Genomic DNA, 576,716 nt, shown 5'->3' with positions numbered 1-576,716 from the left:
CTTGCTTGCTTGCATTTTGCACCAGAAGCCATCACTCAGTGTAACCAAACACCAACCTCTGCTCATGTGTTGACAGAAGTGGGATTGTAACTCCATCAAACCAGCAAGCACACCAGCCTTAAAGCACGTGGAAATACTACACTGTACTTTGTACAACTACTGTAAGTAGTACTTTTAGCTAGAACTGTCAGAAAAACAGAAAAAAAAGGCACTTGTGCTTCAGTGGCTTGCAGATACGTGAGCTGATGCACGTCCTCACTGAAGGGGTTCAGACTAACCCCTTGGCCAGGGTTCTTGGAGCTCCCAGTGAGCTGAGCTGCTTCAAAGCCTGCTGTGTTGCTGGATCAGTAATGCTCAGCAGCTGCAGCTCCCTGGAGAGGATGGGGGCTCACAAGAGCTGTGCTGTGGGGGCTGAGAACCACCAAGGAGCTCTTGTATCCTGGGTTTTCCTGGAGGAACTGCAATCCAGGTGAGAGTTGCCTAGCTGACTTCCATGATGGAAGGAACAGTCTCTTGCTGAAGAACACTGAAAGTAGCTGAAATTCTGGCATGTTCTGTAATTCACCTTCTTTCTCCACACCATTGTCTCTTGTGGATTCAATACTGGCCACCAAAAGAACAGGGGAACATTTGGCAGATGGCAGCACTGAAGGCAGAGGTACAACCCAAAGGTATCACTGGCCAAAGAACCCAACCTCCTTCCTTTAGAGGATGTGTGTAGCAAAGCATTGAATCAACATGGACTGTTTCTCTAAAACTTATTGTAAGAAAAACATGAGTTACTGACAAAAGGCCTCTTATGAAGAGGTATTGCTTTTTTGGCTTTGGTCTTGGGAATTTTGTTTCTCTTCCTTCTGGATTCTGTGATGGGGTTAGTGAAGCTAAACAAGGTGGTTGAGAGAACAGAAGCAGATGGTGAGGGGGAGAAAGTAAAAATAGGAGGGATTAAGTAAATACATTGTTAGCTCTGCTGCTTTTCTCTGGTGAAAGTGTGCAGGCTTATTGATCTGATTAATCTGCTTGGTCAGCATTTTTTTAACTGTTCTCTGCATGAAAGTTGTTATTCCTTAGGTACTACACAGCATCACTTAGTTGCTTTTTAATATTACAATTGTTCTTTGCAGCTTTGATAACTCAGATAAAAGATTGAAGAGATGAAGTTCCTGGGAAAGCATTGAACTGTGATGAATCATCCTCAGTGGTGATCAATAAACATAACAAATCTGGCTTTTGTGTTGCTTGGTTTACAGCAATCAGATCAGTGAGCATGTGGGTCCTGCTAGACTTGTACAGCTAATTCTTCTTAAAAACTCTTAGATTATAGTACTTCCTAGAATCACAGAATGGTGGGGGTTGGAAGGGATGTTTAGAGCTCATCCAGTCCAACCCCCTGCAGAAGCAGCTCCCACCTAGATCAGGTCACACAGGAACGTGTCCAGGTGGGTCTTGAAGCCCTCCAAGGAAGGAGCCTCCACACCCTCCCTGGGCAGCCTGGGCCAGGGCTCCCTCACTCAAACACTGAAACAGTTTTTTCTTATGTTTAAATGGAACTTTTTGTGTTCCAGCTTCATCCCATTACCCTGTTGCCAGATACAATAGAAAAAAGTGCTGCCCCAACCTCCTGACACCCACCAGTGAGATATTTGTAACTATTAATGAGCTCCCCCCTCAGTCTCCTCTTCTCCAGACTGAACAGCCCCAGGTCCCACAGCCTCATAAGGAAGATGTTCCAACCCCTGATCATCTTGGTGTCCCTGCACTGGCCTCTCTCCAGCAGTTCCCTGTCCCTCTGGAGCTGAGGAGCCCAGAACTGGACACAGGACTCCAGATGAGGCCTCACCAGGGCAGAGCAGAGGGGGAGCAGAACCTCCCTTGACCTGCTGCCCACACTCTGCTTGCTGCCCCCAGGCTGCCGTTGGCTTCTTGCCCACCAGGGCACATTGCTGGCTCATGGTCAGTTTATTATCTACCAGCACTCCCAGGTCCCTCTCCTGGAGCTGCTCTCCAGCAGGTCACCCCCAGCCTGTCCTCTGTTTCTAAGGAGAAGTTTCTCAAATATATTTTCACATGTATTTATATAAAACCCATGAAATAAATGGGATATTGAAACATATTGCTGGGTTTATTGATTGCTCTTGTAGCCACATTGGGTGTTATATACTGAAAATGACATGCTTCAGGAGCCAGGAGGCTTCATAAGCTTGTAAGGTACATTACTGCTATGGAAGCTGAGTATGCAGGAGCTCAAGGATGAAAAGTTTGCTCTGGAAACTAATGAAGCACAGTAAAATATTTATCAGCAGAAAGGTGATAGCCAGCCAAGACTTTCAGTGAGAAGCTGATGATTAGAAGGGAAAAGAGATGAAGTAAGGTAGCAGAGAGACTGCTATGACCCATATACACCTCTGAGATGCTGCAGTTGTGGTTCAGGAGGCTGCACCTGGTGCCCTCAGCAATGTTGCTTTGTAGTGCTTGAACCTGAGCTGCTGGCTTTGACATTTCATTCCTAAGTGGCATCTGCTTCTTGTACTAGGAATGTGTGTTTATGACAGGACTTGTGTGAAACCCTTCAGGGGCAAAACATTAACATCACTGATGTGGGCATCTGAGTGGTAAAATCAACACTCCTATAAACATTGGTGGGATTAAAAGCATTCCCTCACTGGCTAGCAGACCCCCTTAGCAAGGGAACAGAAAACAACCCACACACGTGGAGAGATACATCACCTTAAAGCCTTGATTTATTTCCTTACCTATTAATTCCCTATTGAGAACTAACATGCACTTTTCCTTTTAAATGCCATTTTTAACTTCACTAGCATGCACATCAGCAGTAGCTTCCCTGACTTGCTAACAGCACAAAGGATGAGTTGCTGCATATTTGCTTCTGATTCAGAATTCCTTGCTAGAAGAGCTGTGAGTAACGTGGTGCTTCTGCCAGCAGCTTGGTGACTTCACCATGAACAGGAACTTGCAAGCACACAACAGTTTTTAGTGGCTGACACAGTTGCATTGTTTGGAATGTGAATCTATTTATACAGACAATAGCTATAGTTGTGAAGACCACCAGAAGAAATATGTATGAAAAGGCTCTTAAATAGCCCAGTTTACTTGGAAGGGGTATTGCATATTCTACAGAAATAATGGTGACAGAGGAGGAATCACCTCCTATTTAAATGAAAAGGGTAAAATATGAGGGATTATGTTGATACACATGTATCACTGAGAATTTGTGCTCCTTTGAGAGACCCATGCCACCATGGCTGTTTCAAAACTGACTTCTCTTCCAGCTCACATGTTAAAACTGTGCCACACAAACGGGCTGGCAGGAGGTTGTTGTAGATGATAAAAGACACTGAATCATGTTTCAGGATGTGATGGCTTCTTTTTTCCTCCACTTTGTTTTATTTGCAGGTTATGTAAATGTCGGACAAAAGCCAAACAGAAGATTTTGTTTCTGTTCCTCTGATTCAGCAGGTGTAAATGTTTCTATAAGCCCTGGGGCATCTGCTGGTTCTTGAGTTAACTTGTTTGACTTGTTGCTGTGTCTACCAAAATGACAGCAGAAATAATAACAAGCTGGCAGGTACCACTGTCCCCCTTGCAAAATCATCCACACATATTGCTAGGTAGCTTGGTGTTTGGATTTAGTTGCTTAGAGTGCAGTATGTGTAGGCAGAAGTGTGTAAGCAGAGGCGCTGAGGAACTGGTGGAATGCTGCAGCGTGCAGCAGCGCTTACAAGACGTTCCTGTGTGACCTGATCTAGGTGGGAGCTGCTTCTGCAGGGTCTGGATGTCTCTAAAGGTCCCTTCCAGCCCCACCATGCTGTGATTCCCATTGTGACAACACAAAGTCACGTTGTGTTTTTCCCCTCGTGGGACTGTTTCCCTTTCAGTGGTGAGTCAAGCCTCAAACGTTTGGGCTCCGACCCTGGCCTTTCAGAAAGTGAAATAGCACAGAGCGTTATTGCAGTGAGCGCTGGGAGCTGTTGCTTGCAGACGCAGTGTGGCTGCGCTGTTTGGAACCTTTGTTGTTACACTGAGAGCTGACGGGACGCACGGCGTGACCTGCTCCCCAGCTCCAGAGAGACCGGGAAAGGCTGGAGAGGGGCCAGCGCGGGGCCACCACGCTGACGAGGGTGCGGAGGGGCGCGGGGCGAGCGCGGAGCAGCGCGGGTGGCCCCGGGAGCGCGCCCGGCCCGCACGTGCCCTGCGCGTCACCGGCGCGCGGCGCTCCGCGGCCACGTCACGCGCGGAGGTTGAGCGGCAGCGGTGCGGGACGGGGCCGCGGAGGGCGGCGGCTCCCTTCAGGAGCGGCGTGATGCTCGCGTATCTCGGCACCTGGCCGTCCCGGGGCTCGGCTGGAAGCGGCCGCGTTCCCAGCCGCTGCGCTGCCGCGGACACAGGCTGCAGCGGGCGGGGCCGCCGCGCTTTCCGTCAGCCCCGGCGGGGATACGCGGCCGGGAGCCGCCCGAGCGGGGATGCGCGGCCGGGAGCCGCCCGAGAGGGGATGCGCGGCCGGGGCCGCCCCGGCGGGGATGCGCGGCCGGGAGCCGCCCGAGCGGGGATGCGCGGCCGGGGCCGCCCCGGCGGGGATGCGCGGCCGGGGGCCGCCCGAGCGGCGGCTGTGAGCGCCTTGGCTCAAGTTCTTGCTGTCGTTGTCCGGAACACGGAGGGATAAGCCGTTGCCCTGAGCTAAGTGTCTGTAGATAGCCCGTCCGTTGTTCCCGGGCTTACGGTGTCGCAGCCGGCACAGAGAGGTGCGAGGCCCGCAGTGAAACACAGAAAGGCTGGGTAGAAGAAGGGGGAAACAAGGGTTTACGTGGGGAGTCGTATTGCCCGGTGCTTTACACTTCAGAAAAGCTGGATTCCAGCGGTGATGCACAAGTTGCAGCGTTCTTGTTGGACTCACGAGTAGACTGTCCCAAACTCACCCGGTGCCTAATACCAAGTAAATAATCCCTGCTGTTAATAGCAACTGTGTATTTTCTCTCTAGGTATGACAGCCATGACCCTTTGTTAAATTGGTTCCCTCCTGAGGGTGTGAGAGGAATTACAGTGAAGGAAGCAGCAGCATTGTCAGGCAGCACCTTCATAGCAGCTGATGGAATGTTAGTAGGCTGCTCTCTTTAGAGATAAAGAGTGGATGGAATGTTTTTCTTGACAGTACTTGAAAGGCTGTAGCTGACATTTAAAAATCTAGGGCAGAAGTTGTATAAAAAAGGGGAAAGTATACAGCCAGCTTTATTAGAATCATAGAATGGTAGGGTTGGAACGGACCTCTAAACATCATCTAGTCCAGCCTCCCTGCTAAAGCAGGTTCCTCTTGATCAGGGGGCACAGGAGCACGTGTCCAGGTAGGTTCAAAAGACTCCACACCCTCCCTGGACAGCCTGTGCCAGGACTTCCTCAGCCTTACTATAAAGTTTTTCCTTCCAGCTTTTCATCCATCAGTAAATTGGTCATTCACTGAGGTTGTTAATTTGAGAACAGCAAGCTTTGATCAAGCTAAAGGAGCCATCAGTGAGTTGTGATGAAAAGCTCAGGCTGTCTATGAGGGCACAAGATTTCTTTGTCAGTCCTCTCCTCCTCCATTTGCTACCAAAAGTCAAACATACCAGCAGCCTTACTGAAAAACCCAAATGTCAGAAGAAAAGCAGAAATGATACAGAAATAAACAATGTGCTGTCAAACTGTATATACTTGGAAGGGAAGATTTGTTGGATATTGACTGTATGAGACCTAATGTTTTGTTTGTGTTCCTGAGCACATAACACTAGTTCAGACAAAACAGGAACAAAGCTTCTTTTTCTTTTCAGATAACAATTTGGGTTGTCCCAGCAGCTGTGACAGTGATGACCAGTTGTCTAAAGAATCTGCTTGTTCTGAACTTGGAGAAGTGAGAGTTGTACCTGTGAAAGGAGAGAGCTGTCACAGATACCAGCAGAGGCAGGTGACAGTGCTGCTGTGGTATTTTGCATGACTTCCATCAGAAAAAGTTTTGCATTGATTTTATCACTTTTAGTTTTGTTTATTAGAATCTCAGGTCAATCTGATTTGTTACCTAAAAACATCTTGGTTGATCCTTCTGAGGCAGGAATCAGAAGTTCTAAAACCTCTTCAAGTATCTGTGGCAAACCTGCCTGTTCAGTGACTGCCTTCCGATTTGTATCCAAAACTAATGAGTGGAACAAGGAAACAGCCAGTACTTTACATGTATCCTAGTCACTTTGATAAGCAGGCAGGTTTTTATACTAGTACAGTCCCCAGCCAAATGCAATTGTGCATGCTTTAACCTTTCTCAAGAGCAAACTGTTTTGTTGTTGACTCAGAGGTGTGTTACCTATCTAAACATGGTGCTGTGCTCAACGAGGCAACCACACCATCAGCTGACTGCTGACTTCTGTTACTGCAGTCGCATCAGTAACTGAGGCGTTCCCAGTTGAGATCAGAGGATCCTCAAATAGGTGTGCTTATCCATTACTCTCTCTTTAGATCTCAATTATCCACAGCAGTGTTATTGAATAAATGGCATTTCATCCATGTCTTTAAGTTATCTGACCTTTAAAAGAATGCAACTTTAATGTGTGCAGGAGGACACTGAGAAGCTAGAGCATTCCATTGCCATTGCATGGTGTGCCCAGACCCCTGGCTCCTGTGGTGCAGCATGTCATGCACATGGCATCTTTGTCTGATTCGTCCTTTCCACTATGTTTTTGCTTGTGAATACTTCTTACTTTTGATTTTAGTAGGTGAACAAGTTGGGCTTCTGAAAGCAATTCTGTGGCACAGGAGACTTCTTGGAAGTCAGATCAGGAGAAAATAAACCACCAGTGCTGATGAAGCTGACAAATTCAAGTACATTCTTCAAATCAGCATTTTTCTCTGGCAATGTAATTTGAGGTTGCAGTGCAGCAATAACTGAATTCCTGGGACTGATTTGACACAGGTGAGACGGAGGGAATGTTCTTAATTGATTGCTTATTCTGGCCTTCTGAGCTCTGAGAGATACTGTGCAAAGCTGTTTGGTACCAGAAAAGCTTTCTGTTACCCTAAAAGGTAAGGTACCTGATGCTTTGTTACAGCCCCATGATAGTTATGTGAAGATACTAAATCACATTGAATATGTAAGATGCTGGACAGATGATCAGGCACCTGGGGAGTGATAAACCTAAGAAATGACAGCTGTAACAGCGAAGAGGTGAAACAGTACCAAGAGCTTTTAGGGGACAGACATCCTAGGACATAGTGTGCTACTCTAGGGACTGTTTACCTGCCAGGAGCAGCTGTGTAGCCTCTCTGTGAGGAAAGTAATTGTTCTGTGTGTCTGAACATCACATCACTGGTGATACCTTTGGGTTTGTTTTCCATCCACAGCATAGCATGAGGTAAAGGGATGATGTTATTGAAGGATTCTTATTAGCTGTGGGATATCCATACCATGGTTGAGTGATTTGCCCAAAGTAATGTTGGTGCCTGAGCTTGGGTCTTAAAAGGAAGACTGAAGTCAATTACTAACTCAGTGGTTTATAAGTGGGTGGAGAAAACTCTTAATTGCTGTAGCAACCAGTGGTTTTTCCTTCAGAAGGGAGCAGTGGTTCTGGTGATGTATAGGTTTGGGGGTTTTTGAACTGTTTTTAAAGGCGTGGTTCTGCACTTCCTATTGAAGGATGGAGATAAAGGCAGGTATTTCCTGCTTTCCAGGCATCTGGGTGTCATGCTTTCCTGTTGCTGTTACTGTTTTGGGCCTTACAGAGTATGTGTTCTCATTTTATTTTGCTATATAAGGGCCAGGGAAAGAACAAGGTCTTGTTGAAGGTGATCTGTTCAATCCTGAATCACAGTCCCAAAGCTGTTGTGTTCTAGGCCTTCTGCTGTTTAGTCTTGTTTTACATTGGCTAAACACTGACTGTTAAGAAACTGGAAACACCAAAGATAATGGAGCAAGAACACTTCAACTCATCTGCTCAATCAGTGGCTTCAGTGTTTAGTTTCTGTCTTGTTTTTGGAGCCTTGCCTGATGATGGAGAAGCAGTGAGGGAGACAAGTTGCAGGAAACTTGCCAAAAATGGGGTATTTTTTCTGAATTCTGGTTATTGTGAAGAATTGAAATGTTTAAATAACCCAGGAAAGGTGTACAGAGATCTGATTGAAAGGGTTACTGGCAGGGCACAGCCAAAGGGCGGTGTTACTGACCTGTGTCCAGTTACATCCCTGAATACATTCAGTTTTTCTCTGATGCTTCTTCTGTTACTAACTTGCAACTGTCACATTTAGAGTACCAACCAAGCCAGATTCAAATGAGTCTTCTGGTTGACATGGAACAAGTGCAAAACTGTTAGAGCAGATAATAAGAAACTATTTGCTTGGGGTTTTTTCTTTAAGGTTTGTTATTGACTCTGACATGCAGGATGGAAGAATGATGAGTCAAAGCAGTTGAATAGTGGTTTTAGAGGAAGCTTTGGGGGACTTTGGATTCTTTTACTTCTGCAATACTGGAGTGGCAGAGATTCAAAACCCCCTTTATTTGTACTTTTATTAATGAGACATTCTCGTGGTAGAGTTGATTCTCATGTGAGTTGATTATGCAGCTTCTCTCTTTCTTTTTTGCCTTGGTTCACTAAGAAATGAAACAGAATAAAAACACAAGATAAATACTCAAAAGTGGCTCAACAGTTTGATGAGGAAGACTGAAACGTGTAGGATGAGCTGATGTCAGTCAGTAGTAAATGATTAGTTGGGAAGCCCCTACTTGGAAGGTAGGCCTCAGCTTCAGTTCCTGTCTCTCCTAAAATGGTAATGGCAACTCCTTTGATACCATTTTGTTGCTAGATAGCTTTTCTCACAATTGTAGGGTCTTGCAAGTGTCTGTATTGGAGAAGTTCTCTTTATCTTAAGTAATCTGTTGACTGAAAAGTTGTATCATTACTGTCCAGACAGTTGTAAACTGTAATTCCCTGACTGAGAAAGAAAAGAAAGAGTCTTGAGGAAAAGTCCATCAAGCTGTTAATGCTGCTGACTTACAGGGATAGCAATGTGAGCAGCTGAGGGGTTTCTCAGCAGCAAAAAAATAAAACTTAAATTACATTTAAAAGGGGGAAAACAAATCCTGACTGGTAAAACAAGCTGCTTAGTAGGGGCAGCTTCCTGTGCTCACCAACACACTGATTACTGATGTCCTGCTTTGACTGGTCTGCATTCAGACCCTCTGAAGTCTGGCCAAAGTATAAAGTAAAAACTCTTAGTTGAACTAAAAGATTCTTCATGTGCTGTTTTAGGTCTCTAGTGTTCATAGTTTGTTTTTAATTAACAAAACCACACTTCACCCCCCCCCAGCTCACACCCCCTAAAACCACAATCTGTGGTTATTTCAGTAATGTAACTTGAAAGTGAATGTATAATTCTGCTTTTCCCTACAGAAAACTAAGGTTGAGTGGTTAGTGTGAGACAATTAAATAATTAACTTCATTGTAATGCTAAATGTTGATCTGTGTTTGACTTCAGTGAAACCTTTGTATGTACATCATGGAAGCACAGGATGTTGGTCTGATCGTGTGTACTGCACATGCAGAAGCACAAGTGGAATTATTGTGATATTTTTCCATTACTTCAGAGCTGGAGGAATATAACAGGGGAATGTACTTGCCCTAGACAGGCTTTATGAAACAATGCAAGTGTATTTCACATGTAGATATTTGAATGATGCATTGTAACTGTTGTCATTGTGTTACTTTTCAGGGTGACCAGCAAGAAGAAAAATCAAGCTCTTGCATAACAACACTGGTGCAGTTCTGGGTCTGTTTTGATTTTGCTGTGAGGGCATTGTGAACTATAAAGAATCACTGTAAGTTGCAGTATGAAGTTCCATATTCCTTGCTGAACAGCACATTAAACTTAATTACTTAAAGGTTTATAGTGGTATGTTAACATTAATAAAAGGTATGGAGTGGATTATTTCACTGTAAGAATCTGTGTGTAGTTCTCTGAAGGGCAGGAAGAAAAAGTGCTCAGAGGTATTGCTCAAGTTTATTCAGACTTTCTGTAGGTTGTGTTAATGAGAAGGTTCCTCACCTTGCATTTAAACTCAAAGGACTTAAATGGAAACATTGTAGTAGCAGTTGCAGTGTCAAGCATGCTTCCATCCTGAACGAGTTTCTTGGAACACTTTTTCTTGGGGAACAAATTTAACATATCTCACATGCTGGAAAGAATTCTTGCTGTTCATTGATGGTGAGTAAAAATACTGGGCTATGTAAGTGTGCTCTGGTAGTGCCTTCAGGAAGATGTATAATCAACATCAGACACTGGTGTTTATCTAAATATGTTTTGCTATTGAATAATTTTATCTCTCAGCTTTTGATACAAAAGCTGATACATGATCCTCTTAACTGTTTTCTTCTGTTTTATCCTATGCACCAGCACAGGCTGGGGGTGACCTGCTGCAGGGCAGCACTTCACTCAGGGACCTGGTTGTCCTGGTTGGTCACAAACTAATCATGAGCCAGCAATGTGCCCTCGTGGGCAAGAAGCCAATGGCAGCCTGGGGGCATCAAGAAGAGTTTGGGCAGTAGGTTGATGGAGGTTCTTCTCACCCTCTCCTCTGCCTTGGTGAGGCCTCATCTGGAGTCCTGTGTCCAGTTCTGGGCTCCCCAGCTCAAGAAGGACAGGGAACTGCTGGAGAGAGGCCAGTGCAGGGCCACCAAGATGATCAGGGACTGGAGCATCTTGAGATGAAAGGCTGTGGGACCTGGGGCTGTGTAGCCTGGAGAAGAGGAGGCTGAGGGGGAAACCTCATCTGTGCGTGTAAGTATCTGAAAGGTGGGTGTCAAGAGGATGTGGTGACACTTTTTTCTCTAGTGTCCAGCAACAGGACAGGGGAGAATGCACATAAACTGGAACACAAAAAGTTCCACTTAATACAAGGAAGAACTTGATTGGTGCTGAGGTGAGGGAGCCCTGGCCCAGGCTGCCCAAGGAGGGTGTGGAGGCTCCTTCCTTGGAGCTCTTCAAGACCCACCTGGACACATTCCTGTGCCCCTGATGGAGGGGAAAATGCTTTAGCAGGGGCTTGGGCTGGATGAGCTCTGCAAGGCCCTTCCCACCCCACCATGCTGGGATTCTCTAACAAAGATGAAATAAGAATGGAGTACTTTCAGTCACTGAAGTTCAACAGAATAGTGTTGTCAGTTCTCATTTTGTTTTGTAGTTACTGAGTATGAGTAATCATGGAAAGTTTTTAGCTGAGAAGCTGCAGTTAGGGTGATTGTATTCAGTCTGTTTGTCAGGACAGAAACTCCCAGTCTCATGATTTTTTTTCAATTGAACCACACACTTTCATCAGCATTTCAGTCTTGATCTTGCAGTATTCAAGGCAAATGGGTTTTCCCATCAACTTACATTAGAGAAGCCTCCCTAATTAGGTCATTACACTTAAACATTCAGGTTTTTTAATGAGCTACTTCACCTGCTATAAGATATTGTTGCTCTTAAATATTTTGTTGCTTTTTAAGTACAAAAATCAGTTTCCTTATGAAGGATACCTTTTGCCTCAGGTTGCACAGTGGCTCTTTTAATGAAGCAGAGATTATGAGTTAAAGCCTTCTCAATGCAAACACCACCTCCCTTGTCTTTCTCTGTTCTCTCTGTACCTCTCAAAGTTTTCTTTGACTACCAAGCCACCCCTCATGGAAATGACTCTTTGGCTCACAGAAAAAGCATGACTGGTATGACTCCAGTTTTCAGTGCTCTCAGGTTTTTCTGCTGTCAGCCTCATCCCTGTGGGAAGGGAAGAGGATCAGCCTTGTGTATGATCATTACATTTCCTCCAAAGCCTACAAGATCAGCAGAAGAATGTGCAACTGGAGTAGCTTCTTTCAGGACATAAGAAGGATGCAGGAATATGGTTTTATTCTCAATGCTTCAGATTGACTACATCATCTTGTTTAAGTTGCTTCTGTCTTTTTTATCTTGTGATGAAATGGGAGTAAATTTGAGATGTGGTTTTTCTCAGGCAGGATCACCTGTGTGTAAGATTTAATAATGTGAAGCACTCTCTTAAGTGTGATGAGATTTGTCCTTACTTTTTCAATAAATGTTGCTGTCCCTTGTCTGTCATTAGTGGCGTGGCCTTGGCTAGCTGAGGTTTGAAAGGTTGTTTAATAGAACCTGTGATCCAGAATGGAAGATTCATCTGATTCATCTTGCATGGCTGGTTTTTGTTTCTCTTTTTCTGCTGCTGTTGTGCCCTGATTTGTGTTTTCTAAGGTACATGACCTGACAATCACTGGGAATGCTTAAAATACACGTACACCTATAATTATACAGCTACAGACAGTTACTGATTGTAACAACTTTGTGCCTCATAAAGGTCTGTGCAGGTGGAGAATGTTTTCAATGTATCACAGAGACCTTCCTTTCTCTGGCTTTCAGAGAGGGTATGGTCTGAAGTGAGATAACCACAGATACTGTGTGAGCACTCTTCTATGAGTGCTATTCTGTATGCTGTTTGCAATCATCTTGTGTTTAGCACAAACACTTTGATGAATGTGCTCTGAATATGAAGCAGGTACAGACACTGAAACCTCGGGGTGCCTTGTAGAGACAGATGCTCCTTAATTTAGTTACACCAGTTCTTTGGGTTGTGTCAGGTTAGGTGAAAAAGGGCATGTTAGGGATCCTTTGCCAGAAAAGTGGGGTTTGGCTATTTTAAACTCAACTAAAGAAAGAATTCTTTTTCAGGGTAGGTTCTTCTCCCTTTCTGAATTGACTGTGCTTTCCTGGTCTTCATCTCCACCTTTGGTAGTAAAATATCCTTGGGGATATCTGTAAATCTTCCAATGGGAGGAACACCTGTCAGTAGTTCCTGTCCCAGCATCAGTGGCTCTGCTGCCAGACTGCCTGGTTGCTTAGCACAGGCTCTAGCACACCTTCTGTAGGGGACTCTCTGACTGCCAAGACACATCTTCATTTCTCTGCTCTTGATATTTCACTGACACTGTGAATATTCTGAGTATCTGCAGGAGAGAACAGTTTTCCCTCTATGTTGTGCTGGTTTTTGCTGAGGGATATTATGTGTCACCCAGGTGGAAATTTAGAAGCAACATCTTTCTGTCTCAGCATTCTTTTCTATCTGTAGCAGATGTAAACTGGTTTTTCATACTTTTTGTTTATTGTGTGGGGTTTTTTGTTCCCAGTGTCAGAAGGATTTTGGTATTGATATCCAGACAACTCTTTAACTCTCAGCTGTCCTTTTTGTATTGCTAGACATGTTAAGATGACTCTGAACCTTGAGAAGACTCTTGCCTGGTCCCTGAGAAACGTTTGTAGTTCTCTCCTTGTTTTGGAGGTTGCTTTAAACCTCGTGACTTGCACAGGACTCACCATAGTTGATCTAGTGCAGCATTTGTTTCTAGATCATTTTAAAGTGCTTTTTCATCACACAATTCATGTAGCCTTTTAGTTTTATTCATCCAGTTTGGGATAAAATAATCAGTGAATCCTGTCATATCCAGATTTCTAGATATGCTTCTCTGTGTCTGCCCACAGAGAAATTGCTTCACAAAAAAAAATTGTTCAAGTGTTCCCTTCCCCAAAAGAACTGAGGAATCTTTCTCTCTCCCATCAAAACTTTAAATGCTTTAACTTCACACCTAATCTTCAAAACATAAGTAAGTTTCACAGGGAAAAAAAGCCATTAAGTGTGACAGCTATTCTGAAGATTCTGAGATTCATTAGAAGCCAAGAAAATCTGTTGGGCCAGACCAAAGGCTGATGTACTCCAGGATCTTGTTTCTGTATTCAGTGGAAAAAGCAATTTGGTGGCTGTTCTGTCTTGTGTCAGTGTTACAAATGCAGCTGTAAGATCAATTCTTGATAGAATTTCATACATCAGAGAAAAGATGGTCCTTGTGTTGTAGGACTTCTAATAGAAATGCAAAATTACACAGATCTTGATCAAGGGAAGAGAGAGGATGAACATATGGAAGGAAAAATTGTACATTAACTTGAATAAAGATCTTACAGTAGAACTGTGCTTAAATGAGTTCATAACTAATAGCAACTAATGATCAACGGTACAGGATGTATTGCAGCTGGTATGTTCAGGTTTTGTGTTTATGCTTGAAGACTTCACAGTGATAGAACTCTTGTTTCCAAGTGGGTAACAAAGTATTAGAAATGTTTCTGAATCATCAGGTCCATTTTCCCCTGAGGTGTACATAAATTGTGGAGCATCTCCCTTCTGATGAAAGGCTGAGGGAGCTGGGGCTCTGGAGCTTGGAGGAGACTGAGGAGTGACCTCATTCATGGTTACAAATACATCAAGGGTGGGTGTCAGGAGGCTGGAGCCAGGCTGTGCTCAGTGATGGCCAATGACAGGACAAGGGGCAATGGGGACAAGCTGGAACAGAAGAGGTTCCAAAGAAACATAAGGCAGAATTTGTTCCCTGTTGAGGTGAGGGAGCACTGGCAGGGGCTGCCCAGATGGGCTGTGGAGGCTCCTCTGGAGACATCCCAACCCAGCTGGGTGAGTTCCTGTGTGCCCTGCTCTAGGTGGTGCTGCTCTGGCAGGGGGTTGCCCCAGTTGCACCGGTTTCCAGGTTCCTTCCAGCCCTTGAGATTCTGTGATTCTGTGTTGAAATGTTGAACAGAAAGCAGAGGTGTGAGGGTCCATGGGTTATTTGCAAAGATGATGCAAGGCTGACCTGCAGAGTAACAGGGGCTCACGTTTCCAGTTAACATAGAGCAATACTACTGCGGGGGTTTAAAATCCTTGAACGGTGCCGGGATTTAGAACTGCTTTCTGAGCAGCCGTCCTCTCAGGGTGCGGGGGCTGCTCGCCAGGGAAAGCGGGCGCTCGAGCGTGAGTCGTCTGCTGTGGCTGGAAGCAAACCGCGGCGTGCGGGCTGGGCGCCGCACCGGCCCTCGGCCCTCACTCCAGAAGCCACTTGAAGGCGAAGCTCTTGCCTCACAAAACGGTTTTTGCCGCCGCAGCAAAGCCGGTGTCAGCTCAGCGGGAGCGCGCGCAGGGCGCGGGAGCGCCGCCGGCCACGCGCTGTTTACAAACACGCGTCACGCGCACGCGCCGCTGCGCGCGGGGCACGCCGGGAGGGAGGCGGGAAGGGCGCGCGGCGGGCGGCGCGGAGCCCGCAACGCCCCCGCAACGCCGCCGCTCCTCCCGCACCGGCCCCGCAACGCTTCCGCACCGCCACCGCTCCTCCCGCACCGGCCCAGCAACGCCCCCGCAACGCCGCCGCTCCTCCCGCACCGGCCCCGCAATGCTTCCGCAACGCCGCCGCTCCTCCCGCACCGGCCCCCAACGCCTCCGCAACGCCGCCGCACCGCCTCCGCTCCTCCCGCACCGGCCCCGCAACGCCCCCCGCACCGGCCCCGCAATGCTTCCGCACCGCCTCCGCTCCTCCCGCACCGGCCCCGCACCGGCCCCGCACCGGCCCCGCACCGCCTCCGCTCCTCCCGCACCGGCCCCGCACCGGCCCCGCAACGCCACCGCTCCTCCCGCACCGGCCCCGCACCGCCACCGCTCCTCCCGCACCGGCCCCGCAACGCCACCGCTCCTCCCGCACCGGCCCCGCAACGCCCCCCGCTCCTCCCGCACCGGCCCCGCGACGCCCCTGCTCCTCCCGCACCGGCCCCGCAACGCCCCCGCACCGCCTGCACCAGCTCCGCAAAGCCCGCACTCTCCCTGCTCCTAGCGCAGCGGTCCCGCAGCCATTCGGACCGGCCCTGTTCCCGCACCGCCCCCGCTGCGCCCGCACCGGGCAGGTGGTGGCTCCGGCTCCCGCAGCACTGCGTGTTTTCCTGCCCGAGGCCAAGGGCACGCTGGCAAGGGCGGGGTTAAAGAACTGTTCTCACTCTCACAGAATCTCAAGGGCTGGAAGGGACCTGGAAAGCTCATCCAGTGCAACCCCCCTGCCAGAGCAGCAGCACCTAGAGCAGGGCACACAGGAACTCATCCAGCTGGGCTGGAATGTCTCCAGAGAAGGAGCCTCCACAGCCCATCTGGGCAGCCCCTGCCAGGGCTCCCTCACCTCAACAGGGAAGAAATTCGTCCTTGTGTTTCTTTCCTCCTCGTTGCTCCAAGAAAAGCGTGCCTGTCTGGCTGCCTTGTTAAGAGTGTTGTGCTTTACAGTCTTTGTCACTCCAAGAGATCTGAGAGGCATCTGTAATGGGAAACAAGTATAACAATAAGTTTTGAGGTACAGCTTTGTATTTTCTCCTGACAGTACTAAAGCCCCTCCAGGACCTGGCTGGGGGTGTAACTGGGGAGCTTTGCACCATCCCTCTCAGTTTTAATACTTTGCAATAATTACATGGTTTTTTTAACACTTTCCCCCTGACCTAAATGTCCCTGTGAGACAATTTCCTAAATGGCAGCATGAGCCCCAGTGAGTCTCACACACATGGTCAAATGTTGAGCATGTCAAGGGCTGCAGGATGGGCATTCTGGAAACCCCAGTTGCCTGTGGCTGTGGTTTCAGGGCTGGATGTTGGAGGAAGTTGTTACTGCTTGCTTACAAGGGGCTTCTCACCTAGTAAATGGAGGAAAACAAGAAGTGTGCTTATCAGGTGGAGGGATATGTGAAATCTTTCTTCATTGGGCTGTGGGGGTTTGGGCATTTGAAGGGCTTACCCTGTTCATTCATCCGTGAATGGTACCAAGAGGTGGGTTTGCACACTTCACTTTGTAGGGCTTTGTTTAGCGAAAATCAAATCTCACTGGAAGCTTGTGACACATGCTGTAATAAAAAGATTATGGATAGCTCCTAATGGCTTTTAAAAGCTGTTTAATGCTGGTCGTGTCCAAGTAAGCAATTAAGGTCACTTAATCTACTTGAGTATTCATCAAGTTCCTCCAGCAGCATTGCATGCTTTTGGATCTGTGAAAATACTCATCTCGAGAAGGCTGCTTCAACACTTCATAGCCCTTGGCACAGGGCACATAGATCTAATAAGAAAAGCAAATAAAGAAAACTCAATTATGTGACATTTTACTAGCCCCAAGCACAAGCTGTAAGTGAACAGCCTTGTGTTGCTGTAGCATGAGCTTCCAGAAAAACAGAGTGAAAATATGTTGTCATTCAAGGGAAGTTTGGTCAAATAAAACAGCAGTGATGGATTAGGCCTTACACAGTATTTAAACACAAGTCGGGTTGTTTTGAGGTTAGATGATGCAGCTGAGCTCTGCTGATTCCTGATGTTTATGATGCAAACAGGTGTTGCTGTGTAACTCAGCACAGTTTGGGTAACATTGGGCTAGAAATGTGAGTGCAATCAGTGCTCTGAGAGCCTGTGTGGTGCCTTTACCAACTGCAGCAACTCAGTAACTCAGACTGTATTTTGGTCAGTGTCTTGGAGCCCTAGATAGCTTCAGGATAGTTCAGGTGGACACAAAAAGAATGTCATTTGCTTATGCTTAACTGGCAGGGAAAACATGTGTGGAATAGTACACATCTGCTCTGCAGCTCCCAAATCAGGAGCAGGTTTTCTTCAAGGAGTGGGTTTGTGGGGAGCTCAGACACCCAGAACAGCACTGGAGAATCCTGTGTAAGCACAAGCCGCTCCACCTCGCCTAGCTGCTGTCCCCTGCTCTGTACACCAGGTTGGAATGACCTATAACCATGCAGTTGTGTATGCTCACAAATAAAGTGACTCAATCTGCACTAATTTAGAGAAACATAGGCAGAAAGATCCCAGCTGTCCTCTTCAAATGAATATAGCTTCAGACAATGGAGTTTGTTTGCTCTACAGCGTTGGCAATACAGAAGTGACTTTCTGCTGGCCTCCAGTCGGTGTGTAGAGCAGCACACTGATGACTGGCTGCTTGAGAGGTAAATCCACTGTAGTTACAAAACTGTTGGGCATTCGGTGTCAATGGCTGTGTTGGCTGTGCTGTGATGGAACAGGAAGGGTAGATCAGCTTGGTGAGCTTAGTACTGGATGCTTTAAACCAATTTATACATGTTTACAAAGTTGTGGTTCATATACTGGGAAATCTTAAAGCAGCACAAACTTCTGCAAGCTGAGCAACCACAGCAGCGATGGGAAGGGCTGCTAGCCTGATGGCAATTCACCTGGCCAGTCTCCCAGTGTGCCTGCTCCCTCTCCCTCCGAGGGTGTGGGGCTGTGGTAGGAGGTGGGGATCTATTGGTAATTTGCAGCCAGCATACTCTGATTGTCAGCAGAGCAGGAACAACATTTCTAGAGCAGAGCCAAGGGCTGAAAAAAACAAAGCTGAGAATCAGGGAATCATAACGAGCTCTCTGATGCTCCACATTTTCTATGCCAAACATATGCTGGTATAGAAGAAAGTCTGATTCTAAATACCAAAGTGTGGGCAAGATTGAACCCAAGTTTTCAGTTAAAAGAAACCAAAGCTCTGAACTGTTGCTGTAATTTACCACATCTGATGCGTGTGGTTGTATGAATGGACACAGCCTGTGTGACTGTGTAAATGGACACAGGCAGGATGAAATGGTGTAGCTGCTTCTAGCAAGTGCAGATACAATGCCAAGGCTACAAAGGTTTGCCACATACCTGCAGGTAGCAGACATTGTGTTCTGTCCCTAAGCATGCATAAAACAGCTCCACAGTTAAAGAACCGTGCAAACCCAGAAGTTTCCATTTCAAATGTCTGACTAGATGTTTGTCAATGAGCTGATCATTTTGTCCAGAGCACAAGAATCTATTTAAAGGTTATTTTCAATTTTTACAGATCACTGAAGAAAGTATTTGAGTATCTTCTGAATTAAGCAGTAACAGTGAACTTCAGCACCGAAACAAAAGCACAAATAATCGACAAGACCAACCTGAAAATACAGTCGGGCTTTCTGGGCTGCTCCAAGGGAGCATCTGCAGTGTTTGTATATAGACAGCCAATGGTGTTCCTTAAGCTTCCTTCTCAAATCTGACAGTGCCTGGCCTGTGTGACTGTTAGAGACAGGCACGCAGAGCTCCCTGGGAGATTTTTATCAGGTGAACTGTGCCCACTGCTGTGTTTGATAAACAGTGCTACCTGCTCCGGGGTTGGTGTGCTGTTGGAGGGGATATATTCCCTCCTGTGGCCCTCAGAAGGAGGAACAGGCTCCTGCCACAATTAGGTGTCCAGTTCTGTTTTGTCATGTCAGGTCGCTTGCTTACTTCTTTTGTGCCTTAGCTCCTAAGAGGACACTGGGACTGAGGTGTACACACAACTACACATGCCGACTTACCTGAGACTCCCGAATTTATGGCACTGTACCTGTTTTACATGGGTATTGCAAAACGTGGAGGCAGAGAATTACCCCCCCCTCGCTATAACCCAGCTCTGAAAAGGCCATCAGAGCTGGAGGATGTACCGAAGTTCTTGTTTGTGGTCGTCTGAGGCTAATTTGGAGGAGTTACAAACTACTTCCCAGGTGGCACCCTACCCTCTCGCGATTTAGGGGTACTTGGCAGTGCTTTTACCCTCGAGCGCGGCCCTGGGCGGTCAGCGCCGTTTTGAAGGCACTGCTAACGGTGGCCCCCGCGCTGCACGACCCACGGGGCGCAAATCACGGCCGTGGGCCCCGGGGGCAGGCGCGGGCGGCCCCGAGCCGAGGGGCCCGTGAGGCGCGGGCGCCGGCAGCGCGGCTCCCCGCAGGTGCGGCAGGCCCGGCCCTCGCCGCCGCCCCGGCCCTGCGCGGCAGAACATGGCAGGCAGGGCCTCAGCGAGCCGCGGCGCGCCCGGCCTGGCCCTGCCCGCCCGCCGAGGGGCCGCGCCGCCGCTCCCTCGCCCCGCCAGCGCCACGCCGGGGGCCGGGGGCTCGGCGCGCCGCCCTTCTCCCGGCATCGCCGCCTCCGCCCGGGGCGGACGGTGGGCCGCTCCGCTCCCCTGCGCCCGGATCTGCTCCGCGTTTTCCGGGCCTTCCCCGTGCTCTCGGGTCCCGACACTCGAACGTGCTGCGCGGCGCTCGGCGCGGCGCCGCTCGCCATTGGCCGCGCCGCCATAGCCCCATGGGCGTGCGGGCCGCGCATTGGCCCGGCGCCGCCGTCCGTCAGGCCGCGGCGGACTGCGTCAGGTTGGGTTGAGCGGCGGCCCCTTCCCTGCCTGTGTCTGGCAGCGGCTGCGGCTGCGGGGCCGGTGCGGGCGGAGGGGCGCAGCGGAGGGCGGCCCGCTCCCTCGCTCGCTAAGATGGCGGCGGCGGCGGCAGCGGCGGCGGCCGTGGCGCGGCTGGAGGGCCGGGAGTTCGAGTACCTCATGAAGAAGCGCTCGGTGACCATCGGCCGCAACTCGTCGCAGGGCTCGGTGGACGTGAGCATGGGCCACTCCAGCTTCATCTCCCGGCGCCACCTGGAGATCTTCACCGCTGCTCCCCCGCCGCCGCCACCGGCCGGCGCGGACGGGCCGCCGCCTCCGCCTCAGGGGGACGCCGCCGCTGCCACCGGCGGCGGCGGAGGGGACTTCTACCTGCGCTGCCTCGGCAAGAACGGCGTCTTCGTGGACGGCGTGTTCCAGAGGCGAGGCGCGCCGCCGCTGCAGCTGCCCCGAGTGTGAGTACAGCGGGCGCCGGGCCTGCCGTCCTCCCCCCGCCGTCACTCGGGGGCCTGCCGGGCCCGGGCCGGCACCGGCCCAGCCTCCGGCGCCTCGCCGCGCCAGGCTGCCCCGTCCTCCCCGGGAAGACCGGCAGCCGCGGCGTGGGTGGTGCCGCCGTTTGCCCGCGTCGCTTGTCCCCCTTGCCGTGGGGCTGGCGCACGGTGCGTGACAGGCGCGGAGCCGACTCCGTCCCGGCGACACACGCAAGCGGTGCCCGAGGCCTCCCTCCCGACGGCCCTGCTCCCCTGCCCGGCGTCACCGGGGCACCGCCGCCTCCGCCTGCTGCCCTCGAGCGCGTCCTTGCTCCGGTGGCAGAGGACCCGGCGGCCTCCCAGCCCCGTCCCGCCGGTACCCGGTGGCACAGGTGGAAAGCGTGAGACCCCGTCAGCGCCGGGGCTGGCAGCTGCCAAACGGTCACCCTCCTCCCATGCTGTGTCTCGCACGTAGCAGTGGGTATCTGTTTTGAGTTTGGGAGCAAATCTGTCTGCAGCAGTGCTTGGAGGTATTGTAATTAGCAAACAGAATTGGATACACCCTTGAGTATTGTTTACGTGCTTTAAAGGAAACCAGTCAAGAGGTTATTCACCCATGTGGGATTTCTGAAATTGAGATCAGCGTTGAGTAAATCTCGTAGCACCCGTGGTGCTTTTGCAGAGTGCACGGGGATTGTGTCGTGCGTGTCATTGCCTTCTGGTTTTGTGGTTGTTTCTGCCTCTTTGCTCGATTGTAACGTTTATTTTGATGGGCAAATGGAATCATTCACGTGAAATACTTCTGCTAGTCAGTGTTTTAAAATCCGGTTCATGACAACAAACATACTAAGATTTTAAACGGTAATACATTCCTTTACCATTACCAAACGTTACTGTCGTTGCAAAGTAATTTCGAGGAGGAGTGTGTGAGGCCTACCTGCTACGTCTAAGGATATGGTGAACTGCAAATAAGTCATTATGAGTGAGATGTAGGAATCATTATGGTTTGAGGAGTGAGATGTAGGAAAAGTGAAAGTGTTTTGGTTTAGTATATTTTGTCTGTCTTGACTAAGGAATACCTAAAAGGTTATGAGTGTTCACCTTGTGAAACACAGGCCATTAGTGACACACTCTTAATGCCTTACAAGTTGTTAAGCTGCCTTCAGGATGTTAATGCTGTCTGTTTCTCTGCTTTGACGTTTTGATGTTACTTTCCCCACCTGGTTCCTCTGAGAAAATCAAATTGTCTTACCTTTCTGCTTTCTAGGAAATGCTTGTTCTAAAAGAGTTTAACAGTGCCAGTATGTGTGGAGTTGTATAACCATCAGTGCAGCTACAGGACTTGTTTGACCTTTAACTGTAACTTCTATTTTTGCTTTATGCTTTTTAATATTAATGATCACTTGGTATGTGGTTAAACTGTATTTTAATCTAACACATTTATGAAATACAGATCAAATACTTTTTCTGTCTTTGTAAGTAGAGTTTGGTATAATACACTCATTGCAGGCAAGTCATTGTGCATCATATATGTTGGTTGCAAACAGTCTAGAATTAGTTTGAGTAATTTAGTCAGGAGCATTCTGTTAAATGCTTGAGACCTCAGGAAAAAAAACTACTACCTCTTCATACTGTCCCTATAGTTGTTAACTTGTAGCTTAGTGTAGTTCCTTCTACCAGTGTCACTTTTTAAGTTGAAAGAAAATTCTGTGTGTCACCCTTTTTTCAGTGAACAATGATGAAAACTTCAGTGCAGTTACAATTTCTTCACGAGTGTGTGTGGGTGGTGTCACAGAACAGCATTTGCTTGAAAACTGAGGGTGGTCTGTGATTACACCATTTCTTAGGCTGCACACTGGGAGCCTTTGGTTTCAAGATCTGTAAGCTGGTTGAAGTAGTTCTCTCCTGGTTACAAAATGTAGGTGTGATCTTCCATCCAGTCTTGTCAATAAAGGTGGCATACCTTCAGTGCTGGCTGGAAACAGTGCAGTAGTGTGTACGCTGGGGGAAAGGGGATTTCCTTGGCTAACGGGCAAAGGGGTGAGTTTTATCTTGAAAATCTACGGGGTCATAGTTAGGTTGGTGATTGAGGTCAAATGCTCCTTCACTGCTTTTTAAAACCCTGGAGTTGTACAGAGAAATAGTAGTTTAATTATTAGCAAAGCACCTTCCCCCCCCCCTTTTTTTTTTCTAAACACAGGAGTCTTCAGGCAAATCCAAAGCAGACGTTATCTGCTAGCAAGTCCTCCCTGTGAATTACTGGTGACTAATACTGTTTGTAGCCATCTTCTTGAGTTCCAGTGTAGATTTAGCTGGTAACACTGAAGATGATGTGGATTTTAACAATCAAACTTTGCTACTTCAGCAGAATGTAAAAATTCATTAACAGCCAGAACGTGATTGGAGACAAAGTAGCTTTGGTGTGAGTTTAAGATTGATGATTGCGAACCACCAGCTCAAGTAATCATTAGATCTATTTTTGTTGTTGTTTAATCCTACTATGTTGCCAGTAATATGCTTTGCTTATGACTTCACAATCATTTGAGATTTTAATGGCAGATGCAGTTAAAAAAAAATCAGGGTGGCCTATTCCCTTCTGTTTGTTTTGGAGTGGTCTTGGAAACCAAAAATGGAGGATCCACCTCTGTTTTGTCTAATTAATAACGACTTACCACAGATTACTTCCAGTAAAATATTGTTATAGTATTGAAATGTCTTATTTGTCACTTCAGTGTAGTTCCAGTGTCTTGGCCTATTGTTTTTGTTTTTATATTTCATCACGTTGTTTCAGTAGGATTGCATTAATAATGTTACTGAACTTCCTGCTTTGGGAAGGGAAAAACAGAAATACAATTTTGTAGCTTCTGCAGAAGACACGTTTTTAAATCTGGGGAAGTCAAATTATTAATGTTGGACTATGCTTTTACCTGTAGCAAAGGCATTCTTCTTTCTACAGAGACAGATGCCATGAAACACAGAATTACTGTGTGTTCAGGTAACTGCTCTGGCTGCTATTTTTAATGCTTCCCTGGAAGCCGCTCACAATTATAATGTTTAAGTTATCAAGCAGGAGGTAATAGCAGTGGGAAGTGTGTTTTTTGTTTTTCCAGTTCTTGACAGACTCACATACTTATGTATATACAAACCAGCTGTCATCTGGTTAGATGAGAAAAATGGGAGCTGGGGGAAAACAGCAGGTTTTTTCGTTCATGTCCAGTAAGTAGCTCTCCTGTCAGTGTCATAACACACAGTGGCGTGAGATGGAAGAGGTTTTAGAGGCTCCTTCTTAAACACACACAAAATCAAAGCGGCTCAGTCTTTTAAAACTACTTTTCAGATGCATGGACTACCCACTGTCCAGTTGGCTAAAGTTCGTGTTTTGAAATTGGTTTAATTTGAAGCTCATCAAATTTCACCCGACTTTTAGCGAAGGCATTGTTGGGATATATAACTAGGTAAGTGATAATGTTTGTATTTGACTTTTGAGGTACTTGGCTTTAAAAATACCTTTTGTGCTGAGCACAGCAGCAGTTGTTGTCAGAATTCTTGCATACAGCTTTTGGAAAGGCAGGATTCCAGACAGATGTAACTGATAGAGCTGGAAAAAGCAGAGTGAATTCTGGGTACAGCTTGGCTCTGAAGACGATTTTGTGTTTTGGTGGGGTTTTTTTTTGTGTCTCTTGGATGTGCTTTGTATGTTAGCATTTGAATTCACAAAGACCCAGATATCTTGGGCTTAACTGATCCATGACAGTGTCTTGTTCGTTTTGACCAAACCATATATTTATATTTTAGTAATTACTTTTGTGTTTGGCTTTGTGGAAGTAGATCTGTGAATCATAAACAAGATGCCATTAATGTAAGAGCAGTGTTTCTAAGTCAGAGCAAAGATACCTCTAGTCCTTTACCTGCCTTCAAGAGTAGTCAGTAGCAGATGCCTAGGGATCTAGTAAAAAGGGATAAATGACTGTGTCTCTTTTTCGTTTGGATCCCAAAGTCAGGGTTGATTTGTGTTTGAGTTATGGGCTGTTTACTGTTTGCATTTTTCTTTCCTTTATTTTTTTTAAAAAGGAAACATTTGGGGTTTTTGAGTCCCTGTAAACATCTTGTATCCACAGCATCCTTGGGCGGCATACCTCTTTTTGCTGGGTGTTTTTGAACTTGACACCTGGCAGTTTCATATTGTGGACTTGTTTACATTACCAAGTATGGGAATTCGTAACAGAAGCCAATGTTAAATGTATTCAATATGGTTTAAAGTCAAGCCTGTATGGCTCAAACTGAAAGTGAATTTGTTTGTGTTCTTGTGCTTTGCTTCCTACTATACAAAGGGCTGAATCAATATATTTAGTTTGGTCTTGTGGCCTGGATCTACAAAGTGGGATTGTTACTGCCTTTGACATAGTACAAGCTTTCCTGCCAATGAAAGCCCGTAGGTTCTGCTCACGGATCAAGTGTATCTATTCACTAAGTAAACTCCAAGGTAGAGTTTATTATGTTCAGTGTTACCTGAGAAGGAAATAGTGCAACAGATTGCAGAGGATTTCCACTGTATCAGTGAGCTTCTTTCTGTCATTACAGTTCTTTAAATGACATGCAAAGTTTCGATTGCTGTCTGAATTAAAACAGTGGCTGCACATGGAATATTTCTCTACTGGAAGCAACAGAGGTTTGGCTTAACAGTTGAGGTGAATGGATCATAACATCTCCTTAGGCAATGTTGCTTGCTAGCTTACAGAGAATATTCTTTGCTTGGATTTGGCTTATGGTTTATGTTCTCAAGTATTTCCTCTATAAGTGTTAGATACTTTAAGGAAGCAAACAAAACACTCTTTTTTTTTTTTTTTCCCCAAGGAATATCTTGGTAAGTATAGATTGATACCTCAGGCTGGATCAGCACCTGCTTTTTTCCTTTCTTGACAACACTTTTGCTAGATACAGTTGCTTGTAAGGAGGACAGCTGGCTGAAATGTTTTTGAGACCTTGTGATTAATTTGCGTTCAGAAGAGTGTTTTGGATTTCCACACTGGCTGAATTTACACTGTGAATTACTTACAAATTATCTCAAAGCATAAAACTAAAAAACATTGGACTTGACTGAGAGTTATGAGTCAGACTCCAGAAACCTTTATTGACTTTCTTTAGCAGACCCTGTGTTTCATACCACGATGACTAATAAGGTTAAGTGGATGATGTTTATAGGGATTTTTGGCCACTTTAAAGTAGAATTTGCAAATGTCAAGCTCAGTAGCAGTAGTGTTCTCACATATGCAGATGTGATTGAAAGGAATGTGGGAGGAAGAAGGCAGAGGGCCTATTATTTGAAATGACAATAGAGATGAGAATCAGGTTTCTGTAGTTGTGATTTGTTTTACAGTTGGTTCTGTCTTCTTAATTTTTTTCATACTTCTTTCTCGATTGCACACACCTCATGAATGAAATGTTTTGGTGTTAATGAAACAACTTTGCAAATGTGATACACCAATCAGGCAGCGAGTAAAGCTTAAGCAGTTTTATGTTTGAATTGATTTGCACTTGTGTTGCTTTTTCAATTGGTATGTATGTGAACTTCATTACCCAGCTCTACAGTTTTACTGATCTCACAAATATTCTTCCATCTGTAGTTAGCTGTAGGAATAAGTGTATTCTATGTATAGTTGTATGAAATACTATAAACTATGACATCATCTCCAGAAATGGGGGATTTTTTGATAGTTTGTTTGATTATTTATCTTCTAAATTCCTGTTCTGCAACAGAAGCAAGATTAGCACAGTTTTGGTTTAAAGGTGCAAAGTCAGTATTAAAACTGTTCCAAGAACCTGTAGTGGAAAGATAAGATTCTTGCCTTCAGTCGTAATAATAAGAGATATGTAAATTAAATCATTCTTTGCTTTGCATTGATTAAATCAAAGTACAATACTGAGCTTCAGTTGTGAAATGCACTATGTTTGAGTAGGAAGAGACAACTTTTGCCGTTGGATTGGTGTAAGTTAAGTAAGTTCATAAAGAAGTTGACATTTCAGCCTTGCTTTTCAAAATAAACACTAATTGTTAATTTACTTACAATCAGGAAATGACATTGTCTTGCAAATATTAGTCCTTCATGAGGATTAGGTGTGTTTTGAAGAATAATTCTGCTGTGGAGAAATTCTGCTGTTGGTTTTGGAAGTTTGATGTTTTGGGTTTTGGTGGGTTTGGTTTTTTTACCCTGTGTAATTCTCATGCACAAAGTGAAAGATCTTCTCAGTCATGCCTAAGCTATTAAAAAGAACATGACTGTGCATCTAATTTTCTGTATTTTTCAGTAAATACAGCGGTACCTTCAAGATCTCTCAAGTCCCATTAACTTCTGTAAAATTATACAAACCCTAGAGAAAATATAACTTCCAAGACAATTACAGATTTGGCACACAAGGCTGTTTCTCTTTCAGACTATAAGGAGCTTTCACAGCAGTCTATGTTTACTAACAAACTGATGTATTTCATGGAACTTCACACGGAAATATTGGGAAGGTGGTGTTTTTATCTATTGTCTTGCTTGTTTTCACGACAAAAAGTTGATGTGTAGTGACATTTGTTTCCTGTGACTTCCTGCCTTTAAGGAGTTTTTTGACCTAGATAGAGCAGTTGGAGTGGAGGAACTGTATTTATTCTGCAGCTATTCCATACTGGATGGCATAAAAAAATAAACATATTCTTCAGTTAAAGTTTCATCACCACTGTTTTGTCACGGAAGGGTGCTGAGGCTTTTTAGTAAGTTATTTGAAGAGCTGGTGCAAGTCTTTGTAATTTTGTAATACATCACTCTTCATAGGGCAAAAGAAGGCCTGTGTATGATTGGAGTCTTTGTTTCTTCACATGTTTGTGTTATTCTACTGCATGTACCTCTGCTGCTCTGTCCTTCTCATTAGTACTGTGAATTGGCTTTTACAAAGCATCACCATGCATGCTGTACAGTTGAGTATTTATGGGATTAAAATGTTCAATATTCCCAATTTCAGAGTTTCTAAGTGAATATTTATATGAGCATGTGACTTTTTTGTTAGTTCATGTGCACCAAATGAAATAGAAGCCATGAGCAGATTGATAATCAGTTATGTCCATGCTAAACTAAACATTCCTGTTGACTTCAGCAAGACAGCTCATGTGGGTAAAGTTGTGGATCGAATTTGAGCATTTTTAGAATGAGAACCGTAAAGTAAAAAAAAGCAGAGACGCATCATTACCATAGCTTTATGAAGCATAACAAAATTCATATGCAATTGACTGGAATTAATTTTAATTCAGTGTTAATTTAAGGTGTTACATTAGGAATTGTGGAAGTGACCTGCAGCCAAACTCCTGCTGAAAGCAGCAATTGCTTCAATGTTAGTTTCAGACTGCTCAGCACTTTGTCCATTTGAATTCTGAATATGTCCAGGGATGGAGATAACTCTTAACTGTAAAATGTACCTACAACTCCATATTGAAAAATACATTAGCTGTGTTTTAAATGGCATCTTTTTGGGGATACTCAGGCTGGTTCACATAATGTGCAGCTAAAAAGAATTTGAGGCTGGAGGAAATCGCAAATAGTGAGAGTTTTATATGTTTATCTTATCAAAAAGGAGTGCAAGATGGCTGGGTTGGTGTATACACACTTTCGTGGGGATGAGTTTAAAGTGTGGAAGGGCTTGCCAGTGGATCACACACAGGTATAAAACCCACAAGGCTGGAAACTAACATCTCATGGTTTGAACTAAGCACATTTTTTTTGACAGTTGGAACAACTTATTAGTGTTAACAGTCTGCTGACTGGAGGTATCTTTATTTAACCCTTCTCTGCTGATTGAAAATAGATGCGGCCTTGGAAAAAGATTCCTTAAACAGAAAAATTAACCTTGTTATAGTCTGACCTTGTGATTAGGTGCCCTATAGGTATGGTTGGGTGAAATTTCATGGCTTAGGGCTAGAAGGGGTACAAGTAGGTGAAGCTTCTTCCCTGGTCAGCATTTACTTCCTCTGCAAGTCTTTTTTTAAGGTCTCCCATTGGGTTATAGCAAGAGACTTAAGTTACGTGTTTTAACAAGGAGTCAGTAAACAGCTTTGTTTTTTTGTTAAAACGGCTTCTAAAGAGGATCAAATGTCTAGTTGGGCACTTGGTTGTTTACGCTTGCCATCAGTGTTCACACATGCCACTGATTTTGATGTTTTTGTTCATAATGGTCTCAGTTTTCATATTGGAGTACACGGTAAAGCCTTAAAGGCTTAATCAGAAATTCTTTGAAAATGCTTGTTCTTCAAAATAAGTCTCAGATGTAGCTCCTAAGGTGTAAGCCTCTTTGCTCTCATGTTGATAAGCAGTCAGGTTACCATGTAATAGCAAAAGTTATTCACACCTTTCCTGGCACATTGCAGTGTAGGAGCAGTTAATTTGCTTACTCTTTCCCTTCTTTTTCCTTTTTTTTTCTTCTCACAGATGGGGTGTGTGGGGGCAAGTTTGCCCTCCATTGAAGCATCAATTTCCTGACTCCTAAAGAAAGGAAAGAGATTCCCCCATTTGATGAGGCTGCTGTCATCTGGTCTTTGTAGACAGGTGAAGAAGGCCTGTGTAGCAATGAGAGGAGACAGAGATTTAAGTAAGATTAAAGTAAGTAGGGCTTAGACAAGAGAATGGTGAATGTACTCCTGCAAAGTTCTGTGTGGAGATAAGTTCCAATTTGAACCAGAGTAAGTGGATTATTTAAGCAAGCAAGAAAAATGTAAGAAGAACGATACAGAGGATGATTTAGCATTATGCCATGTATAGATTAGGGAAGTGGAGGAAGAGAATTCAGGTACTGCAGAGGAAAGATGAAGACATAGGCCATTGTGTTTTGCTGTATGATATGGACAGGATATTAATGGGGTTTCTAGTTGTTACGTAAGGAGAAATGAAAGGGTTTGCTGGGAGGCTGGAAACAAGATAGGAAAAAGTTGATCAACTCAAGTTCAAGAGCTGAGATTCAGAAGTAGTACAATTATTATTCCTATAGAATGTAACAAGCTCTGAGTTTGATATTTAATGTGGGAAATGTGATTCAGAACAATCAGGGATCTCATTTTTTTTAGGAATATAGGGAGTATTTTCTTGCACATCTGAGCTGATGTAGTGTTCCACTGCTGCTGAAATGGAGCATGGGCAGGGAAGGTCTTATTTTCTGCAGTGCTCCCAACTGACCTTGAAGCTCATCAGGTCTTCCAAAAGCCACTGATGTATGCCAATTTTTTTTTTACTGTTTTGGAGTTGTTTTCTGTTGCATTGAAGTGGCAGAGGGTTCTGTTAAGCAATGGAACTGGCATGAAGTATGTGGGGGGTCTGCACAGACTTTCAGCGTCGGTTGTCTTATTGTGTTGTGTAGAATCATGCAGTAATTTGTAAGAGCCATCATGCTCTATCAAATAAAAAAAAAATCCAAAACAGTAGAAAAGAGGAGCAAATATAGTTTTGGTCATTAAAAAAGAACTTGTGATATAAAAATGTAGTAGAAAATGTTTAAATCCTAGAAATTTTTGAAATAGAGTGCCTGTTGATACAGGGGTATGGTAGGTATTTAAGTTCATTTATAAAAGTTAATCTAAGTAGACCAAATGCTGAGATGTCTCAGTTGTGTCATACCTTTGGTTAATATGTGTTTCTTGGCCCTTTTGAAAAATCTCTACATAAATGTGAATACATGGAGAGAACGACTAAAGGAGGGGTAGAAGTTCCTTGCCTGTGGATCATCTCATAGCAGAGCACAAGAGTAGTGTATGGTTTTCATTCCATATGTTCAGTCATCATATCTCCTGCTTAGAGGTAGACTTTGCTGTATAAAACATTAGTTCAGTTGGTTGTTTAAGTACATTGTAGACTAGGGAATTTACAAGCTCAAGGGAAAAGGGAACATTATGGATACAGTGGAGATAGATGGCCTTTTTTTGTAAAGGTTTTATGTGTTGTTTTTGTTGTAGTCTTTTCTCCACAAAGGCCCTTTCATCTCCAAAAGCAGACTTCTCTGCCTATAAGACAGATGACTTTGTGCAGCATTCTGTCATCTGCCTGCAAGAAGATTGTAAAACTTTTCTCTTTCTTCTACTTGGCCTAAAGGCAGGGACTCTGTGTATCTGTAGGGTTTTTTTTCAGGAAGTGTGTGAATCTGCCAGAGTTGACTGTGCAGGTAGGTCTGATGATCTTAAAGGTCTCTTCCAGCTGAAACAATTCTATGATTTTATTTCTTAAGTTGTCTTTTGAGGGTTGCTGCATGATAGGATGCGGAAACATCTCAAAAAGAAGTTGTCATTTGAGAGAGAGCTTTTTCTTTCCCTTCTTTATGCAGGGTAATGTAGTAAAACCACACTGCCATTTAATGCAAGTAGGTTAGTAGTCAATAAATAAGGTTAGTTGATCAGGCCTTCCAAAACTGCTTGAGAGCAGCTGTGCATTTGCTCTCTGGTGTGATTTAACTAACTTCTCGCTGTCACTTTGAGCTTTCCTTCAGAGCAGATGATGTGAAACATTAAAGAACAACAATAATTGGGAGGAAGTGCACGTTATAACAAAAAGTGTCCTTCATTTCCAGTGTGGTATTCGGTGACCTGAGATACTGAAGAGAGTAGGAGTGAATTGCATAAATGGTCATCAGTCAAAATCCTGTCTCTAACTTCCACAGATGTAAACATTAAGTAACATACTGAATGAAGATGTGTTAAAGGAAGCAAATTATTTCCTTTCCCTACACATGTGAATATTCTGGATGTGTTTGGGTTAGGTTCAAGTAACATTTCTACCAGATACTCTGCCTGATCTGTCCTATGTGGTCATCAATTGATACATTTGTTCTGAGGTAACCAACTGGAGAACTTCTGTGTCTCTGGAGATCTGACCCAGGATGCTCTTTTATCGGGTAGCAGGGGGTTGATGGCTTTGGTCCTTTTCTGCCCTTCAGTGTTACTAAATATGTTTGCTTTTTAGTAGCATTGGGACCTGCAGGCCAAACGATGAACTGTTGACTGTTCAAGTGATATTGAAAACATTGCTTTGAAGAATGTGCAATATGTTCATAAGTATCTGTATTAAAATTACTAGATTGGGTAATAAGATTCTCACAGAATGATGAAATTGACCCTCCTGCAGTCCTGCTTACAGTGATGATATCAAGAGTTAGAGTACAGCCTTTTTCCTGGCACTACTTTTGTAGCTACATCACTGGGTTGAAGAGTAAATTCAGTAGTTTAAGGTGGTTACCCTGTGCTATCAATGTGGGTTCTTAAGTGAATACAGAACTGAATTCTGAGTCTAGGGTGGACTCCACAGTTTGTGGTTGATTATAGTGTTGTTCATTCAGCTTTCTAGATATTGGTAATTGCTACAAACGTTTTTGACATGGAAACCACAGTGTGTGTGTCAGTTGAAATACACAGATGACTGGCCCATTTAGCAACACAGGAAAGAGATGCAATAGGTAAAAACCACAGTAGAACTTCAGTTGTTTGTTTATCCTTTTGAATTGAAATTCAATCCTTTGTTTTTAAAACCTTTTCCTGGTATTGGTCTGTCCATAAAGCTGAGAAGGGCAACTAGTCTGTATTATCAGCAAATTCCAGAACCGTTTAACAGTGCTCATATGCCTTGTGAACCCTGTCAAGATAAAATAAGCTTCTGCAGTGAATAGTACAAAGCTGTGTAATTTCTTCCCTGCTTTGTTACTTAGCTCTCAACTAGATGCATCTCTTCTCCTTTTTCCTTTCCTCCAGAAGGACTGCTGGCCTCTGAGGAGTGATGATGTTTAAGCAGAATCACACCGTGACTTCCAAAGTTCTTGTGGTTAAGCAGGGGAGTGGAATGAGATGGAGGTAAAAGTGAGCCTCAAGCTGACAACAAAACAGGCTTTTCTAAAGCTGTTTAATTTTTAGTTCTTGCTTGAACATTTCATTCTATGAATGTCCAGGCTTTCTGTAATAAAACTTTCATAATTATAACTGAGATTCTGCCAGAACTCTGTTAGAACTTTACAAAAAGACATTCTCAGCAATTTTCTGTTATGAAGCTTTTTCTTTGGGCTATGGTGTTGTTTTCTTATATAGTATTTTTTCCTTCTCTGCAGCATAGGATGTAGGGGATGTTACCTGTTTCAGATAGGAAACTTTGACACAATTAATTTGTCCGAAGATGAAATGGGAAACCACGTTCACAGCTGAGAGACAAGATCAGATCCTTCCACCTGTCTCTGTTTTAAAGGTGGAAATTAGATTCTGAGAGCAATTTGTGATCAGGGCTTTAAGTTTTCTTTAAGAATTTTAACCTGCTGAGAATAGCTTTTACTGTCTGCCGCAGTACAGGCAGTCAGAACAGTCATCTGCAAGCACACCCTAGTACACAAATGTTTACTTTTATGTCAGTAGTGAAATAACTGTTCTTGTTTTATGGTGTGGTTATTCTGAGGTTGGAAGATTGTTGAGCCTGGAAGAGATCACTAACCCCAGCTTGCTACTTTGCTATAAATAAGTTTGGTCTGCTGTGGGCTGGTAAGTACCCGTGATTCTTATGTGAGGTTGTTCACCATTATCTAAGGTTATCAGCAAAATTGATTTTTTTAAACCTTTAAAGAAAGAAGCATGCAAACCATGCAAAAACAAAAAAAAAAAGGGACATGTGAATGTAAATAAATCAGCCATGAGTTAAAATAAAATTCTGTAGAAGTTTTAAGTTTCTGGTTAATGATTTTAAATCATTCTGGCTTAGAAGCTGAAGAAAACGTTACTAGTATTTGGGTATGTGTGTTGTGTTGGCAGTAAGGCAGCCAAGAAGTGTGACACAAATAATCAAACTTCATCTGAAAAGCTTAAAAGCAAGATTATGTAGATGGTGAAGTAGCCGTAATGTGAGAGAGTGTCATTTTTGACTACTTGGGAGAGATAACAGTGTTGTGGATGAGGAGAAGAGGCCAAGGAAGATGTTTCTGAGGAATTTACTTGGTAGCTTAATCAGAAATGTTGGTTGTAAAAATCTGTCTTTTCTGCAGTTTTTGAGTGAAGAAGAAAAACCCCCATGCAGTTTTGGAAATGAACCTGGGAGGTGGCAATGTAGAAATGTGTTGCTCAGATCTGTTTATGTTTAGGGAGACTTTGAGGAGGCAGGATGTGTGTTTGGTAATTGCTATAATGCTTGCTCTGGTCCCATTCTCATACTGCAGTGTGTTTACCTGCCTTATCTCCAAGGTAAGCTACTGTGTCTGCAACTTTTTCTTTTTGCAACAACATTGGAGGGTTAAGGGGTTTTCTTGTTCTTCCAGTTAAATTTATCTTGAATGTCTGAGTAGTTTAGGGTTAATTGCTTTCAGATAAATATAGGTAAGTACGAGGAGGGGGAGGGTGTCTGTGGGTGGCATTTTGACTTGGAGATCCCAGGGTTCTGGTTAAGGAAGTGTTGGTTACTGGATGTGTGGCATTAATGCAATTTTATCCTGCTTTGGACTCTTTTGTCCTTGTGGTAGATACTTGTTCAAACCTTCCCTGAGAGATTTGAAGAGAATATATATATGACTACCCTATGTTTTTGCAGGAATGTTTTGCAGTAAGTAAATTGCTGACTGAGAGCAAAGCGACAGTGTCCGATAGGGAGAGCAAGAAGTTGGGATGATAAAGTTCTTCACCAAGTGAAGGAGACTTTTATTTTTCAATGCATAATGTCCTTAGATACTTGTACTGTGATGTTTCACACCATCTTTAAGTCATTAGAATAACCCTCTTAAAGATGTGCTAAATGGAGACAGGATTTGACTTGAGCCGGTATTGATACAAAAATAAAAGGGAAAGAGAAATCACTGTAGGCAACTTAAAGTTAAAATACTACAGTTTGGGTATTTAAAAGGAAGTAAATACATCTAATTGTAGCACTGGTTTGGTTGCAGAAGGGGTTGATAAGGTCAGAAATTAGTACACAGAGTGAGGTGGTGATCCTTTCTCAAATGATCTGTGTGTCAGCACTGGAAAGCAGCTTTTGTGGTGTAATTTCACAGAAATGGAAGTGACTGTTGAGTGGGGAGGCTGAGATGGCTGTTATAGAAATCAGGTATTACAGGTTACACATTTCAACTCCAGATCAATTTGTTTATTCCCCATGTTTTAGAATCTTAAAACTACATCACTGCATTTCATTGTCATCTGGGCAATGGGTTGCATCATGTTCTATGTTGCTGTGGATGTGTAGAGAAGTAGTTCTCAACTTCAAAGTGTTTCTGTTGTGAATTTAAATGTACCTGTATCTAATCCATAGCTTGGATCCAAGCAGGTTACCTCTAAAAATCACAGATACTAAAGTAATCATTTTATAGAATCTTACATAAACAGAGTCTACTGGTTTGAAAAGTTGCTTCAGACTACCACTGGTTGTATTTTATGTAAACGTTTCAAATGAGTTAGTGCCAAGCAAAGCATTGTTTGGAGTATGGAGAAATAACCTGCCAGCCAATATGAGCGTGTGTTCATTTTGAGTGGTGTGTTTCATCAGGCCTGCCCAGATAATGTCATCCCTGAAGGCTGCACATTTCAAATGTAAATGTTTAAGCTCTTACTGGTGAGTGGTGCCAATAACATACGCTGAACGTATGACCAGTACATACCCCACTCTTCATCGTAGGCCCTGAATTGTTTGGTTTGTTTTACAAGCTGTTTATTTTTGAGAGGCTTTTTTCGCCTGCTGTCAGTGTCAAGCACTGAGCCTTTTGTTTTGTTTTGCGTTTTTTCTTCTTTTCCACTGTTGGTATTGATTCTGTATTTCTAAAGTTTTCTGCTATGTTTCCCCCCACCTCAATTTTGTGCTGGTGCTTTCAGAATGTGGGCCTATCTCATGTGGAAGTGTCATAGACACTGTGGAGACCAGTCTGATTATTTTCAGCTTGAAATTGAGAGATAAAATGACCTTATACTTAATCTTTTGGGACTTGGTCTATATTCATTAGTTAGCTGCGATAGTTCTTCTTTGTGTAAATTTTTTAGCATTATGTTTAACATCTGTGAAATGACAAGTTTTTTTCTCTTATCCCTTGTCATCCTTTGTTAGATAAATGATGTTAAGCATACACTCCATAGACCTGCTCTGATCTTTAAAACCATTTTTGATCACATCTCCAATTCACAGACTGCTGTGACTCTTCAGTTGCAGCAGCTGTGAATTGTGGTCCAAAATGGTCCAGACTGAAAGTCTGAGGAGTGCTGGGGAGCAACAGTAAATGAAACTTTAACAGTAAATGAAACTTTAATGTATATGTAAGTATATTGCATGTTTGCAGTGCATTTTATAACATTTTAGGGAGTGTTACCTCTCTGATGGGGTCAGTCTTGACACAAAATTAATTTGACTTGGTGAACTTTTCAGAATGCAGCGTCTTGTAAATATTATCTTCTAAATATCTTATAAAATCTCACTTGTGCATGTTATAGGTAACATGTTTAACACAGTATACTTCTTTGTAGAAATTGTTCACTTAAATTCATTTTTTTCTGAGTGGATTGATTTGAAGGATATGCTGTTACAGAAGACTTTTGCTTCTCATGTTAAGTATATTGATAAACTTTATTTTTCAAGCATTTGCAGTAATTGTTCCCGTTTTTAAAAGAATTCAATGGTTTTTGTGTTTGCATCAGATTAATACAGTAGTACAGTTGTATTAAATCATGAACAGCACTTTCATTGTTTCAGGTTTACCTGTACATAGGATTCAGGCCGTAAAGATAAACAATAACTAACCCTTTGACTTGAAGGTCAGTTAAAACAAGTTATTTGAGAGTTAGAGCTGAAGGAGCCATCCAGTCTGTCCTGTGTTTTACCTCTGGAGATCATGTTGTGTACTCAAGTTGGGTTAGTTCACTGGTGAGCCTGAAAACCAGTCCCTTGGAAGAGGAGCAAGGCAGGTTGAGGATGTTTTCTGTCAAGTCAGAAGTGCAATTTTTTGCTTTTAGTATATGGGAAGAAATTAATAAGATTGATAAAATGTCTTCACAGAATCTTATGTAGCAGTGTTTGAGATGTAAAGATTTCCTACTCTTGAAAAGTCTTAGTTGTTCCTTCTAATTCCTGATCCCGCTTCTATTGGTTCAGCTGCCCTTTTACATGGGCTCTGGCACCACCAGGTCCCTTGTTAACTGGTTCTCTCCTTACCCCGAGATAATATTATTTTGTTTTGTTGTGTTACATAGTGCTGCATTAGTGAGTTGAGTTTGCTCACTGAGGGGCCTAAAAAGCCCTACACTTAGCAAAGAAGTCCCTGGCCTCCTATTCCATGGACATAAGAGTTGTATGATGTTTCTGGACACTGCAAGGAGTGTAAATTCATAGTCAAAGATGCTATCAGCATCCTGCAAAAGAAGAAGGTAAAGAAATGAAGTAAAAAGTCCACTGTGGGTAATGAAGTTGGACTGGAAGAGCAATAAAACTGTGCCTGTGCTATTTTTGGTAGTTTCCAAAGTGTTTATGTGATTGATGGTCTTCAATTTGCACTTCAACACAGAAATACCTTCAAACGCAGATATTTGGTAACTACTTTCTGATAATCTTTATTAAGCTTTGTTTTTAATTGTTTGAGCAGTGATAAGAGTTGCAGAGTTCCATATTGTATTTCAAGATTTCTTCATCAGATGACTGTGTCCTGTCTCATTGTCAAGTGCTCATGCGCAAGTCACTGATTCTTGTGACACTTTCATATAAGCTGACTTGTTTTCTCAAGAGAGAGAGCAAAACTGATTGTAAGAGATAATTTTGTAACTGAACTAATTAGTGCTCTTAAAGTCCTCCCAACAGTGGTTCTGATGATGGCTAAAGGAGTCGTCTTAGTTTAAAAATATCTAGTGAATCTTTCTGACTTTTTCTAAAAGCCCTGACGAACTTGTGCATTGAAATGAACAATTAATGAAAAACTTTTAATATATGGGGAAAAAGATCTCAATTCTTTTTTTGGGGGGGGAAAGGATGTTTTAAAAACCAGATTTTTTTTAATTATCTATGGTATCTGCTACCTTACTTTTTAACTTTTCTGGCTTAAAGCCTGTACATGATTCTCTGTATGCTGGAAGTGCTATTAGAGTACAGGATAAGGCTGTTGTCATGCTCTCCACAGTCGCTTAAACAATCTCCAGACTTCCAGATCTTCCACCTGAAATACTTACTGCTCTGGATGAATGTTTCTAAGATCATAAAATAATTTGAAATACGGTCTAAAATGAGGGAAATGGGATCCAAATATGAATTGGTTGGTGCTTCTGTATTTACAGTAACTTTAACTTAGGTGCCACCTTGGATATTATATGAAATGCCATGATTTTAATGGTGCTTCCTGTAGGAACAGATGGACTGGAAAAGAAAATTTCTGTGATTGTAAAAGAAAAGGTAATTATATATATTTCTCAGGATGAAAGGCTTTTTTGTCATTATTAAAGGAAGTATAGTATAATGCCTTACACAGATATGGAAACAAGGAGTAACGTTCTGTAGCTGGGATTAATGTTTCAACATAATACATCTTCCTGAAAAATGTTAATCTTTCAAATTGGTTGTTTTTCAAGTCTAAATGGAAACATCTTAATGTTAAGTACTGTGAAAATTAATGTGTGCAGTTCTCTTTTTTCTGCAGTAGCATATGCAGGGAACTCATTTACATCTTTTCAGCTTTGTGGCACAAGTGGATTCTGCAGTGGAATTGTGAAGAAATCACATAACTGATGAAATTGTTCTTGAATATGCAATCCTACATTCAAATTTCACTACAGAAATGTATAATTTTATAGCAGTCAATATTTGTGCCTGATGGAAAGTAATAGTGACAGCAAGTGATCATCTGATATAGGGAAGGTCCATCAGATAGGTGTGTGGGGAGGAGAAGGTATGGAGTTTTTATTTGATAATTTGGAGGATTTTTTCATATGACAGTTTTTACAGCCCCATTCAGGGAAGAACAATGCTCAGCTGATATGCTAGGGAAGCCTGACTTGAACAAATGTTACTTGCTTTTTCAGGAGACTGAAAGCAAGACTCACTGCTTTTTCTTTCTATATATATATATCTAGGAAAAAAACGTGCAAATTTTTGCTCATCACGGGAGGTATAATTCTTTGAGCAGTTCAGCAGAATGTTCCTCAGTGTACAAGAGCCTCTTTGGAGTTCTTTGCAGTTTACTTTTTCTCCTGCTTTTGAAAGGATTTTATGATTTTGACTGCATCTATTTGGCTGCACAAGAGGAAGAGAAGTCTGGACTCAGTATTATACTGGAAGTCTTCATCTAATATTGTGTCAATTACTACTTACAAAAATGGTTTGATTCTGGCATATCTCAAAGAAGGACCATAGTTGAAAGCAGAGTAAAATATAGGGAAGTAATGCATTATGTACCAGGACAAGGGTTTTTTCCATTCTAATTTTGTTTTTAGACAATTTAATGCTCTGCAAAAGCTAAATCACATAATAATAGTAATAATAGTAAAAAAGATCTGGAGTTTGAACTTAAACCAAAAGAAATCACTCTCAAAACATGGTTGTTTTGGTGTTAGAAAACCTGTTTGGATTTGATTCACACAACCAAACTACATGTGTTTTGTCATTAACCTCCTACAGTCTACACTTAGTTATACGAGATCCATACTGTGGAATCTGCTGCCTGCCTGTGTGAATGCAGTTAAAGTAAAACCAGGCTGAATAGTGGGCATCAGTGTTTTTTGTTTAAATAGGACAAGAAATAATAAAAATGAAGATAGTGCTTGTCATATTTCCCCCCTCTCCAAAACAGTTAAGTTATTGCAAAATAAAAATCAGTAATGTGGCTTTGTTTGGCCAGTGGAGGTTTTGGCAATTTCATTATATTGATATGGGACAATGAGTATGATTAATTAAATATAACATAATAGAATATGTTATAGTGTGCCACAGATAAACAAGATTAAAGTAGGTCCTTCACTATTGCCTGTGGGTAGGACATGCTCTTGCTTTCCAGCACCTCCAGCTGTGTGTTGTTAGGACACTTCCAGGTTGTTCTGCACAGGCAGAAGGAACAGGCAAGAATAACAGGTCTAGTACTTTCACAACCATTCATCCTCTTGAAGGAGGAACATTTGTTTATTACTAAAGGAAAGCAAATGAAGAGTCCTTTTTCCTCAGATATTTTTTAATATTTAGGATATAGATTTTACCTTTTTCTGCTTTATTTTTGTTCTAAAAATCAGTGAAACTAAAACTCCTAAAACTCTAAAACTCCTGCTTGTTAAAGACATATAGGAAATGAGGTTTGTGTAGCTAATGTCTTCAAATTCTGCAGTATAGATCTGTATAGTTTTTACTCTGATGAAGCTGGAACACAAGAAGTTCCACTTAAACATAGGAAAAAACTATTTCCCTGTTCAGGTGAGGGAACAGTGGAACAGGCTGCCCAGAGGGGGTGTGGAGGCTCCTTCCTTGGAGATCTTCAAGACCCTCCTGGACATGTTCCTATGCGAACTGATCTAGATGAACCTGCTTCTTCAGGGGGTTGGACTGGATGATTTCTAAAGGTCCCTTCCAACCCCCACCATTCTGTGATTCTCAGAATGTTTTCACGATGTGATACAAAGGACTGGTGAAATTCCCTTACCTCTGGTTGGGAGGATGTGATTAATATATTGCTTAAGATATATGACTGTGTTTTCCTTTTTGAAGTGTAGGATTCACAGCCACTGCTTTTTTCCTCCTTAAGCAGTTACTCCTTTGCAACAAAGTAACTGCAGTATTTCAGTCTTATTTAATTAAATAGTCTCTCTTTTACTGAAAATGTGCATTTCACCTGGTGTTCTTGGTATGGTTGTAAGAGAAGATTGAAGGGATGATCCCGTGGTTTAAACAAAGATTGAGTGTTGGGGAAAAATATGTTCTGTTCCCATCTCTGTTAAGTGTCTGCCAAAATGACTTGGCCAAATCACAAATCTGGTTTTAAAAATGTGGATGATACTTCATGGGTGGAGGCAGGGGAGATGATGAAATTTCAATGCTCTCTTTAGTACTTTTTGTCAAGAGCTATGACTCTCATTTTACAGTTGATCTCTTGGCTTTTGAAGTGGCTTACTTTGTCTGCAGTGCAAACGCCCTCATTCTCCCCCTTTCCTACTTGTTTCCCCACTCCCTGTTTTTGAGGTTTTGGTTTTGCCAGTGCATCAGCCTTTCTTACACATGCTGTGCCTGGATGAATGCAACTATATGTAAACTTCACTGTACCCAGGAGTGCAGAGAACACCCAGTTCTAATGTGTTATGCTAATGTGTGTTCAGTACTTCAGTGTTTTGTAGTGAAAGATATTACCAAAATGCAGAGCAGTATGTTCACTCAATTATAGTTAACACCTTGAAAGTAGTATATATTGGGATGTATAAATGCCTTGTTTGTTTACTAACATGTGATACATAATTGCCATTACTCCAACAAGTTTTAGTCCCAGTTTAGTTTCTAGGACATGTACATCTTTAGAGTGGTAGAAATTTTGTGAGGAACACTTGACTGAAGTGGCCGTGATCCGTTCTGTGTAATGATACCTGCAGTCAAAGTGCTGACTTTCTTGGTCAAGCCAAATGGTCCCAGTTAACCAAACTTTAGGCATGAACTCTCTGTACAAACCGATTTCTGTATTTCTTTTTATGACTTCTGGAAGCTTTTTTTCTTTAATTCAAATGTCAACCTTTCAAAGAGAATGGTTAGAACAGTTGCATAATAAAACGAGTTTTTTTAAGTAGTAAGAACAATACAGCTTTTAAGTTAAGATGTCATTATGGCTTTCCTTTACCTTTTTGAAGAGAGATTAAACTGTGAGATGACTTAAACTTACTAAAGCATCAGCAAATTTCCACATTTCAGCTAGAGGAGTTTTCTGCTGGGTTAGTAGATTTAGCTGGATGTACCAGTGACCCCTGGTAGCAGATAAGCAGTGTATTCTTGTGGCTGGGAACAGAACTGGTGCAAGAGTCAGGAAGAGCCTGTCTGATTTGGCAGTGATGAGTTGTTGCATTGCTGTATCCCATGGGACCATTCCAAAGATGAAGCTGTTATTGCAAGAGCCTGGTTGGTACCTGTGCTTCAAGAATCTGGGCTTGTATTTACTTTACTAGGTATTGTTTGGAGTGATTTTCATTTTGCTTAACGTTTGGGGAGGGGAAGTTGTGTGAGTGTGTTGTGTGCGTGTCTGTGCCTGGAGTTCCTTTAAATTCAGTGAAAAATAGGTATCCCTAGACTCTATTTCTCCAAACCAATTTAGGCTATTCCCTTCTGTGGGGATGTACACCATTAAGTGTCTGTTCATTTTCACTCACTGTAAAGACAGATGACTAAAACAGGTACAGAGTTACACTTTGGGAAGTTAACCCCATGCTTCATGTCTGCGTGTTGTACCCTTTCCTTCTCCATACTGTTATTCCTTTATCAGAACAGTAACAATGATTAACATACATTCTGATGAAGACTTTTGGTTGTTTTTCTTTTTAATTCCTGGGCAGATTTCCACTTGTGTGATTATCTGACTTCTTAAATCACATCTGTTATTTTTATTGGATTTTATCCTTCTCTGCTTTCCTGTAGCCCCTTACAACAGCCCATGATTTGACAACCTGGCATGGTCTTAGAAGAATAGCTCAGGAGGAGTGCTTCTTGAAGGAATATTTTCCAATAATAATGTGTTTGTTGTAGATTAAATAGTTTCTTTGCATTGTGGCCTTTCAGACTCTTTGGAGTCTCAATTGGTTCTTGAGTGCCCACACAAGTGATTAACGAAGGTGAGTTTATGTAAAGCCGTGGAGCAGTCCATGCATAGAAAATTTCTAGTGGCTCTGCACCTTCAATAGAAAAGTTTTAAGAATTTGCAAATAGAAGAAAAATTGAAAAGTGGTTTGAACAAGCATTCTACAGAGTATAGTTGGTTACAAAAAAAACCGCTAACTCAGAATAGAATATAAGATCTTGATTCTGCTGAGATGCCGTGCAGCATCACCAAAGTGCAGCACGTATGGAATGGCCCTTGAACGTCAAACATCTTTTGGCAATTGTGAAATTAAATTAATGCCCATAGCTTTTTGAGAGGAGTGTGAAAAATAATCTGTTCTTTGACCAGGCAGGGGAAAATTAACCAGTGCTTAAAATTAGAGTTAGTAGGAAGCAGTTTTTGTCATTCTTCAATGACCTGAGTTAGTCATGGGTTTCTGTGTGAAATAAAGGACTGTTCTGCTCTTGGAAGCAGAGTTCTGTCTTGAAAAACCCACCTAAAATAAACTTTGCTTCATCAATTGAATATTTTTCTCTGTGCAGCCTTGCCTCAGTGGGTAGCTCTTCTTTTGGTAATGATTAGGGAGTTTTGGCATACTTTTGCAATAGAATGCAGATCTCCGATGATGTAATAAAGTCTTTTGTTACTGAAGTATTGTGTGAGTCATAAGTACTTTTTTTTAATGATTATGCTCCCATCCAAACACATTGTGACAGCACTTGTCCAATGTACTTCCCCCTACTGCTTTAATTGTAAGGAATAATAAAATCCCAAGTCCAGTGTGTTTGGCTCTGAGCAGATCGGTTTGGTTTGCTGATAGCTTTCTGTTCAGCACTGAATGATATTATAACTTCATTGTTTCTGTATGAACTTTTGCATCCCCACGAGCTCCCCACAGCTGAGGGTGAAATGCCATTGGCACCTCTCTAGCTAACTTTGTGGTAAAGGATGCATATAGTGGCTTTGGTTGGTGTACTTCAGCTCAGCTGTGGTTGTAAACCATGTGCTTTATGAAAAGGTTTTGAATGATATTTATTCTCGTGGTGACACCTCGAGCTTGCATATTGGGTAATAGGAAACCATTGTTAAATGCAGTTACCTGGAAGGAAGAAGAAATGACGAGTTTTACTTTCCTGTTGCAAGTGTTTCTGTTTTTAAACAGGAAACTATTGTATGGTATAGTTCCATATGCTCTGCTGGGACTTGAGATAGCCCTTAGAAATCTGGCAAAGACAGAGGCACTCAGTCTTTTGGACGAATTTTAACTTGTTTTTATATTTTAGTGCAAAATTTAGGGATAGAGACCACACAACCTGATTCTGCATGCAGCTTTTGTGTACAGAGATGCTAAATACCCCAAAATGCAGTGTTTCCATAGGCGGAGTTTCTTTTGTATTCACAGGCTGGGGAGCCTCAAATTCCAGAGGCATTACATGAGCAGTTTTAATGAATTAGTGTCTGGTTTTCCTACAGCAGATGTGACAAGCAGCTTTATAAGCTGCTTCCCATCGATCGCTGTTTTCCAGCTCTTTTGTGTCTTTCTTTTGGTTAGAGAAAAGCAACGAAGAGCTTGGTTTCTACAGTAACTGCTGCCTACATTCCTGCCTGCAGGCCAATTTCTTTCTCAGTTCCTGCAGCTTGTGCACGGCTACTGTATTGAATTTCTTTAGGTTTTGTTTGTAGTTTTCAGGTTGGTTATTTTTTGTTTGATTTGGGTTTTTTTTTTTCTTGCTGGTTTAAGAAAAGAGGAGAAGCAGTGGGAATTTATGATTTTGAGATGTGTATTTTTAATTAACTATAGCACATTGCCATGAGTGGAGGATAACTGAAATGGTGTTGCTGCTGATCAATACCAACGCTCCTGTGGTTGGTGTATGAAAGAAAATGAGATGTCTGACTGCTAAAACAAGGACCTTTGAAAAATTGTGATAGCACTTTCATTAGTGCTTGTTTCTGTAACATAATAATGCAAGGGAGGGATGACATCAGCTTTAAGTTGTGAATAGAATAATTTGCATTTGCAGCAAAATTTGTAGCAATTGAACAACTTCAGGACGTGTCTTTTTTCAGTCCAGACTCTTCAGCGCCCTTAGAGAAATTGTTGTGCACATCAGGTTACAAATGCATCATTTCTTATGAAGTTAGCTTTCTAATTGGAAAGAAGAACTGAACACCACTTAAAATGAGACCGTGTATCTCAAGTTTGTGTTTGCTGCTAGTGCTTCAGGAACGTTCCTGTTGTTCTCATCTATATTCTTTTGTCATAAGGTCATTTTTTGATGCAGACAGGAATGTTCCAGACCCTTCTGAAAGCGGGTTTGCACCATTCTTGTACCAGTGTAATGTACTTCATATGCACTTGCTAAAACATGAATGGGAAAGTATGTCACCTAGGTTTCCTTTGAAGGAGCCATTAGTTTACAAATACATCGTGTGTTTCGGGGCTTAGCTTAGAATTTGGTCAAAGTGTTTTGTTGACTCACTTGAATTAACATGAGACTACAGCAATATTTCATCACTCTGATAATGTATAGATCTCTGCTTTTGAATTTTAAGACATCTGAACATATAGATAGATTAGTGATCTTTTTGTTAGGGCACTTTTTCATACTGCTTTATGTTACTGTGTAGACAGTGAAGCACACCTGAAAAAAGCTCCACCAGTGCTTGTGAAAAGCATGCCCGGTGCTCAGTAGAAAGTCTAATTGCTGGCTTAGAAATCTGAGAGTGTTTTGTTCTTTATGGCATTAGCTAGAGGTCGAGCTTGCTATGGAACCCTCGGATTTTCTGTTTGTGGAGGACATGCTTTGCAACTATTGATCTTGGGTCAACAGAAATCAATTGCAAAGGATACAGAGAATTAAGGGAAACAGGCATGAGGTCATGATTCACTCCCTGGAGGAAAAAGCTGCCACTTTTAAAAAGGGCAGTTGCCTTTGGGTAACCTCTAGAAGTGTCCTGATTAGTAATGGCCCAGCATAATTGAATGTAAATTTATGGTAAATTAGCCCAATCAGAACTTAGTTTAAAACTGTGGATGCAGGGAGGAGGAGGGATCCATCCCAACACAACGTGTGTGTACGTGTAGGAAGCGATGCTGTGTTCCTGCTGGGGTAGTTTTTCACATTGCTGCACAGGGAGTGGCAAACGGTGACAGAGCAGCGTTACAGACTTGCTTCTTGAGAAGCTACTAGAGGAGAGGAGCTTTACATTTCTTTAATGTAAACTTTAGAAGTAAGTTTTTTACACCTTCCTCCCTGCTCCCCCAAGGCAATGGACAGAAATGAATACACTCCTTTCTTCTGTTACAACAATGCAGGAAGCTTTACAAATGTAACATCGAGGCTAAAGTTTCTGATAGGAGCACAAGGTCATAGCTCATGTAGATGAACAAGCACCCGTGTAAAACACTGTCCATTGAGAAAGTTATTTCTGTTTTGCAAAATAAGAAAATAATTATAATCTGAGAAGTATAATACACTGAGAAAGGATGATCCAATGCATCTGTTATCAAGTTTCCTGCACTCTTAGCATTTTACTTATTAAGGGTAGGTTTTGCAGCAGTGATTTTAAATGTAATTCTAGAAAAGACTTTGTAAAACAAATCTCTGAACAGTTTATTTGGGTTTAAAGAGACAAGGAAACGTGTACTATAGAAAATAGATTTTTTTTTTTGTTTGTTTCTAATAAGCTATACTTTATTGGTAATCATTTAGTGCTGGACTTTCCAGGTGGCTATTTAATATTGTGGCTGTTTGGATGGATTTATAATCTACCTTCATTTTTAGTTTGGAAACTAATGTTTTAATTTATTACCAGTCAAAACAGAGAAAGGTAATGAAACACAGAAAGTAAATCTTAAACCACTCCTACCTTTTCCCTGGGTCTCTACCTCCTACCCTGCCAGCAGCACAGAGGGATGAGGAATGGGGGTTGTGGTCAGTTCATTTCAGATTGTGTCTGCTGCTGCATCCTCTCAGGGGGAAGACTCTTCGCTATTGAGCATGAATTCCCTCCAACAGAGAGACAGTCCTCCACAAACTACCCACAGGATCACAAGTCCTGCCAGCAAACTTGCTCCAATACGGGCTTGCCACAGGATCACAGCTTCCTTTGGGCACCCACCTGCTCCAGCATGGGATCCTCCCTAGGCTGCAGGTTGATTTCTGCTTCCCTGGGCTGCAGGGGCAGGGCCTCACCATGGGTTGTACCATAGGCTGCAGGGAAACCTCTGCTCCAGGCCTGGAGCACGTCCTCTCCTCCTTCTGCACTGACCTTGATGTTTGCAGAGTTGTTGCTCTTGCATTCTCACTCTCTTCTCCTGCTGCAGTTTGCACCTGCATGATAACCTTTTTTTCTCCCTTCAAACATGTAAATCACAGAGGTGTTATCACCATCACTAATTGGCTCAGCCTTGGCCAGCAGCGAGTCCATCACAGAGCTGACTGGCAATGGCTGTATGGGACACAGGGTAAGCTTCTAGCAGCTTCTCTCAGAAGCCACCCCTATAGCCCCTCTGTCACCTTGCTGCACAAACCCACTACAGTGTGTCAGTTTGATCTGTGAGAGGAACCAAGCTCAGGTCTGTCTGTTGAAGGAACAATACACAGGACTTTACAAAGACTGAAACCACATGCAGTTGTCCTTCAACTTTTTGAACCTTTTTACCTCAGTGGTATTTCTAGTTGTTTTTATAAAGACTCTTCTTTTAAGGCTTGCTTATGCAGAAATCAATAACTAAATCTAGCTTAATTGTAATTAATTTCCTAATAATCCATTGTGATTAAATCAATACTAAATGATGCAGCAAGTGGAGAGAGGGTGAAATTGTGGCCCTTGTTCTTTTTATCCATTAGCAAGAAGTCACACAAATTGTCAAGTATCGTGTTCCTGTGGACTCTTGAGTGCTGCCCAGTTTTGACAGGCTGCTCTTGGATTTCACTGGCAGGTGCTGCGTGGAGGGGTGCAGGGGAAGCAGTGTCCTTTTGTAGCTTTCTAACCTTGTAGAATTGAGGACACTACTGTTGTTTATCAGTGACCTGGGATACGGGACAGAGAGCATCCATTGCAGGTCACAGTGCCACAGTGGCGGTGGGGAATGGTTTAAATGCTGGAGGGCAGGACTGGCATCTAGAGGGATGCTGACAGGCTGGGTGAATGGAACATTTTGAAGTTCAAGAAAGACAGGTAAAATCCTGTGTCTGAGATGGGTAAAGGCTGAATGACTGACTGGGAGAGCAGCTGCACAGAGGAAGACTGGTGGGGCCCTGCAGGAGAGGAGGTTGTTTCAGCAGTGCACCGTTGTGATGACAGAGGTGGCCTTGTACTGGGCACTGGCCGGGTCTGGCTTTGAGTCTCCAGTACAAACAAAACTTTTGACAAGCTGGTGAGATGAGAGCTGCTGAGATGATTGGGAAAGTGGCTCACAGGGCATATCAGGAGACACTAAAGGACCTCGAATTGCAGCCTTCCCCTGCCTAGAGAGCAGTTGTAGAAAAGATGGAGCCAGACTGCAGACTCAGTTTGAGGACCAGCAGCTAAAGCAAGCTGCAACTATGAAATTACACCTGGACAAACAAGAAAAACCCTTCACCATTAGAGTAGATAATTACAGGAATGAATTGCCTGACTCTATCCTTGGAAGGCTTCAAAGTCTGATTAGACAAGGCCCTCGGAACCTAATCTAACTTGGAAGTTAGCCTTGCTTTGAGTTGGAAGTTGGGCTTCAACGATCCCTTCCAAGTGCAATTTCTCTGTGGTTCTGTGTGAGTGATGCAAACCCCCCAATTTCTGCTTGACTTTTAAAATTCAGTTGAATCAAAAGTGTGCCTAGAAATGTGCACTGTACTTACTGGTGACTAAAGCTTCTAAGTGTGCATATCTTCCACCAGAAGTGTAAAAAAAGTAATTGGCTGTGAGGATCATTTTTACTAGAGTGATGAGGAAACATGAGTTAGGAGGTGAGTCATAAGTAGGTAAATAAGAGGAATTAGAAAAAGGGTTAGTTTCAGATTGCCCTTTCATGGAAGGGAGGCCACATCTAGAAGTGTGGTGATTTCCAGAGCTTTTTGTTCACTGGTCAAAATGGAGGAGGAGTAGGAAGTACAAATAGCATTAGGGTCACTTGCTGTGCTGTCAGAGAAAACTGAAGTTGAAAGAGGTCTAATTAGGGTACAGGTGGTGCTAATTTGCCCAGTTTAGTGGTGAGTTACACTGTTGCCTATACTTGTATTTAAAGTATATGAAGTAAAAAATCAACAAAAGGAATCTCCCTGATGCCAGCTAAGTTCTTTTTTTATGATCTTACCTTCTTAATGTTGAAGCTCTCCTTGCTTCTCAGTAAATCAACAAGAGTTTTTAAAACTCACCTTGTTATTCTTTTAGACCTGTTTAAAATATAGGGGGATCCTTAAATTAACTGCTGTTCAGTGTTGTAGTCTATGTAAAAGAATTGAGCTTCACAGTTGTATCTGCCATGGCTTAGGGAGTTATTGATGCTGAACCCCTATAATTTCTTTGAATGTAACATCTGGAGGTGCTGTAGGATGGCAGCTTCTGTCCAATATCTGTCCTGGTTCTTGAAAGACAATGAAAGCAGAATAATTCAAAGGATACTGAGACACTGAGTGTCACAGTAGAGTTTATGTACAGGGAGAAAATTGAATTGCTACTCCCAGATGGAGACAGGACAGAGTTCCAGGTATTGAATCAGATGGTATTTTCTTATAGACACAATCACAGGTGTGTAATTAACTTTTCCCTGCAGTACAAACAGAACCTCTGAGGGGAAAGGAGGAAATATTAGAAATACGGATGTGACAAAACTAGACTTTGCACATTTTCCCATAAGACACTGATCTGGCACCCTACAAAGCTGCTAAGCTCTTTAGAGGCCAGGGCATGTCCCTGTTTTACTGGGAGCTGTAGAGACAGGAAGAGTTTTGTATGGAACAGTTGGAAATTATTTGATGCTACTTGTGTGGTTTTTAGTAGTCAACCCAGAATTAACTTCTTAATAATAATTAGGATCACAAGTTGCATTTCAGTTGTGCCACCTCTGCTGCAGTTTCCTGACTGCACATTGTCCTGTGACACTCTGTAGAAAGCACAAGGCAAGTACTTATCATAATCAGTACCCATAAAAAATTACTAACGGGTGGATCCTGTGAATAGTTGTATTTTGTGTATTTCAAACAACACAGGCACATCAGCTGAGTAGTGTTGTTTGTTTTCATCACTTAGATACCCAACACAGTTTTCATCATATAACTGTTTAAACACTGATGTTTTGTAAACATTTGTTTTTAGGAATCTGTTGAATCAATCTTGTGTCTCTTCCTGATTTCCTGCTCCAAATGGCATCATCCTATAAAGGAAGAATAGTAGCTGGTTGAGTAGATGAGGTACAGAGTGACAGCTTGCAAAACTACTCTTTTTTTCCTTCCCCTTCCTTTTTATTAATGGATTGTATAGATTAATTTCTTCTATAGCAACAACCCTGTGGTAGCACGTTGTGAAGCTATTGTAAACACTTTAAACAGTGAGTAAAATCAAATTCAGCTTGCTGTAGACGAAATGTTTGATCAGGTCTGTCCCTGAGGGTGTGCTGTAGTTTCTGTTCAGTTCATTGTATAACTAAAGAATGTGCCAAAATAACTTAATACTGATCAAACTGAAACATGTTCCATACTTGGATATTGGGAGAATAAATGTAATATGTTTGCATTAATGCAATTTAGTCAGAAAATCTCTTAGTATACGCTCTTTATTCTGCTTTTTAGCTAAACTCCAACTATAATAAAGCCCTTTGTTTACAAATACAAATCAACTGACAGATGAAGTCTTTTGGTAATTTTCAGGTGTTTATGTGTTGTGATCAGGTACTGATTTGTAAGAATCTTGTCTTCCATAATAATGCCATCTTTCAAACTCAGTGTGTGAGATGTAAACCTTTAGCAACACCTTTAGGTTTTAATATAGTTGCAGCGTTGTTTGGCACATGCATAACCTATACAGTACCCTTGATTAGACAAAGCTCTTGGTTTTGGGGGTGGGTTTTGGTGGTTTTTTTCTAAACTAGATGCAGAGCATCATGTGTCTGCTCTACTTTGTGCTTTAGTCTTATCTGACAAAACCGCCATACCTTTTTTGTGGAAGGTGCTCACAGAGGACATAATGCATTAAGTGCATGAATGTAAGAAGGGAGATACCTTAATATGCATACTTCCATGGAATATTGGAGGAATTGTCAAGTATACACGTTACATGTTTCCATATTTCTGATGCTTGGGTCTAAGTTGTGAAGATCCAGTCTCTCCCCATCCTTAGCCAACCGCAGCACTGTAGGGCTCTGGTTGCTCATTATTACATATGGGTTTTTTTCCCACTAGGCAATAAGAGCTCTAACCAGTGAATGAGCATCTAAAGATGTGCCCAGTTGTTCCCACAGGTTGTTTTAAGTTAATCTAAATCTGGTCTGAAAAGCGTGAAGTTAAACTTGCAGGTATGTGTGGAGAAAAAATGAGGGAGCATGGACATGGATCCAGGGGTATAATGCTGGGCCTGTTGGGGCAAGGCAGCCTGGGCTCTAGTTAGATGGATTTAATGCACAATCAAGACCAGAGTCAGAGCCATGGTTAAAGCAGTTGCTGTCACGCAGACATCAGGCCGCTTTCTGCTCCCTCAAGGTCGGACTGTTTTCAGCTAAAGGTGGTAAACAACTTTGGGGAAAAACAAGATGGGAAATGTGAGGGAGCTTGGTTATGGCAGGAACCGCAAGTAGGGTGAACATGAGAATGTAATCTATGAGCTGCTGTTGCTGAGCTAGCTTTGAAGCTGCTGGGTATATAAGTTAGAGCCTGCTCTCAATAAAGTGAAGAAGATTTCTGCTATCACTCACACTTGAGTAGGACTGGATTTCTTCCCACCCAGCTGAGAATCGGACCCTGGGTTGAGAGCTGCATGAAGTAGGCTTAGAGCTGGTTTTCTTTTTTAGGCTTAGAGCTGGTTTTCTTTTTTAGGCTTAGAGCTGGTTTTTTAGGCCAAGAACCGAAAACTTTGAGGCAATTGGTGCCTGAACAGGGACTCTCACTGGGTGTTACCGGGTAAATAGCCTGCCTGCGGGGAGCTGAGACTTGAAAACCCGGAGGCAGAGGCAGTTGTCAGAGGTGGAAGCCTGCTGGATCCCAAGCAGAGGTTGCTGTACCCAGGGGAGTGACCACAGGTTGTGGTGAGATGAGGAGCCGGCACCATGGATAAGGAGGCAGCACTCTCACTTTTACATCCCTTGTTAGAAAAGCAGGGGGTGGACTTAAAACTGTTTGTCTGGTCTGCTTGTACATAGTAATTGTAAAGGCTCTTTTAAAGACTCTGAGAAATATTTTGGTGAGGAGGAGTGGAGAGCATACGGGACTTGTCTTTGGTACTTGGTTATAGACGAAGACAAAACTGCTCGGAAACTGATAAAACCGTGGAGAGAGGTCATTAACTGTCTGAAGAGATAGAAGATGGAAAAGGATTTGGCCGCTGCTGTAACTCAGCGGCTTGATATGCCCGAGACTGCAGCCGAGCCAACAGCTGGACTGTTTGGTATCGGGACTGATTATGTCCCACCTCCCTTTTCTGGTGAGTGGCGAGAAATTGGAAACCTTCTCTGGAAAGCCACTATTAGTGGTGATAAGGACAATAGTAAGATCAGTAAAGATCTAGGTCTCGTTTGGAGAGACGTGATAAATACTTTAAAAGAAATGCAAGCAGAACAGCGTGTGGCCATGGCTGCAGCCCAGGCGCTGACCGCTGCACCGAGGCCAAAGGAGACAGACAGGGGAGCACACAGGCTCCTGCAGGAAGTATTAAAGAAACTGGAGCGACAAGAGACCATCGAGACACAGCCCGTCGGCACTGAAAGCCAACCCCGTGCAAGAGGGCTTTTTTAGGCTTCGAGCTGGTTTTTTAGGCTTCGAGCTGGTTTTTTAGGCTTCGAGCTGGTTTTTTAGGCCAAGAGCCGAAAACTTCGCAGCAGGTATGGAAATAGCCTTGTGAAATAGATAGAACAGGAGACTAAAACCTGTCTCTGTGTCAGATTTTGTTGCTCACTTTCTCACAGGGATTCTTCTTTAACCTTAAGCAGAAGGATGCATTTGACTACCGTTTTTGCATACACTTCCACAGTAGTGTTGTCACTATTGCCAGTAAACTGAAATGTTTAGAAAACATTAGCAAAACAGCTAAGACCTCTCTCAGTTGTCGCTATAAGAATACATACAAAAACAACTTTCCACTTGAAGAAGCAAAGAAATGAGTTGTTACTGAAGATTCTTTGTCTTAAAAAAAGCAACCCAGAAAGTGATCCATTTACCTTTCCTGCTGAAATGCACGTGCAGGTTTTTGGCACAGATTCGGTTCCTAATTTAGGACAGTGAACACGTTTCAGAAGTAGGTCGTCTGTTAAATTCTGACACAGTCCATACTGAGAAGTGTGACTGAGATAAAAGGAAGGTCACTGTTGATTCTTTCTCTTTTTCTTGATCCTTGGATGAGTATTGTAAGGAAAAAAGAGTCTCTGTGGTGCATGTGTCAAGAAGCAAGTGAAAATCAAGTGCTGCTTTTGGTCTGTAAACATCCATAGTTAATTTTAGGAAGTAAAAGCTCAAACACATGGTGGTTAGTGTTTTAAGGCCACTCCACAGCTGAGTGTCCTTCCAATTCCTACATGACTTTTATGTTTAATACATTTTTCCAGAGAAATAGTCACTTTTGTTTCTAGTCTGTATCTTGCATTTCCAGCTACATTTCTGTTCCAACCTGCCGTTGTTTCCTTTCTGTATAAAACTAAACCTACTGCAGTCATTAAAAAACCCTGTAATTTTATGACATTTGTTTCTGGACATTGTGTCATTGGAGAGTCCTTTTCATCATGTGGAAGAGTCCCAGACTTAATTGTGGAGTTAGTGCCAAGTGTCGTCTGACAGCTTAAGAAAGAGGAGATAGTAAAGTTATTTGAACTGTGTTTTTATAGATGCTTTTGTTCATCAAGAATTAATTTATTGTTTACTCAGTCTGCTTATTTACTGAGAAGTTACAAATAGCCTGTTCTGTTTAATTGGATTAACTTCTAAGTGCTCTATACAGAGATTTAGAAAGGAAGGTGCAGTCATTGTATTTTCTTTTCCAGAGTTTTAAACAATCACACATTGACATTAGTCTTTAAATTTGGACATGCTGTCCTTGGTAATACACAAAAACGGGCAAACAATTGAAATTGGCTCTTAAAATCAGCTCTGAAAAAAATGATACTCAAATGTAGTACTACTACAGCAATATACCCTGCAAATGGTCAGTCAGATCAGACTAGGATTGATATGTATTTCATTTAATAAGTGTGTTAAGAGGAAAAAAAAAACCCAAATCTTTTAGTTAGACCAGTCTGAGAAGCTTGGGTAGACCCCAAATTGGCCAGTATTTATACACTTGATTAATTTCACAGACCTGCTTGTTCATTTGCTGAAGCCATTCTTTGGCATCAAAAAATAATAGTCTCTTGTCTTCAAAACAGTACTTCTTTTAGGGCTAGTTGCACGATCAGTATCAACCTCAAGAAATTTAGAGACAACACATAAACTGACCCTGTTACAAAGATTTGGATTTGCCTATATTTCTTTCAACATTTAAAAATTGCTGCCTTGGTGATCATCTTTGTGGTCACATCGATCTTCCTGTATGGTGTGTCAAATGAGGATGGTTACAGGGAATTGCATTGCATACAGTGCCTTTTAATTTTGAAATAAGACTGGGTGATATGTGCAAGTTATGCAGAAAATCTTACACTCTGTAAACAAGTGTCTGACATGTTTTTCATATATCTTTCAGCTGTACTTTCAGGTTTCCCAGCACAAACATCAAGATAACATTCACAGCTCTGTCCAATGAAAAGAGAGAAAAACAGGAGGCCCCTGAGTCCCCAGTGAAGCCTGTGCAACCCCAGATCTCTCCCTTAACAATAAACATTCCAGACAACATGGCTCACCTGATCAGCCCTCTCCCATCTCCCACAGGAACTATCAGGTATTTAAACCCTGCAGATTGGGTACAGGGCAATCTGTGCTTACAGGCTTGAGATCTCTTTCTAATGAATGTGAACTATTTTGCTTTTGTGGTAAAAGTTTAGTTGAAGCTCAGCATTACTTGCCTTGGAGAGAGCTGCCATTCTGTTAACTAAGATAGTTGCATGAACAGCCTTTAATATTACAATGTAATAGATTAAATGTCTAACAGTTTGCTCAGGAGCCTGGCATTCTTAGAACAGCAAAGGAGCACATATTTTTCTTGTATACCAGATGATTTACACTGATTTTTACTCTTGCGTGCTTTTGGCAACACTTTAATGAGATAAATCTAAATGATACCATTTTTAAGCATTCTGATAGTCACTGCTCCCCTGAAGTTTATGATCAGAAAAAATGGTTTTCCTTTATCCTTCATGTGGAAAATGGATCCATCTCTTATTTCAGAAGATTTGTTACTGATTAAGTCATTGCTTGAAGTAAACAGACATTTTGCCTAAATTACAGTGTAAGCTGCAGAGTTCAGTGTAGGGAAACCTTCTGCAAGGGACGTTAATCTGGGTTTTTTACTTGCTGTGCTGCTGAGTTTAGTTATTGTAGCCATTGTCTGACTTGTTATTTGGAACTAAAAGTAACTAGACATTAGGTGAGCCATCCTCACAAACTGGTAAAACTAGTTTAAGTACAAATTCTAAAATCCATCCCGATTTCATGGGGCAAAAATGTAATTTAAAGGTACCAAAGTTGTGTTTCAGAGTCTCACAGGTGCTTTTGAAAGGTTTTTTCTTCCCTCTCACTTCCTATATCCTTCCTTGAGTGAAGAGATGTTAATGCTTCTTTTTAAAAATTTAGATCTTGTTAATGAAATTTGAATGTACAACTAACTGATTTGTTTCATGCTTGCCAAGATTTTGATCTTGATACTGTAGTGTTTAATGAGATCAATATAAATGGCAGAAGCACAGATCTAGACTGACTGTGTAACAGGTTTTGCTTTCTTAATAAAATTCAGGGAAAACATGTCTTGCCCAAGAAATGACAGAGCAGCTCAAATCTTTCAGATAAAATCACATATATCACTGGAGTCATTGCCTCACTGGGAGTTTTGTAATTATCTCAGGGCTTTCATGCACCTGTTGAATGTAGCTTATTAAAAAAAGAGACAGTTTTGAGTCTATTCTGAGAGCAAAGCTTGACAGTTTCTCTTCAAATGGTCCTGTTTTGTGGAAGACTTGTAAACTTGCTTTGATTATACCATATGTGTTGTTTTGTCAATATATTCTGAAGTGAGCACAGCAGAGAAAGTGGAAACATGCAAGAGCAGTGACCTGTAGTTAAAAAAATAAATGAGTTTCAGGTTTTGGCCCTAATCAAGGATTATTCTATACAACACTTTAAAAAGTCCAGTCTCCCTTGTATGGTGTATTGCTTGTAGCAAGTCAGTTAATTTTTGAAAAGCTGTTTCCTTATTTCAGTGAGGGAGCCCTGGCCCAGGCTGCCCAGGGAGGGTGATGAGGCTCCTTCTCAGGAGGTTTCCAAACCCACCTGGACACGTTCCTGTGTGACCTGCTTTAGGTGGGACCTGCTTCTGCAGGGGGGTTGGACTAGATGATCTCTAAAGGTCCCTTCCAACCCCTACCAATCTGTGATGCTCAAGAGAGGAAGTTTTTTAATCTGTGCGTTACCCACTTTACGGTGCCTGTCTTGTACATAAAATGGCAGGTAGCAAAAAGACTTGAGAGGCAACAGACAAATAGAACTTGACAGATGTAAATCTGTTAAAGCTTGATTGTATATAAGTATTGTAAATAACATTCTCCAGCTTTATTTGTTACTGAATGTTTTGCACCGTAGTTTCAGTCAAGATAGGTGAAAGCTGGCCTTTGGGGATCAGACTCGTTCTGGGGGCACAGCAGGCTTTGGTATTCTAATATTTAGTTAACTTCTAAACAATTCCTGAGGCCTGTGCTGAAATAAGCTACAGTATGAATTGCTGAGAAGTATGTGTCCTTGAAGAGAGCTGTCAAAAGGCTTTTTATGGAGAAGGGGACAGACATCAGCCACTGTCTCTTTCCTGCTGGCTGAATGGGAACTGTAGAAGCAAACAGACTTTGTGCAGCTGTGGTTCCTGTGGACTGTGCAAAGCAGGGCCACAACTGATAGAAAGATGTTACAGTGGAATTATATGCAACTTTATCTTTGTGATGAATAGCAAAATGTGAGGTATCAGGAGGCACTTATTTCTTTTGTTTGTCACTGTCTTTTGCTTTATAACAGTGTGTCTGCTTTGTTGGTCCGGTACTGTGTTACGTTAGATGAGTCAGTGCTGATGCATCCCATTTATACACCAGTTGATGGTTGTTACACATACATGTGTGTGAATGCATGTGCACATACCATTAAAATAATGTTGGTTTAGATTTAAATGAGAATCAAAACTCTTTTTTTACCTCAACTGCTCACTTTGTTTTGTCAAATTTACAAAAACGCTGCACAGGAGAGGTGACCTTTTTTGAGCACCCTGAATGCAAGTATATGGCAGAAATTTCATGCAAGATGTTATTTCTTGTTTCAGATGGTTGTCTTAAAATTTGTGGTTGCTTATGTAGTTAGAGGGAACATTTCTATTGGCCAGTCTCACACAAACACAGTACAACCTAATAAATCAGTTAATCCTTTTTCCTTTGAGGAGGAAAGCCTAAGCTTCATTTGACAGGTTTCTTCCTGCAGTGATTTCAATTCCCATGGATGAGTTAGAAAGGCTGCGAGGATGGGATTTATAATGGAAATACTGACAGACCCTTAACTGTAGTCTAGCTCTGGTAGTGAGCTTTTCTGCAGTAAGAGCTTTTTGATTAGACATAATGTGGTGATATACTGTATAACAAAATAGTAGGATCTTCTTTTTATGCTCTACAGTGCTGCAAATTCCTGCCCATCTAGCCCCCGTGGTGCAGGCTCTTCAGGGTACAAAATGAGTCGTGTAATACCATCTGACCTACATTTAATGGCTGACAATTCACAGTCAGAGAATGACAAGGAAGCATCAGGTGGAGATAGCCCAAAGGTAAATATTGTTGGAAATCAGTCACATAAATTACATCTTAAGTGAATGTAAGGCTTGAGAAATGTTGTTTGCTCAAGTGTATGCATTAAGTCATAATTGAACATTGCAGACTTGAAGGACAATTAGTAGGTTTTTGTGATTAACTGTGAGACTGTTTGTTTGCCTCTTTTCCCTTTGGGGGAGGGTCTGTGTGTATTTTCAGTTATATATTTGTTTATAGACTATTGAAGATTCTTTACTGTTGTATGCTTCTCCAAGTTTTTAGTGTTTTCCTAAAATCCTCTAATCAGAAGAGCAGAATTGTCTTAGTTTCTTCTCTACCTCAAGATTTTGGTCATCCGAAAGTACCTTAAATCAAATTGATTGTGTTTGTTAACTTTTCATTTAAAAAGAGGTGTGTATATCTTTAAAGTTTATTGATGCAGACTTTTATCTGTCTTGTACAGGATGACTCTAAGCCACCTTACTCCTATGCACAGTTAATAGTACAAGCAATTACAATGGCACCTGATAAGCAGCTTACACTAAATGGAATTTATACGCACATAACTAAAAATTACCCATACTACAGGACAGCAGACAAGGGCTGGCAGGTAAGTTTGATTTCTACTATCTGGGGTTTTAAAAATTGAGAGTACTACTGGCAGCTGTAAATGGTTGTAAGAAGTCAGATGGTGAGCCTTACAGCCCTTCACAAGGAGTTTGTCACATGAGCGTGTTGTCTTTTTCCCGATTGCAAATTCAAAGTAGGAAAAGTGTGTTAATCTGCACAATATTGCATTTCTCTTGGAATGGTGTTTTCTACACCTCTAGGGGGGATACCTACAGACTTTTGGGGAAGAAAAATACAGTTCACACTGTGGATTTAAATATGCAAGGAATGTAGTTGTGTTGTGTGACTTACAAGTGTGTAAATATCTGTGTTGTTATACTGAGATCAAATCAAGATATTAGATGTTACAAATGCAGCTTTATTTGAAAATAGTGATCTAGAAGTTTGTAATAGAGTAATGGAACAAGTGTGTGTTATCTGTTGTTATTGTGCACTATTATGTGCCCTTTGTTATTTGTGCACTATAGTCTGGTGGTGAATTTAATAATTTCTGTCCTGAGCTAGACCAAACTCTTCAATTATGTACAATTAATTTCTGCTTTCTCTTAATTTTTAAAGAGACCAGCCTCAGCACTTGCCAGGGTGCCTAAATGAGCATGAATCAGTCTGGAATAGTCTTTCCAGAGAAGCATAAAGGTTCAGTGCCTTTGTTGCTGTTTTTAGTTTCAGGAAAGGACAGGAGGGCACAGTTAGCACGATTGACCAGTTTGCCCATCTAACATTCAGACTGCACTGTTGGTCATGGAGTATCAGTTTCACTGTGCTGCTGCTTAGCACAGTCATGATGTTCAGCAGAGGCATGCTCTGAAGTTATTTTCAGGGAAGTAAAATTTGGAGAGGCAGGAGGAGGGCGAAGAAGTGAGGAAGTATTAATACTCCACTTGCTGTACAAGCAGAAGGCTAAAGAATACATGACTTCTTAGCAGAGGAATATGTTTTAAAATATCAATCACATACTTATTTGTCATGGTGCCTATGTGAAAGCTGAATAACTCTTAGAGGAGTTCCAAGGTTAGTGGGGAGTGTTCCAGGCTTCTTGGTAATGATTTGGCTGAGCTGTTGTGGCTAGGAAGTCTCTTTTGTTTCCCTTTCACATGTAAGCAGTGCAGAATCCTGGCTGCAGTCACATTAACACATCTGTTTCAGCAACAAGATTACAGTATTTTGATGTGCCTTTCACTTCCTGTTCTGAAGCCTTTGAATATCATTTGAATTCATACCTTTGAATATCTGTGTGTTTAACGCTTCTTTGTGTAAGCATTATGGAACCAAACATGCACACATAGTGTGATGCATGGTTAAAGAGTTCTGCCTTAGAACAGAGGGTGTATTTACATGTGTAATACTTCACAAAACCAAGGTGGCAGACACAGTATGTTCTGGAATAATTAATTAGCACCTATTCATAAAAACAATTGGAAAAGCTGAAAATCAGATGCTGTTCAGTCAGAGACACCCGAAGCCCTGCTGGGACACTAACAGGACACTAACAGTACGACTAGGTCTGCTCACTGATCCCTCAGGGGTTAGCTTACAGTTAGAGTGACTTACATGATAGATGTTTCAAATAATATTTGAGGCTATATATGCACATATTATTCAAAACACAGAGTACATACCTGTGTGTAGTATGCAAATCTTAGGCCTTAATAAATGATGTGAAGGTATTTATAGCCTTTATTATGTAAAGGTGTCATTTTGTTGAGCTATTAAAGAGTCTTCTTTGTGAACTTATTTCATCAGGTACTTTTGGATCTACTCTTTTATTTCCAGCATATGGAGAAAGAAATACAATTTATAAACATATTCTTGGCATCTTTCTAGCTCTGTTTCAGTTTTTGGCAGGGAAAACCATTTCTGGTTTCATCAATTTACAAATGAGAAACCATACATGGTTCTCGTTGCTGTAAGGTTTCCAAACTCGTGATCAGGGTCGTGAACTCAGACATTTGGGCAAGATTTGCATCTGATGATGTGAATTTTTAAGAGCTTTTCTTAATCTAAAGCTTTTTGTCCACTTCTCCCCTGTTGTCCCACAAGTATTTCAGTATGTGTGCTTATTGTTTTCTTCTTGTTCAGTGATGATATTTAGAGAGATTTTGGGTTTATCCATCCTAAAAAGAAAAAAATAAAGATGAAAATTGATGTGTGCAAAGCCCAGCACAGATACAGGCACTTCAGGGTGTTAGCAGTGTTCTGCATCCCCCTGATGAAACAGTTGTGTGTGACTTTACAGCAAAGTGAGGATAAAGTAATGTGCAAACTGAAGTGCCGTTAGTGGAGATCTTGCCGAGGAGCTGGTTCAGGACCTACTGCCCTATGTTGTTTTTCTAGATGCACTGAGTCCTTGGCTCCTGTGTTGAGAGACTGGACTGTGGGTGAAGTCCCAACAATCTAGCTACGTTTGGAACTGGTGTGATTTAACATTTTCTCTCTGTGTCATGGAACAGTAACAGGATTATCATCTAAGATCAGGATCAGTATATGCTGTATTTCACTGGCCCTCCTAGAATGAAGTGCCATTTCGTTTGACACCTAGGGAAGGTTGGTGTATGAACACTGATCTCCTTTTTCCCACTGCATTAAGCACAAGTATTCGTAGCGTTCTAACAGATTGTTGCAATCACCATGTTTCTCAGTAGAGGACTGAATGGGATTCCTGTTATTACCACATCAGCATACTGGGTTTTCTAATTGTTGGGAAAGATTTGAAAACAATGCAAGAGTCCTTTCAGGTTTCTGGCACTGCCTTTGTAGTGCTCTGAGTTCTGTTGAATGAAGGAATTAAAGAGCTGAACCCCGAGTCTCCTAGAGTACGAACTGCTGCAGTAGGCCACGTGCTGACTTGGAAAAATTATATGAATTCTACATATTTTTTTATGTTCCATAGAATTCAATACGTCACAATCTCTCTCTGAATCGTTATTTCATCAAAGTACCACGTTCCCAGGAAGAACCAGGCAAAGGCTCATTCTGGAGGATAGACCCTGCCTCTGAAAGCAAATTAATAGAGCAGGCTTTTAGGAAAAGGCGGCCTAGGGGAGTACCTTGCTTTAGAACCCCTCTGGGACCACTCTCTTCTAGGTAAGGAAAAACAGATGAACAAAAAAGACTATGGCTGTTGTTTAATCTTCAGGCTGATACAGACTTGGTAGTTTTGGATACAGTCACAAGTTTAGTAATTTAATTTAATCCAGAGTCAATATTTGAATTCTGTATGATTTAGAGAGGCTGCCCCATACACTAGGCTTGTTTTTATTGCTTGTTTTTAGTGTTAAAGAACCCAGTCAGTTTGCATAACTATCACATGTTAACGTAAGCAAGCCTTGCTTCTACCTTTGGGTTTGTTTGGGTTGTTTGGTTGTTTTTCTTGCAGAATTGTAATTTTAACCTACTGCACTGTAAAACTGTTTGACAAAGAAAACGATCCAATACTGTTCTATTGAAGGTAGAGATGACAATATTGTGTTTAGTTGGATAATGTTCAAGCAGAATTCATGATGGGGAAGCACGTGGGTTGACATCAGTCCCTCTGTAAAGTTACAGCCTTTCTGCTGGTGCAGATCTTTCGTTACTTGCCCTGTAAGACTGAGATTTGCTCATCATTCTTCTCCACCAGAAGAAACGTTCACGTTTCACAGATTGTTTAGAGAGTCTCACTAAGAAGCCATCCAGGCACTTCTTCTCCATTAACTGTATCTGAAGCTTGCTTTTTAAATTCTGTCCCTGTTTAACAGAAGCTTTGTAAAAGATCCTCAGAACTGCTCTGGGCTGTAACTGAACTTGCCAGAAGGCAGAGGTGCCCTCCTGTGGGCGGTGCCTGTTACGGTCTCTTTAGAGGAAGGACACTGTCACTGTTCAGAAGTTAAAACACATCAGCTGCTGCTTTTATTTTTAAATACAGAAGTGCTCCAGCTTCTCCTAATCACTCTGGAGTGTTGTCTGCACACTCCAGTGGAGTCCAGACTCCCGAGAGTCTGTCCAGGGAAGGATCTCCAGTCCCGATGGAACCTGAGCCTAGTGCTATCCAGCCAAAACTAGCGGTAATACAAGAAGCACGATTTGCACAGAGTGCCCCAGGTGAGGAATCCTGAAATAGGCGTTTGGGGGGTGGAGATGGGAGAGGGTTAATATAGAAATATTACCAAGACTTCATGCCAAAAGCTCCAGTGTCTTAACATTTACAGCAAACCCTTGATAAACATGTAAACATTCCAGGTACGTTCTGTTTGCATATCTATGGACTGTTGCCTTGATCATTTTGTTACTAAGCAGAGACTCTGCCTCTGTCCTGTGCAGGACTAGATTGTCTTCTAACAGCTGGCACTTCCTTTCAAAATGTGTTCTTTCTTGTTTAGAAAAAAAACCAAACCCAAACCTTTAGGTTGCATGAGTTACACCACACATTCCATGGTGAAAGGTGGGGATGAAATGGTAGAGAGCAAGTTGGCACGAGGAGAAATCTTCTATTAAAAAGCCCCAAATGTGTAATGAGTGATGGGATAAGGATGTATTTGTTTAATTACCTCAGTTTATATACTTTTGCCATCCATTCTATAATGAATCCAAATAGCACAGCATTCTGTGATACTACAGAAGTGCCAGTGACCATGCTGTGGCGAAGGCACACACGTTTCCAAGCAGAGCCACCAGACTTTGCCAAGCCTTGGAAGCTGAGTTGCCAATGTGATGTGTTCCACACAACATCTGAAGTACACCTGTGTTCCCTTCTGTGGAAAGCAGTTTTACTCAATGAGTGTTAAACATAGCTTTGGTAGTGTAGCTGCATTTGGAGGTGGGAGTGGTGGCTTTTGCCCAAAAGGTGTGTGGGTCTTACTGAGCTAACACAGCACTTAACCTTGTGGCTTGGAACATGCGTGTCACCATCTTTGTTGTCTGGTTTTATCTTCAGCACCGTTTAGGCGTTAGAGGAGGATGCCAGTCCTCTGAGGTTTGGCATTGAGTTGAAAAGAATTAATGGTTTTAAAGAAGTAACTAAAATTGGCAGCCTAATTTGTGTCTCTTTCTTGCTAGGATCACCTCTATCTAGTCAACCAGTTTTAATTACTGTACAACGGCAGCTACCACAAACTATTAAACCCGTCACCTACACTGTTGCAACTCCTGTGACAACATCGACATCCCAGCAGCCTGTCGTTCAGACTGTTCATGTTGTCCACCAGATACCAGCTGTGTCTGTCACAAATGTGACTGGATTAGCACCAGCAAACACTTACACTGTAGCTGGACAGGCAGTAGTCACGCAAGCTACGATGGTGACACAGCCCAAGGCAGAACCTCAAGAGAATGGAGACCACAAGGAAGTAAAAGGTGAGGACCTGTGGGGTTAGGTTTTTTCACTGTCTCTTTATACAGAAGAAGCATTACTTGAAACTTTCTTCCAGATGAACACCTGAAACTGACCATTTTGTGTCATAATTTCTCAGAGGAGCTGGAGCTGGTGATGCAGCTGTGTGCTTTCTCCCTGGGGGCTGATTGATTGTGTACAAACAAACGGTTCTTTAACGCTGCTTTACCTTGTGTTTTTCAGTGAAAGTGGAGCCTATACCTGCTATCAGTCATGCTACAATAGGAGCTGCTAGTCGTATCATTCAGACATCTCAGACCACCCCCTTACAGACAGTTACTATAGTGCAACAGGCACCTCTTGGTCAACACCAGCTACCAATCAAAACTGTAACGCAGAACGGAACGCACATAGTCCCCATCACCACTGCAATACCAGGACAGGGCAATGCTGGTACGTATCGTGGCTCTTGCTTCCCCTGTGTTAAAACCTCCACGTGACCAGGGCTGAATTATGTAGCTCTGTTCTTATGTCTTTTGTAGTTACACTGAAAACTAACTTCTACCAAAACAATTAGATTACAGCCTTGTGAGGGGCTTGTTCCTTCCCTGTTGGTAAGAACCAGTTGTTTCTCTTCATTGTTGATTACCTTTTGTGGTCATTATAGGGATGCATTTAATGGTGACAACCCATCCTTCCTCCTCACTAAACCCAGCATAAAACTAAGTTTTAAAGAAGCTCCTGTAAAGCAGTGCCATTAAAGTGGTAACTGCTCTCCAGGTGATCTGTCACAGCCCAGCCAACAGGAAAATGAGACAGAACTCGCCTGTGGGTTGGCTTTCTGACCTGCCACTTCTTATTCTGCTTTTGTTGAACCTGTACTAAAGATGACAAAAATTCTGTAAGATTTTGGGGTTCCTCTTGTCTGAATACCATCTTTCCCCTCTCACTCAGCAGTCTGAGCAGGCAGCAGGACTTGTCAGTAGTTTACACGTTCAGTTTTGATTTGCTTTGCAGGTGCATACAGCTTGTTCAAACAGCATCGTTTTGAGATGTTTTCTGATGCTGAAGGAGCTTTATTTAGGTCATGAAAGATGTTTATAGAAATAGTTTTAAGCCATCTTATATCATTTGATTGCCTGCATTTTGTTCTAAGCTATTTCTAATGGAGTAAATTATCTGCTTTGTTTCTTCTTTACACTTTCCATCACTGACATGGGTCAGTGTTCCAGTTCTTTTCCAGTTGAAGTAAAGCAAAAGCAATCACTGTCAGACTTGATATGCACTTTTTTTCGGTCAGAAGGGATATATGAATTGAGCTGAGTCATGTGAAATATACTGAAATGTTGGTTTTAAAACTAAGAAAGAATTCTTTTTGTCTTTTGTTTTCCCAGTTCTGAAAACTCAAGTGATGTCAACATGTTTTCCTTGGTAGGGAAGCCTAATGGCTGCTAAGAAATGTGGCTGAACATAGGAGTAGAATTGTGCTTCTCACTATTTCGGTGTCTGTCATAGAATCATAGAAAGGTGGGGGTTGGAAGGGACCTTTAGAGATCATCCAGTCCAACCCCACTGCAGAAGCAGGTCCCACCTAGATCAGGTCACATAGGAACATGTCCAGGTGGGTCTTGAAGACCTCCAAGGTAGGAGACTCCACACCCTCCCTGGGCAGCCTGTGCCAGGGCTCCCTCACTCAAACAGTAAAAGAATTTTTCCTTATGTTTAAATGGATCTTTTTGTGTTCCAGCTTCATCCCCTTGTCCTGTTGCTAGATACCATTGAAGGAAGTGCTGCCCCAACCTCCTGACACCCACCATTTAGATATTTGTAACTATTAATGAGCTCAATCTCCTCTTCTCCAGACTAAACAGCCCCTGTTCCCACAGCCAATATGATAGGGTTGTGCTTGCAGTGGTGGGAGTTTTCACATTCCTGGGCTTAAGCAAGTACCTCAGGAGATATTTGGATTTTGCACAGTAAATGAGGTGTGTTCCAGGTCCTGGTCTCTCTATTACAGTAACTCCTCTATTACAGTAACTCCAGCAAGCAAGCAGGTAGTTTTCAGACAAAGCATCTGAAGAGGGAGATCAGCTCACAGAAATACAGATTTGTTTGCCTGTGTGTACAAATACTTCTGTGTTGAGACTGGTACTTGTACATATGTCTGTGCTCACATGCACAGACCTGTGTTTATACACACATTTGTGTGTGTGTTTATCTGTGTCCTTGGGGAGTTTTGTGCAATCTGAAAGCTGAGAAATCTAAAGCAACTGCTGTTCTTCTAACGTTTTCTGTTTGTAGTAAGAAGGTGCTTTCACATCTTGCTCTCAGCAGAAGTTTGCCAATGCTTTTTACTCCCTGTCAGTCTCACTGAAAGGTATGAAACCCAAAGGTCTTTTATTGCAGTGTAAAATTTTGTAACTAGATATTCTTACTGAGACTTTCAGTCTTCAGATTTCAGACATCATTGTTCTTTTGTATGTTTCATACTTCCATGTATCAGCTGTGGCTGCAGCCAGAGAGACTCTCCCAAACAGACTCTAGAGTGAATAATGCAGTCCTGATGCATGCTTGAAGATCACAGAATCACAGGATCATTTCAGTTGAAAAAGCCCTTTAAGCTCCAACCCCTCCCCTCACCCTGCCAAGCCCACCAATAACCCATGGCCCTCAGCACCTCAGCTGCGTGTCTTTTGAATATCTCCAGGGATGGACACTCCCCCACCTCCCTGGGCAGCCTGTTCCAATGCTTAACCCTCCTGGTGAAAAAGTTCTTCCACATCTGCAATCTAAACCTCCTGTGGTGTAACTTGAGGCTGTTTTCTCTTGTCCTGTCATTCATGACTGGGGAGCAGAGACTGACCCCCAGCTCACTGCAGCCTCCTGTCAGGGAGTGTGAGAGAGGGCTCCTGTCTGCCCTCAGCCTCCTCTTCCCCAGGCTCAACACCCCCATTCCCTCAGCCCCTCCCCAGCCCCTTGTGCTCCAGCCCCTTCCCCAGCTCTGTGCCCGGCTCTGGCCACGCTGCAGCCCCTCAGTGTCCCTGTGGCAGTGAGTGAGGGGCCCAGCACTGACACAGCCCTGGAGCTGCAGCCTCCCCAGGGCCCAGCACAGGGGACAGTCCCTGCCCTGCTCCTGCTGCCACCCCACTGCTGATCCCAGCCAGGCTGCCCTTGGCCTTCTTGCCCCCTGGGCACGCTGCTGGCTCCTGTTCAGCCGCTGGCACCACTCCCCCTTATCCTTTGCATGGAACAGCTTTCCAGCCCCTTTGTCCCAAGCCTGCAGCAGTGTCTGGGGTGGTTGTGGCCCAAGTGCAGGACCCAGCACTGGGCCTTGTTGAACCTCATGCAGTTGCCTGCAGGGTTCCTTTTTCTTTGTGCAGGGGTTCTTCTTCTTCTTTGTTGCGCTAAACGGGAGTGACCAGACACCAATCTGATGTGCATCAGCTCCAATTTATTGTCACATCATCACTTCTGTACCTTTTCCAAATGCTGTAATGTGCCACAATTCATGGCAAATAGTTAATACTGAGCATCACACCCTATGCATAAGGCCTCAAAGTTTCATTTTTGTAACAACTTAAACACCAACCTCATTGTGTAAAAACACCATCCTTATTGTGCTTAAAACATCAGCCTTATTGTGTCTAAAACATCACCCCATCTGTTTGGCCTTCAGTTAGTTCTCTCACACTATGGTTATGCTTACCTTACATTGAGTTAACTTTATACTATTGTTAGTTACATGTGTTACAAGTTATTAGTCAAGTGCAATCAATCACAAGATGCTAAATTGAATGCTCTATTCAGTCTTCTAACAATGCTTAGTTTAATGCTCTGTCCTATCTTCTTGCTTTGACTTTGTTTCTGTACAATCTGCTGTTTTGGCTTTCCCCTTGCTCAAGCTATCACATAGACATTCCTTTCTGTGCTTTTTTGCTGCAGAAGGCAATTCAAAGACAAACTGCAGACTTTCTTAGTTTCTGACTGACTCCATAACATTCATTACAGCCCAGGCCCCAACAGTTGCCCATGGCTCCAGCCTGGCCAGGGCCCTCTGCAGAGCCTTCCTGCCCTCAAGTAGGTCTCTGTACCCACCCAGCTTGGTGCCATCTGTGAATTTACTGAGGATGCACTCAATCCCCTCATCCAGGTCATTGATAAAGCTGTTAAACAGAACAGGCCCCAGCACTGAGCCCTGGGGAACACCACTGGGAACACCTGGATGTGACTCCATGCTCCACCACTCTGAACTCACAGCCATCCAGCCAGTTTTCCACCCCATGCAGAGTAGGTCTGTACAAGCCATGGGCAGCCAGTTTCTCCAGGAAGATGCTGTGGGAGGGAGACTGTGTTGAAGGCTTTAGTAAAGTCCAGGTAGACCAAGATGTGGGGTAAACTTCTTGGTTTTATTTAAGCAACAATTACTTTGTATTAAGGCATTTTATTCAGAAGTCTATGGCATCTCTTCAGAAGCTGTGCAAGGAACAGCTTTTGTAATGGAAGCTGAATGACTGTTCAGACACAGAAACAAATTATTTTACAGTTGCAGTGAAGATAGTTATCAGGCAAAGTTGCATCAGGTAAATATTGTCTGAAGTGTTTGTTTTACCAGTAAGTACTAAGTACAAATGAGTTTGGTTACATGCAGAGGTGATACACCAGCTGTTCTCTAGGATAGCTTAGGAGGTAACCGGGTTAAAATGCAACAGGACAAGGGGTGATGGGATGAAGCTGGAACACAAAAAGTTCCACTTAAACATAAGAAAAACCTATTTCCCTGTTCAGGTGAGAGAGCCCTGGCATAGGCTGCCCAGGGAGGGTGTGGAGGCTCCTTCCTTGGAGGGCTTCAAGACCCACCTGGACACGTTCCTGTGTGACCTGATCTAGGTGACCCTGCTTCTGCAGGGGGTTGGACTGGATGAGCTCTAAAGGTCCCTTCCAACCCCACCATTCTGTGATTCTAAGTTTCACAGGTAAAGATTTCCTTCTGGACTTCATGTTTAAGCTCTACTAGCAGGGAATGCTGCCATAATGTCAGCAGAGTGATGGTGCTGAAGAAAGAGAGATTGGGTGTAAGAAAGTAGGTGGTTTGAGACTGCGTAGCTGAATTTTCATGGAATTAACAAGTAGGTGTAGGATTGATATTTTGCACTATTTGCAAAGACATTTGACTTGTTGGGTTAACAAAGTCAGGAGTGGAACTGAGAAACAGACTGCTGATGTAGGGGGAGGGAACCTCTGGGTGTCTTGGAAGGTCTTCCATGGAATGAACAAGATGAAAATCTCGTATGAGACACTGAACTGTGTTTCTGTTGATTGAATTCGGTTGTGCACTTTACTCTTAGCACTACTGCTTGTTAAAGCACTGCCTTTTCCTTGCACTGTGGGTAAATGCCTCACCTATCAAAGGGCACCTGCCTCTGGAGCCGTGTGCATCTCATAGCTGTGTGAATTGCAGAGGTTTTGTTAGGTAACTTGTGGCCACACATGAGTGTGGCATGGCGGTGCTCTCCTCCCAGGTCAGGCAGCATGTTCTGCAGCGATCCATGGACGTGCCCAGAACCCGCTCAGAGGAGACTTTGCATTCGCTTCCCAGTTCTGTCACAAATTAGGGTGTAGGGGGCTTGCAGTCATTTAATCCTTCTCTATCTTCAGTTCCCCATTGACAGAATGGAGATGCTTCCCCAATCTCCCACCTCTGTCCAAATCTGCGTGAATGCTGAGCAACTGGGGAAAGTGACCTTCAGATGTGTACAAAGATGAAACAATTGGACCTGAATCTCAACTGAGGTTGCTGATAGCCCATGTAGTGCCATAGAATCATAGAGTGGTTTCAACTGGTTTCAACTGGAAGGGACCTTTAAGCTCATGGAGTGCAGCCTCTGTCCCAGCCCTATCAGCCCATTTCCCTCAGTGTAACACCCACCCTGCTCTGAAACCCCTCCAGGGACAGTGACTCCAGCAGCTCCCTGGGCAGCCCCTTCCAATGCCTGACAGCCCTGGCAGCAAAGAAATTCCTCCTCACATCCAGCCTGAACCTCCCCTGGTGCAACTTCAGGCTGTTTCCTCCTGTTCTATTGCTTGTTACTGGGGAGAACAGAGCAACCCCCACCTGGCTACAGCTTTCAGGTAGTTGTAGTGAGTGAGAAGGTCTCCCCTGAGCCTTCTTTGCTCCAGGCTGAACAGCCCCAGATCCCTCAGCCCTTCTTCGTCTGAGATGTGCTCCAAATCCTTTCCTTGCTTTCAGTGTCTGATACCAGTTTGGACAAGGCTGAGGGTGCTGAAGCTTTGTTGTCTCTTTGCAGCTGCTGCCAGTCCCCTGCATATGTTGGCCACCCACGCGTCCGCATCGGCCTCGCTGCCCACCAAGCGCCAGAACGGAGACCAGGCAGAACAGCAGGACCTCAAACGGATCAAAACAGAGGATGGAGAGAGCATAGTCATAGCTGTTAACGTGGACACCCCCTCCATGGCAGTGAGCGATAAAGGCAGCCAGAACTAGAGACTTAGGGGAGTTTTTCTTCCTTTTTCATTTGTTTTTTTTTCCCCTTTTCCTTTTTTTTATGTTTCAATAAACTCCGTGGTGCCAAAAGGAGACACTCAAACAGAACACCTAAAAAACCTTGGAACATGTTCTCACGCAGTGGGGAAAGGGGCCCTGTGATCAGACTTCAACTTTCAGCACTGATAAACAAACAAAAACAAACCAACCCAACACAGGTGGCCTTAAAACTCGGTAACTTAAACTGCAAACCATCTTGTTCCAGAGGCTGTGACCTCCCCCCGCTCCTCCCTGCCCCTACCAAACTGTGTGCACTGAGAAACAACAGTGTTGGGGGGAGGGCTGCAGCTTTAACAAGCAAAACCCAGTCTTGATGAGATTATTGCAAGGACTGAGCATCTCAGTGTAACGGCAGCATGATAAGCGCTTAGTGTGAACTGGTTTCAAACGATTGTATATTCCTCAAAGGGAACAGAGGCAAGGAGCCATTTCCTCCATCTTGGCAGCTAGCCTTTCATACCCAGCTACCCCATGCAGTTGTTGGTAGATAACGCAGTATTTTGTTGTTCACATGTGGAATTAGACCTTTTGGAGGTGTGTTTTCATTTCTCTGCAAACCGACGGGGTCTTTGACATTTCAGATCACTCCATTTCTACTCCGGGATCTTTGGAATCACACACACACAACTTTTCTCGTGAGGTTTTTGTTTCGTAACAAACAAACAAACTGAATGTAGGCTTTTTTTAACCAACGGAATGATTTCCTTTTGTCTGTCCTGGTAAAGTTCAGATAAAGCTACTTTATTCCATCCTGCAGATTTTCATCTTTTAGCAGTTGCCTGATCAATTTAATCCGATTTTATTACCATGTGTAGTGATCAAACGCTTCTTTGGGCTTGCATGTAACTGATTAGAAATTACAATGTAAATGAGCCGTTAACTGACGTAAAGAACTGCTATGAATTTGACCAGAGCTGCACTTACCTGTTTCTCTTTCTGCTACCTTTTGCTGTTTGTTACTTTGTGTTGACTTTGACTGTCCCTGGCATATTTTTCCAGTCTAAAGTAAAGACGAGAGTCTCGCTTAATATTGTGTATGTTTCAGATAACAGACTGTTCTTCATTTAGAAAGATGGAATTCTTTATCATGAGTCCTTTTAAAACAGTAAAATTATCTTGTCAGAGGTCTATTCGCTATTTTTAAGCTTAAGCACCCATCAGTAGGAATTAATTTGACCTGTTTCTCCATAACACTTGGATGTCACCCCCTGACCCTTCCAGGGTCTCCACTGGGAGCAGCCCTCGTGGTTTCCTAACAGTGGCCGCTGTGTTCTCAACGATTTCATTTGCTCTTTGTTTTAAGTGTGTGTTCTGCAGTTGAACAATGTACTGGTAATTTCTCACTTTGATGTGGTGATAGATTCCACTTGACATTTCAAAACTCGATTTGAATGTGAGGCTGCTCTTCAGTCTTTAACCACGAGACGGCTGATTTCCTCCTGCGGTGAGGTGAGTGGGAGCTGGATCGTGGGCTTCATCTCCACCTGGTTTTTGTAATTCCCTGTAATAATGATGCATTATTTATATTTCCTTTCCCACTACGAAAGGAAAAAGAAACCCCCCTGTGTTTTCCTGATGGACTGAACAGTTTGGAGTGGTTGATTTAGGCAGCTTTTGGGAACTATTTACCTAAAGACCAAATATGAGAAATCTGTACAAATTTTGTGTTCACCCACAGAATGGAACTGTTACAATGTCTCTGCAGATAATACATATTAAAAACCTATGAAACAAAACCACCCCCACTCTAGACAAGCTGAATTTCTAACAGGCATTGGAAAAGTAAAAGCATAGCCTGGAAAGAACCATTTCTGTAACACTGCAACGTTTGCTTTAGAGGTTTTCAAAATAAAAAAAGTAAAGTTTTAACATACTTTTTTAAAGAAAAAACAAACAAATCCAGTGCTTAGTACTTTCCTGTGGTGTTGGCTGAGTTGCTAGGTGTGCTTGGCGTCCCAGTGAGCCCTGCTCGCCGCTAGACCCAGGTGCAGAGGTAGAGTGTATAAGGTGGTTTTTTAAATAAAACTAAATTTTATTCAGCATATGAACCAAGTGCAAGTTGCTCCAGAAGCGTGTTTGAAACATTTCTGTGTGTTTTGGGGTGATGAAATCCGGTGGTGTTGGTGTAAGCAAATGGTCTGAGGAAGCGGTGTCTGCTGAGGGGCCTGGAGGCCGTGCCCCTGGCAGGGGGCAGAGGGGCTGCCCTCACTCTGGCGCTCTCTGGTGTTCTCCAGCTTGTGGTGTGAGTGGAGTTTGGCACAAGAATGGCAGATGTTTGCATGGATAAACCCTGTGTGAGGGCTGTGCCTCGTGAGGGAGCTGCTCCCCCCTCACTCACGAGTTATGACTGCTCCTCGCTGCTTTTGGCCATGCTGAACTCTCCTGCAAGATGATTCTCCTCCAGTGCTCTCCCTCAGGCTTCTCTGTCTTACGTCTCAGCCCCTACTGAGTTGAGTGGTGGGGCTGCTGAAGCAGGCGTGTTGCTGGCTGGGCTGTGTGTCTGTGCCTCGCTGCACACAAGGGTTGTCCATCACAGCACAGGCCCAGCGAGACTCGTGTCACACCGTGTCTGACACAGTGCCCGTGACCTTTCTGCCTTGGGTCTGACCTGCTCATCATCCCAGACTCCTGCAGTCAGTGTGATCTTCTGCAAATGGAAAGTCTCTTCAGGGCATTCATGTCCATTGAGATTTGACTTTTCTTCAGGAGTTGATGTTCCCTTTCCCGTGACTTTGTGAGCCGTGACAGATGGGGGATTTCCCTTTGTGCTCCTCTGGGCTGGCTCTTCAGTGCTCTGGGTTGAGTCACCTTTCGTGTTACCTTCAAACTGCTTACAAAAACACTCAGAATTCTAACCTACAGGAGGCCCACGTGTGCTTTTGCTTCCAGTGACAGAAGTGTTTGTCTCCACTGCCACTCTCTCCTTCCTGCACAAGGTGTCCCTCCCTGTCCTTGGGCCACTCTGTTTGTGATCCAGCTGTGTGCGGGTCCCTGTGGGTTTGGGAAGGTGGCAGCGCAGGTTCCTGGGCAGTGAGACATCCTTCCCTTGGGCCATGACACTTCTGCCTGCCTGCTGCCATCAGCAGCCACAAGGCACTGTGTGATCTAGCAAAGCAACACACAGAGCACAGAGATGGGACTGTGGGTGGAGTGGCCTAAAACACTGAATTCTTTGGTCAGTGTGGTTAGTCTCAGTTCTGAGCTGCTGTTCTCCTCTTCCCCCATTGCACCCTGTTTCCTGCAGTGGGAGCAGCCTTTGTTACACCATTTTTGTTGTGCTGCTATAAGTCAATACCTGTACCTGATCCCAGCAGATACAAAAGCACTTCTCCTTCCTAAACTACTTCCCAGTCCAGATGCTGTCCAGGAGGTGAAGCTGTGTGGGAACACGGCTTTCACTGGTGTGGTCATTACAGTGCAGGTTCACTTTAAAATGTTGGGGCTTGTAACTGCTTAAATCCAAGTGGAACTTGAAGTTTCAGCAGTCTGTGTTTGGAGCCATGCTTTGTATCTTGATTTCATGTTCCCCAGAGGGTACACGTGGGGTGGCTGATAGTCATTAATGCAGATGGTTGGGATTTAATACAGGATGTGATCTTTAGGCAGTTTTGATTTTATAGATGTGTGATGCTTATCTAAAAGTGTGTATTCTTGGCAAGGGTCTCATTTACACTAATTTGAGTGCTGCTTTCTATGGCCCTGATTGACCCCTTTCTACAAACGTGTGTCACCTCGGGAGTTGAACATCCTTACTGGCAATTCCACATGGTGTGTGGCACCAAAGAGGTAGATAAAGGGGACGTCTGGCATCAGGATGTGTGTGGGTTGCTTTTAACCACCAGTTTCTTCTCAATCCTATTTGTGGCCTGGCAGCTGAGAACAAGCTTTACCTCTGCTTCTCCGTGTTTTCTTTCATAGCTATTAACAATCAAGCCAGGTTCAGAGGGGCTCATTCTTCCAGCAGGGACCCACCCAGGGATTTGCATCAGTTCACCAGTTTGACCCATTGGCCACACATAGTTCAGCACAGAACAGGGAACATGAGAACATGCCATGGGAACAGAGAATTGTGTCTCTAACTAAGCTTAATGAGATGGGCTCTCTGGAACCATTTTCAGTACTGTTGGTTTGGTTTCTGAGCTTTCTGCTTTGGTTTTGGTCTTTTTGTTTCTTGTCAGAGATGGGGAAATGCTTTTGTCTAAAGTACCAGGTAGAGTTCAGTGCTGGGTTTGGTTTTGGTGTCAATACTTTCAAGAGTTGGGGAGAAGTCCAAGGAAACTGCTGAGCAGGGCTGGGATGTGGGAGGCTGGAAGAGCACAGTCACTTCCTTGAGCAATTTGACAGGATCCTCCAGAGCAGAACAGTCACAGCCCTGTTTGAAGAGCTTCAGCCTTTGGGGAAGAAAATGCAGTAAAATGGAGACAGGGCCATGGTTTGGTGAGAAGGAGGCTGGGTCACTGGGGTGTGCCTGCAAAACAGACCTGTCCTTCACACACAGCTTGTGTTGGAGCCTCTTTCATGTGCTCTGCCTGCCCTGCTCCTCTTGGCCTGCAGGTCTGGGATGAATCTGGAGGCTCCAACTCCATTGGTTATGCTCCTGTGTTCTGCTTTAATGTGAATACCTGAAGGTTCTGAAAGAAACACTCAAATCCTGTGGCTCCTGCTGGCAGATCCCTGGGATTGCCCTTGAATGGATTGCACTCACTGATTTTTCCTTTCAGAGCTTTGAACTGCAGAGAGATCAGCAAAACAGGGGCAGAGGGGTGTTTTGGTTTGAAATATACTTTAATAGCTTATGCTGGTGGAAACAGATTGTGCTTCAGCACCAGCCCTGTTGCAGACTCTGCAAATCCTGCCTGTTCTTCACAGCTGAACACGGTCCTGCGGCTGCTCCTGCCAGGCCCTGAGGGCTCTGCTGAACGGGGCTGGCTCCAGAGCCCTGTGTTCCTAGCTGACACGGAAAGGAAGAAATGCCATTGCACCTCTGAACTCCAGTAGGAAGCTTAGGCCAACAACTGGGCCTTTTACAATCTAATGAATCCTTTTGTAACATAAAATAGCCTTGTGACAGCTTGCCTTGACCCTCTTGCTCTGCTGCTGGAAGAGCAGGGCTGTGGGAAAGGGGGATGCTGCTCATTCTGCCCCTTTAAGCCTTGCCTGTGGTCAGTCCCTCCCTGAGGAACATGATTTGTACAATCACAGAAGGGTGGGGGTTGGAAGGGACCTTTAGAGCTCATCCAGTCCAACCCCCCCTGCAGAAGCAGGTCCCACCTAGATCAGATCACATAGGAACATGTCCAGGTGGGTTTGGGAACATCCAAGGAAGGAGCCTCCACACCCTCCCTGGGCAGCCTGGGCCAGGGCTCCCTCACTCAAACAGTTTCTCCTCATGTTCAAATAGAACTTTTTGTGTTCCAGCTTTTTTCCATCACCCCTTGTCCTGTCACTGGATACAACAGCAAGTGATGCTCCAGCCCTCCTGTTTCTCCCAGGCCCTACCCACAGGTGGGTGCCTGAGCTTGGTTGAGCTTCAGCGTATACCTGGGCCCTGCAGCTGCAGCAGCATCACGGTCGTGGCCACATGGCTGATACTTAAACTAATGTCATGTTCCATTTGATGGGAGAGGGCTGGTTATCCTCCAGCCCACTTGATGCAAACCTTGGTTAAATTGACCTCCATTTAGGTAGAAAGCAGGCTGCAGCAGAAGCTCTGGGGTGAGGGGCTGGCAGGGCAACCCACGACCAGCTGGGCAGATTCCATTCTTTTACCTAATTTTTGATCCCTCTAAAATGTCCTGTAGCCTTGCAAGCAGTAGAGAAAGAGGGAATGGGAGCTTAAATGTGGTGTGGTCTGTGTTGAGGGATTCCATCATCAGTACAACACTGTTGGCTGCAGCTGGCAGCATTTTCATTGTTGCTGTCACACCAGAACAGATGCCTGGGGGAAACTTCCCAAGTGCAGTGGTGTTTTAATCAAGAACCACGGTCACAGGGTCTCTGGTCAGCTCTCGGGTAACTTTAACAGGAGGGCAGGAGGAATGGGGCAGCAGCAGCTCAAGATGTGCAAAACCTTCAAAGCAAGGTGCAGAAAACTCACTGTTTTTGGTTAATTTCCTTGCTCTTTAAAGCAGCTGCACCTGCCTGGATCATTAACAGCTTTCAGCTGCAACCAGAGGGGATTTGGCTCATCCCTGGAGAGGAGTTTCTGATGCTTTCCTGGGCATTTCCTCCAGAGGGGGGCAGTTGCTGGTTGGTCATTTTACTACTAAAACTGTTAGAAGGTGAGAAGCTTCAGAGCAGATGCTGTGGTGAGTAAATGCTGTGGTGAGTAAATGCTGTGGTGAGTAAATGCTGTGGTGAACCACTGCTGAGGAAGAACAGGAGCTGCTGTTCCTGCTGGACGCTGGACTCACTTCAGTATCATTGTCAACGTCCATGTCCCAGCCTGTATTTCACATACTCCTGCCCTCTGCTTCCATGGATTCAGCTTCAGCCCCCCTCTGTAGTCCAGTCCCCATTTCTTGCCCAGAAGCTCCAGCCACAGTAACTTTGGGAGCATCAGTGAATACAGCAAAATTAGTCACTTTTATTTAAAAGAAATACCATCTTACAAATAAGTGTGCAAAACAATTCCTGTGATTAGATACACGTAAAAGCAACATGCAACCTGGACATCGAAACTGGGGGAGGAGTTAGTCCTTAGTATGTTACATGACACTAAAAGAAACTTGTCAAATGGAGAGAGCTTGCAGCTACACAAGGTGAGGGACAGGGCAGGTCAGAGCTGGAGCACCTGTGACATGAGACTCCCAGGAGTTCAGCCTTCCCTCCCTGGCCCTTGGTGCTATGAGCAGGGAGCTTGTGGCTATTTCAGTTTCTGGTTTAGTACCTTGTGCCTTAGTTGTAGCAGTAAATGTTAATTTCCATAGCACAATTCAGGGCAGGAGCTGCCAGCTCAGTCCCTGACTGTGCCCAGGCCAGCAGCAGGCAGGGGGCAGGGTGCAACATCTCCAGTACAAAAAACAAACCAAGAAGAAAAGTTTGCAAGTTGAAAGCTGCTACAGCGACAGACATCCTCCCCCAGCCTGGGCAGCACTGCTGGCTGTGCAGGGGGCCTGTTCCCTCCTCCCTGGCAGCAGCAGAGGGGTGGGAGGCAGCAGCCAGCACAGCCCTGGCCAGGAGGATTTGAACCTCAAGGGCTGCTCTGGTACAGAAGGACTCGCTCTGCACAGGCAGGAGCTGGGGGGGCTGCCCCTGCCCAGGGGGAAGGTGCCCAAATGTGCCTTCAGCTCCTCTGTGCCCTTTGGCACTCAGTGCTGATCCCTCAGCTCCCTTGGGCAGGGGATGGGAGCAGGGGGCTGTGGCTGCACCCCCTGAACAGCAGCTTCAAGGACAAGCAGGTCCCAGCTCCAGCTGTCCATGGCCCTGTGCATGTCCTCTCCTGTCCCTCCCCACTGTGCTCAGGGCAGGGGGAAGGCAGCATCTGCTGCTCCCAGCCAGGCTGGTAGAGGTTGGTTTGAGGATGATCCAGAGTCTTGCCCTGCCCCAGCCATCCAGGGGGAGTAAAGCAGTGCCTAAAATCCTTTTGTTTTCACATCCCTTTTTCTAAGACCAGTTGCACAAGTGCCCAGGCCGCTGCAGCTGGGGCAGGGCAGGGAGCACTCCCCTGGAACCTAAAGCCACTTCAGAATTTACACAAAGAGAAACCCCGGAGGCACAAGCTGATGGAAAGCCACATCTTGAAGACTTGAGTTGGTGACAGTAACCCAAAGGTATTTTAATGATGAATACTTGCAGAAATGAGAATAAACAGATGTAGTCCACTACTTCAGAGCTTGATGTGATCGTGTCAGGCCAGGCTTCCTCGTGAGGCCTGCTACACTTGATCAGTATCAGCTGTGGAATAGCCAAGGCAGTGCTTCAACCCCTGCACAGGCCTCAGCTCAGTCAGAGCTTGTCATCTGTCATCTCCAGGAACTGAGCATACACATCCCTCGAGCATTCCCCTTTTTGGTTGAATAAGAACTTGTAGTAGCTGCCATCTGCACAGATTGCTGAAACAAAAACACACACACGTGAGCTTCAGCTGTTCCAGAGGTATCTCTCTCTCCAATTAGGGTTTGAAGGGACCCATCCCCCCAGCAGGACCCAGGGTGGTGCCCAGGAGGGCCCCGAGGCCACTGAGCCCCCCTGTGCTGCCCTAACGCTCCTCCCTGCCCCCAGGCACTGCCTCATCTCCCTCCCTGTGCCGAGCTCCAGGCCCCAGCAGAAGCAGACATGCACCCTTGTCTCAGCTGAGCATTTCCCTCCAGCCAAAGCAGCTCTAGAGCCCAGCCAGGGCCTGGGGCAAGCCCCAGTACTTGCCTAAGACAGCATTTGGCTCTGTTCCAAAGGCACAAATGCACGGAGAGCCTGAGGGAACCTGAAATTTGGAAAAACTCCATTTGGAACTGAAGTATTTGGGGAGAAAGGTGGCAGAGGCCAAACTGAAAGAAAAGAAAAAGAGGTAAAACAGCTTAGTACTGTGTGGATGAGTTCATTCAGAACTGGGGGCAGGGGGTCACACTAAGGGCTGCTTGGCACTGCCTTTGTATTCCAGAGAGTGCCAGGCACTGTGTGTGATGCCCCTGCTAAGGACAGCAGACCCTACAACTACTTTTCTGGTCCTTGCAGTTTCAAGTGACTGCAAAAACTGCCAAAATGGTTGATTTTTAGCAGCCTGCTTTATGGAACAGGTCCACAATGTATGGTCATGTTAAGAAGTCCCCACAAACACACCCTGACCCCCCTCACTTGCTGCTGCAGTTCTGCAGCTCAGCCAAGGACAGCAGAGGCTTGGCTGCTGCTCTACAGTCCTAAATCTGCAACTTCCCTCAAGCACAGCACACTGATCTTCCCACCAGCAGCACTGCAGGGATCTGTTACTGCTGCAGCAGTGTTTTAAACTCCACTAGAAGGGTCAGGTCCCCCCCAGCCCTCCCTCCACCTCTTCCCCCTGCAAAGGCTTCAGAAAAGCTCAAGCCCTACCTTGACTGCTTATTTCTTTTAGGGTCTTCTGCTGCAAAAATATGTACTGTGCCATGGTCACTGGATACACAGATGAGGGAAGCATCCTGATTGAAGTTAATACTACAGAGAACACAGACAGTTGCAGCCTTGCTCCAGGCACCTACCCACACCCCCAACCCAGCACACAGCTCTGCCACTGCCCAAGGGGCTGCCAGGCACAGGGGGAAGCAGCTCTCCGAGACCCTTCCCATGCAGCTGCTTTGCTGACAGGAGGCTCAGCCCCTGCAGCAGGGAGGGCAGACCCTCACTGGAGCCCTGGGCTCTGAGCAGCAGGTCCCTGTGGTGCCCCTGTCCCTGGGGGAAGGCGCAGCCTCTGCCGAGCTGCAGGGGAGGATGCCAGGAGCAACACTCCCAGCTCAGGCCAAGGGAAGCTTCCCCACGCCTGGGAGAAGGCTTCCAGCAGTGGGTTAGTCAGCCCTGCCTGGGGCTGTGCCAGGCAGAGCAGCCCTGTGCTGTAACAAACCCCTCAACTCCCATCCTGGGTGTCCTGGGAAGCGTGGGGCTGCATCACTGCGTTCTTCCTCTTGCCGTGGGAAGCTGAAGCATTCTCCCCCAGCCCAGAAGTGGGTCTGGCAATGCCCCTGATTTCATCCCTGCCCCTGTAATATGTGACAGCTGTGTGAAGCCAGGCAGAGGGCAAGTGCTCTCTCCTTGCCAGCACTCAGCAGACAGAAAGCAGCACAGGCCCCCTGGAGCCCCTGGAGGCCTGGCTGGCAGCAGAGCTCTGCCTCGTGCCCACAGTAGCTCCTCTGCTTTGGGAAGATGCCTGGGCTGCAGGGTACCAGGCTGCCTCAGCACTACCCACAACACACAGGAGAAGCAATTCAGTGTACCAGTATATGTTGGCTGCCTGTGATCCTCTTCGTAGCTCCTGGATTAAATGCCCTGATGAAGTATCAAATATTCTTATGAGGGTCCCCTTGAAAAGGAATCAAGCATTATGTTAGGGAAGACAGAAGACTCTATGTCTGTGAACACATCCCAAAATGCTGAGCAGCATGCCCCTACTCCCACTGCTGGGTTTGTCACCTCAGTGGATTTGAGGGAGCCACTTAAATGTTGATTTTTGGGAGGCATCTCAGTTTGCCCCCACGCCATCAATGTTTTGGTACACACAACCTTGTTACTCGGCTGCTCAACTGAGTAAGTTTCTTCCAAGTTACCTTCTACAGCCCCAGTGCAGCCCTGGCAGCAGTCTGCAAACATCAGACTACTGCAAACAGCCTTCAGTGTCCAGCTCTCTGCATCACTTCTCCCCACAGTCAGTACTTTGTTTTGGTTGGTACTGTGCAGTTGTTAGGTATCATCAGGCTGTGGCTGGTTTTGTCTTACACTGAGTTCAGCTGAAATATTCTACAAGTGGTTACTTGCCCATTACCCAAATGTGAGAGCCCAGAGGGAATCCTTCATTTAAGAGTGAGCCAAGCTTGACACCAGAGGTGCAAAACAAATCAGCGTGTCCCAGATAAAGTGATCACTACTTCAAGAGTCCTTTCCTCTGATGCCAGTGGGCATACATTGCCACCTACAGCTCCTGTTAAATACACCTGGTTAACAGATGCAGCTCCAGTCACACACCAGGCAATGTCAGAAACCAGCAGAGGAAAATTCAGCAAGATGTCACCTCAGTTCTGGCTTCAGACACAAGCCCAAGCTGTGTCCTTACAGCATGCTCTGTCTGACAGTTTGCCCATGCCCCTGTTTCAGTTTGAAAGTGCTGCTTGAACCTTTTCCATGCATGGAAAAGGAATGTCTCAGTACTAATTCAGCAGGTCAGTATCAGATTTATCAATGGAGCTGGCAGTTTGAAGAGCTTTGCTTAGAAGACACACAGTAATTCAGTAGAGCCCATGGCTGCAGGGGTGGTTTTGCTGCAAGCATTTTGAGCTATGTGCTGTGCAGCAGAACTCTTCTAAACACACCCTCCCTGGATTAATTTAGCTTGTCCTTGAGAAACTCATTTCAGTTGAGTGCTAGCAAGTTCTCACCTCAGAGGGGTGGGTAAGATGGAACCATTTACCCTTTATTCCTTTGGACACCTGGGAAGCAATCCTGCTCTGGGAGATGAAGCTTCCTGGCAGCCCTCACTGAAAGTCCCACACAGAATGCAGGTCTGTGCCTTGCTCTGCATTCTGCCCAACCTCTGTGCATCAGCCCAGCCCAAAGGGATTTGTGCTGTGCAGTAACTGCAGCTTTTTGGCAGTGCACTGTGTTCTTTATCCCCATGGAACATATGACCACACACAATTTGGTAAATATTCCAAGAATCAGCTTATCATTTACACTCTGTATGAAAACATCTGTGGTTTATGCATGGGAAACAGAGGCAGTGCACCTCCCTCCTGCTCTGGTACAGGAGTGAAGCCAGAGCAAAACTAACTCCTCCAGACTCACTTGCAAGTGAATTAAAGGTTTTTAAGTGGATTGAAGCAGAAACTAACCCAGAGAGGCAGCTCTTTGCCTTCTTCCACTTGCCTTTAACTTTAAAATGAACAGTATGTATTGAAGAACACATGAAATGTAAACTGCTCAGGCCAGATCCCATTCAAACATCACTGAAGAGTCACTGCTACAGTCAGCTAAAACAGAAATGCTCCTTCAGGCAGGGCATGGGGCTTGTGTGGGTACTGTAAAGGAGCAGTGAAAGGCTGAGAGTTCAGGTTACAATCACAAACTTTCCAGTCAGCAACTTCTTATTTTTGAAGGAGTTGCTACACTGGAAATCAGAGGTAGGAGGAGAGAATTCTTACTTTTTCTGATGCTGTTGCAATCCTTGTTCCCTGCAGGTTTAAAGCTATACAGCTCAAGACTCCTTCGTGAGCCGGGATGTCTACGGGCGGCTTCTCGGTGTTGGCGAGATCCACGATCTGCACACGGCCCGTGTGTGTCCCAGGGAACGCAAGGAGAGAGTTATTACTATTGGGACAAAGGACACAGAGACCTAAAAGACAAAAAAAACAAAGAACCACACACACACACATGCACAAAATGAGAGAATAACTGGGTAGTGTCCATAAGCACATCAAGTTTGCAAGTGTAAGTCTGTAAAGTGTCGTCGCTTCAGTGAGCGGACACAGAGGTGGTGGCTGAGTCGGACTGGCACCCCACAGCATCACCTGCCCAACAGAGCAGAGCAGAGGGAAGCAGGGGACAAGTGGCATTTTCACTTGCTCTCATCACTTTATTTCAAAGTAATCTAGTTGTGGTTAACCAAAATCTGGATGGTGTGGGAGGGCAGCTCCATCAGCCCCTTACAGCAAAGCTCCCAAGTCTCCTTTAGCAGCTTGGCACGGGGAAGGGTTTATAAGGGGGGAGACTTTAGTTTCTCCTCCATCAATAAAACTGTTACTGAGTCATGTTTAACTTGGTTCTTTGTAACTTTTTGCAGAGGACTTAAGGTGAGGTAGTTTGGGGGTTGGGCTGTATGATCTCTAAAGGTCCCCTGCAACCCCTACCATTCTGTGAGTCCCACCTCTCCCGGGGTTCTGCTGACACCAAGAAAACTCCTGTAAACAGGCAGCAGAGCAAGGGCTGGGTACCACCAGGAACAGCCCTGGAGTGCATCTCCCACCTGAGCCCCCCCATAAGCCCACCAAACCTGCATCTGGGCTGTGCTGCCCCAGGCACAGGCAGCAATTCCTGCTTCCAGCAGGCTCCTAAACCTCCCCAGGCCTAAGTAAGCTCCTGGTGGAGGGAGCATCATCTGACACCCAAGCTGACCCTTACAATATAACAAGCACAGCCACCACCCCTTGTTCTACTGTCTGGCACTATGAACAAGAGTTTGGCTCCTTTGTTTCTGTAACTGTCCTTCAAATAGCCACAAGCCACTGGCTGCAGGGAGCCCTTCAGTGTCTCCTTCTGCCTGAGTAAAGGAGCCCAACTCCTCAGGCTCCCCATGAGCTTTGGGAGCCTGACCATCCTCACAGGAGGACATGCTTCACACCTGCCATTACACCCCTGCAGTTTAGACCTTCCCTGGCAACCTGTCTTACATGTGCAGCTGATGTTGGAGTACGCTCATCACCCTTCAGGCTCTCCTTCCAGACACCCCCTCTCTCTTCAATAAAACCTATTGCAACAGAACTGTTTCCTTAGGTCAAATCCAAGGCCTCTCCCTCCATTCCTAGCTGGCACCCAGAGCTGCCCCACACCGAACTCAGCCTGTGGCACTACTGCTCAGCCTGGCACAGGACTCCTTCTACTTGTTCCAAAAAAAGACAAAGCCATACCTTGCTATTTAAAAGAATTATATCAGTTTGCTAATGAGTTGCTTTTTGACACTGGAGGGAATAGTTTGCTAAGCAGTTCTGGCTCTGTTAGAACTAAAACAGAGTTTCTGTTTACAATTAAGCTTTCAGCACAAAATACACCAGGTTTGCTGGTCCTTTACAGAAACAAGCATATAGCTCTAACAGAAATCAAATCTAGAACACAACAAGAGTACATGAGAGAGCTTTTCTGTTCCACATATCAATAAACACAAAGGCATCTCCAAAGGATGTGGCTGTAGGGCAGCAAGTAAACTGTTTAATGACCAGGTAGCTAAAGATAAACAGCATGTCAAACCCACAATGGACTTGCTTCCACTCCCCAGCCCACATACTCAACTAACCTTTAGGGTTGTAGCAGGTTTCAAAGACGTGCAGCTGGTGGGGATTGTGTGTGAATGTGAAAACTTTAATCATTGAGTCCAAGACTACCACAATTCTGAAACAGACAAGAAGTTCCTGTGACTTGGGGTGAGGTGAAACAGCCACATAGACATTCATTCAGACCTTGGCAGAGGCTTTTGACTGATTTAGTATGTGTATTCTCCCTCCAGACTCACAGCCTTTCAATAACACAAGCACTACAAGCCTGCAGAGCACTCTTATCCAAAGCTGTGAGAGCAGAGCCCCTCCACCCACATATACACAGACTACAGCTGTTACTGGATGCTCTTGCTCTCCAGATCTGCCTGAATCCCCTTCACATTCCTCCACACCTAGAAAGTCAGCAGGAGCCATGTGAGAACATTCTCCTGCTTTAGGGGGCCAGAAAGCCTTATGGGCTTCAGATAACCTGTACTTGAGCTGTGATCTGTTAACACCCAAAGCCTGTTGTGCCTGTCACTGCTGTGTTAAAGCTGGATCTTTTACTTTCTACCAACAGCTGGAAATGAGTGAGAGCAGTGTACAAAGCCAACACATTTGCTGTACCCACCTATCTCTTCGCAGCTTAACTGCTTTGACTTCTGTAGAAAACTCTATCTCAATGACAGTCTTCTTCTTCAGGTCATCCCAGATCATCACTGTAACAGTACAGAAATGGCATTATCACAGCACGTCTGAAGATCCACATGCTCTCCCTTCAATAGCCTTCTCAGGAGCTAGAAGTTGTTACAAGAGATGCATCCAATAGCTAAGCACTTACAGACTGGCATCCTCTAAGCAGAAGGCATTTAGCTACAGATCAACCCACTCTTTCATGCTGTGGCTCCTGCAGGTAGGAGCTGGCAAACTAACCACAGGAGCTGACAAAAAACCCAATCTTTCTAAGGATAATAGAGGATGGCTTTTTGTTTTGCTCTGAAGGTTATCAAAGAAATAAGGCAGCTGTCAGAAAAAGAAGTAGCATGTTTTGTTACAAAGCTTTTCTGCCTCAAACTGCTGAGCTACAAGAGTCTCTTGGCAAAGTTAACTGTAAGCAGCGGAGACTTTGCTCCCAGGTCTCAGGGACTGGTCACTGCAGGTAACTGCCTGTTAACACTGTAACAGCAGAGATGCAACTCTGCATTTGCTTAAACCTGCTGCAACATCCCCTTCATACAACCTTCAGAATAAGGGACCCCAGCTTAAAGCATTTGGTCTGGGAGTTCTTCGAATCATAGAATGGTGAGGTTGGAAGGGACCTTTAGAGATCATCCAGTCCAACTCCCCTGCAGAAGCAGGGTCACCTAGATCAGGGTAGTTTCACACAGACAGCAGGGCAAACAATTCACCTCAACTCACCTTTGTTAGGTGGGTACTTTGGCTTTTTTCCTCCACCTACTAGAGCTAAATAGTTGCAACGAAACAGCATTTCCACATGGCCAACACCACCCTCTAGAAATTCTGAAAGACAAAGGTATTTTAAATAGAAGTGTCAGAACCTGTTAAAATGTCATCTCATTTTTACCACTGTTAAAAGCTCACATTGTCTGGCACTTCTCTGAGGCACCTGAGAATAGTGGTTTATCTTCCTATCCTGGCTGACCTTAAACACCAGAGAATCCTCTCAGAGTGGGGGTGACAGACAAGAAGTCCTGACTAAAAAGGTGAGGGGGTTGGGTGGGGGTCTTTTTCTCTTCCTTGCTTGATTTTGGGCTGGTTTAAGATTAGGATTCTCAGAGCTGCTGCATTTTTCATAGCAATGAAGATCACCCACAGTTGTCACACAGCTGGGACAGGCCTCATTTTGATATGCAGGAAAAAAACCACAGAGCAAGGTTTCAAAGTTATATTGGAACATGCTGCCTGAGAGGAGATGAAGCAACATCACCATGGCAGCTCCATCGCTTCTGTCACACAGCAGGTTTGTACTTAGGTTTAGAAAGACTGTCCAGTTAGCTCAAATTCCTTCCACAGACACACACAGACACACTTCAAGGCTGGTGTTGCTCTATCGTGCTAATGCTGTGCATTTAGGAAAGTACCAACAGTATTCATTAGTCATGAACCTTTTCCTTTGCAAGGGGATTTGTCTTTATAGACTTGGTGGATTTGAGGAAAGAAGGCAAAGTACACCCATATATAATCAAACTAGAATGTCTAGTGCTGTTCTCTGGAACACACCTGGAGCTGCTACAAGGAGTAACAAGTTCAGTCCAGCTCCAGCAAGCCTCCACTCAATGGTGCTGGAAGCACAGTGCAAGCAAGACAGATCAGATTATGCAGTTTCTCATCTAGAATGCAAGGAAAAGGGGTTTTTTTTGTTTTTAAAGCCTCTCAGCTGCAGAGGAAGCAGAGGAAGATGCCATGATGCCATGCTCATGCTGCAAGTGGAGGCACAAAACACAGCATTTCACAATAAAAGTGCTTTTCTCTGACAATTGCTTGGAGGCTTGGCTTTGTTTTCATAGGTTAGAGCAATGTTTGGCATTTCACTGAGGAGAGGGAACTGAATTAGCAGGAGAGGCCTAGTTGTGGCCTTCAAGTTAGATGAACAGAGTTTAAAACACCCCAGACTTCTACTTCAAAAGCCTGTCCAGCAGTTCCACACTATTGGGTTGCTGCAGGAAAGATGAACAAAGCTAGTGAAGCCATTTCAAAGGTCAAGGAAAGGCTGAAATGTCATGAGAACTCAAGAGAGATCTACTGTCAGAAACAGGGATGGGAGAAAACAGCACAAACATCTGAGGAGCTGAGAGAAAGCACAATGGAAAGATGAAGATGCATGAAGGATAGGAGAAGGGTGATTTGGTTAGACCTTAAGCAGCACCACAGTGCATCTGGATGAGAACATCTATGTTGGGACTTGACTACACAACACTGCAGGCAGGTGCCTGGGAAGACAGTCACAATGAAGCAGAAAAGCCTTAAGATTTTATACAAGTCCTTGTGGTTTCTTCAACAACACTTGATCAGTGAGTTCCCTTCCTGAACAGTTTTACATGGACATCACCCTCTTATGCACAAGATCCTGCTCTGAATTCCATCACAGCATTTAAAGCATGACAGCATGTTGTTATGAAGAGGCAGTGTCAAAAAGTTACCAAACATTTACAAATGATAGGCTGAAACAATTTAAGAACACGCAGTGTGTTCAGAAACTTTGTTAGAACAGACACCTCAGTCATTATCTTTACACTTCTGACAGCTGATGCTTGGATGGGCAACTTCATGGAACTCCTGGATAGGAGAGAGGATGTAACAGTTAAGACTTGGTTTCACACTGGGTGACAGAAATCATTCAAGTAGTCCCAGTTGGAGCTTGTCTATCTCAGGTAGGTAGGTTTGGATTCACATGAAAGATAAACAGCATTTCCCTGTGCAGGCAGTACAATCCAACCTCTCAGAATCCACAGGAGAAAGGTTTCCTGTGAGTCACGTTGCATGTTCATGACAGGAGTCCTGGAAGCATGTCCAGAGCAAGGAAAGGAACTGGCAAGGAAAGTTTTGACAAGGAACTTGACAGGAGTTCACCCTGAATTCTGCTCCTTTTAGCACACTATCAGTCACAGATGATCATCCCAAGACCTGCTGCTTATGGAAGAATTTTACACAAGTACAGAAAACAGCTTGACCGCAAAGCAGTGACTGGACTCTTACAGCACTAGAAAGTGAGAGGATGCCTAATTTCATAGGAATTGCTATTTTAGATACACTTGTCCTCTTACTAAATACTTTCTATCACCACAGGCAGGAAGGGCTGGGAAAGCTGGTTCACATGGCAGCTTTCTTCCTGTATTTAGGGTGAGAGCCACGTGGCTAGGGTTCATTTTCCCTTATTTTGACTCACTTATGGTTGCCTTCTGGCATAAACCCCTCCACCTGCCAATAGAGCTGTTCTAGTAATTTCTGGTCAGATCTGACACAAGGTTTACCACCTTAACATCTCCCAGATCTTTAAGCACACAGAGAACATTAAATTCAGAGCATTAGAGGTCTGAGCTCCCAGTGTTCTTGCAAGCAACACTCTACGCAAGTAAGAGAAGTGTTATGTTCAGATCTCCAGTAAAAAGGCAGTAGCTTTATGGCTACACTAGATCATCCAGATTACTGCACAAGAACAAAACAACTTCTCTTGATGGTACACGATAATGCTGCAGGGAGCAACTCTCCTCTCCCTTATCTCCTATTCAGGACTGCAAACATTAGCAACAGTAACACATCCAGCTTCTGCAAGAAGGTGAGACACTCATCAGCCAGCTTGATGCAAATTAATAGCATCTAAACATCTGACCAGGCACTGGCATAAGTGACAGGCCCTTTGGGACCAGTGTGGACTTTCTCTGTTGAGGCTTTTACTCAAAGCCTTCCAGTGATGGAACAGTGAAAGCTAAGCAAGAATCCTACAGCAAAAACCACCTGAGAAGGAGGAGCTTCCAACACAGAAGTAACATGGTATCATAAGGAAACATTTTACCTTGTTTCTCCTTTTCTTTGAGTGGGTCTGCATTATAAACTCGGAATCCATTTTCCATTCCACATGCAAAGCATCCTGTAGTAAAAAGCACATGTATACACACACATATAGTAACTGTGAGACATGATAAAGAACCAAGCAAGAGCCAGGAGGTTAAGAGAGCATTGCTCAAACTGCATTGTTAAATTAAAGCTGAAGAGCACTTGCAGCCTTTGTGTTTGCAAGTGAAAACTGTTCAAAGGAGTTGTCCTCTCTGCTGACCTCTGCTGCAAGTGGCAAGTTCTCAGTATTCTTTTCAGACAGGTGAGAAAACAGTGTAAGGAAAGGAGAGTAATTCCCAACCCATTGTGTTGTATTCCATGCACTAAAGAAACCTGCAGTTTAACTTCTATGGTGCAACAGTCATTATGAAGCAAAACCCCTCCTTCCTTATCAGATGCAAATTGACACTGATTACAGTGATATGAAGTATGAACCATTGTCCATTTTTCCACAGAAGAGTTTCTCAAACATTCATTTAAGAATGCTCTGCTGAGACCCTGTTGAGTCAGGTGGCAGTAATTACATGCCAATGGCTTCACTCTAAACCAGGGCTGATCAGAAGCCAGATTAAAGTGATCTGGAAAACTCAAGATCTCCAAGGTACTGGAAAGAGAGATGTTCAAATTAGTCTGGTTTTATTCTTATGCATTGCTGTGACTGCAACAATGAAAGGGAGGGGAGACTTTACTCTTAACATAAGGTCTCCATTCCATTTGCTCATGCCCTGGTGACCCATGTTTTCCTGTACACAAGACTGGGTTGGTTTGCTGTGGAGTGATTGTTCAGGAGCTGTCAAAAGGGCTCAGAGAGTAAAAGATTGTTTCAGGTACTCCTGGTGCTAAAGGGCACAAACAGCCAACAATGGTCCTCACAACACAGACAACTCACTGTCTCTGAGGTTTGCATACTGTCAGCTTAAAATAAGCTCAAACTTGCACATGCTCCCTAAGGAGCAAGTGAGGAAGGTTCAATGAATGTCTTCTGCTGCTCACACCTTGATGCAGGGTAAGGTGTCAGAAGAAACAATACAATTGGTGACATCTTATAAACACAGAACAAAATCAATGTTGTCATACAACAATAATAAAAACATCAATACAAAAATGTATAAGTAACTTGCCCCTGACAGCAGCATTAGTTTGAGCATTGCCTCTGGCTGAGCTGGAGTTATTTTCCCATAGAAGCCCATATTTGAAAACTCCACAATTTGGGAAAAGCAATTCAGCCAACTTGAAATTCCTTTTTAACACTTCAAGAGTTTCCTTCCAAGGAGGACTACTTTAAAAGAACAAAAAAAGACACTCAAACAGAAAAATCACACCCAAACAAAACCCAAAAGCAACAAAACCCAGCATCATACACATACTCTGCTTTACAGAGCAGCATCTTATGAGATGGAGGGGAGTGTCTGGCAGCATCCTTTCGGTTCCTATACACAGAATCCCAAGGGCTGGAAGGGACCTGGAAAGCTCATCCAGTGCAACCCCCTGCCAGAGCAGCACCACCTAGAGCAGGGCACACAGGAACTCACCCAGCTGGGTTGGGATGTCTCCAGAGAAGGAGCCTCCACAGCCCATCTGGGCAGCCCCTGCCAGGGCTCCCTCACCTCACAGGGAACAAATTCTGCCTTGTGTTCCTTTGGAACCTGTTCTGTTGCAGCTTGTACCTATTGCCCCTTGTCCTGTCTTTGGCCATCACTGAGCACAGCCTGACTCCAGCCTCCTGACACCAGTCCTTTATGCATATGTAACCATGAATGAGGTCACTCCTCAGTCTCCTCCAAGTTCCAGAGCCCCAGCTCCCTCAGCCTTTCATCACAAGGGAGATGCTCCACTCCATCATCTTTGTGGCCCTGCACTGAACTCTCTCCAGCAGCTCCCTGTGCTTCTGGAACTGAGGGGCCCAGAACTGGACACGATATTCCAGATGCGGTCTTATGAGGGCAGAGCAGAGGGGGAGCAGAACCTCTCTTGACCTATTGCCCACAACCCTTCTAATCCAGCCCAGGATGCCACTGGCCTTCTTGGCAATGAGGGAACTCACACATACAAAGGAAGAATCACTACAAGATCCACCTCTGCATCCTTCAACGCAGAAAGGAAACAAATTGAGAATCTTATTTTACATACAGTCACTCACAGAGTCAGACCCAGTGTACAGGCCTGTTCTACCAATACAGCCCTTAGCGAAACAGTGAAGAATAACACACACAGAACCTACTCTCCCAATGCAAGAGACTCCCAGGCACAAACCTGTAATAAATTCAGTGCAAAAAAAGTCTTGTTTAGATGCACAAACATACCTAGAGACTGACTAATGAGGATATAATAATTAGAGAAATATTAAGCCACACATTGGAACAGGTGGTATGAAATTCCCTCTGTTCATTCCACTTCCTCCATTCCCAGTGCAGCATTCTTTACTTTGCTCTGTAAGTAGAGTGCAGTGTGTTGGAATCACAGTGCTGATGAGCTGCTCTGGCATGACAAAGAAATGTTTCTCTCTACACCAAACAAGATGGTATGGGATGAGAGCTGATGTGTTCCTGGCAGCTGTGTTGTGTATCCATATCATTATTTTCCCAGCACCAGTTTTGTAACACAATATTATATTTCCAGGAGAGGAGTGTTGAATTGTTCACTAAAAAAAGACCACTGAAAAGTTTCACTGGTGTTAATACCAGCAGCCTATATCAAACCCAGATGGAGCACTCCTCATGCAGGCAAATGCGGCCACTGCATCTTCCTGTAGCTACAGCATCTCTGCAGGGCTCAGCTCATGACTAAGATGTGGGCTGCTTTTATTATCTTGGGAATATCTACATTTTTAACTGGAGACAATACACCAGAACTGAGGGAACATGAGTCATCCTGATATTCTCCACAGCCAAACCACTACTGACAGAGGTGGGAAGTTCTCAGTCATGGCAAGCAAGGAGAAAAGCCATACAGGCAGATTTCTGCTACTCATTCAACTCTAAGTTACAGAACAGCTTTGGAGCCCAGTGCTTCCCGTTTGGCTGATCCCAGCATTTACCAGTGTGATCCCAAATTCAACAGCTACAGCCTGTAAACTCTCAGTGTGAGGGAGGTGGAGAAAGGCTGCCAGAAGAGGGAATTGCTGCAATAGCAGGAAAGCTTCTCTCCACAGGAAGTTCACATCTCATTTCAAGAAGGGACAGACATGCTGTCAGAGAGGCACTGACACAGGACAACTCAGATAACTAGTACAGAATTACTACCCTTACCACAGCTCTGCTTGTTCATACAGTACTAGTTGACAACAGTCCCAATGAGGCCACAGTGAGTTTTGCTTGTTTTTTCTAAAACCAAAAGAAAAAGGCAGGGTTCAATTAATGACCATCCTAGAAGAAGGAGGCATGCTGACATGAAGAGGTCTGCAGGCTTTAGGACTAAAGATCCAGAAGATGCAACAACAAAGCCTGGGGAACTGACTGTGGTGTGCACAGTCCCTACCATGCTCGTTTTCCTTGCTAGAGAGAATTTTCTCTAAAGCCATAAGAGAACACAGAATCTTACTAATGTTGATGGAGTCCTATAGCTAAGCATTTCACTCCCCTAAAGGAGACCAAACAATGTCACATGTCTCAACACTGAAACAAGCCACCCCTCAGTTTTCAGAGTACCTTTAGACTACCTCAGTGGCAAAAGAGAAAGCTGTCAGCAATTTACACACTTACTTTCTGTTATGGCCATTTAATAAGATGTTTTGTCTGTTCATTTCTGTAGAGCACTCCCAAAAAGATTAGAAGAAGGCCTAAATTCAGGAGTACATCAGCTTGAAATTAAGAATCTGAAGTCAGACTACTCTGGTTTAAAATGGCTGAAAACACCTGGCAATGTGAGCCTTCTGTTTTTTCTTTTTCATGGGGGTTACATGGTTTATTTTCTAATTTAAAACCAAGAAGTGACAAAGGCACCCAATATAGAAACACAGGAGCTCTCAAAACAGAGCAAGGGAAGCACAGTTCAGGAACAACTGCAGATGCTAGCTTTAGCACTTGCCAGTCATGGAATTAAGACTTGGAGAGACTTATTAGATCGTTCCTCCCATCTTCTCATCATTATGGGATGGGCTAGTCTTAAATTACTAAGAAATTAGGTTATTGTGACAATACATGCAGACATCCACGCTACTCAGCTTCAGCAATCAAGTGACTTGTATTTCTATTTTTGGTAGAAGCAATAAGGAAGAAGTGAGCTTTTCCTCTTATCTGCTTTTCTTTGAGCAGCCAAAGAACTACCCAGCCTTTAACATTTCACAAAGACTCTAAGCAAGTAAAAAGTCAGCGTGCTACCACCAGTTCAAAAGTCATGGTTCCTAAGCAGGAGGAGCTCCAGGAGCCCTGGGATGTGACATTGTTCAAAATGAAGTGTTGATTTTGCATTTATTTCTACAGAATTTAAGGAAGCCTTTACAACAGAGAACAAGTTTTACATGCTAAAATGATGCACATATCTTCTTACACAGTTTTCTTTATAACCCAGCCCCCTCACAGGCCAAGCATCAAATATTACTGCTTCATTACAGACCCCTGGAGATTTGAAACGAAGCTCATCTTCACAAGTCTCTTTTTCCATCTCTGTTGCAAATGCAAGATGAAAACAAGTGCAGAGCTGCTGAAAAACAGACTGTTCTATTGCTTTCAGGTCAACAGGAAAAAAGAAAAGGAAAAAAGAAAGCTCCCTCCATTAACATCAGAGGTGTCAGATTAAAGTGAACAAACTCATTCGTGTTTACACACCAACAGCATCAGCAACAGGTTTATGAGCTACAGTCTACAACGACAGAAGCTGCAAGACTTAAGCAAGAGTATTACTTATTGAGACAAAAGGATGTTACAAAATCATGACCTTCTATTCCTTATTCCACAAAAAAAGACACTTACTCATAAGCCTGGTGCTATTTTTGTACTGCAAAAGCAAGATGAGGCATATGCAGCCCCTTTCTAGAAAGGGGTCTTCCTTTTTGTAACAAAGGAAAAAGACAAGCCATTCAGCAAAGCTTCTCCATGGCCCATGTAGCTGCACTGGTCTGACACCATGATTACTTTTAATCATTATTACCAAAATACAAATTAAGCCAAAACAGTTACCCCACTAATTCTGGGTGCAAAGTACCCCGAAAAAGGGATGTTTTGTGAGTGACCGTTTCAGTAATGCAGTCGCAAAAGAACATCCCTTTAAGCACAGGTTTTAAAGGCGGACTTGTAGAGCTACACAAGGAAAGCTTGCACGGCTTGCAGCAAGTAACAAATCACTATCTGAGAGGCAGATGTATTGGAAGACGCACATTAAACACCGCTGTGCCTTCCCCTCCCCACGGCCCCAGCAGTCTCTCCGAAGAGGCTGGGCACACACAGCGGCACAGGAGAGCTGGAACAGCGGCCGAAGGGTTCACCCTCACCCCTGCACACACAGCCCAAAGCAGGGGCTGCCTCTGCCACAGCCAGACCGGGGGCAGCCTGTTCCGCCACAGCGGGGGGAGAACTGGGAGACAGGCGAGAGGCCCCGCCCGCGGCACGGGCCGCCCCACCGCATCCCGGCCCCTCGCCAGGCCCAGGCCCGGCTCCGGGGCGTCAACCTCCGCGGGGCTCACACCCCGCTCCGCCTCACACCGGCTCCCGGGCCCGGGCCCGCGCCCGCCCGGGGCCTGCCCCCGCTCCGCCCGGGGCCCGCTCGCCGCCTCACCGTGGTCCTGGTTGAAGCCGGCGTAGAGCAGCCCGTTGCCGTGCGGGTTGGCCGGGAGCAGGTTCATGGTTCCAACACCTTCGCGTCCGTCCGCCGCCCTTAAACCATGGCGGCGCGCGCCCGCCTCAGCCCCGCCGCGGAGCCGCCCGCGCCGAACCGAGCCGAGCCGAGCCGAGCCGAGCCGAGCCGAGCCGAGCCGAGCCGAGCCGAGCCGAGCCGAGCCGCGGCGGACAGGCCGGCGGCTGCTTCCGACCCCCGCAGGCAGCGCCGCCGAGCGCAGAGCCCAGCCACCCACCAGGAGGAGCGCCGAGCGATCGAGCGGCGCCGCGCCCCGCCCCTGCGGCCGAGCGGGGAATGGCGGCGCGCGCGCGCCGCTGAGGGACGGGCACGGCGGGTTGGGCCGGGCCGGGCCGGGCCGGGCCGGGAGGAGGACTGGCGGCCCCAGCCCGACGTGGCTCTGAGGAACGCACCTCGGGGGGGTTGCTCCCGATAGGATACGCCCCGAGGGTCGCGCAGGCGCGGCCCCGCGCTGTGCCCCCCGCACGGGCCCCGCCGCCGCGGCAGAGCGGAGCCCCCACCCCACAGGACCCTGCGGGGAACGGCCGCGGGCTCCTCTGCGATGGGTGACCCCGGGCTCCGACCGCCTGTGGGAATGTGACTTCTGCTCTAGTGTAGACTTGTGTTTGGAAACAAACAGCTGCAGTGTCACACGCTACGGCAGCTGGGCAGCTCACAACGGTGCACTCTTTTGTGTAGATACATAAAATAATCACATTTCGTCTTTACAAGATTTTGTCTCCTCAGGCAGTCAAGGAACAGGTATTCCCTGCAGCAAGTAGTGCTGGTCTGGCCTCTCCTCCTTATCTTGCTTCATAGGGCTGGGAGGAAGAATGGAGAACCTGACCTTGAGGATACACACGTCCACATTAGTGTTCTCTCCTGCTAGGCATTCTTACTGCACATCACGTAACAAAAGGAAACAGCCTAAAGGAAACAGACCGATGACCTGGTGACTGAAAAGGCCAAGGTAATAATTTGGAATAAACTTGAGTATAGGACCGTGCATGGAAGAGAGCTCTTTGTCCAGCACCCTGTCACTAGTCAAAGATAAGCAGACTGCTCCCTAAGTACAGATGTTGGCGATTCAGGCTGCTATGTACATTTTCTCATTCTGTAAAGATGAAATTTCTACAGTCCAGCAGCTGTATCCTGACACCCACACTGCTTCTCATCTGCAGACCTGAAGGTGGAGTTGGCTTAGCACCCCTGGGAGCTCTCTGACAGGATTCCCCCCTACTGTTTTGCCCTTTAGGCTTACTAAGAGACTTTTTCTTCCTTGCCCTTTTCATTAAGTAACGCTGCATTGGTTAGTCTGGGTCCTGGCATAACTCTGGCATTTTGCTGTCTTGAATTTCCCCTAAGTGCCTACAGCAGCTGTGCACGCTGCTGCTGATCAAGAGAAGAACATTATAGATACCCAATAACTTGATATCTGACGACAGTGAGGATACCTAGAAGAAACAGGGATGAAGCTAACCCTCACCTCAAGGGATTGTTACTACTCAAGAGAACCAGTCACACCACAGCTTCACAAACAGAAGACTTGACCTATATTATTCCCCCACATTTCAGTTAACACTGAAGGCAGATACTGTTGCACAAGCATTACATAATGCTTTTAGGATGACTTCACATTCCCTGTGTCTAGTTCAGGTATACTTTTCTTCAAATTCCTCTAAAGGAAGATAAAGCCAACCTCCCCCAGTTAAAGAAAAGAGAACAGGATTTGTTTTCCAGAAATGTTTGTTTTTAAATAGCGTTCTTTCCTTATAAAGCAGCTCTTCAAGTCACGTTCCTTACCACAGGATCTTTGGCATTTTCCTCCTAGAACTTTATTGTAGAGTGGTATAAAATGTAATTTTAATTTTTTTTACAGAAAAATAAGTATTTAAACCACCAATTAATTTCCCAAAGCATTAAATAACATACAAAGAACTTTATCAAATCTATCACATACACGAATGGGACAAAACCTTGTTGTGTATGTGCATTATCTATGTACATTTTTAGCTTAGTTAAGTTAGTGCTTCAAAGTTACCAAGGAAACTTTACCAAAAAATCCAAACACAACAACTGCAGTGTCAGTTCAATTTGTCACACTGTAGAATTTCACAATGTACACAATACATTGTGTTCAGAAACCCCTGCCTGAAGATGCAAACTGATGATTCGCTGTTGCCTTTTTGAGTCGTTTGCAAAAGGCAGGATTTCCTACAAGCAACTTCCCAGACGTCATGGAATTAAGAACTGAACCTAAGGGTGATTCTTTCCCATATGAAAACACATCTGCTAGCAAAAACAATGGCATCATGCACATCAGAAATTAAAATGCAGTATGAAAACCCAACAGGAAAAAACCCACACCCTTTTAGTTGCAGTGAGCATGTCATTTGTTCCAAAGCAGCATTACTGTAGTGAGCCAGAAAGACTTCTTTTTCTCATTTCTGTCTGTGATGTAGTGTGATACACACATAGAGTGTGCTCAAACATTGAACAAGGGCTCCTGGTGTTGAACACTTCACATGAGGGGATTCCATCGAGGTTCCTTTCCCCATGGAGAGCTTAAGAAATTTTACAGCTGTTTCTTGTGCAGTGTTTTGGTGGGCTCTGTGCTGGACGGGTAATTTTAGCTTTCTTTATGCTGTTCCTTTTGTTGATGTTGCTGGATGTGAGCGAGTACGAGCGGCCGTGCATCATCCTCGCATTAAGGCCATTTGCCATGGAGAAAGATTTGAGGTGGCTTCTTAAGGCAACAGGGAGAGGGAGCTTGTCAACGAGGTGCACAGGGGTACAGGAAACTATGGCACGGCAGCAAAGGTCTTGCAGACTCAGTACTTAAAAACAGACATAAAACTTGCATTGTAATGGCATGCTTTGGTCAGCCACAGCAGCAGCATAGCCTGAACTCTGCATGCACTCCCTACTCACAGGGGCAATTCTCATTTTGCCTCCCATACCCTTTCACATATACACATTATCCAAAATATCTGCTGCTTCAGTTTCCTACTGATGTCTTAATGCTTAGATGCCTGAGTATGGAAGTTCTAGGAAAGATAGGTTATTCTCTACAGAAGCAGAACAGGTTATGGCTGCAGATACACTTTTCCTGTTTACAAAGCAAAGATTCCTGATTTTTTTTTTTTTGCTGTTTTTACATCAGGGTCAAAGTTTTTGAAAATGATATTGTATTAAGGAGCCTTAAATCATCAACTTACACACTGTCAGTGTCCATCACTTACCCTTGTTTGGCCTCCAGAGCCTGTCCATTCCATGTCTCAGCAATACTATTCTTGCCAGCTCAGTGAAGGACTCCGTAATATTGAAATTACAAAGTGGACTGACTTCAAAAAAAGTCATGCCCAGCCTCTCAGCATAGGCTTGTGCTTGCTCAGTGGACACCTGGCGCTTGAAGGCTAAGTGAAGGCGATTTCCAACCAGGATTTTTGGGACACCAGGAGCATGCTGAGCAAAGAGAAGCAATAAAAAAGAAATGTGTCTATATAAAAGAAGAATAGTTTGGCTTCCATTCCCTTCCCTCAATTAAAACAAAAGGTTTTTCAGAATTGAAAAACTAAGGGACAGGTTAGAGCAGATGATCCCTTCCAGATGAAACAATTCTGTGATTCTCTGATCTAAACCCATCCCTTCCGTGGAGAAGACAGGCTTGCACAGATGATATGGCAAGTCTATAGCGAGAGTGGGACTACAATATGAAATCTTTGCCCTCCATATGCTTTCCATCAACACCTTGGAAGAAATCAGACACTTTAGCTGATATGTTTCCAACTTCCTAGAATTACAAACATAGAAAGAAAATGGTAAACTTGGCATCTTGGATAACTGTAGTAAACACTGCATGCAAATGCCAGTAAAAACAGTAGAAAAATACAAGCAGTTGGTCTTAGTCATCAGTTACAGACTGACACAGGGATTGTACTTTACCTCATCTATTTCTTTTATCCATCGATCGATTCCATCGAACGACCACCGATTTGTGATATCATACACCAGTATCACTCCCTGTATTGAAACAATCCAAGTTTTACAGAGGCATAACATACAAAATACTCTCTGCAAATTCTCCAGTTCTGAAATGGTCTGGTAAGATGCTGAGCAGTTTCTCAATGGAGCAGAATCTCAGCATCCAGTGAAACCAAGCCCCATCTCTGCGTATCTACAGACCAGCTACAGGACACAAACTGTGACTTATGTATTGTATTGGCCTAATGTATTGGCAAATATTTCTTTTTCTAGTGGACAGGTTTGGTTGATCATGCACACATCACAAGTTCCGAGCAAATAACTATTTTGGGTCACATTTGGCAGCTTGAAGATTCAATGCTTTGTGTGATTCTGGAACACAACAGATGCAATTCATCTGAAGCAGTACATGGCACAAATCACAGCAATGCTTTGAACTCTGAAGCTATAGTGACTTCTACTATGTCTGTCTGTATTTTTTAAAACCATTCCCTTACAAGTCATTCTATTTCATCACATTTAGACTATGTTGATATTTTTCTCATTACTCTGGACAGTTCTGTTCTTACTTGGCATGCAGTTTTTGTTAGCACAGTGTTACAGGTAGCATTAGCATAGCTTCCATGTGATCACAGTGATGTGCTTAAGTTACTGAGGTAATGAACAAGAAGGCAGAAGGATATATATCATTGTATTTTACCCCAATTCAACTTCAATCTCATGGATTTCCCCTCCCTGCCTCTCATTTCCCACATTTCATGTTATCTCAGACTATTACTGAATCCACATGCAATCTGCCAGTGACCTACAGAAGCCACCATGGATGGTTTGCTGACTCTGCTCCCCTCCATCCAATAGCCACTACTCACTGCTGAGAAAGCTGTAGCTGTGCTTACCTGAGCACCTCTTGAATAAGACCGAAATATGGTGCAGAATCTCCCTTGCCCTGATGTATCCCTAAATAGAACAAATGAGACATATTTTTAAGAGAAGTAGGTGGCCTCCTGTGTGAAGTGTTCAGCTTAACTCATCTGTCCCGAGCAGTATCAGCTCCTCTTCCATGAGTCATGCAGCAGCAGCCAGCCACGTGCAACAGCTCTTCTCTTGTGACTGCCCTTGGAAAACAAAGGCTGTTACTCAAGTCTGCTTCTCAGGTAAGCTAACCCATGATTTACCTATGATTTGTGCTAAGCTGGAGGACAGAAGAAGAAAGTAGGTGTGCAAAATATCAGGTAAAGAAGATACCAAGTGGCAGAGTACTGTCATCCATCCTTGCATTTAATATTAGAAACGTGGTTTTGAAAATCACCCAGGCAAAGACAAGCAGGGAAGAATAAATTAGAAGTAACTTTGCTCTGACACACTAACTCCAGCAACTTGAAGTTTCAAACAAAAACAAACACCAAAATTAATTTTACCTACGGAAATGGCACAGGGTTGTCTCTTTCTAGGAGGAAAAGGATATTGTAAAACCAACTCATTTTAACCTCAAGTTCTCTATCTGAACACTGCTTGCTCCTAGAACCTGCCTCTCCAAATTATTGTTCCTCAAAAAAAACCCAACAAATCACACTCTGTCTCCTTCCTGTCCTACACTGACCATACTCCTCCCTTTTATGCCACAAGTTTGGAGCGAATAAAACAACTGTTGTTGCATTTTTCATGCTGTATCCCCTGCTGAGTATTTCTAAATGAAGATGGCCATCTTCTGTTGGGGCCTGGGCTGTAATGAATGTTATGGAGTCAGTCAGAAACGGAGAAAGTCAGCAGTTTGTCTTTGAATTGCCTTCTGCAGCAAAAAAGCACAGAAAGGAATGCCTGTGTGATAGCTTGAGCAAGGGGAAAACCAAAACAGCAGATTGTAACAGAAACAAAGTCAAAGCAAGAAGATAGGACAGAGCATTAAACTAAGCATTGTTAGAAGACTGAATAGAGCATTCAATTTAGCATCTTGTGATTGATTGCACTTGACTAATAACTTGTAATACATGTAACTAACAATAATATAAAGTTAACTAAATGTAAGGTAAGCATAACCATAGTGTGAGAGAAAAACTAACTGAAGGCCAAACAGATGGGGTGATGTTTTAGACACAATAAGGCTGATGTTTTAAGCACAATAAGGATGGTGTTTTTACACAATGAGGTTGGTGCTGAAGTTGTTACAAAAATGAAACTTTGTGGCCTTATGCACAGGGTGTGATGCTTAGTATTAACTTTTTGCCATGAATTGTAGCATGTTACTGCATTTGGAAAAGGTATATAAGTGATTATGTGACAATAAATTGGAGCTGATGAACATCAGATTAGTGTCTGGTCACTCCCGTTTTGCGCAACGAAGAAGAACCCCTGCACAAAGAAAAAGGAACCCTGCAATCTTCAAACAACCTCACCACCAAAGCACCCTGACAGACCAAGTGTTGGATCCTACAGGAAAAACCCTTGTTGTAAAACAATTTGATCAATACAATTCTACGTGGAGTCATATCACTTTAAAAACAATCAGAACCCTGTGGTTATTTAGCCAACCATTACTATCCATAAACTGACCAAAGGGATGTTGCTGTACAATCCCTGTATGCTTTCTAAGGAACTTACATGGTTCTCATTAGTTTTATAACCTTTTAAAGTTTTACAATCTTTGAAGGCACTTAGAATCTATCCTGAAGGTACCTGTAATCTTTTGTGCCTTTCTTCTGCATTTGTTGTGCATCTCATGTAGAGAAACTGTTGGCTCCCCTATTTCAGATGAAATACACAGGCAAAGGGAAAGCATGACTTACCTAAAGGGCTAGCTGCCTGGCTCACTCTTCCTTATTTCTGAAGCATAAGGAAGAACTCCTGCCCCAAAGAATGGCACTTTTGTGCCTTTGAAACATAAGATGATGAGGAAGTGTGGAGCACACACTTACCAGAGCTGGAGCTTGATTCGTCGGCCATCCAGAAGAATTGTTGTGGTCTTATAATCTATACCTGTAGGGAAGGCAGACATGCAAATCTCAGAGCAGCTTGGAGGTGTACAACATCCATGCAGACAGTGATAGATTTCAAAGCAGCTGACTTTAAAAAAACTCAAACCAAAGGTATTTGTCATTAGCACTCTGTGATATGCATATGGATAAGAACAACTTGTTCATATAAAGTTACAAAGACCTTTCATGTTACTTAAGCTTGGTCCATTCAAAGCAGATGTCAGGCTCCTTTCAGGCTGATAAATGGTCTGTTTTATTCATTATCATGAGACACTCTATATCCTTAAAGAGTTTTATCTTCTAAACAAAATAAAGCAGAACCAGAGTTTTGCCTTTTCTCATCCATACCTTGCAGACTGAATGTTGTTCTCTTCCTCTATTCTCTACTTTTACTGTCTTTATTATTTCTTCCTTCCTCAATCTCTGACTCAGAGACAGTTATTACATCAGATACGTGCCTCACTCTTGTATAAAATGCAGATGGTGCAAGAAGTGCCTTGTCTTTTGTCTTCCAGCCTTTCCCATTTCCACTGCCCAAAAGACCTATGCAGTGAGTGTCCAGCAGACACAGACATGTTCCATTTATTCCTTCCATAAGCAGCCCAGGCCTTGTGGTTGAGCTCCAGTATCTCTTTTAGACGAGATGAAGAAGTACTGTGGTGTTCAAAATAGATACTATAAATATGTACATGTACTTACACAGGTATAGACACACATCTATGATTTAGCTCACATCTTCATTGCGTATTCTGCAGTCTTTGCAAACAGCCTCCAGTGCTACATATTACCTTTGGAGTGCTAATCTGGAAAGCCCCAGGAAGCAAATAAACTATATAAAAATAAGCTCGAGTCTAGCCTTACTGTTTTCTTGGGCAAAAAGGATGTGTTACTTTGAATTGGATTAGGTAAAAATAATCAGAAGCAGCTCAGATGCAGCTGATACATGAAGATATCCACAAATTGCATAATTATCAACATTACAAGAGACAGGTTTATTTTATTAAAGGTTATTTCAGTGCTGGACCCAGTCTTGTTAAATATCTTCATCAATCACCTGGATGAGGGGACAGAGGGACCCTCAGCAAGTTCCCTGCTGGCACCAAACTGGGAGCACTGGCTAATTCCCCAGAGGCTGTGCTGCCAGTCAGTGGGATCTCGACCGGCTGGAGAGTTGGGCACAGAGGAACCTCCTGAGGTTCAACAAGGACAAGTGCAGAGTCCTGCAGCTGGGAAGGAACAACCCCCCGCACCAGGACAGGCTGGGGGTCAAACTGCTGAAGAGCAGCTCTGCAGAGAGAGACCTGGGAGTGCTGATTGATAATAAGCTAAATATGAGCCAGCAATGTGCCCTCGTGGGCAAGAAGCCAATGGCAGCCTGGGGGCATCAAGAAGAGTGTGGGCAGCAGGTCGAGGGAGGTTCTTCTCCCCCTCTGCTGTGCCCTGGTGAGGCCTCATCTGGAGTCCTGTGTCCAGGGGACTGCTGGAGAGAGGCCAGTGCAGGGACACCAAGATGATCAGGGGACTGGAGATGTTATTAACATCTATAAATATCTAAAGGGTGGGTGTCAGGAGGTTGGGACATCCCTCTTTTCTATAGTAGATAGTAACAGGACAAGGGGTGATGGGATGAAGCTGGAACACAAAAAGTTCCACTTAAACATAAGAAAAACCTATTTCCCTGTTCAGGTGAGGGAGCCCTGGCCCAGGCTGCCCAGAGGGGTTGTGGAGGCTCCTTCCTTGGAGGGCTTCAAGACCCACCTGGACACATTCCTGTGTGACCTGATCTAGGTGAACCTGCTTCTGCAAGGGGGCTGGACTGGATGATCTCTAAAGGCCCCTTCCAACCCCACCATGCTGTGATCCTATGACATCCATAATTCTGGTCAAATGTAGAAAATTACTATTGCATAGCAAGAGGATACACAGCTGAATAATCCTGGTGCTGGGCTTTGCACCACAGACCATAAACCACTGCAAGTCATTTGTGTGTAGCCACACACATCATGCAAAATTATACCAGCCGCTATTTGGGTTTCTCAAAGATTTTTGAAGAGGAGACAGATTCAGAAAGTTCCTCATTCCTCAGCTGTTATAGAAACAGTTGATAACATAGCTTGAACCTGCCTGCAAGAAACAAAACAAAAAGACCTTTGCCATGAACCATCAGGAACAGCAAGAATGAAACCAACAGACGTGGATTGCACTGTTGTATAAATCAAAAGTGCTTCCAGAACATTATTCACTCATTTAGTAAGACAGAATACCCTTGTTTAGAAATGCAACTGAAATACATCTGGAGACAAGGCAAAGAAAAGGCTGCTAAATCAATAAATATTTCTTAAAATCAATTTTGATGTAAAGCAGAAAAACCTCACAGTGCTCAATACTTCACATGGATGGTTTTCAATAAAATATACTCACCTAAAGCCACAAATTGAAATTAAAGAATCTGAAACAAGTCACCATCCTTGCTGAAGGGCTGGGATTGCTTACACCCAATTGATTCATAATAGATTTTGTTCTTCTTGAACAGACAACCAGCAGATAGAAGACTGAAATAAATACTACTGAACTTCATGCTGTGGTAGGAAGGATCCCAAAAACCCCATTCAGCTGTCTGGTAACAGCTACAGTATATGGGAGCCATCCTCTCTGCACCAACGCTTTTCAGCCATTACCACACTAGCACTTAGGCTCCATGAGCACACTGGGTTCATGTCAACACTGAGTATTTTAAGGCATTCTGTGAACTTCTGCTTCCTTTGAAGCTTATAGTTAGTGTATCAAAGTTCCTGGGGTTTGTGATGGGTCACTTTAGGGCAGAATCCTTCAGCCATTTCAGCTGCTTCTTTTGTTTTTGACCAAAGGCAAAGTTATTTGCATCAGAGATCTTTTCTCTTTGGTTTAATGATTGAGACTCAATGATCTACAGTGTGAATAACAGACAGTTGTTCAGCTCTGCAGCAGTGAAAAACACACTTGGAGTCCAACACTTGAACAAAATCTGAAGCCATGGACTCCATACCAACCATTGGTCAGACCTTGAGGAGTATTTGAATGGCAAAACTTTTCATAGGAACTAGACACTGCCTCATATTTTGTTTGGAGCTTGTTCTGCATTTGCTTTGCATCTGTGTTACACCTTTCAGAAGCTATAGGAGAGGGATGTGGTGGCTGCAGACCCCCTTCCCTGGGCCATGTTGCTATGCTGGAGCCAGCCAACATTATGCTCTTGTCACCCTGTGGTGATTCAAGCCACCCTGACATTTTGTCATCTCAGCTACCGGGGCAGTCAGTCCGACTACCTCTTACCATACTGTTCTGTCAAGTACAGTACAAGGGTGAGGGAGCCCTGGCCCAGGCTGCCCAGGGAGGGTGTGGAGGCTCCTTGTCAGGAGGCTTTCAAAACCCACCTGGACATGTTCCTGTGTGACCTGATCTAGGTGGGACCTGCTTTGGCAGAGAGGTTGGACTAGATCTTTAAAGGTCCCTTCCAACCCCTCCAAAACCTATACAACACCCCCTGCCTCCCCCAATTAATTAGTCAGGTTCCTAATTAACACAAGGAGTAACTGAACAAGTTAGATGTTTTAAATCTGTTTAAAATTCCATTTATCATGCCTCTATTTAATAAAGTATGTGTTCAAGTTAAACCACAATCTACTGATTCAGAAGTGGTTTGGAAAGTCAAGGTTGTGCTTTATACAAACTTCACTTGACATATTTACTGAAGCAAACATACAGAAAGATTAGAAGAGCAGAGTCCAGACTCAGCAAGATCCCACACTGTGTACAGGGACTGCTAAAACTATTAGAAAAGAAATACATGCATCCAGATACCCATGTTAAAAATTTTCCAGCACAAGACTCTTTGTACAGTCCCTCTGTCATTCATAGAATCACAGAATGGTGGGGGTTGGAAGGGACCTTTAGAGATCATCCAGTCCAACCCCTCTGCAGAAGCAGGGTCACCTAGATCAGGTCACACAGGAACGTGTCCAGTTTGAGAGCTACCTGAGCTTCTTTTCCTCAGCCTAGTCTTGAGAGAGCCTGCTGGGTCTCTTCTGGGTGTTCCAACTGGTAGTTTCATATTTCACACACTTAAACACCCCATTTTAAGGCACTGCATAAAGTCAGCAAGCAAACAAAGTGTAAGGGCACAAGACATACATTAACACATCGTTGCCCTTAAAATTTTGAAGGAATGAATGACTTTGATTCAAAACCTATGAACTAAAATACCCCAGCCCATTTTTTCTTTCTTTCAATTAAACTGGGTGTTTTTTAAAGCATTTTCTGTTTCATCCAAACATCTACAATGGGTCATTCTTTGTGAAACAGGGCAAACAAGACATACATTCCTCAAATACACTTATGGCTGCTCCCTCAAGATATTCTGTCAGAGAACATAAGCATTCTTTGCTACTTCAGCTCTGCTGATGTGGAATTGCAAGGAAACATAAGTTGGTAAGGTCAGGGTAGGGTTCTTTTCATAAAGTCGTAGCCTGAGGAAAAGAGAGAGCAATGGCAGGAGTGTAATGGTGAGTTCCTGCCTGCCACCGTGTGCTCAGCATACCCCACACAAAAACTGAGGGACAGTGAAGAGCTAGAGTCTGAATCATAAGCCTGAACACACCACATGGTAAACAAATCATGGTTATGAAATACTAGTGATGAGAGCACATTTGAAAGTGTGAAAGATCAGCTGCAGTTTATCTGGTGCCCGTGTCAGCCTGCAGCTCGCTTCTAAATGCCGCACTTTGCGTTTACATCTGCGCACAGGCGGGACTTGAGCCACACACCAAGAGTCTCTGGAACTTGTTAACAAACAGGTTCATTTCTCCTGATCCAGGAAAGTATTTTTACAAAACATTTCTTCTGCAGTGGAATACACTTACAGATATGCACTACTTTAACACACAACTAAAACAGGCATCTGTGGCATTGGGGCTTTGTTACGTGAACATGAAGCCGAGACTCAGAAATAACTTATTGTGGAGAAGCTAAATAGTTTGACTTGGCATCAGTCAGTATTTTACAGCTACATTTTTTGAAAGGAGAGCTTATAGCAGCCCAGAGTTGTGCTAATCAGTACTGAATGTTTCGAAGGAGGTCACGGAATCCCACCTACCCTAGTGTTAACAGAAACACAGCAAATGGTTTTGTTGTACAGACCTGGAAAAAGCCATAGAAAGTTGCAACTATGTTTTTTAATTAAAAGAGAGCACATAGACTACCTGTTTTCACAAATGATGTAGCTGCAAAGAATTCTACATCTCCACATACTGGATGAGGAAGGCTGTCAGGCAGGTGAGGAAAGCTGGCCTCAGAAATCAGCCAGGTTTGTACATTCTCTCTATACGGGATCTCTCTTCCCATTTTCACAGGCTAAATGAGCTCAGGATGACACATCCTTAACTCAGAAGTTACTTTATAAAATGTCTGGAAATCTCCATTCCAGAAATTCTCATCATAGCTACTCCACCTCTGCACACTAAACTACCAGTTTCTACTTTGAAATCCAACATTGCACAAACAACTTTCATATCCAAGATAACTCTGGAGTAACGGCCATGGCTCTTCTCACTTCCTCACACTCACCAGCTACTGCTTTGTCACCTCCACCTTCTGACACCACGTGTTGATTTCACACAGTGCTTTCCTATCACTGCCCTTCAATGGCAAATCCCACACAACAAAGAAAAACAGCAGAACTGTTACACTGGCTTTCAGCTTGGCACAGGACTACATCTCATGAATAATAAATAGCTTTTCCCGCTTCTGACAACAAATGTTATTCCAAAATACTTTATCTTCAGTGCTGCTATGCCTAAAAATCAGTAAAAAACTACCAACTTGACAGAAATGGTTTTGTGTGCATGGATTCACTGTCCTACCTGTTCTTCCCTCAGCTGCAGAAGAGTAACTTCTGTGCTGGATGGATTCTCACCTTGCCTTGAGCACAGTTCAGAGATTTGGTTCAGCCACTCTGTACATTAGATGAACCAGAATATGTTCCATTTCCTTAGCTATTGATATTCTTTAGGGTTTAAAAACCCAATGCCTTCTGTAAAGGATCATCAATCAGATCCCCTAAGTCCCAGATGAACATTGCCCATATAATCCTTTTGCCAATATGGAGACTAACAGTCTAATTAACACATCAAAGAAGAATGTAATGTACCAAAAGCATGTAGGTACTACATTAAACCTTAAACAGTTGTTCCTCAACAAATTTTGTCACTTGACACAGCTCATTATTGATGATAGCTTCTGTTTTCTGCTTATCTCACCCAGCTGAAAGAGGAAACTACTTTAGATGCCACAAACTGTTGTAAAGATGTGTGCAAGGTTAGCTTCTGGACCTTTAAACCCCCTCCTTTCCTGGGCAGAAATGACATCCTAACTTCACAGAAACTAGTTTTCTAACTTTCCATAGATCTGAGTGATAATTCAGATGCATCAACAGCTGTTGGAAACACCAGTATTTTTGTGGGCTTTGCCCTGAGTAAGTATTAAAGTTGATACTGGCAAATGATTTTATTGTACCTTTCTGAAAAACTGGACATTAAATATATAGTATATATTGATAAAGCTATCACAGAATCTCAAGGGTTGGAAGGGACCTGGAAAGCTCATCCCCTGCCAGAGCAGCACCACCTAGAGCAGGGCACACAGGGACTCACCCAGCTGGGTTGGAATGTCTCCAGAGAAGGAGCCTCCACAGCCCATCTGGGCAGCCCCTGCCAGTGCTCCCTCACCTCAACAGGGAACAAATTCTGCCTTGTGTTCCTTTGGAACCTCTTCTGTTGCAGCTTGTACCTATTGCCCCTTGTCCTGTCTTTGGCCATCACTGAGCACAGCCTGACTCCAGCCTCCTGACACCCACCCTTTATGGATTTGTAACCATGAATGAGGTCACTCCTCAGGCTCCTCCAAGCTCCAGAGCCCCAGCTCCCTCAGCCTCTCATCACAACAGAGATGCTCCACTCCATCATCTTTGTGGCCCTGCACTGAACTCTCTCCAGCAGCTCCCTGTCCTTGAACTGAAAGGCCCAGAACTGGACACACTATTCCAGATGTGGTCTCGTGAGGACAAGAAGCCAAATAAGGTGTCACAATCAGAATGCCCAGCTGTAGGTGAGGATTACTGGCAGACATGCATTCAAACAAGCTTCTGAAAAATATTGTTGCAATGCCAGTGGGACTTAACCACATCAAAAAATTGAGGATAGAAATTAGGATGTTAATGTTTGATCTCTAACAGCTTCACTTACTTATGAATTTGCAGTTCATACTCCTCTACTACAAGACGTGAAGACATAAAAGAAAGGAACAATTATTTGTCCAGATGTGTTAAACTACATCAAGAGATTTACATGTGGATTAAAAAAGCATAGCAAGCTCAAACCAAACTTGCTTGGTGTATTACATCTGAGTTGATCCTTAAATAAAATCAGCACAACAAACACTAGTCCATGTCAAATATTTTGTGTAAATATTGCATTAGTTTCATATTTTCAGTCTCATATTAAACAAAATCCAGTAGAGCCAAATGAAATAGGCTACAAGTTAGATAATTCCTATTCCTAGTCCCATTTTCCATTTTTGTTTAGATCCCAGAACAAAAACAAATTTACACTGATATGTAAATGTACTTTAACCAACATATTGAATAAAACTTAATCCTAGCACAAGCAAACACAATTTTGGTTAAGTCAAACCAGCTTAAAAGGACTCAGTCTCCTTGAAGTCCAACCACTTTTCAAAACAGCCTGGGCTTGGCCCTTCATGCTGCTCACCTGTCTGGAGCCTCACAGTTATTTTGTTTTTACAGGCACTTTCCCATTTCCTCACATGTACAAAAAAATATGTTGGGGGAAAAAAAAGATATGAGTAGTCCAAGGGAAACTGAGACAGGCAGCACATAGTGCTATTGAACAAAAGCAAATGAAAGACAAAGAAACTAAGTTATTTCTGTAGTGTCTTTTCCTACAATAAAGCTGGTAGGAAGGGGGCTGTGGGAAATTAAAGGCCAGTCAGCATCACCTCCATCCCTGCAAAGGTGATGGAACAGCTCATTCTGGATGTCATCTCTACGCACATGAAGGAAAAAAGGTTATTGGGAGTTGAGGAAGGTTCAGGATTCACCAAGGGGAACTCATGCTTGACTGATCTGATAGCCTTCTGATGGCATGACCAGATGGCTAGATGAGGGGAGAGCAGTGGGTGTCATCTACTTTTACTTCAGCAGGGCCTTTGACACTGTCTCCCATAACATCCTCATCAGAAAGCTCAGGCAGTGTGTGCTGGATCAAGAAGTGGCTGAACAACAGGGCCCAGAGAGTGGTGATCACTGGTGCTGAGTCAAGTTGGAGGCCTGTGGCCAGTGGGATTCCACAGGGAATGGTTCTGGGGCCAGTCTTGTTCAACATCTTCATCAGTGACCTGGATGAGGGGACAGAGGGACCCTCAGCAACTTCACTGCTGGCACCAAACTGGGAGTAGTGGTTGATTTACCAGAGGCTGTGCTGCCATTCAGGGACATCTGGACAGGCTGAGAGTTGGGAAGAGAAGAACCTCAGGAGATTCAACTACTGTTTCATTCCTACAATGCCATGGAAACCAACAGTAACGATGTAAGACTCTAAATGCCTTTTCTAGACACTAAAACTTGGCGTATGAAATCAAATCTCACCTGCTTTTGCTCATACAAGAACATAGTTTTAATCTTTTTTAACTGATATCAGTGAGCATATGATTGGATTTTAACAAGACTCAAGCAGGAAAAAAATCCAGACCTATTCAACCTTGTTACAGCTAAGAGTGGTCAATTTTTTCTCTCTTTGTGCTGTGAGATCAAGTCTAATCTATAGGCAAGCATAATTAACTTCAAAAGGTGTTTATTTACTCATAGACACTGGTACTCAGCAACTTTACAGAACTCTTCTGCTGGAGAAATTCTAATAGAATGGACTGGAGGTTGTTCCTAAAAGCAGGTGCTGTGTGCAAATAAACACAGAAATGTTGCCACTAATTCCTACTGTAATCTTCAGGTCACTTTGTGTTTAGGAAAGTGTAATGGCTTCAAAACAAATCAGTGATAAGCAACCCATCCTTTTCATTATTACACCAGAAGGGAAACAAAACAATTCTATTTCCCCTTCCTTTCAGCCAAATAACATGTTCAAAACCACAGTTTTATGAAGACACAGCATAGAAATTTAACATCCAATCTTTGGGGCTGACAATTACCCTAGTCTAAATGCTCCCTATGTATAAGGGAAATCTGTCTCTCCCCATAAGGTCTGTTTGAGGTTGGGGCATCCAAGCTCCAGGCCTGTGTTCTAACCACTTAATGATCAAGAAAATCACTTCATAACACTCACAACTATTACACACCAGGATGTTTTCAAGCATTCAGATAAGAAACTCAATAAACCAATAAAAAAAAGTTAAGGGCAGACAGAATTTATGGGATGGCAAACAACTATGATTATGAGAGGTTGCTAGGTGAGAAAATGTGAGAGACAAACATGTCAGTTTAAGCCTGATGTTCCTACAAGAAAAAGAGTAGGAGCATACGTGTTTGAACAGTCATTCCTTTCAGTCCCTCTGTCAAGCAATCACCCTTGCAAGCATGTTAGTATGAAAGCAAAACAGAGAATCCAGATGAGTAAAAATCTGTTAGTATAAAAGATCAAAATATTTGTCTACCAAGTGACAGCACATCTAAGGTGGTGTGCTCTGCTCCAGAAGCAATTCTTTGCTCTGAATTTATCCTGATGAGAAATTAACAATGCTTAAATGCAGAGTTTCTGTAGTCCTCTATAAAATGCATTTGAATGCAGTTTTTCTTCGCAGGTGAGAGTAAGTGTGTCCAATCTATTTCATTTCAGTTTTTCACAAAATGTGGGAAAGCTACAAAGGCAGGTTACCCAGACAACTAACCTTAATGCCCAGCTCCAGAATAACTGCTTTCTAAATTATTGCTATGAATCACCAATGCATCTTCCATAGCAGCTCCTTATTACATTAATAAAGCTTCTTCCCTTCTCTGCAAACCACAGCCCCTTGGTCATTAAGAAAAACGTGCAAGCCAAGAGATTGTACTCCTTCATAGCTGATCTACTGCCAAATGTTGGGCAGTAGTTTGCAGGGACTTGGCTGATCACACTGCAGGCTTTCCTTCCCATCCCCAGGTTTCATGCTGGTTCTTGTCAGTGCACAGAAATGGTAAGACATATGACCACCATGTTTTCCTGAGAATAAAACAATAGCAGCTTCATTTTTGAATAGTTGAAAAATTGTCTGTGAAAAATTAATCTGCAGTTTAGAGAATCAAAGTTAAACTTGAATCCCCTCTCCCCTCTGCCTTTGTACACTCCAAGCTGTTCCTTTTCATCAAGCTCCACAACAAAGTTTTGTCATTCCGAAGCTTACACACGTGGCACATTGACAGAACCTATCACACCACTAGACTTTCTCTTCAGAGACCTGGCTGGCACTGTGAATGTGGGAGATCCCAGCAGTTAACCAACTTGAAGAAGTCAAAGTTGATCAAGCTTTTAATCAAGTTAAATAAGACAATGAGTCATAATACCAAGCAGATATTCAGCTCTATTCCTCTGCCTGCAGCTCTGTTTTGACAGTCCCTGAGCCTGCACAGATTCCTCACAGCTGCCTCCTACACGGCCACACTCAAATGGTGTAAGAAAGGCTGATGGGATTCAGGTGGGCAAGGGACAGCAGATACAAATCACCAGAGACACTTACACACAGTGTTCAGAAGCATTTCAAGCTTGATGCATTTGAGAACATTATAAATCTCAGGGTGAGAAATATTTGTATGGACTTTCACAGTTAAAACCCCTCCTTAAGTGAGACCAGCCAGAATTCTGCCATTGTGTCAGCACTGGGGCTCAGGATGTACAAAAAGTCTTCATTATGACACAAGTTGCACAAAATTAAAAGTCAGACTCTATTCCTTCCCAATTTTACTAGCATGTTGTTATCTGCTCTCCTCTTGTAACCCTCATTCAGACGTGCTCATCTTCGGGAGACCATGAAACCATTTCTCTCTCATCTGGACTCTTGTGTTCAGTTCTGGGCTCCCCAGCTCAAGGACTGGGAACTTCTGGAGAGAGGCCAGTGCAGGGCCACCAAGATGATCAGGGGACTGGAGCATCTTTCTTACAAGGAAAGGCTGCAGGACCTGGGGCTGTTTAGTCTGGAGGAGACCAAGGGGAAAGCTCATTAATAGTTACAAATATCCCACTGGTGGGTGTCAGGAGGTTGGGGCAGCACTTTTTTCTGTTGTATCTAGCAACAGGACAAGGGGTGATGGGATGAAGCTGGAACACAAAAAAATCCATTTAAACATAAGAAAAACCTGTTTCAGTGTTGGAGTGAGGGAGCCCTGGCCCAGGCTGCCCAGGGAGGGTGTGGAGTCTCCTTCCTTGGAGGGCTTCAAGACCCACCCGGACACACTCCTGTGTGACCTGATCTAGGTGGGAGCTGCTTCTGCAGGGGGTTGGACTGGATGATCTCTAAAGGTCCCTTGCAACCCCACCATTCTATGAATCTATGATTCTATGAAACAGTGACCTTTGCATAGCTGAGTTTGTGAGGTCCTAAATGACCACATTTGCCGAACCTTGTATAGTTCAGATTACTAAACATCCTGGTGAAGAGGCTACAACCCATGAAACAGTGCATCAAACTTAACACCCCCATATTGATATGCTTTGAAGTTAGTAGTGGCAATGAAGAATTTCCAAGCTGCATGTTAAGCACTTGCAAAATAACAAAAAAACCCAGTATTTGTACCTCTTAGATGTCAAGAAATCTACTTGCAGAGCTACAGTATTAGCCACACAAATATTTCTAAGAGCAAAAACATGAGCATCACAAGGTTTCCATGCAAAAGTCTGAAGCAAGACTGATGAGCTCAGGAGTCAGTCAAACATTCTTTCTCAGATACACCAAGATATGCTCCTTCATCATAAGAATTTATAAACTAGATCGTGTGTGTAGAACAGAGATAGAGGAGGCACATTCTCTTCAAGGCTTCTGTCCCTTTTCTTCAATCACCTGAAGAATATTAAGAGTAAACACACTGCAACACCCCAAGGAGTAATTTAGCAAAACTATTAAGCAAACTTCTTAAAATGTACACTGATGCCTTCAAGGTGCAAGTCTGACTCATAAGCGATGGCAGAGAGAACTCTTCTCCTCCCCTCCAGTTCCTCTTGGTGAGTCAGTACTGTGAACTCAACTAATAACAGATCTCAAGTCGATGTAAAGTCTTCCAGTGAATTAACTAGTCACAGACTGGCAGTAAATTAAAGCAATGGGTAATCTGACAAGATAATTTGCTTTTTAATTTGCCACATGACAGATTTGCATGAGGGAAGAAAAGAAGTGAAATTAAGGTATGTTCCAGACAAATAAGACTGGGGGAGTGAAGACAGGAGAATGGGAGGGAAGGAAAACAGTAACACCTTTTCCCCCAAGCCATCAGCCTAGTTCTAAATCAGTCTGCAATGTTCAAAACTCCCTATATCTAGCAGGGATGAGGTTCTTCAGTCTTGCCCTTTAAAAAGCTTAGGTGAAAGAACATATTACAAACATGAACCTTGATCTTAAAGGGCTACTCTTCTGATATTCAGAATACAGCAGTGGAAAAAAAGGGAGAAAACAAAAATCTCCTTTTCTGCTGTCTCAGTGAAAGCAGGTTGACAGCTGTGTAACAGAGATCCTGTGACACAGAAACATTTCTATTTCCATTTCCCCGTACTCACCAATAACAACGGAAAACTACTTGCTTAGGGGGATAAATGCAACACCTTCATCAATATGTTTTGGGTATGAAGAATACTACACTGGGTATGTAGACCTGACCTCCAGAAATAGTTCTGCACACAAGACCACCTGTATGGGATTTTAAACCCCAACAATTCCACCTCTCTGAAAACTATGTACAGCACAAGCTCACCCAGCACGCCTCTGCCTGCGCCGTTTTTGTTCTGTGACACTACCTCCGAGCTCCATAACCCGCAGGTGCCTGCGGATCGGGCCGCCGGCACCAGACCACGGCCTTGGCCTCTGCCGCAGGCGGGTGTAGGTGGGTGCCGAGGGCCGGGAGGGCCACGGGGATGCGGCCGGGCGGAGCGGAGCCGCGGGCACGCAGCGCACCACGGCGCGGGAGCTCCCGGGCGGCCGCAGCTTACCCATGTGGTAGCCGTAGGGTGAGTCGGCGGCGCCGTCCTGCAGGCTGGCCAGGATCTCCCCCTTGCCTACGTCGCTGTCGCCCACCAGCAGGAATTTCAGCAGGAAATCGTAGGCTTTCGCCGGGCTTCCCGCGTGGCTCATGCTCCTCGGCGCTGCCGCCAGCCTCCGCGACGGATCAGCCCCCGCGGCGCATCCCGGGGCCCGGGGGGCCCAGGTCACCGCGGCGGGCAGCGGCGCGGGCAGGCAGCGGCATGCCCGGCGCTCCCGAGGGGAGGCGTGAGGAGGCGGCGGCGCGGTCCCGTCACAGCAGCGGGGGCAGCGCCCGCCGGGCCATCCCGCTCGGCGGCGGGAGCTGGGCGGCTCTCGGGGCGCGTCTGCCGCGGCGCCGGCGTCAGGTCGGGGCAGGACGAAGGCGACCGTTTCCCCCCGCCCAGGGAGGGCCTGACCCTCGGCGCTGCGCGGGAGCGCTCCGTCCCGCTCCTTCACCTGCCTCCGCGGCCGCGGGCTGCCAGCGCCGGCCCCACACGGGACACGGCCTCGCCCCGCCCCGCTATTGGCCGTCTCGTCTCCGCGCCCACCCTCCTCAACACTCATTGGCGGGCCAGAATGGTAGCCCCGCCTTCCCCCGCTCCGGAGGGACCTGCCATCCCCTCTGCGTCCGCCTATTGGTGCACCGGAGAGCGCTGCCTCCGCCCCCTCGGCTCCCATTGGGGGAGGGCGCTTCGGCCCGCCCCCTCCGCGTGTTCCCCGCGGCGCACAGCGCTCAGTTGCCAGGCGGCCCCAAGGCGGCCATTGGCTCTTTGCCCCGTCAATCACATCTTCCCTGGAGGAGGGGCGAATGAAGCCGCCGGTTCGAGTCCCAGTCACTCTGGCCTGGAGCCGGACGGAGCTGTGTAGCCACGGCTGCAGGGGATGCGCGCAGATCAGCAGCCCCGGGACGCGGGGGAGGCCTGTGTGAAGTACGAGCAGTTCTGAACAAGGCACACGTCTGTCCTTTGCAGCAGCACCTGCCCCAAGCAGGGACCCTCACAGCCATCCTGCTGGAGGACAGGCTCAGCCACAGGCCTTGGAAGCCCCTCGCCCTGCACGCCCGAGGCTGGCTTCTAGGATATTCAGAGCCAGAGGAGAGCTGGTTTTTGTCATCATCCGCACACCGGTGGGGGGCTGGCATCACCCCTCACTTCCCACATTCAAACAGTACTGTGTATTTGTACAGAATGGGGATGAGACTCAGCTGAGGTACCAGCAAGACTGAGATTTCCTCCTGCTTCTGTGATGCATCTGACACAAGCACGTAAAACCAAATGCCTGCCCTGATCCATTCTGTAAAACACATACTGAAATGAGGTATGTAGCGAGCCAAGGGAAAGGGATCACCTTTAGTGTAAATGCTCACTCTTCATTAACATCAATACAGCAAGTTTCTAAAACAATCAATCACCTCTAACCCCAGGTGTTGTGCCAATGAGAAAAAATCTGCAAGCAACCGAACAAAGACTTACAGGAAAATCTCATTTCTTAAACCACATCCCAATGCACAGTCCCTGCCTGAGCTGTACACGAGCCTCTTTAGGACCTTCTTGTCATATGCCTGTAGCATATCTGCCAGCAAATGTAATTAAAACATCTTTAAGAAAATCTTGTTGACCCTGAGTAACTTCTAAGTATGAAGAGAAATTTTAGTAGTGTCGAACTGGCATAAAAATAGGTTTGTACAGAGACAGACAGAAATAAACATTAAAAATAGAGCTGAATGCACAAAGGATCACTCCACATAAAAATAACTTCATGAAAGATCTTTATATCCTTGTTTTACTGGGTTTCACACCTCTCCCACTCTTCCCACAGCATACCTAATTCAGAGGAAATCCATACACCATACACACAGGACTTACTCTGCACCATCTGAACCCAAACATAAGCCCTACATTGTCAGAAGTATGTCTATACCTTTTGTTTTCAGTGAAAATAAAAACAAAGAAGTCCCTGACTAAAAGAGCAGCTTGTACAGGTGTGATGCAATGTCCATTTACTCATCTCTTCAAATAAAAAAGTCTTAATGTCAGGATTGCAAAAAGATGTGAACTTATGAATATTGCATCATTCCTCAGTAACTTCTATGTGGTGCAAGCAGAAGTGTATAAAGTATCAAAGCACATTCCCAGTGTCAGACAGGGAACTCTCCCTCTAGCATACTCATGCACCTCTTTATAGACCAGTCATCACTTTATGGAGTAAAAATCCTGCTGGAGGTGGGATTTGCAGCCATACACCACAGTTTCTCAGGTTCCAGTGTTTTACTATTGAAGGTCTACATACAGAAAAGACAGACGTGCTCTTCTTCCAGACAGGTCATCTGCCAGAGCTTCTATTTCAGCTTCTCATTTGAGATCAGCTAAATGCACTCCTAGTAGCCATTTATACTTTTTCTGGTGAAGCAACTTCTCAATAGCTGGAGTACAGCCACAGGCACCGGGAATCCCAGTTCCTACACAACTTCCTTTACAAACTTGGCCAATTTACTCAAAATCTTTCTGACTCAGGTTTCCAGACCCACCAAAGCTATTTGCTGCATCTATTACAAAGAAGTGTTGTGGGATTTTAACCAGAGATTTCAGGGGAGTGCCTTGAGATGCTCTAAGACAGATATTGCAGTGCAAACTAATCATTCTGTCTTGCTTTAATGAAATTTTCTGTGTTTGATTTTTTCCCCAGAGTTCACTGAGGAAAAGCAGAGAAAAATACCCCAGTGTTTTCATAGCAATGAAGGTGGTAATCAAAGGTCATTTGCCTTTATTGTTAAATTAAAGAATACAAAGCTTTTCAGCTGTTGAAAATGAAGAACTAATGTTTTTCAAATGTCTGTTTTGATGCCATAAATAGCAGAATTCTGGAATGTTTCCACTTTCCTGAGTATTTCCTTTTATCTGATGTTTACGTGTAGTCATATTTAGAACATCAATCTGTGCCAAGCCCAGGTTTATTTTGAGGGTGGCTCAGGGTTATACTTTATACAGGAACTAGTGACTTAGAATACACCCACAAATCTTTAACCTGTCACCTGGCTGAACATACTATTCAGAAAATTTATTTCAAGCTGGGTTAGTGGCTGCTGAAAAGAAGAATGATGACACATACTGCTCTTTTACCGTGGCACACAGAACTAACCAAAAGTGAGAACTGCAAAGAATTAGCATTTTCTCTTGATCAGAGTCTAAAAGAAAGAACCCCAAACTACTATGTTTATGGAACCTCACACACACACTTTTTTACCCTCACAAAGAGCAACATGTTTTATTCATTACTACTAAAATGAGAATTAAGAAAAGAACATCCTTCCTGTACTTCTTGTTGATGGACAGAAATCTGTAAAAAACAAACCCCCTGTTAATCTGGCATAATCTGTACCAAAAAGAGAGAAAGGTAAAGCTAAACCAGTAAACTGTGGAAAACATTTCTCACATTTCTGTTTCTGCAACAAGCAAGTCCTCTGTCTTTGGTGACACTTTCTGCTCCAAATCACATCCCTGAAATCAGGGCAGAAACTGATGAAAACCAATTTAATGAAGGCATTATATCTTCAAATGAACAGACACATCAACGAGTTTGATCCCAATGTCCCTGTAACCTGAACAACGGCCAATTTCTGCTCCTAAGGTCTATTTCAGCTTGCTGTTTCAATAACAGAAATTCCCATGCCATTACCATTTATTTGCTCATACAGCTGACCTCAGGGATTCTTTTAAAACCTATTTGTCTCTCTTTGTCTCTCTTACAGTGAAGTACATGCAAAGAAAGAGATGGGAAAACCAGCACTACCACCAAATCTCAACAAGTGTCTTATAAATCATCTGTTTCCACAATGGAAAGTCCTACATCCTTCCTGATCCACCCTTTCAGCCTATCCATGGATACAGGAGCAGGAAAAAAGACAAAGAGACCACAGCACATTTCTCATGTTCACATAAATAGAGGCTTGGAGCCCAAAAAGCCCTGATGTGTATTTTCCATTTATATATATAAACCAACCAATAAAAAGCTACACATACCAAATAATTCTTTCTCATCTTGTAAACGCTGTTGAGCAGCAAACAGAAATTATCAGCTGTTTTTTTCATTCAGGATGTGTATATTAACTGATGACTCACCAAAGAGCTTGCAGCCCAGCATGGCAGTTGTCTTCTCCACAGAAAGAAACACTGTTTTAAACAGAAAGTTAAACACTGTGGACCTCGCAGGCAAGGCAGAATGCAGCAGAACAAGATACATATTGCTGGCAAATCCCAGCACTGTAGAGGGAAGGGGTGGTTCAAACAGCACACTGCAAGCATTTTAAAGTACATGGGGGGAAAAGCAGAGGCAGGAAAGAAAGGATTATTGCAGTGAACCCACAGTGCCACATGGCCTTTTGTGGTATCCACTGCTTTCACACAGCATGAAGAGATTCAGTGTATGGCTGAGCTTTTTTTTTGTCGTCCTGTGTAAGTACTGACTCAATAGTTTATTTCAAATAAGGAGCAGTAATATATGCCACAGAAGCCAGAGGTGACATGCAGCAGGTTTAGATGACATGCATCTCCCTTGGCTTGGAGATGGAACTTGCACTGAAAAGGGTATCTGGGAAGATGAAGGTCCCAAATCCTAGGTCTCACTCAGCTCCAAGGTCTGCAGGAGCTGGAGCCCATGTTTCCTGCCTACAGTTGTTCTGTAGCATCTTTAGGAATGCAGCGTCTTGTGGGTCTTGCTGAGTTTCTTCCAGAACACTTAACCTCTCATTTGGAAAGCAAGCTGATAGATCCGCCTTCAGATTATGTCCACCATGTAATTAATGGGCTTGACATTACAATTTTGGCCAAATTTCTCTTACCTCCTATCTGATCAGATGCAATCAGCCAATTAAATTCCAGAGAATTAAGGGCAATTGCTCTCCTACAGCATTCACTATAGTGCTGCCTGACTAACTTCTTTACTGACAGTATGGAACATTCTACTACAGCTCAGTATTTCAAGACTGAACTGCACATTTAATTCTATTTTAACACCATTAAATCTCTTTAACAACTTGTGATTGGTTTCCAATGGCTCTGTCAAAAGAAAAAAATCACCAGACAAAACAGGAATTTGCCAAGAGCTGCCAAAGTGTCATTTAATAAAAATGTGGGGTTTGAATTCTTCCTATCTCATAGTTCTCCAAAACCTACAGAACAAGATTCCTGTGATCTCGGAATGAATGTTATTCCTTGGCTGTCTGAAGAAGCAAGAAGGTTCAAAGAAAACTCACAGCATTATTTTCAATAGCACCTGCTGCTGATTCCTAGATCCAAATGGAGAATTAAAGTCTCCCTTGACCTAATCTCAATTGTTCTTCATCAACCACTTCAGACAACTGAATCTAACCTTTGCAACATTGGTTTAAGGCCAATTTTACAGAGTCAGGAGAGCAAATATGTGGCAGAAGACAGATTCCAGCATAGAAAAACATGATCTCACTTGTGACTCCATACTTTTCTGGTACTACTTTATCTGTGGTTCTGAATAAGCTGCAGTTTCTTAGGTTTTAGGCTATCACTGTCACATCCACACATTATAATGTCCTCTTTAGCCAACACTGTTAAGTGAAATCCCTGCTCTGCTACACAAACAAGCAAGATAATACAAACCATTCAACCACCCTTCTACAAGGAAAACTTCACATGTTTATGACATATTTGGAGTGGCTAAAAGCCCAAGCTCCAGCTACCACGAGTCAGTTTGGGAAGGGTTTTTAGAGTGATAATGAATGTGTGCTTCTAAAAAGTACTGATTCTGTTCCAAGCCTTGCACATCCATAGTCTTGGTACATGCACTAAGTCTGACAAATGAGAGATGTCAAATTTCTTGTATCTCATTGGCTTCTGACCATGCTCACCCATCAAGTACATTCCAAGAAAGTAAATATATGGTGCACACACACAAGCATTGTGAAGCACATCTCCTAGGTCTAATAGATCTCCCAAGTTTTGGATTTGGTGAAAACACAGCACTTTGGTGACTTATTCAGGCTCTGTAGAAATAGCCTGTAGAAACATCAACACCTATCAAAAACAGTTATGGAAAGTCTGCCAAGTCTGCTGTAGTTCCAGAAATCCTGATGAATTCAAAATATCTGCTTCAAGAGCAAAGCTCAGATTAAAAAAAAAGAACTTCAGTCCTCTTACCTTTTGCTGTTTTGGTGCTATTAGAGGACTCTAAGCTGTAATCCTCCTGAAATAAAGCCCCAGACGAAAATTTCTAAAGCAAAACTCAGTTCAAAACTTGAAAGCACGCATCAGTAACTCTAATTTAATCTTAATTGCTCTCTGGATAAACTGCTACATAGAAACAGATATGTAACTACAGGTGTCTAAATCGCTTAGGTGCCACAGCAGTACTCTTAAAAACCCCCAAGCAAGACAAATCAGCGGTGTGAATAGGGAACTAGTCAGGAATAACAAAAGGTGAATTAGCGATTGCAAACACTGAGATCACAGATGTTTAAGGAGACGGTAGAAAATGAAAGTACACAATTTTGCACTAACAAAAAAACCCAAATAAAAGATCAGTAGGAACTCTTTCAGCTTCTACACAAATTTGTACTTCAATAAGAAGTTACTTGCTAAATAAGTAACTAATTCCAATGAGAAACATATTAATCTACTTCAGATCTACACTGGCCACTGCCCAGTAGCACCAAGACGTTATTGTTGCAGAATGGATTTAAGCATGTGCCTTTATAACGCCCTGAAAGTACATTCAATGCAAACACTTTACAATGCCCATCCATGCCCTTTGTTACACACATTGCCCTGCTGTGACACCTCCTCCTTGCCACGCGCATCCTCTGCATTCAACCTATAGTGAGAAAGAATTCAGCAGACACTCAAGCCAAGCACGACTTCAGGCTCTCTGCAGTCCCAATCAGGTTCCAGGCGCGCTGGGATGTTGGCTGGCATTATTTACCAACCCGCGTGGCCGAGAGGCTTTCTCGCCTGCGGCTGCCCGGGTCCAGCAGCGGGACAGAAGCCCCTTCGCGTCCTCCGGAGCCGCAACCGCTCCGCTCCCCCGAGGCCCTGAGGCCAGGCCGCGGCAGCCCCGCTCCTCTGCGTTCTCCGGGAAGCGATTTTACGCTTTTTTCTCCCTCAGCAGGGAAGAAGCGGCTCCTTCTCGATCTCTCCCCAGAGTCTACACCCAAGCCCTGGCCCTCGCCCAGGCCCTATCGCCACAGCAGCGCCCGGGCCGCCCGCCAACCTCCGCCGCAGCCGCCGCCGCGCCGGTCCCGCCGGGCCTCGCGCCCAGCGCAGGCGCAGAGCCGCCCCGGCCTCAGCCGCAGCCCCGGCGGCCAGCATGGAGGAGGCCCTGAGGCGGGAGCTGGGCACCCGCGTCCTCCGGCCGACGGGCCACTCGGGAGGCGGCTGCATCAGCCAGGGCCAGAGCTACGACACGGACCGCGGCAGGGTGTATGTGAAGAGCAACTCCAAGGCGGAGGTGCGTATGGCGGAGCCCAGGGCAGGAGGCAGCTGTGAGGGTGGTCGCGCTGAGGAGACGGGCGGCGGGCTGGCCTCGGCCGGCCACGGCCTTTCCTTGGCGAGGAAGGGTTGCCGACTGGCCTCGGCAGGATTTCCACGGCTGGTGTCAGGGAGGTAGCCTGCCGCCGGGGTTAGAAATCGGCCTCATTTGGCAGCTTCTGCCCTGTCAGGGTCCGGCTGGTGGTCGCTGTGAGTCGGGGGCCTGGTTTGTGGCGGGGGTTCCCGGCGATGGGGAGACACTGGGGATAGCAAGCAGCATTTCTGGTGGGATGCTGGTGCGATGTCAGCGTCATTTGGCCGTGGTGTGCAGTACAATGATGTGCTATCTGTGAGTTATGGCCGGGATAACGGTGGTATGACTATGGCTGCATTTGCTGTGACAGTGTCTGGCGCAGCACAGAAGGGATAAAACGACCATCTGAGGGCACACATCTTTGTAACAAACCCACTGATTCCCTGCACGTAAAAAGGAGCTTCTGTTAAGAAATTGTATTTTTCATAATCGTTGTTCAAGATTTTCTGCTTTGTCCCTTCAGTGTGTGATAGTAGCTAGAAGGTTGATGTCCGTGTTTGACAGAGATAAGTGTACTGCAGCATACCTGTATGACATCCTTAGTTGCAAAAGTGGAGATCGGGTGGAATTTACTGCAAAAGTACCCTACACTGTGTCTGTCAAGTGAGTAGCTTCACTGGAAGAACAACAATCAGAAGTTGCATTTGGCCTTAATAGCAAATAAATGTTTTTGAAAGCATATATGCAACTGTATCTATTCTAAATTCGTCTGCACATTCTGGTTGCATGAGAGAGCTGAGTGGATGGGAAGGTACAGAAGGGGCTTTATGGCTGACTGAAAATAGTTGGATAGCAGTACAGCTTTTCCATTTAGGTCTTTTGTTAATTGTGTGGTATGCAATCCATCCAACTACAAAACAGGGCATGGAAAAAAAAAGGTCTGGATAGATTTTCTATTCAGTAATCGCTTTCTGTGCTTTTGCCTATGTGTGAATCCCAAGCGCTGATTAAAGCAAACTTTGCTAGACTGTTACAACACTGTGTGTGCAGCAGTGACTGTGTATCAGCAGTTTCTTTAGAAAAACAAAGTTCTTTAGAAAACACTGTGGTTTTTACTCTATTAAAGTTAACAGCTGACTTTAAGCTAGTATGATGTAGTATTTACTGATTTCTTCTGGACAAAGGAAAGTAACTCAGCAGTTGTTCGATCTGCTGTAGTCTTTAGTACTTTTAGTCAGTGTCTATTGCAGATTGTCCTTTGGCTGTTTCATGTATCAGTACTAAAAGGATCCTATTCTGTTTCTACCTTGTTGATTATGTTTCTTTGCTTTTGCATTTAGCAGATACTGTACATTTCTCACATATCCTTTTTCTGCAACCTCTGTCTGAGTCTTCTAGAAAAGTAGCATTTCCTCATGTGACTTTCTTCACTGCTGTCAGTGGTGCCACTTAAGAGAAAAGATTTTACTCAATGTGGAGAACAGTTGCAGAAATAGGTCCTAAATTCAAAATGTCTTCAAAACAAATGCAGTTGGTAGTGGCTTGGCTTCTGAAGGCGTCTATGTGCAAAATGCTGTAAGAGGCATTTGGCTGCTGTCATTGATAGGATTTTTTGGTTTTGTTTCCTCTCCCCACCCTGTGAGGTAATAGTAATAGATCAGGGAAAATAATTCTGTGACTGCAAATTAGCCCATTTTGAAGATCAGCTATGTTATTAAACAGTCTGTTCAGGAAAGTTATGAAGACTGTGAATGATAGCACCATTCTTAGAGTCTCTCAACTGATGATTTATATTGCTTATACCTTGCCAGACATTTGCTGCATAATGCTTTAGTAAGTTTGCTTACATTTTCTGTATATGCAGTTTTCTCTCCTGCAATTGTAAGCAGACTAAGTTCTTTTTACAGTTATAGAGAATGCTAAAACCAAAGTAACTTCCATGGAGTCACTTTATGAAATCTCTGTAGCTGTAAAATTACAGCAAGTCTGGTAGTGTGGGTCTATTTGTGTCTTCTCTGTGCATTAACCACTTGCTCCAAGCTTTTTATTTGACATTTACAGCCTTGATTGGTTTTGTGAAAGAGCTTTGTTCACCTATGATAAATGTTCATGGAGGCTAATACTTTCCTTTAATATTTGGCAGGCCAGAAGAATGTTTGAGGGAGAAATGGCAAGTTTGGAAGCCATCTTGAAAACACAGACAGTGAAAGTGCCTAAACCCATCAAAGTTATAGACTTGCCTGGGGGTAATACTCTGTTTGTGATGGAACATTTGGAAATGAGAGGCTTAAACAGGTAAAACACAGTATTATCTTGTATCCTTTAACCAGAAATTTTTGTTCATGTGACTATTAAATAAGTTGTTTTCAGAGTGGAAACTTGGTTTATTTTTTTTTAAAGCAAGTCAAGATACATTTATACAGCAGAGAACTGTCTAAAATACTTCATAGTGCTTCACCCAGCAAACTGGTCATACCTCAAGAAGCAAGTGTGGGTTTTGTTTAGCTTGCTGGTTTTTGTTTGTTTGGTATTTTCTTTAGCTCACTAGTGATTTTTACAGTAAGGTTCCTTTATCCAGTAAGGACAATGACCTACCTGATCACCGGTTTTGTTTACCTGCCTTTGATATAAGAACCATTGTTTAGTATTGCTTGTTGTGACTGTGCAGAGGCACTTCTCCAACGCAATGAATCCTGATCTCAGTATTTTTACAACTCTCACCTTGATTTTGATGTTCTCAAACTTTTGACTCTGTAGCACTGCTCACTCTATGGACAGTTTCTAATCCATGAAGAGCTCTTGGTGAACTATAAGAGAAGGAGCAAAAATCTTGTGTTTGAACTGATTGCGATGAAAAGTATGTGAGTGCAAGGCTTGGCATACAGACTTCAGGGGATAGCTATGACCTGTGTTAACAGGGACAAAGTGAAGAAATAACTTTACCTTAAATACAGTGCCTTGAGAAGAGGAAATGATATGAGAGGTCAAAGACAGGAAAGGGAACATACTTTTGCTAACATGGCAGGGAACTTGCTGTAAGAGTTGTTTGTAATTACGGCAAAACTTTGATGAGCTGTGCACAGGATAAGATTTTCTTAAAAATAGATAAATAAAGCCCACCTGACTCTTCATCTTTCAGGCTCAGACACACAGATATAAAGACAAGGATGAGTCTTGCTTAGCTCTATTTTCCAAAGGCAATTGCTAGAAAAAAAAAGGCATTACATGTTGTGTGTGCATTCCTCACAGAAAGCTTTCTCAAAGTTCATAGAAGTGATAGCACACAGAAATTAGAATTCACGGTTTCTCATTGCTATTAAGTTTCTGATTGATGGCTCACCTTCAGTTTTGATAGTGTTGTCAGGAACAACTATTGAAGTACATTGTGTTCTGTGTATTGTTTCCTAGGCATGCAGCAAAACTTGGGACACAACTGGCTGATCTCCACCTTCATAACCAGCAAATTGGAGAGAAGCTGAAGAAAGAGGGAAACACAGTTGGTACATTATCCTGTTTGCACATTTAACCTAGTTAATAATAACTGACAAAACGATTAAAATAGCTTTTGTTATTTCAGGATAAGTCCACCTTCTTCCACTAAAGATATTATGAAACAAGATTTGGACAAAACAGGCAGGGAGTCTTGTTTTTGCTTTTGTTTGCTCTATTTGGATCTCTGTAAGCAAAACATTTATTCCACTTGTGTGACCCTTGGGATCCAGAACCACACTTTCTGCAAGGACAGAGTACCAGAGGAGATATGCTGCTTCAAACTATGATTGTGAATATTACAATATAGCTGTTTACATCAAACTTTAAACTTAAAATCCAACAGCAACTGCCATTGTAAGAGGGTATTAAAGTGCAGTTGTTTTTATTCTCAGTAGAAAAGGCATTGTACCCTTATGTATTTTTTAAGGTCCTTTTGCATTGCAGATACTTAGAATCTTGTCATTAGTTTTGGATTTTTGTCTTTGGTTTGAAAGGTAAAGGTCAAGGGCAAATGGAAGTCCAGTTTGTGGATCAATTTGGCTTTCATACAGTTACCTGCTGTGGCTATCTTCCACAGGTAGGTTGTACTTCATCAGACTGATAGAATTTGATCTTATTTCCCCTTCAGTGACACCAAGGGCTGAAATTGTCTTAATGGAAATTAATTTATTTCTTTGGAATCATAGAAAGAAAAAACATCATTTAGTCTGCTAAGGAAAGTAGCACTTTGGCAGCACTTACAGCTGCATTGGGCATTCGTAGCTCTTAAAGTTCTTGGGTTTTACCACTTAGAAAAAAGTATTTATTCCCCTAATTTAATGTTTTAAGATGATATTCTGTTAAATGATAGCGTTTACTCTCCTGGATGCTATCAGCACAAAGGCTATGTAATCCTCAAAAGCTTCATTTGAAAAAGAAAAAGATCTGTCTTTTTTTTTGGTGTAGAACAAACATCTGGACTCTTGTTTCTTCAGGTAAATGAATGGCAGAGTGACTGGGTGACTTTCTTTGCCAAGCAAAGGATCCAGCCCCAGATGGACATGATCGAGAAGAATTCAGGAGACAGGGAAGCAAGAGAACTTTGGGCACAACTTCAGGTAGGAGACAGTTTCTCAGTTCTCATTATGAGTGATAGCTAGGTATCAGTGGTTTAGGTTTTCTTTTCATAAAACAAAGTCCCTGTTGTTGATGTTTTCTCTTGGTAAGAGACTCCACCTTCTAGGGACTAAAATGACCTTTATTCTAAGGTAGCATGGTTATTGCCACATCACCCTATGCTAATATTCCAAAGTGAATGTGTGCCAAAGAGCACTTTGCCTTACTGCTTGGGAAGTACTAGATCAAGTTCACATTTCTCATTCCCTGTTAAATGTTTATGATGAAGAATATATAGAAGCAGTACTATTATGCACATCATCTGTTCATTTAAGGTTTGCATCTGATTAGGTTAATGCAGTATTGACTATTTGGGTGCTACTTTGTAGAAATCTCCTCAGAGTTGGTGAGAGATCCCCAAGCCCTCTAAGGAAGTAGGTGTTTGTTGTTATTAAAGCTGGTCAGTACTGCAGCACTGTTTTGCATTTCTTATTTTGCTAACAACACACTGCTAACAAACGTTTGGGTGACTATTCTTCAGCTGCTGGCTTTTAGGAAAGTAGAAATACTTTTGATTTTCTCAGCATCTGTTTCCAGTTAGGGATTTCAGTTCATGCTCTGCATGAGTGCAGATAAAACTCTGCACTCATTCACCTTAAAAAGTAGTACTTACACATGTTGCTGTTTTTCCCCTACAGCTGAAGATACCCAGTTTGTTCTGTGATGTAGAAATTGTTCCTGCTCTCCTGCATGGAGATCTCTGGGGAGGAAATGTCGCCGAGGATGATTCTGGTCCAATTATCTTTGATCCGGCTTCTTTCTACGGCCATTCAGAGTATGAGCTTGCAATAGCTGGGATGTTTGGTGGCTTCAGCAGTTCGTTTTACTCTGCTTATCACAGTAAAATTCCTAAAGCTGCAGGATTTGAGAAGCGCCTAAAGCTTTATCAGCTTTTTCACTACATGAACCATTGGAACCATTTTGGTACAGGGTACAGAGGGTCTTCTCTAAACATTATGAGAAAGCTTGTAAAGTGACTTGCTGCTTAGCAGAATGCTTCCTATGTTGATTGGTGAACCCCATACTTGACAGTGCAACTACAGGAGTAGTAATGTTAGAAGAAGCTACTAGACCCTTGATCTTGTTGCATAGCTAAAGACCTAGAATCAGTGAATCCTGCTGAATACCGAATGTAACATAGTCATCCCTTTTTAGGACAGTTGGAAATAACTTCATGGGGGAAGTAGCTAAGGAAGGGGCTTATTCAATTTGCACAAAAGATCTGTCAGTGTCAAGAAAGCATTGGATGCTTGAGACTAGGCAAGACAATACAAATCAAGCACTCAAATGTAAATGTTTTGAAAGAAGTTCTCTCCTAGGGACCAGTTGTGCTTCAGAGTAGAGAAATACCAGAGTTTGCATTTACACAGGAATGGAAAATATTAGAGAAGTGTTTGTGAAATAGAAAGTTGTTTTTCTCTGTTACTGAGGAGGTAGCCAGAGAAGTTGCTCCTTGCTTTTTACTGTCTCCCCTCACCCTTTCTGATAGGTTGCTCAGACTCTTTCAGCTCTTCACATCCAGTTATGTGCATGAGAACAACGTTAACAATATTTTGAGAGTCAACAAGAAAATGAAAGAATAGGAACTGAGAAATGCTTTGGACTTGCTATTCGTGTTGCTGAGATGATACTATCGGATGGGGACTGCTTTGCTGTTCTCTTACAAAGCTGTGTGAAAATGCGTATAATTTGTCTCTGCCGTGCATTTTGATGCCCCGTGGCATTCTGTAGGCAGTTCTGTGCTTACCAGTCAGTGGGCTCTTATCCACAGAGGTTTTGTTTTCACCAGAACTAGCACACTCTTCTTTTTTGAGTTATGCTTCATCTGATACTGTGCATTCTTAAAGATCTTTTCAGATAAGACACTTTATGTGTGAAAACGTGCTCTGTCACTAATACAAGCAGCTGGCTGTACTTTTTGACTGTTGTCCACAGAGTGATGGAATCTCGTTGTGTTAACAGACTTCATATACATTTTCTGTAGTTTGGACTACAGGACCCATAAGCCAACTTCTATTCTTCATTCCCCAGTAAGTGCACTTTGTAGCTCTTGGGATAAGAGTGGTGAAACCAAAGGAGGTTAACATGTAACTCACAGAACAGCAGCTCTACAGCACTGCCAGAAGTTCTTTAAGGATAGCTTTGCAGCCTAGCTGTTTCTTACACCTGCCAGGTGGTAATAGTGAAATTGGACTGTTTTTCATATGGGCTGGTGATGGTGTTTTGGTGCAAGTGTACCAGGTAGTTGAGAGAGATGCATGATTCCAAACATGTGTTTTGAGTGTTTGGGAGTGGCTTCAATTGAAAATGTTTTTCACTGTTATTGAGGGGTTTTAGTTTGGCAATTATTTATACAAATTGGAAGCAAGTTGTGAGAAAACTACCACTTGCTACAGCTGTCTCTCCACTCTTCTCACTGGCTGTTTGACCTCTGCTACAAAAAGTTTTAAAACCTTGCTTGGTTGAATAGGATTTACCTTGTTGTTTGAATAAAAAGTTTCCTTGTTGATTATTTTTGTTTGCTGTTTCATGTGTTCATTCTTGGGGAGCTGCTTGCTCTAACCTGTTAAAGGTCCTTCATTGGTTTTACAGTTATGGTCGTCAAAGGTGTTGGTGGGAACTCGGTCAGAATTTCAGTCTGGAGCTATGTTGTTCTGTTACAGTGTCATTTGGGGTCCTATCTGTGCTTTCAGGGTTTATGCATGGTACCAGCTGTTTGGGTGTGGTTGATGAAACGTTACATCTGGGCCCATATCCTTATCCCATTCACTCAACCCTGCTTGGTGCAGCTGATTGAAGAAATGCCAGCAGTCAGTCTGGTTAGATTCCTTAACTTGTTATTTCAATATACCTTCGTAATAAAGTTAGAAGTTATTTAGCAAGGCTGTTCTGCTCAGGAATCTTCAACAAATCAACATGTTTATTTTGCTGAAATACCTAAATACTTTTTATCATTAGAAGATAAAATGTGATATGAAGATGAATTATCTGTCAGTTGTAGACATGAGTGATAAATGGTCTTCAAAGGTCACCTTTTCCTAAAAACTGAATCAAAGAATCTTTGTGATTGAAGGAAAATTCTGTTGATGCAAGTTACATAAATAGAAACGTTTATATTTAGTGTTTTAAGACATATTATGCTCACTTTTTCAAAGCTATTTTGTGTTACAATTAAAAATGGAAGGGGTGTAGTGAGGAATACACAGGGAAGGTAACAGCGAGCTCTACTGTGCCACGGATCCCTTGGGTTTGAGTTGTTATAGACAGCAGTTGAATCAGGGGATGAAATCTTCTCTTCTGAAAGAAGGCTACTGTTGGACAGTGAAGAAGTTGCTGCAATTCTATGAGGTATTGTTATTTGCTATATAGTTCTGCACTGCTCTCAGAATTCTCCTTTTTGACCATTTTGTTGCATTTTGTGTTCTAGGAATGTCTTTCTTATTCATCCTTTTCTCTCATAGTTAAAGCTAATGTGTCCTGCTTTTCCTTCTCATGTGTTTCTCCCTCTTGGCTTGCTCTGTACATTCTAAGTCTAGTGAGCATGTTTCCTTGTACCCATGGTGTTATTCTATATTTTGTGGATCTGCATCATAATTTCCTGACTTTCCATTTGAGTTTGGATGAGGAAAAAGGGTAAAAGAGCCGCTGCTTTTTCTTAAATATACACTGGACGTGTGTTTGTATATTGTGAAAGTTTTAATATGCTCTCATGATGGATCACAATACAAGTATGTGGGCTGAAGCATCTCAGAATGTTTATTTTAATACTTTGAAAACCAGATCTTTCTATATATGTTTTCTTCTGTTAAAGTAGATTTTGAAATTGCTTCCTTAGGGAATGAACTAGTGGTTGGGATATGAGTATGCATAACTTTAATAACATCAGTTTCCGCCTTGGAGAGGAGTTAGAGTAAGAGAAACTTGGAAATCTGGAATCAATGGTTAGGAGATTAGGAAAATCTGGTGCTGAACTGCTCCAGGCACAAGGTTTCATTGGTGTGGATCATAGAGTCATGGAATGGTTTCAGCTGGAAGAGCCCTTTAAGCTGATGGAGTGCAGCCTTTATCTCAGCCCTATCAACCACCAGCCCATTTCCTTCAGTGCAACATCCACCCAACTTGTCGGGACAGACCTCAGAAGGTCCCTTCCATTATCCTGCTTTAAGCAGGAGACTGAAGTATGAGGACGGACCAGATGACTTAGTTATTTGCTTGATCTTGTGTAGTGGTGTTGTCTGGACCAGATTTGGGTAGTGGGGGGCTACAGGGGTGGCTTCTTTAGACAAAGAGCTGCCACAAGCTTCCCCTGTAGCTGACAGGGCCAAAGCCAGTCAATTCTAAGATGGACCCACAGCTGACCAAGGCCTGGCCAATTAGTGATGGAGGCTGGAGTAAGGGAAGAAGTTGCTGTGCAGATGCAAAACTGCAGCAGCAGCAGAAGGGAGTAAGAATGTGAGAACATCTCTGCAGACACGGAGGTCAGTGGAGAAGGAGGGGGAAGAGGTGCCCAGGCCCTGGAAGAAAGACTCCCCTGTGCCCTGTGGTGCATCCCATGCTGAGGCAGCTGTGCCCCTGCAGCCCATGGAGGCCATAAGGGAGCAGAGACCCACTCACAGCCCATGGAGGAGCCCACGCCCCAGCGGGTGGATGCCTGAAGGAGGCTGTGACTCTGTGGGAAGCTCACCCTGGAGCAAGGTCCTGGCAGCACCTGGGAGTCCATGGGGAGAGAGGAGCCCAGGCCAGAGCAGGTTTGCTGTCAGGACTGTTCTCCCAAGGGGTGACCCACACTGGGGCAGGGTGTGACCCACACTGGGGCAGGGTGTGAGGAGCTGCCCCCATTGCTGGTCCCATGCTGGAGCAGTTCATGAGGAGCTGCAGCCCATGGGAAGGAGCCACGCTGGAGCAGTTGGTGAGGGACTGTCTCCCATGGGAGGGACCCCACAGAGTAACAGGAGGAAGTGTGAGGAGGCCTCCCCCCGAGCAGCAGCAGCAAAGTCCATCTGTAACAAACCGACCACAACTCCCATCCTTCATCACTTGCGCTGCTGGGGGGATAAAGGAGAATCCTGGGAAGAAGAAGGAGTGAGGGGAAGTGTTTTAAGATTTGGGTTTATTTCTCATTTCCTTGTTCTGTTCTGGTGGTTCATTAATAAATCAAACCTTTTTCTCCTCAAGTTGAGTCTGTTTTGCCCATTACACTAATTGCTCAATGATCTCTCATTCTTTATCTCGACTCACAAACCTCTCCTTATATTTATCTCTCCCCTGTCCAGTTGAGAAGGAGAAGTGATAGAATAACTTAGTGGGCATCTGACACCCAGCCAGGGCTAAACCATCACATCTTGAAACCCCCCAGGGATGGAGGCTCACTTCTCTGGCCTTGACTGTCCCAATTGTGAAAATACATCCAGTTTGAACCCATGCAAAACCTGTATTTTTTCAGAATTGCTTATAGTTCCTCTGTACTCTGCAGTTCAATGGAAGGGCAGGAGGTTGTGTTGTTTTCATTCCTGTGGACTGCTGTCATCTGCAAAAACTGCCTGCAGGTATGAATGTTGCACTCTTGTACTGTTTTTCTTCTTGCTTTTCGTCTTCACTGCTGTTCCTAAATAGATCTGGTGATTTTTAATCCATGATGGACTGTTCTAGCAGAAGTAAAAGCAAGTGGGGAGTGGTATGTAATTATCTTGTCCTGTAGGCATTGTGACAAAAGATTTCAGGGAAAAGTGTATTTCTGGTGACTAAGCTGCACCAGAATCAAAATAGCTTTATATTTTTTTCTTTAAAAATAATATTCTATTACTTTACAACACATTTTGCAATTAATCATCAAAATAATTTGCTGAAATCTCCCAAGACATCATTAATGTTGTGTACAGAGCTGCAGCCTCTGCAGTTATGCTGCAGATCAGACGTGTAGGATTAAAGGAGCTCTGAACTGGATAGTTCTTTATTAGAAAGTATGACTTCTGTCAAAGGAAGGGAGATTTTCTGCGATGAAAGTCTTGTCTTGCTTGTGGCTTACACTGTTCTGTATGGCTTCTTTGTTCTTGTATGGTTCTTTAGACACTGATATTCCAGAGGAGAAGCAAACAATCATTTTCTTCCTTGGTGTGCATGGGGATGACTATCTTCTGGACAGTCTTTGAAAGCAAACATATTAGAAGCAGTTGTGAGCAAAACAGGAAGAAGAGAGCTTGGAAACTAAGCAAGCTCCAATACGAGCATAACCTTGAGGGTAAGTTTCAAACCGGAGCCCGACGGCTCTGAGGTTGCCAGTCCTTGGAGCCTGCTCACGGCGCTGCCCTCACTGCGGCGCCCGCGGGAGCTGCCCGTGGTGCTGAACTGCTCCGGGCACGAGGTTTCGTTGGCGGGGGTCATAGACTCATGGAGTGGTTTCAGCCGGAAGAGACCTTTAAGCTCATGGAGTGCAGCCTCTGTCCCAGCCCTATCAACCACCAGCCCATTGCCCTCGGTGCAACACCCACCCTGCTCTGAAACCCCTCCAGGGACAGTGACTCCAGCAGCTCCCTGGGCAGCCCTTTCCAATGCCTGACAGCCCTGGCACCAAAGAAATTCCTCCTCACATCCAGCCTCAGCCTCCCCTGGTGCAATGTGAGACCATTTCCTCTTGTTCCATTGTTTGTCACTAGGGAGAACAGAACAACCCCCACCTGGCTACAGCTTCCTGTCAGATAGTTGCAGAGTGAGAAGGTCTCCCCTGAGCCTTCTTTGCTCCAGGCTGAACAGCCCCAGATCCCTCAGCCCTTCCTCATCTGAGGGGTGCTCCAAATCCTTTCCTAGCTTGGTAGCCCAGCTCTGGATGCTCTCCAGCACCTCCATGTCCTTCTTGTAGAGAGGGGCCCAAAACAGGACACAGTATTTGAGGTGTGGTGTCACCAAAGTGGAGAGGAATGATCAGCTCCCTGCTCCTGCTGACAACACAGTTCCTGATCCAGGCCAGGATGTCCTTGGCCTTCTTGGCCACCTGGGCAAAGTCACCTGGGTCTCTTCCATCAAGCCTATCTGGGATGTTTTTGAGTTGTTTATGGCAGTGTTTGAAATGATACTGTTTGAAGGTGTTTGACTGGAAACAATGTGAAAAAAAATGTTAGGGAACCAGGCCTTTCACCTGCACATTACTAGTTAAACATCAATCCAGAGTGGGAGCAAACAGAAGGCTTCCCTATCTCTTGGCTACTATGTAAGTGATGCAGTGTATTTATATTAACACAGTCCTGTTACTGGTTTAACCAAAAATAAAGCAAAATGTCAGTGTTACTGTCAATAACTATTACTGTCTTTGCTGGAAATTGTAGGGGGGAAATCCATGGCATACTAGGCTGCAAAAATTGGAGGTTCAGTAGTAATATTGTGGATGAAGATCCATTCTCCTTGTTTGTATTATTTTTTCAAATGGCTTTGGTTTGGAGTTTGGGCTTTTTACCCTTACCCTAATTCATTTTTCTATTTACCTATTATATCTCACTATGCAGCAGTAAGAGTCCCTTCTCATTGTCATTTATTTTGGTGAAAAAATCCTTTATTTCTATCCCCAGGTGCTCCATTGTTACTTAGAGTATTATACCCTCCTTTCAGCAGTTGGAGACCATTGCTGTAATAGTAGGGTACTCTTCAGGGCTTCATATATTCTGAAATTCAAATTGGTCAGCATTTTCACTGTCTATAAATCAGTCCTGAGTCACCTTAAGTAACTACCTCAAGCTGTCCAAGACATACAGATGTAATCAAGTTGCTTTGAGTGCATGTGCTCAGGTTTAGAGTGATTTAATGTAAATGCTGAGCACTTATGCTTTAAGCTTTATTTGATCCAGGCACAGTTCTTTGTTTTAGCATCTGTTGCTCATTTCCTAGGCAAAAATGCTCCATGAAAGTGTATGGACAAGCTACTTAAGACTCCTGCAGTAAGTGCTGACTCTACCTCTGTCCAGCATTGCTTTCTATATCTCTACTTTGTGAATAATCTATTTTACAGTTAGTATCTCAGTGATGTGACAGTTATAAATTGTTATATGGCTGAACTTTGAAGAGAATTGCCTAAGCAGTCACTGATTACTTTAGACATAGAATGCAAATGTCTAACCAAACTATGTAACCTCAAATGTGGCTTCTTGCCTCTTGTTTATGTTTCTGATTCCAGCTCATGAGCTGCACTTTTCCAGCTTGTGCCCTTACTCCATAAGCAACATCCTGCTCAAATGTATCAGGATGTTGGAAAAGTTCCTCCTTAGCCAATTTGTCCCTTTGATGTCTGTTTTATGTTCCAGCTGCTCTGTTTAAAAGAATGAGGTATGTTCCAAGAAATTACTTGTTTGAGAAATAACTTATACTGTTTTTCACTCCATGTAGGACTGGAAACGTTTGTGAATACAGTGAAAAGCCTACCTAAATGAAGCCAGTATTTGCCCAGTAATCAGTCCTTTCTCTGTCAAAGTCAAATAGCTTGTATGAATCAATGCAGACAGATAATAGTGAAAAGACAGAGAAGTTCATGAAAGCAGAGTGCAAGAATTGCAACAGAATCCAGAAATTTCCCGGGGAGCTGGTAGGTATTGCTGCTTCGATTGAGAACAAGAACTGCAGGCTTTTCCAGATTGTGATGTGTTAGGAGTCAGTCACAGCCACCTAACCAAATTTATTATCTTTATACAGATGTTATTAAAACAAATCATGTAGGGTCTGGGTTATGATAACATGGTTTTGCCCTTGGGCCACAACAACCCCCAGCAGCGCTACAGGCTTGGAGAGGAGTGACTGGAAAGCTGTCAGGCATAGAGGGACCTGGGTGTGTTGGTTAACAGTGGCTGAACATGAGCCAGCAGCGTGCCCAGGTGACCAAGAAGGCCAAGGACATCCTGGCCTGGATCAGGAACTGTGTTGTCAGCAGGAGCAGGGAGCTGATCATTCCTCTCCACTTTGGTGACACCACACCTCAAATACTGTGTCCTGTTTTGGGCCCCTCTCTACAAGAAGGACATGGAGGTGCTGGAGAGCATCCAGAGCTGGGCTACCAAGCTAGGAAAGGATTTGGAGCACCCCTCAGATGAGGAAGGGCTGAGGGATCTGGGGCTGTTCAGCCTGGAGCAAAGAAGGCTCAGGGGAGACCTCACTCTACATCTACCTGACAGGAAGCTGTAGCCAGGTGGGGGTTGTTCTGTTCTCCCTAGTGACAAACAATGGAACAAGAGGAAATGGTCTCACATTGCACCAGGGGAGGTTCAGGCTGGATGTGAGGAGGAATGTCTTTGCTGCCAGGGCTGTCAGGCATTGGAAGGGGCTGCCCAGGGAGCTGCTGGAGTCACCGTCCCTGGAGGGGTTTCAGAGCAGGGTGGGTGTTGCACTGAGGGCAATGGGCTGGTGGTTGATAGGGCTGGGACAGAGGCTGCACTCCATGAGCTTAAAGGTCCTTTCCAGCTGAAACCACTCCATGATTCTGTGTTTTAAATTTTTGCACTTCATACCTGAGGGTGTCAGTGCATGTTGCATGTATGAAGTGGTTAAATTCAGCAGTAATCTAGGGATCTTCTTTCTGTGTGTTAGACTGTGAATGGAGATAAAAATGTGGAGTAATAGAAACAGTATCCTCAATTCCTTTATTGCCAGCTTGATGCTTTTCCTATGAATTTTCACTGATAATACCCCTCCTTGAGCACCACACTATGTCACTGACCTGAGGCACTTTGAGGCAAACAGATCTTTTGACTGTCTCTTGTAAGAGATCGAATTATGTCCCAAGAAGGGAAAGTGTTCAGAGATCTCAGTGATGACAACAGTGCTCCATTCCCCCTAAAGCAACTACAACCAGAAGGAAAAACCACCAACCTTTCCACATATTTCTGGTGTCTGACTTCTGCCCAGCAGCATGATTTAATTTCATCCTTTCGGGATGCAACTTTGTTTTCCCTGCTGTAAACAAGCACGCCACGGCCCCTGAGCGCCGTTTGTAGCGTTGCGTTTGGTCTCCCTCTCGTGGATCGTTTCACCATGACCTCTCCTACACTGCCGGCGCAGGGCTTAAAACGACAAACGGTTCCAAACTACAAATACCAGCAGCTCTCGGCGCAGTCGAGAGAGGACCCAGGACACACCTCTCAATGTTATTCGAGCTAAAGGTTTGTCATTTTCGTGGACAAATGCAAAAGCCCGTGTGCAACGGAGACTGTGGCCATATTATCTCTGGATTTGCTTTTTTGCCTTTTGCTGCTTTAAGAAATTGTGTGTGTTGGGTGGCCCTTTCTACCTCATAGCACAGTGACAGTGGAAGAAGGACCCAAACCTTTAATCTTATGTTGCAGTGGATTTAGCAGAAAGCAAGTGCAGCAGCCTGGAAATTACCATGGAAAAAATCCTGAAAACAGAATTGAAAACATCAGTCCTGAAGGCGTTTAGAAGCTCTGGAGGAGGATACATTAGCCAAAGCCAAGCTTATGAAACAGACAGTGGACGAGTGTTTGTTAAAATCAACCACAAACCACAGGTTAATGCTTTTGATTTAATATTACTGCCTGTAGAGAGCTTTTTATTTTAAAAGCATCTGATTATTAGTAGAGTTCTGCATTTTCAGGCTGACTTAGTTGTTTCAGTTTTTCTTTCAGTTTGCTTTTAAAAGCTGTAGTGTGTGTTAATACAGTAAGTTAGATTAATGCAAAATAATGTGTAATGCAGTGTGATAACCCTCCACAAGAATTGACCATGCAATATGTAAAAGGGAGGTAAAGCACACAGTTGTTATTGTAGTGCTTAGGAGTTTGGAAAAGCCTAAAGCTGAATTTGCATTCACTGCATTCCTTTTTGTGTTTCTAGGACAGAATAGTGGGAGCAAGGAAACAGTGCCAGTGCTAAAAGTCATGTATTGCTTTTAAAGCTACAGAACCTTCATACTTCCCCATTGCTTTTTGTCTTTCTATCAGTAAGATTCCTGCAATTCTTCAGGCCAAGCTCTTGACTTTTCTCTTGATAAATGAACACTTAATTGCTTTTTGTAACACCCCAGTGCACCAGAAATTTGCTTTATCAATATGAAAAACATCCTAAAACTGCTGTGAAGATTTAATATTTGTGCTGTCATCTCTATCTGGTGATCATTAACCTGCATGGACGGGGGTACCAGTTTGAGGATTCAGTCTTTTACTTCATTTAGTAGTGGTTAGCTGCAGTTCTGAAGGAGGAGGTCTTGGGTATTATCCTCAGGTATGTCATTATGTGTGAGTAGTTTGGTATCTCCATAAACAGATAGAAATCATGGTGAGATATGAGTCATTCTGTGATCCTGGAATGAATTTGGAAAAATGTAACTTAGAATTAAGATACTCCAGTGTCCCTGTGGAGACTGCAGCCTTGCTGCAGCGACTTGCTTTGATCAAGATCAATTAACTCCTTGTAACTTTGTAAACAGGGCTATTTTTTCCAAAGTACTTATTGCAGACATCCATAGTTTAGCCCAAGGATACTCTTATTTCTTTACAGGCTAGAGAAATGTTTGAAGGGGAAATGGCAAGTTTGGAAGCTATTCAGAAAACCAATATTCTGAGAGTGCCTCAGCCTATTAAAGTAATTGACCTACCTGGAGGAGGGGCAATGTTTGTCATGGAGTACCTAAAGATGAAGCACCTCAACAAGTATGTCTGTACATCTCTTTTTCTTTTTACTCTGTTTTCGGGCATATTTTCTTATAGTCAGTCAGGAGAATCTCCATTGTCTCAGAGATAGAGCTTGTATCTGTCAAGATCCATGTCTTTGTGTATGTGTAGCTATAAAAAGTAATTAAACCATGTACCTACATATGTGTGGGTGTCATCAGATTTTTCCTGTCCCTGACCCTCTACCTGCAATAGAAATGGCATGCTGTTGCTAGCCTAGAGCTTTGTGTACTGAAATGCTGCTAAAGTGAATGTGGTAGTGGCCAAGTTTAGTCCATCTTTGCTTCATGAGATGTTTCCTTTGCATTTCTTTTCCCAGTCTATCAGTTTTATTTCAACTTACAGGCTTCTTATGTCTTTGAAACACACACTTCTCTAAGTATAATCTTCAATTATGATTGAAGTCATTCAATAAGGTCAAAGGCACTAGGGTGAGGAAGAAATAAATGGACAACATGAAATTCCATTTCATCCATCAACCAACCTGAACATGGAATTCAGAAGCTGCAGGCTCTTCAACTCAGGCTCTCAGCAAACTGCTTTGTTCTGGGCCTCTATGGGAACATATTAATGCCCATGGCTCTCCTAGCACCTGTTTATCCAACTTACCTGTTTTTATTGGGAGAATAGTGGCAATTCCACAGCCTCCCCAAACAGTCCCTTCCAAACCACCCCACTGTTCCTGTGACAGGTTTTTTTTGAAGTCTAAACCTCAGTTCTCCTCGTTGCACTTTTAAACCCATTGTTTTCTGCCTATTCTGGGCAAGGAGAAGAAATGAATTTCTGCCTTTGCAGCTCCTGGTACAATACCTGTGCAATATGTTATCTGTGTTTTTGTTGCCTGGCTTCTGCCTTAAGCAACCTCAACTCAATCCTTGTCCATGGCTTCTTTTTAGACTTACCATTCTTATTGCTCTTCAGCTGATTTTGAAGTAGGAGGCCCAAAAGTGGATACCATGTTCTACGTTGTGCTTATCAATATGGAGCTGATAGGGAGGATTACTTGATCCTTCTGCACTCTGGTCCTGTTTATACAACCTTGTGTTCTGTTTACCTTTCTTGCAAGAGCATTGACTTATGTTCATTTTATTTGTTACAATTCATTTCTTCAGAGTTGTCTAGTCATTTGCTCTCTCTTATGAATTTGTAAAGTAGTTTAAGGTTCTGTATTTGCCAAAGAATATTCTTGGTCAGATTTGAGATGTTTGGATTTTTTTCCTGTAATATTTTGTTCACTTGTCTCATTTCATTTCTGTTTTGTTTTTTGCTCCTACAGATATTCTTCAAAGCTTGGAGAGCAGATAGCAGATCTTCACATTTATAACTGGAAACTTGGGGAAAGATTGAGAAAGGAAAGAAACACAATTGGTAGAGTATTGATGTCATGTACTAAACTAAAACTGAAAGAATTCATTTGGCTGTGGCACAGTATTGCATTACAATTCTAATGATAATTAAAGTCAATAGTAGAACACTATTTCATGGGATATGTCCCTCCTGTGCCCATGCTACACTCCTTAAATGTCCATTATATACACAGAGGCTGTAATCACTATTATAATTTTTTAACATATCATTTCAACCTTGACAAAAGTAAACAAGTTTCCTCATTTTGTGTCTACTTGGTTGTAAAAAAATATGTGGATGCTGACATTTAGTAAGAAACAGTGCTGGTATTTGATAGTTAAGAGCTTTCAACAGTTCATAAGTCAAACTGAAATTTTGGACTAGTTGCCTTTTTTCAGTATCAGTTGAACCATTGTCTCACGTACCATCAATATCTTTAAATATTCTTGACCTCATGAACATCCTCTTTTTGGTTTACTGTTGGTTTAGACAATTAACTGATGACAGAATATAGTCCCAGTTAGTAAATACATAATTAAGTTCCCATTTAAAGATGCTGGACATTTCATTTTTGAACTCAAATGTGTAGCAAAATATACAACTGCTGCTCCTTGAAGACAACTGTAATTCAGCAGTGTAAGGCCATGATACAGTTCCTCTTGACTTCAATGAAAACATCTTCTGTCATTCTTTGAGGAATGGATTAAGGCAGAGATAAAACCCCACAAAATTCCCTCAAAAAGGAGGTTATACAAAGAGTTATTCTTTCAGAGTGTTTAGTATTAAAATCTGAACCACCAGTCTGCATCTGTGTCTTTCCCATGGCCTCAGGAATGGACTGGATTTGTCTCTTAGTAGTGGAATTATTAGAATCTATTATTTTTGAGTGAAGTTTGAAGTTACTGACAGGTCACAAATAACCTATGAATGAAAAATAAGCCATGTTTAATGACAACATGTTCAAGTGTTGGAACAGTAGATTGCAAATCTGGTTATGTGGACTCTCTTCCTGAATGTCTAACTCATTTATCCGAAGAAAAATCACTGTGACTGATTGTGCCTTCATTTCCATTCAGTATCTTCAAGCTTAAAAGAGTTCTTTCCATCTTTAGAGAGGGTGACCACGAATAGTGAACTTACAGTGAACAAGACCATGAAATAAGTGGACCTTATTGCTTAGAATAATTTGGTATGCCCATTCTCTGCAATGTAGTTCTATATTTGCAAACTTGACTATGTAAGGATCTTAAAATTCCCAACATTTATTTTGTTTCTTAGGTCGCTCTGAGTCTCAGTACGTGGATAAGTTTGGATTCCATACAGCCACTTGGTGTGGTTTTATACCACAGGTATGTTCCATGCTTGTGAAAGATAATATGTACTCATATAGTTCTAGAAACTCCTTATACAGAAGCTTGTTTCACTGGCCTTCAACTTTATGATCAGTTTTGCTTCCACTGTTTCATTCTGACCTGACAGCAAAGGGAGTTTATTGGCTGTTCAGTGTGTGTGGCTTGCTACAATGCATCAGAATTTCAAATGATGCAACAGCTTTTTAGCTTGGTGATGTTAATAAAACACATGTCCCTTCACACATCATATCTTGGTTTTGTTTTTTCTAAGCCCCTACTATAAGGACCTCAAATGGCAAAATCTACCGCTTTTAGAGAGCCTCATCATGTCACACATCACATGACATGGGAAAGGGCTCTCAGAGATAAATCAGTCATTTGCTGCCTGTGCACATGACAGAATTTCATTCTAGTATTTAACTGAATGAATTCTCAAATATCTGAAACTCTTTGCTAAGTAAAACTTTTCATCAAGTTAGAAATGAAATGAAATTAAATGAATTAGAAATGGATGAATACTTTTGCATTTCCAGATGTAATGTAATATGGAACAACTGAAATGATCTCACCAGAAACTCCCCCTCTAAAACACAATAAGAAAATTTGCATGAATTACAATAGCCAGAAACCTCAACTTATATCTCATGTTAAAGACACATCCACCTAAGCATGGCTGAGGCATGACATCTCCAGGATCCAGATGGATTTTAAATCCTTGGGGAAGCAGGTAAAAGGTAGAGAGGCTCAGGTTATTTTCTCCTCTGTCCTGTTCACTAAAGGAGGAGTCTGCAATGGAAAAATCAGCCAAGTGAACTCCTGGCTGAGAGGCTGGTGCCGGCGGGAAGGCTTTGGGTACTTTGACAATGGATCCTTCCTTGGGGACTACAGCTTCATAGGACGGGATGGGATTCATCTCTCCTGTAAAGGCACTGGATTATTTGGGAGTAGACTAGCAGACTTAATAAATAGGTCTTTAAACTAAGAGACTTGGGGGGTGGGAGGAGAAGCAAAACAGACTGGCTTCTTGGGACGAGTACAGGAACATTGCCAGGGCAGGCAGGGGTGCAGCTAGGAAGGCCAGAGCCCTTCTAGAATTAAATGTAGCCAGGGATGTTAAGCACAGCAATGAGGCATTTTTCAAGTCCATCAGCAGCAGAAGGATGGTGAGGGGCAATGTGACCCCGCTGCTGAACACAGAGGGTGCCCTGGTGTCTGAGGATGCAGAGAAGGCTGAAGTACTGAATGTCTTCTTTGCTTCAGTCTTTGCAGCCAAGGCTGACCCTCGGGAAGCCCAATCCAGCAGGGATAACAGGATGGCCAGGACAGCAGGGGACTTGCCCTGGGTGGAAGAGGTTAAAGACTTGTTGGCCAAGCTAAGCTTGGCTGCTGTGGTTGCTAAGCCTCTCTCCATAATTTTTGAACAACCATGGAGCACAGGCGAGGTTCCTGAGAGCTGGAGAAAGGCCAACGTCACTGCAGGCTGCAAAAAGGGCAGGAAGGACGACCCAGGAAACTCCAGGCTGGTCAGCCTCACCTCCATCCCTGCAAAGGTGATGGAACAACTCATCCTGAATGTTATCACTGAACATATGAAGGGAAAGGTGGTTATCAGGGAGAGTCAACATGGCTTCACCAAGGGGAAATCCTGTTTGCCCAACCTGATGCCTTCTATGAGTGCAGAACCGGCTGGCTGGATGAGGGGAGAGCAGAGCATGTCATCTACCCTGACTTCAGCAAGGCTTTTGACACTGTCTCCCACAACATCCTCATCAGAAAGCTCAGGCACTGTGGGCTGGATGAGTGGAGGTGAGGTGGATGGAGAGCTGGCTGAACGACAGAGCCCAGAGGGTGGTGAGCAATGGCACAGAGTCGAATTGGAGGCCTGTGGCCAGTGGAGTTCCACAGGGATGGGTTCTGGGGCCAGTCTGGTTCAACATCTTCATCAACCACCTGGATGAGGGGACAGAGGGACCCTCAGCAAGTTCCCTGCTGGCACCAAACTGGGAGCACTGGCTGATTCCCCAGAGGCTGTGCTGCCAGTCAGTGGGATCTCAACCGGCTGGAGAGTTGGGCACAGAGGAACCTGCTGAGGTTCAACAAGGACAAGGGCAGAGTCCTGCATCTGGGAAGGAACAACCCCATGCACCAGTACAGGCTGGGGGTCGAACTGCTGGAGAGAGAGACCTGGGAGTGTTGATTGATAATAAGCTAAATATGAGCCAGCAATGTGCCCTCGTGGGCAAGAAGCCAATGGCAGCCTGGGGGCATCAAGAAGAGTGTGACCAGCAGGTCAAGAGGGGTTCTTCTCCTCTACTCTGCCCTGGTGAGGCCTCATCTGGAGTCCTGTGTCCAGTTCTGGGCTCCTCAGCTCCAGAGGAACAGGGGACTGCTGGAGAGAGGCCAGTGCAGGGACACCAAGATGATCAGGGGACTGGAGCATCTTTCACACAAGGAAGGGCTGCAGGAGCTGGGGCTGTTCAGTCTGGAGGAGACTGAGGGGAGATGTTATTAACATTTATAAATATCTAAAGGGTGGGTGTCAGGAGGTTGGGACATCCCTCTTTTCTGTAGTAGATAGTAACAGGACAAGGGGTGATGGGATGAAGCTTAAATATAAGAAAAACCTATTTCCCTGTTTCAATGAGGGAGCCCTGGCACAGGCTGCCCAGAGGGGTTGTGGAGGCTCCTTCCTTGGAGGGCTTCAAGACCCACCTGGACACGTTCCTGTGCGACCTGATCTAGGTGGGAGCTGCTTCTGCAGGGGGTTGGACTGGATGATCTCTAAAGGTCCCTTCCAACCCCACCATTCTGTGATTCTATGAAGAGCACATGACTCACAATGTCATGTCTAATAACATTGTATGTGGGTTATACTAATCTTGTCTAGGCATCAAACATTGTAACTTGATTTCTATGTGTTATTAATACCATGTTAAAATCGTTTATTATGAACCTCTGTATCATATTTTCTAGGTGAATGAGTGGCAGAGTGATTGGCCTTCCTTCTTTGTTCGTCACCGACTCCAAGCTCAATTGGATTTGATTGAGAAAGATTATGGAGACAGAGAAGCCAGGGAGCTTTGGTCCCAGCTAAAGGTGTGAACCATCTGGCTTTTAGAATGTTAGAAAATATGTATCAGTGGAATTTTAAAGGTGTTTTATAAGAGATGGACCTGCTTCTGCAGGGGGGTTGGACTGGATGATCTCCAAAGGTCCCTTCCAAGCCCTACCATTCTATGATTCTGTGATTCTTTCCATGAACAGCAGTAACTGGACCAGCTCCACAGCTGGGCCAACAGCTGAAAAGAATTCATGCTGCTCTTTCAGTTAATAGGGAGTACAGCACTGATATGTATTTATTGGAGTATAGGTATTAATAATACAGTATATCCTATCTAAGAACCCAGTGTTAGACAAGATTCTGCTTCTCAGGCAGGTGATTTTGTTATTTTTTTAGTTGGCCCAGGCTCACAGCAGAGGCTGCAGTTCAGGTCACACTCACTCCATGCAGCACTTAGGAAACACACAGGAATATATTCCTCTGTAAGCTCTGCATCACCAATTTCATCTTTCATGCTGGTTAATTAGCACAGATGTTTATTATTGCCCTGTTTGCCACTGAAATCTTTTAATTTAAAAGCAAATTATTGTGTATTTCTTCTGTCAGCCAGTACTATCCATGTGTAGAAACAACACATTAGTACTATGTGTTGATACTAGACTGTGGATTAAATGATTTGCTAAGCCCTGTCAACAGCCAAGAATGTTTATTATTGGCTTACAGTTTAGGTTTGTGCTTGTAGCCATCAACTTCAAAAGCACTCCATGAAGACTGAAAATGGGCAGTATTTGACCATCTTGGTCTCCTATATACCACAGTACTTTATTTAGTATTTTCTTCAAAACTCTTGAACTGTTACATGTTTGTTCATGCTTTTTCAGCTAAAGATTCCTGACATGTTTCGTGACATAGAAATTGTTCCTGCTCTCCTGCACGGCGACCTGTGGGCAGGAAATGTGGCTGAGGACGACTCTGGGCCTATTATCTTTGACCCTGCTTCCTTCTATGGCCATTCAGAATTTGAACTGGCCATTGCTGGAATGTTTGGTGGCTTTAGCTGCTGTTTTTTCTCTGCCTATCACAGTAAAATACCCAAAGCTCCAGGATTTGAGAAACGAAATAAATTGTATCAGCTTTTTAATTATATAAACCACTGGAACCATTTTGGGACAGGGTACAGGGGACCTACCCTAAATGTCATGAGAAAACTTCTGAAGTAACCAGCCAGATTTGAGAAGTTCTAGCATAGTCCCTTAGTAATGAACAACCCCTGCTTATCAGGAGTAACACAAAGTAGGAATTGATGGTCAAACACTGACAAGCACAAGGCTTGCTACACTTTTCAGCCTCACTAAATGTTAAGAGTGATTGTGTAGTTTTTAACTTATACACAAGTTCACTGGAACTGATTCATACCCCGCTGAAGGACAAGACTGCATTGTTTGAGAAGGCTCCACTAAGTGAAGTGTATGACAGTCAGTCTAACCTTGCTGTCCCTGAAGAGCCTCACTTCATAGTTGCTTCATTTCCACAGTTGTTTGCATCTTGCCTCTTCTGCTGACGCTCTATCGGCAGCTCATTACTGAGAGCCACTCTTGTGGGATGCTGCTGCTGGAAGTAATAATCAGTTCCTTCCTTCTCCCCTTTTTTGTTCTATTTTGGTGTTCAATTTCTGTCTCCAGCCCCTTTCCCACTTGTATTTGTCATCTTTCCTTTACCGTGTTAACTGTCCTGATCCAAAACTTCAACCTGATTCAATGAATCTGAAAATGCAAACATCTAAAGAGCAGGCAAGGCCCTTTGGACTGCACTTGGCAAGCACATATCATTACTAATATCTCCTAATATTTATTTTAATTTAATGTAATTTACTTCCATGCTTTTGTGGGGTTTTTTCCTTGCTATGAAGAATTCAGTTACAGAGGTTATTTTGTAAAAAAGGATGTCTCTGTAGCTCCATTAACTGTATGCTCAGAAAGTGGGTTGTCCCCACACAGCTTTGATGATAATGTATCATAGTTTTAGTGTGATATTTGTGTGTTGTAGTGTGACGGTAACATACCTAAATACCTTTGTATAAAGATAGTAAAAAGTGAGAGGGAAGTTTTGTTTTGATGACAAGAAAGCTGCTGCTGCTGCTGTGTTGGTTGATGCTTGATGTACTGCCAATTTTAGAAAACAATGCACAGTAGGCAAAGCTGGTCTGTTCTGCCACTGCTGGATTGTTGAAGTGTCAAGTGAGATGGATTTATAATGGTTTTTAATATTTCAAAGTGCTTTATTTTTACAGAAAACATAGGCAATGAGAATTTGGTGAGAAAACTGTGCCACAAAGGTACTGGCATACAGTGTGAGCTAGAGTGTATTGGCAAATCCATGATTTTTTTAATGGAAGAAAGTAATTAGAAGTGCAGTCCAACAAGTGTTTGTGTGAATCAGAAGATTTGAATGACTGAACTTACATCTTTAGGCTTCAGACATGACTAACACCTAAAATATTATGTTCAAAAATGCTCAGATACGTTTAGACCTTTTTCAGCTTTACCAGGCTGCATAAGTATTTTGTAAAGTTTAAAGTTAGATGTTGTAATTGAGATGAATTTTTAACGTGTGTTTCATTCTCTGTGAGTATCATACAAAGAGTTAAAATGATTACTTCCTTTGAATTTGGGTGACAATTAGGAGCAGTTGTCATGGTGTGGTTATAACACTTAATACAAATGTAACAGTGGAATAATAGAATACAGTTGAAACTGTAGCTGGTATCTAGAAGATGCAGGTCTGATAAAACAGCAAAGCACATGTGTGCTAACATTGATTCATGTTAACAGCAGTGTGTGTATTACACTGGAAACTACATGTGACCTTAAGCTCTTCCTCAAATAAAATACTTGCCTTGCAAAAAGTAGGTGTTTGTTGTGCTTGCATTTTGTGACTGTGGTTTGCTTTAACGATTTTGAGCCTGAAGATAAAATATTTGGGTGTAGATGGAGTTGCTGGATACTGGGGAAGAGAAGTTACCAGTCCTGATGTCCTGAACAGACCTAAGTGTCTGCCTGAGTTTCCTTTGCAATCGATGGAGCAGGAGGAGCACCTCTGGAGATGCCTCATCTCATTCTGAGCACCCAGTTGAGTTTGTCAGCGTTTCTGATCCTTCAGTTGTATTTTTATCTTAGATAAAAATATAGTCTGAGGTGACTCAGTATTCAGACTCCAACTTTTATTTACCTCAGAGCCCAACTTTTGTTTTCTAGTGTTGGCAATGGTGACAAGCGAGAAGTGGGAAAGCTGTTACCTGTTAAAACACTGAGGAGCTAGGGGGAAAAGTGTGTGGGAGGAGTGGATGGAAATGTGGCATGCCTTGACCAAGTATCTCCCTGGGAAGAAGGGGAGAATCGGTTATGAGACACAGAGCCTGCTGTGGTGGGCAGAGGTTTGTGTGCCCTCCTCACTCCCCGTTTCACCTGCAGCTTTCAGCACTCAGACTTGGTGTACAGAATTTGGTAAGATTTAGGTGATGATTTGTTATATCAATCATATAATTCAATGTTTCGGCGTGGACAGGGTAAGAAAGGGAGATCGTCACAGACAACGGCCTAATCTCGATGCCTTCCACACACCTGCAACCAGAGCTCAGCGGCTTCAGGCTGCAGAGCCCGGGCAGCTCTGAGTTAGCAGGCCTGACGTCCACAGGGGTTCAGCGCCAGATGAAGCGGCGCGTTTCCCGGCTCGGGCAGGCCGCAGGACCTGACACCGCCACCGCGTCCCGCCGGCTCTGCCGCGCCTCAGCGCCGCTGCCACGGGGCCGCCCGCGCACGCGGCTCGCGCCGTTTCGTCCCTCGCGGGGCGCCGTAGGAGGGCGGGGCCGGCGCGCGCGGGGCCGCTGCGCAGCGAGCGGCGGTTGCCGGGGTAATGGTGGCGGCGGGGTGGGCGCTGAGGGCATCGCTCGCTGCTCCCGGGGCCGGCGTCACCTCCCAGAGCCACCCGCTGTGTGGGACGGCTGCGGGCGCAGGGTCGGGTCGGGCCTCCGCTCCGCGGCGCCTGGCGGGGAGGGGCGCGGCTGGCGCGGGGTGGCGGGGCCGGGCCGTGTGTGAGGGGAGGCGGCGGCGCGGGGCGTCGAGCGGGCGCGGGGAGGGGTCGGGTCGCCGTTGCCTTTGGAGAAAGGGGAGGCGCAGATTGAGCGGCCGCTGCTCTGCCGGGCTCTCGCAGGAACCGCTGACGGCCGGGCTCGGGCATGGCTTTGGGCGAGATGGATGGAGCGGAGATGGAGCCAGAGGAAGCCAAGAACCAGGAGCCGGGCCTCACATGCACGAGAAGCATCCTGGAGAGCTTCACAGAGAGTCAGGAGGTCAGGGAGCTCATCGGCAACCTGAAGGGAGTCTTTGGGGATCTGGTGACTCGAGAAATGACAATTGAAAAATTCTTAGGTAAGGAGCTGAGCCACGGGCAGCGTGTTCTTGTGTTGCTTAAGGAACTTGTTACCAGAAAAAGGACTGAAGTGCTAATTTTGGATTAGTGATAATGCTGGAACTTTCTCAACAGGTAATTTATTTCTTTGCTCATTTTGTTTTCCAGCTGTATGCTCCGTTATGGTGCAGAGTTCACCTACTGTGAATGAAAGTCCAGGTCTTGGATTTAAGAAATCTGAATTCTGAGCCACGTTCAGTCTCCAGTTTTCTATTCAAATGCAGGCAGTAATGTAGTTAAAATCGGTACATCTGCCAAAGCCATTTTTGTATGTAATTACTTGTCAAAAATATGTGTGCTTTGAGCTTTAAAGTGGTAAATTAATATTTTTGCTTCAGTGTTTTGTAGGAAATGTGAAGGACATCTGAATCCATATGGATTGTTTCTGAGTGGAGGCAGTTTAGATCTGACTTAGTAACTGAGTTGTTGTACCATACAGTGAAAACTGTTCTGCTTGTAGACCTCATCTGAATATAGATGTAGTATAATTACAAGCATGTGGCAGTGTTCTCTGTAATTAGCCTGTTATATAGACATCTGGGTATTGGATACCTTGTTCTGACCAGGAGTTTTGCAAAAGTTAATTCAGATTTTCATGCATTTACCAAACACATTAAATGGACTCACATTTATGGTAAAATAGCAACAATTTACAGTCAAAATGTTGATCCAGTGTCTGTGTCTTTGACAAAGAGAAACTGGGTAGGAAAACAATATATCAGAATACTCAAAACTTGGGAATCTGACTAGTAGTGATACTGACTACATTGACTTAACTGACTGTTCCACCCTAGGAGGTTGATGATGAACACCTAACTGTTCTGCAGGTAGCAAGAACACTCCCATTTCTGTTGTTCCTTCAGCGTCACAGGTGAAATGGTAGGCTCTGATGGGATAAAAAAGCTATTACTGAACAGTGTCTGACAGGCCATCTCCTCCAATTGATTGTCTTGCTATGTCTGTCTTCACAGAATCACAGAATGGTGGGGGTTGGAAGGGACCTTTAGAGATCATCTAGTCCAACCTCCCTGCCAAAGCAGGTCCCCCCTAGATCAAGTCACACAGGAACTATGTGCTATCTCTGTGTATTTCAGTTGTATTTATAAACTTTCTGCATACATGTCAATGGCCAGTAAATACAGTTTTAATATACATGATTCTTATTGGGCAGAATGGTAACAACCGAATGTGGTAACAGGCTAAACATGTGCGATACAGTGCTGAAGCTCAGGAAGTACCTTTAACCTGTGTGCAGATAATGCAGGCATCAGCAGCTACAGAGGATTTTAATACAGGTCTCTGAAGCATTCCCAAAAACATGTGATACTTATATTTTTGTAAGCTGTTAGAAGTTTGGAAGATAGTTTAATCTGCAACTATCATTTTGTAGGAAAACTGGGAAGATTTTTTTGCAAGTAACATTAGAAGAGCTGCTTTTCTTTGTTTCTAGCTTGAAGTTGAAATGCTTTCCTTTCTGAAAACTCTGCCAAGTTGTTCTAAGTTTTTTTCACTTTTCAATTTCAAATTGTCTTTCCTCAAGTCTGTTCCCAAAAGGAAGATAACATAGCAGTGAGATGGAGTAAGGTGAAAACTTTTGAGGGAAACAGATAGTAATAACTACAATTTGTGGTTGTCCAGGTTAAAAATTGTAAAGGATCCTTTGTCCTTTGCTGAATAATTCCCTGTGTTCTATTTTAGAGTAAAATACCGTCTCTGAGAGTTGTGAAGAGTATCTTCATTTAGAAAGGAGTACTATGTCAGAGCTTTTTTCTCCTATAGTCAGGTAGCTCAAAAGAAAGTGACAAGTTTTCTGCAATGCATGTGCCCTGTTTCAGTACAGATTCTCAGTGGGAGAACTCTAAATATATTCTGGGCATGGGAAGGAAGCTAGTCTTGTAGTGGAAACTAGTGTGTCCAGGGAGAATTTTCCCATGGCTGTATTAGCCTCAGAATTAGGAAAATGTAATCCTACAATTTTTGATGTTCTGGCATTTGTGTGTGTGTTTTTGAAGACAGTCATTTGACACTAGCAAATAAGACTGTGTAAAAGTCAGTGGGATTCTGTATGCTGGTGAAGAAAAGGTAAACGAGGCAGAAAGGGGTAAAGCAACATGAGTGCACTGTCAAGCTGGCACCCCTGGAGCAGTTGCAGTCTTCAGTGGCTTAATGTTATCTCCTGTTTGCAGAGATCCTTCTGAAATGAGTGCTGATAAAAGTTGTGCTTAGAGGAGAGTCACAGAGAGCTCAACAGTGAAGGACAGCAGTGGAGTGATTGCTTCTCTCATCTGTGAGGTTTGTCCACAGTAGTTTGAGGGAGTGCTAGAAGGGTGTTTATGGTTCAGTGCAGGTAAATGATTGCACTAGAAGAGGACATTGTATTTTTGCAGTTCAGTCTTTACTTTTCTTACCTTTCGATCTTGCTTACAGGTGGTGGCAGCACTTAGCTCAAGGATGCTGAAATCTTAAGCTAAAGATGTCTAGAATCACAGTGCATCTCACAGTTAATGCCTGTAAGAGCCTTTAATTCAAATAGCTTATTACAGATACCTTTTCCTTTTCAGTTATAATGGACAAGTACCAGGAGCAACCTCACTTACTGGATCACCACTTAGGTAGGAGTGGAATCTTTAAGTAATTTTTATGTATATACTCTAAAAAACGTTCATATCTGTGTTACAATATTGCTGTGGTTGATTTTACTGCTATCTCCCTTTTCCTTACTAGAAGTGTGATAAATTGTAAGCTAACTGCATGTAGTCTCATGTTGTTTCCTGTCCTTTCATTAGAATGGATGATGAATTCTCTGTTGGATATAGTACGGGACAGTGGATCTCCTCCCCTGCTGGTTCACCTGGCTTTTAAATTTCTTTACATCATTACAAAGGTAAAACCACCCAAATTTGACTTTCTGTTGCTGAAATGTATAAGGTTCCTGTATTTTTTTCTTTAAATAGCTTTTAAAAATGTAACATTTTCAAAAATAGAAGAAGAAACTTCCAGATGAGGTTCAGATTGGATAGCAGGAGGAACTTTTTCACCAAGAGGGTTATTAAGCATTGGAACTGGTTGCCTAGGGAGCTGGTGGAGTCCTCATCCCTGGGGATATTCAGGAGACACATAGATGAGGTGCTGAGGGATGTGGTTTAGTTTAGTATTGAGCCTGGCAGTGTGAGGTGAGGAGTTGGGCTTGATGATCTTAAAGGTCTTTTCCAACCATAATGATTCTGTGATCTTCTATGAAATAAATAATTGCTGAAGCAATGCAATGAAGTGTTTTAAACTCTACTGTGGAAGTCTAGTTCTTTTTTTCATTATTTAAATGATAGCTTATGTTATTTAATGGTCCAGAGTAGTAAAAATCAAAGTCTGAGTTGAAAATAATTGCAGACATTGAGATACTGAATGAAGAAACAATCATGATGTTAAAAAAGCAGAGTAAAGTGGGATGAAGAGAGAGATCAATTGTGGAATTCCCATCTGAGCTGTAGGAGGGCATTTGTTGACCATGAGGACTGGACACCAGAATAGATTTCTTAGAGAGGCTGTGGAGTCAGCATCCCTGGAGATAAGTACCCTAATGGACGTGTTCCTGGGCAGCCTACTGTGAGTGACTATGCTTTAGTAGAAGAGTTGGACTAGACAGTTTCCAGAGGTCCCTGCTTTAAAGAACTATCATTCCATTAATTCTTAGTAAATCTGTAAAACCACAAAAAAATCTTAAGGTGTTTAAGACCTTAATTCATGTCCTTAGTGTTCTTGCTACCTGAGGGCCATGTACAAGAAGCTTCTCCAAGTCTGTTGTTTCTCCTCAGTGCCTGACAATGGCTTTCTGTTACAGGTGAGAGGATACAAACGTTTCCTCCCGCTGTTTCCTCATGAAGTGAGTGATCTACAGCCTGTTTTGGATATGATTGCAGACCAGAATCCAAAAGACTCTGAGGTGAGGACTGGCTGTATGTTTGTTTAACTTTTCATGTCTTCAGAAGAAAAAAACTGATAAACTGTAAGGAAAAAAATCTGGAAAACTGTGTATAAAGCAGTGACACAGTCAGGCTGGTGTTGGCTGAACATCTGGCTTTAGCAGGGAAGTCATCTTGTCAGAAGAACTGTTTTATTGCAGGAGAGATCTTGTGTTTTTCTCCCATGAGATATACTGTAAGGATTTATAAGTGAGACTGGTAGTGGTGCAAGTAAAACCTTGATGCACTTGTAAGGGAACAAATTAATTGAAACAACAGTAATAAGAAAGGCAGCAAAAGACATTGAACTTGTTAAAGAAGTAACTGAGAACATCTTCTTCCTGCTGTGCATAACATTAATGGTCATATCAGTTTAGCTTGAAGTCATAAAAGTAAAATAAAGGAAGTAATTAGGTTTTATGTATTTATTCTTATTTTTTAATGTCAAGAGTCTGTTTTTAAACCATTGGGTTTTGTCAGAGCTGGTATGGGAGCCACTGTTATGGTGAGGAAATGGAGCTGATAGTTAATTTTCCTCATTTAATTTTGTAAAGCATCTTATTCTGCCTCAGCCTCTCTGTATCTCTCTTCAAATCTGTCAGTTTGTGCTTTTTTGAGGCTTTTTTTTCTTTTCTTTTGAAAGAAGGGAGGTGAGAATTGGAGAAAATGGTACAATTGTGGCAGGAACTGCTTGGATTTTTGCCTGCTGATAATAAATTCCTGGCTATGGAATAAACACAGAATTTCAGATTTTTTTCTACCTGTTTACGCTTGAAAACCAGCAAATACCACTTCACCGTGTGTCCTCATTGGAAGTTTTATTTGGCTGAGAAGGTTCTGTGCAAGAATTCTGGTTTGAAAAAATATTTATCATAGGTTCATAGAATGGCAGGGGTTGGAAGGGACCTTTAGAGATCATCCAGTCCAAACCCCTGCAGAAGCAAGTTCCACCTAGATCAGGTCACACAGGAACTTGTCCAGGTGGGTCTTGAAGACCTCCAAGGAAGGAGCCTCCACAGCCTCCCTGGGCAGCCTGTGCCAGGGCTCCCTCACCTGAGCACTGAAAGAATTTGTCCTTACATTTAAATGGAACTGTTTGTATTCCAGTTTCATCCCATCACCCCTTGTCCTGTCACTGGATCCAACAGAAAAAAGTGCTGCCCCAACCTCCTGACACCCACCATTTAGATACTTGTAAATATTGAGCTCCCCCCTCAGTCTCCTCCAGACTAAACACCCCCAGGTCCCACAGCCTTTCCTCAGAAGGAAGATGTTCCAGTGCCCTGATCATCTTGATGTCCCTTCACTGGCCTCTTTGCAACAGTTCCCTGTCCCTCTTGAGCTGGGGAGCCCAGAACTGGACACAGGACTCCAGATGAGGCCTCAGCAGGGCAGAGCAGAGGGGGACCAGAACCTCCCTTGACCTGCTGCCCACAGTCTTCTTGATGACCCCAGGCTGCCATTGGCTTCTTGCCCACGAGGGCACGTTTCTGCTCTTGGTTAGTTTATTATCAATCAGCACTCCCAGGTCTCTCTCCTGGAGCTGCTCTCCAGCAGGTCACCTCCAGCCGGTCCTGGTGCACGGGGTTGTTCCTTCCCAGATGCTGGACTCTGCCCTTCTCCCCATTGAAATGAGCAAAGAGTTTTTGTGCATGAATTGCGGTCGTAGAACCACAGAATATCTTGAGTTGAAAGAGACCCATAAAGATAGTCAAGTCCACCTCCAAGATACCATAGTTCCTATTCTTACATTTTTGAATGAGGAAAAACAAGAACTCCAGAAGGCTGATTAAGACAAATTTTAAGAGCGATCATCAGCTGTTGTAAGTAACAAAAATGATGGCTGTGAACACAGTAATTGTATTTCTGCTGTAACTTAAAATCATTTTGGAATAAACATTATCAGTTCTGACCACTCTGCTGTTTTTTTAGTTGTACAGCTTTAAAGTTTGTGAAAGTTCCTTCTTGTCTGCCTGTCACTCAAAATACATCTGAAATTGTTTCAGTAAACCCTTGAAGGCAATACTAAGAAATTAGGAAGAAGAACATATTTCTCTCACATTTGTGACTGGAGTCACAAATGGGCTGAGGGAAGGAGAAAACAGGAATTTGGCAACATGCAGTTTTCCTTTGGGAAGGAAAGAGGCTTGTGTAGATTCTAGATTCACAGGGGAGGGCCCATTGATTTTGTTAATGTTTTTCTGTTTGGAATCACTTGCAGTTCTGTCTCCTTGGAGCTAGTGGCTGGCTTGAGCTCCAGGCACTTTGTTGGATTATGTACCAGAAAATGGAGTGCATGTTTTGTTTTACCATTCTCTTCCAGACTTGGGAATCTCGTTATATGCTTCTGTTGTGGCTCGCCATGCTATGTTTGATTCCTGTCGATCTGGCCCGTTTCGATGGAAGCACCATGTCTGAGGAAGGGCACACTCGTCTGCCAACCATGGATCGTGTGCTTCAAATAGCTAAAGTAAGGATCATGCATCTTGTAATGCTTTCCAAATGATACTGTTTCAATGCTTAATCTTTCAGTATATAATAAATTGTTGTCTTTTTGTGTCTGATCTGTAAAGTCTTGCCCCCTAGTTGTGGGATTTTCAGTATGTTCTTTGCTGCTCTAGTGTAAGATGAGGCTGTTACTTGTTTTCCCTGAAGTAGTATCTGATGTAAATGCATGCCTTTGGTTAACAGCTTTTAGCATTTGCAAACACTAGCTAGCTTTCCCTGAAATCTGCATTTCATAGAATCACAGAAGCATAGAATGGTGGGGTTGGAAGGGACCTTCAGAGCTCATCCAGTCCAACCCCCCTGCAGAAGCAGGTCCCCCCTAGATCAGGTCACATATTTGATGATTTGTACAGGAAATGAGGAGGAATAACACTGGAAGCTGTGACTGCATGAAAAAGTTTCAGCAAAGATAAAATTTCACTAGCCATAAGCTGAAGTGTCTAACTGGTCATCTCTTTAAGATTAAAATAAACAGGAACTCCTTTCTTACAAACATGTGAACAGCTTGTGCTCTTGGCACTTGAAGCACTTGAGTGCCTTACTGCATGTAGCAGCACAAGTATGACTCTAAGTTAAGGTTTCAGTAAAGGTGAACTTACTTTGAAAAGCACTAGAAGGGAGACTTTGTTGTCTGAGGTATGGTTTGTTAAATGGGGAATATGATGTTTTGCAATGTTAGGCTCAATTTTTAACAATAATTACATTATGTAGTCATAAGAAAGTTTTTAATCACAACTATTGTCATATTTTCACATACAAAGTTGCTGTGTAGTTGTTATTAAATCTACATGTGTGGATTCCTTTACAGTTAGTTTTCTTTTACCTTTAGTGTTACTTGGTTGTCAGTGATAAGGCTCGAGATGCAGCTGCTGTGCTGGTTTCAAAGTAAGTCTCTTTTGTTCTCCTTGACAGAAAGGAAAAGAGCTAGCTCCCATTTCTCCTGCCATTTTTTAATTCTAACCTGCTACTAATGACAGCACTGGAAGGAACTGCAAGTTGCCTGTTGCATGTGGGATGTTAAACTAGCCTGACTCTGATCCACTAGTGTGTTTCTTGTTGGAAATGCTGTGTTTTCTGCTTGCTAGAGAAACAGGTATCTATCACAGGTGCTACATATCTTCACTGTTAATAGGATACTGTTCAAAATGCTTTCTGGGGACTGGTTTCTGTGACAGGGTTTCAGAAAGATACAGTTTCTTTGTGTTACTGCTGGATTTTGTACCATAAATAGAGAATTGGTATCTAACATTATGGGCTTGATCCTTCCTAGTAGAACTTATGTAAAAGGAAATAGTAATGCTAGAGTTTATTTTCTTAATATCCCTCTTGTCACTTTCTTCATTCTGTCTAGAAAACACTAATTCTGTTTTCTGAAGTTTATTGTTGTCACATAATTTGTCAGATGGAGCAGGTGTAGGATAATGGGACTTTCTGAGTTGCTTTGTTCTACACCGTTGCTGTTCAGACACCAAACAATTTATGGCAGATTTATGTCTGAACCTTTTTTGCATCACTTCAGTAATACTGATGGTAGAGTTGCTTATAGATTTGAAGTAAAGAACTGTATCTCTTCTTTCCTCTCCCAGTGCATTGGTGGAGATGACTTTCATTTGTGATGTGTGTCAAAATAAGCTTACGAAGACTGTAAGCTGTGCTAGTACACACGTGGTTCTTTTCAGTATATAGCACAGTCCATACTGCAGTATATTCCAGCCACAGAGAGCTTTGGTCACTTCAGTTTGTCATTTGGTGTTTCTTTCTTTTTAAGGCAGGCAAAAGCCCAGCGTTTGCACTGGTATATATACTCCATCTACACTAGAGGGCTCTGCCAACATAGTTTTGCCAGTGTGGCTGTAGGAGCAGAGACTCTGCAGGGTGAACAAGATGAGATGTGGGTAGCTAGTCCCAACGATACAGTCTGTGTTAATTTTTTTCTCTGGATTAAGAGGCACAAAATCCCTGGGTTGATTGTTTCAAAATAGTTGTTAAATATGGCAGTGCTTTAGCAATTAGCATTTAATTAGTATAATGCTGTAGTTCTGAATCTGATGACAAAACAAACCCTTTTTTTTCTTCTAGAACTGATAGTGTCATGTGGAAAATTCATGAAGCTGAGACTAGAGTCACTGTCCTCTGGTGACTAGCCCTGTACTTTTCTAATTTGCTCTAAAATATTTCAGAGCTCAAATTCAGTGAGCGCATGAATCATCTGAATAGTCTTTTCATAGTAAATAATCTTGCCTGTGAATAAGCTTGCCTTATTTCCATGTGATAGAATGTAGCTCTGTCTCCTTATCCTAATTAGTTGTTGCAGTCAGTTTGGAAGCGATAACTGGAAGTTGCTTTTCTAGGACTTTTATGTTACCTGCATTGGTAACCTGTCTTGTCACAAGTTGACAGAAGAAGAGGATTTAAGGTGAAAGTGTGGCATAGAGTGAATTATTCTTGAGCACTCATATGTGCCTGAATGTGCCCTTTATCTTCTTCACTTCCTAAACATCCAGAAAAATACCCAAGTGAACCAACTGTGATAGACTCTTGAAGCTATATCCAGTGTTTGTAAGGCTTCTCAAGTAAGGATGGCAGTAACTCAAAAAGACTCATTCACCACATTATAGGAACTGAACTTGTACTTTATTTACAGCCCAGGGTACCTGTAAAACTCCATTACCAGTGGAATTATAGATAATAATGTGATGGCAACATTGCATTCAGCAGAATATTGCTTTAATGCAGTGAACCCTGGCTCTTGGGGGGATTTCATAAGTGCCTTGCATCCTAGTGCAGGTACTCTGCAGGCATGTTATTAGCAGTTGTCTTATGTTCCCTTCACCTTCATTTTATTGGCTGATTTAATTTTTGTTGAATAAATATATTCATAACCAATAAAGTGGTAGAATACATTGAGTTGGTTCTAGTACCAGCTGCATCAAGGTGTGTAGGACTGTAAGGACAACAAAATTGCTACTTGATGTACTTAAAACTATTTAGTTTGTGATGAAAACACTATTTTCAAAATAGTCTAATGAATAAAACACTTCTGCAGGAATTAAAAGAGCTGGATCCAAAGCCTTTTGGGCTTGGGGCACTCGAATTCACTGCTTTCACATCACAGAACAGTTCTTTAGTGAACAGACCTAGTTATTCTGAGATGAGATTGCTCTTTCATCTTCTTGAAGTTAGACTGTTGGGTAGGAATACAACCATCCTGGGACAGACAGAGAGACAAGATACAGGAGCCTAAGTTTTCAGCACCCTGAGTAGGAAACTCCTGGTGGAAGAAGAGGAAATGTAGCTTCTGTTTCCTGCTTTGTGGAGTACCTGAGTTTCAAGTGAAGTTCAGAAACATCAAGATCCAAGACTCTCTGTTTCCCAGAGTAATTTACTTTTCATAGGGCAAAAGACCTTGGGTTTGTTCAATGAATTCTCTTTTGTCTCTGCTCAGTAGCCTGATTGCAGTAGGAAAAGGTGAGACTTACCTTTACCTTGCTTCTAGTCTGGAGGTTAGGGTGCTTCTTTGAGACGTTCAGATTTAAACTCCTTTGGGCTGCAACAGGGTCTAGGAACCAGTTCATCTACTTCACAGGTTACTTCTCTTACCTGCACTGCACTGTTGTGCAAAAGAAGGCTTTGTCCTTGCTGCTCTGTTATAAAACAAACCACCCCCTCTCAAACAACCCCTGCCCCAAATCCTCATTTTTCTGTTGCAGAACACAGTATATACTGACTTTGAAGACAATTCAAGTGATCTCATGTCTGCTCACTGTTTCCTGTGCTCTCTGTGTTTAGTATTCCCCGTTAGTTAGCTCTTGGTGCAGTTCCCTGTGTAATTTGTAGGTGTATGAAGTAACCAGATCCAAACTCTGCATACATCCTTCTTTAAGTACTGTGAATTGTACTTTGTGGGCTTTCCCTTGTGCTTTGTTTCCTTTGATTGCATTGAGAACAAAGTTTCTCAATTTAGTCTGAGTCTCTGCTGGAACAAGACCCTAATTTTTAGGTGCTAAGAATACTGAATTAGACATCTGAAGCAGGTGCCTTAACTGCAGCTCGACTGGCACATATGATGACTGCATGTGTGTTTACAGATGCAATAACCCATTGCCCTCTCACAGATGGGTGAAAATGCATCTGTTGACCTGTCCAGTGTGTTAAATGACAGATATCTGACCTTTTCAAATACCCAACCCCCCAAATACAGCACTGATGAGTGCTCCTCATCAGCCTGGCAGATAACAGTGGACTATAGACCCATTGTTGATTTGCACCAGTTTTCAGAGCTGCAGAATAGCTGTCCATGGTGAGAATGGTGCAGAATTCTCATCTTTGTTTCAGCTTTTCACTAATTCTAATTGAAGTAGGATTTCTCTGGGGCCTTTGGGAAGTTGGTTGCTTTAAGATGAGAAGTCTAGAACACAAGTTTTTAGGTTAGTTTGAAGTGAAGGTGAAATTCTGGGTCATAACCCTGCTCAGAAGCAAAAGGGCTAAACATATGATGGTTTAGAGTGTTCCCACCCTCAGCAATTGAGGAAAATATCCATTGGAGAATTGTTTTTGGGAACTGCAACCAGAAACTCATAGAATTACTAACTGCAGTGTTTTGATTTTTATCTGTGCCAGGTTTATTGTCCGTCCTGATGTCAAGCAAAAGAGGATGGCAGACTTCCTGGACTGGACACTCTCAATGTTATCAGAGTCTTCCTTCCAGACCATGGAGGGCACTGTTGTTGTGAACGGCATGCTCCAGGCCCTGGTAAACACTACTCTTCCTTTGAAAGATAGATGATTTATTTATGATCATATAGTACTGCTGTGGTAGACATTTAACAGCAAATGCACAGAGAGGTTCCTGTTATTAACAAAGGATAATATACAGCTAGAATTTCTTTCACAACAGTGTTGAAGATGTAACTTCCTAGGAGTGTGTATTTTCTGTAAGTATTGTCATCACCAAATGAAAGTGATAGTGCCAGTATAGTGATAAACAGCTCTCAGAAGTGCCTTTGAATATCTGACTGTAGATCAGAGTAATTTCATCAGTCATTCTGGGTTTGTTTTTTCTTGGAACAAAACCTTTGAAATAAAAAAAAGGAACTGTACAAAATGAATGTGCCATTGGGCTGCTGGTGTAGGAGTGGTCTCTCAATAGACTTCTCAGAATTGGTAACCAAAATGCAAGTGATTCTTAAAAGTCTTATCCATTCTTCTGCAATTAAAATACTGTTTTAATGAGACATACTGAACTGGTTAGTGCCCTTCAACAGTATGAAAAATGCACTTTTTCCTGGGGTTTTGCTTGTAAATCTGAAAAGGTTTGTTGTTTAGTGACCTCTAAAGTGACAGTAGTTTGTGACTCAAGGAACCGATTTCTTAGGCTGGGTTTTATAATTTATATGCTATGCATGGGAGAAAGTCTGTGATACCTGTACCACTGCTGTACATTGTAGGGATCTCTTGTTTTCTAAAAGCTTTGTTGTAGTTTCACACCCTTAAAAGTGTTGGTGTGCATTGTGAAATACTTGAGTGACAGTTCTGGTATCTGTTCCCATTTTGATGTCCAAATATATTTGTGTGGAATGGAGGAGTTTGGCTGGGTGGAGTCGTCCCTTGTTTTTGTCATTGACCAAAGTTTAGGTAGTGCAGGCAAAGTCAGAGGACGTGCTCTTGCACAGGCTTTGCACAGTGTAAGGATTTGCTGGTGTTTGTGTGAGTTTCTATAATCTGTATAAATTTGCAGCTCTTTTAAAATAATTGCTCTGAGCTCTTCTCTGCAGTATGTTACTGAACATCAAAGCAAAGTTCTGGAACAAGTGTGTAGTGGTTTAGTTATGTGTTGGTTTTTCTTTTTTCAATCTAGCAGCTCTGCCAAATCAGGAGATACAAGAAATGATCTATATTTAGAATAATTTAGGACTTGCCACTTAAGCAGGAGGAAGCATTATTTGTATGCATTGCACTATGTTTCAAAAGGCAGAATGATGTTTCATCATTTTATTGTCAGATCTGGAAAGGGAGTCTGACTGACTGCCATTCTAGGTGCATGATGAGACCTGTAGGATGTATTATACATTAGTGTTTTGTCATAATTCCTTTGAGTTTGGCTTTGGCTCTATCCACCTGTTCATTAGTGCATACTAAGCGAAACAGGTGAATACTTGACAAGTAGAATCGAAACTAGAATGTGATACAATATACCTGGAAGCAGAAGCCTACCTTCTTGCATTTATATGGGTATTTTTTCCTCCTCTGTGGGATAGCAGAAGGTATTTATCAAGTCAGTTTTATTAGTGTCCTACAGCTCAATAACTTTTATTCCAGTTGATAGGTACGAGCAGATAAATTCTTAAAGCCTTTTCTTGCACTGGGGTTTGAGTTTCAGTTACTACAATGTCAGCATGGATGATATCATTAAGGAATTAAGGATTTCAGACTGAGACGTGGAGTAGGAAATATTCATTTCAAGAGTTGAGTATTAAGCATTTTCTAACAACAACATGTTGTGAAACCAAAAATAGCAGCTCAAAATGAAAGCAGTGTTTAGAAAAAGGAAGTAAACAGTTTGTTTTAAAGATATGAGTTTCTATCAGTCTGAACAGAAATGCAGTGAGTAATTTCTAGGTGTGTAAAGCAGAATGCATCTTCATGAGGGGCAACTAAAACTGATGTCAACAAGCTTAGAAATGGTGTGCTCTTGGACTCCTCCAGCAATTTGCTACTTGGAGTAAAACTGTAGTTACTGGGCATTCCCCTCTGACCAAGCAGGAGGAAAACTGTCAGTTTTCAGCCAGGCACATTTCAGGAGTGTAACAGGTTTCAGACTGGGGATAAAAAGCCTTTCCTTCTCTCTGTCCCATCAGTTCAGAGCTGTCCCCAACAGGGTGCATTTCAGTCACGTTATGATATTATGCTGTTTCTGACCTCATTTAGGAAACAGCTTGCAGTGAGATTGGCAGGGCAAAACTGCTTTAAAAACACACGAAACTCTTGCATTTCAATGAACTGAAACTGCAAGTACGCAGTGAGTCGTTCCACGTTGCTGCACTTTGATCTGCCTCTTCGTGGCCTTAAGTCCTGGTGATTAGCTATGCTACTGTTTAATGTAGCTCAGTGCTGTGTGTGGAACAAGCACTACTGTTTCATGGTTCTTGTTGGAACACGCAGCCTGCCTTACATATTGTAATTCCACCAATGCTTTTTTCTTTCTTTCTTTCCCTCCACCTGTCGTGGGGAATAGATCATTTCACAACAGGTGTGCAGGGATCTGTGCTCATGCTGCTCCATGTTCAATCTGTAGAGAATCTGAATCCGATTCACATCAGCACTCGGATACTTTGTGTATGTGAGCGGTTATAAATGTTGGGTTAATAAAGAATTACTACTTCTTTTTACACCATCTGCTCACTTGAAGGTAAATTCTAACCTGTTTCAAGAATCTGCATTTTAAATTCTCTTGGTCTGGAGGTTTGCTTTTAAACCTGCTATTATATCAAATAGCTTTTTAGTTATTGCTGCAGGGTGTAGCACTCCCAGTTCTTGCGTGACAGAGATGTCATCATGTTGAGGTAGCCTTGGGCATTGAAACTTATTAAACCTTATTTGTTTTATAAGTGATTCAGTATACAAGTGTGAGTAATAATTAAAAAAAATAAAACGCCCTGCACAGTGATCTGATGAAACTGGAGAGTCTGAAGAACAGGGCATTTCCCTGAGCTGTCTCTAATGCAAAAGTTATTTAGCAATAGCTACATGCTTATGTAAATTTTGCTCCAGGGAAGAAAGAACTCTCTAACTCCATTCTTTCAGACCCAGAGGCACAAAAACAGAATATTTCTAAATAGAATGTTTCCCAAGTCTCTATATTTTTGGCATTCTCAAGGAATAAGCAATGTTAGGGTTGTCTGTTGGCATTATTTTTCTTAAAGAGGCGTTGTTGTGTAGTGGTTTGGTGATAAAGGTGTGCAAAAAGCAGCGTTGATCTAAGGAGAGGGGAAAAAAATGTGTATCTGTAGCTACCAAGGGCACTGACCCCTTTCTTGTAATACTGTGTCTCCACCCTTTCAGAAGGGAGTATGCTGATGTGGCCTTGTCTGATACTTGTGAGTTTTTTCCTTCTCACCAAAAGCATTATGGTCAGTTCAAGGTTCAGAAGTTCTGTTAGAAGACTCTTTCTTTTTCCTATTAGAATATAGTGCTGTCTCAAGCTGCCAACTTTGGTTTTTCTTCCAAGCGTGTAAAATCTGTGGGTCTTGGTAGTCTTGTTAAGATGGGAAGGGACTACTCTGTTAGCTCTCCATGTGTTGCTCTAAGCTTTTCAGGCTTTTAACTGTTAAGTAAAATCTAATGAAAACTGATCTTCTTCCGCCACTTTTTTAACTGGGCTCTTAAATTTGTCAGCTTAAGTGCTGTGTTGGTGGTCAATACCCTGATAAATGTGTGACCTACAGACAGAGTAGTATTTGTGCTGAAGACATAGTAAGAGCAAGGACTGTAACTAATCAAGTTTACTATTAGCTGCACTATAATGCAGTAAATATTCTCTCCTTTCAAGTAAACTTACTATTCTGACAGCATGTCCTCCCCCAGCTTGTTTACCTCCCCACGTCTGGCCTGGAGGCAGGGACAGCTGATAGCTTTCCCTGAGCCTGGATGTTGTGTGACTACTAGAGGGTGCTCCAGAGTAATAAAAGATAGCATTTTCTTCTCTTCCCACAGAGACTGAAATTATCCTCCCAAGCCTTGACTTCGTTGGTTACAACCAGAGGGTAGATTCAGACTCGTGTCTCCTGCTCAGCAGGAAGATATACTTGCTACCAGTCAGGCCACCCGTAATGGTGATTTGTATAGCTTGGGGAACATGTCCTGGAGATGATCCTGATTGATAGAGCTCATGAAGGTCGAGCCTAAAGTGGGTTATGTAGACAATTGGAAGGTGTGGTGTGTTTCTTCTGTGATTACTAAGAAACTAGGCTTTGTTTTCCTTGCACCATGCTATTTCTAAAGCAAAACCAGACTTGACAGTCGTCATTGCTTGCACACCACTGATTTTCTCTAATTTGTAGGTGGCTTAATTATTTATAAGAGAGGGAGTCACATACTTTTCAACAGTTCAACAGGTTGGGTCAGTTAGTGTGTGCTCTATGTCCTCATTAAAGTGAAGAGATCATGGTGTAACTTTGATACTCCAATAGACAGGCTCTTTACTTTCAGTATTGCTAGCTGCTGACACTAAAATGTCTATGCAGGTGGCAAACCAAGCTTATTAATTATTTTGTTTGTATCAGATTCTTTTAAATGCTGTACTTTGGATGTTTCTCTTCCTTCAAGGCAGGAAGTTTAAGCTGAATACTGAAATACTGATAGGTCCTTTTTTTCTAGATCTTTTTAGTGTTTTCCTTTTATGCATCACACACTTTTCTAATAGAATCCCTGTGAGCTCTACTTTTGCAGGATTTTTCTGTAACAGTAAATTTACCTTACATGCATGACTGTAGCACATGCCATAAGAAAATACATGAACCCCTCCCCTTTATTTACTTATGTATTTTCCCAGAGACTCAAGTGCTGTCTTATTTCCTCTGAAAAATGTGTCTGCTGAGTTCAATAATTTGGGAAGTCTGGGCTTGTGAATGCTTTTGTGTGCTTCAGCTCACAAAGAAATAATGAAAACCCTTTCTACAATCAGAAAAAAACCCCAAAACCCAGACACAGGATTTCCTGCTGTGTTGAATATTTGAAGAGTAGTTCTCAGCAGTTTGGGTTATTACCCATTTACCTCTATACAGTTTGTTTTGAAAATAGCTGCTAAACGTTTCTCTGATAAATACCTGATGTATCACTTGCTTGAAACACCAGTGATCTGGTAGAAGTGTCTATGTGAGGTGCCATGTACGATAATGGGTACAAACAGAACTTTCCTTTCAGACATTTGATGTTTTCAGCTGTATTTATTCCAAGATCAGGCAGTAACATATTTTATTGAACAAAATCCATGTAAATATTAAGGCCCATTAAAAAAAACCCCAAACAACACAGTTGCTATGGTGTTAATTTTTACTTCCTCTATAAACTTGTATTGATAAAATAATGTACCTTAATCCTTATCTCAGTGGATTTACAGCAGATGATGTAAATGTCAGATGATGGCTTTAACATCTGAAAGTATATTATAAATCCTTGCAGCATTTTGTTTGAGAAGAGATATTCCGTGTTGAATATTAGATATGAAAATAGTTTGTTATTTAAGTAGGTAGTGAAACTGTTGAAGGGAAGAAGTGTTTGTTTCACTTTTTTTAATTCAGAAAATAATACAAATGACTGTGAAATGGAGTCTGTCAAGTTCACTACTCAAAAATGGTTCATGGGTGTATGAAGCTGTTCTCTTATTCTGTTTTAGATAAGCATAACAAAAGGTCTTCTGCAACATGACAAGAGTTTGCTCATTTCTTGCTTGTGTGTTGGTTAGTTTCTTCCAACATGTTGCTTAGAGATGGTACCTCCTAGTTATTTTTTTCCTGAAGAGTCAGAACTGAATGGGAAAGAGTTGGCCTTAAGGATGTGTAGACTCATGGAGAAGCTTGTGGAAAGCTGCCAGAGTTTAAGAACTACATGAGACTGAAGTTGTGTAGATGTTTTGAGGATTCTCTTCCCTCTTTGCAGAAGCTCCTAGACAGTATGCTGAGAAGTGTGAGCTTAGACATCCAAATATGTTTGTCCAGGAACATTCCCAAGGCTATATTCAAAAGCTGTTTCTATACATTATCTATTACTACTGCTTGAGGAATTATACTGTGTTTTATTTGAATGTGAGTGAATATAATCCTCATAATTTGGAGGCAGCCTGTGGGTGCCTTGAAACAGCATTTGCATTTAACTGAGCTTTTAGACAGAAAGAAGTAATGGTGAAGAAATATCTCCTAGCATCTGCTACAAGCTTTCTAACCTGGTGAAGAAACCATCTGATAGGTTTTGAAACAGGACACAGGAGCAATGTGCTGAAGGAAGGAGCTGCATGTTTCAGCAAAGAAGTGTAGAAAAATTTTAGAGATGCTCTAGATTTGTTAATCTTGCCAATGGTTTGCAGAATTTCTTTCATCTTTCCTTTAGGCTTTTTAGTACAAGCACAATTTGGATGTACATTAGTGGGAGTTTCTTTTTTGGGTACTGATAGGATGTACTGCTCAAAGCTGTGCTTATTTCTACCGTGTGTGTTGGTAGTTATTTCTGTTAGCTGTTCTTCTGGCCTTGAAGTAGTTCTGTAGCATTACTGCTTTGTAAATCTGGTTTTTAAAGGGTGCCTTACAATTGCCTAGTCACTTGTGGAAGTATTGGAAATCTTAAAGAATCCAATATCTCTTATCCAATTCCCCTGTGTATCTTGTAGTAGAGCTAATCAGAAGTGCTAATTTAGGATCTTGAAATGCAATTTAGTAACAAAATGAAATCGAATGGGTACATTCCCTAAAGGTGTTTGTATTGCCTTTGTTGCTCCTAACCACACCTACAGTACAGGAGGCATGTGTGTGTTTGGTATGTGTGAGAAAGTACATGTTTTTAAGGTAAGTCTGTTCTTGTTTAACTCCTAGGCATATTTATTGAGAAAGACTTTTCTTCTGGTGAATTACAAAGCAAGGAAAGAGACTGAACACAGTAGCTTTGATATGTACTGAATCAACTGAAGAAACTTTTCAACGTGTAACATTTTTGTCAGATGTTAATTGTCTCACTGTAATTAAGCTGGGACTTAATCTTACTGGGATATTTAATTATTAATATTAATATTTTGTAACTCTTTGCTGCTTTAAATCTGCACAGCAATTACATTTTGTCTATTGGAGGTATATTTGTAGCAGGCTTGCAATCAGAGATTTCAGTAGCTGGTCTTGTGTAGTTTAACACAAAGGTTTGTGGAGTTCCCAAAAGCTATTGAAGAAACAAAGTACTCAGCAGTTTAGCCTGTACTGTGTCCTGTCTGTCAGTGTGTAGTTACTACTAATAATTAAGCTCACTCACATGTGTCCATCTGTGCTGCTTCTTAGCAGTGACCAAAGTGTTGATGTGTGCTGGGTTATCTAAATCACCAACAAGGTGTTTGGAAACATTATTAGGAAGTCCCAAACAGGATACAGAGTTTCCTCTAGTTCTTCTGCCTTCATTCACGTTCTACAGATTCTGCTTCACTCTGCGGAGGTTCAAAGCAACATGAGCTGTTTGAGATAATAGGTGCTGTGGTTGCACCTACATTGAGCTGTGTGACCAAGCAATGAGTAGGGTGGTTGAGAGCGCTGAGCTGACTGAAAACCAGTGACTTGTTTTCCTCTTTTCTTTTTCTTTCTTTTCTTTAAATTTCATTTTCTCCTGAGTGTTGGCAGCTCAGCTCCTTGAGTTGCCTGCCTGCATGATGGCATGAGAGGAAGGGGAGGACTGGACTATGGTGTCCTTGACTTTTATGGACTTAAAAAGAAGAGAAACTTCACCCTGAGACTTCTCCTTTTATGCTATTTAAGTTAGTAAACATCAGATTACTGCAAGAACATTTGAAAGTGTTTTAGAACTACATGCTTTATGTATTGTACTTTAGAACTCTGTATTCTCATGTTTCTTTTTCCCTGTTTTAATTTTAGGCACAGTTATTTAAACATGGCAAAAGAGAAGACTGCTTACCATATGGTAAGTTCATAATGTCCTGATGCCTGTTTGTAAAGCTGTTCCAATTAAAAAAAAAAGGGAAGAATGATTAAGCTGATAACAAGTGATGCTTCAAAGAGTGAAATCAACAGGGAAGTTACAAAGCCTGCAAACTGAGGGGAAAAAAGAGATGACAGTGAGGGAGGAGTAACACTGGGGAGTGTTCTGTTGGAACAGCTCATCAAAGAGTTTGGCAGGTGATCACATTGGCCTTTGCTATAATACTGGAGCTGAACACAGAACATATCACAGAATCACAGAATGCTGGGAGTTGGAAGGGACCTTTAGAGCTCATCCAGTCCAAGCCCCCTGCAGAAGCAGCTCCCACCTAGATCAGGTCACACAGGAACGTGTCCAGGTGGGTCTTGAAGCCCTCCAAGGAAGGAGCCTCCACAGCCTCCCTGGGCAGCCTGTGCCAGGGCTCCCTCACTGAAACACTGAAACAGTTTGTCCTTATGTTTCAATGCAACTTTTGTGTTCCAGCTTGATCCCCATCACCCCTTGTCCTGTTGCTAAATACCATTGAAAAAAGTGCTGCCCCAACCTCCTGACACCCACCAGTGAGATATTTGTAACGATGAATGAGCTCCCCCCTTAATCTCCTCTTCTCCAGACTGAACAGCCCCAGGTCCCGCAGCCTTTCCTCAGAAGGAAGATGCTCCAGTCCTCTGATCATCTTGGTGTCCCTAAACTATAAGATGTGGAAAATATGTTTTAAAATTCATTAGAACAACAACTGTTTTTGTACATTCTACTACTACAAATTTTGCAGAAAGCTTCCAAGTTTTAACATAAGCACAGGAATGTGGAAGAGTCGAGTTTAAAGAACCTGCTGTGTACAGGATTCAGCTGAAATCATGACGTGATACCGTTGAAATAAGAAAAAGCTTTCAGTGAAAAGATGTTATAATGCATGCAGTTAGTGATAGACAGGTACCTGAAAGGAAAGCACAGTGGAGCTGCATTTAGGAAATCTATCCTGGAGTAAGGCCAGAACTGACTGCAAAATACTGACTTGTTTTTTACTGATAGTGGTAAAGAAAGCTAGGGAAAGATGATGGTTACAAAACACTACAAAAGACCTTATCAGTTTTGTGGAGCACCAGAAATGTGGTTTACACTATTCACAGGAATCAAACAATTGTGTAAACTCACTTTAGAATGGTTATGATTTCACTTAATTGGAATTATTTTGACTTGCAAGGAGAAACTTCATAGATCTAGTGCTGTAAATGGTCTCATTCTCCCAGTTACTAAGTCTGAGATGCAGATGCTTCATTACAAAATGCCTGTGACATGGGTAAAGATGGAGATAAGACAGGGAAGACAAACAGAATGGAATGACACATGCTGTACAGCTGGTCAGGAACAAACAGAAAATATTGAGGAATGCCATTGCACAGAAATAGCAACAGAGCTGTGGAAACTTAGAGAATAGTAAGACTGCAAGATAAACAGAGTAAAAAAGAAGTTAGATAAAATATGGTGTGACAGAAAAATGTCATTTAAAAGATGCAACTGTGCAACATAATAGGCTCCAAAAGATGTTGTTTGGCTTGCAGTGGTAAGCCTGCTTGTAACATTAGATATGCCTATAGCATAGAGAAAGAGTATAAAGCAGTTATGAATCTGGTAGTAAGAGAAAAATCCAGGGCAAACCAGTGAATAAATTTACCATAAAAAAGATAGAATGCTCTCAACTAAGAAGAAAATATTCAGAGAGAAACTGTTGCAGAAAACATGAGAGACAAAAAGTATGCATTGAAAAAAAACAGATCTGAGGCTCAAATAGGAAAAAAAAGAGACATGTCAAAGGAGATACTGTTTGAATTTTTTTGCAACGTCAAATTTGACTGAAAAGTAAGTGCCAGTCCTGAAGCTGTTGGCATGGACCTTGTAGATATTGTAGAGATTCAGGAGTTGGTGGGACTTGTAAGACATTTCTGTTTATCTGAAGATGTTTCTACAGTCTCTTCCTCCTAAACTGTTAGTCTCTGTAGCCTTCACAACTATGAAAAAATCCAGGTTGCTGGAAGGTATTTGAAGTAATAGTCATTGCTGGCTCTGGTTTTTAGTCTGGGTCTGTATTTTAGTAGAACAGAGTGAACCATAAACCTTTTTGAAAACTGAGAAAAGTTTTAAGTCATGTCCTACAACTTCTCAGACTTTGAACCAACTGCTGTACCTTTGATCTCTTTGTATTTGGAAAACCCTGATATGAGATGGGAGTAAGAGGTTGCAGTATGATTCCACATTTGTAGTGCTTATAGCCAGAATGGCAGGTCCTTCAGAGCCCAAGTTTTTAGTTTCTACTGACTAATGATCAGTCTTCAAAAGAATCATTAATTGTTTCAGGCTGAGAATACAAAAGGGCTGTTTTATATGTAACAGGAATGCATTCTATGTGAAAATTGGAAATCCTGGAACTTTATACTCATTAATCCAAGATTCTCCTTTGGTCCATGGCTTTTTCCTTTGCTGGACAAATAACTTTGTTGCCTTTGATGTGCCCAAATGAAAGGTTTTGTTGCCGACTGTTTACACATACACAGTATTTCTCATGTCTAAATGTTTATGGACATTCATTGTCATAAAACTTTCTGTGCCAGAGGAGTTAAATTGGTGCTGCCTGAAAAGAATAAATAAGAAAAGGGAATGCTGTCTTAGTCTGCAGAGAAAATGAGTTAGGTTTGCAGGCTCCTGGTTCTATTAGAATCCTGAAAATTCTTAGACCCTGAAGGATACTTCAGTGAGAATTAGAGTCATAAACACTCTCAGAATCTATATTCATTATAATTTCAGTAGTCAAAAGTAGTCCTTAAAGCAACCCTTCCTGTTTGGTAAGTGAAGGGTATTAGCACTGTTTGATCAGTGTTGAAGTTACTACAAAGAAGGTAATAAGGCATTTTCATTCCAGTGATGCCTTTAAAAATCTGAGTCTCCTACAGGACTCCTAAAACATCACAAAGTTTTCTTATAAAGATTCTTGTTTAAAAAACTTTTTTTCTAGCATTTTTATTTTCTTTTACAGCTGCTACTGTACTTGAGTGTCTTGATAAGTGCAAGCTGGCAGAAAGTAACCAGATGGTTCTGCGAAAGCTGGGCATGAAACTGGTTCAAAGGCTTGGAATGACATTTTTGAAACCGAAGATAGCCAAATGGAGGTTAGTTTAAAGCTGAGAGTTGAATGAAATAAACACAAAGCACTCCAGAAAGTTAAAAATACCTAAACTAGACCTTTGGCTCCTGTCCTTTGACTGCTGCCCTCCTAACCTCCCCCTCGACTAAAAGAAACAGAAGGGAATCTGGGTTTTTTTGAGAATGAACACATTCTTCATTTGAGCTGGTTGGAAAGAAGTACATTTCTTGCACTGGGTTTAGTTGCCTGTAAGGGTTTCTTTCAGTTTTGGTACAATGAACTAGCACTGTGACAGCCAAATCTTTTGACTTTTCACAAGCAGAAACCTATTTGTATGTAACACAGAACTTGGTGAAGATGGGAAGACAGTGACCTTTGTTTTTGAAGTCGATTTAGTAGGATTTGGTAGGAGTGAACATCACTTTTTCCATTACCTAGCTCTACCCTCATCCGATAGAAAGTTCACAGGGGAAAAGTGGTTTGCAATCCCACTTTCATTTTACATATTAGTCAGGTTTTGGTGTCTGGTTTTACTTATTGCCAGAGGGCAAACTCTTTTGGAGATTTCTCGCACTGATAGTTGAAAATTGCAGGCTCCCTTAGTGACTATTTTCATTGTATTTCTTTTACCAACTTTTGAGAACGTCCTTAGGCATAGAAAATTCTTTTTAGGTGGAGAGTGCACCTTGCCCAATGGCAAAAGTTAGTTTAGCATGTAAAGTGTATCTTTTGTAAGACTGTATCTACACCACAGGCTAAATATCTGAGAGCAGCTTGGGCAGAAAGTACTGAGCTGGCTTTCACAGTGGAAAACAGCTTTTAATAAGTTGATTTTATGATTTTTTTTGGTTAGGTTTCACAGTGGTTTTTAGAGCATGGGAATTTGGCACCTCTTTGTTGTCAGCAGTAAAAAAGTAGGTTATACTGAAAGGGAGAGATAATGGAAAGGAGGCATTTAAATAGTCTAGCTCTTCCCACCTTAAAAAAAGAGACAACTGGGGCAGGAGGAAGGATACTTTCCCCTTTCCTTTAAAGCAACTACTGAATAACTGGAGAGCTGTACACTGGGAGATGTAGTAGCTTCACAAGCAGGCTTTAGGATAGTATGTACCCATTTCAGTTGGAACTTAAATCAGAAAAAGAAATGAACTGTGTCTGTTTCTTGTGCAGGTACCAGCGTGGCTGTCGATCTCTGGCTGCCAACCTGCAAGGACAGGGTTCGGTTGTGCAGAATCAAAAGATAACAGTTACTGCTAATGAAGTTGATGATGAAGAGGAATATGACATTCCAGGAGAGATTGAAAATGTTGTAGGTGTGTTGAAACTAGACAGAATTTTTGCTTGCAAAATTATAATCTCCCTGCAAGTTAGACATGTATTTGAAAACAAGCTGCTTGGGGCTGAGGTGGTCATGTGGGTATCTGTGTTCACTTGAAAAATGGGAAAGGCTATAACATTTTGGTATATGCAACTGATTAAGATAAACTCTATTTTTGTCAAATGATTTGGATTTCAGCATCTTAAGCACAAACTGTTGCATTTGCTGTGGAGTTGGGGGATGGAGTTAATAAGTTTTACCAAAGAGATATCTTGAACCTTTCACAGATTGAAGGATGAATTAAAATTCATAATGAACATCAGAACAAAAGATTTTGTTACATGAAAGCTAAAGAATTATGGCTGAAATTTTTAAGCTGTGGTGGTATCAAAGAAACATCATTTTTTATGAACACACTGTCATACAGCAGGTCCTCTATGTGCTGTAGATAAATAGGCAAAAGTTGCATCTGTAATTGGATAATATAATGAAGCACTGCAAAAAGCACCGTCACCTCCAGTTGGAATCCTCCATGGTACTGAAAGTTTCAAACCAAATTTTCTCTTTGAGAAAATGATTTTGACATGTTTCTTTGATTTCAAGTCATGCTCTTGTGACCAATAGAAGTCATCTAGATGAAAATACTTTTGTTGAAGCTGAAGTAGTTGTGTTAAGAGGAAATGGGTTTTGAATATTTGAAGAAATCTTCTTCTTGTTAAATAAGAATAATCATGTTTTGTTTAAATAAAATTATCTGCAGAGCAATTGTTGGTTGGACTGAAAGACAAAGACACTATTGTCAGGTGGTCTGCAGCAAAAGGGTAGGTTTCTTATGGTTACTCTCATCTAATAAACTAAAGTAAACAACATAGAATCCTTGATTGATAATTTGAGTGTGTTGCCAATATTCAGAGGTATTTCAAATGACTTTAGCACAGCTCATGGTATAAAGCCATGTTTGTGTCTTTTTCTGGTCTTTGGGAAAATGTCAGATAGGTTTGCAAATAGACATTCTGCTTAAGCCTTGATTGGAAGGGTGTAAAGTGACATTTCTTCAGTATGTTATTTTTCTCTTCTATTTAAAAAACCTATTTGTATTTTAAGTTGGCTTCTGTGCTGCTTTTGCTTCAAGTTGGAGATTGTTTTAGAGTAACGGTGTTGGGAGAGTGCGTTGTCATCATGAAGTCAGTCATTTTAAGTCTCCACTAGCTAAATTTTGTATAGGACTTATTCATCAGATGCAGTACCAATGGATCACTGTGCTTTTCTTTTTCCCTTTTCTATAGAATTGGTAGAATAACTGGAAGACTTCCAAAAGAACTGGCAGATGATGTGATTGGGTCTCTGTTGGACTGTTTTAGGTAAAAATCTTATTTCATTCTTTACATACATCTGAAACGTGTTGCTTGTGAAACAGGAGGACAGCAGTTGGGAAGACAGGTCTAAAAGTCTGTGAATTTTGTTGCCCTGCTTCTCTCAGATTTCCAAATCTTCTGAGGCAGGGATGTGCTAAGGGTGTTAAGTTGTTCCTAATCCTCCATCATGATTCAATTCTAAAGTAATGTGGAAGGGCTAAAGTTCAGCTTTGGAAAAGTAAAACCAAAAAACAGTCATTATCTTGCTGCTTTAAAAGTTCCTCGTGCTCATGTCTTGAGTTTTGTGTGTAATTTCTGAGGGTCACTAGAGATAAGAAGCAATCTGTGTGATGACAGGCTAAAACATTTAGGAAGAGTGGGGTATAATAGAGGTTTATGACATCACGAATGGCATGGAAATGATTGCTCTCTGGATTTTATATTATTAAAGCAAACTAAAGTAGCAGGTGGAAGGTTGGGAATAAAGAATAGGTGGTGATTATTCACACAGCACATAGTTAAACTTCAAAAACCTCTTGCCACAGGATGTTGTGGATGCTAAGAGTATATGCCTGAACAAAAAACGTTTCTCATTTCTGCAGACTTGTCCATGATCTGGCAGTTGGGGAGTGTTTTGGAGTGTTGCAATATTCTTATTCTCATACCTAAAGGCATATACTGTTGCCTTTGTCAGAGAGAGTCCTTTGAGTGAGCTGAAACTTTGGCCACATATAGCTTCTAGGACGTTCTTTTGATGCACTTTATTGCTGAGTATTTCTGCATCCATGTAGAGCATGCAAAGGACTACATTATGAAACAAGTATCATGTGCTTTTTTGTGTATACCAAATTGCTCATCAGGTCTACATTGTGTACTTCAGCTTTAAGATCTAAACTGGTGTTTCAGAATAAGCTAATGACACAAAGAGTTTCTTTATTGGCAAAAAATAATGGTAGTGTTGAACTTGTCAGTTGTAAAAAAATCTTCTCATAGTGTTTGTGAGTCCAAATGAAAAATACTAGCTCAAAGGATAAGATGTTACAAAAGGTATAAAGTCCTAAAAGCTTGTAAGGAAAGTATCTATTTAGCCAATATTCCACTGCATTACTGTGATTTAGGAGGTGCTGCTGGTCAAAATTATCCCTGGAACTTCAAAGACCTGCAGTCACTATGTTTTCTTTCCTTGTTTTTCAAGTCATAGGGATGAGTAACCCAACTAGTAATTGAGTGACCTGCTTTCTTCAGAAGCACTGGGAACAAATGTAGACAAGGGCAAAGGGAATCTCTTGTTCGTTCTTTACACTAAAAGTCTAACATCCAAAAATAAGTCAGTTGCTCATCAAAGGCACTTTAAGATATCTCTCTTGGGATAAGAGGAATAGATTAAAAGTAGATAGATTAAAAGACCAGAAACAGGGAAGAAGTGAGTGACTTTTTCATAATGTAATGAGATTATCAGCACAGTCCTGCAGTGGTCTGTGCTGTTCAACATACTCATAAAGGATCCTGGGCAAAAGGTGAACAATGTGGTGAGGAAATCAATTGATGATTTAAAGGTAGCTAATACAGTGAAAACTAAAGGTGACGACGAAGAAAACCTTATATAAACTTAAGTAACTAACCAGTAAATGACATCTGAAATAGAATGTCCAATGAATGCATAGTAATGTACTTAGGGAAAAATGCAGCCAGCTGGTAAACTATTCCACTGGTCAGGAAAGAGATCTTGAAGTCACTGATGATTCTGTCAAAATGTCAGTGCTCAGCAGGTGTCAGAAAAAAGAAGGCAAAGAGAATGTTGGATATTATTAGGAATGGAAGTGACAGCAAAACTGAATCACTGAAAAGTGATTTAACTGATGAGATTTCTTTGAAGTAGATAGAAAAATAGAGGGATATAAGGAAGATATATAAAATCATCAGTATGACAGAAGGAGGGAAAGCAGGCAGTTGTTTACTTTTCACTCTTTCTCATGTGAGAAATTGGGAAGCATCAGGAAGTACATTTTCATGCAATTGTAATTGAACTGTGGAAGTCATTGCCACGGGATGTTATGGAAGCCAAAAGTGTAGAGGGAGTTTAAACATGAATTATTCAGATTAATGGAAGAGAGTCCCATCAAAGGTCATGAAATATGGCATTTTGGCTCAACCTCTGGCTTAGGAGGTTTCAGTACTGCTGGTTATCAAATCTAGGAGGAAGCTAATATGGGAATGATCTTTTATGCTTTGTCTTTAGCTAAGCATATTGATCCCTGTCAGAGACAGGATACTTAGAGAGATGGGGCTTTCCTGTCTATCAATGATTTAGTCTTAGATTCCTGTTCCTACTTTAGTACAAGATTGGTGGTTGTTTTTTCAGTCATGCAATGTGCAACTTTTCCCCTTTTCACTCCTTTAACTGCCTCAAAATTGTGTACCACTTATTGATTTATTTTCTCTGTTTACTAAGTTGCTCTGTTTTGGTTTATATTTTTTAAAGGTAGATAAACACTGTTTGCTCACTGCATAAGCTCATACAACGTGTTTACTGGAAATTATCTCTTGAACCATTTTTGCTAGTTAAGGGCTGTGTTTTGCACTAAATTCATCAGTTGTTTTGGGTATGTTCTGTAAATCTACATCTTTTCCCAAAGTAAGAGAAAGTTGTTTTTCTGGATGAGCTTCAGGTATTGTACTCCTGTATATTGAGGTTACATTTTTGCTTACTTGGTCATGTTTATATCAGTATGTTGCACAAAATGGGACAGAAAACATGTTCAAATTGTCATGCTTATGTTTTAGAAGTCTAAGGGTTTAATAACACAATAAACACATGTTGATTTGGATTCTATATCTGTTAAAACATTAGGACTTCACCGTGAAAAATGACATCCCAAAAGGGAATTCAAGTCTTAACAAAACTTGTCTTTGTTCTAATATTAGTTTCCAGGAAACAGACAATGCATGGCATGGTGGATGCCTGGCTCTGGCCGAGTTGGGTAGAAGAGGGTTGTTACTCCCTTCCCGGATTTCAGATGGTGAGTTGTGGCTGCTAAATGTTAGTAAATTCATCAGTTAACAGTTTATAATATTAGAGGTTGAATGTATGGGAATAGACTGGAATTTGCTGAGGTGTGCTGAGTAATGACTGTAGTATTGAGTCCTAGAGTAAAAAATACACATATGAGGCTATTTAAGGTACTTCTGTCAAAATCCCTTTCTTATGGATTTTTTCTTTCCATAATTAAATTGGTTTCTTGGGGTTTTTCTTCTTTCTTCCTCCCTCCCATGTCTCTTTGTACAGATGTATAAAAAGAATTCTGTATGTCTCCATATTGTGTCAGTGTCATTTTTTCAATAGAATACCTTAAATAAATGATGACTAACTTGGACTTTAAAGTTAGTAGCTTATGCTGTTTGTTTCTGATTACATTTTGGAGACCAAGTAATTTATACAAGGGGTTGTTGAAGTTTTTAATGTGTTTTAGAAATGTCAGGATGGAAAGAAAAGTAACAATGCAGAGGAATTGTTTCTTTGTGTTTTCTGTATGTATCAACATACACTGAAGCACTAAGATATTAATGTGAAAGCAGTGGTTCTCTGTTGGGTGATTTTGCTCTACTTTTTATGGTGTTGAAATGACCAAGGCATAATGTAGTAGTACATACCCACTATTGGGCACTTCTACAGCAATGTCTTGGGCTGGATGGTTTTCATCTCCTCTGTTCAACACAGGAGTACTAGATACTAAAGTACTAGTACTAGATTCAAAACTGGTGTTTCATACTCATAAGTTAGCTTGGCAGATCTATTCTGAAGATCTATTGACATGTTCTAGAAGAAACTGTAAAATATGGTATTTAATACAGTTTATTCTTGCAACTCTATGAAAAAGTTCATGTCTGATATGGTGTTTGTTTGACATGTGGGAGGTTTTGTGCAGCTAGCCTTCAGTAGTCTGCTCTTTCCTAAAAATTTTTGCCCTTGTGTGATAAAGAGGAGACAGTTAACAAAAACCCCCAACTTTAAGAATGGAAAGTCATTTAGAAGTAAGCCTCTGGTTTAGTTCTAACAAAATCAAAACTCTATATAGCTTCATGTTTTCTTAATCTGTATTGGAAGTTTCATGCAAGTTTCATATTGTACAGGATGCAAAAGACGTGAGTGAGTCCTAGCTCTGACAATGATTTAGCCTGTGCTGTGAAACCATCTCTCTTCACTTCCTAGGTTAATTTCTTTGTATATGTAGAATGAGGATGATGGTTGTATCCTTCACACACTTCTGTAGAGGTGCAGTGAAAGTCCTCTGCTGCCTATGAAGGTAATTTAAATATACATAGGCTGTATGTACATTTTTAATTTGTCGGGTTGCACAAGATGTGGCCCTTCTATTATTGGGGTGAAAGAATTTAAGAAAGGAAAAACACAATCATGGCAACAAGGTCTTTCTAGGAAAGAGGTATAAAGGTCTAAGGGAAGACAACTTTATAGGAATTGGAATCATGGAATCGTTTTGGCTGGAAGAGACCTTTAAGCTCATGGAGTGCAGCCCTATCAACCACCAGCTCATTCACCTCAGTGCAACACTCACACAGCTGCGAAGCCCCTCCAGGGACAGTGACTCCAGCAGCTCCCTGGGCAGCCCCTTCCAATGCCTGACAGCCCTGGCAGCAAAGAAATTCCTCCTCACATCCAGCCTCAACCTCCCCTGGTGTAATTTGAGGCTGTTTCCTCTTGTTCTATTGTTTCTCTCTAGGGAGAACAGACCAACCCCTGCCTTGCTACAGCTTCCTTTCAGGTAGTTGTAGAGAGTGAGAAGGTCTCCCCTGAGCCTTGTTTTCTCCAGGCTGCACAGCCCCAGATCCCTCAGCCCTTCCTCATCTGAGATGTGCTATAAATCCTTTCCTAGCTTGGTAGCCCAGCTCTGGATCCTCTCCAGCACCTCCTTCTTGTAGAGAGGGGCCCAAAACTGGACACGCTGGAAGTTTCTTAATAAATCAGTGCTAAGAATCTGAAGAGTAGATACAAGATGGGTAAGAAATCTATTAGGAGGCTATCTTGACTAAACTGCAACTGCTTTGGTTATCTGATACTCAAGAATAAGTTCTAGAGAAGACAAACAGCTATGATATTGTGACAGATAAGTAAAAAGACGATAGTCTGAACTTGTAGGGATAGAAGTTGGACAAAATTGTACATAAAGTGAGACGCATCTAGTGAAGAGTGTGACTGGTAATGACAAATGTAATGTCTTCACCAGGGCCAAACCTCATTGTCATCATTTGCAAGTCTGTCTTGTTCAGTTTTGCTTTATGTAAGTTATCCAATACACTATTAATGTAGGAATTCAAAATTGATTATAATAATTTGGAGAAAGAGGAATGAACTCTGAAAGTTGTAACAAAAACTAACACAGTGATACTAGGAGGAACTGTGTTGTACTTCGAAAGGCAGACATGTTCAAATTGCCCTTAACAAAATGGTCTAAGAAACTAGGACAAGTACAAAGTATTCTTTGTAGTTAGGAATAAGTAACTAGGAAATTCAAGATAAAGGGAGTCCCTTCCAGGCAACAGTTATACAGAAAAGGACTTAAATAGTTCATGTGGGTCATCCACATCAATCCACAATTTTATTTATCTCAGTCGAACAAGATGGCAAAAATGAAATCAGAAACAGAGTGTGGTAATCCTTTAGTCTCCCTTGAGACTAAAATTGTGACACAAGGTGCTCATCTTAGGACATCACTCTTAGAGGATTATTTAAAGAAAGCTAGCCTAAAGCAGCAGCAATTATGAGAAATACAGAAAATAAGACTAACAGGGAAAGACTGAAAGAACTAAGCTCACTTGCTCGAGAGAAAACAAAGCTGAAAGCTTATTGTCTTCCTCTTAAAGGAAATCCTTTACTTTTGACAACTATTTTCAGTGTCCAGAGCAAACTACAGGTAACAGAATTTGAAGCAAGAGAGTAGTTAGGTAAGCATTAGAACTGATCTTATTCTAAAGGATCTGAAGCCCTACAATAATTTGTTGATGAACGTTGAGTTAGAAATGTCTCTGTTAGGAAAGAGAGAAATCAAGTTAATCAAGGTATGAGTTCCCTTCACCCCAGTTTTCGTTTAATTTGAGGGATGGAGGTGAGGTTGACCCCTGGAGCTCATTTCTATGAACAATATTTGTATAGATATGGTAAAGAATAAATCCTTGGATTGCATGGAAAACCACCAAGAAGTTTTTCCTTGCTGATTTAAGGAAATCCAAATTAACAAGACAAGAGATACATAAGATTTATTATAATAAATATAGAGAAGGGGAACCATGAAACTTTCTGCTTCCAGAGACAGATGAGGCAAATATCTTCATGTACTTTACAAAACAGCAGCGGTGACACTACACTCCATGGTTTCATGTTTTGACACTATGGATTTGACAGCATATGTCCCTGTGCTCAAAGCTTTAACCTTGGCCTAGAGGGAAGCTCTTTCTTCTTGTTTCATCACAGACTAATGTATGTATAGCTTCATACATCATCCCTTCTTACTGCCTTGCTATTGTACTTTGAGCCAATTGGATTTTCTCTGTTCCCATGTTCCCTTTGTTCAAACTCTTCTCTTTGTTCAAACTTCTATTTTCATATTGATATTGTCTTTTGATAATCTAGGAAAACCTTTTCTCTGTGAAAGATTAATTCAAAGATGATTTTTTTGTTGTTCTTTCTTAGCTCAGACACTTAACCCTTGTAATTTACTGTTTAACAATAAACTTCTTACAGTGCTCTGGCTCAGCTGGTAGCTCAAAACAACATAGCATGAAAAGTTAGAAAATTATTCTGGGAACTCTACATTGCATTGAATGCTGCTTTGCTTCCTCACATAGGTTTATACCTGCTGGTAATGTTTAGGCAGGTGAGGATATCTCCTATCTGAATAATGAATCAGTGAGAAACGTTTACCCATAGTTTTAAGTGAAGAGTACTTAGTCTGGGTTTGTTTGACTTAGACTGGTAGTGCACACTGTGCAAATTTACATGGGGTGTTTATAGAGTGGAACAGCCTTATTTTAGTTGAACTTTTGTAGAAATAAGCTGGATAGCAGCTTGAAGGCAGAGGGAATTCTGAGGTTTGTCACATGGAACTAAAGTATGGATGCATTAACCTGCATAATGAACTGCCTTCACTGGAGGAAACTTCTTTTTTTCCAGTTGATTGGTATTCCATGCCAAATTCTGCTTGCACATTGAAAATGTGGTATATTTTCTTCAAAACACACATTACAGATAGTGCAGGGGATGTTCTTGTGGTCATTAATGACTTTCCATATAGTTTAAGCACAGGTCACAGATTTATTTGAAAATTTGTAGCTTTATATACACAGTCGTAGAAGCAGGAAAGAGTTTTAGGAGGTATGTAGAAACATGCTGAAACTGATAAGTAGTGATACATATACAGTGAAATAAAGACCTTCACCAGGAGAGTTTGCCACAGGTGACAAAAATACATAAATAACCTTTTAGACTTGGAGTTTGAAGGTTACCTGCTGTCTGCCTAACCTTGGAGTATCAGGCACCTGAATTGTTTAAGTCTTCAAACTTTCAGTATTGTTCTCATAGTGGTTGAGTTAAAGGTGAACATAAACTGCATTTGTCAAATTGGTGCAGGCTTTCTTTGGTTTAACTTGAATCTTGTTGTTAGTTGACATAAGAGGAGCTTGCTTATACAAGCAGTCTGGATCAGTTTGTTTAAACGGGAGTCTGAGTAACAGAATTTGGTCAGTTGGTTTGTATTATGGCATGATGGCAAAGTGCATTCACACACAAACCAGTTTTTACAGTTAATTCTAAATGGCCAGGTTTAATCTTAAGCTTATTCAAACTACTGCACAGTGAAATAAAAAGTTTTCAAAGAAAAAAGACACCCCCCCATTAAATTAAAGTAAGCCTGGAAAGACTATGACAGGATGTTATTGAGCAGTATTGTTTCTAGAGCTTACACATATTTTAAGGAGTTGTAAAAGTTATTTTACATTCATACAATTGCAAAAAAAAGAGTAAAGATTCATCTGATGTACTTCAGCTTCGGTAATGAACGTGAAGTTTCACTCATCAAAATCTGAGCTTATACAAGGGAAAGGTCAATTACTTAAAAATATTAATATAAAATTATGAACATTATTTACATGGGAGAGGCTGAGTGTATCCTATCATGGAGCAAACCCAATGAGAGACAATTTGTAGCAATTTTATCATGTTGCTTGTAACTAGCTTCTATGACCACAAAGGCACTGGAAAGAAAATGTATTAAGATACTCTTGTTCTCTTCCTTAAAGTGAAGACTCTGCTACAGTCATTTGGCCTTACTCTTTTAGTGCCTTGCTGTGATTTTGATGATTCTTTTTGATTTGTCCTTTTTTGTCCTTTTACTTTTTGATTGCACTGAGTATCCTGAGTATCAGAAGAGTTAAGAGTAGCTCCTGTACATGAAGCATTACTGTCCTGGGGACTCTGCCCCTCATTGTCCATTCTAACTTTGCTTGGGCTGTATGCAGCCAGTTGACAGAGAGCTACAGCTGCTGTTTGTTTCTGTTCATCACAGCTGTCAATTATTCTTAAGTCTTGAGCTTCATTATGGTGAGTGGTGAAAGATTTGTCACAGGCACTGTTATTAGGGTTCTTGGGGTTACAGGCATCTGCTCCAGAGGTTTCGTTTTTGGTATTTGGAGAAGTAGCAGCACCATTATCATGAGGTGGACTGTGGAATGATGTTTTCAGGCTTACTGTGTTACAGGAATCTTTTACTGAGAGATTCAGAGGCATGTCTTGCAATTCTAGAAAGTTCTGACTTTCTGGTTTAGAAGTGGTTTTGTATGCATGCTCATGAATAGGTCCTGAGGTTGTGTCAGCCTTTTTTGAAAGATTAAGGGGAACAATCCCTGTGTCTTCTTCCTTGTTGGACAGTGAGCCTTCATTGTTATGGCATTCATTCTGTGTGTGTGAATCTTCATCAGTGACATTAATGCTGAAAGAAATGAAGAGAAAAAAAATCATTCAGTATCAGTTGCTTTCTTAAATGGGAGCTGAGGAAGGGGGCAGGAAGAAAAGTAAAAAATGTGGCTAGAAGTCTGACAGTGGTGTTGTTTCTCCCTTAACTCCCCCAGGTCCCTTTCACCACACACATTGCTGTCATACAGGTAATTTCCTAAACTATACAGACAGATGCACAGTAATGGTACTGGAAATACCTGATGTACTTAAGGAGAATGAGTAGTCTGTTCACTACAGCAACTGAGTTGTACTATGTTTTGCACACTTATTATAGAACAAATGATGTCCGTGTTGTACATGTAAATACCCTTTAGGGACACTGCAGGAAATGTGTCCATCTGCCTTTACGTGTCCTTAACAAATACGACAAGAATTTGCAAAGCAATTGAACTATTTTACCTGGTAGGTGAATCTCCTCTGTCTTGCTGTGTCTGCACACCTTGAAGCAGAGTTGGTTGATCAGTGCTTTTTCTCACAGGTCTGAAAGCTGTGCAGTTTTCTTCTGGTTGATCGTACTTGCCAAGTGGTGTAGAAGATGATTTGTTAGAGAGATCAAATAAGCCTTCGCACGTGTGGCTTGTCTGAGTGAAGTTGGTTGGGCTCGGCCTGCCAGGGGAACCTGTTGCTGCACTTCCTGCAAGAGGGCTCATTTTAGCATTTTCTCTTTCATTCTGGTCATCTTTGGAATGACTTTTGGCATGCAATAATGTCATTTCTTTTTCATAATCTGCCTGTTTTTTATGTGAGCTTAGAGGGTATTGTTGGGATGGGCTTAGGGAAGCTGGATACAGCAACGCAGTTTCTTCCATTAGATGAGAATTTTGATCTCTGTTAATACCAGCTACGTGTGAAAACCTGTAAAATGGAGAATCTGTTGGCCTACAAAATCCATATGGTATTGGAGGAGTGGAATGATACTGTTGGAACAATCGATAGTGTTCGTATGCTGATGGATTTATGGGTTTTGGAAGCGGCCCAGGGTGGGGAAGAAAGTGTCTTTGATCTTGTGTGCCATAGACAGACAGAGCAGAGCTTTCACACTCTGAACTACCTGGAAGCAAGTAAGGTGTGTAGATAGCTAGCCTATGTTCATAAAAATGAGGTGAGTACTCAGGAATCATTGGTTGCATGTAAGGTGAAATGGAACCAAAGCCTTTTGTGGGAGCAACTTTGTGTGGAAACTCTGGGAGGAAAGGAGAACCTGCTTTCCATGGGTGACTTGGTGCATGAAATGCAGACTTGGTGTGAAAAGGTGAACTCTTGTTAGAGAGCGATATAATTTCAGATACTTCGCTGGTTTCTGGGCCTTTATTATCTCTGTGTTCTCCCACAGGAACGAAAGCTGAGGGCCTTCCAATGCTGTCCAAAAGGGGCTGCATGCTGATGGCGCTTTCTGTTGTGGTACTGGCAGGGGTTAATTCCTTCTGAACTGCAGTTTTCTGTCCCTGAATTGCTGTGTTTGTTGCCTGGTTTTGTAGTTCAACATTTTCCTTGGCATCTTCTTTTGCAAAAGGGTATTGAGGCTTTGAATCCAGGTTTGACAGTCCATTTGTGCCAGATTTAGAAGAAGCTGGTTTGACAGTAGATTCAAGCTGATTGATCTGTTTGGGCTCCAAGGAACTGGTCTTTGGACACTTTATAACACGATCCTGCTCTGAAACTAAAGTAATGGAGTTTTTGCAGAGGCCATACTTCATATGGTTAAAAAGATGGGATTTCTCATTGCAAGTAAAGGGACACTGAAAGCACTTGTACTTAAATGGCTTTCCTGGTGGTCTCGGGATGTAATGAGGCTTCTTTGGTTTACGTTCTTTGAGGAGACTCATTTTTTTTCTGCTTTAAACAATTAAATGTAATCGTTCTTTATGAAAACTTTCTTGTGGTTAGCTTTCCTCAGTTTTAGCTTCTTGATGTTTCCAGTTTTTCAGGTTTCTAGAATCCTTCTTCCCAGGCAAAGAGAGGAAGCCAACTCCCGTGGTGTCTCAGGGAAGAAGGGGTGCTGGAAAACAACACTTTTGCAACTGGTAGTGCAGGAACTGTAACACAAAGTTGAAAATTAGCTGTAGTGGAACATTGGAGCTAAATACAATACACATTCTTTTCACTGTATTCCCCCTCACATTACATATGCTGTGTTGGGGTTTTTTAAAACAAAAGGAGAATGTTAAATGCCAGAATTGACATAGACATGCATTAAACTTTGACATCCCTCTGCCCCTAAACATAGCCACAGAAGTGGCTGAATTTTCAGCAGTGCTAGTCACCCTCCACTGCCACAGGCTTGGAGGAGTTTTCTTTGAAAACTGAAGGAGCATTCACTCAGAAGATGAAAGTAGAAATCTAGGTGGAGCTGTTGAGAGAGAAGTGGAGATGGGTAGGATGAGAAGAGGCAGGTCCTGGCAGCCACTGGATATGGGGCAAGCCTGTTGGGCCGGTTGGGGAGAGAGAGGAGGGAATTTCCTGCTTTGGTGAAATGAGGGTGGAGTGGATTGGTTGCACTTGTGTAGCTGACTTGGCTCTTTCAGAGACTGACCAACCCCCTCTTTTAACTGGCATGGCATTTCCTAACAGCCTAATCTCAATGGATACCTCAAAAGTGGCCAGTCTCTCGAAGGACAAAACCACACCAATTTTCTTCCTCTTCCTAATTCAATTAAGAGAAATGACTACTGAGTAATAGAACATTCTGCTTGATAAACGCATTTCATGTTCTGCTGTGTAGCACCTCACATTTTGCATATACTTAACACAGACACGTGAGTGCATCGATTTGTGCAAAAAAAAAGTGTCTGGCAGTAATTGATTTATAGAGGAATGATCTGTCTGCCTTTCCTCAGAAAAACCAAGGTTGTGGATACTTTATACAGCCTAATGATTTGCTCAGTAGATAAGTTAGGAGGGCTTGTATCAGCTTGTTCCATTATGCTCACTGATTCTGAAGGCGTGAGAAACTCTCAGAGTCAAGTTCTCATGATTTTATAGGATGTGTTATGGCAGAGATCTAAAAACTGATGATTTCATCATGAACTGTAAGCATCATTATCAAAATGATGACTGTTGCAAAACCACGTACTGTATCTATTGTGTTACCCGAAACTACAGGAATACTAATTGTAAGAGTGACTAGGTAGCTAGATTTATATTTTTTTAAACAAGGCTTTTACAAATAAGTTTGACTTTCATGTAAGTTGGAACTAGTAGTGTTAAAATACTAAGTTTATGAAAAGAATTGTTGGTAGTTACATGCTGTGAGATTTTAGTTAAGTAGAGATGTTTTGAGTTTCTTAAGTCAGAGATTATTTAATAGAAAATGACATGCAACAGTATGAAAACTGAAGGCAAAGCTACAGAATTGCTGCTTGTCTCATAAGGTATAGTAATTCTAGCACATTGTATTAAATGTTTTCTTTTCTGATATCATAGAAATACTAATTTTGTTGAATAGTAATTGTGAAGGCAACCTGAAAAATGCAAAGCTGCTCTGTAAGTAGAAAAAAACAATCAAGCTGCTTCTTAAAGTTAACAGATGATTAAATGTGCAGCAACCTAAAGAAAAAGGGATGTGGAGAGAAGCAGCTTTTTATTTTTCAGGTTTTAGCAAAGCTTTTGTTGTTGTTTGTGTTGCTGCTGTAACAGCAGCAGGTAAAGTCACTGGAGTCTGGTTAAATGGTACAGCAGTATTTCTAAAAAAAATAGATACCATTTAAATACTATTTTAACTAATGATAGCCAGAAGTCCTAGAAAGATTAATAATAATACTTTTAGATTAAAAAATAAAAATAAAGAAAATAGTGAGGCACAGGAGGGGAAACTCCAGAGAGGGAACTGTTGTGGTTTTTTTCTCCCCTACGTGAGCTTGTTGCATTTATTTTTGACTAATGATGTGTAACTGAAGTGGACAGTTTGTAATGGGCTTGGTCAAGTCAGCTTATACCTATTCTTTATGTCTTCTTGGAAGTGCTTGTACTAACTATTTTTGAAAAAGAAGATGCTGTTGTTAACTCTCCACTGCATTTGTAGCTGAACTATTTATGATAAGTCTGGATTTGCATTCAGGTGCAGCACTTATAATAAAGAGATGTTAATTAGACTTTCCTGTTCTGCTAGCTTTCCTTTGCTTAATAATGAAAATTCCTCTGTGTCCTTGTCCCCTCCACCTTGACTTTGTACTTGGTATTTAACTTTGATTCAAGTTATTCCTGTTCAACAGAGTATTAACTATCGTTTCTTAATAAGATAAAATGCGTTGTTGCAGTTTTAATGTTAGAAATGTAGAGCATTGGGGATTCTTTGCATGGCTACAGCAGAAGGAAATTACAACAGCTTTTTCCCCCCCCCCCAAATTTAATTTGTTTTGCTGGCATGCTCAGCCTACAGACAGTAATGCTCCCAGAACCTGCTGCTCTGACTGGAGAGGTGCAGAACAAGTCGCTTATTTTAAAGGGTGTTTATCCTTTTGTAAACTTAGGCAAGTGTCAGACAGATGAATGTTCTATTTCTCTTTTTTACTATCTAATCCCTCTTTTTCTGGTGATTTAAAAATGCCAGTAATAAAATATTTGTAAACCCAAGCAATAAGGATAATTTCTCCTCCAGTCTCTAATGAAACACACGAGTGTCTGGCAGAGGTACATATTTAAAAATGGAAAAAAAACCTATTTGAACCCACACATAGAGCTGGAAAAGATGTTACTGGTTTGAAACAGGTGCAACCTATTGAAATTAAAACTGGCTCTATATGGATATTATTAGCTACTTACAGTTGTACAATGTCTGATTCGTTCTACCAAAGTTAAGATTTTAGTATTAGAGAGAAACATCAAAATAAGCAGCTTTTTTGTGTCTTAAACTTGAATGCCATGACTTGTGATATCTTTCAAAAACGGGGAAAAGTTCTTCAGGAGCAGGATGATCATTCCCATGTAGCTTTTATTTTAGATGGAGAATTTATTTTCTATGAAGCTGAGTTTAGAAATTATATATTATTGTAATTTTTCTCCATGATTCTATTAAGTGGAGCATTATTGTTTACATATATTTGCATTGGAAACAGGTCATTCAGATAACTCTGGTTGAATCTGAGGTTGTCTTAGCTTGTTTCTTGTCAATATTGTACTTCTTTGGGGCTTTCTAAGCTGTAGCCTTTTCCAACCCGAGTGATAGCTGCGTTTTCTTCCTTCTACTTTTAAAAGTCTGTTGTTGCAACCTCTTTGCTTTTTAATGTATTAGCAAGCTGAGAAAACAAGGACATCACTCAATGTTGTGTGTGTATAAATACATAAACACAAATGTAAGTAGATGTAAGTATATACACACATACATGCATATATGTATTCATACACACACATATATATATGTACATATAGATGTGCATGTTGTTTTTTAGGCTTTTAAGTAGCCTAAATTGTTTAAGGTGCCCACTTGATCAAAGAGGAAATTTCAAAATGTCTTTTATTACATGCAGGGATGGTAATTACATTTCTTTTTAGGACACTGCTTTAGCAAACTACGTAACAGTTTGTCATGCACACTCCATTATTATTGCAGTATCCTTTTGGTGATGTTGATCTCTCTGACCAGGAGTACTCACTGGGTTGGAACATTTTGAAGGACATGCTATAATTAAAATATTGTGATGTGGCATTATTGCATAACTCAAGGACATGCCATTGTCACCTACCTAGAGTGTTGCAAGAACAAGATTTGTGAGTTTTATTCTAGCTGAGATTTTCCAGTGATTAACCACCACTCCCTTCTAAACTTCCAGTTCCTTTAAACTGAAAGATAAGTTTTAACGCAACTGTTTGTTAATTAAGAGGAAACATGGGTGAGAGGAGTGGGTTGGCAAGAATGGGATAGGAAATGTGTGTGGAAGGTATGGACCGAAGAGGACTGCGTGCTTGTGTGAGTGCGCGCCGGGGTCTGCGTGTGCGAGAGGAGGTACAGAAACAGATTAAATAAGTTGGTTAGGCAGCATGGCTAAGAAATGAAAATCTTTGTAAATAAGTTAATTCAATGTCTTAATACACTTAAATTGACTAGAGAGAGAATAACTCAAAACAGTCTGATTTTCTGTGATAAATTTCCAGAAGGTGGGAAAAAATTCAAACCTGGAGCCCCTTTTTCATATGAGCCTGGCAGAGTAACCCAACACTAGTGCACGGAGAATAGTTGGCAGACTAAACACAGCAATATTAAGCAAGACGGCTTTTTGTCCTGCTTCAATATAAAATATTAACTTTGTGTATTAAAAAAAGGGCTTAAAATAAGCAGCTTTTCACCAGCAAGAGTTACTGTAAAAAGTTGCAAGAGTTAGTTGCTCTCAAATGAAAATATTTCCGTCTCCTGTTGAAACCTTCTGCTGAAAGCTTAAACTGGTGCAGTAAGTGCACCTGCTAGGACTAACGTAGGTTTATGAGACTGCTGAAAAATGAACACCTCTGATTTACTTCTTAGATGTTAATATGAACACACTTTATTTGAAGAAAATGCTTTAAAGAAATGTACTTACCAGATACGTAGGTGTCTGAAACCTTCGAGGTGATCACTGTTGGTAAGCTGGAGCTGTCACTGCTGGGAGAAGTACCTGTTCTCTGCTTGATCTCTAAGTGAAACTGCAGGAGGTTGTTTCAGGGGGAGGGACTTAAGAAGTGTAGGAGTTGAGCCCTCAGGGTGTAGAGATGCACCTGATATTACTCCAGCCTGAAGCTACGATTCATTTGTTTGCGTCCACTGCTTTCATTCAGCATTACCTCTGCATCTGAGCTATCGAAGAGAGCTCTTGTTAGTTTTGTGCCCTCCAACAATCATGTTTTACTCTAAACTGCAGTGTCTGTTCCTCCGAGGAGCAATCTGCAGTGTGGGGTCAAAAATGGCTTAGATAGTGTAATAAGCTTTTAATATATTTAACTTTCCCACAAGTGACTTGTGAGGAGCTGAACTGACTGTACACAGGGGATACAGCTTCAAAATAATATTTTTACTCCTGTTGGAGACATTTTGTATTCTGTACCTTTGTATCTCTAATATTCTTGTTCTTTTCTTTTTTTCCTCCTCCTTTCCATTTTTATTTAAATCTTTTTGTCCTTCGCGAGTCTCCTTTCCGAAGGCGGGACTGAACTAACTCCAAGCTTGCTTGCCACAGGAACCTGCCAAAGCTTGCCTATAGTCAACAGTCAAATGTACAGATCCTGTGAATGGAAAGGAGTCACCTCAGGAAGAAATTGATTATCACATCCATATTTGCTTAGGAGCTGTGGGATGGAATGGTGAAAGGAGAAAGTCAATTGATTATTCACTGATTAGAACTAGTTCTTGCTTTTAGCTGCATTTCAGAATGTCTATGTGACAAATCTACTAGTGTGTCTGCCAATCATCTAGTGACATTGCTGAATTTAGTGAGATAATAACTTCTTGCGTATTGCTTTTTGAAAGGAAAATCTTTTGATAGTTCAATCTCTCTCTCAAAAACCATTCCTGTTGCTGAATGTAAAACAAAGGAGATCTTTGCTGCTAATATTATTGAGACAAAATTTCAAAACTATTAAATTTTAGATGGATGAACGTGGTAACTCTTGTTTCACCTTCTGATCTGTAATAAGACAGTTGCAGATTAATGAAACTCTAAAAGTATGATGAATTTTACACTTGGCAAAAGTGTAGTCTCTTGAATTAAAATGAAAGAAATTGTTGCTACAGAAACTGTTTCTGCAGTGGGGAAAAATTGTTTCAAAATCAGTCTCTTAAAGCAGTGTCTTAAAAATCATTTTAGAGGTGTGGCCTTTGTCTTGATGGAATGACTCGTGGACATCTACTGTCCTATCTAGGAATGCAGATCACAGTCCTTCCCCTTGCTATGCCAATGTGGTTTCCTGGATTTTTTTTCTGAATATAACCAATCAATAATTTTAAGGTAGAAAGGTGAATCCTGTGGTGGTTTTGGTGGTGTTGTTTACTTTTAAGTTTATTATTATTATTATTATTATTATTATTATTATTATTATGTTCTTATAATGCAGCTTATCTGTGTAAACAGATGTCATATTACTGTCTAGTTGTTAGTAAATCCTTTGGTTTTGGATGGAATAACAGGAGTGCTTGTAGTCCATAATTCTTTCCTTTAGGTGTAAAATATTTTGAAGAACAATATTAGAAAATTCTACCTTCAGACAAAGATTTGGTAAAGCCTTCATTCAGAAACATCTCTGAGAAGACCTAAGTAGAAAAATCCCTTTCTCAACAGAAGATGCTGTTCAGTAGTCATCACTTGGTAGTGAATAGCCTCTTTCACGTCGATTAGCGTGGGCCATATTATCTGCAAATGTGGATTGGTTTTGTCTGTAACTGAAGGAAGGTACCATCAGGATGTTTTGGGGTTTTTTTTTGCATGGGATGTGGTAGAGCTGTGTTTTCTTTAATAGAATCAGATGATATTTTTTATGCAATAAGATTGTATCTAGATTATGGTATCTAGAGGACGCTATTGAAGAGCTCCTTTAATACAGCTGACTGAACTGAGATAAGAGGCAGTCAGTATTTGGACTTTGATTTTATGTTTTCTCTGCTTCTCCTTATCCCTCTTCCGTGGTCTGGTGTGTGGGGGGCAGACGTGATGTCCAGTTGCTGCCTTGGCCCAAAGCAAATGTTTTAAATCTGGCTGCTTTCTGAAAGTTGCTGTTATTAGTCAGGTCAGCTGAAAACAAAGTAGAACTGGAAAAAAAACCCCAAAACCATACAGCTAATGTAAACAACACTCTTAGTGCTTGGGTGATGTTAAAAATCCAAATCTGGGGGAGAAGATTCATTGGTGGACCCCAGGAAAAGAATAAGACAGCTCTTAGAATCATAGAATGGTGGGGTTGGAAGGGATGTTTAGAAATCATCCAGTCCAACCCCCCTGCAGAAGCAGGGTCACCTAGATCAGGTCACACAGGAACATGTCTAGGTGGGTCTTGAAGACCTCCAAGGAAGGAGCCTCCACAACCAATTGCTCTTTTTTGTCTGTAATTCTACAGTTAATAAATCTTGATTGCAGTTATGATGTTTCATCACTTATTTTTGTTAGCTTGTTATACTTGCATCCTGAGTATATTAGATCAACTGAACCTAGTCACCTTTTTTAGTTTACCCCAGCACAAGTCAGATTAATTAGAGCACTAAGACTGACATAGGAGAGTTGGGATTTATTGACATTTTTCTCCAAGTTATGTGTTGAAAAATGTGATTATTTACGTGTCTCTGGAGGGATGAAGCTTTAATTTTGTATCTTCTTTGTGTAGAATATAGTTTGTGTTAAAATTCAGTGTCAAATGTTTAGCTGTAGTTGAATTTCATAGGTTGAATTACTGTAGCATGAAACTGTCGTTCTACACGTTACAAACTTCCTATTCAAGTTTGGCTCAGCTGTAAACAGAAAGCAAATGTCACTAACAGAAACCATACATATAAATGAGATAAACTTAACTACTCTTGGTACACTACTGGCATCATTTTTATTTTCCCCTTGCTCTCCAAAGCTCCTTTCCCTAGCTGTAAGAAAGAGTAGTAAGTGTTGCTCTGGTCAGGTCTCATCCCCCTCCATTGATCAGGCAATCCTTAACTTTCTGTCCTAATGCAAAGAATAGCTCTGATGGCAGAGTTTTTCTGCTGTCTTGACTTTACTGGCTTTCAGAGGGTGTCTGCTGATGTCAGACACCAGCAGTGCTTCTGTATCTTTCTAGAGATGCTGTACAAATTTGTGAACTAGTTAGTTATTCCAGGAAAGAAGAATGACGTTAGGTAAAAGTGAACAAGCTCATGAAGTTGAACACTAAAAGACAAGGAGCTCGTGAAGCTTAGGTAGCCAAATAAAAGAAGCATCTTAGAACTGTGTGACTGGTAAAATTCTCTTCTGTCTTTGTCACCTTAGCGATGTGTCTAGATATGTGGCCTTGAGCTAAATGTTCAAGAAAGTCAGCCTTTCTCTCTGATTACCTGAACTGAAGTTGTCGACAGATATTGCTCTCTGCATTAGCATGTTTGGACTAGGTTTTTCCACACTATTCCCAGAAGGGGGCAAATATATATGAATGTAATTGCCTTAAGTCACGTTGTGCCCTAAACCATTACATGGTTCTTGCTCAGGATTTTCATAGTTATTTTCTCCTGTCCCATGTGAATGGATATTAGTCAGTGCACTTTGAATAACACCTTTGAAATGTGCCTTTGTTTTTCATAATGATTCCCCGTCTCCCTGAGTTTAGAGATATGTCTGGGCAGATTACCTTCCTGATGTTTGTTAGCCACTTGTTCATGATTACTAGAGCAACTTATTTGTATGGGAAAAGAATAAAAGCTGATCAGTTAATAGCAACTGCAGATCGTATTTGTAGATATTTATTGTGGCCTGTGCTGTTAGTGTTTGGCCTGGAACTAGGATGATCTTCCTGCTGGTTCCCATCCTCACCCCTGGGCAGTGAAACATCTTGGGGGGAAGTAGGTAACATCAGAAATTGAGACTGTAGGCAAAACCAGGAACTGTTTAGAGGAAAGGTGTTTTTAATAAGCATTCTTTTCATTGCCAGTCATTCTAACAGTGATGTAAAATGTGTCTTTATTGATTTTCTACTTGAGGCTCTGGTTATAATTCCCTTTTAAAAATCACTTTTCATGTGTTTTTCATGCAGGATGTGTTTTCCTTTTCTTGCTTTGATTTCAAGACTTATGACACAGATTCTGAGACAGTTCTCTCACACTAATGAAGTTTTTCTTGTAGAATCCAGTAGTAGGACCTGAGTTATGCCATATGTAGTTCTAGTAAACATGAAGTCAGTCCCACATGTCTTTGAGGTGTAATTGTGCTGCTGTGATGCCACTATCATGAGGAGAGGCACAGAATGAGTACTCCTACACTCAAAATATTTCCAGTTCTCAGTTATTCTTTGAAATATGTAAAATGTTATGGGTTTGTGTGATGACTTTATATTGTAGACTATGAAATAACTTTTAAAAGTGAGACTATAAACCAGCAAGTGAAATTGGATGTTTTGGTTTTTGCCATTAAAAAAATACTGATGCTGCAGCTCTCAAACTGCAGTTTGTTATGGTTTTTAATTCAATGTTTTATGTCACCATTTAGCTGTTCAATTTCAGTTGGTTTTAGAGTGAATCATGCAGCTGAATTTGCATATAGGGAAAAGATGTTTTAAAGTGTTTCATTCTTTTTTCTGCAAAATAGCCAGAAGTAATTTAAAATCCTGTGATCTGATGATGTGTGTGTGTGTGTGAATTTCTACATTTGGAGTTACACCACTCTTATATGAAACTGTTCTTACTGTACAGCATATGTTAAGGCCAAAAACTTCTATTTCAGTGTGGTTTCAGTATGATTTCACATCTTTTGTTTTGTGCTGTATTTGTGGTTTTGTAGGCTTCATGCTGTTATTTATAGGGTTTTTTGATTTAATTGGGTGGGGATAAATACTAAACAAACAAGAGAATCCTAGTTTACTTGAATTTCTGGTTTGCTTGTGAAAGGATGTTATTAAAATTTCTCTTGATGACAGCATAGAATAAACTTTCTAGCTAATATGGTGTGTCATACATAGGAACATGAAACTTCTTAGGCGTTCCTAATATGTCAGTGGTGAGAATAAAAGTGTTCTGGTGTTAAACTCTCTCAACAGCTTGGTGACCACTGAATAGCTGCAGCTGTATCTGCTAAGTGACTAGTGGCCTCAACTTTCTCTACTGAAAGCCTCTTAAATGAAATCAGTGTTACAACTATTAGTGTTTCACAGTCAAAGATAACTTGCTCTTTTGTTTGTTTGTTTGTTTGTTTTTTGTGCATTGTATGATCTTATTTTTGAAAGAAAGCTAGATGTGTTTAAAAAGTGGGGTTGGAAACATTTGCATCTCGGAAGAGTAGGAAGAAGCCAGGGAAAGAAGAATAGAACTGTGTGATTACACTTGCAATAATTAGTGCTTATTTTGGAAGGATTCCAGCCAGAAAGATGTTATTTTTTTATCTGCCTGCCTTATAGACCCTTATTCGTACCCGGTGTGTTGCTGAAACAATCCCTCTCCTTTTTTTTCACAACCATGAAAGCAACGTGTAAACAGAGGGCAATAATGCTCATGAAATGCACAGGTCATGGCTCATGCAGAAGTCTGATACTGGGGGTCAGTGCAAGTGGTGCCAATCTTGACTTTTATTTTTTTCAATCTCAGAAGAAATGGAAATGACAAAGATAGAGCAACTTGTGAAGAACTATGCTTTATTTCTTCTGTTTGTAACTTACCTTCAGAATAAAGGGAGGAAAAAGAAGCCTAAAGAAAGTAAGAATAATCAAAGTCTGCAACTAAGTACTGTTACTGAGCAGGACAAGGTAGATTTGAGAGGGGACTTGACAGGATATGATGTCTTGAGATTCAATGACAAAAGCAATATGCTTTTTACCTTTTCAGAGAGATCAGACACAATGCTACCAGTATCCAAAAAGGTGTTGGGTTAGAGAGCTCTTTTGTGTGTTATTTCCTCCTGGCTGGTAAGCACGTTTCTTTAATGGGAAACACAGGTTATTTCAGCTGACATTTTTCCTCTTTTTTAAAAGTTTCCCATTGTCAAGTATATTTTTGGTGAAATGTTTGTAGGAAATCAACTCTCTTAAGCTGTCAAAGGTTCCAAATAAATGGCAGCTAATTTCATTAGCAGATGCTTTGGCTTCGAAGGAATGTCTGTGTATGCATGAAGTCTGTGTCTGTGATTTTACAACTACTCCAACCTCTCTTTCAAATTTCTTATCAATTTGGTTGGAGTGGATATGTGCTGTGTGGTAGTACCACATCATCTGAGTTCCTGCTGCAGAAAAGGCTTGCATATTTACTAGTGTTGGTAAGAGACTGAATTCCTGTGTAATTTATCTGAGAGTACAGAGAATGATGTTTCCTGATATTTATACATAGCTTGACATACTTTAAAAAACCCAAAGTCTGAAAAACTCTATAAATATTAAAACAGGCATTTTTGCCTGTCTGATTTCACTGTGCTGTTTGTTAAAAGAAAAGCTTAGCAAAAAGCGAAAGCAATGCTGCTTCCAAGTGTGTTCTAGAAAGAGTTTTAACTTGGAGTAAGATTTAAATAGTCTTCTAGAAATCTATTATGTAACTTCTTCAACTTGTTTACGCACTCTGGTTTTCAGGATTACCATCTCTGTTTCCATATTCCAGAATCAATTGTTTGATACCGATTTGCAGCTGCCAGGGTTTTGGACGAGGACGTATCAGGAAGTCAGGCTGCTGATATATGTTAGTCTGTTCTGTGGTGGTAGTTAATTGTGAGGCTTTTGGCAGGATTCCAGGTACTTTTCATCATAGATACAGGAAGAAATGAAAAAAAAAAATCTACTTGTCTTAGGTGGACTCTTAGAAAATAGAGAACACCCAAACCTGAAAGGCTGGTTACAGAATTCCTTCTCTCTAACACCCAGGTGAACTTCAAAACATGATCTTGAAAACAGTATGTTGATAAGTTATAATGCACATGCCACTGTGAAACTTTTCAGATTAGGAAGCAAGCATTATGAATAGTGCACAGGTTTTTTCTTCAGTAGCCAGCAGGTATGAGCAAGAGTAAATGCCATAGCTGAAGCTGTAGCAGGAAAGATCCCTCCCCCACTGCAACTGGGAAATGATATAAATACTAAGCAGGGAATAAATGTCAATGAATTGCTTCTAGCTTTTCCACTGAAGAGTTTATCTCGGTGTTGCACAACTTTAGCCTGAAGGTTGGGGTTTCTTTGGTGATTTTTCTTTTCTGACATGCTGTGTTATAAGTTCCCAAAATTTTTATACTCTTTTGGACTAATTTGTTTGCTTAGTAGAATTCTTTCATAAGCCTGTTTCTTCATGTCCTTAAACTGCAGTTTGCCACCGGTTGAGCTGAAGGTGAGCGCCGTGTTAGCTGTAAACCTGTGTGAAGGTCTTCATGGCCTTGGGCGTGAGTGGGTAGATGAATCCCCAAAATGCTTGGTGCTCTGTCTTTCAGAGAAGGTGAGACAGCACTGTCTCAGGTCAGCTGCAGGCCTGTCAACGTAGCCAGGCAGGGTTGCTTAAAGATTTTGAGTTTTTATGGCTGCATTACATAATGATGTTGAGATAGACTGAGCAAAATGGAGATGTGTCTGCTTCCTCATTGGCCCTTTGCCATACACAAAAGCTCACTCATTTCAGCATTGTAGCACTTCTGCAAACCTGCCATTAGTTTATTGAAGCAGATACCTGGGAAATGAGAGCCAGTGTCCATTTCCTTCCAGTACTGTATTCAAGTAATATGACTGGTATCAAACAGCAGGTCTTTCACAGAGATGTAGTTAGAATGTGGTTCTTTAGGGCAGCATCCAACTTAACCAATAATCCCTTCTCTCTGCCTGAAAGCCAGTTTTTGCATTGCATATTTTCCTCCCTCAGCAGAGAGGCAGACAACAATCTCCTTTGCTGCCCAGCTGTGATTCATTGCTGGAGCAGGTCTTTCCTGTGTGCTGACTGAGATAGGTCCATGGAAAAAAAAATCACGTGATCATATAATTAAAGACTCTCTCAATTCATTACACAGTGCGAGACTGAACTGAGATTGCAACCAGACAGACACAGCCCTTCGTAGTCATGGGTTAGAAAATACGGTTTGTGAACATGCATATATATAGCCTTATAGACATGGGTCAGTGTCAGGAATTGTGAGAAAGTTATGGCAGCTTCAGAGACTTGAGCTGTTGAATTCTCACGGATATTCTGAGCACACAATGAGTTGTGATCCTCTCCCATTCTTCCCTGGCAAATTCCTAACTAGGTCAAGCCTGATTGCAGGAAGGAGAGAGGAGAAGGCACCTGCTGACAGTTTGTAGGCGCCTGCCCTGTAGGATGCAGTTGCAGAGGGTTTCACAGAAACATGGAGAATTTAGTGCCAAAGCAACACATGCATTTTCCAAACCTCACTGGAGAATTTATTCTCTGGATGAAATAGCCCTAGAAGAGTAAATTCTGTAATAGCTTGTTTAGAAAATGAGAACAAATCCTGACAGTTTGGTAGAACTTTAAACAACTACTTATTTCTCATAATGGGCCTAACCTGAAATTATCTGTGTTAGTATATTAAATATTAGTATAACAGCCCTTCTGAAGTCACAATTACAGCCTGCCTCCTCTTCTGGAAGAGGTTAGAGTGCCATGTTAGAGTGCATTGGGTCTCAAATCTGAAATTCTTTAGCTGAGAAGCCAGAGTTCTTTTTTTAGCATATGAATGACAGTGATAGGTGTGCTATTTAAAACAGGGGAAGCTGACATACTGGGGATATGGCTGTTGACACCTTTTTTTTAATGCCTGAGGCTCACAAAGAGGGTGAACCTATGGCAGGACATTTCTGCAAGGAGTTAGTTTTGTTGAAGAAAAAGGTGAAGAAGAAAATTCTTCTTATATTGATACTTCCAACCGTGTTTAAGCTTCATAATCCATTAACTGTAACGTTCACAGCAGTGCCTACAGTGGCATTGTGTACAGTCCTTCCTTCAGTAACAGCAGACACCCATTTTTGTGGTATTTTTTCTTATATTTTGTAATTTAAAAATAGAAGGTTTTGCAAGATACTGCTCACAAACTGAGAAGGCTTCTCTGCATCAACAGTCCAGATAAAAATGGAAGACTTATCTAAGGGGGAACAGTTGCTTACTCTGTTTTAAGTGGCATATTTTAGTTTTTAAACTAAATTTAGACAATTCTTAATTAACTGGAGCTTCAGTGAAAATCTGGTTGAAGTGAAACAGGGTTGACCTGGACTTTTGCAATATTCTTGTGGAGACTAGACCTAAGGCTAAGGAACAGGTTTTTGTTGTTGGTCCGTTTAAAGACTGTATTTGTATGTTTTATATGATAAACATTGCAACAGGTTTTTAGGAAAGGACAATCTGAAGTTAAAGTCATACAGGGCTCCTGATGGCATGTGTTACAGTCTAGGTTTGTGTAAAGGAGGCATTTTTTTATTCAGTGACCTTTCAGTATACAATATCTTCCTTAAGTTTTCTTAGCTGGTTGTTTAGTGCCTGTCCCCTGCACCAGAAAGGAACTAAAGCATCTGAATGTTGAAAATCTATGTTTAAAAAATCCAGTTACCTATGCAACTTGTCTCCAATAGAAGGGGGAAAAAAAATAGAAGTAGTGAAACAAAAGTGTTGTCTGTAATGCTTTGGGGCCAGGAGTTGTTTCTTTATTTTCACAAGGCTTGAGCAAAGCGTGGTGTTGCAACCTGCAGCTCTGTTGTTAGGTGAGGCAGGGTGGGGTGTAGCAGGTGCTTATTAATACCTCTAGGCTACAGGGAAAGGTGGCTGTGTTTTCTTGAGCATTCACAGACCTAAACAGGTGGGTATTGTTTGAATAATCAGGTTGAGAGTAGACATTATTTATCCTCTGTTTTTAACAGCAAAGTTTTTGTAGAGATCATATTAAAAAATGGTGACTCTTAAAGTCAAGAAGCAATTCAGGTCTGGTCCTTGATGTGTCTCCCAGCCTCCTACTTTTAAATAAAAAAGGCATGCCCATAATTTGAACAATAAAAAATTTTTTCTCCACCCTTCCAAACTAAAATAACTTTCCTCTAGAAGGGTTTTTTTTTCCCCCCTAAAACTTGGTCTTGTTCTTTTTTAACAAATGGCTTTTACTATGAGATTGACATGATTTTAAATATGAAAACTGGAAATAATACAGAGCAGTGCAGTACAACACTGTGACCATAGTGACTGTCAGAGAGGTGACCATAACAGTGAACTGAAACCACATAACAGACACAAAATGCAGAAGCTCACTACAAAGCTTTGAACTTCATTGCTGCTTTGTGTATCAAACAATGCTTTAGAACAGAGCAGTGTGAAGGGTTTAAATCAGACAAAAATGATAAATGAAGCTTAACTTAGTACTTTGTGTTCAGACTGAAGACAAAAAGTGTAGATAAGAAAATGTGGACAGAGAGTCCACATGGTAGTTTAGGAAGGGCTTTTCTGAGATACTTCAGGTCCAGTGGACTGAATGCTACAGGTGGTTTTGCCTGTAATACTTCTGACACTGCAGAAAGCCATAGCAGAAGAAAACCTGCAACATGTTTGAAGAACTGTAGAGTAAGCAGTTGAGTGAAACCTGGAATTTTTTGGTAGTGTTTCTTTTGGGATTGAATTCCTCTTAAATACCAACAGAAAATGTCCCGTGTTTCAAACACACAAACATTTTTGACACGCAGTTCTTATATAGTATTTCCCATAATCCACAGTTCACCAGAAATATTTGACCAGTGACAACACAAAAAGTTTTGACAGGTGATCCCTACATCAGTAGTTCCCTTCTTGTCATCACTGTATTTATATTTACTTAGTGCTTCACCTTGTTTTCCCTTTTTCTCCCACTTCTAAATGTTCCGTTTTGCACCTTTCCTTTTCATTATCCCACTTTGCTCTTTAGACTTCGCAGTCATGTTGTTTCTCTTGCAGCAATGCTTTGAGTCCCAGACCCAGGAGCAGGACATTCAAGGGATGTGAGTCCAAAGATAATGGAGAGAGCTTGAGCTACACAGAGTAATAGTGCTGATGCTCCCGATACATTCTTAGTATCTGCTGTTACAGACCCCTGGCAGCATCAGCTCTATCTTAGACTGACCCTGGTAAGCCAGGTGCCTTTTGATATTGTCCCTACCGTTTGGGAAATGAATGTCCTGAATTGAAAAACGTGTGGTTTTTCCTGTCATACAGACAACAGGACTGTGAGGAGCTGCTGTAGCTGGAGTGATCACCCCATCCTGAGGTAAATTTACAACAGCTTTGCAAAACTGCCTTTGGCATCTGTTTTACTGGTCCTGTAGAACCAGCAAATTACAATTTTTTTGCCTCAGTTGATGCAGCATTTTTCAAAACAAGCTAGTCAACATTTTAAAAGATTTTTATTGCAGTTTCTTTTGAAAATGAGGACTGCTGAAATGTCCAAACATCTGTGCTACATCATTGTTTCTGAATGAGAATTGGTTTTTCCCCATATGGAGCCTGTGCTCCCGGTAGTCATATCTTGTCCATCCCTCTGATTACTCTTTTATTTTCTTCAGTAAGCTACAATGAATGTAAATGGCATTTAAACACCTCCCTTTTCCCCTTGAATTGTATATTTCTTTTTGTTTAAAGTAGCAGGCACACTGTGTGTTGAAGTTGAATTATTTTGTGATTATACCCACTCAGGTAGATCCAGCCAGAGTTTGCTAATGAATTATGGTTCAGTGAGCCCGTTTCTTATTCAATATTATCACATTTTAACAAATGTTTTCTAAGGAAAAAAGATGCATTTGATAAAGTTGATAAAATAAAGAAAATCAAGAGAAATTGCTTGTGTTTTTTTCTTCCTAGAGGCTGTTTTTTTTCTGCAGACATTCATTTATTAAAGAGTCCATCTAGAGAAATATATTAAAATGAGATATTTGGATTTGCAGGTACCAAAAAAAGCCCTCTGGGGAGCCTTGCATGCATATAGGATTTCTTAAGTATTTCTTAAACTGTTACTAGAACTGTGTAAGAGAATTCTTCTTTTAAGTTTTTGGGAGCTCTCTTATCTGTAGAAAAATGTTATTAAGCTTGAAAGGAAAATTCTTCGTCTACTTGTTTTTCCAAGCTTATTTTTGTCACTTCCTTAGAGTAACAGTGCCTGTGTTATAGGACATTTGGGATAAGATTCTGGGACCTTTATTTGCCTTTGCTGCTCTTTTACTACTCTGCTTTTTCTGTTTTCCCCAATATGATTTAAGAAAAAAACCCCTGAAGGGCTGTATCCTCTGCTGTGGTACCGTGGGGTTCCAGTGCTCAGCCTGGGCAACTCTGTTTCCTCCTGAGCTCCCTCAATAAAATGTGGCACAGAGACATATAACAATATATGATATAACAATATAGAGCTCTGTGGTTAATAGGCCTTTATTGGCCAAAAAGGAGTCTCTCTTGATTTTCCATTAAATCAAGAAAACGGTGCTTGATACCTGTCTTTCTAAGAGCTGCCTTGAACAAGGTGACTATTGTATCAGTTGATTTTGGAGTCATGATTTGTTTCATGAACACAGGTAATGCCATTCTTCTCCCAGAACCAAGCTCTGTGTTCCGGAGTGTGTCTGTCATTAAAGAGATCCTGACACTGTCAGTCAAGGAGGATTTTCTAGGTCAGGAAGGAGAGACACAACGTTCACAAGAATCCCTAGCACGTTATTTCCATTCCTAAGCACAATGTATTCCTGCTGATGATTTTTTTCCAGTTCCTGTATCTACCTGGAGTCATCAAGTGTAACATTGATAGTCTGGGCTATGGTTTAGCTTGTGTTAAATGTTACCCTGTGGTTTGGTGTCCCTCACCATACCAAATAGGTGTGATTGAGAAATGCACCTTATTTTGTCTTGAGTTTTTCTGCTGAGCTTTGTTATACAGAGTATTATGATTCCATACTGCTGGTTAGGATGCAAATATCTCCATCTTGTTTCCTCACAGTCTAACAAGAATTGATATTTTGGTGATGTTGATACCTTTAGCATGACTGATAGGAGAAGAAAAAAGACCTTGACTCTTTTTTTGGTATGCTTTTTCCTTCATCAAAGGCTTGTGGTCTTGCATTGAATCATGCTGTGCTGGTGAAGAGGCATGTAGTCATCAGTGTTGTTTTGGATGTCTAAGCAGAAATGAGAGTAAAGCTTACTTTTTTGCATTTCTAGGTTACATTGCAGTTTTATACATACTCCTTTATGGTCTGTGCATTGTGGCAGTGCTGATAGAGTCAAGCTTAAAACACTGCATTGAAGTAATAAGCGCTATACAGGGAATAAAACACCATAGCTTAATGCAGGGTTGTCAAACATATCATCTTGCTTTAAGACTACACAAAACTGTTCTGAAGTTGCTTTCAAGATGGATACATTAATGATCCACAGGCATTCTTAATTAAGAATAATTCATCCTGTCAGGACTTCTACTGTATCATGGTAGAATGTTGCCTGCTAGTAGATGGGTAGTGATTCTTTCATTTTATCATAGTTACAATACTGTATATCTTAAGAAATACTTTCTTTTTCTAATGACAGATGCTGCTGTAACATTTCAAGTCCATGACTTTAAATAGTGGACACTTGAAAATTTTGCATTTTAAAATTACTTTGAACATGTATCATTGAGCAATATGTGGTATCATTGTTACTTGTGTGACCCACTTTTTATAATCCTCCTTGAATTATGTGTTCAGAAAACTTTGAAAAATAAGCTACTACTGCTAAAGAAACAAAGCAGTACATTACAAACCCTTCTTCTTTCTATTCAGCTTCAGAATTAGCACGAATTAAAAGCCATGCTTTCTTCCAGAACACCCAACTCCACCTCATGTCTCTTCTGTAATGATCACTGAATGCTCTTACACCTTCTTTTTTGTGTTCACAGTATGATCCTAATTGTTGCTTTTGTACTTTTGTTAATTTAACAGTCGTTCCTGTCATTTTGAAAGCACTGACATATGATGAGAAGAGAGGGGCATGCAGCGTGGGTTCCAACGTGAGAGATGCAGCATGCTACGTGTGCTGGGCCTTTGCTCGTGCTTATGATCCTGCAGAGCTGATACCATTTATTAATCAGATTTCAAGGTAAGTTATGGCAATAAGAAACTGAGCTATTTACAATTAAAATCTATTCAAAACTAGGAAGGAGGTAGATATTAATGTGATATTCTAATTCTATCTTCCAGATGATAAGAATCTAGGAGCCTAATGCTTTATTTTTAAGACATTTAAAATTAGAGATTGACCAAAAGAGAGAGATCCATTTAGGGGAAATACCTTCATGCTTACAAAGTAGCTGGTGTGTCACATACAACATGAATGAGTGAAATTCATTGATCTCAGGATATTGTGCACAAGGGAATGGGTGGTTTTTGTTCTCTGTCATAATCTTTGACAAGATTTATTGATCCACGCTGGCAGATACGCTGAATATCTTAAAGAATTGAATAAAGGGTGGATGATGATGAGGATGATGAGGATGATGATGATGAGGATGATGACATAAACAATACTGTTTCTCTTCCATGTAAATGCTGAAGTCTAAAATTTTTTCCTCTTCTGATAAGATGCAGTTTAACTCTTTAAACTTTAGAAATTAATCTAAATTATCAAGTGTGAGAACTTAATTTCTACTTATTTTTCATAAGAAAACCAAAGAAATATCTCAAGAAATTCACTGTAAGAAGACTCAGAGAAATTAGTGGAGACATTGCACTGGAGGGATGTAATCTGCTGTCTGCTTGATCATCTGCTTCATGGTTAGCTCAGCAAAACAGCTTCAGGAAGTTCTTAGATTTGAAAGCACTTTAAAATTGGGGAGTTGCTTTATGGAGTCATAGGGAGCTGCAAATATTAGAAAAGTTAAGGAAGACATTACTTCTTTTCTTTTCAGATGAACACTTATTTCTAAAGATCCACGACTTCTAATGCTTTGTCAGATGGGCACTGTGCAAGGAGTATAGGATGTCTTTATCACCCAGCTTGCAGTGAGCAAATTGGTCAGGTTAGGTCTAAAAGAATATACTACACTTCTCTTAGCTCTCTTCTAAATAGCCATTTTGAAACCTCCAGATTTTTCCACACCGTTTATCATTTTCATTTTGAAGTGTTCCAATTCAAAGATTATTCTGAGTAAACAATAAAGTCACTTGCAGTTTATGAAAGGGGTAAAACCTGGAGCTCTGCACAGTGATTCTGAATTATTAGTAACGTATCACTTCTGAACAGTGTTTTTGTAATAACTAGTGAGACATTTTAGTGAAAATTAACAAACACATGAGGTATTTTTTTTTGTTTTGATGCCTTTTTATGGAGTACCCCAGCCCAGAGTGACCACAGTACTAAACTCTGCTTGCACTTCAGTGGAAACACATGCCTGTACTTCTTTTTGTTTCAAAACACTTTCAGAAATAGCACTCTCAAAATATTTCCAAATCAGAATCTGTGATGGTGGACAAGAACTTACTGCAGCTTTTCACTTACTACTGGTGATATTTCTGCAGATACAAATTGGTTTTACCTTTTCTTTCAGCTTGTGCTTTTCCTCCTGTTTGCTTGTGGGATTCTCTCTTTAGCATTTAGCCTTTGTGTTGGCAGCACACTGATGTTTCAAGGTGTCTTTAATGGGTGATCTGCACTGCAAACAGAAGCAGCTTCTAACAGTTTGTTGGCAGACTTTTAGTACTACTATTGATAGGAGCACTCGGGCATCTCTGTTTCTGTTGGAGGGGTTTTGATCTGGAGTAATTTAGTATTGTCTTTTTTAAAAGAAAAAAAATAATAATTTGGACTATAGAGTGATCTGTGGTCCTGAACTTCTGCTTCAATGCATCCAGATGGCTGACACAACACAATCTCACCCAAAAAGCCTTGTTTGGAAACACAGGATTACTCACTTAACTCAGCAGGTTCCCAAAGAACGTCACCTTTCTTCTTTAAAACCTGGTTTTAAAGTTCTTTGGGACAGTCTGTAAGTCCTGTGTATCTTCTTTTATTCTTTGATTCTGGTGCACTGCATCCTTGCTGGTCTCTGCTGTTTTTCATCCTTGTAGGCTCACTTTCCAGTGCTGGTGCTTTAACACAGAATCATGCAACAGTGTCTCTTACCTGTGTTGTGCTTGCTCCTTGGATTTTTGAGACCTTGATAAAATCCTTCTAAGAACCTGCTGTCAAATTTCCTAATGCCAAATGCTGTTTTTCTTTTGTTTTAAACTGTCATGTCTATTCTCTGATGTGAGCAGACAAGAAATTCTACAACATCTTTGCCTAGCATCTCTGATAGAGAAGTTTAATGTTATTTTGATAGTGTTTCGTCTACAATAGCACAGATACTAAAGGAGAAGAGTCTTGAAACACCAAGCTGTGCTGGGACATGACACCATCCACTGTTTCTGGATGATTTTCAGGAAGAGAATGCAGAGTTACAGAGTAGGCCTGCTTCAGTTAAGCATGCTAGAAATAGTGAGATTTACCATAGGAAGTTAATAAAGAAATCTTTTCTTTGCCATATTTAATTCCCGTCTAGATGAGTTAATTCCCATCTAGCTGATGCCATTGGCCAAGGCCAGTGGCATCCTGGGATGCATCAAGAAGAGTGTGGGCAGCAGGTCAAGGGAGGTTCTGCTCCCCCTCTACTCTGCCCTGGTGAGGCCTCATCTGGGGTCCTGTGTCCAGTTCTGGGCTCCCCAGCTCCAGAGGGACAGGGAACTGCTGGAGAGAGGCCAGTGCAGGGCCACCAAGATGATCAGGGGACTGGAGCATCTTCCCTATGAGGAAAGGCTGCAGGAAATGGGGCTGTTCGGTCTGGAGAAGAGGAGACTTATTAACATTTATAAATATCTAAAGGGTGGGTGTCAGGAGGTTGGGACATCCCTCTTTTCTATAGTAGATAGTAACAGGACAAGGGGTGATGGGATGAAGCTGGAACACAAAAAGTTCCACTTAAACATAAGAAAAACCTATTTCCCTGTTCAGGTGAGGGAGCCCTGGCACAGGCTGCCCAGAGGGGTTGTGGAGGCTCCTTCCTTGGAGGGCTTCAAGACCCACCTGGACACGTTCCTGTGTGACCTGATCTAGGTGACCCTGCTTCTGCAGGGGGTTGGACTGGATGATCTCTAAACATCCCTTCCAACCCCACCATTCTGTGATTCTGTGATTCTATGAGTTCATCATAAATTATATATAGTGCAAAATTCTTAACGTAAAGGAACCTGAAGATATGTTTGCTCAGTGAAATAATCATGTGATTGTATCTTGGGTTGTATTCCTATTTTCAATCTAACCAGCATAGGTAATGATAGCAATGAACACACAGTGATACTCATGATCACAATGGTAACTAATGTTTTTAGCAAGGTGCTACCAGGTGTGCAGAATTATTTACTGCCAGCTTTAAACTTGTAGGAATATGTACATATTCTCACTGCAAGCAAATCTTCAGGATGAGTATAGCCTTCCAATATTCAAATCTTATTCAAAACTGGTTCTTTCTCTACATTTGGTGAGCAGCCTTATGAGCAGAGATCCTCTGCTTCTGTCCTCTGACTTAGTTGAAAAACTCTTAAGGTCTGGCAAGTTTATTCCTTGTGAAATTTAAAAAAGCTTCAGTATAAGTGTGGAAGCCTTGTGTTTATCAGAATTCTGATCAATTGATTAGAATTTTTCCTGTACTTGTGAGGATTTGAATAATATATTACTTTTATTCCTTTCGTCCTACCACAGTGCAAAATAATGTTGGTCTTCATATGTTAGATGCACCTGATCTAAGTGGGACTTGCTTCTGCAGGGGAGTTGGGCTCTAGATGATCTCTAAAGGTCCCTTCTGACCCCATGCTGTGATTCTACAACTCCAAGCTCATAATTTTGATTTTTCCTAGTTTGTGATATTTTGTTTTATTGTCAGAAAGCTGTTAGAGGAAATTTGTGGGCAAGTTATGAAGGTGTTTGTGTTTCTGGTGAAGCTTTTGTCTTTTAGCTTTCAGTCTGTTCTGAAAATAAATTCTTCTTTTCTCTTTAGGAAAATGCAAAATGAAAATAGTTGATGTTTTCTAACTATGGGAGTAATACCTATTAAAACTATATCTGTGCCAGCTATGACAACTGCAATTGTTTGGAATAAGTTGTTGGTGTGGTGAAAATCGCTTACAATCAGTTGTGAGGCTTGTGGCTTGTATGTGCTTAGTTGTCTAACAAAGCTGCACAGTATTTGAGCAAGCACTTACACTGTATTAAGGCTTTACTTAAAAATCTTTGTACTTCTATTGGCTATACCTTTTCCTAAATATAACCAACTCGTGAAGGTGGAACTGCCACTGCAAAGAGAAAGGGTGAAAAAAAATATTCAAATAAAGTATGACACAGAGTTTCACCTATTGTGTCAGCAAGCTGATAATTACAGACAGCTTTTTTTTTAAATCTAGCCTTAGGTGTGTCACTGTTTTACTTAAAGAAGAGTCATACTTCTAGCCACAAGCAAATTGTTGCTACCCTTAAAAAAAATGCAGAACTCAGCATCTTGAAACAAAATACATAATGTCCATTGTGAGCTCAATCACACAGCAAAAAAACCTGCCTGTGTAAGAATACCAACTATGAGATTCATATGGGGGGGAAAAAACAAAATCATTTACCTGGAAGAAAAACACTGCCCCCAAAAATGTAGTGAGTGATTGTGAGCCTGAACTGTTAGCTTTGTCTTGGTGCTAGAAACTGCAGAAGGGTTTCTGTCATTCACAGTCTTGAGCACTGCTGTTTAAGTGGCAAGAGGAACACAGAGAACACTGGACTTGGGGCATAAGTAGCTGGTTGCTACACTCAGATGCTAAAGGCAAGGCTGTTGTCACGCTACAGTAAGTGCACTGGTTGTAACTAGAAGTAGTTGAGTTCAACAGTGAGCTGCCTCATGTTTTCCTACTTCATGTCACGGCCTTTGGCACACGTTAGTGTATCCTTTGGGAAACCTGGGTACCAAAAGATAGAAATAGTGTGCTACTTAAACTGAGTCCTGCCCCACAACCCATTCAGACTGTGCATTTGTAGTTACAAATTAAAGTAGAGGGGTCATTGGGTGGGAGAGTGGGTTTTTTTGGTCCTTTTCTTGCCTGCCAAGTTGTATCATTGTGCAATGGATGTTTTCAGTACACAAGAGACATAAATATCTCACTTTGACTAGGCAAAAATCACCTTAAACTGCATAAAATCCTATCTTCAAAGTACAATTCATAACTGTTTTAAAATCAGTCTGTCTCTGTATTCAGTGAGGGCTGTTTCTTTTCTGCTTTCTTATGAAAGTTCTGTTGTTAAGTGATAAAGTTGCCAGAATATCAAAGTTTCAAACTTAGATTGCTGTAGATGGTAGATCAGCCCTTTTCCTTCCTGACCTTACTACTCCTCTTTTAAGGAAAACAAAACAAAACAAAAAACCACTTAAACACTTACTAGAAATACTCTGCTGACAGTTCTTCTGATGGTACTCACTCATATTTTTACGTGTCACTATATTTCCCTATCCATATTTCACCAAGATATGCTTACTAGCATTTGCTCATGTATTTTTTAAGGTCTAGTTAAACTGGTTTCTAAAATCTTACTTGATCTAATCAAAATACAGGACCACAAAGAGAACATTCTTGGCAAAGTAGACAAAACTTCACTTTTCCTGCAGGATAACCTCACTTAATGTTTTGAAATGCAGCTACTGAGGTTGCTATTCAAACATATCCTTGTAAAAAGCACCACTTGAACGGGTTCTTTTTCCCCTCCCGATCTCTCCATGCATTTTCTCTTCTTTAAGCTTCCCTATGAGGAAAGTTAAACATCATTTAGTAACTTGGAAATATTTTCAACATCTTCATCAACCACCTGGATGAGGGGACAGAGGGACCCTCAGCAAGTTCCCTGCTGGCACCAAACTGGGAGCACTGGCTGATTCCCCAGAGGTTGTGCTGCCATTCAGTGAGAGCTGGGCAGGCTGAGAGTTGGGCACAGAGGAACCTGCTGAGGTTCAACAAGGACAAGTGCAGAGTCCTGCATCTGGGAAGGAACAACCCCCTGCACCAGGACAGGCTGGGGGTCAAACTGCTGAAGAGCAGCTCCAGGAGAGAGACCTGGGAGTGCTGATTGATAATAAGCTAAATATGAGCCAGCAATGTACCTTCATGGGCAAGAAGCCAGTGGCAGCCTGGGGACATCAAGAAGAGTGTGGGCAGCAGGTTGAGGGAGGTTGTGCTGCCCCTCTGCTTTGCTCTGCCCTCGTGAGGCCTCATCTGGAGTCCTGTGTCCAGTTCTGGGCTCCTCAGCTCCAGAGGGACAGGGAAGTGCTGGAGAGAGGCCAGTGCAGGGCCACCAAGATGATCAGGGGACTGAAGCATCTTCCTTCTGAGGAAAGGCTGTGGGACCTGGGGCTGTTCAGTCTGGAGAAGAGGAGACTGAGGGGGGATCTTATTAACATTTATAAATATCTAAAGGGTGGGTGTCAGGAGGTTGGGACATCCCTCTTTTCTGTAGTAGATAGTAACAGGACAAGGGGTGATGAGATGAAGCTGGGACACAAAAAGTTCCACTTAAACATAAGAAAAACCTATTTCCCTGTTTCAGTGAGGGAGCCCTGGCCCAGGCTGCCCAGGGAGGGTGTGGAGGCTCCTTCCTTGGAGGGCTTCAAGATCCACCTGGACACGTTCCTGTGTGACCTGATCTAGGTGAACCTGCTTCTGCAGGGGGTTGGACTGGATGAGCTCTAAAGGTCTCTTCCAACCCCACCATTCTATAATTCTATGAATATGGGTAATTTGATTCCTGCCCCCTTGGGTGTGGAAGTTGCTGTCTGTAAAGTGGCAGGTGCACACTGAGAAGATGAGCTATTTGTTTAAAACCTAAACAAAAAAGAAAATGGAAAACATGTTTCTGCCCTATTACATAATTATAGTGATTAACTTGTTGCTGGCTATCTTAATTATTTGGAACAGTTGCACAGTGAGAGTGTAGTTTAATTTCCCTGTCATTTCATGGTGTAGGTAATCAATAAATGAATCGTTATGTAGAAAGAATTAATTGCTCTCTCCCGTTGAGCAGAATGCTGATACCAATAAAGTGCAGAGTGCAGGAGTGCAGGCAGCTTTGTCTTCCCTGCGGTACTGCCTTGTTTTGGAAGGGGAGGGGAGGGGAAAGGAAGGTGTGGCTATGGATGAATGATGTAGCTTGCTCCAGGGCAAGACTGTCCTGCAGAATTGGGGAAATCTGAGGCATTGCTTTGAGCTACATCTTCAACATGGTGAAATATGGAGACTAGCTTTCTTTTATGTGTTTGAATGTTGCCTTCAGAAGAGGGTTGTGAGCCTACAGTGTCCTGCACTTGTGAAGTTATTTCCTGTAGGTCCATCACATGCCTTTTGGGGGTTTTTTGAGTTTGGATTGTTTAGGATTGTTTGGTTCTTTTTTTAGTGGCAGCATTTACAACTCCTGTGCTGAGCATTTTTCTTATTACTGTTTTCTACATGTATATTTATTATGCTTTCATCATGTTACCCAAAAAACTTTGGGATTGGAGTAGCACATTATACAGCATAGAACATTGGGTGCCTGGCAGAAAGCCTAAGAGCTTGGTGTGAGCTGGGTTAGAGGGACTATGAGAGCTTGCAGTGTACAGGTGGGAATAGTCACTGCATTTCTCTTTTGCTTCAAACCTTCTGCTCACCTAGAGAAATTATATGAGACTGTAGTCTGAAGGGCTTATTCCCCTAGCAGTGTTGGCTGAAGCAGGCTGTTCTGCTTGCTTCTTGACCTGTGTTGCTCCTGCAGTTCAGTGAGGCACAGCCACATTTGCTGAGGTGAATGGGAGTGCCTCTCTGGGTTAAAAAAAATGATGGCAAAAGAAAATTAATTGAGCCTTGGTCAATTTTCATCATCCAGCTTACTCTGTAGCCACTCCAGTTACAAACGCAACAGCCTCAGTTCTGGTCCTTTTTTAAACTTGCTTACATTGTTAAACCATTTTACTTGTGATGATTATTATGCCTTTCTTAATCTATAGTAGGGAAGAGAGGATTCTCTCCTGATAGAAGTTAGACTTTTCCTTTTTGTTAGGCTCAGGAAGGGAATTTTGGTTTGGAGCCAAATTGGCAAGAGGTTTCAGAGTTTATTTTGTCTCTTCCCGCAGCTTCAGGGTGGTAAGCTTGAATTTATAGTGGCAGATTCTCAAGGTAACGATAGGCTGAGCTTTTTGCTGCCTTGTGCTTAGTATAGACTGGAAGTGCCTGCTACAGGGGGTAAAGGAAACTCACATTTATTGTCTGGTACATCTGGTGCTTATAAGGAGAGGGGTAACCTGATATTTCTTTGTTTTGATGTCTATCACCTGGCTGGCCTCTGATCTCTGAGACTTTCTGACTTGTCAGGAGAAGATAATTGGCGATGGGCTGAGGAAGTAAGCTGCTAAAATACTTTGACTCTTGTAACTTTTCCTGAAGCCAATTAAGTGAGTACTTGGAGGAGAGAGGAAGGGATAGGGAAGAAAGGGAGAATTATTAATTGACTGATAGAATTGCAGCTTGCTTTTGAAAGTCCATTTGTGTTTATTGTGCACTTAACTGCTTGTTGTGCATACAGGCTAAATATACCTTAAGGAACTACAAAAGGTGTTTCATAGAGACTGCAAGATGCAAAGCCATTCTTTGCTCAACCTGTTGGTAGTCAGGTGTGGTACATTTCAGGCAAGTCAAGACATGTTTCTTTAACTAGCTTAAAAAAAAAAGCCCACTTTGTTTGACATAAACAGTTTCTTTATGTTAGGAAATCCTAGTGGAGTATCACATAAACTCCCACGGCAAAGCAGACAGGTGAAGACACCTTAGACATGTTTCATCTTAGGCATGTTGCTTTCCTGGCTAATCCCTGTGTTACAGCACACTGTGCCTGCATTTTCAAATGGGAATTAACTTGAAAAAATGATCTGTGTTGTTTGATAAGTTTAAAATGCTTCTATTAGAAGGATTAACATAACCCAGCAACTGCAGTATGAGTTGTGACTATAATGGGGCTACAACAGCAACGACAAAATTCCTCCTGCTTTTTTGTTTATCTGAAGCATGGTGTTCAGTTGCAGCACTGAGTAACTCAGGTGGCATCACATAGTCAGTATGTTGTTTTGCAGGTTTTGCTTATACAGGTTTGTCTTAGGGTAACAGAAGAAGAAATGGAAAATGACAATATGATTCTAAGTTGGACTCTTGTTGCTCATGATAACTCCAAACTGCTTTGCATTATATTTAATAAACCACATTTTAAGTCTACATATTTAATTCAAAGAACAGTATTTATTCTCTTGTGGTGGTCTTTTAACATTTCTGCTTTGAAAAGACTGCATAATCTTTCAAATCAGTATGTTAACATTTCCTAACACATCCCTAAGTATTCCTTTTGGGACACCGTTGGGGACAAGACAGTAACTTGGAAGGATTTTGGTCTGACCCAGCACAGCTCTTCTGAAATACTCTGTAGCACATGACTCCAGGGTACCTGTGACACAGTAAGGGCAACACTTGGGATTCTGAGCTTCCTGGCCTGATGAGGGTGTTGGGTGTTCCTGCTTGTTGTCTCCAAGGAGAAGAATACTGAAGTCCTGCATGACTGAGGAAATAATATTTTATCTTGTCATCTATAAATCAGGAAGTGTCAGGCAGAAATCTGCTTCTTTTTCTGTTCCAGGATGATTTTCATCCAATTCCTTTGTTTTGAATGTTCGCTTCTATGATTAAAAGGTTTATGTGAGTTATTAATGTCATTAAAACTTTATGCTTCTTAAATGTCCTTTTGAAATTCCTTTAAAGTTTCTCTCTATGCCAGAGAAGAATATTGGCAAACATGCTATGAAGATGATGTATTTGACCTAGCACTTTTTCAACACTTAGCCATGTATGCTGCTTCCTAATGGAATCTAATCTATTGGGATTTAATTTCATTCTTGCTTTGTGTCTCTTTTTTTCCTTAATGGGAGTAAACTGGAATTACACAGGCAACATTGATAGTGCATTTCAGCGAATTTTAACCACACAGTATTCTTCACTGTAGGAAACTGGTAGCCACTTCCCAGGGAAGTTTGATATTATCAGAGTAATTAATATCTTTATGCTAAAGCTATCTTGGATTTGCTTTTCAGCCAGTATTTATAGCCTTTTTTTTTTTTGCCTGGAGTCAATAAATACTGTAATGAAGAGTTTGAGTTTGAAAGGAATAATTTTCTGCTTAAATGATTCTCCTGAAGTTATGTTTATTTGTCACTGAAGTTAATTGAATGCTGGAGGTGGATTTCTACAGCTGTAGACTTTGTTTCCTGGTGTATAGTCTCTTTCCTGTTGTGTAGCACATCTTTTAAAAGCAATTCTTTTGAGATAGAAGAATTAAAATGTGCAGGCTTCCCAGACTATATGTGCAAAGAAATAGTTTCATATAATCATGTGTCTGTATCTACAGGTCACCTTTCAAAAAGACCTGCTTTGCAGTCTATCTTCAAGGTCACTGCTTAGCAGGATTTGCACATTGCACTCTGGTTTTTTGTTACTTCCAGGCTGTGATTGTTCTGTGACAGCTGCGAGTTTCCAGTGCTTAACTTTTAGCTTTGCTTAAGCCTTACCTACCTGCTGTGCTATTCAGAATCTGTATTTCCAGGTTTTAATGCAGAATTGCATTGTGGGAGTCTCACACGAGAGATGATAATTATGTCCAAGTTTTGCACTCCTGCTATATTTAAAAGTGGAAACCTTTTCTATGCAGTTAAGTGTATTTTCATACTCCTTACATGGCTTTGAATACAGCAGGATGGCAGTTGTCTGTTTATGCTGAAAAAGTACACACTAAACTAGAGACATGAGGAAGTGCTTGGTTATTTCAACTCAAATTTTGGTTTAAGCCTGTGTTTATAAATAATAAGCTTCTTAGAGGATATGCTGTGTGTTCTGCCCAGGAGTCTAAATGTTGAAATGATGCATTACACATTTCTTCTCATATTTTTGGTACTAACAGTCACTATTCTGTTTCCTCAGTGCATTGGTTATTGCTGCAGTATTTGATCGTGATGTTAATTGCAGAAGAGCTGCTTCTGTAAGTGATCATATTTCTGTTCTTTTTTTGTTTGCTTTGATTTAATTTAGTATTTGTAGCCTTAGCTGCATAGAACTGCAATATATAAGCAATACCTTACGTTGTGAGCAAAGAAGTGCTTTTTAAATCCTTGGGAGTATGGTGTGAATTTAGATTTTGAAATGAAATAATCTTCAGTTCCACATCTGGATTCATGGCCACAGTTCACAATCTTCTGTATTGTTGTCATGATTGTTAAGATAAAGTGTCTGAGAAAGAGTTATTTAGCATTTCCTAGTCACAATATCAAAGATAAAAGGTTCCTACATAATATACAAATGCTGCATCTTTTTCAAGTCACCAAGCTGGTGAGTTGTATTATGCTTTTCCAACTGTTGATCAACAATGACTCTGTTATTGTGAGAAATCAAACGTTTCTGGAATAATATCTCTCCTTAAAACATATTTTAAGTTCTTGTATGTAACTGTTTCATAGGGCTGGTAATTTTAAAAGAAAGCAATAACTCCCTGAAGCAGATGTTACTGTCTGATCAATAGGACTTACAGCAAAGGATATTCTGTGGAAAAATATTTCTGCTGTTGACTGTTCTTAAGAAATGGAAATTTAGGGAGGAGAGGTTGTAGAATTTGAGAAGAGTAAAGAATGGACTTGTTATCTTTAAGAATTCAAGTCACTGTGTTGTAAATATTGAATTTGCTTCCTTTAAAAAAAATGAGTTGTCTGTTTCAACAGATGAAACAAATCACATTTTGTAAATATAAAAACCTCACCCCTGTAATGATATGAAGTGAAAACAGGAGCAAACAATGTCTGTCAAAGAACCATCTGTCTCTGTTCCTAAGAAACTTCACTGTGAATGCCTTTTTTTTTGAGATAAGAAGGCATTCTTTGCCATAAGCAAATTAATTCACAGGTCTGTCTTCTTTTTTTTTTTACTGAAATTTTGAAAGCTAATACATTTCAGATATAAAAAGAATTTCTCAGGGGTACCTGGATAGCATCCTTACTTTTTCTAGCCACACCTGTGCTTGACAGTTTAAGCTGTTGAATAAAGCTGCAATATAATTACTGGGGAAGTGAGTCAGTTGCTTGTGTAATAATATCACAAATCACTTTGTCTAAATAGGTTAAAACCAAAGTGTGGAAGCTAAGATGCTGCAGATCGCTGAGTGCTGATATGACATATTCTTCACATACTGTACAACTAATGAACATGAGCAATGCTGCTCCCCCAAACTTCAACTCCTCAGTTTTAGAAACTGCAGAATTTGTAATTCTTGGCCAATTAAAGTCACTGTGCAAATAAAATCCTTAATGGAAAACAAAAGTAACTTTGCTTCCTTGAGAACTGTTAAAGGGGTAAAGATGGTGAAAAGGGAATCATTTATTTGCTGGATAGGAATTGTCCCAGGAATCAGTGGTGATAAAGACAGCTGCTTTAAAGGATGATTGGAGCTCTTCAAGACCCACCTGGACACATTCCTGTGTGACCTTATCTAGGTGGGACCTGCTTGAGCAGGGGAGTTGGACTGGATGATCTCTAAAGGTCTCTTCCAACTCCCACTATTCTATGATTCTATGATTTTCACTAAAAGTTTACTGCTTACCTTTAGTGGCTTCATCTAATTATCACATGTAACCTTCATTATACTTCTGCACTTAGACATAAACCAATAGTTTGAACATGAACTATTGTACTAAAGCAGATACATTTACTAAGATGTGTAAGATTATACTAAGACTATAAATCAGTGCAGATTGTGCTTCCATGTTTCAGATGAGTACAAAAGAGCAGAAATTCTTGCTTTCCTCTTCTACATGAAATTCAAATGTACTATTGCAAAAAATAGTTTGACTGGAAATTACTGAGTTATAGAATGCTTGAAAGCTTGATATAGAATTGGAATTGCTGTTTTGATGGATAGTTATGAAAGTACCAAAACTTTCAGGCAAAGTAGTATTTAGTGTTTACCAGGCATGACTGCAGAAGAAAAACACCTGGGAGTTCTGATTCTTTCCAATCATTACTACAGTTAAAATCATATTTAAATAAACAGCATGTTTTACCAGATTTTTCCATCTATTACAATATGCAATATATTATAATGCAGAGCAGCAATAAAACAAAACAGCTTACAGAGATATTTTGAACCCTGAGGTTAGAGAGAATAAAACAAGAGTGTTCTTTTGAAGCTCCAAATGCATTCTAAGCTGATTTTTGCAACTCTTTCATGAATAAACATGATGAGGAATCGTCCCATGACTCAGTGATCTGGGATTGAGCTCCATTCAGCTGTGACATCTTACAGAGGGGTTTTTTCCTTCTAGTTTGGTTTTAAAAACCATGATTAGAGAATTTCTTAATAGGTTTTTTTTTCAGGTTTTATGGGAAAGCAAAATATTCAGGTTATAAGGCTAGTTGGTCATCTTGGTTCTGGTATCATGGAAACTTTAAGATCTTTGCATCCAGTTATTCCATCTCCAAAGGGAAATTGTATGGAAAATGACAAATTATTTGCACAAAACAATTATTTGACATGTTTGAGGAATTGATTGTTGAAACTGTGATTGAAATAGCTCCATTTTCTGTTACTGAAAATCTCTTAAGTATTATGAAGAAAAATCTTTTGAGAAACAATAAAAATGTGCTAAAGGAACAAGGAGGGATATTCTGCAAACGTTACATGAGCTCTATAAAATTGCCTTTTCACTTGGACAAACACTTTGTCCTGCAAAGCTTTAACAGAGTAATATCATGGAAATGGTTTTTCTTATAACCCTTTTCTGTTCAAGGTACCCCTTCAGACCCAAGAAAAATTACTTACCATGTCACATTTCTGTTTATTGAATTGGGGTTACATGCTGTTCTCTTAGAGCAGTAATGTGCTTAAATTGTCACATCTGGAGTGTCCATTGTCATCAAAGCCTTCTTAAATCAGTGCTGAACTTTTCCAAATATAACTCTTAACACTCTAGAGAACTGGTCTTACATTGCTTTGAGGGTTTTTTCAGTTTTTGTTTTGATAGTTTGGTTTTCATTGTAAATTTCCCCATAATTGGCTGAAAACTGAATTACAGAAGAGACACCTTTTTAGCTTTAAAAAAAAAAAGCACAAGGACAATGTTGAAGCTGAGAGAGTTTTTTGATGGTGCATCTGAGTTTGAGCAACCAGCTGTGAAGCAACTTCATGTACAGTTTTGGCCTGCATCTGGAAAATGTTGTAGCTGCTAGGCTGTGTGTACAGGAATTTGTTAGTTGCCATATTTCTCTTCATACTTATGGACTGTAAGTTCGTAACAAGTGTGAGAATCTCTAACAGCCTTGTTTTCCTCCAAGACTATTAAGTTGAAAACATTGACAAATGCATTTATAATGAGGCAATACTAACATCTGTCTTTGTAAGCAGTGGTTAAAGTTGTATGTTTATAGTAGATAAACTGATTAATCAGTTTAAATTAACATGTAAATTAGATGTCTAGAATACATCAGATGAACAGTAAGTATTCTGTGCTGCTGGGCTGTTTCTTAGATCTTTGTGATCATTTTTGTAAGTAAGCTAAAAATTAAATGGGGATATAATGGTGGAATTTAACAGTTCCTACGTTAAGTAAACAAACTGTGTGAAATCTTCATCTACAATAGCTGGCTTGCTGCAACATTTCCCATAGGCTGCTATACATCTTTTTCCAGTGATTTTGCCACACTATATTTCAGTCCTGGGCCTATGGATATATTATAAGTAAAAGAAAACTTTGAGTGGTTTGAGACCAGATTTACATTGTTTGAAAAGGTTCTGATTCAAAAAGAGGAAAAAAAAAAGGCTTTACAGATTTTGTATCATTACTAGTTTGAGCAATACATTTTCAAGAGAATTTGTAATGCAGTGATTAAACTCTTAAATCCTGTGGATATGATAGTTGGGAAAGTCATCCTCACTGAAATGTCCCTATGTTGAGTAAAAGAGTCTCAATAGCATAAAAGTAATAGGGTGTTAATAGCATAAAAGGCAATCTAAAGCTAGTGTAAGTAAAAAGGAATGATGGAGGGTGACATGAAACAATGTCCTGGCTGATCCTGGCTGGGAGTGGATGCTGGTAAAGAGAGGTAAGGAATGAAAACAACCCTATGTCAGAAGCTACAGCACACAATGCAGACATGCAGGGCATTGCTACAGCTCCTATTCCTTTTCTGGAAGGCTGCTGTATGTGTTGCCCAAGGGTGTATCTGAGCTGCCACCACTGTGGAGGACAGCCCATGGAGTCGTGCCCTGGGCAATCCTGAACAGGTTAGCTCAGGGGCACGCTGGCTGCGCGGCTGCCACCGTGAGCAGGCCGAGGTGGGCTCATAAACCCGCCGAGGCAGTGGGTAAGCGGTTTCGAGTCAGCATGTGCTACGTGTCCTGCAATGGATACGCTGTGAGCAGGAGCTGAACCAGCCTGGGCAAGCCTACAGGAACTGCAGTCATTATCCTAAACAGATGTAACCTCAGAAATGCTCTCAGAGAGACTCTGGTTTCATTAGGCCTTGCTTCACCCAGGTTCTGTGTGCTTGCTCTGTATGTACAGTGTGATCCCTTGGTGAGCTGACTTAACCTTGTGTTTTTAGGGGTGGATTACCACATGCATACTGTATTTATGTAGGAAATACAGAAGCCCTGTCTGTCAAAATTCTTGTGGCATTTTCAGTAAAAATTGGGGTTTCCCCCCAACGGACAAATGCTGCCCGTTGCTGGAGATCCATCTGTGGGCAGAATGACATTTCTTAAGAGAAGTGTCTTGATAAACCCCAATGATGACCTCTACTCTCTGAAAAGAGTTAAAATTTACAGAGTTTTTAGTAGTACTTGTGACTGTACATCCTTGTAAGGAACAAGAAAAAAAGCCTTTTTTGAGAGGAGAAAGTTCAAGTAGGGAGTAGAGTGTTAAGTACGTTTGGGTTTTGTATCCATATAAACAGAGAGATTAATTTTATAGTTGCATTTGTTGCATTTTGCAAGATTTTGGGTTCATTTAATGCCACACACAAGAAATAGGCATGAATTTTGCCTTCAGGTTTTATAATTTCAGTGTTTCATTGTGCTTTCGGATACGTGTCTTTCCAATCAGCATTGCATTCTCAGTGGTTTTTGTCTGAAGTTTTCATTGACAAGGAATCAACCTTTGCCTGCTATTAGCAAATTGTACTGAAGTTGTCAGACAGAAGTGAGCTGTCTCAATTTCTGTTGTCTGCAGTTACTGACTTTCAGTTCCAGTGCGAAGCCTTGTGTCGCTATTCAAAAGCTCTCTGTGGGTGTGATTAGTTTAATAAACTTGCTTTCTTAAACTGCTGTCGTGCAACGTGCAGCTTTAAAAACACCAGAACATAGAGACTCAGAAACAAAAAAGCCCTCTGGGCCTGTTCTACTGACAAAGCTTACTTTATTTAAAAAAGAAAAGCCATGGGTCATTTATATTGTTGTGTGTTTTGAATTCATCGTCTGGCGTTTGTCAAAAAGCAACCCTGACTCGTTTTGTTATGTTTGTTCTCTGTTCCTTAGGCTGCCTTCCAGGAGAATGTTGGGAGACAGGTATGGTAACTTCCCTTGAATCTTCATTCATTAGTGCCTTGGAGGTTAGTGTAAATGTGTAGTACCTAAAATCAAAATCAGGTGCAGTGAAACTGAGTAAAAGGATGTCATAAAATAATCATTTTTGTTGCCAGCAAGCAGGTTCCTGTAGGACATTTTCCTGAGATGTGAGTTTTACTTTACTACTCTAGTTTTAGAAGAAAATAAGCTTTCTGTTAATTTTCAGTCATTCTGAAAAGCAAAATCAGCACGTGATGGCCACGGTCCACCTTGCAAACTGCAGTGCTCTCAACCCAGGAAAGCTTTTGTTATTTTAACATAATAGCAAACCAGGAGTTAGTTTTAGTTCTTATTTTGTTTCATTGGCATTCTAGCTTTTAATAGAACAGCTGATGTGTGCTGCATAATCTTTGCTGTGGTTGGTGGTTCAACAATGAACTAGGCTTAAAGAGTCTTCCACTCAATATTTGGTTTTGCTGGTTGTACCAGAATGCTGCCATCTAGACATTTTGGGAAATCTATGACTTTTGGAGGTAACTAAGTGCTTTGAAAAGTATTGTGGCAGGTTCCTCTGTAACTTAGCAACAAGTAGTAGTTAAAATGCTCAGACAACTTTGAATCGCAACCTTGGAGAAGAAGCAAATAGAGTGAAGATGTGGGTGTCAAAATGTCCTCATTTTTAATCAGCAGTTAATAAAACTGAATATCTAACATAGAGAGGGGAAAGAAAGGGAGGAAGTAGTTCAGTTAGTGGATTCTTGTGAGAGAGCAGAGCGTGTGAGCATGATTAAAGCAAATCTTGTTATCAATAAACCATTTCTTCAGTGATCTTTGTTAGACTATTCTCTACCTTTTACTGATATAATTCCTGAAGCCTCTGTGTTATTCCTTTAGAATTATGAGTACTAAGCAATTTGTCCATAACTGGTGTGTGTATTTCTAGATAGGATTAGATTAAGAGCAGAGAAAGGGTGCAAAAAGACTAGGAAGAATAGGGGAGGTATTTTTGTGACCTGACCCAAATAGGTCTGTGACAAGTAGAAGACAGTGTAATTCTTCCCTGCATCCATAGTTACTGCCCTGGGGAAGTTAGTCATCACACAGCCTGATTCCACTTCATGAGGTACTGAGGAAAACACTTCACTGTGACTTCACTTCAAGGTGAGACAGGGCTCTTGGGTGCTGCAGCTTTAGAAATGCATCTGTGCAGCAACATTTTTGTGGAGCTCTTTATTTCTTAATTGGAGATTACAGCCTATGGTAGTTTGCAACCAGAAACTTTCCTTATTGACTCTGCTTTGACCAACAATTCAAGTTTGTCAGTGTTGGAGAATACACAACAATTTTAGCTTAGACATTGGCATGTCATGGAGTTTGTGAAGAGCACTATCAGTCTCCAGTTGGTTCTTGTAGAAGTTCAGAAGTTACACTTAATGGACCATTCCTTACTGCCTAGGAAAATGGTTACTTAATCTAGTGGATACACCCTCCATAGTTCTTTCCCTGGATATAACGTGTTGAAAGAGACACCCTTTCTCTGAATGAGAAGGAGCTGAAGTAATATGCTGATACTAAACAGATGGAGGAAAAAGTTGACTTCACTTACATCCTGGTTCCTGCCTGCTTCACTTTTACAATTCAGCACATTCTGAATCTAGTATCTTGCTTTGATGGCCTCAGAAGAAGTAGCCATTGTAACTTACACTTCATGGATTTTTTAAAAGCATAAATCATGACAAATGCACATCCTTCTCTAACAAACTTTTGTATTTGAGTTTAAAGTGTTCTGACAGAATAGAAACTGTTAGCTTTCCTTCTGAAATCTCTTCCATTGGTCCTGACCTCTGTACTCATCAACTTGGTGTCAGGAATTTTGCTGTCTCACTGGCATGCACTATGGTACCATGACCTTTGGTGAGATGGCATTAAATTGGCACACTTGCAGCCAAGCAATAAATAGGAAAGTCCAACTAGCAGCTAGAGTTGAAATTCTATGGCTGTGATTTTCCTTGTGTGCAGTGTACATTGTTACATATTTAATTGTATGCCTTGTTGTTTGACAGTGAATCATACTATAGTTATTTCTCTTGGGTACAATTTTCTCCCTGATCAGTGTTTCATCAGGCTTTTGGAGAGTGCACTCATTTCACCTTTGAGTGATTAGGGTTTGCAGGTAGTCTCTTGGAGAAGCCCTAAATGTTCTGCCTGTCCTTCTTGGTTCACTCATGTTCCAGGCCTTGTGTTTTTGGATATGTTGTCATCATGCTTCCCAGAATAAGACCTCTGCAGTACCTGACAGCTTCCCACTGCTTACAGTATACACTTCTTTAGTTATTCAGGCTTAGATCCAGAGATAATTTCTACTGTTTTTGCATGGCTGTATCCTAATGTGGAAGGGATGAGTGAGCTGTAAACAAACAAAACTGTATCCTATCCAGAACCTGTACTTCCACATAGCCATATTGCTTAAATATCATATGATTGTCCCTTTTGTAAGTGAGCGTACTGTCTTTCAGTTGGATGTTTTCCATTTGTACTTAATTATGGCTTGTGGAGGCTCTTCTGCCTCCTCCATTCCAAAACACAGCCTTACTGCATAATGCTGTTTTAAATCAGTCATAGCCCATTAAAATTCTGAATATCTGAACTGCATTGCTTAATAAGAGATCAGATTTTGAAGTGGCAGCTGCATATTTAGAAAGATCATTTATCTTCTAAAACAAGATTTTTTTAATCAGAGGTGTCAGAAGTGTGATACTTCTGCAGGATTCACTGTTTCAGGCTTTGCTAGGAGCCAGGGTTCCTTTTAAAAAGAAACCAACCAACCAACTCTAGTTTTTTAGTTTATTAATAAATAAGTCATAAAAGGCAGATGTAAGTAGAAACAAATAGCATTGAACTCACACATATTGTATGTGTGATGCATTTCTTGGTGCCTGAATCTGTAATTCTGTACTTCATAAAACTCACAGAATCACAGAATGGTGGGGTTGGAAGGGACCTTTAGAGCTCATCCAGTCCAACCCCCCTGCAGAAGGAGCTCCCACCTAGATCAGGTCACACAGGAACGTGTCCAGGTGGGTCTTGAAACCCTCCAAGGAAGGAGCCTCCACACCCTCCCTGGGCAGCCTGGGCCAGGGCTCCGTCACTCAAACACTGACACAGTTTTTTCTAATGCTTAAATGGAATTTTTTGTGTTCCAGCTTCATCCCATCACCCCTTGTCCTGTTCCTAGATATCATAGAAAGAAGTGCTGCCCCAGCCTCCTGACACCCACCCTTTAGATATTTATACATGTTAATAAGATCTCCCCTCAGTCTCCTCTTCTCCAGACTGAACAGCCCCAGGTCCCACAGCCTTTCCTCACAAGGAAGATGCTCCAGTCCCCTGATCATCTTGGTGTCCCTGCACTGGCCTCTCTCCAGCAGTTCCCTGTCCCTCTGGAGCTGAGGAGCCCAGAACTGGACACAGGACTCCAGATGAGGCCTCAGCAGGGCAGAGCAGAGGGGGAGCAGAACCTCCCTCAACCTGCTGCCCACACTCTTCTTGATGCCCCCAGGCTGCCATTGGCTTCTTGCCCACGAGGGCACGTTGCTGCTTATGTTCAGTTTATTATCAACTCATGTTTATTCCTTCACATAAACTGAAAACATATTTACATTTTGCTCAACATTCTTTTAGATAAGTAGCTTTTTGTGTACATACTTGGATACATTGATATTTGGATATGACTTGAAGGTGTTAAGATAGCTGTTACAGAATTTATCACCTGTTGATATTTACTTTGTTTATCAGTGACTCATAAGTGAAGCTAGGTATTGAGCTGTTTCTATATCTGATATCCTTTATCCTTTATTATGAATACAAGGGATTTTACTGTAAATTGAAAAAGAAACAGTATTATTTTCAGTGCTTGGAGAGTAGGAGTAGATTTGGTTTCAGTAATGCAGCCTGTTTGGAAAGTATTTCACATTTTTAATTCTCTTTCCCCCTCTCTTCCCTGTGATGTTTGCAGGGCACATTTCCACATGGCATAGACATTCTAACTGCAGCTGATTATTTTGCTGTTGGTAACAGAGTTAACTGTTATCTGACTATAAGGTAAGTTTCCAGTCATTAGTTTTCCTAAACACGAGGAACTTCTTTAACATACTGAAGTATTTGTCAGATTGTTTCACCTTACTGAACTGCTCATTTCTGTTGTTTTTTAATAAATTAGAATTAGAGTTTTCTTTGTTTGTTGAACTGCTTGTTGTACATAAGACACGGTGGAGATGAGGCATGGTTTGCTTGTGTCCCAAACTCTCTGAGCTGATCAAGGTTAGAAAAGATTTGGGGCTTTTGAATAGTTGTGGTAAAAGGAGAAGCTGTTATGATGGCAAATAGACTAATGTAGGTAAAAAAGAAACTTAATACCCATTTTTAAAAGTGCTTCAGACTTTGTGGTCTGTGCATAGACCTTTGAGTTGAGTGATTGTATTTTTCATAGATGGAATCATAGACTCACAGCATGGTGGGGGTTGGAAGGGACCTTTAGAGATCATCCAGTCCAACCCCCTGCAGAAGCAGGTCAACCTAGATCAGGTCGCATAGGAACATGTCCAGACAGGTCTTAACAATATGCAGTAACATTTGAAAGAACAATCTCATCACTGCAGTATGGAGTCTGCAAAGAAGACAGTGGGAAATGCCAAAACTGGCACTGTTGTAAATCAGTGGCCTGACTTGGCTGACCGTTGCGTTCCAGTCAGCCATCTGAAAATACCATAGTGCTGAAGTCAGGGAATTCAGAGGCAAGCTGAGTGCACAGGATGACTAAAATGAACATAAGGTTGCACTTCCTTAAGATGAAAAAGACTGAGGGCTGGGTTCTAGCTTTAGTTGTCCAAGACAGACAGTCTAGCCTAGGTGTCTAGCTCCATAGCTGACGGAAAGAGCCAGGCACCTACAGAAGGTGATTCAAACCGTTTTAAGATAGGTCAGATAAGTTGCCCTGTGGAGCTGCATATTGCTCAGAAGCCAGCAGGTTAGAAAGGTTTGAAGAGATTGTATTCTTGGGAAACAGAAATAGCAAACAGGTATATGATGGTTTATGCTCTGTTGCCAGTTTTGTGACTTCCAAAGAGCAGTTTATAAAGGCCATTTGCACTGGAATCCTCAATCATCTCCTCAATGACTTTTTAAATGAATCTGTCCACCTGCATGTTCCTTCCATGCATAACTGTTTCAGTCTGTACAGATCTTCACCTTTTACCTTCTGGGGTCCACACCCTCCTCCTACACCCTTCCCCAGAGCTCCTGCCTCCTGAGCTGAGACGGGGAAATGCCGTGGCTGGGTGCTCGATGCTGCTTGAGATCTGTATAGTGGCAATGTGGGTTTTTTGAATCCCAGGTTTTTCATACCACCAGAAAATGGGAACTATTCAAAATGGACAAAACAGTTTTTATTTTTTTATCTTTTAGAATTTTGGCTTGGAGGGTAATTATGTTCTCCTGAGTTTGTAAGAGATGAATTGCTAATTTATTGGTATTTTTCGACTGCTCATTTGTTACTCCTTTCATTGTGATTTCAAGAGGTTTTGTACAAGTCTTACTAAGTATATATTTTTACTGTTGCTTTATTTCTTCATTCTTGTGCCTTTCTTTAAATTGTGCAGCAGCAACAAAAACAATTGTGAATTCTTTCTAAAGAATTTTATACAGTCAGTGGCATGATTCACAGAATCTTACCAACTTCAGTATTATTAATCAAAACCTTCTTTGTAAAGTATTTGTCATCTTGTTCATTATATTACTTTGAAAAAATCTTAACCACTTTGTTCTTCAAGCAAGGTGTAATTATTTGGTTCAATACCTAATTATTTCCTTATTTTTGTCTGAGTAAGATCAAAGGAGAAGCGCAGAATCATTTATTTGGCTGCATAGAAACTGTGTCATTATGATGTGGTAGGAAGAATGGACTTTTCTGATCAGTATGCCTTAAGGTGGTGTAAATGTTGTGTAGTTGGAAAAAGCTGCTTGAGGATCATATTTCAGATCTAGAATCTTTAGCTGTTATTTTCCCACCCAGCTAAAACAATCCTGGGACACTTTATATGCCACTGTAATGCTATGCTATGTGTAAGGATGCTGTGCAGGTGTAATGGATGATACTAGTAGATTCATTTGAGCAGTAAAATCTCAAAACAGATGTGTCAGTTTCTACAGATGAATGTGGATTTGGTTAATCAATTACCATATAGTCTTGTGGAGTGGCAGTATCATATATATTTATGTGTATATATACACATCATACAAGTGTATGAGTGTAAGTATTTGCTTATATCCTTCCAATTAAATATCTTTATGCAGGTTTTTCACACTGGGTGCCCTTTTGAACTTTTTGCTGATGTTCTTTGGAGCATTCAAGTCAAATATCATGATCTAAGTCTGAGGATGGAAGCTAGACCATGTGATTCCAGGAGTTCTGGGCTTCTTAGAAGCAGAGTTAAGAAGCTTCTGAGTAGAATGGGATACAAAAATCTTACAAGGAACATAGGAAGGCTAGACTTGTATCCAAAGCTACCTGTCTTAAATACCCAATAGGGTACAAAAGATGAGGACTGTACTTAAAGGTAGGTAGTTGTAAATTAAAACAGAGTGGCTACAGACATGGCCCGTGAGATGGGCAAGGAAGTTAAGATAAAGTTGAAAAGCAAGGTGAATGCTAAAACTAGGACCCAAAAACCAATAATGAAGAAGAGAGGAGAACTCAAATATGGCAGGGGAGATGTGTCTACTGTTGTATGTTCTTCTAGAACAGGGAAGGGAACCAGACAGTATGTTATCATTTCTCTACTGGCATCAACAACCAGTTAAACCAACTGTCTAATCCCCCTCTAGGGCTCAGAGCATTAGGAAATAGTATTGCTATATCCTGTATTTGCACAAGTGGCTGAGGTCTGTGCTGTGGATTTCAGGATTCCTGCTCTTCTGATGAATTACATAGATATCAGGACTGTAACATGGAACAGCATTTGGTTTTTGTCTTTGTATTGCTTCTAATTACATACCCAAGTATTAGTGGGACAATATTAGGGGTGCAAAGTTAATCACTCAAGAGAGATGAAAAGATGAAATGAAGGTAATACATGTGTCTTGAATTTTGTCCCTTTGTGAATGCCATTTCTCACAGAACACATGCTACTGATTGTTTAGCTTTCCAAGATGATTTAATGAATATCAGATGTACTGAAAAAAGCCCATTTCACTTCTATTGACCTTATTTTTCACTAGTTGATGCTCCTGAGGATTTGGAAGTAAGTGTGGCTGTAAAATTAGGTAATTATGCAGGCTACCTAAGGTAATAAATTCTCCTGTTCCCTTGCATCTTAGGTCTTGGCTTACAGCATTCACAGTTTTTGTCAGAATTGACCTGTTGTGGATGTTTGATTTTTAAAAAGGACAAATTAAAACCCCTGTATTCAGTTTTAGACCATTGTATTCATGAAGATGTAGCACATTTCTGTAACAACCTTATTGTGTGCTGTGGATTGTATCATTGATATATTTCTCCAATCTGAAATAATTCTAAAAGTTAATGCAGATACCTTGATTTTCTGGATGTGTGTAACCATGGGAACTGAATGTTGATGTTTGGTTTTTGTTGATATCAAGCCTTTTGTATTTAGTTTTTATGAAGACTTTAACAATATTATTTTTTGCATTAACTGTAAAATTGTAGTGTTTCATTCAGCTGATTCTCATCTAGGAGAAGACATGTTTAGGTAATTTTTCTTTGGCTGCTTTGAGACTGGAGGATTGAAGCCTTTGGAGCAGCATGTGATAAAATGCACAGAGATGTTGGTTCCATGCTCAATGTGGACATTTCTTTTTCAGTGTGTATATTGCTGGCTTTCCTGAGTATACACAGCCAATGATTGATCATTTAGTTAACATGAAGATTAACCACTGGGACAGGTAAGTTCATGAAGTCTGATTATTAATATTCAAGAATTGACTCTTCTGCATATAGTGCTGTGGGAGATAATTTTGTTTATTGCAGTGGCATTTGTCTGAAGAAAACTGAGCAAATGGCAGCTGATGTCACCTGTACCTTCCCAGCAGATTGTCACTGAAGACATATTTATGAATTTTGTCTTTTTGCCATGGCCTTAATCTGTTAATAGATTAATAAAACACATTTATATGGTGTATAGTATATGTGAGGGGTAAACACCATCACCATACAATTATCATAATTATAAGTAGATTTCATGCATGGAGATACTGCTTAGTCACATTCAGTGTTCATGAAGACTAAAATGTGTGCATATGACATAAATGAGATCATATCAGTGCTGATAATAGTTTGCAACATCAGAAATAATAATAGTTTACTGTAGTGTCCCTGCCAATGCACAGAATGAGCCCTCAGGTTCTACCATCCACATTTATGTTTTTCTCTTTCAGCAATAAGTTCTATTCATACAGCTAAAAGCTAGCTGTAGGCTGTCTGTTTAGTCATCTGTTTTGCTTCATTGGCTTTTTTTGAGGAGGGAGGGGGAGCACAGGATGGTCAGTGAATACTATATGTTTTAATATTGCTGGGGTATGTATTTTGTCGGGAAAGGGAGCCCCTTCGTGGCTGCTTTGTTTTTGTTTAAATACATTACTTCTACTGAATTGCTAACCCCAAAAAATCAAACAATGCTTTTTTTACTGCTTCAGTGCTATTCGAGAACTTGCAACCAAAGCTCTGCACAACCTCACTCCTCTGGCTCCTGAGTACATGGCAAATGTGGGTAGGTAAAAATAAGTTCTGTATAGCATGCCATATCTAGCATTCTAGCTTTTGCAGCAAAAATGTATTAAGAAGATTTAAACATGCACTGTGACTTAATAAAAATTAAGATTTCCTCTGCAACTTCATACATTATAGTGACACAGCTTTACCATTGGACACACAGCTTTACCATTGGACACACAGCTTTACCAGTGGACACACAGCTTTGCCAGTCCTAACACAGCTTTACCAGTCCTAACACAGCTTTGCCAGTGCTCACACAGCTTTGCCAGTGCTCACACAGCTTTGCCAGTGCTCACACAACTTTACCAGTGCTCACACAGCTTTACCAGTGCTCACACAGCTTTACCAGTGCTCACAGAACTTTACCAGTGTTCACACAGCTTTGGCAGGGCTCACAGAGCTTTACCAGTGCTCACACAGCTTTGGCAGGGCTCACAGAACTTTACCAGTGCTCACACAGCTTTGGCAGTGCTCACAGAACTTTACCAGTGCTCACACAGCTTTGGCAGGGCTCACAGAACTTTACCAGTGCTCACACAGCTTTGCCAGTTTTCAAATTGCAGAAAAATTGTAAAATACTGCCAGATCTCTTTTTAGCTGGAGACTGAACTTTAATTATTCACTACACTAGATCCTGCCAGTTCTGAGATGGATAAATTAGTGTATTTCTGTTGCAACAACTCAAGTAACTAGCCCTGAAATTCCCAGCTTTTGATATGGCTTTGGTGTCGTAAATGCTGATGGGATCTGTTTTGTCTTGTCCACTCTGACATCTTCAGAGAATTCCTTTTTGACTGTTGAGTGTGTAATCAAATGTTTCTTAGCATGAACTCAGGATACTTTGCTCAGCCCACTCAAGATTCTGAGGATGGATGAGCTGCTTTTTAATATGTCTAAAAGATAGCAGCTGACATCCAAGTGAATCTGTAGTTACAGATCTTACTGAAGTGGCCTGGAAGCCTGACAGTTTACCTGGAAGTAAAATTGCATGGAAGTACAAGCCTCATTTCCTTTACTGCTCAGCCAGCCCAATGCCTAAGAGCAAGTGTGTTACTTACTCCAAACAGGAAGGTAGTGATGAGTACACAATTCCTTGGTGTGGTTTAGTATGCTTTGTCAAAATTTACTTGTATTTTTAACACTTGGTTTTCATGGAATGGCCGGGATGTATCGGCTTGACTTTCCAGAAATGGTTTTCCTAAGTTATTTCTAGGCAGACATGATTACCTTTAGATCTGTGATTTGTCACTATGCTTTAGTTTTTGGGTTTTTTTAAAGAATGTCATTGAATCTCTTTCAGTTTTGCCAAGACTTCTGCCTTTATCAGTGGGCACAGATCTGCATACCCGCCATGGAGCAATCCTTGCCTGTGCTGAGATCACCCATGCACTGTGTAAACTAACAGAAGAAAATAATAGGTATAAATACAAGATTACCTTCACTGTAAAGTTTTCTTTCATGCTAGGTTTATTGAAAGCTTCCTGAATATAATGCTGGAAATCTCCATCTTGTTGGACATCTTTTCCATTGAGTATTTTTTTGGTTTGATCCACTCTGACATCTTCAGAGAATTCCTTTTTGACTGTTGAGTGTGTAATCAAATGTTTCTTGATGCCAAGCCTTCACATTTATTCAGTGATGCTATAAACTTAAGCCTAAATTCCTCATCAGGAAAGTGAGATCATTTGCTGCCTTACTTGGAGAGCTCAAAGTGACTACTTAAATCTAGATTAACCCCCTTTTCCCCATAAGCATGCTGCCTTCCTGGTGAGGGGACTGTTAGAGAAATACCTCCTCAAGCACCTTGTTGAGTTGCACTGATTTAATTGTTGCTGCTGAATGCTCATCCAGATGTATATCTATCTATATGGGGGTATGTGTGTACACACTCATACTGTGTACAGCTGATGCAGGCAGAATAACTGACAACATTCTTTGGAGAGGTCTTTGCTTTCATGTTGTGATTAAAGAAGTGTGTCCTTTACCTTTTTTTTTTCTTTCACACGAATCACATGTGAAAAGGGGTTGAAAATCTATATTGAAAACACTAGAAATTGGAAGTTAGATTAAGCACTGAGGAATATAAAAACCAGACAGACCTTCTGGGTACTTTTTGTTCTAAAATTTTGGTAATTACTTTCTAATTAACCCTTTTTATTTTGCTTCTGAAGAACATTATGATGCAGTCATAGTGGAGGCATCTAATGATGTTGTCATGGTTTGTGCAAGATAAATATGCTGAGTTAATTCAAATAACAGATATCAGAAGCATGCTCTGATTTGTATGGTTTCCATTGTTGACAAATAGGATTTGTATTTGACAGCAGTGGCTATCAAAAGAGTTTGTGTTAACCGTTTGTGTTTCAAGCTGAAAAGGTGAAGATGCAGAGCATTTTTAGTAGTAGGAAATACTTGAAATTGATGCAGAAATCAGGTAAATGTTGGAGTCTAGAAATACAACTGGGCTGAGAAGGGTTATTGTTGCATTACTGAATATGTTATTAATAAGTGACACTAATTTTTCACAGTCATTAAGAATGAGTTTGCTACATGGTAAGGAAAGAACTTGTGTTTACTGAACTATTTGAAATGAAATAAGCATTTCTGAGCATAATTTGGAAAGAAAATGATTCATTTTCTGTTTGAAGGTGCAATGAAGTCATGGAAGAAAAATTATAGCATGATTAGGAAGCCAATCTTACAAATTTTGTGTACCTTTACAGATCTGTAACATACTACTTCAATGAAAAGTCATTGGAGGGACTTAAGCAAATACATCACGAGGTTTGTAGCAAGTATAAATATATCTTTTAACCTGGTATGTTTTATTCCTTTTAAATGAACATTTACAATTAGACAGCTGTTCTCCACCTTCCTCTTCTCCTTACCAAAAGTAAACAATGTCACAAATACCAATTTGGACACACACTCTGGAGTGTCTGATAGCCAGATGTCCTTGACCATGTGTCTTACTCCAGTATGATTTTGTATGTGGTCCACTTCTGTTCTGCCAGCTTGTTAGCTAAGCCACTTTCTTTGGTGCTGTCAGTTACTCCTGAAATACTCCATGGCATTTTGCTTTGTTTTTCTTTCCTTTTCTGCTTTCTTCCCCCTTTCTGTCCATCTTAACTGGTCTTGCAGATAAATATGTGGCTGTTGCATTAATGTGACCGTGCTCAAGAGAGATCTCCTAGTGAGTCAGTTCTCTGTCCTTTTCATTATCTTTCTTATTTTTGCTCTCCAGTTTATTGGTATTTCATTGCCAAATCCTTTATCCATAATGTACCTGCTGATAGTTTTTTGGAAGTCATATTCTGTATTTCTACCGATTCATTGTCTTTATCACTACTTATGCTTGTCCTGCTAATAACAATATTAAATGCTTCTATGGAGATAATCTTGCCTAATTTATCCCTTCAATTTTAAGTCATTCCATGTTGTTAGGTCCATTAGGCTTTAAAATACCTAGGTGCTTGCTTAATTCTGTGCATAGCTGAAAGCTGCTGCTACAGGTTGAAAAAGCATCTTTGTCAGCTTTTTGATGTTGAACTGCCTGAAAGCCTGATCTGTACTGTTACAGTGGCCTTGATTTGCTATGATACTTCAGTCTCTGCTGTTGTCTGTTCTTACAAAGTTGATCTAAACTTTCTTTTTAAAAATCTGTGGTTTTTGGTTTTTACTATGTAGAAATTTGCTGACCTCTGATTTTTGAGGATGGCATACTGCAGTATTGAGCAAGAGAGAATATTTTCCAGTCACATTTGAATGCTTGTTTAAATTTTTTCTGATTAATCTGTAGCTAACAAAGTTGTTTTCAAACAATGCAGTATATTGTTATTTTAAAAGGACCAATTGTTGAAAGCAAATGTATCCTTAAAGCCAAACTAGCTCCCAGGATATGTGCAGGGACAGCCAGGATTTGGAATTAAGAAAATGAACGCTTTATGAATGTGTGAGGTGATTTTCTTTGGATGTAAAATGCAATTCGAGGTTGAAGTTCCTTTCAAAAAGATTTTTATTTGGTTTTTGTTTTTAAAGTAACCCAAAATGTTGCATAGCTCACAGCAGACATTGCATGTGAGGAGGAGAAATGGAAACACTTGTATGGGCAGAGTTTGTTTGATACTAATGTGTGTTGCTTTTCCCTCCCACCCCCTAGCTTTGCAGTCGTCAGTTGTACAGGTAAGAAAATGAACATGACTTTTGATATTGTAAGTCTCAATTAGAAGTAATGAAAGCAGTTGGATCTTAGGGGTCTTTGGGGTTTGTACAAGTGAGTTCCATCTGCTGTGGGCTGCTGATTGCCCGCAGCTGGTCAGAGCCAGCACGTGCATTCTCCTGGCCGTGCCTGTTCCCGCGGCTGGTGTCGCCTGTGGTGGTGAGAACCTGTGACTCACAGGCATATTAGATTAATGGGAAAGTGGTAAGTACTCATCTCAATATTGTGATAGAGACAGTTAAAGAAGGAATGTGAAACAGAATATGCTCTGTAATTCACAGTTCCAGCAGTCTGTCATGGATTTCTTTCCTATTACTCATTTGCGTGGCTCCAAGAGCTCTGTAGAAATCACCTTGAAATTCAGAGTTAATTAGTCAAGAATTTATTGTTTTTTCTTTAAAGAAGCTCCTATCTAAATTCTAGAATGACTTTCTTCATCCTGTATAATGAGTAGGCCAGGAGTATTGCAGAAGGTTTGATGCAATTTTGCAGCTCTTGTGCCAAGGAAAGCGTAAACGAGTCTTCACCAAGTTGGTTTTCATTTCCTATTTGTTGAAGCTTCCAGGAAATAAAGGGAGTTTGCCTCAGTGACTGTTAAGTAACTGTGCATTAAAACTGGTATTCACCATCAGAGTTTGTTCCTAAATTTAAGGAAAACCAAACATAATTAGTTACACAATCATTAGGGAATATAAGTATGTGATTGAGGGGTTTTTTCTGCTTTGACTGACAATTCTTGGAGCTTATGAGCAATTTAGTTCATGTCTTTGCCCATGCCATGTCTGAAAATAGTAAACCCTGGGTAGTATTTTCTGTAATTACTAATTGTCATTTAAAGCATTTTTATGTAAGTCTGTGGATCCTGAGAGTTTTCTGAAAAGGATAAAAAAGGGTAAAGTTTACTTCTTGATGGTTGTACATACTGCTGTGAACCTTCCACTCCAAAGCTGACTTGTACTGCCAGCTGGTTTTAATGCTGATACTGTACATACTAATACACAGTCTTTGTGGGTGGCTGTCTTGGCTCCCATAAATTCTTTAATGTCAGGGTGGAGCTTGGGTGTAATTTGTTTTTGTCATAATGTGCACTTCTTGCACTTAATGGTATTTATAAGATGCCTACAGAAATGTTTTCATTCTAGATAAGACTTCTAATTCAATTCCAAGCAAAACTGATTCCCTGCTGTTGAATCCTTAGGCTGAGACAGAGATGTCTGCTGTAATCCATATTTTAAAATATTGGTATGCATAAAAAAAAATTAGGACAAGAAAAATAAACTAGGTTATAAAAACAAACCAGCAATTTGAGTATTGCTGGGCAAGCATTTAGTGAAACAAGCCAAACTTGTTTTGAGATGAGTAATTATTGCACATAATATTCCATAGATTTCCATTTGGGAAATTGCTACTGGGAGTTTTCAGCGTAACAACATCTCACAGGAGTGCTGAAAACCTCTGTCTTTCATTTGTGTTTCTGGTTTTAAACGTACAGTAACAAAAAAAATAAGGGCATATGTCTCAACTGTTTATTAGATATTTTGCTTTCACTTCTTGACAAAATAGCTGTCTTTTTAGGGACCAAATCACAGAATTGCAGGATGGTAGGGATTGGAAGGGACCTCTAAAAATCATCTAGTCCAACCCCTCTGCTAAAGCAGATCTGCCTAGATCAGGTCACACAGGAACACATCAAATGGATTTTAATGCTTTGGTCAAGCTGTTTTCAGAAATTATGTTGGCTTGTAAGAAAGGGAAAAGGAGCTGAAGTGTAAAAATGGTTTAATTTCTCTTATTTTCTTTTAAAGTAGCAATTTAGAAATTGCAAGCTGGAAAACAAGTCACGAGTTTCTTGGTTGTCTAATGCTTAGGGTTCCACTGAATCCATAAGGACCCCAAGTCAAAACAAGATAAAGCCAAAGTGCTGTAGTGGAGACCTTCCTTTATTTAGCAGCTCTTGTACCCTGATGGGGAATGGTGACTGTGTGTTATCCTCACACAGGATGCTGTCCAAGTTTTGAGTTATACTGCACAGTCTCTATTGTTATATATATATATATATATGTACTTGAAGCAGTCAAATTTGTTGGTTGTAGAAAGTCTTAGTTTCTACTGTATTCACTTGTTTTTAAAATGCAAGCATCTTTGTGTCTTCCTGTGTAAGTCCTTTTCTGGGTTTACCATACTATGCTGAAAAAGGAGAATGCAAGCCTGGGCACATCAGCGTGTACTTCCTTCCATTAGTCTTGGTTCTGACACATTTGATGCACCCGTTTGTCTTGAGGAGCTTGTTGGTTTAAGCATTTGCATGTACACTTCCAGTTGAGTATTGCACAGTGAGTCTGGTTTTCTGGATTAAATGGGCACTAGTTATAGCAAGTTATATGCAAACTATGGTGCTTAAACAGAGTATTTGTCTTTTGGGCCTGTTTTGTGCTGTATGGGTTATACAGTTGTAAAAACTGAGCTGTATTTTATTTGCTTTAAATGTTATCTGTAAAAACCCAAGACAACACTTTGTGGTGTCTGTAGCCTTAAGCTGTCTTACTTGGGATAGGAAGTCAGTCTGCCAGTTTAACTGTAGTATTAATGGTCAGCACGATTCGTGTCATGCTCCCACTGAACCAGCACGGTTAGTGTCTTTTTCTTGGTAGCAGATATATCCCTGTAGTTCATCTAAGACTTTGTACTACATCCCAAGGTGAAAAATCAAGAAAAAAGTATTTTTAGTACTGCTTCAATAGTATTTCTGTTAAGATTCTTTAGAAATTCATCAACTGAGGTAAGATTTTTGTGTGAATATTCACCTGAATGGATGTTCAGGCTGATGGGTTTTTGCCTCCTTTCTTGTAGCTACTTCTGTGCCTGGTAACGTAGGTCTTAATACACAGAGTTGTGTAACAAGATAATTTAGGGATGGATGTGGAAGTGCTGCAGATAGATATGCTGGACCTCTTCCAGATAGTTGCACTGCACTTGTGGATTTCAGCAAATGTTCTATTTATTGGGCCTTCAGGGTTCCCATCAGAGCTGGATGGAGCAGGATGCACAGTGCTTGTTAGCGACTCCCACACTGGGTGATTCAGTTAATGCAATGTGCTGCATGTCAAGTTCTGCTCTGAGCTCATTCTTGTAACATATGAAGAGACTGGCTGCATGTATTACAGGGTCAGCTGTGTGAGATGAGCAATTTTAGGTTTCTAGAATAGTAGTTGATGTAAGCTGGACATCTGCAGAATTCAGCTTCTCCAAAAGAGGAAGATAGCCTGTAGGTGTTGACAGGTGCTAGGCAAAAGAGAAACTCATCTCATTTCAAAGACCTTTAAGATTGCAACTAATCTTGATGGTTTCAGGGCAAATCAGTTTCTTGGCAGTCATCTACCTAAAAGAGTCTCTTAGGCATATTAACTTCATCAGCAAATAATTCCACCCTTGCAACAAAGCTGATCTTAACAATTCTTCCAGTAGAATTCTTGCATCCAGTAGCATGATGATTTGAGGAGATTGTTCTATGTTCTGAAGAGTTATAAGATAAAATTGTTTTGCTACTAACTGAAGTCACTGAGAAAACTTACTTCCACAGAACCAGCATTTCACCTCTTCCAGTGTTAGAATACAGAATGGGTACAGTCAGTGTAGGAATTTACAGTAACCTAAAATTAAATGTTGTCAGCTTACTATAGTTTATTCCTCACATCTTCAAGGGATGACAATAAGAGCTTTATTAAATACACAGGCTTTTTCATCTCTGCTCAAAGGTATCTGTTTCTTCCTCTGTACTTTGTGATAAAGCCATTTGTACTTCCAAAGCCCAGGAAGTGTACAGCCTAAAAAATACCTCCATTCCATTTGGGACAAGCAGTTCCCATGGAAAATTATTGATTACTATTCATATAGAGATGAAAGTACTTGTTCAGCAGGTGTGCTTGACCTCCTGGAAACTGAGCATTTGCAATTGAATCTCTTCCTATTCCAGCAGTTTTAACTTCAGATTCAGATGTTTATGAGAATGTATTTAGTTCAGTGTAGTTCAGTTGAATAACTGAAGTTGAATAACTTCAGTTATTCAACTGAACTACACTGAACTAAATTGAAGTTATTCAACTTCAGTTATTTATTTTTATAATCTTAAAGTGGAACTGTGAACTTCTTACAAAAATCAGGTTTTAAGTAATTAAAAAGAATCCAACAAAATACCTTGAACTTGCACTAACACAGCACTGTCACTGGTTCTGATTCAGGCCTGCATAACAGATACCAGCATTCTTGGGTCAGTGATCCTAATGCATCTGTTCTGCAAGGGATTCTCTATTTTTATTATATTTTCCTTAAATTGTGACTCATCCTAAGATGTTTCTAGGAGGAAAGCAGTGCTGGGGAGCTGCACCTAGGAAGGAATGCTTAGGAGTGCGTGGAGCCTGGGCGCTGCATCAGTCAATTTACAAATTGAACCTAATAATTAAACCTTGAAACAGGTACATCTAACAATGTGATGCAACTTGTGGATGTGTCTTTGGAAGAAAAAAGAGAGAATAGTGACTGTACAGCAAAATTCAGCATCTCTGAATTAGGTAGATCCGTATCTTTTTAATTTAGTGAAATCCTGTAGAGTGAGATAAAGTTAATAGAAAGATGTGCATCGTGTTTGACAAACTAAACACTGGCTGAGGAAAGATCTACGGTTACGATAGAATTCTCACTTCTTGAAGTGGAAATGTGTGTGAGCTGTGGAAAGGGGCAAAATTTCAAATGTATTAATGGACATCCCATGATGTCTAGGCAAGAAATGACTTGAGGAGTTGTGCAGAGAACTCGTGGTATCGCAGTCCCTTCAAAGATGGATTTGATTATAGTCCCTGTGTTACGTGGAAATCCTGTTATGCAAATCACTGTCATCACTTCTCGTTCTTGCACAGGGACAGCAATCCTCAGTGAAGTTCTGAACTCTGAAATTAAATTGAGTTGATGTAATGCCAAAGGAAGGGATAGCTGTTGAATTATTAACATAAGAGTAGCTTTAAGTGGCCTGACTTCCTTATTGGCAGTGTGAAGAAGTGGAGAAGAGCAGCCTTTATGACTCAGTTCTTGCTTTGTAGTTTGAACAGAAGTCCATATCTGAATCCTTGCATCAGCAGACTCTGTTGCACACCAAACAAATTTACAGGATCATTATTTTATGCTCATTTGCAGTAAGACAACAGACAAAATCATGGAGTGGGTGAGGACAAAATAAGGAAAAGAAATGTTTAAGAGGAAGCAAGCCTTGCTCTGTCATTCTTTTATTTCTGATGGTATCCTGACTCCTTGCTTCACTTCTTTGTTTTCTAATGTAATTTTTTTAAAAGCTGGAGAACAGACAACATGGCAGGAAAGTGGGGTAGATAATACAAAGACCTTATCAGCTTGGGGATGTGGAATCAGTGCTTGCTTCCTACAATCATAAGCTGAGCTGTGGATTATTACGTTGAACCTATCTATTATTATTGATTGTCAAAATCATAAGTTTCCCAATTAAAGGAAGTGCTGATGTGTGGCAAATGTGAATATTATGGAGTTGGCATCTCTGCATTACCTGAAAAGCCAATAAAAATGTTGAGCAGTCAAAAACCCAGCGCATGTTACAGGAGGCACCTGCTCACGTGGTGTGGAAAAACTTGTTTAAAACGTTTAGGCTTTTAAAGCTCATATAAAAGGGTAAATTGGAGCCCAAAGTGCCAAGAGTTGTTGGGGTGGATAAGTTTGCCTTCTGAGTATAGCTACTACTTTTACTGTAGGGAGGGAGGAGAAAAGGAGGGAAGAAAAATGGGTGTTTTTTTTTAAGGAAACCCCAACATTGAAGCAAATAAACAAAAAAGCCTTTGTTGTTCTCCTCCGTTGCTGGTCTTTTGTGCCAGAGCATGGCCATGCAAACAGATGATTAAGGATTTGGCACACCTCAGGGAAGAAATATTCCAGCAGAAGTGAAGTGAGACAAGGATAAGGAGTTGAGGGAAGAAATATCTAAAGGAAGGGCAGGGGTCAAAGGTTCATAAAATGGAAAAGTGAAGCCACAGAGGGTGACACCAAGCAGAACACTCCAAGCAGTGCTCACAGCAAACGTTGCTCAACGGGGTGAGGAGATGCCTGTGAGCCCAGAGACATTAGAGGCTAAAGAATGGGAGCAGGCTCTGCCATCACCAACACACTCCACTTCTCCCTCTCCCCACTTTGTGCCCAGTTCAGACTTTCTTTTCCTAGTGCTCAGTGGCCAGGCCGGTGTTCAGGCAAAATAACTGGGCTGGATAAGCATGAGATGTGAGCTGGTGAGGCCATCTTGAGCCATTTGTTTCTCTCCCTTTTCTGATGTGTTGGAAGTTTTTAACCCCTGGATTGTGGTGATGAATGTGAAATCACCTGGGAGGGAGCTTTAGAAGGGAAGGAGAGAGTGAAGAGAGAAAGGTGAGAGACTTTGCCAGGCAAGTAAGGCAGTTAATATTTGTGAAAATGAGAGCTGGTAAATTAAGTTTCTATTTAATTTTCCAGAGATTAAGATTTTGTTTAAGAATTGCTTTTAATTCCTTTTCAGTTGTGAAAGTGGGAAGCTCACAGAGGCTGTGTCTGAAAAGTCCTGTGGCAGTTCCTACAGGTGTGGGATGCTTCTGAAGCAAGTGAAAAGGAAAGCAGAATGGACTTGACAGGCTTTTATTACTCACATTAAAAATTAGAAAGGTTGGGGCCCCATTTTTGCAAGAAGAAAGTTAAATCTTCGGGAAGGTTTTGTATAAATCATGCTGGTCACATTTTTAGAGTTGGTCAAATACAAGACTGCTGGTGTTTTGTGATCTGGTTTCATTCCAAAGTAGTTTTGAGTGGGGTTTTTTTTCCTCACTAGGCAATGCACTTGGATTGCTTGTGATAGGTTTTTCTCTGAAGGCTCTGTTTCTGTTTTGCAGGGGTTTAGGTGGAGAACTGATGAGACCAGCTGGTAAGTATCACAGCTGTGGTGTGAAGGCAGAAAATACACAGTAATTAATTCTTCTGTTCATTTTTTTCCAGTTTATTTTGCATATATTGTGTGGAATGCATAAATAAAGTGTACCCAGTAGCTAACAAAACCCAAAGTTTGGAGGCCAATCAGAGGACAGATACACTTGAGCATTGGTTGCACACTTATGAATAACCCTGTTTGTGTGAGAGCTGGAGATAGTTCTTTGGTTTGTGTTACACATTCTCTCCTTCCATTGTTGCACTTTCTTCAGGGTTGAGTTGGCTTCTTTCATTTACTCATATTCCTCTCCAGAAGAGATATGATCTGTCCACTAATGCAGATGCCATCATGCAGCTAATGATTGTATCATAATACCTATGTGTGCAAAGGTGAAGAGTAAAGCCCATATAAACAACAGTTTGTGGCAAGGCTGGTGTCACAGAAAAGGTGATGAGTTGTTCACGTGGATTTTGCAGATTGTTATATACAGAACCACTGTAAAAAGGCATTACAGGAAAACATACCCATCCAGGAAACCTGAGTGGATAAGGAAATGATGCCAGTTTGTGTTTCCTGCTCATGGGTGAATGAAGGAAGCGGTACGTAGCAGATTCTGGCTTTGAAGATGTGAAGTCATCCAAACTTAGTGCATAAAGGAGTTTCAGTAGCAAGATGGAAGAGTGATCACATAGAAGGGATGAAGAGGATTTTTGCAATCTTTGAATGAGTTTACATGCTTGTGCTATGATAGTACAGGTTGAAAGAATAGGTACATTTTAGTTAGATGCATTTTAGCTTTCAAGCAGGTGAATATTTCATCATTTTGGGGAAATAGAAATGACAGTATTTTGGCATGATACAACTGTTTAAGTGGAATCAGAGAAGAACTGAAAATGTTCTACAGATGGCCTGCACATCTAACGAAGATGGTGATCTCAACCACAATAGACCATAACGAAGTGCAGAGAGCTAAGGTGGGAACCCTGAGACTTGGGTTTAGTTATGTTGTACTTAACTTGTCTGTGAATAAATGCTAGAACAAAGATGACATACAGTATTGAATGGAGTTTGAGCACAGAGAGCCTAATTGTGTGACATTACCATAGCAAGGGCTGAATTCATATTTTGAGCTCATTAAGTTGATTATAAATGAAGAAGATGATGAGCTGTGTAAGATGCAAAGATTAAGTTGTAGGAGAAGAAAACAAAAAGGTGGCATCACATAGTATCTTGTTCTGTTCTCTTCCCTCTCTCCACCAACCTTCAGCAACCCTAAAGCACCCAGTTAGTGAGTACAGATGTGTACCACTCAGTTTTATTTGAACTTATCACCAGGAGATGAAAGATACTGTATCCTCTGAGCTCTCAGTTCTCCTTTGAGCAGTGCAGTCAATTGTATGGTAAAAGTTTAAAGTGTTTACTGTGTTAATCTCTATTCCCCAAAACAGCCTTGAAACAACAAAAAATACCAATCTCAAAGTGGTTTTGTGAGCTCAGAACTCATTTAAGTTTATAGATTTAAAATAATAAAGATTGAATTCTATAAAGGACATTTTCTTGTATTCCAAATATCAAAGGAAATAAAACTGCATCCAATTTTATACCCCCCAGCTTTGTGCAGTGAACAGAGACCAGTCTTTGAAGGTCCAAAAAAATGCTAATAGGAAGTGGGAAGACCTTTCATAGATATTTGAATAGTTTTTGATGTTATCCTTGAGTGGATACTATCACCCATATAGAGACTGGTGTAGAAACAGAAGCCAGGCTGATATGTCCACATGCACCTTAAATGGCAGAGGAGGAAAAACCATACCCACAAACAATGGATTCACATGATGACTCATGTCAGAGAGCAGTTTCTGCATGGTAACTTTTTGTGTATGTAAGAATCACCAGTGTCATTTCCTTTTTAGTTTTAAATTCACTTATTTTTGACTTGTACTTGCAGATTTTCTTCCATTTAAAATTAATGCTGATGTCACTTGGTGTGGTTTTGTCTTCAAAATTGCTCTTTTGATTTATCCAGTTATCAAATTTGTTTTCTTACAGTCTGCACTTTAATTGAGAAGTTGTCACTATCAAAAATGCCATTTAGAGGAGACCCAGTAATCGGTATGTCATTTGTTAAACAACCTCCTGTTATCTCAGTTACTCATTCAGCTAAAGCATTAAAGAACTGTTTCTCAAAAAAGTGAGAGATCAGCAAGATTGGGTGGCCTAACAAAACAATATCAAAAAGAGACACAAATACTGCAGCAGAGGGTAAGTGCATTTTTTTTCCCTACTGAGTTTTCAGTGTTTCTGGACATGGTGTTTGTGCAAAGCAAACCCTGCAAACCAAGCCAGAAGAGCTGTGCTAATTGGGAGTCACAACCTGTTTCATTTTGGAAAAAAAACCACAGAAATTAATTGCTAGTCTTTGTAAAAAATAGAACAGAGAATGTTGAAGTTCATAAAGTAAGAAAATTGGTACCATTTATGTTCCTTGCTGTTTCAGGTGGCTGGCAGTGGCTAATAAATGACAGTCTAAGAAGTCTTCCCCTTGTTTCAAGTGCTGCACGACAGCATGTAAAGGTATAACAGTTCTTCTTCTTCATGTGGTCACATTATATACATAATAGAAAATGGGTTTGCTTTCCTTTGGTAGATTATTTTCCATGGAGTCTAAATGGTTCTTGAATATTTTGAGTTCCTCAAAATTCAAATGGACCTTTTTGATTAATACCTGAAGAGCTCCCACAAAGGTTCATAGAGTCACAGAATGGTGGGGTTGGAAGGGACCTTTAGAGATCATCCAGTCCAACCCCCTGCAGAAGCAGGGTCACCTAGATCAGGTCACACAGGAACGTGTCCAGGTGGGTCTTGAAGCCCTCCAAGGAAGGAGCCTCCACACCCTCCCTGGGCAGCCTGGGCCAGGGCTCCCTCACCTGAGCAGGGAAATAGGTTTTTCTTATATTTAAGTGGACCTTTTTGTGTTCCAGCTTCATCCCATCACCCCTTGTCCTGTTACTATCTACTATAGAAAAGAGGGATGTCCCAGCCTCCTGACACCCACCCTTTAGATATTTATAAATGTTAACAAGCTCCCCCCTCAGTCTCCTCTTCTCCAGACTATAAACAGCCCCAGTTCCTGGCAGCCTTTCCTCAGAAGGAAGATGCTCCAGTCCCCTGATCATCTTGGTGTCCCTGCACTGGCCTCTCTCCAGCACTTCTCTGTCCCTTTTGAGCTGGGGAGCCCAGAACTGGCCCCAGGACTCCAGATGAGGCCTCACCAGGGCACAGCAGAGGGGGAGCAGAACCTCCCTGGCCCTGCTGCCCACACTTCTTGCTGCCCCCAGGCTGCCATTGGCTTCTTGCCCACGAGGGCATGTTGCTGCCTCATATTTAGCTTATTATCAGTCAGCACTCCCAGGTCTCTCTCCTGGAGCTGCTCTCCAGCAGGTCACCCCCAGCCTGTCCTGGTGCAGGGGGTTGTTCCTTCCCAGCTGCAGGACTCTGCCCTTGTCCTTGTTGAACCTCAGCAGGTTCCTCTGTGCCCAACTCTCCAGCCGGTCGAGATCCCACTGACTGGCAGCACAGTTGTTCTTGTATGTGCACCTCCACACAGTAGTGGACAGGCACTGGGCTGACAGTGGTGAGAAGTCTCTGGTGGTTCCCTGGAGCTACTTGCTGTTGACAGGGTTTTTTATGTTTGTTTTGATATGTGTAAGTTTGTGTTGATTTAGGGAGTTTCAGAGAACTTTTGTGAGAATTAAAAAGAGTCTCTAGATGATGTCCTCAGGCCTGGTGTACTGAAGGCACTTGTTAACTGTGAGAACATTGGTGTGATCAACCAGAGTTATCCAGAGCAATATGCTTAAGTTTTCCATTAAACTCTGCTGAAAATCATTTTACTGGATACTTGAGCTACTCTTAATTCTGAATATTAAGTTCATTGGTGCATGCATTTCTTGCTATTTTGTGTACATGATCTTCACACCTCCAGTTATTAGCCATCATTTTCCTGAGTAACAGTTTTATCTCACCCTCTGAAAGGCCCTACCGAATTACAGTGACAGTTTTTGTCTACCCTGTTGGAGCTTAGAACTTATTATATTTGAATATAACAATTTTATTAGCTTTTAAAAATAAGGTAAAAAACAAGTATCTGTTAGCTCACCTTTTAAAGCCTTCCTTGTTAGAGCAGACTGGAATGTACCTGGATCACTGAAGAAAATTAAAAGAAGGAATTGGGAGTTCTTGGAATATTCTTTAGGCATTAGGAATTTATTCAAAGAGGTTTTGTATGTCTTAGCACTGGAACTTCTACACCAAGCTTAAAAGAATTTACTATAGGCTTCAGAGAATTTGTACTTGTTTGGTTAACGTTCATTAGCATTGAGCAGTGTATGTCTCTGTGTACAGGACTCAAGTCAGAGAAATTATTTTAAGTGCAATGCTTAAGACATCAAAAAGCCAGTTTTTTCCCCTGACATATACAGTATATTCTTCCAATGTAACTTCATGCATTTAAGGTGAAAAGCATTCTTTTTACAAAGTGAGCAACCTGCTGTAGCTCATTGCAGGGAGGTTGGACTAGGTGACCTTTAAAGGTGACCTTCCAACCCAAAGCATTCTGCAATCTACAGCAATTAGATAATTCTATATTTTGATACTGTAATGTCTGGTAATCAGTATATTATTTAGATGAATGCTGGTTTTCTTTCAAGTCCTTGATTCTGCATAGAGAACAAGTCTGAGGTGTCCTTGAGGGTAGAATGAATAGGCTGTGTGGGATTCCTGCGTAACCATTTCAGATTTCTTCTACCTGCAGAGCATGAGTATTAACAAGTATTAACGTGGAGTGAGCAGTGCATAGCTTTTGTACACTCTCAAATTTATTACACTTTTGGTCAGCATGATATTAGTAACTGAAAAGTACAATTAAACTATAAATTTTATGAGACAGTTTGTTACCTGCTTTTTGAAACAGCTGCATTAGTTTTGTGTATTGGTGGCTGAAACCACTCTGAAGATGAGGAGGTTCAGTCCTTTTCTACACCAATTGAGACACCAGGACTGTGATAAGGGGATATTTTGTTTATAACCTTCAATCTGTGATGTGTTTTCTGTGTTTCCATTCTATATCTTCTGGGGAAATGTGGTTTGTTTCTTACCAATCTGGGATTCTGTATATTGAAGGTGAAATAATGACTTCTGTATTTTCCACTACTGAGCCATCCTGAAAGTCTTTCAGCTGAGCTTGAAAGTACAGTTGATACATTAGTAGTAATGTCTTAAATATAAATTTAGCTTACTGGTACTTCTGAAGACATAAGAGAATAATCTTTTTTCCTTACATAGATAAAAATCTGTGTTCAACTGTTCTTAAACCAGTGTTTGGAAGAAATAGAATGCAAATGTCAGTAGCTGAAGGCAATGATTTAAAACAAAATCCACTCCTTTTTTCCTTAACCTATTTATTCTAAGCACAGCTATCATAAAGTATGACCAACTTCACAGTTCTGCCTTTGTTGCAGGAGTCAACAGTCTCTGCACTGGCTGCGCTGTGCAATGAGTATTACATCAATGAAAATGGAGAAGCTGATCCAGCTCTGCAGGGTAATGACTCATGTTGAACAGAGGCACAAAGTGTTGGGCTGCACCTAACTTGCACTTTGGAGGTATTGGATAGAAGGAATGGGGGAGGAGCATCAGTGATTTTAAAGGGTTTTAAAATGCTTCAGGAAGGAATGATAAAACCAGCTGAAAGTCTTGGAATTGTCTCTGAGGTTTCACTTGATTGAGACTGCGAGATCAATGCAAGGTACCATAATAATGAGTATTAGGAAGAACATTTGTATCCCATATTTGTATCCCATCCTGTAAAATAAAGAAGCAAAGAATATGTGTTTGTGGCAAACCCTAAATGATCATGAAATGAGGAATTTTCACACCATATTTTGACTAACTGTTTGCCAGAGATTGTGGCTGACTTAAAGAAGAGTTGGTTAGGCATCAGAAGAGAAAGATAACAAGGACACCCGGAGTTCTTGTAAGTGCTCATATGAAACCATATCTGTCTGGATTTGGATGAGTGGTACAGCAGTAAGCTTCAGCTGTTGTGAGAGATCTGTGAATCAACATCTTTTTTTTTTGTACTGGCTTTCTTGGACCTTTCAAGTATCAGTTGTTTCATGTCCTTCAGAGACAGATCGCTGGCTTGCATAGGTAGATATTTTAAGAATAACAACATTTATGTTCTTATGTTTCTAAATATGACACTAAAATTACACATACCTAACAAAATAATGGTCTGTTTTCCTGTTCTTGCCATTACTAAGTCATTCCTAAATCAGATAAACAGAATATGATTTGTTTCTGTAATGGTAGTTCCCATAATGAACCTGGTCACGTGTAGTAACACGCAGTCTGTGCCCCAAAGATGTTATGACTGACATGTAAAAGCATTCTATCTTGATTTTTAAATCTTTTCTATGTTGATAAATCTCTATATTGTTGTTTTTTAAAGTCCCAAAACACTGCTTGCCTGCATTTTTTGTGGGCAGCATGGGAAGAGGTGATACAGTACTGAGGACAATACAACCTCAGGAGCAGGTAGTGTTTGGTAAAAACAGAACATTGTGTGCAGGAGCAGACAGTGCAAAATCAGAGAAGGTAAGCTAAAAATTAGTTGAAAGGTTAATAGGTCACATTTAATCTAAGGATGACGTTTCAAGCTTCTGTAAAAGCTTGACTCATCCAGATGTCAAAGTCAAGAGGGAGAGAGTATCTCCTAGACAAACATGCAATAGATGGCTGCAGCTGTTCTGATGTTCTAGTTTTTTAGATGCCTGTGAATTGTTCTTTTCTGGATTCTAGGTTAACTTTTCATCTGTCTTGTGCTTGAAGGAATCATGGTGATGTATCCATGATGATCTAGGGACACGATAAATCAGATTTGTAGGTACAGGCAAAATTTTTCATCAGACTCTGAAATGATTCAGAGAATAGAACTGAGAGTTGGAAATTTTTCTGTTCTAAAAGATCTCTAGGCAACTCTGTCTTGATTATGCTTTTATTTGGGCTTGTACTACTCTTAAAGCCTCTTCCACACATGGTAACAAAAGTGCTATTGTGCATGCAAGCATCTTTTAAAAGGAAAAAAAGTGCATTTTCCTCTGTGTGCCAGTAAAAAGCTTACATTTCATGACCATTAAGTTCTGTATGTTCTGGGACTGAAATCCACTACTAAAAATCCTCCCCATAATGTCTGATGTACACATATATGTGTGGAAACTACAGTTGGAGAAGACATTCAGTGACAAGGCCAGGTGCCTTAGACAAGTCAGTTAAAGCAAGTCTAAACATGATCAAGAAAAGTTTAGCCAGTGTTTCAATGTGACTTCACATTAAAATGAAAATACAAATCAAAGATCCTTCAGTGATTCAGCATTCTGAATCTGTCCATATAAGACCATGATTCTATTCAGTTGCTTCTTTTGCCTCTTTTTGTTTTCACCTTTTCTTTGTTTTACTTTTTCTGTCTTCTGGTGTTCTTTGGTTTTGATGACTTTCTCTTTTAATGTTCTTTCAAGATGGGCTGTGTTGAATTAAAATCACAGACACTTTATAAGCCATGTTACTTTGAGGCTGAAGACTCTTAGAAGATTATTAAAATGTGCATTACCCTGGCTAGTATAATTACTAGGTAGTCATCAGTAAAGAGCTGCTCATTTGCTAGTTCTCATGTCTTAATTTTATGTCATTTGGCTAAAATGTCAATCTCAAATTTATATCAACCAAGGGGAAGACTGACACAGTCTCACTGTCTAAGATCATCTTGCTGTCTAGGCAAGTGTTGCATCTTTCTGTGGCCTCAAGACTGTCTTACACTGCAGTGGTTTGGAAAGTTTTAAATGATCGATGAGCTTCTATGAAGATATTGCTAACCTCTGGACAGGGAATTAGTTCCCTGATGGAAGGAACTAGTTGAGGCCTGCTGATTGCACAGGGATTAAAAAGAAACCCAAACCAGAAAAAGGCAGTCATGAGTTATGATTAATGTTTAGTTTCTTATGGTAACTGTTCTCTCTTCCTCTAGCAAATATTGCTCAATCATTTACATGACAGTAAGCAATGGCACAGTAATGTAGTCTTCCTTGGATCTGCTGATTCTCTGAGGATTACAAAGTGTGTGTTCAGTAAAGCAACTAAAAAGACCACCTTTCTCCCTTCTGAACCAGAGCTGTGTTAATTACAGCTATCTTGGTCACTCCTAGAAGCTTTACTGGAGTACTTTGTTCTGCTCTGCATTTTGGAGAAGGGTTTGATAGAGTAGCTGATGATCTGGTGAAGGAAGTATTGTCTGTAAAGCCTGTGATAAAAACTACAGTGCAAATATGTAGAGTTCTGACTTTTCATTCATCCTCATTTTCATCTCTGTATTTGCTACACCTTTGAGCCTCCTTTCTCCGTGTCCAGTTCAGTTTCTTATTGTGCCTTTGGTCAGCCTGTTTGTAGAGCCATTATCCCTGTTTTGTCACATAACAATGAACAGAATTTGAGCATAGCATCACTGCTTGCTTCTTTTTGAGCTCTCTCCTACGAAAAGCCCAGCTTTACTTTTGTCTCTCTATAAAAAGTGAAATGAGATGATTTCATTGCTTAGGTGGGTTCTGTGTGCATGTGTTTAAAACCTGAGTCCAATTAAGTCTTTTCTAGGGGAAAACTGTTGGCTAATTGACCTTCACAAATCCAGAGACTTTTCTTTCCTAACACACACCACTTGTCTAATCATGGAAAATTACAACCTGTAAATGTAAGAGAACGTGTTCCTCTATGTAGAAAATGGTGCTGACTTTGTAGCTACAAAACAAGAGTTCATTCCTGTAACAGTAAACATCTTAAAGTTTTACTTGATTTTTCTGCAGGAAATGGAAGGTATTCTGTGTGTCAGTTTAATGAATTACTACATTTTCTGGCTGCTCTGTTTGGAGGATCTTTTCATCCTTTAATATTTTGTTAACCAGATATGTAATGATAATTCTATGGTAGCTGCTTTTCACACTGCAACTATATTTCTGTAGGGGAGCTGCTGACACAGTACATTTCAGAACTGCAAAATTCAGAGGAAATGATTCGTTGTGGCTTTTCAAGGGCTCTTGGGGCCCTTCCAAGATTTCTACTAAAGGGCAAGTTCCGACAGGTGAGAAAATGTGATTGTCATAATGAGACAAGGGCACAGAGTGCTTTGAATGAAACCTGTGATGGTCATAATGATCGTAATTAAAGGTCTTTGTGCAAAGGGGTTTAGATTCTAATGTACAGTAACTCCAGAAAATCATCATGAGTTGAGCTTGACATGGATTCTGATAATTTAAATGTAGTCCTGCTTTAGTAGTATTAATGGAAAAGCCAGAGATTGAATTATCCCTTTGCTACAGGACGTTTGTCCAAAGGGAGAAGTGAGATGTGCTGGCAAGACCTGGTGAGAAAACAAGCACTGTTGCCTGCTTGGTGCTCTCATATGTGATTGAGCTCATTTTAACATGAAATCTAAATGTAACATTTATCAGAAATAATCCATTGGATTCCAATATCTCAATTTTCATCTTTTTTCAGGTTTTGGAAGGTTTGAGAAAAGTTACCTTAATTTCCTCTACAACTGTGAGCTTTGCAGAATCTAGAAGAGATGCCTTAATAGCAATTGCAAAGTATGTTTATCATGTTTATTTTTGTTGTCTTGTTTTGATTCTTTCTGTAGAAGCTTTCTCCTGTTCATGCTGCTTTCCCTTGAGAGCTTGCAGCATGATTCTGGCAGTCAGTTACACTGATGTACACATTTTTAGTGAGGGACAGAATACATCTGTATTATTTAATATATATTTAGAGCATTATCATACATCTGAGGATGGAGCAAACTCCAATGGTGATGCATTTGATATTTTTTTAATCAATGAATTGGTTAGCTAAGTATATTTGTAAAGATCTCCTCCCTTATGGGCTGCTGTTGGCTGAGATGTAGCGAGGAGGAAGAATATCTATTTTTTCCACTTTCTTAATAAAAATGATTTCAAGGAATTGTACTTTTTCTCTGTAGGAACATTTTCTGTGTTTATATGCCACAGTGCAAAAAAAAGGATGTCTTCAGTATAAAAAAAACTAGTTAGTATCAAATTCAGTTCACAGTGTATGAGGCCTTTCTTGCTTTGTTTTAAAAGAATTCAGAACTTGACAGGCAGCAGAACAAAGCTCTGATCTTAATGCTTCTCCTTTCTAGTGTTATGGTTTTGCCCCCACCTTTTTCTCTTTTTAAAGGATTTGCCAGACAGTAGGTGTCAAGGGAGAAGGATCCCAGGAAGAATATGTCAGCAGAGAGAACATTCCTCAGATTTATGCTACGCTGCTCAGCGGTGTGAACGACTACACCACCGACAGCAGAGGAGATGTTGGAGGATGGTGAGATGCCTTAAAAACTGAGACTTCAGCTGAGCTGTCATGTTTGATGGCCAACTGAAAATCCATATCTTTCCAAATCCTGTTAGAGATAGAAGCTTTTGTTTGAGTATAGGTAGAAACTCACTATGGGAGAAGTAGAAAGCGAAAGGCTGACTGTTGCTCGCCTTGGAAGTCAGGAAGATGGGGCTGCTGTGTTTTAAACTGAAGTTCAGCTGTATTCGAATTTTGTGGATGGCATTGTTTTCTTTCAGTGAATATCAGGAATATATTTATTTCTCAAAAGTACAGAGACTTTAAAACATTCCTCCTGTTTCTTGGAAACACCATTCGCTCCTGCTTGGTGGAACTGTCCTGCTGTGCTTCCATGCCATGGGGATGTTTTACCAGGAGAGGGAGCAGTTGCATAATGTGTCAGTGAGAAGTTGTCGAGGCTCGTGACTCTTACTGGGATGGGCAAAAAATTCTGGTGGTACTGGCTGTTTTTAAAAAACAGAGTGATTTCAGCTGGGAGATTGCAAGAACAATGATATCATGAGTCTGCAGGAATGTATCTACAGATGTGGAGTCTGTGGGTATAAGATAAAAGCTGTAACACTTGGATTTTTGTGACATTCTTCAATTTTCACACTTCCCTTAATATATTAAAGAAGATCCAATATATGATGTTACATCCATCTGAATGGTCTGTATCCCTTCAGTAACAAAAGGCAATTTCTAAGTTGATGAACCATAAAGGTTTATGTTTAAATTCTAAAGGTGTCATTGGGGATGTGACATCATTTACTGGTTGGAAGTTCCTGCAATCTTTGAACAGCCAAAATTTCATGTTACTCATTTTTTCCCAGTAGAATTCCAAAGAGAGTTACAGGGTGAGGAAACCATTTGAAATACAGACTGTAGAGAAATATACAGGAACTGTACAGGCTCTCTTGTCAGGATACTTCTCTGCTTGTATTTATGAGCATAAATATACCCAGCTGAAATAGTACCTGTTCATAAAATTAGTAAATCAACAGAATTCAGGAATAAGTCCATATCTGCTGATTTAAAATCAAAGCCAATTTTGTTGCTGTGTCTAAAGCTCAGAGTGGTAACACTTAATCCATAAACTAATTGATAAATGTAAGTGATGAATTAATGTTAGATGTCTGTTAGTTGTTGGCAATTGGAGCAAAATGCTGTTTTTGACAAAGGCTTCTTCATTTTAGTGCCTTAATCATTTTAATTGGAAAATAATGCAGATGTATGTTGGGTTGAGATACTTTATGTGTAGATTTGTATCATCCTTGTTTAACTGTGGTGGTAATAGTGTTTGCATGGTATGGTAATGATGTGGTAATAGATATTTATCCTGTCTGGCAGCTGTATGAAGCATCTCAAGGTACAGAGAATTGTGTTCAGGATTTGTATATGAACAACCTGTTGATTCCTGATATCTAGTGTTTTGCTGTGCTGAAAAGCACTGGTATGACAGAATTTTTTTGTTGAAAAGATATCCTTATTTTTCCAGTTTGTTTAAGAAGCTCCTACCAGTGCTGAGTCACAGGAAGGGCTTGGTGTGGAGTTTCGTTCACATCCTTGCAGGGTGCTTGTGAAATAACTGATTTAGACATTTTTTTCAGTCACTCTCCACTTCTTTGAAGGGTGTTTTCAACAGTAGTAAAGGAAGATGAAACATCATTTCCTTTAATTTGAGTGGCATCTCCTATATTGTAACTGGCAGCTGAGGCTCAACAGGTGAGAGGGAACAGAGGATTACTGAAATGAAAGGCTCCAAACTAGCTGTGTTGTGGCTATAGCAAAGCTGGCAGAGCTCACCAGTGATGCCTGTGACCTGTGATGTTAATTGATGACTTGGGAATGCCACAGTGGGTGAGATGTTAGCTCTGCCTTGCAGGGGAGGGTGTGTGCTCCTCCTTGCCCATCATACTTCTTTCTGTGGCCAGCACAGTCTCAGTCACATGCTTCCTCCCTCCTCTCTGCTGCTAGCAAAACAGATGTGGCACATTAGCTGTATTCAGCCTCAGCAGCCAGCCTCAGCATGCTGATCCCTGTTCAGATCCAGTGTAATAATGCTTGATGCCAAATGTGCTCTGGGTCAGTTGGGGCACTTTTTGTTAGGCTCAAATATCTGGTTATGTCTGGTTTAGAGTTCTGTCCTACTCCCTCTTTAGTGTCATCATTCTATTTGACAGCCCCAGATTTGCTTAAATAAAAGAGAAGGATTAATTACAGTATCATTCTTCTCTTTGGGATTGGTTATTAGGCAGCTGGAACACAGGGGCAGGGACTGCAAAGCACGTTTGTAATGACCATAAGGAACAGGAGTTACTATAACACACCTTACAACCAACTGTTGTCTTAAGGAGGAGTAAAAGTTATGACTGTGCATTTTTTGTGCAACATGTATCATGTTAGAGCTTTTCATTGCCAGTGATGTTTGGGTAGTTTATACTGCTGCCAAACTTTAATGCTTGTGCTCTACCAAGTCATTATCAGTCACTGAGACCTCCTCAGTTCCAGTGAGTTGCAGCAGCCATTTGTAACTACTCTGTATTTGAACACAAAGTGATGAGTTCTCCAGTGCACAGTAGGAGAAAGATGTTTTGTGCCATGTTAGCACTGGGCACTTTTTGAATTGACCAGCCTTGTTCTTTTAGGATACTTCATGACAATATTTACAACTGTATTGGGTCAGTACACAGGGCAAATAATGGAGACTGCTCTTACCAGCCTGCATTTATGTTTGTACTTTCCTTGTTTTGTGTAATGAAACCCAGCTCCTCAGCCTTCAGTAGGGCTTGATAAAATTGTCGTATGACAGGGAAATCATAACACAGGACAAGAAATCATTGAGAAGGTGTGTTTGACATCTCCAGCTTAGGAGAGGAAACAAAGATGCAAACTAGCAAGGATCAAGTGCAGGTCATTCCAGCTTGCGCAAGGGAGGAAGGAGCTTGGCTTTATTTCTCCTCCTTCAGCTGGCAAAGAAGCAAGAGAGCTGTAGATGGATCTCTAACTGAGAGAATGTGGAAACATGAGAGACAGGTGTAGCTGAAAGAAAATGCAAGACCAATAGTGTAGAGTGAGGAGTCAGAGAAAGAAGAGTTATTGAGCTTTTTGCTTTCAAAGTTAGGAGAGATGCTGAAGCAGGTAAGAACCTGGCTAAGTGTAACTACGTATTCAAGTTAACTTCCACATCTGACAGCTCTCAAGCTCCCCATACCTGTTGTTAACCCTTCTGTCTGTGTCTTAACTCAAACCCAGAACTCTACAAGTAGAAACTTTCATAGAAATCCCTAGGAAATAAAATTCTCAACCCCCTTTAAATTCAAGTGTGATTTCAGCACTGGATTCTTTAAAGTTTCTTTGGCAATGTCAGCCAAAATCAAGTCAAGAAACATGTAAATTAAAGGGGGAAGGGGAATCCTTTCTCATGGCAAACTATTGGCTGCCAAATACTTCCATGGGCCTCTCAGATATGGTTTTTTCACTCTGTTTTTTCTAAGCCATTGACTGAGATGCAGAGATATGGGGAGGATTGCTGTTTCTCTGAGACACCTCCTCTTTGACGTGTCATTTTTGTTTTCTTTAATGGAATCGTGGGAAAGTTTAACCAACTTTACTTTCCATAGGCAAATTTTACTTTCCTTTTGACAGATCGTTGCTGGGACTTGTCCAACTTGTCTACAGGTGTTAGACATGAATATGTAGTAGTCTGATACTATATGAAAAACTAAGAAAACACACTTTGATGAAAGATTGCCAAACTTGTATTAAGCTGCTTAGGAAAAAATGATGTAATTTACCTTTTTTACCACTACAACAAATGTCCCACCCAGTTTTAGATTGCATGGACAACTATTGTCAGCTTGTTTGGGAAATTAGAAACAGGAGTGTTTCTTTTCACACCATCTTTTCAAAGATTCCCTTTTTTTCCTTTGAAATAAGAAGTTATTCCTGAGAAAGGATAACATGACCACGAGTGACTGATGTGATGACTGTGCTGATTCTGGTCTTCTGCAGCATGGTGTAACCAGTTGAGAATCTACCGTGGTACTGCCCATCTCTTAAGAAAGGAAATACTGTGAACAGCTCATGTATTGACAAGGCACATGGTTTAAAACAAGTGTATTCATTTATTGCTTTTAAATTACTCTCAGCATCTTTTTTTTTCCTAATTTGACATTTTGAAGGCAGAAGATCTTCACTGCATGGATCAGATGCACTTCAAGCACAGCTTAGTGCTACTTCAGCAATCTTTATCATTATTTAACACAGAGATTTAAGCCATCCTCAGTCACTTTTTTTACTGTTAGAAATCTTAAGTTTCAGACAAGAATAAGGTACTTTTAACAGTGCTTCAATATCTCAATGTCAAAATGTGGGTTGACCTTTTTAGAAGCAGACAAAGGACTTTGGTTTAAATCTATCTGCTTGCACACTAAATATTACTAATCAATATAAATTTTAACCTTCTTAAAGTAAAGAATAAACATGATAACATCTGTATGGGATATAAAAATTAAGATGGTGAGACAAGAAGGCTTGTCTGGAATCTAGGATGACTGTTGTACCCTCAGTGCAATGTGAGCTTCACTTCACATGATGGGGCTTGGGGGTATAGCTGTACACACTCCTCTTCCTCCCAGAAATATCACAGCTGCTCTCAGTGGTTACACTTTCAGTGCTTTACATTTTGGTGGTGTCTGACTTAACTGCTGATGTATTTATTTCTGTAAATACTGATGGAACTACTGTAACGTGTCTCTTTCAACAGGGTCCGTGAAGCTGCTATGACAAGTTTAATGGAAGTGACGCTCCTGCTGGTTCAGAACGAAGCGGAGTTAATCAATGCCAACACGTATGCTGCTTCTCCTCTTTTGTCCCTTATCCCTTACAACTACATTCCAATCTGTTCAAGAAAGCATTGCTTATATATTGTATGCTTACTCCTCTACTGAGTGTGACAGAACTTTGGATGAAAGCTCATTGAAGCCATACAGATGCTGAGAGTATTGTTGTATCTCTTTCTCAGACAGACTTGCCTTAGTGAGAGAAAGGGAGTGGTAGTCCCACTTTTGAAATACAGGGCATCTGTGAGGTTTGGTTTACACTTGCTGCCGCTGTGGACCTTGCCAGTATTGTTCATTTCAAGAGAAAACAAACCTGCCCACTTATCCAGAGCGTTGCATCATTACTTTGAGATGTGATAAAATGTGGAGATGAGTTTCTATTCATCGCTGTCTTCTTTGCTGAATTACTAGTATGAAAATGCAGAGAGAGATAATTTACAGCAAGCTGCTGGGTTTTAATTTCATGATGCAGTAGTCCTAATAATAACAAAAAACCCCAAAGCCACCAGTTTTTAAATATAGCTTGAGCTCCAGCAACACTTGCCTTGTAGTGGTGTTGGTTTAAGAACAGAGCATGCCCAGTGGTTAGCTGAATATACACATGATTTCTTTTTTAATCAAAAGACCCCAGACTTTGAAGAACATTTTGCAGGAAAATAACTGGATTCTATAGGAATCTGCTACTCAAGCAGTGCCTGTTGGCTAGGGGTTTCCTTCTATTGGTCTACTGCAGACACAGATTGTTCACATGGAACTTAAAAGAGTTTCCTGCCATTTGGGTCATATTTTCTAAATATTCTGTGTCTAACTGGAGGAATTGTAACTGGTTTTACTGTCATTAGTTGTCCTTTCTGAAGGTGGAACACAGTGTTGTAGCTGAGAGTTCAGTTATGAATGTGGGCAAAACAGGATGTTGGAATAAGATGCTAAAAACTAGCCAGAGTTGAAGAAGTGATTGGTTTGGGATAGACTTTGTCCTCTGCTACATGTGCAGTTTTCTGCTTGGAAATGTGCTTTTCTCAAGGTTCCTGCTTTATTTGTCTGAAATGTAGCAGTTCATCCAAGCCATAAAGCACCTTCACATCTTCTTGGATGAAAGGTGGTATGTGAACATCAAATACTGTGTGATATTACCATTGTGCTGTTTCCTCCTTGATCTATGGAAGATAAAGCTTCAAAGATTCCATCACCTTGTCGATGTCTTTAATCACTTGTGTGTTCCTCATGAAGAGTTAAACCAGCATACTTTCATATAGTATAGTTTGGATATTGTTGAAACAACTGAAATCCCCATTTTACTGATGATATGATTGTTTTCTCCTCTGTAGCTGCAAACAGATCATGTGCTGGTTGGCTCAGCAGTCGGCTGAAAAAATCGACAAGTTCCGAGCTCACGCGGGGTCTGTGTTCCTCACGCTGCTGCACTTCAGCCATCCCCCAGTCCCACACGTGCCTCACCGAGAGGAGCTGGAGAGGATATTCCCAAGGTAACTGATTGAAACATGTACCCTAAAGTAGTGAAAGTAAAAGAGAAATGCACACAGTTAACACCTGGTGTAATTGTTGTGCCCAAATGCACCAGCACAGGTTGGGGATTGAGCTACTGGAGAGCAGCTCTGCAGAGAGAGCTGGGAGTGCTGGTTGACAGTAAACTGACCATGAGCAGCAACGTGCCTTCATGGGCAAGAAGCCAGTGGCAACCTGGGGGCAGCAAGGAGAGTGTGGGCAGCAGGTCAAGGGAGGTTCTGCTCCCCCTCTGCTCTGCCCTGGTGAGGCCTCATCTGGAGTCCTGTGTCCAGTTCTGGGCTCCCCAGCTCCAGAGGGACAGGGAAGTGCTGGAGAGAGGCCAGTGCAGGGACACCAAGGTGATCAGGGGACTGGAGCATCTTCCTTATGAGGAGAGGAATAGGGGCTGTTTAGTCTGGAGAAGAGGAGATTGAGGGGGGAGCTCATTAATAGTTACAAATATCTCACTGGTGGGTGTCAGGAGGTTGGGGCAGAACTTCTTTCAGTGGTATCTAGCAACAGGACAAGGGGTGATGGGATGAAGCTGGAACACAAAAAGTTCCATTTAAGCATTAGAAAAAACTGTTTCAGTGTTTCAGTGAGGGAGCCCTGGCCCAGGCTGCCCAGGGAGGGTGTGGAAGCTCCTTCCTTGGAGGGCTTCAGGACCCACTTGGACACGTTCCTGTGTGACCTGATCTAGGTGGGAGCTGCTTCTGCAGGGGGGTTGGACTGGATGATCTCTAAGGTCCCTTCCAACCCCACCATGCTGTGATTCTATGAAATGCCTGATATGTGTACAGAGGAGTATTTGGTGCTGTTTGTCAGAATTCCATTGAAGTGTTCAGTGAATATGCATAAACATATAAAATATTCAAAAGAAATACTGATTGTATGAGTTCCTGTAAGACCATGGTTTCCTAAAGAGATGGGTCTTACATGGGCATGCTGAGGATGTCTTTCTCTGGATCAACCCCAATGATTTTGGAACCCATCAGCCAATTTCATGGTGTATGGTAGAGATCATGTCATGAACAGTCTTTCCTTCCTCAGTTTTTTTCCCTCAACTGGGAAACATTCATTGATAATAATGATACTTTCAAATGAAATGGATTATTTGAACCAAGCTCTGGTTGCAGTAGTTTTCTAAAATGGAACTTCCTGTTAAAGCAAGAGTGAAAGCAATTCATTCCTGAATGATTGTGATATAAAACCTGATTGGAATGAGGAACATCCAACTTGTGTCCTCATTCTGTTTGCATTTGTTCAGCAGAATCTTAACCTCATGTAACTCAAGAAGTTCTCTGTCTTCTAAGCTGCTGAAGGGGAGATGGGGTAGTGTGTGGCAGCCTCCCCTGGAATATCTGTCTTTGAAGCAGTTGTTCACGAGCTGTTGGTAGGAGAGAAGTCAGAAGACAACACAAGAAAGGGAATTTGTTTTATGCATGTGAAAATGAAACTTGTTCAAATCCCTTACCTGAATCAGATCAAGGACTTGAAGGTTGCTTCACTTTACTGGCAGTGGATGATGTTCTGAGTTGTGTTTTCCCCCTATGCTTAAAGGCCAATAATGAATTTGGTATGTTGGGAATTCAGACTTTCTTCAGTGACATGCAGCCGGAGGATGAAGGGTTCATAGGAATTTATGGAGGGGAAAGGCAGTGCACACGTAGACTTTTCTTCCTTTCCCTAGGTCAGAGAAGGAGACTCTGAACTGGACTGCTGCATCAGAAGCTTTCCCTCGAATCACCCAGCTTTTGGCTTTGCCAACGTACCGATACCACGTGCTTCTGGGTCTCTCGGTGTCTGTTGGTGGATTAACAGAGACAACGGTAAGGGAGCAGAGTGGCTTTCCTGCTGGGAGGAGAATGCATTGGCCTGGTAAAATTGTTGACTGGAGTGTTTCATCTGTTACAGTGGATATTGCAGATTACTGTGAGAATTTAAGATGTAAGATTTTTACAAGAAAACAAGTCAGACTTTTATACCTCATGGGCTTTACGTGTTTAACCTCTAAAAGCTTTTCTTGACTTACTGAGCATGCAGGAAACATGATTTGAGAGTTGGGCACAGAGGAAAATGCTGAGGTTCAACACGGGCAAGTGCAGAGCCCTGCACTTTGGGAGGAAAAACCCCCTGCACCAGCACAGGCTGGGGATGACCTGCTGGAGAGCAGCTCCAGGAGAGAGACCTGGGAGTGCTGGTGGGCAGCAAATAAACATGAGCAGCAACGTGCCCTCGTGGGCAAGAGCCAATGGCAGCCTGGGGGCATCCAGCAGAGTGTGGGCAGCAGGTCAAGGGAGGTTCTGCTCTGCCCTGGTGAGGCCTCATCTGGAGTCCTGTGTCCAGTTCTGGGCTCCCCAGCTCCAGAGGGACAGGGAAGTGCTGGAGAGAGGCCAGTGCAGAGACACCAAGATGCTCAGGGGACTGGAACATCTTCCTTCTGAGGAAAGGCTGTGGGACCTGGGGCTGTTCAGTCTGGAGAAGAGGAGACTGAGGGGGGAGCTTATTAACATTTACAAATTTCTAAATGGTGGGTGTCAGGAGGCTGGGGCAGCACTTTTCTCTGTTGTATGTAGCAACAGGAGAAGGGGTGATGGGATGAAGCTGGAACACAAAAAGTTCCACTTAAACATAAGAAAAACCTATTTCCCTGTTCAGGTGAGGGAGCCCTGGCACAGGCTGCCCAGAGGGGTTGTGGAGGCTCCTTCCTTGGGGGCTTCAAGACCCACTTGGACATGTTCCTATGTGACCTGATCTAGGTGACCCTGCTTCTGCAGGGGCTTGGACTGGATGAGCTCTAAAGGCCCCTCTAACCCCACCATTCTGTGATTCTATGAAAAGCAAGAAATACTTTATTTCTCAAGTTATGGCCTGATAGAACCTGAGAGTTACAGCCCATTGGCTCAGTCAGCACTGATCTGTATTTGCTCTTCCAAGGCGTTCACACAGGACGAGCCCTTCAGCTAAATGTCACAGCTAAACACCGGGTGATTGCTTTTTATGAAGTGAGGTGAATGCCTGTTTTTGTTTGTAGCCTGATGTAAGGGGTTAACTGTTAGTTGTCAATAATGTGTTAGCAGTATGTCCTTATGGAATTTATAAATCTTGAACCACTTTCTACAAAAGTACCAGAGAGATGCCAGGAGTTACATTATGAAGAAACATCATTCAGATGTCTGAACACTCTGAGCTCTGCTGTCTCTGTTTCACTCTTCTGTGCACGTGCTGTGCCTTATTTGCTTTTGTCTGTTATGCTGCCACAACCTTCCAAACTTTATTATCATTTGAGTATATCTCCTGTCCTTATATTACAGCTAGTCTTGCTAGTCTCAGAATTCTTGGTTTCCAGATATTTGGCTTGTAACTTTTTTGTTATTTGATGTAGCCAAAGATGTAACATACATGAAAATAGCTGTTGGGTTAAAGACACTACAGAGAGATATTAAACCAGTATACAGAATAATCTGGGCTATCAGCTAAATCTCTAAATTGCAGTGGCCCTGTAACAGGAGGAGGAGGTCATGAGTCAGCACCACAACAGTGTTTCTAATTGAGATTGCTCTAATTAAGAATTTTTGTGGAGAGTGAACAGCTCCTGCTGGTTTCAATGAGGGAACGAGGTAAGCACTGCAAGCTTGTCTCCCCTGGCTTCCACTTCTCAGTCTTGCCATGAGCTGTTCAGAATATGCCCAAATGATGTGTTTTGCCCAGTGCCAGAAGTTCTGAGCTTGTGATAAAGAGATGTCCATATGACTTTGGGTTTTGCATAGCTGAGCATATGGTGTCTGTGCAGTCTCATGTGTCTAAACCAGTGCTGAGAATGTTAATGTTTCTAAAATGTCAGCTAATTATATAGCAATGGCTGGTTTAAGAATCTGAAAGCACATGCTTGTTGGTTTGTGACAGTCATGATTGTGTGTTTAAGCCTTAACAGATTTAGTAGCAGACACATACCTGAAATTCAGTTTTTAGTCAAACACAGTTGGTTATAAGAGGCTCCACTAAAATCAAAGTGCAAATGGAGGAAAATTGTGGAGAAGCAGCCATTCATCTGCTGATGAGGCCAGAGGAAAATTCTCATTCAACATTTTAGTATCTTTGTATTTTGTTAAGCTCTGGCTTTGCTTGGTTTTGAAAAGTGTAAACAATTTGGTTACTTCTAGCTCCTTTCCCTTGTTACCATCTGCCAGGATATTTAAGGGAAACCTTCTGTACTGTTTTCAAAACATGATTTTGAAATGTTAACTTTCTGTGACCCTGCATTTTTCTTCAATGCTAAAGGCTTCTTCCGCTTACAATATTCTCCAGGGCTTTGGCTTTAGAAAGAAGATGACCTAATTCTCTTTTGAGCCAGATATAAGTGCAAGGGAGGCTCGAAGTACAGGGTACTTTACACTGAGGATCACACAGTGTTTGGTGACTTGCATCTAGGATTTAAAATGTGATCTATAGATTAAAATTGATGTGTCTTATAATGATCTGTGTTTCAAACTATTCTATCAAAGCCTGGAGTGTTCTCTGCTTGTCCAGGGACTGATTTAAAACCTTAAGAGATAATTTGAAGAACTGTTCCCATTAAATCCGTGACAGAAGCACATTTTTCATCTTGGTTAAAGGAAAAGGAGTTGTCAAATACATGTTCTTGCAGTAACCCGTGTTCTTTCCTTAAAAAAAATACATGTGCACACACACACATGGGCATAGAAGTTAGAAAGCTACCAGATTTTTGTATACTGCAAGATAATCTGAGTTCAAACATCGATTTGTCTTCAAGTCAGCTCGGGCAATTAGCAGGAGAAAGGCTCCATTGTGGTTCAGTGGTCAGTAGCTATTTTTCCCCAGTTAAAATTGCTCTGCAGTATATTTAGCAAGAGTGGGTCTTTGTTTTGCTTTTTAAAGAGATTTTCTGAAATGAGCTGTGTGGGGTATCTCAGAAACATTTTGGTGGCAGCATGGCTGCTGGAAGAATGATAGCTGAGGCGTTTGAAGTGCTCTGCAAAAACAGAAGATGTCATTCCCTTTGGGATTTGGCATTCTGCTCCAGCGCCTCGGTTCAAAGGGCACTTTCTCTGTGTAAAAGAATCTTCTAATTATATATCTGGCCCACAATGATGCATATTTATTGTGGCTACATAAAAAGTCCTCTCAGGATATGGAGATCAGAACTTTACAATGATGTCCTTTCTCTAGTTCACAACCCTTCTAGTTTCAGGGGCAGGGTATCATTTTGGTAGAACTTGGTTATTATTGAACTGCACTACATTGCAAATTTTGTTAAGGCACAGAATGTCTTTTGATTCCCTTCCCCCCTAAAAACCAGAAAGATGTTGAAAATGTTATAGAGATTTTTCAGTCAAATCTAAAATAAACATTTACAAATATCTCAATGGTGGATGTCAGGAGGTTGGAGCATCCCGTTTTTCTGTTTTAGCTAGCAACAAGACAAGGGGTGATGGGATGAAGCTGGAACACAAAAAGTTCCACTTAAATATAAAAAGAAACTGCTGTGAGGATGAGGGAGCCCTGGCCCAGGCTGCCCAGGGAGGGTGTGGAGGCTCCTTCCTTGGAGGGCTTCAAGACCCACCTGGACACGTTCCTGTGTGACCTGATCTAGGTGGGAGCTGCTTCTGCAGGGGGTTGGACTGGATGATCTCTAAAAGTCCCTTCCAACCCCACCATGCTGTGATTCTATGAAATAAATAAAGGCAGAAACCTGTTTGGAAAATGACAAGCTTTCCCCCAGGCCTGTACCAGGGTTCCCAAGTGACATGCCAAAGGCCTGTATCAATTGGAGTAGCCAGTTCCAAAACTTTCTGATGAATGCCTCTGTATGTTAAAGCACCTGACAGAAATTAAAGCCCTCCTGTGGTATATGGATGTTGACATTATCAGTGTGCTAAATACATGACACAATTTGTGTTTTACTTTCCTCAAAATGGACTCATTGTTTGAGAGTGATGTTTATAGCTGTATGTAGCCTTTGGAGCAAATACTGGGCTTTGAACAGCTGTGTTTGTTCTTACGAATGAAAACGTTGGGACATTTGTAGATGATATTCTAAGACATCTGGTTACTGTGACAAATTGTGTGCAAATTATTGCATATTTGATTTGAAGGAACCAAAAATCCAGCCTGCTTGGTTGACAATTCTTGAGCAAAACACACTTGAGAATAATTTCTGGCATTCTTTTTTTAAAGAGAAAAAGAGTGTGAAAGTGTGAATGATGATGTTCTTACCTCTCATACAATATCACTGGCTTGAGTCTTAGAGTTACTGGACTCCAAAGATATGATTTATTAAGAGGAGTCTTGCAAGTGGAACAAAGGAGACATGGTTTTACTTGTGCTAAAGTTTAAATGATATGCAATTGTGTCTAAAGTTACTGGGAAAATAGGCTGCTGCCACCTGAGTGCTGTGCGTTGGTCGCAGTTACAAGTGATCCAAACCCAGTGTGGTTTATCAGGCGTTACATGGGTTCTTCTGCACGTGTTGCAGGAATGTTCTGCCTGAGTAGCTCTTGCTTCATTGAAATGCTTTGATGGAAACTGGAGGCTTTAGCAGATATTTGTACGTTTGCTTTTGGCCAAGGTCTCCTGGGAGTTACTTGACCTCCATTTGTGGTGTGGTGGGTGCAGAAGACTACTATTAGGATAGCTGAGGCTTTGAGGAGTCTTGTTAGAGGGGAGACTGACAACCATTAGTGTGTATCACTCTACTGGACATCTTCAGTAACAGACTCTTCCTTTATCATTTGCCCAACTGGCTTTTTTATCAGGTCCATCCAAGATTGTTCTGGTTTAGCAAGGAGCAGCTTTTGCTTGGTACCAGGGGGAGTGGGTTGCAGGGAAGACCCGGTAAAGAGTTTTTGGGCTCTCCCCCGGCTCCTGGGCTCACACCCACCTCCGGCCCGGCTGGGCCAACCTGCCGCCTCTGCCAGCACTGTTTAGGGGATGGGAATGTGAAGTGCTGGCAGGAGCTGTAGGAGTGACACAAGATGGAGGTGACCATGTGGACCCACAGGCAGAGCAGGAGGAAGGAAGGAGGAGCAGCAGAGCAGAGACCCCTCTGCAAGCCGTGGTGAGAACGCAGCTGTACCCCTGCAAGCCATGCAGGGCCATGGCAGGGCTGAGAGCCACCAGCAGCTCCGTGTGAGTGAGCCCGGCCGGGCGAGGGACTGTGTGAGGAGAGGGGCCATGGCCCAGGCCGTGCTGGAGAGCCGCAGAGCAGCCCCACACGAGAGGCAGAGAGGAGCTGCAGCCTTTGGGCTCAGTGCGCGTGGGAGCCCCGGGCAGGGCTGTGTGTGAGTGTGAGGCACCCCACGGGCTTGCAGGGAGGGTGGGTGCGGAGTCACCTGTCCTGAGGAGGGACAAACGGCCAAAACTATGGGGAACAGGCTGACTGAAACCCCCACTGCCCCCCAAACCGGGAAGAGGGGAGGGGTGGCAAGAAGGTGTTGTTCAAAAGGCTGGTGGGACTCTTGGTTGTTGTATTACTCTGTGGTGTTTTATCTTGGTTATGTTTTGGGTTCTGGGGGTATGTTTTAGTTGATGTTGCATTAAGTTAGTTTCTGTTTTCTTCCCCAAACCGAGTGGCCTGCTCTGTTTTGTCCTGAACCTTCAGCAGCAATTAAGCTCTCCCTGCCCTTGGGCAATTCTCAGCCTCTTCGGTACTCGAGGCTAATGGTGGTCTTTGTTCCCTGATGGGCCTAAACCACAACACACCAGTTTGGGGATGTTTGATCCCCCAGTTTGGGGATGTTTGATCCCCCAGTTTGATGTTTGATCCCTTATTTAGGGATGTTTGATCCCTCAGCTCGGGGATATTTGATCCCTTAGCTTGATGTTTGATCCCTTCAGCTTGGGAGTGTTTAATCCCTCAGTGTGGGGGTGTTTGATCCCTCAATGTGGGGGTGTTTGATCCCTCAGTTTGGGGGTGTTTGATCTCTTAGCTCAGGGATGTTTGATCCCTCAGCTTGATGTTTGATCCCTCAGTTTGGGGGTGTTTGCTCCTTCAGCTTGGGGATGTTTGTTCCCTCAGCTTGAGGATGTGTGATCCCTCAGTTTGGGGGTGTTTGATCTCTTAGCTCAGGGATGTTTGATCCCTCAGCTTGGGGGTGTTTGATCCCTCAGTTTGGGGGTGTTTGATCCCTCAGTTTGGGGGTGTTTGATCCCTCAGTTTGGGGGTGTTTGATCTCTTAGCTCAGGGATGTTTGATCCCTCAGCTTGGGGGTGTTTGATCCCTCAGTTTGGGGATGTTTGATCCCTTAGCTTGATGTTTGATCCCTCAGCTTGGGGGTGTTTGATCCCTCAGTTTGGGGATGTTTGATCCCTTAGCTTGATGTTTGATCCCTCAGCTTGGGGGTGTTTGATCCCTCAGTTTGGGGGTGTTTGATCCTTCAGTTGGGGAGTGTTTTATTTGGAGAGAAAGAAAATAATGAACCTTTTCTGTCGGGTTTTTTTTCCTACAATGGCAAAACTTAAAGAGGAAAAAAACCTTCTGCCTTTCCCTGAAAAAAAGATTAATGAAAGTGAAGTAAGTAAAGTAGTCATCTTCCTGACAAACACTGTTACTGCATCGATAGACCCGAGTGCTGCTGGCAGCACGTGCTCAGTGCCAGTGAGCGCTTAGTGTGAGCTCTTCTTAGTGGCTGCTGGGGTGTGTTGCTGTGGGATTTGTTCCCTGTACCTTCATTTGAGATTCCTTCTGTTGCAGCTCAGATACTCTGCCCAGAGCCTTTTTGACTACATGAAGAAAATCCAGAACGACTGCAGTGCTATGGAGAGTTTCTGTGAGACTTTGCTGAACGTCTTTGAGGACAACTTGCGGAATGACCGGTAATGTTTTGGTTTTGCCTTTTGATCTTTAACAGCAGGACTCTTTGAAGTCAGGTGTACAGCACATCTGTTTCAGATACACCTAGAATTTGCTTTAACACCTCTATTTGAGTACCAGCAGTACCTCTGGTAAAAGATATAAGAAAGGAGTGACGGTAGAATGCTTTAAGCCCCAGTTTTTATGTGATACAATATTGTGTAGTCCAGTCTGCATTTGGTATCTATGTGTTTTTTCACACATACTTGAAGTATACTGTTCCTGTGAAGATCTTTCTTTGAAGGAGACTTCTATAACATGAGATTAATTTCTGTCAGCCTCACTTATCAAACATGTTGTTTATATACTAGAAAGTGACTTCATATTTTCTATTACTGCTGGTTGTGTTCTCAGGACCCTGCAAGTTTCAACCAGGTGTGTTGTTAATTAGGTTCTTTTCCTTTTGTCTGTAATGGAATGTCCCCCTCCCAGCCAAGGAGGATGATTTAGCCAACCCACAGAAGTTACCAAGCAACCCTTCTCTGTGTAAATTAGAGTTCTAATTTGAATACATGTAGGTAGATAGGAAGTTTCTTTGCTTCTGATTAAATACAGTGTATATATGTATGTCAAGAAGTGCATTGACGTTGTTCAATTATTTTCTTTCATCAGGGTGTCTGTGCCTCTCCTGATAATGCTGGACCAAATGCTGGCAAATGGCTGTTTTGATATATTTACCATGCAAGAGAAGTAAGTTGTTGAAAGTCTTCTTTGCTTGTTTTCCACCATGCAACAGGCCTCTTAAGTCTTACACTGGCTGCTGCTGGGTGTTGCTCTGGATGGGGGTGCACAGGACTCTGGGTGGGAGTGTATATGGATATAATGTCTTAACTTTGCTGAAGTGGGACAACAGTGGCAAATTGTGCCCAGACAGCCTTGAAAGAGTCTTGATAAAACGTTTGACTCTCCTGTCAGTGTTGAAGTTGGTTATTTGTTCACTGTTTAACAACCAGTAGGTTAATCAAATTCAATTTGCATGTTTCGCCTGGCACACTTGGGCCAGTGTCAGAACCATTTAGCTTCCAAAGTGCATGTGTTTGGGAGTATGTTCTTCACTGTGCTGTGAGCCTGTAGCAGTGGCAGTGTCCCATTGTGATGCTGCAAAACATTGTGCCTACAAGCTATCACTTCCAAAATCCTGCTGCTTTTCTTCATGTGAATATCTCCAAAGAAGTTAATTAAGATGATGATGATAATAATGATAAAGGTATTTCCCAGCTTTTCCACACCAAGTTCAATCTTCTGGAAAGTCCTTAGCACAGGAATGGACAATCATGAATAAGATATTCCAATGTGAAATCATGGATTTGTTTTTTTAATTCAGATGTTTCCAAAAGAATGATTTTAGTTTCAGTAATACCCAAATGCTCAAACTCTCTCAGGGAGTCTCTTGGCACATCCACAGAACAGATCTCTGCAGAATTGTGCAACGAGGATCCTGCAAGCATGGATACTGGATTTGGCACCTGTTGATTCAGGAATAACTTACAGCAAATACATTTGACAAGTTTTTGTCAGTCTCAAAGTTTTAATTCAATCTACTCTTGTTTTGAAGTGTGCCTTTGGATAATCTGTCCCGGATCAAATTTGGCAGTCTCTGTTTCAAGGGAATTTCAAATGAGTCAAATACAGATGGAATGAATATTGCTTGTTCAGTTTAGTAATCATGTCAGTGATCTGGGACTTCCACATAGGCTCCAGTCTTCCCCCTTGGGGAAGATGATAGGTTATGGGTGGAAATCACAAGTCAAGCCTGTTTGCAGTGTCATGGGTCAGTGGGTGGAAAGCCTGCGGTAGCATCACCATGAGACTCAAACTCACTTCTGCAGGGCTGGTGAAATGCTTTCTTTAAAAGGCCTGAAATAAAATGCAGGGGAATTATGAGGGGAAGGGGGAAAGATTTTGAAGCTCATCCAAATGTATTTGTTTCCAGTTTGATGATGAAACCCCAAAAAGAGAAGTTATCATTTCACAGTCCAGTGGATCATTCTCCTGGCAAGGGAATGCAGCAGCGGCGTGAGCCACGGGAACTCATTACCATCCAAAAGCTCGGGAAGGCCAGAGCTCTAAACAACTTGGAAGACAGCTAGAAAGAGACAGACAGTTTAGGTCCTGCATGGGACAGTTTTATTATAATATAGGTAGCTTATGGTCAAGAGGTACTCATGGAAACAGTTACTGTGTGTCCTTCACGGAGAGCCAAGTGAGCCTGACATTCTGAGCTCTGCCATGCTCCAAGACCTGGGTCTGATCAGCTCAACGTGGTGGGTGGGTGACCCCAAAATTGTCTTAGTGCAGTGTTTGCATTTCCTTACTTTGGTGTTGTTGGGGTACAGTTAGAGATGGTTGAAGGCTGATCCTGGCTCTGAGACTCTGATCTGTCCACTCACACCGCTGGGTGCCACCTGCTCCGCTTTGCAAAGGAGAAAAGTGTGACTTTGGGCCTGATTTCTTGAGTGGGACCATTTACTCCCTTTTTAAAGCAGCATGCCAGAAAAATGTAGAAGTACAAGGGAGAATGAGCCTGAAAATTGAGTGGCTGGAGAAGGCTTGGCATGAAAAGCCCATGTGTACATGCAGTTTCAGATGCAGTGGGCTCGTAAGAAGGATGAGATGCCCAGTTCTAGAAACGGTCTTAATGATGGTAAGAAACTTCCATATTGCTTCTGTTCTGCTGTGAACTTCTTGCTTGTCACATAGCAGGTGAAAAACTTCTGGAGAAGCTGGGAATAAAACATTAGCATTCCATAGGGTGTTTGGCTCCCATTTCATCTTGAGTTTCAGCAAGTGAACTCAGGATGTCTGGCATCAGCATGATGTCTACATGAGCTGCTTAATAGTCAACTGTCACATTTGTAAAACACTATTTGTAAATGCATTTTGAAGTTTCAAATGGATATTTTGCCTCACCTGCCCTGCTGAGGCCTCATCTGGAGTCCTGTGTCCAGTTCTGGGCTCCCCAGCTCGAGGGACAGGGAACTGCTGGAGAGAGGCCAGTGCAGGGACACCAAGATGCTGAGGGGATGGAGCATCTTCCTTCTGAGCAAAGGCTGTGGGACCTGGGGCTGTTCAGTCTGGAGGAGACTGAGGGGGGAGCTCATTAATAGTTACAGGCATATAAATGGTGGGTGTCAGGAGCTTAGGGCAGCACTTCTTTCAATGGTATCTAGCAACAGGACAAGGGGTGATGGGATGAAGCTGAGACACAAAAAGTTCCATTGAAACATAAGGACAAACTGTGACAGTGTTTGAGTGAGGGAGCCCTGGCTCAGGCTGCCCAGGGAGGGTGTGGAGGCTCCTTCCTTGGAGGGCTTCAAGACCCACCTGGACACATTCCTGTGTGACCTGATCTGGGTGGGAGCTGCTTCTGCAGGGGGTTGGACTGGATGAGCTCTAAAGGTCCCTTCCAACCCCCACCACTCTATGATTCTAAGTTGTGCCCTGTCCTCGATCTTTTCTTTCCCCTAATAAAGCATTAGCATCCTGCACCAATTAAGTTAAAGAGGAGTAATAGCTGTTGGCTGAACTAGTTTGACACTTGTTGGGAGTTCAGTGCTCCAGTTGAAGCAAATTGCCACGTGGTGTCACTCCTGCCCATGTAGGTGTGAGTCAAGGTGCATTTTCCTGCCTCTTCACTCCATGGAGCTCATAAAGTTTAGAATATGCAGTTTGACATTCCTGGTGTGGTTCTGCAGATGAATTTCAGCGTTTGGGAAGCTCTCTGTAGGGCTGTCATGCAATCTCTGTGCAGGAGGGCAAGTGAACCACTGGCTGTTTCTCCTCCTGTGTCATATTTTGAATACCCATGTCTTAAACTGACATTGATTTGTCAGGCATGGGTCATTTCTGTGCCAAGGCCCTGCTGAACCTGCTGTCAGGGATCGAAGTGTCAGGTAAATACCTGTGCAGTGGGATTTGCCATGAATCAACTTCAGTATCACTGAGTCATCAAAAGGCTATCAGAAGCAGCTTTGCTTTGTTGTGCTTGGCTTACTTTGAATCTGTAGTAAGAAAAGCAAAGCTCTGCCTGCCATTTTTCAGGCAGTTACTTTCTCCTTATCTGAAGCTGGCATAAACCTGCACGTCCAGCATGGGAGCTTCCCCCTCCCTTGAACTGACAGGAATGGTTTCTATATGATGAATGGCATGAGAGAACTGTTCCAGGTTAAAACTACCCTTCTTCCAGCAAAATTCAGCTTGAGGTAGTCCCTCAGTCTGTTTTGCCATGTGCTCATAAGTTGTGCCAAAATAAGGAGAGAAGTGCTGGGGAGGAAGGGAAGGAAAGCCATTTGTTCTGGCAGCCCTGCAGGTGTCTGCTGGCGTAAAGCCTCTGTGGAACTGCAGCATTGTTCAGCTGCCATTCCCTCTGTGCCCTCTCACCCCAAACAGGGTGGCAGCTTTCAACTGAAATGTAGTTTCTTCTCTGTGGTAGCACAACCTGAAACTTCCCGATTCATTGCAAGGTGAATTTGTGGAGCTGAATTCATAATGATACAGGGAGCATTGACTGCTGAGAGAGACTGCTGGAGGCAAAGGGCAAAATGCATGCAAGAGAGCTGTCTTAAATAAAGCAGAGTATGTTGGGTTTGTTTAAACTCACCAGTGACTACAAAAAAGAGATAGTAATTAAAGATCTTAAAAGATAGTAATCTTATCTTAAAAGGTGGTAATTGTCAGCTCCTTGCTGGCAGCAGGATGAGGGATAGAGAGCATATAGGAGAGTGAATTGAAGGCACTTGCAAAGCTGACACTGCAGTGTTGTTTTCTGGTTATGGCTCCTGTAGCTGCAGGAGTCATTCTGGTCTCATGAGTGCCTGACCACCAGGGATGCTGACTCTGCCAAGAGCCCCAAGAGTCTGTTAGTTCCTTAGAAAGTATGGTGATGTTAGTCTAATGCTCAGTGCCAAGTGAACAGCGTGGCCTTTGGAGGACAAATCAGGACCTAATGCTTTCTGGAGTAATAAGCAAGAGTGAAGTTTCTCTTATGTGTCTGTATTTGATATATCCAGCAAAAGTGTTCATGCATAGTGTATGTTTAGTATTTTTCTGGTCTTGCAGATGGTGTGTGTGTCCCCACTGACCTCTGACTAATGATTTCTGTGCATTACGTGCTCCTCTGGATTTTTTTAAAGCAATTGCACAATAAAGCATGAAGAGCATGGTGATGGCTGTCCTCTGGTGTCACAGCCACCCCAGCTGAGAGCTGAACTGCTGGAACTCAGTGCACCTTCCTGCAGTACCACGTCTGCCCAGTTTACATAACGTAAGGACTTTAGAGGCCTTTCCTCCAAATGCCAGCTCTTGTCTCTGCTGGCACCCTGCCCACACAGGAGAAGGAATTTTCTCAATTTCCTTTAAAGAGGCCAGGCTACTGGAGCCATCTGAGATCACACATAGGTTACCTTTAGTTATTACACACGTGAAACTGGCCAGTGACAGTTGCATCTGTTCTAAACACAAAATGCTGCACAGAAGGTTATGTGTATTAAATGTATTCCAGATGCTCTTGTTCCAATTGGTCTCTTTGTTGCTGCACTTCAGTGATGTCCCTGTTCAACCCATTTAAGTCTCACCTAATTCACTATGTTGCTGTTGTTGTGTGCTGAAAGGCAGGCATGCAGTGCAGGTACTGTCATTAGTTGTCTACACAGTGACTTTGTGTAACTGGGAGTGGGAGGAGCAGAAATATCACCAGGGGAGAAAAAACAAACCTCCTCTTGATATGAAGAGAGCAGAAACTCTCCCTCATCTACCCAGAGAAGTCAGACAGACAGAACTCAGGCAGACACACAGACCATCAGTGTGGATGAGTCTCCTGCTTGTCCTGTGCCTTACCTGGAATCAGCACCAACATGAGGGCAGGCAGTGCATGGCAGGGGACTTTGCTCTTTCAGCATCTGATGAAGGCATTTTAAATCAGCCCTCTCCAGACTCTCTGCTTCTGAAACCCACTGTCAGCTCTGAAAATGTCATGTGAAGCCTCCATGTCTTGGCTGAAAACCTGGCAGTGTTCTGTACTCTCCTGGCCGAGTTTTCTGGGCAGTGCCGAGGCTGCCACACGCAGCATTCTTCAGCTTAACGAGTCTGTGGTTTGTTGTTCAGGGTTTTTACCCAAGTCACGATTTGCCAGCATTTTGTTAAGATTATTTTTTTAAGTAATTGAAAAATGCTGTGGAAAACTCTATATAACAAGGTGCATGAGCATAAGAAACCATCTTCTCACTCCTATCAACATCTTGGTTTAAGTGTTCTAGTTTTCAACAGGTTGTTACACAACGTTTTTGAGTAGTTTTTATCCACAGCTTTGAATCATGGTAAAGAAAAGCATTTTTGCTTTCTGCTTCACATCCACAATACAGTGAGGTTTCCAAAATGTGCAGCCCAGAAGCCATTGTACTTAGGCAAATGTGAAGGTAATTCCTTTTGCATCTGTGACACGTCAGCTCTGGCTGGAGCAAGTAAATGATTAAATACTTTGTACTAAAATAAAAGCAATATTCCTTCTTTACTTTTCTTTACTAGATCCTTGGAATATGCTAACAATACCTGTGTTTGTGTGAGTGTCTGGGAAAGGGCTGAGAGAACCACGTTTCCCAGACTGTGTGGAAAAAGAAAAGAGTTTGCTAAATGTATTTAAAGATGGCTTCACAGCTCGTACACTTCTCTGAGCTGGGAGCCTGGTGTTTAATTGCGTTGTCTGGAATCACCAAAGGAATTTGGGCTGTGAAATGGCAGAGTATTTAAGAACAACATTCATCCCCTTTTATGTAAAGTTTGGCTGAGGACCTTAGGGAATGGCCAAGGCACCATATGACACACAAACCAAATAACTTGTATTTGGCTTAGGAGTGTTTGAATTGCTGATGTGGTGTTTCTGGTTGCACCACGCTGTGTTGTAGGACAAGCCATGGCTGGCTGATTAGCTCAGCATTTACCTATTTGGATCAATGTAGTTTACACCTCTGCATGCAGGTAGCAGCTATGGAGATAATTAATACTAATTTCTTCCCTTCCCTGTTAATAAAAAAAAGGAAAACCAAAACAAGATGATCAGGGGACTGGAGCATCTTTCATATGAGGAAAGGCTGTGGGACCTGGGGCTGTTCAGCCTGGAGAAGAGGAGACTGAGGGGGGAGCTCATTCATAGCTACAAATATCTCACTGGTGGGTGTCAGGAGGTTGGGGCAGCACTTCTTTCAATAGTATCTAGCAACAGGCCAAGGGGTGATGGGATGAAGCTGGAACACAAACAGTTCCACTTAAACATAAGGACAAACTGTTTCAGTGAGGGAGCCCTGGCCCAGGCTGCCCAGGGAGGGTGTGGAGGCTCCTTCCTTGGAGGGCTTCAAGACCTACCTGGACACGTTCCTGTGTGACCTGATCTAGGTGACCCTGCTTCTGCAGGGGGTTGGACTGGATGAGCTCTAAAGGTCCCTTCCAACCCCCACCATTCTATTCTATTAGGAACATGGTGGCCAGACTTGCCTGTGCCTTTACCAAAGTCCAAATAAATCAAGGCATGCTGTTGTGGAAGAAACAAGTGCTGCTCTGCATTGGATCTTTCCTCTCCTTTGAATGTTACTTTGGCATCTTTACAATAATTAAATGCCTTTGAAACTCTACTGGAATCTATTGCTCATCTTTTTTTTTCTTTCCCATGTCCAGCCACCCCTTTCCAGTGAAGTTACTGACCCTGTGCAAAGAGGAGATCAAGAGATCCAAGGACATCCGCAAGCTTCGCTCCAGCATTGGAGTGTGAGTTGATGAAATAAAGTGATCTTTGCTCATGGAAGGTGAAGGAAAATGGAAGTGCACAAGGTGCCAGCTCTAACAGCTAGGCCTATTTCTGTGAAAGTTATGAGAGTTTTGTGTTCCTTTGGGTGGTTGGAGTGCAAACATAGGAAGGATCTGATAAAATCTAATGGCTTTTACAATGTTGTTGATACTCTGTGATCCTATGATTTGCTTTTTGCTTGTACAGGATTTGACTTGGTGCCAATGCAGAATATGTGTAATTAACTGGATCTTACATAGGCACTAGAAAGAGATGAAAACACCTGCAGAATTATTATCTGGCTTTAGGGTAAAAGCCCTCAGTTCAGACAGCAGAAAAGGCAAAACAAAAATGCACCTGTCAGGAAAGACAAAACTAGGGGAGGAGAGGAGGGGAGAAAAGACAAAAACATTGCAAAGGTTCCTTGGTGGAAACCTGGCACAAGTACCCAGGTCTATGTCAAGCAGTGATTCTTCAGAGTGCAAGAAAGCCTAAAATGGGAAGTTACCCATGTTTGTAATTATCTTCCACTCTGAACTGTTGGTCTGATTGAGGGTAGGGAAGCTCTACAGAGAGATGTAGATAGGCTGGAGCATGAGTTTCAGTATGGCCAAGTGCTGGGTCCTGCCCTTGGGCCACAACAAGGCTTGAGAAGGAGTGGCTGGAAAGCTGCCAGACACAGAGGGACCTGGAGTGTTGGTTGGCAGCGGCTGAACATGAGCCAGCAGCGTGCCCAGGTGGGCAAGAAGGCCAAGGGCGCCCTGGCCTGGATCAGAAACTGTGTTGTCAGCAGGGGCAGGGAGCTGATCATTCCCCTGGACTCAGCTTTGCTGAGGCTGCACCTCGGATGCTGTGTCCAGTTCTGGGCCTCTCTCTATAAGGACATGGAGGTGCTGGAGAGGATCCAGAGCTGGGCTGCCAAGCTAGGGAAGGATTTAGAGTGCATCTCAGACGAGGAAGGGCTGAGGGATCTGGGGCTGTTCAGCCTGGAGCAAAGAAGGCTCAGGGGAGACCTTCACAGTCTCTACAAATACCTGAAAGCAAGCTGTAGCAAGGCAGGGGTTGCTCTGTTCTCCCCAGTAACAGCAATAGAACAAGAGGGAACGGCCTCATGTTGCACCAGGGGAGGTTCAGGCTGGATGTGAGGAGGAATCTCTTTGGTGCCAGGGCTGTCAGGCATTGGAAGGGGCTGCCCAGGGAGCTGCTGGAGTCACAATCCCTGGAGGGGTTTCAGAGCTGGGTGGATGCTGCACTGAGGGAAATGGGCTGGTGGGTGATAGGGCTGGGACAGAGGCTGCACTCCAGGAGCTTAAAGGGCTCTTCCAGCTGAAACCATTCTATGATTCTGTCCAAGAGCTCACCCTTTCCTGCTCTGTCTATGTGAGTGGCTGTTCTCTGTTCACACAGAGGCTTTGGAGTGCCTGTTGCTGAGGGTTGGCACCTCAGGGACCTGTGAGCATTTCTCACACGCTCACCCTCAGTGTTTGCTTTCCCACAGCACTTAGGGCTGAGCTTTGGCTCCTGCAGAGCTCCCTGTCCCGCTGTTGTTTCAGATACACGTCTTCATTCTGACCCTCAAACCCTTTTCTTATGTTTTCTAGGTTTTGTGGCCTGATTCAGTTTCAAGGAGACATGAGAGAGAAAGTTCTGTTTCAGTTGTTCCTCCTCCTTTGCCATCCATTTCCTGTAGTAAGTATGAAGCCACTGTGTATGACCACATGTACCTAAAGTACTTCCCAAGTTAAAAGTCATGTAAAGTTCATTAAAGCAGCATTTTTTAGAACAGATATTAATGTATATAATAGGTTTTCTTTCTCAAGGGGCAGCTATCTGCAGCACTGCCAGCTAAAACAGGCTACTTGCAGCATACCTGGCTGTTCCACAAAGTGCTTTTCCACCTTCTCTCCTTCGTGTTTTCAATTAGAAGCAATTGAGTTGCCCGAGTTGGTTGGTTGTTTCTTTTGATGCAGCAGCTGGCACAGCCCAGATCTGTTCTCCATTTAGTGCTTGAAAGCTCCAGTCAGATAAATTACTAATAGCTCTGCAATACTTCTGACAGGAGCCACATAGCAGTTCTGGTTCAAGACAAAGATATTGGTTCTCCTTGTCAGGTGTGATGAATGTTTGTGCAACACAGGAGGGTTCATCAGAAGTTTACCTTTTCCAAATAGCTAACAGAAGCAGGGCATAAAACCCTGGGTTATTAGCCACTATGTATAAGAGAAGATCACATGTGGGATAATATTACCTTAGCTTTTGAACGTTTTTGTTGACTTAGGTGTTTGAGAGAGGGGCACAGGGCCTGGAAGCCCTGACTGAGGGCTGCTGGGACAACTCAACACATACAGCAGCTTGCTGTGGCTTTAGTGCTCAGCACAAGGGTCCTCCTGGCAGTGTCAGGATGTTCTGTGAGCAAAGAGGGCTGGCACCATGCTGCTGGCACCTTCTGCTGGCACTTTGCTGTGAGAGGCAGCTGTTGGCCACATCTGGAGCTGAGTGGTGCAAAGTGTGAGGAGCAAAGGCCACTGGAAGTCACTGCAAAGGCACAGAAAAAGCATATGAAAACACACCAGGTCTTAAAGTGGTTTTGAGAACACACTGAATAGCCTCATGTCTGGCCAGTGCAAACCAATGTTGTTTAGTCTGACAGTGATTACTTTTGAGGATTAGTTTTTGTTCAGGTGAAGCTCAAAGGGTACTCAGCAAAGTCTGATACTTGAGATTCTTACCCAGCTGTTTCCATGTTGTGTGCACTTGCTACAGAGGAGCCCTTTGCAGGAAGGACATGATGTAAAAACTGAAGTGAGATAATTTCAATTTCATGTTTTCTTGGTATTTTTCATCATAAATATGTTCTATTTTTACAGATGGGTCTATTTAATTAGGCTCTACTACCACAACCCTGTCATTTCCTTGCCTTCCCTTGCTTATCACCAGGCTTTATTGAATTTAGTTTGGTTGCAGGTTTGCTCTCTTCCATTCAGCATTTTTCTACACATCATACTGCAGCACCAGCCCAGCTGCCTGCTTCTGTATCCACACCAATATCACCACTGCACTGTTCTCTGGACTTGCAAATTAACTGCTCCTGGAAAACAGGCTGATGTTCCACACATCATCATCCATCTCCTGGCAGTTTTTCCAACAGTTTGGATGAATCTTACAGTCTCCAGGCTGGGAAATCTGTTCCATGAGCCCACAGCAACCAAAGTTAGAGCCAGACTTTGGCCCAACAGGAATGTTTCTTTTCTTGAAATGACTCTGTGAGTCAGCCTCAAGCATTTGTATTCACTCATGTGAGGGACAGAGCTGCAGAACTGAGATGCCACAAAGGTTTAGTGAAAATGTATCAGTTCACAGAATCACTATGGTTAGAAAAGCCTTTCAAGGTTATGGAGTCCAACCCCTCACCTCACAGTGCCAGGCCCAGCAGTACATAAACCACATCCCTCAGCACCTCATCTATGTGTCTCCTGAGTATCTCCAGGGATGGGGACTCCACCAGCTCCCTGGGCAGCCCCTTCCAATGCTTAATAACCCTCTTGGTGAAAAACCTCTTCCTAATGTCCAATCTGAACCTCCCCTGGTGCAACCTGAGCCCATTTCCTTGTGTCCTATCATTCATTACTGGAGAGAAGAGATGATCCCCACCTCACTGCAGCCTCCTGTCAGGGTGTTGCAGAGTGCTCCTGTCTCCCCTCAGCCTCCTCTTCTCCAGGCTGAACACCCCCAGCTCCCTCAGCCACTCTCAGGCCTGTTCTCCAGACCCTTCACCAGCTTTGTTGCTCATCTCTGGACACGCTCCAGCCCCTCAACATCCTTCTTGTAGTGAGAGGCCATGAATCTCCTTGAGGTGCAGAAATGAAGCCTGGAGCGAATTGCTGCCAGGTGCAAGAACAGACTGCAGGGCTGAGTTATTAACAGTGTCCACCATAAAATGATTGTCAGCATGACCAGTACCAATGGCCTTGGGCTCTTCCACACAGGACTCCAGACCCTGTCCTTCAGCTTCTCTGCCTCTTGCCCACAGATAAGGAAGACAACGGCCAGCCAGGTGTACGAGATGCTGATAACCTACAGCGAGGTGCTGGATCCTGTGGTGGTGGAGGAGGTACTGACCATACTGAGTGACACCAACTGGTAAGGAATCAGTTGCCTGACAGTGGTTGAGCTGAAATAATTTTTATACCACTGCTGTTGATGCCTTTGAAAGCTGATGGCTGAAAAGAATTCTTCTGTTGTAAGAAACTACGTGGTGTGTTGTCTCCCTGGAAGTGGTTGGGGTAAAACCAGCCTGAGAGAAAGTAAAATGCCCATGTTTCTCTGACAACATAAAAAGGGAGATGTTGGAAAACCTCTGCAAAACAGAGAGACTGGGCTGTTGCAAACAGTCAAGCTTCAACTGCACAGACAGTTTCTTGGCATTTCAGAGCACTGACAAGCTGGAAAACAACAGAATTAGCAGAACAGCTCCAATCTCCCATGAAATACAATTACTCAAAATGCTGCAAACACTGTATTCAATCAGATAGTTTGAATTGCTACAGTTGAGATGTTTCCCAAGTGTCCAGTTACATGAAGACAACAAACATGTTTATAGAACATAATATTTTACCTACTGTTACATCTTGCCTCCTTCCAAGGGCAGGGGAAACGGTCTCATTTGTCATCAGAGACACTGCAGCAGCAAAATGTCTTTCAGAGACAGGAGGAACTTGTGCTGCCAGCACCTTGGAAGTGACAGGACAGGGGGATACTCACCATCATTTTGGCACTGAGTTTCTTTTCCCTTTCTGCAGATTTTAGCATGGTGCATTAGAGTCACATGGAAAAGTTTACAGAGTTCTGCATGCCTCAGATATTTGAGGAAATACAGAGTTTTAAGATACTAATTAGTTTGTTAGTTTTGCTGCCATGTTAAATGTTTCCCCTTGTTGCAGACGACTCTTCCTGGGTCATGGGGTCTGCAGGTCCATCACCCTGCCTCAAACAGCAAAGCTGATACAAGAGAGCAGACAGATAGTAAAAAAAATCATTTATTTAGTCATTATATTGGATATTGTCCAATACAAGATTGTCTTTATTGACATTTCATGGAAATCAAATGAATCACAGAATCCCAAAGGCTGGAAGGGACCTGCAGAGCTCATCCAGTGCAACCCCCCTGCCAGAGCAGCACCACCTAGAGCAGGGCACACAGGGACTCATCCAGCTGGGTTTGGATGTCTCCAGAGAAGGAGCCTCCACAGCCCATCTGGGCAGCCCCTGCCAGTGCTCCCTCACCTCAGCAGGGAAGAAATGAGCCTCGATGTGTTCGAATGCCCCTTAGGGCTGTGCTTTATGGGTTTTCAGATTGCATGCTTGCATTATTAAATGTTATTTACTTTCCTGTTTATTTCTGTGCTTAAGCTTTAAATAACTTTATATTTGGGAAAAGTAAACTAAGCTTTTCATGGTTAAGGGGTGGCTGCTGCTGTTTTTCTGACTTTTCCAGTACTAAATGAGAAAAATGGTCTCAGATTGGAAGAATTGGTTATCAACAGTTCTGCCCCTTAAAATGAGTTAATATTGTGTCTAGTGTGAGTCAGTGCTTGCTTATGAAATCTCAATTTACAAGCAGGCTGGCTCAGAAGTTACAGAAAGAATTTGTTAACAGCAACAATTGAGCAGGATTAGATTACTGCTGTCACAGAGGGATGTTTACAGCACAAAACCGAGCAGTGCTACGTGCCAAATCGCTGCGGAAGCAAACCACGGTCACACAGCTCTGCTCTTAAATGGGATCCTAAAACAAAGCAAAATGCTCCCTCAAAGTCACTTCAAGAAACTAAATATTCTGTTTTCACCTTGTCATTTTTAAGGTGTGACTGGCTGCCTGCCTTACTCTGTCTAAGCTCAGGGCTTGCTCTGTGTTCCCCGTCGCAGTACGTCCATTGATTAAAGACAAAGAGTTAATGTACTTAAATGTTTTATCTTGGTAGATTTGAATTGTTTACAAAGGAAGATACTTGAAGTCATTTTTGAGTATCAGAAATAGCTGCTTGTTATTCTCAAGCTCCCTCAGTGCTACAGCAATCACAGTAAATTCTGGATTACAATGAGCAGTAACATCAGGAAGCTGAACAGAATTAGTATTAGGGGAAGGTGGTAATTACAGGCACGTGCATATTGCTCTTTGGAGCTACAGAGAGTTTATCATGCAGTTGTGTCATTCAGAACTTAAGCAAATTACTCTATAAACAATAAATTGTGTTTAGCTACAGGAAGGTTCCACTATGAATTGTGACAAGTTGTCCAGGGTGTCAGAAAGTTCAGCTTCTTCCTCACCTGCCTCTGATGCTTTTTCTCTGCACTTTCGGGCTCGTGTTTATGTGCAAAGAGTGACATTTTTCATGGCTCATTCACAGTTGTCACTTAAGAAAAACAAAACAGACCTGGCTCACAGCATTCCAGTCAGAGTGGCAGGTCAATGTCATCTGTGTGGATTTTTGGCATCTGGGGGCTTTTTGTAACTACCAGGCCTTGAGGATGTTCTCTCATGGACACCATGCTATTTGACTTTTAAAGACCCAAAAGCTTTAGGGCTGGACTTTCAGAAGAAAGCTGCTTTAGACTGTAGAATTGTGCCATTTGTTTTCATTCTTGATGTGAAGACTCCCTGAGTAAAAATGAGCTCTAACTTTAGAGAATCAAATAGTGAACTTCTAGCCAAAAGGGTTTTATGAATGGTTGGTTGGTTGATTAACTACAAACCCCTAAAAGACTGATCTTAGATGTTTCACAGGTAACTGGTTGTTTCTGGAACACTTGCTGTGTATTTGTGGTTCCTCTGGCTTAAGATATTACCAAAATGTTATGTTAGTCTTAAAATGTGACACAGCAAAACCAGCTTCTACAGTCTGAGGTACATGAAAGAATGGATGCATACAGAGTGTAACAGTAATACAGACAGCTTGACAGTTGTCTGTGTGCAGCCAACCTCAGGCTTTTACTTTGGAATTAACTGAAAAAATCCTTGCTCCTGCAGGGAAGCTGAACTGCCCGTGGTCAGAGAGAAACGCAACTGTCTCTGTGACCTCATGAAAGTGCCCAGACCACAGCTGGTGGCCAAGGTAAGCAAGGAAATGTGCTCCTTGGGGGGTTCTTATAGAAACATTGTCCTGATCCATCGCTCCACCAAACCTGCTGCACACTTCTGTGAAACAGCCACTGTCCCTATTGATGTGCACCAGGAGGAGCATCCCCACAGCTGACTACAGAGTATGTGGAATTGCTGAAGCTCTTGTCTTAAGCTCGTCCAGTTTTATTTCTTGAATGCATTCCTGACTTGTAGTGTGACATCTTAACTCAGACAAAGCACAGGAATGAAATAACACAGTACAGATGTTTGCAGAACTGTCTGCCCTTTCTGGGGAAAGAAAAAAGGATAAAAGCCTTCTCAGTTTCAACAGCAGAAATATAGTGTGAGATGTGCAAAGCACAGGAACCTAACCGTGCCTAAGAGGAAGAGCAGAGATGACAGACAATATATCCCTGAGTGGCTCCCATTTCATTTCCATGCAGTTAGTTTGGAATTGCCCATCTGCTCAGTATGGCAGAAGTACAGAAGTTTCTGCTTTGCTAAGGGCTTCTGAGAAGTTCGTTCTCCTCTCTGCCCAAAGATGAGGAGGCTGAGTGAAGAGAAGACGTGTTAATGTGACAGTTTACAGAGAAACATGTTTACATTGAGTAATACAAGACAAGGTTGATGGCCCAAGGTTACTTCCCTTGTATCCACAGCATATAATCTGTCCTGTGAACTGGTTAAGGATGGTGGTGTATCAATTTATTCTTGGCCTTTGTAGCTGTTATTGTTCTGCTTTCACAGTTCTAGCAAGTTCTATCCTTTCTCATTAGAAGTCAGACACACCACTTGTGCATTTTTCTTTCCTAACTTTTTCCTCATGGAGTGGATCTTCATTCCCTTCCTCCTCTAAGATCTCTGAGCACCATTAAGTCTGTTTTCATGACTGGAATTATGCAAAGCATTCTTTTGTTGCCCTGCACAGTTCCACTTCAGAACTGCATTAGCCTTTTGCACAGCTGCAGCATCTGTGGCTGAATGGCACCACAGGCTTTTCTCCTGCAGAGCATCTGCAGATTATCTGGGCTAATGGAGCTTTTCAGGCCCGTGTTGAGCTGGTGCTCAGTGATGCTGCAAGGTGAGGTCAGCCAGTTCTCCCTCCTATAATATTCTGATGATCCTTTACACTGCAGATGCTTCCTAATGTAAGTACATCCTTTGTTTTGAGTTGTCAGTGATACAAATGGGTGTTTTGAAACATGCTGAAAAAAAAGCAGTCAGAAGACTAATTTAAAACATCTCTGTAGAAACTCCAAAGCCACTCTGCTGCCCCAAATAGCCATTTTCTCTCACTGAATCACATCTACAGTTTTATGCCTTTGTTATAATTCTAAGAAACCTCTGACTGACATTTCTGTAGACTCTGAAGCTCTTGCCCATACAAGGCCATTTTGTCTTGAAGAGCAAAAGTTGACCTGAGCTGTTAAGAAGTCTTCTAGTCAACTAGAATTATTATGTTCAAAATGAAAATGGTACCAGATGGATTTCCAGATCTCAAAAAACCCCCTTGTTCAGCTCCTTAATGATGGGATACTCAGAGAAGCCTGACATGTTAGGGGAGAACTGTCTCTGATTTAAACACAAGCATAAGGAATAGCCAAATGCAGGTATTTCAGATGGAATTCTTTCTTACAAACAGCATCATGTGAAAGCTGGAGTTACATGGCTGAACATGGAACTTCACCTTTTCTTCCTCTTTTAACATAAGCAGATAGTAGAAGTTAAGCCTGCACCTGCCCCAAGACCTGCTGGAGTTCACTGAGTGATACTCGTTGCACTTGAAGGACTTGTCACAGCTCTCCACGTGTCCCTGCTGGCAGCCAGCTTGTGCTCACACAAGAGTGCACAACACACTGATGCTCTTCAAGAGCTCACATATCCTGAGAACAGAGGAGAAATGACAGAGGAAGCCAAGCACAACATTATGGAAAAGGGAATGAACTTCATCTGAAATCACCACTTATCCATTTAAAACTTGTCCAAATACAACAGGCTGAAGGGCTGCTGGAAGTGAAGGTGTTAAAAAGGGCTGCAAATATTATAATGTCTCTGTTTCCTTCTCCATTTAGTTTAATTGCACCACTGGAATACTGCTGAAGTAGTCATCCATGCCACTCCATGTGACCTTTTCTGTCTTTCTTGCAGGGTGCAGCACAATGAAGCTGCAGGGACTGGCTGCTGGGTTGTAAACTCAAGTTCTGGCTTCAGGTGCCGTTAGGACTGGAGGAGTCAGCTGCGTTCCCTGACACGCTGGATCCTCAGCCTGAGCTGCCAAGTGCCCTGTTTGACAGTGGTTAAACACTGTGCAGATATGCCACAGGGCATAAAGCTTTGTTAAATGTTCCAAGTAATTTTTCTGTAGCCACCCCGTGGCAGTTGTTCTTTGTCACAACTGATGTTAGTTCTCCAGCTCTGAACGGAGCCACGTGTGCCTGTTGTACACACATTAAGTATTAAACATGACTTGCTTGGTCTCTTAATTTAAAAGACTTGTTTTTCATGAGGTTATAATGGCAATGCTTAGCAAGAATGAAATCTTCCTCAACACCAAGCATCTCTGGCCAGCTCTGACATCACAGAATGGTAGGGATTGGAAGTGACCTCTAAAGCTCAACCCCCACTAAAGCAGTTCCACTAGGAATGTCATAGGCAAACACAAACTCTAACTGCAGTCAATGCCTCTCTTAATAGTGCTTTCTAGAGCCCATTCAAGCAAATATTTCCTGTGCTGATCTTGACTTAGGAACTGAAGCTGCTTTTTTCTTTTCCCCTTGAAGAACAGAGGTGAGTCAGCACTTCACCTGCCAGGAACTCAGATCATTTCTTATTGACTATTAAATGAAATGGCTAGAATATTTCAGTGAGACTAATGTGATGGGGAGGACAACATGATATTTTAATTACACTGTGTTATTTGGTAGTTCTAATTAAATCCCAGAACTTACCAGTAGGACACTGTCTGTGTGTGTATATATGTAATACACACATCTATGAAAATTTGCAAGGAAGGAAAGCCTCAGGCAGAAGATGTAAACCCAAGCCAGTTTCTGTGTGAAGTACCTGCTACAAACTGCTGCAGTCTTCTACTGCAGCTATTCAGAACTACAACCTGTCAGTCTTGAAGATTCTTTTACCTTTTTAGGAGGATAAGTAGAAATTATTCCATACTTCTCACATCTGCTTGCAGCCTGCACTGGCAGATGAGATGCATCTGTGTCCATCTGTGCTACTCACCATTAAACAAACAGTTCTCACTTCACAGCCTCTGCAACAGCCTGGGTTGGGCTGCTCACAGAATCCCAGGATGGTGGGGGTGGGAAGGACTCTGCAGAGCTCATCCAGCCCAACCCCCTGCTACAGCAGGTTCCCCTCCATCAGGGGCACAGGAACATGTCCAGGTGGGTTTGGAAACCTCCTGAGAAGGAGCCTCCACAGCCTCCCTGGGCAGCCTGGGCCAGGGCTCCCTCACCTCTGCACCAAAGGACTTTCTCCTCCTGTGCCACTGGAGCTGCCTGTGCTCCAGCCTGTGCCTGTGACCCCTTCACAGCATCACAGAATCATTATGGTTTGAAAAGCCCTTTAAGGTCATCAAGTCCAACCCCTCACCTCACAGTGCCAGGCCCAGCAGTACATAAACCACATCCCTCAGCACCTCATCTATGTGTCTCCTGAGTATCTCCAGGGATGGGGACTCCACCAGCTCCCTGGGCAGCCCCTTCCAATGCTTAATAACCCTCTTGGTGAAAAAGCTCTTCCTAATGTCCAATCTGAACCTCCCCTGGTGCAACTTGAGCCCATTTCCTCGTGTTCTGTCATCCATGACTGGAGAGGTCAACTGCCACATCACTACAACTCCCTACAACTTGTCCTGTCACTGGCCCCCACTGAACAAAGACTGGTAGGCAGGTAGGTGTAGGTAGGTGTATCTACCATTGGTAGGTATTGATCAGCACAGGCATTGCTGCAGCAGTACTGAGCCCACAGCCCCGTGTTCTGACTCTGGCACTAACACAGACTGTTCTAGTTCATTCTTGAAAGATCTTGGGTTTGCAGAGCTACAGCTGTAGGTCCCTGCTGCAACACCAGTGACAGCCAGCTTTTCCAAAAATCCCTGAGGAGCTCCAGGGGCTGTTGTGAGCATCTGCACATCTGATCATGTGGCTGCCAGATGCTGTCACAGACACAACTGAGGCCAGCACTGTGTGCCCTGCACAGAGCTTCCCCTCAGAGGGCAGGAGGGGGAAGGCTGGCAGGAGCCTCTTTACACTTCCATTGGTTCCAGGCTTCCCTGTGCTAACAGGCTTCTTGTCACCCTACAGACAGTATTTCATGGTTAAATTCCAGATACAATTTAACAATCAAAGTGATTTTGGTAAATGAGAGATGTGTGACAGTGTAATGAGCAAATGGCATTAGCAGTGGAGTAACTGGAGCCTCCCTTACCAAGGGCTTGCTCAGCACAAAGAGCAATGTTAACAGAGCACAAATTGCTAAAGAATTGAGAACCTCTGAACTCTTTGGTCTTCCTACACAGAGACACACAGAGGGTACCACAGCTCAAGTTCGTTGCATTGCTTTGGGTTTCAGTTGAAGTGATAGTAATCCATCCCTTCCTTCAAGTTCAGTGTGTTCAGGTTTCTTTCAAATGCTCCACCTGTCAAATCCTGTGAGGGAAGAAAAAGAATTACATCAACCAAAGTCCCTTCAGGTCTGATTTCCATTTGAAGATTAAGTCTATGTTGAAGACTTAGTGTTCAAATTAAGATGTTTGTGAAGCAGGGGAGGGGGGAGTGTGCAGGTACCAGCCCCCTCCTGGTGCTGCTGTGTAGCACAGAAGGGCAGGACAAAGCCCAGCAGCCACCTGCATTTCCAGAGGACTGACCAAGGGAATGAATTTAACAAAACAGTGGTTTGTTTGTGTTTGGGTTTTGAGCTCTGATTAGCTTTCCTCAGACAACTGCAATATTTTGCATAAAGGTGTTTCCTTTTCAGCCTTGGTTACATGATCCAAACAGGAACCTGGGCAGGTTTGCTCCCTGAGCAGTCTGGCAAGGCAGCGATGGCATCAACAAAGGATGCTCACTTCAGCATGGCTGGGAATTGCTGCTTCAGTGTTCTTGGGGTCCTTCAATTCTACTCACCTTCAGGAATGATGTCACTAAAAGAAGTGATGAATGAAAGCTCACAGTACTCTAGGAGGTGGGTAAAGAGATGGCTCGTGATTGGCCCAGAGCAGCAGTAGTGAAGGTTTAACAGTGCACAGCTGTAAGGGCTCAGGTCAGCAGGAATCAGCCCAACTGGAACTGTGGAATTAGAGCTGGACTGCTTGCCCAAGTGGGAATCTAACAACAAGACAAGCTGACCAGTCTCCACAAACCTCTGCAGTGTTTCTGCTGCCTGAATTGCTGCAGGAAAGGAGATGCTGCCTGTGTGCATTCCCAGGCTGTTGCCCACACCAGCACGCTGTGCCTTGCTGCACATCAGCTCCTCCTCCTGTAAGACTCTCATCTACCTGCCACCCGATCCAGAACTTCAACAACAACCTTAACCACCCATCACAAAGTCCATAAGTGAGCTCTGATGTTTACTGACCATTTAAAAAGTAAGAACAGCTAATTTGGAGAAGGGCAGGAAAAGAGCCAGGGGCACTACATGGCTCTTGGCTGTTTCAGCAAGGGCTCCACTTGTCAGATAAGAAATCAGTTACCTCAGGTAAGCCTCTGGTTGTGAAAGATGATGTGTACATTTTTTTCCTTGAAATTGAGGCTGCTGAATGGTGTTCAGTACTTTGAAGGACTGGGTGATAGTGTCACAGTTCAGTTGTGACCCCAAATGGTCACTGGTTCGTCTGCAAAATGTATCATTCATGTCTCCTCCGAAAGGGAGACCTTAATGCTGACCCTTGGCCTCCACTAATGATGTTGTAAACCTAAGATTTCACAAGTCAGGACACAGGATATAGTAGCATTTAGCTTGCTGAGAAATCAGCCTGCTCCAAAGAATGCTTAAAAACATAATTATAGATATATATATAAAAGAGCCCAGATGCTAAATGAGGCAGCAGAGTTCAAACCCATCTTCCTTTCCCAGAGCACAAGACAGAGGTGACAGTACAAGGGAGAGTTTTACAGCAACTGGTCTAACAGTAAACGTACTGCAAACTTTATACAGTCAAACTAGTTTAATTACTGAGCCTGAAAAAAGAAATCTCTTTCATTTCAAGCACTTGGAATCCCTGTCAAAGCAAGGCACAATGCATGACTTCTAAGTGTTTTGCTTCTGCCCCAAAGAGAGAGAAATGAGCCAGTGCAGGCCCTCAGGTGAAGTGGTGCTGCAGGCTGCTCCAGTTTTGACAAGCTGAAGCCACAGTTCTATTCCCTTCAGCAAAACCTTGCACACACACACAGGAGAGAGCAGAGTTTCAGCTACAGCCCCTTGTGAAGCCATTTTAAAATGCCACCTGAGCAGAGATCACAGAGGGTAACTGCTTTTTCAACAAGTATTTTACCTTGTCCCAAAGTTATGACCCTCCCTGGGGCAATGTAAATGAACACTGCTCCGAGTACAGGGCCAGCAGAGAGGTTTCTTGCAAAGAGCCCACTGAATAAACACATTTAAGCTTCAAAATTACCCTCTTAGAGCTGCACAGAAACACACAGGCTTTGTGTGACCACAACTAGGAGGTCATCCCTATGACAAACAGCAACATAAAGGACAATAAAGCCCAAGGACACTCATCTTCCTAAGGATGGTGATGAACTTCTGCTGGCAAAGCATGAAGCTCAGTTGGAAGTCTGACTCTTAGAGAAGAGGAGGTGCAGCTAATTCTGCCTGACACAACCCTCCAACAGCTCCATGCACCATGCAGCTGGACTGTGGTGGTTGCAGTGTCTACCTCTGTTCACTGTGGGGGGTGTTGTATGGTTGCTTTTGCATGGCATGAAACAGGGAGCTGGGTAAAGCCACCTCCTTCAATGCCTAAATAAAAAATAGAGGTGAGCTGTAAAGCTCATTTTGTTCCCTCCCAAGCATGCACAAGGATGACACCAGTCTTGCAGAGACATTTTGCATCTCAAAGGTGCATCCCACATCAGCCTGGGGACTTGAACTTGTGACAGCAGCATGGTTTGCACAGTTTGAGGTGATTAATCACAGCAACTTGCATCAGAAGCAGCAACAGTGATTGCAAAGAGTCAACACATAATTTCAGGTAGTCTTAATATTTATGTGTTTATCTCCTACTTTTCCCAGCCTCCCACTTTTAAAAAGCATATTGGGAGGAAAACTGTAGGAAAAAATGTGATTAAAGAAAGGCAAGTGGAAACTTCTGGTTTCAGCTGTTCCCTCAGATACTGGCTGTAGAGAAAGCAAGGCCAGCTCAGCCCCTGACTGCAGCAAAGACCAGCCCTCAGCATTACACAATAGGCACAAATTCATATTTATCTCATTTCACCTGCACAATATCAACCAATCTGAACAAAAAAGATTCTCAACCCATTTAGAAACCATTTCCTTTAGTGCTCAGGTCTAGAAGCTTGAAAGCTGCTGCAGACAGGATGCCTGAATATTTTAAACCACAGACATTTAGCAACTTGTTTTGTTTTGGTAGAGACTACTTTCCATGACAGAACTACTACTGAAAACTGTGGCTGTTTCAATCCACCCATAACCTTGTAAGTAGTGAGAGTGGGATCCTGACAGCCTCTATGAATCACAGAATCACAGAATGGTGGGGTTGGAAGGGACCTTTAGACATCATCCAGCCCAACCCCCCTGCAAAAGCAGGTCCCACCTAGATCAGGTCACACAGGAATGTGTCCAGGTGGGTCCTGAAGCCCTCCAAGGAAGGAGCCTCCACACCCTCCCTGGGCAGCCTGTTCCATTTATTCTGTTTCACTTATTCCACTTAATCAGTTTCAGTTATGATAACTCTCATTTTCTAACAACCTGCTTGACTTCATAATATTAAAACAACAACATGGAGTGCTGCTGTGTGCTGTGAGGTTTGTATAGTTAACAGACCATCAGTTAAAAGCTGCAGCAAGGTCAGCTCCACTGTGGACTTTCACACTGTTGTTTTACATGTTTATGACCAGTGTTGTCTGTTTTGCCACTGTTTTGTTTTCCCAGTGTATGTTGGTGGAGCTCCATCTTTATTTACCTTTGCACTGGGGTGTTTTTAACATCAGCTCTTGTAACAGCAGCTTTCACAGTAGCTAAGTGTGTCCATCATGAGGTGGGGGGGCTGAGAGCTTGCCTGCAGGCTGGGCTCCATTTGGCTATTAACTTCCTTAAATTCTCCTAAAAAGAAAGCTGCCTCAAAGGCAGATGTTAGAAGCAATATGATAGACTCTGAATCTATTTCAAGAAGGTCAAATTGTATTTCCAAAGACAATACTGCATATTACTTCAACCATACTGTGGCCTGTAGTGTTCTGTGATCAGCAAGTGGAAAATGCTCAGTGGCTGCAAGTGGAAAAATACACTGAAATCACAACTGGAGTCATGGGCCAGAGCTTTCAGGCAAGAGGATGATGTGTAATAGTCTCATGGCAAGGTCTTCACAAGTTAAATGTGCTTTAGAACAGGCTGCACAGATGTTTTGTCTGGGGATTTCCACCCACCATTCTATGTAGCATGAAAAAGGAGATTAGTTGTTACTGGCTTCTCCAAGAGTTTATCAGCCAACAGTACCTGATAATGCCTTAAGGTACTTTCAGGCTGATCATAGTCATGGTGTCAGAGTGCTCAGCTGAAAACACACTGTACCAGTTGAGATGAGATTCAGCTAACTAGTGTTTGAACAGATCTAGGATGGGGTTAGAATGTCCATGTTCATACACAGCCACAGGTTTTAGTTACTGTTCAGTTACTGTCAGAGACTGGTGCTTGCAACTAGAGTGTCTTTGCTGTCTTGCTTTAAATCTCCTATGTTATCCCATACTCTTTGCTTTGCTATTTCAAATAGAACAGCAAAGTAACTGATGGTTATTGTCTTCTAGTTCTGTGATTAGGTCAATTAAAGCAGCTGAAATAGGAAAGTTGCCAGAGTAAGGCACAGAAGGGGCTTCAAAATTGGCAGTGCCAAACAAAAATGGCTTTTAAGGTCTGATTTAAGAAACAAAGCCTTTGCCATCCATAGGCCTGCAAAATATTAGGGATAAACATAGCCAGGTGACTGACAGGCCGTGCTCATTTGTGTATATAATGGTGTTGGGCCAGAAAGTAAGCCAGAACCAAGCTGCTTTACAAAAGCTGTACCCTTTGTTATTCTTAACACCACTTAATACTGCTGGGTTTAAACCCCTGAAATACCCTGCACAATTGATTTGCTAGAAACAGCCATTCAGTTGCACAAGTACAAGCTTCTGTGAGCAGCTACTTACAGCAAATGGAAATTCATGTTTGCAAGGAGCAAGTGCTGATTTGGGACATAAAGACTGACAGGGGCACTCACCAGCTTCATGCAGATAATGAATGGTGGAGTTGCATCTCTGAAGTGACATATAGGAATCTTTGGCTTTGGTCTCTCCTGCAGGAAAAAGCAGCAGGCTTCAGCAGAGGCACACAGCATTACTTGTTAGCTCAGTTTTAGGAGCTACTAAAGACTAAAAGGGAGAGAAATTCTTTTGAGACCTCATGCTAGATAGTCCAGCTGGTTGCATGCTTCTGCTCATTGTTTCACTGTTTTCTTACCATAATCTCTCAGCACAACTGGGTTTCTCTGAGTCAATTTACACTGGCTCTGCATTAAGAGCCTTCTCCTCCCGTCCACTGGTTCTGCCTTACTTCCAAGCTCTGCTTTTAGCCCTTTTCCAAACAATCCCCTTTTTGATCTGATTGCAGGGTGTGTTGCTTTAGTAGCCTATCCCATGAAAAAAATAGATGTTCTTCCCTTTGTTTGGTGGGTTTTCTGCCACATGAGTGAGCTGCATCACCCTTCTGTGCCATCAGAGGGGCAGCAGAGCTGGCACAGCAGCAGATACCATCTTTCTCCCTCAGTGGGAGCTGTTAAATACCCAACTGGGACTTCACCATGGATCCAAGCTACAGAATCTTCTAAGGATTCACAGCTGGCTGCAGTATGATCTTCTTTACAAGTGGTCTGAGAGGATGGGTATGTGTTAGGAAGACAAATGCACAGGACCTGTAACAGTTATGCTGACAGTATACTGAGAGTCCTCAGTATTCCAGGTCAAAATGCTTTTCCTTTCATGCAGCTGAAGCACTCATTAGCTTCCCAGTATAGAATTTGATTTGACAGCTATAGTCCAGCCACACACTGTATCTGAGGAGCACCCTGCACCCCTCCTCTTCCTCCACTGCTGCTCAGTCCTGCTCCCATCAGATACAAGCATCACACAACCTCAGGGTAATCTGATTCACAAGATAACTTGCTGTACAACTCCTTACTTTGAAGGTTCCTTTTCTGCCAGATCAGCTAACTGGATCAAGTCATCCTGTAGCCACAAGACTGCTAAACCCATCATAAACAGAGCAGTGGGAGTGTGTGGCTGAGCAGTCAGACCACCCCAGGAGCCAGACGAGCTGAGCCCCAGTGTCAGACTGTGCTCACAGCGTCCAGCCCAGGGACACTCACAACTGTCTGCTCACCAAATGTTGCAGGGACTGATTCTGGATGAATCTTTAGTACAGGGTTTGAGCTAATTGCTTTTATGAAATTAATGCTTGAACAACTTTTGGTGGGCTTTTTTCCCTATGGTTTGTTTATTGCCATCTAAATCTCACACCTCCCTGCCTAGGGAATAAAATGCTGCTGCCTACAATTGTAGGCTCCCAAGGAACCTATCAAAGTTTTACTCTGATACGGTAGAACTAAATACACAGCTGGGCTACAGTTAATCACAGAAGCTTTTTTTAATATTTGATATTTGATAGATATTTGACTTTTATCCATCATGAGTCAGTGAAGGCTGTTACCTCATCATCAGAATCCCTTCAGAGTACAGATATTTGTCTCTCTAAACCGATCTCAGTGGGTGTGAGGTCTGTAGTTGTGGCTCCACAGTTCACACTCCAGTACCAGTTCCCAGTTATCTAGTCTTCTGTCACAGCCTCCTTACCAAAAAGAGTTGCTACACAGTATTTAAAATCAGTGGTGTGTTTTTCCAGCACATTCCCCAGAACACTTCCACATCACAGTAAGAATGAACAGTGCTTGTAACTAACCTCAGATTCTTCATAAGTGTAGAATCCCTTCAGTATTTTCTTTTCATCAACATCACAAAATGCAGCAACCTGGCAAAACAGAAGTAGGGCACATCAATGCCATTCTTTGCTACCCTCTGGTATTTCACCTGTGGTGGATACATGTGAGTAGAGGCAGGTGAGTGGACATGGGAATAGGGCACCCTGCTCCTCCCTGGAGCTTTAAAAGTTATTCAATCCTTTCCAGTTGTATCTTCAGGAGATGAGTACATTTTGCATTGTCTATGAGCACATTATGTCATTACAAACATGAGAACAGAAGATCTAAGCTGCAGACTGTGTAACAGAAAACATCTGTGAGATAATCAACTTACCAGCAACATGGTAAGTAAGCTACAACCAGGACTAGCCTCCTTGTTTTGGCACTCCCACCAAACACCTAAGATCACAGAATACAAACCTTCCCCTTTCTGCCCACCCCAAACATACAACCTGTCACCAGAAGCTCGGTGTAGCAGTGCTGCACTATTGCTTTGGATGCACCAACCCCAATTCTAGGTCATAATACACCAAGTTGGGGAATTCCTATCGTTTTGGACCTCATATTTTTCAGCTGAGAAGTTCAGCTGATTTGGTGGTTAAACACATACAATTGCTGCTTTGGTTTTGTTAATCTTGCTGTGGCTCTGGGAGCTTTTTCTGCAGCCCTAGTTGCCATTTGCATTCCTCATAAATGTGCTGGCAGAAGAAATCCCTGCAATCCAAAATACACAGTGGCCATACACCCTGGAACCATTTGGTTACCAGTAACATGTCAGAAGACTTTTTAACACAAACATAGCTGTGCTTTCCTCTGACTCTCATGGGCTGGATTCATATGACCTACACAGAACTCTTACTCTGAAGCAGAACAGTCTAGCCAGTGAAGGTCTTGCAAAAATCAATTGTTCTGGTGGAAGCTGGAGAGCAGTTTTCCTACCTTTTTAACTGTTGCATTAAAAATTGATTAACAACACTTACTGCTGAGAAAATCTGAAATGCCCAGCAGCTGTTTATTAATGTATTAAGTCAGAGAAGGCTGCACAAGGCTGCCTTGCTTCCTATGACTCCAAGGCTCTCACACATTTTCCTCCTGTGACCAAGATGGTTTGCTTTTACCTGAAGTGACCTCATTCTGTTTGTGCAGAGAGAAACACTGACACAAGAGCATTGGTGTCACTGTGTTGGACTTCTGTGTTCTCTGTTGCTGCTTTCCCCCTGACAGTTACCTCTGACTGATCTCCACTTTCACTTTTCCATGGATTTGTCCAGCTTAAATCCAACATTCCCAGCATTATAAAGCAGGTCAGACTTCAAGGAGCAATTTTCTGCCAGTGTGGGGGGCCAAAATGTAAGTCAAATATTTCTGTGATGCACACTGTGTATTCTCCAATTAAAGAAAACCTGTGTCTGGAGTCTAAATGCAGGACTGAGACAGTTGTTTATCCCAGGAGACCTGAAGGCATCAGGCCTCTATGAGCCTGATTTATATGACTGGGATAAACCCAGAGTTACCTCGTTGTTTTCCTGCATTATTGAGCTTCTTTTCTTGTTTATGAAGAACACCTATTCATACATGAACTACTGTCTCCCACAGAGGAACCTATGAATCTTAAACCTATAAAGCAGCCTCCAGTTGTGGGGGTTTTCCCCTCCTTCTAGCAAAATTGCTGGTTTGCAATGCCCCTGACCACACGGCAGCACTGAAGCTCACAGAGCCCTCACACTGCACTTCAGTTTTAAGAAAACAGATAAACAATTAGATATTGTTGTTTCACACATCACTTGTATGGAAATCTGCACAACTGCTCTTTGTCTCAGCCAAAAGCTGGAAGAGGGAGTGTCTGTTGTGCACCAACTACACGGTCACTGTAAGTGAGTGTCGTAACTATGGATTGCAACATACATTAACAGGAGTGTAAAGGGAAAAGGAGAAGTAGTTTTCTCTGTCATAAGAGAAAAGAGATATTTACTCATAATCTCTGCTAAGCAAAGGCATGTTTGAGGAAGATAAAGGCCCTTCCCTGGCTGTTTTTTTAACAAACACAGCAGCTGTGTGAAGGGACACAGGGACCATCAGACCTCCCGGTGGCAACAGGAGATTGATGGGCAGCAGATTCATCCTACTCCAAATGCAGAGCCCAAGAAATGAGCAAGAGGGGGCTTGGGGTGCTGCTGGAACGACCTGACTGAGCTGCTATTACAGTTTAATAGTGTGTTTCACATTAGAATTGTTTACGACCTTGCTGGCTACTGCAGAGGGTGTTTCCTCACCCCTCCCATTCCACTCACACTTCCTAACAGAAAAAACTTAAAAGGTTTCATCAACCTAATCATATCCTTTGACAGGATTTTATTCCCTCATCTTCCTTTCACCTGTATCTGCTTTAGGTCTGTCATGACCATTTACAGAAAGCAAACAAAATCCAAGTGAATTCTCTGGGAGGATAAAAGAGGCACATTTAGAAGGGAGAGTGAGTAACTTGGTACAGCATGACAGAGCAAGTGGACAACCCTTCTGATATTCTCAAATGTGTTGTCACCTGCACCTTCTCTCTCACACACACACACACAGAAGTCTCCTCTCTCTCCTCACTACATCATCTGGTGTCTTTAGACAACCCACAAACCCTCTACAAAGTCCTACATGAGCAGGTGTTCCCTGTTGTTGTTCTCCATGTCTCACGCTGTCCTCCATCATTTTAAACTCTTGGGCACCCTGTTGCTTCTTCAGTTTATGCTTCTTTCACCCAAACTTATATCAAGCCTCAGAAGCATGTCAATATACATCACTGCAAAAGTTACACCGATTTTGACCATTCATGTCAAAATAAGGTAACTGAAAGCCCACCCTCCCAAGTGGAAGCAGCAGGGAGATGCCCCTGTCATACTTCACCATGAAGTATTACTGTAGCTTTCAGATTTCATCTCTCTCTTGTTCTGTAGGCTCTCTTGCAACTCACTGTCATGTCATCATAGAATCACAGCATGGTGGGGATTGAAAGGGAGTTTTAGAGCTCATCCAGTCCAACCCCCCTGCAGAAGCAGCTCCCACCTAGATCAGGTCACACAGGAACGTGTTCAGGGGGGTCTTGAAGCCCTCCAAGGATGGAGCCTCCACACCCTCCCTTGGAGGTCTTGTCACTCCCTCTCACACCACAGTCAAGCTGGGTGCAATTTTCTTCCTTTTATTTATGTGTCTTTGCTTTTACTTCAGCCTACCACACTGCCACTCCTGTACTTCAGAGTAGCTGAAATGCTACAAGACATAGACATTTCTAACTCCTGTGAGTGAGGAAGAATCACAGTCAAGCACATGGTTTAGTGATGTTGCTCTTGGAAAAAGGTGAGGATAAACTTACAGATGATTTTAAAGGGTTAATGAGCTGAGAAGCAGCGTGTACAAAATACTTTCATGAAGCTTTCCAGTTTGCCACTGACAGATAGCTTGTCATAAAGAAACTTCATGGGCTGCCTGTGTACCAGTCTTGTTTCCATGCCACTAATTAGCTGATGCTTATTTTGTCCTTCCCCCTCCTTTTCTGTGAGCCACTTGAACACTATTTTCAGCCATCGGAAATGACAAAATGTTAATGCTGAAGTTCATTCTTTTAGCTAATGCTTGAAGGAGAATAAAAGAGCAGACAAGACAGCTTAGAAACCCTCCAGGCACATGTAGAATCCCAAAACCATTTGGTTTCCATCTTCAGCTGTAAATTATAGACAAGACGGATGTGTTTCAAACAAAAAATAGTCTGTTTGCCTTCATTCCTGCAGAAATGCTAATGCTGAACCACTGTCAACTGTGTGAAATGAGACAAGGACAGCCAGGAAACACAACTTCCCTAAGAATTCTGAGATCCTGCTCATTCATTAATAAAAAATCTTCCTAGTTTGCACCATTTTTGTCTGGTGTTGCTGTTCAGCAAAAACAGCGAGCCTTGGCAAAGTGCCTGAACTCCCCAGAGACAAAGCTGATTCTAACTAGTCATCAGACACAGTGTCTGAAGGAAAAGAGAGAATATTGCTTAGGTGTCCTTTTCTCTTTTAACATGATTCAAATTCAAACTGTTTTCCTCACAGATCCAAGTAGTCATTTGTCAGTGAGTACAAACGTCCAGAGTCTGCTGCTTCTTGGAACTGTCAGACTTTGCTGAGAGACAATGCCGTTTGGCATGCAGCATATTGCACTTCTCAAACATCCCACAAAACCCCAGCCAGTGTGAGGAATACAGTGTCTTTGTTTGTCAGGTTCTAAAAATAGTAGAAACATTCTCTCTTGAAAAGCTGTTTTCTTATGTACCCTCAGCTCCACAGGTCAGCCTGACGAACCCTCTTCCTGAAGATTCAGTGGAGTGTAGGTGTTTTCATACTTACAAAACAATACAAGCTGTATGTAACATGTTATTTGGGGAGGGTTATTATTTATCCTAGGAGCATGTGTCCCAAATTGTCTACAGGTACTTAGTGCTAATGTAGAAAACAACCCTGCTGTGACTCCACATTCCAACCAAGCTCAGCCTCATGACTGAATGCTGCACCTCAGTGCGAGGATGCAGCAACTGGGAAACGGAGCACAGGGAGGATTTTCAAGAGTCTAAACTGACTTAAAGTATAAAACCAACTGAAATTCAATTTAGGTCATTGAATTATGCAGTTTGGTTAAATTACAGAGCTTATTCTGGCAATTGAACCTTCATTTCAAAGCCTATTCGACCGTTTACGATCACAGCTGGACCTTCAAAAGAGAAAATGGTAATTGTGTTATGCAATACATCATATTTTGTCTTAAGAGTCTTTTGGATTTGTATTTTAAAGGTGTCTATTTTACATAATTGATGAATTCATATCCCAGGGCCTGCGTTTACAAGACAACACTAGATTCTGCTTGTAGATTCAGAACGATACTGAATCTTTAGTGTTCCCATAATTAACAGAACACATGAAAGCTTGGATCTTGTTAAGGTGTCTTTACAGGGTGAGACAGGAGTAGTTAATGGTTTTTATGGCTAGAAGAAATGAAGCAACTGCTATTTCCAGCCTTTATTCATATGGGATTTGAGAGTCTTTTGGCAAGATCTGAAAATTAGTCACAAAATACCTGAAGGATTTTTGAGGACAGTAGACAATGGAGTGTAACCAGACTCCTTTTACTGTTATTAATTTAGAATCAAATGAAAACTGCCACGAATTACCTACTGTAGACTTTATGGATTTATTTCCTGAAACTCCAGCAGCAAAGTCCTTTGATCAGCACTTGGACAAGTGAGATGTTTTAACTGCTTCTGCAGCCTTTTGCCAATGACTTGCTCTGAGTTACTTAAGCTTCAGTTCTGCCTGAGACAGCTCGATTTGGGATCTCATAGAATCTACATGGATGAAGATTCCATGGCTTTTGAGGTCAACATATTCCAGGGTGTTTTTCTTACATCAAAAGTCTGCACGTTCAGCTAGTGCCTGCCATCTCTCAGAAGACTCCAGGGAGGTATGAAGGTCAGGTGATAGGTTCTGCTGCCACTAAGCCCTCTGGCTTGCTGTCAGGTGGGAGACAGGTTCTGCTGCCACTAAGCCCTCTGGCTTGCTGTCAGGTGGGAGACCTGTCATTTCATAGAATCAATGAATCATAGGATCTCACTTTTGGAAAATCTAGGAAGTCACAATAGCAATCACAATGAGCCTGAACAACTAGTGCTTTAATCACTACTGGTAACACTAATTTCACCAGAAGTTAGCCATCTAAAAGCTATGCCTATGCTCTCAGTTAGGAGGATCCAAGTCATTTTCTAAAGGTATTTCTCTTTGTTGGTTATTGAGAAAACCTCTGAATACCTCACATAACATCAAACTTCGTGGATTGGTTTGATTCCTCTCTGTAAGGTACTCAGGATCAGACAGTGGCTGCATTTTAGCTGTAGTTTTCTGCAGTACATTTGCAAAATGAGTCACATTTGGCACATGCACTTGCATCTGGCAGGTAAGCTTGCTAAATGTGGCTGGTATCCTAGCCAGTAATTAATGGGTTAACACTCAAAGCAATACTTCAATATCAAACCAAAGCATAGTGGAAGATGTGCAGCTGTAATCCTGACAGAAGCAAAAGCAGCATGGCCTGCAACACTGCCAAAGCAAACACTATGTAAAGGTCAGTTGGAAAGCACATCAAGATGCAGTTAATTGGAACCACACTGCTGGTGGCAGCACACTGGGGAACAGGGTTCTCCCTCACTGAAGGAGAGGTAAGCTTTGTTTCTTTGGCAGAAAAGTGGCAAAAATCACACTACTATTATCTTTCCTCTTTCTCTTCTCTTATTTTTCTCTCTTTTTATCATCTCTGCAGTGACATCTTCAAACCAGCATTGTCTTTGGTGAGCAGGATGTGAAATCCTGAATGAGTCACCTGTAGAAGTGGGTGGCAAATGTAACCCAAAGCCAGAGAGCTGTTCTGTCTCAATATCAATCTCTTATTTAGGCTTGGCACCAGAAAAGCTAGAAAACAAAACCAAAAAATCCAACACTTGGCTAAGATGGTGACACACTACTGCAAAACCAACTCAGTCTGCTTCTTCTGTAACATCTAATAAACCCACCAGACAAGCTGCCATCTCTTCCCTTGCAATTACTTTCTAATTCCCACCCCTTTGCAGCCAGAAAAGTGCAAGTGTTGCTAGGGAGTCACAAAGTGCTCTGCAAAACACCAACACAGGACACTTCATAAACCCCCTCCAAGTCACATGCACACTGCTGAGAGAACTCAGTGCATTTACTGGACAGTTCTGTCCTCTTTGAATGAGGTAACAGATTGGAGACACAAGCATCTCATGTTCTTTGCTCATACAGTCCACCCACTGCCACATGATGGGAATGAAAGGGGGATGCCACTGGAATACTAATCAGGAGATTCAGGTTCAGTTCTTGCTCTGTACCTTTACTGAACGAGCATCTTCCCAGTCTATTCAGTAATTGCCACTCTGGGTATACAAATTTCACCTTTCACCTTTGTTTTGGTGATGTGTGTGGTCTGAGGGCCACAACATTAATCAGGTTTATATATATACATATATATATTTGTCATTTTGTTTTCCCATCCATATTTTTAAGAAAGCACATTCTGTAATAAAATGAATGTTCTTGATAAGAAAAAATGTAGCTCTTGATAAGAAACAGTCATTTGACATTAGCCCTCAAGCCTTTATCTAACAAGAAGTCATTACACAAAGGAAAATGCTATAAAAGGAAGGTATTTAAACTCTCAGACAAACTTCTCCTGAGAAATATCTGCCATTGACAAAGAGAAGTAACCTCAAATGACTGTAAATTGAATTAAGTCATGTACAACAGTTTCTACTCACCTCCACTCTGCACCCCACTGCTATTTTTAAACAACCAGTGCAATTGCTTCTCAAAACACAGAGCAGGCTGATCAGCATACAACAGGGACTTGTCCACTAGCCACTTAGGAACTGGGCAGATGTTACATCGGTATGAATAATCCTGGACGAGGTAGTGCAGTATTATACTCTACAAATAAAACTTACTCTACTTACCTTGGGTAGCTGGCTGCTCTGTGGTTAGCTACACAGCAGCAGCATGTAGTGTGTCTTGTCCAAGCTGTTACTGTGCAGGAACATGAGTGCAAATCATAGAATCATAGAATGGTGGGGTTGGAAAGGAGCTTTAGAAATCATCCAATCCCAACCCCCTGCAGAAGCAGCTCCCACCTAGATCAGGTCACACAGGAACGTGTCCAGGTGGGTCTTGAAGCCCTCCAAGGAAGGAGCCTCCACACCCTCCCTGGGCAGCCTGGGCCAGGGCTCCCTCACTCAAACAGTTTTTTCTCATGTTTAAATGGATTTTTTTGTGTTCCACCTTCACCCCATCACCCCTTGTCCTGTTGCTGGATACAACAGAAAAAAAGTGCTGCCCCAACCTCCTGACACCCACCAGTTAAGTACTTGTAACTATTAATGAGCTCCCCCCTCAGTCTCCTCTGCTCCAGACTAAACAGCCCCAGGTCCCACAGCCTTTGCTCAGATGTTCCAGGCCCCTGAGCATCTTGGTGTCCCTGCACTGGCCTCTCTCCAGCACTTCCCTGTCCCTCTGGAGCTGGGGAGCCCAGAACTGGACACAGGACTCCAGATGAGGCCTCACCAGGGCAGAGCAGAGGGGGAGCAGAACCTCCCTCGACCTGCTGCCCGCACTCTGCTTGATGCCCCCAGGCTGCCATTGGCTTCTTGCCCACGAGGGCACGTTGCTGCTCATGGTCAGTTTATTATCAATCAGCACTCCCAGGTCTCTCTCCTGGAGCTGCTCTCCAGCAGGTCACCCCCAGCCTGTCCTGGTGCAGGGGGTTGTTCCTTCCCAGATGCAGGACTCTGCACTTGTCCTTGTTGAACCTCAGCAGGTTCCTCTGTGCCCAACTCTCCAGCTGGTCAAGATCCCACTGACTGGCAGCTCAGCCTCTGGGGAATCAGCCAGTGCTCCCAGTTTGGTGTCAAATGCTGCTTTACATACACATGGTACACACAGAGGAATACAGCATTTTAAATGAATGCATTCTGCAGAATATTGAGAATTTCCCCAATTTATATTAATCATCAACTGATAGTTTGGTGATAAAATACAAGAGTTTTGCTAAGTGATGTTAGAAACAGCAAGGAGGCATATGAAAAAGAAGTGGTTTTGTGGTCACTGTTACCAGCTCACCTTTTTCTGATTAGCTGGTGCCAAGCTTCTGTAGAGCTTCTTGCCCTGCTTGCCAGCATTCCAAATAGTGAATGATGTCCAGGAGTTCAGGACTCTGTCTTCAAGAAACCTGACTCGGTGATTCCAGATGGTTTCCCTGAAGAGTTAGAAAAAGGGTGGATTTTAACCCCTAAAACTTTTGGGGTTATTACATACCTATATGCATACATACATACCTACATACCCATAATTCTAGCCAAACTGATTCACATGTGACACAAAACAATCACACCAAAACATTACACTGGAAGTTTCTGAGGGAATCATAAACTGTTGCTAGTAAAAAAGAAATGCTGTGGAAATCCTCAAAAGTCATTAGGATAGATTTGAAGCTATAGATAAACTACCATTATTGTCAAGATCAAAAGCAGATTAAAAACTCTGGCTATGGTAATCAAATTGGATATTAATAATTCCCATTGCCCACACCTGTACTCACCATATGAAATGCCCTATAAGCCTGCACACAGGCACACTCTCTCCTAAATGCAAGATGACCTCTTCCATCAGCCCCTGCATTCACTCTCCTTTGTCAATGCAAAGTTGAAATATCACAAATTCGGTACTCCAAGCAACCCAAAGACACAGACCAATGCTTCAGGGAAATCCATTCATATTGTGGTGTTCAGCTCAAGTCTTCAACGTGCCTGTGTTCCAAGCTCTGAAGCTGCAGACACTTGAAAGGCAACAATCACTGAGCTGCAAAGTCACAGGCAACTCATCTGGAGTCCTGTGTCCAGTTCTGGGCTCCCCAGCTCCAGAGGGACAGGGAAGTGCTGGAGAGAGGCCAGTGCAGCGACACCAAGATGATCAGGGGACTGGAGCATCTTCCTTCTGAGGAAAGGCTGCGGGACCTGGCGCTGTTCAGTCTGGAGGAGACTGAGGGGGGAGCTCATTAATAGTTACAAATATCTCACTGGTGGGTGTCAGGAGGTTGGGGCAGCACATTTTTCATGGTATCTAACAACAGGACAAGGGGTGATGGGATGAAGCTGGAACACAGAAAGTTCCATTTAAGCATAAGAAAAACTGTTTCAGTGTTTGAGTGAGGGAGCCCTGGCCCAGGCTGCCCAGGGAGGGTGTGGAGGCTCCTTCCTTGGAGGGCTTCAAGACCCACCTGGACACGTTCCTGTGTGACCTGATCTAGGTGACCCTGCTTCTGCAGGGGGTTGGGACTGGATGATCTCTAAAGCTCCTTTCCAACCCCCAGCATTCTGTGACTCTATGATTTTATGACTATCAAATGGCAGGAAGCCAAATTTGTTCTTCTGAGTACACCTCTGATGTACAATTACAACTTTGCAGGTTACTGAGGTTAATTGGAAGCCTCATTGTCCCCAAAAGTTGAACAAATTTCTATAATATTGTAATGATAGGAATTCTGTGGGTTTATTTATGTTGTTCCTGCATAGCCCTGAGTTTGGTTTCAAAAACATACCCTCACAGCACAGTGGATTCTTGTTGGGGTTATTAGCTCCAGAGAAACTGCTTCCCTGCAGCAGGCGATTTTTGAGCACAGCCAAATCCTGCTTAGCACTTCATCGTTGATTCTGGTGTGATAACTCAAAAAGAACTTCACATGCAAGTAAATGTGCCCAGGAAGAACAGCTATTCCATATAGAGTTTCCAGGCTCTGTGGGCTCTGGCCGTGCAGCAGCGCTTCAACTAACGCAGACAAAAGCCCTCTTGGATTTAACTGCAAATCTCTTCTAATGCAACCACAAACTGCATTCCTGCTGCAAAGCTTCAGCTACTGCTGGCATGCTTTGACACTTGCCTTCTTCTGTGTTTGTTAAGGTCACACTATATTCCCAGAAGGAAAGTTAAAGGAAGAAATATGAATGTCAGGCGTTTTTCCACGATCACTTTACTGGACATTTTGGAGCTTCTGCTAATTTCTAAAAAATAAGCCTATTGCTTTACACAGCAGTGAGGAGGTTTTACAACTGATTGTACTTTGAAATGTGACTTCAGATAACACTGTGTAACATTCCACAGGTACTTCAGAATCTCTTCTACACAGGCAAGCTGCTTCTCCACCTGAGTTTGCAGTTAAGAAGGCTGAGCAAAAAAGAACAGGCAAATTTACGAGGCATAAACAGAACTATCAACTTTTAGTTGTAAGGCAAACACTGGAATCTGCATCCAGGGGCACAGAAAATGTTTCTACTAGTCATGGAAATGTCCCAGAACACTTAGTATCAGTTGCTTTCAGACAGTGTGCACTTTCTGTCCAGGTGATGAGCAGCTGTATTCCACAGAAGTCCCTGCAGAGGTGAAATTCAAGCAGATCAAATCTTGCTGCTAATCACCTGCAAAGAGTTCAGACTGAAGCAGATTCACTGACTTGATCTTACCTATGGATGTTGTATTATGAAATGCAAGAGAGGGAAGTATTTAAGGGAATGCCACTCAGAAACAAAAGGATATGAAACTCTTTAAACTCCAAGTTAACTAGATCACTGCTCAAATACAAGAATATTGTAGCCTTTAGTATAAATACCTGTGCTCAGTTACCAAGATTTTCCTCAGAAAGGTGGGATACAAATGATTCTGATTGTAGAAGGTGGTTCTCATATTCCAATAGTCCTCCTTGACCCAAATGCTTGAAATGCATTATTTTCCCTACTTATTTTCTTGTCACTTCTCCCCTTTGCAAAAGAATGTTAAAAGTAGACATTCTTCTGCTTGTAAAATCATTTTTGAGGCTTACATAATTCTCCTAAGATCTCATTTGCCATGGCTCCTCAGTACTCATCAGTTATGTAGTCTGGAAGGAAGAAGAGGAGCTAAACTTCTGCCTGAGTGAAATGAGGGTATTCATGCAGTGGTGAGAATGACTACCAAGTGTGTTCCTCAGCCCCAAGTAGTTATTACCATACCATCCACCCAAGCAGTTTAACAATGGAGTTCTGTTAAAATGTGTGGTGACCTACTGACTGAATCCAGGAGTCAAGAAACATCTGCTCTTTCCTATTTTAAATTCAAAGATAATGTGACAATAAAAGCCAAATGATTTAATGTCTGAGCTCAGTTAAACCTCGCTGTATCGTTTGACTGCCTTTCTCCTACTTCCCCCAGTGAGGCTACATAAGTGAATCAACAGAGCAAAGACAGATGTACAAGTACTTGAGAAATGCACAAATATAAGCCCAATATCCTGAACAGTACTGGAATTTTAGGCATCAGTTACCATCCACAGTAATACCTTAAACCTATAAATCTGACCTTTTCTGGAGGGGTTTGTCACAGACGCTGCTCGGCTAACAGCACCCATGGAGAGCAGCTCTTCCAGTGAACAGCCTGCTCCAGTGGCTTTTTATTCATGGCAGGGTAGGAGTTTGATGTTACGGGTGAACCTCATATAAGATGGAAGAACAGAGAGCTTTTTAATCACAGTGAGAGCTGAAAGAACCAATCTGTTCCTAGCTACTTGTGCATGCAGAATTCAAGGTCTCTACAACCCACAGGAACTTCAGAAATTAATCCCACTTTAACCTTGACCATCCTGCTGAATAAACTGATCTCTTCAGAAATTAATCCCACTTTAACCTTGACCATCCTGCTGAATAAACTGATCTCTTCAGAAATTAATCCCACTTTAACCTTGACCATCCTGCTGAATAAACTGATCTCTTCAGAAATTAATCCCACTTTAACCTTGACCATCCTGCTGAATAAACTGATCTCTTTTTTGTTTTTGTCATTGTTGTCCCATTGAACTTCATGTGAACTTATTAATTGCTGGACTATATCATCCCACTGAGTTATTACATTTACACTTTAATAGGTTCTATTAATGTCCAAGTTCATCTTCAGGTCATGGGTCATTAACTGAGGCATGGTTTGCATTGTGGCCTATTTTTCATGAAAGGCTTATTAAGCAAGACAGAGACTATCAATGTTAATGCCATTTACTTTTCAAGAAACTAATGAGGTCATTAATTTCCATGTTTAATTGAAGTGCCAAATTCAACTAGAGAAGATAAAAATGCAGTTGATCTCATCTTTATTTCAGTTGCACAGGCACATGTTACACTATTCCTCTCTCCTGCCTATTTTGGATTCCTATGTTTTTGTAGGAAATGAAGGAGAAATTCCTGTGCTCGTCAGCAAGGAGACCCACGCTTCGAGAGAAGCTCTAAAACAACCAAATGCATGCTTCAGACCAAGTGCCTGTTCTCCTTTGCTTAGATGGCACTGGGAATTTCTAATGTCTGAAACCAGATGGCTTCAATAGATTATGTAACTTTGGTTATTTCTGCACAATGAGTTCTTACAGTGTTGTGCTCATTCTGAATACGTGGTTTATGAAATTACTGTAAGCCTTGTAAGTACACTTCACATTTTCTGTCACCTGAGTCTCAGATGCAAGCTAAAAACCTCATTTTTTGCACATATTACCTTTCTCTTGAGCAAAACCTTACAAATTAGCTGCCTGCCCCAGCTGCCTGTCTCCAAGAGCTACCTAAAGACAAGTACAATGTTTTATTGCTCATCTTAATCCAAGGTGACTTTTATCTCACAATGAGGTACATTGTTTTACATACAGTTTCTTTTTCTCCCCTTTGGCAAGATCAAAATCTGTGAATTTTACAATGTTTTTATGATAGGCCAAACTTTCTTACTGCGGCGCTTCTCACTACAAAGGCAGCTCTGATGTTGTATCACATCAGTGTAACGTAGCTCTGCAGCACAAAGTACACACAGCCCTAGGAGACAAGCTGTAATGTGAGAGAGAATGATTCAGATCTGAGACTCTGTGGGATTTTGTGTTCCAAATTCCTGGCTGAAGAGAAGTTTCTCAAAACTCGCACTGCCCGTTCTCGTTTAACGGCTACTGATCATGGACTTCGGATGAAATTCAGATGGGAATGGTTCTATTTCTGTATGCAGCTAATGGAATCTAAATATAGACACTGCACTTCATTCAGATTCGGTCATACCCCTAAAACATTTAATAATACAGTCTGATGCCTCCAGGGTATGGGAGAATGCAAATAAGAGTTTGTTTCCTGTTTCACAGATACTTTCTCCTCTAGATATTTGTTCCAGAAGGATACTAAACAGAGGAAATGACCTAAAAATCATTAGTGTTTACAATAATACACACTAAAGAACGAAATGGCCCTTGCCAAACTTTGTATCTATTTTTGAAACTCTAAAAAATGTTAAGTCTTTTCTTTTCACCTGAATTGTAATGAAAACCACTTGTATAAACCGAAGTCGGCCCATAACAGGCTTTCTTAGCTGAAAAGCTTGAATCACACACCTTAGTATAAATGAGTCCCACTAACCAGCTCTGGTTTTTAAGACTGAAACTAGGCATAAGCTATGTAAAATAAATTAAAACCCAGCTTTCCTACAGGCACCATTTTGATCTCAGACACGACACTGATCTGGTTGCTGAGGTACTACTTCCAAACTGAGGCCTAACTCGGAAAATTCAAAGGCCAATGGCATTCAAAATGCCACAGAAAACTGCTCAAACAGAACACACCATAAGAAAGGAAACTTCTAAGAAAAGGCAGAACACACATTAAATAAGGTGGCGTGACCAAAAGGCAAATTAGGAAAGACCCAATTTCAGTGGCAAACTTTGTGATGAGTCCGTTAAGCTCCTTTTGCTCCCAGCACACCTCTGTTCAGAAAGGCACCAACCCCTCACAGCTCAGCCAACAAACTGGGGAACACACCAGTGAGAAGAGCTGTTACACAACCTCATCTTTGACAGCTTGCACAACCTATTACCAGCAGGACCAGCAAACAGGCGATAGGAGGAGTGGCTCGCCTGCCTTCTTAGAATGAGACAAGAAAAGCGCCAATTTGGACACTCAAACTCCACATCTGAAACAGCTTTACAGCATTTCCACATTCTCAGTGTTGTAATTCAGGGTGCTTGTGCCACACAACCTTGTAGATCTGAATGAGCAACAGCTTGCAGTAAATTCCAAACAAACTCATTTCCAAGAATAAGATGTTTTCCCACAGATACAAGCAACAGGCTTCCAAGAGCTATAGCATCCCACGATACGGGGCTGAGAAGTTTGTAACCAGCTGCCAAAATGATCACACACTAAAAGAGAAAAACCCCCTTACATTTAAACACCAATAAACAGGAAAATAATTTACCTCATACTTGTTTGCAAAATCCAAAGAGTACCTTCTATTTCCTTGGAACGATTTGCTTTAACTCAAAAGGTTTTTGTATACATGTGCATACATACACATGCATTTGTAAACATCTACAGTGACATGATATTTATGCTAACACACTATAGTATCTACAGCAACACAACAATATAATGATGCACAACTACAATGCACACAAAAATGTTTAGTTTTACTAGTTAGTTCTCCAAAGCCATACATATAGGACTGACTGAAAAATGTATTTATATCAGTCACCAGTAAGAAAATGGTTAATGAATTAATTAATTGCCACTGTGATTCTGGTGCAAGGCTTCTAAAGGACAGTAAAACTGTCATAACTTTTCTTTAATGTCAATGAATAAAAGAAAGAAATTGCTTTGGCTCAGCTTGCAGGAGTTTTGATCACAAAGGACACCTTTGGTTTGTAACTTTGGCATGTAGAGGAATCAGTGACTGACAATTAAACATTTTCTTTAAGGGCAACAGCCAACAGCTTACAAGGAAGCACCCAAGACAATTGCACCTAAATATGCTCAGGTGTTTTCCAACCTCATTAGCTAATTTGGATGACTTAGACCTTTTAAATAGGCAAAAGAACCCCATGTAAATGCAGCACAGCATCAGGTTGGGGTTTTATTATTTTTTTCAAAAGAAGGGGTTTGTTGGGACTTGTTTGAACTGTTAAAAATATCTCATTTAGAGGCTGCAGTGCTGATCCTTGTGAGGAGTTCTTGACACTTCACCTGCCTCTCAGTTGGACCCACCTCCAGCACTGCAACCCCTTCCTCCTGTTACCAAGCTAAAAGCAGCTCCGCACAAACCCAACACAATTACAGTTCATGTGGTGAAAGGTTTGAGAATCAAAATCCTAATTAAAAAACCCAATAACATTCCAACACTAGGATCCATTTCTTGCAATTGTGCCCAAAGTATTGAAGAAGTTCCTACTTCATATAATTATAGAATGGTAGGGGTTGGAAGGGACCCTTAGAGATCATCTGTTACAACTTCCCCCTTCACTCCTTGCTTTTGCCATGTTCATCAGATGAGATGCAATCATGCAAAGTATTCTTAACCTGCTTTGAGGGTGAGAAACTCTGATGCTTTAGGTAGCTGGGGGGTTGTTCTGGCAAATTATGAGATCTCATGTGGTTAGTTATAGACTCTCAGCTGAAGGAATGGTAACTGAGAATACAGTACAGCTGTAACAGTTCCCAACATGCTTCATTGCTCTTACAACACCCATTGTGAAATGATTTCAACAGCAGTTGCAAGGACAAAACAATTTTGGAGAGCACTTGTCAAATGTTGAAGTGTCCCCAACCCATCCCCGCCTCGCTGAACCCTTAACACAGGTACACCAACAGCATGTGGGCAACAGCAGCTGAACCAAAGCTTGCCACTCATCATTGCAATTCCAGCACGGGCGGGATGTTACTCTAAAGCAAATTCTAGCAAAAAACAAACAGAAAACCACAAGAAACCACTATCAAAAGAGAATACTACCAACATATTAAAACCTCAAAACCAAGTAATTAAACACAAGTAGGTAATTATTTTGATGTGTGATGTCTTGCAGAGATTAAGCATCGTTGCTGCCATTCATCCAAGAAGCTCATGTTTAAGTTTTACCCAAAAAAGCGACTTACTCTAGAACGGAATGGGTTGCAGCCTGTGGATGGTAACGGTACATCAGGAGGCAATGGTTCACTCGAAAGACTTCACCACCCTTTTGGAGGTGTTTATAAAAAAACAACAAATCTTCTGGAACACCCTGGAAGAGAAGCAGTTGTTTCAGACCAGGTGGTGACCAGCATTCATAGTTATATCTGAAGACACAATTTATTCGTATCATTCCTTTAAGTTTCCATCAAGCTGTCTCATGGGTCACTCAATAAATGTATCTGTAGAAAAAAAAGCTATTAAATAAACCACAAGCTGTGTTATTTAAAAATTAAGTACAGCTGACCACAAGGACAGAGGGGAAAAAATAAACAGACTCGTTTTGAGAGGGATATCATAGAATCATAGAATGGTAGGGGTTGGAAGGGACCTTTAGAGCTCATCCAGTCCAAGCCCCTGCAGAAGCAGGGTCACCTAGATCAGGTCACACAGGAACATGTCCAGGTGGGTCTTGAAGCCCTCCAAGGAAGGAGCCTCCACAACCCCTCTGGGCAGCCTGTGCCAGGGCTCCCTCACTCAAACACTGACACAGTTTGTCCTTGTGTTTAAATGGAACTGTTTGTGTTCCAGCTTCATCCCATCACCCCTTGTCCTGTTGCTGGCTACTATAGAAAAAAAGTGCTGCCCCAACATCCTGACACCCACCCTTTAGATATTTATAAATGTTAATTAATAACCTCTCCCCTCAGTCTCCTCTTCTCCAGACTAAACAGCCCCAGGTCCCACAGCCTTTCCTTGTATGAGAGATGCTCCAGTCCCTGATCATCTTGGTGTCCCTGCACTGGCCTCTCTCCAGCAGTTCCCTGTCCCTCTGCAGCTGGGGAGCCCAGAACTGGACACAGGGCTCCAGATGAGGCCTCACCAGGGCAGAGTAGAGGGGGAGAAGAACCTCCCTTGACCTGCTGCCCACACTCTTCTTGATGCCCCCAGGCTGCCATTGGCTTCTTGCCCACGAGGGCACGTTGCTGTTCATGGTCAGTTTATTATCAATCAGCACTCCCAGGTCTCTCTGCAGAGCTGCTCTCCAGCAGTTTGACCCCCAGCCTGTGCTGGTTCAGGGGGTTGTTCCTTCCCAGCTGCAGGACTCTGCACTTGTCCTTGTTGAACCTCAGCAGGTTCCTCTGTGCCCAACTCTCCAGCTGGTCGAGATCCCGCTGAACATAAAACTTAGTACAGGTAATTCCCAAAAGAGAGCAACCCAGCTGCTGAACAGTTCATGAAGCCTGAGGTGCCAAGTCACCAGTTACTGAAAGGGACCAGTGACTAAAGAAAAGTGTTTTGTCATTTTGCTGCAATTATCATTCTTTCTTTGGTCACCATACAAATACATGTCATGGTCTCTACTTAGGAAAGGTGAATTAGGCCCCATAATAAGAGACCTTAATAAAAACCTCAATAAAAGCAACCTCAGAATGAGGCAACATCTGAAACACAACTTTTTCTTGCAACTTACTTCCACAGTGCATTCTTCCTAATGGGATTGCAAGCAATACTGCTGAAACACTGCAAGGTAAAAAGCTCCTAGAGTTGTGGATCTATCAGCCTCCACAGAATATTACAGACTTCATGATGATATGCAACATTTCCCACCTAAAAATCAGAAAATCTTCATGCCAGAGATACAGGGTCAGAAGGGTAATCTTACTGCATATCCTGTTCAACTACAGGGCATGGCAAATGAAAGCATAAATCCACCTTTAAAGATACAGCCTTATATTTAAGGTTAAAAAGTAGCACCTGTGTACATTTTGCAATGGTACCACTTCTAGAAACATGGCTAGAACACTGAATTCTTCTGTGTTTAAGTACAGATTTTTCTCTCCTCCAACCCAGTGTTTAAATTGCCAAGTGATTTTATATGGCTAACAATCTGATCTATAAAACCAGGTAGGACAAATAAAATACTGAAGTGTAGCATCCACAGAAAGCTGAAAGAGAACATGACAAAAATGAGAAGGAAAAGTAGAAGAAGAGAAGAGAATGATACTGAAATGCATTGCTTTCTGTAAGCAACATCACATGTATGGATAACAGAGGCATAAACCTCAGCTTTCGGTGTTCTATTTCAACACTGAAAATCAATCAGAGCACAAGCTGAAAAAAGGGGAAAAAAGCATTTTTTCCCCATGACCACAGCTTCTGAGTTTCTTCTATAATTATGCAGAAGAGATTCTCTAATTAAAGTGCTGGACACAAAATCTCTCTGTGGTTTCTTCTGGCCTCCTACTTCCAAGAGCAACACAATTCAGTGACTGTTTCTCATACCCACCAGACTGAGCAGCTGATGGGGTGTGGGGAGGGGAAGGGAAATGAGGTAAAACAACCCCAACTATGAACCCTGGAAAACAAATCCAAAACGCTCAACTGAACACGTGTGTCTTGGTAGAAATCAGAACCAAACCCAGCTCTGTACTCCACAGCTCCAGACTTCACTATATGATACTGATGATACTTCACTATATGATACTGATGTAAGACACTACTTGGGCCACACTCCCAGGCTATGAACAAACTGTGTTCTGATGTGCCTGCCTGTTAAGGGCAGCTTTCTGTAGCTATTGTGTGTCTTTGTAGATATTTGTGTGACTTGTAGTTTAAGAGCTGCGATGCAGAAGGAAAATTCTAGAGAAGCAGCTTATGTGGCTTTCAAAGTAGGTTCATATGAAGCAAAAGAGATGTGGGGGAAGCTGGAGCAGCAGACAGCTACCACAGCCATCGGGAATATAAGAAAAACACAAACTAAAATTTTTCCCTTGTAGCCTTTTCTGTCTTTTCCTTATTCTGGACTTTAATGGAAATACCGAGAGTCAGCAGCAAAGTTCAAACCTGTTTCTCTTTTCCAGTCACATCCTACCCCATGTCAGGCAGGGCACTCATTTTGTAGCACACACCAGCTTCCTGCAGTGGTCAGCTTTTCATTCAAGTACAGAATTCTATCACATGTATCTGCAAATCATTTTCTTTTGGATAAGCATTTACATTCTTTAAGATAACCATTCATATGGCCAGTAAAAAAAGAGAGTTGCTGCAGAAGTAAAAAGCAACTCTCAAAATGCTGTTTGGGTCTGAGTGCTCTTTTGCTTTACTTTAACTGGCAGAAATACTTTGAAATAAAGTGCACTCACCCCTAGGAACAAGCAGGTGACTCGTATTGCTCAGCAGTGGCCTCTCACATTACAAAGGAGCAGCACTGCCCTGTGTTTTTCAGGGGAGGAAAGATGTTGACTGTATGATAGATCCTGCAGGGATGGGACTTCCTGAGGCTTTTGAGCATGTAAGGTTGTTGCAATACAAGAGTTTCTTCCCAATTGAGCCTATTATTGGATCCAGATGGCATTTTTAAACATCAGGAATCTTTGACAAACAACACAACTTTCAAAGAAAAAGTTGTTTAACCACGAAAGAGATATTTTAATGTCATTTTGGAAAATTAATATCCATAGCTAAAGGTATCAAGTAACAATCCAGCATTTCAGCAGTAGGCTACCACATAAATAGCTTTGAGCATAAATAAATACAATTCAATTGCACAGTTTACATGTTACTGGGCTATTTATAGAATTTTCCACATTCTAGGCAAAACCCAACCCCATATACCCTGCAGCACTACGGGATACTCATTGGCCTGCCTCGCTCAAGGTTGTGTTTATCAGTTGCTGAGTATGACTCTAGTGAAAAGTAGAGCCTGCATCTGCTCTGCTCTACCTGCCATGCAGTAGCCATATGCAGAATCATTGTTCACTTTAACATATTATTACTAAACAAGTGAAGGATTTATGTTTAGCCAGTATTTTGGGCAAGTATCACTTGCTGTGCTGGTGGTTAGCTCTATGGTTAAGGGAACTGATTTTGTTTACACAATGAGATGTCAAGCAGAACCTACCTTGAATTTAATTCCTTGTTCAGGAACTAAACTAAATATTCCATCATCCTTTTCTTGTCATCTCCTCATTGCTCACACTTTACTAAAGTGAAGTACCAAGAATTATCTATCCTTCAGTCTTTCCCCAAGGACAAGTTTTGTATTAAATGTCACACAGAATCAGAGTCTCGAGGGTTGGAAGGGACCTGGAAAGCTCATCCAGTGCAACCCCCCTGCCAGAGCAGCACCACCTAGAGCAGGGCACGCAGGAACTTATCCAGCTGGGTTGGAATGTGTCCAGAGAAGGAGCCTCCACAGCCCATCTGGGCAGCCCCTGCCAGTGCTTCCCTCACCTCAACAGGGAACAAATTCTTCCTTATATTTCCTTGAAACCTCTTCTGTTCCAGCTTGTCCCCATTGCCCCTTGTCCTATCATTGGCCATCCCTGAGCACAGCCTGGCTCCAGCCTCCTCACACCCACCCTTTATGGATTTGTAACCATGAATGAGGTCACCCCTCAGTCTCCTCCAAGCTGCAGAGCCCCAGCTCCCTCAGCCTTTCATCACAAGGGAGATGCTCCACTCCATCATCTTTGTGGCCCTGCACTGAACTCTCTCCAGCAGCTCCCTGTCCTTGAACTGAGGGGCCCAGAACTGGACATAATATTCCAGGTGCTTGTGTTTTTCTTCAGTAATGAACAACTTTTCATTGAAATTACAGATTTCATGGAGAAATTATCAGTCATTGAAAATACTCCTTAGTTTAACTTCCTTTCAGGATAGTGCAAGCAGACTACCCACGAACTAACTCCATATTAAAGAGCTATTAATACCTTCGCCTCAGGATTATTTCCAAGAGATTCTTAAGTGTCTCTTTCTGCAGATCAGTCAGTTCATTTTTTCTGGCTCCCATCCAAATCATGTCTTTACATCATTTTGCCTTGATTATAAGAGCCACATCATTATAAACCTCTAACATTTACTTCATCGTTTGAGAAGCAACTGGTTAGAGCAAACTGCAAAAGATTGCTTTCACCCAAATGTATTGGCACAGAGAAATTTAGTTCAATGAAGATGGTGGGGAAGTCAGATGGAAGGGAGTTGGAAATTCTAAATGGCATTTGGTAACTGACTAGCATGTCAGTAGACACAAGGTATGGGTGAATTTTCAAATAGCTTATAAAGTGTAATTAATCATCAGCTCTGTCACTTTTTCTCTCCTTTTTACATTGAATGCTGATCTCTGTTCAGCCTTAACCATACCAAGCAAAAAACATTGGGTTTTGCTTCTTAGGTTTTTTTCCTCCTTAGTCTTTTACCTCTCAGACATTACTGTACCTGCTTGTCTTTCTGCAGAGAGTGACATTTGTGTGCTCTGTCAGAGAAAACTGGAAAAATGCATTAGTTCATACCTAACAGACCACAGTTATCTTAGAGCTTTGCAGCATATGCCTCCTGTGCACCAAAGGATATTTTGATGTCTCCTCAATTCATCTTTTTGGTGACCTTTTATCACAAAAATAGATCAAACCAGAGCTTCAGGCACTTTGATCAGAATTGCAGTTGGTATTGAGAAAGGCCAGTGGCTTACAATATGGTATTTTATCTGGGTCTCATTAAGAGTAATTTCCCCCTGTTTATGATTGAAATTACTGCAGAACTTTAAGGCTGTCACTCCTTTTCAGTTTTCACACACCTAAAAAGGAAGGTTAATTATAGAGGTGACAGGAAATTTAAGACCAAGTTGTGGTAAAAGAAAGAAACAAGTGTGACAGTTGTAATATCAAGAATAATACTGCTTGCATAAAGCCAAGCCTGTTTGCCACATCTGCATGGAGCAGAGTCCACAGGTTGCCATTGCTCATTTATATAGTTTTTATTGTGCTCAGGACTTCTTAGAGCATTTATGTAAATGATATCAAACCAGGCTGTTTTAGCTTACTGCCATCACACACATGAGTAGAACAAAAGGACAACATGCTGAAGCCTTTCCAGTGTGCCTTTCCAATGCCTGGGCATTAATAACAAACACAATCTCCTCTCCACCTGAAGAGTATGTTTTGGTAGAAGTACATGAGGTCAGTTGGATACAATTGCAAAATGCTGAGTTTCTATGCAAATTGAAGTGCACTTTCAAACATGAAGCAGTAACTTTGCTTAGTTCATAAGAGACACCACATCTACTCCTGTGCACAGCTAAGTTCCCTACTTTAACAGATGTTACAGCTTTGGAACCTGCTTTTCCTATTATACAAGACCATGTGCATTTTTTCCTTAGCATAACTTATGGTGACAATTTTGGACACTTCTCAACAGTTGTGCTAGCTGTTAGAAGATGCCACAAAATATAGGAGCAAAGCCAATCCCGTAGATAACTTCACACACCACCTTTCCAGGGCGAACTCTTAAGGCTGTGCTCAAGTCCTGCTGCTACTTTCAATAAGGATGGTTTGGATAAGAGGAAGATTAATTCCCTTTAGTTTCCAAAAAAGTGAACTCAGAAATATGGTTCAGGTGAGTCTCCTCCTAGCAGTGGATATGATTTAAAATGTTACTTCTAGGCTTGTGACCCTTTAAGTCTCAGCACACTGTTACAGCTTGGTAAAATGAACTGCTTCTAAGTACTTCTGCTTTAATTATCATGTATCAGAGACTGAATAAATAACACCTCTACCATTTTAGTTAATTAGGCCACAAAGCAAACCTGTCAGGTTCTTAGCCATAACCTATGAAGATACCAGTTAAGATTTTGCTTGGACATTACCCAGTGGTTCTACAAAAGGAATGTATTTCCAACAATTGCAGATGTTGACCATAAAGAACTTTATTTCTACAAACACTTTGTAAGTATTTCCTTTTTGTTTCACATAATGTGTGGATGGACAGAGAGTTAGATACAAGCATATGTAGCTGTAATTAAAACCAAGTTTACATGATGGTTTGTATATTTATACCCTATCAGTCCACCCATGCTATTAACATAAACATTAAATCACGATTTCTTCCATGGAAGAATTATCTTCCATCTGTTTTAAGCACTGAAATATGAAGAACAGGTCTTTGGACTGAGAAATGCAAATGAGAAATGCAGCTTTTTGGCATGGAAACAGTTCAGCAAATGGAGAATGGTGACATGTGATTTGTTGGTCTGTCTCTCTGTTTACTTGCAGCAATATGACTGCAGGATTCACTAGTAAATACTAAACCAAATTGGAGATGCAAGTAATGAAATTAACAGCCAGATTATGAGGCAGGTCATGGGTAAGATCCTTAGGAGTTCTTGGCACTAGTTTATATAGCTCTACTGATACTCACCTTTCCACCCTCATCAAATTTTCCCACATGAAAAAACCACTCTCGAGAACAGAACCAGGTTGGCATGATCACAGTAGGGCCATGGGAGGTAAACACCTGGGAAAGAAAGGGGGAAAAAAGTCAGTCTTAATTAATAGAATGTCAAAACCAGCATCTGTGGGGAACAAAGTAGCCTTTACACAGTCACCTAAAATCCTGAAATGGTTGTGCCTATACTTTAACCTTCAGCAGTTTTAAGCACTGGGAAATGTGAGTGCTTAGTGTCTAAACCACGGTGTATACCAGTGCCTTTGAGGTGCCACAGCCCAACTGACGGATCTACTTCTTGCTTCCTATTCCATAACTTTCTCTTCTGTCATAAGTTGCAACACCTGCAAGCTACTTGAAACTCTACTTCAAATTTAGAGACATACACTGGACATGACCCCTGTATTGACAATGGTGATGTTGGCATTGAAGTGAATGAATTGAACCTTCAGAAGTTCAAGTTCTTCAAATGAATCCTACAATTGTGCATTTATTTTCCACTTTATGCTCTTTATTCATGTGTTAAGAATGAACTTTCACTAATCTTTTATTTCTGCCAGAGATACTAAATCAAGCTTGGACAAGTAAGAATGAATTTGTTTTAAACCTTACCAGAGCACATGGATTTGCTACCCAGTGGTACCTATCTTAAAAGGTCATTGGAAAGAAAATGTTTTAGGGACTAGCTATTCATTTAATCCTCTTGACTAATGACAGTCAAGAACGGTACAAATTGATCTTTACAGCTTTAAACCAACTTCTTGTAAACACAACAGAGAAATAAAACACAATTGGGATTCTGAAGGTTAAATTGATTCTTTCTTTTATTGCAAGGTGAAGTATCTAACCAGAGAATGAACTTATCAAGCAGAAAGTGCAAAGTTAAGCCAGGAGACTCTGCCTGCTTCCAAGAACTACACAGGAAATAAAGAGCACAGCCTGGTTTAAGAAGGCAGAAGAGAGAAATCTCACCATTACTGCTAGTCTTCAAACACTAATGCAAGTGCTGATCTTATGAGCAGATGATTTCATTGCATGCTACAGTGGTAACAGTAATATTCCTCTATAACTGGAATTTTTAAACATCTGTGCATGAATGTAAATGTTGTCAGCTGCATCTAAACATTTACATTTTAAAGATGCTCCTCTTGGTTTCAACCTGGGATGGAGCTCCTTAAACTCTCCTTCTGTCTGGCAGCTTCCACTTCCCCAGGCAAACACAGATTTAAACCCCAAACTTACACACTTGGTTCTATACTGACAAGTCTCCAAACAAATTAAGACTATAAAATCTCATCAACAAAATTCAACAAGTGATCTAGTCCCACTTTTCTAACTGAGCAAACACAGGGAGCTGCTTTAGGGTAGAACACACTGCATGCTCACTCCAGGAACATAATAACAGACCTTGCAGCTTGTTCATAATTGTTATGAACACACAGGCTGCAGAGGCACTACTGTCAAGAACTCCCCCAAAAAGTCAGTGGGAGCTGAAAGAGTCAAAACAATCTCAGAAAATCAGAGCAGATGTGATTATTCAGTACATGGTTATTAGCTCCACACTAATTAGAAGGCAATTGGGTATGGCCTGAAACAAACAATGACCAAACAGTAATCCCAAAAGAAAACACTGGTAGGAAGAAAAGCCAGGCTAGAATGCATTGCATTGAATCTCATTTCTGAATGAAAGAAAGTCTTCAAAAGAAAGTCTTTAGCCTATTGGAACACATGAAATGTCTTTGGAGAGGCTGGAATGCCATTTCCTCAGTGCAGCCAGGTTCATCAGAGATTAAGGCACTTAGTCTTAAAGATGTAGCTCAATTTAACCAGTCATGCTCATGTGCCAAGAGCACAGATTCCAGATACCTTACATAACCTGTGTTCCACTGATGTATACATTTCAGTGAAATCAAATAGAACAAATTTGAAACATTAAGAACACGGATAACAAGATGATGATGACACAGCAGATCACCACACACTGCATATGTGGATGTCTTTCCTAAATCTAAGTGCTCTACAGCCCATTGTCCATCTCAGAAAAGATACTACAGGAGAATCACACAGACAAAACAGGCTGATGATGAGGTGGCTGCATTGCCATGTGTGATTTCAGGGCCTTAGCCTTCAAATTAGTCTTTGAACCTGGAACAATCCAGCAGCTAGGACTTAGGGCATTGGTAAATAAACTTTTTCTAGATGAGTATTTACAATGTAACATCAAAATAAACAACAGGAAATTTAAATTTCTGTTTCTGTGGACAAATTCCTGATGCCTGAAGCTAAGATTCTTTTTGTTAGCTTATTTTTCAGCTGGATGTGCTCCCTGATCCACCTAACCACAAAAACACTACAAAGGAGTATGTAGGAAAACAGGTTAGCAAACAGAGAGAGGACAGCAAGACCATTCTTTTCAGCAGCAGTATAGATAACCCATGAATAATCTTTCAACTTGTCAGGGGGAACTGCATGCTCAAAGTCTAGATTTACAGAATATTAACTGGAAAGCTCTCCTGCTCATCCTGCCTCTGTCTATGCATACCAGGAACCTACAGCAGCATTAACCTACATCCAAAAACTACACGAGGAAGAAAGCTGTTCCTTGTTATTTTTGTTCTCCCTTCTCTTTTTTATAGTGTTATCTTTCTCCAGCCTTAGTTCTCTGCATTGGTTCACTGTGGGGTCACACTAGCAATAGTGCTGACAAACTGGAGGGGAAAGGAACAAGAACTCCCTTTTTGGTTGTTGCCCACAGTTAATCAGCCTAGCTGTAATATAAAACTGCACCCTGTGAATGCTTACACTGATGGGAGGAGACCTGGCTCAGGAAAAACACTAAACTCCTGACAACTGAACTGAAACGCTGCAGCATCTGCCAAACTTTGGAAAATTACCTTAAAGAGCTTTATAAATTTCCTCTGCAACAAAAAGAAAAGCCCAAAATAACCAAAACCTTCTGCAGTTTGGAAATTCTAGGTTTCAGTTTGCTTTAGTCAGATGGGAAAATCTCTGAATGTCTTTTTGCCTACTCTTGTTATACACCCTTGCCAAGGTGTTTGTCGGGGTTTAGGCCCATCAGGGAACAAAGACCACCATTAGCCTGAGTACCCAAGAGGCTGAGGATTGCCCAAGGGCAGGGAGAGCTTAATTGCCGCTGAAGGTTCAGGACAAAACAGAGCAGGCCACTCGGTTTGGGGAAGAAAACAGAAACTAACTTAATGCAACATCAACTAAAACATACCCCCAGAACCCAAAACATAACCAAGATAAAACACCACAGAGTAATACAACAACCAAGAGTCCCACCAGCCTTTTTCACAACACCTTCTTGCCACCCCTCCCCTCTTCCCGGTTCGGGGGGCAGTGGGGGTTTCAGTCAGCCTGTTCCCCATAGTTTCGGCTGTTTGTCCCTCCTCAGGACAGGTGACTCCGCACCCACCCTCCCTGCAAGCCCGTGGGGTGCCTCACACTCACACACAGCCCTGCCCGGGGCTCCCACGCGCACTGAGCCCAAAGGCTGCAGCTCCTCTCTGCCTCTCGTGTGGGGCTGCTCTGCGGCTCTCCAGCACGGCCTGGGCCATGGCCCCTCTCCTCACACAGTCTCTGCCCGGCCGGGCTCACTCACACGGAGCTGCTGGTGGCTCTCAGCCCTGCCATGGCCCTGCATGGCTTGCAGGGGCACAGCTGCGTTCTCACCACGGCTTGCAGAGGGGTCTCTGCTCTGCTGCTCCTCCTTCCTTCCTCCTGCTCTGCCTGTGGGTCCACATGGTCACCTCCATCTTGTGTCACTCCTACAGCTCCTGCCAGCACTTCACATTCCCAGCCCCTAAACAGTGCTGGCAGAGGCGGCAGGTTGGCCCAGTCGGGCCGGAGGTGGGTGTGAGCCCAGGAGCCGGGGGAGAGCCCAAAAACTCTTTACTGGGTCTTCCCTGAAACCCGCTCCCCCTGGTACCAAGCAAAAGCTGCTCCTTGCTAAACCAGAACAGTGTTAAAAAAACAGTTGAAATGGATGGCTGTGATTAAAAAAAACAAGCAACTTCTCACTTTGTCAGATTGCCACTCAGTATTTTATCCATAAATCTTTTAGAACGCATGGCCTGGAACAAGAGAAACAAAGAGGAGGTGTTAGCCTTGATCTGAAAACCAACCGAAGGCCAAGTCTGAATTACGGTGCAGCTCTGTAACTGCCATTCTTAGTCTTCTTGGAAACATTCTCTAGCTCTGCCCAAGAAATATCCTGTATCATCTTGGAACCTCAGTGGGTTTTCACTCCTCCTGGAGGACTTAAATCAATATATTGAAAAGTAGCTTGGCCTTGTAAAAGTGTCATATACAGTTGCATTGGAAGATCAATGCTTAGCAATAGTTGCTATTAATTACAGTACACTCTATGCTGTAAAGGTGATCTCAATATCATCTGGTTGACAGAAACCAACTTGTTAAAAAACAACTACAGAGCTTGTAGGTGAAATTTCTTTTCAGATTTAGAATTCCTGAAGAACAGTGTTATCATAATCAAATTGGAATCCACCTTCATCAGTTCCCAGGTGCCAGAGACAGGCTATTTCTGTGCTGTATTTGTTAGATTACACAGAACTTGTCATCAGGTTTTATTCTAAGGATCAAGTAGCAAGTAATTGAAACTGATTTACTCTGGTTTGTTTGTGCTGTTTGGTTATTGAATTCCTTTCAACTCTTACAGAGATTTTCTGAAAATAAATCTAAAGGACGCAAAGAGTTGATAAAGTGACTTTCAATTGTTGTATTTCCAAGTCATCAACAGCACATGTAATTCTGGTCCCCACTGGTGCTCGCTTCAGATCATAGCAGCATTCAACATGAAATTTAAGCTCTGCTACTGAGAAAGGCATTCATGTGTTTACAGAAACTCTTCAAGGAAACCTCTTTTTCCTGAACCAGCAAATCAAACTCTACCAGCAATGTGCCGAAAGAATACATGCAGATGGTGAAGCACCCTTATCACGTTATGTCATGCAGAATACAGTTCACAACAGCAACGTATTTAATAGAGTCCAGACTGCTCCCCAATGTAGCAAGCTAATTCCTCAAACTACACTACACATTTAATTCCACTCATGCTATAGTATTCCTGAAAATTATATCCACACAGACCAAGGATTAGCAACAATCTCCTTATGGTAAAACTTATGGTAAGTAGTTTTTCAATACCCAAAGTCTTATGTTAACAGATCAGAAGGTGAAAAAGAAAAGAAAACAAACCAACAACAACAACAACAAAATCCCATGGTGGAGGGCCACAACGATTTGGTGAGCTGTAGGCAAAACACAGGCTAAAAGACATCACATCTGACTAAGGAAAAGTTACATGTTAAGATATCTGTGCTTTAACTCAGCCATGAACATACCAGGACCTCACTACTATAGATTACCAGGTTTACAGCCAGAATCAGGTGAGTGTATCAGTGTGACAGAAGAGGTGTGGAAGGTAGGAAAGAGAAGAAAAGACTCCTTATCCACTCCAAAAAAACTGTACTAGGTCAATAAGTTTTTAAGAAAACCCACAACAATTGCAACAAACTTTACTAAGCTTTAAGGAACCTCAACACCCACTCTGGTATGGATCACATCCAGCTAGTTTAGATTGTACTGAACCATTTTACCCTTTCATATGCCTGTATAAATAACTGGCTGTATCACCTAATCATTGCATGCTTGGACATTAGCTGAAAATCCCTGCTTTAAAGAAGCTGGGATCTGGCACTGGAAAAAGCACATTGCAGAAATAAAACATGCTGTGACTCTTCATATTGTAAAGCTGATATATACACAGGAATTCTGCTACAGAATTGACTAAAAATCAGCATTACTTAACCTTCACAATCCCAAACAGAGCTAACCAAAAGTAATTCAGGGGTCCTAAGAATTGCTAATGCCAGTGAAAGCAGAGAGCATTCAGCACCCCCAGTCCTGCTCCTGGAAAAAAATATGACCTACAGCTTCCCAGGGTTTAAAGCTTTAATGAAGACTGAAACGTTTCAGTTTGCATGAAACACAGACTCTTCACGGGAATGGAAGCAATGGGAGCAGCTGTAAGATGATGCTTTCTCAGCTGCTGTATCTGTTTTCCCATCTAGTGTTTCCTATCACTGTTTGAAGGAACCTATACTGTTTATTTTCTATAACAACTAACTAGATGACACAGTTAGTTCCTTTTTCAGTACCTAGTTGGGGAGCAGAAATACTGCACTACAGAGACATATTCTAAGACCTCTGAGTACAATCCCTTCCAACACTTCACATCTTAATTCAGGTTCAAAGTAAGATATTCTTTTTTAAAAAAGGTTATAAAAGAGTTATAAAAGTGATGTCTCTCTCTCAGTTTGGTCACTCTTCTACACAAACACAATCCAAGGATCCAATCTGTGTACAAGCTGTAGTAATAACAGTATCTGTTTGATACTTTTAATCCCTCAGCAACTGTATGATTGACAGAAACCTTTTTGAAATGCATATAAAAAGCCTTAAGCATACTCAGAGGTGCAGCCAGTTAAAGTACAGCATAGAACACCTGTGTAACAAAGTACACTTTCATTTATGGGGTGCCAGAAATATACAGAAATATTGCTTTAAAAAGAAGGAAATAAACAATAATCTGCAAAGTTATTTGAATCCCAGCTACACAGGTTAATAACAGCAACAGAGGTTAATAACTGCACTTGAACATGTTTGCATTCACACACAGGCAGTTTCCCTGAAGGCCCAGAAGATTAACCAAGACATAAATGTTACTGCCTGAAAAGCTGATTTTTGATTTTCTGGTTTATATTTTTATGCCTATGCACATCTAAATCTTAAGAGAAGCAATGCATGAATCCCTCAAACAAATCCCTGCTCCCCACTTCCCCTCATCCCAGCACTTCCAGTTCTGATGATGTACAACAGGAATGGGAGGAGATGTGGTGGGGCAGTAGTGCTGGGAGAAAAAGGCTGAATTTGTTCAACTGCTGTAATGAACACCCTTGTCCCTCACAGTTTATTACATTCTCAGTGCTTGTCACCACGCCATTCACTTGAAGAAAAACGTGACAACCCTCCTCACAGACATTTGGCCACTCTACCAAAACAGAAAATCCTATACAAATAGTATTCCCTGTGTTACATGACATTTAAGTATCAAGTCTCTGCACTGTTGGATGTGAAACCAGCATCTGAAATGAGTAAGAGAGCATGTGTTAACACAGCATCATCTCCTCCTGACATCTCTGGGTACAACAGAGTGCTGCAGAGAATGCAATGCAGGGTGAAGGCTGCTTACGCCAGCCTGCACACTACTTACTTTTACCTCTTTAATCTGCTGCTGAAAGGAAATCTGTTTACAACTTTTCTAAAGGTAAATATATCAGCTTTGGGTTTACAGCCTAATACATATGCATTGAATTAGCTGTAGTTTTACTTTATGTGAGCTAGCCCATGCCAGCCTCATTGTGCTGGATAATTGAGAGCCAACTATACTGCTGAATATCTCTTTTTTCATAGTTGAATGCTTCAAATAAAACCCAATAGCAAGTACCATTCTTTAGTCTTTTTCAGAGCTTTTATCTACCAATGACAATGAATTAACCTACTGCTGAAACCAGACAAATAGGTGCAAAGGGAATGCCTGTATGATTTTACCATGTCTTACATCTTTTTTTCTTGTCTGTAAGCTGCTAAAAGTGGTCTTTGTAACATCCATGACTTAACAAGTCTCTAATTCTTGGAGAGTTTCCAGTATTTAAAGAGTCAAGTATTTACAATGGAAGAATAACTCCATCCAGTAAAATGAAGCATTCTGTACCAAGAGGTTGTCAGCTTGGCTTGCTGTTTATACTGAGCTTTTACCACAAAAGAAAGAATACAATCTGCTTAAAGTCATATGAACAGATACTAAACTGTGATTAGAACAAACAAGAAACCTGCTGAGAAGCAACACTGACCAATAGTCAAGTAATAAATCTTTCAAATTATCTTTCCATTTGACCTTTGGCCATTCATCCATTATCTTTGCAAGATGAAGACTGAATAGGTCCTTTAGATTTTGAGACAGCACCCAAATGAAGGTTCCATAATGGAAATGTTCTAAGTAATTACAACAAAATATGTATTTACGCAGTGATTGGCCTCTCAAAGCTTTATGGAAAACAGGAGAGGACGCAAAGGTGCTTTTTGCAATGACAGGACAATTCTGCTCTCCTCTCACAGGGTTATAACATCTGTAGTGTTAAGCAGGTCATTTGAAAACAAGTAGTATTCTTTTTTTGTCTATAAAACCAATCAGCTATGCTCTTGACTTCAAGTAACATTTAGGAGATGATAACATACACAGCATGAAGATCACCGTGCTGTGTAACCGGCTGGAATATCCTCTTTCCTTTGGATTCATGCTGTCACCTCCAAGGAACATCCCCTGCTTCAGGAGCAAGGGGTGCCAGCTCTGGGGGAGTATATGCTGCTGTTGGCTAAGCATTTTACTAACCTTTCCCTTTCCTATCCATCTTCCTCATGACTTTGGCAACTCATCTCCCTACACGGTGTGTAGCAAAAAAAAGGCTATCCTGCCTTTCCAAGCATATGATGCTATGTCTACCATTAACCAAGTGGTCAGTTCTTTGCTTCTCTGAAACTTGCTAGTAGAGAGGAAACCAAATTCACATAAAAAACAACCTATGAATCTTTTCCACATAACATCTTCGAAAATTAATGTTCCATTAGTATGTGCAGAAACATCCTGGCAAACCTCTACTTCAGTGAATTTTAAAATGCAAGAATTTTGAGAGAGAAACGTGACATCAATGGCATGGAGTTGAGCTGGAGGCCTGTGGCCAGTGGAGTTCCACAGGGGTGGGTTCTGGGGCCAGTCTTGTTCAATATTCATCAATGACCTGGATGAGGGGACAGAGGGATCCGCAGCAAGTTCCCTGCTGGCACCAAACTGGGAGCACTGGCTGATTCCCTAGGGGCTGAGTTGCCATTCAGCGGGATCTCGACCAGCTGGAGAGTTGGGCAGAGAGGAACCTGCTGAGGTTCAACAAGGACAAGGGCAGAGTCCTGCATCTGGGAAGGAACAACCTCATGCACCAGGACAGGCTGGGGGTCAAACTGCTGAAGAGCAGCTCCAGGAGAGAGACCTGGGAGTGCTGATTGATAATAAGCTAAATATGAGCCAGCAACGTGCCCTCGTGGGCAAGAAGCCAATGGCAGCCTGGGGGCATCAAACAGAGTGTGGGCAGCAGGTCAAGGGAGGTTCTTCTCCCTCTCTACTCTGCCCTGGTGAGGCCTCATCTGGAGTCCTGTGTCCAGTTCTGGGCTCCTCAGCTCAAGAGGGACAGGGAACTGCTGGAGAGAGGCCAGTGCAGGGCCAACAAGTTGATCAAGGGTATAGAAATAATGTGAGATGAAGACTATATTGCAACTATGGTCACAATACACCCATATCAAAATTGAGGCACTAGATTGATTTAGGTTTATTCATTCACAAAAGATTTTTTATCATGGACAAAGTTCTATACTCTTACCATTTTTTTTTCCTTGGGAACAGAGGAAGCCTTTTTGGTAAAGCTTTAAAAGGACTTCAGTCTGTCTGTCAGAAAGTATCAACTGAAACAGGTAACACTAGACAAAATTACAAGCCATCAAAACTAGTATTTTTTAAATGGCAATTACACAAAACTGTAACTAGAAGTGGTATTACCTTTTCCTATAACTGAGACACATACATGACTGTGTGGGATAGAATGAAACAGATTTTAACATCACAGTTTAGTAGGATAATATTACTTGAGTAGAAAGGTATCATTTACAGAAGTTGCCCCAGACAAGTTTTGGTGTATTTTTTTCTGCTCCGTCAAAGCTTTTAGTATGTGTCAAAGAAGAATCATTCTAGAAAACTCTTGACAAATCTAGGTTGTGGGCTGGGGTTTTTTTATTGTTGTTTTTTTGTATATGAGGAAAGGCTGCGGGAACTGGGGCTGTTTAGTCTGGAGGAGACTGAGGGAGGATCTTATTAACATTTATAAATATTTATAAACTATTTCCCTGTTCAGGTGAGGGAGCCCTGGCCCAGGCTGCCCAGAGGGGTTGTGGAGGCTCCTTCCTTGGAGGGCTTCAAGACCCACCTGGACATGTTCCTGTGCGACCTGATCTAGGTGACCCTGCTTCTGCAGGGGGTTGGACTGGATGAGCTCTAAAGGTCCCTTCCAACCCCTACCATTCTATGATTCTATGAAATATTTTTGAGTGTTCAGGTTTATTCAAAAGCATAACACATCCTACCTACTAATGCTCCCTGATTCTCCTTACAAATGAATCCTCATATTATAAAAGGTGGATGCACTTGGTAGGGTGGGTGGTATGTCACACAAATGTCAGGTACAGGAAAGAAACACAAGCATCTTCTACACAAGCACAGAATTGCAGGTAAGGAGATCACCTTTGAATTTTGAAGTTCAGCTGTTTGCTAATGTACATGTAGGAGATCCACAGCAGAAATATTAACTATTCCTGCAAACTTGCTGCCTCTCTTTCAATACAAAAGGTATTTCTTGTGTGGGGATTTTTCCCCTCTGTAGACTTTTAACATTTAGAGGAGGCAAAAAGAGAAAAATTAGATCAGTTCTTAGACTACAGATTCTGATTATTTGATTAACAACTGCAATAGTAGAATGTTTTCTTTGGGAAATCAAAGGAAAGTTTAGCCTAAATCCCTCCCTCATGTCTTCCATCATATCACAGGTCTTTGGGGAGTATCAAAGTACCAAATGCATTCCAGTGCCTCGAGAGTGTTTGATTTGCATTGTGTATCCCTTCAAAATTGTGAGTGGAAGAACAAAGAAAAGATAGAAAAGAAAAATGGGTTATGTAATTATTTTAGAAAAAGAAACTTTGCTGTCAGTGCAAGAAGCAGTGAGGCAACATATTTGCAGGGGGGAAAAAACCAAACAACTCTGAAAAAACAAAAGCTGCCTGAGTTTCAAAACTCTCCCCGAGTTTTGTTTTACAGACATGGCCTACTACTATCTTTCTGCACCTTGTTTCAAACCTTTTACCCCACAATACACTTCCCCAAAATGATATACAGTAACTGAAGGGAAAAATCCCACAGTGCCTCAGCAAAAGGTTTTACACAGACATATATTTTTGATAACAAAAGGCCCCTAATGGATGTCAAGAACCCAGTGACCTGTTACAACAGTTTGTTTTTCAACAGTGCGTAAGACAGAACTGGAAAGAGCTCAACCAGCTCTGAGAGAAAGCAGAAATAAAAATTAAGTGCCCATCAATCTGTAAAAGTCTGAGAAAAAACAGAGCTGAAAGAACTACAAAGCTTTTCCCTCCTATCTGCATTCTCTTGTTTCATCCTCCCTAATAACTTGTTGATGGGTTCATATGCAGGATTTGATTTTGTAGGCTCTTCCACTGCTTCTCGGCCTACAATCTGACCAACATTTCCTTTTATTCATGACTGCTTACTCTATAACCCAAACTCACAGTATGGGTAGTTTGAAGGCCATATCATATCTCTGAAACTGGGCTCCAAGTTTGCATTACTCCTGGCATTTATTCCTATGTTAAGTTCTGCCTGAACTTGTCATTCCCTGCCACTGGTTTGAATTAGCTGCCCTTCAGTCACTCATTCCATCTATACAGCATGTTAAAATATTTTCAAAGTCTCAAGAACTCAGTGATAAGAAAGAAGGTAACAAATAGCTTAATATCTTCCAAGTGGAGGCTGGTATGAATTAGCTTCAGGGCACCTATGCTCCAATCAGAACAATATGAATCAACAACAAAGAGCATGGATTAGGGCCCAGATTAGTGCCAAGTCAGAAATGTTTAAGTAGCCCAGGCAATATGGGTCCTCCCTGCTACAGAGGATTTCTGGGGTAACTCAAGGCAACTAAGATTTCTGTTGATATCTATAATGAATCCAGTGGAGCACCTAGAAAGCAAGGCTTCTCAATTCACAAGTTAGGTAACCACCTGTAAATGGGTGAATCTCTGCCTAAGCCTCATGCATCCATACACTCCTACAATCAGACTGTTGTAATTATCATAGAATCACAGAATGGTGGGGTTGGAAGGGACCTTTAGAGATCATCCAGTCCAACCCCCCTGCAGAAGCAGGGTCACCTAGATCACGTCTCATCGGAACATGTCCAGGTGGGTCTTGAAGCCCTCCAAGGAAGGAGCCTCCACAACCTCTCTGGGCAGCCTGGGCCACTAAACAGGCTCAATTATCCTCAAAATGATTATAAATAAATCTGTAATAAGAAATCATCTCTAAAGAACTTCCTCAGTATGGTATGTGAACCTGATAACAAGCAAAGTGCAGTCAAAATGTGCAAAGAATTAAGAAGTAAATTCTGCTACATATATGAAAAAGATCTTCCATATTCCTTTTTAATACCTTTCTCTTCTCCTGCCCTGCAGAAATAGTTACACCTAGAAGGACAGTAGATATGTACTATCTGGCACTCAGCATGTATCATTAGTAAATTGTAATGGCATCGTAGAAACATGGCAGCAAAAAATTAACCGCCTTCTAAAGGAAGCCAACTGAATCAGAACAGAAAACATTGATTTTTCAGCTGCCAAAAAGCTGAAAATCAGTGGAGGAAAAAGATACCAGAATTGTATTTAATGTAATTTAAAATTTGAAAACAGAAGAGCAGTTTTGGCTATACTGAAAATCAAATTATAGTGTTAACTGGGAAGGATCTACTGACCAGCTCTTGTGATTTATATCTGTGGAAGTTTTACAGGTCACTCAACATAAACACCTTTGTTTGTCACATACATCCTGCTAAAAATGAGTAAGATTTAAATGAGATTTCAAATCTCTGAATTACAAGTTCTGAAAAAAGGTCACAAAAAAACCACACAAAAGAACAACAACCATGTCTTTTAAATATTGGGGTTTACAATGCTTCAACAATCCTAATTTCCCTGTTATTGCATTGTAAAATTTACATCAAATCTTTGCTAATTTTCTCAAAACTCCATAGACCTGGTAACAAGAACTGTGCACGTGCTCCTTGTAAAAAATCCAAGAGGAACTTTCTCCATGTTTTTTCTACTAATTGTTGATTCAAATTCTTACAAAGGTTGGTTCAATGTTTTCTACAGTAAGGGAAGACACCAATTTGGAACAGCAAATCTCTCTGCCAGCAGGGATGGAGTGTTCAGTGTTACAAACTAAGCAAATGAAGAGTTTCACTGCAACAAACACGTCGTGATGACAACCAACCATAACGTTGAAGCTTGAGTACAGTGCAGCACAAGAAACATTTAAAAGAGTAAAAGCAGAAATAATTCAAAGGAATAACCCCATTAATCAGATCTCTCAGCAAAGCTTTATCTGACTTCACTTTGTATTAAGCACAAGCAGTATATCAACAGTATCTATTGCTATTTCTTACCTAATATTTACTGTTCTTCCTATTTTTTGCATTGATATTATAACTTCTAACTGCTGTTTGGACTTTAGACAGTCAGTGAAATCTATGAGAAATCAAGCTTCTAATTAACATCACACATGATTTCTAAACCTGAAACTCTAAGACCTTGTGCAAGATGCAAAAAATAAAAAAGCAGACTTCTAGAATTAATTCCATTCAGTTAGGAGTTCCTCTTGGCCAGCACAGGCTCCTCTCTGCCTTGGGTAAGCAAGTCTAACACACTGGGAATTAGATTCCTGTGTTTGGCTTAAGAATACCCAAGATAAGCATTATGATATCTTTTTGGAAGTGGGGATCCCTGACCTTTTCAAACCTGCAGCACTTCACAGGGAAATCCCATTTAAAAAATAAAGTACAGAACCAGAAGGATCCACATGTTGCAGTAAGAGAGTTTAAGTTTCAAATTCAGCATAACCTTATAAATTCTGATTTAGGAAACCATTTGCTTCAGTAGATACATGTAGGCAAACTGAATATGTTTAAATATTTAGTTGGGATGAGATATTTATGAACAGCAATTTTTTTTACACATGCACATGTGTTGTTCTGCCCTAGAAAAAACTCTTCACAGAATCTCAAGGGCTGGAAGGGACCTCCAAAGCTGATCCAGTGCAACCCCCCTGCCAGAGCAGCAGCACCTAGAGCAGGGCACACAGGAACTCATCCAGCTGGGTTGGAATGTCTCCAGAGCCTCCACAGCCCATCTGGGCAGCCCCTGCCAGTGCTCCCTCACCTCAAGAGGGAAGAAGTTCTTCCTTGTGTCTCTTTGGAACCTCTTCTGTTCCAGCATGTCCCCAGTGCCCCTTGTCCTGTGATTGGCCATCACACTGGCCTGGCTCCAGCCTCCTGACATCAGCCCTTTTCAAATTTGAAGGAGAAAAAGGCACTTTTTAAAAACATAAAATGGATCTTGATAAAGATGTCAGTTCATCTAGAAAAGCCACATTTATGTTGTGAAGGTTACTCACATCATCTCTATTAGCATCAAGTCTTTTCTAATTTGAATTCAGCAAAAGAATTGCAAGTTGTGATCTTCCAAAAACAGCTGAAGCATTTTAGCCATGCACCCAGCTTCATGATAATAAACATGTTCCTTCAAAAAACCCTCCAAATACTGCCAAAAGACCATAAAACTAATGAGATATGATACCTTTAGGACTTGTTATTCTGGTGTACTTGAACCAACATGTTGTGAAAAATGACAGCAACGCTGGACCTATGAAATCCAGCCTGTGTTAGTGCAATAACTGCTCACCAAAGGTATCAGCCAAAGAAGAAAGAAGGAACTCCAACAGCAATCCTCTGGGCTCAAACCTTCAAAGTCAGCAACATCATTTCTATATACACAACAAATACTGATTGACAAGTCTTCCAGCTTGATAATAAAAATGCAGAGAAGACAGCAGCTCTTTAAACCCAGGGAACATGAAAAGCCATCCCCTTCAGTTTAAGTTTCCATTTATTTTCTTTCTTCACTGAAATGTGAGAAGATTAAATTCTTACAAGTACAGAATATGTTGCTGTATGCTATTGCTGCCACTTGTACTGTACAACTGCCATAGAGCATGGGGAAAGAAAATATCCTCCATGCTGAAAAAACCCCTCCCTTTCAGAGAAGTACCAGAACAAATAAGGGACATACACTTTAATCCATACACATGCTTCAGCTGCTTCCCTGCACCAGGTGTGCCAAGTTTTTAGCATGGAAGCAAGTGTGGTACTTGAAGCACTTTAATTTGAGTTGGGTTGTTTATAATAACCTCTTCCCTTCATTTCCAAGGGGAACTTCTCACATGTTTCATCTATACTATGATACTGTGTTTATACCAGCTGCCACTTAGCAATGACATAAACCAGGTTTATAGACAGTACCTGCAAAATGTAAAGTTAAAGAATTACACAAAGTGGCTGTACAGTGTTTTAAATGTAACATGTTTCTGTTTCCACTTAGATCAGTGAAAATATGGACTAACTTCATTGCCTTCAGTAGAATTACTGCATCCAGTCTATACCTTCTGATCCATAATGTTTTCTTGACATATCTACAAGATCCTCTGCAGTCAGGCAGAAGCTCTCTCAAAGACAGGATCTATGTTACTTCAGGTCTTGCCTTGGACACAGGGTTTCCAGGCAGATCAATGAGTTAGTAAAATTAATCGCAATTTTGAATCGGGATGAAGCTCATCATTGTAGAATGCACCAGCCCATGCAGAACAGAACACATTCGGTGGATTTATGAGGCCTTCTACAATGGCCTGTCCAAACACCAGGACATCAGGAGGTACCTGAAAGGTTTTTGTAAAGTGTACTATTTTAAAGCACAGCTGCAATTAAACACCTCCTATTTTCACACACACAGAGTGGAACAAGGTGGAACAGAGCAGAGTAGAATAGAACAGAATAAGAAGACAAAACTATTCCAGTTGGAAAAGACCTATGGCAATCATCTAGTTCAACTGCCTGACTGATGTAGGGCTGACCAAAAGTTAGTGTATTATTAAGGGCACTGTCCAAATCCCTCCTAAACACTGACAAGCTTGGGGCATTGACCACGTCTCTAGCAAGCCTGTTCGAAAACAAGAGATACTTTCATTTTATCACCGCTAAAAGATGACTGGACAAGTTTTAGTCAGCCTTATCATATTACTTGCGATATCTGTGTGACAGACTAGGCCAATTCTCAATTTCCAAGTGTCATGGTTTAGCAAGGAGCAGCTTTTGGCTTAGTACCAGGGGAAGCAGGTTGCAGTGAAGACCCAGTAAAGAGTTTTTGGACTCTCCCCCAGCTCCTGGGCTCACCCCCACCTCCGGCCCGGCTGGGCCAACCTGCTGCCTCTGCCAGCACTGTTTAGGGGATGGGAATGTGAAGTGCTGGCAGGAGGTGTAGGAGTGATACAAGATGGAGGTGACCATGTGGACCCCACAGCCAGAGAAGGAAGAAGGAAGGAGGAGCAGCAGAGCAGAGACCCCTCTGCAAGCTGTGGTGAGAACGCAGCTGTGCCCCTGCAAGCCATGCAGGGCCATGGCAGGGCTGAGAGCCACCAGCAGCTCCGTGTGAGTGAGCCCGGACGGGCGAGGGACTGTGTGAGGAGAGGGTCCATGGCCCAGGCCGTGCTGGAGAGCCGCAGAGCAGCCCCACACGAGAGGCAGAGAGGAGCTGCAGCCTTTGGGCTCAGTGCGCGTGGGAGCCCCGGGCAGGGCTGTGTGTGAGTGTGAGGCACCCCACGGGCTTGCAGGGAGGACTGGCGTGGAGTTCACCCGTCCTGAGGAGGGAAAAGCGGCAGAAGCTATTGGGAACAGACTAACTGACCCCCCCCCCCCCCCCCCCAAATTTTCAACTCCCAAGCTATCAGTGCAGACAAATTTCTGCACACCCTTGCCCTTTGAGTTTACCTTGCTGATTCCACTGAGCTCCACTCCCATTCCAGCACCTTCTCTGCAGTGCTTACTCCCACAGCGATATTACCCATGGCAGCAGACAGCAGTTTGCCTTTCAAGTCATTCAGAGCCAAGTATTCCTTCTTCTGCTTGAAACTTTCAGTAAAGGAAGGATATGTGTTCTGGTTTTACTTTAAGGAACACAACATTAGCAAGCTGTGCTTTGAAGGAAAAGGACAGGAAAGTAACAAGGTCTTCAAGAAAAGAGAAACAAACAAAGAAAGGATAAAACCTGAAAGCTCCTGTGCTGTCACAACTGTTCTGGTCCTTGCATTGTCAAACAGCTCAAGATAACATAATGCATCTGCTGTCCAATTACCAGACCTGAGTTATGTCACTGCTGCTGCAACATGAAACCTATCACCTCTTCACACTAATTGAAATAAATAAATAAAAGGAAACGTTTAAGTTCAATGTCATGAGAAATGATTTAACTATGAAAAAGAGATATGCAGCAGTATAGTTGGCTCTCAATTATCCAGCACAATGAGGCTGCCATGGGCTAGCTCACATAAAGTAAAACTAGAGCTAGTTCAATACATATGTATTATTTGCTAAATTTTGAAAGCTAATTATATCTTATGATAACAAAATGTTCATTGTAGCTCAAGAAAACCAGTGTGTTTATGACCTAAGTATTTTGGCAGAAGTACACTACACAGACTATAAAACTGTGGAATACAATACTCAGATTAAAAACCCCCATACCTTGAGGTGTCAATTTATCTTTGAGCTACCTAAAAGATTACTGGGATTCAAATCCACTTACTCAAGTTAAAAAGCAGCATTCATAAAAGCCATACATTTCTTAATGATGACACTTTATAGACATTGCCAATTACTCCAGCTTCAGGAGTCATTTATTATAAATGAATCTCAATGTTTATTGTACTAAACTAAATACTATAAGTCAGAAGTACTATGAAAGAAGAATGGGCACACTGAAATGTGTTCCTCTTGGACCGTGGTGTTTTAACAAATGTTGTTTTCACAGGTTGACAACTTCTAAAATATCAAATGACATTTTTCAGTGAACACCGATATGAAGATTTGCTTTTTAAGCATATTTCAGGCATTTCATTCTTCTCTTTGATGGAAAAAAAGGTCTGGGCCAATGTGATTTTTTGTTTAAATCAAACTGTGCCCATTTTTCACAGCATCTTCGTGTTTTGCTGTTGGTTTTTGTTGTTTTATCAGCTGTTGTCACACTAGTCTTGCCATTCTAAATTGTTATGAAGGGGTTTTTTCCTTAGTTTACTGTGAACTATAAGGTAAGTAATTGATATTCTCCAATTCAACACAGCTTCTCAGAAGCCAGCTGTAATCAGAAGATACGTCTAATATTGTGGCTGCTTGGCAAATCAAACAATACTCTTTAATGTCAATATATAAAATAGCAACAGAATTTAAAGTTCAAAATCTATTCCCTATTAAAAATCATAATCTTGTCAGGAATGACCTTTATGTTCTAAAAATTTGCATTTAGTTGAAATAAAACACTCTTTTGACAGAAAGATGAAAGCAAGACCTTTTCTGATGCAAGAGAAAACTAAGAGCTTTTATGCTTTACATTGGAAGTTCTTTCTGAGTGTGCAGTTTCAAAACCAGTTTCAGTCAATGCTGTGTGGCTCCCAAACGAGCCCGTGAACTGCAAATGAACCCTGCAGCTTTAAAGCAACTGTAGCAACATAGATATGCATTATATACTACTATGTGGACCTGTACCCTAATTCATTTTCAACAGTTGTAAAAAGCTCATATTTTGCTCCAATACATTAATTTGCTGCATATAAATTGGTCTGAAACACGTTGTCCTGCAACCCTACAACGGCAAGGCAGTCCAGACCTTGTGTGGTGGGTGACCTTGGCTGGCTGCCGTGCTGCCCACCGAGCTCTCTCACTCCCCCTCCTCAGCAGCACAGGGCAGAAAAGAAGATGAAAACCTCATGGGTCAAGATAAAGGCAGCTTAATAATAATCAAAAGGAAGATTTACTCTGTGTCCCTCGAGCAGGCACCGTCCAGCCACTTCCTGGAAGTGGGGCCTCAGGACACACAATGGCTGCTTTGGACAGCAAATGCCTTAGTAACCAATTCCCCCCTCCCCTTCCCTTACTCAGCCTTTATTGCTGAGCATGTCACTCATGGATATATCCTTTGGGTTGGTTGGGTCAGCCCTCCTGGCTGTGTCTCCCCTCCCAACCTCCTGCTCACCTCCAGCGCACTGGGCCGCAGCCAGGGTGCTGTGCGAGCGCTGCTCGGAACAGCCAAGCTCTGCTGTGTTGTCAGGGCTCTTCCAGCAGCAAATACACTGCACAGCACTGCATGGGCTGCTCTCAGGAACGTTATTTCCATCCCACCCACACCCAATATTCCTTACTTTGTTCTTTTAAATGCTTTTTTTTAAGAAGGACCTGTGCATTGTCGGTAAAATCAAGCAACCCCCTTAGGCCACTGTGCTTCCAAGTTGAAGTTATTTTGTTAGTAGTTGGTATCAGTGAGCAAAACCACACAGTTTTAAAATGCTTCTCTAAAAATTAAAAGCTTGGCTACATATTTAGCTCTCAATTAGGAGGATCCATTAACTGCCCCTAAATTCAGCAAAAGACAGAATGTGGTGCTAAAATCTCCTGATGACAGATCACAAGTTTCAATCCTGTAAGGAGAAAGTTCTTTACTTAAAAGAAAGGCTCTTGGAACTCACAGATGATTTATGTCACCCTTGGGCACTCCTCTCTTTAGTCTCAAAATAAAAACCCAAATTGTTAACACAATCTTCTGATCAAAGAGGGTCAACTAGGAAACAGAATATCAATTTCTCTTTTTGTGTTTGAAAAGGTAAAATATCAGTGTCCTCTGGGGACAAAAAGAAAAACAATCACAAGTAGAATTATGAAAGAAAGATTCAAAGATCAAGGAAGATTAAAATTCAGCTCTGCTGCTAGACATGCTGTCAGCCTCCTATGCAGGCTTCTACACTAAAAATGCCCAGATACTGCTCAGGTGCTGACTGCTGAAATCTTTTCAGGATGACAATTATAGTATCTGACCTGTATGCAGCAAAACCAAACTATATTCAAGTTTCAGTATGGAACTGAAGCAACAGAAGGAAAGAGAAGGAGAGAAATAGAAGGGGGTGGAAAGAAAAGCAACTTGAGGAAGACCCTTGTAGAAAAACCTACAAGGCTAGGAACCACGGGCAATTGAAATGCTTACCTTTGCTGCTTTTATGCTTTATGCAGGGAAAAACCCCAAACAAAACAGATTTGGCATGGGTAAAGAAACTAGACTATGACAAGAACACTCTGCTGCTTTCATCAGCTTATTCCACAGCAGAAGCAACTCACAAGACCCCAAAGTCTGCCTATCTACTCAACTCCAAAGAGGTGATGTTGTGTATGAGGCTAATGCCTTTCAGCATGTGCCAACACATCCCATAAATCCACAGCTGAGAATAATTCACATGAAGTCATCTCAAAGAAAAACAAAGGTAACAGGATATACCAATTTCTTTTATAAATTTCCTCATTTACACACTAAAACATATGGGGTTTAATGTAATTTTCACAGTTGTACTGATGAGCTTAAATCCATCCTAAATTACCTTACATCAAAGAAAAAACTAAATTGATTTTAATAGCTTTTCTCTTTGCTAATCTGCAGAGTCTGCTGGAGTATAGCGCACACACAATCCTTTTGCAGGTTTCAGATGCTGCCTGTAACACAGATAGAATCCTTTCCATCGTGAATAAAAATGACTACCTTGTCATTAACAGCTACTTTCATCTCTGAAAGTTTATGATTCACAGAAAGCAGAAACAACAGACGAGTAAGGAAAACAGTCAAACAATTTTTAGCTGTTATTTCATAAACTACCTTTCAATGGAACCTGCTTAAAGCTCAAGGTTTAGCTCAGTATATATACACATTCCTAATAAGAGAAATTAAGATAACTGGTCTGACAGAAGGCATTGCAGCAGCAACTTACAAAGAGAAGCCAGGAGATGCCCTTGCATGGAATATATATTTGGCATATAGCAAAATAAATCCGGCCGAACATGAAGCTTGTTCACAGTTACGCCTCATTTAATATTTAAATATGGACCACATGTTTGAGGATTAAGCTGGTGAACTCAATCTGTCTCTTCCAGGAAACAGCAATGTAACAATTGGGCTATAGAGCTGTCCATTATTTCATATAGACCAGCTGTGCATGAAGCATGTTGTGCTCCAAAACACAGACCCTTACTAAAAGATGATCTTCTGTAACAAGAGCTTTAAACACCAAACACACCCACATGAGAGTGAGCCAGTAGTCTTTCCATGGGAGAGAAAAGGAAGCCTACACAGATGAGGATACCCACCACATCTCAGAGTTCTCTCAGTCACAGGGGACATCAAATATCTCTTTTTTCATTTAATCATTTACTGTTTTTAAAAATCATTTTGTACAAGAAACTAAAAAAGGGAGATTGCACTTGTACTTTCTCCATCTGCTTTATTGCTGCACAAATTACGTTCCACCAGACAGCAGACAGACCTCTACAGAGAAAAAAGCTTGCCAGATTCTAGAATTACAGGTTAAAAAACAGACACGAGACAAATGAACAGCACAGGATCCATAAATCTCAGGCAACACTAAATTGAACTGAAGTTTATTTCTTTCTTTTGATCTCGCTCAGCACATTAACCATGTTTTTCCAGCAATCAGTGTCTAATACCTTGAAAAAAGACACCCAGAAAAGCTGACAGTTTTTGTAATTCATTTCTGATACTGATTTTTTCCAGCTCTTTTCAAGAGTTGATACTTGCACGTGACTTCAGAGGTATACAGAAAAGATGGACAGTAAATCCTGATGGAGACTCTTGCTTCTTGTTTTGCAATTTCTAAGCAAGTAAATGTTAATGATGAGTTATGTTAATGACTTATGTTAATAAGTCATTTTAATCATATATGTTTTGTAAAAAGCTTCCAGGTAATAAGAGCTGAAGCAAGAGCCACAATCTTGTTTCTGTGGGTATCTCCTTTTCTTTTAGAAGACAAACTTAGAGATGAAGTAAATCAGGTCATTAACTGAATTATATCAATAAGTGAATGAAGTCTCAGCTAGGAATCAGAATGAGATGAAAGAAATAACCACTGGTACAGTTCAGACAGTTACAATTGCCTCAAAGAAAACGTGACTCACAGTGTACCTAAAAAAATGCCTCATTTAAACAATCAAAAGCTTCTTATTTTTGGATGCACCTAAATTTCCATTATTTGAGTATTATTTAGAGTTTCCCTCTAAAAGCTTTCCTTCATAGAACAAGTGAATGGTAGGGGTTGTAAGGGACCTCTACAGATCATCTAGTCTGATGTGACTGTTACAGCAGGAGGCTACAGCTCCTCCAATCTTTCCTTAAAATTGCACAAGAGAAGCTCTTGTGCAGTGGAGAATTAGCTCCAGTCCTTCACATCAACTGAATTACTAAGCCAAACATGCATACAGTTACATAGTCATGCAGAGCAGAACCTGATTCTGTATCTAGAACCTTATTACATAACAAGCACACAACAGTAAAATGGGCACGTTTTAGAAATGCCAGCCTCAGCACAAAGATCTACATGACTTTGTGTAAGAATACACCTGAAGGAACAAGACAGAATTGTTAACATTCTGTTCCAAGCTGACACCACAGGACCTTTACGTCTGAAGATCTGGTGCTTGTCAGTAAATAGTTTCACAAGCAGTATTGCTGCCCCTCAGACACTGGCCTGTTTTATTGTTGTATAGCAAATGCTTGAAGAACAGACTAAGGACAGAAAAAGGCCATGATGAAAGTGCACACCTCATGTTTCTAAAGGATATTTTCTGTTTGCAGCATTCATATTCACTTCCATATGTATCCAATCCTTGATACAAGAATAGGGCCTAAACAGAGACTTAGAATACTTCAATGGAGCATCACATAAAAAAATGAGCTAAGTGTTTTACTTCTGTTATCAAACCCTGACATGAATAGTTCAGATGCAGTTCCACACAGGTCAGAAGTATGCCTTCTCTCAGCCATCAATACTGTCAGGACTGTAGGCTGTAGCCTTTGGCAGCTTCCCTGTGTCATACTGTGGCAACCATGATCTGAAAACTCCAAACATAATTCAGTATTGAGACAGGAAAAGAGATTAGAAATGAAAATCTTGTTCAAAGTTGATACTTATGCCAGACCCACCAAGTTGCTTAGAGAAAGCTTTACACAGAGTTAAAGCTGCTTTGTTAGGCAGCTTTAGAAATATTTTGAGCTGTGGGAATTTCTCCCCAGTTCTCCCTTATCCTCTCCCTTTTCTAAATAAGAACTTTTATGAACCAGCATTCAGCTTCAAACTTCGGAGAGCATACAGGGCCACTGGGTCATCTGCATCACAATGCCCGATTCATCAGGTATTTATATCCCAAATTAGGTTTCACTGTAAGAAAAAGAATTTCCTGTCAAAATGAAAACGCTCAATTTTGACAGTTCATTTATATGCCTGACTAAAAAACCAAAGAGGCCTCATTAACTGAATTTAATCTAATACATTCCCATATGGAGGCACAGAGAACAATTAGACGCATAATTTGATTATCTGGATCACAATAATGATTTTTGAGTAGGCAAAGATTGGTCTTCCACAGCTACAAAGATATAACATGGACTACTAACCACATATATATTGGTTAAATCCATAGTTTAGCAATCTTTTAGGTTTTGTCATTCTCAGATCTAGAATACCTTTGTAGTTTTAAGTTTCAAATTATCCCAGTTTTTCTCGTAGATGGTTTTTGTTTGGGAGAGAAATGTTGTATTATTATCTGGTTTATTTTGTGTTTGTTCCTTTCCAAAATAATAGAAGATTTCTAAGGTCCTGCACAGCTCTCTCCAGAGCATACAAAAGTAATGTATGAATAAAACAAGTTATGATTGTTCTGTATCTGTGGATGTAAATAAATCAGTGCTGTCAAGATTCATTCAATAATCACGATACTTTTAAAAGGTTTTGTGACCTGATCTAGGTGGGAGCTGCTTCTACAGGGGGGTTGGGCCAGATGATCTCTAAAGGTCCTTTCCAACCCCTACCATTCTGTGATTCTATGATTTGCACCCATGTTCCTGCATAGTAATAGGCTGGAAAAGACACACTACATGCTGCTGCTGTGTAATATTTACCAATATCTAAAGGGTGGGTGTCAGGAGGTTGGGGCAGCACTTCTTTCAATGGTATCTAGCAACAGGACAAAGGTTGATGGGATGAAGCTGGAACACAAAAAGTTCCACTTAAACATAAGAAAAACCTATTTCCCTGTTTCAGTGAGGGAGCCCTGGCCCAGGCTGCCCAGGGAGGGTGTGGAGGCTCCTTCCTTGGAGGACTTCAAGACCCACCTGGACATGTTCCTGTGTGACCTGATCTAGGTGACCCTGCTTCTGCAGGGGGTTGGGCTGGATGATCTCTAAAGGTCCCTTCCAACCCCCAGCATTCTGTGATTCTACAATTCTATTAAAAGGGCCCTTTTCCAAATGCAAATTATCTCTCAGCAAAAGAGCCTATATAATTCCACAGTCTAATCATTCTACAAAGTATGTTAATTTCTGAGACATTAATATCTACATTTATTTGCCCTCTTTCCACTTTTTTCCTCCTCTTCTGTTTCCCCCCCCATCCTTTCTTCCCCTCTGTGTCACTCCTTTTTTACCCTCCTTAGCATGTGTCCTTCGCTTTAAAATTCAGTATCTAGTAAGATAGCCTATCCTGTCCCAGGGAAGAGAGGCCCAGTTTACAACTTGCTGGCTTTCAAATGTGCCACTCTCAAAGAAAAGAAGGAAAACTCAAAACCACCCAAAGCAAAAGTAGAGAAAGTAGGGGATTTAAGGAAAATAAGGAGAGCCCCAAAAGTGAGCAGAGCACTGAGATTCTACTCAGCAGACTCTGTGAAAAGGATCTAAGGTGCAGAAACATTTTATCCACTCACACTCTATTTTGCATCTTTACTGATCCTGCTTTGACCAGATACTTTATCAGATCTCTACACTTGGAGCTTTGCAAACCTCTGAAAACATGCATATGGAAGCTGCTCAGGGAGAGCACCGACTTCCATGAGCAGAATACTCGGAATGATACAAAGCAGACATCACACGAGTTTCATTTCTAGCAAACAGGTGGAAACAAGTTGTGTTGCTGATTGACCTTCTACTGGCATGTGCTGTTTTCATTGGAGGAACTTCAATGAAGATCAGTCTCAGCTGAAGAAGTCAGGAGGAATAGTTAAGCAATTTCAAAAGCTGGGATCTTGTACCTCCTCTTTCTTAGCAGAAACTCCCCTACAATGACAGACTAACATTGGCAGACACTGCCAACACACTGAAGCATTTTTGAATGTATTTGTTTCTCTGTATCATACTAGAAAAACCTCCTCATCCCTCAAGAAAAATTACACATCAGTTATCTGTCATCCTTTTTGCCTCAAAATAATGCAGAAGAAAAATATCCACACACACATTTCCCATCCCATACACTTGTAAGTCAACTAATCTGTCTGAATGCAAATCCACAGTGAACACAAAGCACAGAATTATGGCAGGAAAATGGCATTTGCATTTAACAGTGCTACTTACAACAACTGCAAGTATCACTTTTAAACTGAAACTATTCCAGATTAATGCAACTGGATGAATACACCTGTATTAATACATTAATACAGAGCACATCATGAGAAGAAGATCTTGAGTACCTGTTGAAACAAGGATAAACAGATCTAGTTTCTTGATTATTTTGAAGAATATTTTCTGATTTCTACAGGTTTTAACTTTGTTCTTAGATGCAAACAATAGAGCTTCAGAACTCCAGCACTTCCAAATACTCTGAAAATATAAGTGTCACTGACAGATTTCATTCAATGAAAATGACATTAACTGTCAACAAACCCAATACTATGAATGAATTAGAATTCCTTTTCGTCATTAAACTCTCCTAATCACACAATTACTGCTTGTTAGGACAAGTTTCCTACACAGTTCTGTCAACAACAAATAATCAGCTTCAGCCACCTGAACATTTAGATAAACTATTTGAAATAATAATGGGGAGCCTGCATGAGTCCACTCTTTGTCTTCATTCAAGGCATGGTCAAACAAACAAACAAAAAAAAACCCCATGGAGCAGATTTAATGAAACTGAACAGCGCACTTATCTGCTCAGTTATCCAAGATGCAGATAGTTTGGGTTCATCTAGGCAGTTATACAAACCATTACCAGCTGAAAACATGGTCCATTTTCATCTAGCAAGGTTTAAAACTCATCACAGAGATGTTAGCATTATTATATCCAGTTAAATCAGAAGGAAAAGACATGACCCCTTGGTCATGAGCTCAGGAAAAGCCTAAACCAATCTCAGATACAACAGTAATCTACCAGCACTACTAACACAAAGCAATTTTCTTCCCGTGATCATGTGTGGCAGCTGATCACATTTTCTGATAGGCAAGTCCTTTGAGCTGGGATTTACACATATGGAATCCTCAAGTTTCTCACCTGGAGCCATGGGTCTTGTCTTAATCCACCCTTAATTTTCTTTGTAGTTCCCAAATTAGAGAGGGAACACTGAAAAAGAAGGAAGTACTCTGTTCAATTTCTTTGCCATTTGGCCCCACTGTCTTACTCAATACAAAACTGAAGATTCCAGCTCAAATTAAAAGTTTCATGCATGGAGCAGACTAATGCATTTTCAAGCATTTATTATTGCTCTGAATAGAGGACTACTGAATGAAGCATTGCAAACTGTGATGATGTTAAAATAACTGTACGAATCCAGTAGGAAAAGAGCTTTGCTGGAAAACTTATGTAAGGACAAATTCCCTAGATTAAAGGATTTAAACAGTGAACTGTCAAACAAGACTTCTAAGAGTATTTACAAGATGAATTACCATTTTAAAATCCATACAGAACTTTCCAGCAGTGTCCAATGAAAGCCAATACAGCAGTTCATTTTAACATTCATGCTAACAGCCCAGTCAAGCTATGTCACATTAACAACTGCAGTGCTTAATAGACCACAGATGAAGGATTCTTTAGGAATGAGACATAAGAAAGTCTTTAGAATGCCCAACTGTCAGATTCTTAAGACCTAGCTTTGGATCCAACACATATACATTCACAGAAAAAAAACCCAGTTGGAATACATAAAATTGGAGAGAAATTCAATTTACTGGAAGAACCCAAAGCTTCTGTAGTGGAATAAACATATCCAGTAATCCTGATACTCTGCTGCCTGCATAATATAATCAGAAGAAGGATTTAATGCAGTAAACAAGAACCAGGTAGCCATGTATTCATTTTGTCTTCTGCTCTAAATGCACAGCCATACATAAGAGGAAAGTGCATTATACTGGATATTGCCAAAAATATGACAGTCTGTGTACCAATGATCAGCGCTGGAGATGCCACACATAGTGTCAATCTTTAAAGCTTCTGGTACAGAAGTTGCTTGTTGAAATGATTCTATTGTCTGGGCTTTAATATCATCATATCACCACCTACATGGCATAACTTGTTACTTTTTTTTCTTTCATGCCATTCTAGCCAACAGAGAACATTACAAATAGTTATTTTTCTGGTGCTACTTATAAACCCTGTGGTGTGCCACACCTTTGTTGTGCAATTCAAAAGCTGCATATGGATGTATATAGAATCATAGAATTGTTTCAGCTGGAAGAGACCTTTAAGATCGAGGTCTCAGCCCTATTCTCCACTAGACAAATACATATATATATAGACACACACACAAAGATGTAAAAAATGCCCAGTGCTTGCAGGTGCAAAACTGCATCTGCTGCAGCCAGGTTTTATGTTTTTACCTTATCACTGGGCTCAGTGCTACCCTGTATATAAGTGGAAATATTATTTTCTTTCAATGTTAAGAGCTCTGAGAATGTAAGAAAAGCTCTAAGAAACTTAGATGTGCACCTATAACTTTTGTTAGAGCCTTTGAAGCTTACAGCAACATGTAATTGATTGATACATTTCCATCCAGTTCAGTAATTCAGAGGTTAAAGGGGAGAGACTGGAGGGAGGTGGGAGGCTTCAGCAACTACTTGTCAGTATTGAATTGTAAATAAAGGTTTAAGCCACTCAAAATTCTATCTTTTGTGCAGATTTCATAAAGTCTTCACAGATATCAATTAGTATTATTCAAAGCCTACAGGTGTCTCAAATTCCTTAGCTGCCCTGGTGATTCTGAAGTGCTGTTAAAGGTACACTTCTATAACCCCCGTTACGCTTTCTAAACAAGTAAATTAAAATTCCATAGTCCAGAAAGGACTTTTTCAGTTCATTAGTTTGATCTCCAGCTTCCATTTCTGAAAATCCATTTTGTTAGATAACACTAAGTTTATATTGCATTAAATACTTCTTTTAACTTTTTTCCACTTACCTCAAATTGGCTCTGCAAGTTCCTCAAGAAGCTTCTCAAAAGTATGCACTTTTGTTTTTGATCGTGGGACACTAGTCTAATGGATAGCACATGGAACACAGAAATGTTCTACACTGCCTAACAAAACTAAAGCAGAATTGCAGGAGAAGTCACAATAATTGCTGGAATTTCCAGATGTAGCTTCTGATTCCCTGACAAAGAGTGGTTTGATTCTCCTCTGGCAAATAAGCATGAGGGTTAGGGACTGGTAGGAAATAAACACAATAGATTAAGAGAATATACTTGGATGATATAAGTGTTTGAGTGAGGGAGCCCTGGCCCAGGCTGCCCAGGGAGGGTGTGGAGGCTCCTTCCTTGGAGGGCTTCAAGACCCACCAGGACACGCTCCTGTGTGACCTGATCTAGGTGGGACCTGCTTCTGCAGGGGGGTTGGACTGGATGAGCTCTAAAGGTCTCTTCCAACCCCTACCATTCTATGATTCTGTGAATTACTACAGATGACAATCTAGCAGACTTTGGTAACCTGGAAATGATCACTTTATATTCTGAAAGAAAATACACACTTCCTCTGCATCAGCAGCAATCTTTGCTAGCAACTAATTAACTCCTGGGAAGCTTTCTAAGTTACAGCTAAAATCCAGCTGGGATCAGCTCAAACTGAAAGAGGAGGAAAAAAAGGGAAAAACACTAGTCTGGATAAACCCTTTGAAGTTTTTCAATAGACAAATGCCCTGTAGGGTTTGTTCATAGTGCAAGGATACTGTGAACTCAGAAGCATTACGACTGACAAATGAATTTGCCCCAGCTATCAGGGCTGGTATCAGCACACACCATTGTTAAAATGCTTTATTAAATGAGTAGCTACTAAATGTGATTTCTCAGTTATGAAAAAGCCTTAAATTCTCCTGTTGCTAAAACTCCAAGTAGAAATTTACTCTGACCACCAAGATTCTGTGTATATATTGCTTCTCTGTGTATGTACTGCTTCTCTTGCTTTATGGAAGGGATGCTCCTATCTTGCTGGAAAACCTTTATACAGACACAATTATGAAAGTGAAGCTAGAGAAACACAGCTGGCACTGCAGAAAAACCCCTTATGTAAGCAGAGGCTCAACTAAGGTTTTTGTAACATATCAGGCTTTGTTCACCTACAAAATGTCTATGACATTAATGTCTCTTTTAAGACATTAAGAATATTATCAGTTACTGTCTATGCAAGACTGGGTATACAAGATCTATTCCCTTGTGTTCTTCTGAAACACATATACAAATGCCAGCAAATTTTTTTGTCAGGTACTTCACAGAATAAACAGCCTGTGAGAAAAGTCACCATCACCAGCAATACTCCTTCTCAGCTAAATCCCTCTTTTGGCTTTGACAGAATGTCTTTCTAAACAGGAAGCTGAAACACACAGGCTTTCTTTTCTTTCTGTTTCTGGTTTTGGTGGTTTTTCTATAAATAAGGCTCCTATCTTGGTTTAAACATTCTTTCTATAAATACAGCTTCTAAGTCTTCATCTGAAAACACTTCAAACATTGAGATTACCCTTCACCCAACTGCTCCAGCCACACATCAGTAATACAAAAAAGCTGAACCTTCCATAACTCACATTCCTAAGTCTATGAAGCAAATATGTGATTTTATTCATGATTATTGCTTTAAAATAATGAGCATAGACAATACATCATAGAAACTGCAATGATCAGCCATAATTGTTAGAACAAAGTGGTTTTATTGTAATTCTTGATGTATGTCTAGGGCAAGTCTAAGTTCTTCTGAAAACCACGTTAGAGAGCAAGAGTGACTGGACTGGTGACATTAGAAAGAAGACAATGTATTAAGATAATGAAAAGGTGCTAAGACAGCTTGATTACTCGTCAAGATAAAGGGGAGTGAAGTTTGGATAAAGAAATAACTTCTCCCAGATTGTTACCACTCTCCCTTTTGGCTGAAAGTTCAACTCAACTGATCCATAGCCTAAGACGAAGAAGTGGCCTCATATTCCCCATGCCCACCATCCCTTCCTGGCCTCAAATGTCCATCCCCTCCCTTGCATCGGTTTTGGCACTCCATCAGGGATATGATGAACTGATTCAGCTTGCTAAGCAGGCAAAAAAGGATACCATCAAATGAGGGAAAAAAAAAGAGGTGAGAAGGAGGAGCTTGGCTGAATTTTTTTGGTGGCAGCAAGCCATGAGATCAGCCTTACTGCGTTACATAGCTGCATCGTGAACGTGAAGCTCTGCAAGACTGAGAGGATGGTAACTGCATACCATTATGGTTATGAAAAGCAGTTGCTCTTCTCTTCTCCTGGTCACACATTTCCCACTCTTACCCTTGCTGCAGCAATGCTATTTGTCTGAACCTGCAGCAAGTCCATTCAACTTTCTAACCTAGGAAAGAAATAAATATGGTTCACAATTTTCTACCTGAGTAGCAAGCCAAATTGGCTCATTCAAGGGGAGGACACCACCAGAAAGGGCTCAGGAGAGGGTGCTGGGCTGCCCTGCTAGCAGTTAGGGTTTTTTGGGTGACAGTGAGATCTTAGACAAGCTCAGCAGCTTTTAAGGAACTGCAGTTTTGGATAAGGGCTGCAGCCCATGGTAACAGCTGCCTTGCTTCTGCCTCCCTCCCTCCATCATGCCAGCACAGGTGCTCCTCCACACCTTGTTCAAGTAATTCAGGATATTAAGCAAATGGGAATGCTTTTTTTTCTTCTCTTTGTAAAGAGCTGAACTGGCTCATTAAGAAGTCAGTTAAACCCCTGTACCAGCAAGGAAATTGGATGGGACTAGGAAGAAAGGAGGAGGGAGGGTAGGTCTTATGTAAACAAAAACGTCAAAGAATCAGAGCTTAAAAATACATTGAAGAGCACTTAAGTACAGAAGCTGAGACTGTACTGAATTCAATCTGAAAGTCACTATAAAAATGCAATTGCTGCTTTGTTTAGACTAACAAAGAAATGTACACAACTTAGCTTTCTATTGTGTGCAGATAAAAGAGAGCTTGTCATGTTTTCTGTCTCTTGCTTCCAGAATCGCTCTTAACTAGAAACTTCCACATTTATCGTTCTTATTTTCACAATTTTTGTAGGTAAAGCAACAGCTTCTGTGACACAACCATAAAGGATCTAATACAAAATGACCTGGAGAGATGACAATGCTAATCTTCTCTCTGATATATACAGAGGTAAAAGCCACTTACTCTCTGGCAATGTTCAATGTTACCTGCTATCTGTAAGCCACGACTTTGGAGAGGATGGCTGCCATAAGTTGTCTACAAATGCAGTACTACTTAATAACATGCAAAAATACTGTATCTCAAAGCTGCACCAGGTTCAGCTGTAAACAGCAAAGGACTTACTGATCATGTGGGTTTTACTTCAAATTTCCAAGTACAGTTGGATACTGGTGCTCTAAGTAAATAGCTGGGCTAAGCTGGCAATTATATCATACTTAACCCAGATCAGACTGATCATATTTCACTTTTAATCTCACATACAAATCAACCACATGAGCAAAGTGAAGACCTGTATTCTAATCCCAGTGTTGGTTTTGCTATAGATCTCCTCATAGTCTTCATTCTCCTGAAAACAAGGAGACAGAACTACTGTGGTTTGCAGAAACTAGAAATCTGTAAATGCTGCAATCATGAATGTGGGTTGAAAGACATCACAAAAATCCAACTGCAGAAATGCAGCCTGCTGTGCAGCCTGGGAAATGCAATGAAAGAGCAGAATACTCCCTTCTTGGACATCACGAGCTAAGTGGTATGGGGGTCCTTAAAGGATGAAAGATCTAATCTGTCCTAATTCAGATACTTTTCCTTCAGCGTGGAGATCTTTCACAGCAGCGTGCACTTATTTCCATGGAAAGCCTGGAACTCAGCAGAGTCTCTGGGCTGGTAACCCAGATGCATATTCATATGGATGCATATTCATCTGCAAAGATTCCTTTACCAAACTTCCCTGGAGTAAATCCATGACAGATGTCTTGGAAGCTAACAAGGTTGGAATTAGGTTAGCCTGTGCATGTCCCCTGGCTAGGCTGGCTCCAGTTTCTTTCTTGAGCAAGTGATGAATCTTGAAGCTAAGACTCATTAAAAATTCAAGAGCAATTGACTTCTCTTGGCCACTTTCCAGACAGTCCAAGAATCAAGAATGGAAGTCTGAATGCAGACCTTGATACTCAGAATAAAGGATAGAAGTCCTTCAGAAAAGGAATCAACACAGACAAGGGAAAACACTTCACAGGTGGAAAATCAATCAGCAGGTTTTTCTGACTCAGAGGTGAGATATTTTCAATGGCAACAGACAAAATCACACTTAAATGAAAGTCATCAAGCAATTACAGCTCACATCTACGGTTGTTGCAAAAGAAAAGCCTTCTGCTCCCTTAGGAGAGGTGATGGATGTACTCAGTGTGAGTGCACACCAGGATTCTCTACCAAAGGATCTTTTTGTTGGACTGCTGGCTTACCTGACAAAATAAGCTTGGTTCCATCTTAAGACAAGTTAATAAAAACCCCCAAATTCTCATGCTCTGGTTTCAGCTATATTCAGAAATAAATCTGACAGCAGTTTTTAGAGACTACATTACGTTGTAGCTTAAGGTTCTCAGGACAGGTGTGTTTACACAACACAGGAGACAATCAGAAAGTTCTCTGAAATTCTAGCTGCTAGATGGAAAATGAAGGGAAATTTTGAAAGACAAGAGTTGTGATGTTTAGTCTATACATTTCTGCATAACAGTATATTACAGCTAATTCATACAGTGCTTCAAGTCCCATCCAACCTACGCTTCTGGCTTTGCAAATGACTACATCACGTTGCCTAATGTAAGACACTGCTGCTCATGTTGAGTAACTCTAAATTAAGGCAAATGATTCAAACACTTCTTCACAAATAGAGTGGCACATGTAATCTTTTTATAGATTTCAGTGGTGGTTATGTGCCTGTTACACACCAAAAAAACCACTAAATCGTGGCACAGTGTCATGACAGACATTTACTTGGCCTGATGCTCTTGGAAACCATTGAGCCAGGCTTGACAATACTTGATCATTAATGATGATTAAGTCCTTGAAATAGCCCCAGAAAAAACACCCCAAATCAAGAACCTAAGCATTAGTTCATTGCTTTACAGAAATAGGCATAATTTTTAACCATGTTTTCATTATTTTTAGAGGTCAGTTCTGTCACAGTTTAACTCATGCACTTTAGTGTTACAATTCCAAGTGTATACTGCCATTTTCCAAGAGTAAACACAACAGGTAAGTGCACAACAAGCTCAAATCTCTCTGTCCATACAGAACATAAATTTACTAGTGAGTAGAAAACAATCCAAATATCTCTTGAGTGGCTGTAACTCATGTAGTTATTACAAAAATGTACTTGAAACAGTAGCAGCTGAATAGAAGGATTCAACAGTTCAAAGGCGTGAGATGAGGAGAATAATGGGTTTTAAATGAAAACGATGCACTATGCCACACACAGAAGTTTTGACAATGAGCTGAAAACAATTGCTGGGACTTTTTTTTTGGCTGATTACACAAATAAGAATTTTACTCAATTACTACATGCATTGTTCTCTTTTTTCTTGGAGCTTGAAGTAGTGAAGTACCAGCTACTTTATAATGCAAGAAATAAAAATGGTTCATGTCAGTCATTCTGTGCAAGTTAAGGAAGACACACAATATTTAGCTGTGTCTCCACTGCCCAAAAGACTCAATTGTTTCCCAACTGCTAATATTGATTTTCTGTTGGACAGTAAAGGATAGATGACCTTCAAACAAAATACTTGTGCATGCTTCATGATTGACTGTAAACTATATAATAAACTAAATATGAGCCAGCAACGTGCCCTCGTGGGCAAGAAGCCAATGGCAGCCTGGGATGCATCAAGCAGAGTGTGGGCAGCAGGTCAAGGGAGGTTCTTCTCCCCCTCTGCTCTGCCCTGGTGAGGCCTCATCTGGAGTCCTGTGGCCAGTTCTGGGCTCCCCAGCTCCAGAGGGACAGGGAACTGCTGGAGAGAGGCCAGTGCAGGTACCCAAGATGAGCAGGGGACTGGAACATCTTTCATATGAGGAAAGGCTGCGGGAACTGGGGCTGTTTAGTCTGGAGGAGACTCAGGGGGGAGCTCATTAATATTTATAAATATCTAGAGGGTGGGTGTCTGGAGGTTGGGGCAGCACTTTTTTCTAGCACTTTTCACTTTTTGAGGCCAAGGGGTGATGGGATGAAGCTGGAACACAAACAGTTCCATTGAAACGTAAGGAAAACCTGTTTCAGTGTTTGAGTGAGGGAGCCCTGGCCCAGGCTGCCCAGGGAGGGTGTGGAGGCTCCTTCCTTGGAGGGCTTCAAGACCCACCTGGACACGTTCCTGTGTGACCTGATCTAGGTGGGAGCTGCTTCTGCAGGGGGTTGGACTGGATGAGCAATAAAGGTCCCTTCCAACCCCCACCATGCTCTGATTCTATAATTCTATGAACTGGTTTGATGTCAGTACCAGAAAAAGAAGCAATTCTTAATCTGTTTCATAACTAGGACTATGAACCAGAAGTTGGCCAACATTTACTAGTGATAACCACGTTTATATAGAGGTTTCTATTCTTTTTCTCTGAGCCACTAGTAGAATAAGACTGAACACTCACTTTAGCAGAAAAAAACCCCAAACTAAAAAAGAACCACTTCCCTCTGGTGTTAGCATTCACCACATCTTTAGGTTGAAGTTTATGCAGCTGACAGAATTGAGAATAAACATTACTAAACAAAAAATGCTGACACAGGCACAAAACCACAGAGCAGCTGATCCTCCGTGTGTGCACAACAACAAACTCCCTGATGCAGCTTTCCCCTTGGAGAACCCTGTGCATCTTCTATTTTAGATGCCTTTCAACAGTTAACAACTAAAGGTCTTATTCATGAGGTAAATTTATCTTGGGAAATGCCCTGAAAGCACAGACTGTACTCTTCCTATGTACAGTAGCTTACTATTTTCTGAAGATTTATCACATACATCTCTCAGTAAGAGACCACATTCCATTATTTCCAAAACTGACTATATTACACATATTATACAGCACTTTTTAGTAAAAGTAAAGGATTTTTTTCATGATCCTTCTCTTCTAAACAGATCTGGCTATATAAATCTTGTAATTATGAGATTTAGACTGAATCATTTCATCCTTGTTTTTCATTGTCTTGTGTTTATTTATTGTTACAGCAGCAGCTGAACGAAGCATTTGGAAAGATCTCACAAGGAAAAATTCTTGTTGGCTTTTCCCACAATAAATGCCCAGCCAACTTCTGTATAACCACACAATAGCTAGTGAATTATAGAGTGTGCTTTTTAATGTATTGCAAGATTTCTTGTTTTTGGGAGGGGGGTGGGGGGGCAACACAGATCTCCAATCCAAGAACCACATCCAAAGTCTGGATGGCACTGGATTCTGGTTTCTGTTCATTCTTTACTTTGGCCATGATGTGAAACATAAATCAACCATTCAATGGAATGCAGCTGATGTTTGCTAACATTTCTTTGATGTTGAAATGCAGAGATCTGATATGAGAAAACCAAAGATCAATAACATAAAGATGCACAGCAGATATTTATGTAACTATTAAATTGTAAGCACTCTTGTATTGCTGAAGGGTATGGAGGTCAACCTAGATGAGGAAGAAACTATTTTACTGTCAGAGTGAGAGAGCGTTGGCCCAGGCTGCCCAGGAAGGGTGAGGAGGCTCCTTCCCTGGAGGTCTTCAAGACTTGCCTCGGCACATTCCTGTGTGACCTGATCTAGCTGGGACCTGCTTCTGCAGGGGGGTTGGACTACTTGATCTCTAAAGGTCCCTTCCAACCCCCACCATGTTGTGATTCTATGTCCAGGCAGGGTCTCGAAGCCCTCCAAGGAAGGAGCCTCCACACCCTCCCTGGGCAGCCTGGGCCAGGGCTCCCTCACCTGAACAGGGAAAGAGTTTTTTCTTATGTTTAAATTGAACGTGTGTGTTCCAGCTTCATCCCATCATCCCTTGTTCTGTCACTGGATACAACAGAAAAAAGGGATATCCCAACCTCCTGACACCCACCAGTGAGACATTTGTCACTATTAATGAGCTCCCCCCTCAGTCATCTCCAGACTGAACAGCCCCAGGTCCCACAGCCTTTCCTCAGAAGGAAGATGCTCCAGTCCCCTGAGCATCTTGGTGTCCCTGCACTGGCCTCTCTCCAGCAGTTCCCTGTCCCTCTGGAGCTGGGGAGCCCAGAACTGTACACAGGGCTCCAGATGAGGCCTCATCGGTGCAGAGCAGAGGGGGAGCAGAACCTCCCTCACCCTGCTGCCCACACTCTTCAACTCATTGAAAAAATTGTTGTACTATATCTCTACTTTCAGTTCTGCTTTTTTATATATATCCTTGTAGGTTGTTCTTCTACAACAAAATGTCTCCCAGCAGCCTTATTTCACAGTGGCTATTTTCTCATCACATCTTGCAATCAGGTTTGATTTTTATATAGTCAAGTTTAGGTCCTCTGGTTGTATTTTCCTTCACTTTTAAGTCTCTGTTCTGTATTCAGGTTCATTTGAATTAGAATTTCTGCACTTTCAAAAATTACAAACCTGAAGAGGAACAGACTTGTTGACAAATGGATCACACATTGCTCCCTCCTCTTAATGTCTTCCATGAGAAAGTCATATTAAAATAAAATCAAAAGCCAGAAACAGTGGAAAGAATTTGTAGGGTATAACAAAGGAAGAAAACAGAGTGAGAACACTACAGACCTCAGGACACTGTGACAACTGCCTTCAGCAAAAAAAATCCACTTCAATAAGATGTCCAGAAATGACACATTTTATACTAAACTTCAAAAGCTCAACACAATGTGCACAGAACAGAACTGGAATTCACCTATAATTCCCCACCATGAAGAGGCAGAAAAATATAAACATCACCTTACTCTGCCATTATCACTTAAAGACAGAAGACATGACAGAAAAGCCCAGTGACAAAGAGTAGCACATTTGCCTGTGGTTACCTCACCTTCTTGCACACTGCCTCTCACTTAATTCTTCTGGCAATACACATTGTGTTGTTTCATAAACATAATTTTCATTTCCTTTTCAGAGAGTTGTCTATCAACAGTCATTATTAAAGTGCCCTAACTGTGTCAACCCCACATAAAACTTCCAGCCTTCTATCCAAACAGCCCTCAGCTTCTTTCTCAAAGGCTGAGAAGGAAACAGAAGGAAACACAATATAAAAGCACTGGAGCATACATCTATACACCTCCACCATCAAAATGGAACAATCACTGACCCAGAAATACCCTGAACTGTGTATGGTTCTCTAAGGACCACAAGCAATCAACAGGACGTGTCTGAGCTCTGCACAAATCAGAATCATACTTTTCTTTTTCCATCTTTTTTCTTTTCTCTTTAAACAAGTGTCATTGGAACCTCCCAGGGCTCGTGATGATGCCTGTGGCAAGAAGGTCAGAAGTAACGTCAGGGTGTCCCAGCGTCTGTGGAAATACAGACCCTGAAATGAAACTACAACTGTAACTTCAGAGGAACAAAAATTATTGGCTTAAATACATTTCTTGTTGAAAAATCTCCTAAAATCTGTGTTAACTATGGCATCCAACCGAGTAAAGTGGAAAAGATCTTCTCCAAAACATGGTGCATTTTCATAGCATCTGGAAAGGAACAGTAGAGTGGAGTTATGTCACAGCAGTAGGTGACCAGACCACTTGACTTTTTTAACTAGTTTTGGGGGGTTGTTTTTTATGCTTTCTGCTATATGATGAATTTCTTGGACTTTTACTTATGAAGCACATGCTTGTTTGCAGCACACCCTCAAGAACTCTTTGTTTTTCTCCACCTACTTAGACAAAACTAGAATTTTCAGTAGGTTTTTATGACTTCACCACATTAAAGAAGTTTAAAGGCAATGCTTTGACTGTTTTATAACACCAGGGAAATAAGCATGTTTAGCTGCAGTCATATCATGACCACCTTAAATTGTGGAATGTCTTCTCTACAGTTCCCTCAAACAGCTACTACAACTGTAACATCTGGGTAGAATTATGATTTGCTTTGATGCATTTGCTTTGAATTTTTATGTAAAAAACGAGAACTGCTTTTTACCAATCCTGTAGTAGATATAAAAGATGCAAAAGAACAAATATTTATCTTTAAATGCCTAGCTTCAAGATGTTACTGCCTCTTTAAATTAAGAACAAATTGGCAAGCAATAAGACAGCACTTCCTAAAATGACTAACATACAAACTATAATCATATGGCTACAACTGCCTGTCAGCAAAGAAAGTGCCAAATGAAATCTAAATCTACTGGCTTCTAAGCTGCATAATAACCTTATGTGTCTTGTGTAAATATACTAGCTATTAAAATACATGCTTTAAAACACAAACAAAAACCCTCCAGTTCTCCCATGCTATTAGTCAAAACCTGATTCTGCAATAATGACAGAAACAACACTAACTTGTGACTTGAAGGAAGAAAAGCCTAAAAACCTTATCTCATTTGTTTGCATTCATTTAAAACATGCCATCAAAACTCACAAAGCTTTGGTTCAGATTGAAAAAGAAGGAAAAGAAAGAATCCTTTGTTCAGCTTCAATAATAACTTAATAATAATGTTGCATATAGAGAATTCCAAGCTGCCTTTATACACAAGCTGCCACGGTGACAGTAAGTCAGCAAGTCTTTCATACCGCAGTCCCTTTGATCCAAACATGTAAGAAGCTCATGCCCAAACACACTCATGGAATCTTCATGCTTCAGTTCACAAAGGACAGAAGAGTAGTTTTAGTGTCAGACTAGTTAAGCAAGAGGAGGAAGATAATCTGGAAACAGTCACACAGCTTGTTATTCCATTACAACAATAATTAGTGCTTTTTTATTGGTGGGTTTTTTGTACCATTACAACCAATTTCTGAATCCTAAAGCAGCTCTTCGAATGGTTCACCAGATTCCCACTGAGCAATGAGAATTCCCAAGAGGCTGGAAAAGGCAATTTCAGTTTACAAAGTAGACAAACCAGTATTGTTAATTTTACCTTCTCCTCTCTCTTGTCTTTTGCATGCAAATTACCTTTCTCGAACTCATTTCAGATTCTCTCCTCCCATATCTCTCAAGACAACTTTCAAAACTACAGTCTTCAATAAGCTTCCCAAATCCTTTCCTTTCTACTGATTCTCTGAAAAAAAACCCAATCCCCACACACAGCAAACCCCCCATGCACAGCATTTCTTATCCCATTCCTGGCATCGAGCACTCTCACTGTCTGGTGGGCACAGCAAATCATTCTCTTAACTTGTGATATGCTCTGAGGACTTCACAGCCAGCACATAAGAATGCTCTGTGTGTCTGTGAGAGCACTTGTGTGTTACATTTGAAGCAACACACTGAGTTGAGCAAAAAAGATTGCTGGACCTTGCAACTGCATAAAAAGTCTGTCAGGGTGAGAGAAGGAAAGCCATTCATGTTTGATGAGAAAGGTAGAAGTATTTAGGTTTCAAACTATTCTGACTGAAAACAACCATAGGCTAAGGAAAAAGATGCATTTTGTTGTCTAACTATTTTGAATTATGCCTTTATTGATGGAGCAGGGAGGATGGCTGATCCAGAGGAAAAGTGGATGAAGCCAGGGGATACAAAGAAATCATCTATAGGAGGAAAAACAACATGACAAAATGGACTGCAGCTGTTAAGGAAAGCAAGGCAACGGCAGAGGCCTGCATGTCAAGAAAAGGAAAGTGACTGAACAATGGCAGGATACCTCTGAGTATCAAAGGACTATAAGTCCAATGGCATTATACGTGCAAAAGCAGGGCATATAAATTGTTTATATTGATAGGTGTGAAGGTCAGCTACTTAGGGGTACTTAAATGTCAAGTGATATTAACAAGGACAAAAGAGAATCCTACTTTAAAATTTACACTTTGTTCCTTTTAATAAGATATAATCTGAAGGTCTTTAAGAGGAACTGGCAGCCAAAAGAATTATTAATATGACACTGACTAGTTAAACAAATGCAATTAAGAGTGGAGAGAAAGGGTTAAAAGTCAGTTTTGTACTAAAACAAACAAACAAAAGTCTTCTTCAATTCAGGCTTAAAGGTTCTCACTTCTTCCATACCAGAATACAGATGATTCACAGCTGTGTGGCATCGGTTGCACTCCTGCCTAGTGAATGCACTCTGGTTGTCATGAGATGTCTCCAAACACATCAACTCACATTCAGGTCACTGGAGTCTGAGCATCTTGTGTGTTACTGAATATTCCTTACACATTTCTGATGGTGGAAATCAAGAACTGGAGATGTACAAGCACGGTAATAAATGAAAGCAGTGTTTGCTTACCTATGCCTAAGAAAATACATTCTCACTTAGTAAGCCTATTTAACTTCTGAGAGAATCTAAATGCATCACCCTTCCATCCAGAGTGAGATTTCTATTATGCACCTTGTTAGTAAATACAAAATACAAAAACCTCTTTCAGTTAGAAAGGCAGAGAAGTGTCAGCTCTTCTGACTTATGGTCAGAGAAGTCCTATGTTTACTGGATGATCCAGCAAATGTCGATGTTACTTAGCAGCAGTATTTGGCAAATGCAAGATTGTTTTGAAATGCAGCTTTTGAATAGGAATCCAATTTTATCTATGCCACTGATTCAAGATTTTAAAACAATGGTTATGTATTACTTTTGCCATCAAACTATTATATAGTATCATGTGGATGAACTATCTCAGTTGAAGCGGCTGTGCAAAGAACTCAATTTGCTTTCCTCCTCTTTGAAAAACCTCTAGCCTGCTTAGAAAGTCCTCATTTTTCCAGACATCAGTTTGGTAAAATTCCCACTATGAACACATGGAGCCAGGCTGTGCTCAGTGATGGCCAATGACAGGACAAGGGGCAGTGGGTACAAGCTGGAACAAAAGAGGTTCCAAAGAAACACAATGATAAACTTGTTCCCTGTTGAGGTGAGGGAGCACTGGCAGGGGCTGCCCAGATGGGCTGTGGAGGCTCCTTCTCTGGAGACATTCCAACCCAGCTGGATGAGTTCAGTGTGCCCTGCTCTAGGTGGTGCTGCTCTGGCAGGGGGATTGCACTGGATGATTTTTCCAGCCCTCAAGATTCTGTGATATCCATTTAAATGGTCAGATTCAGAAACTTCAAATGTAAACCAGAAAGAAATAACAACACAGCACAAGTAGCAGTTCTTGAGATAACTTACAAAAGTAAGATTTAAAAGTGACATTTACCTATTTTCTCTTCTAAAACTTAAAAAAGGCATCATTGTTGTGTGTCTGTCTCTCAAGGAACTACCCACCTGCAGCACAGTCTTGTTAATATTCTCAGATGATAATTATTACAGGTCATTGGCAGATCAGTGATATAAGTCCTTGGTAAAGTATCTCAAATTCAGACAGGTGTAATAAAAATACATTTTAGAAGACAATTATGGAAACTGTCCCTGAATAAGGGTCTGGTTTTGCTACTTTTCTTTGCCAGTTGCTCACATATAATTATGCACAGTCAGTGAAGCAGACAGAGAGTTTGCACATACACAATGTACAAACAACATCTTTTTGCTTTACAGAGAGGTTTGACAGAAGTGGTAAAGGTCAAAACCTGTTATTATTGTTATGAACAGATCATGATTTCTATATATATAATATAGATAGAATATGTATTTATCTATAAACATTTGTTTGCTGATGTCAGTGACAGGAAACTTTTCTACAATCATCAAAGTTACCTGGAAAAAATTAACCAAATATGTCAAACAAATACTGAAGGGCAATTCAAATAACCTTCAGAGTGTGTGAAGCAGAATACATAATGGTTTTAGAAAGAAGTCTATTTCCTTGTAAAAAGTATTTGTGTTTATAGGGCTCTCTGGTAAAAGGTCAAAATTGAGGAAAGACTGGACTTCAGGCTACTCATCAAAAGTCTTACAAACAACAATAAAAAGCCCCAGTTATCATAAAGATAGAACATCAGTCTACTTTCCTGCAAAGTAAGGTAACTGCTCAGCCTGTCATTTCACTTGTAACTTTGGAAAGCTTCTGACTTGACCAGCAAATGCACAGGGAGTCAATATTTAAAACAAACAACACCCCTCTCCCAACTAAATAATAACATCCCCTCCCAAAAAAACCCCCTGTCCCAGAATCCAAATTCTCTTTCTATTCCTACAGACTTTAAGCCTAGTCATGTAAATCAATAACAAGCAATTCTAGAATCTTAACAGTCCTTTTATTGAAGCCCTCACCATTTGTACACAAATACATTTATTTTCACAATCTTTATTTTTTTTAAAACTTGTGGGCTGGCACAAATGAAGTCACTATCAAGCATTTACCTTCATTCACCTGTCACTTAATTGGAAGAGAGTCTGAGATGTTGGGGGAAAAAGAACATCTTTAGTTTGCTATTCTAAGATTCCAAACCAGATTATATCATTCAATAAAGCTGACTCCATGCTAAGTGCAAGTCAAAAAACTTCTATCAGTTACACAAATTCAGTAGTTTGGATTAAAAACCTTCAGTCCCTACTTTTAACATATTCATTGATTTGCTTCCTGGTGTCAGCAGAAGAACAAAGAGCAATCCTCTCCAGCTTTCCCTTGTTAGCAGCTCCACTCCCCCATGTTACTATTGGCCATCAATATAATATTCTATATGGCACAACTCAGAAATTAAGCTAGGGAAGGTAGATTATTGTAATCTCACCATTCACACTATATTATAGAAAAGTAACAGATACCATTTTCATGATGTTTTTGGCTAAATCTCCCTTTTCCATATGCAACAAACATTTAGTCTTCTTAGAATCAGGTATTTCATTACACAATTTGGCCTAACACTTGGCTATCTAAATATTAGAAATATGAAACAATGGACAACTTCCAGTTACTCTGCAGGTGAACACCTCAGCATGACACATTCTCAATACATGGTCTGGCACAGTATACTCTGTGCACTATATGTCTTTATACAGGCAGCTGTCATTACTAACACATAATTGACCTGCCTCTACAGGGCTAAGAAGGTCACCTCCTGGCCAGTGCTGACGGCCAGGTTCTCCTTTGCTGGAACATGACCCATGTGCAGCCATGTGTGGGTACAGCACTGCCATTCATGCAGCAGAGGCATTGGTCTCTTTCACACTAAACATTTACATATATTAGCATTGCTTGTGTTTTACACCTAACAAATGAGCACAAGCCCTGCCACAGTGGCAGCAGTTTGCCATTAAGACTCAAGCTCTGTTATCATTTTCACCAAAAGAGAGTTGAATTGTGTTCTGGGTCTAGCTGCTTGCACCTGGTATCCTACTATAAAAGGAGACTCTCACCTCAACACACAACTTGAAACTAAAGTATTGGAGAAAACATGTTTGCTACTCAGGCATGTAATTTCTTCCTTCCTCTTTATTCTAAACTTATTCATATTATCTCCTCGATGAAAAAAGGCCACACAGCCTAAGGTCTGAGTCACACACAGAACATGGTAGATGCTTATCACAGGGACCCTTTTCTCACTAAACTGGAATGTGTAACTGTTCTCAGCCACACAAGAAATAATTTCTTGTTTTGGAGTAACAGAACACATAGTTACTACAGATACTGCTTCAGCCATTTAACAAGTATTTTTATGCTTTGCTTTGTTATTCCATCAACACTCTATTTGTGTTCAGCAGCATCCTCAGCACAGCAAGGTGACAGACCCAATCACTAGACCTTAACATGCTCACATTCCACAGCCATGGCTTTCTTATAAAAACCAGAAAGAGTCAATTAGAAACATGTCAGAACACTGGAAAAAAACCATTTCCTATTCTAAAACACATCTTTCTGACCCTGAATAACAACTGGGCCCACGAAGTTTCTTCTTCCACTAAGCTACATTTTTGTTCATTCTTCTCTTCCCAGAGTGTCCAAAAGGACAAGGGGTGCTGCTTCCATCACCTGTTGAACTTGAAGAACATGATTATTTATTTGCAAAAGAAAATGTCACTAATTTTCCATCACTAGCACAGGGTTACCAAGACAGCTCTACCAACAAAGAAGAAAATGGGAGTTCATTGGACATCATCATTAGGGTTATTCAGCATCATGATTATCAGCATCATTCCTTCAATAACTCCATTCTGGCAGAGAGAAAATGAGCCAAAGTTAAACTTCTTTTAACTGCTGGGAAATGCCTATTTATAGCAGCACTGACAAGAGGAGATGCCCCAGGTCACCTGTAACCACAAAAATTTTAAGGAAACCTGCTCTAAAGGCAAGAGGATAACAATTCATGTTTTAAATGGCAGCTATTTCCTGCAAGTTAAGCTCTTGACTAAAAGTACATTTGCATTTTAAGGGGCCTGTGCTTCAAAAATGGTTCAAGCTAAAAGAATTAAAATTTGAAGCAGCACACTGGCAATTACTGCAGTAAGGATCAGCTGTTCTACACCTTCTAACAGGAAGAGGCAAACATCTAGCTAAGGAACACAAAATCCCTAACAAGTTTGTAACCCACAGTTTTTTACCAACAGACACAGATCTTACAAAACAGAACACTGAGCCTTCTAGTTACCACTACTGCTTCGGCCAAGAGACAGAATCAAGACCTGACAAAAGTGACTTTGTATAATTTAACTGGGCTCCAGCCCACAAAAACTGCTATCACTGACACCCAGCGTGCTGACAGGAAATAGTTGCTGCCTTGAGCCTTGATCTACCCACGTGAAATGGAGCTTGCTGGCTGACCACAGACCAGCCTCTGTTCTCTTTGTAATTGTCAACATCTGCTCTGCAGATCTATGAAAAATTTTATGATACACACACACACAAAAAAAATCTCTCCTACTGACTCCAAAGGCTGTTGGGTTTGGTTTTTCCTTTTTAAGATGTGTAACCTGACACGGAGATTAATAGAGCCTGCTTTGCTCATGGGTTAAGATCTACATTCCTCTAAAAAATGCCATTAATATGGAATTCAGAGTAAGCAGAAAAAGCTAATGTTGCTGACTGTTACCTTCTAAAATCAGGTGGGTGAATAAATATTGGCAGCTGAGATAATACATAATTTTCAAATAGGGTGGCTAAATGGAGCAACAGTCCAGTGGCCTGGGCTCCTCTGTAGAGACAGCTGTGATTCCTCTGATTGCTAGGTTCATGCCAAGTACAACAAACCTCAACTCAAACATCTTACTCCTGAACAAGGAGGCAGATATACCAATGGGCACATTCAACATCACTTGAGTTTTGGTTAAAAGAAACACATTTGAGGACTGAACAGCAGCACTATCACTTGAAAAATCAACTTTCCTGCTTTTTCAAGTGAGTCGTCCGCAGTTATTAACCATCAAGCACTTGCATCTAACATTTTCTAACACCTTTGCATTTCACAGTCACAGATTCATTTGTTTGTTTATTGGGGACAGAGCCATGATACAATTTTGGACTATCACCTTGCTTGGCTAAAAAGGAAGAGAAACAAATAAAAATGGATGTGCACAGATCAGATGCAGTGCCCCTGGCCTGCCTGCAGCACTCCTTAGCAATGGTACTCTTCATGAGCAGTAAAAGCAGGACTGGGAACAGACACAATTAAAGAACAAATCACAGTGTGAGTGAGTACTCTCTGGCATAAATCTCATTCTGGAAGGACTGGAAGATAATGTGACAAGGTTTTTTTTTACTTTCTCCTTCCTGCATATAGCATAGGTATGGGACAGAGCTAGAAAAAAAGCAACTCTTTGTCCTTAGGGTTAAATTACCCAGAAAATACACAGAAGGAAAAGAACAATAAGAAGCATAAAGCTAAGTGTGGTCCTTTTAGCATCTTGCTGAAGTGCACACTATATTCAGGTTCAGTGCAGTTGCTACTTTATCTCTCTTTATGGCTTCTACTACAAGAAAGATGAGAATTTCCCTGCAATTTCCCAGATGTGAAAGCTGTGACAGTTAGATTGCTCATTGCTAGCCTGGGTTCAGTGTTACCTTTCTGGCCTGGCAGAGCTCTGAAGCGTGTCAAAGTGCACGAGTGCGTTTGGCTGAGCACTGCTTAGCACAGATCTGTAGAGTCTGGTTTCTTTCAGAAACATTAAAACCCATTTCAATGCAATTGCCAACCTGATGACCAATTTACCTCCTTTTCCTGAGATTTTGACTCATGGAAAAAGTACTGGGTTATTTTCTGAATATGAAGATGATTATTAAACTGTTAATTTCTTGCACTCATGGGTGGCTACATTTAAAAAACAACTAAGAAATTTGCTCCTTGAAAAATGAATGGGCAATGAAGTATGTGGCAAACTTACAGCTCTTCTGTGAAGCATCAGGGAGAGACCAAATTCTTCGGGGGAAGAGAATAAACTAAGAAGGAAGTAGGAAGGCGAAAACTGCTGAATGCTGCCACAGCCATCCCAACCAATTCCAAAAGTTTGCAGTGGAAAACAATATTTAGAGAGACACAAAAGAAAACAGACAGTATGAGAGCTGGCCAAAGACTCCTGTTCAAAATACATTTCAATTAAGGTGTATTTAAAAAGTGTCGCTATTACAGGATACTAAGCACAGACTTGGATCCTATTGTACTAGCTTTTAACCAGCAACATGGATTTGACTGGGATCTTGACTGGCTGGAGAGTTGGGCAGAGAGGAACCTGCTGAGGTTCAACAAGGGCAAGGGCAGAGTCCTGCAGCTGGGAAGGAACAACCCCCTGCACCAGGACAGGCTGGGGGTGACCTGCTGGAGAGCAGCTCTGCAGAGAGAGACCTGGGAGTGCTGGTTCATTAAAACTAACCATGAACAGCAACATGCCCTCGTGGGCAAGAAGCCAATGGCAGCCTGGGGGCATCAAGCAGAGTGCGGGCAGCAGGGTGAGGGAGGTTCTGCTCCCCCTCTGCTCTGCCCTGGTGAGGCCTCATCAGAGTCCTGTGTCCAGTTCTGGGCTCCCCAGCTCCAGAGGGACAGGGAAGTGCTGGAGAGAGGCCAGTGCAGGGACACCAAGATGATCAGGGGACTGGAGCATCTTCCTTCTGAGCAAAGGCTGCAGGACCTGGGGCTATTCAGTCTGTAGAAGAGGAGACTGAGGGGGGAGCTCATTCATAGTTACAAATATCTCAATGGTGGGTGTGAGGAGGCTGGGGCAGCACTTCTTTTGATGGTATCTAACAACAGGACAAGGGGTGATGGGATGAAGCTGGAACACAAACAGTTCCACTTAAATATAAGAAAAAACTACTTTACTGTGAGGATGAGGGAGCCCTGGCCCAGGCTGCCCAGGGAGGGTGAGGAGGCTCCTTCCTTGGAGATCTTCAAGATGCCCCTGGACACGTTCCTGTGTGACCTGATCTAGGTGGGAGCTGCTTCTGCAGGGGGGTTGTACCGGATGAGCAATAAAGGTCCCTTCCAACTCCTACCATTCTGTGATTCTATGACTGATAGATGGAGAAGAAATAAAGACTGTGCATGTTAGATGAGGCAAAAATCAAAACATAGGCACACCAAGTAAGTGTAGTGCAGAAGGCTACTTGTACTACGTGGCTCTGGAGGGAATATTTGAATAACATACTGCAGTCTGACTGAAGAACCAAAAACAAACCTCAAAAAATGCAAGCAACAAACAAACAAAACACTGATGTGCATCTTAAGAGTCACATGCAAGAAATGGCTATGCTACACAGACTTATTTACATTTTAGTGTATTCACAGCAGTGCAGCTCCATAGTAGAGATGTGGCTATATTTGCATAAAAGTTGTAGGTGATCAAGATGCAACTATAAGCTCTGCTGGTACAAATCACTTCTATACAAGTGAACCCACAGAAGGGCTTTTGCCAGTGCATTCTGGCACCGAATCCCTAATTAGATAAAACAATAAACTTTCTACAAGCTTAGAAGTTAAACAAATTAAATTATAGACAGCATTCTTGTTTTGTCTTTAGGGGCAGAATAAATCCTCCAAAGTATTAAAAAAGAGTATTTTAAGTAAAGTCTGAAGCACTCTTTAAACAGCAAGAGCTTGTCTTCGTTTTTCTTTACCATTTCATAATCCTGATCACAATCCTGAGATGAATAAGTTCATGACTATATTTATTTAATTCTGATATTATTAGCATACACACATGGAAAGAATTTGCCAAAATAAATGTACTTTCCTTGGCATGCAAAGAAATCATATGTCTGAAAATAATAATTCATTTCATGGTACAAACTTTCTGAACATCTATCTTTATGTAGAGAGTTATCCTTAGTATCTACTCTAATATATTCAATACTCATTTCAAGAGCATAAATGAATGGAAAATCTTGGAAAATACATCCAATGTAATAACTGAAGTCTGGTATCATTTGCTTTTTCTATTTCAGTAGGGAAAAAATCACTATAATTTTCTGCAACTACTAAGCCATCATACTTAGCTTACCAGCAGGACCAGAATTTTCAGTTTCACCAAGGTATTATGTTTGTAAAATGAAGGATACAAAAGTGCTGGGTTTACATTTCTTCTCTGCTGCCTTCTGCTGCCATGTGGGAGCAGTCATTTCAAGTGATGCTAAAGGTTAATTCCGCCCACATCACAGAAACTAGCTCATCCAGAGAGGTGGCAAAGGACCAACAGTTACACTAGAAGCCAGATGTAAGACCATTTCCTTCCTTATTAGACATCCCATGCGCTGCAACCACTCTGATTTCCGCTTGGGCCAGGGCTTGGCTCTGCCTCTGCTAACCACAAAGCACATGCCTGCTCCACCTCTTTTACATGCGATCACTGTGGCTCTCAAACGTGAGCTGCATACACAAGTACTGCTTCCAGAGGAACTAAGTAAGCTAATCATCCTCAGGATCATGAAACTGAAATAAATGCACAAATATCTGTTCTTTGTGAGAGAAGGACACACTGTTCACAGTTACATCCACCCAAAGTAACGCTTTGAAAAGCTCACTATGAGTTTTTAATCTGCATAACTTCAGCTCATGAACTTCTAACCACAGTTCCTTTGGCCAAGGCTGTGCAAGTACAAACAGAATCAAAATCCTATGTCCCAGTTTGACACACCTGCACTAAGGGAAAAAATAGAAAACCTGAATTCATCATTAAATCTGGATCCTTATACTCAAGAGCTGCCAGAGTGGACCAGAAGCTGGGTTTTTAAAGCACAGATAAAGAAGATTTAAACATAGCAGTATAACAGATATTGTTACTTACAAGAGTGTATGTTGGAGGTAAATATTTTAAAATTCAGCTTCAACTACTCAAAAAAAATCAGAGAAGCAAGATACTGTAGACACAAATGTGCAACCAGGTCAGTATAAAACAACTACAAAACAAAAGTCTTGACTGTGAGAGACCAAACTGGCCTTTAGACCTACTACTCAATCTGGGAAATGATGCTTTCGTACTCACCAACCAGACACTCCAATTACTGTGGAAATTACTGAGCTCTCCTGAAAATCTGGCCCAGAAGCATTATCATTAAAAGCTGAAACCATAAAAGGAAGTTATTTTCCAATAATAAATACAATGCACTTAATTCCTGTTCACATACAATTCTGAACATGGTGAAAAACTGTTCGGTGCCCAGCTGCAAGAGACAAAGAAATGGGTTTTACTGCTTATAAGGCTATAGCAGGGAGTTGTGTTGCAATAAAAATGTGGTTTAAATCACTAATTTTTATTACACTAAGAGGCACTGTAAAAATATTTCTCTGTTTTTTCTGTGGAATCAGCAGTTTGATTTTTAAATTCAAAGTAAGAAAATGACAGGAAGCGAAGGGTGTATCTGCTCTGTGCTCTCACGGATGGAGAACCAACTGAAAAACAAGCATCACTGGAAACTTGTGTTTGGAGCAGGCTTTTTATTTTGAGAAAGAAGTCTAAAAGTTAGGGCTACTTCAGTATCTCACCTGTCATTATAAACCAAAAACTGGGGGTTTTTTCATTCATCTGTTAGACAAAAGAAAGGATTCCTTAAGCTATAAAAGGCAACAAGATAGAAGCCCAAAGTGAGGCTTAAAATGTGTTTATTAAAAGCTTAAAATGTGTTTAATTGTAAGGCAGCTTGTCAACAGGGTAAATATGGAAGATCAAACAAGAATAAATGGAGCATTCAGAAACTGGGAATTACAAGTTGGTTCCATGCATGTCCATAACTGCAGTTCTACATTAATAACCAAGTCTTGGTTTTATTTTAACTTCCCCCCCTATTTTTCAAAGGAATTGTCAGAAGTATTTAAGAGACATAAATGTTTATAATAGTTTGGAAAACAAACTATGCATCTCTTAAAATTTAATCCTTTACAGTTTTCCTTCACACTTGACATTGTTGATCTCTTACCTCAAATGCCTTAAGAGAAATGATTTTTAGCATGCTATCATGCTGTATTCCATATTGGTATGATTGATTACATAAAATACATGAAACATCTGCTGGAACAAATAGTAGCACAAGTCAGAGAAAAACTGTTTTCTACCTGCTGAAACTCAATGTCCCTCAAAATCATGTCACACGTGTTCTGCCATTCAAGTGTCCATCATTTCCTAAGACTGTCTTCATCACAACTTTTTGTAATAAAGCCAAACCTACTGTACTGCCAAGTTGCTTTTTTACTATATCACCATGTTTCTATTCCATTTAAGTGTTACCACTTATTATGAACCACATTCAAGCCTTGTCTAAGTATGCAAATTATCAAACAACATATGAAAAGGATAAATCCAAGTTACTTAACACTCTTCCTCTATGGGATACCTTTAAACTCATGCAAGACTGCTAACACACAGAGGAAAACTTGTACACGTTTCTGAACTACCAAACCTGTTCCTAAGTTCAAGAACATTTGAACCCCAAGATGCCTTTACATTAAGCCTCACTAACAAGTTCTAATTATACTTAGAGTTCACAGATGTGGATAAGACACTTCTCATTAAACTTTCTGGGACTCCACAACCCCTTTGACATGCATTTTCAAATGTAAATATAAGCATGGACTGGCCTATGAAACTTTGATTCATTCTCCTCCAGAGGAGAAAAAGGATCAACCACAAAAGGAAACAGCCAATTGTGGTTTTTTTCTTATATGGTGTATGCTTAATCCCATACAAACAAGTAGAATCTCCAGTAATTAACCAGTTTGTGACTTCAGTTCTTTCTCTCAGTAGAAAAATATCAGAACTTCACTATCAACAACACATTTTTGGGTAAAGTGGGTGAAAGAAGATAAAATTGTGATACAAAAAGCCCAAGAAAGCAATGAATACCTTTGTATTGAAAGAGAACAGATAAAAGCAACTGATTAATAGCAGCAAAGAAGCAGGGAGGATATCAATCAGCCTTTTCATGTTTTATTCATTATTAAGTAAGAAATCCTTACCCTCTTCTCAGTTTTTGCTAATATAACCAGACAACAGGCATTGCATATCATATATTCTTTTTCAGATTGCCATCTCAACTACTATTTCAGTTCTGACACACCAACAATGAAACACACTGCTTATCGGCTTGGAATTTTCTCATCTGCAAGCACACAAAACAGATGCTGTAAGCCTGAGACAGCCAAGCTGGGCTCCACTTGGAAAATTCATCTCCACTCCTCCCAGCTTTTTACCAGTAAGAAGTTGCCTATTGGGATACACAATGACAATACAATACTGAGTATATTCCAGCCATGTTACCAGGTCCTTCTTGCCTTCAGAACAAGCTACATGCTCCACTCAGCCAAAAAGCTGGATCTATTTCCAAACTGAGTGTCTGTAGTAAATGCTGATTTGTAGCACAAAACTTTTATCAAATACCAATTAAACTCTAACATAGGAAGACTTAGCAAGCAGAGAAGCACAGCTTTTAAGCCTATTAGCTAAACTTATCAGGCACAGAAAAGTATACTATAGACCTTTAACATGTCCATTATTGTTGTTCTATCAGGTGGTCCAGACAGATTATTGGTAAGAACTGCAAATCACCTGTGAAAACTTCTAGATTTATCCAACAAAAAGAGCTCTGAGATAATATGCAAAGCACAATGTGTATCAGGAAGCAACACAGACACATTACTGTGGGCAACAGACCTACAGAATCAGCATGTTTTGTTCAGACCACTCATTGTTTTTCTAAATTAGGACAGTCAAGTTTTATCAACCATAAATCACACTCCTTTTTGCATGAATTTCCTCACATATCACTGTAAATTTGCTGTCTTCTTTCCAAGTGAACCAGGTAAGTGAAAGCAGAGAAGCCCCTTGTCTTTGGGGATGAAACAATGGTAGGGCAGATGAAATTATGCTACAGGCTGAATGTAATACTCCACAGGCTGAGACTGAACTAAGCTAAAGCAGTGTCAACAGACACCGATGTGAACTCAGCTGTGTTACTTACAGACAGCAACAGTACTTGTATAAATGCTTGTATAATTAACACCATTTTTAAATGATTCAGCCATTTTTACCTATGCAGTGAAATTTCCAGGGTACAAGCACTACATAACCAAACTTCCAGCACATATCCCATAGGATTAGTTTTAAATGATATTTTTTCACTTACTCCAATATCAAGAGTCAGTTCCCTTAATTTCTTTGATCATTTTCTTCCCATATCTGTCACTGTGCTCTGCACTTACTGAACAATTAGAATTATCTATGGGGTATTTTTTAACCACTGGCCAGAGAGACAGCAAGTCTACCAGAACACATACAGGGATGTATTTTAAGGCTTATATTAATATACCCATAAAAGCATGATGTAATCATTAATCTTTTACACAGGAGACATCCTTAAACAAGCATCTATTGATCTTTTAAAAAGTAGTTTTGTTATTATGCTCCCTTTGTACTTTCTCACTCCCCACTCTCTCTGGGGTATATATTCTGAAATTTCATGCATACCAAAAAGTATCTTTGGAATGTTACCGTATAATTGTTTAGAGAAACATTTAATGGATGAGTAAGCATCAAGAGGCCATGGCTAAGGGAAAAGAAAAGTTAAAATGCTAGAAGCATTTTGTATTGAATGATCTTCTCAGCATGAGGACAGGGGATGTACATTTGATTCAAAAATCTAATATTGACTCAAGTGACAGAAACCCAACAGCCAGAATCGAGGCATATGAAGCCATCCAACCACCTAACAAAACATCTCCTACCACCCACCTCTTTCAAACTGGACTTAAGTCACTGCCTAGTAAAGCAATCCAATGCTGCAGGGTATTGTTTGATCCATTACATTAATATTATGACAGGGGATAACGTGATCTTGACAATTGGCTTTTTTATCTCTTGCTTTGTTTCCCAATTTACAGCACAAATAATTTGCATGAAAATGTTGCAGAAATGCAACAAAAGTAACTGGAAAAAAAGCTGGGCACCGAGTACAGAGCAAGCTAAAAAAAGCTGAACATTCTTTCACTACAGGAAACTGCTGGAGACAATATGCTGTAAATTAAAGCCAATTTTCCTGAATTCCCTGAAGGATTGCTCCTCCCAGAGATTCTACAAATCCATTAGCAAAGGCACATTATTATCGTTTTCTTGGGGCTTATTTAATGAAGATAGTTTTAAAAAGCAAACCAAACATGAAATATACAGTGTATCAGGGGTAGAGGAGTGGGACAAATCAGGCCTAACCTTACATAATTGATTCATACCCTGATTATTAGGGCACAGCTGAGATGGTCTTTACTCCCAAATCCTAGTCCTCCCCATACTTTCTTAAGTCAAGAAAAAGCAAAATAATTACTTCCCCACCTGAATTTCTGGTCAGCAGAAGAGCTACTGAGGCAGGAGAGGTGCCATATGCTGATATGCACTAATCTGGAAACCCAGCAGTTCTTTTAGCACCAGAGTTAGAACAGCAAGTTTCCTACAGGCTGGTGTCACAGCTGAAGCATGTCTTATGATTGGGCACCTAAAAATCTCTGTCCCAGTGGGTTCTGTGGTGCTTAACAACATATGAATTGCAGCTGGTGCAGTACAATCTCTCCTAGCTTCATACTTCCATAGAATCTTCAGAAATCTATTGTCTTTGAGGAACCACTATTTCTGCATTAAACCTGCTGGAGAACAGGGAACAAGTTAAAAAAATGAATCAAGAATACATAAATATTGTGACTCTATAAATATCATCTTAATAAACTCATGCACAAGTTCTGCTATGCAGCCCTCTAGTTTAAAACACCACACATTTTCCAAACTTCCTTATCTGACTGTAAAATGAGTGAATCTAAATCATCTGTAAAAGTAATGGATTGCACATGCTGCTCGATTAAGACTTTAAGAGATATTTGCAGGCACATAGGATTGCAAGGGATTTCCCAGGTCACTGTATTTCCATCCTACAATCAGAAACATTATATTAAATAATCTCTTCCAGAAGACACACATCCCCATCTTAAAATGAGTTTTCTTTTTAATTTCCAACTTAATTCATTAAAGACCCATCCAGTGCCCACTTAGATGAAACACTTCACATTGTGTAAGACAAGTTTCTACATCCTCACGTTTTTCTTTCTCTTCAGCAACACAGTGACCCAGATGTTGCTGTCAGATAAAGTCACTGGTTTAAACCTTTTTTTTCCCCTAATGCCATACTGAAAGGCAAATGAAACACTCCATGTGTAACTTTTTCTGTAACTACTTTCACTTGGTGAATTACAGAGAACTTCAATACAACTGCTGATTTAAAACAAAGTCTACATATTACTTCTTGTGTTACAATGACCATACCAGAGCCTGTAACTATGTCTGGGGGTTAGGGTAATGACAAACACAACACAGTATACAATGAAGTCCAACAAACAAGGGTATGTTCATCTTTTCAGCCACTAAAATTCAAGAAAATGAAAAGCAAATGTCTTCCTACTATAGCATCCCAAAACCCAACCCCAAATACTTGCATCTTAATGCCTGCTGGGATGTTTTTTGCTAACTATCCATTAGATTTCTTCTAATACTCATTACACACATTCCTCCACGAGCTGGACTGATTTCTTCCCCAGTTTAACTTGTTTTTGCCAAAGTTTCCTTTAGTTCAGCATTGGCTGCCTGCCTAATGAAACAACCTTTGTCTATGCCAAAACTGTCATCTTCAGTTGCACAAGATGCATCTTACAAATGTGTGTGATGAGCCCAATGTTTAATGCTTGAAGAACTGCTCTTTTAAAATTATCTCTGGCAAACTTAAACAGACACAGGAACAGTCAGTACCTAACCTTGGGGGGGGGGGGGGGGGGGCATGGAATCATTGTCAAGAAAGATTTTTTTCCCTCTTATGTGTAAGTACACCTTTTAACAATAAAACCCACACGTAGAACAGGAAAGTGGATGCATTTAACCACAGAGGTGAGAAAGCTCACAGACAGCTCACTCTAAACTCAAAGTTGAAAGCTTTGTTATGCTCAGTGTGAAGTCATCACTACATCAAGATCACATGCACTATAAACTTAGAATCACAGAATGGTGGGGTTGGAAGGGACCTTTAGAGCTCATCCAGTCCAACCCCCTGCAGAAGCAGCTCCCACCTAGATCAGGTCACACAGGAACGTGTCCAGGTGGGTCTTGAAGCCCTCCAAGGAAGGAGCCTCCACACCCTCCCTGGGCAGCCTGGGCCGGGGCTCCCTCACTCAAACACTGAAACAGTTTGTCCTTATGTTTAAATGGAACTTTTGTGTTGCAGCTTCATCCCATCACCCCTTGTCCTGTTGCTAGATGCAATAGAAAAAAAGTGCTGCCCCAGCCTCCTGACACCCACCAGTGAGATATTTGTAACTATTAATGAGCTCCCCCCTCAGTCTCCTCTTCTCCAGACTGAACAGCCCCAGTTCCCACAGCCTTTCCTCACAAGGAAGATGCTCCAGTCCCCTGATCATCTTGGTGGCCCTGCACTGGCCTCTCTCAGGCAGTTCCCCATCCCTCTGGAGCTGGGGAGCCCAGAATTGGACAAAGGACTCCATATTAGCCTTTAGATATAGGCATCTGAGAACCTTAGTAAGTTATACTGTACTGCTAATGAGTAAAAAAAATACATCTAAATAAACCTCTTGCTCTATTTTTCTGCCATAATTTCAATCACAGCTGAAACAAGAATACCTGTGTAAGAAGCTGCTCTTCAGTCAGATTATTGATCCAACGAGTATACCGTTCAGTAGATTCCACTGGCTCTCTTCTGACTTGGCAACCGATAATCTAAACCAAAATGAGATAAATCACATAGTGTAAACTGCTGTAGACACACATGGCAACAAAACTACATCACAGAATAAGAATTGAAAACATTGGAACTCCAAGAATTAGGATTATCTATACAGTGCTTATTGCCCCCTTGTATGTTTATATTATAGCATCATAGAATCATTACAGTTGGAAAAGACCATTAAGATCATGGAGTCCAACCCCTCACCTCACAGTGCCAGGCCCAGCAGTACATAAACCACATCCCTCAGCACCTCATCTATGTGTCTCCTGAGTATCTCCAGGGATGGGGACTCCACCAGCTCCCTGGGCAGCCCCTTCCAATGCTTAATAACCCTCTTGGTGAAAAAGCTCTTCCTAATGTCCAATCTGAACCTCCCCTGATGCAACTTGAGCCCATTTCCTTGTGTCCTATCATTCATTACTGGAGAGAAGAGTTGGACCCCCACCTCACAATAACTCCCCTTCAGGTAGCTGTGGAGAGTGCTCATGTCTCCCCTCAGCCCTCTCCTCTGTAGGCTGAGCATCCCCAGCTCCCTCAGCCACGCCTCATAAGACCTGTTCTCCAGTAACATTCTCTTGTGTATCCCAGGATTTTGTAACTTATAAAGGCACTTTACAAAAGTATGCACAAAGTCAGGATGGAGAGTTATAATGCATTCTTAGTCACAGCCTAAGATGAACAAATACAGAATCACAAACAGCTTTGATGAAGCAAGAGATAAAAAGACCATTTTCATAAATGCTGTTGATAGTTCAAGCAATCCATAATAAATGTTGCATTCAGATGCTTGGATAAAGGGCTGGAATTCTCACAGGTCCAATGAACAATTGGTTCACTTCCCAAATCCTTAAGCTTCCACAGAAAACAGAATGGGTTTGGTTGATTATCTGTGCATACACTCAAGGAGAGGTGAAGGCAGACAGAATAATTGCTATTAAATTGGATCCTGATGACTCTTTTCTGTGTCATACATCACTTTTTGTAACTTCTAGAGTTTGACTTAGACTCTTAGCCAAGATTTCCTTCTTTTTCCACACTGACACATAGATAATTCCACTGCACACTCCAATTTACTCTGAATTTTGCTTGTAACAGTGATTGTGCACTTACTGCATGTGGGTCTTCCAATACTTTGAGCCTTTTAAATCTGAAAGCAATGTAATTAGAAAGAATATTCTTCTCAATAGTTATATAGGAATTACTGTTACTGCAGTGATGTAAATCCAGACCAGAAAAAACAATGGGTGACACTGAATTCTGCCATCATTTGGGGCAGATGTCTTGGAAGTGTACTTTCTGATGTGCCTAACAGCAAGACAGTGAGAGGGTAACCACGTAGAGCCTTACATACAAACACATTCATCAAAGATAAAACTAGATTTTCTTTTTAAAACCTCACTTCTTTTGTACACACTAACTTTGCTTTCTACATTTTCTACTTTTTCTGAAAAATCCATCCTTCCACAAGCAGATTGAGTCACTTCCTTCACTTCTCCTTGTACAAAAAACAAAACCCACAACCACCACCTGAAAATTCTTTGCTTTAAAAGCAAAGCAACACAACCCCCACAGTTGGTGTTCTGAGTGCCCTTTTGTAAGGTTTCCATGGATGTACCAAACCCATCAACAGAGCTCCAAGAGGCAAGGATCTCCCCCCTGCAGAAGGTGGCATCCTACACCATCATTTAACCACATTCTTTCTGCACTTTAGCAATACAAAGGTTATTGAGAACAGCTACATTTTGATCTTGCAACACAGCAGAAAAATAACTACAAGCCATAACAAAGTGAATATTTTGTAAGAAGTGAAATGTTCATGCTTCCCTCTAATGTCACAGTGAAACACTCTGCACAGCACATGGACTTCCTGCTTTCTTCCCATTTTCAAAAGCAGTGCCACTCAAGACTGCTTTTAGCATCAGCTCAAGACAAATCTTCAAATTGGTGTTATGCAACCAAATCTACTTCTTGATCCTCAGACAAAAAACCAAATCCACACTTTTCTGCTCTTCAGCTGCATCATTCCTCTCCCAAAGGGACTCTGACTCACAACTGGGATTCTTCACTTATGTGGTTGCAAGATAAACATCACTAACCTTGAATAACTCCACCTGAGCCTTTGATACAGCTTCTGTAAAGCACAGCTCATTTAACCAGGATTATTTAGAGTACAAATAGCTTCCTCTAGTTCCTCTGTGTAAGGTATGGCATCAAAAGCAACTGCACACTGTTTCCCATTTCCTCCATATCTCTCAGAGCTTTTCCATTCACTTTACTGAGTATTTCCTTGTAGCTTTTAAACTACAGTGAATGGTTTTTCTGGCCTATTTTACACCTATTCAGACATTCATTTCTCTCCATTTTAGAAATAAGCTTTCCAGTATTTTGAGTATCTGTTCCTATGCAAAAATGGAGTTCATCCAAGGTTCAACTTTTTGATCTAATTAGGCAAGTTTATTTGTACTATGACATGCTAACTGTATACTGGCAGAACCTAGCTGTGCCTAGCTTAAACTACGTACAACCAATGCAATACACTTCATATTCCAACTGGAAACTTGCTGTAATGCTGTATTAATATTCCTTGTATAGGAAGCAGTAAGGTGAACCATAAACAACATTTCTTTCTGACTCTTAGCAAAGGACTATGCCAGTTCAAGGAAGAGCAAAACTCTAATCAGGAGTGAAAATTATGACATTTGTTTCTGCTACAGCACCAGATGAGGTAATTCACTTTCCAGACAAACAGGGTTTTAGGGTTTAAATATAATCTAGAGCTTATTTAGCTGTTTACTTCATTGCAATCAGCACTGGCCTCTTTGGAAAGAAACAAAAAGTAATTTCTAATTTACAGCAGCAAGAGACAGTGTTTGGTCAGAGTACGAAGAGCATAAAATAGTGGTTGGTTTTGTCTTAACTACCAAATACATACGCTGGAAAGCCATACAAGTAACTTTTAAAATTATAAAAAGCTTAAAATGAGCTTTGTGGGAAGAAGTAGCCGCATCCAATCACCTAGCTCATGGCCCCACAGTCTTGCCTTGTCTCCAGCTACCACTTCACAGAAGGACCAGGCCTTTAGTATCTTCCAGTTCTGTCCAGATGGGCCCAGACAGCCTAAAGTGGCAAAATCTCATTATATGTCTCCGTTTAGGCACCCAAATCTCTCTTCTCTAATAACTCTACCACTTCACATGATTAGGGGTGGAAGATCTAAATAAGATTATCAGAATCAGTCATGGAAATGTACTTTATGCTACTACAGTTACATTTTCAGGAGTCAGAGCACTCTAAAATTAACACAGTATGACTCTAACACAATTAAAACAGTAAAAATAACAATATAAAAATACAATAATGGGATTCTCCACGAAACAGATCTTCTAAATTGGTCAGAGAACATGGGGTTGACCATGATGTATGAAATACAAACCTAACGAGCCCATTCCATGACCCCCTGACCAATACAAAGTCCAGAGTTATGATCCCATTCAGAGGAACTAGGCAGGATTATTTACATGACAAAATTGTCCTATGAGCACATATAGTCACTGTTCAGCAAGTTACAAAATTAGTTCAATACAAGAGTATGTTCAGTCATATATCTGGTATGTACAAATGTCAGCATTCTGTACCCAGCAGCGCCATCAGCCACCCGCTGACATGCCATAACCTGTTCCAGTTTCTCACTGCTGCAACGTCCAGGTAAAGATGTTTCTTATTTTCATCATTCTAGGTTTTTAAGTTTTCCCTTGCACATCTAAATGGGAAAGGAAGTGGGTGAGAGGAAGCAAAGATTAAATGAGTTGACAGTAATCAAAAACTTCTGCAGATGTGGCATTTCTGGATGTTTAATCGCTACAACTTCCTCTGGCACAAAGAATCTTTCTTATTGGGGAAAGAGCCTATGGGTCAGAACCCTCCTGTTGTACTAAAGAGGAAATGACAATGAAAAATTAATTGGTCTCCATTTTTTTCCATCCTGGTTTTATAAAAAGGGGAAATGAACAGTCAGGCAAAAGTCTAAACTCCCTGTAAGGTTACAGGCACTAGATGTATACACTTACGTGGGACTTCTTCATATAGTATGTGTTCTTTTAAGGAATTGTGTTTTATGAAGTTTTATAATTAACCAACCAATAATGATATTGAAACAAGATCTGGAAAAATATGCATTTTTTAAAAGGAAAAATCTACAGCTTCCCTGTACAAAATAAATAGCTTGCTCCAATTCAGAGTATCAAATGAAATGCAACTTTCAAAGGTTATGTAAAGTACAAGACTTTCAACACACTGAGAAAGAGTGCACTGCTGAGTTTCTCCTTTGAAACATGACTGAATGACACAAACCTCCTGGAAGGGAATCTAGGTTAAAATCTTTCCATAATTATATACTGGGGGAGGAAGGTAGTAAAATGTATTTTCTCTCTCCTCTATTTCCAATGGAGGAAAACTGTGTTCTTCAAAATACATGACACCTGTGAGGTAATTTGCATTAGGTGTAAAGATACAAAACACACCGTGGTATATGTAAAGCATCTTCTAAAAATTACAAAATATGTTGGTAGTGATGACTCCCCAGAGAATCCTTTAGGTCAAATGAACATCCATGTCTTCAGATCTTATCTTGGAACAATCTATTTTTAAGAAGATCCATTAAACACTCTACTTGACACTGGTTCAAGTCCAAAGTCCAAAATGGAATCATAGAATGGTAGGGTTGGAAGGGACCTTTAGAGCTCATCTAGTCCAACCCTCTGCAGAAGCAGGGTCACCTAGATCAGGTCACACAGGAACATGTCCAGGTGAGTCTTGAAGACCTCCAAGGAAGGAGCCTCCACAACCCCTCTGGGCAGCCTGTGCCAGGGCTCCCTCACCCTCATGGCGAAAGAGTTTTTTCTTATATTTAAGTGGAACTTTTTGTGTTCCAGCTTCATCCCATCACCCCTTGTCCTGTTACTATCTACTATAGAAAAGAGGGATGTCCCAACCTCCTAACACCCACCCTTTAGATATTTATAAACATTGCATGCTCACTTTCAGCACAAAAGAGTAACTAAAAACCAAAGAAGTCAGAATTTTCTTTAGTGAGTTTATATGAAGAACAGGAAGGTGGTGTAATCCCAATGTGCACAGCTGAGCATCACACCATCCATACATCTAAAAAGGATGTTGTCTTGCATATGAAATCACTAAATAGGAACGTGACCTTTTTGGAAAAACTTCAAGTACCACTGAGAAGATCCTACAGCAAATCTGTAGCTGTTACAGCAAATGAAAGAAGCTTCACAAGTCCTTTTAGAAAGTAGGTGAGTCAACTCCAGTATTTTGATAACAAGTTTAAGCAGGAAAAATCTGTCAATGTGTTTTCACAACCAGTCCTTTGCATAAAAACAGGCAAAAAGAGCAGTATGTTAGCACAATTTCTATTTTAAAACTGATTTCTGTTGTCCCTTTAGCTCCACAAAGTATGGCTGGATTGGAGACATTCAAACTCAGCTGGATGTGTTCCTATGTGCCCTACTCTAGGTGTTTCTGCTCTGGCAGGTGGGTTGGACTGGATGAGCTTTCAAGGTGCCTTCCGACCCTTGAGATTCTCTGACTCTGTGTAATAATAGTTATCACCACAGCAAAATACCTAAATACAAGGAGGAGAAAATCTTGATTTTCTAACATTTTATGCTTCAACAAAACATAGTTTTAAAACAGAAATACGGTGAAAATCTACTTTACAGTCAGACATTAATGAATATCAAAATCTCATAATCATTTGATGAGGCTCTTGGCATGTGGAGGCCACATTAAACACAAAATGAAATACAAAGTGGTGTAAGTTGTGACATTTCTCAGTTGGGATTTTTGATTAAATGCAGAACAGACTTTAACTGACACTGTGACTGAAAATGCACTGTGCTCCTTCAGAAATGCCAGATTAAAAAGAATCTTTAAGGCAGCTGCCTAATAAAAAGCAAAGACACGGAGGAATTCCAGCAGATCTGAGTGATACACATGGAAAGGCCCAATTAATGAAAAACCACTGTAAGAATAATACTCTCACATTGTCAAACAAAGAATTTTCACATTCTTCAGTGCAGAAAAAAACCCAGCATCCTATTTTCTCCTCTTGAACACACTCCACTGTCACCTCTTCATAAAAAACCCTTCATACAAGTGTTTTACTCTCCATACCAAAAGATTACTGAAAGACTACAAATAACTTTTTAAAATCACTAATGGCAACTTCCCATAGCCATAAATATCCACCTTTTTGTGAGTATCTATACTGGATAGCCTTAATTTAGAGTTACATTTTCCACAAGCTGGAGAAAAATGTTAAAGACATGTAGGTTATGGTGCATGTGGGAACTGAGTATATACAGTATTCAAGTTGTAGTGACCAGTATAGTTAGACTAAGATCTAAGCCCACTTAGTGGAACAAATTCATACTAACAGGGTTAAGTAAACAAATTTGATCTATTCATCTATTCTTCAAGACATGCCAGCATCCAATTAATTTCTCTTTAATAGCTGTTTTATGAATTAATGCATACATTAAAGCTAAACTCTATAGGCATTGTTTGCTAAGACATGCCTGGGCAACACACATAGACCTGTCTCAGGCATGCTGAGTAAGGGATACAGAAGGAGAGCTGAGGCACATCAACTAAAGCAAAATCATTTAAGTTCTACATGATGAAGATTTTCATCAACTTCACGTTCAAAACAAAAGCATTTATCAAAGAATCATCTGCTAAGCCAAAAGCAACAACTGGAAGATCAAATAAAACAGTGGAACAGAATGAGGCATCAGCAACAACCATCAATTTGCTGCACTCAGGAAAGACAAGGGAAGCTCTTGGAGACACACTTGCATCTTCTCACTCCTAAATGATGTCTTTGTCCCTTGCATCTCATTACTTCAATTAAGTAAGGCCTGATCGAAAGCTCCTGATAGTATGTCTTATATAGGCAGGTGGAACCTCAATCTGCCCATGTTCCAGTCTGACCAGAAGCTGTAAAGCTGCTGTAAGAGTAGATACAAGCCCTGATAATGTTGCAAGGCAGGAAATACCAGCTAGGGTTCAGTGCTGCTCTAATCAGAGTCACAGTGTTTTCAGATGGAGAAAACTTCTGTCTGCTAACCCCCTCCACCTCCCACCCCCAGACATACTCCTAAAATAGCACATAATTTTTCACTGTGTAACATCATACTGTGATCCAAATGTGCAGAATTGTTCATGAACACACTTAGACTTTGGGTCACTTAATGAAATTACTGAAGATTTGCAACTCCACTAGAACAGCAAAACATCCAATAAACTGTTCCTGTGCATGGTTTCCAGCTCAAAAACAAGTCCCACATAAAATTGTATGAAAATCCATAGAAGTTTTAGAGCTTCTGAATTCCACTGAGTACTAGCAAAAGACCATTTTAAGAACAGGACATAGTTGTAGGAGACATGCATTACCTGAATTTTGCCAGCTCTAGCCAGAGAAAAAGGCTACCTTGTTCATTACATAGAATGAATCCATGTCTAAGTGAAATGTAATTGCCAGACTGTGTAATATTGATTTTGACTCCCAAAGTCAAAAGTACAGAAGAGGAAGCACACCATGTAGTTTTTGGGACTACTCTAACATTAGACTACTAAGAAGATATAGCAAACAAAAGGCTTTAAGATCCTTCAGAGGTGACCAAACTCCACTGGTATGCTGAATATAAAATCACTGCACACTGAGGACTGCCAATATTCTCAAACTGCTACTGTTGGCTGCCCCTCCCTCTGTATTTTTCTTCCCAGTTTTATTTTTCATCCCATGCTCCCTTTCATCAGGAAGCAGCTTGGCCTGCCACAAGATAGATAAAACAATGTTATGCCTTTATTCCAGACTTGTGATAATAAGCAGGAACAAAACGATCCCACACATTAATGTGATATATTATGGCACAGCTGCTCAGAAAAAGGCTACACTGAAAAATGGTTGTTGTACAAGCCAGTGTTGTACTGAGTGATGCTGCACTGGAACTCTCTCACCAGCTTCTACAAGTGCAGCTGCACACCTCAGATGAGATGAAAAGTTGTCTGGATGTTCTTTCCACTAGTTGAGAACATACTGTCTTAACTTCTCAGCAAAATCACTTAGAACACACTATGTACACACAGTGCTTTTTGTATACAATCAGCATACAGTCTGACTCAAAGAACTGCTATATATGACACAGTATATGGAAACTGATACAGACTACCTAGAATTACCTCCCTCCCTCCAAGGACAAGAGGGAGATCTAAAATACAGAATGCACTGTCAGATAATATGAGAATGTCTACTGATCTTTTTGCAGTCAGAGCAAACCAAATCTCAATGTTTATCAAGCCATTCCCACACAACTGTTGAAGGATTAAACCATATTCAAACTTTGTCTCTTGTCAAAGCAAAAGGAATTGAAACATTGTTAATCTGCAGATATTTTGAAAAACAATTGGATCCCATGACAGGACAGGCACATAAACACTCAGAATGCTCTTCTGCAGCTACTAGGAAAGATTTTACTTGCAATTTCAAGTACTAATTTAAATTAATAATGTGGAAGCTAAAAGGACTGACATATGAAGAATCAATAGACTCTGATCATTTCAGCCACAAAAAAGAGAAAGTGAAATGGTTCAGAACAGTGCTCAGTAAGCAGTAGGTAAGGAAAAAAAAACCAGTCCTTCTAAGATATAACACAAAAGTGTAACAAGTCTGGGCAAGAAGAATGGCACAGGGCACGGTAACGGTACAAAAAAGTTATCTATTAGACTATAACTTTCAAAACCAGGAAATGTATGTGTCCAGAACTAACTAAATAAACAATGCTTCCTTTCTAAATTTAGGTTTTGAGCCTCAGTGGAAGTGGGAGAGACATACAACCTTTGGCTTAGAGTTGGGCCTTAAAGAAAGGCTCAAGCTCAGCTATCTCATTCATATGTGATTGTCTCCAATTCATTTACTGATTGCACAATTTTTGTTTACAGCTTTCCCAGAGGCAGATGAACAAGTCTGTGAACTAGTGGTGCCTTGCATTGTTCAAATTCACTCAATCCAATCAACTGTCTTAGAGTCACATTAACCATCAAAGATATGCAGAATTCAGCCACTTAACACAGATAATGCAATAGGTTAAAATGACCTTAGGCACTGCAGCTCTTGATCTAAATCCAAGCTACAGAATATGCCAAAAATTTGCTTTAGAGATGCAAAACCGTGAGAATTTCTCATTGAAGAAATGCAAATGGTTATACTCAATGCTCTCACATGCCTAAGTATCCTTGAGAAGGAGGCTAGCAATTTAAGAACAAAAAGAAAGGTGTTTGTTCTAACACTAGGCCAGATTCACCTCTTTTCAACCAGTAAAAACAAAAGGAAGCCATGTTCTTTCTTTGCACACACATTTCAGCTGTTGGGAAGACAAGGGAGATAGTGAGGAATAACTTAGCTATTTTATAAGCAATTGTACAGAAAGAAAGAGATTTGTATGCAGCATAAACACACGTGTGCACTGGACAATCAGTGCAAAAAGGTTGGTAGCTATTGTGTCATCAATAAATAGCACCATGTGCTTAAGCTTTCAAACTGCTAGAAGTAGGAATTCCTACTGAGCTAACAGAGCTGAAAAACTTGTAGTATAAATATGCAAAGTGTCGAAAAATTGTGACTTCTGAGAGTGTTCTATTTATAGAATCCTTGTCAACAGGGCTTGGAGATAATGTAAAACATTTACCAGAGGGCAGGATGATTGTAGTCCTAGAGAGCTATGTTTAGGAAAATCACAATGTGTTAGCATTTGTCTTTAGAGATCCAAAATCTAACACTCTAAATGTCACCAGTGACAGAACAGTTCCATCCTACTAGCTATTTTTTAAAGTCTTCCAGACAAGAACAGCTTAAGAGAGTGGAAATGAGTTTGTTCTTGCTCCTTAGAGCATGATTAAGTAGTCTACAACACAGGAAATGAGACTGATAAAGCTAAGGACTCCTGCAGTGATACCCCAGTCATATTCCACCATCTGAACCTTGGGACAAGTCTCTTGCTTTTTGAGAAACAGAGACATCAGTTTCTTTGAAGAACAGCTGTTGGGGAGTCATTCCAAAGGCATCTGCTAGCATTGATTCCCCTGTAGAGCAACTAAGCTTCAAGTCAAGGTAAAGCAATCTGCATTTAAGATGAAAGAGGAAAAACCTCAAGGATTAGTTAGGATCTGGGGAAAGCTGGAGATTTTCCTTACCTGTAAATCTACACTAAAAACAGTAGACTGAAGCCTGCAATATTGAAGCCCACTGGGAAAATAAGACTTCAAACCTATCTCTCAGCAATAAGCGGCAAGAATGGGATTAGGAAAAAGGCTTCTGAAAATACACCGAGACTACAAGTCAAAAATCCAGGTCAGAAGAAGTTGCAAAACAGTGGAAAGTGCAAGTCTGCAAATTCACAATTTCAGGAAGAAGCTGAACAAGCTCACTGCTTCACAGGCATTTCTCAAGCTTCTGCTTTTTTTCTCTACGCACACTGGCTTACAACAGCGACTGAAGCTACCGACAGGACTACGAACGCGAACAGACCTTTATTCAAACATCCCCAATCTCTTTCCAAGGCCAAAAAACTGAATGGCACAATTATTCTGAGGAGAGTAGAGAGATCATTCTTTAAAGAACAGCAGTTCACCCTGTCATTGGTGGCCAAAAGGTTAACTTCTCTATTCTCAAAGTAACTCCAGTTGTATGGGAACTATTGGGTACCTCTGGACCAAACCAATCTATTTGCTTATCAGGAAAAGCTGGATATGTGCCCATTTCTCCTTTCCAGCCTCTCTGTAAAATAAAACAGAAGGTATACTTCACATAGGCATTGCAAACGTTTTCTATGCCTGTAAAAAGGAAAATCACATTCCATTCAATTCAAACACAGACACAGATTCATTTTTGCCTTCATAGGGATCAAGAACAAAGAAGGAAAATTGTTACAAGGAAAACTGTTACACCTAAAAGGCAACAACAGAAGGCAAGAAATCACAGAAAATGAAACCCAGTAGAAGTTGAAAGAAAACAAAACAAAACAAAACAAGTTTATAAGGTCATTGCCCAAAAAGCTGCAAGGAAATCCTCCAATTGAGTAGAAAGGTAAGAGAAAGCGATGGTATAGGACAGGCTCTAGCCAGATGCACTACAGTAATGCCATGTGTGAAGCACACATACATCTACATACATTTTTCTTAAGGTTTAAAATCTCAGGCCTTTCTCTCCATTTGTTTCTAAGAATTTTGGGACTTCTAAATTGAGATTTTTAGGCACCAATAAGTAAGATAACTGAAGAGTCCCATTCTAAATCAGACTGACTTTGGCTAGTTTTATCCAGCAAAGTGCAAAGCTGAAGTTAAACTTTGCAAACAGGCCAGTAGTACCACATAAAACAGTATCACAAGTTTGGATTACTTTAGAGCATGGGAAAAACAGGTTTGTGTTGCTTCTATGAAGAGACACCCTTCAGTCTACTCAAGCACTTACTATTAGCTATTTGATTGTCATTTAAGTGTTCATACTGAATGTCATTTGGAAATGAAGTAGAATAGATGATAAACAAACCAGGTGAAGTGTTTTCTAAGTAAACTACAAAATGTTTAGTTGAAATTTGTCTAATTAAATAAAGTCTTAATGTACAGATATAGAAGTCAGAGAAGCCAGCAATATGACAACTCCTAACACCAGTTTCCATGACACAAGCTTACTCTCTGGGTTTTTTTCTGCATTTTACTACAGAAATACCTTAACTGGTTGATATCATCAGGAAAAAAAAAACCCAAGATTCAATGTTTTCATTTTATTATGTTCATAATGTGAATTAAGTGCTGTTCAGTTACTACTAAAAGTACAATTTGATAAATAACATTCTAAGCATTATTGGATTTCATAAGAGACCTAACACAGGTGGTATGATGAGCAGGTACCTTCCCTCCAGTAAGCAGCAGGTTGTTTGGCAGACATTCCTCAGCTGAAACAACTGTAATGATCTCTACTTTGAAGCTCCTGTGTTTCAGAGGACAGGTTCAAAAGGTGTTTTACTCCCAGAGTGATAATCCTAAAATTGTCTGTTTTGTTCTAAAACCTGCAGGAAATGCCTTCTTGACAGAACAAGTCAATTGATCTTTCCTTTCCATAAACCTCTTGCACATTGAAATAAATCTCATAAGAGAAAATGTCAGAGATGTCAAAACAATAAGCCCACTTTTGCTGAACATTGCTGATAAGAACACAGACTCAGTTTTCAATTTTATAAAGGAGAATCTACGTCACTAACATCAACAAGTAAAGTAATTGCCATAACAAATGATTTCTATTTATTATGTTCAGGTAAGTAGGACACATACACAAACGCCATCTAAAGGATACCAGCCCCAGAGAAATGTATTTAAAATCAAAATCACACAGATCACAAAACAACTACCTCCCAGAATGTTCTTGAGAGTTCATTTCACAACAATAAAGAATGTCATTCTAATAACGTTTTCCTTTGTAGGCAGACATGGAGAGAAACACCACTGAACTGAATAAACTCAGTTATTAATGATAACAAACCATATCATCCTCACTGTCTACAGTTTCTTAAATATTAAAACCAAAAACTATAGCTGTAGCCCATCCTTTGCAGCTTTTCACATCAGTTAGCAAGGCTGCATATAAAAGGCATTCTCCTTTGGATTACATACATTAGTGAAACCTGTATACTTATTCAAAAAAGAATATCACTGTCATAAAGACATTTGGTTTACTGGAAGAGAAAATAAATGAAGAAAAGAAGTTCAATCAAAGCTATTATTCAGTGCAAGGATTAAAAATAAAGGAAGAGAAAACAGTCGGTATTGCCTCGGCTCCACCAGCCCTACTGTGAAATTTTCATATCCTTTTAGAGATGTATCCGGCACTCTATAAAAGAAAAACACACAAATACAAGAAAAAAGTACTCACACTGTTTGGGTGTTGAATGGCAGCTTCGTACTGCAGTCTGACCCGCTGTGGCATCATCACATCATCCTGGAATAAATGGGACACTGTTACTGAACATAAAAAGGGTCACAGTACAGTACTCAGATGCACATCAGAATATGCTGCTAAATTAACATAATTTTACTGGCCTGCTGTCAGAAATACAAATGGCACAAATATGAGGAGACTTTACACTTTCAGTGGATTAAACTCTATCCTGTTCAAATTGGACCTGATCAGCAGCACTATGTGGCAATGATGCTGTGATCTCAACACATATCTTAGGAGCATTTTGCACTTCTAGAGAGATTCACCAACACTTTAACAACTCTAATAACAGTACTGGCAGCCACTGTGACCAAGGAATTAACCTTGATTAAAGCATGGGTTTGAGACATTCTAGCAATATGAGGAAACATTCCTTGTAGTCTGGCTGTACCTTGTTTCATTGACATGGAAAAGCCTTCATCTCTGGATCTACCCACATGTCATATTTCATCAGCACAAACACTGGGATTTGTGAAATGACAAAATTCTAAGAAAAAAGGGACAAACAAAAGAAAAAATCCCACACAGAAAATTCAACAGCATTGCCATTGGCTTTAAAACACACCACCTAGATTTAAATTTGATGTTAATGCTGTGTTCACAGTAGCACAAAAGTCTGTTTTGTTTACATACAAAAAGACAGGTTGCCTTGTGAAGTCAGTAATCTTGCTGTCCTTCCTTGAACAGAGAGGAGGTATTCCTTTCAAAATGATATCTGTTCAAAATGTCCCTTCTATGGTTTTACAGGCTATTAAAATGCCTGACTGTAGTACAGATTTTGTCCTCTAAATTTAGTCTCCTGAGGTTTCTACCTATATTTATTTCCATTTTGGCAACATATTTTTTCTCCCTTTTAAAGGGTCAATCTTTGTAGAAGCTGATCTACTTCTCAGCCTATTTCTTCTCAGAGTATTTCCAAATGACCTTACCTTATCAGGTAAATATAACTCAAAGGGAGTCCTGAATTCCTGTTCTACATCCATTCCTTTAACAGTTCCTCAAACTAGAATGATTCTAAAGTAAAAGACCACAAATATTGAATTTCCAACAGCTTTCCCATTAAAACTTTCAGGCAAATCAACAGCAATGAAAAAGATATTAGTGCTTCAATAGCTAAAACTTGGAGGGTTGAATCATTTTGGTATAAAGGTGACACTTGTTTACCAAAAACAATGCAAGGATGAAGAAGTTATAGAAGTAGATAAAACTATTTCATACAATTTCTGGTTAAAGATAAGCAAATGAACTGGCCCATATCACATGCAAGTTTATAAAAGATGAAAGAAATGGAAAAATGCCTTTGAGAATATATATTTTGTACTTAGGATGGATGTAGTAATAAGCATAAGAGACGTTATGGATTTTCAAGGACAACAGAGTGAAAGAAAACCTTCTGGTTTCTGAACTTCTGTGCATCGTAACTTCAAAACTACAGTGATATGACTTACCATCTAATCCACTTTATCAATATGGCCCTGGAATTCAGGTACTATACCAAGGAAATGTTCCAATAAAACATGTGCCCTGTTCCCCATAAGAATAACCACAATCCCATTTCTTTATATCAAATATATTGCTGATTTTTGTAAATGAGAACCTCGTTCTCATATAAACAACAGAAGATATCCTTTAACCTTGCTTTGTTCAGGCTTTTGGGAAATCCTCAGGACTCTTAGATGTTAAATCCCCCTCAAAAATGACAATGCCAAAGAAATCAGTCAAAAAAGCAAGAATTACAATTATACCACATATGATCGTGTGCTAAAAGATTTCACTGCTCATGATCCTGCACTGCAGAGATAAATTTAACAGAACTCATACACTGACAAAGATAAAAGTTAATCCATTTGACTGAAAATGTTAAATGAGTAGGGATGGTATTAAAATCAGATTCAAACATCCTATTTACCAAACAGGTCAATGTTATGTTTTTATAAGCTGACAGCTTGACAGGAAAGGTCTCTGTTCCCTCTAAAAAAACACTACTCATTTTCATTTTATTGGCAAAACTAAGAAGCGTACAGATTTGGGTTTTAGGCTATCACCAAGATCATCAGCATTCCGTAAAATCCAGCTAAAGAGGGGGCACTATAACCACAAAAACTTCACAAGCCTTTTTTTTACCTAACATATCTTTGCTCTCTAATGATGGAAAACTCTTTGGACTCACCCTCAATGACCTTGACTTTTTCTTTTTTATGGAATTCTGTGGGGTTTAAAAACTGTTTTTGTTAATAGTTTTCAATACAGGATGCATTGCTGTACAGGGGCATAGAGAACAAAGGAAAAAAGAGAACACAATAGTTTAAGACATAATCCCAAATTAAATAATTAAGCAATTAGGTGATTAAGAAAACAGCACAAAATAAAAATCAAGTCCCAAAGAAAACGGAGGCACATCAGCCATTTAGCTTTTCAGACTCAGTATAGAATCACAGAATGGTAGGGGTTGGAAGGGATCTTTAGAGATCATCCTGTCCAACCCCCCTGCAGGTTCACCTAGATCAGGTCACACAAGAACATGTCCAGGTGGGTCTTGAAGACCTCCAAGGAAGGAGACTCCACAACCCCTCTGGGCAGCCTGTTCCACTGCTCCCTCACTGTTACAGTGAAAATAAAGCTAACTGCTAAATCCAATCTCAACACTTTACAGATTCTTTACTATTGATGACTGGGCAGGTAACCACAAAGGAGAAAACAGAATTTATGTCTACAGAAACAATCTAAAGTAACGTGGTTGTATTCTAGATCAGTGTTTAAAAACTGAATTGAATTCCAATGAGCAAAACAAAAAAGTTTGTTCTACAAATTAAGAGAACTTTAATAATTTTTCCACTTCATAAGCCATTGGCAGGAGTGAGATGCCCAACCATGCTCTGTACTGGTAAGTTTATGGGGTTTTAAGCAACCACAGTATTAGATAACTAAGATATTAAAGTCTTTCATCCATCTGTACATGATGTAGTCACAGATTTTCTATCAAAACTTTTGTATTTATGATATTGAATCCAGCAACTGCGTTGCCAGACTTTGTTTCTGTAGTCAACAGAGTTTGGTCATCTTGGTCTTTTTGGTTTAAAACCAAGAACAAAATCTCAGTAGTTAGATAAAGACTTTCCAAATTACTTTTTGCTCATGTCCTGACAGACAAAAAAAAAGAAGTACATATCAGAATGCAGCTGCTACATCCAAAAGGGAGGAATATTTAGTTTATTTCTGTCTCCCGGGTGTGAGTAGGTGAGATAACAAGCTGGAAATGAAAGCCTTCATTAGCTATCCAATTGCAGGTATATGCTTAAAGAAAAAAGAATCTGTAAGCAAACCTATTCTCATGTGTCCCCACTCACCAAACTTGACAGAAAAAATAAGAAAAATCTGAGGGCATAGCTGGGTTTATTGTCATCTAAATATGTACACACACATACAAAGCAAGCAAGGACAAGAAATAAGGCAACGTGAATAGAAACCTACTTTAAACACTCAAATTAAACCAGAATTTGTAGGAATTTCATTGACTACAAACATGCTCCCTCTTCTCCAGTGTCCATTCTGAACAGGAAAACAATTTGCTGAAAGATGGGAGAATAAAAAGGACTTTATTTCACATGAAAAGCCAGTAGGGATTTCTAAACAAGCCCAGATGTGTTGCTGTAAGTGGGGGGCTGTGATCTCCATCACCTTGCAGTCCGACAGGCATTCTGCCTGCTTGTGCTCCTATCAAACAGATCCCTTCTGCAGAGAGCTGGCTTGCTCCCTTCGAGTTCCACACCGCTTACAGATGCTGACAAATCAGAAAAGCTAGTTACACAAATATCAGCTGGGTCGTTTTCCTTCCAACCACAGGCACCATTCCTTACAAAAAACACACACATTTTCTACTGAGCTAATTGTTTTATTTCATTTTACTCATATGTTTAATTGAAGAAAAAGAAAACTAAACCAACAGACTGAGCTGAAGAACATGACTCAAAGCTGCTGTTGTTTCGGTATGTGTTTCTTACATCCATTTCAGTAAGTTCACATGACAAGTATTCACTAGCCTTTTCAACCAGACTGTCTGGATCACACTGAACTCCACAGTGATAACTTCATGATTTTCCCTTAAAAGTGGGGGGTTTGTACTTCAGGAAGTAAAACAAAATATCCAACTCAACATACAATAGACATCTACTTTTTAAAACCAGGGACAAGCTCAGATAAAACAACACATAGCTCAGTATTGAGGTGCTTTGGCATCACAGGCTTTTCCAAATCCCTTTCTAGTGCATTCTGATAATAATGGCATCTTCTTTCCACTGCAGGTATTACACATAAAATACAACCTGTACAACACCAGGAGGAATGTGTGACTCACTGAGAAACAACATGGCATCTCCAAAGTCCATCAAATGGTCATTCATTTACCCTGCACCTGCTCAGACTAAAATGAAAATCTCTCTTTGCTATTGTTCACTTTAGCTCCTTGAACTAAGAAAGAAAAAGGCCTGGGATCTCCAAAAACTGGCCTGTCAAAAGCACTAGCAAAGCAAATACACTGATCCTAGGCAATTTTCCAGAGGCAGGTTTTTAAAGAAGCCCCAGCTATTGAAGACATTAGAATCATGCACACTTAGGGTCACACACAAGTCACCAGAGCAGAACACACTCTAATATCTGTCAGTATTTGCAAGATCATAGCAAAAAATACTACTTTTCTATTTCTACTTCTGAATTAAACTGAGAAAGATGGTAAAACAAACTAAATATTTCAAAGTTTAAGAAGCTGACTTTATTGAGCACCTTTATTTTCTGGAGCATGGCAACAAAAAGGTCTACATGGGAGGATATATGGGAGTTCTTAGCACCTTAGTGTATTTTATCAATAGAAAATTAACTACAATCTCTTATGGGCTCTTTTAATTCAGCATGACTATTAATTGATCAGGAAATTTGGTGATCAAATGCCAAAGCAACTTCCACCTTGGTTCAGCAGATGCAGACATGTGGCTTTCCATACCTAGCTTGTCTGCAGTTACTGGAGATCACCTTGGATCTTTATCACAGTGAGACCACACAAAAAAGGACATGTGACTATCTGCAGGCAGGAGAAGCAAGTAACTCACACAGTGTCACTACACTCAGCTAAGGGTAAAATCCTCACTGAATGCCAAGCAACCACTTCAACTAATAAACACATAAAGCTATATGTAGAAAGAGGTATGGCAACCAAATGATCAAATTTGCTTCTTAATTTATGAAACAGAAAATTAACATTTCACATTCCAATAGAGGCATTTAATCTGTTTTTAGTACATGTGTTTCTTCACAGAAAATAAAAGGAATAGTGCTTCAGGTACTCACAGTTTGACTTCTTGGTGCTCATTAGTAACTCAGAAGCATACACAACTCTTTTGGACAGCAGGGGCTTCTGGTAATGCAGTTCATCACTACATCCACTCACCTGCTATTCCAGTACTGGCTTATTTCAGTTTTTAAATCAGAGATCAAAGTTGCAAGGAATGGTATGTCGAAACAACCACAGAAAGCAAAGACATGAAGTCTGATCACTGCTTCATTTCTTAAGCTATACAGATGTTAATATGAAAGGAATATGAAGGAATAGTATTTCAAAAGTTTATTAGTGCCTGTAAAGTTGTGTATCATGGTAAACAAGAAAAAGAGATTTTTAGTGTAAGAGCTCTGCTGTGCTGCAACTGAGTAGATGACTGTAACAGACGGTAACCAGACCAGAGAACTGACAAATTAAGGTTATAAAAAGATGCAACTGGTAAATAAAGCTATAACTGCAGAGAATTTGAAGAGTAAAGCTAAAAGTGAAATGTATTTGCATAGTTTGTTCTGTTGTCACCATGACCAAGATTTTCTGAGGCTATAAACATTAAATATGAACAATTTGTTAAGAATCTTAAATTTTTCTACTTGTTTTCCTGGTGGGAAAAATGCCTCAGTAGCTTAGAGGTAAAATCTGTAACAACAACCACAGCAAAAAACCTCCATAACAGCTATTAGTCAAACAGCTGCTACTTCGTACTACAACAGGCTGATCAAATTCTGACAGTTCTGAGCTCTGTAACCCTTTTTTTCCACATTTCTTCCCAATTTTTTGTCCTCACAAATCTCCGTTGAGAGACGTAACACAAGCAGCCTGACTCCAGCTGGAATTGCAAGAAAAACAGTCTCTCTGGAGGCACTGCTTCCAAAGATGCTCCCAAATATGCCTCTACATTCATTTCACTCAACTAAACGAAATGAATGTACAAGGAGCCAGAATGTATTTCTCCATCTATATGAAACGTACACAAAGTTCTGACCCAGCCCCATTTCTCTCCACATCCACCTATAGCAAACGTGGATTTATGGCTGCACTTCTGAAGGTCAATTCCCTGGCATTACTGCAGCACATTCCAAAAGGCTGATATCAACATTCCTTCCTCGAGAGCTTGAAACTGGATTGGTGACTGAAATGAAGGTAGGAGCTCTTAAACAGCTGGCAACATCTGTGTTTCAGCCATTAGCACACATTCACTAACTATGGCCAAAATATTGAGCAATTTTTAGACTTGCAGCAGTTTCCACATTCACTTTATTTCCTCCAATATGCTTTCAGAATAGGAAAAATGGTAGTAACAAGGAGAGACTGTAGAAAATAAGTTACATCAACCGTTTAGTATTTCTTTTGCATTAAGATAGCTCAGAATGCTTTCTGTTTTGAAGTATCTAGCTCAATAGCAGGAATAGAAACACATAGAACAGAAAACCTTGGTAGCTTCTTCCAAGCTTATCCACTTTTTAAGTCATAAAATTCTCAAATCACTTTGAGAAGGTCTCAATTATATGAAATATAAACTTATGGCAATGTTGCAGAAATTCAAACTCATCATCTGTTACATTCCTTGACGTCTGTAATTTGTTTCCCTGATGTTTTCTTATCCTGCACAGCAGTCAGCAAACAGAAACAACGCAGCAGTAAGATGATGCACACTGTATAAACACCACAAGTAATAAATCAAGACATCTCTATAAAAAATATTAATTCATTTCATTTAAAGACTTGAATTTTCTGGTTTACTGTCAGTGCTTTACAGACAACTAGATCTGTCTAAGTTGAAAAGAAAGACTGAGCCAAAACTTACATAAGTACATGATTTCATACAGATTTGAGACAGAATATGTGAAGCTCCATGGGACAAAAGAATAGTAAGTTCACTGAGGTCCACTCAGCCACAAGCAGACTCAGCTAACTTCAGTCAACGTAAATATGTTTGTAATGTAACGTTTGTACTTCCTGAAATGCCCCATCCAATGTGGTATCTGCCCAAGCATGGAATACCTGAACTTTGCAAATCATAAGATATACTTCTTTCTTATTCTATTTTAGACATGCAAACAGCCTCACTGATTTACAATACAGGAGAGTTACATCCATGGAACTGTTACTTTAAATTAAATGGCACTTTGTGTCTACCTGAAGTAAAGCAACAACTTGATCCTGAATTCATTCATCCCAACAAAACTGGCATCACTCCAATCACTTCATGGCATAATTAATGATGTCCCTACACTCTTCCAAAATCTGGTGAGTCAGATGATCAAAGCCAGACCAGCATATTTCATGCTCACATTTCCTCAAAATAATTTGTTTAGGAAACTGACACTCGGTGCTGGATATGAAATGCTTCTTTTTTGAGGTATGAGAAACTGACCTTTCCAAACACCATTAATGTGTGTATGTGATTGTGAGCTCTGGGTACTCTATGGCTGTCCAAATTGTTTCTGAAATGCCCATATATATCCATAAATATCAGATGTTACATGGAGTTTGCAAACTGAAAGACAACCCAAATTAAAACCTGTAGGCTGTAGAGTTTACATCCTTGTTCTCATGACACTTTCTGACAAGCACAGACAATCATAACATTAAGCTGACTCCTACCTGAAAACCTGCACTTTCAGCAACCAGTTCATCCTAGTAATGTACTAAATCATAGTTCAGTTCCAATCCAGAGGAAAGAATCAACCTTCAGGTGAAATTATATGACATCAGTGAGCCTTAAAGGTCCTGCTCCTCTTGCCTGATCCTAGCCACGTGGCACCATTCCTCAGAGCAGCTCTGCACATTTGTGAAATCCTTCACTGCATATTAAGCTGGATAAAGGCAGTTAGTTACCTGTGGGCCAATGAACTGTGTTCAGAGAAGGTATCCAACAAAGGACAGAAAAAAGTTCCAAAATGGAAGGTATTTTGCATCTTATTTTGCATCAAAAAGCCACTAAGCTCTTAGTTTCTCATCAATCTAATTGTCTGAAGAATGTGTGAAAGAAAAATCCTGAAAACACCTAAACAACAATCTTGCCCAGTCCTGCTCACAATAGCTTGTGAAATCTAATAGGATCAAAGAATGGTGTCAGGCTGTAGGCTTTCTTCAGGTTGGAACACAACTTTACAGCTATAAATAGTAACCAGCACATTTAACAACCAATAAACACCTTGTCTTTAAGGCAAACCAACAAACACATTTAAAACAAAAGAACATTGTTGAAAAAACTGCATCAGACAATATAAATTAACTTACTGAGTCCAGAAAGCAAAGATAGGATCCTGAGCTCTGAAGCACTGCTTGATTTTTAGCAAATCCCACTGTTGAGAAAACAAAGATTCAATTATGTGGTAGTTTTTACCTTTTCTTTTTTTTTGTCAGGAACAGATGATAGGAAATACAAAAATCAGTATCAGGTAAAGTATGGAATTTTTCCATATTTAAAATGAGATAATTTGTAAATATTTCAGTAGGATGCCTACTGCATATTCTGATTATGAGCTGGATGTGAATTCTACCACCAAGTAGAATTAGAATACTTGTGTTAGCCCTTCACAAAGACATTTTATGTGATACATGTCCTAAAGAGTTCAGTTATCTAGGTTTCACATCCAGTACCTCAGATCATAGAACCATAGTTGGAAGAAACCTTTAAAGGTCATCTATTCCAACCCCTCTGCAATGAGCAAATGCTGAAAATCGTTGGCTCTATATACATATCAATCTTTCAAGTCATATCAAATAGTAACAAATCATAAAAAGGCAAAGAAAGCACAACAGATAACCAGGCAACTGGTTCTTCCCATGAGGGGACCAGGTCTTCAGAAGGACTCAAAATCTGCTCCATTATGTTTCTAAATATAAGCAATGCAACTACAAAAACTTGATGTGTCATTTATATAATGGCACATGTAATACATAGGGGAGTCAAGGCAGGAGAATATATGCACAAGGAACACAAACCTGGATTGTGTATACCATAGCATGCTGTTATCAACTATGGAAAACCACACTGAAATACAAACTCGAGTCAAATGACATTGGCATCTTGGGTCTTCTAGTTTCTGACTCCCTGGCACTTGTTGAGTCTTTTACCAAGTGATGATTTCAGAAAGTTGAACCAAAGAAAACCTTGTTGGCAGCTTAATTTCTGAAGCAGATGACAGCACTGGAGAGTCAAAATACCCATGAGAGCCAGACAAAAGGGTAGGGAGAAACAGGGACACACAGACAAGGGTAAGGATGGGACTGCAGCAACCAGCAATAAGATGAACTCAGCTTCCCACTGAAATAGATCTGCAAGGTAGGAGTGTTCAGTGGTGCAATATCTGTATGTAGACAAAGCCTACCCAATAGCATTCTGTCTTTGAATTCTTCTCCCAGGCAGTAGTTCAAGAAAACACCACACTATATCCTGTGTTATTCTGAAAAATGCTACATGAATTCTGCCTGGTCATATGTATAACATTTAAACTTTAAGGTATTTCTGGAACCAAGTCAGGAAATTCAGCAAGACTGCTCTGACATGCAAACCAAATGATGTTAAGATATGCAATACTGCAGGGTTTTTATACCTTCATGGGAAAACTGGAACTGTAAAGCCAGAAAAATCCCACCATGAAGTAGAGCAGGTCAATTTTAAATAATATTGTCTCTAAAGTTCCTGGTTTTCCACTTGACAAAAGAAGACTTCTGAAACTCCCTACTCTTTTTATGTGATGGCACTTTAAGTTCACTCAGAAAACAAATTTAATTGGGCTAAAGGTTCACTTAGTTTCAACAGCCATCTCCTTGGCTATTTCGTTGAGTTGTCCAAGTACAGAAAAAGACTTATGACTGCACTTCTTCCTCAAAGGACCACTATGTCAACTACCAACAGAACACCACTAATAAAGGCTCTTCTTTGTAATTGTATCATTCTTTTCTTATGTATTTTGAGCACTTTAATCCTCATCATAACTTCATCATGGGTTTCTTGGACTTTCTATGTTACAGTATGTTTACATCTTACTTACTATGCACATACAAATATTTAATCTCACCTATAATGGTTACTCTCCTTCCTATTGGCAGCATGAAAGCAGCTGGCAAAGGCAGTAGTTACAACAAGAGCAAGCTGAATCCTGGCATGAGCAGTCTTAGTGGGAAACAACTGATGCAAGTTAGCAGGTCTGGACATGCCAAACAAGCAAAACCCTAATATTGTGGAGGTCCCTATTAAAGCAAGAGGCAAAAGAACAGGATAGAGCTAAATTTGCCCAGCATCCATCATCCATCAAATCAATACTCTTACACGTCATTAGCAGCTGTAAAGCAGATGATACATATATTTCAGTGCTGTCAGTAGTACACCTCAATACTCCAACAACCTTCAGCAGAAGATAATGAAGCACTAGGAATCAATATTGTAGCAAAAAAGTGAAGGACACTCAAAAGCTAATACAAGATGAGAATTATATCACCCTACTAACTTGCTAAAATATTTCAGATCTTGTTTTCAAATAAAGCATTTAAAATAATGATATATTTAATATTTTTATGATTAAAAAGTTGTTATAGATTTCTAAGATTAATACAGAAAACATCCTGCAGCTTTTCATATACCAGCTTGTTTTTAAAGGAGTGAGAAGAAAATATGTATTGTTAAGAAATGATTAATCAGAGAGACATAAGTCCCTGTAGAAGAAACTACCTATTAAAACTTGTTTCAGCACAAAGAATCCTATGTTTGGCATGAGGAAAATTTTTTCTTTAATATTACTCTACTGAACAAAATCAAATGTTTGTGCCAGGTCTCTGAGTTTTGTAAGGCCTGCTTACTTGGTGAAAAGAGCCTGTTACCATGGTTACAGCCGTAAAAACTTAAGCCTCAGTGAGATATTAACATTCCTCACTCTTGGAAAGAGAAAGGTTTCCTTTTTTTAGGCAAGTGACCCTTTCTCTTTTTTTCTAGGTTCTCTCCCTTTCTTTTACACGTTATAAAAGAATCAGAAATAAATCCTAATCTTGTGTAAATAGTTTAAGATGTGAAGCCTGACTAGTGTATTGTTTCTGTGCTAAAGCGTCTTCTTTTAAAGGAAAGACTCCTTACAGTTGTAACTAGTCCTTAACATAATAAAAGTAAATCACTGAAAGCAAACAAATACTATGTATTTCAACTAACCTGCTCCTAAAATGTAACAACCATGAAGATATCCTCATTTTGATGGTGACCTGAGAGTGACTTCCACATGAATGAGCTTGGTTTGCTTTTTTGGTTTGCATTTCATACAATTATTTCAAACAACGCCCATAGCAGCATCCCTTACCCACAGTTTATTAAAGATTTGTTCAGGTTTCAGCTATCCCAACACTGAAAAATGCAAGCTGGAACAAAAAGTATTCTGACATATCTAATGGCACAATATAGTACTCGTAGTTCACAACACAAACTCAGCTTCCTAAAGTGCAAAGGTGAACTGACTTCAGAATTCTAAGATCAGTTATTGCCAAAACATTGCACCTGTGTGTTCTTGGAAACTAAAAACTACTTTACACACAATACAATACTCTTTTAAGAACAAGTTTTACACATAGAAAACGTTTTATAAAAATGAAAAACACAAGATAGAACAAGATGGTATTAACATAAACGTTAGTAACTCATTTTCCTAAGTACCATAATTAATGACTTCTGGTATTATTCTTCTACTTTTCAAATGAGAAATAGCAACCTACTTAGCCTTCAGGTCACTAACTACTAAGAAAAGTAAGATCTGAAAGGAGACTGATCACCCAGTAGTTGGGGGGAGGGAGGGAGGGAGGAGATAGATAAACTTCAAGGAGTACAAGCAATTCTCGACTTTGCTCAACTCCCAGCTTTATCAGTTGCCTGAAAAATTCCCCTCTACAAACCTTGTCTCTCTTTTGTCATCACCAGCTCAATAATGCTAATATTACAAGTTGCACTGTCAAAACAACACCAGACCATGCTAGAGATGTTAAAACACTAAAAATATTTACAGTAACAGCTCTGCTGTGTTACTTCAGTACTGCCAGGTCTGACAACTGTTTAAAAACCAGTTTTCAAAAAGTCCATGGTCAAAAGAAATGACAGCAAATAAAGCCAGGGGCCTCCACCAAGCTGCAAATGAATTCAGTCCACAAACTCCAACTTATTTGTGGGCTTTTTCATAAGAAGATCATTTTAAGGAGACTGTAAGAGCCCCAGGTTTCTTTCCAGTTACAAACAGGACATTTAGTTAAAAACCAGAAGTTGATCAGATTTTGTATTACAGTGTTTCCAAAGTGTAACTTTTCAAGTGACATAATTAGAAAGATACAGATTTGGTACCAGTTTTACATCAATTTGTGCTTGTCTACTGATTTTCACAAAACCTGGAATGACAGAAACATTAGTTATACAGCTCCTATACAAAACAGGAGCACATTGTTCTGCTTCCTTTGTCATTCTTCATAACACAGATACATATTCCAACTTCAATGCCTTTCAACATCATCTCCTTCAAAGAGTAATATACTTCGATTTGTAAGCAAGCCCATCTGCTAAAAAAACCTCAACATAAACCAACCACAATTAGGAAAAGAAAAGCTGTTTGAGACTTCTGTCTATAATCTCCTCCAGTGGGTAACTGTAATGTGCATCAGTGTTAAATCATAGAATCATAGAATGGTGGGGTTGGAAGAGACCTTTAGAACTCATCCAGTCCAACCCCCTGCAGAAGCAGCTCCCACCTAGATCAGGTCACACAGGAACATGTCCAGGTGGGTCTTGAAGCCCTCCAAGGAAGGAGCCTCCACACCCTCCCTCTGGGCAGCCTGGGCCAGGGCTCCCTCACCTCGCAGTGAAATAGGTTTTTCTTATGTTACGTGGAACTGTTTGTGTTCCAGCTTCATCCCATCACCCCTTGTCCTGTTACTATCTACTACAGAAAAGAGGGATGTCCCAACCTCCTGACACCCACCCTTTAGACATTTATACATGTTAATAAGATCTCCCGTCAGTCTCCTCCAGACTAAACAGCCCCAGGTCCTGCTGCCTTTCCTTGTATGAAAGATGTTCTATACCCCTGATCATCTTGGTGTCCCTGCACTGGCCTCTCTCCAGCAGTTCCCTGTCCCTCTGGAGCTGGGGAGCCCAGAACTGGACACAGGACTCCAGATGAGGCCTCACCAGGGCAGAGCAGAGGGGGAGAAGAACCTCCCTTGATCTGCTGGCCACACTCTTCTTGATGCATCCCAGGCTGCCATTGGCTTCTTGCCCACAAGGGCACATTGCTGGCTCATGTTCAGTTTATTATCAATCAGCACTCCCAGGTCTCTCTCTGCAGAGCTGCTCTCCAGCAGTTCGAACCCCAGCCTGTACTGGTGCAGGCGGTTGTTCCTTCCCAGATCAGTTAGGAATCACACAGTCCACCTACCCTGTGTATGGTTTTAGCCCTTTGTGTAAATCCATGAGTTTCATGAGAGTCTTTAGCTCACACCAGCTTTTGTGATACCTCTATTTCGATCTGATCATCGTCATTGAAGGTATATAAAGAATGTATTTTGTTCTACTTTGGGCTCTGTTCTACAACACTGAAAGACATGCATTTACTTTTCAAATCTTCATGCAAGACATTTTGGATTTATTTTTTTCTTAAAACTCATCTCCTGAAGATACACCAACTATCAGAAAGCCAGGGTGAAACTGTGAGCCTTAACAACATTGTGTACACCACAATTAAACAAAATTCTTTTGCAGAGTGGAGCACAAGTGTTAAAGCCAAGTTCTTCTCTCCTGGATGTATAAACAAATTCTACAGAGCCAAAACCAGGATGGCCACATTTTAAACTGGAATGAGTTTTTGAAAGAAAACTATACTACTCATTCTTTGAATCACAGAGAACTCTGCAAAACAATGTGGGTTTTTTCTATTGCAATGCAAGTGGCTATAAAGACAAACTGAAAAGCAGAACTTGCCTGCAATAACAACCTAACTCAAAAAAATCAGCTCCAAACATGAAGCTACATACCGCCTCCAGGTAGAGATGAATCACTGCTACCAATGATGACAGGAACCCCAGCCTCTTCCAACTTGACCTTCCACTCTTCAATAATTTCAGGTGAACCATCCTAGAAAAATGATGACACAGATGCAGCTGTTTTAACCTGTATGGTGAAAACACAGCCCAAAACATAAATTCCCATCAGAGATAGTATTTACTTGAACAATGTTTCAAATAAGGTCTGAAACATACCTTACTGGCATCATTAAAAACTGACAGCTCCATGGTTTCTTTAAAATCTTGTTCCCAAACTGACTTCAAGCATTCATCCAACCAGCACTCGCTATTGTGAACAGGCACAATGACAGACTACAAAAAGCAAACACAAATCCCAATGTATGTCAGTAAGCACTACTTTTGTTTACTTACACAAGAACACTCATTGAAAAAAGGAAGTGCCAGATCCTTCTGAAACTTTCACTAAAATATGCATCTTAAAAACATGAAAGTAGGCAAAGATCATTTATTTTCATCACAAATACACAATTGTTTTCTTATCTGTCAAACACTTTTCCATTTTTTGAGTTCTACAAGATGGTTTTTAGTAGATCTCTGGGGAAACAAAAGAGACTACTGAGCCAAAAATGCTAACAAACATCCCTAACACCACACAAAGCCTTTCCTAGTACTCCTGCATTTCTTACCACATTCTTCCATTCATGTATCTTACTCATCAACTTGTCTTTAAGTGCACTGGGACCAGTACTGTTCAATCTATTAATCAGTGACCTTGCTGAGGGAACAGAGGCACTGTCAGCAGGTTTGCTGCTGCTGCTGCTGCTGCTGAAGTGGGGGGAGTGGCTGACAGCCCAGAAGGCTGTGCTGCAGTCCAACGAGCCCTGGAGAGGCCGGAGGCTTGGGCAGAGAGAAATCTAATGGCATTCAAGCAGGGCAAGTGTAGAGTGTTGCATGTGGGACAGAACAACCCTGGGTACCAGTACAGGTTGGGGAATGAACTGTTAGAGAGTGGTGTAGGGACCTGGAGGTGCAATGTGCCTTCGTGGCCAAGAAGGCCAATGGCATCCTGGGGTGGATAAGAAAGGCTGTGGCCAGTAGGTCGAGAGAGGTTCTCCTCCCCCTCTCCTCTGCCCTCACAAGACCACATCTGGAATATCATGTCCAGTTCTGGGCCCCAGTTCCCAAAGGACAGGGAGTTGCTGGAGAGAGTTCAGCACAAGGCCACAAAGATGGTGATGAAGGGAGTGAAGCATCTCCTTTCTGATGAAAGGTTGAGGGAGCTGGGGCTCTTGAGCTTGGAGGAGACTGAGGGGTGACCTCATTCATGTTTAGAAATACAAAAAGGGTGTGTGTCAGGAGGCTGGATCCAGGCTGTGCTCAGTGATGCCAATGATAGGACAAGGAGCAATGGGTAGAAGCTGGAACAGAAGAGGTTCCAAAGGATGGAGCACTGGAAGGGGCTGCCCAGATGGGCTGTGGAGTCTCCTTCTCTGGAGACATTCAAACCCAACTGGATGAGTTCCTGTGTGACCTTCTCTAGGTGATCCTGCTCTGGCAGGGGGGTTGCACTGGATGAGCTTTCAAGGTCTCTTCCAACATTCTGTGATTCTGGGATATATGCAGCCTGAACCTTTGGGCTCTAGACAACTTTAAAAAACATTATTCTATCTAAGATTGTTATGAAGCACATTAGAAGATGACATGTGACAGTTCCATAATCCACCCTTTCAATAGCAGTCCTTCCTACTGCAGCCTCTGTTCAGCCACATACACATAAAGCACGAAAACCTACCCAAAATATTTTAAACTTGTTCAGAAACCAGAGACAAGGCATTTCTCTGTTCAGTTACTCATCACTCTTCTAACTAACCCCCAAAACGACACACACACACTCAATTCTTTCAGTATCTTAGAAGAAAAAAAAATCCCATGCACAGAATGCAAAGTCCTAATAAATCGATACAGTAACACACTGGCCATGTTTGTACAGGGAGAGTCCAACTCCCTACCTGTTTTTTAGATCACTTATAGATGGGGAATTTAAGGTATAGAGCCCAAGTACCTTGCAAAAGGTCTCATTGCACATTTTAAGAAGTTCCACTCTTAAGGTTCTGTGATTCCTAGCAACAGAATTTAAATTCCTAATCATATGTGTATCATAAACACAGAAGTTTGAAGAAAAAGAGGATTAGTTGCTATTGTGAGCATGTGAGAATCTTAAATTACTAGAAGAACATTGAAACTGATTTTGTCAAGGTCCATGTGAGCACATGTACATTGTGCAAATACAAACGTCAGTAGGTAGGTTCTGTGGACACTGGGAAGTGTATTTTTGGTCTTTTCCAGACTGATGTATATAAACACAGGTATTACAGAGTATGATGTATGGTACAATTAACAAATAGAAACTTAACATTTCACAGCAAAATTTTAAAGACCAAAAGGAATTCCAAAAGGAATGAACATCCTGACTTTTGCCAGGGTGCTGTAACGGGCAAAAGAAGTATTGAAAGGAAGTAGGAGGAAAGCTATCTAAAATGTTAAGCAAAGCAGGTCTTTGGCTTTTCATTTGGAGAGGGAAATATATAATGAGAAATTTAAAAAAACAAAATCATGAAACTGATTATGAAATAACTACAACATATAGATCAAAAATATTACTCCAGAGAGGTCTCAGATCAGTACTTTGAGACTAAAAAACGAAGCAAAAAAATCAGAGATTCTAAACCAATATATTAATTTAGTAGGGACTTCAATATTCTTTATGTCTAGATGGCAATTAAAAGATAACTAATCAAGCTAAGCATTCAGAGGGAAAAGTTAGATAACTCTTCCAATGACAATATTGATTGACAAAACTGATCTAGGTGAACGTGCTTCTGCAGGAGGGTTGGAATGGATGATCTCTAAAGGTCCCTTCCAACCCCCACCATTCTATGATTCTATGAATACATGAATATAAACTAGCTATAGTTTTGCACATCCAGAAAAATCAATGATTTCTCAAGTTGGTTTTCAATTTGCCCAGTACAAATTTGACTATACCATCGCAAACTAGTTTGATATTTGCTTGAAAACTGAAAAACTAGAACTTCTTTGGCTTTTTCTTCATACTGAACTATGTTCATAGAATCATAGAATGGTGGGGGTTGGAAGGGATCTCCAGAGCTCATCCAGTCCAACTCCCCTGCAGAAGCAGGGTCACCTAGATCAAGTCGCATAGGAACGTGTCCAGGTGGGTCTTGAAGACCTCCAAGGAAGGAGCCTCCACAACCCCTCTGGGCAGCCTGTGCCAGGGCTCCCTCACCTGAACAGGGAAAGAGTTTTTTCTTATGTTTAAGTGGAACTTTTGGTGTTCCAGCTTCATCCCATCACCCCTTCTCCTGTTGCTACTATAGAAAACAGGGATGTCCCAGCCTCATGACACCCACCCTTTAGATATTTATAAATGTTAGGTCAGGACAGCAGTGCAAAATATCAAGATTATGTCTGGATCTCTCTGTTTAGTTTGAATTGAAAACAAAAAGCAGAACTTAAGACAGTAGCACATATAAAACAATCTATAACTTCCTGATGGCACTAAGGTACTCTGAACCCAGTCTAACAACTGATTTCAGTGAGCAAGTTCTGCTTCCACAGAACTATCACAACAACCCTGAGCTAGATTTCTGCCAAAAGGTTGAGCTGAATTGCTGATGATACTAATGTGTAAGATCTGAAAAAGTAACAAATCCATAGCAGTAACTGTACACAGCAACATGATTAAAGTATCAGAGTACTGCTAGAGATTCCTTAGGTTCCACTGTTGACACCACGTTTGCTGTTTTTCTGTGTTACTGTTTAACTTTTCTATTTAATATAAATTAAAAACCCCACAGAGGTAAACTTTCATCTCTTTCTAGTTCATATCAACATTTGTAACCTGGCTTGAAAGTCACAGTTGGTACTTATCCTGAACTAGGCATTAAATTGACCTTTATCACTGTGTGGCTATATCAGAATACTTTGGGTCATTTAGAGAGAAAAACTTGAACCAGGGCACTATTTTACTTACAGTTGCAGAGTCACAGTAAAAGAATACCCTAATAGCTGGCAGTAACCTCAGAAGACTCTGTCTATTTCTTCTGTCCCAAAATAAGATCATCTACAGCTATATCATTACTGACAAACCATAATCTCCAGGGACAGAAACGCCAACCTTGCTAAGGCAATAGCTAAAAGCAGACATAAGGGAGAACAGGAATAAAGTCCTTTTGCTGCAGTTTCTGCCAGCTACTACTTCCCAATCCCAGCAGATTATTACAATGCTAATTCTTTCTGCAGCAGCCTTTCAGACATATGAAGACTGCTACCAGGACAGTGAACTACAGAAACATGCAGAAAACTCTGTCAAAGTAATTTTGAGTCAAGACAGGGACATAAATTGCAAGCAGCTAAGGCACTTTTGTCATCAACTGAGTGACTACTGAGTCAGAATTAGCATTTCATTAGCTAGGACTGATTTATAGCAGGACCTAACAGGAGAGCATTCTCATGGCCTGCAAGCCAAGTACCAGAGTTAGAACACAGACCTACGAATCAGACTGGATTTCTGCAGTGTGACACTACCTGCTTTTCCCTGAACATCACAAATTTTTGAGTAAGACATGAAGCAATTTTATGTATTTTCAGTAATGTAGTTTTGCTCTCACAAAGCTGAAAGTAACAATTCTTGGCTTTCCTGAACAATTAATTTTCATGTCTAGCAAAAATGACAGAATGCTAAAGGCTTCACAGGTAGTTCAATCCCCTTTCTTTTACAAATCCTTTACTCAGCTGAACCATTCCCTTCCTCCTTCAGCTAGACCACTGAAAAACAATACAGGATTTCTCCTTTCTGGCATCACCACCATCACCCTCCACTAAGAAGATATATATTCAACAACTCCAAAGTGAAAACTTATTTTCAGTTTCCTCAGGTTTCAGTTCCAGTAGACTCCTACCTGCCTCCACATCTGAATGTGGGAAACAAACTTTAAAGGGAAACATTTCAGCACCGCTGAAGATTTTACAGAAATGAAACCGTTATTTCTAAATGAAATTTTCCTGTAAGTCATTATTACAAACCAGCTAAGAAACTCGTGGTGGGCAGATACATGCTAATTTTGTCAAATCTCATCTATGGGATACTTTAAATAAAGCCAGAGCGGATTTCAGGACGCAAGCGCTGCCCTGCCTTTAGGATCCGCGGCTCTGTGAAGTTGTGCGTTATTTTCACATGCCCATCGATCTGTGTGCTTCTGCTTCTCCGGAGTTTGCCTCCCTGCATCGGCATTGCTGCCGGGCCACAGCGGTGGTGTGTGTGTGTGGATTTGCAGAAGAAAAACTAACAAAAAACCCGACAGACTAACCAAACACTGTTACAGGGAGTAACGAATGAATGAAGCATTGTAAGGAAATGTTAAAGCTATCGTCTCAGTGTACGCAAAGATGCCCTGGCTGTCATTCTGCGAGGCCAGCGGGCGCAGCGATGAGGGCAAAACCCCCCCGGCAAAGCCCTCGGGGATCAACCGCAGCACCAACACCTCTGGCGAGAGCGCACACGAGGGAACTCGCCTCGAGTGCCAGAGCCGCTCAGGGAGCCGTCTTCCCCGGGCCACGGCTCTGCGGCCGCTCAGGCACCGCCCTCCCCGCCGGAGCCGAGCCGCCCGCCCGACACGTACCACCTGCACGGCGCGGCCTCGGCCCGGCGGCCGGGGGGGCAAGGGGCGGCGCGCTGCGGCGGAGCTCCCGCCGCCTGTCCCCGCCTCCGCCATGGCCGCCGCCGCCCCGCTCCGCAGCGGCCCGCAGGGGCCGGCGGGCCCGGCCGGGGGAGGTGGCGGCCCGCCTCACGAGTCCCGCCGGCCCCTCCCCGGGCCCTGGCTGGCGCCGCTCCCCGCGGCCGGGGCCGGGCGGCCGCCCGCCTTCCCCGCTGCCGCCGCCTCGTCCCCTCGGGCCTCCCGGAGGAAGAACGCGGAGCGCCGGCCGGAGGCGCCGGAAGCGCGCAGCGCCACAGTCGATGGCGGCGGCGGGCAGCGGGGCGCGGGGCGGGAGAGAGGCTGCATCGGCCCGGGCCGGAGAGGCCGCCTCAGCCGGGGCTGCTGCTGGGGCATCGGGGTTTTCAAACGTTGCTCCTCGTTTCGTGTCGGCAGTGCCCCGGCCTGGCTCGGGATATGTCAGGCCGTGGGGGGCTAAGGGGCCTGTCTGAGGAGACGTGGATGCCTTAAATAAACCTTCCTGCTCACTAATTGGGTTTTTTTTACTTGTATGTCTCTCCAGCCAGTACTTGTTCTCGTCAAAACTGGTCTCTTCGGGGCTACCAGTGGCTCCTTAATGTTTTAAAACCATTACAAATATTGTTTGCTGGTGGTAACAGTGTCGTTATTGATCATTTACTTAGGGAAACTATGATTGTGCAACCACTTGGTCCCTTGGAGCTACTCAGAGCTAAAAGGGATTGTGAGACCTGGCCCTGTACAACAACCTATTCAGGACTTTTAAAATTTGCACAAAGCAATCATTGTTGAGCAAAATCCTGAGATTATCCTGTGTGTATCCGAAGAGCCTGTTAAGCAAATAGACAATTCAAGGAGCAAATGCAGCGGAGTTATCTTAAAATGTTTGTTGGCACACAAATCAGAGAACAGAGGAGACAAGAAAGACAGCCAAGCAGTAACTCACCCGTGGAATCTCTTTCAAATTATCTACACAGCTTCTCTCCATCCAGCCTGAGTTTAATCTCTCTCTGAACAGCACTGCTAAATATGATCATTTATTTTTCTGTCGACAAAGGCTGCTAGCACTTTTATGTTGCCTGCATGCCTGGCTTTATCTAAGAAAGTGTAGCTGAGTATTACTTTACTCACACTGAACCAAACAAAAGTCCTAGTCAGGGACCAGTGCCTCATTATGTGAAGCAGTCTACAAAATGCAGGGCAAAGTGTGTCCTTCCCCGAGGAAAACAGAGAACCAAGCAAACCCCCCAGAAAGGCTTTCCAAGTTATATTCTGTAGCTGACCACAGGTAATTGACTACAAACATATACTTTGAATGTGACTTTCATTTAGGGGAGAGTTTGAACAGACTTTTAACGGCCCACAAGCATGTAAAAACTATTCAGTGGGGTTTTCTGAGCAACCTAGGCCTCAACTTACATTGTGATAGTAGTTACCTCCTGGCTTTTGAAAATCTAGCAGGCATTTGTGTGTTCACGGGCAAATAAATAGTTTCCAAAGTACTGCCGTTGTTTCAGTCCTTGTTCACTTGGGTCAGAGTGGAAAGAGATCTCCTAATGCTGTCATGACAAACTCTACTACTCTAAATAGATGCAAGCAGAAATGATTTGGTCCTGGTTGTACTTTCAACTGCTCTACTTCAACGATTCTTTTCAGAGTGGCAGCAAACAGCACCCAAATAAGTTCTTACAGCTAAAGTCATTACAGAATCCAAGATATTTCTCATCATACCAGTTCTTAGCTTTCATTTCTGGTAAACCAATCTCTTGAGGATCATGCCTGTAGACATAAAACCTGGAGATGCTGCAGGCATTAGCTAGCAAAGACTAATTTTCTTCATCCTGATGGAAAGACAACGTTACTGAGAAAGTTGTTTTGCTTTCTTTACACTTACCTCTGTCACTGAAAAAAATGACACACATTAGTTGTAGTTATGCACAACTTAGACCTGCTGACTTGTGAGGACAGATCTTGACTGATTTCACTGGGAGCCTAGGAAACAAGATTAGAAAGACTGCTTGTGTAGAGTATCACTAGGGTTATTTAGGCCAAGTAGTCTTGGGTTTAGTTTCTTTTTTAAATGGTCAAATTGTAATTGAGTGGGTAAAACAATATCCTGACAAACAAATCTGTTGGTGTTATAAAGCACATTGGCAACTTAGTGGAGTCTATTGGAAAGACAGGAGGAGTGAGTACAGAGTTTTGTGCTAACACATTTGTCACTGAACTTACAGTCCTGTGTACTGAAGCATTCCCAGAGCACACCATGTTGGTCACGCAACAGAGTAGGTAAAATAGTCAGCTTAGAGCTAGTTTTAAAGCCACTTGTATTCAAAGAGTGCTTTGAGCTTCTAAAAATGCTTGGTTGTCCTCATAAAACATGACAGTTGAGCAGCAAGAAGAGAGCAATGCAATATTTCTCATTATAGCACCCTAGGGCAGCGCGAGACTTCAGAAGCCCATCCAGTGACCATGCCATCCTGAGACAGGATCAGCTTTGTCGTTCCTGACACCTGCTAGCCTGATCTCAAAGGCCATCCTCTGGCAAAGGAGGCTTCATAACATCCTCAAACAATTATTGCAGTCCCCAGTAACTTTACCCTTAGAAAGAATTTCTTAGTGTTTAACCTAGATCTTGCTGTGATCTCCAAGCCCCCTCACATTTGGCAGGCTAAAATCCTTTCCCCTAGCAAAAAGATCCAGACGTGTCACCTCCCCAGTTTTAGAGACTATAGCATAACTTTCCCCTTCTATATAGAAACTTCTTGCTGTGTCTCTCCCTGCACAGACTGAAGTCTTCAGCTCCCAAGGTACAGCTTCTCAGCTCAAATCCTCTGGTAGTAACAGGAGTTGAAATACTTTCCCTTAAGCAAAAGTCCTTTCCTTCTCCCTTAGTTGATTTGGCACTTTGACCACCTTTCAAGCCAGATGGGAGAAGCTTTGCTGGGCCATTTAAAACAACAACAAAAAAAAAACCACCTTAGCACCCCAGCCTCCAGTTTTGCAGGCCTAAAAAATGATACCCATTTCACAATCAAACACCCTGAGCGAATACAAACGAGAAGGTCAGCAACCTGGCAAAGAGAGGACTGCAGTCTCTTATAAAGGCCACAGCCCAACAACCCCAAAGCCTTCATCTCTGCCCTGAGAGGGTCCCTCAGCCCCCTCCTTCAGGGATCCTCTAATAGCCCTCTCCCAGTGTTTTGATCCCCTGCAGCTGTGTGCCTTCTCAGCTGCCTTCTTGCTAGTGCCTATGTTAACCCTTTCTTTGCTGAAAGGGCTTGCAAGCTCCATCCCAAATCTGTTATTCCTTACCCCTCCTGCACACAGAAAACAAATCATTCCCTTCCTCTCTTTGTTTAGGTTTTGCACATCTGATTCGTTCAGTCCTTCCTCCCCTGGTTGTGCTTTAGCCCTCTTCAGGTCATGCTTTAGGCCTCTGTTTGTTCTCATCACGCGCTCCTGGACTCTCTCTGGTTGCTTTGCATCTCCGCTGGAGAATGAGAGCAGCAGCAGACCTAGTGCTCCCGCTGAGGCTGTGCCAGGGCTGGGCAGGATTACTTCCCGTGTCTTGCAAGCCATACTCCTGTTTGCACAGCTTAGTGCAGTGTTTGCCTTTTTCACAATGGCTTGACACTGTTGACTCCTAATCAGCTTGTGATCTCTTATATCCCCTGGATCTCTTTTTTTTTGCATGAGGGAAACAGTATTTTAGCAGTTTTATTCCAGACAGCCACACGAGAAGAAACTGCCTGAAGTAGTGTGAGTGAGATTATCTGCTTTGTGCTTCAATGCCAGAATTGTTTACTGGCTCCAAATTTGTTAGATGTGTACACCCTGTTAAGGGGGTTGCACCATTGTTGCTAATGCCTTCCTTTGGCCTTCAGAACCTTTACTACTAGTGGGGACTAGTACCTAAGAGTTATTTGGGCCAATTTCCCTGTGTACTCAAGACTTCAAATGCTCAGCTGAAATTGCAGGGCTAATTGCACTGAAGAAAGCATCTTACAATTTAGACACGTTGAATCTGAACAACCTCACTGAAAAGTGCTGTTACTCTTTAGAGAAGAACTGTTGTGTGATACATTCCTCTCTGAAACATTAGCTGTCGTTACAAAGGATGTTGCTGTTGCTTGTTTCTGTTTCTTAAATGAGTCAGTCTGCAGAAGCCCGTGGTTGTTTTTGTAAGCTGGCAAATGCCACAAATAGTCTGTTAACAGGAGTACTGGACTTAGGTACCTTTGTGGGTGAACTAGAAAGACCCCATTCATCTCAGTACCAATCCACACCTCCAAACACACACTCCTCTTGCCCACTCCCAGTCATCCCGCTCCCTGTGCACTTTCATTTCATGTCCTCTCATCACTCTGCCTTGCAGTTTTGTGCAGGTTCCCTGTTCTGCTGGAGCCATTAGCTGCTTTGGTTCAGGCTGTTGAGTATACCTCTACGTTTTGTGTGGGTTTGTGGCATTAAGACTGCAGGAGATAAGGTAGTGGCAAGGGACAGACCAGTCCTTCCACAGAACTGAACGAGATCAGTGCAGGGTTTCCCTTGCCTACAGCTTCAATAACTGAGCAATCTTATGCAAAGTTAGACTTTCATTTAGCAATCTTTTCTTGAAGGAATGTTTCTGTAGAATGTTATGTTTTCAAAATGCAATAAAAGAACCATTTTTTAGCTGGTGATATCTGCTGGAGGATCCAGTGATAGTCAAGCAGCTACGGTCTAACCATCTCAGTTAATACAGTTTGGTTTTGTTATTAAGTAACCAAACCGAAACCCATAAAGTAATAACAGCATTTTCCTTACTTACCCAAAAAGCTTTATTAGTCAGTCATTTAGAAAGAAAAAAAATCCTATTTACAAAAGATAGCAAGAGTCAGATAATGGAAATAGATAAAAGTTAGCCTTGAAATCCCATTTTCCTAATCTTAACAAAGCTCCTGTGTGCCACAAGTGATAACCCTTGAGAATCAAAGCTTCTACTTGAAGAAGAATAAACCTTTAGAAAGTTCAGCTGAGGTTCTTTGTTTTTCAAAACCATGCCTCTGTTTGATCTTCTTGATGACTGAAGTGTTAAACACTTAGGAAATAAAGTTATGCCAGAAAGCTGAGGAAAGTAGATGGAATTGTGTGCTTCCCAAACCTTTGTTGGTGGATTCATACTGTCCACAGTCAGAATTGTGTTGAACTTCAGTACCTTTGGGAGCTTAAACTGCTTTGTATATAAGTGCAGGAAGCATCTGACATTTTAAGATGGGAAAGCACTTAAAGAAATAAATCATATCCCTCCAAAGGAATGTATACGTAACAGGAACTGGGATTTGTATAATATACAGGGATCCACACGACACTGAATTGGATGCACATCTTTATATGACATACAGACAGGAAGGGAAATGAGTAACATTTTGAATTATGAGTTAGCCAAAGGCCTCTAAAGAAAAGATTACAAGACTTGTATAGCTCTAGAGATTACAGCAACTTCAACTTAATACATCTTCCTTGAAAAAAAAAGAGTTAAATAGGCCTTTTAAATCTTTATACTACATTAAAGAGACATCTTATTATATCACATCTAACTATATCTTTTAATATAATTCTTAAAACACAAATCTACTGGGAAAAGTGGGTCCTAAAGTGCAATTTATTGTAACTAACCTTTTCAGTTTTGTTTAATTTTCAAGCAAAGGCTGTGTTTTCATTTTCCTGTAAATGCCAATTCCTCAGGCTCACCCTGGGTTATGAAATTCAGAGTTCTTTCAGGTTCCTGCATCTTCAGCAAAACAGATTTTACAGCTTCATTAAAGTTAATAATACTGCTGCTAACACAAAGGCTAGTAGAATGAGCAGCTTACTCCTTTACAGCTGTATTGGCTGTGTGTTGTAAAAGAGTAGTAAAGATTGAATTCTTGTAAGAAAATTGACCAGATGTGAGCAGAAGAGAGACGGGGAAACTGTTCTCTTTCAGTCAAAAGCTAGTACTCCATTTGTATGCACTTTCTTTTCTGAATGTAACTCTCCTCAAGGTGAGGAAGGCTTTTAAACAGCCTGACAAACACGCTGCTCACCTGGGGACCTCCAGCTCTCTGAGGAAACAAGCCAACAAGCTGTGCAAACGGTCTCTGTGATGGCTTGTTAGGTGCCTGTGGCTTCTGAGCTGTGGGAGGTACAGAGGCACCATCCCAGGGTGAGGTCATCTGTCCAGCCAAGACTCATGGTTGGGACATCCTCATGTTGGTTCTGCAGGGAGCCAGAGGTGATGATGCCCAGCACTGCTGCTCCTCCCTGGCTTCAGGGGAGCTGAGGAGAAGCCATAGCCCCATGTGGCATTAGGGACTGTGGGAGCAGCCAGCACTGGGGCACGTGAGAGGGAAAGAAAAGGAGACTCTGGAGCCCTTTAGACCTCAGCAAATCTGCCTATGTAAAAATCCTCTCAAAGGACTTTATCAAGTCACAGTAATTTTGTGTGAATAAAATGACAATTGGGTCGAGTTGGGGTTTTTTTTTTGATAGGGTTGTGACATCTTCTGTGACATTTCAGATACAATTTGGCTATCAAAACTGTTTTAGGAGTAGGTCTATGGAGACTACATTGCTAGCAGGATGTAAGAGATGACAGTCAATTTCATGTGTACAGGCTCCCTGGTAACATCACTCTGATACCATTAGAGCCTGCAATAAACCACCACCATACTCATCTGCTTCTGCTGGAATACTCTTCATCCTTTCCACAATCAACACAGATACTTTACTTCTACCTAAACTCTCCCTTGCTAAATAAGGTACTTCTTTCTTTTCTACTGCAAGAGAGAAAGAGAGATTTCATTTCACCATCTGGGAAGCAAAGAGCCTCATTTTGACTTCAAGTGAAATCAACTGAAAATGGCATTTGTGTCTGTTCAGCTGGAGTTCAAGACATCTAAGTGTACAACTCCACTGGTAGCATTGATCTAGAAGCAGGTCTTGCAGGTGTTTGAATACTGAGGTATCTCTATTTGTTAGAGTTTTCATCTTGGGTTCTCAACTGATTTATGCAATGAACAACCCATGTGCCAGTTGTGGTTGTTACACAGGTAAACTTGAACTTTGCCCTTCCTTATTGATGCACAACCTTGGTATGTGCATTCCTTTCTCTTCCCACTGTCCCTGCAGTTGTGCTTCATTATTGTCAGTGCTTGTCAGTTAGAAAACTACATTCTGTTTTGTTGGGGACAATTAACTAGTTGGAGAGAGCAGCTCTCCTAGGATCCCTGCTAGCTGTGTATCACCAGCCACCGTCTACTGATTCATTAAATAAACCAGAGATGTGCTTCACTTCTCAATGAAGCAAATTCTTGTCTCTCAGTTGACCAGTTTGCAAAAACCCTTCAGACTTTTGGGTGTCTCACTGTCTTATGACAATTAAATGGGAAAAGACATTGCATAGGCAGTTAAATGAGAGCTCTTGTATGAATTAATGACATAATTACTTTATATGCATTTTCTTGTGTTTAGGATGCTGTCTTTCTAAATGCCAGGGAAGAAGAATACTAGGAGAGGAAACAGTCCTTGTGCTGCTCCAGTATTGTGACTTGCAGCCTGTCTGAAAGCATAACAAAGACTTGATTGTGCAACTGCCCAGCTGATCCAACAAGCAATGAATAAGTGAGCAATGGTCAACAGTAAAGGAGTGGATATCACAGAGGGCAATTCAAAGGGGTTATAGTGCTGTGAAGTGAGGGAGGCATGAAATGAAATAGAACGAGAGATAAAAAGATAATCAAATGTTTTGGTTAGTTCCACCTTTTTCTTTTTCTTTCTTGAAATGGTCCATAATTTTTGGACTAAATAGAAAAAAACCCCTGTAGCCTGGTCAGAGGTAAATCTTACAGAAAGTCACCTCATTCTTTCAGTCTAAAGGAAAGCTATTTTAGAAACAGAATCTGATCACTGTGATGAGTGAGATCTCCAGAAATCTGCTTGGAAGACATGTTAGGTAGCATAAGACAGGTCACTCGTAGGGGAAAGAAGTACAGATTGTCAGATTTTTGTGTCTGCTCAGTCATTTGGGTCCACATAAGGCCTAACCCAGTCTTGTCAGCGTGAGACTGAAATGACAGAATGAAAGAATGAGCAAGTTTGATACGTAACGAGAGACCTTCTGTCATGGGAGCACCAGTATGTAGTGAAATCAACAGTAGAGAGGAGTCCCTTCAAATTCTCACAGTAGTCTTTCTACCCTTGAATGGGTTTGATTGGATTTTCAGCCAGTGTCCTGTCTGAGAAAGCAGAAGATACACAGACATTTCTGTTACCAAGGTAGCAAAGTTCAGATCTGAAACTTGAACAACTGCTTCAAGGACTTCTCCCAAAAAGCTTTAAAAGAGAGTTTGGGTGACCACAGCATCTTCTAAAACTATTCACATTTATTCTAGCTTCATGGAGATTCTGACTGAAGGTACTTACTAATTGGCTAGTCATCACTTGTGAGGTGTTGTTGGATTTCATGGCTTGCCACTGTCCTTGGGCCATCTCAAACTAAGAACTTTTAGCCTCACCAAGGCCTGTTACCATTCCTTCCAGCTTTCATGTTGTTTTGTCTTTGCCACTGCTCTCACAACAATAAATTGTCCAACCACCATGAATTTGTGTTAGTTGATTTTCAGAGCTCCTCATCACCTAAATTCAGCATCATATTATAGAGAAATGACTTTCACAAGGTCGGGTAAGGAACTGAGTGGAGACTTTGAGACCCTAACTTGCCCCTTCTTCAGCCCTGTCAGTGGGATATTTCTGTGTTCAGATTTGTTAGCACCTAGATGAGAGTGTAGTCTGACCTAACAAAGCCATGAGACCCAAAACACACTTTGAACCTAAATTTGTCAATCAAGCAATGAGAATCTCTTTCAGCAGAGGTACTGCTTGTCACCTGGAACCTACAAAATACATTCAAGTCTCTCTGGAGGAGTTTTCTTGCTGCTGAGCGGAGTGGTGCTAACAGGGCCACAGAGATGCAGGGCCCTTCACCCCTTCCTTCAAGAGACATCTGCCCTGCAAACAGTGCCACAAAGCAGCACAAAGGACCCGGCTTTGTGGGGCAGTGCAGATCTGATTTCATGAGCTGATCCATTGTTTTTCCTTGAGCAAGTATGTAATAATGTTGGAATGTATGGATTAGTTAGACAATCCCTGATCTGCTTTAATCAGAACTAGTGCAGTTCCTCCCAGAATGTCACTGCCAAGGAGCACTGTGCAGACAGACTGGGCATGGACAGAGAGCCCTCTTAGTTTTCTCTCTGTCAGTGCTGCAGTATTTGCTAAGATACCACTCATTTAGTCAGTGATGAGTTTAAGAAGAAATTGAAATTCATGTGCTGTTCATAACAACTGAGCTGCCCTTTTTCGAGGAAAACTGCCATTTTATTCAGGGCAGGAGGTGGAAGTTTGTCATATAAAAACTATCCCAAGGGTCAAATCTGGCTCACAGAAACCTGTCAGCCTGGCTCTAAAAAAAACCCACTGTCATCAGATCTGAGGGTGATCAGGGCTCTGAAAAGGCTCACTGTTGAAAATGAAGTGTGAAATTTGCAAATGATTAAGTTGAGCTGTTTACCTTGTTAGTTCATCATGTCTGCAAAAATATTCTCTTCCCTCCTGGTAACCTGGCAACGAATACACAGTGCACAGTTATTTTTTCACAATTTGTAGGAGAGTTGCATTAAAATGCATGTCAGTGTCTTTATTTCATGACAGGCATGTACCAAACAACACTGCAAATGTTTGTTTATCCTGGCAAGGGCTGGATTTGTTCAGTATAACTTGCTTTAGTTTTGTCTAAGTTCTGAAGCAGAAAGAAAAATAACATCCCTGTTTTTAGATCAGTGTCACAAATATTCTCTTTAGCTTTGTTTGTGTTATGAGGAGTGACTACTAATGGACTGGGACCTGTGTCCTCTGCTATCAGATCCTCCCAGCCTCATGTACTGGAAACTTCTGAATACCTTTGAAGAACTCCTGATGGCATGGGCTGAGTCTGCATCTTGCAGAGTGTACACAGGCTGGCTGAACTGAAGAAAGTGAAAAGCTAAATCAGCCAAGAGGATATGCATGGAGATAAATATCAGCTTCACCAGTGGCATCAATGACATTCTCTAAAACAGGAAATTAATGTTCGTTAGGTGGTAAAAATAAACAATTGGCTCTCTTCAAATGGTCCTCAGATGAAATGCTGGGCTTCTGAGGACTTTTTGGCAGACAGTTTAAATACCCAGGTTATTGTGAAATGAAAAGAAAACACTAATCCTTGTAGATGAAATGCACAGAACTATCCCCAAAACAACAACATGCTGGAGGCCACTCTAGAGGCTTTTGGTTTTTACTCCAGCTTTATCCAGTCTCAGGGATGCAAGCAGGAGTTAATGCCTGTGTCCCAGAGGAGTCCCTAGGCTTAGGCACTGACTCCTCTGCTTGGGTGCCCAGGTCCTGAGACAGTTGCTGTGTGGGATGGCAAATGATCTGTGTTTCTTAGCCATCTTTTGTGCTTTGTATTACCTTTTTGATCCTCTCAATAGGCTGCTTGGGGCCAGACATCATTCCCTTTATTGCTTTTCAGTTGGATGTGCAAAGACTAAAAGGAAAATTCCTATCTGGGTTGCTTAAGGTGCTTGGGGAGGGGGAGATAGAAAAAAAGCACAGGAACCATTGCTGCCCCGATACTGTGGCCTTTGGCTTGATGAAAACCAAGCTGTGCAGCTTGGAAAAATGGTCCTTGGTATCCTGAAGCTCTGGTTCTAGCACTGACTACAGAGCACAGATTGAATTCTCCCTCCACCTTAGACTTCTTGGCCAAGATTACACCTCACTCAGCCTCCCTAATCTGTATGTATTTTATCTAGCTGTTTGAATTAAAAGTAGCTAAGCCAGGAGTGTAGTCTCCCTCTGCAGTCAGCACAGAGGGACAGGCACTTGCAGAATGTGATTCAACTCCTACCTGGGCTGAGTTACCAGGTCTTGCAAAGGGGCTTCGCTCCCCAGTAGCTCTGGGGGACACAGAGGAGGAAAGGACACTTGACTTCCCTGTTTAAAGGCTGTTAAAGTCCTGTGTCTTACCTCACTTTGTACCTGTGAGATGGACATAAAGACCATGAGGAGAAAGGGACATTTATTTGCCAGCAGCTCCAAGTGTAGAAATTAAACCCACAAAATACACACATTGGCCAAAGTTCTGATTTTCCTTAAATGTCTGAGTATTCATGGTAAATGAACTTCCTTGTCTGCAGAAAGAGCATCCCTGTTCTCACATTCCCTCCAGCAGCCAGAGGTGTGACTTTGGGTGCACCTACTGCTTCGGCCACATCACAGGTCTGGACATCAACCCCTTCTTATGTAGTTAGTTATTTATTTATTTGGGTACTATATCTTGTAATTAACTTGTCCAAATAATGTTGGGGTTTTTTTTCTGTTTGTGTTGGTTTGGGGTTTTTATTTTTGCCTAGAGTTTTTCTGTTTATCTGACAATTAAGACTCTGCAAACACCAAAGTCTCACTTTTGTGCCTATGGTGAAATCCACTGCTGTGGGTGGGAGCTGCTGGGGATCCTCATGTAGCCATCCAGAGGCAGAAGGAGAGCTCTGCCTGCAGCCTGAGCTGCCAGTTCAGTGGGAGCTGTTTGTTCCCGAGAGCTGCCTGTGTGTCTGAGGGGAGAGGGGCAGCTCCCCTGCCCCCTCTTTCAACGCTGCTGCTGTAACACTGCCTCGCTTTTTCATATGCAGTCCCTAAACTGACACGCATCCACCCCAAGCACTGCTGTCCTATGGCTTCGTTTTGGACATGCTCTTAATGCTCACTCTTTCTAGGAAAGATTTGCTTATTTTTCCTTAAATGTGTATTGTTTTCTGTTACATTCCAAAGGCCAAAACTTTTCCCCACACTCAGACACGAATACTAACAGAAGTAAGCAGGAGTAAGCAGAAGGGTGTCATTATGGATGATTGTATTTCCATTACTCATTTTAACATCATGAGATCAAGTACCACGGTCCCCCCTCACCACACACAAAGATTTCCCACTGTCCATTGAGCCACTGAACCTCAGTTGTGTCTGTCTGCTGGATCTACCTTACAAATTCCATTCATTTCATATTGCTCCTGTATTAATTCTCTATTGACTGTGGCTTGTTCGAATTCACATACTACTCTTTTCCCCCTCCTGCTTTGCCATGCATGCTGTTTAGCTATGGCTTTGCCTTTCCAGAAAATGCCCTCCTCCTCCTCCCCCTCCTCCTTTAAAGTTTCAGATTTCCCTTCCTGGCAGCCAGCGAGGGGCTGCAACACCATGCACCAGCCCTTGCGTCTGCTCTGTAACCACAGGACCTGATTCACCTCCTGCAAGCTGAGTAGCGTGAAAATAAATCAGCTGAGAGAGAGCTGGTTTGGGAATTGCAAAACAGGGACACATGGTGAAACCAACACACGGGCTGGGTAATGACCAGCAAGGCTCTCAAGGAGTTTGCAGTTCTTCCGTATATATTCCTTTTGGGACAGCAATGCTGAGTGAGACCTTTCAACAGATTAGCTCTGCCACACTGTTTAAACCAGCTTTGCGGGTTCCTTTGAGATGTGCTTAACCCAAAATCCTGAAGCTGCCCTTTGCTGTGCCTTCCAGCAGGGTCCCAATTTGGCAGGAGAGTTTTGTGCCTAATACCTAGGGTCCAAATGCAGCCAAGCTTGGAAGAAAATGTAAATCCAGACCTGAGCTGGAGTCTATCTCTAATCACCACCTGATCTTTTTTCCTCCAAATCTGCACATTTGAGTACAGAAGTAAATTAGTCATCTCTCCTTCAGCAGGGACTCCTGCAGCCGCCTGCTGAGTCTTTTAAAACCACCACTGTGTGATGCTGGGTTTGTGCTGTGACAAGCAAATACGTCAAGTGAATTTAGAAACAAGGGTCTGAAGCAACTGTGTAGCTCCTCATCTTTGAGTTGCTCTTTTAGGAAGGCAATGGAGCTTTATTGGGGTTCAAGTGTTGGAGTGTAGAAGCTGTTTCCAGAACCTGTATCTCCAGTCCCGCCACATTAGGCCAGTTTAATAACTCAGTGACTTCTGTTTTCAGAGTAGTGTGAAGCCTTTGCTAGAGGACTCCTGTTTCCTTTTGACATGATACAATATTTCCCTCCCAGAGCTCAGCAAAGTTCTGCTCTTTCTGAACTGTAAATGTTAAAAGAAAAAATTACTGTTCAGAGTGTTCTCTCTTGAAAAGATGTTTGCTTTTCACAGCTCAAACAGAAAACAGCTCAGTGCATCCAAGAGCTGCCTCACCCTTTGAGCGTGTTCCCAGATCTCAGCCAAGAGCACTACTATGGAATAGCTGTGTAGCCGGAAGAGCATTGTGGGGATTGAGATGCAAATGAGCAAACCAAACAGCCCCCTTCGCTGCAGAGGTTCCCTGTCTTCCTCCTGCCTCGGACTTTTGAACTAGGGGAGCCCGAACCTGGGCAGGGCTCTGCAGCCGCAGCCCTGCGCTCTGCGGCTTGGGTCAGATGCAGAACTGTACCAGCACCTCGACGGCACGGCAGGCAGCACAGGCTTCCACAGCCCCTGCCTTGCTCTCAGTTTTCTGGGTCCCCAGAGGGAAATGCCACCGGCTTCTCTCGGTTAAAAGGTGGAGAATGAAAGGCAGAGGTAGGTAACCGTGGCAAAATAGCACCCACTGCTCCATATCTGAAAAGCTCCCAGTTTTCAGGCAGTTTCAGAAGTCCCCAAGTGTAACGTGAGCAGCTGCCCGGGCACTTGGTTGTTTTCTCCAATGCAGAGTTAGAATAATGCAAAGGAACTCAGATACAGTGAGTCAGGGGCATGTAGGGGGGTGCATATATAAGCACAGCAAGGAATAAAGCCATAGGGTGTTTTCTCTGTATGCTTTTCTTTCCAGTGTGAGGGAACGAAGTGAAACATCGTAACAAAGCTCCTTCTGAATGACCAAGGCTCTGAGCTCTACAGCCCGTGCCACTGCACACGACCAGGAGAACCAGGCAGTTTGCATGATTGCACGCTGTCATCACTTTGCTCGGTGTTGTCCCCAATCCTAATTACATGTTTACATGTGTTGCATCACTGGGCATAATTACTGTAATTATGCTAATACTTTATAACTAACAGAATTACAGTACCTGTAATTTACCAAACAAAAACGACATGAAAAGCTAAAGCCACAAGTGGAAGGGGATACACTGCAAAGGGTTTAATCCTGGGTGCAGAAGCACGCAGGAAGCACTCAGAACTGGAATATCCTGGTTTAGCCATCGGGTCCTCCCAGACAGCACTTTGCAAGGTGTTTTAAAAGGCACTAACGAGGCACAAACTCTGAACAGTGTGTAAATGTTTATTACTCATCCACGAATTCTCACCTAGAAAAATCTGTGCAGTGCCTTTAACAAAGCTGCATGACAGACACTTGAAAGAACAAGAGGAGACTGAAAAAACCCGGTGATCTGGAAAGGTTTTAACCCCTCTGCTATCTGTAAACCTACAGTATCAATCTCGACCCGCTTGTTGCTTCTTTGAAAGAAGTATGTGGTGCCTGGCATAGTGGAGCACAGGCTGTACGCAGCTGGATCCTCCCCCTCCCCTCCCGCCCCATCCCCATTTCCAGGGCTTCCCCCATCCCCCAGTTATCTTGGGGCTGTTTCCATGCCTGCACGTCCCTCACATCCTGGAAGGCATTTCTTCGCCTCTGGTTTCTCGCAGAACGGTCTCTGCTACCAAGGGTTTAGTAACCAAAGTCAACTGGGATAAACAGGGATATTAAACAAGACAAGGGGTTATCCAGAGTGCTCATTAAGTGCTGGAGAGTTTTACAAATAAGATCCAGTCCCAAGTGCTTCCTGGTTAAGTGGAGACACAAGAAGGTTCCAGCACAACTGTCAGCCTCCATCCAGCCGGGATGCGGGCGCGGGGGCAGATCCTGCTGCGGGCAGCGAGGGGCATGGCTGGCACCGCCTCGCAGGGACGGGCAGCAGGTCTCTGCGGGCTCCCGCAGCAGAAAGAGCGTCCCGCCGACTCTCCCGCCCAGATGAAACCCTCTGTTCCCAACGGGCTCACTGGGCATCACCTTTCCCCGCACACCCCCCGCGGGCCCGGGGCTCGCGCCCTGACCCGGCCACCCCAGAGCGTGCCCGCCGCAGCCCCCAGCCCGGCGCCGCGTTTCGCTCACGCAACAAGTGCCGCGGCCGGCGGGGGACGGAGGGAGGGAGGGAAGGGGCGGGAGGAGGAGCCGGGCGTGCGGGCGGTGCGGGGGGAGGGCCGCTCCCCGCCCCTCAGCTGAGAGTCGCCGCCAGCGCCTGCGAACTTCAGAGCCGGGGCGGCGGGGCGCGGAGCCGGGCATGGGGTAGCGGCGCTGCCGCTGCGCTCCCCGCCATGTAGGCAGCCTCCGGGCTCGTCGCTCCCACGCCGCCTGCACCGCCGTCGCACCGGGCCGGGGGTCGCGGGGGAGACCATGCGGAGCGCCCCGGCCGCCGGGCTCCTGCCGCTGCTGCTGGGGCTGCGGCTGCTGCTGGGCGGCCGTGCCGCAGCACAGTACTCCAGCGACCTGTGCAACTGGAAGGGGAGGTGAGAAGACCCTGGCGGGCTGGAGAGGGGGGTGAATCGGGAGCTGCCTCGTCCATCCCCGCCCCGTTGGGGGAAGAAGTCGGGGCCGGAGACAAAAGGGAGAGGCGTCCCGCTGCGGAGCCGCGCTGGGCGCTGCGGTGTCCGGCCGGGGCGCGGGGAGGGGGCGGCGGGCAGCGGGAGCTGCGGGGCGGCTCTGCCTCCCTCCGCGGCCAGCGGCCGGCCCCTTGCAGCGGGCTCGCCGCGAAGAGGCGCGGGGCAGCGGCCCCGGAGCGGGGGAAGGGATGGAGCGGCCGGGGTGGGCAGCGCGGCTCGGGGGGCTGGGGAGGAGGAGGAGGAGGAGGGCGGTGCCATGTCCGCCGCGGAGAAGTTTCTCCCCGCGATCATCTTCCCCGCGGCACTCCGGGCCGGGCGGGTTCGGGGCAGCCCCCGCTGCCTCCGCCAGTTTCTCCCGCCGCCGCGGCTCGCTGCGGCCGGGGCCGGGATGCGCGGTGCACCTGCGGAGCGCTCCCGCCTCGGCCAGCGAGTCCCGCCCGGTCCCCCGCGCCCCCCGCGCCCCCCGCGCCCGGTCCCCCGCGCCCCCCGCGCCCTGCCCGGCTCGGGGTCGCTCCCTGCGCGCGGGACTGTGCCGCACTTCGTCTGACGGAGATGATGCTGAGCCCAGGGAGCAGGGGCTGGCACAGAGACCTCGCTCCTGATTTACTCCAGTTGCGCTGATTGTGAAACCTCTCGTGTGTTTATCTCCCAAATTATCTTTCCTTTAATTCCTTGTGATGTGTCGGGCCTGTGACCTTCTCCACTCTTCATAGATGTAAAAAGCAAGTCTCCCAACAAGTGAGCGTTGCTGGTCCAGGCTTTCTGTACCGGGACCGTAAAACATTTTGACTCTAATACTCTGCTCATGTCTGGCTTTCTTTAAAATGAACTTTTGCCCAGCTTGTGTCAGTAGGATGCTTTGTAGTAGGGAGAAATCAAAGCAGGGAATCATCTGGATTGACTTTCGGCATGGTAATCCCTTGTCTTTACTGTCTGAAATGTGCAGATCCTTGGCAGTTTCTTCTTTTTCTGGGCCTTTTTTCACTCTCAGACTCTGGACAATTGATGCAGTTAGTTACAGTGAATCTGCTTGAAGGTGAGTCTGTGAGGTAGGGACCAAACCTCTCTCAGTTCTGTGGCAAACTCCTAACTGTTTCATTTTGCTTTACCCCTCTGCTTAAGCTGTACCTGCTTTCTTCCCTGAGCATCCTGGACCTTACCACATGATACTGCAATGTGTTTTTTAAGGGAACAACAACAAACCCCTGTAATCCTGCCCTGTTTGACTTTTACTTTCATACTGTTTTCTTGGAGCAAGCAGTGACCACCCACTTCACCTGAGCAGGGCTGGAAAAAAGTAATGCTTTGAGCATCAAGGGGTGATGCCTGGAGTGGAGGGAAGTGAAATATCCCTTCCCTGTAGCTGAGTTTGGGGTGAACTGGTGGTGCAAGCTTGGACTCACTCATGTGCTATCACTCTGGTGAGCCAAAGTGGTGACAACTCTGTGATGATGCTCTTGGAGGCCCAGAGAGGGAAGAGCTGCCTTCTTGCATGCACAGTTCAGTCTGAGTGGTTTCACTTGTAGGAGAGTCCAGGTGGACAGGAGTCTGGGGAGAGGACAGTGTAAACCATGCTGGCCTTGACCTTGCTGGAGGCAAGCAGGTGTGTAAGCAGTGCTGGCAGTCCTAGGGCCATGAAGTATCATCTGCTTGGTGCTAAAACACTAGCAGCTGAGAAGGAAAGAAAGGTAATTGTATGTACCAGTAAATACCATCTAATGAAGTATTTCAGTGTAGATGCTAATAACAATATGGGTCAGAAAGGCTTTTTGGTTTAATGTGCAATCTAATGTTCTGAGACCATGTGCTGTTTTTTACCTTAACTGTTTGAAAAAACCCTATGAACTGGAATGCAGAGATGTGGCCTTTCCTTCCCACAGTGAAGTTATCAGTTGCCTTTTGCTGACAGATTTGGGAGCCTTCAGCAAAGCTGCAGGTGTTTTCTCACCCTCATATACATGTCTGTTTTAAAAGCAACAACCTAAGAAGTAAAATATTCTGGATATGTTTTTTTTCCCCCATTAGCCTGTGGAGAAGTGATGAGCTCATATCCCTGAGTAGTATGAAGAGCTTCACTAGGATTCCTGTAGGGTGTCTTCTGCTCTTCCAGGGAAAGCTGACGCAATGCACAGCTTGACACCTGCAATTTTAAGTTCACTCAATATGCCATAGAAGCATCTTAATGAACAGCTTGGCAGAGAGCTTCCAGGAAAGCTTTGTCTAGAAGAAAGCACTATGGTGTGTATCTGGTTATTGCTCTTGCTATAATGTCAGCTTTTGATCCTGCAGTGACCTCTTGATGCTTTGAGCAAGTTGTTCAGTGTCAGGTGAAACACATGCTCCTCTGGTGGGGCTGACTGTAGGCTGTAGGAGTGAGGATTCATCCCTGATGAGGCTGCTTACATCCATCAGTCTTTCCCTCTGCACCAGGGGATGCTCTGTGGAAGTCTTGATGCTCTCTAGAGTGTCATTTTTAATGAAAGATTCCACGTTAGGAGTGCAAGTTCCCTCTGAGGAGTGCTGGGAGGACATAGGAACCTGTCATAGAGTAAATTAAGTAGTGTGAATAGAGTAGATAGAGTGAATATTCCTCGTGCTCCCCTGTTCTTTAAATAACACCTGTTGCATGTTGCAGTGGAACAGCTTACTGCAGAGATGCTGCAATAGATCTTTCAGGGCTGAAACCAGAGAAGGATGGGGAGACAAATACAGTGATTCAGGATGTCCTCACGGATTGGTGTGAGGAAGCGGTACTTGTTGCAGGAGTCCACCCCGATAAACAACGCGGGTTGGAAAGGGAGGATGGATGCATCCATCACTGTCCCCATGAAACAGCTGCCCTGTCTCCTTGCCTCATGCTTAAAAAAACAAAAGCAGAAGTCAAATGAGCTTCAAAAAGTCTTCTGGCCTTCCTTAGTTTGTGGACACAGAGTGTCTGGTGACTGTTTAGTGAGAACTGAACATGACATTAAACAGTCTCGGGGGTGACGTCACATTTTGACAGAAAGCAAAGCGACAGGTTTTACTGGGTGGTGGTAGCTGCTGTTGGGTAATGGCAGCGTGTATTTTGCAATCTGCTTTTGAGTCATCCTTTATTATGAGGTTTAATGTGTGCAGGTACTTGTGCTTGATGCATCTGTCTAATGGCATCAGTCTTGCCTGTGGGATCTAATTGGTTTTCAGAAGATAATTTCAGAGTCCACCCTGTTTTTTGTTTGAACAGCACAAACGTTGGAACAAAATGAATGTGCAGGCTTTTTTCTCTGGCAGCAATTCACTGCCTCAGTGTTGCTGGGATCACTTGCAACAGCAATTTCACTGCCTGAGTTCAGAGTTTTGCCCCTGGCATCTTCCTTCTGTTTAAGCACGGAGGCTTCAGGGTGGAATTTGCCAGGATAAGTCCTGCAAGACCTCTGCAGCTTGTTTTCATGTCTTGAGTAGGAACAAGTGATGTGTGAGGGTAGTTGTTTGCCCCTTTGCTGAGGGATGAGCTTTGCAATCTTTAATTAGTGCTTGCACATAAACAGGCTGCTGTGTTTTCTGTGGAGTGGCATCGTGTGCGTGCCGTGGTGAAAGCTGGTTTTGTGGACCAGATGTGGATTTACAGTCAACTTGAAATATCCCATTGCAAGTGAAGTTTCCTCAATGTGTTAAGTACTACTGAATTGGAGGGCAAGAGACTAAAGGTCAAAACTTCTCCCTCTTTTCTCCTCATCTGTGTTCTTGATGTGGCTTTCAGGATTATTCCAAAGCACATGTTTGCAGGCGCTGCTGTTATTAAAGATGACGTTTTTCTTCTGAGCTTCCTTGGGTAACCTCTATCAAGTGGGTCACACTGACACTCACCATAATGAGTCACGTCAACAGTAAATGCAAACCATATGGGGTTTTCCCCCCTCTTTTACTCAGGGCTTCTTTTTACTTTCAAAATGCTGGCTTCAATTTAAACCCTATTCAGCACCTGAATGTATCTTTGGGGTGGTGAACTCCTTATCTGGAGGTTTCTGTTGAGAAACCAGAACTTGATGTCATTACTTGCACTGTACTAAAGTGTGTTCTTTGCCACAGATTTCCTGTGTAACCTCAGAGGAGTCACTTAATCCTTGTTGGTTTATTTCCCCCTCTCTGTGGTGGTTCATCTGCCTACAAGTGGGAATGCTTTGAAGCTTGTCTAGAATATTGCAAAGCTGACCTGTGAGCTATGTTGGAGAGTCTCAGTTTGAGTGGTACTCTACAGGCACAGAGTAAAAGATGCTTTTGTCTGGGAACTAAGAACACAGAGTGGAGAAGGAGAAACAAGCTGATTTGCTCAGACTGGTATAATAGGTTTGTGACAGGACAGGGACTGGGACCAAAGGATTTTTGCATAATGGTCCAAATACTGCAACCAATAAGCCAGGCTTCCCACAACTTTTTAAGTGGAGTGTCTACAGCTTGCAGGGCTCTATTAGTGTTTTGAGTCACTCTGGTGAAGGACCAGTGGGATTGGTCTGGCATCAGTGACAAGGCAGCAAGGGTTGTTCAGAGCTGTCCTATGTTTAGGCTGTAGGTGTGCAAGTCATGGAGATTTGCTAGTCCTCCTCCTTAATTAAACACAGCAGTTTGCTCTCCTTTCACTAGCTCTGGGATCCCCCTGTTGCTCTCTTGTTCCATCTTGTGTGACCACTGGCTCTCAATAAGGACAGAGGACTGACAGTGGTCCTGTGCCCCAGCAATAATAACTGGGCACATGTTCTCTCTTTTTTTGCCGTGTGTATTGCCCATCAGAGCTGGGCAATAAAATGATAAGGTTAAACATCATGTTGGGAAGAAGTGGAGGAACAGGTTCTCAGTGAAGATAGTATCATAGTTCAGTGCTTCCCTGGCTGTGGCTGGGGGTGTAGTGTCCTCTCCCTGCTTCCCAGTTTGGAGATCCAGGCTGCTCAGCTGGGGCAGAGGGTATCGGTAGCACCCAGAGCATCCCTTTGCTCCCGTTCACAGAGTGAGCTTGGCATTCCTCCCAGTTTCAGATCCATTGGGAATATAGACTTGGAAGGGGAACAAAGTGCTTGGGAGAAGGTGGAGTCAGCTCTGTGAAGCTGGAGAACGTGCTGGTTTGAGCCACCACGGAGTGAGTTCAAGCGTACGTGTTCCACTTAATATGTGCCAAGTCATCTGCCACAGTTCAGCTGATGGGCACTAGCTGAGGCTGTAGTAATTGAATTGCTTTTGATCATGTGCTTATATCCTATTTAATTTTGAAGCCAATTACTAGTGGTTTGACTTTTGGAGGTGCTTTGAAATTGCCTCCCATGATTAGGGCTGCAGCCTCACAAGAGACGAGCGTTTCTGACTGCTGCTGAGCTGGGTGGGCTCAGCCATAGGTTTCCTGCGTTTGTTGATGTGGGTCTTTGAAGGTTTGAGGTTTTGTTACCAGCTCTGTCACTTTTCTAACTTCCTCTTTCCTTCTTCCTGCAGTGGCCTGACTCATGAGTCTCACAAGAAGGACGTTGAACAGGTCTACCTCCGCTGTTCCGAAGGGTCGATCGAGTGGATGTATCCCACGGGAGCACTCATCGTCAACCTGCGACCCAACACTTCACCTGCCTCTTACAGACATTTGACTGTTTGCATCAAACCCTTCAAGGACTCTGCAGGAGCAAATATTTATTTGGAAAAAACTGGAGAACTGAAACTCTTGGTCCGAGACGGCGCTCGCAGCCCCAGCCAAGTGTATTGCTTCGGCTATGAGCAGGGCGGCCTGTTCATCGAGGCCACTCCTCAGCAGGACATTAGCAGGAAGATCACGGGCTTCCAGTACGAGCTGATGAACAAGGGGATAGCAGCTGATTTGCACACAGCTTCTGGTGAGTTCTGGGGGGCTGGTCCCACTTTCACGTGCTGCATTGGATGCTTAACAGATGGTAGAGTGAGTGAGTGAGTGGGAAAGCGGTTGGGTCTGAGTTTCATGTGCTTTTAAGGACATGTTTTACAAACAGGGTATTGTGGAAGCTTTTTTGGAAGCTGGTGGCACAGGCTGAATCCCAAATGATTTATTAAGGGGCAACACTGAACAATTCTCCCCTTGCAGGCGTGGGGTGAACCACAGGAGCTGCCTTTACCCTACAGCGAGCTCCAGTGTGAACTGGCCTTCCCAGCCTTGCTGTAACAGTTTTCTAACTACTTTTTTACTCAGTTTTGAAGACCCTGCTGCATGTTTTGAATAATAAACATTGAAACAAGGAGGAACTCCTTTTCTCCAGGGTTTTTTTCTTCCTCTCTACAACTACTGTTACTTGCTGACCTAATTATTGCTGCTTTTTTAAAAACAGAACTGGAGAAATGGTGTGTTCCCTCCTCAGCTCTGCTCATTACACTTCCCTGAGTATTGCTCTGCCATAGCATAGCTCTTCAACACCAAGGCAGTACTTTTACAGTGCTGGTCTTTGCTCTCTCAAGCATTATGGGCAGCAAGTTTTGCAGGGAGGAATTTTACACCAAGCAAAAAAAGAAGCTTGCAAGAAGGGGGAGTGGACACACTGAAAGAGCTTACAAGCCTTTCAAGTCTGGTACTAAATAGCATGCTAAATACCATTTGGGAACAATAGCTCTAGGTGTAACCTAATTGTGCTAGTCAATTGGACAGAGAAGTAGAAAAACAGCCTTAGTAGAGGGTGACAGGGAAGGAAGGAGAAATTCACTTCAGATAAGTGGTATGTGGTTCCTGTATCTCCTCCATTCAGAGTTGCCTCTAGCTTGCATTCCCTAAACAGAGGAGGGAAGATTACCAGGATGGCCTGAGGAACAGCAGATAGAGGGTAGTTTGTCCCAAATAATGAGGGAGGTTTCAAGGTTTAGGCATTTTAAGTGGCAACCAGATCTCTGTTTCGCAATGGTAGGGAGGGAGGGAGCCCCGAGGCTGCAGAGGAGTCCTCACCCCACACTCAAAGAGCTGACTTGGCCCAGGGTGAAGAGCCCAAGAGCTGGCACGTAGATGTGGCACTGGTGCCACAGGCTTTGCCTGAGGTGCTACTGCATAAGCTGTGCTATGGCTCATTGAACCACATTTTCTGGGCATTGCATCCCTCCTCCTGCTTTGGGATAAGTGATTGCAGAGCTGAAGTCCCCTTCCCTCCACTGGCTCCTTTCCCTGTCAGGACCTGGGAGCTGTGATCTTTGCTCGTTGCCCTGCAAGCACTGGCACAGGGATGCAGCAGCTCTGGGACCTGGCACAGCTCTGGGACCCGGCACAGAGGGTGCAGCAGCTCTGGGACCCAGCACAGCTCTGGGACCCGGCACAGAGGGTGCAGCAGCTCTGGGACCTGGCACAGCTCTGGGACCCGGCACAGAGGGTGCAGCAGCTCTGGGACCCAGCACAGCTCTGGGACCCGGCACAGAGGGTGCAGCAGCTCTGGGACCCAGCACAGCTCAGGGACCTGGCACAGGGTTGCAGCAGCTCTGGGTTCTTCCATACAGGATGCGGTTGGAGGGGTGAGTGGGACAGTTCTTGACTCAGCAGGGTGGTAGTTGGCTGATGCAGTAACCCCAGTAACTGATAGATGGCGTTTTTGCATCGAAACAAAAAAGCAGAAGCACAAATACCCAAATATCTTAAGTTGCCTTCTCTACTCTTGCAGTGGCATAACATCGAGGGCCCTGCACTGTAAGCAGACCTCTCTGCTCTATTGTACAAGTGCTGCAGGAGCAGTAGGGTGTCTGCTGCAGAGCTCTTCCCTCAGTAAGATGGTTTCTGCAAAGATGAACATGCTGTGCAGAATGTTAGCTATGTACTGGAATGCCATTACAGAAGACATGAAATACATTGTTTCATCAGTTATTTGGAGAATGTTGCCAGATTCAGTGCTGCTTTCTTTGATGGGCTGTGAGGATGAAGACACAGGCAGGCTGCTGAAAAGTTTAGTGGCTTTAGTTTGCACATAGATATCGTTTCTCCTGAGTTTTGCTAACATGCAGGGGGCTCACTGCTGGCATCCTCTACCATCCCAAACCAGCACAGGCTGCTGTGTTTTCAGAACTGAATGCTCTTCGTTCCACATAAAACCTCTTAAAGCTGATGGGAGTTTTCTTCAGAGACTTTCAGCAGTCAGAATGAGGACTGAATCCAATTACAGCCTTCCTCTTTGATAGGCATATTAAATCACTTTTGCTGTGACTGCTGTATTTTCAGCTGTAACAGACACTGGTTGAATTTCAGTGCTGTCTTACAAAACAATGTGGTAAGCTATCTGATTCTTGCTCCCAGTGTCTTGTTTGGACAAAAGCAGCTTCTTAATAGTTCATCAGCAGAGCCTTCAGGGCAAACCAGGGAGCTCTATTGTATTCTAAATGATTTCTCTTGCCTTTTTTTTTTGATCCCCAGACTCTGGGGAGGGGCAGTGGGGGGTGAAGAAGTGATGAAAATGCCATACATGACTTTTTCCACTACTCAGTCAGAGGAGCACTTTTATTCTCCTATAAATATCTATATGTCTGGGGAAACTGCCAAAGAGCTGCCTTGCGAGGCTTCTCTAGAGCAATGTCTTTGGGGCTCTTTGCAGTTCTTGGACCTCCTTCTGGAACTGCTTCTAGTTTTTCTGTCAAACCTCCAAAGAAATGCCCTTTGCTGAGATGTTTATTTGGAGGGGAAGTTTGCAACCAATGGACTGAAATTGTCTGCTGGCTTCTTAGTCGTAGAGGAAGCTCAAGCCAGAGGCATGTGCTGACCTTAGAAACTGGATTTGCAGCTCTGTGTTTCTCTCCGAGCACGTGTGGCTTACGGTGGTTTTGGCTGTTGCACGCTGGAAGAAGGAGCCTGCTGGTCTCTTAGCTGCAGTTTGTGGGAGTTCAGCAGAGCTGGCAGTGGATGTGGGGAGGTGCCAAGGCCTGAGCTGCTGCTGCAGGCAGGAGCTGAGGCAGAGGAAGCTGGCAGGTCCTGCTCTTGCTGAGTGCTGATGGACTGAAAGTCACAGATACTGCAGCAGTTTCCTTGGGACTGGGGAGGGTGGGAGATGACTATCATAAGACCCAGGTGTGGGGCTGGGTAATCCAGCCCTTGTGCAATAACTACTCGCTAACAACTTCTCTCCTCCTTCCCTAATCACTGTGTTTGTTTCCTGGTGATAATTATTGTACTCTGCCCTTGAGTTTACTCTCTCTTCCTAACCTGGCATCCCAGCTCTGGTTAAAGAGTGTAAGTCATCAGTTTAATACTTTAATGACCTGTTGTATCCTCAGAGCCCTGACTGAGGGACATCAACAAATCAACAATGCTTGGCAGGGTGCCTGTGGTTTAATTAGAAAGCCTCAAGTTTTATGAGTTCACAGTCATTCTTTCCCACTTAATCAGAGCCTAGCAAATAATTCAGCAGAAAACATACACAGGTTCAGAATTGGCCTTTCCCTTTTCTTGGGGAGGCTGAATGACACAGTCTTACAATTTTCCAGATTTGGGGGATTTAACCCTTTTCTTGGCTCTGCCTTATCACATTCTCTTAAAACTTGCCTAACTGTAGGAAGCATTTATAATGTACTGGTAGGTTTTGATTCAGATTGCCAAAATTTGGTATGGGAAGGTTTTTTACCATGATGGTAACAAGTGAAAAAGTGCACTTTGTGGGGGTTTGTAGTCCCTTAGGCTGGGAAGAGCAGCTAAGGCAAGCATGCTGCAGGGCTTAGAATCATAGAATGGAAGGGGTTGGAAGGGACCTTTTATCACATTGTATGTGAGTAGCTCCTAAGAAGGGTAACCTTGATCCTTCAGACTTCTTGATGAGTGCATTCTCCCAGAGTGATTGGTGACTAAATGTGCTATTCATTTCAGAATAGGTTTTGGATCAGACCCCTATATAAGTCCCATCCACAGTGATGGTCTAGTAACTTCATCTCAGTAAGGATCTGAAGCCTTAGTGTTTGCCCAACCAAAGAACTGAGGCACTGTGACATTTGGCCTGGGGCCATTTGAGAAGCAGCAGAACTTGTTTAAGTTGATGAATGCTGTTGATTCTAATCTTTCCTTGCTTGTGCTGCAAGAAAAGAGTTTGGGTCTTTGCTATAGTGCCTATGCTGGCAAACAGGTGGAGATTTTGGCAAAAGTATTGTCTGGTCATATAGTTGCCAGAAGTTTGCTGAAGTTTTCTGACCCAGATGAGATCCTCAGCTATAATGAAGCGTGTGGCTTGTCTGGGTCCGCTGTGCACAGCAGCAAACTCCTTGGATTGAATTCCTATGGAAAGTGTGAAGGTCCTCTGAGAGCAATATGCTTTTTAAGTTCATCTTCTGCTACACTAGTCTGAAACAAGAATCTGTAGGTTTGACCAAAGGTTTTGGAGAGGACAGCCAATTCTCTTCCCTGAATTACAACTGTAATTTTGTTGCCTGAAGTCTGGGTTTCAAGAGTGTAACTTCCAGACTGTGGATCCAGCTTTATGTAAGCCCTGCAGTTTGTTTTTCCCATTGCAGACTCATGGGGCTGTCTGTAAGTTGGTTGTCAGAGCTCAGGAGGTAAATTGAAAGCCTTTTCATTACCCACCCGCTTTTGTGTAGTAAAGAAGTCAAACTTTAACAAAAATGCCCCTTTATCTTGATGGCATCTACCCAGTTAGTGCAGGTTCTAGTGACTGTTTTATATGTTTCCTTTATTAATGCTGGGTACTTGGCTGAGAATATTAACAGGTAGGAGGTAGAGTGTTCAAATGGGTGTCTGAGAAACTGGGCAAAACTGGCTAAGTCCAGTTAACTAATTGCAAACAATATTCAGCTATTTCCTGAGTGCAGTTAATTCACTGGCCTGAGAAAACACATTGTAAATTAAGAAAGCTCATAAGCATTTGGACTATGCCACTGTTTCTACTAACAAGTGGCTTTCTGAAGCACTCCTCTTAGCTTCTGATCTTTAATGCAGTGTGGGACTGGCAGAGGTGAGGCACCAATCTGCAGGTACCTCCCAGAGAGCTCTGTCTGCACTGCAGTTTGTAGACTCCTATCTCATGCTTTCCTCTGCTTGCTCCCAAATACCTAAGTAATGCTTCTTCTTCCTCAGAGGCTGAATGTGCTGTGAAGCTTTGTAGCCTGAAGCAGCAGATGTGCTGGTGTGTTTTTCACTTCTTGTCACAGTGGAAGCTTTCTTGCTTTTTGTCCCAGAGGTGGCTGAAGGGGAAGCTGAGGCTGCTGGCAGGGTGGTTGTGGTAGGGACATCACTGCTGTGCACATTGCCACTGTTAGCAGAAGAGCTGATGGAAAGAGGCACTTGGAAGGCTGAAATTGAAAGTCTCTGTGACCTTTCTATGGTGAGCACAGGTTGTGCCTGAGTCACTGTGGCCATGGGAGGCGTTGGCACCGTGCTGCGTGGGAGCAGTGCTGCGTGTGCCAGCGCACCCTCCCAGGCCAGCAACAGGCTTGGTCTTCTTCCCCTCCTGTTTTCTGTGCAGGATAAAACTCTCACACTTCTTGGGGTTAAGCTGTATTAGGAGAGGAAGGAAAAAGCAAGTGTGATGGGGTTTGATTTACACAGAGGGACAGAACTGACGTTGCCGATCTCTCACTGGGATTTGCTGGGGAAGTGCAGAAGGAGCAGCAGAGTGGAGGGTTCTGTTCTGTCAGAGTACATCTTGTCTGGGGGATGTGGAAGGAGGGCTCAACGGTGTGGTTGAAGCTTTGCTGCTCTTGTTTTGTGTGCTTTTTCTCCCTCTAAAAGGTCAACTGTAGGTTTTAAGAGAAACCCACTACAAAACAGCCTTTAATGCTGTTCTTGAAAGGACACGAACTACTAATTGGCCTTAGGAGGGACCATTGTGACCCTCCTGCTTTAGGATACATTGTTTTCTGAGTACTTTTCTGTGTGCTCAGGCTCCTTGCAGGAAGATGTCCTGCAGCAGCTTTCATGTCTTTTCCCATAGTGAACGAGGATGTACAAAGTAAGTCTTTACAAAACCGAAACCCTCAATCCCTAACCCTGTGTTTGTGTTTGAAAAACACATTTTGAACTAGTTTGTGAGAGCATATCAACTGAACCAGGTGTCACAAGCTAATGTCTAAACTGGTCAGGCTAGGAGCTAGAAACCTGCTCTAATTATTCATGTGCTTAAAGTAATCAAATCCAGAGCAAGTGATGGAGAGAGGGACAGAGCTTAGAAGAAAGGTTTTGGGTTTCTTCCTGTGTGAAATGATTTCAAAGTGCAGTTGATGCTTCTACTCAAGCAAGAGTGACATTTTCAGGATCTGAGTCTCAATAAGGTTTAAAATGTTGAACTGAGAAGTCTTGACCTAAAAAGAACCCCAAACCCCAGACCAAAATTGGAGGGATGGCCTAATTTAATCTCTCCTTCCCCCAGTGAAATGGGTTTGACAGCAGTGTCCTCTGTCCCTGCTTGTCCTTTGTTGCCAGGACAGTAGCTGGTTTTGCAGTGGGCAGAGGAGGTGACAATGGGGCTGCAAGGATAAATACACAGCTGCAGGGGAGAGGGGTAAGAAAATAGCTTATTTTTGCTAGACTGGCCACGAATGCCCTTAGCTTATTTCCCAACTCAGTGGGCAGTCAAAACCAATAAGCAGTCAGGTGTATTGTCTGGGCAGCTGGGGCTCTGCTTTGCCCTGACCTTTATGTGCTGGGGAAGATGGTCCCAGCAGCAGCTTTGCAGTCCAGCCCAGTTGCTTGGCAGTCCGTAATAATGCTGTGTCTGCTCTGCAGAACTGTTTAGTTTGCTCATTCCTGAGGCTGTAGCTAAAGGAGAGATGGAAGGGCTGGGGAACTGCATTCCTCCTCCTGCCCCCCACCTTCCTTGAGGAATAAGAGACTCACTGAAACATGGGCCAAAGTTTTTCTGTGTTAGGGCCTTTATTTGCACAACAGAGAAACTCTTAGTCTGACCTTAGTCTGCTGTAGAAGCCAGGAAAATAGACACTGTAGTATTGCACAGATGCTTGGAAGCTGCCCTGGACCCAAAGTTGTGATGTGTTAAATCTGACCTTGGGAGGTTTAATAACGGGGTCAAAGAAGCTGCTGCTGTAGGAGACACAGCTTTGATCCAGCATTAACTTCTGCTGATTCCAGTTTGTGGGGGGATGTTTTTGCATGAGTGGGATGTGCCCCTGAGCATCCTGTACCACTCCAAGTCCTACGTGGGATTGGTGAGTCCTGCAACAGGCACAAACTCTGGTGCTTTCCCATGTCCATTCTGACTGAATTGGTACCATTTCTACAGGACACAGCTCTGCCCACCACAGCTGTCAGGAGCTGTACTGCTGTGTCCACATCTGTGTGTATGTAGACTTGAGGATCTATTTTACTGTGAGATGAGGGAGCCCTGGCACAGGCTGCCCAGGGAGGGTGTGGAGGCTCCTTCCTTGGAGGGCTTCAAGACCCACCTGGACACGTTCCTGTGCCCCTGATCAAGGGGAATCTGCTTTAGCAGGGAGTTGGGCTGGCCCCCACCAGTCTGTGACTCTGTAGAACAAGTGAAAGATCTTCATACAACAAGGAAATGTGTACTATGAATTAAGAAAAAACACACCTGTATAGATCTTCCCAGAATCACAGAATGGTGGGGTTGGAAGGGGCCTCTAGGGATCATTCAGTCCAACCCCCTGCAGAAGCAGCTCCCACCTAGATCAGGTCACACAGGAACGTGTCCAGGTGGGTCTTGAAGCCCTCCAAGGCAGGAGCCTCCACACCCTCCCTGGGCAGCCTGGGCCAGGGCTCCCTCACCTCAGCACTGAAACAGTTTTTTCTTATGTTTAAATGGAACTTTTTGTTCCAGCTTCATCCCATCACCCTTTGTCCTGTCACTGGATACAGCAGAATAAAAAGTGCTGCCCCAACCTCCTGACACCCACCAGTGAGATATTTGTAAACATTAATAGCTTTTCCTGTTAGAAATGGAAAACCTCAAGTAACTTTTTGGAGGGGTTTACTGAACAATATTACAGCATTGAAAGTCTGACTGGGTGAGATGCAGCCCATCCTCAGACCTCCTCAAGAACGGGCTGATCAAATGAATACGGTTTTAAAATGAAAACTTGTCCCTCCAGAGCTCTCCCACGTACCAGAAAGAATTTGATTTTTGTAAAATGAAGGAAAAGGATCTGTGTGGATGTGAGTCCACATATGTGACTTTGCTGTCTGGCTGTCTGCTTTCTGAGACTCACTTTATCTTTGATCTGTCATTACTCCACTCTCAGGGTTTAACTTTAACCAGCCACTCATTACTTAATTCTATTCCCCTGGTCCACAGGAGACGTTAATGGATGAGACCAAAGAGGAGGGTGGTGGTGAAGGAGGGAAGGCTTTGTGTTCATGGCAGGTTTCCAGCTTGGAAGTAGGACTGGCCTCAGCATCTGCCATGGCCCTGTCAGGGCCAGGGGGAAGCTGGGCACCAGAGCCATGGACCAAGCTGCACAACCTCCCCAGGGCATGAGGGTAAAAAGCACCTCTTCATTTTCTGCCTTGCAAGCGCTGCATGACATCTCAGCTGGTGTTTTGTAGCCATCAGACAAAACCAGGCAGACATCAAAACTTTCTGTATCACTTTAACTAGATCTGCCTTGTGTGGGCTTTCACAGGGCATTGGAGGGACGTTTTCTTTAGAAGAGAAAAAGAAATACTTTCAGAGTGAATGTTGGGAGGGGATGAGCCAAGCCAGAAATCTCAGTGGGTTTTGAGTGGGTAGAAGTGTTTGCTCTGGTCCTGTGGTGCTGGGCAGGTGTGGTGCCTGTGCTGGAGGGCTGTCCTGCCCCAGCCCTTCCTCTGCTGTGAGGGTGGAGGGAGACTGGAGGAGACCCCCAAGCCTCTGCTTCAGCAGCTCTCCATCCTCAGCTGCCCAGGACTTCCCATTCCTAATCCCCTTTGGGCAGCAGTGGTAGATTTGAGGAAGGAGGGAGGTATTTTCTGAGAGATAAATAAATAGGTACCTTTTTTATGGCAGTATATTGGTGTCTTGTGCACATACAGCAGGAGAGATTCCCAGCAGTGACCTTGCTGCCTGCTTTCTAAGTGCAGTTAGGAAGGGGGAGAGAGAAAGGATGGCAACTGATTACAAATGCTGCTTGTACAGTTGCAGAGACACTTCTTGTTTGCTGGGCTCTCTTCCTCTGCAATTCAGGCAGAAGGAATTTGACTGAGAGTTCATCTGCTGTGTAGGGCTTCTGGGATGCATGACAGGGCTGCCTGTCACTGAGGGTGTGGGCAGGGCTGGTGATGCCGGGGTAAGCACAGGAGCCCATCTGGGAGTTGGCACAGTTGCTGCTGTGTTGCTGCCCACCTCAGCTTGGGAGCCAGCCCTGGGATCAGGAGAGTGGTGATGGCATCAGAAATGTGCCCGTGGCCAGAGGGGAGGCAGGGAACTGGGAGAGACTGTGTTTGGGACAGGCATTATTCTTCCCTGATGGAGCACCAGGCAGCCCAGAGGAGGTGGGACAGAAAGAAGTGCCTCAAAAATATAACACTCCCCATGATTTCTCCCAGGTTGATGCAACCTGTGCATGGACCTGGAGGCAGACTTTAATAGTATCTAGTGCTGCTTGAATAAAAAGGTCTCTGTTTACACACCTTTCCCCCTCCTTTTATAAAACAAAGAATAAATGGCTGCTTGTTTTTCTAGCTGTCCTTTCAGCTTCTTTGCTAGAACGGGTGCTGTACCTTGAAGCAGCAGAAGGGCACTGACTCTGTGACCCCAGAGTGCTCTCTAGCTGCTGAGCCAAGTCTCCTTTTGAGAGCTGTTGCAAATGCAGTTTGCCCAGTACCAAATCTCTTCCTCACACTGTTTACACAACTAGTTTTCTTTGGTACTTCAGAACTGTAGTGCCTTCTTGGAAGACATTTCAGTGAACAGGTAAATGTCTGGTTTATGATCTCTGGTTTTAACCTTTCTCAGAACACAAAGGTCATCACATCTCTAACAGTGACATCTACAATGTGCTCTTTCTTACTCTTTCCCTTTCAGGAAGGAAGTGGTATTAAGTCAATTCTCTTGGCACAGTCCATGTCATGACATCTGAAAGTCTGCATTTCATTTAACTTAGTTGCAGGTTTAAATTGTTCTTGGCCAGTGTCTACATTTTCCAAGTTACTTCTGGAAACTTGTACATATGTGCAAGTTGGGCTGGATGTTAAGAAACGAGCTAAGGCAAGGAACTGGAGCTGACTGTTTTCTGAAGAGGGAAAAAATTGCCAGTATCCTTGCTCAACAGGAAGAAGTTGGTGGAGAAAGTCCATGGCAGCATCAGGATTTTGGTCCAGCAGCTGAATCACCATCTCAGCTTTGTTTTGGCTGTATAAGAATGGGGGTCTTTGAGTTGTGTATCTTTGCTCGTGGCCCTTGTTCTGAGCTGCCTTTTCTGCTCAGCACAGGGGCTCAGATTAACTTTCTAGCAAATATGGGACTGGATTCTTCTGCCTTCAGAAGAGCCCTAAACTCTCTCAGTATGTTATTCATAATATTAACTTTCTATTCATTGAAGAAACATAATCCCTTTGGATCCTGAGTCTGAGGCCTTACTGAGCCAAGGGACAGGGAGCAGCTCAAGTCCAACTGTCATGTTCTCTCCTTGACTTGGTGTGTCCCAACCCAACCAAAGACACCTTGTGAAACAGAGGAGTGATGAGACCGCTGTTCTCTGTGTTGTGCCCAGCTGTGGAGATGCTCTGTGTCATGTTTCCCCTGTGCAGGGCTGCAGGTTCCAGGTTGAGTGAGGTGGGCTGGATGCAGCTCTACTGGCCCGAGTTCCCAGACAGCGTGTCCGTCTGGAACCAGAGATGCACTGAGGTTCAGGTGCAGGGAGGTAGTTTAGATGGTGTTTTACTGGGAGGGTTGCAAGTGTTTTGAGGCAGAATGCTGTTCTGGTGTGCTCAGGAAGAGCTTTCTGAGGGGGTGAGGACAGCTGAAGGGACATCTAGAAAGAAGACTGGTCAAAGCCTGGAGTGGTTGTCAAATTCTTGTCTGCTTCTATGGCAAAGTAGCAGGTCTTTTTGTTTGGAGTATGAGCTGTGGGAGGTTTGTTTCATGGCAGAAGTGTTGCCTCTTCAGAGAGGAAGCCTGAGCAAACTTAGGAAGAAATAATTACAAGGATCTAATCTACTTTTGAATTAGTTAAAGCAGGATCAAGGCAAGATTTTTGTTTTTTCTTGCTCATTGATGTTTGCCCTTAAACTCTTGTCTCCCAGCTGAATCACTGATCCAGTAATCAGCTGAGACACAGTAATTTCTTCTTGGGACTTAGAAAAATGACTGAGAAACGCACCATCACTGGAGAAACCACATCTCTATTTTTACAGTCTGCTCTGGGAAGTCTATGCTCTGTGTTTCCAGGAAGGAGACTCACCCTGTGATGCCCTTTCCAGCACAGTTGCAATTACAGCACTACCATCAAGAATTGGAAGGGTGTGGGTGTTGTTTTTTTTTTGTTCCATATGAACTGATTCTGATGTGGGGCTGTGAGCTTTCATCTGGGAGATGGGTTTGCTGTGGCCTCATACTGATACACCTTGAGACGCCACAGCACGAGCTGACTGAGCTTAACTCAACCCAGCCTGCCACCATTCATTTGTCTTCTGCTCAGCATGCTAGAGAAAAGATGGCTTGTTTTAATCAAAAGATTTAACCCTAGAACTATCAGAAAGCCCTGCCTGGGCCTCCTCAGTAGATTTTGCTACTTAGAAGGTCTGATTGCTCTTCAGAGGGTTATTGAGAAACACAAACGTGTAGGTGCTGTACGCCCGGGGACTGGAAGTGCGGGTGAAGCAACAATGTGTTTTCCCTCCCCCACCACCCACACCTCCACCACACCACACATGCACACAAGCTGCTTCATAAACCCAAGAAGGGTATTCCTGGGTAAAGTGGTTTTCTGCAATTGCTTTGTGTGAAACATTTTCACTTCTGCTTCAAGGGCGCCTGTTACCATGCGTGCTGCCGGGGCAGCCGTGTCTGCTCAGCACAGCCTACCCAGAGGCACGGGGGACATGGAGAAGATAGATCTTTTGGGCTTGATAGGTGGAGCTTTACAGTGTGTAAAGACCTGTGGCTCAGTTCACTTTGTCTTCTTGGTAGCCATGAAATTGTGGAGCATGTTGAGCAAAATGAGGACAGGCAGAGGAGATTTCTTACCTATGGACTGGAAGCTAGGTTTGGGGTAAGGTAAGGTCAGTCAAGCTCATGGGTGGCTGTTGAGACATAAATGTTTCGAAAGAAGATCAGGCCCATTCATGTGGTTTCTGTGTTGCCTGCAGCCAGAGACAGTGTCTCACTTTGTGTCCTGCAGGGAGCTGTCATCCTAAACCATGATGATGGCCCTTCAAATAACTCCCTATTTTCATGGGATAGAAAGGCTGTGTGCCAGTGCTGCAAACTACAGGAGGAAGGACTGCAGTTGTGTGTGTGTGTGTGCTGAGGGAAGACAGCAACACCTACCCATGACTATTGACACACTGGCTCATGATAAAGTGCAACACTAAAAGTGTACCTCAGTCCATCCCCAATGTGGGAGGAGATCCTTTCTAGACAAGATGGCTGAGCTGGAGACCTTCTGGAGCTGATGGCATCTCCTCAGGGCACATCCCTCTCTCGCTGAGCGTTTGTGCCTCCCCACGGAGAGGGCCAGCAACACTCTTTGACAGAGCTGTTGGCCAACAAGTGCAGTCTATTGTGAGTGTCGCCACGTCCTCCTCGGTAACATCAGGTTCAGAGGGCAAATCGCTCAAAGCAGCTGGGACATGACTGCTGGCTTGTGAGGAATGATGTAATTACATCTCCCTCTGCGGGGAGGTGAATAGAGAGGCCTTTGGAGGCACTGGACTGGGAGGGGGGGAGCTGCCTCAAGTTACTTCAGGTCAGGATACTGTCAAAATCCATCAAAGGCATTCCCAGGAGAGTCTGCAGCCGACATGCATAATGCAGGCTTTATGCCACTGGTGCTGGAGCTGAGTTATAGGGCATCTGGGCTTTAGAAGGCTTCAATAAAATGGTGCTTTTCTCTCTTTTTTTTCTTCTCCCCTTCCCCTGCTGCTATATGAATTAAAGCTCCTTGCCTTACTGAGTTTGAAGGAATTAGAGCAGTTGATGTTGTTGTTGGGAGTTCATAGACTGAACCTGCACAGCCCCCGGGACAGCGCCGTGCATCCAGCACACGCAGCCTCTCTCTTAGCAACCGTTCTAGTAATCAACTGTTTCCCCAGAAAGTGAGTGTTTTCACCTGCTGTGTGGGACTGGAGGGCTTTTTTTTTGTGGTTTGTTGGGTTTTTTTTAAGGTGTAAGGATGCTTCTCATTTTAGCCTGAGATGTGTGTGTTGTTTTGACCTACTGATGGAGGGAACATGTGCTGCAGGGTCCCAGAGAGAGTGCTGAACCACAGCTACAATCACTGACTTGTGGCACAAAGACACAGATTCCTCAAGGGCTGTGATTCTAAAGAAAGTGTAGGCATTGGCTGCTCCTAAGGATTTTGTGTATGTGACTGTAGGAACAGAGCTTTAGTTGTATGAGTGAACGTTATTTGCTTTTTAATGGTCCATTTACCTTGCCAGTAATCCTTCACAACTCCCTTTCCATCTGTGCTTGCATACCGCAGTTTTGCCACTTGCAAGATCTACTTGATACTCTGTGAATGCAGATGTGGGGGTTGTTCCACAGAGGAGGATTTCTGTTCTTCATCTGTCTGGTATTGCAGTGATGGCTGGTGGTGAATGGTTGTTAAATAGGCTTGCATGCCTCCAGCCTGCTGTGAGTCAGTGTGGATCTGAAGTGGGTTTTAAGTAATGATCTAGTGTGAGCAATGTTGAACACTCTTCATTTTCTCCTGCCTTTAAAAAGGATGCAGGATTTTGCCTCAAGTCCCCAATTAAAATGATTTGGTTCCATATATACGTGGGGAGTTGTTCATATGATTTATTATATTGTTGTTCTGTTTAAATTGAAGGTCTACTTTAACAGAAACACTTTTAAAGTGTTTTGGGTTTCATCTCTAATGCTGATGCTTGTGTTGCTCTCCTTTTGATAAGAAGAATGGCTTAGTCATCTTGGTGTTTTCAATTTTCTGATGGGATTGGACAAACTACAGAGATGTCTAGTCTAAACCAAGACTGTTTTCACTCAGACTTAAAAAGGCCAAGATGCTTTTTCTATTAGTAGATTTTTGCAGAACAAAATATCTGAACTGCAGTGACTTGGAACCCAGCTGTGGGCTGTGAGGGTGTCTGTCCATCAGCAGCATTTAGAGCTCCTGCCCATGTGACAATGCTTTGGGGTTCATGCAGGTGTGCAGGCTCTGCCTGTTTGGTTTGATGTAACACAGGTCCTGACTTGGGTGGAGGGAGGCTGGGGAAGGAGGGTTGTATGCCCTGGATGAATTTGGTAGGTGCCATGAATGAATCAGCTCCATAGTAGGATGTGATGTGACTCGTATCACTTCAAATCACACTGGGATCTTTGGTCTAGCCACTAATCCAAATCTCCTGAGTCTAGAAGTTAAAATATCTTTAGAGTGGATATTCCAGTGTTGTCGAGGGTTTGCATGACTCTGTATTTCTCATGATATTAAACAGTGTCCAAACTTTTCCAAAATAGAAAGCTGAAAGGGTTTGTGGGGGAAAGGAGGTGGTACAGGCTGACTTGACTCTAAAGGCACTGGAGGCATTCAGACTCAACTAAATAGAAATGCCCAACTGATCCAGGTGCTTTAACAAAGCTATTTTGCCTCTTCCTTTGGAGCTCTTTAACCTTCTTGAGTTACTCCTTCAAATATCCCTGCCCAGAAATGTGCATTTTGCATTCCTGTTAATCCTATTAAACAGCGTGTTATGCTGTGTATTAATCATCTGACTGGAGCAAATCTGGTGGATTTGGTTTGATAATCCTTCTTTCTGGATCACTGCCTTGCTGGGACCTTGACAAAAACAAAAGGTTTGCCATGTCTTGAGTTAGAGAATGGCTTGTGCCATCTGACAGAGGAAGGCTGATGGCTGAGCATCGTGGGCACCAGCTACATGGTCTTCAGATGAGTTTAAATCTACTTCTTAGTGGAATGGATAAGCTTCTCTGGGTGGGAGTGAGAGAAAGGGTGTGACTGTTATTGTGTTTTCAGATGCTAAGGTTCCAAACCTAGGTTTTTGGGAGGTGGGGAGAGTGGAGTAGCTTCAGCTTGGGGTTTGATCCTGGGCTGTGAGATGAATTAAGCTGTAGCCCCGGTGCTTTGCCTGTCTCCTGCTTCGCATCGATCCAGGCACAGCACCACACTGATGGGTTTTGTTTTTTTCTGACTGAAGTGTAAGTGCTGCTTCAAGATGACATCAAGTGACAGGCATTTGGCTCTGATCCTTGGGCCACCAGTGGACAGACTTAATTAGCATCACTGGGCAGGGCAGACCCTGATAGTAAGCAAATTCCTGAACTCAACAGGGTATTATAGAAACATCTGTACTCAACTACAGTATGTCTCCTCAGAAATGGCTGGCTGAGTACAAAGAGGAGCCACATTCTTGCATTGATTAGATTAGTGCAGATATCCAAATGTTTCCAGCAGTACAGGAAATGGTCTTTGTGCTGCTTGAGCTCTAACAGATACAGGCTGGAGCTTCCACTTTGCCTCAACGCCCTCAAACACATGCACTGGGGACTTTTGCCCCCTCTCCTCTTTGCCTCCCCCACTCTGTAACCTCCTAGGTCTTTGATGTGGTGATACACTAAATGGCTTATGAAACAGTCCAACAGCACTCGGTAGAAGCTGTAAGAAAGAAGCTTTGCCATCAGAGTTTAAAAGGCACATGATCTTCAAAGCCTTCTGGAGAGCTTTGAATCTACAGCAGAGCACGCTGCAAATGTGCTCACTATCAAAACATATTTTGCATAAGAGCAGTGAGTGTGTGGGGCATTTGCTGGGTAATGTATCACAGCAGGAGTGTTAGAGATCCATTGGGGCTGGGGTTAGCCTCCATTTCTGGCAGCATTGTTGATGCCTGACAGCTCTTTGGACCACTTGTCATGTCAAATGTGTCTGTGTCCCATTTTTGGTGAATTTAAGTTCTTTATTTACTGTTCTCCAGTCCGTTGCTAACCCTGACCCTTTCTCCCCAGCTCCTTGCCGACCGTGCAGTGACACAGAGGTCCTCTTGGCTGTCTGCACTAGTGATTTTGGTGAGTACTTGTTTCCCCTCTTCCTTTCTCCCCTGATGGACACCTGCTTATGCCCAGCAGCTTCCACCAGCAGTAAATGTGGTCTAAAGGGTCTGTGTGTGTGAGAGAGGGAGGGGGAGTTGGTGTGAAGGGACTCAGAACCACCTGCCTGGCTGGCAGGTCTCCAGGGTGGACAGAATGACCCAGCGACCACAGTGGAAGCAGAAGTTCAAAGACCTGGGTGGATCTGGGAGAGGCCTTTTACTTGCTGCCCCAAAAGAGGCTGTTAACAAAAGAGCAAAAGTGTCAATAATTCTCCATGCTTCCCTTTTTAAAGGGGAAATTAGTATTAGCTGGTATCTGTGCTGGCTGAAGAACAGAAAGCACGTTGTCAGGAAGCATTAATGTTGCTGGTACAACTTTGATGGTGTATTTCTGACACGATTCCTTTTGCATTGCAGTGTGATCTGTGTTACAGATATAAACAGTAACGGGTGCTGGGGGTTACTGATATCAACTTAACTGTAGAGACAGCAAAGGGGCAAAATTGGGGCTGCTCTAGTAAAATCAGCTCCCCTTCAACTGCCTGTTTGAGCGGGGCTGAGATGGGACCTGATCCTTCCAGAGAGGTTTTGGGTAACCCTTCCTTACGGCCTTTCTCTGTTTGCAGTGATCAGAGGCTCCATTCAAGACGTAACGAATGAGGCAGAAGAGCAAGAATCCGTCATTCACGTGGGTGTGAACAAACTGTACAGGCAGAAGAGCAAAGTCTTCCAGCTCACGGGGCAGAGCGGGAACTGGCGAGGACAAATAAAGACCCTGCTGCAGTGTGGGGTGAAGCCAGGAGACGGGGACTTCCTGTTCACAGGCCGCATGCACTTTGGGGAGGCCAGGTTAGGCTGTGCCCCTCGTTTTAAAGACTTCCAAAGGATGTACAAAGAGGCAAAAGACAAAGGGCTAAACCCATGTGAAATTGGCCCAGATTGAACCCCCTCCCACTGTTTGGCTGAAGACGGCTTTTAGCGTTGGGCCGGGAACGTTTCCTGGCCATGGTGGAAACCGAACAGCCACAGTCCCTGGGAGCGTGGGCAGCTCTGGAGAGCAGGCCAGGCCCCGCAGGGCTGCTGGGAGCCACAGAGGTACGAGCTCAGGGGGCTGCCAGGCGAGCGAGGATGGATTTTTAACCAATCTTGTCCTTATGAATTAAGTTATTCTATTTTTTTAGTGACTTCCTTAGGAAAACAAACAAAGACGACTCCCACGTCTTAATAAAAAAACCCAAATGAAAGCCAGCGAGCCTTTGCATGTCTTTAATGCTGATTTTAAAGCCCGTCTCAAGATGATGTAGCATTTGGTGCAGTGTACTCGGGGTCAACAGCTGAGGCTGCCATGGAACACGCAACATGGAGCATGCAACATCTTCACACTGATGCTGTGTGAAAAGCTTGGTTATATGAGTCAAAGTTGTTTGGTGTGACAGAAATGTATGGAGCCAAACTCCTGTGTGTGTCTGTGTGTGTCTGTGTGTGTCTGTGTGTGTCTGTGTGTGTCTGTGTGTGTCTGTGTGTGTCTGTGTGTGTCTGTGTGTGTCTGTGTGTGTCTGTGTGTGTGTCTGTTCTGGTTTTTATTTAAAAGAATGCACAATTGCTGCCTGCAATATTTTTTGGTCCAGGCTGGCAGATTCTTTCCATTCCAGGGAAATAAAGGGCCCTGGCTTTGACACACACCATTTAAAATATTCTTTCTCTTCTTTTGGTTTTTCCTCTTCTCCACAAGGCCAATCTCTGTGAGCCCAGATGTGCTCATAGATCAGTTCTGGGCTGCTCAGTTATTTCGTGGCTTCTGTGAGCAGAAGCGGAGTTCCTGTGAGGCATTGGGAACCGCAGTGTTTTTCAAAGGGGAAGCAAGAGCTATTTTTGGAGCCTTCTAGACACGTGTCCAGGCAAGGCTCTCTAAGTGTTCCTCTCTCTGATGCCTATGGAGTTATTTTGGGAACAGCTCCAAGGAGCAGGCTGCCCCTTGGTGTGCAGCTTGAAGCTGTTAATTGTGCTGGCTGGTGGCTTGGCGCGAGGTGGGTGTTCATGTGAGTCCTGGGGAACAGGATCAGGCCACCTTGTGAAAAATAAGTGCTTTAATAAGGGCAGGTCACTTCTGCAGGCAGAGTCCCAGGGGAGGGACAGGAGGTCTCCCTCATCCTTCAGACTCGTTGTTCCTCCTGACCTGCAGCACATCATTTTAGTGGAACCCTCACAAGGATTTTTAATCTCTTGCCTGTGTGTGTTCTTCGGTGCTTTCTACCATCCCAATTCTTATTTTAGGCCATCTGGTTCTTGAAATAGAAAGTTTCCACTTAAGGATTCTTTTTGCCTCATTCCTCTTTCATGCAATTGTTGTTTCTGAGGCTCAGAAGGGCATCTGGAGCAACTTGGAGGATGGTCTTCTCAGGTGCATGCAGGAAGTTCCAAGGTGGATGGGACAATGATGTCCCACGAGACTCATCAAGGGTAAGAAGACCCCAGGGTTATTCCAAAATACTGGCCTCAAGTAGGACCAAAATCCCTCTGAAAGTGTTTCCATAGACCTTTCTCAGCAAGGTTCATTCTCCATACCTGTTGGGGAGTTTCTTTTAGCTGTGCTAAGGGGATACTGAGAGACTCCAGGAGAGTGGGACAAGTTCTGTTAAGACCTCTAACCCCTGCTTAGCACCCATCCATCTGCTGCCTTGACCCTGACTGCCTTCCAGCCTCCTGTAAGGAAAGCACCAAACCCACCATCCTGTTCTGCTTGGTTCAAGGTTCCCTCTGGCCTGCTCTGAATTTTAAGAGTTTTCACTCCTAGTCTTGAGCTTACCCAAGCCTCTCTCCTGTGGCATTGCTTCCACTTCCAGGGATCTCAGCCCAGCCTTTTGTAGGCTTTTAAAAATGATTCTGTGATTTAGTACTGAGATGATAACTCCTGGCTTTGTCTAAGAGGCTGTTTCAGAAGCCCTGTACCTCACCTCTCCTCTCCTGTGGTGTTTCATGAGCTCTTTCCAGCACAGAGTGGCTGCTGGCAGGATGAAGAGGGAAGAACAACATGTTCCTGGAATTGTCTCCAACCTGCCCACTCTCCTCTTCCTATGCAAGGCTGTGGGAGCAAGGGGAAGAGGCTGAATTAAATGTTCAGCCAGTGTTTGTGAGGGCAGTGCTAGCAAAATACAGTCAGGGAGGCTTTGGCCCTGGAGCTCCAGCTTTGGCTACAGTTTGATTTTTATGGCAGTTTAAATGTTTATAGACTTTTCTGGGGTTTTTTTTCTGACTACACTTTGGGCCAGGCACTGAATTGCTGCCTTTCTTTACTCCAGTGCTGTGTTTGCCTACCCAAGGAGGAGCGGGGCTAAGCCATCCCCCACCTCCACTGCTATTGGCTCCATTCCCTCCTCTGAGAAGTTGCCTGCATCCTGTGAGCTCCCTGGAAATCCTTGACAGGAGCAGCAATACTGCCCTGCTGCTTTTTGCTCTGCCTCAGCTCCAGGAGGAGCTGTGGAGATGCAGTGTGGGAGTGCTCTGCACTCGCTGTGTCCATCACACATGCATGCCTGGGAATGTCTATCTGAGCAATAACTGCTCTGAAGCCAGTTCTTTAATCAAAGTGGCATTAAGATCTTGCTCTGCAACATTTCCCCCCATGACTTATCCCTCTCCCGGGCCTCTCAGTGCAGCATCACAGCTTGGCTGTGCATCCTCCCCAGCACTTACAGCATTTGCTCTCAGCATGAGTCTCAGTAAGTGTGTGCAGGTGATACAGGGGAGGGAACCCCTCCACTGCCCTAAAATCCAGCTCCCAAATGCTCACCCTTCAGGCTCTGAAACATCATTGCTACAGCTTGACCTGTCTGGCAGTGGAAGCGGGGAGGGAGAGGATGGATTAATAGTTACTGTTGTTGCTTGTATGTGCCCTAATGAGAGGCAAATGACACCCAGATTGAGCACTGGGTGAGGACATGCTTGTTGCCATCTAATGAGAAATCTTGGCTGAAGGTGACTCAGGACAGAGGTGGAGCAGGTGCTTGCAAAGCATTGCTTTTCTTACCACTGCAGCTCTCTGAAGATGAAGGGCTTCCTCTTGACACCTCGTTAACATAATTTAATTCCTCTTTAAGGCAACAGACTTATCTGTTCCTAAGAAAGCAGAACTAATGAGCTTGAATTGCCTTCGTCAGAGTCCCCTTCAGTTGGGCAACGCTACCCATAAATAGGCACAAGGCCTCTGCTGTGTTTTTGCATCTGAGCCCTGGCAGGCGTGTGGTTTGGGTTGTTAGTGAAAACACTTTCCATGGTAACCTCTGATTTTTCCATAAAGCATCAGTGAGGAGCCCACTGATGAACTGTGTCACCTCCGAGGCAGGAGCCGCCCAGAGCTCAGCGTGGTGACAAATAAGGAGGTTGAGAAACTCGTGTGGGTGTCTACAGGGGGCTGTTGGAGGCCTGTCAGCTGCTGCCTGCCTCCGAGACACTTTGCCCTTGTTCATCCTGTGGAGAGAGAGGATCATCTCTTCTCCAAACCTCCCCAACCTCAGCACTTGCTGTGCTTAGTTTGCTTCCAGCCAGACCAGAGGATCTTGATGGAAACACCAGCTTGCTTCCCAGTCAGGAGGAACAGGCCGTTTTCCCCCAGTCTGTGCTGGTAGGCTTTGCCTCCTGCATGGGAGCTGTGGCCATGCTGCAGGTTGATGTGTCCTGGGCCATCTCAGGCCAGCTGGGCAGTGAGAGCACAGACATGTATAGGCAGCTTTTCATCAAGCTCTTTTCTGTTGCTTCTCCAAGCTCTGCTGTCCCACTGCTGCTGGTGATCCCAGTTTCCATACTGGAAAGCATCAGATGTTGCTTTAACACCAACCCACTATTGTTCTCTTCCCCCCCCCAAGTAAGGGAGAGGCACCTTATTGGCACAGCTCAGCCTGTGCTCTGCAGGGGAGGGAACTGCCCCGTTTATCTCCTGTGTTGGGGCACCCTGAGCTCTGGTTCTCTGTGCAACAGCTGCTCCCTGCTCTTAAGGACACGTACAGGCTGTGAAGGAGGATGCTGGCCAGCCAAACAAAGGTGCAGCCAAACTGTTGACACCTTAAACACCAGCATCAGTGTCTTCAGTACAGAGCGAGACCTCCTTGGTTCTGTGCTGCTTGAAATGAGAGGGTGACAGGTCTGATTTGAAGTGAGCAGCCTGGCAGAGGGCAGGAGAGGTGCTCTGGCTCTTGCATCAAGCTCCTCTGAGCAACCTGGAGCACTCAGGGGCAGGGAGGAGGCTGTGCCTGAGGATGTGCTGTGTTCTTCACCTCTGCAGTGTGATGGGAGCTCTGAGCCTGACCAGCTGATGCAGGCCAACAGCTCCAGGGCAGACAGGAGTGCCCTTTGTGCTCATCAAGAGCTTAATTAGATGATATCTGTTTCTGGAACTGGAAAAGTCTCTTACTGATGCTTGTCAGAGATGCTGGTTGAATGGTAAATAAGTTTGGCAATATTGGGACCGGCTGATCCAGGAGATATCAAAATGAAACCCAAACTGGTTGTTAAGTAAAACAAAAATATCAGGAGGGAGACATGAGCAAGTCTCTGAGGTGGGTTAGAAGCAACATAGAGCTGAAACAATGTGCACAAATGTCTTGGTGGCAACAAGATTCAGGCCTGGAGGAGCAGAGCTGCTGGGATGAGGGAGGAGAAATCAATCATTGACAAGCAATTCTTTCTGCTGCAGGGCCTCCTCCTGGTGAGGATCATCCAGCCTTGCTCTGGCTGGCTGAGGTGGGCAGGAACAAATGAAGTACCTTCTCCAGATAACCATTTCTCCTTCAAACACCAGTCTTTGCCTCAGAGCTTCACTAAGAGTCATCAAGAGACACATCTATGAGTAACTGTGGGCATTCTCCTCCTCCCCCTTTCACTGCTTAGTGGCAGCGAAAGCAAAATAGCCCTGTGAAGGTCATTTTGGGGGTGTCATATCCACTCACCTCAGCATCACCCAAACACCCTGCTTTTGCCCCAGGCAGCATTTGGAAACCTCTGGCCAAAGCTGGGCAGAAAACAGGGAAGAGGGCTACGTGTAACTGCTGCCTGTGCCCCTCCTGCACCGCTCTCCCCAGCTGGGTGCTGGGGCCAGGGCAGGATGGGAGCAGCAGGATGGCAGTGCCCATTCTGTGGGTGCATGGGGCTGCTGGCCCAAGCTGCTGTGTGAGCTGTGCACCAGGTGGGCACTGCACCCTGTGGGTAGGGTATTGTGCAGGCTCTGCACAGTGTAGGTAGGTTATCATGTGGGCACTGTGCCATTGTGTGGTTGGCCAGTGCCAAGCAGCAGTTTCTAGGCAAAAATGCCCCTTTTTGACCTCTGAGATGGGAGCATCCATGGAATTATCCAGCTAAATCTGAGTGAGGCAGTGGGGAGAGGGGAAAACAAAAGAAAAGGTAATTTTCGATATTTACCTAGAATAGAATCATTATGGTTGAAAAACACCTTTAAGATCAAGTCCAACCACTCACCCCACACTGCCAGGCCCAGCACATCCCTCAGCACCTCATCTGTGTGTCTTTGGACCACCAGCTCCCTGGGTAGCCCATTCCAATGCTTAATAACCCTCTTGGTGAAAAAGTTCTTCCTAATGTCCAATCTGAACCTCCCCTGGTGACACTTGAGCCCATTTCCTGCTGTCCTATCTCACCTAGTTTGATTAAATGTCTCATGCTTTATTCCTCCCCCTGTTCCCTGCAGAAGAGGGGGTGCAGAACTTCCAGCTATAATGTGGGAGAATCTGTGGTGAGCAGCTTTTGCACGCACGAGGATTTGCAAAGCCTCAAAGGGGCCCAGCTCATGGGAGAGGTTTAGAAGAGACAGACAGGCAGTTCCCAGGTTGGCTGAATCTGCCTGTTTGTGGCCACCAAGCACAGTAAGGAGAGCACCAGTACCAGTTGCTGCAGAAGTGGCTGAGCCACTGAACGTGACTGGGCCACTGGGGCCTCTTTTGCCTCCTTTCTGCAGATGAAGCTTGTTGAGCTGAGGCTGCTGTAGGACATAGGCCCTATGTACTCCACACCACAGCTCTCCTGCTCTGCACTGTTCTGGCAATGGGGTGTGCTGTCATGAGCTCCTCCTGAAGGTTTGTTGTTCTTTGTATGGGGTTTTAGCCCCGAGCTGTGGAGAATGACAGGCCTGTGCCTGGTCTGCAGCCTGCAGAGCCTCCCTGTGTCTCCCTGTGCAGACTGCTGCGGTGCTGCCGGAGCAAGGACGGGCCTGCCAGGACTGCTGAGAGGGAGAGGAGTGTGGGATTGTGCTCGAAGTAGAGCTGACTCAGGGCTTTCTCCCCTGGGCTGGGTGCTGACTCAGCTGCTTTGCCTTTTACTGGCTTCTCTGGAAACCAAGGGCATCTCCTGGGGCTCAGAGGCCACAGTAGTGCAGCAGGAGGGAATGGTGGGTTGGTTTTGGGAGAGTCACACCTTGGATATTTTGGGGCAAGAGCCAAGAAGCTCAGTAAAAGCTTCAAGGTCGCTTCTGGGTGTACATTCTGTGCTCTTTCTGGGGAGCATGTGCTCTCCAGCCCAGACCAATTTGTGCTGCAGCAATGCTGCTTTTGCTCTGACGTCCCCCATGCTGTGGTAGGGGTGCAGAGCTGGAGGCTTTTCCTCCGGCTGGCAGAGTCTCACTGGGCTATTTGTCATGGTATTACTCATGTCAGAACTGCTGTGGAGGAGGCTGGGTGAGGTGCTGATAAGATGGGTTGAAAAACACCCCGTGGAGGCTTTGCCTGTGCTGGAGTGGGGCCATGGTGGGCTTACAGCACCTGAGACATGGCAGCTGCCACTCTGTCCCCTGCAGCCCCTGGCCACCGAGTTTCCAGCACTTCTCTGGGATGTGTGGAACATCTTGTGCAGGTAGCAAGGCTCTACATGTGCATCTAAACTCCAGGAGGGATCTGCCAGTGCCAGCAGTGCTGGGGGAGGCTCCCTGCCCCATCTCCACAGCAGCGGGGCGCAGGCCTGGGCCCCGCAGCAGCACGTTGCTCACGGGCAGAGATGTGTGTGGGGCAGAGCAGAGCTGCTCCCTCAGCCTGACCGAGCTGGGGGTGCAGCAGTGGGGGCTCCCGTGGGGTGACTCCTGGAGAGATCTGCTTTGGGAAGGAGGTGATTTCTTAGCCTGGAATCTGGGATGAGGTAGGACCCCACTCTCCTCAGCAGCTTCACTGCCAATTCCAAGTGGCCCTCAAAGGTTGGTGGGTCCTTCCTGATGCTTCCATTAGTCTCATGGGCTCTTCTCTGGGTGGGAGCCTGAAGCCATGAGGTTGAATCCTGTTTGGGCCTGACTGCTCCTGTGATAAACATGTTTATCCCACTTGAATTGAGCAGAAGGAGAAGGGCTAAGCTTGGATGAGAACCCTGCTGCCACATACAGTGATGGGGGTGTTACAGCCCTGCATGGAGACCTGCTGAGATTCCCTGTTAAAGGGAGAGAGGTGAGGAAGTGCTGGAGGAGGCAGTGTGCATGTCACTGCTGCCTCTGCAGGTGTGGGGAGCCAGGACAGGAGTCCATCCAGAACGTGCTGGTTGTGGAGGGGTCAGCCCATCACCGACTGGTTTCCCCAGTTCCTTTGAGAAGTGCCAAATCCAGTCAGAGTCAGACTGGTTTGTGCAGAGCCTTTATTTGCCCAGAGAGCAAATAATAATAATAATAATAATTAGAAAAGATCAGTTCAGACACCTGAGCCCAGAACTGTGTTTTTAAAGGGAGCAGAGCAGGGTGGTGGCAGGGGTTGGGCACCCCCCATACCACTCTGGTGCTGTCACCATGCCAGAGCCTGCCCTGGAGCTGAATGACATTGTGGTTTTTAGAGGACGAATGAGACACAAACACACCCTTTTGTTGTGATCTGTATGGTGGAGTTTCTCAGAGTTCTGTCAATGCCTTGCACAGGAGCCATTCCTCAGCTGGAGATGACAGTGTGCTGGTAATTTGGTTCACTTGTACGTTGCTGGCTGATGGGAGGGATCAAATTCAGGTGTGAGAACATCACAGTAACAGCCTTCAGCATGGACACGAGATCCTGACATGGGCTGCTGCTCAGGAGCTGCTCAGCAACAATGTCTGGGACAGCTGAGCCAGGTTTACCTTGCCCTTGGGCTTTTTCCTTCTGATTATACAGTGTTACCCTCTTCCTTGGGCTGTTCTTAATCTGCTTATTCCAGAAAGATCCTATTTGTCTATTACTGTGCCTCAAATACAAAAAGACTTTGTGTCTTTCCCAGGGCAGAAAAAAAATGTCTCCAAAATCCACCCCAAATGCTGCTGCCCTGCAACCTTTTCCTTTAATCCTCTGGGAGATGTTTTCATCTGTGCCTGCTTTTGCTGGTGCCTGTGGGACACAGGGACATCCCAGCCCTTAATGCTGGTGGATACTGGGAGGCTGGGTAAAAATGGTGGAGTTTGGATGAGGAAGACCTGGGCTGGTCAGTCTGGCTCAGGCAGTGACTTCAGACACTTAGTGCCACAGTTCATGGGGATGTGTTCGCGACCTGGCTTGTCTGGTTTGATTGTCCCATGGCACTGAGAGACTAGTGCCTTCTGCTGACTCATGGATGCAAATGCCTCCTTATGCCATGGCTGTAAACACTGGAGGAGTGGCTCCTAGAAGCGAGAGGATCTACTAAGTGTACTAGTCATGCTTGAGATGCCTTTAAAAGTAGCTAAACCTGAAGCTAAACCTTGGCTTTTTTTCCCCCACTGTTTCTGAAGACTTTCAAAAGGGATGGGTTGAGCCCATGAGTTAGGCCCACCAGGTCTGCCCACCTTTGCAGGGTTGTTTTGGTTTGGTGCCTTGTCTCCTATGTGGTATCACATGCCCTCTTCATGACACAGGGAGCAATGATGTTGGGCAAGCCCTACGTAAGCAGCCTGGGTTTGGGGAACTGCTGCAGAGGCAGCAGAAGTGAAGCTGGGTGGAAAAAATCCTCTATGCTTGTTTTTGGACTTCCAAAGACAGTGTAGCCTTAGCTTAGAAATTCTGGCTGGTAACAAACTAAATGTGAGCCAGTAACGTGCCCTCGTGGGCAAGAAGCCAATGGCAGCCTGGGGGCATCAAGCAGAGTGTGGGCAGCAGGTCAAGGGAGGTTCTGCTCCCCCTCTGCTCTGCCCTGCTGAGGCCTCATCTGGAGTCCTGTGTCCAGTTCTGGGCTCCCCAGCTCCAGAGGGACAGGGAACTGCTGGAGAGAGGCCAGTGCAGGGACACCAAGATGATCAGGGCACTGGAGCATCTTCCTTGTGAGGAAAGGCTGTGGGACCTGGGGCTGTTTAGTCTGGAGATGACTGAGGGGTGATCTCATTAATAGTTACAAATGTCTAAGTGGTGGGTGTCAGGAGGTTGGGGCAGCACGTTTTTTGATGGTATCTAACAACAGGACAAGGGCTGATGGGATGAAGCTGGAATACAAAAAGTTCCATTTAAACATGAGAAAAAACTGTGTCAGTGTTTGAGTGAGGGAGCCCTGGCCCAGGCTGCCCAGGGAGGGTGTGGAGGCTCCTTTCTTTGTGGGCTTCAAGACCCACCTGGACACGTTCCTGTGTGACCTCATCTAGGTGGGATCTGCTTCTGCAGGGGCTTGGACTGGATGATCTCTAAAGGTCCCTTCCAACCCCCACCATTCTATGTTACTATGATTTCCCTCAAAGCCATAGGTATTAGAATATATGACACTTGGAAATACCAGGGAGAGATTTACCCTGCTGGACATTGTTTACTGGCTACAGAGACAGTCAGTGACTGCTAAAATTGCTGAGCTGATGGGCAATAAGTCTAAGTGGTGCAGCACTCCCTCTTGTCCATCCTTTTGTCTTGATGTTTCCCTTCTTTCCCTGCCTCCAGACTGGGCTTAGTCTGTCCTGGGTATGAACAGACAAACCTGAACTGATGTGGCCTGCCTGGGCTCCCCATGGGTGCTTACCCAAAGACTTTTGGGACTGCCTTTGGCTTGCTCAGCTACTCTTGTCAGAGGAAGTTGGGCTGGTGGTGAGCACAGCACAGGCATTTCATTTGTGCTTGTGGGATCCCCACAGATCCTGGAAAGCATCACAAGGTCAGCCCAGAGGGTCTGTATTGCAGCATCCCACAGCCCTCGCGCTGTGGGCACCTCATCATGGGGTGAGTACGTTCTTGTCCCATCTGAGCTGCAGCTACCCTTGATATGACCTAGCTGGAGGCTCCTGGGCATGCCAGAGAACACTTCTGGTTCTGATACCTGGAGGAAAGCAATGACCCAAATAGAGAGTGGCCAGACAAAGGCATGGGCACACCATGGACCTGAGAGCACTGCTCCCTGCACCCGAGACAAACGGCTGCACAGGGGTGCTGGTGGCTACTGCTCTGGGCTGACACATGATGTGAGTCTTGCTTAAAGCCTGAAGCTTTAAGCATGTGTCCTGTCCATATTGTTCCCAGGGTGTGTCTATGGGGACCAGGCTGGCAGGGAACAGGACCCACAGCTCCTGAACGCTGCCTGGGCTGGGGAGGACTGAGAACTGTTGTTGAGGGAGCAGGATGGTGGTGACTTGTCCGTGTGTGTGCTGGCATGTACCAAAGCCTGATGCTTATCCACAGAACAGTCTGGGCTGCCCCTGGTTGGCCCCTGAGCAGGAGAGAGCTGCCCTGCTCACAGCCAGTGGAAAATCTCCCTCAGTAAATCACGCTCCTTGCAAACTGCTGCTGCTGTTTAGATGGATGTGAGATAGTTCAGCCTGGAGCCGAGTTCAGGCGCTGGGCTCCGAGAGCTTAACGCATACAAATGCTGCTGAAGAGTTAATGGGAAACAGAGTGTGGAGGAAAATAAAGACAGACCTTTTGAGGTCTCAGCTGCTGAGAGTAATATTTGGATTTGGTGACTCTCCGTATCTTAGAGATGGGAATGCAGCAAAGCTCTTTCAGCCCAGAGTATACATGGAGCCCTACGAGATTGTGGGCTAATATCAACAAACCTTTTGGAAAAGCAGATCCTGTCTGCTACAGCAAAGCCACAGTGTTATTTTTCTTTCAACAAATGTATTGAGACAATAATAATGCTGTGCAGATTGGCTGTCCCTGGCCTACATGATTTATTAGGAAACAGAAACAATTACAGTTGCTCAAAAAACCCAGAAAGAGCTTTGGACATGGATCTTTCTTCCCTTTATTTTCTTTTTTTCCCCTTGAATTCCTTATGAACTAAGCAAAGGCCACCTAGTCTGGTCCCAGGAGAGGGGCTGCCTCCCTGTTTGCATTTGTTATTAGACCACCAACCCTGGGCTTGTTGCTTAAAATACTTCAGTATTGAGGAGGAGAGGAGAGTCAAACGGTGCTGGGGGGAGAGGTTGGGAGAAGGTGATACAGCCATAGAACAACATTCCCAGGCAGAGAAGCAGAGCAGGTCTGGAGGAGGAGACCTGAAATCTGTTTCTAGCTGTCGGTGACTCGAGGACAAGTTGCTTCCTCCCTCTGAGCCTCCCCTGACTTCTATTTATCCAGTTGATTTGGCACGGGAGCGGTGCAGTGCGGTGCTGCCACAGCCTTGGCCTGGCGGCTGCTGCAGGTGCAGCAGAGCCTAAGGGCTGGTGGCTCCTGCACCTTGTGGCACACAGCTTCTGCCCCACATGGCACATGGCTTCTGCCCCTCATGGCACACGGCTCCTGCACCTCGTGGCACACAGCTCCTGCACCTCGTGGCACACAGCTCCTGCACCTCGTGGAACACAGCTTCTGCTCCTCATGGCACATGGCTCCTGCTCCTCATGGCACACAGCTTCTGCCCCTCATGGCACACAGCTCCTGCCCCTCATGGCACACAGCTCCTGCACCTCATGGCACACAGCTTCTGCCCCTCATGGCACACAGCTCCTGCACCTTGTGGCACACAGCTTCTGTCCCTCATGGCACACGGCTCCTGCACCTCATGGCACACAGCTCCTGCCCCTCATGGCACACGGCTCCTGCACCTCATGGCACATGGCTCCTGCTCCTCATGGCACACAGCTTCTGCCCCTCATGGCACACAGCTTCTGCACCTCATGGCACACAGCTCCTGCACCTCATGGCACACAGCTTCTGCCCCTCATGGCACACAGCTCCTGCCCCTCATGGCACACAGCTCCTGCTCCTCATGGCACACAGCTCCTGCACCTCATGGCACACAGTTCCTGCTACTCATGGCACACAGCTCCTGCTCCTCATGGCACACAGCTTCTGCCCCTCATGGCACACAGCTTCTGCCCCTCATGGCACACAGCTCCTGCACCTCATGGCACACAGCTCCTGCCCCTCATGGCACACAGCTCCTGCACCTCATGGCACACAGCTCCTGCCCCTCATGGCACACAGCTCCTGCACCTCATGGCACACAGCTCCTGCTCCTCATGGCACACGGCTCCTGCCCCTCATGGCACACGGCTCCTGCACCTCATGGCACACGGCTCCTGCCCCTCATGGCACACAGCTCCTGCTCCTCATGGCACACAGCTTCTGCTCCTCATGGCACGCGGCTCCTGCACCTCATGGCACATGGCTACTGCTCCTCATGGCACACAGCTTCTGCCCCACATGGCACACGGCTCCTGCACCTCATGGCACATGGCTCCTGCTCCTCATGGCACACAGCTTCTGCCCCTCATGACACACAGCTCCTGCTCCTCATGGCACACAGCTCCTGCCCCTCATGACACACAGCCCCTGCCCCTCATGGCACACAGCTCCTGCACCTCATGGCACATGGTTCCTGCCCCTCGTGGCACATGGCTACTGCTCCACATAGCACACAGCTTCTGCCCTTCATGGCACATGGCTACTGCACCTCGTGGCACATGGCTACTGCACCTCGTGGCACACAGCTCCTGCACCTCATGGCACATGGTTCCTGCCCCTCGTGGCACATGGCTACTGCTCCACATAGCACACAGCTTCTGCCCTTCATGGCACACAGCTTCTGCCCTTCATGGCACATGGCTACTGCACCTCGTGGCACATGGCTACTGCACCTCGTGGCACACAGCTCCTGTACCTCATGGCACACGGTCCTGCTCCTCATGGCAGACAGCTTCTGCTGCTCATGGCACATGGCTCCTGCCCCTCAGCTTGAGCAGAGGGTGCTTTGCTGTCAAGAGGCTGTTTGTTGGTTCTTTAGTCAGTAAAATACCCAGGGAAGAGGCTGGGCAGGCAGCTCCTGGGTGATGGTGGCTCTCTCCTCACTGTTCAGATGCTGTAGAAGCCATGAGCTGTTTGGTTTAGATCAGAACCAAACTGGTTTCTGGTGGGCACTGTGGGCAGCCAAACACTGGCTCTGGTCATACCCTCCTTGTCCCCATAACACTATTCCATACTTTGGCTATGGTGAGGTAGATGAGCTCTTTCTCCATAAGGCCAGATCTCCTTGGGACCATGGCTTTGGGATGCTCCTCCAGCAAGGGCCAGTGATCCCTGGAAGCAGCAGGGTGCAGCCTTCCTGTGGTGTGAAGCTTCCTGACCTCCTTGGCCTGCTGGCAGCCATCCCAAGCTTTGGCAGGGACTCAGAGATCTGGCTGACCTTGACAAGGGGCAGCTGGAGGATGAGGTTGTTCCTCCACTCTGAAAGCCCCTGACACAGATGAGGGTGTTCTGCTTGGGATGGGTGTGAGCAGCTCCCTAAAACCCCACGGGGGTGGAGGGCTGAGCTCCACTGTGTTGGGGCTGAGTTTGCACCCACAGCCCTGCACATCAGTTCTGCTGCATTTTCTAAAGAGAAACCCATACTTTTGGTTAATAAAGTGTAAGGGGCTCCCTTACAGCTCACCAAAGTGTCTCTGATTGCTTTATTGAGGCAGTGAGACCAGGTGCTTTGGCAGCGAACTGCCGACTGAGCATCTGTGCAAGTAAGTGATATCATCATGCTTCGCCTTGCCTTCAGAAGTGACTTCACAAGTTGTCTCTGCTCTCCAGGTGACCCCTGTCAGTGATGGGAGCAGGTTGTTTAAATCTGAGTTAACACTGCCTCGATCAGCCCCGAATCAACCTCAAAAACTAGAGATGGTTCAGCAGGTAGAGGAGAAAGCCACATCCACTGCACTCAGCTCTCACTGGTGTTAAATTAGGGGGTTGCTGGGAATCAGCTCTGATTCATTCTCTAGCTGAAACACAAGTATTTTGCATTTGCCTGAAAGGATGAAGTTTTTAAGGGTCCTGCCTTTCTGGCTGGGTGTTTTCCTTCAAGGAGTTAGCTAGCCTCAGCTCCCAGTTTTAAAGGAAGAAAAAGACTGAGGAGTTGAGGGTGGTTTTCCTTCATGACCTTTCTGTTCCATTCCTGGAGTCAGCACAAAAAGGAGTCAGTGCAAATTAGCTGTATTTGATTATTACAGGGGGCTATAGGGGACCTGGGTAATTGCTGCATTTGGTTCCTTTTCTCTTGGGTTTCGCTGACGTTTCGGACAGTAAATGAGCAGTTCCTTCCCTCTGCAGATGTTTTCTGTTGGTCATAGTTGGGAAGAGACCTTAGATGCTAAATCCATGTGCTTCATTTGTGGTTTTCTTAGCCTTGTTTAAATCAGCATGGGACAAAGGTCTTGGCTTGGCTCGGGAGGCTCCTGCCAATGGGGCATGCAGGGTGGGCTGCAGTGGGGGTCCCTTGGAGTGGCTCTGGGGAATGTGGCCCTGCCTTCCCTCCCTGCTTGCATAACAAAAGAGGGAGAGAAAAGGTGAACCTCAGTGGCCAGACCCCCTGTAACATTTGCTGAATTCTCAGGGCTGGAGGGTGCCAGGTCCCTTCTGCCCTCAGCAGAGCTCCTGCCAAATCCACCACAGCACAGTGGGCTCGTGCTGGAGGGGTCCCAGAGGAACAAAACCGATCCAGTTGTAACTACACAGCTCGCTTTTCACTCTCAGCTTCTCTCTTTCAATGTCAGAAAACCACATTGCTGAGATGAAAAGGCTTTCATGTGCCCAGCACCATCCCATGGGCTGCTGGGCCGTGGCTGCCCGTGCTCTCCCTTTGCTTGCCAGTGTCAGATCTGCGTGTCTGCTGCCATGGCCTAGTGCTCTGCTCTACCCCCACATCAGTGTGTTGTTACACACAGGCCAAAGCTGTGCTCCAGAGTGACAGAAGGGAAAGCCAGCTCTTTGTGCTGACTCTGGGTAATTCCTCTCCTAACCCATACACACATCTTGGAACATCTCAGGATCTTCGTGGGCTTTCAGGCTTTTCCTGAGCTGCTGAGGGCTGCCTCCTGTGAGCAGCTGTGCTTATGGACATAGACAATGTCTAAACATCACACTTTTAGGAGAGAGGTTATATCAAAGTGGCCAACAGGATTTATTTTTGGCTTCCCAGAGAAGATGCATCACCTTCACTTGTGCTCAGCTGGACAGGAAAGAGACCAAAAGAAAGCTACAAAGCAGAAATGATCTCCACATAGCCAGCACAGGTCTGGATTGCACTACACCAGAATACAAAGGAGGAGGAGAATCCACAAGATCTTTATATACTGAGGTCATAAATAAAGCCTAGATGTCACTGGACAGTCTCCAAGTGACAAAGGCCTTTGCTTTGGGCTGGTACAATGGGAATGGAGAGCAGCTATTGCAATGGTGTGGTAGTTTGTGGGCCAAATACAGGATCCTCCTCATGCTGGCCCCTACACCCGGGCCCACTCTCATACATGAGAAGGCAGTAGCCTGCAGAGGCTTGCTGAGCCAGGGTTATGGGTGCTGCACAGCTTTGAGACCCTCAGCCAAACCTAAGAGGCATTAAACCCCAAAAGACCCTGTGGGGAGTCAAGAAGCCTTTGAAGCCCCCTCAGTGTGCCCAAGCCACGGAGTGGGGTTGTGAACCTTGTCGTTCTCTGTGAGAATGTTGCTTTTACAATTAAAGCCCACGCAAACTCCCCCAGCCCTTGCTACTGCTCCACTTATCCCAGAGATATCTGACATTTGAGACAGAAGGGGAAGTCAAAGAATGTGAAGAATCTGGTGACTCAACACAGAGTTTACTACACCAGCCCTACCGTTGAAGCCCATGTACTGTAAAATTGGTTTATGGCATGTGGCACGGTTCTGTGGGTTAATTTGTAAGCAAACACTAATTATTCAAATAGGAGCTTTCTTTTCCCTGTGCCCACATAAACTCGTTATCTGTTTGGCAGCAGAGGATGCTGCAAAGAAATGCACATTTGCATTTTTTTGCCTTGATGCTATTTGTTTTTCCTGGAGCAGCTCAATGGGGCATTGACTACAAGGGCATACTACTGAACTTGACCTGGGAGTGGCGTGGAGATATGCCAAATGTTAGGAGAAAAGGAGCCCTTTGTGTGGAGATGCCAACATATTAGGTCTCGCTTTTAGGTCACACACTTGTTAGGGGTCCCTTCAAAGTGATGGATTCTTCTGCTAAAATTTAATGATGTCTGTTAAATCACAGGGTCATGAACTAGTGCATGTGCTGAAAATGGTTTTCCAAGGGACCATGAAGACAAGGCCTTGTGTCAGGAGACTTCCAAAGCAAATTAGATTTTCCACACAGCAATGACCACGTTTGAAGGTCTGTCAGGAGCCTGTAAAACTCTCCACCAGCAACAGGAAGATAGATTTGCCAAGCACTGCAGTGCCAGGAGTGTTACAGAACAAATCACTCCTTCCTCAGCCCATAACAGCTTCTTGATCATCAGTCAAAATTATCATAACCAGCAAACAGGCTGAGGGAATCTGCTCCCTTCACCAGGAGATTATCCCAGAGCTCCTGGGTTAAATCTGCTGTGGAGAGGGCCTTGGGGTTTCTGGGAATGTCAGTCTGAAGCCAGGTGCTGGGTTCTAGGTTGAGTGCACAGAAAAGGATGAAGCAACGAGATGTCCATGTGTGTTCCTGAGCAGCTCCATGGGATCAATTAGCCCTGCTGATGTCCAGCCTCGGGACAAGCCCTGCTCAGGCATGTCTGTGCTGAAGGAAACATGGACCACTGCAAGCATGGATGAGTATCTGCATGGACAAGTCAGCCAGATCCTTGGTCTCCTGATGCTAACCTGATCTCTGAGGTTTTGAGTCTGAGAGGTATGAAGAGTGGGTGCAATGAATGACTTCAGCATACTGTGAGATGAGGGTCACACATGTGATTAGGTACTAATCTGATGGAAGGAGGCATGAGATGGTCCTATTTCAGAAAAAGATTGAGTGGAAGAGGCTGAGCCTGTGTGCTCTCAGCCTATGGCAAGAGGAGTCCTAGAAGTCTTCTCTCCCTAGCTTGTTCTCTACACCTGCTCTCTGCCTGGATGTGGGCTGTGAGGTGGAAGATTCTGCAGCTTGTGTGCAGATCCATAAACAGAGAGTTTTCTACCTTCTGCACTGTGACCCTTGAGGGCAGGAGTCTTTCATCATGACATCCTTCCACCCACCTCACAACTATTTACCTAAGGATTACACACAGCAAGCGTTTCCAACAGACTGCTAAAACCATTGAAGCAGAAACACCTCCAGGCCAGCTCCATTGCTGTGTTGGAGTTGCAGGAAGGACGTTTTTACTCATTACATGGCACCCTGAACTGCAAGAGCTTGCCAGGCATCTTCATGTGGAGACAGAAAGTCAGGAGCTCAACTTAAACCCAACACTAATGAATGGGGGAAGTTCCAGCTGTGATGGCAGAGTGTTTTAATGATGAGGATATGTACAATATCTGCTACAGATTCCTTTTGATAGTTAAAAGTTGCAAGGAACTATCAGATGATAGTCTGTGGGCTGATCAGCTCTTCTTTAATACCCCCAGACCTGATATTTGAGATGTGAAGCTCTTCATAAACCTTGTGAATGGACAATTTAGAGTCATATTCACTTTCATTATTTAATGTTGGTCTTCTTTTAAAGTCTGGTGACACCAAAGCAGTTTCTGAGCTTTAAAAAGACTCATGTGGTCCTGAAATGAGATTGCACCCACTCTGTGGGCCTCAGCTTGAGAAGCAGGAGAAGCTGGAGCACCCAGGAGATCTGAGCTGTAATTCCCTGCCTGCCCTGCATCTTCTGCTGCTGCAGGCCCACTCTTCAGTCCAAATTTATACTATGGTGTAATAATGATGCCTTGTGAAGATGAAGAGGGTAAGATCAGTGCTGAGAACAGTGGCTATAGTTGGTTTGCTTGTCTGTGTTTCCTAATGGCCTGTGTACCTTTGGAGGCTGACATGCTTGTTCCTATCATTCTACCACCTGGACTGAACATTTCTTTGTTGAAACAGAAATAGATTTCTTCCTTCCTTGATCAAACTTGTTCTCTGCAATAGCGAGGTCAGATTTCTGTGTTTCTCTCCCTGCCTTCACACACCAGGGAAGTTTGTCTCTGGTTCCATGAATTGGAATTAATTGCACAAGTAATCAAGTGTCATGGGTCTGTGTGGAGCCTCTTTTTGCTTGGTAACAGGGCATGGGGCTGAAGTACTAGTCCCAGTAAGCAGTTCTTGAACTTCCCCTGGCTCTGAGGTGGATCCACCTGCAGCCAATCTGGTGCCCCTGCCATCATTATTTAAGGAGAGAAACCTAGAGGGGGAGGATAAGGCAGAGGTGGATGGTTTCATGGCTCTCACAGTCAGAGAAGGGGGAAGGGAGGAGGAGCTGCAGGGGCTGCTCCTGCCCTTCATCATCGTCCCACTCTGTGCTGTTTTTTGTTGGTTGTGGGTTTGGTTGGTGGCAGGTGAAATTAATCCTGGTTTCTTCCCCAGGTCGAGCAGTGGCTGTGCTACCCAGGACTGAAAGTGGAGACTGAGCCCTCCTGGTCCTTTGAGGGTTCCAAAGGCCCACAATTACTTTTCTTTTCCCAGTCCTGTTGGGATGGGGAGGAGTGAGTGAGGGGCTGATCATGGTCTTCTATTCCTGGATGAGCCTAAACCACAACATCACGCTCAGACAAGCTGTTGGGAACACAGCCCGAGCCATTCATACTGAGCACACACGGTTCCTGCTGCTGCTCTCCAGTCTGGGTTCCATCCATTCTATCACTAGTTTGGCTTGATCTGGTTTTAAAAGCAGTTTGCATGCTAGCTGCCCCTGTGCTGACAGTGTCATGTACATCACCATGCCTTCCCTGAGCTTCAGCTTGTGTTGCTGCCTCTGAAGGCAGAGGGGAGTTCAAGCCCTGTGCTCCTCTGGCCATGACCTTTCAGCTGAGATTTCCACTGTGAAGGTGAGTAGTTCCTGATTTCTCACCAAGGGAAGCTGCAGGCAGACAAAGAAATATCATTTTGGAACAAGAGATCTGCCATTGAAATGCCTATGTTAGATGTGGGAAAGCCAAGAGCTGCTTCTTGGGCCAGCTGTGTGAGTGTTTCTGGTCCCAGGCTAATACTGGACCAAGGAACACATGGGTCACACATGTGCTGACCACTGGCTTCTCCAGTCTGAGCCTGGACTAAGTGATGGAGAAGGCAGTTCTGGTTCCACCCAGTCTCTAAAGGATTTCATACATTTTACTGCCAAAAGAAAACAGCACAAATCATCTCCAAGTTCTGAGCTGTCTGACTCCCTTGGAGGGAAAGTGCAGTCAGGGTGGGGCAAGAGGACACAAGGGTGCAACGTGGCTTTTAGACTGGTGTGGTACAAAAATCCCCTCCAAGCTGCCTTCAGCCCAGTAAAACTTGGGAGGTGGGTGGCTCTGTCATGGTCATGCCAAGTGATTTCTTGGAAGAGAGGATGCCTGGGGACTGCTGCTGGGGTGATGCTGCACGGAGCCTGGGATGGCCTAGGGGTTGATCCTGTTTCCAGTGCAATGTGTGTGCATCTTTATGAAATCTGTCTCCCTGGGTGATGTCATGACATGAGGAGAGATTGGGTCATAAATTAAAGGAAGGGGAAAAAAAAAAGACCCCACTGTGGGTCACATGCTGGCAATAAATTCAGATAACAGCTCATCAGTGCCTCTTCCCTTGTTCTTGTATGTGTGTGCATTTTTTTTGCCAGTTGGGAGAAGAGTTGGTGAAAGCAGCTGGTTTTCATTTGTTCCCCATCCACATCTGATTAGATAGTCCTCCTTCTGCCTACCGAGACGTGCTTGGGAACTCTCCCAGCCCCTCTGCTTGCTCATTTTCTCGGGTGTCAAGGAGTTTGGGACTGTTGGAGCTTTGTTTCACAAGCTGACAGCATTTCAGGGGTACAAAGGGCTCCCTCATGATCACAGGGCTCTGTTCCCCTGGGTGCACGGCCAGATCCTGTCTGTGAGGTGCTATGGGTTTGGGCCTGAGAAGGCAGCAGTGGAGGTGTATTTCTCTCCCTGAGATGAAGCTATTATCGTGCTTTCAGGCAGTTCTGGGGTTCTGCAGCCCAGGAGGACGGTTGTTTCCTTCTGGGCTCTGAGAATGTGCTCACCAACAAGGCTGATGGGGAGGCAGCAGAGCTGCAAGGAGGAAAGCAGTTGTGGTTCTGAACCAGTGAGAGAGGACAATCTAACAGTGAGTAGTGTGTTGGAGGGAGAAACCAGGGTGAGGCGAGGGACGTGTGTACCCCGAAATGTATTGCTTACTAAGGGCTACACAAGGAAAATGTTGAGCTTTTCTCTTGCTGAAGCTAGAATGGAAACTCCCATCAGCTCCACCAGATGTCAAAACAAACCTTTCCAGGCCAAGCCCATTAAGGCTTCTTGACACTGTGCTACTGGAGGACTCTCCCATCAAAGCCTTTTGCAGACAGAGAACTTCTTTCAGGAGACACATATGACTGTTTTGCTCAGGGCAAGAAGACCGTTCTGGTCCTGTCCTGCCTCTGCCTTCTCTTCCCCTTGCTACATGACTGGTTGGCAAGATTAAGATGTCTGGTCCTTCTCCCTCCTGCTGCAGCTGCCAGTTGGTGTCTGGACCCTTAATGCAGACACAAAACATTAGCAAAGGTGGTTAGTCATGGGATGGATGAGCTCCTTACTGAAACAAGCCTTTGAACCAGAGCTTCCCTGGTCAGCAGCCCTCCTTGAGCACAGAGAAAAGAACAGATAAGCTTATCTGAGCCTGAGAACGTTTCCTTTCTTTGCTGGGTGGGAAGGGGATCTCCCATTACAGGTCTGGAGCTGTGGTGTTGAGCTCTTGGTGCTGTGCCCGGGCAAGTCCCGGCTGTGCTGAGAAGTGAACGTGCAGCTCATGTAACCCTCACCTGTTACATGGTGGGGGTTATGGGCTCTGTGGCTTTGCCTCAGGTTCCCAAGTGAATGTCTGCGAGTCCCAGGTTAACAGAGGGTGGTGAAGTGCAGAGGATGGGTGGAAGCTGCAGAGCCTCTGAAGCTGGGGGGGAGGGATATGACCTTCCTGTATGTCAGATGCAAGCATGGACACAATAAGGTTGGAAACATTCTTGACCTCATCTCAGAAACAATTTTTCTTTGGGTCAGCTTAAATTTCTGGCAAAAATTCACTGCTGATTTTATTCCAAACCCCATTTCATTCTCCATTGCCCCCTTACCCATGCAGCTTGCACGCTGAAAGCCACGGAGGCAATTCCCCCCATGCAAAGGAGCAGAGAGTGTCCCCTTGCCCCTCGGATATGTGCTGAGGCACAGAGGTGTCTGTGATGTGCAGGGTGCAGGTGAGGGGGGATTTACCCTGCCCAGATGCTGCTGGGGACGACACGTGAGAGCTGCACTGACCGTGTTGGTGCGAAACCTCCACCTGACTCTGTAGCAACAAGTTGAGTTTCGAAGGGAAGGATAACCTGCTGAATTTTACCCAAGCTTTGTGAGACACCGAGGTTTCCGGATAGGATCTGCAATGCTCAGCTTCAGGTATCAGTTGCATAATTTCCTGTGTTATTTCAACACTCCAGTCTCTTTTCTTTCTTTTGTTTTTTGGTGGGTTGTTGTTGTTAATGAGCTGCTTTGCATACTGGAGAAGCCTTATATAAGCATGTGTTGGGTTGGAAACCTTTTTTTCTGAGTATTTTTTTTGGCAGAGGGCTCCTGGCACATGATCCAGCACTCAGAGCCATCAACCGTAGCTGTGATACAGATGTTCATTGCCTGTATAATCTTTCTCATATCAAGCAATTACCCCGAGCCAATTTCTTTATTTTAAGCACCTTGTTGTGGGAACAGAGCTGTAAATGCAGGAATTATTGAGTTCCCTTATGCTCTTTTTTCCCCCCCCAGCAGCAGACAAACAAAAATAATGAGCAAAAGGCCTCGGTGAGAATCAAACATGCAGGGTGCTTTAGATAAGAAAGGACAGCCACTAACAGAGAGCTTAAAAAGTCCCTCTCGACAGAGATACACTGGGAGAGTGCCAATAGCACATAGCTGTGGGGAGACTAAATAAAACCAGGTGAGTTTCCTGCCATTGTGGAGTATCAAATGTGATTTCCATTTGTGATGGACACGCTGTTTCTGCCAAGATCATCTGGAGGTTTTCATTTGAGGGTTTAGTATTTTTGTTGGCCTGAGACACAGCTACAGCCCAGAGTGCTAGAAGAGGATGTCACTGCTGTGACATTCACAGCAGATGAGGGAAAAATGCCCTTATCAGAGGGAAAGACTCTTCCTGGGAGAAGGCTTTTCTCCTATCAACAGCACAGGTTTTAGGATTGCTTCTAATGCAAAACGAATGGGAAAATCTAATGAGGGGAAAGGATACATTAGCTTTGCTCCTCACTCCAGAGCCACCAGGTAACATCCTTCCAAATCAAGGCCTTGGCTTGGTCCAAAAATATCATTCAAAAACTAGGTGGGAACCTGAGACCTAAATGTGGCTGTTTTGCACTTCTGAAGCGATAGGAACAGGCTGGCAAGCTGCCTTGCAACAACAAAGAGTTAGAGAAGGCTCCTCTCTCCCAGAGTGATGTGATGGGTGGAGCAGAGCTGGAAGGGGCTGCAGCATGTTGGGTCGAGGATCTGCCCTGGGTCTGCTCTGCCACATGCTCAGAGCTGGGCTGGTGGCCACGGTGGGTGGGTGTCAGCACAGCAATGCTCAGCTCTTCTCCACTGGTGCTGCTGCCCCTTTAGTCCTCCTCCATCTCAGAAGCCTCAGGAACTTGGTAAGGTTACACTCAGGCTGTGCCTAGTGATGATGAGGACACGTGCAGGGGTGCCCACTGCTCTGGCTGTGAAGCACATGCTGGGTGAACACCACGTGTGCAGGAAATTTGGGAGCAGCCCTTTGCTGCATCTTTCATGTGCACCAAGTTCACTGAAGCAAATGCTGGAGGGTTTGCCTGGAGCAAAGCCCAAAGGGGGATCCACTTACACCAACAGCAAGAATATGCAGTAAAAACAGTTAATGCTAATGACATTCTGAAAGGGATATTAAGGCTGCTGCTTCAGAGCTAAGTGGTCTGCAGCTCCAAGAGGCCAAAGTTAAATATAATGTGCTGGAAAGTGAGCCCAGATCTGCTACTGGATCAGGTGGTGGGAGCCTTGAGACACAAGTCTCCTGGAATCATGAATTTGGCATTTTCAAGGCTTTTGCAGATGAGCTGATTTCTGAGGAGTGGTTGTTTACTTATGAAAATGCCACATAACTGAATGGTAACTTCTTTGGTAAGAGATTGGCTGAAACAGAGATCTCATAAGGATTTGGGTGGCCATGGACTAGGGAAGAAGGAGCAGAAGGAAGAGCAGATACAACAACCCATCGGGGTATTTCCAGGTGCCCAGAACCTGTCCTCTTACTGTGGAGGTCACCTCATATAGAGGTGGCACTGCTGCTGTCATCCTGCTGGGCAATTTCTTTCCCTACAAAGCCAAATCCCCCATCTGGTCCATGTGCCATTGTTCAGCTTCAGCAGAAGCAGCTGTGACCATCCCATCTGCTGTCCACAGCCACCTTCTGGGAGTCACTACCTCTGATCTGACTGGTTTGCTCCATTTTTTCCTTACCTGTTCTGGGTTAAACTGTAGGATATCATTAGAAATAGGAAATAATAGGAACAGAACAGGCTTCATATTGTGAGGAAAGGGAAGGAGAGGTGATGCAATAGAGGGGGCAGTGATTTCTGCAGCTGGAACAGGCAAGGGGACATACACCTACATACCTGGCACCCCAAAAAGGGTGTATGACTCTGGCCTGTGACTCCAGGTCTTGGCATGCAAGTGTTCTTTAGCCCCATTGCCACTGCTGCAGCTCAACAGGAGCAAAAGCAGTTTCTTCACCACAGTCTGAAGACTGCAGAGCAGTTTAACTCCCTGACTCAGCTGAGCCCAGTAGAGCAGCTGCTGCAGGTGATGGAACAGAAATGATGACTCTGGCCTTGAGACCATAGCAGATCTGGTGTGACATTGGTGTTGAGGTTAGTCAAAGGGAAAGGAATCATTCAAGGAGAGCAATGGTTGCAGAAGCAGCTGAAACAGGATGCTTTCTGCCCACCTGCTGCAAACCTGGCTTCTCAGCAGCTTCCCACTGGCCCCTTGCTAGACTCAGGGTCACCAGGATGCTTGCTGTTCTGAAGTTATTGAATGGCTTCTGGAAAAGCTGAGTCTGAGCTGGGGTTTTGGAGGGATTTGAGAGTCTCTGTAATAGACAGAACTTGTTCACTCCCCAGAAACTCTCCAGACCCAGTGGTTTGGGGAAGGTTCATCTGTCAACAATTGTTGATGGTGGTGGTTAGCACCAGCTCTTCCCTTTCACAGATGATGCTACTCTCTGCCAGGGCTTTCATTTACAGGAGACTTCTGGCAGCCTGCTACTTCAGAAAGGCCAACAATTTGTTCCTTCTCACCAGATTCATAATGCAATTTCTTCAGAGGCAGGATCTCATCTGTTGCTCAACCTTGGTGTACGTTTGCTGATTTTTATTCTCCTTCACCAAACCACTCTTGCTCTGCCTGTGTTGTTGGGAGATGTTTAAAGATTCATTCCTAAAAAGATGGTAGGGAGTACATGCATTGGGAAATGTGAGTCTGGATTTGATGCTTTTTCCTTTGCCCCTGAAAGAAAATAACTCTGAAGCAGGCTCAAAGCAAGCTGGGCTTGCTGGAAGTCAAAGGCAAAACATCCCCAGCCCTGCCTCAGAGGGCACAAACTGTGTTGCAGCAGGCACAACTCCTTTGTGTCTCTCAGAGCTTCGTAGCTTTCTGCTATCATTGCCCTTTGAAATGTGAATGCAGAATTAATTTCAGGAGAGAAAGGCTTCTTGTGCCACAGGAATGCAAGAGAGCACCCAGCAAAAGCAAGCTAGACAATGCAAACCAGAAAGCACCCAGCAAAAGCAAGCTAGACAATGCAAACCTCACATGGATCAGGGGAGAGACTTCAATCCAAAGTACTCACTGACCTTCATTGATGCTCCCCTTCATCTCACCAGTGTTTTATTCTTAAATCCAGCCCCACCACTGGCATATCTTCAGAGAAGTCAGTTCTTGCACAAACAGGAAAGCAGACTCCCTTCCCACTAATTTAGGTGGTGTTTCCAGTCCATGGCCAGAGGACACAGGGGCAGGGAGGTATGTTTGCCTCCAGGACCAGGTTTGAGGCTGGTCTGGAAGAGATTAATTTCCCAGGCAGGCAGATCTGGCCCTTCCTGGGTGTCAAAATCAGTGGGGAACTGATTTATGGTCCTGAATGCTTCAGCCCACGCCACATATCCAGAAAGAATCTGTGTTGGACCCCTCAGTAACCTCTCCCATGAATGCACTTCTCAAAGAGTGGGATGTAACTTGATCCCATTTCAAGGTAATGAAGTGAAATTAAACATGATCATATCTGGGACTGACCTTCCTGGATCATCTTCTGCTCCCGTGACTGTCACAACTCCCGCAGCAGCATCTGAGATTATCCAGCCACTGCTGCTGCCTTTGGTCTTGTGTTACCCAGCTGAGATGTAAGTTGGCAGAGGCCACGCTGGAGGCAGCAGGGAAAGGGAAACTTGTTCCACCTCTGCAGGTTCAATGAGCAGGACAAGAGGTGATTCTGGGAAAATAAGTAGTTTGTAGGGAGGACAAAGGCTGGAAGGAGATGATGAGGGCTGAGGTGGGATGGCAGTGAAGGTGGAAATGACCAAGGGAAGCCTTTGCAAAAGCAGTCAAGGTGGCTTAGGTGCTCCTTGGCTAAATAGTATTTAGCCTAATGGGGACAAAAAGGAATCAAAGCAGGGCTGGGGAGTCTGCTGGCCTCAGCTGAGCTGGAAAACTGGGCAAGCTGGTGTGGAAATCACTCAGGTATATTGAAAGCTGCTTTTTACCTAAGTGGTAGGACAATTAGACTGTGCAATCCACTTTCCGTGGAGCTTGTGCCTAGGAAATGGGCTGGAAAAGCTAAAAGAAGGAGCAGCAGTTCAGCCTTGTTAGGTTAAAGCAAGCTTAAATACAGGATGGTGATCCTGGGACTGGCTGCCGAGGGAACCCTGCAGGGTGTGGGTAGAGGGGCTGCACAGAGCAGGCATCACAGGGTCTGGGGGGAAAGAGCCCTTTCCCATGCTGCTGGCTCGACCTGTGGGCAGTTCAGTGGGAATGGGCAATGCAATTACAGCAAAGAAGCTGTTTGATGGATCAGAAAAGCCTTTGCACGTGGTTTTTCCATGGAAGGCCAGTTTGATCTGACAGTGGCCCACGATACACCTCCCAGGTGTAGGGCTTGCTGGCAGTGTGTGTGCACATACTTCCTTTAAGGCAAGGAGGGAAGGCTCTCAGCTGATGTTCCAGCCCAGGAGGTTTTCCCCACACAGATCTGGCACACACACCCAGCCTGCTCCTGACACACTTCCAGCTGCCTCTGAGGCCCAGAGAATCCCCAGCCACTCTGTCGAGAGAGGCCTATTCAAGACCCAGAGCATGTGGTGTGAGCTGCTCACATGTCAGGCTCTGAATCATCTCCTCCATTCACGTGGCCATCTCTCCATCTGGCTTTGAGGCCGTCCAGCTCTCTGGTTTCTTTGCTTCCTGAGCCGTGCAGGCTCCGAGTGCTGCCCTGGCTGTGTCACTGTGGCCGGAGATGAGTCTTTGGTGGGCTGCCAGCAGAAGCATCCCTTGGCACGGCTGGGCTCAGCTACAGAGGGAGTCATCTGCCATTTCATACAATCACAGAATCACAGCATGGTGGGGTTGGAAGGGACCTTTAGAGCTCATCCAGTCCAACCCCCTGCAGAAGCGGGTTCACCTAGATCAGGTCACACAGGAATGTGTCCAGGCAGGTCCTGAAGCCCACCAAGGCAGGAGCCTCCACACCCTCTCTGGGCAGCCTGGGCCAGGGCTCCCTCACTCAAACACTGACACAGTTTTTCCTTATGTTTAAATGGAACTGTTTGTGTTCCAGCTTCATCCCATCATCCCTTGTCCTGTTGCTAGATACCATTGAAAGAAGTTCTGCCCCAACCTCCTGACACCCACCAGTGAGATATTTGTCACTATTAATGAGCTCCCCCCTCAGTCTCCTCTTCTCCAGACTGAACAGCCCCTATTCCTCTCCTCAGAAGGAAGATGCTCCAGTCCCCTGATCATCTTGGTGTCCCTGCACTGGCCTCTCCCCAGCACTTCCCTGTCCCTCTGGAGCTGGAGAGCCCAGAACTGGACACAGGGCTCCAGATGAGGCCTCAGCAGGGCAGAGTAGAGGGGGAGCAGAACCTCCCTCAACCTGCTGCCCACACTCTGCTTGATGCCCCCAGGCTGCCATTGGCTTCTTGCCCACGAGGGCACGTTCATGCTCATTTCTGAGTCTTTGGGGGCAGGGTAGGCAGAAGGTCTTCAGATAACCATTGTGCACAATCTCATCTGGGAGTAGAATGGACAGAAATATCTCTCCCAAGTGCTGGGTTTATCCTGGGGTGACTCCTGATTTATCCCCAGCGGGACTCCCCCGGGATGCATCTTCCCAGTGCTTCTGAGCCCACGAGGTGCTCACAGCTCTGGTAGCACAGCTTGGTGAGAGGGAGGAAGACAGGGACAAGCCTGTGAATTCTCCAACAAGGGATAAGCATTGGCCTGGCCTGAGAAGGGCTGCCCCAAGCCCTTGCATGGCTGGCAACGTGCTCACTGCCGGATACGGTCTAGGAGGGACTTGGGCTGGGATTTATCTGCTTCCTTCCACCTTTCCTCTGCTCACACCCTTGTGCTTTCCCCCTGTGCACAACTAGTCCAATATATTGTGGCTAGCTCATAAAAAAGCCTAAACAGAAAGATAAAAAGGAGAAATCTTATTGTGATTCTGTGTATTGGTTAATGTCTTCAGAACCAGGAGAAAATGCTTTGGGTTTGTGGTGCACAACGGTGCAGGAGTGTTCAGAGCTGCAAGGGCAGTGCATGCACGTGTCCTCTGGACTCTGGCTGATGCCTAGAGGAAGAACTGTCTTTTACAACTGATTAGCTGCCAGAAAACCTCTTTGGCTTTGCTGGCCCCTCTCTGTGTTGTCCAGCATAGATACATTTTGGAGCTGTTGCATCTGGGTTTCCACTAGAGAGAAAGAATCAGACCTTTGAGAATGGAAGTATTTGAGAAGCCAACCTGTCCTTTATTGAGGAGAAAATCTTTGCATGTTGGGGAGTGAAAACAAGGTGGAAAAAGGTGAAATCACTGACTCCAGGGGAGGTGGTCATTAAAATCTCCAGGTTTCCCTTGTGGTAATTATCAGAGTGGTGTGACCACACAGGCCACTGGCACCATGGAAAGGGAGCTGGTGTGGGGAGACTGCAGCGTGGTCAGTGTGTGTGTGTGGAGCAGGAGGTGCCCGTGGGCAGCCAGGGCTTATCAACAGGAGCAGCCAGGGCTCCCCGAGCCCCTGGGCCAAGTGCTATTTTGGCTTGGCCAAAACAAATGGCAGTTTCCCCTCTCTTTGCAAGTTTTAAAACATAGGTTGTCATGTGAAGGAAATTGTGCACGACGATGATGGATGGTTGTGAAATGCCATTTCCCAGAAATATCTCTGGATTCTGCAATTTAGCTGCAAATTACAGAACTCCAAACTCTGCCTTTAGGGGGGGTGGGGACAAGACCAGCCTTCTCCTACCGCCCTGGCACTCATGCCCCTCTTTTTCCTTTTCCACCCAGCCACTTTTAGCTGCAGGGCATTTTCAGAAGACACCCTTCATCCTCAGACAGCCGTGGCTGGGTCCCTGCCTGAGATGAGCGCGGGGCTGCTGGCAGAGCTCTGACAGCTCCCATCTGCGGGCGGTCTGGCCCCACACCCCTTCCCAGCTCCTTGGAGATGAGCAAAGTGGAGTGGTTGGAAGCTGGGGGTTAGTTCAGCAGTGCTGGCTGTCGTGCTGGAGGGTGCTGGAGTAGGCATAGCAACAGGAAAGGAATGTTCCCTGTAAAAAGATAACCGTGCTTTGCCGAGGCCGTGGAACGGTAAAGTTTGTTAAAGCAATCAGTATGTGTCATAATGTTTATTTAACTGAGAGCAGGGACGATGGAAAAACATTGCAGCTGTGGAGAAGCCCAAGAGTGCTAAGGAGAGGGATGGGAGCATAGATTTAGTAGCTGTCTTCCCTTGAAAAAGAAAACAAGCTGTGCTATCAGGCAATCGATGGGACAGATAGGGAGAGAGTACACAAGGTAGCTGCCGACTGCTGGCTCTTCTGAAGGGATGAGGTTAGAGTTTTATTATCTGAAGTTCACTTTCAGGTTAACAGCTTGGAGGATGTGGTTGCAACTCTAAAGGGAACAGAATTTGATTCTTTTCTAAACACAAGCTATTTCTGTTTGAAGGCAGATAACCTTTTTGGCTGTGTTATTTGCCAGTGGTAGATAGAAAGATTGGAGCAGCAGAGTGATGCTTGAATTCCTCCAGCATATAAAAGGAGAGAACCTGACACCATGGAGTCAATGTGGGGCAACTTTCTGCTTTAGCCCATTTCCTGGAGAGCCCTTACAAAGGGTAACTCAGGTGTGACTCCTTCTGCAGGAGGCCAAGGCAAGGCAGAAACAGGATGCTCAGTAATTCGTACAGCAATAGATGAAATCAAATACCCAGCCAGTGCTCTGGCAGTGGGATCTGTCAGACTGCAGAGCAATGCCAAGGGATGTGGGAAACTTGCTGCAAGAAATAGACTTCCCCTGCCCCTCCCCAGTCAAAAAAAGAAAAAGGCAAAAAACTGGCTCCATCTGTTTAACAGAAGTTAAAATTGCTTTGGGTCAAAACTGGAAGAGATGTGAGTGTGGAGGGTTTCTTTATCTTACAACAATCAGATCTCTTTGGGGAAATGCAATCCTCTCCTGGGCTCTGAAAGTGTTTCAGTTGAAGGAGGTGTTTTCTATCAATGTCAGGAAAATACTGTCTCAGTTGTTCTTGGGCCATCTAACCCTTGGTCAAAGTCCTTGCTGTACATGGAAGTGAGGCTGTGCTGGCTGCCCAGGAGCCACCACCCTCTTCCCCTTCCAGCTCTCCCCATCGGTGTGTGGGCAAAGCCTCGCAGAGCCCTCCTGTCTCAGATGTGGGGTGCTGGCTGCCTCCAAACCTCTCTCCTCTTTGCTCAAAATACACAGCCCCTGTGAGACCTACGGCTCCGCTCTGCCCTCACACAGGTGCTTCCTCCAGGGATGTGCTGGAGGAGCTCTGTAACACACGTTGCTTTTCTCCTGCTCCTCTCTCTGCTGGCTCAGCCGTTATCTCTGTAACGAACTCCAGGCTTCCCGGTTGCCCTGCAGAGAGAGAACCATAAAACCCATTTCAGAGACCAAATTGCCCATAATTTACATGCCTCTCCTCACTTTGAAACGCAAGACGGCTGATGATAACATCGAGAGTGACAGAAGCGGTATCTGTTGCTAATTACAAGCTGACATTATGGTCAAGTAGAGCCATGAGGCCCATAAAAAGCTTATTCAAAGTTGCTTTTCTCCCACTTCAAACACAGGCTGGACACAATGCCAGGCATTTTCCACCTTCAGAAGCAGCGCTTCCTCCACAGCCGCCTGGCTCCTTCTTCAGGAGAAACACTGCTCGCAGCAGCAGCAGAGGTTACACGAGCCTGGTCTTCACAGGGACTGAGCTGACCCTTTAATGGCAAAATTTGTTCATCTTTCATGGTGAAAAACAGTGGCCTTTCTGAGTTCCAAAACACCTTCCCCCTCACAGGCTCTTTCAAGCTGCCCATTCCCTGGGAAGGGTCACCGCTGCCAGCCGGGCAGCTGAGGCACAGAGGGGAGCTCGAGGCTGCTCTGTGTTGGAGGAGCACAGCGTGGATGCCTCCATCTCCTTCCTCCAGTCACCAACCTGATTTCTTCCCCAGAGCTGGGCAGAGGGCTCAGAAGTGCTGATGTCTCTGTTTTTCTGCTGTAACTGCCAGATGCACCGTTCCTAGCGCTGTGCTCCAGAAGACTTGGGTTTTTTCCACCCTGCTGTGTTTTTGAAGCACTGCTGTCCCCAGCACGGTTCTTGCTGATGCTTGTCCCTTGGCTGCTCACTGAACTTCTGTTTTTCTGTTTCTGAGGCTGTCAGCTCTCACAAATGCTGACCTTACAGCAGGCTCTCCTGACAAGAGGTCGTTGCTTCTCTTTTGGCCATGCACAGAGCTCTCTCCCACCCCATATCTCCAGCAAAGCCGTGACCCAAGCCTGCGTCTGCCCTACCTCTGCTTGGTGTAAGGAGCAGCACAGGTTCCTTGACAGCACATTTCAAACATTGATTAAGCTGATGCAACCCTGTGCAGGGACGTTGTTGCTGGTTTAATCTTGCCTGGTGTCACGCTGTCTTGCAGCACAGGGTGTGTGAGTGGGGCTGAGTTACACATGGCCGTGGATGGTCCTTCTGTGACTGTTACAAACATCAGCCCCTAATGTGCTGTTGGGCTCTGTGCTTCGCTTGACTCATATAGGCTTTCTCTAAGCATTTGCTACTGGCCAATAAAAGTCTTAGCACAGCACAGCAGGGCTTTACCTGACCCAGAACAATTGGGGATGGAGTCACAGCTGGTCGTTCACCGCGATACCAGAATCATCCCAGCAACCGACGTGGATGTGACTTCACCTTCCTAATCTGAGACATGGTGCTTCTGAAGGGAGCTCAAACTGCTGTGGAAACATGGCACCAAGCAATGGGAAGGGGGAGGTAAATGGCAGTCCTTGGGGGCCAGGGGTACATGTCTGTTCACCTGAGCTACGGTGGGAGCAGCACCTTGGCTGGCTGAGGGGCACGGACGAGGCTCCACGTGGCTTCAAGCAAACGGCTTTTGGAGCCAAGGGTGCAAAGCAGCGTGTGGCTCTGCCAGGCTGCAGAGCTGCTGCCTCATCCCATGGCTGCAGTGGGGCTGCAGGAGCTTCAAGGGGTGGTTTGCTCCTTCTGCAGCCCTGACAACCCCATGAGGGAGTGGGAGCAAGATGCAGAGGGGGTCTTGGGATTACTCTGACCTAGAAGCAGCCTCTGTGGCACACAGGCTGGAGACAGTGCACAGGCCTTGCCAATGGCACTTTCCTGTAGTCTGAACAAAGCAGAGGTGTGGAAGTACATCCTTTGCCTTCCCCATGTGCAAGGGGTCCCCTGTCATCCCTGGGCCCAGGGCAGGTACTCATGGTTAGTGATCACTTTGCCCTTGCAGGACAGAGGCAGCGTTGCAGGGGACGGCAGCTGCTCACCCAGCCCATGACCCAGCATGGTGAAAGCAGGGGGCTGTGGTTGGTCTGTTCTCCAGAGCTACAAGCAACAGGATGAGAGAAAACAGCCTCAGATCATGTCAGGGGAAGGGCAGATTGGATATGATGACAAAACTCTGCACTGAAAGGGTTGTCAGGCCCCAGCACAGGCTGCCCACGGAAGCGGTTGAATCACCGTGCCTGGAGGTATTTAAAGGCTGTGTAGCTGTGGTACTGAGGGATGTGGTTTAGTGGTGGACTTGGCAGTGTGAGGTGAGTGGCTGGCCCATGATCTTAAGGGTCTTTTCCAATCTAAATGTTTCTATGAGTCTATGATTTCTGTGCCCTGTGGGACCTCTAGCAAGTCCCACTAAAATCAGAGATTGAACTCCAAATAAATCTCCTCACTGTGCATTCTAGGTCTCATCACAGCCCAAACTCAGTGCCTTCTTTCATCCTACAGACAAATGCCTGATCATCCCACTGTGCTTGGTGGCTCCCGTGGCTCTGGTACAACCTTCAGTTTGTTCTTGCAGCCTTTGGCCTTGGCTGGACCCTGCTGCATAGGCAGCTAAACTCCTCCAGACCCCATTTTCACACTGATGTTCCATGGTGCTCCGTGGAGCTCCCTTTGGGACCTTTCTCCATTGTCTGCTGTGGAAAAAGTGTCTTCACCCCCAATCTATGGAGAGAGGGACCACAAATCAGGCTTAGGAGACACAGCAGTAATTGAGCAAATGGATCCTGTGCTGTGAACCAGGTCCCTGTGAAAACCAAAGGAGAGTGTTTCCAACAAAAACGTGCAGGTGCTGTAACTACAGTGGGGAGCAGGGCCAGCACAAAGGGCTCTCTGCACCCTGCTTGGTGGAGGGTGAATAAAACTCCTTGGAAGGCTGCTGGCCTGAATGTTAAATGGTCATTCTGTTTCTTAGATTATTGGAAAACAAGCTCCTTGGCCCCCAAGCCTGTCTGCTGGCATCCACGGGAAGATGTCCTGCAGCATCACTTCATTGTACCACAGTGGCAGGGCAGGGCTCTGCTGGCCAGTGGCACTTTGAAAAGCCTCTGCTGCCCAGCACCCTGTGAGGAGCAGGCAGAGCTCCCACCTCCCCAGAGGTGTGCAGCAATTGCACCAGCACTTGGGCCAATGAAGCTGTAAAGCCTGGCAGAGACTTTGCTCTTAAATGTAAGGGTGGGAGAGTTATCTTGCTTTCTGGAGGTGAAAGGAGAGGAAGCTCATCAGTGCAAAGCTCCAGGGCTGCTACTCCCCAGTGCTACTGGCAAACAGGGGCTGCCTGTCACAGCAGAGAGTGGCACAGCTGGGTGGGCTCCCTGCAAGAGCCAAACTCTCCTGGGGGCCTTTTCCAGTGGCAGGGAAGGTCACTTGACAAGCACCAGGAAGAGCTGCTGTGAGATGTGCTCAGTTGCTGCAGTTCATAATGAATGGCTGGTTGGCAGCTGTGCTGTGCAGATAAACCTTGCCCTGCCACAGAAGGACAGACAGAGCTTGCTGTGTTGGGCTCGGCTGGCACAAATCACACATCAGCTCTTTATCTCATCAAACTCAAACATGAAGATTGATGACTCGGGTGAACTCCACCCTGGGAGCTTTTGCCAGAGCAGTAATGCCAGTCAGGGTGTGGAGCTTTGGGTTTCTATGGTGGTATTTTCACATAGACTGACAGCTCTGAGAGACAGCCTCACTGCAGGCACTAAAGCCTTTGCTCTCCTTGGAGACCCATCTCATCCCAGCCCTCCAGCTGGGGTCTGTCTGCTTTCTGTCCCTCTGCTCCTCCTGCTCCTCACCTCCACCAGCTGACTCCCTCTGCAGTGCCCAGGAGCAGCTAAGGGGCACACACACTCCCCTTGCTTTGGGAACAAGCTGTGGAGTGGTTGCTCAGAGCAGGTGTGATAATTTAACAGCAATTAAGCAGGAGAAATTGTGTTGACTTGCCTTGAGAGCAGCCAGGCCAGGGGCAGGAGCTCTGGGGCTGCCTTCTTGGAGGATGCTACTTGATTTGTGTGAGAGCTGCCTGTGTGAGGAGGCTTAGAGTGAAGGTAGGGGTGGAACCCACAGCTTGGAATAGCTTGCCTGTGCCTGGGGGCTTGTTCTCCCTGAAGCTGGGAGATAAAAGATGCAGGCAGATGTAGCTGGGTGCTTTGGGGTTTTATTTATATGCTGTTTTAATTCATGACTTGCCAAGTATTGAGAAACTTGAGGATATCCCAGAATATGGCCAGTGTGAAGCAGCTCTTGTCCTGCCTTTGCTGAGCCCAGAGCCCTGCTGTGGGTAATGGGAAGAATCAGGAGCAGCAGATAAAGGCCTGTGGTCATCTGTTTTAGGGCTGGAGGAGAGCACATGGTTGAGAGCAGTCAGCTTTCTGAAGCAATGGCCTCCCTTTGCTGGCCCTGTGGAAGTGCTTGTGCTGTGAGCTCCCAAAACCCTTGTGGGGTACAGAGCTAATTTCAGAGGCTTGGAGACCTGCAGCCATACCTGTGAGAGAGAGAGAGAAAGAGCAGAAAAGAGGTTTACTCCTTTCTATGCAATAATGGGTGTATTATGCACCTGTCTTGAGTGATGTCTGGTAGCAAATCCTCTTTTTTTCCTGCCTTTAAAGCATTTCTAGCAAGTACCAGATTTGTACCAGATTTTTTCCTCCTGGGAAGCCAGTGTTGACCTGAGGCATGTACAGTGTAGGTTAAATGGAAAGGCTGGTGACGTTTGTGTCCCAGGCTGTGGGAGACCCCTCTACAACCCCACCAGGCACCCAACTGGATGGGGAAAAACAGGGAGATGTGTCAGGTTGACCTGGATGATGCTTAATGAATGATCAGTGCTCAGCCTGTAAGTGGGAATCATCTGTGTGGGACTAGTGGGTGCTTGGGGAGAAATTGCAGGCAGAGGGATGTGCTTGTGCAGTGTCTGCTCTCTGGGGATGCAGGGATGGTCATCCCCCAGGGTGGGCACGAGCTCCCAGGGAGCCTCTGCTGAACCAGCTCCCTTGGGTTTGCTTGCCTCTGGAGTAGGCTTCATGGGGATGCTCTGGTGCCTGTCTGTGCATGTTACACCTTCTCTACAACCACAGAAGCAGTTCTCAGGCAGCCCTTACCCCTATGGCAGCAAATACTAGTACATACATGTGTGTGCACATGCTTTGACCTGGAGGAAGAGAGGAAGCTGAGCACAGCCTGAGTGCTGTGATGGGTCACTGCTCTGCTCAGGAGAGGCTGGGCCAGAGCTGAGCTAATTCTGCAACAGTGCAGAGATGCAATGCCTTTGGCAAGGTGAGAGGTGTCAGGCTGTAAAAGCCTGTGACTGCCTGACCAAGGGTTTGCAGGAGGCATTGCCTCTCCCCCCATGGAGGCTCGCTTTTGACACCAAAGGCTTGCTGCAGCCAGCCCAGGCAACTAAGGGATGAGAAAAGCCCTTCTCAGTCTGGTTTTAACTTGGTGGCTGAGCCTGAGAGGAGAGCTGGGCCTTGGTTAGTCTCTTGGTTGAATGAGGTAGATGCCAAGCAGCCACAAGGCTTTGTCAGCCCCTTCCTTGCAGCCAACAAAGCTGTGGCTCAGGGTGCTTTGAAGAGTGCAATGCATTTTGCCAGCTGTGTAGGGGGGCTGCTGCAGGGCAGGATGGGTCCCTCCTAGCCCAGGTGATTTGAATGGTTCTGCTTTTTGTCCTGAAATGAGTGTCTAGCTGTGGTTTTATTCTTTCCCTGCTCTGACCCATCCAACCTGTTGGGCTGGGGATTTTGCTCTGTGAACATCTTTGCTGGATGTTTGAGAGGGCTGAAATGTCAGATTGACCTTTTGAGGTTTTTCCTTTCTTGAGGAAGAAATGTTTCTATACAACTCATGTCATGAATCAGTTCAAAGGGGTGCATTTTGCTGCACCAGTTAAATGGAATATCATTAAACCTAACAAATGTTTCCCAGCTTGCCTGTGCTTTCACCCTGTGCTCAGCTATAAATACGAACCCTGCTTGTAACAACATAAACAATGTGCTACTCAAAAGCAGGAGAGACTATATACCTTTCCTCTTTTTATTTTTGAGCTGCCCAAGAAATATATACACACATTCCTAATATGTTTACTTAAGCAGGAAGCAGAGGAATAGTTTAAGATACTGTTTCAGCCTATTGTGAGTTATATGCTCTGCAAAGATTGTTTCCTCTGGGTAGTAATTTTTCAAACAGAGAGGAAAAAGCTGAAAAATCTTGTCAATTCCTTAATTGTAGGAAATATTTGCAGGGCTTTCCACTGCAGCTCCCTCTCAGTGACATTTGAGACCACTGATAAGGGGGAAAAAGAGATTAAATAGTCCTGATTCTCTCCATACACTATGGAGACTGATTCCTCTTGCTCTCAACACCGTTTCCAGCTGTCTCACCTCTCATTTCCCCTGCTTGTGGGGAGATCTGAGAGGTAACACGAGTTTGAAGGCCTGGAGAAGGAGAGAATCAGTTTAAAGAAAGATGCTTGTTTGCAAGCTTATTGCAGATTTGGTCCCACCCTGTGCTTATCCTGGGCTTTTCCCGCCTCCTCTGCTAAAATATCTTCTGGCTGACATCACCAGTGAGATGGGACATGAGTGGATTTTAAATGGTACAGTACTTGAGTGCTGGCAGCTGATGAAGCCTTGTCTCTGGCAGAGTGACTGATGTTCTGCAGACATGGTTTAGAGACACCAGGAGGAACCTCTCTATGAGCTACAGAGATGGGCTCAATGATGTTTCTCCATCTGTGAAAACCACCTTGGATTGGGCAAAAAGCCTCTTCTACTCCAGCCTGCCCGCAGAGGAGAGCAGTGGGGAGCTGTCCCATCCCTGCTTGGCCCTGCCTGGAGGGATGAGGCTCTGTTGCTGCGGGTGTCCTGCAGCAAGGTCCAGGGCCATCATCCCACTCACCCTGCAACACTCATGTTACATGCTTCTTGGGGGAAAAAAATCCCCAAACCCCATGCTTCTGAGGAGCCTACTGCACTCCAGCCCTGGGGCACAGTCCCTTGCCCTGCCTTAGCCTGCAGCAAGGGCCAAGATGAGGCAAAACAGCCAACAGGCAGCTTGTTGGAGCCAAATTCTGCCCTTTGCCACACTTAAGGACCTGGGATGAAGCTTGTTTTTGTCTCCAGGTCAGCCAGGACAATTATTTAGCCTTTTGTGCACTGTGAGTGCTGCCCTGGTAGGTGGGGAAGCCCCCCAAGGTCACTGGGTGCTGGCAGTGGGGGAAGGAAGAGATAAGAACTGTTTGACTTGCAAGATGCTTAGAGGGGTTACAAATATCCTGGAGAGTGTGAGTTCTTCCCTCCCCTCACCCCAGTGCATGTCTGGCCTGGCACCATGGGAACCTGGAGGCACCTTCGTCTGCGCCCATGGCAACGGCCCCTCCGCAGCCCTGGTGCTGAGTGGGGCTGCTGCGGGGGCTGGGGACCACAATGAGGGCAAAGAGGAGAAGCTGGGGACTCCTGGTGTCAGGAGTAAACTAAAGCTGGGTGAAGAATGGGGATCTGATGGTGGTTTCCCCAGCCTGGGATCCTGTCCTGGCTCAATGAGGGTACTCAAAGCCTGAGGAGCAGCTTTGTGGGGTATCCTAAATCTGATGGACAGCTCTCTGATGGGCAGATAAAGGCAAGGATGGATAGGGAAAAGATTGTGATGGGGCTGGAGTTTAATTAAAATGGGGGTTGTTGCTGAAAAATGAAAAGGAAAACACAGCCTGAGAAAAGGCAGCTGGGAGCAAACAGGTGGGACAAAATGACCCAGTTGGGAGTGGAAAGGGAGTTTTGGTGGCCAGCTCTGTCCTCTACCAGGGCCTGGGGTCTTGGAGGCTGATGGGCAGGACCAAATGCAACCTACAGCTCGTCCCTTTAGAGCTGGTTCCTCAGTGGGATCCTCCTCCACCAGCATGTAAAGGTGTGTGTCCACACTGACCAGAAACGTGATGCTCTGGGCAAGTTGTCCAGTGCCTGGCAAGGTCTGTGGGATGCAGATGCCATGATTGCAGTCACTGGGATTAGAGAGGCTCCAAAGGGCAGTAGAGTTTGCTTGCCCAGCTCTGTGGCAGAGTCCTTTAGATTGCTACCCTTACAGCTTTCTTAGGGCATGGTAACCTCTCGCTGTAGGGACACCCTGACTGCTCTTGCAAGGGCTGACCCCAGCCTGAGGCTCTTTATGAAATCCCCTGGGCCTCTTCTCTCATCCAAACACCATCCAAATTTAGCAAACTGCTCTCTCTGGGTCCCAGCTCGCTGCTGCTCTGGGTGTAAAGTCACACAGTGTCATTTTCCCACCCCTTGATGTGGTGTAAACACAGCAGTGGGTGCAGTGACCCTGGCCCAGCTGCAGCGAGTCGCAGCAGGGTTTGCACAGAGCTCCCATCTGCTGGAGGTGATGTGGGAGCTGCGAGGGATGGAGCACATGTCCTGCTCCCTACTCCCTTTGCCTCTGACCCTGTGAGGGGATCGGGGTGGCCTGAAGGAGCCGAGTAACTGACACTGGGTGCAGCAACTAGCAGCTCTCATTAGGGCTGTTTGTTCTTTGCAGTGAACTGTGTGTCACACTGAAAACTGATACCACAGAGAGAAAACTGTCCCTTCTGTCCCCACTCCCCTCATGGAAATGGGGGCAGCAGATATTTACTTGTGCAGAGATACGAGTGACTTGGTGGAATAATAAAGGATCTGTTGAAGAAGCCAAAATTCCCAAGTAGAGAGAATAAGTAGAGGCTTTAATCTTTCTTTAAAATCACATTCTGCTTTCACTAAGCACGAATATGAGCCCAGCAGAAAGGGATGTGTCCTCTGCAGTGCCCAAAGAGGCTTCTGAGTGGGAGAGAAGGTAGCACAGGCAGTGTGGAGCTGAGTCTGGCTGTGCTGATGCGTGGACAAGTCACCTGAATCCCTTAGTTGTTAACTGACAGCCTTGTCATCCTTGAAATTGCCATTGAATGGACAGAGAGGCTTGGAGATGTAGTTTGGATCAGTACCCTCATTTCCTTGTCCTTACAGGGGTATTAGGGCTGGCAAAAGGAGTTTTGGAAGAAAGAGGCCATCCCTGAAGGTCTCTGATGCCTCGTGCTGCTCTGACTGGTGCTAGCAAAAGACAGGGGTTGTGATGCTGGAAACTTGCATTTCCTTGTTCCCTTGTCAGTGCCCTGAGTCAGAGCTTTGTGTGGAGTACTCCTCCAGTCAAGCCAACTCAGGTACAGCAACAGTACCAGGACTGGCTGAAAACAAGGTAAAATTAAACACAGGAGTGACATCCAGCAAGCTTAAATGACCTTGAGCTGCACTTTTCTTAAAGGAGAGGTGTGTCCAGCACCCTGGCACGATGAGGCCAGGCAGTGTGAGTGTGTCTGTCTGTCTGTACCCACGTTGTCTTTTGCACTCACTTTATTCGTGTGCCCAGACCCATTATCTTAAGTGCCCTGTGTCTGCAGTCAAGGACAAAGCTCCAAGGGAACCTTTAGCGCTTGCCCTCAGTTTTGGTTTAGTCTAATTCACTCTAGAAAGCTATTTTGGCTGAATTTCTCCCTCTATGCCCTACCTACCCTTTCCTCAGCAGTTTGTCTGCCTTTGCTCAGAGTGCCGCCAGTGCTATCTCGGCAAGGAGTCAATGCTCTGATAAATTAGCTTGTGTTTGTCCAGTGTAAAGCATCACACCATTCCCAGTTCTACTGTTGTTCTTGGCTTGAAAGTTTTTTGCTGTTTTCTAATCTGAATCCAAGCCCTGGCTCCCGAACTGCTCAATTGTCTACCTATGCACAGCCCCCGTGCACGACAGCCAGACCAGGACCTTGGCCCTGGCCAGAGCTTTGCAAAGTAGATGTTTGGCATTGAATCTGCTTATTATTGCTCTTTGCTTGGAGTAACGAGGTCACAAGTGTTTAGTGAGATGACTGAGCTGGAGTGGCCAGGGACTGGGGGGACAAGACATCGTTCCATGTCTTGGCTCTGTAACAGGCTGTGCTGCTCCTCAGTGCCTAAGATAGAAGGCAAGATGAGAATGAGAACCCTGATCTCTTGTGTAAGAATCATGGAGCAGTGAAGGGATTATTTCTTAGCAGTGTAAATCTCTCTCTTTCATTGTCCATTGATTTATCTCTTAATATTTTCTCCCCCAAAGCTTCTGTTTGTCTCCGTGTGTGTAAATGCACAGAGAGACTCTGCAGCTCTCTAAACATGCCCTAAACCCACACCTCGGTGTGCAATCAATAATTTAGTCCTGTCAGCTGGATCTTAAATATGTTTTGACACCTAGTAAAAGAACAAATGATAGGAGCAATGTGCCAGCCCCAGCAGGCAGCACCTGCCAGCCCATGGGCTGTGTAGAGCGATGTTCAGCTCTGTGTATGGAAGAGCTCCAGTAAGAAAAACTACCTAGTTTCTCACATCCAACAGCTAAATACAATGGGCTTGGTATGATTCTCCTACTGGCCTTCACAGATGTAGGAATGAGAGAAACACCAGGAGGAAAAAAAACCCCAAGCTTGGCTTAGGTATGGGAAAACTGAACTAAGAAAGGTCTGTTCTGTTCCTGTAGGTGATTCAGCCTGGAGCAGGGTTATGGGCCCATTCTGGCACCTGCTTGTTAAAAACACTGGATTTTTCTGTGGAAACAGTTACCCCTGACTGTCCCATTCACAGTACTCATTAGTTCCAGGTGAAGCCAGGTTTTTTCCACAGTAGCTGGCCAGAATGGGTTTTCTGAAGGCTGGTCCAGATGGTTTGGTGTGAAGGAAACTGGATTTTGGGCCAGCTGAAAGCAAATGGTGTTATATGTTGATGGAGCAAACCTGCAAAATGAGAAGCATCAGCAGTCACACACATCCCTTGAAACACCTTTACTCAAACACCCCAAACTGTTGGCACTTCAGAGGTGCTCAAATGTTGTTTCTGTTGGATCCAGAGCAATGGTGTCTCTGGAAAAGAAATCTAGCTGCCACTGAGGAGTAACCATGGGCTGCAGGTCAGGCAGGAGGTTCAGTGTTTTAGAACACAGGTCTATATTCTTAAGAGCTCTTTGTTTCTGTTGCTGAACCATGCTTGTCCTGTGTGACCTGCAGCAAGGGCCTGGGGTGAAGCTGCACCCACTGACACCTGTCAAAAGCAAGCACTTTCCCAGGGGTTCCCTGGGCTACCTCTGGGTTTAGGTCAGAAAGGTGCATTTAACCCTTTGATTTCATTGGAGTTTCTTAGCAAGGCAGTGATGAATCCAGGCATGTAGAACTGACTTCTATGCACAGTGGTGCCATCCCTGATTAAAACCAGTGAAACTACAACAGAGCTATATCTGATTATGTGTGAAAACAGGTATTTTGAGATTTAGTCCTAAGTTGTATAGGGGTGGGGTGAAATTTATGCAAGTAGATCACTGTTTAGCATCCTCAGGTTCCCGCAGTCATGGCTAGTGAGCAATCCCTGCTCCCACAGCTACAATGGTGTCTCTGCTGTTGCATATACAAGGACATAAGCTAAAGACACGTTAATGATGAATTGCACCCAAGGACACAGTGAGAGCAGTGCCTGCCAACCAGCAGGATGAGGTCATTGCCAGAATTCTTTACATTCTCTTTTCTGCATAGAGTGCCTGAGCAACGAGGGTGCAACTATATCAATAACCAACAAATGGGAAGCTCTAAATAGCACTGGAGCTGTTTTTTTTTCTCACCCTCCCCCCTCCTCAGAAGAATATGGAGAGAATAAACTGTTAAATTAGGTTCTGTCTTGATGGAGACTATACAAGCCCTACAGACATCTCTGTGGCTCATTAGGAGTGCATATACAGGGGCTGCAAAGGCTCTGGCCCGAGCCCCTTGATGCTCCCAGTGATCTCCCTGCTGTAGACTGTGTGATGGGGAGGCTTGTGAGCCCCTCTGAAGCTCTGCCATCCATGCTGTGGCTTATTAACCATAAATACAAGTAAGTCTGTGAGTACTGAAACTGCTGGAGCTCAGTTTACTGTTGATTGGTGTCTGGTGGCTCGTTCAAGTTTTATTAATTGTGTTAAGGCTGCAGCACGAACTCTGTCCTTAGATGCTAAAAAATGTAGACTAATAAGAAATATTGCTGGAGTAAGTTCCTCAGGGTAAGGCAATCCTGACCAAAGCTGTTTTCCTCCCCATGGTGGGGGGCATGCTGAACCTCTTTCCCCTGCCCCAAGAGATTTCTCTGGTGTGCAAAGGATTGCTTTTTATGCTACTGCCTTTCTTTCACTGGGAATGTTGATGAAGTTGTTTTTTCCTTCTACCCACTTTCTTTCTTTTGCCAAGCTTGAAGTAAATGAATATCTCAGATCTGTGGTCCCTGTCAAAATGGGTAACAGGCTCAAATGCTGGAGATGATGAAAGGTGTGTGTGGAGTGACTCCAGAAACCTGGCTGTGCTTGGAGAGCTGGATAAAAGAGCTTAGTAACAAATCTGCATACTCGTGATTAATGGGCCCAGACAACAGCCTTTGTTTTGTCCATGGCTGTTCTGTGGGCAAAGCCTGACTGTATTTGACAATTTTATTATTTGCTGCTGTTTCTAATAGAGGAGGCTTCATAGTTTTTTCCATAGACATTGGGACCAAAAGCGACTTTAAATCATCCAGGTTGTGACCTCCTGTACAGCACAGGCCAGAGAATTTCAACCCTTATTGAATCCAGTAACTTGCATTTGACAAAAGCCTGTCTTCCAAAAACCCACCCAGTCTTCATTTAAAGGCAAGAGATGGTAGCTGCCTTGGGAACTGCTAGAAAAATAACGCTTCTGTAGCTGCCTTGGTGTTCAGTGTTATTCTCAGAGGTGATGGGGAAAACAACAACCCCAGCTGGTTTCATGTCTTGGCTGCTCTAGTGTATGACCTCGTGCTGTTGGTATTATTCTCCAGCATTTAACAGCATTTTCCTGACCAGCCCTTGCTCTGGGTGTTTGTTATTGTGGATACTCGTGTGTTTTGGGAGATGTCAGGTTGGTAGAATCATGGTGGGTCTGGACGTGTTCAGCAGAGGCTGGACTGTTGTTCTTTTAGTCACAAATGGGCACTGCAAGAGCTGTGTAAGCACCTTCATGCTGAGACACTTGCAGCTCCAGAAGGTCTGAGCACCTTCTTCTCCAGGAATAATTAAGGTGCTCTCTTGCTCCCTGTCCTTATGGGACTCTTATTTACTTGGATCTTAGCTGAGCCCATGACTTCTTTTAGGGAAGTTCCCCAAACAACTGCCAGATGGCAATTGCACTCAGTTCCTCCAATCAGGCTGGTTTTGAACCACTGACAACAGGGTAATAACTGCATATTCCTGTTCTTTAAACCAGCCAGATCCTGAGCCTTCTTCCCCCCTTGTCCAAATGTTTGAATAAGTGAAGTTTTCTGTTTTTTTTTTTTATGAACTAATGTTGCCTTGATTCATGTAGATGTTAAACAAACATGCAACATAAACAGACTGTGAGGCAAGACTGAATGCAAAGCTGAATTCCCATGGTCCTTGGCTTCGAGGATCTGGTCTCCTGACCTCTGTGGAAGGGCAGGATGCCTTTGGTTCTCTGTATCTTTCAGATGGACAAGCTGCTGTCACTTTCCCACTTCCATGGTTTTACAGTGAAGGGGTTCAGGATGAGCAAGACCAGCAAAGCCTTCTAGGGATCAGTTAGCTCCTGAAACCTGCAGGTCCTATGTCACTCATGTTTTCAGGCCTCCAGGTCTCATCGTCCTGGTGGTAGAAATGTCATGATGGCTGTCCTCCATCTCCCTTACTGCAGCCTTTGTCCCTGCTGCTTGTCACTTCTAGAATAAACCCTTTGCCCCATGGCACAGTTTTCTTACACTGGAGCACTGTTATATTTCCCACTGGTCACTTCTCTCAGAACCAGGGGACCCAGGGAGCAGTGGCTTTTTGGCAAGTGCAATTGTTAAATGGACAGAAGTTTGGAAAAACCTTTATGCCCTCTACCCTGGACTTGTCATGGTGATCCTGGGCAGGTTCTGCCATCTTGGTTTGGCTCTTTCATTTTTGTCCACTGCTCAGTGGCCACATTCTCTGGGGTTCCCTCTCTGGGTGCTGGACTCTGCTTTCCAAGGGGGACCCTGCATTGGAACATGTGATTTTAAACTTTAAAATTTGGTTTGGCACCACTCCCATCTCTCCCTGAACTCATAAACAACCCATGTAAAGATTAAAGAGCCCAAGCTGACAGCGAAACAAAGAGCAACATCACCTTTCTGTGCTTGCTCCTTCCCTCCTGTACCTCTGCCTGTGCTCAGTCAGGGTTGCATGTAGTGCTCTGCTCTTTTTCCTCTTTGGAGTAAGGTTCATGTCTCCATTTGCTTCCCAAAGCCTCAGGCTCTGAGGGTGCTGTAGAAATAAATCATCCTATCACCCAATTTCTATACTATTTAATTACCTCCTACTTGATGGAGATGTCTGGAAATATAAACAGAAGGGATTCCAGCAGTTCTCCCAGGATATAACTGTTTGAACCACACTGTGTGCTTCATTCTCCCTCCATCCTTTGCCACCCTTAGAATCACAGAATAGTTTCAGCTGGAAGAGCCCTTTAAGCTCATGGAGTGCAGCTTCTGTCCCACTCCTATCACCCACCAGCCCATTGCCCTCAGTGCAGCATCCACCCGGCTTTGAAATCCCTCCAGGGACGGTGACTCCAGCAGCTCCCTGGGCAGCCCCTTCCAATGTCTGACAGCCCTGGCAGCAAAGAGATTCCTCCTCACATCCAGCCTCAACCTCCCCTGGTGCAACCTGAGGATGTTTTCTCTTGTTCCATTGCTTATCACTAGTGACAACAGACCCACCCCCACCTCGCTGCAGCTTCCTTTCAGGTAGTTGTAGAGACTGTGAAGGTCTTCCCTGAGCCTTCTTTGCTCCAGGCTGAACAGCCCCAGATCCCTCAGCCCTTCCTCATCTGAGATGCACTCTAAATCCTTCTCTAGCTTGGCAGCCCAGCTCTGGATGCTCTCCAGCACCTCCATGTCCTCCTTGCAGAGAGAGGCCCAGAACCTGACACAGCATCCGAGGTGCAGCCTCAGCAAAGCCGAGTGCAGGGGAATGCTCAGCTCCCTGCCCCTGCTGACAACACAGTTCCTGATCCAGGCCAGGATGCCCTTGGCCGCCTTGCCCACCTGGGCACGCTGCTGGCTCATGTTCAGCCGCTGCCAACCAACACTCCAGGTCCCTCTGTGCCTGGCAGCTTTCCAGCCACTCCTTCCCAAATCTGTAGCACTGCTGGGGGTTGTTGTGGCCCAAGGGCAGGACTCAGCACTTGGCCATACTGAAACTCATGCTCCAGCCTATCTACATCTCTCTGTAAAGCTTCCCTACCCTCAATCAGACCAACACTTCCACCCAGCCTGGTGTCATCTGCAAACTTACTCAGGGTGCCCTCGATCCCCTTGTCCAGATCATTGATAAAGAGGTTGAACAGGAGTGGCCCCAGTACTGAGCCCTGGGGGACATCACTTGTGGCACCAACTGGATTTAACTCCATTGACCACAACTCATTGGACCCAGCCATCTCACCAGTTGTTCACCCAGGGAAGTGTGTGCCCATCCAAGCCAGGAACAGCCAATTTCCCTAAGAGAATGCTGTGAGAGACAGTGTCAAATGCCGTACTGAAGTCAAGCAGACAATATCCACAGCCTTTCCTTCAGCCAACAAGTGGGTTACCCTGTCATAGAAGGAGATCAGGTTTGTTAAACAGGACCTGCCCTTCATAAACCCAGGCTGACTGGGCCTGAGCACCTGGTTGTCCTGCATGTGCTGCAGATTAGAATGGAGGATGACAGGCTCCATCAGCTTCCTGGGCACTGAAGTCAAACTGACAGGCCTGTCATTTCCTGGGTCATCCTTCTGTCCCTTCTTATCTCTGGATGTTACATTGGCTGACTTCCAATCAGATGGGACCTCCCCAGATGAGTGATGGTCTGTGGCCCTGCCAGTTCCCTCAGCACTCTGGGATGTGCCCCATCCAGCTCCACGGATTTGTGCACATCAGTGAGGAGCAGCAGGTCACTGACCATCTCCTCTTGAATTCTAACATCTAACATCTTATTTCCAGTACAGTATTGCTCTCTGGTGACAGCTGAGTTCTGGTGATGTTTGGGTCTGGTAAGTACTCTTAACCAGGAAGGGTGGCTGCAAAGCAGGAGGGAGCTGTGTGCACTTGCTGAGCACTGCATACTTAAAGAAAGATGGAGCTCAAGGGCATGATGTCACCCTCAATGTACAGGGATTTCAAGCTGTTTAGCTCTTCAAGTACTTAAATTTCTTAATCTGTTTTAGCCTTGATTAATGAGTTGCATGAAACATAAGTCTTTTTACCTTCACCTGTGCTGTACATGTACTGTGCTCTCTTGCAGCTGAGAGTGCTCCAGGGGATGGGCAAGTGTAGGCATCTTAATTTCATGACCTCACACAAACCAATTACCCCATTTACAAGCAGCATTATGCTGTGCTGAGTCAAAAGCCAGTTTTACAGCATTTTAACACCAGGAGTTAATGTTTCTTTTCTTTCCCTTTCAAGAAAGGAGCTGTCATTCATCCTCTCCTTTCTTTCAACCTGATAGATAAATCTGTTCTGACTTTTCTGCTGTGCCTTGGTGAACTCCCCTGCAGGTTTAGGCTGGTATGTAATAAGAGAATTTAGGTTACCTTGCTTTCCCATCAGTTTAGTAACAAGGGGGGTGTGTGTGTGGTTTTATGGTTTTAAAACCTTTATTTTTTTAAACTTGAATGAAAGGCTGGGATGGAGTCACAGGAAGCAAAGCTATTGCATCTCCAATACCCAAGCTGTTCCAGCAGCACCCAGTTCTGAAGCACCTTTCAAAGTCCAAAGTACTGTATTTGACTCTGTTTTCCTAAGGCATTTAAGTTCAGAGGATTATCCAGAGTTTATCCAAACTCATTAGAAGCTCTTGGTCTGGACTGAGATCTGGAAACTTCACAACACTGGAAGCAGCTCGTCTGAGGTTTTCACTGCTCCTTGATTCTGCCAAGGTAGAGGCATGAAGAGATCAGCTTCTCTTGAGGTATTACAGCTCCAGGTACATGCCAAAGCCAACAAAATGCAGAGCTGTGCAAAAATACTAAAATAAGGCCTGACAAAACCCCCATGTTTGATGTTTCCAAACCTCAGCTTGGGGCTTGGCTTGAGTCTGGCTGGTTCAGTGTTGCTCTGGCTGCTTCATCTGCTGAATACAATGCCAAGAACCAAATCCTGATCACGGTGTGTTTGCTGCGAGTGGTGATGTGGCCTCCAAAGCTGTGTTGAGGACCTTGTGATCCTCAGCCTTGTGAGGGAGGGACGGGAAGTGGCTTGAACTCTGCAAATCACAGGGTCAGATCCAAGCTTGGAGTTTTTAGATGGGTGTTTCTGCTTCCAAAGTGACAGAAGTGGGGCAGGGTTCCTCCTCCATACTGGTGAAGCAATTGTGTTGGTGCTCTGGGGTCTTTCAAGCCCCTGCTTAGCCTTTGTGGCAGCAGTGAACCCTCACACCAGGCCACACTTGCTTTGGCCACACGAGATGGCTGTTGGAGCAGCCTTGGCTTTCTGAAAGCTGTTTCTGCAGCTGTGAGGGATGTGTACCGACAAGTGCTTGATCTCACTGTCATCCTTTGCCCAGGTGTTGGAATTCCAGTGCTCTTGCTCTCTTGCTCTATTCCACACTGGTGGGTTTGTGTGGAATTGTGTTTTGCTTGATAACTGGGTAGGGGCTGCAGTGCTGGAGCACAGCTCAATGGCTCTGAGTTGGATCCCACTCCAGCCCAGCCAGGCCAAGCTGGTGCCTCTGCCAACACTTTAATAAGAGAAATCTGTGGTGTGTAGGAAGAGGTGGAGGACTGGGACAAGATGGAGTTGGCCATGTGGACCCCACAGTCAGAGAAGGGGGAAGGGAGGAGGAGTGCTGGACTGGAAACTCCCTTCAGCCTGTGGCGAGAGAGTGGCTGTGCCCCTGCACACACGGAGGGCAATGGTGGGGCTGAAACCTGCCCCAGCTCTGGGTGGCGGCGCCTGGATGGGCAGCAGAAGGTGTGAGGGGGTGGCCATGGTGCAGGCCGTGCTGTGTGCCTGCAGGCCACACACACACAGGGGAGGTGGAGGGAGCTGCAGCCCCTGGGATGGATGCACATCGGAGGGACCTGTGTGAGGGAGCTGCGCTGGAGCAGTGGGTGGTGAGGAGTCCGGCTGCCCTGAGGGGAAAGGAGCGGCAGGAGCCGTCGGTGAGGGGCTGAGCGCAGCCGCCATTCCTGTCCCTGCGCTGCTGAGGGCAGCAGGGAACGGCACCGCCATGGGCTGTGGCTGTGGGCACGGGCAGGGCTGAGGGGAGGCGGGCTGCAGGGGCTGCTCCTGCCCTTCAGCATCGCCCCACTCGGTTGTTTTCTGTTTGTTACACTTTTGGTTGGTGGCAGGTTGAATCAATCCTGGTTTCTTCCCCACGTCAAGCAGTCCTGGGGTGGAGACTGAGCCCTGTCCAAAGGCCCACGGTTACTGTTCTCTCCCTCATCTCGCTGGGATGGGGAGGAGTGAGTGAGGAGTCACGTGGCGGTTTTTTTCCTTGTCTGGGCCAAAACAACGACACACATTTGGTGTGATGGTAGTGGAGGATGCAGGAGGAAGACAAAGGGCTTTCTGTGGCATAAGGGATCTCCAGAGATGCACAACAGCCCAAGGGGAACTTTTCTTCCCTTTGTATGTGCCATTTTGGAAGTAGCTCATGAGCCCCTTGCTTTGGCTGGTAGCTGTGGAGACGTCACTTCATCCCCCCTCTGTGAGATGAGACGTTCATGTGGAACGAAGGATGAGTGGCTGAGGGGATGCCTTTTGCTGGAGGTGGGGACTGGGTTGTTATTTTAGCTAGCTGGGAAGTTATTTTTGACTCTGTCCTACAATTTGATTTTGTTTTTCCTGTTTGATAGTGTGAGGGGGTTGGGTTTATGTAACTCTTCTTGTTCATTTGCTTTTTGGTCAATGGCCAACTGTTCCCAGTCTGGAACAAATCAAGGTTTCCCTAAGCATACAGGAGGGTGAAGCAGAGGAAGCACCATCAACTTGGACTCACCAACTTCTGCAGTCCACACTCTATTTCACTCTCCATTTGTAGGTTACAAAAGGCTTTTCCACAGGGATGCTCAGAAGGAGGAACTGACACACAGAAAGATGAAGCAGCTCCAAATCCAAGGCCAAGTGGCCATGCCTTAGAAAAGGCAACTACCCTCAACAGTGCAGAGCAGTGGTGGCCAGGGGCTGCCCACCTAAAGGAAAACAAAATGCCTACCTAAAGGAAAACAAAATGCCTGTTAAAGCTACTGGGAAACGTTCTCGGGTGTGGGATTGCTGAGTTTGACCCTGTAAATACTCATATTGTTGGTTTTGTGGTTTAATCCATGGTCCCTTTTTAAAAACAAGAACATTCTTAAAACCACCAAAAGCTCCATCTTGCCCTGCTCTCTGTCTGGTGTTGTCAGCTCCAGTGAAGAGCTCTGAGCTCGCCTGAGCCCTCCTCCCTGCTGCTGCATGGCACGACTCCCTTGTCAGCAGCACGTTGTTCTTGCTGACTTTTATTATTCCATGGGCTACATTACCATGTGCTTTGATCTCCTGTTGGACTCACTGCTCAGCATGTGGGGAAAAGGTTGACTGATTTTTTGCACCTGCAGGAAGGTCAGGCTATGGAAGGAGATAAAATGCCAGGGAGAGACTGCGAGGTTTTGGAAGTGTTTAATAGAGGAAACATTCTCAATAGGTCAAGGTGAGGTCTCAAGGAAAGACCATGCCACAGCACCAGCCATCCTTATGAGCAGGGTGCCATGGCTGCTGCCAGACTGAAACTTGTCCTATGAGCTATGCTGAGCTGCCTGTGGGGATGCTCTGGCAGCAGCTCTTGCTTTGCTCTGGCAGGATGTTTCAAGCCCTATTCTTGCTGTATGACATGGTTTTTTTCCTAGCCTGGTCATGGTGGCTGTTTGTAGGTTTTGCTTCCTGAGAGTCTCACAGGCAGCTGCCAACAGGGATGTGCCAGCTCCCCTGTCTGCCATGCACAGTGGTACTGGTGCTGGTGCACCCACCATTGCTCTTGTGCTTAGTGCAAGAAAGCAATTTGGAAAAGACTTCACTGCTTGGCAAGGCAGCTTGTTTTCAATACAAGGACTATCTCTAAGCCCAGGAGCCATTCTCCTCGCCAAGTTAGCTTAACAGTGGAGGGACTGGCCAGGTTAGAATTGGTGCAGAAGGAGGGTAGGAAAAAGCACCTCGCTTCCACACTTGCCTAATGTACAGTTGTTTGATTCATGTTGCCCTTGGGTATTAACTTTTGTGGACCAGCTGAGCTGCTGGGGTTGTGTAAAGCTGAGAGTGCTTTCAGGGGGAAGCTGTCTGAGCACGTGAAAGGACGTGGTGTCTTTATGAATAAGGAACGTTGGTCTCGGGACTGGTAAAATTCACACACAGTGCATGTTGCTAAAGGCTGTGCCAGAATAGCTCCTCCAGTGTGCTCTTTGCAGGATCATGATGCTGGGCAGTGCAGCTGGGAGGAGGTGTTGCTCAGGACTTTGGAAAAATGGCTTTGAGTTTGGCCAAGAGCCCCAAGATCCCCTGGAGAAAGGAGAGAAAAGACAGACCCTGAGGGATGTGACTATGACTGCAGCAGCTTCCTCTGACCCCTGTGTGCTCATCAGCAGGTGAGGATGGCTTGAGCCAGTGAAAATAACTGCAGCACTGCATGTGAGGTTAGTGGCCCCTCAAGAGGCTCAGCACCACTCAACAGCCTTTTAATCTAGTGTCAATGCAGGGACAGAAGAGCTTGGGGAAAGCGTGTACATCAACACACTGTAGAGCAGCTCCTCAAAGTCTGTGGTCCCTAAGGCATTTAAGCCTTCCCTATACTGTTTGAAAAGGGACATTTTTAAACCTCAGGTTAACTAGTAGGTCAGCACATGTGTCCCTTGGTAAACGTGCAGTGTCCTATTACTGCTGCTTCGTACTTTGTGTATGTCAAAGCTCCCATCACCTCTTTATCGGTGGTTGCCAGGCTTAGCCTGACACAGAAGTGACAGTAAGATAAAACAAGATGACATCTCTTATCTGACTTTTATTTCCTTATTTTAGGTTGTACTCAAAGACACCATAATGACCAAACCCCATGAACGATGCCATGGCAGACTCTTGGTTTGTTTGAAAACAAAATAGGTTTTTGATCTGGCCTACTTGAGAGTAGGAGCTTAACCAGTTTCTGCCACTGTAGGTTCTGTTTCAGGTGTGATCCCTGGAAGTAGATTTTTTTTATAAAACCTGGATTTGTGTTCCACACAAAGGCATTGTCCTGTTCCTTCTACAGCACTCCAAGCACAGCCTGGGCACCTATTCACAGGAGCTGTCCCCATGCAAAGTTTCAGCTCACTAAAAAGGAGAGATCCTGGATGTAGAGGCATGAATTGCTGTATGAGATTAGTCCAGGGTAAGGCTGGTTAGAGAGCTAACTGAGGTCACTTGCTTCATCCATTCCCAAGGAAATCACCAAGTGTGGGAGATGGAAGAAGCACTGTTGTGCCTGGAGAATCAAGAAGGCTATGAGTAAGTCTATAAATTATGTCAAGCAGTACCTTTTCAAACAATTGCTTGGTTTTGTCACATCTCAGCTATTGACTGATGTCTTGGTTTTCTTTCCACATAATGTCTGGTTTGATATCTCCTTGTAGCTTCTCACTAGGTACACTGCTCACATGAGTACTACGTAGCAACAACCCCTGCTGAGGATGGGCTGCTGCTGACTTGGGTGATTATTTGCACATTCATAGGAACCGAGGTCTTGCAGCAGGACTATGGTCCTGTTGGGCTGCATAGTCAAACTTGCAAGCTGGCACACTGATTCAGCAAAGCCCTTGAGAAAGAAATGCTTGTGTCCTGCTAAAACAGCCGAAACTTGCTGTTCTTTGCAGGACAGCTCAAGCAACAGTTTACCTTAAAGCACGTGTTTACTGTGTAGAGATGTGACAAAACAAGAATACTTCTGAGGAGTATTCCCATGATCCAAACTGCTCTTCTGCTTCTGTGGATCCTGATCAGTTAGTCCAGCTCTGCTTGTGTATGTGGAAGAGCTTTGTCTGTGTGGGGCAATTCCTGTTTCCTCCATGTCCAAGCACCTTTTAATGTAAGATAACTGACCAGGCTTTACCTTCCCCTGGCACCTCCCTGTGTGTGTACCCTTGAAAAGGGTTCAGTGGAAAGCTGTTTGTCATCACTCTCCTGACTTTTGTGCTCTTCCTCTCTTTGTGAGTAAATATCTGTCTCTCTCCACGGTGGTGTGCTGTCAAAGTGTCTGACAGAGGAAATGACACTGATGTTCATGTTAACCCTCCGACAACGCAGAAATAGCTGGGGTGAAACAGCTGTTGAAAACTCTTGTCCCAGTCTGGTGTGCCCTTATTCTGAGGAGAAATAAACCCAATACAATTATAAACAGAAATAAAGGGATGTTTTCCTGGACTTTGAAAGCTCTTGACCTTAGAGAAAAATGCTCTATTTATAACAGCAGGACTGTGTGTTTTTAAAAGCCTGGAGACACACGTGTGCTGAGGAGTCAGAGATGCTTTTGGACTCCAACTTGTTTTCTGACCTCTGCTAGATTAGTGAAGATATCATTTGCAACATGACCCCAAGAATCAAAAGTCTCTTTTTATTAAAAACTTGGGAAATGACCTCACTAAGGAGTCTGAACTGATGAATACTCAGATAAGAAATTCTCCAGTGAAGCTCTTTTGGAGCTAATGCACAGAACAGACGAGAATGTGGATGTATTTGGGACAAAACTCATTCATTAGACTACCCAGCTAGAGAATAAAAAGAGATGAAGAATAGCTGAAGGAGTTTAATATACAAACACTGTTAATCCAGTATCTGCCTAAATTAGACTGTTGAGCAAAGTATTTCAGCACATGCTCGAGTGAATACTTGAGCATTTCCAAAGTTTTACCAAGTTTAGGTCAAAAAGTTTCTGTTCCAGTTATCTAATTGGATTTCCCCCAACCTTGGCCAAAGCAATTCATTTTGGCATCTCCCATCGAAGCTTTAGTGTGTGTGATAAAGCAAGCCCAGCTTTGGCTGCTGGAGGTGCTGCTGGTGGTCACTTTCCTGTTTTGGGCAGTTGGGGGGGGTCACACCATCTAAAAAAATCATTACTAGAAATGATTGGTTTGGCTTTTCCTTCCCTGCCTCCCACGCTCGTTGCTCTGAGCTTTGAGTTGTTTGGAGGCGTAGGGGAGTTGCTGATTCATTGGTTTTTCTCCTGCAGCTGTACCTGACTTAATTAAGGTTCTAGTTCAGGCAACCAGGTGGACAAACCTCCCAGCAGAGGAGGGACAATATTTGCCTCGGTCCCACGGTTACCACAGGGCTGTTACCACTGACAAATTTAGCTGTTACCTTATGAGCACACAGCCCTGTGGTTTGCTGCAACAAAACCTTGGAGTGCCAAAGCAGAGAGGCAGAATGGTGCTTTGCAAGAAGCCAGAGAGCATCTGCAGCTCCAAACAATTCTGTGACCACTTACTGGAATGAAAGTAGCGAGTCACTGTGGTAAAACAGCAAAGATTTTCAGAATCAAGTGCTGTTCCTTTGAAGCTTTTGTAGTTTTGCAGGGAGCTGGGACTGAGAGTCACTGTACAAAGCAGTGAAATACACCATTCAGAGCTCACTTGGGTCACTCTTCAAGCTTTGGCCATTTGTTTTGTTTCAGGTGAACACGAAACAGTAGGAAAAGCTTGGAAGGGGCCATGTTTTTGCTTTTCCACTAAGCAACACTGTCAAATCAAGAATTTCTTAGAGTCAGCATCCCTGAATTGGAAGCAGTGTTCTGGTGAGTTCATGTGAAAGCTGGGTTGCAGGTGTGCCAGGGTCTCAGCCACAGCCACAGCTTGCCTTGGGCTGGGGGCAAAGCTGGTACCTGCCAGGCTGCCGGGAGAGCTCGGGTGCAAGGGGAGGGCTCCTGCCCAGCTCCTGTGGGTGTCTGCCATGCAGCTGTTTGCCCTGTTCAAAGAAAACAGTACTGGAATGATAGTGTTCAACATGAAAACTTGGCAGGCGGGCATACCACCCACTTGGAGAGGCGGATGTGCAGCGCTCGGAGCCCTCAGAAGCTGTGAAGGGCTGGGGCTGAAGTGCTGTGCTGGCCGTGTGCTCAGCCTCTGCTTGGCATCAGAGCTTTGCTGAAAGGGAGAGGGAGAGCTTGAGGGGGCTCAGCCACACCAGCTTTTCTGCTGGGATGTGCTTGGAGACTAAACTAGCCAAGGCATTAGGGGATGGCAGGTAATCCCAGCAGGGGAACCTGAGCTTTGCAAACGGAGGGCACGGTGCAGACCAGTTGCCAAGGGTGTAATCTCTGCTTATTATCTCCCTAATATACATTGTCTGATTCACTGCCAGCGCTTACTTCCGTCTCTCTGTCTTGCTACACCCCCCCTTCCTGCTTGTGCAGAAGATAAAATGTGGTGTTATAACTGCAAATGGGGCCCCTGAGACTGCTCCTGAAACCTTGGCAGTAAATTGCCCTTCGTCTCTGCAGATTGCCTTTGACATCTTTGGAGTTTAACATGTAAAATCAATCAGTTCTATTTGGTTTATGTAGAGATACATAAAATACAGAAAAATAACAGGAATGTCACTTTGCAAATCCAAGAAAAAGTATTAACCACTTTATGCTGGACATAAGGCTTAAGGACAAAACGTCAGGGTTTCCTGCACATGCTTGTTACTATTTCCTCTCCACACTTGCTGTAATCTCTCTGAGACCTCTGGAAGCTCACAAAAAGGGAAGTCTGCCTTCTGCGTTACTGTTAGTTGGTCCCAATTTTTGTCTCTGCTATGGGTCATATTGGCAGGGATCCAGAGGGGACTGTTCTGGTGCAGGTTGTTTATTGATCTTTTCCTGTCGTCTCCTGCAGCATCCAACACAGATGACTCGAAGCCTTTGGGCATCCCTTGCTCCAGCAGTTCCAGGTCTTTAGGGCTGTGCTGGTGCCAGTGTGTGATAACTAAATGCAAGGGCTGTGATGTTTCAAACATTGTTCAATGCCATTGTTCAAGTCTCTCTGGGATGATATGTGAAGGAACAGGGAATTTTGAGGTCGCAGTTGTGTTGAAGGTAGTGAGTGCATTGGTGAGCTAAGGCTGGTAAAACCTCTGCTTATTCACAGAAATCCTGAGGCTTGCAGGGTGCAAGAAGTCTTACTGGTGAAGACCTACGGTGAAAATGGAGTGCTTGCCCATTCAAGCCTCTTTAAGACTGCAGGGATGCTCCTCAGCATCCCACCTCTCCAGGCAGCAGCAGTGGCAGTTCCAGGGCAGCCAGTGCCATTGACTTGTGGGGCTTGAGCCATCCTGCTGTTTGGCAGCTGCCTCTCAACTTGCCTTGAACAGCTCTCTCTGAAGTACTGGGCTGGAGGAATAGGCTTGAGGCTGAGACTCTGCATGTGGGGATTTCTGGGGGGCTGCAGCAGGAGGAAGATACATGGTGAGGCTTTGAGCTGAAGAGATGGTGGGGCCGGTGGAGGGGGCTGAGTCCATGTTGAGTGGTAGTGGGGGATTGCAAACAGGTCCTCAAGGATGGGGCTGTGTGTACACAACCCTTGCTACCTCTGTAATCCCAGGGAAGTGCTTGGAATTGTGACTTTTGAGCCCAGAAGGGAGATGCCCAAGCCCAAAAGCAGCTGAGCTTGGAGAATGCAGCAGGAACCTGCCCTGTGCCAGGGTGTTGGGGAGAACTGTGGAGGGGGACTGTTGCTGAACTCAAAGGCTGAGTGCAGAAGGGCTGTTGTCCTCTTGAACTAATGTGGGGAAAGGCAATGTCATCGAGCACTGACTTGAATTACTCTGGCCAGGGGAGAAAGTCTGTAACTCACAACCTGCTCAGAGGAAGAGCTTCACCTTCCTGCACTGCTCTGGCAGCATTTGACACTGCCACAGAAAGCAGCCACTTGAGAACCAGGGGAGTGCATGGGGTACCTCCCCTCTTGCTTTACTGCACAGGGTCCCTTCTGCTGCAGGCAGCCTCTAGAAAACACAGAAAATGCAAAGTATTGTTAAAAGCTCTGGCCCTGTTCCTGGTGGGTGGCTGCAGGGGTGACTGCTCAGCATTTATATGGGGGGGGGGGGGGGGTCAGGCCAGATATAAGTGGTCCCTTTTGGCTTCAAAGTTTATAGCTTTATGAATGCCTCACAGCAGGCACTGCAGGGCTTGTCTCTACTCGATAACGTGGCTCTATGAAAGGGTCATAAATCAAACCAGAAATCTGGCAGGTTTAATAATAAATCCCAAACTTGTGCCAGGTCTCTGAACTTTTCAGTGTAACTGAGGTGCTCTGAGAGTGAACCTGAGAAGTTTGATGGTTGCAGGAGCAAAACAGGCAGAACTTGTCAGTTTTGACCCCAAATCAAGGAAAATTGTTGTGGGTTTGGCTTAAGTGGGGCTTTGTGGTTTTTGTTAACCTGAGGCTCAAAGCAAATGGGTGTTTGTGGGAGGGAGGGGAGAAAAAGAGGAGCATGAATTTAAATGGGAATGCTTTTTTGTCCTGTTTCTCACTGCTCTGAATTGGAAGAGGGTAATGTGAGGAAGCAATGGTTTGCCTCTAGACTGAGAGTGTAAACAGTGCTATGGAAAACCTCTTTTGTTACAGTAAAGTTCACGTGTCCAGATTCCAAATCCCACGGAGTCCAAGGACTGATCCTTTCTGCTCACTCTTGCTTGTCTCCCCCAGAGTCACTTTGAGCTGTGTCTCTGCTAAACAGAAACAATTAATTCCTGATGTGAGTTCAGATGGGGGTTATGCAGGAACAGAGAGGGCTCCTTGGTAGCTCTAGACACATTTTGTGAAGGAGGAGTTATTTCCTGCTGGGAGAAGCCAAGCACTTTTGGGAGTGTAGATCCCAGGGGAAGTGCTGCTCCCATGCTTCTTCCTTACCTCTAGCTGCACTGACCAACATGCAACACCACTGATGTCCCCAAACTCATCCCAAGAGCCTTGTGGCATCTCTGCAAGTTACAAGTTGGGGGGAAAAAGTTGTTGCTATGTTGTCTGTTTTCCCATCTCTCAATAGCCAGAAAGTGGGATGTGGATATTGCTGTCATCTCCACGTCAAGATGTTTAAGCATCTTGTTAAAACAGCTCCATGTTTTGAGAGAAAAGGTTCTCCTGTGGAGAACCCAAAGGGATTTGTAGCAAAGAACTGCAGTTGTTGATGCCCAGTTTAGTTGTACTCCCTGAGTTTCCCAACTCTTGCATAAAGACTCTGGCTGGGCAGTAAAATGGATGGTATGTCTACCTGGTGCCTTGCTCTGATGCTGCCTTGGAGAGAGGCTCAGCCTCTGATACTGCCTCAGTCCTACTGGGAGTCCAGGTTTTCTGAAGATGTGAGTCCTTGGGTGAGACTTTGCTGATTTTGAAGCTTTGAGGCACCCTACTTGGAGACATTTTTAGCAAGTTACAAGGTGCTTCTATTGAAAATCTCACTGGACATCACTGTCTACATCTCTTAGACCCCATGTGTCTGTAAGAGTCATTGACTTCATTGTTCATCAGGTTTTTTTGATTGCCCTTGCTCACAAGACACAGCTGCTTGTGTAAGTCAATGCAAAGCACAGGCATGAGTGAAATGTGTGGGGAAGTCCTTGAAATGTGGGTCAGGGCAGAGGTGACTGAAGGCTGAGGAGGAAACTTCCTGCTCTGGTGACAACAGCATGATTGATGCACCCAAAGAGCTGATTTAATTCAGTTGAATTATTTCATCGTGAGGCATAGAACCGCGATAAAGAAGCTTCCTCCTCTCTGGATTGATGCAGGGAGGCAGCCAGATAACAGGATTAATGATCTGAGCCTGTGGTTCAGGTTTCATCCCGTCACAGTATGAATCAGATGTGACCCTGCTGACTTGGTTGCAGTTATTCCAGAAGGGCAAGGGTTTAATGAAAGGTGGAATTGAGCCTCCTGATCTCAAGGAGACTGGCTTTCTGGGCATGATTAATTTTTCCAAGTCAAGCAGATCTTTTGGGCCAGTGAACAAGCCTTTGTTCAATGCTGGCAGGGATGTGTTAGGAGGAGGAGACTTCCCTGCTCTGGGCCAGACCCCTTGGGGCCTGTTCATCTCAAATGAGGATGTCATTTATAGGTGAGGAGATGCTCATTGTGTGTGTGAGTTGTATTTGACCCACTGGTTTCAGTCTGGCAGCATTTATTAGGGTTGGAACTGTGCAATCTGGGCTCCATCCTTCATGTTTGTTTTTTCTCTTTGTTCTGCTCAGATTTTTGAACTTGTAGGAAATGGTTGAAGCAAGGCTGAGGAAAAGGGGGGGAGGAACCTTTTTTTTCCTCCCCAGCTGAATCATTTTCCCAATCCTGTTTGCTGTAGGGCCTCGTGAGCAGTGGGGCTAGTGGAAGGAGCAGGAGATGGACAGGGCCATTGGTGGGGAAGGGGTGGAAGGAGCAGGAGATGGACAGGGCCATTGGTGGAGAAGGGACTGCTCCTTTTCAGCAGCAGCCACGTCACAGGGGACTGAAGTGTTCCTGTAAGTGCTTGCAGGGAAGTGCTGCTGCACAGCAGAGATCAGGAGGGTGTGACAAGCACAACCCAACCCCCTTGAACCAAACTAGCTGGAGTTTGCAGAGGCCTCTTGCAAACTCGATCTCTTGGAGGTTTCTCCATCTGAAAGGACTCAAGTGGTACAAAACATGGGTTCCCAGAGCCTGGGAGGGAGCCACAGAGAGGAGGCTCAAGCCCTGAAGTATGGATGTGAGTTTAACTTGTGAACACCTCCAGTGTGCAGGCTGTTTGGATCCCTGGCTCCAGCCTTGGCCTCCTTTCATGATGACCAGAAAGGGGTGGAAAATATTTACACTAACAGATTGTGAGCAGCTGTTTTAATGAAGCATTTATGTACTAGGCAAACTTTAAATTGCCTCAAAATGGGACACATGTGTTTTATAAATACACTGTAATGAAGAATTGGGGAGTAAGAGATTCTGGATCCAGAAGGCTAATCCTCCTACACTTATTTGTTTTAATGAAGAGTTTATATGTTGGAAAGCAGCAGTGTAGAAAATAAGTGTGGGGCTTTCCAGAATGCAACTGTGCTTGACAACTGCAGCACTGGAGAATTAACCTCTCTGCATTCTGCACATCAGCCTGTGTAAAAACAGTTCTACCCTCATTTGAGCAAGAAAATCCCAACCAGGTATGGAGCCCTTCCAGTAGCAAGATGGCATTTACAAGATGGATTTGTTGTGATTTTGGATTCAAATCCAAGCTTTGAAATACTTCCAGATCTCTGCATTTTAGCAGATGATTAAGGTGAGGGGTCTGATTCATAAAGTCCCATCCTGTGTTCAATTGCAAAGTGCATTTCTTAGGCAAAACCATCCATTGCTTGATGCTGGTGCAAGTCTACTAGAAGACAAACTGAAGAGGCATTTTGGTGCTAGTATCCTTTTTACCTGCATATCAGCTCTGTGTCAGGTAGGAATGCAGAATAAGGTCTTGGAAGGATGTCCTCTTACCAGTACCACTGCCTTCTCCAGTCCTTGTCTTTAATTCATAGGCTGGTGGGAGGGCAGGTAGGATGTGTGCAAAGGCTCCGTGCACTCACTCTGCCAATTAAAACTGAAAGTCCTGCCTGGAAAGTTGTTGAGAGTGAAACTTTTCTTACTTATTCAAATAGAGTGTGGCCCTGCTGATCTGGGGAGGTTGTCATGGTTATCCCACATCAGCTGATGTCATCTCCTTTGCTGTGGAAAGAAGTGCTTTTCAGGTGACCAGTTCAGGGTAAAGCTGTTTAAAATTCACAGGCAGCTAGAGCAGCTCACGGGGGTCCCAGCTATCAGGGAACACAGAAAAGCTGTGAATCAGATGGCACTGCTAAATTGTGGAGGAATTGATGGGGAAACTAGTATGGACATGCTTGGATGGGGCAGATCCAAAGGTATTGTGGGTATACAATGGTGGCACTGAGGAGATTGGGATCGCTGGGGAAGCTAATTGAAGCAGTTGAATAGACAGAAGGAGAAAGGCAGTCAGAAACGTACAAAAGCACAGAAAAATGAACCACTGAGTTGTTTGCTTTGTGACTTGGGGATTTTAAACCAGGATAAGGATGCTGAGTGATAAATGGCTTTGGGATGTTAAATGTCAGGTCTGAGGGTCTTTGGCTGGCATCTGTATGTCCATTGTTTAAGCCTTGCATGAATAACATCATTTTGTGGTTGAGGAAGAGCCCTTTACAGTGCACAGACCCTGACACCCTTGTTCTGTCAGGCAGTGCTGCCATGGCTGAGCTGCACAGCTCCCAGTGTGGCTGCCAGGGAGATAAGGGCAGGCTCCTGGAAGGAGGCTGTGAGGACAAGCAGTTCTCAGACTGACACACAGTAAATACTGGAGACCAGAAGTTTATGGGAAGAATCAGGAAAGGATGAGAGCAGGAGTGTTAAAAGCTTGCTCTTGGGGATAGGTTGAAAGTGCTAAAGGATATAAGCATGGGTTAGTTGAAGATGCTATGCCAAAAAGCACATGCTAGGGTGTTCTTGCACCACTCTGTGCAAGAAAAGCAGCTGAGTCTGCTCCAGAGGCAGGAGGCAGCCTTGGAAAAGCCATGGCAGAAAGTGGATCTGGTGGTTCCTCATTCTGCTTTACCCATAGGTAGGTATGGCAATGCCTCAAGATGTGGTTCAGAGCTGGAGCAGTGCAGCCAGGAGATCTGGTGATGGTTGAGGAGACCTTGCTGCAATTTGGGGTGTTGGACAAGCTCTGGAAACTACAGAACTGGTAGGATCTGAATAGCCTTCCAAGGTCTGTTTCTTTATCAAATGTGGTTGAAATGGACCATGAGGTTCAACAGCTTCAGGGGAGGAGCAGTGGAGAGGAAGGGACAATAGGCTTCATGTGACTCATTTCCTTAAGAATCCTGGCTGTAAAAATAACAGTCCTACTCATCATTTTACAAATGCTTTTACAAGCCCTTAAACATGGGATGTCAGAGTGAAGTGTTGACCAAAATGCTCTGGGCACAAAAGCATCATTAATCTGGATGAAAACATGTAAAGTGATAAGATAATCTGTATTCACAGTCTCAGTACTGGGAACCAATCCTTTGGTTTCACATCAGTGGCAATGACAGAACAGTGTTTTTTCTCTCTTTTTTTCTTTCTCCTTTTTTTCCTGGAGCTCTCTATCCAAACTTTTCTTTCAGGCTGTGAGATATTATTTTTTCTGGTATGGAAAGAAAAAATGGAGATCCAGCCCCTGGAGGAAACCTGATCAGAGACACACTGACTTAAACACACACTCCAGCTCTATTCTGTATCTCCCCCATCCCCTCTGCCCTCTCTGTCTGTAGGTTATAGAAACAGCATCTGTCAGCAGCAACTCTGTTTTCTGTGCTGGTTATTAACTCTCTGGCAGAAGAGAGTCTGCTCTGCCTTTATGGGGTCCCAAGACCCACAACAAACTCCAGGGAATACCTCCAGGAACTCCCCATTGCTCATTGCCCAGTGTTTTCTTAAAGAATAAAGCATATGCAACCTGATCTAGGTTGACCTGCTTCTGCAGGGGGTTGGACTGGATGATCTCTAAAGGTCCCTTCCAACCCCACCATTCTGTGATTCTATGATCAGGACTCGATAGTTGTAAAAGGGTTGAATGAATCTAACAAGAAATGCAGAAAATGTCTATTTAAGCCTGATGTTTGGGCAAGAGCATGTTTGGTTTTCTGCAGAAGCTCAGTGCAACTTGTTGCCTGTCACCTTTTGTTTTATGACTTTGCTCAAGGGAAAAGAATCATCATTTCAGCTACTGGGCAGGCAAATCATAGAACCACAGAATGATGGGGGTTGGAAGGGGCCGTTAGAGCTCATCCAGTCCAACACCCTGCATAAGCAGGGTCAGCTAGATCAGGTCACACAGGAACGTGTCCAGGTGGGTCTTGAAGCCCTCCAAGGAAGGAGCCTCCACACCCTCCCTGGGCAGCCTGGGCCAGGGCTCCCTCACTCAAACACTGAAACAGTTTGTCCTTATGTTTAAATGGAACTGTTTGTGTTCCAGCTTCATCCCATTACCCCTTGTCCTGTTGCTAGATATCATAGAAAAAATGATGTCCCAGCCTCCTGACACCCACCAGTGAGATATTTGTAACTATTGAGAAAATTTATCCTGTGAGGAACAAAATTCCTTTGGCTTCCTCTGCCCTCGAAGGTAAAGACTGCTTCAGCACCACTCCAAGGCACTTTCACCAAAATCCTGACCCTGTGCCCATGGAGTCAGTAGGAAATCACAGCAGCTCACTCTGTGGTTCTTCAGATTCCTGTAGGGAAGATAAGGACATTGTCCTAGGGATTTAAGATCATGGAAGAGCAAACTTTCAGTTCATCTTCTTATTCTTTGTGCCCCAACTGTAAACTATGAGGCACCATTGCTCTGACTTCTTGCACTGAGCTGGGCTGGATCCAAGGCTCTGACAAGGTCTGCTCCAGCACTGTAACCTGCTCACACTTGTGCCTCAGAATAGAACATTATAACCCTGATAATTGCAGACACCTCATCCCACCCCTTCCATTCACACGCTTCTGCCATGGATTAGCAAGGTAACAACTTCATCAGTACTTATTGAATAATGTATTCACAACTTAACAAAATGGATAACTCTTGTTCTTAGAATCATCATAGTGCTGTTATATCTTCAGAGGGTTTGAGAGTCTTATCTCAGGAATGTAGGTGTGAGCCCTGAAAAGCAATGTATCTTAAACCTGAGCTGGATCTAGGATGACCCTTGGAGAACTTCAGCCCAGCTTTTGTGTGGTGTAGCAACGTGCTGTCAACTTCCATTCTCTACATCGCCCAGGATGCTTCAGAAAAATGCCCACTCTTCATTCCCAGATTCTTTACTTCATCCATATCCTTTGTGCTTGTGACTATTGCATGTTTGTGGAGCTGATGCTCCCGGGGTGTGTTTGCCTTGTGAGAGGCCGGCAGCCAGAGCAGCAGTTGCTGGGGTCCAGCCGCTCTCTGCCATCATCCTTGCTCTCAAGTTGCTTCCCCACTTATTTTCATGCCAAGGAGAAGTCAACAGGAAGGAATCTGCACCACGTGGGTCTGTGGTAGCTTTAGAGCCATTCAGGGCAGTCTGTGCACACACACACACACATGCTGGAGCACACTTGCTGCAGTGGTTCCTGGTCAGAGTGGGGCTGAGGGGGGCCAGCACTGCTTTGCTGTGAGCTCTCAGCTCGCCATTTCCATTGCCAGACTCAGGCTCAAGTTTGAATTTTGTACAGACTCCCTGCCTGATGCCTTGAAGGCTGCAAGTCCTCAGAGCAAATCTGGAATCAGTTTGGTGTGGGCCATTTGGTTTTAAGTAGAAGCCAGTTGTAACTATGAGCTGTTTGACCAAACTTTTCTGTGTGTTTTTTCTCTCTCGCCCAAACAAGCAGCAAGTGAGCAAATGTCAATGTGAAACTTTGTGAGCCTAAACCTGAGCATAGCCTTTGCCTCTGCCTTCTGACAGCAAAGCTGGCACCTTTCCATGCTAAATCATGTGGTGCCTTCACGTTGTAACTGAGGATTCAGCTGGATCACCGACTTTTAGTCAGTATTAAATGGAGACTGGGCTTTGGAAAGGTGAAATATTCTCTGGACCCGTGTTGAGACCCTCAAAGTCTGGCTCCTGCTGCCAAAACCCGGGTCTGATGTATTATTTTGTCTGGCTCTCTGTTTGGAAAACTGCTCTTGGCTGTCTTTCCTTTGCTACCCCTTCAGATGGAATATACCACATCCTCCTCACTTGCTGCACACACAGAAATCCCCGCTGGCAATTCTGCTTTCATTTGCCTAAAATATTCCAATTAGACACAACCAGTGACTTGGCAGAGCACAGCTTTCTGAAACTCTGCTCCCTCTGCCTAGGCTCCTCTTCATGGCATTTTCTAATTGGTGTGAAATCCACCTCCCTGCCTTGCAGCCTGTGTCAGACTTGCTCTTCTATATACCGCTGTGCCATGGTCCTGGACCTTGTTAAGCCAGAGAGACGTGGGCCATCTTCAGTCCTTTGGGCATGTCCTGTTTCAGCATCTGGCCTTCCAATAGAGGAATCACATGTATGTTCTCCTGACCTACTGCCTGGTTAAGCTGAGAGCTCATTAACCTGTAGGAAGTGTTCTGGTGTCTATTGCTACTTCTTGATTGTTGTGCCCGCTGAAGAAACTTGGGCTGCTGTATCTGTTAATCTATCCTGGTCCTCCTGTGTGAAAATAAGCTCAGTCCCTGTAGGTAGCTCTGTGCAAGTGTTGCTGTGCTCTTTTCTCTGGTGGACTGTAGAGTTTCCTGCTGGGATTTTTGGATTTCCTATTTCCATGCTCTCCTAGAACTGTAGAGCTCATGGTTTACTCCCAGTGAAGCTGACTGTTTCCATTTTCTTTCTGAATGGATGTGAGCCAAGATCCCACACAGGCTTTAGCTGCCTAATTTATCATTGATTTCACCCTGATGCCACGGTCCTTAGTGCAACTGGGATTGGAAAAGGGGTGCTGTGGGGCTGCCCTGGGGCTGCACACACGGAGGTGATGCTGCCCCCTCACACTGCCCGGCCGTGGGACCTCAGGCCAGTGGCAGCACTGGGTGGGCAATGCTGGAAATCGTTCTTTTCCGCCTGAAAATGCTGCCCACAAAGTTTCAGACATCAGAGATGAGGCCTCGAGGCATGATTGCAATCTCAGTAAATAAACAACCACAGAAATCATTTGTGTGCTGTTGTGGAGCAGTTGCAGTGTGTTTATGCTGCCAGTGAAGGGGAAAATAAAACAAAGGTGGGTTTTGATTCTGTGCTGGGGTTTTTTTTGTTGTTTAAATGGTCCAAGGCTCTGAGTAAGGCAGTGCAGAGTCCTGAGGCCATCAGTCACCACGCTCCTGCATTGCTTAGCTGGACATTTCTGAGCAAGAGGAAAACTCTCTTGGCAGAGTGACCTATTCTTAGGGGGGTAATTATCCTTAAGCCCTTGCAGGTTGGTTTCTGGTTTGAAGACTTTCTAACCCTGACAAACATAAACCTGCCTGGTGCAACATGAGGTGCTGTTGTCTTGACAAACATACAAATCCTCCTCTGATTTCTGATAAGCAATGAATCTCGAGTGAGTAATCCAGATAGTCTGGTTGTTGCATAAGGCACTGTGTCAAAGATGTTGTGGCAGCAAGCAGGACTCTGTGTGGATGTGAAGTGGTGTTTAGGACTTGTTTGCTGACAGAAGTGAAGATCATGATGAGATAGGCAGGTATTGCAACAGTGTGTGGCATAAGAGCTGTTTGTCCACGTAAACAAAACTGCTCCAACACACGTCCTGCAGTGGTAGGTGTTGGGGTTTGGTTGGAGCTGTTACATGGATTTTCTGCAAGTGGCTTTAGAGAAGGAGCAGGGACTTTTTTTCTGATGAGCTGAATGTGCTTGCAAAGCATCTAAGGCAGGGCATGCTGGGCTGGATTGGGGCTCAGTACAACAAAAGTAGTAATTTAGTGCTGATGGAGTTAGGGCAGAGGTTGGTGATAGAAGTTAAACATGACTCATTAGTCACAAAGTACTCTGGAGAGGGAAAAACCTCATGAGACAGGTACTCTGTAATTCCTCCCCGTCTGCTGTTAGCAGCCAGCAGTGGGTAGGAAGTGCCTTTACAAGGCTGCCACCTCAAGGACATGCCTTGCCATGTGCCAACAAGCTTGCCTGGCATCCCCTGCAGCTGACCTGTTACTTGTGTGGAGAGGAGCAAGGGACACCCAGGGATTTCTCTTCCTTTCCTCCCACAGCAAACCCACAGCAGCTTTCTCACAACACCCTTCAAACAAGCTTGTGCCAACAGTGGCTGAACAGGAGCCAGCAGCGTGCCCAGGGGGGCAAGAAGGCCAAGGGCATCCTGGTCTGTATCAGAAATAGTGTGGCCAGCAGGGCCAAGAAGTGATTGTCCCCTTGTGCTGGGCCCTGGTGAGGCTGCACCTTCAATACTGTGTCCAGTTCTGGGCCCCTCACTACAAGAAGGTCACTGAGGGGCTGGAGTGTGTCCAGAGATGGGCAACGAAGCTGGTGAAGGGTCTGGAGAGCAGGTCTGAGAGTGGCTGAGGGAGCTGGGGGTGTTCAGCCTGGAGAAGAGGAGGCTGAGGCGAGACAGGAGCACTCTGCAACACCCTGACAGGAGGCTGCAGGGAGCTGGGAGTCAGTCTGTTCTCTCCAGTAATGAATGATAGGACACAAGGAAATGGGCTCAAGTTGCACCAGGGGAGGTTCAGATTGGACATTAGGAAGAGCTTTTTCACCAAGAGGGTTATTAAGCATTGGAAGGGGCTGCCCAGGGAGCTGGTGGAGTCCCCATCCCTGGAGATACTCAGGAGACACACAGATGAGGTGCTGAGGGATGTGGTTTATGTAGTGCTGGGCCTGGCACTGTGAGGTGAGGGGTTGGGCTCCATGATTTTAAAGGTCTTTTCCAACTGTTTTGGTTCCGTGACCTCTGGAGGCAAGATCCCATGGGAACAACTTGGGGGAACAAGTGCAGTGCTGAGCAGCTGTTGTTTGCAGAACAATACCCTAAATAAAACCCAGATACTACTTCTTATTCTAGCCCTTGTCTTCTGCTGTAGGGATATATCAGATTTGTATTTGGTGTTAGAGATTTCAGGGAGAATCCTGCTCCTCTCCCCTCTGTTTTGGACAGGACTGAGGTCAACTGCAGTTGCAAAAAGGCCAACTGTTAAAAAAGGGGGAAAAAAGGAAAGTCTTGGGCTGAATCTGGAGTGTGTTGCTGCTTGAAGTAGTCACCCTTTTATCTATAATGTGCATCCTTTGAGGGCAGCAGGAGAATCAGTGAACTTTAACAGGGTCATTGTAAGTATTAAGCTCCAGTCTAGAGAAGGAAGATCATTTTTGGCTTGGAGGAGCTGGTTGCACGGCTGGTTTAACAGCCTTCTCTAACCTGCAGAGCAAATGTATTTGCTTTGGCTGCCAAACAACCTCAAGGCTCCACTGAGGGCTTTGGCTCGGCTGCACACAGTGGATTTATCTGCATTTGTTTCACGCCTGTGTCAGAGTCACAGCCAGCACCTCCTCTGGCCTGGTCTCATCTCCAGCTGCCCTACCAGGCAGGCAGGTGCACCTGGGTGCAGAAGGCCCTGCTGAGGTGCTGTGCATCCCTACAGCCATGGGCTGTGATTCAGCCTGATTTACACACAGCTCGCCCACTCCCTGCGCTTCACTTGCTTTTGGCTGCACTTACAAAGGGACTGGAGAGCGACTGAGATGCTCTGGTCCAAAACTAGAGCCCCCACTGACACCCCTGGTGTGTTGGTACTTGATATTCAGCCCTGCAGTCCCTCTGAAGCTGAAGTTTTGCAGCTGATGTGTACAGGAGCTCCTTGTCTTGACATTTAACTTCATTGGGAAGCACCTGCTTGGTTAATAAGGAGCTCCCATGGCTGCCTTGCCTGGGAGGCTTGGGCTGGCTGGTGGTCTCTTCCCATGCCCAGTGGGAGCCTCTGGAGACCTGTGCCATGCTGGTAAAGCTGGGCTGCCCTGTGGGGAGTGGTCTTTGCACTTGGTTTTTCCTCTTAAGCAAATCCCTGTGCCACCCTTTGCTTTCATTCTGTTTTTCTGAGCATGCTGGAATAAGAGTACCAGAGACACAAGGCTTTGGGGCAGGGATCAGCAAGCTGAGCTGCCTGCCTGCTGCTAAGGGGGGAAAGCAAAGCAGAGAGCAAACAGTGTTGAGTGGTGCTCTGGGCTGGGCTTGTGTGCAGGTCTCCAAGACAAACACAAGCTGCCTCCTGCTAGCCCTTCTCCCCCCGAATTCCCAGAGCGTGACCCGAGCCCGGCAGCGGATAACAAAGTGGCTCAGTCAAATGGTCTGACGGTGGGAGAGGGTTATGCTTCATAGAGAAAGCCTTGGAGAAAATAAACCCAACCTCCCCTCCCATCCCAGGGCCTCCCTCTGGTTTCAGGTTGTGGCCAGGGCTGCTGACTCATCAGTGGTGCAGGTGCCGGGGAGCCTCCCCCGCAGCACGCTGCCAGGGCTTACACCCTTTGCCCCTGTTTGCACTGCAGAACAGATCTTGGAGCACCTTCTTCTTCTGGGTGCAGGGCTGCCAGTTGTGCAGCACGTTGCTTTGGATCCCAGTTGCACCACATCCACTCTAGCACATAATTTGGCCCGCTGCCTCTCGTCTTTCCTTTTTCTCTACCACAGGAAGCAGCGTTTCTAAAATCCCTAATGATCCTGTCAGCTTTTATACATTTCCTGCCTTGCTTTTTAAATGAGAGAGGAGAACATAGCACTTTTGACCTGAATTACTTTGGATTCTGTTTGCTGGATGCAGTATTAGTCACTGGTCTGCTTTGCTTCTCTCGCCTGTGAAGCCAGGATGGCTGTGTCTGCTTCCATGTCCTTATCAAAGGCCTGGCAACTTCAATGATTTCCTTACCACCCTTTGTTCCCTGCTCCCATTCAGGGACAATCTGAGCTCTGGTTTAAGAGGTTACATGAGAAAATTGTTTTACCTTTTGGAGTCGTAGAGAAAAGCTGGAAAATATGAATCTTTTTCGCCCTGCAGACTAAATACCAGATGGCAAAGAAAAAGAGCTTGAACTCTGTTACTTAAGATGAAACAACTTTGATTGTTAAGTTAGCTTGAGGTTCTTTGGGTTTTGTTTTTGCAAGTAACTGTCTTATTTGAGACTATGGTACAAGGCTGAGCTCCTCCCCAGTGTACATACAGAGACTACCTGGCTGGACTTGCAACTTCCAGCATTGTTGAGGCCATAGATTGATTTACTGGAGAACACAAGAAGTTGTGAGAGCTCTAACCAGGTGCCTGACCATAGATTTGGATTGTGCATCAACACTGTCTCTGTTTTCTGCAGTGAAGAAAGTGATCCACAGCAGGCTTGTGCTCCTCTGCCAAGGTGTTCAGGGTATTTTCAGAGGCAGCCCCCATCCATGAGGCATGTGGAGCTCTAGCTGTGCCAGGCAGAAGCTCTTCAAAGCCAAAGGTTGCAGCAGTTTGTCTGTCCTTGATGGGTGATGTTGTGTCACAGCAATCCCTGCTCTTCTAAGGGACCGTTTCCCACCAGTACCCACGATGGCATTAGGAGGGTGGCTTCCTGCAGCACTTGGCAGGGCTTGCAGCAGGAGAGGGGTTTTGCTCCCAGAGTGCTCCTTGGTGTGCATAAGAGCAGCAAATTTTGGACCAGTTTCTGGCAAAAGATAGGCAACACTGACTCTTGTATCCTCATTACCTTGAACCTTCCCAACACCATTTCCTGCCTTGGTGGAAAACTTAAAACCCCAGACATTAACTGCTGAGTTGAAAGATGTGTTATTTCATCCTCTCTCTTTGCTGCCTCGTTTTTATCCTTCAGAAGCCCTCTCCAAATACCATTCCTACCCATAACTTTGTGAAATGTTAAGGCCAAGTGTCTGGAAACTGTATAACCAGCACAAGACCAGCTTCTGAGCTGACTTGCACGCAGCACTGCAAATAAAAGTAACTGCTGGAGTCACTGGAGCTTAACCAGACTGAAAACTAGTCTCAGTAAGCAGGAAAATACTGCTCTGACTGCTATAAAGAGGTATTAGACTGTGGCATTTATGAAATCACAATGCTATAACCAGGTGTCTTGAGCAAGGATGAAAGTGGTTGAATGGTACGTAAAAAATGTCAGACTCACTTTCCTCACCTAAACTGGGGAGCAAATGGCCAAGGACATCACTGGTTAAACAGGCTGTTAAACCAGCTCCAGGGGGAGCTGGATGCAGTTTTGCAAGGGGAAGAAATCAGGAGGACCAGCTGTGAGCTGGATATTTTGCAGTTGAGATGAGGTAATATGGTCAAATATGTGCCTCTGCAAGTGAAGTGAGTTATTTATTCCTTCCAAAGCCTTTCCTATATCTGTGCAGTCTGAAGATTATTTTTACAGTTAGTGTCAGCCTGGCACAGCACAGACTTGTTCTGCTGCTGCTGGTACTGTTGAAGCAGAGGAGGAGCCACCAGATCTGAAGCCCAGCTCAGGGGCCCTTTGATCAGGGTCTGCAGGATTCCCAGTGACCCAAAGGAAGCCACGAGTTCAGATTATCTTTATCAGGCACTTGAGCTGAGGTTACATGGAGCAAGCCAGAAAGCAGCTGGACTGATCTGTGCTTGACTCTATCAGGAGCCAAGGATGGGAAGGCTCAGGGGAGCTACACTGAGTTTATCAGACACATCTGTGCTGAGGGAGGACCCCAATGTGCCTTGTGCTGGGTACGTGCACTGAGGGTGGGATGTCCAGAACATGGTGCAGTCTCCTTGGGACATAATGTTGGTCTCCTCTTTGTTTTGCTGTCCTTAAGTGCAGTTTTTGTCTTCAGGACCAGGTGAAGGAATGTCTTGATGCTTCTCCAGCCTACTCAGCTCCACTGAACTGAGCCCTGGGTGCTCAGAGCCACTGCAGTGCCCCAGCACAAGGAGCCAAAGAGCTCCTGGGCTTGCTGAGGTGTGTGCTGGAGCAAGGGATGCCCCTGTCCCAGAGCACTGGAACAGTGGAACCAACACTGGGCTATGGTGCAACACAGAGCCCTGGGAGATCCTCACACCTTGTGTTTACCTCCACGTGTTTGGTGGCAGGCAGGCTGCAGGCAGGCTGGGGAAGGTTACCTGGTCTCTGCTGACAACACAGGCTGTAGTGCCACATGAAATACACAAAATGCACACACAACAGTGTTTGACATCCACTAGTGATGGGGAGGCACTAGTGCTGTGTTTCTAAGGTGATTAACAGCTCTGGTGTCACACACTCCTCTGACTCTGGTGCTGTGCTGTATGCCATACCCTGTGTCCTGGTCTGCCTGTGCCATCCTTGCCAGTGAGCTCCACCAGTCTTAGAGCTGGGCTCCTGCCATCTGTCATGTCTGCTCCAGAAGTGAGGGTGTAAAACAGCAGGAGATGGGCCTGTCCTCATCTGCAGGGAAGGACTGGAGCAGAGTAAAGATAACGGCTGCAGCAGAGCAAAGATAACGGCTGCTGTGCCCACCCCCTGCACCGAGTGGAGATCAGCTCCTGTGGGTCTAAGCTGGGGTTTACACCCTGGAAAGTGAAAGATGGAAAAAATTGTGCTCCCGTTGCTGTGTGTGCCCCAGGGCTGGGAAACATGGTCAGTGCTCAGAGTTACCCTTTGAGGAGCCTTGCAGCAAACGTCAGACTTGAACGAGATGAAAGGAGGCTTCTGAGAAGTCCAAAAGGAGGAGGAGGGTGATGGAGAAGTGAGACAAATATTTGCTTTGAGATTCTGCATGGAGAGACTAGGGGTTATCTGGGTTTGGAGAGTTAAAGTTAAGGGAGAGGTCAAAGAAACAGAAGATGTCACCAGGACATTTTGATGCGGGTGATTTCTAAACACTCTCAGATTGCTCCTGGCTCTAAGAGATGTACCCAGACAGAGCTTAGAGGCTGCAACTGGAAAAACCAACAAAGCACTGGGGTTTCTTACTAGGGGGTTTGGTTTGCAACCCCCGTGTTTGGCAGGAGATGCATTTTACTGGTGTTACACAACCCGACCTTTCCAGCTCCTCTGCTGAGCTTTCCATCACACCCAGTGCCCTGCTCCCTGCCTCCTGCTGTGGCCACGGCCCATGTTACTCAATTCTGAGTCCTCAAGCACGCAGGGATCTGTAATTCTTGTATTCTTTGAGGTCTTTTTCTTCAAGGGCTTCTTGCCTGGAAGTCTCAGACAGGTTGCTCCGTGTCTGTGGTGCTGCAGTGTTCCCTGCCAGCCTTGCCCCTTGTCACCAGCTGCCTGGCAATTCGGGGCTGCCTGGAACGACACATCAGTGCCCTCGAAAGCAGTGGGAAAACAACCCCAAGCGTGGAGGAGCTTTATTTTTCTTTCTTGTTTTCACAACCTCTGGCAAGAATCTAGATGAAAACAGAGAGGCTGCAGGAATGATCGAGGAGGGACTGTTCTGTGTGGTGGGGTTTTTTAAGAGGGGATTTGTCAGGGCAGCCACCCACCTGTTCAGACAAGGCCTCGATTGTGGGAGGCGGTGGCTGAACAACTGAGGATCTGTGTTCGCCTCCAAGAGCCACAGTTCCTGGGTTATTTTTAGCAGATTTGCACACCTCTGTTTATTTGCTCTCCCTGGTGCACATTCCTCAGTCCCTGCCACTTCCCCAGCCATGCAGCTGAGGCTGGAGGCAGAGAGGAGCTGGCAGGGTGTGCTGTTGCTAACGGGAAAGGACTGAGATGCTGAGTTCTAGCCCTGTATCCATTCCATACAAATCACAGTTGTGGGCTTTGCCTCTGGGAGTCCCTGAGGGTCATCTCCTTTCACAGTGACGATGCCCTGCCACCTCTCATGTGTCCCTCTGGGTGTTTTTAGAGCTTACAGGGGTTGTATCTTCATCTGCTTTTCATTTCCTTGGATGATGCTGGGCTATCAGCTTGTTTTGTCCTTAATGGCAAATTGCTGCTCTGCACAGTCTCCAAGACAAGGGAGGTGTTTAGTCTGCTGAGGGCTTTTTGTGTGCTCATAAAAGAAGGGAGAGACTAACTGATGTCTTGGGAGTGGAGGGAAGGAGTTTCAGTGCTGAAAATCAGGCTGATCTGAAGGCATCTCATTAGATGTGGATGAGTCCTTAAGTACTAAAAATAATCAGTCAGCTACATAAACCAAATTGCCTGTGGACCTGGGTGATGCTGCCAGAGCCTGGCTCTCCGTGTGGTCTCCTCACCACCATCCCTGAGGGTCTCACTGGTGCCACTGTGCATCTTCTAAGAAAGGAATAAGAAAGGAATTTCTTATCTTCCTACTCAGAAAGAGCTGAGAAGCAGAGAGGTTGCTGCCTGTCTGGTCTGCAGGACAGGTCGAGCTCCCAGGGCCATCCTGGATCCAACAGCTTCAGCTCAGCCTCTGCCCAAGGTCACGCAGGAAAGTCCATTGCAAAGCTCAGACTTTCAGAGCAGGAACACTTAATCCCCAGGGACCATCCCTCTGATCCCACCCCTTCAGTGCAGTTCCTGCTCACTTGCTCCTTGGGTGGGTCTGTGCTTTTTCCCTCTGTGCCTGGGACAGCATTACCCATTTGCACAGGTAGGAAGGTTGTTGGACACCTCCATTTCCTTTTGTTCTTGCATTTTCCCTCTCTGGGTTTGCATTAACTCTTGATCTAATGCATTTTCAATGTGAGCCTGCATTCCTTTCTCTTTATGTCGAGATCTTTGGCTGTTGCAGCATGGTCACTTGGGAAGGTTCAGTGGTTTGAGGGTCAGCTTTGAAATATTCAGACTCATGAAGGACAGCAGAGCTGGCTCAGCCCTTCCCTGTTCCCATGAGTGCAGCCAGCTCTGCTCAGTTACAGGAACACAGCACTGGGTTGTGCATGACTAAAACCAATGTGGCTTTTGTTAGGGATCTCCTTGGTGGCCTGAAAGCTGTAGCCATGCTGCTGCTCTCAGAGTTGCTCTTTGGGAGATGTGTCTGTCTGCCTCCTTGCAGACTGACTGATGTGAAGGAGGTCCTTAAAAACCAACGTATGGGCAACTTTACGTAATATTAGTCTCAGTGTCACTCTGAGCACCCTCTGTCTCAATACTCTGAGCTAAAATTTCCCACCTCATTTGCTGCTGTGCCATGCAGTTGTCTGGGGAGGTGCCTACACCTGGCAGTCAGGATGGAGAACAACAGGAATCTGAGTGGTGTGTGATAGACAAATTCCAAAGTGCTTTGGGATGCAGGTGGGATAGAGACTGGCTGCCTTGAATCATAGAATCACAGAATGGTGGGGTTGGAAGGGACCTTTAGAGATCATCCAGTCCAACCCCCTGCAGAAGCAGATCCCACCTAGATCAGGTCACACAGGAACGTGTCCAGGTGGGGCTTGAAGCCCTCCAAGGAAGGAGCCTCCACACCCTCCCTGGGCAGCCTGGGCCAGGGCTCCCTCACTCAAACACTGGAGCAGTTTGTCCTTATGTTTAAATGGAACTGTTTGTGTTCCAGCTTCATTCCATCACCCCTTGTCCTGTTGCTAGATACCATCAAAAAAAGTGCTGCCCCAACCTCCTGACACCCACCAGTGAGATATTTGTAAATGTTAATGAGCTCCCCCCTCAGTCTCCTCTTCTCCAGACTGAACAGCCCCAGGTCCCACAGCCTTTCCTCAGAAGGAAGATGCTCCAGTCCCCTGATCATCTTGGTGTCCCTGCACTGGCCTCTCTCCAGCAGTTCCCTGTCCCTCTGGAGCTGGGGAGCCCAGAACTGGCCACAGGACTCCAGATGGCCCTGCTGCCCACACTCTGCTTGATGTCCCCAGGCTGCCATTGGCTTCTTGCCCACGAGGGCACATTGCTGCTCATGGGCAGTTTATTATCAACCAGGATATGCAGGTCTAGCTCAGCTGGGCTCAGCTTTGTCTGCAGGAATGTTACAGGACCACTGAGGTGCTTCTGTTGGAAATGCAATACTCTTGCACTGGCCATAGCATATGGCTTTGTGTGTGACAATACACTAGGAAGAGAACCAGGCCCTGGTAGATCATCTTGTTTGTTTCTTGTGCTCCTACCTGAGGCAAAAGCAGCTCCTTCTGGCTGTGTCCAGACTTCACCTGCCAGTGGAGACATCGCTCCTGTTGCACTTGGAGACCACTGTCTGCTTGCATGGAGGAGCTGGTGAACCCTCACATCTGTTGTAACTGCTGGGTGGTGATGACTTTGTGATTCCAGACACAGTACCAGTACCTAAACACGCTCCTGCCCATGCTGGTATCAGCAGTGCCTCTCCTCTCCTGCCACCTACCACTTGGCATCTGGCAGCAGTGGAGCAGAAACAATAGGAGCCAATTCCCTCCACTGCTTTAATGTGGTTTGGCCATGAAACTATGTGCACTCTACCCAGCTTGCTGTATGTTAAACAAACAGGGAGAGGGCTCGAAAGCAGAACCATTAATAACTTTGTTTATAGTGTGCTTATTTGCTGATTTGGAGGTCAAGCATGTTTGACATTCCCACTGCTGCAAGGGGGCTTGCTGAGCAGGGACCTCTGCTTTACATCCAACACTCTCCTTGTTTTGCAAACCACATCTACATCTTCCTGAGAAATGTTTATGGTTTGGAGGTCGCTGACATAATATTAAACATCTGCTTAGCTCAGAAAGGGAGACATTGTAATTGTTTTTGCCATGGCCCTCTTAAGCCTCAGCTATTTCTTTCATGCACTGTGATTCATGTGTCACGCTCTTGCTTACTTCAAGCATCTTGAAATGAGCAAACAGCAATTACTTCAGAGCCAGGGAAAGCAAACAGCTCAGCACCTGCTGCTCGCCTGCTCTTGCTGCCACTTTAAAGCACACTCTTGAAATCCATTTTTCAAGTGTATGAGAAGCCCAGCCTCGACAGAGTAGGGGAAGGAGGCTTTGCCTTCAGCCTCCTGGATCTGGCAAGTGAGGAAGACCTCGATACAAACTGCCTAACCATATCTGCTTGGAAAGGACCATCTCAAAGGCTGGGGAGATGGCCCAGCAGGCATTGTCTGTGCTGGCTGTTGGTCCCAAGGAGGGTGTTCCACCACTTTACCAATAACAGAGACACCTTTCAATAGCTGGAGGGTGGTTATAGCAGGAGCCCTGGGCTGTGCAGAGGGTTGCACTGCTGGCTCAGCTCTGTGCCATCAAGCTGAGAGTATCTGCAGCTCTGTCTTGACTCAGCAGGGCTGTGGGTCTGTAAGAAGAGGCAGTAGTTGTTCAAAGCTTTGCTTTCTTATGTCCCTCCAGGAGGTGACTGCTGGGATATCTTCTGGAAGCTGTGGCTGAGCTGGAAGTGTTAAAAACACATCTTTTCCTAACTTTGTGTGCTGTGCTCAACGTTCCTTTAATAGCTCTGTCTGTTAAATGGAACTGTCTTATCATTCAAAGCCAGGTATGGAAGCAGAATTTGATGTGATGCTGTCACTGGAAAAAGGCTGATGACAGTGATATGATGAATGATTTATAGAAGTAGTTTCTATTTCTTGAAAACAACCCATTTCTCTGCAAAGCTCACCAAGGGAAGCAGAGGCACGATCAGTCTAGGAAACAAACCAACCTGCTTTTAGGCATGAAAGGGATACCAAGGGCTACCAAAAGGCATTTTGGTGAGGAAAGCACAACAACAAACTGCTTTTACTGTAGAGAGACTGGACCAGGATTCAGAGTTGTGCATCTACCTTTTCTAGACAGAGGCATGCAGAAAATATGGGGCTGTGTGAACACGGGTGTATTTGTCCAGCTACAGTCACTTTTGAACCCCTGTGCCAATGTCAGCAAAATGTGACATTTTGTTGTGCTTTTGAAGATTTTAGATCCCTAACATTGTATGGAGTGAGGGAAAGACTGACATCTAAGCTCAGCCCTTAGTAGACAGCAGAGAATCCACACAGGGGGATGCTATGAATGGTTGAACCACAGAAGGAGTTTCAGTTGCAGCACATCCTTTATAGTGCACCAGAGAATCTGACCACAATACAGAAATCCCCAGGAAACTACCCTGTGTTATTGCTGCTGCTTATAGAAAAACTCATCTGGTCTGTTTGGTTGTTGTCTTTTGGGGTTTTTTGTCTGTTATGGGGGGGTTGCAGGGAACGACATTTTAAATGAAGATGTTGCTATAGGAATTGGTGAGAAAGGGCACAGAAATGCCCCTCAGCTGGCAGGAAAAGACCTTTAAAACCATGTCCAGGCTGTGCTATGCTGAGCAGGGTGTTGGAGGTGTGCTGAAACGAGGTGTGGGAGCATGGGGCAGCGTGCTGGGCACCTCCCTGAGGTGATGGGAACTTTGGGAGGGGGATGTGTCCTGCCAGCACCCTGCTCTGCCCAGCACCCAGCCCCAGCCTCACCTTCAGCTGCTGTGCTCACTGCCATGCTGCTGCTGCTCATTCCCAGGAGATACTGGCTGTAGGCAAATAGGCTGTAACCACAGCAGATGCAAAGAGGGACCAGATTTTGGTATGATACCAATAGTGGGATTCATCTTTCCAAACTGTAGCTCTCTACGAGTCACACAAGGCAGAGCAATTTTCTGTAAGATCTCTTTATAATCAGAATAAATAGGCAAAAATAGAGTGACCTTCCCCTGGAGGTACCTCATCCTGAGGTAGGTGGAGGCCCATCCTCTGGGAGTGATTGCTTCTTGTCATGGGCTTCACCAGAGCTCAGCTGACCTGTTTCGATTTGGTTAGGTTTGTTCATCTCACTTGTTAAGGGCAGGTGAATCTCACTCAAGCTGGTTTAGTCCACAGTGATAGTTTCTGCATAAGAGGTATTTTTGTGCAGGGTTTTAGTCCACCTTTACCAACAAGCCCAGCTTGAGGCTGAGACTGAGATGATGAGCAGGTATTGCAACCATCCAGCTGCTGTGAAATCCCCACAGTGCTCTGAAGCATCTGACAGGGTTTGGATGCTGCTGGATGGACCTTAAGCCTGATCCACCTCTGAAAAGAAAGTGCAAATAACTTCTTGCATGGAATGGAAATTGTGATTAGGGCAAGCACCTGGTTATTGGGGGTGTGCTCTGAGAATGGTCTTGCCCTGCTCAGTGATGTTGATTTACAGATGTGGTTGATGTTGGCTGTACCTGTGACCACTTTAGTGCTCTTCACAGCAGCAGCAAAGAGCAGAAATTCGGGGAGGTGTTGGGAATCCTGACTGGTAAAGGCTTTCCTTGTTATCTTGACAAATGCCAATGATGTATATACAGTTTTTGTTTTCTTTGCTGATGTTCTCAGCACAATGGGAAGCAGCTGTACTGATGTTGCTAATCCAGCCCAGCTGACTCTTGCAAAGAAAGTTTCAGCTTGGACTTACAATGCTTTTCTTGTGATTATGTTGAGAGAATGTGTCAGCCTCGAGTTTCCCTGTTGCCATTTCCATCTGCAGCTGTATTTCCAAGTGTGGGGGTGTGTGGCCATAGGTACACTCATCTTTTATGGGTACTCTGCCATGATCATGTTTTCACTCCATTATTTCTGCACACTGTAAAAGTAAAGAAACTTGAATAAAGAAGTCAGCAATGTGGCCTGTTCTAGGCAGAGATGCTTTTTCTACGTGGAGAGGGGTGTTGGAGAGACTGACACTTGTTTTTGTCATAAAATCTGCTTTTGCTAACTCCAGTCTGGCTTAGTAATACCTCCTTAGTAATACCAAGATCCTTGGCAGTTCCAAATACCCTTTTGCTGTGCTCTCTGCAATTGTTTACTTTATGGTGTTGACTACTTTGTATTGTTGGGACATCATTGCAGGCCAATATTTTACTTGGCAAAAACCTTTCAGTCACAAGCTTAGTCTCTCAAAATTTCCCACTGAGGGATCAGTGAAACCTAAGCATGCTTTTACATCTGCAAAAGGGCTTGTGGGTAAAAGGAGGGGGATTAGCAAAGAGGTGATCTCAGCTGCTGCACTTTGCATGCAGCGTATGGGGTGATTTAACAATCATAACTGAAAGCGCTGCTAGATGATGCTCGTGACTCCTCCCCAGTGTCTACAGCTGTGAAGTGCTAAAGCATGCCATGCTCTGCTTTATTGGAGCCTGGAGAGCAGAACCAGTTGGACATTTGAAATTGAGACTCATCCCTTACTGAATTTGTCATCCCTGAGGCGTGAGTGGGCACCCTCACGTGTCCCTGCACAGACAGAGGCTCACAGACAGCAACTGGTTGTTTTAGGGACAGAGGTGGGTGGAGGAGAGTCTTGTGCTTATGGATTTGATCCTTGAAGTTTCCCATTAAAAAGCACTTAAACTCTCCTCTGAAACATGATGTCAGGTTCTCCTGACAGATCAAGGGACATGTAGCACAAACCTGGGGAGGGGATTTGCTGAATGCAGCCTGTCTGGATGTCTCATCACCATGGGCTTGTTTTAGGGTTTGAAGGTGGAGAAATTATTGTTCTATTTTTATTGAAGCCTTGCCATAAGTCTTTTTTTTTTGCTGTCACTTGTTTTGCTCTGGATGAGCCTTGTACCTCCTGTTTTGCAGAGAAGCCACCATGTCCTGGTGAATTGGAGCAGCAGCCTGTGGCTCCCAAGTCTGAGCACACTGCAGTCATAGTAGCCTAAAGGCAGGAAAGCTCAGGCCACCCCCCAGCAAACCACACTCCTCATAGTGCTCCTGCTTGAGGAACACAAAAGCCAAATCTCCTCCAGTTTTCCTGTTCCACAAGGGCTTTTTCCTTGGTAAATGGCATTTTCTGTCTTGCCTTTCTGTCTTGCCAAGCTGGCTCACTACCAGCAGTGATACCTGTGATGCTGCTGGGACAAGGTGCTGCAGCATCTTGGTTCAGATGCTTCTCTGGCCACGGGTCTCACAAATTGAATGGGGCTTTGCCAGGTACCTGTTCTTAAATGCCTGGGGACTAGGGACAAAACCAATCCTCAGCAGATGAGTCTGAGTTACGTAGGAACAGACCATCACAGCTCCAGTTTTGTTAGTCAGAAGCAGCACTGAAGCCTGGATTGCCTGAGCAGCAGAGAGTGGGTTGTGTTTCATCCCAGGAGAATTTTGAGGGTTATTTTGGCAGAGCAAGATGGAAAAAGCAAGGTCTGTGGCTGCCTGTGCAACTCTTGGCTGTGTGAATGACAGAGTTTGCCTTCTGGCCTACCAGGCCTTTTTGCCTTCATTAGCACAAACTTATTCTGGAGCATTGTTTTTTTTTGCTTTCCTTTCAGTCTCCTCCTGGCTGGTCTTTGTCCCTGAAGCCTGCACTGATGGGAGCATCCAGCAGATAAGAAAACGGTGTGAGTTACATTTTGCATCATCTATGGTTGGAATTTCAGTGCTGCAGGGTCAGCTTTAAATTATCCCTGGAGAGCTGGTTGTGTTTTATAAGCTGGATGCCTTGGCTCGCAGCTGTTTGATTTTTTCCAAATAGTATAAATCTATAGACATTTGCCTTTGGCTCAAGAAAACCCCTCCCCACTTCCAAGTCAAGAGTAATTATTTTCCCAGAGCCAAGGTTAGCAGCTGGAGTCAAATAATGGGATGAAAAAAGCCACTCTTGTTGCTTTTCACATGGTTTTTTGAAAGTGATTTTCAAAAGTAAATTGTAATGCATTAGCATCTAGCCCTTGGTGCCATGGCAGCCCAGACACAGTTCCTTAACCAAGGTACAGCTCCCAGCAGCCTGCAACAGGGCAGCAGTTTCCTTGGCCACTCATGTAGCAGCCTGGAAAGTCACTTCCACCTTCTTCTCTTTGGAAAACCTGAGTTGAGTTACTCATAGATTCGGTTACACCAAGACAAAAGCCCAGCACATCTGTCAATACCATCCAAGCTATTGTCAGATGGATGTCTTGCAACACTTGCTAGTTTTTCACCTTAACCCAAAGCTGCAGAAACAGAGGGGAGAAAAGGGGGAGGGAAAAGGAGGAGCAGTTTGGAAACCACCTTGGGGCAAGCACTGGGTTCTGCCATTGCGTGGTTTGCATCTACCCATGAAAGAGCTCAACATCTGCTCTCAGCTCAGCAAGAGCATGTGGGTACATCTGAGTGTGGTGGGTTTGGGGTCATTTTTCAGCAGCCTGCCTGGGACAGCTGACTTCTGCCTCTGCCCCAGACACATGACCAAGCTGCCGAGCGCACCGGGCTGTGCTGGCTCCCGTACGGGTGCCCTCTGCCACGGGCACATGCCAGGTCCTGAGACAGCTCTGCCTGCAGGGACAAATGCATGTGAAGGCACAAGAAATGGCATGCAGCTGGTATTCCCCTGGCCTAATGCTGGGTGTTTCCCTAAGATCTTCCAAATTAGCCCAAACCCTCACAATTTCATGTATTTCTATGGGGAGCTGGAGGCTGCATCAGCTGACATCTGCCACCGGGATTGCTGCTTTCTCAGGGAGGAATTCTCTCAGCAAGTAATTTACACTGCAAATGCCAACTTCAGCTTTGAAAAAGGAAGGGAAAAACTGGGGAATACTAGAATTCCTTCCCAAGAGAATTTAAAGGAGACCAGGTTGTCATTCCTGGTTGATAATAAACTGACCATGAGCAGCAACGTGCCCTCGTGGGCAAGAAGCCAATGGCAGCCTGGGGGCAGCAAGCAGATGGTGGGCAGCAGGTTGAGGGAGCAGGTTGAGAGCTCTGCCCTGCTGAGGCCTCATTTGGAGTCCTGTGTCCAGTTCTGGGCTCCTCAGCTCAAGAGGGACAGGGAACTGCTGGAGAGAGGCCAGTGCAGGGACACCAAGATGATCAGGGGACTGGAGCATCTTCCTTCTGAGGAAAGGCTGTGGGACCTGGGGCTGTTCAGTCTGGAGAAGAGGAGACTGAGGGGGGAGCTCATTAACATTTACAAATATCTCAATGGTGGGTGTCAGGAGCCTGGGGCAGCACTTTTTTTGATGTTATCTAGCAACAGGACAAGGGGTGATGGGATGAAGCTGGAATACAAAAAGTTCCATTGAAACACAAGGAAAAAGCATTTCAGTGTTTGAGTGAGGGAGCCCTGGCCCAGGCTGCCCAGGGAGGGTGTGGAGGCTCCTTCCTTGGAGGGCTTCAAGACCCACCTGGACACGTTCCTGTGTGACCTGATCTAGGTGGTACCTGCTTCTGCAGGGGGTTGGACTGGATGAGCTCTAAAGGTCCCTTCCAACCCCACCATTCTGTGATTCTATGATTCTCCTTTGCTCCTTTGGAGCAGCCAGAGCTCCTTTGCTGGCTGTGCAGCTGCTGTGCTGTGTGATGAGGTTGTCTCGCCCTCCTGCCTCTTCTGCTGAGGGTTTGGGGATGAGCTCCTGCACACCTCTTGCCACCCAGCTCTGCAGAGAGGACTTGGTGTGCAGTAGGAAGTGCCCTAGTGCTGGCACAACTGCAGTCTGCAGGAGAAAAGTGTACCCTGCATCTACCCAGTGTATTATTAGCTGTATCTAGCATGGATTTCCTTTTTGAGACTGTTGAATTTATTAAGGATTATTATTTCAGGCATCCTTTCCCTCTGCTACTGAAAGCCCATTAACATGGAAAACAAACCCTGCTCTCTCTGAGCACATGGATCTTTTTGGTCTGGACCAGCCTGTGTCAGAGTGATATAACCCAAAAAACCAGTAGGAACCATTTGACTGATATTCTGCTGCCAGAAATACTGAAGGTTAAAATAATTCTTGGCAGAGTTTCCCTCCCCTGAGGATCCCAGGTGTTGGACACACCAATCGCAGCTCTGCCTTCGCTGCTCTGGCCTCATGTGTGGCTGTGAAGCAATTCGTGGCAGGGAAAGCAGAGGCTGAGGAGCCACAGCCAAGGGGCTGGGCCAGGCTTGGGCCAGCACATGATTCCCTCTCCAGCTCCACAGCTCCTCATGGGCTCAGTGTGGATTCAGCTGTGTCCTGCTAGTGCTGCAGGACCTGGGCTGGGGACTGAGGCTCCCCTGGGCTCTACCTTGAGCTCCAAGCCAGGATGGGGCTCCTGGCTGTGCAAAGTGAGGAAAAATCAGGCCACAGTCAGACATCAGCAGGGAGATGCAAAAAGGTTCTCCATTGAAAAACACAATAGAAGACTGGTGGGAGGTGGCAGGTTTTGCTTTGCAATCATAGGGATGTCTTTGTTCCACATAGGTGTACATTTTCTTCCCCTTTATATTACTTGTGTGACAGCATTATTTGTCTGTCAATATTGAAGGTGTCACTTGTTCTCTTTTCTACATAGTGAATATATTTCCCCCTTCAGCTTTCTAGTTTGATTTCTGGGTAAATATTGGTGGTCTGCTCTTCCCCCCTGGGGCTGCGTGGGGTATCAGCCTACATGAGCTCAGGAGGAAAGGTGATGGCTGAGGTAGCTGGTGACCCTGGAGACTTTGGTAAAGAAACACCCAGCATTTAGCATGACTTTGGGTAATTCACTACTTCTTTCTTTGTCTTACTTCTAAACCTGTTAAATAATGAGATACTGGCTCCTCCCCTCTGAAATAGGTCAATGTGTGCCTGATCAGCCTTTTAATGAATGTCAGAGGAACAGGCTCATGTTTGTTACATCTGGCTGGTGTAAATCAGGACAGTTTTGTCAGAGCAGCCACTCAGATCAGAGCTATTTTGCACCAGCTCGAGATATGCCCCCAGACATCCAATTCACAGCTTTACATCTGGGCAGGTGGCTTTGTAAAGTATGAAGACATATGTAAAAGGAACAGAATCTCTTCCAGTTGAATACTTTACAGAACTTTCCATCTTCAAAGCAGCCTCCAAAGATTGCTCGATCCAGCCTCAAAATCTCCCCTGGGCAGCAAGTGAGTTTTATTAGCCTCATCTTACGTAGCAGCAAACCAGGGCTGGAGGAAAGGTTGACATTTTGAACAGCTGCCTCTAATTCTGGGTGCCTTCAGGTTTCATTCCCACACTCCAACGTGCCAAGGCTGCTATCACCCTTGCAGCCATCACGAGACAGTGCTTGGTGTCTGGCCTTTGGTTCATGCTGAGAGGTAAGAGGGTAATGGCAAAGTTGAGAGAGGAAAAGCCACTTGGGTGATGAATGCCCTCGAGCTGTACAGTTGCTGTGGGGATTATCATCTGATTCACCGTGGGTTCCCAGCTCACCCCAGACCCACTGGCTCCAGGGAGGCAGGATGACCACATCTGGGAGGTCTTTGCATGTTTTGTCTCCACACTGGGCATTGCCCTTTGGTCTGTTCACTGTTAACTGCTGATATCAGATGAGGAGCTGTTGCCCATGGAGGAAGGCTGCTGTTTCACCATTGCTCAGCCCCTGGTGATATCATTCCTGCCTGTCCTGAGTGGGTGTGTGATGGTTCCCACTCACATTTCACAGGATGGGTAAACAAGGTAAGGGCTGTGACTGCTTGGCTCAGAGAGCTGAGATGAATGTGTCTTCCTGCACAGCTTATACCAGCAATACATGCTTCATACCCATGGGTCATTCCCTACCTGCATTTCATCGTTTGTATCAGCAGTTAACAGAGTCCTGCAGAAAAGACTCCAGTAAACACTCAGCAAAAGAGCAGCTCTCCTTCTCCAGCCCTGCAGCCTAATGAGGCTTTCTTTGAGCCTGATGGCTTTCTTTGAGAGGCTGAACAGGATCTATATTTTTCACATAATAAGGAGGGTGTTAGCAAGGTTTGTTCACTTCAGGCTGCCCAAGGTGTGCTTGTTTGCAGCTGTGAGCCCCTCCAAACCAAGCAGGGCACCACAGCCCTTTTGTTTTACACTTTGTGTACTTGGTGTGGTCTGTCCTTTGCCTTAAGCCTCATGCTCTGGTAATGTGTCTTGGGAAATAGAAAGTTTGCACCAAGTTGATCTCCTGTGGATGGTTGCTTCTGATCTCCTTTGACTTTGCACCTGTGTGGAACTAACTGAAGTGGAACTGGGAGTAGCTGCAGTTCCACCGTGGGCCACAGCTTCAGGTGGGGTTTGGAGAGAGATGACTGCAAGGTCTGTGCAAAACCTCAACCATGATTAAGCCATCTTGGCATCAGGTGGTGGCTGTGGGCTTTGGTGATGTGTGTATGGAGCACTCCTTCCAGCAAGCATAGTGCAGCTTGCAGAGAAGCTGTTGGTGGCAAGAGAGGAGATGGTGCTGGGAAAGCCTGGGCTGCATCAGCAAAACAAAGTGACAAAAATCAAAGCTAGTTGTGGGAAGAAGGGGCAGATTACTAAAAAGACACCTTGGCTGAGAGAGACTGGGACCAAGAATGGGCTAAATCAGATGGGTGTCCAATCATTGAAGCTATGGACGTGGGAGTTGGTGTACAGGGAAGGCTACTGGTCAGGTCTGAGTCACCTTGGTGTTACCAGCCAGAACAGGCGTGTTTCAGATCTGTCTTCTGCATTCATGGAGGTGGCAGGATCCCTTGCAGTGAGTTAGCAGGAGCAAACAAGTCTCTGGTCAGTAGTTTAAAGTAACACTGGATCTAGTACCAGCATTTCTGAAGACAGAATTTGGTCATTTGTTTCCTCTGAGTTTCTTCCCCCTGTGCTGTCAGTGCTGAAGGCTGCAGCACCGGTGTGTCTGCCCACTCTGGATGCTGGTATAACTTGGCCTCTGCTCCTGGGACCATCTTTTCCACCATCATGAATATTGAAATAAATTTTCCTACAACAGCAAAGACCAAAGAGCTGTGTCAGAGGCAAACATTGGACTGGAAGGACAGGAAAATAGTGTCACTCAGAAATGAAGTCCAAGACCTTTGATTGGAGTTTTGGGCCCACTCAAATGAGTGGTAAAATTTGCATTAGCTTCAGCTGAGCTGAGCTAAACCTTAATCTGTTATGGATCATAACCCTGTGCTGCTGTAACATGAGCAGCATGAATATGGGGTTGAGACTTCAGGTGAGCCTGATCAGGGCTTGGCTCAGCGTTGCCTTACCAAAGCCAATTACAAAGGCCACATTGACTTCAGTGCAACCAGGTTTGGGCCCTGGGGCAGTTTTGGCCTTTTAGGCAAATCCAAGTGTTACATGAGTGCAGTACCTGGTGAATCACCTCTTAGGCTATCATTTTTCCCATTGCAGGGAAAGAGGTGTATCTGACAATCACTATGATCCTTCCCTTTTAACTAGTAAGAATCTAACCCAGCTAAATCTTGTGGCAGCAGACATCTGGGCAGCACTGAAACTGCCAGGCCATGAACGTGGAAATATGCTGTAAAATTAGCTTTACACCAAAATGCTCTTTTATTATAGCACTGGCTATAGTTTCTGGTTCTGACAGAGTTTCCTTCCCTGTAAACCCTGGCTTTAAAGAGGGGGTGTTGCAAGTCAGCTGTTGTGATTGCCGCTAGGCTGAAACTTGGACCCGAGACACATTACACTCATCCCCTGCAGCTCTGCTGAGCTTTCTCTGAGGGTGGTGTGTGGCTTATGCACAGGAGAAACATCAGCCCAGCTTCACTGACTGGCCTAAAAGCTTCCTTTCTGGGTTACAAAGAGCAGAGCTTTACTGAGGGCAGGAGCAATCCTAAGAGAGCCGAGGGCAGGGGTGGCTGGGCGTAGGTGCAGCCGTTTGAGCTGGAATGGCAGCCCTGAGGTCAACTTCTTTATTACCATCTCTGTTTTGTATATTGTTTTGCTTTTTCCAAGGTGACAAGGTAGAAAATGAGAAAGCCCATATGTGTTTCAGGATCTCTGTTTCTCTGCACAACTTCCACTTCTCCCCAGCAGTGAGATGTGCAGAAGCTGTAGGGAAAAAAGGGAGAGCAAAGAGGGCCTTTAGCAGCCAGATCTCTGGCTTGGTTTGAGTGTATTGTGTCCCACAGCAGCAGGAGGGAAGATAGGTGCAGAGAAATTCCCCTCTGCCAGCCCAGCTTGCCAGGGAGGTGCTTGGTGTGAAGCTCTGGTGTACCTTCTGCCTCTGGTGATCTGTGCAGGGGACCAGTGCTGGCCTCTCTGCAGAAGGCAGATGTTCTCTTGGGACTTACTCAGGAAGACTGGAGGCCAAGGTGTAGACAAGATGGCCAAAGTTTTCATTTCCTTACAACAGTTTGCAAGCATTTTTGGCTGGCAAGAAGGTTTTTTGTTGTGTTTTGGGGTTTTTTTCCCAATTAGCATGAAGTGAGCACCACCAGAAACAGCCCACCTGGAGTCAGCATCTCTTGGGAAGGAGGAGACATGTGACTGCAAGCTGTCAGGTGAAATAAAGCCTGGAAGTGGATGATTTATTTGGGATTGCTGTACAACAGAGCTAAGCAGAAAGTGCAGTCGTTTGTGTCATGGCCTGTTGCTGGTAGCTTAGGTTCTGTACACATCCAGGCTCCTTCTCATATGGAGTAGCAGGCTCTGCACTGCCACAGAAAGCTGCTGGTGACAGAGGGGACTGGGCAGCATCCCTCTGGGGATGTGCATCCACACACAGCTCTTGGGAATCTCCAGAGAGGCTCAGGCCAGATTTGCCATGTCAGAGCTGCAGAGAAAGGGAGGGAAAAAATGCTTTCCATCCCCTGGTGCCTCTGATTCTGTGTTGTGTCAGTGCTCAGGAGTCATCCATGCAGCACGGGCCATGCCATGTTGTGGGAGGACAGCCTGGCTGCAGGCAGGTCACCAGCAGCTTTCTGTTTGAAGTTTAGGCAAGGTCTGGCTATCCTTTTTCTCTTCTTTTAGGTTTCTTTTCCTCTTGCCTTGCTGGGACAAATGCACTCCTGTTGTCTTGGAGCCAGCTGTGCTTTATGTGAAGCAGCTGCCCACCGCAGACGACTGCAGGTGTTGCTGCCACTGGGCTGATCTGTGCTGGAGAGGGAGGCTTGGGAAAGCCAAAGCCCTGCTCCAGCCCCGTGCCCTTCCCATGGCAGAGCCGTGTCCCCACCGAGCCACCAAGGCTGTGTAGGACCCGCCACCTCCCAAAGCTCCCCCAGCCAGGGACCCCTCTGAGCCCAAAGCGACCCTGCAGCTGCTGCCCTGGGAGAAAGATGCTTCCACAAAAAGGAGGTGCCCAGAGAAGTGTGAGATGGTCTGTGGAGATCACAGCCTCCCACTCACTCCTGCAGAGCCCCAGGCAGCCACGGGAGATGAGATGCCTTCCTCCCCCTCCTAAGCCAGGCTTTGCTTGTAAAATAGAAACCACGTGCCCTTGTCCTCGCCACCAACTCCTTTCCTTGTGGCTTTCTGTGTGCTGCAGTTGCATTTTGCAGACATCTGGATTGAATAACCCCGTTGATACAGCCCATAAAATTAGAAACTGAACACTGTGGAAGGCAGAGGTCAGGGAGTGATTCATCCCCATACAATGCGCTGGGGCTGTGGCACTGCGCTGGGGCTGCGCTGGGCCTGGGGGCAGGGGGCTGCCCACGGGGCCAAGTGGGAAAGCAGGGGGAGGCCTTCATCTCCTCAGTGATTCCCTGACCTTGGAGAGAGAGAGAGAGCTGGCACCTCCAGCCTCTGAGCACCTCTGTGGCTTGCAGAGGAAGCGCTGTGCGTCACGTTGTTGGGACACTAATCAAGGACTTGGATGGATTGGACTCGCTTCCTCTGCACAAAGTTCTTGTGTAACTACAGGCAAATCCCCACTTTCCTTCTGGCCTGCCTCTGTGGCTGGAAAACCAGGACTTGAGCCACGTGCACTGGCTTATCCCTGCAGTGTGCTGAGCAGCAAGGCCGAACTGCAGCTCTGCAGCCTGGCAGTGGCTTGCCCTGCCCTTGCAGTGCTCTGGGGTACCTGTGCCCTCACCCCTGAGGTGGCTGCAGTGTCCCAGCTGCTGCCCTGGCTGGCCCAGGTCCCAGCCAGTGCCTGGCTCAGCCTGACAGGCCTCTGGCTGCCAGTGTGCACCAGTGCCTGCTGCTCTGAGCCTTCCTGGGGATGGCTTCAGCACCACACACCCCAGTGCCCTGGGGCCTCCTGCCCTGGTGCCTCTGGGTCACCACTGCCTTTGGCCAGGTTTGGGGTGCTGAGAAGTCTGAGCCCATCTTCCCTGCCCTGTTGCTCCTCTCTCCCTGGTGACTGGAGCTGATGCTTTGCTCTGCAGTGTGCTAGCCCCAGGCCTGAGCAGGGACAGAGGGTTCAGCTGCACACAGCAGGGTTAAAGTGCGCACTTTTATATGGTAAAAGGGAGAGTGGAAGAATACAGAATGCAAAAGATTAGAGAGCAGAGCACACTGGACTCTACTGAGGAGCAAAAACTCAGGAAGCCCATGACTACCCTCATGCCCACAAGCACGGGTGCTGGCTGGTGAGTGTGCATGTGCCCTGCATTTAGCTTCTGATCTCAGAGCCTCAGCAGTACTTGCTCACTTTGCATTCTTTCTGCAGCCAAGAGAGTGAGAAACTTGCATATTTGCATGGTGACAGCACGCAGTCACTGCCTCCAGAGCACAAAGGCACTTGCCAGAGGGATGAAGGATTGCTTTCATCATGGTGACTGGGGGCCCTGACTCAGGCAGGGACACTGGATGAGGAGGAGGCTCTCGAGGCCAGGAGTTGAGCCAGAGCCTGAGTCCTGCCAGCAGCCCATACCTGCAGGGCTGCAACAGCTGCTGTGGGGAGATGGCTTGTGTGACCTCCTCTGGGAGCTGGCTGTCACCCACCAGCGTGGCTCAGCACTCTGACTGTCACCCACCAGCGTGGCTCAGAGCTCTGACTGTCACCCACCAACGTAGCTCAGTGCTCTCACAGTCACCCACCAGTGTAGCTCAGCTCTCGAAGGACAGTGGGAGCAGGGCCAGTGACCCAGGCTGGCAGCAGCAGGCAGCAGTGGCACTCCAGCTCTGTGCTGCTGGTGAGCACTGGCCAAACTGGGGATCTGTGCTGGAGCATGATGCCTCTGCTTTGGCTCTCGTAGAGCTCTGCAGCCATGGTGTTTGCTGATCCCAATCAGAAAGAAGAGGAGGGGGTTTAAGCCAGCCCATGCAGGACCTGGTCTAGACAAGAGGTTTTACTGTAACTACTGGTTTTTATGTTAATGGTTCTTTCATTTTTACTTCCCCTGCTTGACCCCAACACATGGAGACCACCAGTCCTGCTGGCATGAAACCATGTTTTCCTACTGCCCTGTACCCAAGATGATAATCTCTGAAGCCACTTCCTGGGCAGTTATTTGGGTGGATATCTGTGGTTTCCCCTTGTGTTTACCTAAGTATTTATATCTGCAGACACATGCAGCCACTCTCAGCCCCTGCTACTGCAGAGGAGCATCTTAGGCTTCCCTGCTCTGAGCCTGGGTGAAGCTGTTAATCTCCCAGCCCATGACACACTCCTTCACACCCTCCCTGCCAAATCCCTCACTTTGCTGGTGAGAGCCTGCTGGCAACCTGCAGTGTTTGTCCCTGCCTTGGTGCTCTGGCACTGAGGGGGATCACAGCCCGTGTCTCTCCCTGGGGCTCACACACATCACCTGGCCTTCCCCAGCCAGGCCTGACACAGTCTTTGGGGGAAATCAAGCCTCATGGTGTTGCCTGAGCATGGCTATAGCAGCAGTGGGGGATAATCTGACCCAAGAAGCCTTCACCCTGCAGCACTGATCTTGGTCTGGATCCAAGAGGAGGTGTCCCTCAACCTCCTTTCTGCTGTTGCTGGTGTAAGGGGGATTCCTTAAGGTTAAGGTGGGAGATGGGATCTCTATAGAAACTGATGTCCAGTGCTGGGCAAACAGGTTGCCAAGAGGAGTTTTATCTTGGCATAAGGCTTTAGGCTGGACTTAGCAGATGGAGCTGGACCCCAAGGTCAGAGTGCCTCTGTGCTTCTAGATCTGGTTCTGAATTTGAAGGCTCCGTGGAAGAGCAGCAGCTCTGTGTAGGGTGTGAGGAAGGGCAGCAGCTCTGTGTAGGGTGTATGGAAGGGCAGCAGCTCTGTGTAGGGGGTATGGAAGGGCAGCAGCTCTGTGCAGGGTGTGAGGAAGGGCAGCAGCTCTGTGCAGGGTGTGAGGAAGGGCAGCAGCTCTGTGTAGGGTGTATGGAAGGGCAGCAGCTCTGTGTAGGGTGTATGGAAGGGCAGCAGCTCTGTGTAGGGTGTGAGGAAGAGCAGCAGCTCTGTGTAGGGTGTATGGAAGGGCAGCAGCTCTGTGTAGGGTGTGAGGAAGGGCAGCAGCTCTGTGCAGGGTGTATGGAAGGGCAGCAGCTCTGTGTAGGGTGTGAGGAAGAGCAGCAGCTCTGTGTAGGGTGTATGGAAGGGCAGCAGCTCTGTGTAGGGTGTGTGGAAGGGCAGCAGCTCTGTGTGGGGTGTGAGGAAGGGCAGCAGCTCTGTGTAGGGTGTATGGAAGGGCAGCAGCTCTGTGTAGGGTGTGAGGAAGAGCAGCAGCTCTGTGTAGGGTGTGAGGAAGAGCAGCAGCTCCGTGTAGGGGGTATGGAAGGGCAGCAGCTCTGTGTTGCTGTGTGGCTGTGCCTGGAGGCCATCAGCAGCTTGTCAGGCTGCTGCTCTGTCCCCTCCCTACCCAGTGCCCAGCTTGGTCCTTTTAAGGTGAATTTTAATCCTCTCTAAGTTTGCTGAAGGCAAACTGATATCCCCTGAGGAAGCACAAGCAGGATCAAAGATCAGCAAGACCTTTATTTCTGGAAAGTTTGGCTGGGCTAGGCTAGGCTTTGATAAATATGCAGACCAAGTACATGACCTGTGTTTCATTTCAAGGATATTTTATTAACTTTGTTTGCTTGACTCCTCCTGGTTGAACGTGGCTTGGCTGAGTGGCTGCAGACCCTTAATAGCTTTGGCCTCGCTGTGAGCTTGTGCTGTTGCCTCATTTGCAATGGGTTTTGCTAATTAGAAATGTTCTTGCTTTTTCACATCATCACAGCCTGCATGGCAGATTTTAGAAACCACGTGCACAGGCCACGAGGGGTTTGTAAGGGCTGTGGTTCAGCTGGGAGCTGCAGCACGGGCCACACAGGCGTCAGGACATCTGCAGGCAGAGCAGCAGGCATGCACTGGGAACACCAAGGAGAAAAGTGGTGTGTGCAGCTCTTAGCAAGAGGGTGGAAGCTGAGTGCTGCTGAAAAATCACACCCAAGTAGTCCCAAATGATGCAGCAGAGTCATGAGCTGCAGATTAAACCCCTGTCTCTACATTGCCCCAGCCCAGTTTCTGCTCTGTGATGGGGTTTCAGAGCCTGCAGAGTGTGAGGAGGCTGAAGTGCCTTGGCAGGGTGGCAGCTGGGGAGGAAATGCCCAGGTAAAGGAGGAAAAGCAAAGTGCTGGTGTTTAAAAAAAACAACCAAGCAAAAACCCACAACAAAAAACACAACCCAGGGAGTTCATAGTAGGACAGGGGCTCAGTTTGGCTGTGTGTAGCAATGGCTGGTCTCAGCAGTGCTGCTCTTGGTGCTGGGGCTACTGCTGCTGCTGCCTTTTGGGGGAACTGGAGCAAATCAGGCTACCCACTGCAAAGGAAAGCAAGTGTGGAAACAAGAGGTGTGCTGCCAGCATAGCTGACTGGAGAAGCTAAGGAGCCCTGATAATGCAGAACTCAGCCCTAGAGGGCAGGGTAAGCTAATTAAGTGGAAGAAATCGTGTTTTGGGGCTGCTGGTAGCTGGGTGCAAGAAAGCTGTGGTGGCTGAGGAGCCCCCTTGCAGCGGGCAGCACGGGGCAGGCTGTCACAAGGTGGGGACCTCAGGGGTGATCTGACTCCCTGGCTCCCAGGCCACGCTCCTTAGAGCCCAGGGGAAGGATCTGAGCTTTGAGGTGCTACTGGGCACTGGCACATTTAGCCTCAGGCTACCAGGAAAGCACCAGGAGGTGTTTGACAGCTTTGTCTCCCCTTCTCCTGTTGCACGGCAGCACCAGCACTGGACGAGGGGACGTGTGTCACAGGGGTGGCACGTGTGTGACATTGCAGGTGCTGCTGTGGGTGAGCCCAAGGGCTCTGTGCATCTCCTGCAGCAGCCTGGCTTTGTTGCACAGGGGAAGCTGCTGCCTCCTGAGCCAGAGCCACGTGTGGGCTCTGAGCAGACAAACCACATGTGTTCTGAAGCTGCTCAGCTCAGACCCCAAAAATTAAAGAGCTCTTCCAATTTCCCTCCCCCACACCTCTTCCCTCGCCCCCGGCTCGGAAAGCAAAAGGAGAGTTCAGGAGTTTCACACAGCATCCAGTTTCAGGCAAATGTTTTCTGTAAAGATAATTGGAAGCTCTGTGCACACTGTTGCTGCTCACACAGCAGCGCTGGGGAGGTCGTGGCTGCCGTGCCGCTGCTGCACAGCCCGGGCTGGGGCTGGGGCTGGGGCTGGGGAACGTGCCCTCTGGCTATGGCAGGAGCCAGGAGGGTTTGTCAGATCCTCATAAACTCAGAGCTTTATGGCAACTGCTCGACCCTGGGGAACAGCCATCCCAAAGAATTTATGATGCAAATGTTGGTCATGGACGTTTCAGAGGCGAGTGTGAAATGGCTTCAGTCATCAGGCTTGCACAGCGTGAGCTGGTGGGGACCTGTGCCTTCCTCTGGAAAGGTTTTTAGCAAAGCTTCTCGCCCTCAACTCTAGTCTTTCATGGCCACCTTGCTCAGTGAGGTCCCAGGACTGCTTGTCCCAGGGTTGATGGATGATATCTGCACATACCAGAGGGGCTGGTGCCATCCCCAGCTCAGCCCTGGGACACCCTGCCCTGCACACCCCTGGGACACCCTGCCCTGCACAGCCTTGGTACACCCTGCCCTGCACAGCCCTTGGACACTGTCCTGCACACCCTTGGTCACCGTGCCCTGCACAGCCCTGGGACACCCTGCCCTGCACAGCCCTGGGACACCCTGCCCTGCAAAGCCCTGGATACCCTCCCCAGATCAGCCCTGGCACACCCTGCTTTGCACAGCCCTGGATACCCTGCCCAGCTCAGCCCTGGGACACTCTGCCCAGCACAGCCTTGGTACACCCTGCCCTGCACACTCCTCGGACACCCTCTCCTGCACACTCCTGAGACACCCTGCCCTGCACACCCCTGGGACACTGTCCTGCACACCCCTGGGACACCCTGCCTTGCACAGCCCTGGGACACCCTGCCCAGAACACCCCTGGGACACCCTGCCCTGCACAGCCCTGGGACACCCTGCCCTGCACAGCCCTGGGACACCCTGCCCAGCACAGCCCCATCACCTCTTGCTCAGTACCAAGGCAGGTGCACAGACGAAGGCTGCAGGGGAAGTGGGGCTGTGGAAGCTCAGATTCAGGAGCTGGGCATTGACTTTTGGTGAATTATCTTCATATTCTTAGTTCTCTGCTTGGTTGTGAGTGTGACAACAAGAGAGCCTGGAAAGACGCCCAAACACACCAGAAAGGAATCTCATTTCTTTTCAAGGGAGTTGCTGCAGAAAAACATTTCAGTTATTTGCTAAGCTCCAATAATGATACTTTGCATTTGCATTGCAGCTTCCACCTAAGGGCATCTTGGCACAGCCCATAATTAAACCTCCAAGTCCTTGTGAGAGAGACAAAGCCCTTTTCTAACATTTGACAGACAGCTAAACTTGGGGCCAGGGTCAGATTAAGTGGTTCTCTCGGAGATGTACATTGAGTGTGCAGCAAATCCAAACTCAAACAAGAGCCTCGCTCAGCCCAAAGAGACATTTGGGATTCTGGTCCCTCTGCTCTGCTCCAGTTGGCTTTTTGTAAGCCTCTGTCGGTTGATGGCAGCTCAGAGACATCCCCTCTCCCCTCTAAATGCAGGAAGGGTTTTTGTCAGACTTAGGCAACACGCTCATTTCAGATTCAGTTCTGGTTTAGAAAATGCAGCTCGACCTACATTGCCTGAGCAGCCAGAGAGTTATCTCTTAGGGACTTTGCACCAGTGCTATATTCATTTCCAGCCTGTTTTCTTTAGAGCTTTATGGTCAGTAATTAATGGTGTAATTACACATCACATAATGAGGGCTCCTGACATGACAAAGCTCAGGGGCAGTGTACTGAGTGTCACTCATTGTTCAGTCCTCTCTTTACTTCAGAGGGTGTAAGCAGGCAGCTTTGGGGTTTGCTCAAGGCTGGCTCCCTGGTTCCCAGTGTGGGAAGCCTCATGCACAGAAACCTCCATGTCCCTCTGGCTCTGGGGGGAGACTCCTGTTGTTACCCTCACTGCCCATCCTGCCCACCAGCTGCCCTCATCTGCTGGGCACATGCTGAAGGCGAGGGCCCGCTGGGAGTTCAGCACGACTGGCACGGAGCTGAGCCTGGCAGAGCTGCTTGGGCTGGGGGAGTTTTCTCTCTGCCTCTGGGCTCTTTCTGGGCTTCCCAAATTACAGCATCTTGGCTGAACAAGCGCTGCTCCAGACAGTGGGGGCTGAGTGTGCTGGGGGGTCATGGCATGCGGGCACAGGCAGGCAGGGGCGTGCGATGGGCTCTCGGGGCTCTTCCCCATCAGCAGTCACACTGGGCAGTACAAAGGGTGCTGGGCAGTGGTGCTGCAGGCAGGATGAGGCCTTGGCCCTGCTCTCTGGTCCACTTCAGCCTCCCCAGCGGGCAGTGGGGACATCCTTAGGGAGAACATCTCCTCACCCTGGACTGTGAGGGAGCAGGCAGACCCCAGGAACAGCTGGTGAAGTTCTCTGAGGGTTTATCCCCTGCACTTGCCACCCTGGGGCCGAGCTCCTTCAGCCCTCTGGCATTTGCTGCTCTCCCAAGCACTGCAGCCCCTTTCTGAGCCTGGTCTGTGCCCAGTCCCAGTGCAGCCACCCTGGCTGGGCACCCGCAGGGACGTGCTCGCCCTGCATCAGGTCTTGGCTGCTCTTCCATCCCCATCTACTGGCCAGCCTGGAAAAAAGCTTGCTGGGGAAACGTGCCATGGCTCTGCAGTCTGTGGACAGGCACACGGGGCACAGCCCAGGCTCGGTGGCACCGTGATCCTGGTCGCTTGGCCACAGGCAGCAAGGTGGCACCGAGAGTGTGAGGAGAAAGCGGCTCCTGCTGGGATGAGTCAAAGGGGTTCACTCTGATTTAGGGGAGGATCTTTGCAAGACCCTGCAGGTTCTGTATGCAAAGAGGGCAGCTGCTTTGTGCTGGGCTCAGATGGGTGTTGGGTCTCTAAGGATGTGTTGGAATTTGTGCTGGGTTTAGCTGGGAGGTGGGAATGGCATCTGCTCCACCCTGGCCCATGTGAGCTCTGCAACTTCTCAGCTCTCTGCTTTTTCAGTGCATCCTTCTGAAAAACACAGGCAGAAAGCCCTTCAGACCTCCCTGAGAGGCCACTGGGCACGGGGAGTGCTTGTTCCCAGGCAGAGCTGCCTCGCTTTTGGTCCCTTGCCCATGTGTGAGCAGAGCACAACATCCCAGTGAGCTGGATGCAGGGCAGGTCCTGATGGATGTTCTGTGCTGGGTTTGGACTGCATCTCACCTTTTGCAATCAAGGCCATGCAGGCTGATATGAGGTGGTTTTACTGGTGGAGCCTGTTTGGCCATGGGACAGTGATGCTGAGGGCACTGGGCACGCTGCTGCCAGGCTGGGAATGCACCAGTGGCCTGACTCTGCTTTGCAGGCAGTGGGCAGGGGGATTGAGTCAGTGATGAAAGCAGAGCAGAGGCTGCAGGAGTGCTCCCTGCAGACAAATAGAGCTGGAGGTGCCTCTGGGAGTTGCAGCCATCAGGTTTTGCAGGTTCCTGGCTTCAGTGGCTGAGTCCCTTGGAGGACTTGGCTTCCTGGAGCAGAGCACTGACCTCTGGCTCTAATTGCTTCTTTCAGTTTGGTTGATCTCTCTATCTCAGCACCAGGGGAAGAAAAACTTCAAGGGGGAGGGAGCCCGAGGCAGACAGGAGGGCTGGCTGGTACCCAAAGCAGCAAAGCAGCACAGGGAAAACAGGAGAAATAAGGCCTCAGAAAGGCCAGCCCAGCAGGAGGTTTACTCTGCCTTCTAGACAGCTTTAAAGTCACATTGTCTGATCATCCTATTAGCCTGTGATTTAAATGGAGGCACTTCAGATCCCTCTGGTCCCAGGCCAGGCGGGTGGCACAGAAATGGCCTTGTCCTGCCCCAGTGAAGCTGATGGTCACTGGTCTGTGTCTGGGTGGTGATGTCTCTGGGCATGAATGCCATGAGGAAGTTGTGCCAGGAAGAATATTTCTCTGTTTGCCCACTGAATGGGTGACAGTGGTCCCTGTGCTGTGTCACAGGGGGGCTGCTGCTGGCACAGGGATGTGGGGCTGGGGAGGCAGAGGGAGGCTGGGGCTCCCCCAGCAGGTCACTGTAGAGGGGAAGATGTGTGCTCAAGGGAAGGGATTTCAGCTCCTGCTTCTCTCAGCAACGTGGTAACCTGCACTGTGACTTTTTTAATAAATAGGAAAGCAAATGGCATTGATGTGCCTAAAAGCATTCTGGTGTTCAAGGGGAAGGGTCAGAACCCCTCTGTGGTTCTTGTGTTAATTCCTGCTTTAGATCAAATGCTCATTCTGTGTTTGGGATGGTGAGAGAAATTGTGGACTGGATAGGAACAGGTTTCCCTGTGCCCTGGGCAGTTGGATATGCCTGTCTGGGGATGGAGGAACCACTGGCACCTCAGCTCTGCTCATCCCTTTCAGATGCTTTGACAGTGCAACTTCTGCCTTTTGCAGATACAGATCTGTAAGGAGAAATCCTGGCAGTGCTGGGGAAAGACTATTGACAGGTTGCCCCAGACACTGCCAAGCAGTAGTGGCCCTTAATAATTTTGAGATCAATATGCTACTGACTGCATTTGCTCCATAGCAATCTGTGCTGCTGGAATGGGACAGTGGAGAAACTGATGGCTGCTACCTTACTCTCAAGGAAATGTGTCTGCAGCAGTGCTGAGCTGTGGCTGCACTTTCATAAACCATATGTGTCTATATTTATGTATGGCATTGGTGGAAGTTCCTCAACTAGCCTGTGGAAAGAGATGAATGATCCTCCAGAGCCCTTAGGAAGGTGATTCCATCTGCTGAGTGGTTGGATGCTCGGGATGGCAGCAAGAGGGACCTGGACCATGGGGGACTGTTGCTATAGGAAGTCAGTAGCTGAATAACTCCTCTGATAATTTACCTCACTGGGACCAGGGATGGGCTGGTGCTGAGAGCTTTTGGGAATGCCTTTCTGTGTCCCAGGAGCCCATGTCCCCACAGTTCCCTGGCACAGCTACCCAAAGTGTGTCCAGCACATCTGCCTGCATCCCAGCATCCCAGCAGGATGGGGAGCCCTGTGGGCAGCACATGGGCTGTGTGCATGTTTGTGCATGCTCCAGCAGCAGAGGGAGTCACCACTGTGAGGCTCTGGTCAATCCTGAGGTGGGAGTGTGGCTGCCTCTCCCTTGATCTCTTCTAAATGCACACTGAGACTGTCTGCCAGAGTTGTAAAGGAGCCTATCTTGACAATTATCCATGATGCCCAGTGATATGAGACATTTAATCAGTGTCTCCTGACTTCTTGTCAGATTAATTACCATCACCATAGATACTTTCTGCTGATTTGAGGGGAATCCAGTCATGGGAAAGGCAAGGAACAGCTCTGCTTGTTTCAGTGGGGGCTGCAGGAGGAAGGAGGGCACTGAGGGTCGTGTGGCTCTGTGCTGGGGTGTCAGTGTCCAGTGTTGCATCTGTGGGTCCCTGCCAGCCCATCCTGCAGTCCTGGCTGCCTGGTTTTGCTGGCATCACAAACATATGCTGTGCTCTGCAGGGCCCCAGCCTGGCCCCATGAGAAGAGCCAGGGCATCCGTGCAAGCCCTCCCCACTCAGTGTGGGTGAGGCCCTGCACAACCCTCTGTCTGGGCCAGGATGGGCATGAGGGCAAGAGAGAGGAGAGGGAATGGAGTGTGGGGAATGGCACGAGATTTTGGTCAGTCTGTGGTCAGCAGTAACTTTGATAGCTGCTTCTGTGATGGTGAGGGCTGCTCTCATGTGTGTGAATCCCTCCCTGGTTTCTCAGGCACAGTCCTGCTCTGTGAGCTGTGCTGTGGAAGCCTGATCCCAGGGGCTGGCAGGACGTGCTCTGGTGCCTTTGGGATGGCAGCTGCTGGATTTCCTCCTCTGTGAGTCCAACATGCATTTCCATTGGTGTGTTCCCCCTCCCACGTGGGGCTGGCTGGGGATGCTATGGGAGGGCTGCTGGACACAGGGTGCCTGTCAGGGATCCTGTCTGGATGGATGAGGGAAGAGCGAAGGCTGTGGGCAGCTGCAGACAGGGCTGCCAGCCCCACTTCTCTACCTGAGCTGTCCCTGATGAAGACCCCAACCTGCCTCATCAAAGGGCAGCAGAGGCTGATTGCTACAGCTGTGGTGGGCTGAGCTCCCTCTGTGCCCTGCCACTTTCTCTGTTGCACACCCAAGGGTGGTGTGAGGGTGTGCTGGTGTGGGGATGTGCAGGTGTGAGGGTGTGCTGGTGTGGGGATGTGCTGGTCTGGGGATGTGCTGGTGTGGGGATGTGCAGGTGTGAGGGTGTGCTGGTGTGGGGATGTGCTGGTGTGGGGATATGCTGGTGTGAGGGTATGTTGATGTGAGGGTATGTTGGTGTGAGGGTGTGCTGGTGTGGGGATGTGCTGCTGTGGGGGTGTGCTGGTGTGAGGATGTGCTGGTGTGAGGGCATGTTGGTGTGAGGGTATGCTGGTGTGAGGGTGTACTGGTTTGAGGGTGTACTGGTTTGAGGATGTGTGCAGTGTGGGGATGTACTGGTTTGAGGGTGTGCTGATGTGAGTGTGTGCTGGTGTGAGGGTGTGCTGGTGTGGGGATATGCTGATGTGAGGGTATGTTGGTGTGGGGATGTGCTGGTGTGAGTGTGTGCTGTTGTGAGGGTATGTTGGTGTGGGGATGTGCTGGTGTGAGGATGTGCTGGTGTGAGGGTATGTTGGTGTGAGGGTGTACTGGTTTGAGGATGTGCTGGTGTGAGTGTGTGCTGGTGTGAGGGTATGTTGGTGTGAGGGTGTACTGGTTTGAGGATGTGCTGGTGTGAGTGTGTGCTGGTGTGAGGATGTGCTGGTGTGAGGATGTGCTGGTGTGAGTGTGTACTGGTTTGAGGGTGTGCTGGTGTGAGGGTGTGCTGGTGTGAGGGTGTGCTGGTGTGGGGATGTGCTGGTGTGAGGGTGTACTGGTTTGAGGGTGTGCTGGTGTGAGGATGTGTGCAGTGTGGGGATGTGCAGTGTGGGGATGTGCTGGTTTTAGGGTGTGCTGGTTTTAGGGTGTGCTGGTTTTAGGGTGTGCTACTCTGCTAAGTTCCACCACCTTCCCCTCCTGCTGCCTCAGCTTGGGGGAACCCCAATGTGGGCTCATCCTTGGGGGCATCCTGCTGCTTCCTCCTCCTTTACTGCAGGCAGGGCCAGGAGGAAGCACTGGGGAGCACATATTGCAGCTTCCAACAGACTAACCTAAATGCCCTCTTTTTAGGAAAGACAGTGTCTCCCTTGACCAAATCCCTGAAGACTCTGGTGTGCAGCCAGCTCTGATGGGCGTGGGAAGGGCGTGTGTGGGCAGTGTGGCAGGGAGCTGCTCCAGAGTTCAGCTGCATGTGGTTGGACTCATTGATTTTGTTGTTCTTTTCCCCTCCTAAAATAGATAAAATCTGAGATATTTTCCCAGAAATCTCCCTTTTTCTTCCCCCTCTCTCAGACAGAGGCTGCAGAGCACAAATGCTTTTGGAGCCCCTTGGGCTTTTCCCATGGAGTACTTGGCTTGTTAAAATCTTTGACATCAGGGTTCTTTATTACCTGCAATAAAATGCCTCTGCTAATCTGTAACATGCAGCGTGTCAGAGAAAAGGGATTCCATTAAAAACCTGTTTATGGGAGTGTTACTAAAACTTGTAAAAAGGAGTAAAAGTGAATGATGACTGAAACCCTTCACCCTGTGACAGCAAAGGCACTGCCCAGCCAGGCAGTGACAGAGCTGCAGAGAGCCCCCAGCCCACCCCAGGCTCACTGTGAGGATCTCCCAGCCCCTCACCTCCTCCCCATCTTTCATTTGCACTGGTTTCACAGAATGTCACAGCATCACAGAATCTGAAGGGTTGGAAGGGACCTGGAAAACTCATCCAGTGCAACCCCCTTGCCAGAGCAGCACCACCTAGAGCAGGGCACACAGGAACTTATCCAGCTGGGTTGGGATGTGTCCAGAGAAGGAGCCTCCACAGCCCATCTGGGCAGCCCCTGCCAGTGCTCCCTCATCTCAACAGGGAAGAAGCTTTCCCTTCTGTTTCTTAGGAACCTCTTCTGTTGCAGCTTGTGCCCATTGCCCCTTGTCCCATCATTGCTCATCACTGAGCACAGCCTGGCTCCAGCCTCCTCACACCCACCCTTGATGAGTTCATATTTCCCAGCCTGCTGCTTTCCACCCCTCCACTCTTCATGCACACCTTCTCCCTCAGCACACCAGGCTGGAAAGGTGCTGGTGCTGCCTGCTGCTCACTGCCCTGGCCCTCACATGGCTCCAGCCTTCTGTGGCAGTTTTCCCTCTGGGGCAGTTTGGGCAGTGGCTGGGTGTTGTGAGCCCTTCCTGCAGCATTTGGGTTTGACAGGCTGCTGGTTATTGTGATACCTCAGTGCTGGGTTGTGTGTGATGCTTTCAGCTGTTCTTCCCATGGCATTAGTGGGGAGGAGAGTGAAGGGCTGTGGTCCTGGGGCCAGAGGGCAGTGCTGTACCTGCTGCTTCAGGAACCTAACAGAAATATTTCAGCCCTTAGCAAGTACAATTAGGTTTCAGCTCCTGTTCAAGTCAAGGTCTGGGAGTGCCTGAGCTGTAATTGCTCGGACATGCCTGTTCCCAGAACTCAGCCAGTGCATTTCAGGCAAGGAGAAGGAAAAACATCAGGTGTTGATTTGTTTTTCTGCTGCTTCTACTCCATGGCCTATTTTTAATATCATTTTTTATGGCATTGAAGATGAACAGCAAGTGGATGAGTTCCCATGGGAATCAGGGTCCATCCACCGCTGACATCAGCCGGGCTGGGAGGAGGCTGCAGCTGCCTGCGAGTCTCAGGTGCTCCTGGGGCAGCACTTTGACTTCCCCTCTTTCTATGATTTCATTGTATTTACCAAAGCTGGTTCACATTAAGCCACGAAGCAACTGCTGCACTGCCCTGTGATGGGAGGAGGAAGGGGATGGGGCTGTTCCTCTGTGCCTGGCAGAGCTCTGATCCCCACCTCCCTGCCAGGGCAGGCACAACTGCTGCTGGCAGCCACGGTACAGTGGGTGAAGGGGCTGCAGCACCCTCTCCTGATCACCCCTGCATGATCCTAGAGTGGGACCAACACGTCTTTGTTGTTCCCAGCTTGTTCACAGCTGCTTTGATCTGGAAGAGAGTGTTTGAGCTGGTCCAAAGCAGTAGCAATTGCCCTGGCTCAGGCTCAGGAGATTACCGTGGCTCTGTGTCCCTCCAGCCCTAGAGACACATCTCCAGTGCATTGCAGGGGCTGGCTGCCTCCACATCTGGGAGGGAAATAGCAGTTGCCTCGGTGCTTGGGTTCTGAGAGCATCCTTGGAGGAGAAGTTGGCCTCCCTTGCTGGTCTGGCTGTGACCTGGGCACTGCTACAGTCTGGTCATGAAGCCAACAGATCAACCAACCTACACCAGTGTCTGGTGAAAGGCAGAAGGCTCCAGGTGGATACACTCTGTGGAAGTGGTTTCCAAAGGACATATGCTGCTGGGTGCTGGGACAGTGTGTGCACAGAGAGAGGGGCTGAGCATGAGGCCAACAACAGGGTGTCTGTGACCCACAAGAGATCTTTGTTCACGTGTAGTGGTGATGGATTTCGTTTCAGACCCAGCATGAGGCAGTGCAAGGAGTGGGAAGGAGATGTGGGGAAGAGCTGGCAGATGCAAAAGGCAAGGGAGAGCTGGAGCATCTTCTGCAGCTGCAGTCAGGAAAGGACCCTGAGGCAGGACTGGTGCCATCTGGGGAGGTGGGTGGTGGCAGATGGAGCCACAGGGACCTTTGCAGGACCTTTGCACGTGCCCAGTTGATGCCACATCTGCCCCTGGGAGTTACAGTGTCAGATCTGGAAGGATTTCTTCCCTTTATACTGGAAGCTGAGAGCTCAGAGCAAGGACCCCACCAGATGAGGCTTGGAGAGGAAAATCCTTTTCCTTTTTTGAGAAGCCCAAAGTCAGAGAGAGGCTGTTGAAAGGCTGCAGTGCCTCCCTGTCACTGGAGCTGTGCTCTTGGCTAAGGTGCTGTGCTGAGCCCCATGCTCAGGAGGGCACTCAGACCTGTGCCTCTTCCAGATCCCAACCTGGCCAAGGTGTTCACCCTGCCACAGTACCCAGGGCTGGCAGCTGAGCTGCTCCTGCTCAGGTGCATCAGGTAATGCCAAGTGATGAACAGAGCCAAGAACCTGCTCAGCAGGAAATGCAGCCTCCTCTGTGTCATGGAAATCTGCTCCCCACCTCATGGCCTGAGGCCAGGGCTGGGCCAGGGGCAGATTAATAGATGGCAACTGCTGACAGTGAGGCAGCAGAAGGGAGATGAGACATGGGCACTCTGGATGGTGACAGAGCTCTCACAGGAGTTTCAAGCCTTCTGCCTAACTGCAGCATGGTACCACACACCAGGTGGAGCAGTGGAGGTTCCTCCTTGTCTCTCACCAGAGCCAGGAGTGGTGTTGGTGGGACCATGCTCTCTGTGTGAGCTCTCTGTGTTTGTGCCAGGGATGTGCCTGAATGCCTGGGCTCCCTGTGCTGCTATGACCCCATCAAATGATGGTGCTGGAGACATCATCCCTGTGCTGCAGACACTGAGGCTCCACATTTCCCAAATATCATAGAATCACAGAATGGTGGGGTTGGAAGAGACCTCTAAAGATCATCCAGTCCAAATCCCCTGCAGAAGCAGGTTCACCTACATCAGGTCACACAGGAACGTGTCCAGGGGAGTTTGGAAACCTCCTGAGAAGGAGCCTCCACTCCACACCCTCCCTGGGCAGCCTGGGCCAGGGCTCCCTCACTCAAACACTGAAACAGCCTTTCCTTATGTTTAAATGGAACTGTTTGTGTTCCAGCTTCATCCCATCATCCCTTGGCCATTGAAAGATAGAAAGAAAGATAGATACCATTGAAAGAAGTGCTGCCCCAACCTCCTGACACCATTGAGATGTTTGTAACTATGAATGAGCTCCCCCCTCAGTCTCCTCTTCTCCAGGCTGAACAGCCCCAGGTCCTGCAGCCTTTCCTCATCAGGAAGATGCTCCATCCCCTCAGCATCTTGGTGTCCCTGCACTGGCCTCTCTCCAGCAGTTCCCTGTCCCTCTGGAGCTGGGGAGCCCAGAACTGGACACAGGGCTCCAGATGAGGCCTCACCAGGGCAGAGCAGAACCTCCCTTGAGCTGCTGCCCACACTCTGCTTGATGCCCCCAGGCTGCCATTGGCTTCTTGCCCACGAGGGCACGTTGCTGCTCATGGTGAGTTTGTTACCAAGCATGTCACCCAGCCCATGGCTTTGTCTCTCCCCCTGCAGCCTTGCAGTGTTTGCTCACTGCCACCTTGGCAGCTGGGAGATGTTTAACAGGCTCTGGTGCCTCTCTGAGTTGTCCTGAGTCATGGAGGGGAGCACACATATTTCCCCCTCCACATCCCAATTACAACATGGGGTTTGGCTTCCAAAGCAGGGCAGAGCATCAGTGCCCCCCAAGCTGCTCTGTCAGCGATTTATGGCCAGTGCTGGGAGCTCCCTGACGTGGGGCCATCCCTGACCAGGCCACTGTTGTCCTCCCTTGGGGCCTCCCAGCATCTGCTGAGCGGGACCAGGCAGCACGTAGGGCCAGGAGTGGAGAGGAGCTGAATACCTCCTTTGACACCAAGAACCAGACCGAAACTGTGTCAACCAGAGCTGGGGCAGCTTTTCCTGTTTTTCCTGTTGGAGGCTCTGAACTGTGTCCTGCAGGGTCAGCTCTGGGAGACACCTTGGGCTGGGCTGGGGAGGGCCTGAAACCCGAGACCCTGGGAAAGGAGAGACCGGCTGCCTGGGAGAGGTTGGGGTGGGAGAGACCCCTGAGCCCATCCATCTCCAGGATATGAGCCAGCAGGAGGATGCTGGGGGCAAGTAGCAGCCCATGTTTCCCATGGAAGGGGCAGGTTTGATGTCAGTGTGTTCTGTCCTTGACAAGCTGCCTCTACCCTACCTGCCATGCCATTTTGGCTGGTTTAGCTCCTGTGGGTAAGAGTGTAGTCTAAAGGGAAAGCAAAGCACTGGGGATCTCAAAGCACTGGTGTGACCTGAAGAGGACCCTTTGGCTGCAACTCACCTCTGGGTTTAGGAACCCCACAAAGTTTCAGGGTTTGCTGTAGGATGCTCACTGGCCCAAAGTCAAGAGAGTGATGGATCTGACAGAGCAGGGTTTAGGGACAGAGCTGTTCCTGGGGCTCAGCCATCCACTCTCCTGCTCCTATGCAAAGAGGCCAGCACAGACCTCAAGCCTCTCAGCTCTCAGCTCTATCCAAAAGTGAGTAAAAGCAGCTGGAAGAGGGTAACACCTCGGCCTGGGGAGGGCAGCTCAAGCCTTGGGGCCAATGCTGCTGCAGGTTCAGCCACCTCCCCTGCAAGTGCCACGGTCTGATTGTATTGACACAGCTATAAAGATACAGAAGCTGATAGCAGGGAATTTCTGCTGCTACACAGAAAGGTGTTGTTGCAGTAGTTTGTTGTTCTGCAGGTGGAGCAAGGGGCAGGATGTACCCACGGGCTGCCTTGTGCAATCTCCAGCTTCAAAGGGTAGTGGCAGCAGAGCATATCCCCCCACCTTGCATGCTATGTGTGCCAAGGAAATGCTGCTTTGCTGCTCTGTGAGCAGTTCAGGGTTTGGCTGGCACAGATGAGTCAATCCAGGGTTGCACCAGGTGTCCTCAGGATGGCTTTTCTACCACCCTCTTCCTGGCCTGGCCACTGGTGCAGTGAAGGGGTGATGGGCTGTGAGCTGCAGTGCCCCAGGAGATGCTGTGGGGTTTGAGCTGGTGCCCCAGGAGATGCTGTGGGGTTTGAGCTGACACCCCAGGGGATGCTGTGGGGTTTGAGCTGATGCCCTGGGAGACGCTGTGGGGTTTGAGCTGGTGCCCTGGGAGATGCTGTGGTGCCCCAGGAGATGCTGTGGGGTTTGAGCTGATGCCCCAGGAGATGCTGTGGGGTTTGAGCTGGTGCTCTGGGAGATGCTGTGGGGTTTGAGCTGATGCCCCAGGAGATGCTGTGGGGTTTGAGCTGATGTCCCAGGAGATGCTGTGGGGTTTGAGCTGATGTCCCAGGAGATGCTGATGGCTTTGAGCTGATGTCCCAGATGCTGATGGCTTTGAGCTGGTGCCCCAGGAGATGCCGTCAGGTTTGAGCTGATACCCCAGATGCTGATGGCTTTGAGCTGGTGCCCCAGGAGATGCTGTGAGGTTTGAGCTGATACCCCAGATGCTGATGGCTTTGCGCTGGTGCCGACGCCTCTCTGGGTTATTTTTATTCCTCTACTGACACCTAGTGTGAGCAACCCCGCAACGCAGCACAAGGGGAAATCCAACAATGGGGCTGTTTCTTGCCCTGTCAGTGTCCAACCAGGAGCGATCATCTTCCTCTGCTTCCTCCGTGGCAGGAGAGGGCGAGTGTCAGGGGCTGCTAACTGCTGCTGCTGCCACGGATCCGGGGCTGGTGACTGAGGCTGTGACTCCTCATGGTGACTGAGGCTGTGGCTGCTGATGGTGACTGAGGCTGTGACTGCTGATGGTGACTGAGGCTGTGACTGCTGATGCTGTGCTGGAAACAAGGGGCACAATGGTGACTGCTGGAGGTGGCAGCTCTGGAGGGGGCAGCTGACACTGACCTTTGCATTGCCCTATACATTTCCCTCCCTGGTAGTTTACATGTTCTCCTTTAACCATGTTTCCCCTACAGGAGCCCAGCTTTGGGCATGCAGGGCTGCTATCACCTTATCACCCCTCCAGTGCTCAACAGACTGCTCTTGGGCACTCAAAATGACCCAAACAGGCTGTTGTTGTAGGATGAGGTGGAGAAGCTCTGCACACCCCAAGGTATTATTCAGGATAGAGAAGATCATGACTCAGACCTGCCCTGTGTCTCAATTGGTCTCATCTCCAAGGTCCCTGGCACAGACCTCAGGCCCCGGGGCACATGGCACCATCCCGGGCACCTCCTCCTGCCCCACCTCACAGTGATTGTCCCTCACTCCACCTGGTCACCATGAATCCTCCCAGCACTGCTGGGGAATGTCTGGGTGGCTTCAGGGCTCTTACATGTCACATCACAGGACAGAACCAGCAAGGGCTCCTCTGTCCTCACACGCTGTGCTTTAAGACACAAAGTGCTGTGGGAACTCTCATGCTGAACCATTTACACTGCTGTTCACATGGCTTTAGTTTGTAAAAACCCTCTTAAATCTTGCCAGGAGTGAAGGTTTCTTTCCCCATCCTGAGGGTGTTTAATCCTCATGTCATCAGCTTTCATCTGAATGTGCAACTGCAGAGGAGAGAAAATTTTGTCTTAGGGAAAAGATCAGACAGAAATTTACCCTGAAGCCATCAGAGATGCTTATCAGTGTGTTTTCCTCCCTTCCCTAGCTGCAGAAGAACCAGTTTTGCTTGGTTTTGGCTTTCTGAGAGAAGAAAGGATTGCTGGAGAGATTCAGCTGGGCAGCAAGTCCCTGCCCGGGATGGGCTGATGATTCCAGCCTGGGATGGGGAGCGAAGCCTGGCCCTGCGTGGGATGCTGCTGCCTGCCTTGGGCCATGGAAACACTTGGCTCTGAAAAAAAGGAGAGATTCTTATTTTCCCCCAACAACTCATGCAGGAGAACATCCTGTGAATGGGGCATGATTTATTTCTGCACTTCAAGCCACCTGCTTCTCACTTTCAGCTACAGCCAGGCCAGGTTTCCAAACTCCCAAAAGGGTGTTCAGTGTGGTTACTGAACCAGACCTCAGGCTTTTCTGCTGGAAGGTGGGTTTGGATCTTTCCCTCCTGGGGAGAGCTTGGCTCAGGTGGGTCCTCCCAGCAGTGTTTTTAACCCATGGATGGCAGGAGTGTATTTCTCTGGGCACATTGTCTGTGCTCCCTTATGAACAAATGTTTTATTTTGTGCTGCTGGCAGAGAGCTTCTTCAGGCTTGGACAGAAGGTGGCAAAGCTGGACAATACAGGGTGATGTCTTCTGGTGCAGTCATGCACCTGGTCCTTTTACTGGAGAAGAGGTCTGAGGTGTCTCCTGTGGCAGCTGCTGGGGGGAGCTCAGGGCTTGCCTTGCCCTGCCTTGATGCATCTGTACCCACATGTAAATGCTTCCAACACACAGTGTTGTGATCTGAAGCAGGTCAATCTCTTTGGTGTCTAGGAGAGCTGGGAATTGAGGAAGAGGTGGATGCTCTTCACTGCATTTACATGAGGCTGAAGGACAAGCTGTCTCTAATCAGGTGGATCCTGATACCTCCTTGTACTTATTCCTGCAAAGCTGCAGCTGGGGACACGTGCCCTGTGCTACCACCAAGGGGAAAAAGCAAAGGCTCAGAAGCTGCATGTGAACCAAGGCAGAGCCCACCATACTGTCCTTTCTTTGTGCTGATACTGCTGCTTCTGATTTGCAACATGACCCTGGCTGCTGGGCCAGAATGTGCAACAGCCCAGAACCTGCTGGGGTTGTTTTCATTTGCTGAAACTGGAACTTTTCAGAGGTCTTGATAAATCTTCTCTGAAGAACATCTGAAATCCAGGAGGGACTGTCTTTTCAGACCTAGAGAGAATGAGAAACAGACAGAGGAAAAGGGCATGAACTCACAGTGTGAGCAACAGAGACCAAACTCCCTGCTCATCTCACTTGAGACAAGATGCATGAACTCCCTACCCTGGTGAGTCTCCCGAGACTGGGGTCAGGCTGGGAGCTAACTCTGCTTTATCTTCTTTCAGGCCTCGTCTTGACAGGGAATGGGAAAACTATGGTGATTACAAGATGTTTTCAGAGCTGACAGCACTCTTTCTTGCCTGGCTTTAGTGACAGGTTGTGATGAGGCATTAGTAGGTTGCAGGATGATCAAAGGAAGAGGGGAGGGATTCCCCAGGCCAAGAAGGATGCTGAGTCTCACTCCAACGCCACCTTTGAGCAGAGGGCAAGAAAGACCAAGGGTTTATGCCTTCTCCCTTTTGGCTTTGTCCTGGTCTTTCTTTAAAATGGTAAACAGCAGGAGTCAGCTGATAATGATTTAGTATGTGGAAAGCCTGAGCTTTGTCAGTGTCCCTGTTCTGCCTCCTTTTAAGTCTCTGGTAGGAATCTCACGAGCAGCAAGATATAAACTGGCTGAGTTTGTACCCACAGTGGGTAATGGGGCTGAGTCTCATCAATCCCCTCACTCTGTGTGCATCAGCCCAGTTTCCTCAGCAAAGGCAAAGCTTCCAGGCCTAGTTCCCAAGGGCTGGGAAGGGCTGTGCACCTGGAGTGTCAGCAGAGAAGGGGCTCAGCACCAGTGTCTGGGGTGTGGGAACAGCCCCTCTCCTGTTTCCAGGCAGGAATAGCTTCTCATCAGAAGGGTGGCTGAGGCAAATAGCAAACAGCTCCAGGTGGCACAAGAACATGTCTGCACACAGCAGGACCTGCAGCCCCTTGCACCACTTGCAGATCCTCGGATCTTTCTGGTCTGTCCCCTGTTGCTGTATATGGTCAGGAGCTGGAGGACTCAGGAGAGCTGTGCAGAGCACCTCAAGCCCCAGGTTATGTCCCAAAGTACTGAGAGGCTGATGTGGGGTTGCTCAGCATGGAACTGCAATCAAGCCCCACATCTGCATGTGCTCACAAAACTTGGATGGAGCCTCTCCAGCACTGTCTGGCAGGTTGTCTTCCTCCAGGCAAGGTGAATCCCAGAATCTCAAGGGCTGGAAGGGACCTGGAAAGCTCATCCTGTGCAACCCCCCTGCCAGAGCAGCACCACCTAGAGCAGAGCACACAGGGACTCATCCAGCTGGGTTGGAATGTCTCCAGAGAAGGAGACTCCACAGCCCATCTGGGCAGCCCCTGCCAGTGCTCCCTCACCTCAACAGGGAACAAATTCATCCTTGTGTTTCTTCTGGTCCTGCACAGCCCGTGCCCCCTGGTGAGTGCTGCAATTGTTTCCCTCTTTCCTCTTATTCCTGAAGGGATCTGCAGCATCAAAATGCAGATGCTGGTGTCTGCAACTGGATCACCAGCCATCACATCTCTGCTCCCCACACAAAGACAAGGAATGATTTCCTCATGTGTAGGTCCTGGCTTTGGGGGTTTAATGCTGACCTGCCTTTTATGGGGAGCTGGAGGTTGGTTGGTAAGAGGTTTCTGGCGTGAAATCCATCTCTCCTGCCTGGGACACACACCTCATCTGCAGTGTGCAGCAGCCTCTGGAGTGTCTGTCTCCTGCCACTGACTGCAGAGAGCTCCAGGGACTGGCTTAGACTCATAAGGACACTTAGGAAAGAAAATCCAAATTACATAAAGGTTTATGGATTAAAGTCCTTGGTAGGAGACTCATGAGGAATTCCATCTACCTCCCTTCATTTAAGGAGAGCTAAACCGAGCCATGGTCATTTTAATTCTGCTAAAATGGTACAAAGAAGTTTAATGTGACTTATCTTAATCCACTTGAAAAATCAATTCAGATTAATTTTCTTCAGTGTCCTGCACAGTTTGCCTTTGATTTTTCACATGTTAATTAGTCTGATTGTGCATGGCTGAAGCCCAGCATGGCCACAGCTGCCATCAATCACAGAAAATGCTGTGACAAGCCTGTGGTCATGTGCAGACTTTAAACACAAAGCTCATATGCTGAGCAACCAGGATGGGGAATGCTCCTGGAGAGGTCCTGGGACAGAATCACTGTGGTTTGCAGGGACCTCTGAAGGGCTCGAGCCCAGCCCCTCTGAGCAGAGTGGGGCCAGCTGGGGCAGGCTGCTTGAGGCCATGTCCAGCTGGGTTTGAATACCTGCAAGGATGGAGACTCCAAAACCTCTCTGGGCAAACTTTTCCAAGATTTGGCCACCTTTACAGTAAAAAGGTTTCTCTTACATTTCAAACCCTCTCTTTTCTATTGTCTCTTTCCCTTTGCATGTGACGCAGAGCTGGAGACAACCAAACAAGGACCAGCACTGCTCCTGGCAACAGCCATACCCAGATCATCGGGCAAGACTGGGACCCTGGCACCAAGTGCTTGTACTTCAGCTGCTGCTGTTTGGAGACTGAGACATCTGGCCCTGATGTTTACCTTGGCATGATGTGCAGGAGGACCTTGAGGAACAATTCCAGGGGCATCCTGCAGAATGGAAACAGAGTTTCTGCATGGCACAGTGATCATAGAATCACAGGATGGTTTGGGCAAGAAGGGACCTTTAAAGGGCATCTAGTCCACCCCCCCTGCAACAAGCAGGGAGGAACATGCCCCTCAGAATGGATGTGTTTGGTAAGACAGGGCTCTACCCAAGCTACCCCAGCAGGGCCTTGTCCTTTTACAGGGTCACCCTTGATGCTGTGACCTTGGTGCAGCATTGGAGTGTGATTTTGCTGAGCTACTGTGCCCTGACTTTTGGCTTTTAAAGACAGACAACTGCCAGGATCTTGTGGCTGGGGCAAGATGCTGGGGAGCTCCCAACCTCACTGCCTGCCTTGGGGGAGTGTCTGAGCTGTGTTATGGTGTGATGCCAGTGCTTTTGCTGCAGGCAGCCAGGCGGAGAACAGTCAATTAAGACTCTTGTAACCAAAGTGGTTCTCAGCACCCCACATTTCAGAGGCAGATAAGGCTCCAGGGTTGCTTGTCCAGGAGTCAGCACAGATTGTTCCCAGCAACATCTTCATTAATGATGTGTTTAGTGTGGGTTAAAGCCTTTGGGGTTTTTTTCAGCCGAGGCTGGTGCCGTGTCAGTGGCTGAGCTGCCAGGCAGAGCAGCGTGCGGGTAAACGGCCTCAGCCAGGCCGAGCAGCGTGCGGGTAAACGGCCTCAGCCAGGCACAGCAGCGTGCGGGTAAACGGCCTCAGCCAGGCCGAGCAGCGTGCGGGTAAACGGCCTCAGCCAGGCAGAGCAGCGTGCGGGTAAACAGCCTCAGCCAGGCAGAGCAGCGTGTGGATAAACGGCCTCAGCCAGGCCGAGCAGCGTGTGGATAAACGGCCTCAGCCAGGCAGAGCAGCGTGCGGGTAAACGGCCTCAGCCAGGCACAGCAGCGTGCGGGTAAACGGCCTCAGCCAGGCCGAGCAACGTGCGGGTAAACGGCCTCAGCCAGGCACAGCAGCGTGTGGGTAAACAGCCTCAGCCAGGCCGAGCAACGTGCGGGTAAACGGCCTCAGCCAGGCACAGCAGCGTGTGGGTAAACAGCCTCAGCCAGGCCGAGCAACGTGCGGGTAAACGGCCTCAGCCAGGCACAGCAGCGTGCGGATAAACGACCTCAGCCAGGCAGAGCAGCGTGCGGGTAAACGGCCTCAGCCAGGCACAGCAGCGTGCGGATAAACGACCTCAGCCAGGCAGAGCAGCGTGCGGGTAAACGGCCTCAGCCAGGCACAGCAGCGTGTGGATAAACTGCCTCAGCCAGGCCGAGCAGCGTGCGGGTAAACGGCCTCAGCCAGGCACAGCAGCGTGTGGATAAACTGCCTCAGCCAGGCCGAGCAGCGTGCGGGTAAACGGCCTCAGCCAGGCAGAGCAGCCTGCGGGTAAACGGCCTCAGCCAGGCACAGCAGCGTGTGGATAAACTGCCTCAGCCAGGCCGAGCAGCGTGCGGGTAAACGGCCTCAGCCAGGCACAGCAGCGTGCGGATAAACGGCCTCAGCCAGGCCGAGCAGCGTGCGGGTAAACGGCCTCAGCCAGGCACAGCAGCGTGCGGATAAACGACCTCAGCCAGGCAGAGCAGCCTGCGGGTAAACGGCCTCAGCCAGGCACAGCAGCGTGTGGATAAACTGCCTCAGCCAGGCCGAGCAGCGTGCGGGTAAACGGCCTCAGCCAGGCAGAGCAGCCTGCGGGTAAACGGCCTCAGCCAGGCACAGCAGCCTGCGGGTAAACGGCCTCAGCCAGGCCGAGCAGCGTGCGGGTAAACGGCCTCAGCCAGGCACAGCAGCGTGCGGGTACACGGCCTCAGCCAGGCACAGCAGCGTGTGGGTAAACGGCCTCAGCCAGGCACAGCAGCGTGCGGGTACACGGCCTCAGCCAGGCACAGCAGCCTGCGGGTAAACGGCCTCAGCCAGGCCGAGCAGCGTGCGGGTACACGGCCTCAGCCAGGCACAGCAGCGTGCGGGTAAACGGCCTCAGCCAGGCACAGCAGCGTGCGGGTAAACGGCCTCAGCCAGGCCGAGCAGCGTGCGGGTAAACGGCCTCAGCCAGGCCGAGCAGCGTGCGGATAAACGGCCTCAGCCTCCAGCTCGGCTCCCAGAACGCCGAGCCGCGAGCAGGGCGGCCGCGGCCTCGCTTCTGGCAGCGGCACTGCCCCGAAACGGCCCCAGGTCCGAGGCGAGCGGGCAGCGCGGGCCGCCAGAGCCGGGCGCGGGCGGCCGCGGGAGGGGGCTGGCGGGCCGCCGGCGGCACAGGCCTGCTCTGCCTCTCCCGCAGCAGCAGCCCCAGCCCCGCTCGCCGCGGGCAGCCCCACGGTGCCCCCCCGGTGCCCGCTGCCCCGGCACCCGCCGAGGGCCCGAGTTAAGGACGGCTGCCGGCAGGTGCCCCCGCGCTGGCCCCCCCACGCCCCGCTTTGGCTGCCGGAGCGCAGGGGACGGCGGCAGGAGGGCGCCGGCGTGGGCCGCTTTAGCTGTGCGCTCTGCCTCGGGGACCCCCAGTGCAGCCCCCTCGCTCCCTGGGCAAATGGGTGCGAAGCAAAGGAAATCCCCAGCACACGGCTGCTCTTCATCAGGACGGGTGAGGCTGCAGGGAGCAGCTCGGCGCTTCCATCCGCCAGAAGGCAGCAGGGCCAGTAAGAAAAGGGCAAGAAGCTTTGAGGAAGCAGGGAGCAGAGGAGGTGACTCCATCACCGCCCCACTCTCAGCGGGGAAGCAGAGACAGGGACTGCAGAGATCCCCTTGTCCAGTGTCACCTGGCAGAGGCTCAGCACCAGGCCAAGTGCAGCGTTGCTGCCTTTGTCCCACAGGCGTTCAGTGTCGATGGATAAATGTTTACTGTGTTCTCTGAACAAAACAAAACCAGAAGTGGCAGGTAGGATAGTGGCACGAAAAAAAAAGGACACCAGGGCATGGGAATTTGCACATATCCCTTTTAGTGGTCACCAAAGGGTTGACTAGCAGCCAGGTGTTACGCTTTGAAAGCTTTCCTGGGGGGAAAAGGACAATTAAAGCACAGAACAGGGGCAAAGCAAAGCCATTGGCTGTTAAAATCCACATGCTTTAAGTTCATTCTCATTTAACCTCTACAAAAACATGTGATGTGGAAAAAGCAGTCAGCCTTCTGACCCAGTAAGAGGGACTGTTTCATCAAATGGTCCAACAAGATCCCCTGTCTCTGAGAAGCAGCTGGACAAGAGATGCCCCATTTCCATAGTGAGGGCAGGAACCACCCTGTGCCCTTTGCCTGGTGCCCTCTCTGCTGCCAAGGGCCATAAACGAGTGGTGTGAAGCTAAAGAGAAGTTGCTGTGGTGATGGGGATGTAGCAGCTGGTGCTTAGAGAGCCTCCTTGGGCTGTGTTGTGAGAAATGTGAAATCACACAAATCAGCCCCTGATGCTTTGAGGGCTTATGGATCTGTGATCCTGAGGGTGCTCTGATGGACTGGCTGCCAGCTCACCAGCACCCACCACAGCAGGATGTTGTTCTGAGACACCAACTGGAGTGAAGGGGCTGTAAATCACCCTCATGCATCAGCCCCGGCATAACAGGGGCCCAAGGGGTCAAGCAAGGGCTTCCCACAGCTGTGTGGCCTCAGGGCTTTGAAATAAGCGTGTGAGAAGCACTGGGGCTTCAGTGAGCCTTGGTCATCCCAGGACTGGGCAGAGCATTGCTCCTCTTCATAGAATCATAGAATGGTGGGGGGTGGAAGGGACCTTTAGAGCTCATCCAGTCCAACCCCCTGCAGAAAGCAGGTCCCACCTAGATCAGGTGACACAGGAACGTGTCCAGGCAGGTCTTAAAGCTCTCCAAGGAAGAAGCCTCCACACCGTCCCTGGGCAGCCTGTGCCAGGGCTCCCTCACCTCAGCAGTGAAAGAGTTTGTTCTTATGTTTAAATGGAACTGTTTGTGTTCCAGCTTCATCCCATCAGCCCTTGTCCCGTTGCCAGATACCACTGAAAAAAAGGGATGCCCCAAGCTCCTCTTTGCAGGCCAAAGGTCCCTTTCTCCCAGCAGCATGTTGCACCCACACTGGAACTTCTCTGGCTGTGTCCAGGCCTGCACTTGTCCTGCCAGAAGTAAGATTTTATGTAGGAAAGAGGTGCTGCCAGTGCAGCCTGGGAGAAACAGCCCCAAAATGTGCTCATCTTGAGCTGCTGCAGACACAGCACCAACTGCAGCCCCAAACCCTGCTTTGGCCTGCAAAACCAGCTCCTGTACCTGGGCTCAGTCCTGCTGCCCCTCATCCCCAGCACAGCCCCACCACACATCCCCAGCCCCGTGCCCCAGTGCCACAGCCAAGGACAGAGCTGCAGGAACATCTCCCAGGGCTGGCTCTGCTGCTGTGCTCAGCTCTCACCTCAGCCCTGCAGCCAGTACCCGGGAGGTGGGTGTTTTGCCCAGGCTGCACTCAGGGATTGGCATGCAAATAAGCCCACTGCTGCCTCAGACTGGGATAATTAACAGTGAAGCTGTAAAACAAAGAGCATCCATTTTTTTGGTGCAGTCCCCAGCAACACATGGTGCTTGGGCTGAGTTAGGAGATGTTTCCAGCTACGCAAACTCTAAATAGCCTGGAGAGAATACATCAGGGTTTAGCTTGTGCAGCAATTTCAGATGTCAAAACAAGTTTCCCTGTTAATATGAAACTATTTGGACTTTGCATTTTTAATTAAAGCTTTTAATTATCCAACTGTATTTTATTGGCTTTTATGAAGACAGCTGCTTTAAAGCCTGTGAGCCAAATCTATGCTCTCAAGCACTACTTGTCCGAGACAGGATCTGGTTGTGAAAAGCCTTCATTGTGAGTAAACAGGCCTGGCTCATTTAGACTAGAATTCACTCTCCCAGCTTGATTGAAGCTCTTTTATAGCAGAGATGAGAAATAGCCTGGGTGGGAGCATGCTGTGCCCCTGGCTGGGAGGGGATGCTGTGCTGGCACCCAGGGATTCCCCCCACCAGCCCTTTCCAAGGTGAGCATCAGCTGCTTCTGGAAAAGGTTTCTCCGCCCACCCCACCTCCCTTCTCACATTGTTTTGTCTTTGAGCACTAGTCTGAGACTGAAAGGCCCTGGATGGAAGTCTCTTGCACCCTTGGGCTGGGTTTTGAGGTGCTGAGGTCCCAGAGCTGGTGCTGCAGGTGGGTCCCTGCAGAGCAGTGGTCACCATCTCCAGCATAGGGGCTCAGGGGAACTTTCTGGGCTCTGGTCTGCAGGAGGTCAGGCTTCAGAGCTGATCTTCTCCTGTGCCTGCTCTTCAGCTCTGTGGTCACACACTATCTTTAGCATGCAGTACCTAGTGCCTGTGGCCTTTTCCGTAACATGGATCACCTGTTTGTTGGGATGATGTTATTTACAACTGCAGTGTGGCCCCTCTTGGTTTACAGGGTGCCAACAGGTTGTAGAAGCCTTTATGTCCTGCTTGTGCAGGAGAAGAGGCAAAGAAGGACAGAATCTCTGGATGCAATTGCAAGGGAGATGCTGACAGAACAGGGTTTCTGGCAGGAGCACAGCCCTGTGCTGAGTCCAGTGACAGCTTCACTCTGGTTCAAGGGCCTTACTCCCATCAGAAGTGTCTCCCACATATCCCACCCCCAGTGAAAGCTGCAGTTTGCACCTCCTGTGCATGGGGATACTTGTTCCTCAGATGAGAGCCTCTGTGCCCAACAGTAAGCTGGGAAGGGCACCAACACCCAGGCAGGGGCACATCCCAGGAGGCTTCTGGATGGAAATGATAGTAATGGGGATCACATCCAGCTGGCAGGTGGCACATGGAGACAGAGCAACAGAGCACAAGGACTCTGTTGAGCTGGGACTAGGGCAGAGAGCAGCTCTAAAAACCTTCTGATCTGAGTCCTGGTTAAAGTCCAGTCGTCTGTCCCTTAGCAGGGACTCGGTCTGACAGCTCTGCTGCAGCCTGGTGAGTTTATTTGGCTCATTAGGAAAACATCAGGCATCATTTTGTGTCATTTCAGTCCTCTTTCCTTTCCCCTGCCCGGTCTGAGCCTCATGCTAGCATTGCAACTCGACCTACTCCTGTCTGGCTTGGGGCTGGGCTGAGACAGTGCCATGAGGATGCTGCAGATGCTCCTCCCAGGCGAGTGGCAAATGGGAGCTCAGCTGCTGGTGGCTGCTGCTCTCCTCACCAGCCAGTGGGACTGTAAGAGGGAGAAGAAGACTGAAGGGAGAAATAAGTAAGCTAATGAACTCAAAAAATAGATGCTGGGAAGGAGTCAAATTGGAGCTGGAAGGGCACAGGCTTGTTGTCACTTACTAAACATGTTCCTGCTGCTGATGGCATCCCCCTTTAGATTTGTAGGGGCGGGTTTTAGAGGTCTTGTGGCCATGGGTCCATTACACCAGTCCCACCTACAGGAACCAGAGTGAGCATTGCTGTCCCATGGAGCACTGGTTTCCCTGGAGGTTTCAGAGCCACAGGTCACAGTACTGTTTGTTTTCTGTGGAAAGGCAGAGAAACTGGCCCTGTGTGCAGTGTGAGGCATCAGGAGACAGCCGTGATACCCTGCAAACAGCGTCCTCCACGCTGGGGGGAAACAGAAGGGAGGGGCATTCAAACCCTGGGAAAGCAGCACAGGTCAGGTCCTGAGCAGTTGGAGAGGAAAAATAAAGGGACTTGAACCTGACACCAAAGCATAGACTCATAGAATGGTAGGGATTGGAAGGGACCTTTAGAGATCATCCAGTCCAACCCCCAAGGAAACAGCAGCAAACTGAGCACCTCCAGGCTGTAGGACTGAGACAGAGGGGTGAGAAGCAGCAGGAGTCGATATGTGCCACAGCTGCAGCTGGACAGGAGCTTCCATCCTGCTCCATGGCAGCACTCAGAGCAGACCCAGCTCCTCTGAAGGACACCCCAGGTCTAGCAGTACCCCTGCCAGCAAACACTGTGCCTCAGGACCAAGGAGTGCCATGGGTTTTTTTTTTCTTCCTGCTTGGGATCTTTCAAGGGAGGTTTCCAGAAAAAAGATGCAGTGTTCTGTGTCAGCATCCAGGCCTTACTGCAGCTGAGAGTTCATAGTGATGAAGATTTAATGCAAATCGAATGGACTTTTCATCTTAGCAGAGGAGAATTTACAGCCCATTAAGTAGATGGGAAAACTGGTCATTTTTTTGGAGGGGAGCAGAGAAAAACCACATAGTGCTGTGTAAAAAGTGGCCACAAAAGGAGAAATGTAGCCTGAGAAATTGATCAGCTTTGGGGATGGAAAACTCATCATTTATACATAAAAATATATCCCTTTTAATTACACAGCCAACTCCAGCTTTACTCATTAGCTACTTACACCCCTCTGCCAAGTGCCACAGTGACGAGCTGGCTGGAATGTTTTATACAGCATTTTATCCTGGATCAGGAAAGTCAGCATATGGCTCCATCAGTCTTTGCTTTCCTGAGTCACAGGGTAGGGAAATGAATGCAAAGGGAAAGGAGGAAGGCTGAGGGACTGTCTGGGAAGAGGAAGGTGAGAGCCTGGGCCCGGCAGCGTGCTTGGGGTGACTGAGGCGGGTGCCGCTGGGTTCGCAGCTCTCTGGGGGTGGGTGCTGTGCCCCGAGCTCAGGGCTGATGGGGAGGTATCAGAAACAGGAGCATCCCAGGGGAGGAGAGTCCAAACTGCCTTCTTCAGGTCTGACTCTTCTTCCTCACCTGGGTCACATCCTCAGCTCCTCCTGACTCGTGCTTACTCCGTCTCCACATATCTGTGATAAGGCCCCAGGGCTGTGGCTGGGAGCTGCTTTCTGCACCTCATCACTCTCACTTCTGAGACAGTTTCTCTTAATGCCTTGCCTGAAATATTTCCATTTGTAGCTTCAGGCCCAGCACTCCTTGTTTTACCATTTCCAGATCATTTGAATAATCCCCCTTTCTCCTTTGATGGTATTTCCCTGGAGGTATTTATAGCATTATCACACTCCTCATTTAATCTCATTTCTTACAGACTGTATGAAATTAAACTCCCCCATCTCCTCTCCTTTTCCTGCTGTGCTCTGTCAGCTCTGTGTGTTTGTGGCAGCTTGTTTTGAGCTTCTGCAGTTTGGGGTGACTCTGTGATAGCCCATGGGAAGCCGTGGCTGAGAGCTGCAGTGCAGGGCTGTGCAGAGCCTAGGGGGCCCAGTCCCTCCAGGGACTGAGATGCAAAGGGCATCTCTCAGCATCTCCTCAGGCCAGGAGAGCTCTGCTGGGAAGCCTGGTGTGGTCTCAGCAGCGTGCCTGTGGTGTTTGGTGTGAACAGTGATGAGATAACTGGCCAGTTTTATTCAACATCTTCATCAATGACCTCGATGACGTGACAGAGGGACCCTCAGCAAGTTCCCTGCTGGCACCAAACTGGGAGCACTGGCTGATTCCCCAGAGGCTGTGCTGCCATTCAGTGAGAGCTGGACAGGCTGGGAGTTGGGCACAGAGGAACCTGCTGAGGTTCAACAAGGACAAATGCAGAGTCCTGCAGCTGGGGAGGAACAAGCCCATCACCAGCTGGGATCACCTGCTGGAGAGCAGCTCCAGGAGAGAGACCTGGGAGTGCTGGATGAGAATAAACTGACCATGAGCAGCAACATGCCCTCGTGGGCAATAGCAGCCAATGGCAGCCTGGGGGCATCAAGAAGAGTGTGGGCAGCAGGTTGAGGGAGATTCTGCTCCCCGTCTGCTCTGCCCTGGTGAGGCCTCAGCTGGAGTCCTGTGTCCAGTTCTGGGCTCCCCAGCTCCAGAGGGACAGGGAAGTGCTGGAGAGAGGCCAGTGCAGGGCCACCAAGATGATCAGGGGACTGGAGCATCTTCCTTCTGAGGAAAGGCTGCAGGACCTGGCGCTGTTCAGTCTGGAGAAGAGGAGACTGAGGGGGGATCTAATAGTTAGAGATACCTAAATGGTTGGGGCATCTCTTTTTTCTGTTGTGTCCAGTGACAGGACAAGGGGTGATGGGATGAAGCTGGAACACAAACAGTTCCATTTAAACATAAGGAAAAACTGTGTCAGTGTTTCAGTGAGGGAGCCCTGGCCCAGGCTGCCCAAGGAGGGTGTGGAGGCTCCTGCCTTGGAGGGCTTCAAGCCCCACCTGGACACGTCCCTGTGTGACCTGATCTAGGTGACCCTGCTTCTGCAGGGGGGTTGGACTGGATGAGCTCTAAAGGTCCCTTCCAACCCCCACCATTCTGTGATTCTATGATTTTCTTCAGTCTTTCACCAGAAATGGTGAGCACAAGAAGAGACCTTGAGATCAAAGATAAAAGCCAAAGCTGCTGCATTTTTGTCTCTGCTGGTCCTTTTTCGAGTTCTGGGGGTTGGGGTGTTTTTTGTGACCTTCTGCTCTCCAGGTGCCTGCAAATGTGAGGTAAAGCATTGCTCTGGACTGGATGGGTATTGCTCAGTGTGAGAAAGAAAGACGCAGCAGACACAAGCTGAGCCTTCCACTTCTTGTCTGAACAGCCTTTGCTTTTGCTGAGGCACCCAGATGGGCTCTGCTCAGAGTCCACATCAACCTTTAAATGGATTTAAAGAAACCCAGGGCAGGAACGCAGGGCTGGCTGACGTGCTGGCCCAGCCTGGAGGAGCTGTGCTGCACAGGGATGGTCTCATTGTACTGCCTCCTCATCCTGGTGTGCAATGATGCAGAGCCCCTTTGAATTAAATTATGAAGCTGGTGATAAGAACATCATGCTCAATTTGCTGGCGTTCCGCTAGAATGTCACAGCCATGATTTATATGGAGGAAGGAATAAAAAGAGGGGTGCAATTATGAGGTTGACCCTACATAAATTAAGGAGAACTACATCCCCCCCCCCTCCTCCCCCCAAAGCCAAGCTGCTTTTGCTGGGGTGGATTGGGTTACCAGAACAACACTGCTGCGTGTAGAAATGCTGAGGGAAGGGGAAGTGGAGGGTTTGGTGTGAGGAGGGGCAGCAGGAACCAAGGGACCAGGCTGGGGAGGGAAAAAATCAAGGGTGGGAGTTTGTGCAATTGCCAAACAGCAGCAGTGGCTCTTGGGAATGAGCACCAAGGGAAAACAGCCCCTGCACTACGCTGTGTGTATTGCTGTTGGGCTTTTTGTCTGCCAAAATGCTGCCTCCAGAATGTGTGTGCTGAAATGTTTCAGCAGAGGGAGGGAAGAGCTGCTCCTCGTGTACTGTGAGCTACAAGCAGGATGAATGACTGCTACCTGAGGTTAGCTCCTTGTCAAAAGCTGGAGTAAACCCACCCTCCTGCTTGTCTTCAGTGGTCTTGTGCCTCTCAGGTGCTTGATGAGGTGACCATGATCAGCGGAGGACCCAGAGCCCACCAGAAGGTTCTGAAGGTGGACTCCAGTGGGGTAGCAGAGGCTGGACCCTGCACGGAGGCTGTGAGTGTGTAAGGAAAGGCAGCAGATGTGAGAGGATGCACCAAAGCATGAGACCTGTCTGTGGCTAGCTAGGGCTCGAGAGGAACTTTGCCCTGACATGTATATCATGACTTCTTCTGGTGTCCTCTCTGTAAGTCATGCTCATTGTCTGTGCTGGGCCCACGGGGTTCCTGCTCTGTCTCTCGAAGGTGAGTTTGATAATGACATTATGAGCTGCCAGAAAACAGCCAGGGAACCCAAGAATGGACGTTGAAATTGTAACATATTGGGCCTTCAGCTCCTGTGTGTTGGACCCCACACAGCTCTCTGAATGCCTCTTTATCTTACCTCACCGTGCTCCCTGCTTGTCTGGGCTGGGGGCCTTGCATCATTCCTACAACACTTCTCAGCCTGACCCGTAATGCCCTCAGTTGTACAAACAGTCCCATGAGTGAGTGTTATTCATGTCTCATACAGAGCTCGTACTATGTCCTGGGCAGCGTATTACAAACTTTTTAAAAGAAAAGCAACTGAATAAAATCCAGACAGCTTTCCTCAAGGGCCAGCATCCTCCCTTGTGCTGCAGCCAAAGAGGCTCCAACGGGGCTGTACTTTGTTGCTCACAATAGCTCTCTGTGGCACACAGAGGATGGAGGTTTCCCTTCACAGAGCATTGGGATGGAGCTAAAGTGAGGGGCTGCAGCGGCCGGGGCTGCCGAGAGCACCAGGCACAGCAGTGAGGGTGCTCACTCCTTCCCAGTGCCCTGGGCCACGGATGGTCAGGTCTCCAGAACTCTTCAGGTTTTGCAACCAAACATCAGGTTCCAGGGAGCCTAAACCCGAGTGACTCATCCCAACAGTTCACACAAAAGCCCCCCAAACCCTTAGTGACAGAAACCCCCGAGCACAGGCATCTGGTGCATCCAAATCTTACTCATCAGTACAAATCTTCTTCCTAAATTTCCAGGGCTGGGTTTATGTCCTTTAATTCTGGGTAAATTAAGCTGGATGCTAAGCCATACTGGCTTGGGGATAAATGGTGTGTGGAGAGATGTTTTATGGGGCACTTTACCTGTTGCTACTTGAAAGCTGCCAATTCATTCCTTATTTATTTTCAGACTTAATGTTTATTGATCCCTTCCATTCCCCCAGCCACACACAACCAGGGAAGCACCAACTAAAGCGGGTGTGTGAGGCCAGGACACGGCCTGGCTGAAGGGGCTGACTCGGCCTTGCGCAGGTCGCTGGTTGTACTGGGGCTGGAGGAGGCTGTTGGGCATCATTGGGCTGTTGTGACACGAGCCGCCGGGCCCGGCTTTGGGCTCGATCGCCCAGGAGCGGCGAGAATGGGGTCGGATCAGTGCGGGAGTGTGAGGAGCCGGGAGATGGGGGGTGCGGGGCAAGCCTCTGTCTCCCGGCCCTGCTCGTCGAAGCCTGGTGCGGCCCCGCTCTGCGGCTGCCCGGCCTGGCCTGGCCCGGCCTTGGCCTCTCCTCAGCCCAGGGATGGGGTGCGCGGGGCGGCGGGACCCCGTGAGCGCCGTGGGGACGGGGACACTGTCACCCTGGCGCGGTAAGTGCCGTGTAAGGGGCCGGTGCGGCCCCAGAGCCGTGCGGGGCAGGGCCCGGCGAGCTGCGGTACCCGGGGGACGGGAAGGGACGGGAGGGGGCCGCAGTGGGCCCGGCGCCTTGGGCTGGGAGGGGGCCCGCTACCCGTCGGCGCTGGGGCAGCCGCTCCGCACCGCCTGGCCCAGCGGCCCCGCCACCGCCCGAGCCTGGCCACGTCCTCCCCGGCAGCCACCGCTCAGAGCCGGCGGCCGGGCACGGAGGGAATCGCTGTAATTAACCTCTGCCGTCCGGACTAATTGGCTGGCACAGCGTCAGAACACAGCTCCTCTGAGCGTGGCGAGCAAAGTGGGGGAAGCGGCCACAGGAGAGCACTGAGTGCCCCTTCTCTGCCGTCCCCTGGGCACACACGTGCATTAGAGGGCCTGAGTGCTTTTATTTGGCTAAACCACTGTGAAGTGGAAACCAATTGCCTGTCTTCCTTTTCCCTCCAGCTCCCCTGAGCCCCCCTGGTTTTAATTAGTTACATCTGATGTTCAGAGGCTTCCAAGAAATAAATTTGCTTTTAAACAAGTTGGTGGCAGAGCACAGGGAGCTGTGAGAGCAGCGGCCAGAGCACAGGGAGCTGTGAGAGCAGCGGCCAGAGCGCAGGGAGCTGTGAGAGCAGCGGCCAGAGCGCAGGGAGCTGTGAGAGCAGCAGTAGCAGAGCACAGGGAGCTGTGAGAGCAGCAGTCAGAGCACAGGGAGCTGTGAGAGCAGTGGCCAGAGCACAGGGAGCTGTGAGAGCAGCGGCCAGAGCACAGGGAGCTGTGTGAGCAGTAGTAGAGCGCAGGGAGCTGTGAGAGCAGTAGTAGAGCACAGGGAGCTGTGAGAGCAGCAGTCAGAGCACAGGGAGCTGTGAGAGCAGTAGTAGAGCGCAGGGAGCTGTGAGAGCAGTAGCAGAGCACAGGGGGCTGTGTGAGCAGTAGTCTGAGGACAGGGAGCTGTGAGAGCAGTGGCCAGAGCGCAGGGAGCTGTGAGAGCAGTAGCAGAGCACAGGGAGCTATGAGAGCAGCGGCCAGAGCACAGGGAGCTGTGAGAGCAGCGGCCAGAGCGCAGGGAGCTGTGAGAGCAGTGGCCAGAGCGCAGGGAGCTGTGAGAGCAGTAGCAGAGCACAGGGAGCTGTGAGAGCAGCGGCCAGAGCACAGGGAGCTGTGTGAGCAGTGGCCAGAGTGCAGGGAGCTGTGAGAGCAGTAGCAGAGCACAGGGAGCTGTGAGAGCAGCGGCCAGAGCACAGGGAGCTGTGAGAGCAGTGGCCAGAGCGCAGGGAGCTGTGAGAGCAGTAGCAGAGCACAGGGAGCTGTGAGAGCAGCGGCCAGAGCACAGGGAGCTGTGTGAGCAGTGGCCAGAGTGCAGGGAGCTGTGAGAGCAGTAGTAGAGCACAAGGAGCTGTGAGAGCAGCAGTCAGAGCACAGGGAGCTGTGAGAGCAGCGGCCAGAGCACAGGGAGCTGTGTGAGCAGTGGCCAGAGTGCAGGGAGCTGTGAGAGCAGTAGTAGAGCACAGGGATCTGTGTGCGCAGCAGTCAGAGCACAGGGAGTTGTGAGAGCAGTAGTCAGAGCACAGGGAGCTGTGAGAGCAGTGGCAGAGCACAAGGAGCTGTGAGAGCAGTAGTAGAGTGCAGGGAGCTGTGAGAGCAGCGGCCAGAGCGCAGGGAGCTGTGAGGGCAGCGGGCAGAGCACAGGGAGCTGTGTAAGCAGTGGCCAGGGAACACACAGTGAGCTCACTGCCTGAGCCAGGCTCAGGCGTCCCCTGTCTGTGGAGTCAGTCCTGGTGTGCACAGTTTTCGTGCCCATTGGCTGAAGTTTGCAGCCAGGTACCTTGGAGCAGGATGCTGAGGATGATGTATTAGACTGCTTGCTGTACAGGCTTCGAGGTTCTTTTTCCCACTCCTTTGTTCTGTGCTTGCTGTCTGTGGTTCAGGTTCTCAGCCTAGGTGGAAATAAGCAATAACAGAAACAGTAACTCATAGGTATCTTGTCTCATTGCTTACAGACACTTCACCTTGCTGTATGTAACTTTTCCTGAGTAAGTCTGCATCATCCCTGTTGGAATGTTAAAGTCCTAACTTGGTGCAGACATGGGGTAGGCAGGAAAAGATGCCACAGGCTTGCAGGAATGGTGCTAGCCAGAGTCCTTTGGGATAACAGGGACAAAATCCCCTTTGGGGCTTGCGCTGCATATCTTCCCTCCCTTCCTGCCTGTCCCAGCTCCCTGCCTGTGCCACACACAGTCCTCGGGACAGGCTGCCAGAGGAAGGTTTTATTCCCACGTAAGTTGACTTTTACCTTGGTTTCCTTGGTTCTCCTGATAAGCGAAGCCAGTAATCTTAGCAGTGTTTGCTCTTTTGATTTAGAGAACAGTCAGTTGGAGCATATCCCTCTTGTCATAATTAATCTGCTGTCGTCCGTTCTGGTTGTCAGGTACTAAGCTGCAGTGTGGCTGTGACTGTGGATTAGGTGAAAAAGCAGATTGCAACTGCACCTCCCAGTCCTGCCAGGGTCCCAGTACAATTCCAGGTACTCTTACTGTAGCCCAGGCTCATCCTGCAGGAAGGGAAAATGTTAGGCTGGGAAAGGTCCTCCCTACCTCACATTAAGGAAGAATCACACAGAACCACAGCCAGCCTCAGCTGCAGGGAGAATTCAGTGCAAACCACCAGCTTGCAACACATAGCACCCTGAATTTGGGCTACACCAGCCAGAACCATACCCTGAAGAGTGCAATAATGGATGATCTGCCTTTACTTTCCCATTGGGAGCATCTCTAACAGGTGGAAGGGCTGTTGACCAGGGATTAAGGGGTTGCTTGCCCAGCACAGGGCTCTGCAGGATTTAAAGGAAGGGGCAAGCATTGGTCCTCTCCCCTCACAGAATGGTGGGGAAAGGGAGAAGATCTCTGAGGCTGTGCAGGGCTGGAAGTTTGACCAGACCACACCACACCAGACCTGCTTGTGGCTTTTTCCATGCAGGAGCTCCAGCAAAATGCTGGTAAGAGCATTTTGACAAGTGCAGAGTCCTGCATCTAGGAAGGAACAACCCCCTGCACCAGCACAGGCTAGGGGTCAAACTGCTGGAGAGCAGCTCTGCAGAGAGACACCTGGGAGTGCTGATTGATAATAAGCTAAATATGAGCAGCAACGTGCCCTCGTGGGCAAGAAGCCAATGGCAGCCTGGGGGCATCAAGGAGAGTGTGGGCAGCAGGTCAAGGGAGGTTCTTCTCACTCTCTACTCTGCCCTGGTGAGGCCTCATCTGGAGTCCTGTGTCCAGTTCTGGGCTCCTCAGCTCAAGAGGGACAAGGAAGTGCTGGAGAGAGGCCAGTGCAGGGACACCAAGATGATCAGGGGTATAGAACATCTCTCATACAAGGAAAGGCTGTGGGACCTGAGGCTGTTTAGTCTGGAGAAGAGGAGACTGAGGGGAGATCTTATTAACATTTATAAATATCTAAAGGGTGGGTGTCAGGAGGCTGGGACATCCCTCTTTTCTATAGTAGATAGTAACAGGACAAGGGGTGATGGGATGAAGCTGGAACACAAAAAGTTCCACTTAAACATAAGAAAAACCTATTTCCCTGTTCAGGTGAGGGAGCCCCGGCCCAGGCTGCCCAGAGGGGTTGTGGAGGCTCCTTCCTTGGAGGGCTTCAAGATCCACCTGGACACATTCCTGTGTGACCTGATCTAGATGAACCTGCAGGGGGTTGGACTGGATGAGCTCTGGAGGTCCTTTCCAACCCCCACCATTCTGTGATTCTACGAAGAGAGCTGCAAGGCACTGGTGTGAGGCCCAGGTACTGCTGTCTTCCTTTTCTCCCTTCCTGCAAGATGAAGTTTGCAAACAGACAGATTTTCTTGGTTATCTTTTCTGTCCCAGGGAGGCTGGTTGTAAGTAATTACAGAGCTTGTGTTTAGGGCAAATCACCTATGTAAAGCTGTGTGAAAACTGCTGCTTTTCCTGGAGGACCCAGGGAAGCTGTCAGTGCAGCTTGGTTTGGATGCTGAGCTTGGTGAAATGAAGTGTCTCAGTTTTGGAGAGTTTGTGCTGGCACACAAACCTAAGTGTGGGCCAACTTAAACCTGGTGGAAAGGGGTAAATCTGCGCAGGCTGTGAAGTAACACCACTTAGGCTGGTAGCAAATTTACTCCTTGAAGAGTTGCTGTCTGCCTTCCAGCTTAATACCTGCATGGACTTTACTTTTGTTGTTGAAAATATCCCTGTCAGTTCAGTGCACTTATCTGGGTAGAAGATTCTGCATCTTGTTAACAAAAGCTTGCCAAGCACAAAAATCCTAAGTGCCGGAAGGCTGGTGGAGCCCCACTCAATTACAGTGCATCTCCTGAAGTGATTTCTTCCTCCAAAGAACTCTTCTGCTATCCAGTATGATTATGTAGTGTCACATTGAGGAAGAGCTTTGCAGCTGTGATTCCAGCTGCTCTTTCCTGGACAGTGGCCTGTCTGGGAATGATTAAAACAAATATATGAAGCCACAAGCAGATTGGTCTGTGTTGTATTCACAGGCAACAGCCTGGGAGGAGGAGAGGAGGCTTTAAGGGAAGTCTTTTGGAGGATGTTTCAGTACTCTAAAATCTACAGATCTATGGAAAAGATGAAAATGAGTTATATTTGTACTCTGTTGCAAAATGTTGTGTGTTGGTTTATTACACACACACCCCCCTTCCCAAACCCTTGGAAACCTTCAGTTTTTACAACCAGATGTTCTCCTTTTGCTTTCAGACCTGGTTCAAGACCTGGAATTCGCTCTCTGAAGCCCTGGATGGTCTGGGAGTCAAGGCAGCCTGTGCTGGTATTAAAACTGCAGTCACCTGATGAGGAAATAGGAAACACCGTTTTCTCTCCACTCCTTGATGACTGCTTGTTTCTGTTTTGCACTTCATTAGCCCTTCCTCCACACACCTTGGAGTTTGAGCTTAAGAAAAAACAGTGTTTCTTGCTGTTTGGACTTAGAAGTGAACAGCGTGATCTGGGTGACACTTAGGCATGTTGGTTTGTTTGTCTCTGGCTGTCACAGGATGCAGGTTGTCACATGTTGGCTGTGTTATATTTTGGGATGTGGCTGAAGAGGAAAGATGATGCCTGAGTATGTGATGGTGTGTTGCTGTGGCAGCTGAATGAGCAGAAGAACTTGGAGGAGCATCCAGTGGAAAACAGCATTTCCAATCCACCATTTGGTTGCTCCTCATGTAGATTTGCTTGGGTATTTCAGGACCCCTAAAGGCCTTCTTGCCGTTGGGTGTGTCCCAGTTCCCACAGGTGAGGGATATTGCAACACAGACCACCAAATGATGGCCAAGTGTCTAAAGTCTCCTCTCCTTTGCAGTAGCCATTCAGCCAAGATGGATGGACTTGACGATATGCCATTGATGTCATTCTCCTTTCAAACATGCTGTGGGGGTTTGGCCCTGGCTGGGTGCCACTCCCCCTCCTCAACTGGACAGGGGAGAGAGAAACAACAAGATGTTTGTGTGTTGAGATAAGGGCAGGGAGATGGCCCAGCAGTTAGTGTCACAGGCAAAACAGACTCAACTTGGGGAGAAAAAGGTTTGATTTATTAATGAACCATCAGAACAAAGCAGGGAAGTAAGAAATAAAACCAGATCTTGAAACACCTTCCCTCACCCTTCCTTCTTCCCAGGACTCTCCTTCGTCCCCCCCCCAGCAGTGCAGGGGACGGGGGTTGGGGTCAGTTCATTACAGATGGACTTTGCTGCTGTTTCTCCTCAGAGTGAGGCATCATCACACTTCCCACTGCCACAGTGTGGGGTCCCTCACAAACTTCTCCAGCGTGGCTCCTTCCCATGGGCTGCAGCTCCTCACCAACTGCTTCAGCTTGGGGCCTGCCACAGGGGTAGCTCCTCACACCCTGCCCCAGCGTGGGTCACCCACAGGAGAACAGTCCTTCAGGGACAGGCTGCTCCAGCCTGGGGCCCTCACAGGGTCACAAGTCCTGACAGTAAAACCTGCTCTGGCCTGGGCTCCTCTCTCCCCACACCTCCCAGGTGCTGCCAGGACCTTGCTCCAGGATGAGCTTCCCACGCAGTCACAGCCTCCTTCAGGCACCCACCTGCTGCGGCGTGGGCTCCTCTACAGGCTGCCAGTGGGTCTCTGCTCCCTTATGGCCTCCATGGGCTGCAGGGGCACAGCTGCCTCACCATGGGCTGCAGCACAGGGGAGTCTTTCTTCCAAGAGCCTAAGCATCCTCCTCTCCTCCTTCTCCACTGACCTTGGTGTCTGTGGAGATGTTTTAACATTCTCACTCCCTTCTGCTGCTGCAGTTTTGCATCTGTGCAGCACCTTCTTCCCCTTCTCCAGCCTCCATTACTAATTGGTCAGGCCTTGGTCAGCTGTGGGTCCATCTTAGAATTGACTGGCTTTGGCCCTGTCAGCTGCAGGGGCAGCTTCTGGCAGCAGTTTGATTAAAGCAGCCACCCCTGTAGCCCCCTGCTGCTATCAGAGCCTGGCCACACAGAACATACGTATCTGTGTTTATGGATCTGTCGGTCAAAACACAAGGTTAAGAACCTCTGAAAAGGTGATGTCATTCTTTAGTATTGCTTAGGATGTGTTGGGTCTGTCAGAATCAGTCATAGCAATCCTTTGAGACAGCTGCACTGAGGATTAAAAGGTGCAGGAGAATACTCGGGCACTGCAGTGCTTAGCTGAAGGCCACTGACTTAACATTCCTCCCCTGCCAGCGAGATGTGCTGAGCAACTAACACTGGTAAGTGTGAGGAGAGCTGAGGCACTGAGAGCTTTGCAATGTTGCTCTTTCAGGAGCAGACTAGATGAGTTGTGTCTTCACAGGTGCTTTGTGCCATGTGGCTTGTCCTGCAGACCTATGCCTTCAGGCTCAGTTGCTCATCCCTTTCTGCATTCTGCCTGTGCCATGTACCCTCCTCCCCTTCCCACAGTGGTTATTGTGTTTGCCTCCAGCATTGCATCAGACACTAATCTATCATTCAGACTGTGCTCTGTGTGGGCCCAATCCTGCTAAATGCACAGCATCCAAGTAGACATAGGGTGCCCTTGTCTCTCATCAGCTTCTGGAGGTCTCAGTATCTTGCCAGGGTCAAGTCCAACATGATTTGTACCAGCTATTGAAAATGAAATGTTTGTGATGCTCTGAAGTTTTTGACACTTATCTTACATATGCTGTGATCTGGTCAACCACAGATGCTGCCTATTGATTCCAGGGTGTGTTCTCTCTGGACTTCTCCCTGACCTGCTGGTCCTGTCCCTATGTCTGTCTCTACCCTCCTGGCCATTCAAGCTCTCTCAGCTTGTGTTTTTCCACCTTTATTTCTCCTTTTGTCACTTCCCACCATGCAGATTCTCTTTTCCTGCTCTTCAGCTGATCAGCCTTGTCCTCCCAAGCAGCCTGAAGCTGTCTTGGAAAGTAATTTGACAAGAATGATGTGAAATTTGTGGTAAGAGATGACTGGATGGAAGTGTACTGCTTCAGGTAGCAATTCTTGACACCTGAATTTATGCCATTGCAAGTTTAGTCAGAATGTTTTATTTGAGCTTTGATTTCATCTGCTTTGATTATAGTGAAAATGTTGGCAAGAGAATGCTGAGTCTTCAGAATAGAACAGAGCCAGATTTAGAAACCTGTTCCACTAAGGATGAGATTTGTTTTTGCAGCAGTTGTAGGATCGGTCCAAGCTTTTGCTTGTTTGCATTTACTCAGTAGGGTGAGATGCCCTTGCAAAGGAAGAGTGTATCTTACTGAAGTTTGCAAATTCCCAGCATTTTTCTTAGCAACTGAAGGCAAGACCTTGGTCTTAAAATCTAGTCAAATGAACAAGAACTGAGTTCTCAGAACACAACTGCCAGTTCCCTGCGTGTCTGCAGTCATCTTTTCTTACTTTCTCCTTGGAAGAGGCACACTCTCTTTGTTGGTCAGGGAAGCTGGCATTGCCTCTTTGGAAAACATTCCCTAATAGATTTTTATAGCAAACTGGTTTAACTTCCAGATTCCTTTCAGTTGCAATAATATTTTAACAGTTGTTTCTGACAATTGTGGGCAAATATTTGTAGACCTGTGTGCTCCCTGTAGTGGATGTAAACAAAGCTCTTAAGACTGTGGGCCTTGAGTTTTCATGAAAGTTGCTGTTCATCTTAACTTCTATAGCTGTAATTTAAGAGCAAGACCCTGTGAATACATACTTATCAAATTGATTCTTTATCCTTTAATAAATAAATAGGTGGTTGCTGTGAGGGAACATCCTGAGTAGTTAAAACAACAGCAGAACAGTTCTGTGCTGTGGGTTCCCCAGGTATAGCCTTGTACAGGACAGCACTTCAGTATGTGCTTAGCTTCAAATATGAGTAGTTGCACTGAGCTCAATGCATCTACTATGGGTTTGAAGCACTTGCTTAACTGCCTTGTGGTTGGAACATATACAACATCCATAAATCAGACATGTCTGAGATGCACCTTTCAGCCCTGCAGGAATCTGCTTTAAGTCCTTCAACACATGCATTTTGCTACAACGTATGACCCAGTGAGCTGTCCTGAAGGCAGCCTTGCAGAAGGTGTCTCCTCATCATCTTCAACAGAGCATGAGGAAGGTGAAGCTCAGATTTAAACTCATCTATGATGCTGCTCCTGCAGGCAGCTGTATGTGAGCGCCAATGAGGACTGGGAAAGAAAGTTAGGAAAGAAAACAGCTTCTCTGCAAAGCCCTTCTCAGGGGAGAAAGGGTGTTCTCCTGCCTCAAAGCAACAGTGTTTTACACTATTTAAAAAGTGTTTATGAAAGCATCTTTCACATATTCCTGTGTGTTGCACTGGGGGATGTGAAATCCTTTTCCCTTTCCTTTCATGAGAAGCAGGGGGTGGGAGGTAACTGGTTAGCTTTGCAGCTCAGCTGGTAGACTGTCTGGAAGTGAGCCAAGGGGCCTGGGTTCAGTCCTCTGATAAGTCATCAATTTCTTTCTCACCAAAAACATCTGGTTTTGGATGCTGAGTTATGAGCTAATATTAAATACAAAAGTTTATAGCATCACATATATAATATTGTTGATTAGAAGCATCAAGTAAAGTAATTGACCAGAGGGGACTTGGTGTGAGCAGCTGGTAGAGCATATGGAGGGGAGCCAAGGGGCCTGGGTTTAATTCTCAGATCATCTATTTCTTTCTCACCAGAAACATCTGGATTTGGATGCTGCAAAGCTACAGACTATTGTCTCACACTGATGTTTCTGGGATCACACTTTTTCACAGTAATGCGATTCCAGGAACGTTTCCATTAAGTAGTTACACCCACAGAATCCTCTAAGAGTGACCTGGAGAAGGCGAGTTTCTGGGTCCTCCCAAAAATCAAAGCAAAGTTCACTTCTGTTCTTCACCGGGTCTGTATGGAGCTGCCCTAGGGAGCCTGAGGCACGTCGTGGCGCTGAGCAGCCTGACCCTGCCAGCCCTGCGCTGCTCTGGGTGAGGGGTTTGCCCGTGCCCGGTGGTGGGGGGACCCGGCTGCAGCCCGGCGTGGCTCCCGGCGCTGGCACTAGGGGTCAGGAGAGGCCCGTGCTGCTGCTGCCCGGAGCCTGGGCTCTGGGCCTTGCCCCTGGGCTCCGGGGCTGGCCCCTGGGCTCTGGGCTTTGCCCCTGGGCTCCGGGCCTGGCCCCTGGGCGCCGGGCCTGGCCCCTGGGCTCTGGGCAGGGCCCCTGGGCTCCGGGGCTGGTCCCTGGGCTCCCTCCGGCTGTGGGCAGCCACTCTGGGGCCGTTTCAGCAGATGCAGGTCGCTGTGTCCTGCGAATGCTCTGGAGGAGGCCGTGGTGCTGGATAAGCAGCACCGTGCCTGGCTGTAGGGCGGCTGTTGCTGCGCTCCGCTTGGCCCTGGCACCTTCCCCCTGTGAGGGCTCCAGCACAGTGGCAAAATGGGAGGCTCTGGTCACTCGAGGGGAAAGAGAAGAACTCCTGAACGGAAAGGAGGCCAATTCCTAACACTGGCCTTTTACCCAAGCCAAAAGCCCTGTCTGGACTTGCCAGGCAGCGGTTGCTGTTGGCAGGTGAGGGACGTGTGTTGGCTCTCCCCTGTGTCAGGCTGGGTCTCCTCTGGTATCTGCAGTACAGAGACACTGATCAGTATGAGATGATGGTCTGGCCTCAGTGAATTAAACCAAGGAGTAACCAAACTCAGCAATGAGTGTGCTTTGCAGGTGATCAGCTAGGGTGAAAGCACAGCACAGTGTCTGGGAAAACACTGCCTTAGGCTATTCTGCTGTCTGTCAGCCCCTGCAGTTACTTTTTGGTGGCCCTGTCTTGTGTAATCTGCCGAGGTGTCTCCTGAGCCACAGGAGAGATGGCTCTAGACTGATCACTTCAGGAGAGGGGCCTGTGGTTGTGAACCTCTGTTTGGCTTGCTCATGTAAT

At 44.1% G+C, this 576,716-nt stretch overlaps 9 protein-coding genes and 2 long non-coding RNA genes across 14 annotated transcripts; 5 read left to right on the top strand and 6 right to left on the bottom strand.

The window, feature by feature from the left end:
* Nucleotides 1-16,049: 16,049 nt before the first annotated feature.
* Nucleotides 16,050-16,753, bottom strand: LOC133627208 (uncharacterized). Its single transcript, XR_009820021.1, has 3 exons — nt 16,649-16,753; nt 16,419-16,547; nt 16,050-16,178 (listed from the first exon to the last, which is right to left on the bottom strand). It is a non-coding gene; the product is annotated as an uncharacterized LOC133627208 (long non-coding RNA).
* A 7-nt stretch (nt 16,754-16,760) lies between these two features.
* Nucleotides 16,761-19,595, bottom strand: LOC133627207 (uncharacterized). Its single transcript, XR_009820020.1, has 3 exons — nt 18,825-19,595; nt 18,090-18,234; nt 16,761-17,907 (listed from the first exon to the last, which is right to left on the bottom strand). It is a non-coding gene; the product is annotated as an uncharacterized LOC133627207 (long non-coding RNA).
* A 152-nt stretch (nt 19,596-19,747) lies between these two features.
* Nucleotides 19,748-71,957, top strand: FOXK2 (forkhead box K2; the record flags this gene model as incomplete). Its single annotated transcript, XM_062011187.1, has 9 exons — nt 19,748-20,526; nt 54,172-54,366; nt 57,285-57,432; nt 57,879-58,025; nt 60,936-61,129; nt 61,950-62,125; nt 63,080-63,376; nt 63,597-63,806; nt 69,659-71,957. Coding segments are annotated over 9 exons (2,343 nt in total), but the record flags the coding sequence as incomplete, so codon positions are not given.
* A 4,524-nt stretch (nt 71,958-76,481) lies between these two features.
* On the bottom strand, nt 76,482-94,071 carry WDR45B (WD repeat domain 45B). 4 transcript variants are annotated; one of them, XM_062010489.1, is made up of 11 exons: nt 93,846-94,063; nt 91,382-91,456; nt 88,093-88,167; nt 84,978-85,079; nt 84,190-84,277; nt 83,600-83,694; nt 81,735-81,925; nt 79,818-79,903; nt 78,943-79,044; nt 78,280-78,401; nt 76,482-77,969 (listed from the first exon to the last, which is right to left on the bottom strand). In XM_062010489.1, exons 2-11 carry the CDS (start codon nt 91,398-91,400, stop codon nt 77,863-77,865), a joined length of 987 nt encoding a protein of 328 aa, XP_061866473.1. In that variant the 5' UTR covers nt 91,401-91,456; nt 93,846-94,063; the 3' UTR covers nt 76,482-77,862. The 4 variants fall into 4 exon arrangements, with proteins under 4 accessions (XP_061866473.1, XP_061866472.1, XP_061866474.1 ...); XM_062010488.1 differs by lacking the exon at nt 91,382-91,456; XM_062010490.1 differs by lacking the exons at nt 88,093-88,167; nt 91,382-91,456.
* Nucleotides 94,072-95,712: 1,641 nt separating this feature from the next.
* On the bottom strand, nt 95,713-114,607 carry RAB40B (RAB40B, member RAS oncogene family). The gene is made up of 6 exons (XM_062010493.1): nt 114,091-114,607; nt 100,799-100,859; nt 98,783-98,843; nt 97,848-97,925; nt 97,145-97,367; nt 95,713-96,739 (listed from the first exon to the last, which is right to left on the bottom strand). Exons 1-6 carry the CDS (start codon nt 114,230-114,232, stop codon nt 96,468-96,470), a joined length of 837 nt encoding a protein of 278 aa, XP_061866477.1. The 5' UTR covers nt 114,233-114,607; the 3' UTR covers nt 95,713-96,467.
* Nucleotides 114,608-121,406: 6,799 nt separating this feature from the next.
* LOC104560008 (ketosamine-3-kinase) lies at nt 121,407-128,807 on the top strand. Its single transcript, XM_062010952.1, has 6 exons — nt 121,407-121,594; nt 123,792-123,943; nt 125,057-125,148; nt 125,635-125,717; nt 126,115-126,237; nt 126,934-128,807. The coding sequence occupies exons 1-6, from the start codon at nt 121,454-121,456 to the stop codon at nt 127,270-127,272; spliced, it is 930 nt and encodes a 309-aa protein (XP_061866936.1). The 5' UTR covers nt 121,407-121,453; the 3' UTR covers nt 127,273-128,807.
* Nucleotides 128,808-136,474: 7,667 nt separating this feature from the next.
* Nucleotides 136,475-146,595, top strand: FN3K (fructosamine 3 kinase). Its single transcript, XM_062010801.1, has 6 exons — nt 136,475-136,793; nt 137,783-137,934; nt 139,232-139,323; nt 140,581-140,651; nt 143,628-143,750; nt 144,597-146,595. The coding sequence occupies exons 1-6, from the start codon at nt 136,653-136,655 to the stop codon at nt 144,933-144,935; spliced, it is 918 nt and encodes a 305-aa protein (XP_061866785.1). The 5' UTR covers nt 136,475-136,652; the 3' UTR covers nt 144,936-146,595.
* Nucleotides 146,596-147,560: 965 nt separating this feature from the next.
* TBCD (tubulin folding cofactor D) lies at nt 147,561-282,418 on the top strand. Its single transcript, XM_062010703.1, has 40 exons — nt 147,561-147,624; nt 147,925-148,142; nt 150,744-150,794; nt 150,969-151,066; nt 152,021-152,122; nt 154,465-154,611; nt 155,479-155,534; nt 159,270-159,402; nt 167,270-167,315; nt 170,365-170,497; nt 171,643-171,785; nt 172,551-172,611; nt 173,077-173,151; nt 176,071-176,165; nt 202,676-202,832; nt 213,782-213,839; nt 219,378-219,407; nt 223,423-223,508; nt 227,286-227,366; nt 228,117-228,190; nt 229,496-229,613; nt 230,919-230,979; nt 232,355-232,377; nt 239,344-239,375; nt 241,428-241,490; nt 241,876-241,952; nt 244,898-244,979; nt 248,447-248,565; nt 248,982-249,073; nt 249,678-249,818; nt 254,599-254,682; nt 256,003-256,161; nt 257,871-258,009; nt 264,894-265,015; nt 265,665-265,742; nt 272,718-272,807; nt 274,428-274,515; nt 276,857-276,966; nt 279,854-279,938; nt 282,095-282,418. Exons 2-40 carry the CDS (start codon nt 147,950-147,952, stop codon nt 282,107-282,109), a joined length of 3,597 nt encoding a protein of 1,198 aa, XP_061866687.1. The 5' UTR covers nt 147,561-147,624; nt 147,925-147,949; the 3' UTR covers nt 282,110-282,418.
* ZNF750 (zinc finger protein 750) lies at nt 181,427-183,996 on the bottom strand. The gene is made up of 2 exons (XM_010197005.2): nt 182,570-183,996; nt 181,427-182,144 (listed from the first exon to the last, which is right to left on the bottom strand). The coding sequence occupies exons 1-2, from the start codon at nt 183,994-183,996 to the stop codon at nt 181,427-181,429; spliced, it is 2,145 nt and encodes a 714-aa protein (XP_010195307.2).
* Nucleotides 282,419-283,769: 1,351 nt separating the features above from the next.
* B3GNTL1 (UDP-GlcNAc:betaGal beta-1,3-N-acetylglucosaminyltransferase like 1) lies at nt 283,770-404,208 on the bottom strand. The gene is made up of 12 exons (XM_062011186.1): nt 404,110-404,208; nt 399,129-399,245; nt 398,904-399,003; nt 393,144-393,208; nt 384,506-384,571; nt 371,397-371,492; nt 314,912-315,007; nt 307,702-307,826; nt 299,861-299,996; nt 291,140-291,208; nt 289,407-289,481; nt 283,770-284,613 (listed from the first exon to the last, which is right to left on the bottom strand). Exons 1-12 carry the CDS (start codon nt 404,206-404,208, stop codon nt 284,533-284,535), a joined length of 1,125 nt encoding a protein of 374 aa, XP_061867170.1. The 3' UTR covers nt 283,770-284,532.
* Nucleotides 404,209-419,994: 15,786 nt separating this feature from the next.
* METRNL (meteorin like, glial cell differentiation regulator) lies at nt 419,995-443,697 on the top strand. Its single transcript, XM_062010813.1, has 4 exons — nt 419,995-420,236; nt 425,787-426,175; nt 442,367-442,426; nt 443,076-443,697. The coding sequence occupies exons 1-4, from the start codon at nt 420,124-420,126 to the stop codon at nt 443,390-443,392; spliced, it is 879 nt and encodes a 292-aa protein (XP_061866797.1). The 5' UTR covers nt 419,995-420,123; the 3' UTR covers nt 443,393-443,697.
* The last annotated feature ends 133,019 nt before the right edge of the window (nt 443,698-576,716 follow it).

This window comes from Colius striatus, chromosome 18 (genome assembly GCF_028858725.1).
Source record: "Colius striatus isolate bColStr4 chromosome 18, bColStr4.1.hap1, whole genome shotgun sequence".
Lineage (NCBI taxonomy): Eukaryota > Metazoa > Chordata > Aves > Coliiformes > Coliidae > Colius > Colius striatus.
This window is presented reverse-complemented; position numbering and strand designations above follow the sequence as displayed.

What these genes read in the sequence shown, in the direction of transcription:
- WDR45B (XM_062010488.1), bottom strand. Translation starts at nt 93,912, where the DNA reads ATGAACCTGCTCCCGGCCAACCCGCACGGCAACGGGCTGCTCTACGCC. An exon ending in CAAAGAAAAGGAGAAACAAG is followed by an intron (nt 85,080 to 88,092) that starts GTAAAATGTTTC and finishes TTTGTCTTTCAG; the next exon opens with AATTTCTAGAGGGTGGTGTT. An exon ending in GTTAAGCTGCGAAGAGATAG is followed by an intron (nt 83,695 to 84,189) that starts GTGGGTACAGCA and finishes TGTCTGTTTCAG; the next exon opens with AATTGTGGTAGTCTTGGACT.
- TBCD (XM_062010703.1), top strand. Translation starts at nt 147,950, where the DNA reads ATGGCTTTGGGCGAGATGGATGGAGCGGAGATGGAGCCAGAGGAAGCC. An exon ending in AGAAGACTGCTTACCATATG is followed by an intron (nt 167,316 to 170,364) that starts GTAAGTTCATAA and finishes TTTCTTTTACAG; the next exon opens with CTGCTACTGTACTTGAGTGT. An exon ending in TAAAGGGCAAGTTCCGACAG is followed by an intron (nt 248,566 to 248,981) that starts GTGAGAAAATGT and finishes ATCTTTTTTCAG; the next exon opens with GTTTTGGAAGGTTTGAGAAA.
- ZNF750 (XM_010197005.2), bottom strand. Translation starts at nt 183,996, where the DNA reads ATGAGTCTCCTCAAAGAACGTAAACCAAAGAAGCCTCATTACATCCCG. An exon ending in AGAGGAGATTCACCTACCAG is followed by an intron (nt 182,145 to 182,569) that starts GTAAAATAGTTC and finishes CATTTCTTTCAG; the next exon opens with CATTAATGTCACTGATGAAG.
- B3GNTL1 (XM_062011186.1), bottom strand. Translation starts at nt 404,208, where the DNA reads ATGCCGATGCAGGGAGGCAAACTCCGGAGAAGCAGAAGCACACAGATC. An exon ending in CAGAGCCGCGGATCCTAAAG is followed by an intron (nt 399,246 to 404,109) that starts GCAGGGCAGCGC and finishes TGCTTTTTGTAG; the next exon opens with TCTGTCATTGTGCCTGTTCA. An exon ending in AATTTGATGAGGGTGGAAAG is followed by an intron (nt 307,827 to 314,911) that starts GTGAGTATCAGT and finishes CTTCTCTTCCAG; the next exon opens with GGTGTTCCAGAAGATTTGTT.
- LOC104560008 (XM_062010952.1), top strand. Translation starts at nt 121,454, where the DNA reads ATGGAGGAGGCCCTGAGGCGGGAGCTGGGCACCCGCGTCCTCCGGCCG. An exon ending in GAAAGAGGGAAACACAGTTG is followed by an intron (nt 125,149 to 125,634) that starts GTACATTATCCT and finishes TTGGTTTGAAAG; the next exon opens with GTAAAGGTCAAGGGCAAATG. An exon ending in GCTGTGGCTATCTTCCACAG is followed by an intron (nt 125,718 to 126,114) that starts GTAGGTTGTACT and finishes TTGTTTCTTCAG; the next exon opens with GTAAATGAATGGCAGAGTGA.
- RAB40B (XM_062010493.1), bottom strand. Translation starts at nt 114,232, where the DNA reads ATGAGCCACGCGGGAAGCCCGGCGAAAGCCTACGATTTCCTGCTGAAA. An exon ending in GGATAAAAGAAATAGATGAG is followed by an intron (nt 97,368 to 97,847) that starts GTAAAGTACAAT and finishes CTCTTTGCTCAG; the next exon opens with CATGCTCCTGGTGTCCCAAA. An exon ending in GCTCTGGAGGCCAAACAAGG is followed by an intron (nt 96,740 to 97,144) that starts GTAAGTGATGGA and finishes TCTGTTTTTAAG; the next exon opens with TACTGAGTCTGCAAGACCTT.
- FN3K (XM_062010801.1), top strand. Translation starts at nt 136,653, where the DNA reads ATGGAAAAAATCCTGAAAACAGAATTGAAAACATCAGTCCTGAAGGCG. An exon ending in AAATCAACCACAAACCACAG is followed by an intron (nt 136,794 to 137,782) that starts GTTAATGCTTTT and finishes ATTTCTTTACAG; the next exon opens with GCTAGAGAAATGTTTGAAGG. An exon ending in AAGATGAAGCACCTCAACAA is followed by an intron (nt 137,935 to 139,231) that starts GTATGTCTGTAC and finishes TTGCTCCTACAG; the next exon opens with ATATTCTTCAAAGCTTGGAG.
- METRNL (XM_062010813.1), top strand. Translation starts at nt 420,124, where the DNA reads ATGCGGAGCGCCCCGGCCGCCGGGCTCCTGCCGCTGCTGCTGGGGCTG. An exon ending in TGATTTGCACACAGCTTCTG is followed by an intron (nt 426,176 to 442,366) that starts GTGAGTTCTGGG and finishes CTTTCTCCCCAG; the next exon opens with CTCCTTGCCGACCGTGCAGT. An exon ending in TGTCTGCACTAGTGATTTTG is followed by an intron (nt 442,427 to 443,075) that starts GTGAGTACTTGT and finishes CTCTGTTTGCAG; the next exon opens with TGATCAGAGGCTCCATTCAA.